Here is a 536,360-nt window from a genome sequence, read left to right on the forward strand (position 1 = left end):
TCTTCTTAGCAGCTTCCTGTTTCTAAGCCTCAGTTTCCTCATTTATAAAATGAAGAAATACTGAGTTGCTGGAAGAGTCATGACGCATTTTTGCTTGAAAAACATAGAGGGGCCTCCCTGGCCTAGGAGTTAAGTCTCAGCGCTATCACTGCTAAGGCCTGAGTTTGATCCCCAGCCAGGAAGCTGACCCACATAGCGCAGCAGAACACTTCTGTCTCACCTGCTGTTCCCCTTAGCAGTGTATTTCAGTAAATCCACCTGTTCTGTTCCCTGCTGTCTCTGGTGAATCCTCTCATCCCCCGTACCTCTGGCCTGTACCCCAGTTCTTGCATGCATAAACACATAAATCTTTTTTTTTTTAATAAAAACTAAAAAAATAAATAAAACAGAAAAAATACATCATGACTTTTCTGACACCCAAAAATTCTTCTATCCCAGAGCCTGTAGGAAGAGAAAAATGCAACCACCTACAGGAAAGCACTTATAAACTGCAAAGACATCTATAACTCAATAAAGAGACACAGGAAAGCACACTACTATTCACACCAAACACAGAGTTAAACGGAATCCTAGGCATTCAGCTAAAAAAGAGAATAATATATAATAACTCAAATGGTGGAGGACATCTGCTTCCTATTTTATTTCATGGCAGATGGCTTGGAGGGGAGAGGACTCTGCTGTATTCTCCACACACAAGGAAGTTCTCTTCCTCATTTGTCCCCTAGTATGAGCACCAAGCAGTGCTAAGTCTGACCTTAGAGTAACCTGGACTCTACTCAATATCTGTTTTTCATGCTATCTTGGAAGGCAGCCCTCACACAGGCCATAACCAGGTATATCGACTCTTCTTTAAATGCTTTTTTAAAAAGTTATAAGTATACACTGCCCAGACCCCAAGGCTTGACCAGTTGCCTCACTGACCTTCTCAGCCATGGCATCCATGTAGTCTTGTCGCTGGTACTCTCGCCGGCGCAGATGCCTGTACACATGGAACTCTCCACTTCCAGCCCCTGCACTTGAACCTAGAGGCAGGACAGTTCAGAATTCTTGAAGAAATCTAGTTACCAACATAGGCTACACTTAATCAAAATGGGCTAACGAAGAAACTGGAGAGGTGGAAGGCATCCTGCCTACCCTGTTCTCCATTGTGTCCCAGAATCTAGCACAGTGCCTGGAATAATATAGGCACCATTACACATTTGTTACATGACTGCAGAAAATGAAGTCACAAAACATTCCACTCTAACACAAGTTTAAGAGAAGGAGCAGACTATAGTTGAGTATCAGAAACCTACAAGAGAGCCTGTGACCTTTCCCTCCCTTCACAGGATGATTTCACATTTAATTATGCTAGATTTCAAAGTTGAAAGATGTCCATGATATAATCAGTGAAAAAAGTAGGTTAACTGCAACAACTGTATTTTTGTAAAAACCATTTTTTCTTAAGCGTGTGTAGCACTGACTATAGAGGTCAGAAATGCCGTTATCAGGTACAAGTAGAATGACGCAAATGGCGGGGGTTCTAACTTTTTCATATTTCTATTTTTTTTCTTTCCTTTTTTTAAAGATTTATTTATTTATGCATACAAGAGCTGGGGTACAAGGCCAGACCTGTGGGGGTAGGGTGGGTGAGAGGATTCACCAGAGACAGAGTGGGGAACAGAACAGGCAGATTGACGGAAGTACAATGCTGAGGGGAGCAGCGGGGAAGTCAGGAGAGGTTTGCTGCACCATGTAGTTTGCTCCCTGGCCGGCTGGGGGATTGAACTCGTGCTACAGAAGCTGTGGACAACTTCATAGGTTGCGTCTTAACCCCTTGTGCCACCAGGGAGGCCCCTATTTATTTTTCTTTATACTTAGTATATGTCAATTTACAATCTAGCAAAATAAAACCATTTCCCCTTAGAAAAAAGTATTTTGCATTATTAAAAATCAATGCAAAAGAAAATTCTTGAATTCCAAGGCATATACAATGTCTTTGTTATAAGAGCAAAATATTGGGTCTGTGAACATTTTTTTCCCCATCAGAGATTAACAAACAATATCTCTACTTTAAAAAAATCATATTTACACACACACACACACACACACACACAAACACACACACACATTACCCATTACATCTCGGACAAATTCTGGGGGAGGTCGAGGTGCCCATTCACTCATTTTTTCTGGAATTGGAACTGCTTTGTCCTGCAACAGTTAAACAGGAAAGCACTTATAAGTATAAACTGCTGGCAAAGTCACATCCCTTATAACCAAAGAATTTTAACTGGTGAAGTAAGGCAGTTTTGCACCTTGGACCGGAAGCTGATTTTACCTTCTCCCTCTGTTTTAGCTTTACTCCATCCTATATACTTTGGGAGTCTATCACAGCCTACAGCCTTATTAGAGCCTCACTTAACTTTCCAGAGCAGAGCTCTAAAGTCACTCACTATGGTTGGGAACGTCGAGCTTCAACCCTTCGTACTACACGAGACTCAACCCTTTCTAAGAAAAGTACCAGGCCTTTTCATCCAGTTGTTTTTATGACTGAGGATCGGATGATAGAAGAGTGACTTGCCCTAGGTATCTCGGGCATAATCCGTGCTATTTAGAAGATAATTAACCCTTGGGCTAACTCGTGGATTCTACCTTTCCAGTCTAACGCTTCAGTTCACAGAAAGTTAAAGTGGAAAGGGCCCTACAGGACGGGAAGGGGCTCCACAGCGCCCTCGTCCAGACTCGCCTCAGACATCAGGACAGAAGAGAAGCTCGCCATCTCCGGAGCCGCCTAATCCTTCCTAAGGACTGGCCCTGGGGTTTGGGTATGAGTTCCTGAGTTTGGAGGCGAGGCGGGGATGCCAGGCCCGCGGGTCCCAGGGGTGTCAGAACCCAACCCGGACGGGAATAGGAGGGGCCGTCGAACCCGCGTCTCTCTCACCGGGTTCTTCATGAGCCGCTCCAGTTTGAGCTTCTGCTCCTCCGCCGCATTCTTGGGGATGACGAGCGCCTGGGGCTCCTTCTTGGGCCTCGGTGGTCGCACCGAAGAGGCGGCCGAGCTCGCCATGACAGCTTTCCTGCCTCCCGGGCGCGCGGCGGTGGCGCGCACTTGTGACGACAGAGCCGTGCGCCAGCAAGCGCGGTCTCCTAGCTGGGTGGGGCCGGGGCGGAGCCGTAAACCGGAAGCAGGTGCTCAATATTCATGAGCCTGAGCCGGGGTCAGTTTTTTGATCCGTGGAGGTTGGTTTCGTTTCCTGCTCCTAAACAAAATCAAGGCGTCCTAAAGTCGATGTCCTTCGGGAGAGATGGCCTTACATGCCCGAGGCTCGGCGCCATCCGTTCCGTCCCGTACCCGTGTGCATCGACCGCCACTAGCTCTGCTGATGGTTCTCCGCATCCCCTCCCGACCTGGGCCTTTGTCCTGGCACGTCTTTGGGTCTGGTACACTCCCAAGCCCCCTCACTTCCGACATCTGTTTATTTAAGACAGCGCACACGCGTCACAGTGAGTCTCCCAGAAGACTGGATTCCCATCTCTTTTGTTCACTTCTAATTACTCAGCACGTGACATCCAGCCAATATAACTGGGGGAATGAATGTGACTGTCTGACAACAAAGAGAAAAGCTGCCCCTCACATCTGTGAGCTGGCCTGGCACTCTCAGCTAGGTCTTGGTGTTTTTCTGTCGGACTTACACATTTCCCAGAACATCACACAGGCAATTCTGTAACCATGATGGAGCAAGACATAAACAAGATTGCTTGTAATCATGTTTGACTATAAATGAAAACAAGAATGTTGTTGGAACCAGAAATAGACCAAACATTTCTCCATTCTGACAATGTGAGTAACTGCTTCTTTCTGACAGCACTAGCCTACTTCATTCCACCCACTTTAAATATTTAAGGTACACATTCTCAGAATGCCTCTAATCTTGAGTAAAAGTCCACTTACTTGAACTTGTCCCCAACTCACCCAACCCAAGCCCAAATCCTAAGTCCTTTTTAACTTGCTCTTATTGAAGTAAATGCAGTCTTTTCCCTTGAAAGAGGCAATAAACCCAATTTGTTCAACCATAGGTGTGTTCCCGTTGGTCTTTGCAATTGTTGGTTTTCTCATTTACCATCTTTCTGCCTCTAGAGAGTTATGCCATGGTCACTGCTGCATTCCCAGTGTCTGGGGCAAGGTTGGTGCATAGCAAAACACTCAGTAAACATTTTCTGGATGTGCATAGGGTTACAGGCCCAGGCACCTCAAAAACTGCTGCTTCTGCTGCCCTGGACTGATCTCCCACTGTCTCCAAGGGGCAGATAGCAACTCCTATGACAGGCTCAAAAATCATCCCTGGCTGCTGTCTGACAAAACCAGTGGGTGGTTTTCAGGGGCTGAAGGTGATGCATGAGCGGAGTCCTGGAGAGGTTCGAATCTGTCACTGGAACATCAGGAGAGTGAGTTGTGGTCACTAGCTCCATCTCACACATGCCAGCAACCCAAGTATCTCACCTTTCCATAAATATGCCACAAAAAGACTTTACCTAGAATGTCTTTTCCTTTCTGAAGAACTCCCACACATTTTTCTTAGCTTGGCTAAAATGCTGTCTCCTCCATGAAGCCTCCTCTGACTCCCTTGCAGCTCCCACCTCCAGGCAGGCACTCCTTTCTTGGTGCTTCCCCTGCTTTGGGTCCTGCTGGCTGGTTTGTCACAGTTACCATGGTGTGTCCTCACCATCTGTCTCCTTCCCTCCCTCCGGGGGAGGGTTGAGCCAGAATCCCAGCATGTAATCCTGGTTTAAAGTAGAGTGGGTGCTTCTAGAACACTTGCAGACCAGAGAAATGAGGGAGGAAGGAAAGGAGTCAATCACTGCCTAAAAAACAAAGAATGAAATAATGTGTAAATGAGATGATCAAGTGATGAATGAATGAATGAAAATGAAGTAAAGTGAGTACCAGAAAGAATGAATGAACACTCCATTATTAAATTGATACTTCATGAATGAACAAATACACAAGACAGTGAATTAGCAGAGAGGTACAGACACAGACAGCTGTCTCCCTGACACCTCCAGCTAGGGTCTGGCCCAGAGCTGGTGATGGCAGATAACTGCTAGATGGAAGTGAATGAATGAAGTGAATGAATACAGAGAGGTGGGGGAGAGTTAAGGCATGTGGACTCAAAAGCGCCAATAATAACAACTTAAGTGTCTAAGCCAAGCCTAAATGTGTTGAAATATCTATCATTCAGATTTACAGATAAGGAGTGGGGGCCCAGAGTGGTGAGGAACTGACTCAATATAGCAAAATAGTCCTGAGTCCGTGTGGGCCTGAGTCATCATGTGACTCATGGATGGATGAATGGATCAATATCTCCAACAGATGCTGGTGGAGGGCACCTGTGTGGCACCCTCTTAGGGCTTAGTCAGGATTACAGGTCCTGCTTCGTAGGACCAAAGGGTGCCCCAACCCAACCTTGAGTAAACTCAGACCTGGCATGACTTTCCTCTTGCCACCAGAGGGCAGCAAAGCTCCACCTGCTGGTCTATCCAGGGAGCCCCAGAACTGAACACGCAGGCAATGGTATTGCTGCCCTGAAAGACACCAGTGCTTTCGAGTCTGGCTGACCTAGTGCCAAAGTTTGGGTCCACCTATTCTGAATGGTGAGCTGGGCAAGAAACTTAATGTCTTGACGACTGTTTCCTCATGCGCAAGATGGGGACAAACACACTTGACATTGACATTGGCCTGTGGATAAAATGATGTGATGGTTTTACAGTGCCTGGCACAACACCTGACTGTAAATAGTAGGGTGGCCACCAGTCAAGTTTGATTGTAGGACTGAGGGTTTTCCCAGGATGTGGGATTTTCAGTGCTAAAATCAGGTGAGTCTTGGGTAAGCGGGGACAGCTGATCACCCCAGAGAGGTGGACATGCCTACCTCAATCCTTTGAGTTGTGATTAGTACTTAAAGAACAAAAACAATAAAAATATTCACATAATTAGATTTCTCATTGAATTAGTGACTCATTGGTCTCCCCACAGTAGCAAGACAACAGTGCCACGAATGGGGCTACAAAACAAAGATGGAATATACCCACTGTGGAAAATAGTTTGTCAGTTTCCTATAGTTTGTCAGTTTCCTATGAAGAGAAGGAGACATCTATCACACAGCAATCTCACTGTGGGTAGTTACCCTAAAGAAATGAAAATATACGTACACCGACAGACTATGTGAATACATAGAGCAGTTTGATTCATAATTGCTCCAAACTGGAAATAACCCAATTCATGTGGTAATATATTACTCAGCAATAAAAAGAAAAGAACTATTGATATGTGAAACCACAAGGATCTAAACATAAAACATTATGTTTAGTGAATGAAGCCAGGTTCAAAAGGTGACAACCTGAATGATCCTGAGATTCTGAGAAGTCTAAATGATGGGGCAGAACACAGATCTCCTGTTGCCAAAGACCAAGAGTAAGAGGAAGGAGTTGACAGGCAACTTGGGGTGCTGGACATGTGGAGGTGGTTACTTGAACATACATTTTTGGCAAATTCATTGAATTATGCACTTGAAAAGGGTGAATTTGTATGACAATTATATCTCAAACCCTTGACATAATAAACAAAAGTTGACTTGCCAGGTTGGAGGGAGGCAGCCCACCATTGTCTTGGTGACTTTGGTGAGCACTACTAGCTTACACCCACTGTGCCTGTGTGATGAAGCTCTGACTCTGTCTATCTTCCCTGGCCTTCTTTGTCCAATGTGGGACCAGGGGCTGGGGTGGCAGTGATAGCTTTCTGAAGCCTTGAAGCCAATGTAGATGAAGCCCTACATTCTGCCTCTGGGCCCTGCACACCCACAGGGCAGAATCTTGGCGGTTTTGGCTGGGGCTGGGTTGCACCCACAGGCCATGGCTCTTTCTGAGGTGGACCACCCTGAGCAAAGCAGGAGGTCCCCTGAGCTGTAGCAGGCGTTAGCTCCTCCAACGCTCCAGTCCGACTCTCTGATGAACTCTTATCACTAACTTGGACTTCCAGCTGGGGACTCTGTGGTCTCTGGTTGAAGGGACTGGCAGGAGAGATGCAGCTCTCTGTGGGGGTAGGCCCACGACCTCTCAGCACCCCCCCCCCTGCCCCCATGTCCTGAACACCTTCCCTGGGTGACCTCCCATGAATGTGTAGTCAAGCCACAAATTCTCTGCTGAGTTCCATATACACAGACACGCCACACTCAAAATGGTCCCAGTGCAATAATAATCCCAGTCACTGATTCAGCTGGCACTTTCTATGCCAGACTTTGCTACTGGGCTATATGCATGATCTCATTTAACTCACAGGAGAACCTTCTGAGACATGCGCTATTTTAAAATATTTGCATCATGAAAGAAAACCAAAATAGGCTTAATGAATGATCACAAAGCAAACACCCAAATGATACCGTTCCTGTTAAGAAATAGAGTATGGCAGCCCCCAGAGCTCCCTGCTGACCCTCCAAACCTCTGCTCTCCCTCTTTCCTCTGCAGGTACCCACTTTTCTGGCTTTAAACGTTTTTACTTCCATACTTTTAAAAATATTTTTTTATGTTTTTGCCACTTAACCCTATATCTCTAAAATGCACTTAGTTCATCCTGTTTTTTTGAACTCTATATCCTTGGAATCAATGAGTATGCATTTGAATGAGAATCAATGAGAATGCATCTTTTTTTTTTTTTAAAGATTTATTTATTTATTTGTACAAGCACTGGGTACAGTCAGAAGCGCAGAGGGTGAGAGAATTCACCAGAGTCAGTGCGGAGAGCAGAGCAGGCAGACTGACAAAGTACACTACTGAGGGGAGCAGCGGGCGGCCGGAGAGGTCTGCGCCCTGTGTGGGACCCTCCCCAGTGGCCGGGGATCTTACCGGTGCTGCAGAGGTGCAGCCCAGCACTCAACCGCTGTGCCACTGGGGAGGCCCAATGAAAATGCATCATCTTCCTGCTACTCTGAGGTATGCCTGTTTACTCATCTACAAGTATCTTTTGTCAAAAGATACTTTTGACAAAAGTATCTTTTGTCAAACCATTTCCTTTGGTTAGGGTTTTTATGTTCTGTTTTAAAAAAATCTTTTCTTACCGCAAAGCTCTAAAGAAACTCTCCTATATGATCTTTTAGACACTCTGCTGTCTTCTTTTCACATTTAAACCCATAATTCACCTAAAATCATCTCTGGGGTTTGGCGGAAAGTGGGGACCCCACTCATATATATACATATGTATGTATGTATATATATAAATATATATTTATAAATATATATATTTATAAATGTAAATATATATTCCCCCCCATATCGATCTAATCTTCTTAGAATCATCTCCTGAAAAAACTGCCTCTCCTCGCTGTGCTTGTGCTTCAACTTTGAATCCTCTCCACTGGCTTTAAGGCTCCACCTTTTGTGGGGCTCACCACCTTCTCTTCCCCTGTGTCCTGGGGTGCCTTGATGGGCGCATATACACAGAGATGGACACGCCAGGGAGTGAGTTGATAGATTTACGCCATGTAGGAGAGAAGGCGATGGACAAACGCTTCTCTCCTCCCCTGCTTGGTGGCAGATTCTGAAATGTTTTCTACATGACAGCTTAACGGGTCTCAGTTGGTCTGAGCTCCAGCATGCCCACAGCACTGACCAGCTCACTAACTCCCTCTTATATTGGCTTTTATTTTTCTTCTCTGTTTCAATCTTCCTAGTTTACATCCAGAATAAACGACACACACTTCTGGAGGGCACCCAGGCTGAGATTTAAGTGACTCAAGAAAGCAGACCCTCGGGATGGGGTTTGGGAGAGGATCCTGCCCTGGTCAGGCTGCAACAAGGTCCCCTCCGTCAGGACAGGTGGGGAGTGAGGATCCCTGACAACAGTAACATGATTAGTAAAACTCTCTTCTGGGATGGGTTGAGTTGAGATTCAGGTAGAAAGTGAAGTATGAGGGTATGTGTGCTAGTGACACTTGAAAGGCTAAGAACTGGCTGCTTTCTGTTAACTGAGAAGGCTCAAGAGGCAAAAACACAGCCTTATGTTTAGCTGACAGTCAAGTGAAGGCAGGGCATGAAAACAGAATGCAAGATGGAGGTTGATGCAGAGGGAGACATCTGTCCAGTAACAGTCCCCCAGCCTCTGTTCTAAGTGGCTGTGTAAGCCAGTGACTATGCAATGGGCCCATGAACAGAGCAGCCGAACGCAGGGATGGAGGGCATGCATGGGCACAGCAGACTGGGCTCCTTCCCCAAGGCTCGAGGATTTCCTGTTGCTGCTGAACGTGTGACCTGGATGACAGTTGACAGAGGGTCTCTACAGAGCCCGTTCAACGTCTTGGTGGCAAGTTGATGACATCAACTACCTTTCACCTTAGAGGTGACTGATTTGTCTTCCTGCCACTTATACAATACCAGATATGGCTCTGCCTTCCTGACCTGCAAACCTCTGCCTGCACCACCACTCAAGGGCTTGCCCTATATCTCTGCAGATGAACGGATCATTTTATGGCCAAGGAGGAAAAACATGTTGAAGAGATTATATACAATGCATGAAAGCCGCTAACCCTGTGGGGGCATGGACTGGACTGCGATGTTTTTAGATGAGGTGCCCGCTGAGGGATAACCTCCTGAAAGTTTAGAGTGACCTCCCCTAGGATGCAGCGTGTATGTGTGGTCAGAGTATTTGCTCCAATCATTTCAATCTTCTGAAATCTGGCAAGTCTACTTTATAGGCTGGTGTATAATTTTTATAAATGTTTCACCCATACTTTAAAATAACAATCTGCAATTAGACACAGATTCCCTTGTGAAGTGATCTTGCTTATAAGTGTTTTACAACTGGCTTCCTGGGGGGAAGGGAAAGGAGAGGAAATAAAATTCTGATTTGAAGCATTTGCCTAACATGGTCAGTTTCAAGCTACCAATGTGATATCAGCTGGCTCACAAAATTCTTGAAAATTTAAAAATCAGCTCTCATGAGTGGATAAAACCAGCTCCAGCATATCCGTGTGACTATATCTATAAGGCTAGGTTGTTCAAATCTACATCCTTACTAGTTATTTTTCTGGTTATTCTATCATTTCTGTTGAAAAGTATGTTAAAATCTGCTACTATTTTTAGAGTTAGCTATTTCTCCTTTGCAGATCTGTCAAGATTTTTGCTTTATTTATTTTTAAGATGTTATTAATTACATATAAATTTAGAATCATTTTATCTTCCTGGTGAATTTAATCCTTTATTATTGTGATGAGTTACTCTTTGTCTTAAGGATTAGTTTTCACCTCAATGTCCTCTTTGATACTACTACCCCTGTATCAACTTACTTTTGGTTGTAAGCAATGTCCTTTGTTTGTTTGCAATTTATTTCCTTTTGTTCTTTTTACTTTTAATCTTACTGTATAACTATGATTTATATTATCAGTATATAAAGATTAATATATTTATAGCTATGTCATTACCTGCTTAATGTTCTATACCATATATAGATTAACAATCTTTTTCTTTTAATTGGAAATTTTTCAAATGTAAATTAATAGATTTTAAAAATTTATTATGTCACTATGTAATTTTTATTTGTCCTTAGAGTTCTGTATTTCTTTCTTCCTATTTAATCTCTTTTCTAACCTACTTTTGGATTGTTTGAGTATTTTCACTTCATTTTCTCTCCTCTGTTAGTCCAGTATTTCTACACACTTTATTATTCTTTTAGTGATTGCCCTACAGATTGCAATATATAGCAGATGTATCACAGTCTAAGCTTAAATGGTAGTCTTGCTGTCTTTCAGAAGCTGCAAAGACCTACATCACCTTAATTTTTTGTTTATGGGGTTTCTTGAATTTGTGACTTGACATTTTTCACCATTTTCTCAGTCATTATCTTTTCAACTACCACTTCTGTTCCTTTCTCTCTTTTCACTCTGCCTTTGTGACTCTAATTTCATTATGTTAGGAGGTATATCATAGCTTGATTCCTCCATATGTTGTATCTTTGCTTTTGTGTTTTTTTTTTTTTTTAAGATTTATCTATTATTTATGCATACAAGAACTGGGGCACAGGCCAGAGGTGTAGGGGGTGAGAGGATTCACCAGAGACAGAGTGGGGAACAGAACAGGCAGACTGACTGAAATACACTGCTAAGGGGAGCAGCGGGCGAGTCAGGAGAGGTCTGCTATGCCATGTGGGTTTCTCCCTGGCCAGGGATCTAACTTGTGCTGCAGTGGCTGCGGATAGCTTCATAGGTTGCGTCTTAACCCTTTGTGCCACCAGGGGGGCCCCGGCTTTTGTGTTTTCTATACTGCTGTTTCTACCTGTTTTATTCTGCTTATTTTCCTCTAATATACATATATACACATATATTTGTGTGCGTGTGTGTGTGTGTGTGTGTGTGTATATATATATATATATATATATATATATAAATTTGTTATGGAACCCATCCATTGAATTCTTAATCTAACTTACTAGGTATTTTTTTTTTTTTTTTGGTTGTAAATTTTCTGCTTGGTTATCCTTCAAATTTGTTATGTCCTATAATTTCCAGTTCTTTGCTGATGTTCTCAATCTCATCTTACATAAGCATATTAAAATTTTTTTATGTACCGATAATTCCAATATCTGGAAGCTCTGTGGATCTATTTCTATTATTTGTTGTTTCTTCTAGATTTCCCCCATGATATCTTGTCTCCTAGTGTGTGTAATTATTTTTAATGGTATTTAGAATTATGTTAACTCCCTCCAGAGATGTTTTACATTTGCTTCTGTCAGGATACACATTGCTAATGCCTGAGACTCTTAACAGCCCATGATCACCTTAATTCAATTTCAGGAAATGAGAGGAATGGAGTCTGGACTTTAGTCCACGTGAGGGTTGGTCTATTTCTGATTCATTCTGATTGCTGGGATGCAGCTTTTCGTGGTTTCACTGCAAGCCATAGAGCCTTTACTAGGACCCCTGTCTTGGCAGGTCCTATATTCAAATAACTGTTCCCCAGCCCAAAAGGCTGTCACAGGCTTCTCAGGCTCTCAGACATTCAGCCATCTGTGGCCTGAAATGCTCGGCTTACCTCAGTGGATTCCAATCTTTTCCCAGATCTTCGCCTCATAGTTCATTACCACCTCCTTAACACACCAGTGCTTCAGGCAGATTAAAAGACAATTTTGACCAGCTTTTCTAATTTCCTCCGTGCAGAGGTTGATTGGAGTTACTTAATGTGCCATCACTGGGAATGAAAATCTTAGCAGTAGATGCTATTTTTCAATCTCCATTTTTTCAGCTAAAGGAAACAGGCAGGCTCAGAGAGGTTACATAAACTGCCCAAGGTCACACGACCATGGGGCTGGGATTCTAGCATAGTCTGACTTCAAAGTTTATGCTCTTAGTTATGACGCTATAATGCTGACGGCTACCCAGATCCTTGGCTTCAAGTTTCTAGTGCACTGACCCTGCTTCCTCCCTGAAACTTGTCCCACCTCTCCTTTCTCCACTGCCCAAGGCCCCCACAGACCTCAGCCATGCCTCAGCTCCGGTGGCCTCATTTCACTTCATACACTTCCACTCAGAGGCAAGGCAGAACCGAGGGGAGAACGGAAGTTCAGATGCAATCAGGGCACAGTGTGACAGGGGCAGGCTTGGACATCTCCTTCCCTTACTGGGGCTCTAGGGAGCAGCTGAGATTGCATGAGCTTTATTTGGAAACCTTCCACCCTTTGCTGACTCACACGCAGCTTGAGTCAACTCACACCCTCTGGATTTGCACCTATGCTTCCTGAAGGGGCCGCAGAGCAGGAGGGGGCATGCAAGAGGCCTGATAATTCTCCCTGCTGAATTTCCTTGTGGGGACACCTCTATCTCACTGCTGGCCCAGTTAACGTTGGACCAGGAATGTGACTGACTCCTCTTCAGTTCCCTGGTGTCACCAGCCCCAGTGTCACCAGCAGGGCTGCATTGTGTCCTTAAGAGTCTCTCACCCAACTTCCCAAGGAAAAGAGGCCATCGGTCATGAAGGCTGCATCTGCCGCCCCCTCTTTCCCCGTCTATGGTTAACATTTCACCATCCCCTCTTCCATCCTGTCTCACAGCTAAAAAGACGACAGGCTTGAAGTACAGCAACTTGAGTTTAAATTCTGGATCTGTTATTTACAGATTATTTGACCTCAAGTGAATCATTGGAATCAATTTCTTAAGCCTTAATTTCTTATCTCTAAAATGGAAATAATTACATTCATCTCATGGAATAGTCGTAAAGGCCAATTAAGATCAAATGTGTGGATAGGACACAAGTTGGAATTCAGTGAATAGAAGTTGGTATGTAATTGTCACCCCTGCCAAGGCCAAGCCCACCACCTGGACTCTGCATCTTTTTTTTTTTTTTTTAAATAGAGGCATGTTTTATTTATTTGTTTGTTTTTGTTTATACAAGCACTGGGTACAGTCAGAAGCGCGGGAGGGTGAGAGAATTCACCAGAGCCAGAGCGGGGAGCAGAGCAGGCAGAAGGACCGAAGTACACTGCTGAGGGGAGCAGCGGGCGGCAGGAGAGGTCTGCGCGCCATGTGGGACCCTCCTCCGGTGGCCGGGGAGCAGCCGGGGATCGAACCGGCGCCGCAGAGGCCGCGGGCAGCTTCGCAACCCAACGCTCAACCGCTGAGCCACCAGGGAGGCCCTGGACTCTGCATCTTATTTCCCAGACCCTGCACCCACAATTTCTTCTCTCTCTGGTGTTCTCTCTCTTCCTCTCTCTTTCCCTCATTCACATGGATGTGGGCTCCATCTCATCTTTCTCCAGATACTTTCCTTTCCTTCACGATCAAAATCCTGCTTTTAAAACAGTTTAATTATGGATATTAAAAAATAGTCCAGGGCCTCGCTGGTGGTGCAGCGGTTGAGCACTGGGTTGCAAAGCTGCCTGCAGCCTCTGCAGCGCCAGTTCGATCCCCAGCCACCGGCTGAGGGTCCCACATGGCCCGCAGATCTCTCCTGCCGCCCGCTGCTCCCCTCAGCAGTGTACTTCGGTCCTTCTGCCTGCTCTGCTCCCCACTCTGTCTCTGGTGAATTCTCTCACCCTCCCGTGCTTCTGACTGCTCCCAGTGCTTGTATAAATAAATAAATAAATCTTTAAAAAAAATAAAAAACAGTCCAAAGGAGAGCGAATACCAAGTCATTTTCATGTACCCATCACCTACTTCCAACAATGACCAACACTTTCTGTTTTGTCCTTGTCCCCTGTCTACTGGAGTATTGTAAAGCAAATTTTGAACATCATATTATTTCATCTAAAATACTTCTGGAAGTATCCCTAACAAATAAGCACCTTTTGGGCCTCCCCGGTGGCGCAGCGGTTGAGCGCTGGGTTGCGAAGCTGCCCGCAGCCTCTGCGGCGCCAGTTAGATCCCCGGCTGCTCCCCGGGCACCGGAGGAGGGTCCCACATGGCGCGCAGACCTCTCCTGCCGCCCGCTGCTCCCCTCAGCAGTGTACTTCGGTCCTTCTGCCTGCTCTGCTCCCCGCTCTGGCTCTGGTGAATTCTCTCACCCTCCCGTGCTTCTGACTGTACCCAGTGCATGTATAAACAAAACAAACAAACAAATAAATAAATAAATAAAACATGCCTCTATAAAAAAAAAACAAAAAACAAATAAGCACCTTTTATAAAAATCCATGATACCTACCACACTAACACAATTAACAACTCCTTAGTATCATCTAAAACCCAGTCAATGCTTTAACTTCCCCAGTTGTCTCAGAAATGATTTTTATTGTTGTATGATTCCACTTAGTTCCTATGTCTCCTCTGTCATAATTTCTCTCCCATATTTGTTTTTCACAAGCATTTGTCGAAGAAACAGTTGTTTTTCTCATGGAATTTCTTAGTTCAGGATTTGGCCAAATGCATTTCTTAAGCATCCTCTAACATGTTCATCTATCTCTGTTATTATTTTTATTATTATTAGTTGTAGTAGTAGTAGCAGCAGCTGCAGCAACGGTAGCAGCAGTAGTAGTAGCAGTGGCAGTAAATTCATAGATCTAGAGCCTTGACTAACTTTGGATTCCATTTTGGTTGTCCGTTTGCTTGAGAAGAGGAGCTATGTTCTCTTCATCATCTCATGTCAGGATCCCCATCATGACTGGCTGTTCTACTTTCAGTCACATTAGGGTTGACCAGTGGCTACAAGTTAGTTGTCTAATCTATCCATTATATAAAGCTCCAAAGCCTTACCCAATCAATGGTTTTTGCGGCCTGAAATGGTTGTTTTTGGGTCCAATATTTCACTGAATACTACACAAATGTTGAATTTCTAATTTTATCTTTCTTTATGCATTTCTTAGCTGGTATTTTCTTCTAAAGAATTTTCCTCATTGCCCAATTGCCTTTATAGAAGGTGCTATTCATGCCACAACCCACATCTCTTTGGCCCGCCTTTGGGTTCCCTATATACACTGGGAGTTGCCTGCCTTAAGCGCCCATGGCTATGCTTCTCTGCTATAGGACCCAGTTGCAAGAAACTTACCTCTGGTGGATTGGGAAGTACTGACTTATGTTGTAGCCTTATGTCTTGAAGGACATGGAGACAATGACAATTAAATGAATTATGCAGATGGTTGGCTTTTCTTTACTGCTCTAGAAAACTTAAAGAAAGAATAACAGGCTCAGGGTAGCCAGTGAAACATGGCACCAAGAGAGTGCTTCATGGCAGCACTTGAAGAGGTTTCCATTTCTGGCATCTGGAGTAAGTCTATGTTGGAAATCAGATCCAGAAGGAGAAGAAAGAGAGAAGGTAAAACATAATATTTGAAGAGATAATGTTGGAGAAATTTCTAAAATTGATGAAAGACACAAATCCAAATATTCAAGACCCCAGGAAAACCTAAGCAGGATAAATACAATGAAAACCAAACTTAGGCAAACCACAAACTTCTGAAAACCAAAGATATAAAGACAGAACTCTAAAACAGGGGCCTTCCTGGTGGTACAGGGGTTAAAGTCTCAGCATTATCAAGCTATTGCCAGCCACTGCAGCATGAGTTTGATCCCTGGCCAGGGAGATGACCCACATGGCACAGCAGACCTCTCCTGACTCACCTGCTGCTCCCCTCAGTAGTGTATTTCAGTAGATCTGCCTGTTCTGCTCCCCACTTTGTCTCTGGTGAATCCTCCCCCTCCCCACACCTCTGGCCTACACCCCAGTTCTCTTTTTTTGTTTGTTTGCTTTTATTTTTTTAGATTTTATTTATTTATTTATTTATTTATTTATTTATTTATTTATTTATTTATTTCTACAAGAACTGGGGCACTGGCCAGAGGTGCGGGAGGGTGAGAGAATTCACCAGAGACAGAGCGGGGAGCAGAACAGACAGACTGACTGAAATATACTGCTAAGGGGAGCTGCGGGTGAGACAGGAGAGGTCTGTCACGCCATGTGGGTATCTCCCCAGCCAGCCGGGAATCCAACCCGCACTGCAGAGGCTGCGGACAACTTCACAGTGCTACACTCAACCTGCTGTGCCACTGGGGAGGCCCTACACACCAGTTCTTATATGCATCAATAAATAAATCTTTTAAAAAATATATTATTCAGGCTTGAAAAGGAAGGAAATTCTGACACTACCTTGGCTAAGTGAAATAAGGTAGACACATAAGAACTAATGTCTACTTATATGAGGTACCTAGAGAAGTCAAATTCACAAAACAGAAGTAGGAATTGGGGGCAGGGAAAATAGGGAGTTGTTTAATGGGTATAGAGTTTCAGTTTGGGAAGATGAACCTTTGGAAATGGACAGTGGTGATGGCAGTACATGTGAATGTATTTAATGCCACTTAAAAATGATTAAAATGGTAAATCGATGCTTTGAATATTTTACCACTATAAAAAAGTTAAGACCATTAATCGTTTAAGGCAACAATAATATTATTGCCCTTGGGGCTTTTAACCTACTTAGCAACACACTACAGGACAACACAAAAGGACAGGGGAAGGGAGGTAATGAAATTATAATGAAAACTTCTTACATTTTTCTTGCCATGGTAAAATAAGAAATAGGAACTCACAGTGGACTGTAATGAGGCCAAAGGTAGTCTCTAATCTTCAGTTTAACCATTAAAAAAAAATTTAAAAAGGGCCTTGCTGCAGCCTAGGGGTTAAGTCTCAGCACTATCACCGCTATGGCCTGAGTTCAGTCCTGGCCAGGGAGCTAATCCGCATCTGGTGCAGCAGACCTCTCCTGTTTCACCTGCTGCTCCCCTCAGCAGTGCATTTCAGTAAACCCACCTGTTCTGCTCCCCACTCTGTCTCTGGTGATTCCTCTCACCCCCTGCACCTCTGGCTAACATCCCAGTTCTTCCATGCAAAAATTAAAAAAAAGAAAAGGTATAACTAAAAATGCCATAAGGGAGATAAAGTGGAATAAAAATATTACTTGATTTAGCTAAAAGATTAAAGGAAAGCAAGAATGATTAATAGATGTAACAAATGGGAAACAGGTAGCAAGATGACAATTACAATAGATTTAGTGTCCTAAAGACTCCAATTAAAAGACAGAGATCATCAGACTGGATTGAGAAACAAAAACGAGCAACACTTGTAGACTAGTGTTACTGCAAAAAAGGGAAAAAAATTACAGGACAAAACTCCCAGCAGCCAGCAGCATACTTTAAGAACAAGGACACGAGATACTGAAAATATAAGGATCCAAAAAAATACATCCTACAAATACCACCTGTAAGAAAACCGGGGTGGTGATATTAATAGCAAAGCAGTGCTAAGACAAAAGAGTACTCCCAGTGATAAGGCCATTTCTCAAAGATAAAAAGGGTGAATTCACCAGAAAGACATGACAATCCTAAATGTGTTTGGGTCTAATTATCAGTACCTCAAAGTACAAGGGGAAAAAACTGGCAGAAATAAAGGAGAAGCAGGCAAGCCCACAATCACGTTTAGAAATTTTAACACTGCTCCCTCAGCAGCTGATTTAAAAACAGTAGACAAAAACATTAATGAGGATATAGGTTTGAACAATACTCTCAATAACTTGACCTAATTGACATTAATAGACTATTTCACCCAACATGGAATATTCAAATACTGTATTAGAAACAGAAATTTGGGCCACTGGAATGCAGATTTTTATGATTTCACATGAGGGCTTTGCAGGATGATAGAACAGAAAAATTAGCTTTTATGTAAAAACAAAAATGATCATGCATTTATATAGGTACCTTACACACTTAATTATAATTTAGTAAAGCTTTTCCTTATACTGATAGAAGTTATTGAATTTGTTTTCTCCTCTTTTCTGAGATAGAATCTTTTCTCCTCTAAAATATGTAACAAGGGCTCCCCTGGTGGTGCAGGCGGTTGAGCATTGCACTGTGAAGCCGTCCGCAGCCTCTGCAGCACCAGTTCGATCCTGGCCGGCTGGCAAGGGTCCCAAAGGCGCTGCAGACCTTTCCTGTCATGCCCGCTGCTCCCCTCAGCAGTGTATTTCGTCAGTCTGCCTGTTCTGTTCCCCGCTCTGTCTCTGGTGAATCCTCTCACCCTCCCGCGCATCTGGCCTGTACCCCGGTTCTTGTATAAATAAATAAATAAATCTTTAAAAAAAAAAAATATGTAACATCTTTTCTCTGAATTTTATGTACTTTGCTTTCATATATTATACCAAATCAGGTGTTTAAATAACAATGTTATTTAAAGCATTGGAAGCTTTAATTTTCTAAAACAAAACTGGAACGTCTCCAAGAATATTATAAAAGAATACCCATAATCCCTTTGTTGTTTTGTAATTTCATTTTTAAGCAGCTTTATTAAGATTCATATACAATAAACCGCATATTTAGTATATAATTTGATAAGTTTAACATATGCAAATCACTAGCACAGTTTAGATAATGAAGACAAGCAGTGTCCTCAATAGTTTTCTTATACCCTGTGTAAGGTGTTCCGTTTGCCCCTTTCTACTCTAAGCCTCTGATCTGCTTTCTAGCACACTAGATTTCATTTTCTAGAATTTTTATGGGAAAGAATACAGTAGTGTCTTCTGGGGCTACTTTCAGTCAGAATAATTATTTTGAAATTCACCCAAGTTGTTATGTATAGTAGCCGTTCATTCCCTTTCTTTCTTCTTTTTTTTTTTTTTTTTAGAGGCATGTTTTATTTATTTATTTGTTTGTTTGTTTGTTTTGTTTATACATGCACTGGGTACAGTCAGAAGCGCGGGAGGATGAGAGAATTCACCAGAGCCAGAGCGGGGAGCAGAGCAGGCAGACTGACGAAGTACACTGCTGAGGGGAGCAGCGGGCGGCAGGAGAGGTCTGCGCGCCATGTGGGACCCTCCTCAGGTGGCCGGGGAGCAGCCGGGGATCAAACCAGCGCCGCAGAGGCCGCTGGCAGCTTCGCAACCCAGCGCTCAACCGCTGTGCCACCGGGGAGGCCCTGTTCATTCCCTTTCATTGATGGGTAGTATTCCACTGTATGGATACAGCATAATTTATTTATTTATTTTTAAAAGATTTATTTATTTATGCATATAAGAGCTTGGGTACAGGCCAGAGGTGTGGGGGGTGAGAGGATTCACCAGAGACAGAGTGGGGAACAGGCAGATTAACCCAAGTACTCTGCTGAGCGGAGCAGCAGGTGAGTCAGGAGAGGTTTGCTGCACCATATGGGCAGCTCCCTGGCACTTGCTTTTACATTTTAGACATCATAATAGGTGTGTAGTAGCATCTCATGGTTTAATTTGTGTTTTCCTAATGAATCACAGGGATTCCTATCTTTGTTATCTGAACTGTGCTAATGATCTACATACGTTAAACTTATCTAGTCGTACACCATAAACATGCAGCTTATTGTAGATGAATGTTGCTTGTCATCCACACATCTTTGTCAAAGAGTCATTAGATGTTTGCTCAAATTTACCAGCTAATCCATTTGGACTTGGATCTTCTTTGCAGGAAGGTTTTTAACTAAAAGTTCAACTTCTTTAATAGATACAGATTACTGAGGTTGTTTATTTCTTTGAATGAGCCTTGGTAATTTGAGTCTTTCAAGGAATTTGTCCAATTCATTGAGTTTATTGGCATAAAGTTATTCCCTGTATTACCCTTTTGTTATCTGTAGTCTGTAGCGCTGTAATTCCTCTTGTGCTTGATTTTGGTAATCTGCATAAATTCTCTTTTCCCCTCATCATCTGAATAGAGGTTTATCAATCTTATTGATCTCAAAGAACTCGGTTTTGGTTTCGCTGTTTTTCTCTATTCATTTCCTCTCTAATCTTTATCATTTGCTATTCTCTCAAATTACTATTTTAACAGCATTCCACATCTTCTGATATAGTGTGCTTTAATTTTCATTCAGTTGAAAAAACCTTTAATTTTCTTTCTGATTTATTCTTTGATCTATTTAGAAGTATATTATTTAACTTTCAAACATTTGGGGATTTTCCCAAGGATCTTTCGGTTATTGATTTCTGCTTTAATTTCATGTGGTCATTGGGTATGACTTGAATCCTTTTAAATTTTGATGCTTGTTTTATGGCTCAGTATATGGTCTGTCTTGGTAAATCTTCAATGGCCACTGGAGAAAACTGTATACTTTTTTTTTTTAAATAGTATTTGATTTATTTTTTTTTAAAGATTTATTTATACAAGTACTGGATACAGTCATAAGCACGGGAGGGTGCGAGAATTCACCAGAGACAGAGCGGAGAGCAGAACAGACAGATTGATGAAATGCACTGCTGAGGGGAGCAGTGGGCAGCAGGAGAGGTCTGTGCGCCAAGTGGGACCCTCACCTGGTGGCTGGGGATTGAACTGGCTCTGTAGAGGCTGCAGGCAGCTTTGCAACCCAGCGCTCAACCGCTGTGCCACCGGGGAGGCCCGAAAACTGTATACTTTTGTTGTAAAGTGGAGTAGTCTGTGTCAACCAGCTCAAATTGGTTGATAGTGTGTTCAGTCTCCTGATTTTCAGTCTGTTGTTCTATGAATTGTTGAGTACAACTAAAATCTCTGATTATAGAGTATATATTTGCTATTTCTTCTTCCACTTCTGTCTGTTTTATGCATTTTGAATCCCTATTATTAGGTACATAAATGTTTAGGATTGTTATGTCCTCTTGATCAACTGATAAAATAGTCTTTGCTCTGAAATCTATTTTATCTGATATTAATATTGCTACTTCAGCTTCCTGATTTGCCACAGCATGATGTATCTTTTCTTCTCTTACATCTTTAATGTATTTGTACCCTATATTTAAAGTGATTTTCTTACAGGCAGCATATGACTTTAATCTGACAACTGCTTTTTATTTGGGGTGCTTAGCCACTAATGTGTAAAGTGAATACCGACATATTGGGTTTAAACCTACCATTTTCTATTTGTTCCAGCTCGTCTCTGCTCTTTTCCTCTCATTTTCTGCCTTCTTTTGGATAAATGAGCATTCGCCATACTATTTTATCTCCTCCCTTGGCTTATTATATATAACTTCTGTTACTTTAGAAGTTGTTTTAGGATTTAGCACATTACAACTAGCCTTCAGGTGACATATCACATCACATATATTAAAAGAATGTGACAATAGTGTACTTCCATCCCTTACCCCCACTCAGTGTACTATTATCATACATTTTACTTCTCCATGTTACAACCTCCCCAATGTGGTATTATATTTGCTTTGAACATTTGATTATCTTTTAAAGAGCTTAGAGTAAGAAAAAAAATGTTTCTATTTACATAACTACCTTTTTTGGTGGCCTTCATTCCTTTAGGTAGATCCAGGTCTCCAACTAGCATTTTCCTTCGGCTTGCAGCATTCTTTACCATTTTGTGTGGTGTAGAATTGCAGGTGAAGAATTCTTTCAGCTTTTGCACATCTGAGAGTTTTTAATTTGTCTCTTTTAAAAACTGTGTAAAATATACATAATATTTATCACCTTAACCATTTGTAAGTGACTAGGCAGTGTCATTAAGTGTGTTCACAATGTTGCATACCCATCAAAGATAATTATAGCCCAAACTTTTTCATCATCCCCAATATAAACTGTGGACCATTAAACAACAACTTTTCATTTCTTGCCACCCCCAGCACCCTACTTTCTATCTCTATGAATTTACCACATTTATTCCCATTTGTCCGTTTGTGTCTGCCTTATTTCACTTAGCATGTTTCCAGGTTCATGTTTGTTGTGGCATGTGTCAGCATTTTATTCATTTTTTTTCTGGCTTATATTCCACTGCGTGTATGGACCACATCTTGCTTATTTTTTTTTTTTTTTAGAGGCATGTTTTATTTATTTATCTATTTACTTGTTTGTTTGTTTATACATGCACTGGGTACAGTCAGAAGCGCGGGAGGGTGAGAGAATTCACCAGAGCCAGAGCGGGGAGCAGAGCAGGCAGAAGGACCGAAGTACACTGCTGAGGGGAGCAGCGGGCGGCAGGAGAGGTCTGCGCGCCATGTGGGACCCTCCTCCAGTGGCCGGGGAGCAGCCGGGGATCGAACCGGCCCCGCAGAGGCTGCGGGCAGCCTCGCAACCCAGCGCTCAACCGCTGCGCCACCGGGGAGGCCCACATCTTGCTTATTCATTTCTCTACTGAAGGATGCTTGGGTTGTTTCCACCTCATTTTTGCTCCTGTGTACCTAATGTTTCTTTTCTTTGAAGTGCATAAAAAGTGTTTCTTTTTATCAATGATGATGCAATTTGATTAAGATGGGTCTTGATATAATTTCCTTCACATTTCTTGCATTTAGTATTTGTTGAGTTTCTTGGATTGATTGGTTTACAGTTTGCATCAAATCTGGAAAACTTTCACCATTATTTCTTCAGTTTTTTTGGCTCCCTTCTCTCTCTCTTCGAGTGGGGACTCTGATTACATGTGTATTTAGCTGCTCAAAGCAGCTCCACAGTTCACAGTTCAAAATGAGCTTTGCTCTTTTTGAAAATAGCTCCTCTTCTGGAATTTTATTTATGTTCTCATAACATTTGCCACTTTAACTGTCTTTAAGTGTACTACTGGTAGTAATCAGGGATATTTTCACATCTTGGTTGCTGCAGAAACTTTGAGATAACATTTATACTCATCATACTTTGAAATTACTGTAGTTATCAGAGGCACTGCTAAAGTTTGTGATTTAGTGTTAAAAAAGAAGCATGTATATTATTAACATATCACAAATTAAAAAATATTTTGATTACTCTTTTTGATTGTATTTGATAGTTTTACTTTCAGGATAATTGCTTTCCTGTGCAAGTCAATATATTTCACTTCACCAGTTTTATTATTTTCTTATTTTAAAGATTTATTTATGCATACAAGAAGTGGGGTGTAGGGCAGAGGTACAAGTGGTGAAAGGATTCACCAGAGACAGAGTGGGGAGCAGAACAGGTGGATCTACTCAAATACACTGCTGAGGGGAGCAATGGGAGAGACAGGAGAGGTCTGCTGTGCCGTGTGGGTCAGCTCCCTGGCTGAGGATCAAACTCATGCCTCAGTGGCTGGCAATAGTTTCATAGCACTGAGACTTAACCCCTGCACCACCAGGGAGGCCCATCACTTCACCAGTTTTATTTTATTTTATTTTTTTAAAGATTTATCCATTTATGCATTCAAGAGCTGGGGTACAGACCAGAGGTGTGGGGGGTGAGAGGATTCACCAGAGACAGAGTGGGGAACAGAACAGGCAGATAGACCGAAGTACACTGCTGAGGGGAGCAGCGGGCAAGTCAGGAGAGGTCTGCTGCGCCATGTGAGTATCTCCCTGGTCGGGGATTGAATTCGAACTGCAAAGGCCGTGGGCAGCTTCATGGGTTGTGTCTTAACTGCTTGTGCCACCAGGGAGGCCCACTTCACCAGTTTTAAAACATTATTCTGACTAAGGGTCCCTGGGCTTCTCCAGACAGTCCAGGGGTGTAGGACACAGAGATTATAAACCCCTGGCATTTTGGGAGGACAATGCAGAAAACTTCCTACCTGAAAAATGGTAAATTGCCCACATGCATCTCTTTTCCTTTCTTTTTCTTTTTTATTTCTTTCTTTCTTTATTTGTTTGTTTGTTTTGTTTATACATGCACTGGGTACAGTCAGAAGCGCGGGAGGGTGAGAGAATTCACCAGAGCCAGATCGGGAAGCAGAGCAGGCAGAAGGACCGAAGTACACTGCAGAGGGGAGCAGCGGGCGGCAGGAGAGGCCTGCGCGCCATGTGGGACCCTCCTCTGGTGGCCGGGGAGCAGCCGGGGATCGAACCGGCGCCGCAGAGGCCGCGGGCAGCCTCGCAACCCAGCGCTCAACCGCTGCGCCACCGGGGAGGCCCTCTTTTCCTTTCTTAACAGGTTTTGGGAAAGCGGTTGAAATTCATTACTCAAAATTTACATTAATGCACAGCTTTGTGGCCCCTTAATACCAAGCATATAAGGACTCCTCTAGGAATTTTACTTCTACCCAAAGGGGCTCAAACTTGGCTGAGTGAGGACACAACCACTAGAGGAAAGTATTCATTTGAACCATTGCTGGTACATAAATTATATTTCTGAAGGAAATGTACACTTTCAGGGCCTAAAACACCTGGCTTTCCATTGTGATGGGGCTGGCACAGGTGTGGGCACCCTGCTGGCACAGGTACCTGGATTTCCATGGCAATGGTGTCCTTGGAGCAAGTTCAGTTTCATGTCTGAAGGTGGCCCACAGAGCCTCTTCCAACTTCTTGGCCCGGCCAGTGAGCCGCTCAGGAGGGGAACCCCACTCCATGGGGTGAGGTCTGGGCACTCTCCCCTGGGGATCCTGCACCTTTGCTTTACCCTGGAGCCCTCTAGGACCAGGTCACCCTTGGTCAATGGCAGGGGACAAGACCTAGCTGCACCATGGACATCCCTCCGGGTGGAGGGCTCCTCCCAGGAGAGCATATCAGTGACAGTGGTCAACTCTCCAGTGTGAGTCCTCACCTTGGAGACTTTGGGTGGTCAAAGGTGTCCTTCTGTGGCTCGTGGAGGGGACATTTAACCCCATCTCTTACCTGAGGGAGAGATGGGAGATCTGACCGCAAAAGTTGGATGGTGTGTTCCCAGATTAGCGACCGGGAGCCTCTCACTGCAGACAGCAAGGTACTTCATTCTCCTCTCCGGGAGTGGGCATTGGATTCCATCTTTTCCACAGCTCATCTCAGGTGGAGAGGTCCTGGTACACCCAGCATGGGCCCGACTGTCCTCCAACATCAGGTTGGAGACGCCCCAACCATCCTTCTCTAGTCCTGGCTCCCAGTCAGTCTACAGATGCTCCCCCCTCCCTCACCGCCCCCCTGCTCTTTTCTGTCCCGGCTCTGGTCATCACCACTCAGCCAGGCCTATGGAAGCTTTCTGGTCCCTGGCTTCATTTTTGCCCCTTGTCATGCCCTCGCCTCACCCTCTGCCCCAGGATAATCTGTCTAAAACACAAAACTGACCATCTCAGTTCCAATTTCAAACTGGCTCTGGCTCCCTAATTCCCTTCATTTTTGGCTGCTGCGCTCATCTCCCACCCCCTGCCCCCTCACCTGCAGTCTGCCCACCCACGTCCTCCCAGGGGTGACTTCCACATGGCCCCAGGGCACGGCTCATTCTCTCTGGCTACCCATGAAACGGATGGGCCTGCCTGGCTGCCCGCCCAGCTGGCCCATGGACCTGGACTGGCACAGAGCTTGTTAAGGAGCAAAGGAAACCACCTTGAAAGTGTTGCCGCCATCTTGCAAGGGCTGTGGTTTCCTCAGGGTCCTACAAAGCCCAGACTTTGAATAACGGGCCTGAGGGTCTTGTCCTGGTGGCCATAACGAGGAAAGAGGTCCCCTTTTCACTTGACCACCTGCTGCTGGGCCTTTGAGCCTGGCAGTCAGTCACCATCATCTCTGCTGTTGTCCCGAATCCACTTTAACTTAGGGAACACCTCGGGACTGCCATCCTTACAGTGGGCAGAGGCCCTCTCCCTCTTTCTCATACTCTGGGCGCCCAATTCAGCAAAGGTGCCAGATTCAGTGCCCTTTGCTATTTCCATGCCCAGAGTCTGTCCCTCTTGGAGCGCTGAGCAGATAAAGTGACCTCCACGGAGGCTGACTGCCTGGAGGGAGGGGTGGGAGAGCCCAAAGACGGCGCACTCCGAGTCTGCCCTAGCTCCACCTGTGAGGCCACCTTGGCGCTCTTCCACGGGGCAAACCTACTGCTGGAGCAAGGATGAAGCCTTAGGGTTGGCGGTGATCTCGGGGGTTCAGTTGTCTTCAGGTGGTTGTGTCTGTTGGGAGACTGCAGCTGAGAGGCAGAGGCAGCGAGGGCTCTTTCCAGCAGCCCCTTTGCCCTCCCCCTAGCCTGAGCCTCACCCCACACCCTCCTCGGCTCCTGTTAGGGCAGGACGAGGGCCTGCAGTCACCTGGCATAGACCCCAAACCACCAGGAGATGGGGTAAGAGCACAGAGGGGCTCCAACACACAGACGGAGATGCTGGAAGCAGGGCAAGGCTGGCCCCCTGAGCACTGACCTTGTAGTCCTCACTGTGGAGGCAGTAGGAACGCTGGCCATTTTATGAGTAGGAGCTGGGTAGTTGGCACAGCAAAGCCCTAGTAGTCCACAAGGGTGGGGAAGGGCGAGCAGGCAAGCTGAGTTGTAGTCTCAGAAGGATCATCTGTCTGGGGGCTGAATCTTACATCTCAGATATAGGCCTTGCAAGGGCACTGCAGGGTAGCTGGGCCCAGGGCCTGTGGGGACATGGGGAGGCTGTCTGGATTGGAGAAGAGAGATGGGCTTTGGCTCAGCAGAAATAAGACCCTCTCAGAGGCATCACTTCCCCCTCCCCATTCCTCACCGTGACCCTGGAAGGCCCTTCTGCATCGTCTTTCCTCCGTTCTGCCCCATCCCTCCATCCTGCCCCAAGCCTCTGCTCATAGTTCCATTAAAAGGCCTCTACCCCAATTCCTATACCCTCCGGGGACACCCTGAGCCCTGCTCTTGGGTCCAGCACTTTATCTCTGCCTCATTCAGGTACTGCAGGTGGCCTCCCTGCCCCATCGGGAGTTTAGTCCCCCAAGACAGGTGGGGGGTGGGGGCCCGGCATGTCCCAGGCCAGAGTGGGCTCCCAGGGGTCCCACACCACAGCCTCAGCTGGCGCTGCCTTCCCTGCTCGCCCCAGGCCGGGGCACAAGAAAGGAGGACAGGAGAGCTGGGTGCAGTCCCTAAAACAGGCTCTTTAATAACATTTATGTCTTCACTGAAGAGCGTTGCTTTTCCCACCCAGCGCCAGGCTGGGCCCAGCAGCGTCCGCTGGACCTAGGGACGCGTGGGCGGCGGCGCGGCCGGCCGGGCGCCCCGGGGCTCGCGCCGGCTAGTAGAAGGAGTACTGGTTCTCCACCGCGCGCGTCCGACCCCGCGCGCCCTCGCCCGGCCCGGCCTCTGCGAGCTCCTCGGCGCCAGCCGCCGCCTCGAGCAGGCGCTCTGCGCTGTTGCTGCGGCTGCGCGCGCTGAGCGGCCCATCGGGGGCGCGCGGGACCCCAGGAACAGACACCGCAGAGGAGGATGAGGCGGAGGAGGACGAGGCGCCACCGGCCTCCGAAGGCGAGGGGGGCGGACAGGCGGCCGTGGCGAGGCTGGAGAAGTAGTGCTGACCCGCCGGCTCGCTCCAGCAGGCGGGGGGCACCGGCGCGGCGCTGGGCAAGGGTCCAGGGTCTGCAAAGGGACGCCAGGCAGGTCATTGCTGAGCCTGGACACCCTCACCAAACCCCCCCTCTCCACCAGCCATCTTCCCCTGTCCAAGCACGTCAGGCAGAGATTCTGGGCAACGGGGTGATCTGGGTTCACAAGCGAGCCTGGACCTGGATTTTGCTATGTTGGCTCAGCCCACCTCCCTGGATAAGTAACTCATGGGCATAGTCCACAGTGCAAGCAGATGGCGCACAATCCATGCGCTGGACAGACACCCCAGCACCTCCAACACTTCCTTCCTGCAACAGCTCTGTGTTGAGCCCCAGCGCCTCCTTCCCCAAGCCAGGAATCACTCAGGCCTCCCTGTGGGGCTGGCAATCTCCCAGCCTTGCTGATGGCTGCAGAGCTTACGGCTGCCCAAGCCCTCATCTTGCCCCACCAGGGATCCCTACTGGGTGGCTGCTGCCAGGGACGCCCCTCCCCCACTGCCCACCTGTCTTCTCGAGCCATCACACTGGGGAATCTTACCAGGTGGGGGGACCTGAGCCCGCACATAGCTGCGCAGGGTGATGTCAGCAGAGCCGCCTGATTCCAGTGGGATGGGATGCGTGTGGAAGTGGCGGAGCATGTCAAGCACGGACTGGAACCACAGGTGCTGTACGTGGCACTGCCCATGGTCGTTCAGGGACAGGCGCAGGTGCTGTGGGCACAGGTGGGCATGGTCAGTGGGGAGTCCCGGACTGGTCATCTACTAGGTAAATGCCTTCAAGGGTGGGAGGACCAATGTCACAGAGGCCATATGGGGTTGCATCAGAACTGTGGCCCCTGACATGTGAGCCCCATCTTGGGGGGAGTCACTCCTGTGGTGGAGTGGGGTGCGAGGGCAACAGAGCCAGGTTGGGGCTGAAGGAAGCAAGCATTTGTCCCTACCCCTGGAGATCCCCTATCATGCCCTTCACGCCCACTATCTTTAATCCTTCAAAAGCCCTAGAAGGCAGAGACTGCAGCCCTCATTTAAGAGATGGGGAAACTGAGGCAATGAGAGGGCATGGTAGATACAGGGCATAGTGCTAGGAGGACTCATATGTGTGTGGTTCTCCACCCCCGCAGGCTAGTCCCCTAAGTCTTGGCCCAGAAGGACGGAAAGCTGACTGGGGAGGAGTGCTCTCACTGCGTTTTGAGACACCTGGCTCTCCTGGGGTGGGCCCTGCAGGAAAGGAGCCACAGGTGTCTGGTCTCAGCACTCCCATGCACCCCACAGGAGGAGGAGTGGCTGTCTCTGGGAGGCATGTGGTGAGGGGCAGTGACAGAAGAGTTTCAGGGCAAGCATGTCACCCCAGGCCTACAATGGGGAGCTGGTCTAGCTTCTGACACAAAGGCCAGAAGCCCTGGGGGTTGGGGCAGAGGCAGAAGAATGAGAACAGATCCTAGGAACAATGGCATTCAGGGTTGGGGTTAAGCCCCAGAGGAACAGCATACTGGGGTCCCACCAGTCTCAAATCCTGGCAGGGTCTTTTAGGGCAGAGGTCCAGGCCAGAGTTGGGGGTGCTAGGGGGGTGGATGCATCACAAACGTCATAAAACTGCTGAGACATTTATTATCTGACGGTGCAAAGAGCTGCCTCGGGAGGCAGAGGGCTTCTTCCCAGGAGGTGGTTGAGCAGGCATCCGGGGTTCTGACTCTACCCCTCCACAACTTACTCCACTCTGACAGAGCAGCAGCACAATGAGTTCAAGGCTGGTCTTGCCCTGGGAGGGAGAGGAGCCTTCTGCCATCCCCCCCACCATACCTCACAGTGCCTGGCAGGGACCATCTTAGCCTCTGACCTGGGTGTGAGTCAGATCCAGGCCCTCTGGGGACACCACCTGGGGTGATGCTGGCCAAGAAATAAACTTTGGGCTGCCAGGGGCTACGTGAAGTGCCTGGTTGTCAGAGGAACTTGTAAGGGTGGCTGCTTTCCAAATAGGTGTCCCAGGGGAGGTGCTGCTTCCTCCTTGGTGGGGCAAGAGCTGCCAAGGAGAGAGGCCCAGGGAGCAGGGTGAGAGAGGGGCTGTGAGCTCAGTGGGGCTTAGAACGCTGAGCTCAGGGGCACCATGTCCTGGGAGCCTGGGCTGGGACCATTTCCTTATCGGAAAATATAGGATGGGAGGGGGCGGAATTGAGGTTCCTGCCCATTGTAGCTGCATTGTAACTGCCCCTACACACACACACACACACACACACACACACACACACACACACACACATTTGACTTTTCTGTCCTATTTCCTTTATGCCGTAGGTCATTATCAGCACACAGTGTTCTTGAGAGCCCACCGGCAGGCACCCCACACCTTTGCAGCGTCCTGTGTGGCTCACCCTTCCCACCTGTATTCCCACCAAGGACTCTCCCTCCACTGCACGTCTCGGGTCAAGGGCGCCTTCTACTCTGGCTGGTGGGATCAGGAACCTCCTCTGTCTCCCCAGGTCCCCTAATGCCCAGCTCCCTAGGGCCCCCTGCGTACAGTCCCCTTCACAGTCCTTCAGCCTGAGCCCAGGCCTTGCCTGCAGTGGGGCCCAGGAGGGGAGGTGCCCAAGAGGTGCTGTTTGGGGGATCGGCCCCCAGGAACTTAGTGTGGGGGACAGGAAAGACCTGGTCGACCGCAGCCCTGCACTGAGGTGGTTCTGGGTGGAGGCCCTCGAAACCCTGGTGTTATGTGGTTCCCAATGCACAGGGTCAAAGTGAAACCCTCAGTAGGACTCGGGTGCCCAAGTGCTCAGCCACCAACAGGTGGCTGGCTTCCTCATGGGGGTAAGGGAGATGCCTCACATCTGGGGCTTACAGGTGCCCACAGAGATGTGGGAAGTACAGTGGTTCAGTGAGCATGGCCAGACCTGGCCATGGGGAGTTCTGCTACACCGAGCTCACGGAACCTGCTCCTGGGGTGCAGGTGCAGCCTCAGCACCAGCGATGCCTCAGAGCCCATCCCCTAGGATGGTTGCTGACCCTCTCTGACTCCCATGTTCACTTACCTTGGCCTTGCCCTGGAAGTTGAAGGTCAGCACGTACTCCCCAGGCCGAGTCTCACTCTGGCGGATCACAAAGAGGCCATGGCTCCGGGGCCCGCCCGCCAGCACCAGTTGGGCCGCCTTGACCCGAGACAGCGTCCCGTGGAACCAGGGGTAGTGGGAGAGCTCCAGCTCAGGCTCAGCCTCGGCCTCTGGCTCTGCACCCTCCTCCCCTGGAGAGAGATAATAGTATGAGGGCCATGAGGGTGTGGGGGAGCAAACAAATAAGAGAAGAGATGCAAAGTCTTGATGGGGTTTTGCACATAAAATGAGAATTGAATAATTTTAGAAAAAGGCAGGGAGCTGGCCCAAACCACTAGTTAAGAATATGAGGTAAACTGAGGCAGAGAGGACTATTCTGTCACTCTCTAAATCAGCAAGAAATCTGGGAACAATCAAGTCTCCTTGCCCCTAATGCCTGGTTTTGACCCTCTTTCTGGCACCCCTTTCTATGAGCATTTTCTGTTGAAGCCAGGTTGGTGGAAGGAATCATGTGCCAGACTGGCCTACAAAAGCCACAACTACTGAGGTGCTGTGCAAGGGGACCAATGGATGAAATATCAGAGGCAAAGCTTTGGAGGGAGCCAGGGGGCCATGGCCTGGGTAGGGGTGGAAGCAGGAGGGGCAGGGAGAGCAGGCTCTCTCACTTCACCTGTATTATTGCTGTCGCTGCCACTGCCACCCGGGGATTCCAGGGTCTCCAGGAAGGTCTCCAGAGGGACATGAACCAGGGATTCCCCAATGGCATCTCGAGCTCGGCTGTGTGGGGCTGTCACCACAGCTGCCGTGGTCTCTGGGGGCCGGGGCAGGTCTGCTGCTGGAGAAGTGCAGGTAAGAATCATGTGTGGCCAGTTCTGAGTCACCACCACCTCCGACCCTTCCTCTGCCACCCTGGCCAGCTCTTCCCCCACTTACCGTCTGTCAGAAGCTCACAGCTGCAGGAGGCCACGTGGCTGGCCAGACAGCCTCCTCGGGCGCAGGTTAGCTCGGCGTCTTCCTCGCTGTCTCTGCGGAGGCCAGAAAGAACAACTATGTCCCACCATGGCACTCAGCCCCGGACCACAGGCTGCTCATGGAGTCAGGCCTTAGCTAGCGTCCCTCTGTCACCACCCTCAGCTTGTTCCGTGGCCACCATGTGAATGACAGGGTCACATGAAGAGGTCTTCCAGTGACTGCAGTCCTCTTTGAGGGCATGTGACCCCTGCCCCCAGCCCAGGAAGGGTAGCGGCCTCCTGGGGTCCCATGGAGACCCCCCTGCCCCAGGAGTGGCAGGGCTTGGTGTTGGACAGGGCCTGGGCAGCTCCCTTCCCTGTCCTGGGCCTTTTTCTCCCCATCTGTGACACAAGATGTCTGGGACCCTGCCAGCTCAGAAATATTGCAGAGTGAGGTTCACCTTCATAGGGGCTGGGAAAAGAGTTTGAAGAACAGATGGCTAGGAGGGTGGCAGGGGATGCATTACAACTGCTTTGGGGATCAGGGGGCCTGGGAGGCACTCAGGACCTTAATTGGGCTTCCTTAAATGAAGCTGTTAATTAGAAAGCTGCAGCCCCACCCCCACCCCCTGGGTTTGGCTCACCCCATTAGCCTGAATAGCGGCTGCCAATTGCTCAGCCTGCCAACCTGCTTGCCTTTCCTACTCCTGGCCTGGGGAACTGTCCTGGATGGAGCCGCCAGCCTCCCCGCTGCTCTCCCTTACACAGCTGGCCACAGCTGCCTTCTGTGTTTTACTAGAAATGGCTCAACCTGGGCCTGACCCGCTGGCTTCTTGGGCTCTCATCAAAGCCCCCTCCTCACCAGCTTTCATTCCAGCTACCAGGAGGCCTTGACAGTCCCAGAACACCACCAAGACTGTTCTCTGTCCTCCCCCACTCCCAGTCCTTCTGCCTCGCTCAGGCCTGCTCCTTCTCCAAGCCTCAAGGAGTGTGAGCACCTCTGCCAAGCTTCTCTTGGTAGCAAGTCAGGGTTGGATCAGGAGGACCCTCCCCTCTACCCTCATCCCCAGCCCTTTGGGCTCAACCCATCATTGCCCATTTCCCAGGAGTCTCAGGCTCTCCTGGGGTTGAGGACAAGACTTAGTCCAGGCTTCTTTAGCTCCCCGGGCCCTGGCCCTGCAGAGCAGGCCTCGCAGAGCAGGTGATGGCGGGTTACTAATGATCCTGGTCAGCACCACCCAAGATAGGACCATGAGGAAAGCTCAGTTCTCAAGCTCAGCCCCTGCCCTCACCAGGAAGCCACTCTCTGTGAAGGCTGGACCCAGGGCACACCCCTACCAGGTGCCCACCCTGTCTACCCATTCTGGGGGCCACTTGGGCACTTACCCGGGGTCCACGCAGCCCTGGATGTCAGCTACCCATGAGTGCTTCTGCAGTGAGTCGATGGTTTCCAGGATGTATTCTGCTCCATTCTCCACCTGGGGAAGGGGTGGCGGGGTGTGGGGGGGTCCAGACCACAATCAACACCCCAAACTTCTCAATCCTCCAGGGTCCTCCAAACTACAGGGCAAATGGCTCATTTCATTCCTTCCCACTGGGGGCTGTAAGCAGCCCTAAAGACTGTGGGATCCATCAGGTACCACCTCAAACAAGGCAAGGGTCCCAGAGTAAGCAGTGTAGTCCCTCCCTCCTGGGCCTACCTCAGGGGTCACGGGGATGATGGCTAGCCCCCTTAACCTCAGGTCTTCGGGCCCTGAAGATGCTGCCTCTCACCCCAGCGATGGGATAAAAGGGCATCACAACCCTGATACAGCCAGTGGGCCAGCTGAGTTGGGGGATGCATATGCCTTTGTACCTGGAATTCTCCCTCTGTGTCCAGGCCCTTGGGACAAGCAGGCACCAGAGGCAGGGGAGGGTAAAAGTCCCAGCTGAGGGGCAGGCAGGGTGTACTATCTACCCGAGGAACAGCTGAGCAATCGCCCCACAGAGGTAATGTTGTTTCCATTGTACAGATGAGAAGACCGAGGCGCAGAGCCATCAGGTAATGCGCTTAGTCTAGCACTTAGTCAGGCTAGCACTTAGTCTCTGTGATGCCAAGGCGCTTGCTGGCAGCTTTCAGTCACTTGTCTCCATTAAAATGCGGTATTTGAAGGGGCCTAGGAAACTACTTTCAGCCCCTCTGAACAGATGGGGAAACTGAGGCCTGGGCTGGAGCTGGCAGGAGTCATTCTGCCTCATGGCTCCTGAGCATACTCAGCAGCACAATGGCCATTCAGCTGTGGGGACCCAGACTCTGAACCTGTGTCACCAGCAGATGAGGATGCCAGTCGGGAGGAGCTGTATCCTGAGCCCCCGGGCTGGGGTGACTCAGGGTATGGGGTTGGCAAATGTTTGTTAAACGAGTATGTGAGTTCATGACTAAACAGATAGGGTTAAGTAACAATACAAATCCAACCAGAAGTCTGAAGAGGAGGGCGGGGGCTTTGTATAGCTCTGGGGGAACCAGGCTTCCTTGGGGTCCTGGCCTCAGATGGCCTCTAGTCCTTTGAGGAGACACAGGGTCACAGTCCTAGCCTGGAGCTATGTCCTCAGCAACTGGAGCAGCCACCCGGGTGACAGTGATGTGTGGCCTGGGAAAAGGACAAGCTGGTCCCAGACTCACAGGGGTGCCTTCCTGCCCACCCTCAGCGCCTTTGTGCCCTCTGTGGGACCAGACAGGTTCCCACACTCCAGTGCCCGGTGACAGGAGTATTTGCATAACTGCTGCAGGCTGGCTACCAGTTCCTGCCTGTGGGGTGGGTGTGGGCTGGCTCCAGCAGGGGAAGGGAGGGAAGTGAAACTTTGAGGAGCTTCCACCAGGCCCAAGAGGAAATGGGAATGGGGGTGGGGTGAGGGCAGATTATGGGGACACTTGGGGCACTCGGCTCAGGAGCCCAAGCCCAGATACAGGCCCTAGCTATGAGCTAGCCATCTGTGCAGGGTCCTGGAACTTCCCACCCCCACTAGAGCTCCCTGGCGATGCCTGGCTGCTGGCCCCTTACCCTCACTGCCCCTGTGGTAACTGTAAACTGCTCTGCCCTGGAGGGGGGTGTCCTGTGGGGGTTAGGGCTCACCTTGAGCACAAACGTGTTGTCCTTCTCTGGCATCTCCAGGGGCATGGTGGTGCGGACCTCGATGATGGCCGAGAGAGGGATGCTGACTTTGGGCCTGGAGGCCTGGGAGGCCAAAGGAAGGGGCCGTAAGTCATACCAGGGTCTCTTGAAACCTCTCCCCTGACCCTTTCCCAGAGGTAAGAGAGCCCTGGCGCACTCCACACAAGTGGGGAAGTGTGAAGGGAGTTTCTTGGTAACAGAGACCTTCCCAAGAGCCAAACAGCCACATAACGAGCCAGGGATGGAGCTGGGACTGATTTCTGAGTCAGTCCTGAGCCCTGAGGGGCAAACTCCTCCCAGACTGCCCCTCTGCCCAGTGTACCCACCAGATCTGTGGTTTTACATTTCTGACCTTGAGCATAGTGAGAAGGGCATCTGATATGCTGACCCAGCACACACAGAGGTGAAAACATCTCTGAAATGAAGGTTTCACTAGACATTTACCCGGATGGTGAGTGGCGGGGTGTGATCTTGTCTATTCTAGTTCAAGGGAAAAAAAAAAAAAAATGCTGGCTTTCCCCTTCAAAACAGTCTTTCCAGAAAAAAGCTCAGATCAGGACTTCTGGGTTGGTCAGGAGGTGTCTCCTGGTGGAGGAAAAGGGGCCAGAGTGGGGTTTAACCAAGGTGAGCTGGTGGGACTCCCGGGAAGGGCGACTTTGTGCCTGGCCCCCCCACTCTGTCCTAAGGCGCCTGGCCAATGCCCCAAGGCCCCCAAGATTGGCTTGAGACTGAGATTCTCAACAGGGGCTTGGGCTCTGGGACAGGGACTTTCTCCAGAGGAAGGGAAGGGCCACATGTTGATGGGAATTCCTGGTGCACTGGCTGCCATCCAGTGGGCTCAGGGCTGCGCTTGTGGTGGTGACAAGGGGCTCGGCTGGCCACGGCAGGCCAGGCTGTCACAGCAGCCAGAGGGGCAGGGTCCTGGAGCGGGTGGAGCACTAGGGGTCTGCAGTGAAGGCCCGGACCAGGGATTTCAGCTGGGCTCCCACTGGTGAGGTACTGATTCCTTTGCCCAGCATTTGAGGTCTGTCTGTCCTGGCCTGGTCGCTTCTCACCCTGTTCCAGCTGTCCCTCACTGTTGCCATTACCCTGGGGTTATTTACACGACTCAGCCTTTGCATACTCAGCTCATGAATGCTCCAGAAATGCTGTCCTGGGCCCCCAGTGCTCACTGCATTGGGGTTTACCATCCAGCCTTGCAAAAATCAGTTCCTCGGTGGCAGGGGACCAGCTGCATTGCTCCCTGGATTCTCTGGGATGGCCAGGTAGAGGGCTACAGGGTACCTGAGCTTCAGGAGACTCTGCCTGTAGAGTGAGGGCACCTGATTCATAGGTGGCATGAGGGGGAAGTCCGAGGATCCCAGGAAAGAGCCCCTATCTGGACTGTGTGTGAGTAAATAGGCCTAAAAGGCAGTGGGGTGAGGGCAGGGGTGCCCTGTGGGCTCGTGCCCCTGGGGCCACATTTGGGAAACCCAGACCTGAGCCCTAGCCATGGTATGACCCATCTTCCCACTGGCGACCACTCCTGAATACGCAGACATTTGCATGAAACACAGAAGGATCTGAGGCCCATGGGGATAGGGTTCCTCTGCCTTCCTCAGAGGTTGGGGAGGCTCGGTGACTCTCAGGAGCCCTGCCTCCAGCCAGGGGTGAGGAGTGGGCTGGGAGGAGACTAATGGAGCAGGCACCAGCTGCTGCCTCCCCACCCCGAGGGCACTGCCAATGCTATTTACAGCTGGCAGCTGGGACTGCCACTCAGGACCGGGAGGGAGCCCTCAGCCTCTGCTCCTGCCCTTTAGGTGACCCTGGACAGACTTCATGGTGCAGATTTCTCTCAGGGCCCTCACAGTGGGCTCCCAGCCAAGCAAAAAAGCCTTCAGGAAGGCTTGGGATTTGGGGATCAAGGTCTTTAGAGAGTGAATCCTTAGGATGTCACCTCACTCACAGACACTCAACCCTGGAGACCCACACCCTGTACCTCCAGTGGGAAGAGGCGAGGGGTACCCTGAGCTCCGACAGACTGGGAGATGGAGAGAGGCGAGAGGCTCAGAGTGACTAAAGGCACCCGGGGACAGAGTGGGCCCAGAGGTAGGTGGGGGGCCGGGTGGTTCTTGGGGGTGCTGCCAGCTGCTGCACCAGCACAACCTCCCAGTGCACAAGAAGCTCCACCTCCATGCTCCTTTCATTCCTGGGACCACCAGGATGGAGGGTATAATTAGCCCAGCTCTGCCACCCACCAGCTGAGTGACTCTGGGCAGGCCATACCCCCTCTCTGAGTGTTCGTTTGTTTTCTTAATCTGGGAACCATGATGCCCGCCTTGTCGGGAACTGGGATTGTCCCCTAGGTTGAAGGCCTTGGCAAGCAGGTTACTCTTTGTTATCCCTGGCTGCCAAGCAAGGCAGCTTTGTCATCTCGGAAGACAGTCAAAGCTGCCTCCAGGGCTCTGATGGCGAAGCCATGAGGACAGGAGCAGGAGGTACACTTGAGTGAGCAGCAATGTTGGGGGCAGCGAAGGGGAGTCTGACTTTTGAAACCCGGGCCAAAGGCAATCCGGGTAAGGCCTGGACTACAGCCTGGCAGACAAGATGGAGACACGCAGATTCCCACCCAGTCAGGCATAGACCTTGAGGGAATTCTCCCCACTCCCCAACCTCATCCCAACCCCCTTCCCCGTCCCCTATTCCCCCAAGTCACCCTTACAGTGGGAGGTTCCAGCCACCAAGGGGCCCCAGGTGAAGAGGAAAAGGGCAGGCAGCCAGACTCCCCAAAGGACACCAAGAACAGCACCCCAGACCCCCTCCTGTGGCCAGACAGCCCTTCTGACATTGCACAGGTGAAGAACCCGGGCTGGAAGGTGACAAAGGTAGAGCAGGCAGCACAGCCCAGATTCCTGACACCGAATACCAGTTCCGGCCAACCAGACCAGGCGATGCCTTCCCCCAAGAAGCCCCTGGCAACCCAGCCGCCGGCCTCCCCTCACCTTGGGCGGCACGAAGAACTCCAGGCGGAAGCGCTCGCCGGCCACGGCCCTGCGCAGGAGCAGGCGGCACTTCTGCCACTGTGCGGCGCCCCCGGGGCCCGTGGCGCCGTCGTCGGCCACCATGAAGCGCAGCGCGCCCTCGCGCTGGATGTCCACCAGCTCCACCTTGGCCGCCAGCGTCCGGGCCAGCCGCAGGCGCCGTGTCCACTTGTCGCGCGACTCGGACGGGGGCTCGGCCGCCCGCGGGGCGGCGTCGGGCTCGGGCGAGGCTCGCCGGTGCCACATGTCTCGCACCCCGTCCACGACGCACAGGCTCATGTTGCGCAGGGAGAAGCCCTTGCGCACGCGGGCCTTGGCCGCTGAGTGCGCCGACACGTCCTCCGAGCTCCGCGAGTGGCCGTACGACGCTGCCTTGAGCGCCGGGGGTGCCGCGGCCTCGGGCTCCATGGCGTCGGGGTGCCCCGCCGCCCCCCTGAGCGCCGGCCCGGCCACCAGCACGCGGCGCACCTCCTCGCTGAAGACGTCCAGGAAGTTGGTGGCGAAGTGGCGGGAGAAGGAGGCCCCGGCGTCGGGCGTGTCGTAGGCGGGGTTCTCCCGCAGGAAACGGCAGAACTTGTGCGCGAAGTCCACTGCGGCCGCCTGCGCGTGCAGCTCACAGAACTGCCGCCAGTCGGGCACCGGGGCGGCGGCGGGACAGGGCGCGGCACCATTCATGGCTCCCGGCCCATCGCAGACCCCTGCGGCTGCAGGAGAGAAGAGAGCCAGTGACTTCCTGACCTCTGACCAGCGGGCCCACCTGTCCCTCCCTCCCACCTCCCCAGGGTGCCCAGGGGCTCTGCGCATCCCTGCGTGGGTGTGTGGGGGGGCTACAATATGCAGCTGGTTGGAGCCGCCTCAGGGTAGGAATGGAGGACGTGGGCATTGCTGGGAAGTGTGTCTGCGTGCACTCTCTTCAAACAGCAGTATCAAGGCCATTCCAGGCGCTGGGGAAGGTGGCTTGGATGCCATGTGCTGTGAAGTGGGGTCCCCGTGAGCCTGCAGTCACCTTACTTCCCTCAGTAACCTCTCTGAGGGCCTGCAAAGCCTGGTGGAATTCTGGGCAATCCTCTTCACTCTGCTTTTGCAGTATGCTGAGAACCCAACCTGTCCATGCCTTGCCCTCCAGGATGCTGTTCCAGGACTCACATCACCTCTTCTCTGGCCAGTAACTCTTAGCAGCCTCTTTACTGGTCTCTTCCTGCCCCCACCCCACGGTCTGTCCCAGGAACTAAGTCATGATGTCTACAACATAAAACAGATCAAGTTGCTCCACTCCTCAAAATCTGCCATGGCTCCCATTTCACTGAGCGTAAAAGCCAAAGCCCTACCCATGCCCCCAAGACCTCGCATGCTTTGCCTCCATTTCCCTCTTAGGCGAATTTCCTGCCACTCTTCTCCCTGCCCACTCTGCTCTGGCCACATCTGTCTTCTTGCTGATAAGAAAAGCATGCTGGTCATTTCCTACCCCTGGGCCTTTGTACTTGCCAGCGTTGTTCTTTCCCCAAACTCCCTCACATCCTTCAGGTTTCTGCTCACGCATCTTGTCGGATAGCCCTCCCTGGGCATCACTCTACTGAGGAGTGCTCCTGCCCCGCCCAGTGCTGGCGCTCTCCGTGACCTTTGCTTATTTTTCTCCACAGTGCTTATTCCTTGCCAACCCCACACCGCCCTTCCCCTGAGAACGCCAGCTCCATGAGGCCGGGGTTTGGTGGAAGTGGTTGTTTCCCAGTGCTGGGCATGTGGTGGGTACTCAGTGAACAGCAGATGAGTGAATGAACAAATGAATGTAATCAGCACACCAGGCAAGTCACAGCTCTCACTGCGTAAAACCTCAGGCAGGATTTATGGGCCTGAGGGCACACAGCTTGTTTGTGACAGACAGGAATTTTTCCCCCAATCCTGAAACTCAGGGGTCACTCCATAAACAGGTCCATTTTGGGGGGGCTGGCAACAAAGGCTCTGTGCTGTCACACTTCTTTCCCTCAGTAAACTGTGATGACAGTGGTCTGCAAACTCTACCATATTCCCACCGCCTGGAAACTTGTTCCCTCCAAACTTGTTCCCTGTCCAAGTCTGACCTTCTTGAACAGGCCCCACTATGGGAGTCCCAGCTCACTCCAGTGTCCTCCTCCCACCCCAGAACCCCATCCTTCGTCACTTTGGAGCACCAAGCTATGATCCAGCTATATGCCCAGTCCTGTGGAGGCTTTGCCTCCTCGTCCCCCAATGTGGCCATCACCCTCAGGAACACCGGTACAGCCCCCTGTGTTTCTGCACCACCTCCCTAGGCCTGGGTGATGGATAATAAGTGGGGGTGGTGTGGCTCTGTCTTACCCTGGGCTGCCCCCATCTGGGGGGACACTCCAGTGTTAGGGGAACTGAGACAGGAGGTCAGTCATCCCCCACTGCCCTCCCTGGATGCTCCCCTTTCCCGGCATGGCCCTTCCCTCACAGCTCCTGGGAGCACCAGCTCATTTCTCTCTAGGAGCCAAACTGTAATTAAACACTGGATAAAAATAGCCGCCCCACTTCTGTGAGATCACCTGTGGGGCCCTGGGCCATGGGGCTCCATGGGAATTCCCTCTCACCTCGGGGCAACCTTTGGCCATTGATTCAAGTCAATAAACACAGGACAGCCCCAGGGAGGCAACCAGCCATTTAGCTCCAAGGAAGTTTTCCAAACCAGAAGGTCTCCTCAGAGACTCCTGCTCTGGAGTTGGGGGAGAACTGAGCAGGGAGTTCGAAAGGTTTCATGAAAGAGGTGAACAAAAAGGAAGAAGAGTGAACTCCCTGTACCCAATAACCTGGAGCCGGACTTATCAGGGCATGGGGGAAGGGCTGGGGGACAGTGTGGGCTAAGGCACCCATTAACTCATGTACAACTTTTTTCCTGCCCTGCTCTTCTTCCTCCTTCATTTGGTTAATGCCAACTCATCCTTCAATAATTAATCCAGGGGCCACTTCCTCCAGGAAGTCTTCCCTGACCTTCCCCAGCCTCCATCACCCAGGAGGCAACAGTATCTCTTCTGAGTTCCCACAGTCCTTTATCTCTTTATGAAGGTGCCATGTGCAAGGCGCTTCAGGTGTCTGTTTCCATGCTGATCTCCCCATCTGGCAGAGGCACCCCTTGGGGGGCAGAAGCCAGGCCTGAGTCATATATCAGGAATGGAGGTGGAGGTGGGAATGCATCTGCCACCATCACCAAGGCCGCCAGGGAAGGAGAGCCGAGTGCATGGCCTGGCCTGACCTGGCCTGAAGAGAGGAGGACATAGGGGAGGATGTGGCGATGAAGCCCTGCAGCAAAGCCTAAGGGGCCTGTTCCTGTGCTCCAAGTCCACACCTTTATCCAGCAAGGCAGTGCTACCCACAGTGGTCACCGCTCCCCCTGGAAATACCAATAAAACCACTGCGAGGGGTTCACTGGGTGGCATGCAGCCTGGGAAGGGGAGCACTGGAGCCAGCACCAACTATAACTCCCCACATGGGGCAGGGAGGAAGTCAGTCCCAGTGCCACGTCCTTCGGCATCAATCCCTGTCCCTCCCTCCTCTTCCTGCTAACTGGGAATATCCTGGCAGCGAGAAGGGCCAGGATGGAAGGTCAGGTCTTTCACAGGGTGGGTCCCGGCTTGCCCTCCCTGGAGGTGGAGGTGAAACTCGGGAAGAAATTTGCCAAGGATCTGTTGGCTGTGGCTGTATTGTAGGCAGGGCCAGCCTGGGAAGCACTGAGAGGTGGGGCTGCCCTGATCCCCCCACTTTGCTGGCTGGCCAGGAGCTCACAGGCCTGCCCAGCATGGCAGCCCTCAGTGTCCTCTGGATCCAGCTGGGGCTACAAAGAAGTAGCAGGGGTTGAGCAGGGTGGTGGGGAGACCCATACCTGAGTGACACATGAGAGACTGAGGCCCAAATCTGGCTCTTGGCAAAGAGGAGGCTGCAAGCTGCAGAGAAGTGGATTCCTGGGAGGGGCAAGAGTGTGCTGGCCCCAACTGCCCTTGGGACCAGAACTGGGGAGATCAAGTACAGGGACTGTGGCTCGAAGCCTGACTCCATGCTCTTGGGGTGAGTGACAATGGCCACCACTCCAACCTCGGGGCCTCAGTTACTTCACTTTAGAAGTGGAAAAGCAGCACAGGAGGGGTCCCTAAAGTGTTATAATCCACGTGCACTCACAGGCAGGGCAAGGACTCCCCTAACTGCCTGCTGGAGGCAGGAGGTGTTTCCAGGCCTCTCCAGGGATCAGCCAGTGTGATCCACAACCAATCAGAGCCTTTGGCCATCCTGTAGGTGACCACGGACTCAGATATGGGAGATGCAGAACTTCAGGGGAAGGAATCCCAGGGGTGCTATAAGCAGGGTGGGTGAACTCAGCCCAACCCTCAGCACCATAGGGGCTGACCAAAGGGGGCATTGGGTGCTCCCCTGTGCAGTCTTGCCCTGTCCTTCTCCTGTCTGAACCACCTTCCTCATCTGGCCTTTTAGACTGGGTAAGCCCTCTCTTCTTTCAGGCCTTCCCCCACACTGGTCCCCCTGTGGGCCCAACTTCTCCTCTTGTGGCCTCAGAGGCCAGAGAACACCTGCTGAGTCAGTACGGGACGCACAGGAACAGGTATTAGGAGAGCTGAGCTTGGTCCAGGCCTGGCACTGTTTCCCCAGGCTTCAGCTCCCCCAACAATAAATTGGGGGTGTGGAATAGTGGTCCCTAGGACCATTGTGATGCAGCAGTGACATCCCTTGCTCACTAAAGATTGGAAGCTCACTGTCACCCCATCAGGACCAGGGGCAGGCAGGAGGTTGCCTGTCACTTTCACAGGTTTCTTCTCTATAGACTGGGGCTGGGGGCAAAAGGAGCCCACCTGGTGCTGATCCCCTAGGGGGGCCTGGGTGGGCAGACCACACGCTCCCAATCCATTACCCTGGGGTTTTCCGGGCTCAGCTGAGCTGCCTGGTTTCTCCGGGAGAAAATGGCTTTTGTTCCCATCTCCCCTGGGCTTCCATGGGATGGGAGGGGGCTTCAGGGAGGTGGGGCAGGGAATTACTGAGTGGGTAGGGAAGCCTGATCAAGAGTCTCCTATAGCCTTTCAAGCCAAGGACTCTCCTAATACCCCCTGCCAGGAAACCAGCGGATGGACAGCCCCCCTTCCAGTTAGACGCTGGGGGGAGGGGGCGGCTGGCCTTCCGGAGGTAAAAATAGCACTGACAATTGGAAAAGGGAAAAAGAGGCTGGTTGTCAGCCCCCGCCGGCACGCAGTTCCGGGCCCCACCGCCAGGTCATTCCTTAAAATATTGATGAGGCGGCCTTGCCGCCCCCGCTAATGGGCTGAAGACAAATCGATCCACAGAGCAGTGGGTGGTAGCCTGAGTGGGAAGCACCAGCCCTACCATATCCCTGAAAGCCCCCCTATGTTCCTCTAAAGCCTCAGGTGGAACCTGACTCCACTTGGCCCCAGGGAAGAGAAAAAGGGTGCCCCCCACCCAGCACCCGGCAGGCTGCCTGGCAGGGCTGCTCCTGGGCAGCGTTTCCACCCTCACAATGGGGGGCCCTTCTCGTGTACCTCAGTGTTGCTCAGATGAGCTGCCAGAGAACCAAGTGTGGGAGAGATGTGGTGAGCGGCAGGACTAAAGGGGCTCTGTACTGGGTTGGGATGGCAGTGCCCTGAAAACCATCCACTATGGGAAAACTGAGCCCTCTCCTTGGGGTCCCCCAACACAAGGAGACAAGAACTCATTCTGTTCTCCTCCACTGCCATCCGGGAAGCTGGGCCCAAGCATGCCCAGTCTGGCATCTCAGGACCGCTGGCCTGGCCTGGCCACCCCAGCCCTGCACTTCACAGTGAAGGCTGCCGCCATCCTCTACGCTGCTGTTCCTCCAGCTGCCCTCCTGGCCTCTTGGGACCATTCCCAGCAGCTTCCTCTCAGCACCCCGCCCCCTGCAGGACACAGGCCACCTCTGGGCAGGCTATTCCTTCAGCAAGGAGTGCCCTGTGCCCGGGGCTGCCTGCCACCTTTTCCCTTGTGGCTGGAAGCAGAGCACACGGGGCCCATTCTCCATCTACTCCCCACCCCCAGAATGTGTCCCCACAAGGCAAGTTCTGAACTAGGATCTCCTGCCAGAGTGAACTGTGGCTAGAATTCCCCAGTTCCTCCCACCCAGACTATCTGCACCACCCCATGACCCTGGCAGAAGGTAGAAGTGAGCATGACTCCTGGTCTTAACACCCTTGAACCTACTGGGACTTTTCCGGGGAGGTGTGGAAGGAGAACGCTCTGACTGGTGACAGGGACAGGTGCAGATTAAGAGCCCTAGGGACTCTGCCCTGCATGGGCTGGGTGGGGGTGCTCAGGTGGTGGGTGTTTTTTGTTTTTTCTTCAGTTTCTGGGCATCCTGCTCTCCTGCACAGATGCCTCGGGGTGCAGGGCCTGTGCTGAGAAGTGTTGTTGGGCGGCAGCTGTTAAAAGCAGTTAGAGTAGCTCGGGGCCCAGCGCACCCTCATATCTTCCACACAGCCCTCAGCTTTTGTCACTTGCGGGGGGCGTGGGGCAGAAGCACTTCTGCTGAGCCCCCCTAGCTTTCAATGGTGCCTCCAACCTTGACAAGCCCAGCTGGCTCTGGGACCTGAAGGCCCTCAGTCCTAGGGGCCTCCCATAGCTCATCTGATAGCCACTCCCATCACCAGATGCACTGCCGGGGCATCTCCCTCCCTCTACATCTGGTCATCTCACTCGCTGGGAAGGTGGAGTGGTTAAAGGCCTGAGATCTGGAGCCTGGTGGTCTGGATTTGAGTCCCAGCTCTTCTGCCTTCTAGCTATATGACCATGGACAGGTGACTCATCCTCCCAGGGCCTCAGTTTCCTCATCTGTTAAAGTGGAAGTAATAAAGACACTGATCGCAAAGTACTATCTTAAGGATTAAGTAAGTCACTGGTTTAAAAGAAAAGCCAAATTTCCTCTGCTTTGATGTCCTAGATATCTTGCTTCCAGCCCCTCTTTTTGTCCCGCTGATCTGGGCAGACAGTTGTGGAAGCCTCCTCCCTGGCCTCCCTGTTTCCCATTGTCCCCTGAGTCCCTCATAAATCCAGGCTCCAGTGTGGCCAAGGTCATCTTTCCAGGTCCTATAACCAGTTGGACCACATCCCTGTTTAGAACCCTTATCTCCTCACATCTTCCCTGGCAAGAAGAAAGAACTCTCCCAACTTACAGAGGAGGAAATGAGATTCTGGAAGGGAGGTGAATGGCCTGTCATTCACCGGATCTGTACTGGGCTCTCACTGTGTCGGGGCTCGGGTAGGTGGGTCCAGGGGCACAGAGGAGGCCGCAGGGGAGTGTGAAGATGATCTGTCCCTTTTTGGAGTACAGGCTACTCGTATCAGGGGTCTGTCCTAGGGGAGCTCTCACTGTGAGGGCATGGTGGGGGAGACCCAGTTCCTGCCTTGGGAAAGGAGATGCCCATCCTTGGAGGGTGGGGGCACTGTGAGGCTGGAGGACGGGGGAATCAGGAGTCAATCCCTGCAGAAAGTAGATGTCAGAGGAAAAGGGCGGACACAGGACAAAAAGCTTCACAGAGCCTGGGGGCTTAGCAGGGAAGCCCATCCTATTTCAGGAACACCCAGTGCTGGACAGTTCCTGGAGGTCTCTGGAGGTGGAGAGCAGGCTGGGATGGCTCTAGTTGCATTGGTAGGTCCTCCTGGGGTGGGGTGCAGATGCAACCCCCTTCTGGCCTTGACCTCAGCCTTCCAGTCTCTCCTTTCCTCCCAACGCATGAGTCTCACTGGGGCCCAATTCATACCCTCTCATATCTCCCTGGTCCTATTGCTGAAACCTCTAGGATGGCTCCCCTGACTCTCCTTATTCATCCTCAACTCTGTCTTCTGGCTTTTTCGTGGCACACATACCAGTGGTCCCAACTGAGCTCTCCAGTGCCCCCCTGCCTCAGTTCTGAACATGACAGAACTCTGGGCAACAGCAGATTCTTATATTGTTCCTCTGAGCGCCTGAACCCCCATCTGGCTGGTTTCAGGCACCTTAAACTCACCATGTCCAAGTTCTAATACGTCCTCTTCCTCCAACTCCTGTTCATCCTCTGCTCCAAGTCTCAGCACCCAGCTTGACAATTCACACCTGCTCCCACCCTCTGCCCTAACAGCAGGCCCCTAGTCCACGGAGGCTTCAGGAACACCCCCTCTATCCTGTCCACGCCTTCACCCTGGCCCCCCTTCTCCTCCACAACACCATATGTCTTCTCCACTCAACCGTGTTATACCCACCCCCAGGTGGGCCTACATTCAGAGATCAGAAGGACCGGGGGAATGGAGCCCAAGGTGCTGCACTCCCACACACTCATGCCCTGCCCTGCTCTGTCCAAACAGTGCAGGCTGCGACCTCCAGATGTGGAGGGGTCACACCTGCTCCCCCCTGGGACTGAGCCATAAAAACAGACCAGACCAGATGAGGGAGGAAGAGAAACCTCCTGGCCTCCACAGTGCTGAATGCCCTTCCAGATCCACACAGTGGGGAGCAGGAAGAAAGAGAGGATCCCAGACTAGACTAAACCCCATGGGGGCAGCAGCCAGGAGGCCTGAGGCACCCAAATCCCCCAGGTCCCTACAACCCAAGATGGGTGGACAGTGCAAGAGTTAAGAGCCAGGCTTTTGTCAGAAGTGTCTTACAGGCCTGGCTTGTTGGTTGAGTGACTTGGGCAAGTCATTTCACCTCCCTGAATGTTTACTCTTTTTGTAAAATGGGGGTAATATTAGCGCCAAACCACAAGGTTGGCGTGAAGATTACATGAGAGATGGCCTCAAGTGAGTCAGGTTGAAACCAAAAGCTTAGCCCTGGGGGGCCCAGGATCTACCCAGCTGGTAGCCCCCTTTCAACAGTTCCTAAGAAAGCCCACCCTTGTGTGTATGCCTGGGGGTCCTCCTTAGGAGACCCACTAAGTAGGGAGGAGGTGATTCAGAAACTTGGACAGATTTTTCACAATAAGGGTAAGAAGAGAAGCATGTGTATTAATGCTGGGATACCTAATTCAATTAACGGCATCAGAATCTTTTGCTCACCGTCACTCATGCCATCTAGAGGGGGGAGAGTAGTAGAGGGAGGCAACCTGTAAGAAACTCTGCGACCCCCACAAATGGTCGAACACCCCACCCCCCAGACCAACAGCACTTGCCCCATTGCCAGACCCCTATCAAAGTTCCTAGAGCTGCACGGTTCTGGCTTACTCCCCTCGCCGATGGCCTCTGGATGAAGCCGGAGAAGACAGAAGGGACGATGGGGCTTGTGGGGAGACAACCAGCTTTAGATAACTGTCCCGCAAGGGGCAGCTGTTTGAAACCTTTCAGGGAAACGGTTCCCTGGGTTCTCTGCCCTGCCAGGGTTTTCACTCATCCCAAGCTCCGTGGTCTGTGGCGGAGAGAGGCAACTCTTGCGTGTTACTCAGTTAGGAGGCAGGGTCCCTTGCCATTTTACAGGGTAGATCATGAAGGCTCACAGGGCACGCATAGGGTCCAACCCAGATCTGACTCTCCACCCCTCCTGTCCAGGCACTCCTGAGGCTGATCCCGTCAGCCCTGCGCGGTTCCTGAGGGGCCCTAGTCACTGCAGCCTGCTCCGCCAGGAGACTTCACTTCGTGGGCTGCTGAAGGCAGGGCTCTGCGTGGCCTTGGCCCGCTGGGCTGGCGTGGCTCCCGGCCCGCGCTGGCCCGCGCTGGCCGCAGGTTCATCAATGGCCGAGGCCGAAAGGGCCTCAATGGAGGGCGCAAGACCGCCCCTTCTTAAAGGCGCCAGCCTCTCGGGCACCCTCAGAGATCCTCCCCACTGTCCGGGCAGCCAGGGAGCTCCCGGGGTGGGCGGGTCGAGAACGGTGACGGTGAGAAAGTGGGCCTGGGCCGAGCGGAGGGCGTGCCGGGCCGGCGACGGCGGTGTGGATAGGGTCCCTCCCCACCCCGCAGCGCGGCCCGCACCCGCACTCCAGGTTGACTCTACTCCCGCGCCCGCAGCGGAACGGAGAGACCAGGCGCCCCCTCCCCCCAAGCCAGAGACCCCTCCTCCCGGGGACCCGCAGCGCCGGCCCCAACGCGGGGCCGGGGCGCTTGGAGGGGGCGGGGGCGCAGCTGCTCTGGAGGCGGCTCGACCCCCCCCCCCGCCACTCCCGGCCGGCCGGGGATGGGGGTCTGGGAGCCGAAACCGCGGGGGCGCATCTCCCCCTCGCTCTCCCTCCCACCCGCGCACACAAAGACGCCACGAGCGGACCAGGGCGCGTGCGGCCGCGCTTCCCGGGGCAGCCGTGCGCACACACACGCGCGCCCTCGGGGACAGGCAAGGTCCGGGCTGGTGGACGGGGGGCGCGGGAACTGAGGACAAGCAGGCCGTACCTACAGGCGCGCAGCTGCGGCGGGGCGGGCCGGGGCGCCGGGGGAGCGCCGCCCGGACCGCGGCCGGGCACCGGGGACCCGGCGGTTCATGGCCCGCGGCAGGTCTGGGTTCCCTCCCGGCGGGGAGTCGGCGTTGGCTGCGGGTCCTCCCTGCCTCGTCCACACCTCGAAGGCTCGTGCGCTCCTCGCTGGCCCCGCGCTGCCCCCGCTCGGCTCTCCAGGCGGTGGAACCCCGCGCGCTCCGAGCCCAGCCCCGCGCGGCGCGCGCCCCGCCCGCTCCCCCCGCGCCCCCCACCCGCGCGGCGCGCGCCTCCCGGCCCCGCCCCCGCGGCGAGCCCCGCCCCCCGCCCGCCTCGCCCCGGCGGCCCCGCCCCCCGCCCCCCCTCCGCGGAGCCGGGTCCGCGCCCGCGGCTGCCTTTCCCGGCGGGCGGCGGCGGCCGATCCCCGGGCCCGGGGTGAGGAATTAGCCTGCGGCCGCCACCTTTGGGGCGAGAGTCCGCGACCCTCCGTCCCGGGAACTGGCCGGTGGGCCGCAGGCCGGAGCGCTCTAGCCCAGTCGTGGCCCCGGGAGCGCCGCGGGGGGCGGGGGGCGGCCTGCGCGGGGGCGGCCCTGCCGCTGTCCCGGGCCCTCCGCGGCGGGGACAATGGGGAGCCCGGGGCGGCCCAGATGTCGCAACCGGGGAAGTCGGCGTCTGGTTCTCATAAATCCGGGGCACCACGCCCCCTCGCTGTAGCCCTCCCAGGGCCGGAAATCGCCCTGAGGCGGCAGGGCGGGGAGGGGGGGACCTGAGTGCGGTCCCCGACATCCCACGTCCGCGATGGAGGGACGGACAGATCCTCAGAAGTCCTGCGGAGACGATGGGGGGAGGGGCGGGGAAACGCCTCACCCCGCCTTCCTCACCCCTGCTCCGCTTTACAGCCCCAGGAGCCGGGGTTTAGGTGAGGGCAGAGACCAGACAGGCTAAGAAAACAAAGACACCTTCTGGCCTTTTTGGGCACTTGTGGGCCGAACCTTGTGGCTGTGGCCTCAGGAGGCGCCCTAAAGGAGGTGGAGTGGGGCTGGGGGTCCCGCAGGCCTCAAAGGGATGGTGTGGAGAGGGAGGTCAAGTGTTGCTCCGAGACCAGACCAGACCGTGCTCCTGGGGAGCGGCAGGGGGTCGCCGGACCTCTGTCCCTCCTCTCCTTTCTTGGCCCCAGCCTCAGCCCTCAGCCCCGCAGGCAGATCAACTTCTCCCGGTCTGCACTAAACCCTCTGCAGTGACCCTCCTCCCCCCTTCTGTGATTTGCCAAGGTCTCCGTGTGGGGGAGGGGCTGCCTCCATCTGTTGCCCTCTCCCACCCAAGGCCGTCTCTGACCTTTGTAGAGAGCACTCTAACCTTTCCCAAAGCCATTTCACATCCTGGGAAAGGAAGCGGTACCAGCAGGGGGTTTTATCCTGTCTTACAGATGGAGAGGACGGCTCCCGGAGTGAAGCCATGGGTTGGCGAAGGTGGCGCCTGACCTGGAGCCCTCACCTGCAGCCTGCCTTTCCTGGGCTCCCTGGGCAGGCTTTGTTGGAGGTTCTGGTACCTAAACCCCTTCCCTTCCACCCTCGCATACCAGCCACTCTCTTGAAAGACTTTTGATGACAGCTTAGGTGGTGGGCCAGTTATTGATTGGAGCTGCACATAGGCCTAGACTCCTGGCTGGGAACCAGGAGGTGGGTGATTGGGGCTGGAAAGCGTGTGGGAGTGGGATGGGGGCAGGAGGGTGACCGCTAGGAGTGGGAGAGAAGGAGTCTTCACACCCTGGGTGGCCTGGCTGTGGATCCCACCCTCCTGGGTGGCCTGGTCCCCCAGTGGACTAACCTGGTTCAGAGTAGTGGTGGGCTGTCATTGGCCAAGGGAGGTCCTAGGATGTGAAGCTCTGGGCTGGACAAGAGCTCTGATCCCCAGGGAGGAGGAAGTGAGGAGGAGCCAGCTGCCAAGTGACTGCAACCCGCAAGAAGGAACTGGTGGAAGATGTGGAAGTGGCGGGGGTGGGGGTCAGGGCTGTGATTGGCCAAGATCAGCTCTGTCATGGGGAAAAGAATGAGGGTCAGGGAGGACAGGTTCATCTGAGGTTCCTGAGGGAAGGGGGATCTGGACTCTTCGAAGAAGTTCTGATGAGGCAGATGATGAGGGGCACTGGGTGGGGGTGCCCAAGAGGGGGATTCCTGGATTTACAAGCTCTGGAGTATTCAGGACTAAAATGGTGACAGATGGCCCAGGGGACTCTGGCTTGGTGGATGGCAGGTGAGTGGCGGTATGGAGTCAGCCTTGATGGTAACGTGACCAGTGAGGTAATGCCAATCCCTAGTGACCAAGAGGGGACCCACATGAGTGGGGCTGGGCTGGGGGTAAAGAACCTGTGACTCAGGGTGTCCCCATGCAATACTAACATTCAGGGAGCTTGATTGGCATGGGCTTCACAGTGGCTGGCAGCAGGGTCCCAAGGGAAAGGGTGTGCTCCCCAAGAAAGGGAAGCAGGGATTCCCCAGGACCTGATGTCACATATCCAACATCCGTCACACATCCCACCGCAGCCCAACAGGTTTTTTAAAAAAAGGAATGGATTTCTTCTTTTGATGATACTGCTTGAACACTGTGGTTTGGGGTGGCAGCTGAGCTCTGGACCCGCTCACGGTATTCTTGGGGATAGGAAAAGGGGGAGAGACTTTCTGTGTGGTGGGGGCTGTGTCTCACACCAGCAGAGCAGCCAAAAGGTCCAGTCCCACCAGCCTTCCATACCCACAGTGTCCCAGAGCCCCACAGTCACAAGAGCGTGGGCCGCCAGTATGGCTGCAACCATGTGTTTATTCCAAATGCGTAAAGCTGAACACAAAAGCGCCAATCTAACTTAGGAAGATCTGCCAGTGGCCCCCAAGGCAGGATGGCCTTTGGCCAGTTCTACTTGGGCGAGAAGCACTTGCGCCCCTCACCCTCACCCTCAGTCCTAGGGTGACAGAGCTTGGGGCATGGGGTCTCACCGGAGACCAGAAGCCACCTACAAGTCACCTAGAAGCCAAAATAGCTTATTAAAGAAGAAAGCAAAAATCACTGTGGGGCAGGGGGGCAGGGCGGGGGTCACAGAAACCATTTTGTCCTCTGGGGCTCCCCCTTTCCTTGCGGTGGGGATGACAAAGGCAGGCCGGGGGGTGGTTGGACTCAAAGCCTGCTGGCCTGGGAGGAAGGCTCTCTACCTCTTGAGGGATGGTGGTGGATCCTAGGGGATCTAGGGGATCCCAGTCCCTGGGATGGTGGTGGATCCTAGGGGATCTAGGGGATCCCAGTCCCTGGGATGGTGGTGGATCCTAGGGGATCTAGGGGATCCCAGTCCCTGGCTCAGAGAAGCCCAGGGGATCCCAAGTGGATTGACCACGGTCAGAACCAGTAGGACCGCAGTCAGCATCCTGGCTCGCAGGTCTCTGTCGCCAGGGCTGGCGGTCAGGCTGTCACCACTGGGATGGGCCAGAGGGGGGCCTGATGTAGTTGAGTAGTTAGTTCTCTTAAGGGGTGGAGAGCTGGGTGGAGGGCCAGGGCAGTTTCAACTAGGGATTCTATGGGGAATCTTGAGTCATTGGAAACAGCTGAACAAGCAGGGGTGGGGAGTGCAGCCATGTCGATGTCCTGTGGGGAGGCCCTGGATGTCACTGCCACAAGTCACCAGTCACTGCCACAAGTCACCAGCCGCTGCCCCATTGTCATTCTCATGGAATTTGTGCAGGTGATCGGCAAACCTGAGGGCACAGAAACATTTGCTGAGGTTAAGTCTAAAAAGGGGGGAAAATGTGTAAAGGAGGGGGCATGCACTATGTGTTGGGTGGGGGTAATGGGAAGGGGGAGGGGCAATGGTGGAGGGCTGGGGGCAGGGAATATAAGTAGTGGCTTGTGGTGGTCATAGGATGGTGCTGGGGGGCTCAGGGCAGGGCTGTGGTGGGCATCCTCACTTCTTGGCACAGAAGGTGGCGCAGTCCCTCTCCATGCTCTCACTCCACGCCAGCTTGTAGAGTACCTGGCCAGGCAGAGACACGTTGAGCTGCCTGTCATGCCCCTCGGCCACTCCCGCAGTCCACCTGTGGCATCTGGGCCTGGCCTCCTGGCCCATGAATGTTCTCGTGGCCCCAGCCCCAGGATGGGGAGCTGGACTCAAAGCCTACTGGCCTGGGTGGGTCTTAGAGGTGCTCCTGTGCCCCTGCTTCACAGATGCTCAGACAGGCCCACATGCGGAGGCACATCCCTCACACTGCTGAGCATACTGCTGGCAGAGCAGGGCCCTCTGGGTCCAGGGTCAGAGATGGAGCCAGGCTAGCCACAGAGGGACCATCTGGGGTTCCCGAGGTGGGAGCCTTCCACTGGCACACCCTGCCTGCTCTCTGACTCAGTGAACATGTGGGCGTGGCTAGGCCTCTGCATGTGCTATGTGTGCCCACTAGGTGGAATACCCCTCTGCACACGAGGAGATTCAGTTCACGATGTCCCTTCCCCGTGGGCCCACCAGGCTGTCCCTTAGAGTCAGACCTGCTTTCTACCTTCTTCCCACAGAGGCCCTGCCTTCCAAATTGCTCCAGGGCTGGGCCTGGATGGAGTCAGCCAGGCCTTTTCCATAGGGCGGCCAGGCTGCTGGCCTGCTCCAGCCAGAGCCCTTAAAGTGGCCAGGAGCAGATGGTACAGTTTGAGAAGGCCTGGGTGCCAGTCACAGTAACAGGGTCCCTGCTGCCCCAGCAGGCAGGGGGAGTGTGATGTGTACATCCCCGGCCGCCCACCTGGACACTCACCAGGAAGACCAAGCAATGCAGGAACAGCGTGTAGAAGAAGCCGATGGTGCGTGCCATCTTGTTGGAGAGAACCAACCGCCCCTGGAAAGCAAGCCAGACATGGAGTTGGGGTGGGCAGGGTCTCACACTCCTGGGCTGCCCGGGGCTCTGGCTGAGAGGACTTCAAGGCAGCAAGGAGGGGGGATGGGCTGGCAGTCAGGCTCCTACTCCACTGTATAGGTCAGGACCTTGGGCCACGGAAGGTCTGAGGGATGGTGTCCCTGCAGCTTGATTCCAGAACCTATTATGAATGGTGCTACCGGAGGAGCTGTCCCCAAGGGGAGTGACCCTGTTCTGGGTCACTCAGTCACTCTTGGCAGAACCTGTGAGGGGCCAGTGGGGTCCCTCTGGTTCCAGACTGGGCTGGAGGGCAGGTGATGAGGTACCTGGAGACAGTTTCAGGCCTATCCCAGGTGGGCACAGGGGCGTGGACTTACCATGCTGAGTGTGGCTTTGTCCCAGGGGCTCAAGCTCAGGTACTTTCGCTGCCGCTCCTGAAGGGGGAGAGACATCAGGAGAGCACTCTATAGGCCCACAGGCCATCTCACTGTAGAAAGGGGTCCCCGCCCCGAAATTCCTATAGGACCCTAGGGTCTACAGGGCCCCCCCCACCGGTACCCAGACCCGCTCAGTGTGACATCCTGAGTTCCCCCAAAATCTGTATGAGCACAGCTTGTCTGCCTAGCCCAGGCCGACCCATTTGCTATCATAACTCTGAGCAGCCACCAGCAGGGTGCCTGACCCTGGGCCTGCCCTGGGTGGTCCTGGCCTTGCTAGCATCAAGACAGGCCTGGAGTTGTTGGGTGTGGAGTGTGTGAAGTCTGACAGCCAGGGAAGCTGGGGACAGATCAGGGGTAGTGGATGGGAGGGAGGGCCGGCTGGGGCCCCTGTAGCCTTCCCGGCTGGCCCTTCCTGGAGGCCAGGCTCACACACCCGCTTGCTGAAGGACGAGAAGGGGTCCAGGCGCTCCTCGTACTGGGATGAGTACCGCAGCTCCGTGTCATCGCTGCCGCTGCCCTGTGTGGCAAGAGAAGAGACCCGGTGACTGGAAGGCCAGGGCCCAGGGACTGAAGGCTGATCGATTTCATGGGAGCCTGGATTTCCTTATCAGCACAACAGAGGTGGGGAGCGGTCCTGGTGAGAAGGTTCAGTCGCCTGGTTCTGTGTGTCCAGGGACATTACCTGGGGTTGGTCTCCCCCTGGGGTCAGTCAGGGGGAACTGAGGTCCAGACAGGGGCTGGAATGTACAAGGTGGACAGGCCTAGGTCCAGAGCAGGGAGGTGGGTCTGGAGGGGTTCTTCTGGGCACGTGCAGGGTGGTTGTGGGGTGCAGGCAGGCACCTGGGAGAGAAGCCACCTTCCTGCCAGTCATTGCATGTGATACTGGTTTGCATGGAGCATGGGCGCCCCCTGGTGGCCTAATAACAGGTCCAGCGGGTGGAATGGGGGGCTGACAGTCTTGTCTCAGGGAGGCACCCACCAAGAGTGTCACTGCTCCCAACACACTGTCTCCCAACAGTCACAGAGGGGTTTCCTTGCATGGGGTGGTCCCCTTTGAGGCCTAGGGGCTGAGAGAAGTCAGGGATGTCCGTCTCTAGCCCAGAACAGAGCAGAAGTCTGCTCTGTTCTCTTGATCGGTTTTGGGGGTGTTGGATCAAATTCTGATTTTTTTTTCCAAACATAAGTTCAAAATATATGGATTCCCTGAGGCTTGTCTGCATGCTCCACATCCGCGGAGTTAAATTTCCAGCAGATCACCCTCATTTCACAGAGGGTTCCCTGGGCCTGTGCGGTGAGGTCTGTGATCCTTGCTCGTGGCTATGCCTCTCCTCCTGGCTGGTCTTGATGAACGAACCCCCATGAGAGCCCCACTGTATGTAAGAGCATGTGTGAGCTCCCCAGCTTAGGAAGGGAAGTTGGCAGGTGCGGGGATTGGCCTCTGGGTGTCCTGCACGCCCAGGGCTGCCCAGCAGGTCACCGCCTTCACCCCTTCAGACTCAGAGAGCCCTGACCAACTGTTGCCTGACAATATGTCTGGGGCTGAACTTGGGGAGGGCACCTACCCGGCCGGGGTAGCTTTGCAGGAACTTGATCTTCTCGTAGAGCTTGACGTTGTCAGCCCGCAGGCTGTCCAGCTCGCTCTGCAGGGCCTGGATGGTGTGTTGGGCCAGGCGGTTTTCCTGTGGGCCGGCAGGTGCGGGGTGGGCAATGTCAGGGGCAGAAGGAGTGCAGGTGCCACTCTGCCCACCTGAGCCCCTTCTTTGCCTGCATGCGGCCATCTTCCTGACCTGCTCAGAACTGCCCACTCTGGAGGGCCTCCTGCTCCTCCCGTGACCCCGGTCCTAGGCAGAAGCCCTGGTTCTCACTTCAGGTGTCTTCATGTTTTGTTAATTTATGTTATTATCAGCATTTGAAAAAAATAGCCTGGAGATATAATTCGTATAAATGCCATATTTAAGTGCAAAATTCAGTGTGTGTTTTTTTTAAATGTGTTTACAATGTTATGCAGCTATCTCCACTGTCTGATTCCAGAGCATCTCTGTCACCCCAAAAAGAAGCCCCAAGCCCGTCAGCAGCCCTTCCCTGTCCCCTCGTCTCCCGGCCCTGGGCGATCGCTGATCTACTTTCTGTCCCTCTGGATTTGCTATTCTGGTCACCTCATACAAATGGAATCGTGCGCTGTGTGATTTCAATGTTTGCCAATCCCGGGACAAGGTGAAGTGGGGGGTCTCACTTCTCAAGTTACTTAATACTTATATGCTTTCTTCCCACTGTTAAAAGTTCCAACAGGACAACAAAGTGGGTGGCAGTGCGGCGGTGCCGCCAGGAACTAAACACGAGCCAGCAGTGCGGGGTAGACACCCAGAGAAGTGGGCGCAGGGGCTTGAAGAGCTGTCCGCTCACCCGAGCACAGCAGCCGCCCTCCCGGTGATGCGGGAGGGCCCAGGCGCTAGGGGATGGGTGAAGGGAAAGGGAGAGGCGGCTCGTGGCGCACGAAATGTGATTTCGTCTCGAGGAGGAAGGTAGGTCTGACACAGGCTCCCACGGGGTGGACCTTGCGGATCTCAGGCTCCGGAAACAAGCCGGTCACAGAGAGATGCACAGTGTGTGGCGCAGCTCAGAAAGCCACGTGCTCAGAGACGGTGGGGCGGGGTGGGGGTAGGGGGAGCACGCGGTGCCCAGGGCTGAAGGGGTTTGGGAAGATGAGAAAGCTCTGGAGAGGGACAGAGGTGATAGCTGCACAAGAGCGTGGATGTGCTTAATGCCCCCTCCATCCTGGTAGTGTCACTCTGCTGTTTCAATCATTTGGTGGCGCCCCCGGCCTGGCGGTAGACACCAGACCAGTGACCGTGTCTTGTTCCTGCTGCAGCCCTGGCACAACCCACATTCCCTTCTGGCTAATTGGCTCCTTGTCTCTGCTCATGAGACATCTAATTCTTGAGCATCTGGTTCTTCTTTCTAAGCCCAGCATGGCACGACCTCCTCCAGGCAGCCCTCCTTGACTGACAGAACAAATTTAATCCTGCTGTGGTTTATAGTCTGTGACATATCTTTCCCTCTCAAACTGCTGTGCCTTCAGGCCCAGGGACTACTGGGGAGGGAAGGACATAACTCACAGCCTCCAGTTCCTGGTTCCGGGCACGGAAGCGCTCCCTCTGGCTGGAGATGATGGAGAGTAGAGAGTCTACCTGACCCTCGGGGAGGGTGCTGCTGGCCATCACTGAGGGTCCTAGGAGGTAGGGGAGAGGGGCTTGGCGTGTGGAGGCAGAGCCCAGCAGTGGGCCCTCAGATTGGGTGGTCCCTGCCCAGAGGGAGCTCTGTGCCATGGGCCGTCTGAGCACAAAGTGCTGAGAAGTTGGAGAAGGGGTGCCTAGGGGAACTGGGTGGGGTGTAACATGAGAATAGGGGCTCAGGAGGGGAGGAACAAGGCCCCTCCCTCTGTACTTGGATCTGAGACCCCTGCATCTGGGCCCCAGTTCCTGGGAAGCAAAGGGACAGTGAAGGCACTGGGAAGCCAGGGGTCACCCCTGCTCCACCTTGTCCTGACCCAGCTGCTGGGTATTGCATTTCAATGCCAACGCCTCCCCGGGGTGCTAACCCCCCACCCATCAGGCTCTGACAGGCCACTGGCAGGGCTGAGGGGGGCCAGCATCCCCTGGGGGGGGTGTCAGGTGAAGCCCTAGAAGGGCAAGTGGGGTGGGTCATTGCTGGGGTGGGACGCCCTGACTTTGTGGGGAGGGGGTGCTCTTCAGGCCTCAGGGCTGAGGTTGTACCAACTTTTCTCCCGATCCCCTCCAGCCCTGCTGCTGCCGCCTCAGTGGTGAGGAAGGCCTCTCACCATAGAACAGCGCGGTGGCCTCTTTGATGGGCTCCGGTATCTTCTCCAGGCTGAGCTCAGCAGCGCCCTGCATGTAAGAGAAGCAGGGCTGGGGGGGCCTCCATACACAGCCATACACCCAGTCGGAGTGCCAAGCAGATGGGGATCAAGGAGCAGGTGGGCTGTCTGGTGATGGGGGCTGGGCACAGTGGTGGCCAAAGAAGGGTCTGGAGAGTGCTTGGCACAGGCTGCCAAAGAGAAGGCTGGACCCACATTTGCCCTGAGGCTGGAGCTCAGAGGTGGTGAACTCAGCCAGTCACCTGTGACTGGCACCTCTCATGGCAGCATGAGAGGCCCAGGTGTCCCCTGGACCTGTTAGCCAGCCTGCCTCACGACCTGGGCCAGCCCAGCTTCTCTCCCTAAGCCCCATTTCTTCATCTATAAAATGGGGGGTAGGTGATGTTACAGGGGCCCACTGGGCTCCAGTCTTCTTTGATCCTGGGCCTCCCGGCCTCTAGCTATAGGATGGGTGGAGAATCCTGGTTGTGCTTTTACCCAGTGCTCCCAGGGCAGAGGTCCAAGCCCGTTGCTAGACACAGGGTGCTTTATGTCAGATCGAGGAAGCCCAGCTCTCAGCCTTTGGCCTGGCCTCCCGAGTTGGGCCTTCTTGGTGAAGGGAGCAGGCAAAACCCAGACGCAGTGGGGGACAACCCCTCTGTGCCTGGGGGCAGGGCGGAGGGGGTGGGCTTACCTCAGCATCAGGCCGCTGGATGGACTGAATGGTGCTGAGGTCCTGTTCAAGGCGCGCGATCAGCTCCCTCTGCTCAGCTGCCGTGGCCGCGGCTTCAGTGACGTGGACCTGCAGCTCTGCACAGCGCCCTGTGGCCAAAGGAAGATGTGGCCATCAGAGGAGCCTGGTGGGAACCTGTGGGGAGCCTTATGCCCCCCCCATCTTTACTCCCCCCCCCCCCCAGGTGCCTGCTGCCCGCTGAAGATCAGCCAGAGGCAGGGCAACCTGCCCCCAAGAACTCTTCAGGTCCCTGGAGGAGAAGGGGTCCAGGCTAGGGATGTAGGGAAAATGGCTGCCCACCCCCACCCCATGGCTCTGCATGACCAGCTGGGTAACTGCAGTGAGTCCCTTTTCTCCTCGGGCCTCATTTTGCCTGTCAACCAGGGCAAAGAGGCTGAGTCCAGCGAACCCCAAGTTTCTTCTAGGGCCAAAGCCCCAAGACAGTGAGCAGAGGGAAGTCCAAGCGGTAGGAGTGATAGAGACAAGTGGGGGGGGGTTCAAGGGGAGGTGCAAGGGTGGGGGCAGACTATCTTCAGGCCCAGCAGGGGGTGGGGGAGTAGGGGATAAGAGGCCCAACCTCTGAAGCTGCCACCAGACTTGCTTGGTCCTTCCCCCAACAGGTTTCAGCTGTCGTGGTGGAGGCTCCCCAGGAATCCCCAACCACAGCCCTGTCCACCTCTCCCCCCCATCCAAGTGCCAGGTTATCTTTCCAACAAAGCAAATTGAAAATACTGCTGTGTGGAGATGGTGCTGCCCTTTTTTTAGGGGGAGATGTTGGGGAGTTCTCCTAGCCCAGGGTTAGGAGGTGCCTCCAGCAGCATTGGCAGAGAGGACAGGGTGGCCTGGGGTCTGGCCCTGTTTCTGGATGGCTGTGTGAGTCTGGGCAGCTGGCTTGCTCTGTCGGAGCCTCATTTGTAAAATGGTGAAAATGAACCTTGCTCAGGGCTGCAGAGACAGTGGGAAGGCCTGGGCCTGGGGTAGACTGCATGACCACTAGGGGGCACTGTGGCCCCAGAAATGCCCAAAGGCTCCAGGGTCTGGGTCCTCCTAGGATGGACCTGCCCACCAGCATGCAGCCTGCTGACCAGGTGGCCACCCTGACCCTCAGTGCCCTGGGCCAGCTCAGGGGAAGCCAACCTCACCCCCACATGCTCCATCTCCTGGGTGCCCGCTACATCTCACAACAGTCCCATCAGTCAGTAAAGATGACCCCCATTTTATAGTTGAAGAATTGAGGCTTCCCAGCCCAGGACAAAAACCCCAGAGTGTCCACCCCGGCTACACATAAGCCCTTCCCAATACTGGAATCTCCATATTCTCAGATCCTGAATGTATTTATTCTCTCAAACATTGCTGAGACCCTCACTATACAGGGCAAGTAGGTAGTATTGGTAGTGAGGGGTCCCAGGTGGGGTTGGGGGGATAACCTGGATCCTTGCCCTGGCCAGGTCATAGAGGAACTACTGTGGGTAGCCAGGTTGGTGTCTGACCTTCATCCTGCAACCCCTGGGTGGCCTACAGGGGCTTTTAAGCAGACCCTGTTGGGGAGAGGCCCAGGGAGACCTGAAATGCCTTGATCCGCTGGCCTGGGCATAAAGTCTTTGGTCCCAGGGTCATCCTGCTGTACCACATGCTCAGGAGGGAGGCAGACAGAAGTTGTGGTGAGATGGAGGGAGAGGGACCCTGGGTAACATTACTAGAGGTGAAGGGCCTAGACTGAGGGAGGGTATAAGTTCAGTTCCAGGCACTGGGCATCCATAGGAACAGCCACACAGGAATATGTACAAAAATGGTGCAGGAGCTGAGCCCGGGTAGTGGGGGCCAGAGATGTGTGGAGGGTGTGGAGCCCAGAGACAGGTGCAGATGATGTTGGTGCTACATCTCTGGGTGGCCACTTGATGGCAAGGGAGGGTGTGAGCTAGGGTCTGGCAGAAATGGGCATGAACTCTGACCCTGGGGCAAGGCAATAGAAGGTCCTGGAAAGAGTTCTACCCCATTGGACAGACGCAGCAGGGGAAGACTGCACCTGAACTGGAGTCTCCAAATGCAGCAGCGTGGCCCTGGTGAGCAGGAAATACTGGTGGGATGGCCAAGGGGGTGTGCATGAGGAGGAACTGGCTGGGCCCAGGGGCCTGAGGCTGGAGATGAAGTTGGGGGCCCAAAGCTGCAGTGGGAATGGGTAGAAACTTTGGGGATGTCAGCATTTTCAGGGAAAAAGCAGGAGAGGAGGTGGCAGAAAGCAGGGGGAAATCAGGAGGAAGTATTAAGGTGCCAAGTTGACTAGGACCTTCACCAAGTAAAGAGGGGTCCTTAATGTCTAAAGCAAGGCAGAGCCAGGCGAGCAGTGGAGGGAACCTGCCCCCACTGAAGAGAGTTTGGTCAGGGTAGCAGTGGAATGGGGTGCAGCAGGAGGTGGCAGAACCAGGGACTGCTCTTGACAGATGCCAGTTGGGAAGAGCAAGAGCAAAGGTTAGTGGGGGCACTTCAAGAGTAGGGAGCAGAATGGAGTGTCTGCAGTGGGGGAGAAGCCTGCAGAGAGGGAGTAGTGGCAGCAGGTGGACAGCAGGGTGCGGGAGCGGTGGGAGAGAGAGAACGCCTCCCCTCTGAGAGGTGGCCTGTGGGAGACTGTGGGAGATAGTCCCCTCCCCTTACGAAAGTTTATGGGACCTCATCCTTCTGGGTGAATCTGGGAAGACTTCCCAGAGGGGACATTTTGCAGCGGGGAGAAAGAAATCAAAGCAGTTTCAAGGTCAAGACTTAAGGAGATTGGGCTCTTTGACTTAAGGTCGAGGCACGATTTCTGACTGCGGGTCAATTACATGCACAAACTTGTTATGAATGGAGTTGGGGGGGGTCAGGCCTGGCGGTGGTGGAGCCACTTTCCTGTAGGTGGGGCTCCCTGTGATAGTCCACCAGCAAACCAGGTAAGAGTTGCGGCTCACTGCCTCTGCCCAGAGGGCTCTCAGGGGAGATGAGCTGCTTCCACAACCCCACTCCCTGCCGCTGCACCTCCATGTCCCCACAGGGGGCCAGAGGTGAGTGCCAGGTGCTCCCCATGCCTGCCACCTGCTGCCCCTCATTCCTGCTCCTACGCAAGCGCCCCCCACCAAGTGTCCCCCTCTCCTGCAATATCGGCTCCTTCCTCTGTCTTCTTTCCCCGAGCATGCAGCACGTTCTTTACTCTCCCGTCTGGCGCACGTGCACTCAGGCCTCTTGACCTCTCTGCCCCCTCCAGCAAAACTCCCTGGCCAGTCTCAAGTGTCCGATTCCTTAAACCCTTCCTGCGCACTTGCACACCCACCACACCACGGTCCTTGCCAAGGTCACCGAAGACCTTGCACTTGCTATGCCCTTATTCTCAGTTACTGTTTCCTACACCCGCGGGCCCGTGCCCCGCGCCCCCCCACCAGTCACTCTCTCCTCTCTTTTCCTTTGCAGGTTCTTCTCCGCGCTCAGCTTTGGATGCTGTAGCACGGTCCTTCATCCTGCTCCTGCATGCCTTTCTCTCTCCTCCCGTTTACTGCCGCCGCCTGAGAGCCACTGACGTGCTAAGGACTCTCCAGAACACAGCTCCCAAATTGGCACCCCAAACTTAAGGGGTTCAGATCGAAGTCTGGCTCTCAGGGTCCAGTCTGCTTCCAGTCAGCAGGAAGGGGTGTTATCTTCAGGGCCAGAGGAGCAGAGCCATCCTTCAGGGGCTCAGATCAAACCCCCGGGCCTGCCCTAACTGTTCCCCATCACGCCTACGTCTGATGTGTTGTCTTATTTTTGCGTCTATCTTCAAAATGTATCCAGAATCCAATCAGCTTCGGCATGGTCCCCACACCTGGCTAGAGTCACGCCCTCACTATCTTGATGCGCCCCTTCTTCTACCCTCATCGCTACACTCCACTCAAGAAGCAGCAGCCCGAGGACCTTTTACACTCAGATCACATCACCCCGTGTTAAAACCCTCCAGCCACCTCCAGATCCCTCAGAGAAATTGCCTGCCCTGGTCCCATGGCTCTGCCTTCCTGGTCTCTCTGACTTTGCCACCTCCCGATCTTCCCCTGAGTCACTTCGCCCCAGTTACACTGGCTTCCAGGCCAGCACCCCGTCGACATCACAAGTTCTCTGGAACCCCCGCAGGTAGGCCCAGGCTCCTCCCTCCTTACAGGAAGCCAACAACGACATGTGCAGATGCAGAGACCCGCGAGCTGAGCCCCCAGCTGGCGCGCAGGACCGCGAGGGAGCAGCCATGTAACCATGGCAGAGGCCCTTGGAAATGCAAGCAGAGAGGATGGATAGTGGCGGATGGCTCAGACTACCAGTTACACCGTCATGCTGCCTTAGCCTGTACATCTGTGATCGTGCTTCCTCCAAGCATCGAGCGAGGCTCGTGGTTTTGTTCAGGTGCACTTGAATATGGGGAGAGGAGAAAGGCCACGCACAGGGAGGCTGCGAGGTCTGCCTGGCACGGACGTGTCACCCACAGACAGCCGGAGCGTGCAATCGGCCGCCTCCTGCCCCTGGAGCTGGCGGTTTACGAAAACAGCCAGCCCTGCAAACCACGTGCAGCTGCCATTTTGCTTCATTAAATCTCACTTTGAAAGCACTTGGGGAGACTTTCTGGGTAAAAAAGACTTTGCACTAAGTGTTTTATTCATTTTTTAATGTTTTGTATTTTAATTCAGTCAACAGATCTTTAAAAAGTGGGGCATACCTAAACTAGTAGCAGCGTATTTGCTTAGACTTGAGTCTGTGAAACACCAAAATGGCAGCGTTCGACTGGCTTTACGTTAATTTCAGACCTACGTCCCTGAGTGACTGGACGGGACCTGGAGCTGGAGGGAGACTGTCTGGTGTTCTGGGGTCTCCCGCTGGAGGGAGGATCGAGTCCAATTTACGTCAGAGACCGTCGCTACTCACATGGCAGCTTCACGCTGAAACCTACAAACAAATGTACAACAAATACCACCTCCAACCAGCCAGAGGCAAGGATGTCCATTCTCTCCAACCCCGTAGATCTCAAGACGAGAAACGTCCTGGGTCACAAGGCTGCAGCCCACCTAGCAGCCGACTGCAGAGTTCTCCCCCAGCCTGCTCCCAGGGCTGGCTGGAGAGGCCCCTTCACGGAGCCTGATCACCCCGAAATTCACAAGACACCGTAGCTCCTTCCTCTTCCCACTCTGTTGCCCACGTTAACGGGTTCCCTTGGCGCAGCCTTTTTCACAGCAGGAATCAGAGACAAAATGAGAGAACCCCATGGAGCGACTGAGGCCAGCCAGCACCAGGTGTGGGCCACTCCGCAGAGGCACCTGGCTGTTGCCTCAGGCACCCAGGCCCCACATACTGGGCTGTCCCCATTCACCCCAGGGCGGCGCCTGGCACCACTGGCTATTCTGGTCCATGAGACTGGCGGCGATGCCCCCCTTTCACAGACAAGGAAGCAGATGCCAGGATGGCCAGCACATCAAGGGTAACTGAACGGTGGCGGTGATACCACCAAGCCGGCACAGGCCCCTGTGCAGCGCCCGGATGGAGAGCTCGGCGACAGGGGGGCCTGCTGGTATCCGGACGCCTGTGCATCCTACCTCCGGCCGGGTCTCCACCAACACCTGCCTGGACACCACACGCCATGGGAAGCACAGGGAGGTGGAGGGGGAAGGCAGTCCCCGAGGTGCCCTTTGGCCCCAGAATGAAAAGTGTTTGCTGCTGCTCCTCAGGCCAGAACACTTTAAATAAAAACAACCCACACATTCTTGTGTTTGTATAAAAGATATTTACTTCAATTATCACACCTAGGGTGCTAGTGAATAATAATAATACATGGTGTGAGTTTCATACAGTGATATTGCTTCTCCATATCATATAGGGACCGTTGTACAGTGCTGAGAACAAACAGCGTATGGCTAACCAAAGACAGAAGGGACAACGCCGAGGGGCCGACGGGGGCCTCCCCCTCCCCCGCGCCGGCCGGATCAACTTTTGACTCTTAATGTCGAAAACAAATAGCAAGAAATAAAATGTTACCAGAGATGGGTCACAGCAACAAAAACAGAGGCTTCTCAAAGCTATTTGTACAAAAAGGACGCCTTTTTTTTTTTTTTTTTTTTTTGGTCAATTGGGTCTCTGTGAGATTAAAAAAAAAAAAAGTCTGTGATTGTATTAACAAACAAGCTCTAGAAACATCTAAGACTTAGTGCGTTACAGAAAATATAAAATACTGCTAAAATGTAAGACACCACAATACAGGGGGCGGGGAGGGGAGGGCTGAGCTTATTAAAGAGTTTTCCGGAAGAAGTCCGCCTCTCGTGAGCGAGCTGTCTTGTGCTGTGTTAGTAGTCTGGACGGGAGCGTGGCTACCCGCTCTCACGGCAAGTAGTTATTGCACAAACGCAAAGAGCTAGGTCTCACTCAGTGGAAAGGGACGTGGGGAAAACCACCTTTGCTTTTTTATTTTTGTCCCACTTTTACTTTACAACAAGCTAGTCGCAAATGCTTTGAGAAGAATTTTGAATGAATCCTCACGTCTCCAAAATGCACAGCATTTTCTGAGGGGTCTCAGAGGGTGGGACATGAGAGGCCCGTTTTCTCAAGGAAAGAGGCAGAAAACGGTTCGAGAGAGAGAAATGCATAGACTAATTTAGAGAAAAATGAAAACCCTTCCGGGGCGACGGGGACAGTTATTTCATGGGAGGGCTTGCTTTCAAAGAGACAGGAACAAAATTAGGGTCCCCAACAATTTCCGAGAGGAGGGGAAGGCCGTGGCACGGAAGGAAACACCTGCGCCAACAGTCGGGCGTCGCCGGGCCCTTGGCAAGTGGGGGCAGCCGTCTGGCCCGCCTGGGGTGGGCGGGACCCCAGCCTCGGCCTGGGGACGCTGCCTTCTCCTGGGCCCACAAGGGAGGGCAAGCCCCCCTTCACCCTCACACCCGTCGACAAGCAGCTGGGTGTCTTGCTGGCTGTGCTTCCAGTCACAGCCCCTCGTCTAACCTTTCTCCACACTCAACCACACTGAGGGGGGAGAGGGGACCCCGTGACCTCCCTGGTGTGGGTCCTCGAACCACAGCCAGGCTAAGAAACACTGTTGCTTCGCAAGATGATTTTGACCAACTTTGTATGCAAGGAAAACGACGACAACAACAACAACGCCAACTGAAATGATGGACCCACACGAGCCTTGCAGGAAGCCCCTCTCGCTGGGCAGTCAGTCTTGCCCAGGCCGCCGCGCCCGCTTTGACCAGGGCCCGCTGAAACTTCATGAACCCAGAAGTCTTACCAGAGGCTCTAGGAGGCTTTGGGGAACTGAACTTTGCTTTTCTAAGTCTCCTCTGCAGCTCCTCACACGAGTGCTCTTCCACCCGTTGGTAGATTTTTGTTCATCAACTCTCTCATTTAAAAAGTTAGACACGTAGAGACCACCGATTTTTGAGTGGCTACTCTGGAGACAGACGTCTGAATCTGCTGGAGCAGCCCTCTCTGCCCCCAGTCATGTCCCCAGGACCCTGCGGTTCTTTTGGTGGGGAAGGGGGGAGGGGAGGGCAGGAGGCAGTAACCACTGGCGTGATAGCAAAAAGCATTTATAACACCAATACCAACAACACAAAACAACAATACACTCCTGATAAGTACTTAAAAGATTAACCTAATAATAAATAGAAGAGGATAGAAATCTCTTCCCCCCCCCCCTCAAGGAAACATCCTTTTATAATTACCCTCACGCACGCTGGCAGGTCAGTAGCAGTCAATCCATCTCAACAAGAAAAGGTTAGGTGTTGGAAGGGACGGCGGTGGTCACACACTCCGGAGGGTTTTCGGCGGCTGAGCCACGCACACCCCCACCTTGCTACCCAGTCGGCGGTTCCGGCGGGCGCCCGTGGGCCCTGTGTTCCTAGCTCGGTGGTCAGCAAGAAGCAGGCTGAGATGGGGGTGGGGGGGGTGCTGGGGAGGCCTGTTTTCCCTTCAGTTCATGGACAAACGGAACTACAGTGAACGTACTCATCCATAACCTGAATCATCTGGTCTAAAGCTTACTTTGAGTTCATTTGGTGTGCAATACATTATCTCTCAAAAATGAAGAAAAAGGATTTCTATTGCACAGAGCTTTTACACATAGTCATCTATTAAGTGCTTTCTGTTTAAAGCAAACTACAAAAAGAAAGGGGGGAGGGGAGAGAAATAAGGAAAACGAAAAAGGAGAAAAGAGCGACTATCAAACAAAAGCAGCCCCGTGCCACTTGGATGCGTCTTGCTGGACGGTGTCTGGCTTCACCACGGGAAGTCCCAATGCTTCTGTACACACTGTGCTTCTGATTCTTTTCCATAGGGATGTAGCCGTGACATTGGGATATAAGGCACCTTTCTTTCTGATCACAGAAAGCTTGATACATAGCATATAGCATATTTTGTGATAGAAATTAAAGCCTAAACACTACGGAAATTACGGGAACACAGACTACACTTAACATCACTGGGTCAACTAGAATGATCCATGAAGAGCAATTTGAAGGTATTTTAAAAGTTTAGTAACAAGGGGTGGGGAAGTGCACATTTATGCATAGCCTAATGTCTTTCTCTCACTAGCCTTTTTAGGATTCTTCGCCTGTAATGTCCAACTTTTAAAGTCAGCATTTTGGAGGAGACTAGGCGCTTTGGAAATGTCTTGTTAAAGCTAAATGTCACTTCATCCAAAAATGAAAATGGAGATGATGCCACTTAACGGCGTGGACACCGATCTTTGGAGGGGAGTGGAGGTGGGAAGCCAGGCCTGGGTGGGTGGGGCTGGTTCCTGCAAGTGGGGCTGGCAGGAAATCACATTTCCACCGTCTTCCTGGCCAGGGATCAGGCTCTCAGGCTGCCCTGGCTCCTGGGGTGGGGCTCATCTCATGCTCAGTTTGCCGCCCCCCTCCACCCTTCACTTAGCCCCAGGGCTCTGGTCTAGCTTCCAGCACATTCCTAAAGGCAGGATCTTGATAGACCTATCATTAGGAACTTGCTTTCTTCTTCTTTCCTGGTAGTCTTCATCTACAACGAGGCTGATGGGAAATACTGTCTAAGTGACGCATTCGCTCAGTGACTGTGCCGGGTAGATTGACATCCAATGTACCGGGAGAGGGAACACCATCACACTAGAGTCCTGGCTGTCACTCTGTGACTGAGGGTGCAGCTCGGCCTTGGGGGTCACGAAGCCGCCCCTAGTGCCTCCTGGTCCAAATGAAACCGTAGCGGCAAGGAGACTCCTAAACGTGAACTTTCCCCGTCAGTGCCCAAGCACATGGCGACACAAATCCTGCAGCTCCACTTTCAACATCGTCCCAGCAGGCCACCAGGGAGTGGATCCACCATCCAACCAGCTGGCTTTCTTCGGCACTGGGCAGAAACTGGAATATTCTTTGGGGAAGAGAGAGCCATATGATTTAAGACTGGGTGCATGAGCTGAAGAATGCCGTATCCTCTTCTGTCCTGGAGATGTTTCCAAAGATCAAACTGGACTCATACCTCCCTGTGGCGGACACGACGCCACGTAGGAATCTTGGGCAAGTGGCCTCACATGGCCATTTAGGGGCAGCCCAGGGCAAGGGGAACGGCTGTGACGGATCTTCACAGCTGAGCAGGAACAGGCAGAAAGCAAAGGCAGGCCCAAACAAGCTCCTCTGAGGCCCAAGACGGCCCTTGCCTGCAAATGAAACAGCTGTGGGAGCTTCAGGAACAGGTGGAAGTCAAGAGAAGAATCCATGTGCCTCGCAGAACTCAGCTGTCTGTCCACCCTGTGCTCACAAGAGAGAGTAGCAGCCTACCCACCAGGCCAAGACACACACAGATGCCACACTTCTAGCCTTTTCTCTCCCTGAACCCACTGGCCTCACGGTTCTGAAGGGAGTGAAGTGAGGAGTGACGTCGGGTGGGAGCACAGGTTAGTGAGGTAGAAGGGGACAAATGAAGAGTGTGAAGACAAGAGAAGGACATCTAGGGAGGAGCCAGATGTCCAGCCTAAAGGGATGCAGCTGCAGTCCACGCGCTACATTGCAGGCCGGAGCCTGGCCACGCCACACGTCCTGCACAGCTGGCTTACTGGCCTCAGAGCAGGGGTCTGGGGGCGGAGGGCAGATTTCTGTGGACACAGGCCTGTGAGAGTGGGCTTGTCGTAGGTATTTAAGGCAAAGGCTGCTGTTTCCCAGCTCAGGATCTGTAATTCACTATCACTGTTTAACTCTGTGCCAACCCCAGGAGGACATGCCAATACTCCTCCCTGGCTCCTCTGCCATCTTCAGGGAGACTGGTTTTTCTCAAGTGAGAGGAGTGAGAAGCATTGCACAGAACATCCACAGAGTTCATGGGTCACTCCTGTATAAAAGGACACAGATCAGGAGAACAAAGAAAGCCAGTCCAACGCTAGCCAGGAGGGGCCAGCCGTGGACCGAGCCTCACTGGTGACTGCTATCCTGACCTCTGCAGGCAGGACTGCGTGTGACCTTGGGGCCTTGAGCGTTCCCTTTGGCAGAGAAATCACAACCTGCTACCTATTTGCTTTGCTCAGGAGCTGCATGCTGACGTGGTCCCGGCCAAGGAGGCACACGGGTGTGTCCTTTCTCCTAGAGCAGGCCAAGTGGGTCGGGTGGGGGCTGGGGGGTGGTGATGGTGGTCTTGTGGCCAGAGATAGCACGGGGGAACACTTAACCCAAAGCTCTGCAGCGCCAGGGTCTGGGCCACCAATCAGCAGATCCGAACGTCCAGACTGGACAGGAGCGTTTTCAAGTGGGGGAAAAAACAAAGATGCCAACAGGTAGGATGGGGCATTTGTGCTTTGGAAATCAGGGAACTGTCCCAGGGAGGATAGGAACGATTACCTTTTTGTTCAATCACAGTCCCAGACCCCTTTGGCCATGGTTGATAGTAATCACGAGAGTCGAGATCCTGGCGTTTTGGGGAGCCTTCTCACAAGCCTGCACTCCCGGGAGTCTGCCTTGGTCCTGCCCCAGAGATGACTATCAGCCACCTCGGGTGATGATGGCCCCAGGCAGCCTGGCTCTGAGGATAAGTGGCTGTGGTGATCCTTTCTAAAGAAGAGCCGTCTGTCTGGTGGACAGAAATCACAGATGCCCTGCCTGGTCCAGAGGTTCAAGAGAAGAGGTCACCCGGGAGCCGGGCAGTGGAAGCGAGTGGCGCGGGTCTGGGCAGGAGCCACACACCTTCCACTTCAGACACCACAAGAATAAGTGGGCAGGAAGCGAGGGTCAAGAGGCTGACCGTGAACACTGATTTTACGCTGAGCCTCCACTTAGCCAGCTAAGTAATGGCAAAAACCTTAAGTTATGAACACTGCCTCCAATTAACAAAAAAGAAGCCATTTAAAATGGTATAATGGAGCTTGTAATTAAGTGTTAGTGTTTTATACAGAACCGTTTTCCCCAGGGGAGAGGTACAAATCAGCTTTTTAAACTGATGGAGCGTAAGGAGGAGGAGGTCGGCCGTCTGTGGGAGCTACTGCGTGGAACGCCAGCCAGCTGAAGGCAAACCCCACGGAGAGGGTGCTGTTCAAGGCACTTGAATATTGCTTATCACGATGAAAGATCAACCCTTAGACTCAAACTGAGGGGCCCAGCGAGGAGGGGACAGTCCCCCCACTCCAAGGGTTTCTGTTTTTTAGTGACAGCTCTTAGAAGTATTACAGACAGTGATAGCTTACCACAAACAATCATAGGGTTGGGATCTCAATTAAAAAAAAAATAAATAGAGAACAAAATACAAAGAACTGCAAGCAAAACTTAACCAATTGATTGTATCGAGCACCCAGATGTAAGTCTGGCAAAAAAGACAGAATGGAAATCAACAATAACCTAGTTCAAAACAAAACAATACAAGTGACTAATTTGCTTGGAAGAGCCGAAGTGGCTGTTTTAGGCTGTTGCTATTTGGCCACTAGGATGGACTTATTTATACTTTTTCAATTTCCTCGGATTTAACACCTTTGTAAATAACAGTCATGCCTTTAAAATTAAAACACTACCCTAATATTTCCTGTTTTAATTCCCTGCTTTTCATTCTAATGAAAATGAGATATTCAGAAATTCATCGCACATGATGACAAAATTCCCTCGAGGTTTTTGTGGAGAGGACACCACAGAACTGTCAGGGGCTCTGCTACTCACTGTCCCAACGCAAACTCGCCCTTCTTGATGCACCTGAATCGAGCCAGATGTTAATCCGTTTCCCCTAAGCTCCTCCATTGTGAATTCTCTTCTCACTGAACCAGATCTCAAGTTCAGAGATGATGCAAGCATCAAAAGACAAACGGCCTGCCTCCCAGCCTCCTAGAGCCTTCTGAAAACTTCGTATTCATGAAAAGGCATTGTCTTTAGTGTAGTGACTCTTAAATTTGTGAAAACTTGAACTAAGTGCTGCAGTTGCAGGTTAAAAGACTGTAAATGAAATACATAATTTCTAAAACATCATGCAAGAAATGTGGTTTCACATCTTACAGTCAAAGTCCTACAAGTTAATTAATACAAGCACACTGAGGTGTAATAGCGGGAGCATACCTTTAAAATTATAACTCCCTCCCACCCCCCCAAATCAAAAAAGGTAATATTAATTAAACTTAAGAAATAATGAATGCACCATTAAAATGTCATCCAAAGATGTTGACCTAAGACAAAGGTTTCAATGATACACAATACGGTCAAAAAGTTTTCAATCAGTAATATACAGTATGACAACTACATCTTGTAAATTATACCCAATACTGCCGGCAGTCTATCCCTCTAAAGAATATTTGCCCCTTTCATCCCTTCCTAACAATCAGATAATAAAATACAGCACCTATAAATAAGCAAAAAAAAATATATATATATACCGAAATCATCTATTGTTAGTTTAAAGATATGGCAATAAAGGAGTCTAAATTAGCAAACTTGTAGAAGCCATAACTGATAAAACAGCTTATTGAAAAAAGGTGGCAGTAATGCACTCTATGTGTGCACAGGTACTTAAGAAAATACACAGACGTATAAAATTGCACACACGCACACACACACACTCTCATCCACCTCTATTCTCACGCATATACACATAGACAACAGGAGGAATCAGAGACAAGTTAGACTTTTGATTGGTACTTAGACTGCCCTAAACTGTGCATAAAAGAACGTTCCGAGAGGCAAAATGAATGGAGGGCCAATGGTCTGGTCTGGAAGTGAAGAGCATCAGCCTTTTGGTGTGAGTTTGGGCCATCTCTACGGGGGTGGGAGCAGAGCCCAGACTGCCACGTTCTCTCTTCGGCAGGGAAGGAAGCTTCCCACGGAGTCAACAGTCATCAGTGCTTGTGGTGGGGAGAAAGGGGGAGAGAGCGTGCGCTCGAGCCCTGCCCAGGCCCAGGGAGCGGCGTCCCCTGGTGGGGCTCAGTCCATCAGGCGCCCGGGAGAGTGGTGTGAGGTGTGGTGTCTTCTGTGCCAAGGAAAGGCTGCTGTCTACAAGGGGCGGGCTGTGTGGCCCCAGACCTGCCTGCTGCCACCTTAGGGGCCTACTCTTTCCTCTTGTCTTTAAATGCTCGTACATGTGCAGACGCACTAACACAGATGTAGACACCATAAATTAAACAAAATGAACGGGTACATGCTACAGTTCTAACTTGTCTCCTAAACCTCCGAGATATGAGGTCTGATCAGCGTGCTCTGCGGTTAGAGGTTAAAAAGCAGATTATAAAATACCTAGATTCGGATCTTTTCTTTTTGTCCTGATTTGGCCTAGAATGGAGTGTATTAAACAAACCCTGGTCAGCAAAAGCCCAGAGTCAGTTAAAGCTATGGATCAATGTGCACTACATGTCAGGATTCTATTCACGTACAAGAAAACACTACGTCAGCTACCACAAAATCAGATAGTTTCCTGATGTGACTTTTCTTTTTGTTAAAAAATATGTGGAGTAAATGTGTTTTATTTTAATTCAAAGTTTCAAACGAGAAGATTCTTTACTTGAAAATATTTAGGAATCCAAACTAGTGTGTTTAGAGTCGGTTTGACTGTGCAATCTCTTAGTGGCAACTGAACAGCTACAAAAACTTTCTTTTTTAATTTTTTCTGAAAAATCCCCCCCCCCCCTTTTCCTGGTTTAAGAAGATAATAGTGTATTATCGCTCTGAAGCCATTAGATGGCAGATAAAAAGCCCCCTTTTAATGTGTGGGTTTGATTTTTTTTTTTTTTTAAAGCCCACACGAAAGAGGAGGGCGCAAGGCAAAGCTGTAAGAGTTATTCCAGAACCTGTGGAAATCACTTAGGGCAATAAAAAAAACACTTCAGGGTACAAAAAAGCTCGACTACACATTTCCGTTTTCTTCCTTGAAAACACGACATAGATTGGGCTTAATGCTCCTTTGTTTTCTATATGCACCTTGGCCTATGGCGATTTTGCCCTGTGGCCCGCAGGGCGGTAAGTGCGCAACAGGGTCCAGGCCCCCGCCCCTCTGCTCTGCCTGGCCCAGCTCCACCAGACTCGGCCCGCTCGGCCCGGCTCGGCCCGACACGGCCCAGCTCGGCCCAGCGGGGCCCAGCTCGGCCAGATGCGGCCCTGCTCGGCGAGAGGGCGGGCGCGCCCCTCAGAACTCCCATTCGATGGGCTCCTCGCGGCTGGCCGCCTTCTCCAGGCGGTGAATTATGCTGTTCAAGTTCGCGGCCTTCTTCTTCCTCAAGGGGTTGTCTCGGGAGTCCCTGGCGCCCGCCGCCTCCGGGAGGCCGAAGAGGCTCTGCAGCGAGCTGGCCCTGCGCGGGGCCGCGGGCGCGCTGGTGCTTGGCAAGGCGGAACTCCGGTCCGCGCCGTCTCGGGCCCGGCAGGGGCCTTCCCCCGGCGGGGCGGCTGAGGTAGCGGCGTCCTCCCCGGCCGCGGGCGCGGCGGCGGGGTTTGGCACGGGCCCCGGGCCGTCCGCGGGGCCCTCGACTGGCGGCCGGGGTGCCCTGGGCCGGCCCTCGTCGTCGGCGATGTCCGGGGTCGCGATCCCCGAGGGCGGTGGCTCCGTCTTCTCTGCCGGCCGCGGCGCCTCCTCCCTCTCCTCCGGGGCCGCGGCCCCCTCGGCCGCCGGCCCTCCCTGAGACTTGGCGGCGGCCACGGGGCCGCCCGACTCCTCGGCGTCCGCTGCGCCCGGGCCCTCGGTAGCCTCCACGCCGTCGCAGCTGTCGCCCTCCGAGCTCGGTGCTGCCCGGCCACTGCGGGCCGACGGGGAATCGCTGGCCCCAGCCTGGCCCTGGCTCCCAGCTTGAATCTCCTCAATGAACAGTTCTCTGCGGATCCGAGACCTGCAAGACAGAAGTGGGGAGGGCCTCGTGAGGCGGCGGAGCACGCAGGCGGGCAAGAGCCCCCTTCCCAAGGGCCACACCCCTTCTCTCCACCCCATGCATCTCACATCCCCTCCCAGGCAGAGAGTCCCTGAAGCCTCTACCACCCACAGAGCACGGCAGAGCCTCTCAGCGCCGCTTCACAACCGGAAAGGCACCCTGCTCCTGAACACAGCACACCGCTCCTGGCTTAGCCAGGAGCCTGAGTAAAGCCCAGGCTGCTTACCAGATTCTGTCCTTCACACTAGCTGTCCCTCGGTCAGGTGACCAAGTACCCTCTTCTCCAATGGCATGGAGGCAGGTATCATTTAGTGGTATGCTGCCTCCACCTACGTCCCACCCATCTCCCCTTGTGTTCCTGTTTATTCGGAACTGCACACCTCAGGCCTAGCATGATGCTTGGTGTACAGCAGTGTATGCTGATGGGAGTAACACATGACCCGCAGGATGAACGAGAGCTGCTTCCTCATCAGGACTTCAGGAGAGCACTAATCATTACTGCCCAAAGCAAAATCTTCCCCCCCTGTCAAGGCGGGGGTAGGGGTACCACCACATGTGTTTTCAGCTAATTCCCACACCAGAAAGGAGAAGACCTGGAAAGAGTCACTTTTGATCAAGCAAGGAGACCAGAAAAGTACTCCGGTATTTCAGCAAGTTTTGAACAAGCTGAGTTCAGCCAGTGGGAAATAAACTGCTGTTCTTTGTTGGGTCTGAGACAACTACAGAAGGGCGCTGGCCTTCCTGGGTTTGAAGCCCTTGTTGACATCAGGAAGGGGGTCTCGCTAAGTCCTTTTGCTCCATGTTTCACCTGCCACCATGCTCATGGTCTAGGCTCAATCACAGGTCTCGGAGGTCTTTCTTTCAAAGAGCTGAAAAACCTCTGATGATGTGCCAACTGTTAGTGGAAAAGCACTTCAGGTGAATTAGCACCCAGTGTCTGGCCGAAACAGCTTGCAGAAAGCCCTTGGGTTAGGCATGCATGGAAGTTTTTTTGCAGTACATATAATAAAGCTACCATTTTTTGAGAGCCCATTATAAGCCACTGGGTGTTGGAAGCAGGGAGAATTCACTGTCATTTAGTCCAGTATGTCAGACTCTGGTCTGGTTATCTATTATACAGTTACAAACTCGCTGCACAGGCTGAGCTCTGACCCTTGTTGTGAAGATGATTTCTGAGCCAGAGATGTAGGGTGAGGTCTTGAAGCCCCGCAGAAGTTCCTGAAGTAACACACTTTGTTCATTTCCTAGGGCTACCTTGGAGCCCATGAAATGGCAGCTCCTGCCAACAGCGTCCTTGGCACTTGCTGGAGGGTGAGGCCTCTGCTGGCTTTCAAGCCCTCTGGCATCTGAGAATGTCAGTGAACACTGGTCCCATCCCACTCTGGTTGGGGAAGTGGGAAGCTAAACAGGGACCTAAGAGCTGGTGTTGGCCTGGCCTAGGACAGAGCACAGGCAAACTTGGGCTTATAATATAGCTTTACTACCTATTAACTGTGCAACCTAGACAACTTCCTTAACTTTTTGAGTTTCAGTTTTCTTTTTTTTTTTTTTTAATAGAGGCATGTTTTATTTATTTATTTATTTGTTTGTTTGTTTTGTTTATACATGCACTGGGTACAGTCAGAAGCGCGGGAGGGTGAGAGAATTCACCAGAGCCAGAGCGGGGAGCAGAACAGGCAGAAGGACCGAAGTACACTGCTGAGGGGAGCAGCGGGCGGCAGGAGAGGTCTGCGCGCCATGTGGGACCCTCCTCTGGTGGCCGGGGAGCAGCCGGGGATCAAACCGGCGCCACAGAGGTCGCCAGCAGCTTCGCAACCCAGCGCTCAACCGCTGCGCCACCGGGGAGGCCCGAGTTTCAGTTTTCTTAAAGATATGGAGAACAGTAGCTTTCTTTCAGAGATACTCAGATGAAGTAAAATGTTCATGTATAATATATAATATAAAATATATAGAAGACCAAAAAAAAGGAGCTATTTTCACCATCCGGCTGCCCTTTGAATGGCGGATTCCCCGTCATAAGCGCTAAGGCTGAGGTGAAAGGGGTGGGCGTAGGGAAGGACAACTTCACGCCTTTGGCGTAGCTCCCAGCTGCCACACTCGCCAGTTTGCTGTGAAGTGGCCACCGATCAGGGGACCCAAGGAGATAACATGCTTATAAAGCTCCTGGCTCAGTGTCTGGCACATACTAGTGGTTGGCAGATGTGAGATATCAGCCTTCTTAGCCTAGATTTGTCTCCATGTTGATGAGGTTAACTTCTGGTCTAGAAAGACCAGGTTCCAGGAGCAGATCTGTTTTTTGGGCAAGTTACTCAAGGTTCATGGGACACCATGGCTTTTAGGGCTGGAAGTTCCTACTGGGTGGACCTGTTCTAGAAGACCATGTGTCCTGGGGTATGTGGTTCTAGCATTCCCAGGTAATTGGCCACCTTAAGATACTTCTAATGGCCTTAGGGTGGAAGGAGAGGGGAAGTAAAACTTTATTTTTTGAATGGGGGAAAAAGTTGATATTAGGGCAGGAGAAAAGAAAAGCAACTTTTTCTAACCCCTGTAGAATGAGTGTAAGAAGCTGCCTTCTCACTGAGGACCTGAACACACTGGGCGAAGGTGCGCTGAGTGCTACTGTGAGGCAGTCCTTCTTTGAAGCTCTGCAGGGACTAGCAGGGTAAGCTGGTCTGTATTCAATGCTTAGTGGAAGATCTAGAGCCAGAGAGAGCGCATGCGCTCAGTTTGAACCTGTGTGCTGCATGTTACCTCCTGGTTGACCTTAGGCAGGTGACTCCAGTTCCGTGGCTTTATGCCAATTCTGAACAGCCTGGTGCTCACTTTTCCTCTGACTTACTTCTAGCTTATAACATTTTTTTAGTTCCTCTTTCAAGATTCTGTGCATCTACCTCTTCTAGGAGATTTTTTCCAGATTTCTAGATCTGAAGCTAACCTCTGCCCTTGATTTTCTTATTTGACTTGGCCCAGCCTCCTCTGCTCTCAAGTGATTGTTGAAAGGAAGTATTTATTGCGCATCCACTCTTGATCTAGCCCTGAGCTTATCAGCTGAATTTTGAGGGTCTATTGCTATTTTTCCTCTTCCCCTTTTCTCCTTATTGTTGCTAAGGGTGTAGAGTTGAATTTGTTTATACTAAATGCACAGAAGAGGTGTCTCCACAGTGACCAGCAACCACCATGGTCACCAGAAGGCCAACAAGATGAGTTGAGAAAGCTGGAGAGTGCCCCTGGCCGAAGGCAGTGCCTGCCACTCAGAACTGGGGCCTGTTGGGGAAAGGGGGCCCAGCAGGGCCCACAGAAATGGTTTTGGGGATTTTTTTGTGTAATTGGTAGCACCTTTGCCCAGATACTTAGTAATCTACATCTTCGCAACACTTGTCCAGAGTTACAACACTTGCATTAAAATGAGTATAGTTTGCAGAGGACTCGAAAGTACATATTCGAATGTATCTTTGTGTCTGGAAAGTGAAAATGAGATTGCATAACACCTGGCAAGCAGAGGCTTTATGAGCCTCTGCCCACATTTCCATTCATTCGTCTTCATTATACTCGTTTACTACTCTCGAAGTTTCCTTCTACACAGAGGGAGCTCCATTATTGTAACTGCTGGCCCCACTCTGCCTGTTCTTATCTGATTGGCAAATTCAGGATGAATAAGCTGGTTGTACTAGGCTCCTGTACTTTCTTTGTCTTTGTGGGAGCACATGGGAAGCCCTGCCTGGGACCAGAGCTGCCATGATGGATACATTTGCCTGGTTCTAGGAGGTCAGGTAGCGGGTCTATCTGGCTCTCACACATCTGCTAACTGAGCCTTCATCAGCAGTAAAGATGTTATTTTGGCTCTTATCTAATATTTAAAAGATATCTCATTTGTTTCGAACTTGTGAGATTTATTGGGCCCCTTCAGAAACTCCTGCAGAGCATATCCTGCGGACAAGGCAGCCAGAGACTCCCTCCTCCTGCTTGTCCCTGAATATCTGTGATCTGCCCTGCGCCATTTGATTCAGTGACCATCAGGCCCCACCCATGGCGGCTACAGAGTTCTACCTGGCACCTTGGTGTGAACAGGAGCACCGACCCCAGATTTATTGAGCCCTGGAGAAAACCATGTTCTGAAGAGAAGTAGCAGTTGAGACGGCCACTTACAAATCATTAATCAAGCAGGAATTTCTATCAGCCTACTGAGAATTCTTGGTCTTATCAGCAGGGAGTCTTGGTTACAGCCATAGTCAACAAATTTATTGTCTATCAGTGGATTTTCATTATTTATCCCAGTGTTACACCCCAGTCTACCTTCTACAAGATAGCACTGGGTCCTTACCTGCTCAAGGGGGTTATTCACGTCCCCTGAATGATGTATTTTTCATCTATAAGATACAGTAGTCTATATCACTCATAATAGTTGTGAGGGTCAAATGATACAGTGTTGGTTAAAGCACGCAGTTTGGTGCCTGGAGACCTAGTAGATGCTCAATAAATCTTCACTTATGAATTAAGAAAGGGCCTTACACTACTTAGTTTATTTAATTACAAAGCTAATCAAACTAGTCTGTAAAATCATACAGAAGAAGTCCTGAGAACGCATCAGAAAGCCACTGTGCTGCACTGACCACTATGGGCCTAAACCCTACACCCTCCCTTATGAAGTGACGCCGCTAACTGTGACACTACATCTTTGGATTCAAAGTGAATAAAACAACATAAAAAGCCAACTAACTAATCACACACCAAGTTCTTAAGTTTCCAGTGTGTGGGGGCCGGGAGCAGGATGTACCTGTAATTGTGGAACCAGTTGATGACGGTGCTGGTTTTCAAGTTGAGCTGGGTGGCGAGTTCCTCGATGGTTTTTGGTGACGGGTATGGCTTTTGCTGATATGCTCGTTTCAGAGCTTCTTTCTCCTCTGGAGCCAGCACCACTCGGGGTTTTTTCAGCTGGTGCTGGGGCTGGGGGCTGGCACCCTGGCTGTAGTCCACGCCAACGGAGGGCGGCTCACAGGGCTGGCTGTCGCTGACTGAGCTGTGCCGCCGCTTCATGTAGGCTGAGGGAGGGAGAGAAGTCAGATTGAGGAGCAGGCCCAGCTGTGAGATGTGCCTGACTCTGGCCCCGTGGACACACAAGCCATGGCTCGAGATTACTTCTGTGTAGACTGTGGCAGCAGGCTGTCTGCTCTGCTCCTCCAACAGCATCTCAGGATGCTGGGGCGAGAACCATCCTGAAAGCCCGCATGCACACATCAGGGAGCTGCTCTGACGCTGCGAGCTCCCCACCTGTCCCGTGCAGCAGTTTAGCCAGGGACACAGACTCATACACGGAGGAAGCTGACTCAGATCCCTCTGGGAAGGGTCAGGAGAGGTGCCCCAGGAGAGATGACGTTTAAACTGCATTTTGAAGGACAAGGAAGGATTAGCTAGAAAACAATAGGTGCGGAGGATGAAGATGGCGGGAGGAGGCTCCAGAAGGTAGAACGGCACGTGCAAAGACACAGAGGTATAACATAGCACAGAGTGTCTGCATGCGTGTGTGTGCACATGGAGAACGGCCATGGTGGGGGGTTGTTGGACACACCCCTGAAGAGACAGGCAGAGCCAGAAGACTTCTGGGGTAGGCCAGAAGTCTGGACTTTAGCTTGGACGCAGCGGGAAGAAATGAAGAGATTTAAGTTAAGGGAATGATATAGCTGGCTACATGTTCTTGAAAGGTTGCTTTGCCAACATCTGAGGAACGAGCTGGAGTGGGAAGAACTGGGAGGAAGGTGTTCAGTTAGGAGGTAAGAATGAAAAAAGCTTGAATTAGGCAGTGGAAATGGGGAAAAGAGGACTGTGGTGATAAGGACAGAAGTGCCAGGACTTGGTGACTGGCTAAGTAAGGCACGGAGAAGAGCCGAGGATGGTTCCTGGACTCCGCTTGGGCAATGGCTTAGACAGTCCTCAGGTTGGGCATCCTGGGGAGCAGATAAAAGGTAGATGATGATGATTTGTCTCAGAAAATGTGCAGTAGTGGGGTGTCGCTAGGTTTATCTACTTTGAGATGTTCTGTAGGCAGCTGGCTAGGTATTAGGCCCAGGTTTTGTGGTCTGGGCCATAGAAAGCAATCTGGAACCATCAGAATAGAAACTGTAAGGAGTCAAATGTATGGTCCAGGATAGAAATGGACTTAGGGTAGTAGATACACGTGCTGATTTCTAATGCCAGACACCTGAAACTTACACAGTGTTGTAATGCAGTGTTTCTCAATTTAAAAGAAAACAGAGATTGTATTTGAAGTCAGTGGTGTCAATGAGAAAAAGAAGGGTGAAGAACGGACCCTGGAAGACGCCCACATGCAGAGGCTATTCCTGGGAAGCAGCAGCCATGAGGGGTGCAGAGATGGGAGGACACCCCGAGACTATGATGCAGCAGGAGGCACGAGTGAGAACGACGGTCTCAGCATCAGTGCTGCAGAAAGGGAAGTTTGCAAGGACCCAGAATGCCCTCTGCATCGGTGATGAGAAGATACCTGGAGACCTGGTGACCACTCTGTGGAGCTGTGGAACAGTCAAGGGCTGAGGAGATTAGGGGAACTCGAGGCCCGTGCCAGGTGGATCAGTGGGCCACGCCCCTGGGTGAGGCAAGACCTGAGCATGGAGGAAGGCAGTGTCTATGCGCCACTGTCTTGAGAAAGGGGAGAGGGAAGCTGGGGACCTGCAGGTGGTGGAGAAAGAGGGGTGGAAGCAAGGCCCAGTGGAGTGAGGAGACGGGGGTTTGACTCAGGCCTAGAGAGCTTGCAAGGGGGGCAGGGCCCAGCAGAGCGGCCGAGGGACTGTGAGCACTGACTAGGGGCGTGCTGAATACTAGGGGCACCTCCAGAATACGGGACGGGGTTCCTAGAGTGGAACCTCTGTGGTTTTGCATCATTTATTACCAGCTATGCTTCAAACTGAACACCATTCGGACTTTCTTGAGCAAATGAACCCATCCATATCGATCTTTCTAGTGGACTAGTGTGGAATACAATCTGATTAACAATTCTTAAAACTGATGGAAAAGAGACCTTATCTCATCCAAATGGCAGTTAATAGTAAGTGGGAGTATCAGAAGCAGCAGCAGCAGCTACATTTATCCTTTAGTCCTCAGTTATGTGACGGGAGAAAGACCATTATTACCCCTATTCACAGATGAAGAAACCGAAGATGAGAAGTGATCTGGTTTGCTTAGGTCACAAAGCTCATGAGTGAGACCGGGCTGACGACCTCAGTCTGACCTAAGTGCTGCCGGCCTGCCCTGCCTGGTGGCCAGCACCCGCAGCCCCATCCCACCCAGAGGGAGCCCAGCAAGTTGGGGAGACACTTCAGCAGCACCAATGTGTGGGTCTCAAATAAATGTCTCAGGGCCAGTGACGGCCAGCGTCCATCTAGCCACAGGGGGAGAAGCCCAGCCCAGGGCTAGCCTATGCCCGCGCCTGCGTGTGTCCAGGTGCTAGTGACCGTGTGATCAGATTGGCTCAAGGGTCATTTCATGAAGGAAAACAAGGCAGGCTAGGATAGAGAAAGGAGGATTATGGGGAGGAGAGAAAGAAGGCAAGCACGCAGAGATTTAAGCAAAACAGAGAAGCACAGTGTATGGACGAGGTGGCTTAGTGCTCATGTGACTCCTGCAGCCTCAGCTGCCTGATTTCTAATCTAGGCTAGCCTGAGAGCACAGCTTATTTTCATTTATTTAAAAGGGAGACAAATTATTTTAACGACTATCATTAAAATACTGAGCATGTATATGTGCTGGCAGTTCCACTAGCCATGCTCTTCTAAGCCTCACAACCTGAAAAGGGTAGCAGGGTTGTCCTCACTTTACAATGGAGAAGCTCAGACCAGGGAGTTACTTAGGAATTTGCCATCTTGGCACGAGACCTAGGACAACTAAGAAGGCAGATCTCCCCCTAAAGAAAATGAATATGATCAAAGTCAAAGGCCAGAAAGAAATTGGCCTGGCCTGTCTGGTCAGCGCCCTCCCAGGGGGCAGATCGCCAGGGGTAAATAGCTGGTCTCCCCTGGGCTGGACAGGGCTCCTTTAGTGGCATCTCCTAGGGAGAGGTCCCTGGGGGCCACAGTCACTTTTAGGGACCTTGGGATGTGAGGGCTGAGCTGAAACAGTAACTCTTCTATAACACAAGATGGTGCCCACAGCCCGCGTGGAAAGAGGACTGGAGGCCCAGGGAGTCCCTGAAGAGCTGTTTGTGAGGCTGAGGTTCCTTTCTACTGGCCCAGAAGAAAGAAACACAGCAGGGGGTGGTAGACCCAGGGCTGGTGCCAGGAGGGAGCTCCTGGCACTCACCAAGCTCAAGGCTCTGCTTTCAGGCAGAGGCACAACACTTTACAATTGCTTGGATGAGTATGAATAAATTGGAAACTCAGGAATGGGTATATTGGGCTCATGATACCCATGAGCCCACTGTCTCTCCTTTTTGTATTTGAAACTTCCCACAATGAAGTTAAAACATTTGGGGGCTAATGTGCCCCAAGTTGGCAGGGTTTGCAGCTGCCCAGAGCTGCCTGAGGGGCGTGGCCTGTGCCAGAGCCTTACACACCTGAGGGCAGGCTGGAGCCCGAGATGGGTGAGAGGTGACTGCCTGGGTACATGGTTACCACGTGACAAGTGTTCAGACAGGGCAGCGGAACCCGGGAGTACCAGCTCTGAAGTCTGACAGCCCCATGATTGGGTTCCTGCTCCCCACTTATTGCCAGCTAGCTAGTAAAATGAAGCAAGTTTTGTAACACTTGAGCCTCATTTTTCTCTAGAAAATACATCTGTACTGGGGAGAGTTGTCTGGAGTGAGTAAAATTTCAGCATCTTGCCTGGCAAAGAGAAGGCAGGCAAGAGATGGCAGTCTCTATTCCGAGAGGATACACCAGAGACTCTGGCTCCTTCCGGAGCTCCAGCCCTTTCCCTCATGGGGCGACCACAGACATGCTTGGCTAGCAGTGAATGGCAGACTCTCCTGCTGAATTGGGCTCCAAAGAGGGGCTCCAACCCTTACCCCCTTGCTCAGATGCACAGGGGCAGGTGCAGCCGCATGGGTGGCTGTGAGGTCGTTTGCAGAAGCAGACTCGGGAGGGTGCACAAGCCTATGGCCAGCCCAGCAGCTGGGCCCAGTCTCCACTCTATGGGATTCAGATTCATCCACTGAGAGCTCACGGTCCGGCAGGTGACCTGAGACTGCCCGGTGAAGGGAAGACTGACTGAGGAGAAGCAGCATGAGGGCGTGCAAGCCCTGAGATGGGGCAGGTGTTACTTTGCCACAAGGACTCCCCTTAGGATTTCTCTTATGTGGTAGCTCCAGGGTGCAAGAAGAATGCTGACCAACATTTGAAAGGGTTCCAGATGCATTTGGGGACAAAAGCTGCACTTAGCCGCTGGAAGGCTGTTTCTAGGTACAGCCCCACAGACTGTTATAAAGTAAGAGGAAAGAAACCTGCTCTTGAATTTGTTCTGCCATGGTCCAGGCCGGGTGACCTTACTGGAGGCACTGAACTTCTCTGAACCTGAGTCTCCTACAGATATGCTCATTAATTTCCTCTCTGATGAGATACTAGGTGGAAGCCCCTGGGGTGTGGTGCATGTACAGTCAATGTTGTGATGCCCACTCATCCAACAAGGCAAAGGAAAACAAAGGAGCCATACCGAGCACTGTGCACTGGCTTCTTGGTGGCCCCATCTCCTTAAAGAACAATAAGGGGACACTGCCTGCTAGGCTGACTGTGAACAATTACTAAAGTGCTCCCCCAGTGCTGAGCCTTTGGGCTCAGGTTGCTGGGTAGAAAAAGCCACAAATCTCCTTAGGTACCCCTTAGCTGATGACAGCCAAAAAAATCCTTTGCCCTGACCTACAATCCCTTGGTCAGTCACAGATCAGTGTCCCTCATCAGCTCTGCAGGGAGGCTTTAAAAGACATAGCACATTTATAAATGAAAAAGCAAATGGCTGGGGCAGGCGGTGGGGAGTTACCTTTCTTTTCCATCCGTTTCATGTCCATCAGCTTCTCCACGTTGTTGGGGTCATTCAGCCACAACTGCATCCGGACAAAGGGCTCCCGGCCCTTCAGACTAAGCTTGTGCCAAGGCTTTGGGCGAGCAAGGAGGTCGGAGACGGAGCCTTGGGTGAGCCCCAAGATGGTCTCCCCAAATAAGCGCTGACCTAGAGAGAAACAGAACCAAGAGGGTCATTTTCGAGGTCCTGGGATGTGTCAGGTTAAAATCAGACACAGGACTTAAAGGTGCAGAGTCTGGTCAGCTGAATCCTGGCTTGGAGTCAGCACCTTTTTTTTTTTTTCCCTAAAGTTTTCTTTTTTCTTTTTTTTTATTTTTTATAGAGGCATGTTTTTTATTTATTTATTTGTTTGTTTGTTTGCTTGTTTATACATGCACTGGGTACAGTCAGAAGCGCGGGAGGGTGAGAGAATTCACCAGAGCCAGAGCGGGGAGCAGAACAGGCGGAACCATGAAATACACCGCTGAGGGGAGCAGCGTTGGAGCCAGCACTTTGAGAAGGATTTCTTCAACTGGACCCTATTGGCAATGGAGTCAGCATTACCCTTAAACTCTGCTGACAACACAATGCCACTCTCAATAAAGTCTTCAGGCTTTGGGTGAACTGAGGCCCGGATAACACCTGGGGCACTTCTCAGCTTGGTTAATCCCTAACCAAGCTCAAGAGGTTAAGTAGCACACAGGGAGACCTCTCTTGTACAACCTCAAACCACAGGGCCTCTGCACGTCTCCTTTCACCATCAGCAAGGTTATCAGGTCTTGCTGAGAAAACAGCCCACTTGACCCAAGGTCACAGCGGGAAAGAGAAGGAGGGCGAGCTCCTCACTCTGGTTTCCTGAAAGGCAGGCCGTTTCCAATTCTTAAGGCTTGTTCCTGCAGTCCAAGCGGCCGCTGCTGCTGTAGCTCAGAGTGGATCAAAGCCCCTCCCTCGAAGGCTGTCCTCCAGGCAGTGGTGGGCAGCCTGCCACCCAGGCTGATAAGAGCATTTAACTGGAGGGCACAGCGGCTTCAGTCTGCGATGTGCGTCAGAAATTCAAAAAGAAAATTCCTCTTCTCTTAGAGTCATTCAATTGTAAGTTAAGAGGGGACACCACTTTCAAAGGCACAAACAAGAACTAGGAATAACCTGAATGACCTGGTGGAAGAGCTTGTACGAGCGGCACTTATTAGGCAGAAATGGAGAATGGATCACAGAGGCTCGTGTTTGGTCCCATGAAGCCCAGGGAACATGACACCGGGACAGACAGTGGCCCTTCCCTGGAGGAGCAGTGGCCATAAGTGGCCAACACCCCCTTTGCAGCTCCCGTCTGCCATCTATGCTCATGGACCGCTGTGCTGTGTGGAGACGGCAGAGCACTGCCTGGTAGAAGACAGGGGTCCAGGGAGAAGCTTACTGCACAGAAAGCTTTGGGCTGGAGAAATACATTTTTTTTTTGGTGTCACTCATTTTAACTTAGAGATACATTTGGTGATTTTGCAGGCCTGTGGTTTCTGTAAGTTTCAAACCCAAGTCCGAGGGAGTCCCTAGGGAGTGGGTAGCAGCTCTGGGTCAGGCCCTTGTCCTTAGGTCTGTGACTGACTTGTCAGGCCATGTGCAGGTACCCCTGCATGTTTCAATAATCGATGAACACACAGTCCTTAAAAAAAAAATCAATAGCTAAAATTTTATTTGTATAAATTAATTTAATGAAAAATGCTCTCAATGGATGTTATTTTTTCTGTTTTGTACAAGAAGTGGGGTGGATAAGCTGACCTAACCCCAAGTCACCATATGCAAAACTACTGGGACTTACTTCCCTGCTTTCTCCTTTCTTTTCTCATCCTTCGGAAGGTACTGGGCAAATTTCAACCACTCTTTGGAACTGTCTTAAAAAGCACTGCAGAGAATGCTGCTCAGCTGACTTTGATATTAGGAAATAAGGAGGACACAGTATTTGGGGAGAGGAGGTTTCCATTCTCTGGATGCCTAAACCAAGAGAACCCTGTCAATTCTAAATTATGGGATCATAATTAGTTTGAAAGGACAAAACGCTAATATTCTTACAGCCATGGCTACAGACTAGCAATGCCACAGCCCTCAGAGAGTCGCCTCAGGCAGAGGGCCCGGGCTATGACAGCCACAGACAGGGCATATGGCCTGGGTATGCAACCCAGTGGGAGGCACAGTGAAACCTTCTCTAGGGGCTGCCTCAGGTTAGTGGAGGGGCTGGGGAACCCAAGACAGTGTCATGAGGAAGCAGGGACAGCAGTACTAGGCCATGAGCTGCTGGGCAGGGTGCTGGGAAATGCTGCTACTTACAATCCCAAGTCAGGCACTATTGTTCCAGATAACTGAGGCCCAGAGGGTAGCTAGCTCAGTATTATAGATACAGTAAGTGGAAGGGTCAGAATTTGGACCCAGTCTGCTAGACATTTTCACTAAGCTATCCAGATGTTGCTGGGCTGATGTTGATCCTGCCCATCTCTGGTGTCCACAAAGATGTGGAGTTCTACTGGGTGTGGCCCAATTAGGGTGGTCAGAGAGGATGGCTTGGGTCTGTTCTGGCTGGTGCACATATCTTTGAAGAGGTTGCCAGCTGGGGCACAAGAGAGGGAGTGGGCTAGGGCTGACCTTAGAGATTTAGGCTCCTTGTAAGTCTCTCATTGTTCACAACTGTAGGATGTCTGTGCTCTTGGAGGCCACCTGTAAACACTGAAGCCCTTTGGCTGGCTTAGCCTGAGTCCCCTTCCACCCATTCTTCCAGACAACAGGCAGCGGACTGCTGCCTCCCGAAAAAGTGGCCGGGAGGAACCTACCGAGGTTGTTGTCCGTCAGCACTTCCTTGACCCTCTTGGTTATGCCATAGGTGTCCAGCTCTGGGGACATAGCCACCAGTTCTTGAATGCTGAGGGCCGAGTGTCCGGAGAGAGGCAGTGGAGTGGTGGGCTGGGAGTCTGAAGCGGGCGGGTCGCTGGGTTCTGGGGGTTTGCCATCCTTGTTTGTTTCAATGGGGGGACAGGGCTGCTGGACCAGTTCAGTCAAACTCTTCACTGACTCGCTAGAGCTCATCGGTGATTCGGGCGCAGGGCTGCAGCTGGCAGAGGTCTTTGGAGTGCTTTCTGTAATTAAAGCACACAAAAAACTGAAGCTGAAAATAGCTGTCTTTTACCATGCACATCAACTTTCCTCATCTAGAAAATGCTAATTAAACGCCCTGCATGAGAAGGCTACAGTATGGCAGTCTAAGGGGTTACATGAATTGTTTCAGTTTTTGACTGAGAGTAACCTCTTTTTTTCTTGTATTAAAAACAACAACACCACACACAGCAGCAGGAAGAACCAGAGATTTAAATAAAATGTTTGTGAAAGGTTCACTATAAGGGCATGCTGTTAAAAAACCAGTCATATAGATCATATGCTATCAGTGTCACAATTTCTTCTAATGGAACCCCACAATTCTGTAATTCAAAAGCACTTTGGCTAGATTATAATGTGCAAATTTGATCTGTCCATAATTTTCATAACAAAGTGAACGGACATATTATTTTAAATGAGGGCTGTATGCGTTATGTGGTCACCACAGTGATGAACCCCTTTAAAGAGGAGACCTGAGGTCTTGGCTGCTGGCCCCTAGCAGCTCAGGGTTGAGCCTCAGAAACCCCAGCTGGGTCTCACTGTGACTCCACTGTATTTACCCCAAAGGGACCAACAGAAGAGGAGAGCCCGCTCTGTTCCCCCAGTTCAGGACAGGCTGGGCAGACAAGCAGGCCAGTGCACAGCCCCGCCCCCAACTTGTGAGTGAGTTGCCCTTCCTGGCCTCTCTGTTAGTACCTATCACCTGTAAAACCTGAAGTCTATTCTAGCTAAGGGCTGTCTGGGATAAAGTCTTTGGCTATTTCCAGATTTCCAAATACAGAGAAAGATGGTGTCGAGAAGGAAAAGGCAAAGTGACTTAGTGCTGCAGTCCTGGCCATGAGGTTAAAGACTGCCTTTATAGTGTCTTCCTGTAATCCCTGCCCCTCCCCCAGGGTACCTGACAAGGCCTCTTAGCCCCAGGGGTGAGGGGCTGGGCCAGGTGTTGTCCCCTAGACTCTATGGCCCCAGAAAGGTAATAAAGCCTCAGAGGACAGGCCATCCACTGAACATCAGCACACATGGGTGGCACCCCAAAATACTCGCTACCAGACTAAGCAGAAAACACAACATGGAGTAATAATTGAATTTCAATTGCCCATGTAACTGGAGTGCTCCTTGCTGGACACATATATCCTGAATAACAACCTACTCTGAACTCGAGAGGATGGAAAATGTGTTCCAAATACTAGGGGTATTTCTATAAATACCCAGAAAGAGCAAAATCCCAAATAAAAGAACTAGCATTCAACTAACAAGCCTGTTTATTGCCTAAACTGGTACAGAGCTCTGCCATCACATAAACCTGTGTCCTCAACCTGGAAAACCAGGTTAAAAAAACCCACTGGTTTCTGAAAGATGTAAAAGAAACAGATGCAAACGGCAGAAATAGTCCATATAAATCTTTAAGGCAATATGAATCCTACAAATCGCATTTCTTCACTGCTCACCTTCAGGTCATCATACAACTGGATATAAAACCCAGCAAATGTTATTTTTGTATCTGAAGCAGCAAAGGAATTGTACTGTAAATTTGCCCTGATTCACCCATGCGAGGGACCGATTTGGCAGATCATCCATCTTGCTCACTGTATACTGTCAAGGATGGCATGAATTCCCCACATGATAAACAGATTTCTTCTCAGGTTTGTGTCCTTTAACCCACAGCAAGGTCAAAATCATGGCCGCCTGGCTAACAAATCATACCATGCCGCTGCCCCAGTGCTTTCTGTGTTTTGTTCTGGGTGTGGCATAGGCAGATCTCCCCGAGTGACCGCAGCGGCTGTGCATTTCTTTCTTCCAGGCATTCTCAGCAAGCCACTTGCATGCATTTTTGCCATGGAGAACCCTGACAGAATGAAGGAGGCTCCACCGCACATTCCCAGTGTCCCTCTGTACTCCCCACAGTGACTACAGACAAAAGCAAAACCCCCCAGATCAAAACCCTGTCTGGCCCTTGAAATGCATGGGGCATGTGATGCCTGGGATCTAAGTCTCCGGTCTAAAATGTGACAGACAACTTGAAACTGAGTATTCTTCTTGGGGGACCATTTTATTGCTGACAGACACACACGCACGCAAATGCCATGGTGTCTTAAGTCACAGAAGCAGGCTCAGACCACGTGTTTAGATAGGCATGGACAGATGCCACAGCAAATGGACCTGCTGCAGACACCATGAGGCGATGCTCTCAGAACATCATACTGGAAAGAAGGAGTCATTCTTTAGAAAGCTATTTCCAGTAAACACCCCAGCTCCACCAGCAGGAACAGCGGGACAAAACGAAACCCATTAATAAGCGCCCAACGTGCCCTGGTGAGATGGCTGGGCCCCGGGCCCTGGTGCTCACTGCCCGGAGGACAGTCAGCTGCCACTACTCGACATCTTGACAGAGCTAGAAACACAGTCTCAACAGGCAGGAAGACATAATGATTTTTTTCTTTTTCGAAAAATAGCAAAAAAAGCTCTGATTAACACCAAGACTTTCTGAACTGCTCCCTTCCATATGATAAAAATGATGAAAAGTAGGGGTTTCAGGCTTGACCATTAAGGTACTGAAGCTGGGGGTGGAAGTTACTTTGATGAGCCAAATGTGTTACCTTGAAAAGGATTTTTAACTTCTTGGAACATCCTGGTTTCCTCCCTGAAAAATGCAGACTGGGTTGTAGTGAGGAATCAACCCAGCAGCACATGTTTTGATGCTAAGTAAACACAATATGAATTTGATTAAAAAAAAGGAAGTTATTAAATTGTACTGAAACGTATTTGTTTCCATAAAGGTATCCCACTGCAATGGCTATCTCTTCCTGATGTGTTGCTATTTCTTCCATTGGGCCTAGCATAAGACTTAGACGCTGGTGGTAGACTCAAAAACTATTTCCTGGGTGATACCATTTAGATGACATTCTGGAAAAGGTAAAGCTGCAGGGACTGAAGCCAGATCAGTGGTTGCTATGGGTGAGAGGCAGTAGCTGACTACAAAGTGGCATAGGGAATTTGGGGAGGATGAGGGAATTAGCCTATATTTTGATTGCCAGAACTCTTAGGAGTGAAGAGTGAATTTCACTGTATGTGAATTACAGTTCAGTATAAACCTGCTTAGGAAAAAGTCCTGGTGCAAATTAGGAATGAAGATGCGCTTTCACACATTCCCCAAGTCTGCCACGTTGGGCCTCTGGGAATCTGATGACTGGTTCAGAGGTGGCCCTGCCAGTTATGTCAGGAGGAATTGAAGTGGCAAGGAGGGGAGGACAAAGGTTGTGGTTTGAGACACAGATGAAATTCAGTGTAGCAAGAACATGAGGCATAGTGAGGCCCACAGGGCCATGTTGTGCAGAGACTTTGAAGGAGCTAAGAAGTCTGTGGTTAATCCTAGTGCTGTGGGAAGCCCAGGAAAGGTCTATCTGAAGATGAACCCATCTTCCATCCCAGCAATGCTTCTCTTTTACAGATGCAAAAGAGGCACAAGTGTACACTGAGGCCTTGTCTGAAAGAGCAAAGAACTGGAAACAGTGCTCATCTCGAGAGACTAGGTCTTTAGATTGTGGCATTTTCTTACAATACACTATGCACAGCAGCAAGAATGTCAGAACTGGAGCCACATGTATCAAAGTGTAATGGGAAGTCCACATAGTAATGTGCAGAAAAAAACAGAGCATGCAGTTTGTAGAGGTGAAAGCTTATTATGCATACTTACGCTATGGTGTATGTGGCTGCCTGGATAAGAAGTGAGGTTATAAAGTTACGGGAAGGAAAGATAAGCAATAAATTCGGGATAGACAGTCAATTTCTAGGAGGTATGAGATTGGGGAGAGGGCTCAAATCTGTTTTAAATATTTTAATTCTTTTAAAAATAGAGGATTGCAGGGCCTCTCCTGGTGGCGCAGTGGTTGAACGCTGGGCTGCGAAGCTGCCCACAGCCTCTGCAGCACTGGTTCGATCCCCGGCCACTAGCGAGGGTCCCACATGGTGCGACAGACCTCTCCTGCCACCCGCTGCTCCCATTAGCAGTGTATTTCAGTAAATCTGCCTGTTCTGTTCCCCGTTCTGGCTCTGGTGAATTCTCTCACCCTCCCGTGCTTCTGACTATACCCAGTGCTTGTATAAATAAATAAATAAATCTTAAAAAAAAAAAATAGAGGATTGCATAAGATCTAGCACCCATTCATAAAACTCTAAACATGAAGGGACTAGAAGGAAATTACCTCAATATAATAAAGGTTATCTATTATAAACCTACAGCTAATATAAATTTAATGTAAGACCTGCAACAATAAAGTACATATCTAAAAAAGCACTGGCAATATGTTCCATGACATCAATGATAAAAGATATTTTTGGAGACTCAACCCCTATGGCAAAGAAAATTAAAGGCAAAAATAGACAATTGTGGTTACTTCAAATTAAAAAAACCTTTTATACAACAAAAGAAAATATAAGTAGATTCAAAAGAGAAAATATTTACCTATTATAAAACTGAAAAAGGGCTAAGAAAAAACATATTAATTATACAAGTTAACAACAAAAGCAACAATAAAAAAACCCCAATTAATAAATGGGAGCAGATCTGAACACACAACTCACTGCAGAGAATATCCAATGGACACATGGACAACTGTTCATCATCACTTTAAATAAGGGAGATGCAGGTAAAAATCACAACACGAGAGTATTTCACACTTGTAAGAATGGTACATATTAAAAAGACGCCAAAAGAACTAGTGCTGGAGAGGATGCCAAGAAAGAGGAACCCTATTACACTGTTGATGGGAATGTAAACTGCTGCAACCATTTCTTGAAAGCAATCTGGATTTACCTTAAAAAACTAAAAATGGAAATACAGTTGAGCCAGCAATCCCACTCTTGGGCAGCTATCCAAAGGAGATCAAACAGTTAATTAAAAAAATCATATGCTCCACAATGCTTACTGCAGCATTATTTACAATAGCTAGAACCTGCAAACAACCTAAGAACCACTAACAGGACTGGATCAAGAAGATGTGCAATATCCACACCATGGAATACTGCTCAGCTCGAAGGAAATACAAAATGTTTACAGTGAAATGGAAGGACTTTGAGGCAATTATATATGTAATAAAGAAAGTCAGAATGACGAAGACAAATACTGGGCATTTACATAGCGGATGATTCGACAAAACAAAATATGTAGGGCCTCCCCGGTGGCGCAGAGGTTGAGCGCTGGGTTGCGAAGCTGCCCATGGCCTCTGCGGCGCCGGTTCGATCCTTGGCTGCTCCCCGGTCCCCAGAGGAGGGCCCCACATGGCGCGCAGACCTCTCCTGCCGCCCGCTGCTCCCCTCAGCAGTGTACTTTGGTCCTTCTGCCTGCTCTGCTCCCCGCTCTGGCTCTGGTGAATTCTCTGACCCTCCCGCGCTTCTGACTGTACCCAGTGCATGTATAAACAAACAAACAAACAAACAAACAAATAAATAAATAAAACATGCCTCTATTTAAAAAAAAAACAAAAAAAACCCCCAAAAAAACCCAAAATATGTATAAAAACAAGTGGACACCAATAAATAAAGTGAGATTTCTGAGATTTAAGAGGGGGAGGAAAAAGGGTCAAAAGGGTATAGGAACAGCAGTGGGGAAAAAAATCCAGTGTTTCTATAATCACAAAATGGATATCCCTCATAAATGGCTTCTTTACCCCTGCTGATCATCAAACATTTATTCAGAAAAAAGGGGACTGAATTACAATTAAAAGTTTAGCTTGAAGCTGGGTGATGAGTACATGTGCATGTGCATTGTTCTCTAATTTTTTTAAAAAGATTTATTTATTTATGCATACAAGAACTGGGGTACAGGCCAGAAATATGGGGGCTGAGAGGATTCACCAGAGACAGAGTGGGGAACAGAACAGGCAGATCTACCGAAATACACCGCTGAAGGGAACAGAGGGTGAGTCAGGAGAGGTCTGCTGCGCCATGTGGGTTGCTCCCTGGCTGAGGATCGAACTTGTGCTGCACTGGCTGCGGATAGCTTCATAGGTTGCGTTTTAACCCCTTGTACCACCAGGGAGGCCCTTCTTCTCTAATTTTATGTTGGAAATATTACAACCTAATATCAAAAGGCGTGAAAATAAATAAAGAAGTAAATAAATTCATTTTGGTATACTGAATGACCTTGCAAATAGCAAGCTGGGGGCTGGGAGGTCCTAGGTGGCTGTTGTGTGTTCTGGGGAGTCGATGGTGGCTAAAGAGGGCACTGGGGTGGGGAAACTTAAAGGTTTAAGAGCGATTTAAGGGATAGCTTTGACAGGACTTAGGGGCCTAGTGAATGTGGGGAGAGGGCTGAGGATGAGGGAGCTTCCCCATATTGGGGGCTGGGTGTGTGGGGTGCCATTCCTAGAGAGGGTACTCTGCAGCAGGTGCACTGTGGGGTGAGAAGGAAGACGATATTAAGAAGCCTATTCTAATCGTTTGTAATAGCAACTACAACATAAGCTAATATTGCTTGCATCCCCACGGTGTGCCCGGCACTGTGCTAAGGCTCAACGGCACAAGCACAATTCAAGTGTCACAGTGGCCTCACAGCGTGAGGCCAGCAATCCATTGCCCTCTTGGCAGAGAACGGTATCGTGTTACACGCCAGGAACTAGTGAGCTGGGGAGTCTTCTGAACAGCCCGCCTGCACAGTGGGGGCCTGCGGCGAGTCACTGGGTGGCAGAGCTTCTCTACACTCTACACATGTCAATGTGCATCAATCTCAAAGATGTGATGGTGAGCCACAAAAAGTCAACCCGCTCATGGGATCAGGGAAGGCAACCAAGATACATTTAGTGCTGCGTGTGAACATGGCATTGTGCTAAGTAAGGGGCTTCAGGCTCTGGGCCACCCACTTCTAACAGTCTGTGGGGGAAATGCAAACCCTGACCAGGACGAGAAACCAAGGCTCAGACAGGTCGTGCCACTTGGTCCAGACGGACGATAATCTTAACCAGATGGGGAGGGAGAAGCCTCCATGTTCTACCCATCCTCCACCTGCCAGTCACCATAGGGCCCAACAGCCCCCCAGCCTCTCTTCCTTCTCTTCCTCCCTCCCTCCTTCACACACTCACTCAAGCATTTTAAGGCACCTACTCTGTGTCACGCACACCACCAGGCAGGGGTGGGAGGAAAGAAATTTGACACAAACCTTGCTTCCAAGGAGTCTACAGCCAGCAGGACTGGGACACTCGAAAATGGGTAATTTGCATATTTTATAACCCAGCTACACAAAATCTATCCAATTTTGACAGCAATAGTAAGGTGTTACATTTAAAAAGTGATCTGTGTGGATTAATTTTTTTTTTTTTTGCAAGGCTTCAAATCTTGCATAAGAGTAGCTTGTTAGTAAGACACAGAAGACACTGACTCAAGACCCTCTGAAACACATGAGGCATGCAGGAACTATAAAAGGATTATGAAAAATATTATATTCCAAAAACAGCAGGCAAACAACAGCTGCCTTAAGTTTTCAATAGAAGCCAATTGAAAATGCACACCCGCCATAATTTCAGAGACAAATCTCTCTGCAGTTTATCCGATCCACTGTTCAAATTTCCATACCCAGCCCTCTATCTGCAGTAATAATAACCCAAATTCCATTTAGTGTTCATTTGAGCAGTCAGGATAAAGTCATTTCTTATTATCTCCCTACTGTGTAAAAAACAGCTTGAAGGTAGGAAGTCAGCAAGCATTTTCACCAAAAAGTAATTATTGTAAGTGACATTTTTACTGCTGGCATGCCATAAGGCGAACTGTGCATTCAGAAGGACAAGTTGCTGAAACAAAATGACAGGGTACTCTGTGACATTCTGACAAGAACCCAAACATTATTTAACTGGCGGCTGGTCTGATGCACCACTTTTCATTATGTCCATAGTTTAGGCTTTGAGCCTGTGCCAAGCCAGGAAATTCCAAGTGACTATAAAGACAGACGAGTATGGAAAGATGGGAGTGAGAAAGGAGACTGGAGGGGAGAGGGTTGCTGAACAGAGTCGGGGAGCACGGTCATAGCCTGGCACACGCATGAGTGAATGAGAGAGGAAATCAGAGAGAGAGGAAAGGGGGGCGGTTCAAGGGAGAGGCAGACCGGAAGATGAAGCCAGGAGTGGGGGAGTCGGTCGGGAGCCTCAGCAGTTCAGAGAGGCCCCAGGGGAACCCTGAGGCCTGTGAGGATGCTGCCTGGTTTGAAGGCTTCTCCACTGACAGTGCCAACAGCTTCAGGAGCCACATAGGTGGCCTTGTGCCCCAGAGCACTAGCTCAGATGCACAACGGTGGTGTGAACGCTCATCCCACCCTGAAACTCGGGTTATAGGGTCTCTGGATCACGGCGTAGAGCACGGCGAGTCTGTCCTCGACCAGGTCTGTTCCAGAGAAATGGCAGACCCTCTCGCCAACATTTCCAACTTTGGGGGCACCTCAGGGCGTGATCCCTGCAGCCAGGCTGGCAGCAGGACTCACGGCCCTAGGGAGCATCCTACTTCTCCAGCCACATCTCTGTGAGACACAACTAATGCAAAAACATGGAGATTTTTGCTTTTGAGTGTGACTGGGTATTCTGACTGATTAGCAGGGGCTTGAGACAAAATACCCGGATGTTTCATAGGTGGCACAGCCACATCCAGGAGACCTCTATGGTGCTTTTACCATGCTACTGACACTACCCACCAAGATACATACATTAACAACACCAGGTGTATTGGAAAGGCCTCAGTGGCTGCACTACAGAACAACAGGGAGTAAGGGCAGGGGCTTCACTCCCATCCCCCAAGGGCCTGGGGTCGTCTCACCCCCAGGAGAGGTCCATTCCCAAATGGGCAGCAGCATCAAGGGTCAGTGCACATTCTCCCAATAAGCAGGGAGAGATACTCTTTGGCCCTCTACCGACCTTGGCAATGGCATTGCCTTAAATCACTGAAAATCTCAGCACACCCATCAGTTCACTCTTTTTTCAGTGCCAGAAACGGGTAACCTAAGAAAGGTCAAGTGGAGGGGTGAGGCAGGAGGAGGAGCCTGAGCAGAGAGGGTGGGACCCTCTGCAGTCCCAGGAGGGTGGATGCCCCCTCAGTGGGATCTACTTTCCTTGACTCTCTCATAGCCCTCTGCCCCTGCCGAGACTGGAGCCAGGCTGGGTGAGATGAGGCCTGGCACACGGGAGCTGCTGGCGTGTGTCAGCAGCACATTTTAAGTCTGCCTAAGGAACTCTTATAGTCACATAGGAGCCAAAACGCGTTATTAACTAAGAAAATTTGTTTAGTAAAAGCAAGTTGTTATTTCACTTGTGCTATTTATATTTACCTCCCGAAACTTGACTTCTCAGATATGTGCAGCAAGGCCTGTACCTTTCACCCAATAACAAAACCTCTGGGCTCCAGGGGCAGTGAGTGCTGCAGTGGGCATGCTGAGGCTGGGGGAGAAGGGAAGGAGACCCAGAAGTCTGCAGAGGCAGAGCTGGGCGGGGGCTGGTCACACTCCAAGGAGGAGGGACTGTAGCAATCGGGAAGGGGCGCAGTCTCCAAGACGGACACCTGGGGCTTGAGCAGGGTGGGGGCTGCAAGCAGAAAAAGCTGAGACCTGTTTAGGATCCAGGGACTGTGTGTGGGGTAGGCGAGGGAGAGAGGAGCGGAGGCGGGCTGCCAGGTGGCCACGGGCAATGTTTTCACCAAGGAACACAGGGGTAGAGTGAGAGTGGCAGTTCTGGGGAGAAAAGGCTGGATGTCACCAGAGCGGGCAGGTCGGGGTGGGGTGCACACACTGGGCGGCGATAGTATAGGCACTGGCGGTGCCTTGAGGGTGGGAGATGTGGGCTGGGATCCACAAACACCGGCTGCATCTCATGCCAGCTTGTGAGCATGGTGCTTCCCTCGCTTGTGGGGTTGTTACTGTCCTTCATTTTCCCCAAACTGGGAAGGCACACCGGGGAGCCACCCTGTGCAGAGGAGATGTATCCATGAGGCTGCCGAGGGGATGTGCTGCCTGGGCTGGGCGTACCTTTGTGGTGGCCACTGTAGGGATCTGAGGTGTGAATCTGCTCCCCTTCAGGGATCACTATATTCCTTGGGTATTTTGTACACACTCTTATGCAAACAGGCATGTCAACAGCAGAGTCTGGGAATATTAAGATTAAAACCCCTCAAATTATAATTCAACTTCAGCAGTGAACTCAGCCTGGCAAGGTGGCAGAAGCAGCCTGGGGTGACAACTGGCCCTGCTTCAGGGGCACAGTGCTTACCCTGTTCCCAGCTTTCCTACAGATCCATACTGATACAGAAATAATGCTCTCAAATTACCTTCAATAACCCTATTACCGAAGCAGCTGTGTGTATGAACACTTATCAATGCGTCCCTGTGCATTAAGAGAAAATGTATGTCATACAAACAGTCTAAATATATATTACTGAGATGGGAAAAAACAAACCCTCTAGTTAAATTGCTTTGCTGTAATCAAAGATTAATCACCGCGTGTGAGCGCACGCGCACGCGCCTGTGCTCGTGCATGCTTGTGTCCTCTCTCTCCAGGGTTTGCTTCTGACTCTGGGCAAGCCTGCTCATCCTTCACCGACAGTCACACTCTGGCGGGCAGCTCACAGTGCCACTCTCATAGCGGAATTCATTTCCCCTGATTCCTATGAGTTGGAGGAGCTCTAAGTGGTGGTTTTAAATACTGTTTTTTTTCTGAGATTCTGGGCCTGCAGCTCAGGAAATCTCCCGACCCCCAGGCACATGGTGGGCAGCAAGCTTCCGCATGTCCACCTGTACAGAGGCCCCAGAGCAGCCTGTCCCCTTGTCAACAACACTGCCAGGCAGCCTGGTGTGTGGATAGTGATGAGCTGTGATGGAATGTTCCTTAGAGAATCCACGGCAGATCGAAGCCATGGAACACACGGGGTGGGGGTGGGGTGTTTCCCTTCATCCCAATAACACTCAGGTGAGGGAATGACCTGGCCTTACATGGACCCCGGGTCATGCTGAGCAGAACCAAATGACATTTTTGTTACACGCAACAGTATTAGAAAAGCTATTAAGGTACATTATTTTGCACATCCTCCTAATCTCTCTATACTGCTTTACTTAATTTGTGATGAAATTGTTGAGAAAGGGTACTTAATGTAGGACAGTCAGTAAAAGTAATTTATCATCTTCCCGCTTCAGTGCTCACGTTATCAGCGAACTCATTTTCTGCATTCATCATGCAATCAGCCTATTATTTGCATATTAATCAGGCAGTGGACCATGAAAGAACTGCATCCCAGCCAAATGCTGCACTATCTCAGGAGAAACACTCAGTAATTATCATACATCAGTGTTATGATGTGGTAATTGATTATAACATCTTTCTGCTGCCCCTGGGGAGCCCCTCTGCTAACCTGGCTCCAGGCACTCTGGACAGATTGTTCTTTTCCCTCCCCAAATCAGAGTAACCACTGCTGTTCTCTCCGAGTGCTATTTCTGTGGCGTATTGATCCTCTTGCAATTTCAATGAGGTATTTAAACCACTTGGAACAAAACTGGCCCTTAACAGGCACAAGAGGGCCAGCTGTGAGAAAGACACATCCCCCTGGACTCCGAGGGCCCTCTCTCCTCAGCCTTTGGGTTTCAGAGGTGCTCCTTTGGCTTTCGAGAAAGTTTCCTTATCACATGAAACGCTGCAACGTCTAATTGCAAAGTTGGTACAAAGGCAGCGTGGCTGCTTTATTTAGGTGCCAAATGACAGACTAATTTTGGTCCTCTTGTAAAGGACAAACCCAACATCTGCCAATTCAGACTCAGGCTATATTTAGGAACCCGGTTCCAAAGGGAAGAACAAAACACAAAATCAAGATGAAGCCGGTGACGGAAGCGCTGGCTCCTTTCTGTCCGGGACTCCTTCCTCTCTCCTCGAGGGGAATCTGAGCGTGGTGCTGAGGCTGCAGCCAGGCTCTTGGGCTGGCTCAGGGGCACTGGCAGGGAGAGGAAATCTGGCTGAAGGGGGGCTGTCTTTTAGCAAGGGGAAGGACCGTGGGCCACTGTGTTTTCTGCAGCTTCAGATGTAGAGGGGCTTCAGGGCAGCATGGACCTGCACCACAGAGGGTGATATGCTTTCAGTTGCAAAACTTGATAAAATTGGGTCTGATGATGCCAGTGCTATGTTGCTGCCCCTCAGCCCTCATGCGTAACTCCCAACTGAAACACAAGGGATGTATCTTGGATTAACTGAGGCATCTGATTTTCTGTCTTAGATCTGATTTATGATGTGTGTCCACTTGTAATCTGAACCTGATTTTATTCCTTGTTTTGAAAGGTGGCCTTGACTTCTCAGAATGCAGTTCCTGGAACCAACCCTTTGCCCACGGGGGGACCAGGCCCTCAGGACCACACCCACGTCCCCTCTGCTTCCTGACCCGGGACGGGTCCCTTCTCGTCTTTGAGCCTTGGTTTTCTCAACCCATAAGCAGGGGGAAAAGATTGTTTTTACTTACTGATATAGAATTAAAGGTCTTAGCACTGTGTGTGCAACAGAAAAGATGCAAATATATGTAGTTTCCTCATTTTTTTCCTGCCACCTTTAAAAATTACCTGAGGGTTTTTAGCTGTTAAAGCTTCATCCCCTTCGCCTAGAACCAAACTACTGAAAAACGAGTCCTCATTTGCTCCTATGACCTACTTTTGCCTCCTGAACTGAATGCTCAATGTACTGTAAATTCTGTTTTCCAAAGAAAGTCTAAAGGAGAAAGGAGGTGTGTCCGGAGGCTCATGACTACAGCCTGTGGGGCCTTCTCCAAGGGGGAGCTGGGGCACAGCACGCGGGTCCCTGTGAGCATGTGAGCGAGGTGTGTTGCCGCTTGCCGGGATGACGCTCACACCGGGCTGCCTCACCCCTGTGCCAGACTTGGTGTACTGGTTTGCCCCAGTGGCCTGAAGCATGACCCCAGCCTTCCTCTTGAAGCTCAAGATGCTGGGTCAACTTTAAGGAACGGCAGATGGAGAGCTTCAAAGATGGCGGCATTTTGAGAAGCCAGGAGTCTGGGGAGTCACAGGCAGGTCTTCCTTCAGCTGACTACTGGTGTGGCGAGGTCTACACTGGACTGTCTCCACCACAGGAGTGAGAGGCTGGACTTCTTTTCTGTTTTAAGGTCAGAGGGCTGCTCTTGTGTGTGCACACACATTATTCTCCACCTGTCTATGCAGAAAAGCCCAGCCCAGATGGCACTTCCTCCAGGCTGGCTGCTGCTTCCAGGTCTTCTATACATGGATTTCTTTCAACCTCCCAATAGTCTAGGATCCAGGTACTTAATTTTTCCCATTTTATAACCACAAGCCACAAGCGACTCAGCAGCAGAGGCAGGACGAGCCCTTAGCACCCACACTGGCCCTGCCCGCCATGCTGCTCACTTGAGCTGGCGACTATAGGACAGCGCCTTATGCTTTGTATTAAATTAACTTAAGTATCCCTCGATAGTGATTGGTTAAATAAAATATGGTATATTCAGATACAGGAATTCCTACAGCTATAGGAGGAAATTCTTTAGTATTAGCCTAGGAAAGCCTCCGACACACGATAGGTGAGAAAAGCGAGGTGCAGCCCTGCATGCTCCTACCTCCAACGGAAACTGGGGAGGGAGGCCACTTGTTTTTAAAAGGGTGTAAGTAAACCTTTTGCACTCTTGCATCAAATCCTGGCTCTGAGTTCAAACCACCTGGACATCTCATGGGCACTAAGCAAAGGACATTATATGTGTAAAAGGAATGTCAGCCTCTCCCTACGGAGGGCAGTGGCTGGGCAGCTGTGAGGCCACGTATAGCACAGTCCATGGCCATAATGCCAGGGAAGGGGGGCCCAAGAGACCACCCACATTAGAGGCTGCAGCAGCAGCTGTCTTCTCAAGAGGCAGCTGATGACCCGCTGAATGAGGACAGGGACACAGAGCAGAGGATTCTCTACAGCACAGCGGGTGTGGGACCCACAGTTCCTGACTGACACGCTGGGGGAAGAGTCAGATATTTTATGATTAATCCAAGGAGACTGGGCCACCCTTTTGCTTATACAACTTGCAACAATCCATCTGAAGCTGGTGTGGAAGCAGGGCAGTAACAGCTTGTTAGCTACAGTAATGAAATGCTACCAGATTAAAGAGTTACAAAGCTGAGAGCATCTGGCAACTCTTCTCTATCATTTCTCCTAACGTAATGACTAACGTTGTTGCATCCAAGGAAAATCTGTTCCTTTCCTCTTTTTCCTCCCCCTTTTAGAGTTGTCTCTTGTTTCCCTTCCTTCCCTAGGGGCAAAAAGATTAATCACACCAAGGAACTGTGAATATGAAATGAGTTTTAAGGAATGAAAAAGGAAAAAAAAAAAACACCAATGGGTTCCTAGATCATATCTACCTACCTATCTACACACACACACACACACACACACACACACACACACACACACACCCTTCACTGTATCCCAAGGTTTTCTCCCCTTTAAAAAAACTGGCTGATGAGCAGTGACTGCAGCCACACTGAGAGAACAAGCCTCCTGGGCCTCTCCCTCTTGCTCTAAGTGCTCCTTGGCTTCCCCTGAGCCCAGCAATTGCTAAGCAGTGGGAGGTCAGGTGGTGGCTGATACCTGGGATGGAAGACAAACAAAGGGAGGCTGGGAGAGTCTCCGGAAGACTACCTGCAATGCTATCTTCCCGTGGCGTTCGCCAGATTAGAGAGAAGACAGTTCCAGAGGGGTCCCCACGTTCATGGCCACCCTGCCCAAGACACTGCGAGCTGTGACAGAAGCCAACACAAAAATATTTGAAGAAAACCAGATTGCCAGAAAATAGATGAACAGGGGCTGATCTTAAGTTCTGACCTGAAAAAAACCTTTTTCAAAAAGTTACTCATATAGCTGACATGGCACGTGCTGCTCGCGTCTCCTCATCAAGGCCCCAGCAGCTTCCAAGGAGAAGCACAGGCCATGAGTGAGACCAGGGACTGAAAATGGTGTTGCCTTTCCGTAACGCCCAGGGCCATCACCCCAGCGCATTAACCATCAAATGAACATTTAGAAACTGTTCTATCCTCCAAGAGGAATAGATGATGAAACTATTGAAACTTTAGTTTCTCCCTCCTTATTGTGAGACTGATCAGCAAGTCTGACACACAAATCACTAAGGAAAGTGGCAATGCCGAGGGGCAACGAGCTGGGCAGAGAGGGACTGGCAGGAATTCTGCAGTGAGGAGAGGATTCCTGTGTCAGCAGTTTGCGGCCCTGATGAGTGAGGCCACTCTACTCCCGTGGCACCTCATCGCCATGGTAACTACACACAGGGCCCTGGTATTAGCCCCACCATCTCTGAGGCTGTCACTTCTACTGAAGGGCTGTGTCTGGCGGCCGAGTGGACAGAAGGCAAGTCTTCCAAAGTCCTTCCACACCGAGACACTAAGCCACCCCCAGGGCCAGCTCAGTGGTCTAGGTTCTCAGATCCCAAGTGCTTCTCACCAATATTCAGGGACAAAGCAACCCAGGGCTGGAATTACCTCCCTTCGGCCACCTGGTCTACCATTCGGGGCCTCTTTGTGCAGAGGCCTCAGGGAGCCACTGTCAAGGCTGGAGCATCTCTCTGAGCCTAGGAGCTCTTGAAAGGATTCCGTGGTCGTCAGGGTGAGAAGAGGGACTCAGAATGCTGTGGAAATCCGAGGACCGGAAGACTTTACTCCCCTGACTGTGGGCGTAGCAGTGACGAATGCTCCCTCAGAGACAGCGATTTTTTTAAGCTGTCAAGGATGATTCTGGAGTCATTCAACCCAACGATATGTCACCACTCACCATCACGAAATGATCCTATTTTGCTATCTAAATCACACACATTGCAAAGCATTGCTACTTAAAATTTTGGGGACACTCTTGGAAGAACAGCAGTGAGAGAGAAATTTCACACAAGAATACTATCACTCACAGTCTTTCATTTTAACAAGTTCTTTCTTCTCTTTCCTGATCCAAAGAGATAATTTTGCTTAGTTAGCATCACGGTATCACAAAATTTCTATTTTCCTAGAATATAAAATATTTTCCTCCACAGTCACCATAATTAATTACTGCTTCTACCAATGGCTTCCCTATTGCTGACCGATGGCAGGCGCACCGGGGGAGCAATCTGCAATCCATCTCTCATCCTGCTGGGGGGACACGGTGGGGAGGCCCACATGCCATCTCTTCCAAGGCACCACTGGAAGTTCGAGGGGCTCACTGTTAATGAAAGACTCACTCCTCCACCTGCAAGCTCCCCAAGAGCTTCATATAACTTTATTTTATGAAGTAATTTGATGTCTTACAAATATCATTTACATCCCCGTGAGGACCCTGCTTTTCTAGGTTGGAAAAGTGATGGTTGTACAAATTTTCCAGCGTGGTGGCAGTTACTAGCTACAATAAAAAATACAAAGGCATCCTGTAAGGATTTGTTTGGGCACTGTGGAGGTTTTGGCATAGGTCATAACTGACCTGGAACAACAGGCGGTTTCCCACTTTTTTTTAGGACGGGGGTTTTGATCTAAAAACCACCTGTCACATTCTGCCAAGTTCAGGCTGATTTTGATGGGGCAGCAAATGCTCTTGGAGCATTTAAGAGGCCAACTTTCCGTGAGTGAGAGGGCTAAGGCTCATTTTCCATGCAAACGTCCGCAAAACTCTAGCATAAACAACCGTGTCCATTATTTTCCCTAACGCATTCTGAATCCCAGCCAGTGCTGGGTAAGTTCTCTGGTACTTGTTAATTAAGTTGGCCAACCCAGAAGGAAGTACACCTGATCCTTCTTCAGATGGACAACCACTCCGTTTAGATGTTCAGCTAAGAAAACCAGAGGCTTAGGTAAGACACAGCCTTCCGTTCCCCATTTTAGTCAAAATCAAGATGGAACACCCAAAACACAAAAAAATCTCCACCGGGAACAGAGCTGCCACCAGGGCCCTGGCTGCATCTGCGCGTGGGTCTGTGTCTCTCGGCAGCGGTGCTGCCGCCGCCCAGCTGTTCCCCTCGCTGCACATGTTTCCCCTCATAAAACTTCCAGCAGGCTGGCGGGCTTCACGTTCCTCACTTAGCTTTGTTTGTGTTTTCAATGAATCAATGGGATATGGAGCCTAATCAACATGTTTAGAAAAATAAAGAGAGGAAAAAAGAGGAACAGCTTGTGATGCTGGCTGTCCCTGAAAGCGGGGCGAGACTGCCCTGCACCAGCGAGAGTGCGGTAAGGACAGGCGTGTGGGCCAGCCAGGTGGCCACGTCCAGGTGCCCAGGTGGGAGTCTGCACAGTACAGACCACCTCAAAGAGACCCTGGGGTGCTCAGACGTCGACGGGAAGCACCTGAACATCTTGGCTGAAACTCCGGGCCTGGTACTGCTGGCTCTCAGGCTGACTCCAAGCCTCAGTCTGAGCATCAGCATCTATGAATCCAGTCACACCCTGAATGGCACCCAGGGGCCCTCTGCCGTTCATCCTTCTTGCTGGATGGTGGGCTCAAGGGTCGCTTCCCCTTGCCACGATCCCATAGGAGCAGCAATGTGTGGCCTGCCTCGTCCTCTACTACTAGATACTGCACGGCCAGCCGAGCACAGAACCTGGCCTGACTCAGACTCTAGTTACCAGCTCTAATCACAGGGCTGCACTCCCAGAGGCCCACAGACTGAGGACAGAATGTGGTGAGGAGGAGTAGACGGTGAGGAACTATCCACCCAGTTGTCAGTCTCTGCTAGAAACTCTGGCCTGGAGGAATCCAGTTTGCCAACAGGATACTGGGGGTATAGCTCATCAGACTCAGAATGGGGGAATCCTTCAAGTCTCCCCACTACAGACCAGAGGACAGGAAAACAAAAGGCAAGAAAACACCCCATACAAAACCAACGGAACGGCGCTAGTTACCTGAGCTCACACAGCCCTGCTGCAGGGGGTCCTGTAGTGACGTCACAGAATGGAGGACTAAAGGAGAAAAAGGGTTCTAGTTACACAAAGAAACAACTCAGAGGGACTTTTAAAGTTTCCCAATGCACTAGTTACAGCACAGGGGGACAGGGCAAGGCTCTCAAGGCCAGGGGGTTCCCACTCCTCATCGGGAGGACTGAAAAGGGGTCTACATGGCGGGCCAAGAGCTGCTGTAGCAGGCTTGGACCCTGGGACGGGGGCAGGCAAGGCCACGGAGTTTTCAACTCTGTGTCTGCCGCAGATTTTCCTTCCTGACTCCTGGGTTTAGCTACTTGACTTTTACCTATATTTATGTATAAACAGCGTTTTTCTTAATTGATAACTCATTTTCTGCTGCTTATAAAATTAGCAAGGCACAATCTTCTCTCTCCTAAAAACCAGTCAGTGATGCAGTAGGAGACTGTCAAGCAAGGGGACAGTCCTCCCAGCATCAGTCAGTGGTTGCGGGCGTGGTCTGCAGCGCCTGCCTGCAGCCCACCAGGGCAAGCCTGCCCTTACCTGGCCCCTGCTGCTGCCCTTGGACAGGCAGGACTCCTTGGCCTAGCTCGCCGTTCAGCCAGAGCTGCATGCGGATGAAGGGTTCTCGGCCTTTCTGGGTCAGCTTGCTCCATGGCTTCGGCCGGGACAGCATGTCGCTGACACTGCCCTGGGACAGGCCCAGCACCTGAATGGCAACCAGAGACACAGGCATCAGTGCCCAGGTTTAGCATGAGGCCACGTGCAGAGATGGGTGAAGCAGGGAGCCCTGTGGGGTTGTGAGCAGATCCCATCCCCCACCGCCTGGTGGATAGCCACATCCACTGCTTGGGAAATAAGCTTTCCAAGATCAAAGGTGGGCTGACTTGGGTCCTGGCTTGGGCAGCCAGAGTTGAGGTCACAGCTTTTAGCTCCCTAGGAGTGGCGGGAGGGAAAGAGAGGGGAAGGCCTCAGGGCCTTGATCCCACCAAGGGTGCAGGGTCATTGTCCTGACAACCTGAGGATGAAGCATCAGAACCATCTTGCTCTTTGCCTGGTGGCGCCAGGAAAGGCTGAAGCGTGGGGCCAAGGACCCCTCGAGAGGCAGGAACAACGGATGCTAGCAGGATGTGGGAAGCCAGTCTCCTTTGCTGGCACTGGGCCAGGCTGGCATTTAGAAAGGTTTGCTCTCTCTGATCACATCCTGCTCAACAGGGGGTACCCAGAGGTGAGCTGTAGTGACAGGGGAGCCAGTCTGGGAGGAAAACTCACTGTAGACGATCGAGAAGTTGCACGCACATACCCGAGTTTTCTTATGCTCACATATGGCCATACATATGTATAGGCATAAACACCCCACACAGGACACAGATGCAGCCCAGAGATATTTAGGGGCTGCATTCGATCACTCTTTTGAAAAGTTCTCAAGTTCCAGAATAAACTGCACTCATGGGCCAAACAAGTTCAACACTATTAAGTCTCTGCTAAATTTAAGGCATGAGCACAAATGTCTATTTAAATGTTCTCAAATGATATTTTTACAACACTGAACTAGAAATTTCAAGGGATTTTAAATTCTCATCCTCATCTCTACTCACCCCCATCACCTTTTGCAAAATCAGGACAAAGAGTTCACAATCAGATATTGCAAGGGTTCATGGCATGGTACACTGTCAACACTGAAGGTAGGTCCTGGGGGAGGGGGCACGCAGGGCCCCATGGAGGCCAGTGCTGACTCAGTCACGTGCCCCACAGAGAGGCTGCCTTTTAAGGAGAGGGCCGCTTCTCATCATGCTTAGCCTGGGGTATTATTTTATCTTATACTGTACAGGCCTGGTAAGTCCCCATTGCCTAGAATCTCAGTTACCAAGAAGTGCCAAGTTTATTCAACAATCATGGCATTTTCACGAGGCAGGAAGGATTGAGTGGAGAGAGAGCTGTCAGGACCAGGTACTGTGTAGCCCTGCCTGTACCACCTCTAGCTGTGCATCCTCTGGCGAGTGGTTTCACCGCTGTGGTGGAACAATACCCAAATGCCTTCTGAATTACTGGAAAGGTATAATCCTACTTTATGTAGCTTTTCTATCGAATGTCTTTGGCTCTCTGTGCTGGCTGCCTCTCTAAGTGATCAGATCTATTTTGGGCACAAGCAGCCTGCAGAGGTGCCTCTGGGCTCCACTTGGCAGAGGAGGCAGGACTTGAGTTCAGTGACCTGCTGGCTTAGAGCATGGAGTTAATTTCCCTGAGCTTGGATTTTCCCATTGGTCATGCAGTGACTTTCTCATCACCTCATAGTGACCGAGGGGGTCTGAGAGGGCCTGGCTGGAACCTGGCTCACAGTGATGACACAGCAAATAGAATTCATTGGCCACCCTCTCCAGAATTTGGGAGTGGAGGCTCCATCATGCTCTGTGGCTAATTAAATGAGCGATGGTCATATTCTCCAGAGAGATGCTTAGTCCTGAGCAATGAAAGACATGGGGAAAGGTGAGCGCCAAGGATACCTCACCTTCTCTCCAAAGATCCTTTGACAGATGCCGTTCTTGGCCAGCTTCTCTTTCACCTGCCGGGTGAGCTCAATGGTGTCGACCTCCTGGTACATGTAGATCTCGTACTGCTCCGGGGTCAGTGGGGGGACGGAGGGCTTGGCGGGCTTGGACATGGGCACGATTGGGGAGGAAGGCAGAGGGCTGTTTTGGGGTGTCTCGCTGCGGCTGGCTCCAGTCAGGCTCAGCTCCGAGCTCTGGGAATATGGTGACTCGGCGCTGGGCCACTCTTTCCAGTACTCCGAAGAGGAGGGGCCCTGCAGCTGGCTGCGCTCTGCCCGAGCCTGGCTGCCGCCACCTTTCTCTTTCCCACCACTGGCTTCTTCCACCTTTGCATCTTCGGAGGACATGCCACCCTTCCTCTCCGGCTGGACTGTGCTCCACCAGTGGTCCTTCCACACGCCGCTGCGGCCGAGCTCGTTTTTCACGTGTCTCAGGACGCCCTGCGCGGGATCAGCCGCTACCTGGAGGTCCAGTCCTGGCGCGTCCTGGGACTCCTTTTTGAGGGCCGGGGGGTTTGGCAGAGTGGCAGCACTGGATTCAGGAGCGGAGGGGGGCTTCTTCAGGGAGATGGCAAGAGGAGAGTAACTGGACACCGACGACAGGGGCGAGGAGGACATTAACTTGGGGGTCAGGATGGCGATGTCAGTCTGGGACAGCGGCGTCTGTTTTAAGGCAGGGTCAAGGGCGGCCTGCTGGGCCTCCATCTCTCGGCGGGCTTGCTGCAGGATGGAGCGGATGGCGTCGTCTGAGTTGCCGCTGCCGGATGCTGAGGAAGGCTGGGCTGGCTCTGCTGCGGGGAGCAAACACATGGTGAGGCTGTGGCGGGGCTGCCCCTCCGCCAGGGAGCTTGCTTCTTTCACACCACTTCACTCTAACTTCACCTACCACAAAATGGGGATCGTTTGGGAGAACCGCACTGCTCTATTTTTCCAGCATTCTCCTGTCAGTGAGACATTCAAACCTTTTGTCTGGGAAGTGACAGCAAAGGACCAACACCACTGCTCTGTGACCTGATGGCTGCTGTCACACACCAGCTGAGAGGATTCACCACCACGAGTATGCTAAGGCCATGGACCTGGGAGAACATGCAGTGGCACGCTGTCCTGGAGTTCCGTTCCCCGATAATTTTTAAACTTAGTATATTTGGGTGCTCTAGTGCGAAATTCTAGTGGTTTTGTCAAATTTTAGAAGCACTGTTTCTGTTAGTGGCTGTGAGTCAGACCCCATAGAGCCTGACTCTCTTCTGGTAGATGGCTGTGGTCCAGCCCACTGGGGGGTGGGGGGAAGGAGGAGGAAGGAGAGTCATGAGGGGCAGGGGCAGGCCTGGCCCAGGGGCCCAAGGGAGTAACCAGGCCCAGGGTGGAGAGGCTTGCTGAGCAGCCCTGTGTGAGGCCCCAAGAGGAGACCTAGACCCTTGGCTTCCCCTCCAGCAGGCCTGGCTGCATTGACAGGGTGAAGCACCTCTCCATCAGAGCAGGAGTGGGGAAAAGGACATGTTCTCCTCCCAGACAGGGCAGCTTTCAGCAATCGCCGGGTGCCGAGGCAGACTGACTGCAGAGGCGGGTGAACACCAGCCATAGGCACTTCCTGCCTCGCTGGCGACTTTCACTCTGGGACCTGTGTTAGGAATTTCTTTTTCAGTACTATCTGGTCAAGTACGATAACATGTAAGTAACAAGAGCCTGCGCTGCATTTAAAAAAGGAAATGATACAAACTACTGGCTAAGTTAGTTCAGGCGCTTCGAGGCCCAGGCTTCTTTGGTCAGTCAATGCTAGGGAATGACATCATGAAAAGAATGGTGACTATTAACGAAATAATGTATCACAGAAAGCTGTCCCCCTCAGCACTTGCCTAAAAGCTTGAAAACATACATTCTACTGTTTTTGTTTTTAAAAAGGTAACGACTGCTGACTGGAACACTCATAATAATTCTTTTAATCACATATGGAAAACAGTGGAGAGGAAGTGGTGTCCGTACCAGTTTTCTGTACTTGCAGCTCCCTTTTGGCTTGTTCCAGGATGGACTTGATTGCTTCATCAGACCCGGTCTCGGAGGCTCGGATCCGGGTGGTGATATTACCTGTGGGGAGAAGCCACACCAATGACATCGAACCCCACACCTGGGACAAAACTCAGTGCTGCACGACGATGTCATTCTGAGTAAATAGCTCCCAAGTTGAGGCCATGACGGTAGCAGGCAGCGTGGCCTCCCACTGACTTGTACCTGCTGTGCGTGCAACTTCACAGCAGGTACCAGGGCCCTGGGCAGGAAGGGACTTCCTGCTGAACCCACCTGGCCTTAAACATTATCCAGCCAGGAGGACAAGCTCTCACATTTACCCAAGCTGTGCGTCACCCATGAGTGGGGACGAGGGAGAGCAAATTATTTCATCTTGTAGAAGAGAAAAAAAAAAAAAAAGACAACAAATTAACAGGCAATGCTTTTTTTGAGTTTTTAAAAAGCAACTCCAACAAGTGCTTTGGCTTGGGACTACTTTCAATGTTCTGCACATTTCTTTGAGGATGGTATCCCAAGTGAAAAATAAGAAAGGAGGGTCAAGGGTTGAGGCTGATTGTCTATCAATATTTGAATGTACAAAGTCAAGAGGTTGAAGGCTTAACAGTTTGGATCTACTATCACATACTGATTTTTTAAAATTTACGAACAAGGAGAGAAGCCTGCAGAAATGAAGGACAAGAATCCAGCCTTTGGGCCCATGGTGATGCTCTGCAGAGCAGCCACGTGGACAGACTGGAGCTAGTGTGGCCTGGGGGCTGGCCCCAGTTCTTTCTGGAAGCCATCCATTGTGTCTAGTTTTTCACAACCTTACTAAATAGGAACTGTCACGTTAAACCATTTTAACAAGCATACCACCGGGACAAAGCCCCATTAGAGCTGCAACTCCAAGGAGTGCAGTGGGGTCGGCTCACTAGGGCCCCTAGGAGAACCCCTGCCATGGGGAATGTGTCTGCTCCGGAACACCCTTAGCACAGTTCAGAGTTAAAGGACAGACAAGGAAGCAGCAGTATCTCATTTGACTTGGTCACCTGATTTTTCTCAGAGCAACAGTTGTTATAGTCTTTCACCTGCTTCTGAGAAGAGGGGAGAGGCGTGCTTTGGGCCTGACGGGGGTTGGGCTCGGCTTGGGGGCTGATGCGTGGTGGCACTGCCCTTGTCTCCTGTTCTGCGCTCAGTAGAGTGCAGGCAGCCCAGGAGGAGGGGCTGTGCATACTTGAACCCGTGCTTTGTTTTATACTTACTAGCTCTGTTTTTCCATCAGGTTCCAGGCCAGAATCACACTGCACAGTTTTAACCCAAATGCACAGCTAAGGACATGCTGCTTCCTAGGTTACTGACTGCAAAGAAAAGCACCTGCCTGCAACATACCTTCAGACCCATTTCTTCGTTTCGGTACTTCCTGAAATAGTCTGTTCAGGCTCTGGCCTGGATTCTCTGTTGAAAAACAAGTGTGGTAAGAACAAAACAATCAGGGGGATGGTGGTGTTGACGATATGGGCTGCGTGACATGAAATCTGAGCCGCCTGTCACTACAGAAAGGGCTCAGGGCTTCCTGTGCAACTCGGGAGCTACTAGAAACTTTGGAGAAGCCCTTCCCTGGCTGATGAGCCGCAGAAGCCATGGCTCTGCTGCAGAAGATCAGATTGACCTAGGTGGCGGCGATGGCATCAACACCATGAGGGTTGGATGGGGAAGTACTGCCGCCAAGCGAGTTGCCCACCAGCCCCCGGAACAAAGCTCACATTAATCATCCAAAGACAGTCAATTTCAGTTTACATCGCCATAAAAGGCTCCATGTTCTTTGTGCAAACTGACACTGTTCAAAACAATTCCCTTCTCTTGTTTGTTTGGAGTCTAAATTTCAGGGTGTCTCTCCACTGTGGCTGATAAGATTACCTCTCTCTCTCTCTCTCTCTCTCTGTCTCACTGTGGTTTAGTAGAATGATCCCCTGTGTTAAAGGGACGGAGTCCTTTCAACTATGGATGTGATTGACTTTTTATCTTTTATGGAGGGTGAGGTAGGAAGGGTGTTTTTATAAAACTTTTATGTATTTAACTTGAGGCAGGCCTGTTTTGCTGGTAGCACTAAGCAAATCACTAAGAGACTGTAAACATGGGGAGAGCTGACCATGGACACACCTCCTGCAGGGTGAGAAGAGGAGAGAATGCGTGGCTGATAATGGCTCCTCCCACAGAACCAACTCTGCATGAGGCTTGACCCCGGCGAAGCTGCTGCTACAAAGCTGGATGGCGGCCCGGAGCTCCTCCCCGCAAGGCCAGCACCCAAGGCCAATTGGCTCGCCAGACACTAAACACTTCGGAACGCCGTACATTTAACAAGATTCTATACTTAGGGCTGAAATGTTGAGTTCACTATATGCCAGTTGCCGAGGGAATTTCAGAGGCCAGCTTTCCCGAACCTAACAGTTTACAGTTGGCCCTGGAGCTCTGGAAATAGTGAAACTGAAGAGCATTTTACCTGATGTGATGCACAAATGTTTTGTTACACACAGACACACACATACAACTTTGTGACGGGCTCACACGGTGGCACCAACCCATGAAAGCCTCTCACCTCTTTGTCTGCCTTGGATGCTGCGGAGGGCCAAGATGTTCTGCTCGTCCGAGAGGAACTGCTTCATCTTGTGAAACGGCTCCTTGCCGCGCACGGTCAATTTATTCCAGGGCTTGGGTCGGGCCAGAATCTCGCTCACGGACCCTTGAGACAGTCCCAAGACATAATGTCCAAAAATGCGCTGTCCAATATTGTGCTTGATCAACTGCTCTTTCACCTGCCGGGCGATTTCTGCAGTGTCTATCTCCTCGCCCTCGGAGACACTCCCAGCACTTTCTGACTGGCTGGGAGACGGGGCCATGCCATTTACATCTGGGCTTTGTTGTAATGGACTTTGGGAAGATATGGAGTTTGTGCTGTATGGACCTGTTGAAAAAATCATGCTTGTGCTTCCTGCTTCCTGCATGGCCTTGGAGTAGAAGGACTGCATTAGCTGTCGTTGGAGGAGAGAGTTTAGTGCAAATTTTCCCGTAGAAGCCAGGGGTAGGCTGGGGCTTGCCAGGGATGAGCTGAAAAAGTCTTGAGTTAACCCCGCTGGTGAGAACTGGTGTGTACCGTTAGTATTGGAAGCCTGCTCCCCCGTGTTGCGGGGCAACTGAGAAGGAGGGGAGGCCGGCAAAGGTCCAGGACGCCGACTCTCAGGCTGGTCTTTCCCTTTTCTCCTGGCTGACCCTACAAGGAAGGGCAAACATAATGCATTATGGGGGATTCAAAAGGGAAAAAAAACCAAGACCAAAATGCAAAGTTTGCCCCACAAAAGGGAAAAAAAAAAGTGCAGATTTTACAAGGGCCAATGAGGTGTGTTGGTTTGTTTTTCAATTGAATTTTTAAATTAGCCAAACGAGGCCCCCCGAAACAAGCAACATGCATTTCATGTTTGCACCTTTCTTGTACGTTGCAGCCTGGAGAGTCCCCTCGACATAGATTCAAACTCCTAAGGTGACAAGGAGCCGGCACCACACACAGTACAGAGTTGACAGGTCGCGGGCCTTGGAGCGGCCTCTAGTATTCGAGCTATTACCAGAAGGGCTCCCCCTGAGGAGCAGCAAACACTGACATTCTGGGACCAACGGATTCTCTCACACCACTTGCTCTGAGACGAATGCACTGCACCGAGTCCACTCGATCGAAGCACGCACATTTTAAGAATGAAATATCATTGGAGCCCGAGACACTTTTAAACGGTTTACCAGCTGCCAAAACCAGAAGCAGTCAGTGACGCCACCATTTTGGGATGAGCAAAGAAAGGCTAAGGATGGGGGATGCGCTCCCAAGGAAAACCTGACAAAGGAAGAAAAGCTCCGCTGAGCCGGGAAGGGCAGGGCTAGCCCTCTAAGCAGCCCCCGGAAACACCACGAGCGAGGCCCCGTGCACTTCTGGCCTATGTGAAGCACCGCTAGGAAAAGCTCAGAAAAACCAACATCCTCCGTGTCCCTCCTGGGATCTCCGGCAACGCGTGCTCTAACTGACCTCCGCAGACGCTCTGCGGCCACACAGCTCATCTTGACCATGACCGTCTTTCACAGGGCGGGGGAGGGAGGGAGAGGAGCAGTGAGGAAGACGAGGAGGAGGAGACCGAACGCTCATTAGTCAAGGTTCTCGTCAACCAGTGATGTTCCCCGTCATGCATCGGCCCAGACTCACGGTTCACCTTCCTCTTGCGTGACCCCGGCACGCATCCCCCTGTCAACCTACCGCTCAGGTCGCTGTTGGAGATGCGCAGTGCGGCGTTCTCAGACTGCAGCGAGCGGTTCTTCTCCAGCAGCAGCACCTCCAGGGGCTTGGATGCGTCCTGGAAGGGGCAGAGCAGGGCTCACTGCGGGGGCAGCCACCCTCCCATGCCCTGGGGTCACTAGACCTCACTTGCAACCCCAACTCTCGGACTTCTGACCCACGTTATGAAAACCTGACTTTCCCGAGGAAGTTCAACACGTATGTGCATGGTGGACATTCAAGTTTCTGGCCAAGAGAATCCACTTTGACTAAAGTAGGTTTTCTTCTTTTAGACTCACATAGCTGCTGGGCAGTTAATTACTCTCTTCTGTCCCCAGATTCGAGCAGTCTGAACCTGTATCCCATCGGGCAACAAGACTGCCTACCCAGCCGCACACCTCTGTTGGAAGGTCATCATAAAGGTGACTTTCGGGCACCAGGAGCAAGGTTCCATTTGATGACTTAAATTTTAACTGGCCCTGGTGCTTCTCCACGTGAGGCCACAGATAATTGTAGTTTCTATGCCAGTCCTTGAGCACAACCTGAAATTCATTTTATTCATGTTCTTAGCACCTGCCCAAGTTAAACAAGTTACCAGTTTGGAAAACATTAACTTCTTTTTGAAAGGCCTCTTTTCAACTCAAGATAATGCGTCCTGACTTGGTGAAATGTTCTTAAGGAATTACTCATCAGCTGTATGTGTGAGGTCGAAAGAAACATTGAGATGGTGAAGCCGGTGAGTGGAAGAACGGGGGCCGGCAGCACTACTGTGGCTCACACTGGAAGCACAGCGAGACTGTGTACCTGAGTCCCAGCTCCCTCGGACGGTGTGAACTCCATGGATTTCAGAATGCTGTGGAGAGCAAGACAGAGAGGTTATTTCCTACTCATGCCTTTGATGGCAGCCACGCTAATGAGCATTAACATCATGGTTTCCTGCTCTCCAGGAACTGAGGAACTGACAACTTTAACAACTTCCCTGGCAGCAAAATAATCTGATAGTGTCTCTAGAATAACTATTCTACTAGCAGTTGGCCAGCAAAAGTTTCTTGCCCAGCATGTAAATCATCCCATATGGAATCACACCAGGTCTGTGGAGAGTATAATTTTAAAGTTTAACACAGACATAACTTTCTTGCAAGTGGAATGCATTTATAAAGCTTGAGGGTATGAAAAAACTGTAACAAGGAACGGAGAGAGGCCTGCTGGCACCTGGGGACGCAGGGGAATGGACAAAGAGCAAACTCCTGCAGTGGATGGCTCAAAAGCCAGCGAGCAGGGCTTCTGTGTGGCCCAGGCTGGGGATGCAGTGGCACAGCAGTATTTGTTTCCATTGTTCTATTTATCACTGAAATCACTTTAGTCTCTGAATAAATGAAAATCCAAAAGCAGAGTGCGCTCAGGAGCCTAAAACTGCTGTTTCTGGCTTCCCTTCTCGCTGTGGACCTATATGGGTGAACAGGCTGGTGGGTCCATGTGTGCTCCTCGTACAGGCAGGTGGAAGGGTGGTGGTGAGGCGGCTGCAAGCCCCAGGGCCAGGTTCCTGAGGTCCCCAGCATCCCAGAAGCTCTGACTTCAGTCTCTCTCCCAGTTGCATGTGAGTGTGGTGCCATGGAGAAAGCAGTATGTAAAACTGCCCAGGGCCCTGGGAGTCCACTCTACCATAGCAACCTTGCCGGTCCAGTAAGGAGCTGACATGTATCATGGTTGTGTCTTTATATCTCCCTGTTATGTAAACTAACACCACAGGAACAAAGAGGTGCTAATGGGATAAACTTAGCATTTTACTCCATAGCAAGCTACTGAGAGTAAGAACTCTGGGCTTCACTGGGCCAGCCAGGAGAGAGGGGATCTGGACAACTACCCTTTCTTGGTGGCTGTCACACTTTATGCGACCATGTATTTGTCTAAGAACTTCTTTAGGATCATCAGAGGGATCCTAAAGTGAGCCCACAACTTAATGGCTTCCCTTCTCACTGTGGACCTGGGAGAAGGGAGTCTGAAAACCATGTCTTTTCATTTATTCAGCAAGTGTTTACCACTGACTTAACGTGCCTGGCACTATGGAGTAAGCAGCAGCCTGTTCCTTACCCTCACCAGTTCCGCAGGCTGTTACAGATAGAAGACAAAATCCAAACAGCATAGGAAAGAGGGAACTGGTTGGGGTCCTGGTGGGAGAGATCTCACGAGGTTAGAGAGGGATTTGCTTCATGGGGTATGGGTGGGAAGGGACCCGAAGGAGCAGGGTGACTCACAGACCACCAAGGCGGGTATTGACCATTGGGGTGGTGTGTGTAGAGGGCACTTGGATCATTAGGAAGTGGGAGGCCAGAGACAAATTTTAATAGAAAAGCCACCAGAATGGGCTGTTCAGGCATGTAGGCTGTGGTGGAGCCCACGGGGTACAGATGAGTTGGCAGGGATATGGGTGATGAGGCGGCTTGGGGACACGGGGACTGCTGAATGGGAGGGAACAGACAAGGGCCTTATTATTGCAGGCTGGAGTCAAGTCTTGGTTCCAGGGATGGAGGTGAGCAGGGAGGAGGAGGTAAGGGACTGGCCTCAGTGTGGGGTGGCAGGGGGCCCAGGCAAAGGCCTTCATTTCTCTGACTCAACATGAGGAGAATCACATTTCCTTCTTTTGAGGGGGGAAGATGAGGGAAAGGAAGGGATGATTAAGACACGCTGAGGTGAACCAGGTAAAAAATATATGCCCCTAAGTTGGAAAAGGGATGAGGGAGTGCTGAAACATGGAGAGGTCTGGGGGTCATTGACAGAGGAGCTGGCAGTATCCATCTGCAGCCAGAGGGGTGAAGATAATGTGGTGGGCACAGGGTTTGAGTGCAGACACCTGCATACCCTCACCAGGGAAGCTGGAGGAGGCCAGCACCGATGGAAGGCCATGGGGAGCCGCAGCAAGGTTAAGTAAGCTCTTCCAACCGGCTTGTTTAGAAAAACCAAGGGAATGGGATTAACACTACAAAGAACAGCATGTTGAGTGGGTGTAGGCTTATTTTAAAAGGCGAAATTGAAAATGTCAGCAAGAGAGAAAGCTGACAAGAGTAGCAGGAAGGAGTCAAAGGAAAGGGACAGAAGGTCTGGATGGAGGGGTCAGCCTGGAGAGACAGAAGGGAGAAGCCGGGAGCAGGGGAGTGACCATGAGGCCCAGGAAAAAGCCACAGGGCACCTGGGCACCTGTCTCCTCAGACTGTCTTCTCTGTAAGGCGGAGCTCTGGGGTGGCTGCAAAGTGAGTCGGGGCTTAGCCGGGGGCAGAGGAGAACCACCAGGATGTGTGAGCTGACAAGCACAGTGGTGAGAATGCCCCTGCGGGCCCTGGTTTACACACTGCAGGGACTTTCTTCGCAGAGTAATAATCTGCATGGAGATGGGTTAAGCCCAGGGTGAGGCTCTGTAGGGCAAGGTAGGAAGAATGGAGGGGTGAGGGTGGGGTCTGCACGGTTGGGGGCTGCCATGAGCTCCAGGCAGGGGGAAGAGGTCATGAGTTTGGAGAGCACTGAACTTGAGGGACAGGTAGAGAACCAAGGTTTGGGCGCTTCAGGAGGGGAAAGGAGTCTGAGGCAGGAGGTTCAGGCTGGGGGAGGGGGCCTCCCAGCTGGAGAATGGAAGCATTAGAACCACTGATGAGCTTGGTGGGGAACTAGAGGTTGGGAGAAGAAAGTCTAAGGAGGCGTAAGGCCACATGCACTTTCATTTGGAAAACATCTCCCGGCTCTCCTGTTGAGGGAACTTATGCCTGAAAAACAAGCTCCTATTTTATGATTTCTGCACGATCATATGTAGATTTCCTCTGACTCTGAGCAGATCAGCGTACTTTAAGCACATAAAATTATATAACAAATTCAAAGAATTCAAGGAAGGGCTTGAATGCAAATGCCCACAGTGCTGGACAGCCCGGGATGCACACAAGGCCAAGGCCGAGGACCTGTGGCGGCCCCTCGCCAGCAGGGCGTCCTCCACAAAGATCTCCAGCAGCCCTGGCCACGTGAGGCCACAGCAGACACCTCCACACTTACTTTAGCTCTTTCTTCACCTCTTCATAGTCAGCCTGTCCTTTGAGTTTTTCTTCCAGTTGCTGAAAACAGAGGAGTTTCATTAGTGGCCAGGTCTGGAATAGATTAATAGATGGACTGAATGTCTCCCCAATGTCCTCCCCAATTCATGTTGATATCCTAACCCTCAAGGTGATGGTGTTAGGAGTTGGGGCCTTTGGGGGGTGATTAGGTTTTGAGGGTAGAGACTCTTGAGTGGGATTAATGTCATTTTATCAAAGAGGCTGCAAAGACCACCCTCTTCCCTTCCACCATGTGAGCTGGCTGCTGTGAACCAGGCAGTGGGTCCTCACCAGACACTGAATTTGCCAGCGCCTTGATCTTGGACTTCTGGCCTCCAGAACTGTGAGAAATAAACATTGCTTAAGTCACCCAGTCTGTGGTGTTCTGTTATGGGAGCCTGACGAGCTAAGACAGATTCACTCGCCACGTCCCCTGTACAGCATCCAGCCATCCCTGAGGGAACGTGGACGCCTAGGAGCTGGCAGCGTGCGTGAGAGAGCACCAGCCCTCAGACGGGCTCGCATGGCAGAGTCAGGTTGTGAAACAAAACTTAACGCAGAAGGTGAAAGCTTTACAGAACAGCACACAGAACAAGGAAAAGGCCGTTCTGCATGAACCACCATAAGTGGCAAATAGAACGATGAGCTCTCCTAGCATGTAAAAACCAGTGTCTGGCTCTTCACTAAGTTCATGGGCGAGTGGCCATGCAGCATCGGGTGTTGTCATTGCCTCTGGGCCCTGCTAACAGGAGACACCGGCCTTCGCGGTTGAGCATCTTTCTGCACCAGGGACACAGTGCTTATACTGTGTATCCCCAGCCACGGGGGCTTTGGGTGTGGAGGCTTGTTTAGCAGGTCTGTCAGTGATCTCCTGGCCGAGTCTTGTCTAAGTCCCTCCGGAAGGGTCCTCCCACGGCCCCTGGCCAGCAGGGCACCGCTGACTCCCAGGCCCTGGAACACTTTTGGAGGGAGGGTGAGGGGCTCTCTGAGCCACACAGCCTCACAGCAAGGCCGGGGGGGCGTGTTCCCCAGGCAGGGTGACACCCAAATGTGTTCTATTAGTCTATGAGACCCCAGGGCTTTGTGTGGTTGTTTTTGCCCAGACCTCTGTAGTATTTTCATTTTGAGACTAGCTTGCTGTTGTTGACCACCTCCCAAAGGGAGCTTATGGGGAAAATAAGGTAGATGAACATAAAACAGCCAGAAGGGGATGGTCCTGATGACGCAACTAGTGTCCTGACCTGAAGCAGAGCTCCAGCACCTCCCCATCTCCGGAGAGGTGTCCAGCAATCTCTCCAGGTTCTGCCTCACCAGCCAAGACAGATCGGTTTAAAGCAACTGGGAACATTCTAGAGTTGGGGAGAGATGCCTAGCAGCCTCAAGGCTCAACCGAATCCCACCTGCTGCTGTTTCAAGAATCCAGGAGTCTGTAAACCAAACTCACTTAGCCCATCTTTCCTATTGCCTGTGCTGATGGTGTCTTGTGTTTATTTTCTGTTGTCCAAGATTGCTCTGCCCTACTTCCTTTTGAAGAACCTCTCACCAACTTTATCTATTATAATGGTTCTCTCAGTCATAATTAAACGGGGAAGCAGGCACTCATTTTCCTACAAAAGAGTCTCAGAGGTGCTCACAAAGAGGGATTACTTCATTCTTCTCCCTAGTCACTAGAAGTACTAATGGGCCAGCCCTCCCTGACAAAGGATCATCAGGGCTGCTGGGATGCCAGGCAGCTTTCAGATGTGCAGCTCTGATGCCGAGTACGGAACACACAGAAAACTCGTCAAGTTCAGTGAACAGGAGAAATATAAGAAGGGCTCGAGAAGGAAAAGTTTGAACCTAGAACCTAGCCCGGCATTGAGCCAAGTCCAGTTCTGGTACTTTGGGCACATTAATAAGCTCATTTGTAAAATGAGAATATCAGCAACAACCCCAGAGGGCTGAATGACAGGGCACATGGCAAGACCCTGGTGCAGAGGTGGGTCCCGCAGGACTTTCGCGCAGGGCCATTATTGTTGCTGTGTCCACTATGGTCCCCCTGGGAGCTCGAACACTGTGACTCGCCCTGGTCAGAAGGTGTTAGGACTACAGTCTGTGTAATCTGGATGAGTTTTCACTGAGAACTAGCAGTATGGCCTGGCTGAGTGTGTCCTTGGGTCATGTGGGTCTCAGGCTTCTCATGTGAAAAATGGGAGACTAAGGATAAGGGTTTTCAAAACACCCTGGTGAGGAAATATGGGATGAGCAAGTGTAGCTGCTATCATAGGCCAGAAAGGTCCTCCTCAACATTTAGGCCACTGAGATACTACACATCGTGGGCAGCTATATGTGTGGTAAGCTGGGGACCATCTGCAAGGGAAAGATCTAGATTTACCACCCAGTGACTTTCCAAGAGATTTTACTGTTGAGTCCCACAGATAATTAGCTTCCTAGAGCACTTGCAGTAATACCACTGGTTTATAACGATTCTGTAGGAACCGACTTGTGACCTCCTGACCTGCCTCAATCCCAAAGTGGCCTGGAGGGCTGCAGCTTGGAGCCCCTTGGTGTCTTCCCCTGGAGCCTCTCACTGCCACTGGGCAGATTCCACTCTGCTTCCCACGGCTGGGGCCGCATTTACCCTTCTTTCTCCCCATGGAAGGCTCAAGGAGGCTCGTCCTCTGGCCCCTCTGTTCTCTGGATTTTGATCTTAGTGCTTGTGTACACCATCCGGGTTAAGTCTTCCTACATGGAGGGCAGGTGCAGGATGGACAGGCATGGGCCTTGACCAGTCTTGTTTCCTGTCCTGACGCCCTGAAGGACACAGCATGTTCCATATTGGCTCAAAAGGACCTATCAGAACCTCAGGAGGTGGGGTGAGAAGTGCAGAAGGTTTGGAAGGCACGTGCAGTTTGGAAAAAATCTTCCAGGTGATTCTAATACACCTGCCCACCCACCCAGCGGGAAGTACTGATCTTTAAAGCATCTTTAGAAAATATAATTTCTCCCTATGGGAGATTGGCATTCTTTTAGCTAGCCTTTCTTATAAATACCCATTTTAAATTGAAGCTATTGGTAGCATTCTTTTCTGTGCTATAGTGAGTGTAACGCAGGTGACTGCCTAATTATACTGCCTCTGCATTGAAGTGTTCCAACAGAAGACCACAGAATAGAGAGTTATCAAAAATAGCAGCCTTGTAATGGCAGTCGGGTTATTTCATTAATTACGAATACAGAATTATCCTTTACAAGTGGCACTGTGCTTGAGTACTTGTCAGATTAGGCAGGAAGAAACATCTCCCACTCCTGTGTCTGTTTCGATGTCTATTTAAAGGTTAGAGGCTGTACATGGATAGTGATACATTTATGGTGAATTTGGTTTGAAAAAGCAGAATGTGGGGGAAGAAAGGCTGATGACCATCCAACTAACTGTCAATTCATCCTCACAGAACTACAATCAAACGTCTAAGTGAAGGGAAGAAATATTAGTTTCAGAAAGATGGAGAGTATCAAGGTGCTGGAGAAAGCAAAACAACTAATCCCAAATAAATTCTATTAAGCCTCGAAAATCTTAAGATTCTGCCCGTTATGCCTTTTGTCCTTGCGAGCCTACCCCCACTCCTATCAGTGACTGTCATGAAGTACATGAGCATCTAATCAACCAAAGACCATGGCCAATGTTCATGGCAAAGCTACCCATAACTCCAAGAAGCTGAGAGATGGTGGGGGCTGCAGAATCCTCTGACAGGGATTCCAATTCCATCTAGACCAGGAGGTGCCAGGATCCCAAGAGTTAAACAACATGGTCCCAGGGGAAAAGACTGAGGCAGGGGTATGGGGAGGGGCGGTGTTGGGGGGGGGGGTTTGAGGAGCAAGGGGAAAGCCCCACTGAAAGTCTGGTGAGACTCCTTGCTGGCACCGCTAGGTGAGACCCCTGTTGCCAAAGCATCAGGTTGCCAATTTGATAGGTCTCATTCATAAAATATCTTTCTATAATTATAGCACTGCTTAGCTCAGATTTGAGACTATAAATTATACACTTTAGGAAAAAAAAAAAAGCCCTGGAAAGGTATCTCATTCAATTAACCTTATTCCTTGGGGTGAGGTGGGGGGAGATACACTCTTTTGGGGAGGGCTCTGCCTTTTGTGTGTGGCTTCGGTACTGGGGAGACTGTCACTCCTGGCGGCAAGGGGTTAAGATAATTAAAATCAGAGAAGTCTTGTTACTAGAGGATATGTTTTGATTATTAGATCAGATGAAGATAAGGGAGCAATAATTTTGGAAGAAGTATTGCCGAATTGTTTCATTAACTGCAGAGTATTAAAGAATTCCCCCAAGATACGGATAAAGAACATTAATTTGTGAAACTGCGTTTCATTTTTTGTGAAGGCAAACATTAAAACCTTAACTGATTTAGAAGAAATTGCTCTATAATAAAAATTGTAAGGTCTATAGCCTGCCTCTCATGTAGTCAACTGCAGACTGTATCCGAGTCGTACCCTTTAACTGCAACAAAGGAGAGAAAGGGAAATTATCTAATAATAATGCCACTGCCAGGGTCAGAAATGACTATAACACAGGAAAATTAGATTTAATCTAGAAATAAAAAATGAGTACTGGCACTCACTGACTGGGCAAGCTGATGAGCGAGTTAAGAGACCCTGGAGAAATCAATGCACGGCTGCTGACCGCAGGCCCTGGTCTCTATCACGTCCCCACAGCTGGCAGGACCATCTCCTCAGGGGACCCAGGTACCCATGGTTTCTCCAACAAGGGATGAGAGCCACCCCAGTGAGGCAAAGGGCAAACCAGCAGGGGAGAGGTGGGTGCCTGGGTGTCAGCGAGCAACAAGAGGACAGACCTGCGGGAAACTTAGTTCTGGATAAGAAACGTGGTTGGGGCGAGGAGAAATAACTGACTTCAAAACATCAAAACAAGTCTAACTACAAGTCTAATTGCTTTATATAAGTTCTCTCTACATTTTTTATAACTAACTTTGATCCACAGTCTTGAGTGTGCAGTGACTGTGCTGGGGAGGCCGACGCTCACCCACTCGTGTTCCCCACACCGGACCTGAGCCCGAGCTGAGTGGGCTGGAGGCCTGAGGGAGAATCTGCTCTGGGAATTGGGGCCCGCTGGTCCTGTCTCTTCACTATCAAATGAGGTACCTCTGAGGACAGCCTTTGGGCTTCGACATGCTACGAATCTCGGGTCCCAGGACTATCTTCAAATTACCCTAATTTCAACAGACCGGAAAACGTTAAATAAAGTATAATTAAAAATATAGAATGAAAATGGCTCTCGGTTCTGAGTAAGGGATACAAATTCATGAGAAAGCTCAAGAAGGTCTAGCTTTGCTGTGCTCCTGCTCATGCTCCCTGGGAAGTGACAGACCAAGCTTGGGGGGCTGTGCTGAAGCAACACAGGCTTGAGGGGCAAACCCTGAGGCTCAGGAACCCAACCCAGACTTGCCCTCGGCGGGCTTCTAGGCTCTCATTTCGTTTCCTCCAGGGTCAGGGAGCACAGGCAGGGGAGGCCTGACGGCAGTCCACACACACAGTCTGTGGCCCTGACGGACGCTGCACACCCCACACAGACCCCCAGCTCCCGCATTGTGGGGTGGGGAGGCAGCCTTGCGGGTGGGCACTGAAGGTGGGTGTTTCTACCAGGGGCAACAACAGAAACTGTGTCTTAAGAAGGAAGCGCCCTCCAGTTAAGAGCTGATGGCAGGGTTCAAAGGTTGTCAACCAGCCTCGGCTCAGGGACTCACTTCTGGTGAGCTCAGAAGTTCAAGGTTGCCATTATTTGCTGTAAGTTCCCAACAAGGTACTCTCCCAAACATAGCTGAGGGAGTTTCTGAATGATGCGCCTAGGGGAACTTTGGGCTGTATTATATTGTTCTCATTGGAGAGAAAAAGTTTTGTGGATAGTCGGAGCTCAGACTAAGAAATCCAAGTAGCCATTTCTGCTATTAAAGAAGGAAATAAATGAGATACACTGGTGCAGCAACCAAGGCAGTGCAAATAAGGCAGATACTGATATAAGCTGCCTTTTAGGCGAGTGTTCCACATACCAGGAGCAGAAGAGACCCACTGAGGAGCACAGGGTGCCAGAGCATCAAGCCAGATGACCCCAGACTCCTTGCAAGTCGTGTTATAGAGGCTCCATAAAGGGGAAGTGCCATTCTTCCTGCCTCCATTTACATGCAACCACCTTGGACTGTAAGTCCCAGTATTCCATGAACTGGACTTCTTGAACGGGGAAGCTGGTGGAGCTGAGTGGGCAGGTGAACCTATATAACAAGGAAAGTAAGGGGACCCCCTCTCTCTTTTGCTTCTGTGCCTTCGAACATCACCCAGAGACTTGGAGACATGTGGAGGAAAACAGGTATAGAGCTACTTGGAATAGACACGTGTGAGAGACATGCGGGGAGGCCATCTTTGGCAGAGACAAAGGCAGCCCTTATCTTGATTTATATTTTGATTTTGAATTTCAAGTGTCTCCTTCTGTCCCAGCTCTCTGGGACCTGCCTAACCTCTTGCTTATGGTTCTCTGCCAGAAGGTACCTTAGACATGTGGCAAGCTTTTGGGCCTCAGTGGCCCTGCTTCGGGCTGATCCTGTTTGGCTGGGTATTTGCCCATGAGAGTATTGGGTAATTTCTAGAGTTTCACTGGGAAACTACTATTAGGAATATCCTTTAGTTTTTCTCTCTATGCACACTGATTCTATTAAAGATCTCTCACACTAAGAGTCTGCTTCCTTTGCCTTTGTGCCATGGATGGCCAGACCCCTTTCAGAGCGTGTGCCCCCTTAACAGTCTGGTGTCCCTGGGTGCTCCTCGGTCACGAGCTGAGAGTGTGGGTAGGTGTGTGTCTGTGTGTACGTGTGTGCATCCAGCCCTCCCTCCCTCAGCTGCCGGCCCCTTACTTTGAGCGTGCTATTCTTGGCACTCAGTTGCTGCTCGAGCTGGGAGATCTGGCTGGCCGAGTTCTCGCGCAGTTTGGTGAGGCTGGCCTGGAGTCTCTGCACGTCCTCCACCAGTTGGGCGATCTCCCGCTCTTTGGCTGCCAACTCAACTTCCAGGCTGGAGCGGGTCAGCACCTCTATGGCCTGTTCCTGGGAAGGAGAGAGGAAATGACAAACTGCACTGGCTTCAGGCAGGTGCTTGGAGTTAGCTGTGCTGGAAACTGAGGCAAAGCCCACGCAGATGGAAAGACATAGATGGTACCTCAAGGTGGACAGGGCCTGCCCACAGTCCTCCCCACACAGCCTTCTCTGTCTAAGTGGTCGATATTTATTGAATGTCAACCATGTTCTAGGCAAACAGAACAGAAGGCCAGACGTCCTTGTCCTCACTACCAGTCTAGTGGGTGGGATGGTGCAGGGCCGGACATGAGCGTTACATTTATTAGTAGGATGAAGTGTGTTGGATGGTGGGAAGTAACATAGGAAAACTGAAGCAGGGAAAGGGCACGGGGTCAGGTTTGGGAGGAGTCACTGTGTTTTTTAAGATGGTCAGGAAAAGCCTCATTGAGATGGTGTCATTTGAGCAAAGACCTGAAGGAGAAAGAGCTTGCTGATAGTGGGAGTTCCAGGCAGGGACACCACATGGAAAGGTTCTGCAGAGGGCACCGGGGATGTTCCCAAGCATTTGGATTTTCCACTATAACATGGGATTCAAAGTCCTACTGGTTTGCTACTAAGTGATCAAGATGCTGAGATACTGTTTGATCAAATGTTTCTCAATGTGGAAGATGCACATTTGCTTAAAACTCTTAAACTTACTTTTATACTTACTTTTCCCCTCCCCAAATTTGCTCACACAAAATATGCAAAATAGGGAAAAGGTATGGAGAAAAAGAAGAAAAAGTTAAATTCGTAATTCCACTTCCTAAGGATTAAGGTAGTACCTTTTTTCAAGTTTTAAAGTTAATTATGGCACCTGCAGGATTCTGGAAACTTTTCTGTGGGTGGATGCACTTCTGGGCATGACTAATGGGGAGGGAAGGAGGGCTTGGGTGAGACCTGGGGCAGCTCATACTCCACATTTGTAGAATGTCAGCATCTTCCCAGTCACCCCTTCACCCCCAGGTGGACAGCTGCCCATCTTGATCTTGCCTATACTGGGGCGGGGGTGAAGGGTGGCGGCTGAGCTCCACTTGGTTGGTTCAGCCATGCCATTCCATGAGCTTGTCATGGGGTGTTCATATTTGGGTACAGCCAGTCACCCAGGGAATAGCTTTGCATGTCTCGTCTCCCTCCTGGGAAGATAATGTTTCTTCGACTTGTAGAATATTTTTTTTTTAAAGATTTATTTATTTATACAAGAACTGGGGTACAGGCCAGATGTGCGGGAGGGTGAGAGGATTCACCAGAGATAGAGCAGGGAACAGAACAGGCAGACTGACTGAAATACACTGCTGAGGGGAGCAGAGGGCGAGACAGGAGAGGTCTGGCATGCCATGTGGGTTGCTCCGCAGCTGGCGGGGATCGAACCGGCACTGCAGAGGCTATGGACAGCTTCACAGCGCTGTGCTCAACTGCCTGCGCTACCCGAGAGGCCCCTGACTTGTCTAATATGTAAAATACTTTCCTTTAACCTGGTGTGCATGGCCCTGGGGCCCCGGAAGCATCCTCCCTCTGGCTCATTTAAAAGGCATGTGCTGTCCGGACAGTGCTGCTCCAAGTGTGCCCTGCCCGCTGGGGCCAATCCTCCCACCAGTGCCGCACGCAGCATGACAAGCGCAGAAGCCGAGAGCGCCTAGGAACTTTTATAGCAGTTCCACATGGCTGTCCTATTTTTATTGTCTTTTACAAAACTATCAGCTTGCAACAGATTGGAAATTTAAAAATCAAAACAAAACTGCCCTTCCCACAGAGAGTGGGAAGCATCGTCCTAGACACACTGGCCGGGACCAAGGTCAGGAGCCTGGGAGCCTAGGACAAGTCCTCCCTGCAGGGTTGGGTTATCATGAAGGGCTGAAGGTGCTCTCAGAGGGAAGAGGGCTGCAATTCACGGTGGGAACATCACAGGTGGGCACTGAGGTTGGAAGGGGCGGGGCGCAGGGCATGAAGCAGGATAGATGCTGAGAGGCCAGCCTGAAAAGGAGTGAGTGTGTTAGTGCCTGATGGGTGAACACTTGGCAGGGTGGCCAGACTTGTGGAGGCGCAAGGGAGGGGACACGACAGAGTGACAGATAACTGGGGAGGTTGGTCGCACGGCCGGTCTACATCAAGCCATGTTACCTAATTTAACTCATTTCAGCCTTCTTCCGACCTGAGGGATGTGAGCCATAAAACCTGTTCTAAGTGCTCTTAAGGAAAGAGTGTAAAAGCCGCCAAAGGTGATTTGCAGTTTTAAACGGGCAAGCGCAAGTTAACCTGCTAGGGGTAAGTGGCTCAAATATTATGTATAAAAACAGCAGGCCTCAGTGCTGAGTCTGGACACAGGATGAGGACCCAGCACTAGGCTGTCCTCAGAAGGCCTTCCTGCCCAATGGCAGGGGCTCAGTCTGGTCTGTCCACAGCTGACTATGTGACTGTGGGCACATTAATTCTCAGGAACCTGGGCCATAGATTGCTCATTCACAACATTACGAAAAGCATTTGTGTCTTGCATAAATTAAATGAGATGAGTAAGATAATATACCCAAAGGCAGTAAGGCCTTGGAAATAAGATCGAGGACTTGAAACCCAAACACACTCACTTTCATTTTAAACATGAGGGCATCATGGTTGTTCCATCATGAAGACAACCCGGGAAAGACACATGGACTAGGGCCGGGAAACGACTGAGGGGCAGAAGACAGAGGGCGAGGCCAGTGGAGACTCTGGCACAGCCCAGAAAGGAAAGTGCCCAACAGGCGGACATGGTGCTGGGAGGAGACACACTTTTGAAACCACAGGGAGCTGGCTGTCAGGCCATCGGGATGCCGGCTTGTGAGCCCGTCCACGAGAGGTGAAGCACATGATGAGGGGAATTGGATTCAGAGGACCAGGCCTTAACTCAAGCACACAAATCACTGGGGGGCTTTAGAAAATACATAGGTTCTGGGCTCTCCCAGGAGACTGTGGTTTCAGGGGTTCCTGGGGTAGGACCCAGGGACTCCCTGTGATCCTGATAGGGTTCAGGGTCATGACTCTGGCTTGGATGAGCCTCTGAAGGAGTGAAACTGACTTCTCCAAGTCTGACAGCAAGTCCTGTGGGCACCAGAACTCTGGGGCCTGCGAGTTGTGTCTTGCATAAATTAATGTCCCCATAGGGACAGTGTCACCCAGAATTCCAGGCTTCCAAGTCCTATAAGGGAATGCTACCTTCATGGGCGCTGAGGCTTTGAGGGGTAGGGGGGTGGCGATGGCTCAGGAGCCAAGAGGAGAGATGAGAATGCTCTGGAGAGTTTCAGCATGTGAAAAAGTGGAAGGGCTCCTGATGATGCCGGGGCTTAGCGTCAAAACAGAAGTCACCCATGTAGAGTCCCGTTCCACTCTGTTTGAACCTGTTCACCTCCTCTCACACCGCTCCCCAAACCTACTTGTGTGAAACATCACAGGTTGTGTATCTGCTGGGTCCTCCTACCGCACCTAGTTCAGCTAAATAATGATCTATAATGGTGCAGCCCCTAAATGCACATGAAGCAGGGAGCAAAGAGCAGACTCTGGAGTAGGACGGCCTGGAAGCGAATCCCAGCCTGAGTATTTTCTAGCTATATGACCCAGGCAATTTACTTAACCCCTCCAAGTCTCAGTTTCTTTATCTGTAACATGATGACAATAAAACCTTCCTCTGAGGATGGCAGGGTCCCGAGGCAGAGACAAGATAGGCACGCAAGGCCCCAGCACAGCCCCACACACAGGCAGGAGCTCACCAAGCGCTTGACTAGGACCAGCGATTCTGCTAAGACACCCAACACACTGGTTTTGGCTTTTGCTAAATCTATAGACTCTACTGTTTCTCTGCCGAGTTCTGCCAGCCAAGCCCAACAGACATTTCCCCGCTGGCCCAGTTTCCTATGTTTGCTCCCCGACTGGCTGGGGCTGGAGCTGGAGCTGGAGCTGGAGGCTGAGCCGCCTGCCTATGTGGGAATGCATGCCCGGGGAGCCCTGGCAGGGCTGCTCGGGGAAGAGGGAGCTGGTGCCATGTAAACACTGCACTTAGCCCATGATGAAGTGTTTAAGCACCCCTAGGATCCACAACTTACTCTACCTGCAAAAACATTCATTTCCTTCTAAAATGTTTTGGTTGCTACAGTCTAGAAGGGTGCCAGAAATCCTTTCAATCAAAACACTGAGCTGAGGCGCCTTGTGTAGACCTATTAGGATGAACCGATTCCTCTTGAGGACGAAGGGCAACCAGGGAAAAAGCTTACTGACCCCAACTCTGAGGGCATCTTCACGCCCTGGCTGTGGGGCTGGGTCCATCCAGGTCAGCTTGGATGCAGGATGGTGATCCAGTCAAGGGGACGTTTCAGGTAAATTTAGTGTCAGGGAGCATGCAATATGAAGGTCTTGACCATTCCTGAACTGGAAAGCTTTTCTCTCTATTTTGAAACACTTAAATCACCTTTCATTTAATATGAATTTAAAGAAAGAAAACTAAAGTCCATTCTGAAAAGGAGGTCCTAATACCTAAACTTTGCTTTGGATTCATTCCCGGGGTATCATTTAAAAGCCTTGGTCTGGGGTGAGAGAAGGCCCTAGTGGAGTTCTGGTTTGGTCGCTGGGGCCAAAGGTTTACATTCACAGAGCCTCATTTACATAAAGAAATAGCAGTACCCTGCTCCATGGGTGAGGTGAGGTACAAAGGCTCTCAAGAGATGGTATAAATTTCTTACAACACTAAGTCTTCCCAATAGGACCGTACTTTCCCTGGGAAGGCCCCGTCTCGCTCCTCCTTGCTCTCTCATGTCCACCCTCGTCCTGGCACAGTAAAGGCTCTTTGCTAAGTAAAAGGACACCAGCAAGTGGAGTTGACTCATCACAGCTGTCAGAGCCAAAGCCAGCTCAGGATCATGGAACTCTTATTCTACACATGGGGAAACTGAGGCCCAGCAAGTATAACTGCCTGTGCTCATAAGTGTGCTAGTGGCCGAGATGAGTTTGGAAACCAGGGCTCCTGGATCAGATGGCGATGCCACCACAGTAAGAGTCACTGCCTGAGTTCACCGAGGACTTACTGAGGGTCTGCCCCTGCTCTACGTGCTTTACGTGCTTTTCCAAAACCATTGTGAAAACCCATCCCACAGATGATGAAACTGAGACTCAGCAGGTTGAAGCCTCTTGTCTGAGTCACCCGGCTGAGCTGGGATCTGAACCCAGCATGATGGCTCTGACGTCCGGGACTTAACTACGCTGCACAGCACCGAAGAATAGAGCCTGGAGAACCATGGCTCAAAATTGCCTCAATCAAGCTGGGAAAGTTGCAAATGAGAGCATGTTTTATTAATCTTAGAAGAGTCAAGAGGCAAAGGAGTGATGGTGGCGCTTCAGTGAGGGTCTAGCTATCCAAACACAGACCCTGAGTGAGTTATTTTGTTAGCTCGTCAAGAACTGTTTCTTACTTTGGAAGGACGCATTCAGGAGAAGACCAAATCTGCAGTTTTCCTGGTAATTCAGGTTTCCACCCTCCACCCACCAGCAGTCCCTACTCCACTGGCCTGGCGGGAAGACCCTCAGTGACGACCACCAGGAACCCTGATGCCTCATCAGCAAAGCTCTTCCTTTGACTGCAACAAGTTCCATTTCCAAATGGTTACAAACGGTCCTCCCCCACAAGACAACAGTTTAAAACAGGATAACTGCTTAAAATATTATCCCAAAAAGGAAGGCTAAAAAGGAAAATAAGAATGCAGCTGTACCACAGAGGTACAGACGCGAGGCGGACAGAGTCCCCACAGGGCTGGGCTACCCACCACGTCCGGCGCCTTCTGGATCTGCGAGGCCAGCTGGAGAGAGTGGTTGGCTGATGAGAGCTGCTCCCTTAAGGTCTCCGCCTCTCTCTGAGCCACCTCTGCCCTCTGAAGGAAATGAAAAGGGCGAAAAGAGAAAGTACATTCAGTTTAACAACTGACAATTATTACAAGAACATTCATCAATTCATGCCTGACTGACTATAATTGATTTTCCTAAACACTCAACCTAATAAATGCTGGAAAAAAACATAGAATGTGATGGATTTTTATTTTAAACAGTACAAGGAAGAAATAATTGAGCGATTATGACAGTAATTTAACGCTAGGAGCAAGGAATCCCCTGCTGATACTAATGCTCCGGCCCACTGAATTTCCCAGACTGAATAAATACAAGTGGAAATAGAGTCTTTTGATTCAATTTCTTTCTATTCTCATAGACCAAGAAGATTTTATTGCAGGATTACTCCTGGGAGTAATTCTCACGGGTAAACAGTGAATTAAAGACACTTTGGCCATTCTCTTCCTCCAAACATGCACAATGTTGTGGTTGTTTTCCTTCAGCAAGTATTTCCATAAATGTACAGGGTGTAAATGCCACTTCTTTTGTGAGGGCCAGGCTTATTCCAGCGTATTTAACCCTTCACCTGACAAAGTTTTCTAATGCTGACGCTGGCATTTCCAGGCAACCGGGCCGATCTGGGGTCGGAGCACAGGGTGGCCAGGCACAGGGGCATGAGGAGGAACAAAGTCGACTCAGAAGGGAGGCTGAGGAGAAACCGTGAGGCTTCCACTCCCAGACAAGGAATCCAGTGCCATGGGAGAGCAAATGGAGAGCAAATGGAACCCACTGGACATGAGAACACATATTGTCCCCACCTGAGACAGCCCTGAGGACCAGAGGGGGCAGGGATTGGGCATCTGAGAACAGAGGAACCAGGGCAGATTACCTAAGCTCACAAAGCCTCCACCTCCCCATCTCTAAAATGGGAATACAGCCTCCTTCTCAGGGGGGAAACCTGAGAGGCGTAATATACTCGAAAGTGCAGGGAGCTCATTGAGATGCGTTTTATTAATGGGCTTGTCCTGCTTTAACAATTGTGATCGAGATGAAACTCTAAGACAGGGGACACTATGAGCCGATGGTGGGCTAGCAGGTGGGAAGCAATGTGCCTACTCTTCCCTCAGACTTACATTCCACTAATAGAAAAGATTAAAGAGAAAAGCCTAGCTGAGCAAGGCTGTTTCGTGCTTTCTTATTTTGTGGCCTGACAGCAAGTGTCTTCTCATTGCTGAGAACTGAAAAAGAGAAAAGGGCGTAGGTCTGCCCCAGGCCTTGCTGATCAGTCCCGCTGTCTGAGGAGAGGGTCTGGCAGCCTCGAGAGGCTCTGCAGTGGCGACCGCGTTCTGTGACTCTACCAGCTCTGCACGGACACCAGGATGTTTCTGACAGTGGTCACTTTGGACCAGGATGGCACTGGTGGCCTGCTTCTCCAGGAGCTGTTGGAATTGTACTCAATTCAATTCACACAGCATCTGGCCAGGCCTGTCTGTGCCCAAGCAGCCACCCCCCACCCTTTCTGCTCCGAGCAGAACCGACAACAGTCCATGAGGAAGGGGGCAAGTAACCGGCGTGGTGAAGGTGGTGGGGTGACCGACGGATATGTAGCAGGAAAGTCTCTGCAGAGAAGAATAGTTCCCTCCGTTTATTTCCAGATGCGCCACCCCAGCTTTGTCAGATAATTGCATTGTCACAACTGAAAAGTCGCTCTTCTCTCTTTCTAGTCAGTTAAATGCCTGGGCATAAAATCTCCAAGACTCTGCCAGAAACAAGGTGTATTTTGACATAATCCTAGTCTCTCTGACAAAGGAAACTATTTCTTAGCTTAGTGGAGAAGCTGTTCTAGCAGCAGCCAACAAGGCCACTGCATGGCCCGGCTGGTAACACCAGCTCTGAGGATTCTGGAAGCAGCAGAGCGTGGGTGGGTCACCATAGGACCTTGGGAACATCTGGTCATTTGGGGCCAAGCCCATCTCATCAAAGGCTGAGGCTCACAGAACAGGGGGTCTAGGTGTTGACCGTTTCATCCAGGGTTTGCATAGTTCTCCAGGGCGTCTGCACTTGATTCTGTTTGCCAGTCATGTGCAGAGTTACTCTGGGCCCAGTGGGCCGCAGCCTTTTGTCATGCTTGGTTACTTCAGTGCAACCTTTTGACTGTTTAGGATTTATACTCTGAGTACATCAAAAACAAAGCAGAACAAGGTGAGGTGGTCTGTGCAGTTAAACGTGCACAAAGCAGAACAGTTCAAAATAAAAACAGGCCTGAGCGCAGCGGAAGGAGGCTGGGGCACTAGCTGCCGGCATACAGCTGGGATGCATTAGTTTCCGCAGTTGTAAATTTAGCCACAGTGCTGGCAGCGGGGGCAGACAGGGGATGCTGTGTCGGGTCAGGGCTGCCATCCCACTTGTTTCCAGGGTCTCCCATCTTCCTGCAGCCACAGCCCAATCCGATGAAGTTGTGTTTCTAGATCCGGAATCAGTGACAGAGGTGGAAAGCTCTGGCACTGGTTTCTGATCTGGAACTCCAGAAGTACTCAAGTCCCTGTTTCCACTGACGGGCTTCCCCCTTCTCCCCGTCCCTGCAGCAGCAGAGCCTGCGGACAGGGTCAGGGGGCCAGTCCAGCAGCCCTGAGATGAGAACAGCCCTGCCAAGCCAGAGTCACTCTCCTGAGGGCTTTCTCATGCTGGCTGTTGCTTATTTTCCATACTCTTTGGAGAAGTGAGAGTAAATGCGGGAAGGAAAGGAGGGCCGTGAATGAAAGAGGCATTGTTGGGCTCTGGTTGTTAATCCTGACCACAAAGACAAACAGCCGCCTGGCTGGACGACTGAGGACCAATGAGATGACATGAGCCAAGTGCCTAACAGTGCCCAGGTGACAGGTGTCAGTAAATTATTATTAAGGAACTGCATGTGTTGCCTCAGGTGGTTGTTATTCTGTCCTCATGTGAAATGAAGAAAAATTAAAAAAATTTAAATCTTAGCGTCAAGCATGCAAATAGTCTCTTCCGACCCAGGTGACAATGGGCGCCCAACAGTCACAGGTGAGTTTCGCATCTTGGCCCCGGGTGGAACCTCATCTAGGGAAAGCCCCATAAGCAGAGGTCCAGGCAGGCCTTCCCTAGCCCCCAACCTGAGGGGCCCACAGTGCTGACAGCTGACTCCAGACCTTAAGGTCTGAGAACTTTGATCAAATGTGGAGAAGCACAGGGTTTGGGGCAGGCAAAGGAGGCAAAGACAGATCAGTGAGGGGGAGTGCCAGTGAGGCCAGCCACAGGCTAGCAAGAAACCTGGGCTCCAGGCCCGTGTGGAAAGGTGGTAAGGAATGCTCAGGGTGGCGTGCTTTCTTTCCCCCAGGAATCAAGGTTGAGACATGAGGAAATGTCCACATCTCCCTGGAGGACAGGCTTTCTCCCTATTTATCCATTTGGAGTCCCTGGTTTAAGCAGGGGAGGGAGGCTCTGATTCCAGTCTCCTGACCCTCCTGGCCAAGTTGTGTCGTTTCCTCTGTAAGCATGGCGATGAAAACCCAGGTTCAGGGATTGAGGACACAAGAAAGTCCCTCCAGAGGGAGAGCAGCCGAGGGTGCTGGCAGAGGGATGTGCCCAGGTAGGCCCATGGTGGGACCACCCTATGGTCAAGGGTGGGCCCCCGCTAGGAAGATGAGCCTGTTGGCATGCAGGCCCTCCAGGGATTACTCCCCTGAGGCTGCAGAAAGAAACCCACAAGTCTAGTGGATTAAAGCTACACTAAACTCATCTTACAGTTCTGGAAGTCATGAGTTGGCAATGGTCTCACTGATCAAGGTGCCAGCAGGGATTTTGCAGGAGGGAGGCGGGACAAGTCTACATCAGACTGAGGACCAACACCTCTCGTCACGTGACCAGCTGGCCCGCGCTGGTGACTGAAGTCCCCTGTTATAATCACTGCCTGTGTTTGTGGGTGACTTGATGCATTTTGATTTAGATTTCTCAGGTTGGCCAGGCTGAAAACTCGAGCCACACCAGCGCCAGCTGTTAGTGATGTCAGGAAAGCCAGAGGCACTTTCCCTACATGCTCCTGCCACAGAGGCTTCCATGGAGTCCAGGGGGGGCTCTCCACACCTGACCTGGACTGGCAACCGAATTTATTACATGTGATACCCACGTTCCCAGCAGCCGAGGAGTAGCCAGAGGCACACACAAGGCTGGCCCAGTGGAAAGGGGCCCCTAGACTTGGCCAGTAGCACCAGCACTTTCTCAGCACCCATGAGGGCCTGCTCTAGCAGGTGCTGAGAAACACTTCTTGAATGAATGAGGGGCCCAGTGATGGGTCCTCTCCCACTGACTTGTCACCCTCATTCTTTAAACAGGGAAGTGGGCTCGGGGAGTGGGACGTGTTCAAGGCCACAAGGGTGACAAACAGGAGATCTAGGATTCCAAACTGCTTGTTCCCCCCAACCCTCCCCCCCATAGGAACACAGAACTCTCGGCTAAAGAAAAAGTCACACCTCTGTGAGTTCTTTTTGCTTATTGCATTTTTCTCTGCCCTTAGCCTCTCTCAGTGGTGAGGTTAAATTATGATTTCCAACAAGACCTCAACCTAAGGGTCTGGGCCATCTCCTCCAGAAAAATTAGGCAGGTTAGCAGGAGAAGGGCAGCTCATTGTATCCCCACCCCAGGCGGTACCTGCACGGGCAGCCAGGGCAGGGCTGCTCTGGAAGTAGGGGTGGGGAAGGCGCACAGAGACACTGACCAAATTACCCAGTCCCTGGACAGTGTTCCCTGTGGTTGTAGAGAACGGAGTTGCGGCTTCTTAATTACCACAAACTTTCAAAAGTTCTGACCATTTACTGTCACTAAGTAAGACAGTGAGCATTAACACAAGAACCTTGAAGTTACAAACAGATGTAAATGAGGCCCAGACCTTACTGACAGCCGAGGACTGCCCTTCCACTAGAAACGGGAATGCTTTAGCGCTAAAACAGAGCTGCCGGTCTCAGCAGAACACTTTGACTATAAACCTCGAGCAAAAATAATGTTATATGCCAATGAACAAGTAAATTGCTCCTCCTGGGGATTTCCCCTGATGGGAAAGTCGGCTGAACCAGATGTCTGGCTGCGCCTGCACCGGTGCGCAGCTCTCCACGCCCCTCCGCCCACCCCACCTGCCTCCCACGTCTCCCCCGGGACCCCTCATTTCAGGCCCGAGTCATCTTTGCCCTGGTCTATCATGACAGCTGCTTACAGCTCTCCTGGCTTCCGGTCTTTCCATTCCCATCAATTCCTCAGCATTTAGTACCAGTGACCCTTCTAGAACTTAAACCTGACTTTTCATGCTGGCCTGCGATTCTATTCCCCACTGTCCTCAGGAGGAAGTCCTCCTGGCGGGGGAGGCTGACATTCGAGGCACACCCCCAAAGTTGTCTATATTCCCTTCAGTGGGCCCCCCACACCCCATGCCCGGAAAGCTGCCCTCACACCTGGGAGACTTCTCAGTGTTGGGGTGCCCCACTGCCCCATAAGTCATCCAGTTCAGTGTCTTTCTGTTACTCTACCTGTGCCCCACTTCTCTCCAGGGAGGGCTGCCTGCATCTGCCTGCACAGCTCTCCTGACAGGGGGCGCTCTCCTTTGGGGGCACCTCTGCGGGGCCAGAACTGCGCCAGTGTTTCAACTTTGGGAGGAAGTTTTCTCCCAACCAGTCTCTGCACTCAGCCGTGGGTCCTTTGGTGTCTCTCAGAGAAGCTGGATCCCTTATCCTGCCTGCTATGGAGAGCTTCAAGGACAGACATTATGACGGCCCCAGCCAAAGCCTTCCCTTTTTGATCTGTTACACCCTAAGTTCCTGAGATCCCTCTGCTGCCCACTTTCAGGTTCCTTGGTCTTTCTCCCTGCTCCCCAAAGATCAGGAATATCCCCAAACCTCCTGGCCTCTTTCCTGCCAGGGTCCTTTCTGTGACCCTGCTTGTGGAGTGGGCTCTGTTGGGACTTGGGAACCCGTTTCCCTCAGTGTGGTTTCCAGGATGAATGATGTTCCCTGGGCTGGTGCAGTGACCACCTTCTTCATTCTACAAACTCCTTCTATTAACACAGCTTGGGGGGGGGGGGCATTAAGTTCTTCTGGCAGCCACAGTAGGCTCGATACCTCTCCCTACCCCACCATGCTGGTGTTTCCTAGGGCAGGACTTTCTAATTCTCCCACCAAATCTGTGCTGATTTAGCATCTACAGAATCGACATTACCAGCACCTACATCTTGCCCTGGCATTTTACCACTCATGCTCAAAACAATTTTGCAAAGAAGTCATCTCCTCTCTCCCTTTCTTTTGTTTAAGAATATAAATTAATTATGGTAAATACATATAAAAGTCACCACCTTATCCACTTTTGAGTATAGTTCAGTAGTGTTAAAAGAAGTTCCCAATATTGGGCTATCCAGAACTTTTCACCTTGCTAAATAGAAACCCTGGATCAATTAATCAACAGCTCCCAGACCCCCTGTCCCCAGCACTGGCACCCACCAGTCTACTTTGTTTCCATGAATCTGACTTCTCTGGAGACCTTAGAGAGGAGGATCATATGGTATTTGTCTTTTTGTGACTGGTTTATTTCCTTTAGCATAATACCCTCAGAGTTCATGTTTTATTTTATTTTTTTTAAGGAAAGGCAGATGCTTCAAGACACGTCCAAGGCCACAGAGCCAGGCCAAATGTCGCTTTAGAGGTGCCTCTTTTCTACAGAAAGACCGAGATCCATCTAAACAGACTCTAGCCTGCCAGGAAGTGCATCATCTGTTCAACTTCTGCAGCACCTGGGATGCCTTGGTGGTGCATTTGATACTCCCAGCTCATCTGTTTGACAAACCAGAGCTTGCCCCAAGTGCCATCAAATGGGGAGAAGGGGGGTGCCCAAGAATGGGTGGGTAGAAATTTGAGAAGTATAACTGGCAACCAGGGACAGAGAAGGTTCAGTGACTACTCTGAGTTAAGGCCTCCACAGAGGTGAACTGTGCTGAGGAAACAAAAAGGGGCAAGAGTGATTCATTTAAGCTTAGGCGCGTCTGGCAGGGAAGCAGCAACAGTGCTTTGCAGCAAGCTGTGTGGATGGAGCATTAGGGAAATGAGATGGTTTGAAAGAAAGGCAAAGTGAGGCCTCACTTCCAATTGTGGTGATGAAGCAAACAGGCTCTGGTCCTGGCTCTGAGATTCACTGGCCACTGGCCTCAGTTTCCTCAACTGTAAGATGCACACCTTAGAAGCACTGAGCTTTAGTGACTTGGTTCTTCTAAAGTGCTCAGAGCAGAAATGGGCACAAGATAAGCTGAGGGACCGCCAGCTCTTCCTACTAGTACTAGGATAACTAATGCCACAAGATGCTGACTGAGTGACTCATTCCATGTGTCGCCATGGAACGTGGAGTGCCTTCTGGGCACCAGGTCCAGGATCTTTAGTGGTGAATCTGAGCCTGAACCCACAAAGTTTTCTTTAAAGAAAAAAGAAACCCACACGCCCCATGACCATTCCCATGCATAAACTGACTTTCATATTTCAACCAGACGTCAGGATGTTTTCGTTGGCCCAGGAATGGACAAAGACACTCTTCCCTACACATCTGCCATGGTCTGGGTAAGCAACACCAGCCAGGGGGCAGGTGTCTTGTAGAACTCTTCTGGGTGCCAAGCAGAGACCACAGAGCCCAGAAGGATTTTCATCCCACAGGGTTTGTGCTGACCTGCCTCTCCCCTCCCCTCCCCCACGTGAACCGCCAAGTTTTCCTGTGCCTGTGGCTGCCCAGCTGTAAAACTGACGGGGAGAGGCCACAGTGTGGCCGTCTGCGGGCAAAGAAAAACATCATAGCTGTGGTTGCTTCTCCTCTCAAATAAAATAAAGGGGGAGACCCTTTCTTTTTACAGTAGCAGCACCAACAGTAAAAGCAGAATGTTCTACTGTTCTGCAGAGTCCTTGGGGAAGGCAGGTCTCTGCAGCATGACTGAATATCCCAGGCAGCTGAGTATTTAGGTGTCTATTTTGTGCTAGATACTTTGCGCCAGGCTGCTGTTAGATGACAACTAAGTATCTGCGAAGAGAGGCTGGCAGTGGGCAGGGCTCTCCAGACTGAGTGGCTTCAACCCATCAGAAGGACTTCTCTGTAGTGTAACTCCATGGCGTAAACTCTATGGCATAATGGGTGCTTGGAAACAGAGACAGATATTTCAGGTGGATTAAGAAGAAGACAAAGATGTGCCCCTTTGCGGTAGATGTCCAGCATGGTTGCCTGGGATGCTGGGACCACATCAAAGACTTTGCCAAGGAAATAATACCGGGGACTTTTCCTGTATTTCTTATCACATCACAAAAAGCATAATGCTGACAGTTCTATGTTAAGATATACAAGAGCAACTGGCCTTCTAACTTAGAGAGAAGCATCAGCCAGGACAATAGAAATGGCTCTGCTAGTGAGGGTTTATGCTTGAAGCCTACCTGGTTTGCTCTTTCAAGGTCCGTCATGATCATTTCAATTTCGTCGGCCCTAGGAAGGTGAGAGGGAAAGAGCACGTTAGTCAGTAGTGAGGCAGGCTCGGGGGTGACCACGGTTCTCAGCAGAATGACCACAGTCACACAGGCCAGGTACCACCCCCAGTGTGGGGCAGGGGGCCATCCAGACCTGTGATGGGATGCCACTGCCCATCAGGAGGAGTTGCTTGTGCTAGGGAGGGGGACCTGGCCTGCCCTGAGGGCCTCCCAGTCTTGTCAGGGAGAGAACTATAAGAAGATAATATACAGTGTGTCTCTGTCAAAAGATGGAGTAGATCTCTGAAGAGAGGAACCTAGAAAAAGAGGAGGGAGAGATGAATTCTTCTTAAGGAAGGAAGTCTGGGAAGACTTCAGAGGAGGTAATGTGTAAACTGGGTTTTGAAGGATGAGTAGAAATTTGCCAGAACTGAGCCAACCATGAGAAAGTGGAAGGAAGTGGGGAGGTGATTGGGAATGTAGGTTGGGGGACTTGCAGTCCATTCTGTAAACCAGCAGAATTCATAGCATTACCCTGTCTGCTCATACATAGGGAGTTTCCGGGTGTGTCTCTTCTTTTTTGAAAGCACTTCCTTGAATACAGTCACGTGTCACTTAAGGATGGGGATACATTCTGAGTAACAAGTCATTACATGATTACATTGTTGTGTGCATATCGCAGAGTGTAAGTATGTGTGCATGCAGTGTAAATCACACAAATCTAGATGGTACAGCTTGTTACACACCTAAGCTACAGACAGGGACTCCACTGTGTATATGGGGTCTACTGTTCACCAAAACATAGTTAAGGGACATGGGACTGAAGGCATATGTTTCTAACATATGGCATCATGGCAAGGGTGGGGTTGGGGGGTGATGCTTAGAGTCCTATTGAGAAGGGCAGGGTCAATTCTGAAAGTCTGTGGTGGGTTAGAACAGTGTGTCCAGGCAAGACTTGTCCCGATGATGGCCTGTCAGGAAGCCAAGGCTGAGACTGGCTACAACCCAAGCAAGATGGAGTGAGATGCCATAGCCACCGATGCTGGCTGATTTCAGAGTCCTCTCCTTTGGGGTCCCCTGCCTCTACACTCCACGTGGACCTGAGCTCTCTCTGCAGCCATAGAACTCAGACCCCACCCCCCAGGCACACACTTGGTCCTACACTGAGGCTCCTGCCTGACCACCTGCAGATACCTGAATAGCCTCGGTTGTGCTAACTGCCTGGCTGCCCCCCACTCCTGGGAACCTCATTTCTAGGTCAGCTGCTTCCCTAAATCCCTTCCCCAAATCCACCCAGTGGCTCCCTCTCAGGGAATAGCACAGCCCCTGCCCCCAGGTTACAGACTGGAGATGGCTTCTGATGTCCCCACACACTGGAGCTTGCAAACGTTTGGGTGGCACCCTCATCCCTGGTGTTTGCATGGGACTTGGCGACCAGCTGGAGGCCAGTCTGTCCCACCACCGATTGGCCTGAGAGGAGAGGTTTCTTCTGCCCCCTGAAACCTGCTTCTCTGGTCCCACCACCCACCCTTAATACTAAGAGTTGGGCAAATTGTATTTAGGCCTTGACTGGTCAATTTTTGCTGTTTGCTGCATCCTGTGATCCTTCTGGCCCCAAGGCTTTTCCAGCCTTCCCCCCACACACTGATGTGAGGCAATCTATCAGCTCCCGGCAGCCTGGACGGGGTAACAGATGCCTGTGATCGGGTTCAGCGCTCATTATGTCTGTTTGAAACAGTACTCTGCTTTCAGATTGGACTGAGAATAGTCTGAAAGAACTCATAAAATGGCCTAGTTAAATGAGGCTATTTTTAGGACAACTTGGTGAAGAAGGCAGTGTCTCTGTGGAACCAATCCCCACACCGGGCTCTGCAGGGATGAGCGGGGTGCAAGGGGCTGTGCCAGGTGGCTCAAATGACGACACGTCTCGGCGCATCATCTCAAATGGAAACCTCCGAGATGTCACAGGGAAACTGCTGTGCCACACAAGAGAGAGTCTAATAACTACAAAGGGTGAAAATACAAAGGAAAGTGTAAAGGGTCTGAAACGCGACAGTCAGTGCAGGAAGCTGCCGTCTTGACAGCCGGCTGAGGAAGTGTAAACCTCACCGGTACAAGATGAAACAAAAAGTTAAACTTCTCTTAAGGCAAATCACAACTTTTAAGTACAGTTTTGAATGTTAATCAAACGGTCTTCATCACATTTTTGCATAGTCCAGACACATCGGTGAAGTTCCCTGCCTACCGGCCACTTTCATTTACTCACTTGTTCCTGAACGCCCAACCCCCCAAGTTTCCTGGCGCTAGGGCAGGGCGGGGACCAGCAGCACCTGAGGGGACAGCACACACAGATATGGACCCGGTCCTGCATACGCTGCCAGGCCGAGGGCGACAGGTGAGCCCATCTAGCAGCTCTCCTCAGCAGCGGGGAGAGAAGCCGTAGAAGCTGGCAGCCGCTGGGTAGGGAGGGGCCTGGGCTGCGGGGACAGAGCCCCTGCTTTTCCTGATCTCTCCTGCTGGGTCCTCTGTGAGATTTTCATTTTCTTTAACTCTGGATTGTTTCTCTTTGTCATTCAAATATTTCTCCTGCTCATTCCAGCTCCTCTTATTTGGAGGTTGGTGGCACATCTACTTCTGTCTTCTGCACCAGGCAACCTTTTTTTTTTTACATGTGTCATTTCTTTAACCTTTCTTGCTGTCTCTGGATGGGTCTTCCATTTGTCCTAATGTAGCTGCTCCCATCCTATCACTTCTCTTTTCTCCTGAATTTAGTAATTCTATTTTTCATACCTGTTATTTCCACTTTGTTTTAAAATTATTCCTTGCTTGTGCTTCATGTTGCTAATATTTTCCCTTATTTTTGCAGGAGTGGACTTCTGTTCACCCGGTACAGGGGGGCCCACCTGTCTTGCCTCAGGTTACTTAACACTGTTGAGTTTGGGGTTCATCTTCCAGAGGAGTCTGGGGCCTGGTTATTTCCCAGAGGTACCACCTACTCATCCAGGCAGTGGACAGGGGCCGGACAGAAAGGGAGGTCCCCTGTGTGTCTTTCAGGATGAATTTAAGAAGAAGGCAGGTGTTCAGTGCACTTTTACTGAATGAAGGAAGGAAGGAAAGGAGGTAACACCAAGCCCACAGATTCCTCAGTCATACCTGCCCTCCACCAGGAAAATCCTTAGCCAGAGCTTTACCTTTAACTCTTGGGGAGAAGAGGCAGGGGGTGAGAGTCTCCCTGGGTGCATCTACCTGATGCTGGGGGGTCTCAAGATGAAGAGTGGAGGTGTGGTTGCCTGGTGACCTTGCCTGTGGTCAGCCCCTCCTCACTCCTGGCCTGGTCACTGCCAGAGCCAGGGCCCCAGTACAGGTTTGAGACTCGCTCATGCCAGGGCTGGAGAAGAGAGAGGTTCCCAGGGGCCTGCCTGGTTTCACCTGGAGAGCAGGTTGGCAAGGCTAGGACCCTCAGGGGTGGGATGGGGGTGGGAAGTGGCCCCCAGATCCTCCCAGATTCAGGGGACCTGGGTAGGCTGGAGAGGAAATGCAGAACCTCTCTGGCCTTCTTCTTAGTCAGCGAGCGGTCTGGGTGTTCATCACTAAGCCTAGTGTCGAGAAAAAAAACGCATCGTCTCTAAAAGATTTCAAGTCACTTATAAAAACTTAGTCACACTGAAATAGGATGATGCCTTCTTGGCAGTCTGAGGCAACTCCTGGAAATGAGTTTTAAGTTTTCCAGCTTAACTTTGGTGATGAAGCAACTGGTAAATGGATCAAAATACCGAACGTGGCAGCAACAATTACACTAAGCTCTCTGTACAGAGCAACTCCCATATTTTCAAAGCTTTCCAACATAACGCTATGAAGGAGCAGGGCTATTCAATGCTGGTATCCCGAGGACAGTAGCCCAGGGGGCTGTGGTGCCAGCTCACAGAACAGCCAGAAGCCACAGAGGAGACAATGGAAGGAACAGGGGTGGTGGGCGAGGAAAACTTCAGACTGTTATTTTAAAGGCCTGGAGGCTGGTGATTAGTTTTTTCCAAGGGGCATTCTTTGTAAAAGGTCAAAGCAAATATAACTAGTCAGTTGCATAATGTGATCAGGGCTTTGGAAGCTGTGAAGTGTGGCCATTGGCATCTGCAGACCAGGACAAGATGGCGGCCCTCAACTGTCCAACAGTTCATGCTGGTGTCCTCACAGGACACACCTGCCTCAGCGTCTGTACAATCTACTGTCTCCGAATTGCTGCCTCCACCTTGCCCCACCCTCCAAAACAAAATTAATCCTTCCAGACAAACTGCCCTCAATAAGTAATATGACAATGCCCAGAGGTTCATAGTACAACTATAAATGTTATCTGAAAAATGCAGTAATGAATTAAATCGCATGTGCTTTCACCATGTTAAGTGTCAACAATATCCCAAAGGTTTTTCATTCTTTTTATTCTGAAGGCTTGACTGCCACATCAGGATCAGGAGCCTGACATTAGTCTAAAATCATTTATTTTCCAAAGTCCATAATAACTGCACATATTGTTTGCTCAGCAAAACTATTTATTATAAAAATTTAGTTCTCTCACCTTTTTACGAGCTGACAAAACAGCTTTCACTGATCTATTAACCTGCACTGCATTATGCTCAGCTTCGACTTCAAATAGCAGATAATTTCAGCTTGGCCTAGAATATGTAGTTCATTCAATCAGTTCCCTACAGATCATTTCAGGGTTTTCTCTGGGCTCGCACACAATTTTTATGAGGAACTTAAAAGGACACGGTCAAGGTCGATGGAAGGGAAATTATATCCATGCTAGAAAATCTGTATTTACTTCCACTCTAGCCTCCAGAGTGGTAAGGGATGGCACCAGGGCAAGGCTGGTACATATTTCAATACCCAAACAATCACAGCAACATAGGAGCTGTTAAAGCAAAGTACATCTACAAGGCGGTTGGAAAAACGGCAGGGCGGCCTTCAAAGATCAATGTATCTTCTTGGATCCAAGTCAAAAGCCAATAGTCTCAGTACTAGATTGTAAAGTTCTTTGGCATCAAAAGAAGAAATATCTAAAGATTAATTCTCCCTGCTTTAAAAACAAACAAATGTGCTGGTATGTTTAATAAAGCGAACCCTCCTCCTTGGCCCACGGGCTGTGTCTGGGGGTGCCACTTGTGAGGAAGGTGGGGAGTCACTTTCATGACAACCTACACTCAGGCCAGCCTCTTTCAGCAGAAGGAGGGAAGGAGACACCAAAGCAGAGTTCTCTAGACTGGCTTCAGAAAGCGAAGGTGGGAAAAGGCGGCGGCCATAGTGTCAGGTGCTTAGGAAGGGGTCCTGGCTATAGAGGTTTGGACTCCCCTTTCTGGCCGGAGGGAAGGGATGTGGGAGTCCACAGGAAAGGGACAGGTGCATATGAGGCGCTGGCACAGAAGCTCCATCTCCCCAAGAGGAAGGGCGGTGCACAGTCACATGAGAGCCGAGGCAAGGGTGTACTGGGGAAGCGACCCTGTGCCCCCTCCAGCTCAGGCATGGGTCAGCCAGGAGGGGAAGGGGCTTTGGGAATGCAAGGACAGACAGTTTCATGGCGCGGCAGTGTCAGCTGTGTTTAGGGAGGAGCAGTTTGCAGAGGGAAACAGGGCCTTCTAGAGTGAAGGAAAAAATAATCCCCTGGCGGGGTGCCCCGCTCTGTAACAGCTGTGCTCTGGGTTTTCATGGCGTCCACGTCCTCATCTGAGAGTAATGATGAGCCTGACTAATCCCTTCCAGCCCCCCCTTATGCTTCTTGTTTCTTTCTAGTGGACAATGCCTGATAGCACTTCTCAAATTTGGTTGCTAAGTGAGGGTGATAGAGGGGACCCCCAAGGGCCATGCATCTAGTATTTTGCCCTTAAGCATGTTTCTAATTTTGGATTGTAAATGTATGTGTTTTTATTTTGTTAATGAAATATCCAACTGTTCCTATTTTATTAAGACCTTTTAATAAAAGATGGATATTGATTTCATTAAGTACCCTTTAAGCATTTATGGAGCTAATTAAATGGTTTTTCTCCTCTGACCTGCTAAAATGGTAAATTATACTGAGTTATTTGCCCCATGTTTGGTTGTGGTATATTATGCATTTAATGCGCTCCTGAATTCTATTTGCTGATATTTTATTTAGTATTATTTTCATAAATATTTATACATGAGATTGGCCTTTAGTTGCTTTTGTCTTATCTTATCGGGTGAAGTCATACTTTTAAAGCATTTCCTTCTCTCTGTAGACAGAATGAGCTATCACAGATTTGACAGCATTCCTCCAGAAAACCTAAGCCCAAGTTCCCCTGTGCAGGCTAACGCCGCCGCCTGGTGGGCGAGCCCCTCCGTGTTCATTACAACCTCGCTCTGCCTCACACCGTCATCTGCAAGGGCCCCTGGCGGCCCTCTCTCTGGGAGGGCCAGCTCAAAGCTTCCTCTTCAGCTTTTTCTGTCTGAATTCAGTCCTTCCCTTCAGGCATTCCATGGCTAAGAGCACAAATGCAGCCTGCCAGCCAGCCACCAACCTACCTTCAATAACTCGGTGGAGAGCTCCTTTTGCTCCCTCCCTCCTGGCTAGGTGTCTTGGGGGCAGGATCCCCTCATGACAGATGCTGCAGGCAACAGAGGGTCAACAACCCATTATAGTGTCACCTCCCATAAACACCTCCATTGCTTTCCAGCTGTATTTCCCACTTTTCAAACAATCTAGTCTTTTAAACAAAGCAGCCTAAGTGTAGCACTGCTCCTCATCAGTGCCATTGTGCTGGGGCTTAGTCTTTGTTTCTTACAGATGAGTTTTTTTAAATAGTCTATTAGTAACATGCATCCTGTGTATATTTCCTTCTGAAGCTCAGTCAACAAACATTCTCAAGGCTTCTTTAGTCCTCTCTGTTCCTTGCAACCACCATGCTTGTCCCTGTGGCTGTCCTCTCTGCTGAAGACTCCATGGGCGGCTGCTGCTGTCACCATCCAGGTCTCAGCTGCAGTGCCTGTCCCCTGTAAGACCTCCCAGGAAACCCATTCCCCTAGGTCTACTCACTTCATTGTTACCACACTTAATTCTGTCTCAAAGTGTCTTGTTCATGTATTGATCACATGTTTAGTCACTGCTCTAATTCCATAGAACTCAGCAAGTGCTCACGAAATACTGGTTGGCTAACCACAGATGAGCAGTGATCGGTGCTGCTGAAGTCTACTCTGCAGCTACTGGGCAGTGACTCCTGGGCGGGCATTTTAAAGAGCAAAAAGCATAGGAGTCTGTAAATTGTTTTTACAGAAGGAAATAATTCACTTTCCTTACCACTTTTCATAGCTTTTGAAAAAGAAGCCACTGATCTCCTTGGGGGGGAAACAAGCACTTAAATACCCATTTCCACCAGATTGTGAGTTCCTGCAGGGCAGGGCAGCCTGGCTCACTGCTGCTCCTGGTGCCCCTCACATAGACCAGGAAGGGAGGTTTTGTTGACTATCCTCATCTGTATGAACAGTCTTCGCTCTCATTTTCTACCTGTGTTAAACCACCTCTACTTTACAGTAGTGGAGGGCAGGGGTGAAGCTACCTGGCATCCTTCCAAGCCCCCATCAAACCCATTACTGCAGAATGGACCCAACCCTGCCCGTCAAATCAAGGGGAAGAGCTCGACCCTTAGGGGTAGCCTTCAGGACTGGTGGTGGAAATGACACCATGCCCGGAGACAGTGAGACGGCCAGAATGTCACCTCTGTCTGTCAGATATTAACCACTATTTGTTCCTTTATATGACCATCATTTTACATTTAACAGAAACAATTAAAATCAGTTTTAGTTAAACCTCATCTTTTCAATCTCAAATGGAAAGGCAATGTCCCTTCTTGCCCACTATCTAGCTAATTCACATGAAATGAATGAAGTCAACTTAGTTTAATCTGGGTCTAGGTGACTGACCAAACGGGCCTCTGTAGCCTAGGGGCTTGATTTCTGCCAGTGCCACCCCAGTAGGACTGCTCTGGGGAGCAGCCATGCAGCCTGCCCTGCATTGTGATCAGAAACAGCCCGCGACCGTCCCTCGGGCTCAGTCACCTGTAGGCTGGGCATGTTTATGGTGGGATTTGGGTTAGGAGATTGCCTGATTCATTCTGCTTCTGCCACTGAGGCCACCCAAAGCCTCTGGGACAGTGTCAAGATGAACTTTGGGATGTTTCTTGCCCTTTCGGTAGCATTGGAACACTGTTCTACTAAAAGCAAATGGGAGCGGGTTGGATGTGAAAATCCTTTTCTTTCCTTACATCGAGTGCCATGGGGACACAAACAGGGTGGAGCTTCTGAAAGGAAAATTAGGAGAGTTCGAAAGAGCCACCAAGCCTGGCTGACAGAGCTAAGGGGGCTCAAATACCCCCCTTTTGGTGACTTGACCTTGGGCAGCCCTATGGGCTGGATAGTTTATTGTTTAGGAGAAATAATACAGCTGTTCTCAAATTGGCTTGAGGGTAAAATACGAACATAGGTGGAGCAGAAAAGGGCTTGGTGAGCCACCAGAACATGTGCTCATATTCATTAGCATCGCTGTGCATAAAAACCAGGCCTTTCTCTTCCGCTCAGAGTGAATTTCCAAGGTCTGAGCACGTCAGAAGGGAAGCATGAGCACCCACGGAGCAGCTTTAGTCAAAACTTCTGGTCTGCATTTGGCCAAGCCTCTGGGCCCAACTACAACCTTACAGGAGTCACAGGGCACAGAGAGACACCTCGGCAGCATCGGGGGTGTTGCTAGCAAAGCCAGCTTGAGGGAAAACTTTTCAGGACACAATTTTCTCAGGTACACAATTTTGTAAAGAAAAAAAAAAGGAGGTGGAGGGGGACTTACAGGCCATACCCATACATCACAATGTGCCCCTCTCATTTGGAAGCTGAGTCAAACAAATGTGAAAAACAAAACTATTTGTGATATTTAGGGGTGGCTGGAAATTTAAGTATCAATGATACTAAGAAATTATTTTTTATATTTTTTTGATACAAGCATTACGATTACATTAAAAAAGTTCTTACAGTGAGGAGATAAATACTAAAACATTGAGGGGTGAAAGGAAAGGAATCTGTAAGTAGCTCCGAGATAAAAGGGGAGGGTGCAGGTGAGCCTGGATCTGCCACAGGTGGAGCTGGCAGAGGGCTCTGTCTCTGTCTGCGGGAAATTAGGTGATAAAGAAGCAGGGATCATCACAGTGGCTCTGTTCCCACTGCCCTTTGTCAGCTACGAATTTCTGAGCGGGCACCTAGTGCTTCCACTCCCTGGGTGTAGAGACGAGTGGTAGGCGAGGATCGCCGGGAAGGAACACGGGCTGCAAGAGGGCAGCCAGCTCTCCCAGGCTCAGTGCTTTGCTATCTTGAGTCAAGACAGTTAACCTTAGAATCTACTTTATTCAGTCTTCAAAGGGGAGCGAGAAGGAACGTGAAAAGCACATCTCTGTAAAGAAGAACGTGATGAAAATTTATACATGAATACATTTCTTTGATCTAGAAAAAGACATACAGAGAATGGGGAGAAAATGGGCTCTAAAGGGGGCACCCCAGTCCCACCTTTCTCATGCCACCTAGGAAAGAGGCTCTTTCCAGAAGCTGCCTCCACGCTGGCCATGGGGGAAACTGAGGCCCATCCACCTGCCCTTCACTGAGTTTCCTGCTCCTGCCCTCAAGAAGCAACCGTGCCCTGTTCCTGGAATCATGGGCAGCTGTGGCCTAGGTTGCTGCTTCTTTACATTCAGATTTTTAAAATAATGTTTTGGAAGGGCTGCTGTTATACCATGTTTTATGTAAAAATTGTCAACACCTCCTTTTAGCGGCTGGAGCATTGCCTGCCCTACTTGAGCATTCTGTCTTTTAGAACTGCCTTTCAGATTTTGTTTCCCTTTCCCTGTTGACTTAACCTGTAAACACCCTGCCTACAGCCAACAGGTGCTGGCTGAGCTACTGATGGCCCAGAGAACTCGTGATTCCTGGCCTGGCGCCTGCCTGCCACTCCCCGTGGGCTGCACCAGGCAGCGGATGCGTGGCCAGTGGGAGCTGCAGCCTTACAGAAGAAAACTGCTTGGATTCCCAGGTGGGGAAACTGAGGCCCAGGGTGGAGTAATGACAAAGGAGCTCAAGGTCATAGCGAGCAGCTGGTCTAGTATAAGAACCCTGCTTTTACTCACAAATAAAGGTTTCTAATTACCCCTTTCTCCCCTAAATACTACTTGGTAGGAACTGTTAAGAAAAGGTTTGGTGGCAGAGAAGCTAAAACTAAGAACAAAAAAATCTCCAATTGCATACCAGTTATACTCTTAGTTCCCTGCCCCCCTCTTTACCCTCAAGTCCAAGATGATTTCCTAAGGCCATCTCCTGGGTTCCTCTCACCACACCCACATCTGGGGTCTATGGACAGCACAGCTCCTCCAGAACCTTCTGGAGGTCTTCCGAACCTTTTCCTCCACCTGGTCTCTTCTCCACAGAACACAGGCTCAGCTCACCTGTGACTTCAGAGTCCCTCCTGGCATGGCCACAGTCCCCTCCCCCCTTAATTGCCCTGCACTTAAGTCAGCTGGTGGTTTCCTTGGCCCTGCAGGGCTGGGAAGTGAAACTGGAGAACCAGGCAACCAAGCAGCAGCACATTCAGAGGAAAGACAGCATCCTTCCCCTTCCTCTCACTGGCACCAAAAGTCTGCATTTCGGCAGCCTAAGTGCCTTTTTTAGGGCAACTTGAAAATGAATAATTCAGCGGTTCCTATTCTACTTGTGAAGTGTTAGACAAACAATTCAGACGGGGCCAGACTTGCTGGCCCCATGGAGACCGTCCCTCCCCTTCATTCTGACATCATCGGATTTGGCCATGAATCTTTAAGAACACCCTCCATCCTGTCTAATCACTAAAATACCACAAAGGAAGTTCACAATACTTAGACATAGGGAAAAAAATAGAAAGGTTAATTGCAACATAAAGTTTTCCCTTGTAGCCAAGCAAACATTATGTCAGGGTGACACAGTAATACTGAACTCTTAAAAAAAAACACAAAAAACCATGTATGGAATGTCCTAGCCACATCAGGTTCTTGAGGAGCCAAGCAAATCGAGTCTTAAGAGCACTTATTCCCACAGAGCTCTGGCCCTGAGCTCCTCTACCCCACACCAAAAGCCGTCCTGATTCTGGGTCTTGAATTAAGTCACCTCAAATGCTTTCTTGGTGGTAGGTGTGATATAATTTGAAGTTAAAACGTCAAACCAACAAACAAATCATTTTTCTGGTTTTATCACATAATTCATTTGGAAGGGACAGCTATTGGGCAAGCCACACTGCTCTCGGACTATGTTCCTGGTCGAACAGCTCAGGTTGCTACACTCTCACGGCCTTCGGTGGGGAAGACACGCACATTCAAGTAACTGCCGATAGGCCCAGCTTGGCTTGTGGTTGTTGGTGTACAATGCTGTAATTCTGGACAGGAACTGGATTCAGTTGCTGTTCAAATGACAGGGTGGCGTGCTCTGCAGGTTTAACCCCTGCAGAAGGATCCCGGATATCCAGGTGATAAATTTCTGAGTGTAGCAAGCATTAAACAATGTGATGTCTATGTGTGCCACCCCTGGGATCTGCCTAGCATATCTCAATTTTGAGAAAAATATTTACCATAGGTTAGGGTATAAAGGATTCTTATCACGAGTTGATAATTCTGCTGAACAGTAGCTGCTTTGTGGAGGCAGTGGAAAATCATTGGACAATCCACATAACTTGAAAGAATTCACCAGCAGGAATCTGTAGGTTCAGAGTGTGCTGTAAGGGATCGGGTGTCACTGCAGAGGGAAGTGGCAAGGCTAATGTAATGAAATATAATTTGCTGCTATGCTTGACATATAATGTAATAACAGTACAGTGTGGTAAGAGAATTTAAAATAAATATATGGCTTTTAAGAGGTTTCAGAAGGCTCAAATGGTTTTGCATCTCAAGTAAGTTTCAGTAATAAGAGGTGACTTAGAGCAGGACTAGATTGGGAGACTACAGTCAATTAACTTCTGGTCCTTAAATAGATCAGAAAGGTTATGAGAGATATACTGTGATTTAGGGGGGAAAAAAGAGTATCAACAATAAAGAAAAGTGTTAGTTAAGAGAAGACTTATTTCCATAAATGTAACCAAGCCAAATTCACCCATAAAATTAAATACATATTTGAAGAAAACCCGAAGTCTAATGAAATGTAGTAGAAACACACTTCAAGTTAAAAAGCAAAAAATAGACTAGACTTTTTAAAAAGCCTAAGGTAAGGTTTTAAGCCACACAAGCCAATATTATATGCAGTAAAATCACAGTACAGAGAAGCCATAATAAGAGGCACAGTAAATAATAAAAACACAACAAGCTTGAACTTGTCTTAAATCATAAGGTAAGAAAATCTATGAAATATGCAATATAAAAATGGAAGGAAATGTAGTATATAGAAGTATAACCCCCTGGAGACATATTACATGGCTCGGAGGCCACAGTAGAGGGATCCAGTAACTGGACTCTGACAACCGGGGGAGCAGCTGAATTAGGCGAGAACTCAGACACTTAGAATGGAGTCTCATCACTGCCCCACAGAGAACAAGAGACACGCTCTTTTAAAAACAAGAGATGAAAGAAGAGAACCGTCGCAAGCGGGCACAGACTGACTCCTTGCAGGTAATGTGGTCACACTCTTACCAAATCCAAGCATTCACCTGAGCAAATAAGCAGAGAAGGCCCATAAATTCAGTCAAATCTCATGGTTTTGGTAAAGACAAGAAAACAATAAACTCTCAGATACCAGTAATCAATATTCTGGAAATGAAATAGAAGATCTCATCTACAATAGGGATATAAATATTTAAAAGGTGGGAATTAAAATAGCATGGAATAAATTCCACCTATAGAAAATCCAACACAACATGTTGGTGGCCGAGAAAACTAAGGGCGATATTTCTTACTTGTTGTTGAATTAAAGATAAATACAACCAAACCAAAAAGAAACCCCAGCAACAGTAAACTGGTTTTACAGTTAACAAAATAGAAAACAAAAAGACATTATCAAAACAGTATGGTACTTACTAGAATAAAAACCTGTAAAATAGAATACAATTCCAGACTAAAATCTAAAGTTTCATGTGATTATTTACATCTGATTTGTCAAATGCCAAATACTGAAGGAAGGAATCATAAAGATACTGGGTATTAATATGTAGAATAATCAGCAGACACGTATCTTACCTCACATGCTATAATAAATTCCAGAAAGGTTAAAGATACAATAAATCATTTAAAAAAAAGAAAGAAAATGGATTAGATGGTTTCTATTATTGAAACCATATTAACCATGTTAGAAATGATTAATGATAAGGCCGATGAGCTCTACCTCACATATATGTATACACGATACTTCTGGACAATGAAACCACTAAAATGCAAATGGAAAGCAAAGCAGCTGATAGGTAAAAGGAATGATAAATGTGAGTAGTTAAAATCCAGAATACACGTAGAATTACAACCCAGTTTCCAGTACTGTACCCATATTCATAGTATATAAGGAAAAACATGAGCGTAAGCTGATGGGAAAATATGTGGAGTTTTACGGGAACAGAAAATACAAAGGTATATACCCACGTGGGTCCCCTTAGCAGAGAGAACAGTGGAAAGCACTGTTGCTCACTCTACCTTCTGGATTTGGTGCAGAAGATCTGAGACAAGTAGTGTTCATTGTCCTGGTCAGACTGTAGCCAGCTCTGGTTTTACACCTCGGAAATTTGGGGTAAGGTGGGGAGAGACCCCAGCCATTTGCAGCTATTACCATAATGAGTTCACCCTTCCCCAAAGCAACCTGGCTGGAGCTGGAGCATGGAGACAGCATCACTTTTGCCCAGTGATCTCTCTCTTGGAAACATATTTTAAGGAATTGCTTTCCTAAACAAAAATTCAGTATGAAAAACCAAAATAACCAAAATGTCCTTGAATCAAGAATGGTTATAATAAACTCTAATTCATCAAGAGAATACAACTGTGCCATCCAAATGGTAATCAGCAGATGAGCGGGTATTGCAAATACTACGTGAAACAACGTCCAGCCAGAGCAACAAAGGAGAACAGCCTGGGTGTACTGTGCCTGGCGTGCTTCTGCGTGAAGGTGCATGTAAGTGTGGCCAGAACTGGTCGGTAGTGACAAAGCACAGCCCAGATTTCATCCTTCACCAGAGATGGCACAACAGCGACAGGCTATGAGGAGTCCTCGGAGCACTCTGAGTCTGCTAGCTCTCAACCAGGAGTCCAGCTCTCAACAGTAGATATTAATAATGATGTACAGTGTTGTAAACCAGTGTTACCTCAACAAAAATAAATAAAATTAGGGGGTCAGGAAAATAAAATGATGCCAGCGGCTGGTGTCACCTGCAGCCCAGTGAGGGCACTTTGGTGCATGTCATGCTTAACCTCTGGGCCTCATGTGCAGGCAGACATGGTCCCTCTTTGGTCTCTGCACACTCTACCTTCTCTCCTCAGGGTAGGAAAGTATGTGTGAAAATTTGGTTAGAAGAACAAATTCCTTTTAGAGATACACATGTTCATGAAGATCATTCAAAAATGACTTTGTTTAATCCTGGAGATATGGAACTAAAGAGAGATGAGGGGCCTTCCCTGGTGGCGCAGCGGTTGAGCGCTGGGCTGCAAGGCTGCCCGCAGCCTCTGCAGCACCGGTTTGATCCCTGGCCGCCGGGTGAGGGACCCACATGGCGAGGTAGACCTCTCCTGTACCCAGTGCTTGTATAAATAAATAAATAAATCTTAAAAAAAAAAAAGAAAAAGAAAAAGAGAGAGAGATGAGAAACCAAGACTTGAGATTCCAGGTAGGAGCTCTGCCAGGTAACCACCTGTGAAGAGGCAGGTCCTGCCGGCTAACAAGGCTCCTCCAGAGGCCAGAAGGACTAAATAGGCACTAATCTAATCTGCAATTCAAGGCTCAGGAAAGGTTAGAGCAAAGAGCGTCTCCAGATCTCTCCCCCACACCTCTTCCCAGGGATACTTTTTGAATTGACAAGCAAGTCTTAGCAAACATGGCTCCAAACCTTGCTGTTTTCTCTTAACAACATACGTTGAAATCCTTCATACCAGTACAGAAAGAGTTCTGCATTCACTGTTTTAAAAGTAATAAAAGAAGGCAGACTAACTTAGCCAGAAGCAGATGTGCTTTTGAGATCCTCACCCAGCCCCTCATGCAGCTTTGCAGACACCCTGGGGTCCCCACTGCCATCAAGTGAATGTGACGAGGCATCCACAGCGACTGTTTGGGAATTATGAATCAGAAAAATCTCTCATTTGGTACTTTTCCCCTTGGCACTAGGGCTCCCCTACGAGAAGTTTATACTGGCTGCAGCTGTCACCCATGCCCCGGGGCGGACCTTTCACTGCACTCTTACCTTGGTTGTCTCTTGGGATCTAATATTCTAAGAACTTTGCTCTTTATACCTTTCAGGAAGGGGTGGGATGTAATGGCTGTAAGAGTCCTACTGGCAGTGAGGCCAGATGATGTTGGAGAGGTGCCTGCATGTCCCTGCATGTTCCCCCAAAGCTGACAGATGTCGTGCTGGGCACTGGGCACTGTCGTCAACCCTTGGAACCCAGAGGTGAGCTCTGGGGTTCAGTCTGGTGCAGCAGTCAGGAGCATCAGACACTAAATCTGATGCAGGCGGTGCCCCACTGAGGTAGGAGCCAGAGGCCAGGACGAGCTAAGGGCCTGCAGGCGAGTCATCACATCTCTTTGTTTGGACAACACTTTCCTTAAACTGAGCATCAAATCAGAATAAATGGATTGGAGTTTGCCACAGCGTGGTCACTGTGCACAGAGGGCTGTGAAGTGCAGGGTCCGCCCTGAGACCCGCTGAGTCAGACACTGGGTGCAGTTCAGGGATCTGCGTTTATAACGAGTGCTCCCAGGAATCCTATTCAAGTCTAGGTATCATTGACCTGCGTGGTGAGGGGCAATTTACCAAATCCCAGTGCTCCTGGCATGGGGGCCTGAGCTGGAGAGCGACTCATTCCAGCCAGTGTCAGAAGCCCTAGATGTGCTCCGTTGGCCCTTTGCACCACAGACCCTGGTCCTCCAAGATGATATGTGGTACTGGCCCCTATTTTCTGCTCTATATGTTATCAGGGGAGTTCTACATTTCAGCACAAGCCTCCTTGAATGGTGTCGGGTCCAAGGTTCCCTCTCATTTTCAGTAATCTATGAGTAAATGCCCTTATTAAAAGACAAATAGCAGAGTAAGCACACACGGGTTCGATTTATTCACCACACAGAAGGAGCCCTGCTATAGTCTGCAAGGTTTTCCACCAAGTGGTGTACCCGAGCAGCAGCTCCTCCCCTCATGCCTCTTCCCTTCACTTGCTTGAATTTTCTTGGCAGAGTCTGACACTACTCATAGTTGTAGAGGACGGCAGCAGGCTTCCTTGCTTAGCACGTGCCTCTGGGAGGGCAGGGACCTGGCTTTCCCTCTGTAGGGTAAATGATTGTCAGGCTTTTCTGCCCTTCCGCCATTAGGATTGATGATGGATTCTTGTGGTCCTGAATGGCCTGCCTGATGGCGGACACCTGGAGCAGGGTGTGGGCATACGTAGGTGGGTACCCCTGGGCTGGGAGACTAGGCTCATAAGGGTGGCGTCACGGGACACCAGAAGAAACAGAACCATCCAAAGAACAAACGAGAGACAGGAAGAGAGCCAGCAGAGAAGCAGAGGCCACAAGAGAACACTGGAGAGCCCAGAAAGAGTGAAGATTTGCTGGGGACTAGGACAACTGCCAGCCTCCTGGCCCCCGCCCCCCCTGCCTGCCGTGTACCTGGTAAACTCAATAAAAGCCTGAGAAAGCCACCAAGGGCTCCAGGACTCTCTTTCACCTGTCTGCAAGGGATCATAGAAAACCTGCCCTGTGCCATCCTGCCACTACACCCTCATTCAATGAGAACTTGAGTACCTAACAGGTCCTCCCTGAGGCATTAGGGATCAGTGGTGAGTGAGGCAACAAGACACTTAATTCTAGAGAGATAAGCAAATCAGGAATCAGGATGCAACAGGTGACAAAAAGAAGCTGGAGCCCAGCCAGGAGGAGCAGAGGCGGGCAGCAAGGAGTCAGCCTTCGTGCGCCAGGGGAACGGGAGACCTGTGTGTGGGGAGGGTCGTGACCAGCTTACAAGGTGCAAGGATCACTCTGCAATTTTGCCAGGTTTGATGAGAAGGCTCAGATTTGTCCTGGTGGAGCTTGAGATGTTTATTCAGGACAGCTGCTGGGACTGGAGGGGCCGGGAAGGCTGGGTCCCAAAACACAGGTACCGGGTGTCATCAGCAGAGATGGAATTGACATCATGGGGGCGAGTGACCCTTCTGGGGTGAGGGGAGCAAGGGCAGAGACAGCCCTGGGGCACTGAAGCACAAACAATGGCTCAACAGTGCGGGTACACAGCAAGCACTTAATAAACTCACTCACCGAATGTTTGTTAGCCCTGCACACAGATATTAAAAGAAATATCCCTTATCTGAGACTGAAAATACACCTGTGGCTTCCATTCATTAGTAAAATCAGCCACAGATTTTTTGATAATGGTTCTCTGACTGTGACTTCCTGGTCTCACACTACATTAACGGTGTTCACCACTGAAGATGAGCGGGCTTTCCATGGCTGCGGCCTAAAGTTCCCATGTTGCTTCACACAGGTGTCTAGGTAAGGGAGGTGCAGACACAAAGGGGCCAGCAGATGCCCTGACCGACCCTGGAGAAAAGGTGCATGGGCGCTTAAACAGTCGGCAGTGACCAGCTGCTTCAGTGGCTCTGAACAGCACCTGCCCTACCCCCAACTGTTTGCTGGGTTTTATGAAAACCACACGAACAAACTATTATTAAGAGCCTGTGTGATGTGGTAAGTACTGTGCAAAGTGCTAGGGCAGGAATGGGGGGGGGGGGGGAATCCTGTCTCAGCCCTCAAGATACTGCCAAGTATGATGTGGGTGCTGAACCCTTCTTGTGCTACAGGCCTCTCTGGCAGTCTGGGTGGAGGGGCGGGGGGTGGATATGGACTGCTTCCCAGAATGATGTTTTTAAACACACAAGTTTACTAAGGAAAACAATTATTTTGAAATGCAGTTACTACAATATTGAAATAACCCCATGTAGGGTAAGTGAAAAACCATCAGGCTTTTCCGCTGTCCCTCCTTTAGCGTTGATGGTGGATCCCTGCGGACCTGCATGTGTGTCTGATGGTGGATACCTGGAATGGGGTGTGGGCATGAATAGGTGGGTACACCTGGGCTGAGACTGGGCTTTTAAGGGCGGCGTCACGGGACTAGAACGAGAGCAGAACCAGCAGAGAAGCAGAGACCATGAGAGAATGCCAGAGAGCCCAGAAAGAGTGAAGACTTGTGGGGGGCTGGGAGGCCTGCCAGCTTCCCGGCCCCCCTGCCAGCTATGTACCTGGTAAACTCAATAAAAGCCTGAAAAAGCCACCGAGGGCTCTAGGACTTTCCTTTACCAGGTCTGCTCAGATCATAGAAAATCTGCACTGTGCCTTCCTGCCCCTACATCCCACATTTGTGATCTATGGTAGTTCCCCCTTATCTGCAAGACCCCCAGTGGGTGCCCACAACTGCAGATGCTACACATACTATGCTTGTTCCTCTATGTGCATACTTAGGGTAAAGTTCAATTTATAAATTAGGCACAGTAAATGATCAACAACAATAATAAAATAAAACAGCATGCCGTAATAAAAGTTGTGTGACTGTGGTCTCCCTCTCCCCTTCTCTCAAAATAGCTTATTGTACGTAATATTTTTAGATCGTGGTTGACTGCAGGTAACTGAAACCTCTGAAAGTGCAAGCTCGGATAAGGGGTGGGGGGGCGACTGTTGTCGCAAGTGCTCTTTATTGATGCACTCCATAATGAGTCTGGGGTGGTTTGAAAAACTACTGACATTTTGAAGGATTGGTGAATATAAACAATATCTGAGAGACCTGCGACAACTGTAACATGATGTGAAAGTATCTGTGATTTCCATTTGCATGAAGGCAGGGGCGGCTCTGATTCTGGTTTGTTGACTTAGTTTGCAGAGGAAGGAAACTGCCTGGCAGTCAGACGTTAGTGAAAATAAGTTTGTATGGATTTCAGTCCAAACTCCTGACTCTTCTGCCCTCTCTGCCACCACCCCTGCCCCCACCAATGTGTCGCCATGGAAGGGGACAGGCTCACATGCCCTCTCACTTGGGAACATGGGGGGGGGGGGGTCAGACTTGGTGGAGATGGGGAGACAGAGGCAGGGCTGCTCAAGGCGTCCTGTACCCTCTGCCGTGACTTCCAGAGGAGACCGGAGGCATGCCAGGATTGTGAGAACAGATTTTAACAGGACCAGTTTTTAATACTTTAGAAAGCTATTTTTAGCAGATACTCGGAGGATGGATACCAGAGAGAAAAGTGGCAGCAGGGAGATTCAACAGGAGGATATTGAAGTACCAAGGCTGAGAGGTGGAAAGAGCCAGATTTTGGCGGTGGGATGCTGACCTCTCATGGAGGCAGAATCCAAGTGGGTAAGATGGGGGGGTAATGAAGGAGGCTGGATGGCCCTTCTTCGTCTCTGGGATAAAGGAGGACCATGTGTGCCTGGGAGCGGGAAAAAAATGGAAGGAAAGCGGGGAAGAAGGAAATCATGGAGGATAATGAGTTCACTTGAGTTTGTAATGCTATGGTAAAAATGAGTTACAGCTGAAAGTATCTTTCTTCTATTAGGATATTAAGCTTTTTCTTTTTGCTTTGTAAGGGCCTGATAATTATACACACATACACTCTTTCTCTGTCATATACAGTGCAAGTACTTTGGTATTGTATTTTCTATCTATCATTAAAAAGCTGTGAATTTCCTTTATGACTTCTACCTGGGCATCATGATTAGAAAGATTTTTCCTACTCCCTCATGACAGAAGGACCCATCTAAAGTTTCTCCTAGTGTTGTTATGGGTCTTGGCTTTTATAGTTTTATATTCACAGCACCTGGACTATACTCTACATGGGCTCAGCTCTGAGTCTGTACCTTGCATTGAGTCAGCCAATTCTTCGGGCCAATTATTAAAGACTCCTTCCCTTTTTATTTTTATTTTTTTAATTTTTAAACTTGTATTTTTTTAATTAAAAAAATTTTTTTAAAGACTTATTTATGCATACAAGAGCTGGGAGTACAGGCCAAAGGTGCAGGGGGGTGAGAGGATTCACCAGAGATAGAGTGGGGAAAAGAATAGGCAGCTCTACTGAAATACACTGCTGGGGGGAACAGCGGGCGAGTAAGGAGATGTCTGCCGCGCCATGTTGGTTGCTCCCTTGCTGGCTGGGGCTCGAACTCGTGCTGCAGAGGCTGAGGATTGCTTCATAGCGCTGTGCTTAACCCCTTTGTGCCACTAGGGAGGCCCTTTCTTCCTTTTTTAGTTTATTAAAACTCACACAATTTTTATATACAACTTTTTCTAAACTCTCCCCTTCCCATTTTTGAAACCTTCAAAAATATAAAATGTTACCAGTAGGGAAAAAAAAAAAACAAACAACTGTAAGTCTGCACACAGAATTTCTGCTTAACACAACTGGTCCTTTTCCTGATCAAAGACTAATTCTGAATTTTTAATTATATTTGGGCTTTCCATGGAAAGTATCCAGAATCTTTACAGTCTGTAAACCCTACAAATCATACAGCTTTTTAGAAAGGGTAGGCAGATCACAGAAATGTATCAAAGTGAAAACAGTACAAGCAAAAAGATAAACGAAAAGGTAAAAATAGATGCTATCCAATAAAAAATGTCAGAAATCCTGTTTTTGTGCTCCAGGTGATTTTGAGACCATTCCAAACACTCCATAATTAAGTATTTTTCTCCCAACTCCTTTAGGTTCACCTTCAGGGGAACTGGAGGGCACATGTGCAGCCGTTTGGGGGTTAATTCTCACTGATGCCGATGCCCTGCATCTTTGCTCTGCTCATCGGAGCATTAAATCTGAAAGCCCAGGAGAGCAATGCAGGCCGGCTGCAAGAGTGATGCCATAAAGTCCTGCATTAAAAATTCATATTGCAGGCTCGCCTCCGAACTCGGCTCTGGCTGAAAGGAGAGCTGGCGGGGAAATATGAGACACCCCACTGTCTTTCTGGCAATTGGAGACATTCCTCAACAAACAGCACCTCAGGAAGAGAATGAAAGGGCAAACAAGCCGTGAAGGAAATCAATGAGTTCAATTATCTAGCTCTCTTGCGCTCTCCTATAGGAAACTTTTCATTCTTAAGGCTGGTTCCAAAAAAGTTAAAACACACACACAATATCCCGGAACAAGAGCCTAGACATCCTTGCTGGTGCCCAGATGTTTGGCACCTCTCGATTGGTTTTACACCAGCCCAGAGAACCCCAAATTCTCCAAGCCAGCTAGAGTCAGATCTCTCCTGAACTCTGAGTTGTCCGGATGGCTGGGAGGGGACCACACAGTGAACAACTTGTTCTCAGGTCAGGAGATGAGTCCCGCATGCGTGGTGCGAGATTTCAGAGGACAGCTGTCTGTGGTCATTAGCCTCGAGAACCTAAGGTATTAATAGCTCTGCAGTAGTCTGAACTTGGAACTTTTGGCCCCCAATGTTAGCAGCACCCACATGGTGACCAGTAAGATTCTGAATTCAGAGTGCCTTGGGCAGATGCCACATGAATAACGCGCTTGACTGCTGCACACGAACCCAAAGAGTCGGTCTCATCAACGGATGGTCACAAGTTCAACGTGGGAAATGGTGGGATGCGAAAGGGTGGGGGAGACCTTGTGCCAGGGAAGTAAACCAGCATTTTTTAATGGGCAGGAGGCTAGGCGCCTTGCAGACAACAGCAGGGCAAGAGCCCTGTTTACTGAGGGTGTGTGCCAGCGGCTGTGCTGGCCATGTTAGGCGGCCAGGTTCATGACACTGATGAGGGAAATAAGACCTGGGTTAGAAACTGGGTGTCCTGTCCGAGGTTTCTTCACAGGTGGAGAAAACAATTCTGTAGTGACCCTGAGACTGGCTCTTCCTCCAACTGTTCCCCCCATGTCCAGGACAGTACCTGCCCTTAAGGCCACGCTGTAAACAAGCTGCGTGGGCTCTACTGGGAAAGGACCAGAGACCTGGTCACCCTGCCCATCATTCCATCCAATGCTATTATCAGACCTGGGGGCGGGGCTGTGATCAGACCCAGGGTCTCCTGACTGGAGGTCCAGTGCAACCTCCACTGCACACTGACCAGTGGTGGCTGGGATGTCTAAATGTTACAAAGCCTTAGTCTGGGGTTAGGGCCTGTGCCAGTGCTGCTGGGGTCTCCAGGGAATTCTAGGGGGTTCAAACTCTCTCTCTCACCCATTGAAGGCAGAGGCAAGTCACCAGGGCCACTGACAGAATGTGAAGGCATAGAAAGATTAAGCAAATTCACGAAGCTTCCTATGTTAAACCCATTAGTGAGGGATAGCCCTGTAATAAATCAATCAGGCTCCCAAACAAAGGGAAATTGTAACCCTTATTTGATACAACATTGTGCAGCAGGCATAATGTGTCTGGAGAACAGTTAATGACATGGAAGAAATATTTACAACATGTCAAATAAAAAAAAAGCCCTAGAGATGAACACTATATGACAGTCGGATGCCACTTGGAAAACATAAAAGAAAAAAATAAAGCTCCGTATAGAAAAAAGACTGGAAGGAAATAGGCCAAACTGTTAAGCTATCTCTCTGTGTGGGATAATGAGACGTGAACTACTTTTTAAATCTTTTAGAATTTTCTAAATTTGCATGATAAACAAAATGTACAATGACTTGTGTGATTAAAAATAATCAACACCATATAAAAGTTTGTCTTCATGATCAGAGAGTATTCCATGGAAGGCGAGGCCTTCCTATTTCCCTTCCAAAGTGCCTTCCTCTAGAGGCACTTGTGTAATCTCGCCTTCCTCTGACACTTCTGAAGCAAAGGAGACAGGCAGTGTGGTGGAGACCTAGAGGCCGGGCGCTCTAGGCAGCAGCCAGGGATTCTGGTGGGGATTCAGAAACGCAAGGCTCTGGAAGGAATTTCTCTGGGGACAGATGTTGCCATAAAAGTTCCAGGCTGGGTCTCTATCTTAATTCTTCTCTCTTGGAGCACTTTAAATGTTCGATGGTGCCTGCTTTCTGCTTAGAAGTGAACAACTTCCTTCATTTGCCCTCTTACAGATCCAATAGCCTCACTTGTCAGCCTCCAGGCTACACATGCCTAAGACCGTTCGCCTCTGCTGTCCCAGACCTACAGTCCTCATAGTGAAGGCTCACGGTGATGTGTTAAGTCAGCAAAAGTATTGCAAGTTGATGATGTAACCAAGTATGCTGACAAGCATAGAGAGAGGTGCCAGTCTCTCTGAGGTTCACACGGTGCCATTTGCAGCAATATACCCACAGTCCTGGGAATCAGGAAGGTGCTCATAGGATACCCATTTACAGGTCACGTGATGAGCTATGGGCTTCCACAAATTGATATTTGCTCCAACGGTCCCCTTTCGCTTCAAACTGTGAGTTTCCTTTAGCTTCAAACTGTGAGTTCCCCAAGATTTACCTCTCCAGGGAATCAGAATATCTTCAAGGGCCATTAAAAGAGCAAAAATTTTATGAAAGCATTTCATATTCAGGTAGAGCCTATGAGCAATGCTTTTTTTCTACAAAACCCTGTCCAAGGATGCTGGGTGATTAATCGCTTACTGTCTCTGTACTCACAGGCATGATGGTATACATACATGCAGGTGGGTGTGCATTTGCATCTATGATGCCCCTGCCCCTTTTCTCTGTGACTCCACTCTTGACATAATGCCTGCCATTTTAACGCTGGCCTGCAGTAAGATTAGCTGAGCAGAAGTAAAGGCTGCTGATTTTCATGGATGCCTTGTAATTTCCAAACCCATCTGGAGTCGGTAGAATAGGTGATGAGTCCTTGACACCCAAGAGGGGTGTCTGCCTGGATTTGAATGTAGAAAGCACCCCTCTTCTTCCAGGCAGCCCCTTGGTCTGCTGCAAACTCCACTCTTAGACCAGGCACAGCAGCTGCAGTTGGAAGAAAAGTCCTTTAGAGCCCCCTTGGCATTGCATTTTAGGCATGAAGCAAATGCTTGTATAGAAAATCCTACAGAATGCACAGTTAGATGCCTTTGGAGAAAAGATACAGTATTGTTCCTCCCAAGTCCCGATTGCTTTCCACTTAGGTTTAAGGCACAGTAGGTTCTTTATTCAAGTCCATCCTTCGAAACTGTAAAAGTAGCTGCTGCTTTATTTTCAAGGAAGTTAATCTAACAGGGATAATTACAGCCCCTACTGGAAATTGATGACGCATCAAAAAGAGAGGAAATAGAAAATTTTACATTCTTAAAGGTACAGTAGAGACCCCATTTCAGGATGCTGAGGTTGGTTTTTTCAAATCCAATCTGGGGAAGCAAAATTTGTCTAACAATGCTATCAAAACAATTCTGTGCTGTTCTGTGATTGGCAGGCTTCCTCAGCTGGGCTCTACCTGGCTCAGTTTCCTCAGCCTTTCATGTGGAACTCTACATAACAAAAGAGAACTCAGACTGCTCAAGCTGATACAAGGAAGCTCAGGGAGACAGACAGGAGTTGAGACCTGCCACCTGGCCAGCATCCACATAGGTGACAGTGCTCTTTGAAGGCAACCCCAAAAAGGGGCTTTAAAGGCCCCCTTGTAATGTGTGAAAAACACTGGGTTTTCAGCCCAAGGGACTAAATTTGGGGCCTGCCTCTGTGTTCCAGGGACTTTTCCTGGTCTGAGAATGAGCACCATAAAAGCTTCCTCACTGACTAATAAGAGTAAACAAGATACACACAAGGAACCACATGGAACAGCCCAGAGCACCTTGAACATCCGGAAGGTTCTGTCCTACATCATTCACTGTGCATGGGCTGCCCTCCCAGGGGGGACGGAGGCCTGACCTCATGGCTCCACACATTTTCTAATTGTTCCTAGGTCCTCCGAGCTGCTGCTGGGAACAGATTCCCCACCTTCGTGATGTGGGGTACAGAGTCCATTAAACAATTTCAATAAAGTCCTAAGGCAAGCTCACTTGGGAAAGTTTTCTGTTTTCTCACAGCATATTGCATTTGGTGATAAAACACGGGTAATATACAGGATATAAAGAAAATACTCTAAAATTAATCCAAGTGAACGTCCTCATAAATGTCTCTTTTGTAATTTACTGTGTAAGTATGTGTATATACAATGCAGTTCTTTTTAAAAGCACATAGGCAAGGACTACAACATGAGTAAGCTTAAGAAATATGAATTTTACTGGCAGGAAAGGTCTGGGAGGTGCAAAATCTCCTAAGACTAACACTAGCTATAAAAAATGTAGTATTTCAGTGCAATTCAATATTTTCTTTCATCAGAGCTCGGAGCCTCAGCCCGCAAGTTAAGAGGAATGTAATAAGCTGAATGTATATGTTACAAGTGAAGTTCCTTTTGCAATCAGGATTCTGGGGGAAAAAGCAAAGAGGTGGTCGTGGATTTGAGCAAAAATGGGAACTCCTACACTTTGCCCAAAATGCTGGTGTCCCAGCTGGGAGGGCAATGTTCTTGCTGCAGCAGGAGGCAGTCACCTGAGCCGAGGCCTGACCCATCAACTGTGAGAGACAGGGGAACCCTCCAGGCCCTGCTCTAGGGCTGATTTCTGCAGGCCACCAGCAGTCAGTTCACCTCCAAGGTCACCCAAGAACCACTCAAATATTAGAATCCACACCACGCTGCTTTGCTAGACCCTCCAAGTCAAAGCCACTCAGGTGGCTACATCTCTCTTTGCTGAGAGATGGTCTCTACACAGGGAACATCTGAGAAGGCACTTAAAAAAAAAGCCAGAGAAATAATTCATTTATTTAACCCAAAAATGGTTACATTCTGAAACTGTGCAATGCTCTTACACAACAACTGTTTAGGCAACCCCCCCCCACCATGTTCCAACAAATATTAAACTGTGCTTGCCATTTGTCTAAGGAATCTTGCATTAATAAACATGAAGAAGAACACTTTTACCTCCCACTCTCAATGACAGGACAAAACAAAGACCAGCTGTATTCATCAATGGGTCCTTGTTCTGCACATAAAGGCTAATTACACTTTGCTTCAAGCCTACACATGGAAAACTTTACTGCTGCCGTCCTCGTCACAGTCAGCCCGTGCTGTCCCAGCTGACGCAGGGCGATGACTATACACAATAAACCAGGGTCTCGTTACATGCCTTCGACCTGCTTCTTTCCAAAATGGGGGTGACGTGTCCCAGAGACAAAGAGGCAAAGGCAACATGTGCTCTTCAGATCTCATGGGGGAGTGACAGCCTGCAGGTCAACCTTCCCCAAGGCCAGCTAATTTCATAAATGCACACCAGGCCCTACTGAGAAAATCTGTTTGTTGACACTAGCACAGCTAACAGCTCTTAGTGACAGTGACCATGGCTACACTCAGCTTCTCTCTGTTCTTCCCAAGAACCCTGTGTCTCAACTACTGTCATACCTGTTGTACAGGTAAGAAAAGTGAGACATGGAGGTCAGTAAGCTTATCCAAGGTCCCACGGACAGTGACCAGGTTACCCCAGTAACCCCACCTCCAAAGCCCACATTTCATCATGCCTCCCCACTCCCCTAACTATGCTTTCTGTCAACAAATATTTAAGACCCCCCCCCCACCCCGCCTTTTGAAAACAGAAAATAAATTGTTCTGAAATGTTTTAAGTTCACTTGTGAAAAGATTTGCCCCCGGTGGGCTTATGCTCATATGTATTAACAAAAATGTCTAACAAAATATACGTAGGTTGGGCCTGAAACAGATGGTAAAGTGACAAACTTTTCCCAGAAAATAAAAGGGGCGAGGAATGCGGAGGGGGAAGCTACATTTGGGATCTCCAAGACTGAAGCAATTGCCTCCAAAGTTAAAAGAAAGTAGCAATTATTATCTCAGTCCATTCTCTACATTTTTTGTGGATTACTTACTCGGGGGAACTATTTACAGTAAGTCTTTAGCCCCAGGCTCCCTTTTGTTAGCATTCAGTCCATTCTGATTTGGGAAATGCCCGATCCCTGTCTGAGCAGAGGTCTAGCCCCTCCGCACCCACCATGCCCACCTTGCCCCAGCTTGGAAGCATTTGGAACTTCTGGGTGGTCCTCTGGCACATCGGCCTTGTGTTTTCACAAACTACACACCTCTGGCCTCCTGCAACCCTCACCTTAGCTCATCTTTCAGCCTCAAGTCAAAGCCCCCTCTTCAAGGTAGACTTCCATGACAATTTCCTTTCATTCCATCTGGGGGCAGGGAGGCTGCTGAAGACGTCCCAATCCCAGTTCCAATTCCTCCTACTAGCCCTTTACCTAGGATGTGGTGAAGACTGGCCAGGGCAAGCGTCCACGCCTGGCAAATGGTCCCAACCTGAACCCTCTACTGATTCTCCTTGTTGGGGGGACCCTGACTGGCATGGGGGCTGTCCTGGCAGGGGCACTGTCCTCTCTGTCCAGCAGTGTCCATGCAGGGTTGGAATGGCCCTTTCATCCTGGCTCTCCAGAACCCAGCACAGGACGAGGCACGGATGAGAGCTCTGGGGACGTCTGCTGAATGCCGCAATGGACCTGCGCACATCCACACCCACTGCTGCCTCCTCACTCCCCACAGGAGAAGACCAGGGAATCTCCTCCTCTTGTGGGTGTCCCTGGCCCTGGTTGCAGTTTGTGACAAGAGTCTCAGTCCTGAGGCAAAGCATTTTTGGACAACAGAACAACTGATCTAATACTTTTGGATTCCATTTTCCATTTACTGCAGTTTGAGGAAACTGAGTAAGTAACAAGAAGATTTTCATTCATTTGAATTTTGGGGGAGAAAATCTTTTGGCCTTAAGACGCTCTGATATGATGGGAACTACGAGTCCAGAAATGTTCCTCATTGAGTCATACCAATGCCCGCCCCTTCCCATCAGAACCCAGTGGGCTAAGATTCTGGGTCAGGAGTTCTCCCGGGTGATGCTGCTGATTCAGGTGATCATCCCAAGACGTAATGTTCCTATAAAAGACAGAGTTGGCTGCCCAGGAACAGCTCAGGAGTCAATGTATCTATAAACAGTAGCTGGAAAGATAGTAAAGAATGAAAATCATCCTTGTCATCTCAAGAGACACCTCTGTCCCATCCCAGGGAGCAGGATGACCTGGGAGCTGCTCATTGCTAAATGGTGTCCTGGCTGAGTCATACCCCGGGTCGCTGGCTGGGAGCCAGGCCAGGAGAGGGTGGGGCAGCGAGGGCGGCCTTTCTCTCTGGTGCCCTCTCCTAGTCATTTCCCTGCCACCATAGTCCCTCCCTAGGGGAGATGGAACCTGCGAGTAGAGGAGAATTTAAGTCCTTTTAAGGTTGGGACTCACTGTTGTGTTGCTTCTTTAACCCCTCCAAGCCAAAACAAATAAATGGACAATAATATTCCAGGCAGCTTTTGAGAAGCCCAACAAGAATATAAGAAATGACTCTAAAGCAGGGGCAAGTGCTTGGCCACCGCATGGCAAATGGTGGTCTGTGCTGGCAGTTCTGATGGCTTTGGGATAGCTTCATGCCATCAGGCAGAGTCTCTGCACTGACAAGGGGGACGCGGGTGGCCAGCAGCACCTCCCATGTGTGTGGGGAGCACATGGGGCGCTGGCTTCTGGAGGGTGAGCTTTTTGAGTCTTGGAGCTGTAGCTTTCAAAGTGGTTTCTGATTGAAATCCACAGGAAGAACTACATTTTACACTGTGACCCAATAACTGTATGTTTATATTTTTAGATTTAAACACACAATCAAAAGTGTCACAAAACAAAACTGAACTTTACGATGTGCTGAGATGTTTTTCTATTCTTTTGTTCTATTTTATTCCCAACCAGTTGGCTGCAACTCACCAGGCTGATTTCATGACTGTGGCCAGAGTCTGGAAAACACTGGTTTAGAGGGGCTCAGAGGCTAGCTGCATGCACCGTTGGTTTTTTGTTATTTTTTTGTGTGTGTGTGAGTGCACAGTAAAGTAAATTTTGGTTAATTATAGATACACAAGATGTGTCTATGCCTTTAAAAAGAGATGTGGTTCAATAAAATAAAGTAATGAAAATTAGTAACCAAATAAATCACCACCAAGTTCCTGTGAATCTTATCAACAAGTCAGTGATGTGGATGAGTGAATGTCCAGAGAGCAAACTATTTTAGAAAAGCAATGCTACAAACTACGGATAGAGCTATGTAACAGATTAAATCTAATTAAAAAAAATTGAATTTACCGAGAAAAACAATCTACTCAGTAGAATAAAGTCCAGGCAGAAAGAGCAATGAGGATGAGAGGCCAGCGGAAAGGCAGGCCAGGCACCCGCCCTGCAAGGTCCTGGTGGCAGCTGTTGGTGTGGTTTCTGTGGAGGTTACATCTTTAGGGGGGTAGGTTGGCGGTGGAGTTTTGGTTCACAGGGGAGGGCAGAGCCGCACACCTGCCAGCCCTCCCACAGCGATGCCTCCGGCTGAGGTATCATTACCAGAGCCTCCAGTTTGCAAAGTGAAATTGTCACGCTTATGGTACCATAGAACCAGCTGTCTCACCTAACGTTACACATCAGAACACCGAGAAGAGAGGGTAAAATGATCTGGCTGTTTCCACTGGGATTAGATATGCCAGCAGGTTGACCAGGGTTGCCAAGACTGACGAGGATATTTTGGTCTCTGGGTAGAAGTTCAGTACTCAAGACCAAAGCTGGTTCTGACCACCAGACCTGGGGAAGCTGGGCTCAAGGCTTCCAGCTGGTCCACAAACCAGAGCAAAGGTCAAGAGTCCTCGCCTCCCACCCCAGCACCCCTGCCCAGGCCTGGAGAGCAGCCGGCACAGCAGCAACCTCAAAGGCCAACAGCAAGTGTGCTGAGACAGAGGACCTGAGTATTGGCACCCCACACATAACAGGGGCCTAGAAAGAGCGCACGCTGTTCAGAGGCATTCCCACTCACCAGTACCCACTGAGGCCTGGGGTGGCACAGCAGGAGACCCTACTGGAGGAGGGCAGCCAAGAGACCACAAGGCACCTTGGAAGACAGGAGGCTCCCAGCACAGGACAGGCCTGGTATTCGTGACAAGCTGTCACGCCTTCCTCTTTCTTGACTTATGTCAATGTTACTCCTTCCTTTCTGGTGTTCTGGGGAGAAGGAGGGCTGGTTTCCACCCACTGAGGCATTGTGTGACAGAGCCACCCAAAGCTGCACGTTTGCCCTGTGCCCAGGGATGCTGCCCAGCGCTGCAGAGGGTGATGGAGCAAATACACGCCTGTGTGCGGTGAAGGACTCAGGCGCAGGTAAGAGGTGGCACAATCGGCACAGACCCGCAGAGCCTCCCATTTATCACATCCTCTATAAGCTGACTCTTCTCTAAGCTTTCTTAGAAAAAGGCACAGTGTTGACCAGGTCTCAGAATGATTAAGGGAAAAAGTTTGAGTTGGAAGGACTGTTCTGAGAGTGCTAGAATTTGCTGTTCATCTTGGGCATTAAACCAACGCAAGCAACTCATGGCAAGGACACCATATTCCTTACAGTAGCTCAGAGGTGAAAGCCTTTAAACCCTGAACCACAGATGTGCCAAGCTGAGAGACAGAAGGGTGAATCAGGGCAACCATGTAAGGATTGGCGAGCTCAGGTGAGCTGACCGAATGCATGCAGGGGGAGGAGGCCAGGAGAGACTTACTTGGCAGTAATTTCTTCATCATATTTGGTTTTCAGGTCAAATAATTCTGCTCGGGTTTTTTCCAGGGCTGAAAGGCATAAGATAAGGTACCGATTAAATTAAATTAAAAAAGGGAAAAGCAAGTAAGTGATACATTGTCATTTCAAAAGACTACAAAATCCACTCCCTTTAATTCCCACCTCCTTTATCCCATACACCTCCTCTGATGCAGCCACTGTCCATGGCTTGGTATGCAGATTCCCTACTTTAAATTCCTGCTCTGTAAATTTTATTATTTTAGAAACTATTTCCATAATTGCATACACATATATACATTTTCACCCACCACAAATAGGGTGTTATTGTTTTCTGACACTTGCACTTCCCCCTTAGCATTATAAAATGAACCATTTTATTTTTTATTTTTAATATTTTTTATAGAGGCATGTTTTATTTATTTATTTGTTTGTTTGTTTATACATGCACTGGGTACAGTCAGAAGCACGGGAGGGTGAGAGAATTCACCAGAGCCAGAGCGGGGAGCAGAGCAGGCAGAAGGACCGAAGTACACCGCTGAGGGGAGCAGCGGGCGGCAGGAGAGGTCTGCGCGCCATGTGGGACCCTCCTCTGGTGACCGGGGAGCAGCCGGGGATCGAACTGGCGCTGCAGAGGCAGCGGGCAGCTTCGCAACCCAGCGCTCAACTGCTGTGCCACCGGGGAAGCCCTAAAATGAACCATTTTAGATTTACACATATAATCTCGCCACGTCAGGACACGGGCCACAAGGACAGTGAGGCCACATGTGAGCAGGTCACCTGCCAGGCACTTGCAATGCCTATCTGTGAAGGTGCTGGCAGAGGAGTTCAGACTCCACCTTCAGATCAATATGCCCAGCAAGCCTCCCCAGCGGCCATTCGCATCCCATCAGCACTGTGAGTGTGACTACTTTCCTATAGCTCTCACCAGCGCTGAATACTATCAATTAAAAAAATTTTTTTTGACAGTCTGACAGGCAAAACAATCTTTCACTGATTTAATTAGCGTCTCACTGTTAAAAATTGCTAACATTTTTTTCAAATGTATATTAGCCATGTGCATTTCTTCTGCAAACTGCCTGTTCACATCCTTAGCCCATTGTTTTTCTGGACTGCTTATCTCTTTTTACTGATCTGGAGGAGGTCTTTCTATTTTCTGGGTATTATTCATTTGTCAGTAAATTTGTTGTGATTATTTTCCCCCACTCCATCATCTGTGTTTTAACTTGGATTGTGATGTTTTGTTCCACATTTAAATTAAATATGTAGTGCTGTTTCCCTTTCAGAAAAAAAATAGTTTAAAGAAACAAAAACCAGGCAGTCCCTGGTAGTGCAGCAGGTTGAGCACTGCGCTGTGAAGCTGTCCATAGCCTCTGCAGCGCAGTTCAATTCCTGGCCGGCCAGGGAGAAACCCACATGGCGCGGCAGACCCCTCCTGCCTCGCCTGCTGCTCCCCTCAGCAGTGTCTTCGGTCCGTCTGCCGGTTCTGCTCCCCACTCTCTCTGGTGAATTCTCTCACCTTCCCGCATCTCTGACCTGTACCCGAGTTCTTGTATAAATAAAGAAATCTTAAAAAAAAAAAAAAAAAGGCACAGTAGAAGAAAGGTTTTTTTAAAAAAGAAAAAAACGTTTCGTATAACTAATTTTTGTATCTTAAAATTTAAAGGTCCACTCTTACTATTCTCTTAACTTCTCTTAGGGTAGAAATAACTTTTATTCCCCCTACTATTGTTCCAAATGAAATGTCAGTCTGTGACAGCTTGGTGATTTAGACGGGTTTGTTGGAAAAGGCAGGAAGAAAGGATGGCTTGTGGAAGGGTTGGAAATGCAATTCAGTTCCTCCCACCTCAACATGAACAACTCAATTTGGGTGACTAATGAACTGACATGGGAGCTCTCTGAGGTGTTCTGGAGCGTGGTTTCTCTTCAGCTCCTTTGGGCTCACCAGGAGCAGGGCAATAGGTGTCAGAGAGGACCTGGGGGGACCAGGGACTTGAGCCTAAACCCCCCCCATTTTAGTCTTCCTTGCATTGACTTGACTGGGAGGAAGAACATCACACCTGTTTGCAGAGTTTGAACTTTGTGTTCTGCTTCCTCCAGCTTTGAGGTGGTAGACATCTGTGTCTCTTGCAGCTTTCTGCAAAGAAGAGAAGAAAAGCCAAATTGGTCATCTTGTTTACCAAGTCAAATGTTTTGTGTGTTTTGGAGCTGAAACGGTCGTGATCCTCACTGTAACACGTGCAGCAGTGACAGAGTTATCACTCGAATGCCACCAGTGCCATGGAGCCTGCTTGGTGACCTTTGACACCCGGCCCTGTACCCACATTACATAATGGGAAGGTGCATCCTGTAGGACTTGACTGCGGTAGCTGATGTGGAAGGTTATCCTAAATGTAACTTGTTCTAGAAATGCCAGATATTAAAAAAAAAAAAAATCATCATCATGTACTCATTGTTTCCTGAAGTCAGCCCGAGAAGAATGATACATTTACATTTTGCTGACACAATGAAGGAATTTGTTGGAATAAAGGATGTACTAAATAGATGTGACAGCTGTTCCATTTCTGTTATAATGGAATGCAAATTCGGCTGCAGTACCTAATGGGGAAATTCTGAATGTTTGAAACTACATTCCACATATTTATATTTCCCATGATCTCCAAATGAATTCCCTGGTCAATAAATAGCATTCCTTTTCCCTAATCGGCAGAAAATCTCTAAAAATAAGTTTATTATTTTTATAGCATATGAATATAACACATGCTCTCATAATAACAAACCTGGGAATACAGCAAAGTAGAAATTACACTTAGAAATTCACGCAAATTTCTATCACCTATGTTAAAGGACTGCTTACATTTTCAAAAAATTCAATGATAAAACTAAAATATGCTCTGAGTTTAAAAAAAAAAAAAAAACAACAGCAACCCCTCCCCTCCAAATATTACAAGAGCATGGAAGGTAAAAATGTCCTTTTCCTTCCTTGGAGTAGAAACATACTCCTCAGTCGCAGCTCTTTGTAGTCTCCTGAAATTTTTCTGTATGTACAGAAATACAATGTAATAGGCCACAGTTAAAATTTAAGTTCACTTAATAAACCCTTCCTTTTAATCCGGAGGGTCACAGCACAAGTGGACTTCTGCAGCTGGCTTTCCACTTATCTCCACACTGGATGCTCTACTCCAGCATATACACAGCTCTTCCTCAATCCTAGCAAATAATTAACTTAATCAAGCCTCTAAGTACATCTGTATTGGCTATAGTTTCTTTCTATTAAACAGTTCTGCAATGCTCCAACGGCAGATACTGATGCATCGTTTTGAGAGCCAATCTGTCGGGTAAAATTCTAAGAGCGGAATTACAATGGTCAAAGGGTATGTGCATCTTTTGATTGTTTTGAGAGATATTGAGAAGCTTCCCCAAAAAAACCTTACCAATTTAAACTCTTGCCAACAACATGTGAGTGTTTTCCTACATGCTGCCAACACTGGATAAAATTAGATTTAGTTTTACTGCTGAGTAAAGCTGAGCATTTCTCTGCGTATGAAGTGTCTGCCTTATTGCCTTTGCCCGTCTTTTTATATACTCATTTTTTCTTATTAATTTCTAAGAGCTCTTTGTATATAAAGAAAACTAGCCCTTTTTCTTTAAGTGGTACCACTATTCCTTCCTAGTTTGCTGGTGCTTTAAAAATGTTGTTTATTGTTTCTCTTTTTCAAAAATCTATTTTAAATTTTGGGTTGTTGTAGTTATATAAGTTTTCTTATATGCTTAGCTGGATCTCCCAATCCAAAAGTATTAAAAACAAGATATCCGCCCAAGTCTTCTTCTAGCATGTATAAGATATAATCATTAGTATTTTAATCCCAGATTCATCTCAGTTTCTTGGTGTAAGAATGAAGGTAAAGATCTAGCTTTATATCCCACCCCCAACAGTCAGTTAGTTTTTATAACTTTTAATACAAGTCATTCTTTTACCTAATTTGAGACATCACATGATTTTGTTTTCACAATTTTGTAATCCCTTAAATTTGCACTATGCAGATGTAATCACACTATATATTATTTTGTATCAAGCACTTTTCACTTCGTATCACACGGGATACGTTTCCGTGTTACTGTGAATTTTACATAACTATGACTTTAGTGGCTGCACCATGCCCCAGTTAAGGGTGGTCCTTATTTTATCCACCCATTTCTCATTGGCAGGGCATCTTGATTGCTCACATCTCTTCTTCCCCCATTATCAAGAGCATTCTCAGAAATCTCCTTGGGCTTAAAGTTCATTCCTGGGAGGAAAATTTGTGACAACCCTACATCTTCTGGGTTACAAGTTGGCCCCTCTTTCAGAGCCGAGGCCCTGTGTTGCTCACTTCTCTCCTCGGGACTAGGCCCTGCTGCTCTCCTCCCGGGGTGTGTCCCCTCAGCAGTCCAGCGTGGCCTTGGTCACAAGGCGAGGACCTCAGGAGGCCCATGTCTGAGCAGAAAGGGAAGCCGGGGCTGCAGTGCTGGCCTGGGCTTCGGGTCCTACTGCTGACTGACTAGCCGCAAGAGTATGGGCAGGTTCCATTCTGAGGCCTGGCTTCTTGGTCCGTAATGTGGGACCGTCGGCTCTGTAGGTCTGTTGTGGGCGCTCAGTGAACAGGCCTTCAGAGGGGCTTGGCCAACACAGAGTGGGCGCTGGGTAAGCAGAGTCAGTATTCTTTCCTAAGTGAAGCCAGCCTAACAGCATTCGAGAGGCCTCAAGCTTACCTGAAAGCTTCAAGGAGCCCCCTCATGGAAGTCAGAGTAGCTGTATTAGAGGTCAACAGGAAACACAGCAAAAACCCAGGCCACCATCAACCTGGCCTCTTACCTGTGACCACACATTTAGTGCCTCTTATTAATGGATTCACACTTTTCTTCATGATGGGGCTAACGTTTAAAATCTTAATATTACCAGAGTTCTAAAAAAATTTGATTTATACCATTTGATTGACTAGTCCTTACAGATTATACAAGACATCCACGTTTCATTAAATCATCACATGAATGGAAAACCAACTCATTGTCTGTAGAAGTTTTGGGTGAAGTAGGCCATCAGAAATCTAAAACTGGATGGTGCATTAACATATTTTTCTGATATCAACTCCTTCATCTAGGAAAACAGTGCAAGGAAAAAATAAAAGGAGGCCAAAAACTAAAAACCCTGGGGGGGGGGTGGGGGTGGTGGTGGTGGTGGTGGTGGTGGTGGTGGTGGTGGTGGTGGTGGTGGTGTGTGTGTGTGTGTGTGATGTTAAATAGCATAATTCACTTAGAAAGCGGCTGGAGTTCAGTGCATGTTCCAGGCTTCTCTAGAAACCTCCTCTTCTCCTTTCACTTCAGGTTGCCATGAGCCCAACAGAGACCCATGCTCACCCTTCGGGTCCGAGCGGTTTGGACACATACCCCCAGGTCCGGCCTGACAGCAGTTCGCTCATGGTCATCTCCCAAACCACAGAATGAGCAACACCTATATTTTTCAGACAAAAAAGAGCCCCCTAGGATTCTGGTTTATAGCCTTGGGTTTATTTCACAGGTACATTTAAAAAAATATCTTGTAGAGTGAAGTTTAGAGGTAAAATGTTACGCCAGGAAGTGCAAACCCCAACACATGCTCACCTCTCCTTTTCTGCAAAATCATTTTGTAACTTTTGTTCCTTTTCGAGAGCTATGGTCTCGGCTTGGTTCTTCAGAGTCTGTTCATATTCTCGGATTTTCTCTTTAAGTGCTTTTATCGTAACCTCTGCAGAAAGAAAAAAATAAAAGACAGTAAGAGCAGAACAATTTCACATGGCTATATATACAAGGCTTTCGAAACCTGGTAGGATCGGTCTGTTTTAAACTTTAGCTCTTCGACTCTGACACAAAATCAATGGTTATGAGTCCCTTTGGAGACCTTTTACTCCCTAAATGTTAAATTGAACTTTAAACGTTCAGGTTGAGGGGGATCAATGGGTTTTGCTCGGAAGCAGAGCTATGGTTTTCTCTAATACAGCTTAAAAAAAAAAGGGGGGGGGGAAATCAATGACAAAATATAATATCACCTTATCGATGGGTCTTAAATTAGTCCCTTACTGAGGGAAGATTAATAAAGTTTTAGTGTGGGTTTAAGTATTTTCTAACAGAGAAAGCAGTTCATAATTGTGCACATATTCTGGAAGAAGTGGGGTCATTAACGACCTACCTACTATGGGCAGTGTCATAAGGAGTCCTAGGCTGGAAGGGACTCAAGCTGGAGCTCAGGTGCTAAGAGTACCTCTACCCAGGTCGCATCCTGGGCAGCACTGCATGTGAGGTAAGAGGGGGAGGGGAGGTAGGGAGCCCTGCAGCAGCCAGTGCTCAGCCGACCGGGGCCCTAAGAGGGCCCACAAACATTTACAGCTGTCATTGTGATGACCTGAGTGGGAGCACCACGGCAGACAGAATGGATGGGCACGGACCTCACTCAGAAGTGGCTCTAGAACAGAACTGCTCCACTTGTTCCCTCCCACAGATACCGGACACCATTCTGTGCCACAGGGTCTGAGGCAGTGTGCTGGGGTCCAGCTCCAAGGAGAGAGAGGTCCCTGAGAACCACACTAGCTGTGCACACACCTACCTGGTCAAAGGTGATGCTGAGAGATTTCTATGGTCCCAGCACCTGGCTGAGGCCCGACTGGCCAGGGGAGTCCATTCAGGGCCATGGTAATGGGGCCTGCCAGGTCTTTGCCCAAGTAAGAACATGCCCTGGTGGCCTTTGTTCCTCAGGGTGTCATTCAAGTCCACTGTTTCCCTGAGCTGCGTGGACAGGCCGCCAGGAAAGGCAGGAGAACAACACATCAAGTGGGCATTTCCTATCCACATGGCTTAGTGGATAAAAGCTAGCAGCTCTTTTGTTTAAAAAAGAAACTGGCCCTTTCCATTAAGTGGCACCAGGAGGGTTTTCCTTAAAACCAAAGACCCCGCAGAGGCATTTGAAAGAAGAATGGGGGTTTTTCTGCTCTTTGGGCTGGTGCTTAGGGCCTGAAAGTAATGTTCTAAGAGCATAATGGTCAGCAATTACACACTTTTCTCAAGCCATGCTGATGGGGCGAAGCTGGGCAAGAGGGGAGATTTCCAAATGGACCCTAAGAGAAGTCAGCTCTGAAAACGCTTGTGTTTTCTGAAGCCAATGGTCTAGGAGGTTGTGCTGACAGGGTGTTTCTATCTTGAACAATCTGGTAGAAGCATCTGTACAGCCTCCCAAGCCCAGGGCGCACCCCCATGGGGTTCCTTAGTGTGCCCTCTATGTTCCTTCTAGGGGGGTCTGGGCACTTGCTGGTGGCCCAACTCTGTCTCATGGGTCTCTATGCCACCCCAGTTGGGCTCCTCACTGGCCAGCTGAGTCTAAGCCAGTTCTCATCTGGAAGCCTCCAGAGCTCAGACCTGGGTCCAGGGTAATCCCCTGAGGGTCCCAGCAGCATGTAGGCAGGACAGGAGAACAGTATGGTGCAGAGGGCACTGAAGTCCTCTATTCTACTCAGGGTCCCAAAAGGACATCTAAGTTGGACGACTTAGATGGGGGGAGAACTATATCACGTGATAAAAAAAAATTCCTTTCCTACCAATCTACACTTTAGCTGTGATGATTGATTATAACAAGTGAAGTGCACCCTCACCTTTCTGAGGGTGCACTCAGAAAGTGCATGTGTAGAAAAATGAAGAGGAACTGGACATTTTTCTAGAGGTTGGGGAAGTCTGTTAAGCTATCAATAACTAAAGGAATGTGGGGGTAATTTTTGGAAGAAACAAAAAACACAACAGCGCTCAGTAAGAGCAGCTGATGTTTCCTGCAGTGAAAATATTTCCAAATGACTTGCCTGCACACATTCATTGAATGCTACATCAATCCTGTAAGGTTAGTATGAGAATCTCCCACCCAGGAGGATGAGGTTTGAAACACTGGCTCAAGGCCACACAGCTTAGTAGTGCAATGAAGAGACCCATCCCAGATCTGTCTATCTGTGGAGCTTTTGTTCTTAGGTCCTGAACTCTACATTTCTTTTGGGGAGAAGGCCGCACACTTAGTCATGGCTCCTTGTCTGTCCTAAGAGACCTAGAATGGGGCAACTGGCTCTGGAGGCACCAGGAGGGAGGCAAGGTCGGTGGGACCACCCAGAGCCCTCCAGTCCCACCTGTACTGTCCTATAACAAAACCAAAATAAGCTAACGGAAACACACAGAGTGGATCTGTCAAAATGAGATGTCAAAGGTCACTGGAAGGAAAACAGAAAGAACATCCCTTTTGGGTAGTGGAAACCAAATGTGTGTATTTATAGGTTATCTTCAGCTGTGCCCTTGGGTGATTCTGACAACAACCAAGGCCTGCCTGGAGGTGCAGGAGGGTGGGTAGCACCTTCTTTCGCCTGGACCCCAGTCTATTAAATTCAATGCCTTATTTTTAGGCAGAGCAAAGCTGTCTCTCCCAGTCCCAGAGGCTTACCACTCAACTGTGTCCCCAGGCCCCTAGGGAAGGATTCTTAGGACTCTGCCCTCCCTGCCCTGGCCGGCAACCTCCCAGCTTCTCATCAGTTTCTCCCTGGATCCTTTCCGCAGACTATCCTCCTCATGCACCTGTCTCCAATGGTCTCAAAGCAAAGGATGCTCTTAAAAAAAAAAAAAATCCCCATCAGTGCATTCTTTTTCTGGCCTGTGGAGTGTATGAAACAGAAGACCACTGGGAGGAAGTCACCCAATAAACAGTCTCTCCTCTCAGTCCTTCCTTACCGCATCCCTGAACAAAAACAGGCCTGAGTTGTACTTGGAGTTGGTTGAAAAACCGGCAGCTGCTGGCAGACAGGGCTGCAGCTTTCCTCTAAGGCCAGGGAGCCTCGAGGCTGGCGAATCCAGAACACATCTGGAGTTTAGGTGTTGGAGAGATTTTTGTTCTTCCCTGACAGGAAAAGCCAGGCAACCTTTGCCCTCTCTGTCTTGTTGATGGCTGGACAACCACGCCAAGAGGTTGTTTTCTTTCATTAAGTTCATAATGAATAGGTGAGGCTGACAAGGAACCAGGACTGCTTAAGCAGGCAGACTTGAAGGACGCGGCTCAGCCTTAATGTATTGGCAGCAATTATTAAATGACTGACTGGATGTGACCCTTTGATCATAAGCTGGCTCCCTGACAGGTGTCACCCGCAGGCAACACATCCGTCTTTTAAAAGGCAGATCCTATCACATGATGACACAGGAAGAATTTTAAAAGAATCCTGATCGGTCCCGTCGGAGGGCAATAAAATCCTACGTAGTTATTGTGCAGGGGGAAAGTTTGACTTCTAAATGGCTGAGCATTATTATTATCTCTTTAACGATTCTGATTCTTGCCCCACCCTGACTTTATGACGTCTGTTACAATTAGAGCTAGTCCCAACAGTATGCAGAAGGCAATTAAATTAAAAAAAAAATCAAATCAAAGGAAGCATTTTCTACCAACCTTGATTTTTCACTTCAGCGAATTCCTTGTTGTATTCTTCCAGAGTTTCCCTAAGCTTCTGGTTCTCCGTTTCAATGTCGTGCAGGCGCTGCACCTTGAGCTGGAGCTGCTGCCCGAGATCCAGAGCTGGCACAGGATCTGTACGGGACGCCAAAACACATCACACCTTGCTCTGGACACAGACAAGCCCCCTGCACCATCACAGAGAAGATGGGACCAATCTCGGGGCACCCGGGAAGCCAGGCTCCAGCTGGCTGCCACCACTCGTCAGGGTGGCTGAGGGCTGAGGTAGCCCCTCCAGGAGGCCCGCCTCGAGTTACCTGTGGCCTCGAGTCTCCTGTAGTCCCCAGACGCACCCCTGTTGTCGGACGGGTTGCTAGTCTGTGGCTCACAGAGGCTACAGCCAGGATGCAGCTCGGGGACCCACCCCACTATCTTCAACATGTGAAAATGGGTGTAAATGACTGTGGATTCACTGGAATTTGCCACCTACTCTGGCCCAGTTGATACCAGAATGATTTTTCATTCTTTGACCTGATAGAGAAAGAGAGTCACATGGTGGCGGGGGTGGGAGGAAGGGGAGGAGCTCTGGGAAAAGCCATGGTCTACCCAGCGCTGCACGTGAGGATGGACAGTGCAAGGGCAGGTGCCAAGAGCTGTAGTTCCCGATCATTCTACAAGGCTGGGACTAACGCCTGCTGCCCTGAGCATCTCACAGCTACCTAATACGCTTATGGATATTTTTGCACTGAAGCCCCGCTGCCATGTGGGGAAGAGACGTGAGATGCGCTTCCTTTCACAGAGGCGGACACTTAAGCTCGGGGAAGAGGAGTGGCTCGCCTGGGGCTTTCCAGCTGGTTAGTGGACAGAGAGAAGGCCCAAGACTCTCTCCTTCAAGGGGTGGTCCTTTACCAGGAGGGTCCCTGAGTTCAGGAACTACTTAGAATACCCTCACGCCACCACAGCCCTCCTTTGCGCATGAGGACTCTCATGGAGAGTCTATGATTAGCAACTGGAGACTGAACACTGAAAAACCTAGGTTTCTGCCCCAGGTGACGTTGCCTTTCCCCAGAGACCTGGCTGGGACTCGGCCCGCTGGACCGGTCTTCCACCAGTGGCTGCAGCCTGATTCCAGTATGGAAGAGGGCAGCAGAATGTCATCTGGGCCAGGGAGTGAGGTCTTGCGGCCTATGCCATGTGCTACTGCCATCAGATTTACTTTAAAAAAAAAAAAAAAAAAGGATTTTAACCTAAAATCAGAGATTGCAGACAAGGAATTTAAGATGCTGTCTGTTGATCTTTGCCTTTGCTATTCATTCAGCACCAAATGGAGAAGCAGTAAATATCCCTCTGGTGTCAGTTCAAGTTTTACTTTCACCTCAGTATCTTCAAGGCACTCTTAATGCACCTGCTGAGCACCACTGGAGCACTTCCTCAGGAATTCTCAGGGTCTGTGAGAGTAGAAGACCCAAGTCTGCTGGGCTTAGAAAAGATTATTGAAGATATTTCTGGTATGGACGCCAGCATCACTGCAAAGATTTAGTCTCCAGTTGAGGAATGCTAAACACCGAGCACAGTGGATCAACAAGGGTATATATTCAAGAGCTCACTTAATTTTCAAATACCAAAGTCATTAATTTTTCAGACCACCCTTGGTTCCCGGAAGGGAGGGCTAGATCTACCATGTTTCAGCCGGCGCGCCTCCCAGGAGCCAGGCACTCTTTGGGATGCCAGTGTCTTCACAGAGTTTACAACAGGCAGCACTGGGGAACGTCCAGCACAGGGCAGCAGACCTGCCCGGGGCTAATACCCGGGCCGACCATCACGTGAAGGCCCTGGCTGCTGGGCATTTGTTCTGTGTGTATATACAGTTTATGACTACATCACTTTCTCATCTGTGGCTTTTCATTATTGTTTTAATCAGCATTAAAATATTTATATTAAATTAGGTTTCAAAAGTTATTTTGGGGAGTTGGTTCCTTCTAAGTAAGAGTAGTAATAACACTAAAGACTGAATTCCTTAGAACATTCCAGGTACAATTTTTTAAAAATTTCAGTATCCTTCCAGGGTACCTCCCAATGCCCACTTCTGGTCATTCTCCCTCAGGGCTTCGTGCTGGGCAAATGGCCTGAAGGAAATGAACAGTGTGTTCAAAGTCCCCTTCCTACAGAAGCACAAGCTGAACTTGACAGAGCGGTCAGGGAAGCCTGTATTCAAGTCTCTGAAAGCTGATGCAACTTTTCCCACACAACTGCCGGCGCAAATTATATTTTTAAAGAGCTAGGCTATAATATTGCCCTCCATCCCTAAAATTTCTGTCAACAACTTTTCAGCCCATTCCCTTTAAAAGGCCAGGACCCACCACGTCTGCTTCAAATAAAAAATGGCTTCCCTCATTTGATTCAGCAAGGAATCCTGTGGCATGTAAAAATAACATGCACATTATAAAGTGAATGGTAACTAGACCTTTGGACAAATTTTCAAAGCATTATACTGTAAATGAAAATTCTGGCAATCTCATAATTATTCATTATGGCATGTATATTTAATTTAATACTATTAAAGGTTAATGCCTAAGTAGCAAAACTGGTCACAGAATAAAGAATGAACTGAATGTTCAAACATCTCTATGCATTAAACTTCAAACTTTACTACAGAACAGTTGAATGACTAAACGCCTACAGCATTTGAATATTGTTTTGGATTATGTAAAAGGCATTGGTAAAGTACCTCTTAGGCTTAATTTTTATTACTTGTATTAAAGGAACGGCTAATTACCACATGACAATATAATGACTCTAGCATGTTTGGGCTAGAGACCAAAACAATGAATTTCGGCATGCCAAACCCCAACCTGCATTTTAATCTAGGGGAAATCATAGCTTTTTGTCTCGTAATGATTTCCAATGCCATTTAAACCCCACACAAGTATTGTTAGGTCTTATTCTGAATGTCACAAGCCTCCAATCTCAGCAGCTCAATTAGGGAGTTGTCTGGGGGAGGCGAGAGGACACACCCATATGTGGAATAGGAACACACAGAAGCCTGTGGCCCGTTTCTCCTGAATCCCTCAAGCCAACATGCTTTATTGCCAGTTCCATCCACCCGACATGACAAACTTGCAAAGTATTCTATAATCATCTAATAGTTAATTCCTAAAACACCCTTTGAGGCATTATACAGTTCAGTATGCAACACAGAATTCAAAGAACATAATTATAACAAATAACAACAATACCATCACCTACATTATTCAGTACCTTCTCCTAAGTATGTGTAACATTATCTCACTAATTCCAGCCGTCACAGTCAGAGGTCAGGGGAGGGGGCTCTGTACACTGTCATGTGATAGCATCTCATCCAGGAGCAGGGAGGAGAGAAGTAGGCCAGGCAAACAGGTATCCAAAATTCTAATTAAGATTTCTGCTTCTTGAACTAGCAGTCAGCTAAATTATACTGTCTCTTCAAGTACTAATTTAACAAGTATTTCCTAAGCATCTGTCTGCTCTGGGCAAGGCTTGAGTAAGGCATTGGGATGGACACTCAGCCTAATCAGCAGGGACCAGCCTCGCAATGGAGATAAACCACTCTCACAAACAGCAAAGGTAAGCTAGGAGGGGTCACCCTGAAGATCACATGAGCTGAAGACAGCTCCTGGGTGGACACACTGGAAAAAATAAATATCAAAAACAAACAAACAAAAAAAAAACCCCAAAAACAAAAAAAGAAAGAGACAGAGTTTAGACTCATGAAGACTATGGGACAGACCATGTAGGAGGCACAGCACATAGAGCAAGACGCCAAGAAGAGCCAGGCATGGACATAAAAAAATATAAATACAGTGAAGTGAAAAAAAACCAAACGTAAAGAAGAATCAGTTTGCATCCTAGAGCTGAAAACATGATGTCTGAGGTGTCCCATTACTGCAGGTAGTAGCACATCAGTCTTGTAAAAATACAATGTCTAAAATGACACAGAGGAGAGCATGGATTTAATTCTACTCTTGGTGGGAAAAACCACTAGAGAATGGGACTTTTGTAAGATGGGCCACTGGAGCATGAGAAGAATACTGTAGTACTTTGAACTACAAAAAGGTATGCTGGTTTTGAGTTTTAAGCTAAACGATGAGTTAGAGAGTTTTCTTTAAAAAACCTAAGTGTTCCAAGTTAGCTGCCCTGTACTGTGCTGGCAGATGGCTATCAATACCAAGCTGCCTGACAGACACTAAAAAACAAACACATAATCTAAGTCTTTGAGGTAAATATGGTATTTTAACACTTATTGGGGTAAAAAAACACTTACATAAGTTTCTTAAAGGAAACCCCTGCTATATGGGTATTCCAAAAGTGGACATTTGGCAATGTTCCCATCATCACATACATTTATGGGCAGAGACAAATACAAACTATCCCAATGTCTCATATCACAGGAGAGGGAGTGTAGTATAATGGTTCAGTTGCTGATATTCAAATTCCAGTTCTGTCACTTATTGGCTGTGCAACCTTGGACAAGTTACTTAATATCTCTATATCTTACTTTCTTCATCTATAATTTGGGCATAATTGTGCCTACGTTATGAGTATGTTGTGAGGATTAACCGAGATAATATGTGTACACACTTAGAAAACTGCAAGGCACAGAATTAACACTCAGTAACTGTTACCTATTAGCAGCCAGCTCAAACTTGATAAAATACTTACCAGAACAATTTTTAAACTATTTCTTAATATTTCTACCTAGGAAGAACAATTATCAGGGAAATTAAAATTTACTAGTTAAATATCAACAAATACCTTCTTGTAATTGGTACACAGGTTCCAAAAATATGCATCATATTTTTGTGAAGAGACTACAATGCACTGTTTTGGTTTGGAACTATGTGTCTTTGTGAGTTTGTCTTTTCCTGCCATGTATGATAGCCGTCGAAACCAAGACTGAAATCAACAAAACGTGGGGATTTCTGTTTCTGGTCATGAAAGATTAGCCAGTACCGGACTTGTCCCCTGGCCATAAACTACTAGAATACCAGACAAACTATATGAAATAATCATTTACAGATACTTGACAACTTGCAAAGCAGGACTGTGATCTCTGAAGGAAAGAGATGAGGTGGACCCCTCCCCCCACCACCACTCTGACTTTGTGCCAGAAAGCACTTTCTGAACTACAGCATGGGACAGGTGGACCCAAGAGGAACGGGATGGTCTCTTCTGCTGAAAAGACAAAAGTAAGAAGATTGGGAGGAGAGCAGCTAGACTTTGTAGGGCAAAGCACTGGAAAGGAGGGAGATACGCAGAGAAAGGGCTAGAGAAACCTACAGAGTAATCGAGAGTCTGTTGCTAAAAGGTGAGGGGTATATGTGTGTGTGTGTGCGTGCACACACACACACACACACACACACACAAGGAGAACTTCACAAGGCTGGGTAAACAACTGTAAGGAAGGTCTAAGTGAATAACTCCTACAGTTTACAGAGGGCTGGAGACTTCTGAGCTACAACCAGCCAAAGGGGAGAGACTTACTGTACAGCCAGGGCATTCAGGAAAGGTACCGAAAGTGTCACATCAGAGTGGAGGGGTAAACTAATGCTAAAGTAAAGACTATTGCAGACTCACTCCTAAAAGCTTAAACACAAGACTCAGAATGACTAAACTCATCTGTAAGTAATCTGTCTGCCTGCCCAAACCTTAACACTTAAGAAAAAGACAACAAATTCAGTTAACAATGATAAAGTCCAAGACCCAACAAAACTTAATAGACATACAAAGAATCAGGGTAAATGGGGGTGTGGTGGGGGAGAGGTCCATCAATAAAAAAACAACCAGAAATGGTAAGAGAGAACGGCATTAGTTGACAAGAGACTAAAGCAGCTATTATATGCATACTCAAGGATTTAAAGAAAGACATGAACACAGTAAGAGAAATAGAAGGTGTAAAGAAGGATCAAATGGAATTCTAGAACTTAAAATATAATATATAAATTGGGGGAAAAAATCCCTCAATTGGCCTAACAGAATTTCAGACGCCAGGAAAGTAAAAAAAAAAATCAGTGAATTAGAAATTACAGCCAGAAACTGAACAGAAATACAGAGAAAAGACTGGGGGAAAAAAAGGTTGCTAAAACCCAAGAAACTTATTAAACAATATCAAGCAATCTAACAACACATACATCCCAGAGAAGACCAAGGGGTGTATCTTAAGAAATAGTGAAAAGAAAAATAATGATAAACTTTCCAAATGTGGCAAAAGGTACAAATCTAAAAAACAAACTCCAAGTAGGATAAAAACAAGGAACATCAGGCCTCCCTGGAGGCGCAAAGGTTAGGACACAACCTGTGAAGCTGTCCGCAGCCATAGAAGCACAAGTTCGATCCCTGGCCGGGAGCTGCCCACATGGCGCAGCAGACCTCTCCTGTCTCACCCGCTGCTCCCCTCAGCAGTGTACTTCTGTCAGTCTGCCTGTTCTGTTCCTCACTCTCTCTGGTGAATCCTCTCACCAGAATCCTGCACTCTGGCTTGTACCCCAGTTCTTGTATGCATAAATAAATAAATCTTTAAAAAATAAAACAAAATAAAACAAAACAAGGAACACCAATAAGCATAATACTACAAAAAGAAAATATTAAAACCTTTAATGCTAGAAAAAAAAATGACCCATTATATACAGGGGAAGATGGGCAAATGGTGTGGAGATAGCCTGTCAGAAATAAAGTCAGTGATCCTGAGGGGGGGGGGAGGAGGGGAAACATGCCAATATACAGTTTCATACCTAACAAAAATATCCTTCAAAATGGAGGGTGAAGTAGAGACTTTTATCCAGATGAACAAAAGTTGGCAGAATTCATTGCCAGTGTGCCTACACAAGAAATGTTCATATGCTATGGACTAAAAGAAAATGGTGCCAGATGGAAACGTGGGTCTACACAAAGGCATAAATCACACTGGAAATGGTCAATATATGGGTAAAAACACAACACTATTCTTCCTACTTTTAATCTCTTTAAAAGGTAACTGAGTAAAAGCAAAACAGTAACAAGTGTATTTTAGGGTTGTAACATGTAGAAATAAATAGAATAATGGCCACAAAAAGGATGGAGGGGAGAAAATAAAAGTACACTGTGAGATTCTTACATTGTATGTGAAATGGTAGAGTACTATAAACAAGATAATCCAGAAGATCAAACAAGATCATAAAAAACTTGATCGGGAAAAATATGAGAAAAAGTGAAGTAATAGTCAAAAAACAGCAATAAGGTAGACTTACGCCCAACTTCATTTATAATTATTTAAATGAAAATAACATTCCTCTTAAAAGATAATCAAGGGAAAAGATAAAACTGTACACCCTCATTAAAAAAAAAAAAAAAAAACAAGAAAAAAATACTATCTTGGGCTAAGTTGTAGTTTCTTAGAAAATAAAGAGCAAGAACCCAAAAAGGAAAAAAAGTAGGCCTTGATTACAATAAAGAAAACTTCTGTCTAAAAATGAAGAGACTGACAATACCAAGTGATGTGGAGGACAGAGAGTAACTGGAACTCTCACATGTCTTTTATGAGGGGGGTCAAAGGACACCACTCTGAAAGCAGTTTGGTGGTTTCTTATCAAGCTAAACAGGCACTCTGCCCAAGCTCCAGCAGTTCAAAACCTAGTATTTACCTAAGAGAAATGTAAGCATTTGCCCACATAACTGGCCATGAATGCTTATGGTGGGTTTGCTCAGAATAGCCAAACTGGAAATAATTCAAATGTCCATCAATGGGTGGATGGATAAGCAGACTGTTATATGTGCATACAGTGGAATCCCGCAAAGTCAATAAAAGGAAAGGCTTAATATACCAGCCATAACATGGATGGACTTCCCACCGGAAGACGAGAGAGGTACAGAACAACTCTGTGGATATGAAACTCCTGAAATGATCCATCTAATCTATAGTGACAGAAAGCAATGTTTGCTACAGTCTGGGATAAGAGAAACTCTGAGCCAACAGACACGTTTTTTATCTTAATTTAGAGGTGGCCACACTATTAATTTATACTCTTAAATTGGATGTACATTATTGTTTGTAAATGATGCCTCCATCAAGTTGATTTTAAAATATAATCTTTTAGTGAAAGCCAGGTTTTTTGATTGCTAATAAAAAAATTAAGTTCTTCATTATTTTTCACCATAGCCTTTTAATTCTATTTTTAGTGTATGATTTACAATGTATTTAATATAATACTATAATTATACACATGTATCAGTTAACTAGAATAGAATAGAATGGGTAAAAATTCAGAATTGTTCAGTGCCGGGGGTCTAGTAAGCATTAGAAGTCACTCAGGAAAGGAACATGAAGGGAGAAGAGAAAGAGGCTTGGAACTAAGTCCTGGGATGCCCGCATGTTCGGGGTCCTGCAGGGCAGCTGGGAAGGAGTGCTGCAGGTGAGAGGTGGGTTCTGAGCACAATCTAGTCTCGGGAGTCCTGCTGTGATAGAGGGTGTGGTGGGGGGGATTGGAGAGGTGGCCTGTGGCTAGAAGATGGTATCCTCCTCCACGTATATTCTCTCAGGGGAACACGAGAAGGGTGCACGTCAGGGCAGAAGGAGAGCAAGCAGGAGCAACTGTGCGGTGGCTGGCTGTGGTGTGGGGGCCATCTGTGCTGCCTACACCACACCCAGCGCATCCGCTCCGCCTCCCTTAGGTCTCCGGTTCCCTGGGTCACTGTCAGGCTGCAGGGTGTGAGGGCTGAGAAGACTGACCTCACTAAAATCCCAGCCCACGTGGATACAGAGCTCCAGGGCCACGGTGCCCGCCATCGGCCGAGGGGGAACGAGCCCCCCGTGAGTGCCATCCCCGTGGTGACATCACCAAGCGGCAGACGCTCCTTTGCGCCAGGGCACTCTCAGCTAATGTAATCATACGATTACATAATTAACCCAGCTGTCTCATTAAGAAAATCAACTGGAATTCAGGGCATAATTAGTCATAGAGCAATTAGCATGCTGATGAGCAACTGATGAAAAGCTGTCTAGATAGGGAGTGTGCCAGGACCACCCCAGTCACGGTGAGGGGGAAGAGGCGACACCTCCCCACAGGGGCCAGGAGGGTTCCCCGCTCACGTCTAGTGAGCGCTGGGCAGCACCACAGCACCCGAGGGCCGGAAAGGATCCCCGGGGCTGTCCCGGGGGAGGGGCGGCTTGGAAAGGCCGTGGCCAGCCGGGCAGATGCCCATCTTGTTAGATCGGGTTTCTTTAAAATGTTTATAGTTATTTCCTCAGCCCAAACAGAGGCAGAGCAGGCCCTGCATTTGTTTTAACGTGGCTGAGGAGGGCACAGAGGCCTCCCCCGAGCGGCCTGCCAGTCCGGAGCGCAGGGCCACTCTGGTCCTCTCCTCTCCGGAGGTCCCATGACCCAGGGTGAGACAGGCCGGCTGCAGCCCACAGGCCTAGTCCACTGAAGCTCGGTTCGCCTCCTGTCCCGTTATGGGGCTGGTGGTTGGCTCTTATGTGTGAGTGACAATATTTTATGATGGTAAACTGAAAATGTGTGAAGGGGATCCTGCCAGTTCCAGGTTCCTGAGGTTACAGAGTTGTCTCTGGAGGGGCCTGGGCACCAGCTCTGGCTGCCAACACCAGGAGACCCAGAATACACGGACTGGAGTAGTCCTACAGGATCCGGCTGGAACGGCCACCAAGTAGCACATGGACTAAACCCTGGTATAAGACGTGAGGGGTGTTTCTAACTATATTGCAAAATTGCATCTCTTTTCTTCCAGGAGTCTTGTTGTGTGATCCTCGAGTGGGGGACAGACAGGATGAAGGGACAGTGTTTGTCACTTGAAACTAGAGTGACAGGCACAAAGGACCAGATTACTACACTTCACTCTGTAGGGGGGTAGGGGGGAACATTAAACTACATTAAAAAACCGTTTTAAAAAACAATGACGTTTCACTTTATTTCTGGATCCTCCAATACTAGGCTGCTGGGAATGTTTACCAGAAGAGGTGGTTTCCTAAATCCAAACTGAAGCCTCCCGCAGGAGCATTTTGGAGCAGGGCCATCTGGGAACAGGTTCTGAGAATGGAGGGGCCTCCAAAATGTGCTCTCTTTTAGGACTCCCCAAAACCAACTCCCCCTTACAACCACAGGCTAGTTAACCTATGGAAATAAAGTGAGAGAAGTGGTCGTGAAACTCTCAGATCTTGTGGTATTTCACAAGTTAAGGGATATTTTATATCATGGGTACTGTGCTTCCTAAGATTTAAATCCTAAAATAAACCCATCCAGGCACTGTCTCTGTGTTTGGGGGTTTGTGCCTGAAGGACCTAAACCACATCTAAGCAGGGAGGCAGAGATGATTTTTACAAGAGAGCTCCAGATAGGGGCACAGAGCACGGAAAACTTGCAAAGAAGTTCTCCCAACACACTCTGTGGTCAAAGCCAAGTTCTGCAATACGGATGCACAGACGGCAGCCCTACCAGCTTTCTTTCTCCTTTCTAGGAACTTGGGGAAAAAAAAAAAAAAAAAACGAAACCATTTCTGGGCTAGAAAAGTCAAAAATTCTGTTTTACACAGATCAGTAACTGATTGCAGCTTAAATTCTTCTCTGTAATCCATTAAGAGCTACTCAGAACTCAGATTGTAAACTAACTATTTTACTAATTTATGCCCCCTTCCCACCCAAATTATAGACATAAATACTTGCTCATTGTAACAAATCTGAAAAGTATGAAGAAGCAAGAGCTAGTCACCCACACAAGGTTAATTACTGGCAGATTATGCATGCCATCATAATTTTGCTCAGAACACAGTAAAATTTCAGCAATGCAAGAGCCTTCAAGAGGTCATTCCAGAATATTGCCAGCTATCTGAGAGGATCACATTTTAAGAGTGGAGACATTTATTTGTTGTTTCATTATTAGTAAGTCTTGGAGTTTGCCTATTTCACCTGCTTAACTATGGACTATTTTCTCAAAGGTACTGTATGTTCTCACACCTGAACAGGAGCCACGGAGGGAGGGAAGGGGGCACATCTCATCTGCATTTATATCATAGATCATTTTCCAGGGCCCGGAATAGGAGGGAAGTCAGGGAAGTGCTGGCCGAAGGGGGGTGTGGATGTGACTTAACAATGCACACCTAGAACCTTTCTTTGCTTGTACTCATGAGTCACAGGACAGTCACTGAACTCTGTCCTCACCCACAATACAGATTCCAGTGCAGAAGGACACTGGCCTCCTGGTTAGAGAGGCTGCGTGGAGAAAGCCCCTGACTGAGGACCCTGCCCTGGTGTCTTTATCTAGCCACACTGTCAGCAGAGGGCTGTGAAGCTCTCCCTCATGTGGCTTGTCATTAGTAAGTTCATAAATAGAAACCTCAGTTAGAGGTGTAGTAAAATTTAAAAAGAATGTTTGCAAGTACAATAGTCACTTCATGTTGACCATATACCATGATATAAAATCTGCTGGCAATGCAATCAACAGAGGAAGTCACCTAAATTAACAGTGTAAAATGTATTGAATCTACACATGAAGTTATTCTATCGCCATAATGTTTGACAGAACAGGTAAAAACCATTTTTAGTTAGAACAGTAATTAGAGGTAATAATAAAACTGGAATAGGAGACTAATTCCCCAAGCTCTTTGGTGGCGTAAACCAGAGGGAAGCAGGAAGACAGGCACGGGTGCCCAGAGATGGAGCTGATGATACTGCGTCAGGAGTCCTGGGCACCGCTGTCCCTGCCACCTTCTCCACATGTCCGTTCTACTCCTTTGTGCTGACAGCTGAAACTCTGTTTCTCTCCAACTTTACACCCAAAGCCAAGTGACCTCATCTCTCCCCCTCACATCACCTTGGACGCGGTTTCCACTCTGTTGTCTGAACTGAATTCGGATGATTTCTTTACGTATACAAACTTGATTATTTCCCTGCTTAAAACTCATTCCTTGTATCTCTGTTAAAAAAAGTCTAGAATCCCAATGCTATTCCAATCAAAATTTCAATGTCATTCTTCAAAGAAATAGAACAATTATTGATGAAATTCATATGGAATCACAAAAAACCCCGAATAGCCAAAGCTCTCCTGAAAAAAAAAGAAGGGAATGGAGGCATCAGACTCCCAGACTTCAAACTATACTACAAAGCCATAATCATCAAAACCGCATGGTATTGGAACAAGAACAGACATACAGACCAATGGAATCGAATAGAAAATCCAGAAATAAACCCACAGGTTTATGGTCAACTAATCTTTGACAAAGGAGCAAAGACTATGCATTGGAGCAAAGAAAGTTTGTTCAATAAATGGTGCTGGGAAAACTGGGTCGCTACATGCAAAAGAATGAAGCTTGACCACCACCTCACACCATACACAAAAATCAACTCAAAATGGATTAAAGAACTAGACATAAGACCTGAAACCATAAAATATATAGAAGGAAATATAGGCGAAACACTACGTGATTTGCACATCAAAGACATCTTTACAGACACATCACCCAAAGCAGTGATAGTGAAGGCAAAGATAAACAGCTGGGACTATATCAAATTAAAGAGCTTTTGCACAGCAAAAGAGACAATAACAAAAACAAAGAGAAACCCCACCAACTGGGAGAACATTTTTGCACCCAACACTAATGATAAAGGACTGATCACAAAAATCTGCAAAGAGCTGATGAGTCTCAACAACAACAAAGAAAATAATCCAGTCAAAAAATGGGCAGAAGAGCTTAAAAGAAACTTCTCTGAAGAGGAAATGCAAATGGCCAACAGGCATATGAAAAAATGTTCAACATCACTTGTCATCAGGGAAATGCAAATCAAAACTACCATGAGATACCATCTTACACCAGTGAGAATGGCACATATTAAAAAAACTAGCAACAACAAATGTTGGCGAGGGTGTGGAGAAAAAGGAACTCTTCTGCACTGTTGGTGGGAGTGCAAACTGGTCCAACCACTGTGGAAAGCTGTGTGGAGATTTCTGGACCTACTAAACATAGAGCTTCCATATGACCCAGCAATTCCACTCCTAGGTATTTACCCAAAGGACACAGAAACATCAATTCCAAAGAACACCTGCACCCCTATGTTTATAGCAGCACTGTTTACAATAGCTAAGCTTTGGAAACAACCCAAATGCCCAAAAATAGATGACTGGATCAAGAAGATGTGGTACATATATACCATGGAATATTACTCAGCATTCAAAAAAGATAAACACATGCAATTTGCTGCAACATGGATGGCGCTGGAAGGGATCATGCTCAGCGAAATAAGCCAAAAAGAAAAAGAAAAATACCGGATGGTCTCACTCATAGCAGGAATCTAGAAAACTTAAATAAGGGACCAGGAAAATGAATAACTATAAGAAAGTGAAAATCAAAATCAACAAAAAACTATGAACCAGAGACACTTTTAGGGGGGCGGGGGCGGGAGGGGAGGGATTGGGGTCAGAATGGGGGGCTGCAATTGTATGGGGAATATAACAATAAAATTTATTAAAAAAATAAATAAATAAAAATAAAAAAAAAAAAAAAAAAAAAAAGTCTAGAATCCTTCACAAAATTTATCAAGTGACCACACTGCTAGGTGACCGTGTTGGCGTTTGCCCTGTAGTCAGGGGTAACTCTGACCAGTGTCCCCCTGACCATTGCGAGTGTCTTGTTCTGGATGGTGGAGAACATGGCCGCTTTAGCTTCTTGCCCATCCAGCTCACAGGCCCAGGGCAACTATCTCTGACCCTGCCCCATCCTTCCTGTTCTATGCTCTTACACCCAACAGGCTGAGCCTCTGAGGCACTTATTACACCTTAAATTCAGTATTTCTACACTGACTTTTTAATGTCCGCATTCCCAGCAGACTCTAAAATCCATGAGAACAGGAGGCAATCTAGCAGGTTCTCTACCTGCTCTGTCCTGGGGGCTGAGCATTGGCCCGAGACAGAGCAGGGGAAGCCTCGAAGGTGCTCCCCAAGGAACCCGGGGGAGACAAGGGATACGGCAGCATGGAAGGTGAACGAGGTATGGCTAAAGTAAGTAGGAAATTTCCCAATAAAAAGCTTTTTTAAATACTCTCAAAATTGACTCGGGGAATGAGGAACAATCTGGTGGCAAATGAGAAAGAACATAAATGCTGAGGTCTTAACTATTTTTACTGTTTGGAGGGCTCAACAGGATGATTATGTATTTAAATGCTTATTTGGTGTCTTTAATATCAAGGAAAAATAGCACTATTTGGAATTTGGTTGTGGAAGAAGAGTCAGGGGACCCCTCAGTTTCTAGTCCCTTCAACAATGGAGCCACACACTGGCAGAGCAGCGTGCAGAAGGGGAACAGAGTGAGGGAGACCCCACACCTGGTGCTTGCTGTTAAAGCGTGGGGCGCCAACAGGACGGTTGTTGGACCAAATTCAGATTCTGGGCGTCGGTACTGGCCACAAAATCAAAGGTCTCTGGAGCACATGTGCCAATTTGATGAACCCCAAATGCTAAGTGTCATAGAAATGTCTATGTAGGCAGGTAAATTTTTATAGAGTGACACCAAAGAAAAATAAGAGTTCAGAGAGCTATTAAACTGCTACAACTCAATGGAAAGTGTATTCTGTTCTATTGCAATTTAGGTTGTTACAACGCTCCAGAGTAGCTCCCTCAACGCAAATGTCAATCTCAGGAGGGTGGTTCAATGTGAACAACTGAAGCCTGAGAGCAGGAAAACTCAGAAAGCATTTAAGAAAAAATTTTGATCGGTTCATTTATTCATTCATTCAACAAATATTTGTTGAGTTTCTGCTAAAAGGCAGATACCAGGGTAGTCACAAGGGAAATAACTAGGGGCAATATCATACTGCCCCATCTCTCCGTCTAGCCAGAAAGGAGAACAGATGCATACCTGGAGTGCTAAGATGGTAAGCACAGGGTGCTGGGAGCAGGGCATGTGAGACAAGGGCACCTAAGCCTGACCTGGGAGGCCAGGAAACAGTCTCAAGTTAATCTGAAGAACTAAGAAGTAATTAGTGGAAAGAAGCCTAACCTGCCTACAACCTGGATAATTCAGACCTGCAAATCCCAAGACTTACATCTAAATACTGAAGACACAAGAGAGAAGGACTGACTCCAGGATGGAGGCAGACATTAGGTTGCAAAAGTGGACAGAAGTGAGAACATTCTGGAGGTTAAGAGGGCCAGGACTTGGTGACCCGGTGCTCTGGTGTGAGCAGTTGGGTGGAAAGTGGTGATGTTGCAAAGAGAAGAACTGGGGGACAGAAACACACTTGGGGGGCTTAATGGTGCCCAGTAGCCTTCTGGGTGGGAGTGTCCAGGAGGCAAATGGACATGCAGGTTGACACTCAGGAGTGCAACAGGGAGTCGAAATAGCTTTCAGAGTCACTAGCCTGTCTGTTGATAAGATCTGCTGTGGAGGACTCCAGGGTAGCTCTGGGTAACAGAGTTAGCCAATGTGGCATGCCAGGTGCTGCACCAGGTGCTAGGCACAGCATGATAAAGCAAGGCTGTCCGCAGGGAGCTTACATTCTAGTAGGGCCAGCAGACCATAAATACACAATTTCCAGAAAGGGCTGCTTTTAATGCCAGTCTGTGCTGGTGGGACTATGGTGCCACCTCTTCCCTGGGCTGGCTGGTCAGCACTTCTTCGGCTCCTGGAGAAGCCCAGACACAGGGCTGAGGCACCTGTCTCAGTATGCCCAAAGCACATTTCATGTTTCTGAAATAGCTCCCACTACTGGTTCTTGCCAACTAGAAGAACTTAAAGCACCCCACTTATGTCTCTGGGTTCAGATGGACTGAAGCCTAAAGCACTCAGACAGTTAAGGCCCCTGACTCCCCCCACTGTGTAACTGTCAGTAAATGCAGTGCTATTGACCAGACCCTTCCTGTAAGCCTCAGCCGCAGGATTACTTCATCTGAGCGATAAGCAGACTTCAAAACATGGGTAGAGCGCGCCAAGCCCCAAGTCTGCTTTTCAAGTAACTTGTTGGGTTAGGCCACAGCATTTGTGAGAAAGAAAACCTGGGAGATGGGCAAAAGTGCTGTACATGATATGCAGATGTACTGTGATTGACTTTCACTATTATAGAAAATGTCAAACAGTATTTGCTCCGACCATCTCAAATTTAAACCACAAACTTTAATTATCCAGCCAAAACATGACAAATATGAAGAATATCGCCAATATGGGAAAAAAGCTGATGGAACAGTATTATGTGAAAAGAGAAGACTAAACCCCATAAAGATCAAATACTATAAAAATTAATTATATATGTACATGAATAAGGTCTGCTCAGGTAAAGAGCCATATTGATTGGAAAACCAGTCTTTTTTTTTCTCCTTTGGGAAATTAAGATGGAAAATAACTGCGGAAAAAGAATCTTAATAACTTGTTAAAGTGGCTGCCCACTTGAGAAACTTCACTGAGGGAGAACACAGATGCAAATTAAACTTTCAAAAGCGGCTTTTAAAAAACAGCAACTACAGCCCCTTTGGATTTTTATCAAAGACAAGATAAACCAGCCTCCATTCAACTAAAGTCACCAACACAAAACTCGCACTTGCATAATAAAATGTAAATGAGCCCACAAGCTGCTGATGCCTGGGAAACTGACCACCCTGGGCATCAAATAGTCTGTCTATTGTGAAGGAGCCTCTCATGTGTCTTCATCAGAGCCCTCAGGGAACCCCTAGGCAGATACAAACTCTCATAAAAAATCAAAAGGCTAGAATTTGCAATTAAGAGCTGGATAAGTTTCTAAGACAGCAAAAGGTTAAGACAAAAAAAAAAAAAAAACCCTTTTCATCAGTAGGTTGTCCTCTCATCCTGTTCCATGTTATAGGTGAGAAAACTGATGTACAGAGAGAAAAAGAAATGTGGCCAAGACCTCACAACAAGAGAACATGAATCTCCCTACTCCCTGTTAAAAGTGTTTTCCAAAGCTCCTTGCTTGATATGGCCTCTACTAACGTCCCTCCAAGAGGACAGCAAATACCACAGTGCACCTGAATTAGAACACAAATTCAGATACAAAGAAGACCTGTTTCTACCTTGCTTTGTTAAAGCAAGTAATGTCAGGATGTTTGCAGGATTACTAATAAGGGCAAGTGTGCAACTTCAATGGGTGGAGAGGTGAGGGGTGTGGTAATTTGGTTTCCTTGGTCAGCAGAGGAGCACATTCAAGTGCCTTTCCTAATTTTCTGATTTGAGGCTTTTCAGAACCGATCTAGGACCTAGCAATCATGTCTCTCACAGAATCTAGGTGAGTAGAACACCTAGGAACATAGAACCAAAGAGACGGGGGGGGGGGGGTTAAGGTGCCTATATTCCACCCTGATTTCTAAAATAAGGAATGGAAAGCCATCATCTTATCTATCCGAATGTACAGAAAACATTATTAATTTTAACTATTCAATTCCTGTAACAGAAGAAACAACTCATATATTTGGTTACCGCTAATGGGGTTACCACTTGCTCTTCGGCTTTAATACTTAAGTGAAAGATTTAGCCAGAGGTCACTGATCCCTGGATGACCTGGAAGGGGAGGGATTCCAGGTGTACCGCTAGGCCCATTCCTGAATAAGGAATGGCCAGCCCAAGGCCATAAACATGCACAACACCTGCACAGCACATACACAACTTCCATTTCTTTTCTGTGAAAAATGTAGCATTTTATACCAAATCTAAAAGTAGCTCCAAATATTTGCACCAACTAGAGATGATGAGATTAACCACTGTGCATCTAATTTCCATGCTCATCCAAAGTCTAGATTTTGGAGAATTCATGTGCCCAGAACACACCAGTTTCTGAGGCAAGTTGCCATTGATAGTGTAATTCTCTTAGGAAAGCTGATTAGAACAATCTGGAAACCCACCAACTCACCAGACCAAGACCCACTGGTGGGTTCTAAGTGCATGGGCTTACCTGGAACATCAATCAATCTTTTGTAGACATTCAAGAAGGCTGCCTCAGCTTCTTTGCTTCTTTTACTCAGTGCATCAATCTGAAAGAGAATGAAAGAAAGAAGGGAAACCAAGAGATCAAGATTTGTCAAGAGGTAATTAAAAAAATCATTACATGTCTACTAAGTTCCCACAGCAAATGAAGTCTGATTTTTTCCACATAGATGCCAGACAACTGGCCTTGAGCCTGTCAGAGTAAACGCCTACAAACCCGAGCAGCCACCCCATGGACTCAGCTCCTAATCTGGGTGAACAAGGGTAAACAAGGCAGGAGCAGTGCTCTGAGATGATGATGTCATTCTCAACACTCAGTCCCATCACCCAACTGAGTGTGGGCTTTCCAGGGAGAAATATGCCAGACACGGTGCTGAAGGTGGCAATAGAGAAGGGACATTTCCTGGCTCTAGGAGCTTGTGGTCCAGTAGGGGAAATAGGCATGTAAACAAGTAATTAAGTTCTAGCTGGGAAGTTCTAGGCAAGCAGAGCCATGGGACAGCAAGAAAGGGACATCGAGTACAAAGGAGGTGACTTTTGAGGGGACTCTTCAAGAAAAGTTCATTAGGCAGACAGGTGAGGCACTGCAGAAAGAGAACACATTCAGTCCCCTGAGCACAAAAACTGAGGGTTCAAAGATCCTCTTTAAGAATTTTATGAAAGTCAAGGACCTTCCTTTTAGACACACACAGAGGTGTGCACTCGATATTAAAACACTCACATTGTCTACTTGTGTTGTATCCATGGAATCCGGATTATGAGCCTATGAACAGGGCTATAACACACCAGGGAGTCTGTAGGCCTGCTGGGGTGGGAACACGGATACATGGGGAGGAGCTGTGAGTGAAAGACTGGACAGCTGAGGGGTCAGATTACAAAAGGCCATCAGTGTACATGAGGTGGAAGACCATCATCCCTGGCGGAAGTCAGAGTGGGAGGAGGCAGGAGGGGGTCAGAGAGTGGGTAAATACAGAGGTTATATCCTCACCCAGGTGAGCAATGTGTAGGGAAGGAGCAGTGGAGATTGAGGAGAGGAGGCAAGCGGAAAGACTGCAATCGAACTAAGTTGACGTGAGGTACAGAGGTACAGGGCTAGCCAAGAAAGGGGTGCCCATATTTCCAGCTCAGGCAACTGGCAAGTTTCTGTGACGGTGGCGAGGATCGGGTTGTCTGGTTATAACCCAGCTGAGCTAGCTTCCCTCCCACATTAGGTCCATCCCTCAAAGGTCAGTGACGTGTGAAACTCCCAAGTAAGCCAGACATACATCCAAAGAGTCTCCAATTGTTGGATCAACTCACTATGTATTTTGCTCACAAAACACACTTGCTGAGACAACGGATCACTTTTTACACCTGAAGCATGCAAGATGCTACATGCACTAAGTTCACACTGGCGCAGGAAAAGGACACTAAATTACAGATTCCTTCTGTCCCCTCTCAGAATTATACTCTCTGTCTCTAATGTTATTAAAGAGGCAAGAGGATATGGCTTAATTACAGGGCCTCTCACCTGAGTCAACCAACAATTTGTTAAAGGCCGAGCAAGGTCGCCCGATTAAGGATGGGAAGACATCAAGAAGGGGGACGTGGGGGTCTTTGGAAGGCCAACGTAGAGCAAACAAGTACAAAGCGAGCATTTCCAACTTCTAACAAGTGGTTTTCTGAAATTCCTACTCAGTCGGCTGTGTGGGACTCAGACCTATTTCCCCTCCCACCTCCTCAATGAGGATGGGGGTAGGGACGCCGTGGGGAGGGGCCCAGTGATAGACGACAAAGGGATGGGGTGGTTTGGGGTGGGTGATGAGGCACAGTAACTGAGGAGGAGCCTATTCCTATGAGTCATACACAGTTAGGCAAACCAGTGTTACCTAAAAGAAAAAAAATAGGTAAAAGAAAAAAAATTGAGGTTGTAATTAGGTGCCAGAGTATTTGTTCATAAGGATTACCTAAATACGATGAGTTAGTTTTCTCTTTATTTTTAACATTTCCCCCCTCTGGTTAGTGGCAATGTACATTCATTGTATAATAAGAAAAGTACCGAAAGTCGTAATTCTGCCTCTCATCACTGGAAGCCATCCTCTGCCTGATCTGCAGTCCTTCTGAATCAAAGGCAGGCAAACCATAGCAGCAGAAAGTAGATCAGTGGTTGTCTAAGGCTGGGGACCAGGGGATGGGGGTTCAGAGGACGATGGCTAGGGGTAAAGGATTTCCCTTTGGGGTGATAAAATATTATATGATTAATTATGAGACGGTCGCACAACTTTGAATATACCAAAACTCAATGAACTAGAGACTTTAAATAGGCAAGTTATATGATATGGTATCTGAACTGTAGTTCAGTAAAGCTGTTCACATATGTGTGTGTATTTGAAATTCAACCATATGTAACATAGCAAATCTTTTTCAATGCCTATTATAAAACTTGGAAAATGTCTTAATAGCACTATTTCAATTGTCCCTAAGTGCCACTACACAGATTTGTAGACCAAAAGTGGGCTTGGTGCCACTTTTCCAGATGTCTGGCATATGCCAGGATTTGGGTCTTCCTGTTACCTCCTATGAGTGTGGTGCCCATGGGACTAGGAAGCCCAGCGAATACTCAGGCAGCTCCCCAAACCCCTGCATACCCACAGGGGCTCTTCCATGGGGCTCACCTGGGTCCATTTCTCCCAGGTGTTCTGACTAAAGGGACAAAGGATAGTTGCTTCTGTGATGGGCCAAGGATGTCATCTGGAAAGATCCCTAAACTCTGTCCTCACTCTCCTATCTAGCCTATTGAGGGGAACATGGGGGTGGGGGCCATTACCTACATAGCATTCCTGGGGACTATTAGGAGTTGAACTGCATCCCCCACAAAAACACTGAGGTCCTAATACCTATGAATGTGACCTGATTTGGAGGTGGGCCTTGCAGGTCACCAAGTTAAAATGAGGTCATTAGGATGGTGCCAATCTAATATGACCATGTCTTCATAAAAAGGGGCAATGTGGACACAAGAGACAGCTGCCCACTCAGGAAGAACTCCAAGAAGAACTCCATGCATACAGGAACTATGATTCAGAGCCATGTTCTCAACCCGGTTTCCACAAAGACAAGGAAATTCAAACCCAGTCCTGCAGAGAGCAAGGCCAGGCTACTGAGTCTAGTTAATTCATTAAGTCATGGACCATGTCTCCTAAGAGAGGCGAGGCGTCCTCCAGAGTGGCCGAGGCTCTGCCTGATGAGATGCCCCTGAGACCTCTGTAAGTATTTTCAAATCTGGAAGAATTTTGTTGATTCTGGGAATCCCAATATTTTCTATGCACCCTATGCCTCTGCCTTTGTCCAAGACGGGATCTCTCTTCCACCAGGATGCAGTGGGCTTCCCTCGCAGAGGCCTATGACTTCCCATTCCCAGCTTTCACTGATTGGGACACCCTTTGCTGGGATATCTGCCCCTGAGACCTGCCCATGCTTAGGACTCAGGGTAGCCTCACTTCCCCTAGAACGTGTGCTGGGCTCCCTCCGCTGGCAGGGTTCTCAGTTTGGGGTCGGATGTGGACAACTTATCTGTACAATGGGGTGTCCACCTCCCAGGCCTGGGCAGGTGGGCAGGTGAGCTAATGTGGGCAAAGGCTCAGTGCCGGGAACAGGGAGGACAGCCTGACAGTGAGTCATGACCTCAGGTACCCGGGACTCAGGCCCTAGTCGGTTTCCCTTGTTATTTAGTGAGGGAGGAAAAGAGAGTCTCATCCTCCTCCGCACACCCTCTGTCTGTCCACCGCCCCTGCTCCCTGCTACAGGAGCTCAGCCTGCCTGCTGTGTGCCTATGAGACCGTGAACCCAAGCTCCACATGGCAGCCTCCCAAAGGTGGGCAAGAGTTTTGTGAATGGTAAGAGGTTTGGGGTGAGGCCTGAAGGCACAGATAGTTGAAATTAGTAAGGGAGGTGAGACAATCTAGCCAGCTAATGTGCAAAGAGAGCCTGAGACAGAGATTCTGTTCCACATCCCCAATCCTTAAAAAATTTGAGGATGGCAAGGACAGAGGTGGTGCTAATGGCAGAAAGAGAGAAGCACTGCGTGAAGTGCTCAGCCCTGGCCTGGGGTAGAACCTGTTCTGCTCCAGGGATCAGCCTCGCCTCCTGCCCTGCCTCACACTCTAGCCACACCCGGTCACTCCCAGTTCCTGAACACAGGAGCAATTTCCCAGCAGCCTGGAAGGCGCCTCTTTGGAATGTTCCTCTGATCCTCTCTCTCTGCTTCGGGCCACTGCCCTCACCCTCTGGGATTGTCCCCAAGTTTCCAGGACAGCAGATCAGGTTTCCTCAGGAGGATCCTGAATTCCTTGAAAGCCCACACTACGTTTTTGACTGCCTTTTCTCCCAACGACTAGTACACACTAGGCATCTAAATGCGTTTTTATTATCAATTACATTTACCTAAATTGGTCAACTGTTTTAACCACAGAAGTGGTGTTCAATTTCCAATCTTTATAAAAATGCTTACTATATAAGGAGCCCTTGGTAAGCATTTGCATTATGTGCTGTGATCCGATGACACTTGGCTGCGGCCAGTGCTGGGGAAGCGTCTCCTCCCACCGCGCACGCCCAGAGCACTTTACTCCAGTGGAGCCCTGCAGCCAGGCTCAGCCAGGTGCCCTGTGGCTTCTTCCCCTGCAAGTTTCCTGCATTCAACAGTTATCCTTTTAGCAACATTACAACTTTTTTAATGCTGAGCTTGGTTTTCTGTACTGTGATTTTTCAAGTCAAAGGGGATTGTCTATATTCACGGGATTTCATTCTAACCCTCAGACAATCACTATTTGCTTCCAGTAGTATAAGATGCTCCGAGGCCAGGTTTGGAGACCAAGTTCATGGAAATCAACTGCAGGACCCCTGAAACTTAGAGAGGGTGAGAGTGTGCTCAACTATTTGGGTATAGCAGAGGGGCATGTCCTGGTTTTGGGTGCCAGTGGCACAGGCATCACGCCCACTCTCTGGCTGCCCTTCCTATAAGAGGCAACGCTCTCTTACAGCTCTCTGCCCATAGTCATGACACCTGTGCTATAACAGCACCAGTGCCACAGCCAGAAGAGTCAACGTAATGTGGATGGGAAATCATCTTTCGCTGCCATAGGCTTCTAAGATTTGAGGTTGCTTGTTACTGCAGCATGATTTAGTAAACCTGTCTACTACAAACCTAAGAGGTAGTCACATCTCTAAGAAGATAACACAAAATAAAACTAGGGAATAAAAAGCCAATATCTTGAGAGTCAAAGGAATTTTGTTTGTTTTGAAGCCTGATTGCTTATATTTGGGGGTGGGGGTATGATAATGTAAGAGCACTGGATTTGAAACCGGAAGACTGCATTTAAGATCTGGGAATGCTGAGACAGTCACATACCCTTTACCTCTTTGAATTTTACTTTCTAGGTCTCCAGAAAGGATTGATGAGAATGCCAGCCTTGTAGGGGCCTTGGGAAGATGGAATGAGACAGAAGGTGTGAAGCAGTGCAGAGCCATTCACAAACGAGTTCTAGTGCTGGTGATAGTTACTGACCTGTGACATGGCTAAAGGGAGAAACATGTAAGCACCACTGAAATTAAGTCTCAAGAACTCAGAGTCAGAGGAGAATTCACATGTTCAAAGCATCAGTTACTCCACAAAAGGAATTGCCACTCAGTTGTAGAAGAATTAACCTGGTAAGGCCACCTTTTCAGCAACACTTCCAATATGGTTGCTACAACTTTTTAAGGATCTGCTTATATCTTAAATGATATTCCCTGCAGAAAATCCTTCACCCAGCTGTAACTCAGGACATTAGTGGGATTGGGATTTTGGGGGTTGTTATTCAACTTTCAGTAGGGGTTTATAGTTTCTTCAAAGGAAGGAAATTGGGAGGAATGCAGGAATTCTGACTAGAAGAAACTCTGCTTAAAAAAGGACAAAACAATGTATTACGTGCAAATGTGTAAATCCTTCTTTTCCTACTGCCTTGACCACCAACGAGTTAAGAAGACCTGCTCGTTTGGACTCGGAAATTGATTTGAAAATTACAAACTCTTTCCCCGTTTGAGGCTTCAGCCTTCATTGTAACCATGCCCCTCTCCCTGACATTTATTTTGGACTCTGCAGACCAACGGGTCTCTAACTGTCTCCTTGCCAAGAAGTGTGATGTGTCCTCTACAGAGATCCTGGGTCATCATCCTGGGGCCCGGGAAGAACTATGTGGCCTCCCTGCCCTACGCTTCCCTCACTCCCAGATTACCATCCAGACTGGAGTTCTAACATAGCTCTTGCTCGCCCGGCAACGTCACCTCCCAGCAGATCCTACCACTGACCATGCCTTGCCACCAAGCCTTGATTGTCTCAACTGGACAATCCCTCCTGCCTGCCCAGTTCTTTAAGGGAGGTCCTCGGCCAGGAACACCCTCACGGGGGAGCCCAGTTTTCCCTTCACAAATCCGTCCGGGTGCCCTCCATGGTTGTCCTCCTGCCTTCCCCAGGCACTGCTGTCGCTTGGCCCTGGTGCCACCTGAGTTGTTAGTTAGTGAGTCACGTCCGTGGCTTCCTCCCTACCACCCTGTCTGTCTGTCAAAGGCCAGGCCCCAGACCCAGTTCTAACGAACAGCGGGGGCTGCCTGGGAAGTGCTGGCTAGAGGAAGGTAGATTCCAGGTAGAGAGGATTGTATACGCCAAGGGATTCCTTGAAACCCGTCTCGAATTCTGTGACTACTGATCATTTTGGAAGATCAGAGCAGAACAGGGCAGTTTCCTACAATTAAAAGCCTCACAACAGCTTGACTGTCCACCTCAGTTTTGTCTTGTTACAGAGCAGGAGACATGAGGACCAAGCTCCTCTCTGGTTTGGGAAAGAGTGAACTGCCCATGTTAGGACAGAAATTTGGTAAGGCGGCCCTTAGTGGAGGAAAGAGAGGGGAGGGGCTTAGGCTGGAAACGAACTAGTCAGGGAACGTCCCCTCTAAAACGGAAAAAGGAGGACCCTTCATGGGCTTTGTGTACTTATGGAAGAAGAATGTGGAGGGCACAGAAGCCTCTGCAGCTGCTGTATCGTCCCCCCTCCCCCACACATACCCCAACGCTCCGTTTGCTCACTGCTGGCTCCAAAGTACCCCTGAGGGTGACCGAAGCCAGAGCCACAACCCCTGCACATCCTGCAAAGGTGAGAATCATGCTGCTTTGTGCAAAATGGGGCTCACTGGCCAGCGGTGCCCACCGCCATGGGCCATGGTGGGGGGGCTTGCCACATTAAGGCGCAGACACACAAGAGTGGGCCTTTACAAGGTCCTGGGAGGTTCCAAACAACAGTGCTATGTACTGTTGACATGGCAAGCACTCATCTTTCTGGGTGTCACCAGGGTCTTGCCATGCACGGGGGTGGGAGGTTGTGGTGGGGGGGGTGTGAGGTAGGGGGTGGGTAGTGCTGCCCAGAGCCAAGAGCCGCAGTATGGTGTTGGAAGGGCAAAGCAAGGTTGAATCCCAGACTCCAGCACAAACATGGCTATGCCACCTGAACCACTGAACTAACCTCTCTGTGCCTTAGTTTCCTTGTCTGCAAGTGGGGAGAATATATCTTAGAAGCTGTAAGATCAAAGCCACAGTGGTGGTCAGTCCTGGAAAAGGAGACATCACATGGAAAGAGCAGCTCTCAGATGCAGAAAGGGACCGAGTCACTGAGAATCAGGCCCTGAAGCAATCCCCAAGGACACAGGCTGACCCAGCAGAGTAGCATAGGGCTGGACCCGGGAGCTGGGCCGCAGAGCTGGTATGGTGTGCCCTGAAGGAACGCAGCCTTAGAGAAGCTGTAGGATGAGCTGGTCAGGTTACTTATACCGTTTAAGTCTTGGTCTCTTCATCAGTTGAGTGGATAATTCCTTTGCTGAGTTGTGGCAATGATGGAAAGTGAGAACCTTCCATACTACGTATCTGGCACACTCTGGAGTACACAGAAACCGAGCACACATCAGTGACCTTCCCCAGCCACCCCAAATTCAGCATCCTCTTCCCACTATACCATCAGCTATCAAACAAAGCAGAAAGTCAAAATGCTTAAAGTCCTGGGGGACGGAGACATTTAAACGTTTGAGACACCATATGGCAACAGCACACTCAGAAACAATCCACTAGCCTTTACCCTGGGAATTTACAAGCTAATGATTTAGGAATAAACATAGAACATTAAGAGAATGTTCAAATCAATGTGCTCTGCTGGACTACAGGCCACCAGGGCTCAGCAAGGCTGCAGGGATGAGAGAGAACGGTTTTGTCTCATGCTCAGTCTGCCTGCAGAATTCTTTCAAGAGCAAAACACGACCTGAAGAGCCACGTGGAATAAACACTAGAAGTCAGGAGAGAATGACCAGGGGCTCATCCTGGGAAGATGCTCGCTCAGGCCACAGCATTCTAGTTCTAATTTTAACCAAGCACAGCCATGTAAAAGGACGGGACATATTTCATGAAGCTCATAGTAGCAGAGAGCCTGGAGAGTGTCCTCTGAGGACACCTTTGTTCAACGTATAAGTCTTGCTATTGCCATGAGTCCTGCAAGAGTCCAGAGAGCACCCTGAGGTGCAGGGAGCACCTCTCCCAGCATCCTGGCCACCTCTGGAACCTCATGGAGAGAAGGGAGGTTGAAAGCGAGCAGCTCTGGCACCCAAGGTCACACCTTTTCATGACTCCTGACACCCAGATGGAGCGCAGTGAGGAAGAAGAATCATGTTCACAAATACTTCCCGAGGCGAAGAACCAAGAAGACCTTATTAGAAACCTCAACACTGCCCAAAGCATGGTGGATAAATCCTGTAGGGTGTTTTCGGTTAAAGAAGCAGAGCACTGTAGACCTGGGCAGGGACACAGTCGCTTCTTACGTAGGATGACCCGAGTATCCTTAACTCCCCCTCCCCCAAAGTTTGAGAGAAGAGCACCACACAAGTCCAGGAGAGAGAAGACAGCGCCATGAAGAATGGGTGGGGAAAACGAGCACATAAGGTCACAGAGAAGAGGAGATTTGTGGCAGAGATTTGTGGCATGTAGCAGTAAAGAATAAAAATGGCAACAAGCATTTCTATCTGCCTTCACAATTGACAAAGCCCTTTCACACACATCTGACATTCTGGCTGTCAACAGAGGCCCGAAGGCCTATTGTGGGGAAGAAGGATTAGCTCCCCTCTCTCTCAGTGCAAAACCAGAACCAACAAGTGGAAGACAGGAAGGCAGATCGCAGCTTACCTGCAGGAAAAACTGCAAAGAGCAGAGAGCTTCGAGGTGGTAGGTGCTGACTGCCTGTCTCCTTTGCTAGTTTGTTCATTCCTTCAATAAAATTGTGTAAGGAGTGGTGAGAAGGTGTCAGCTAGCTGTGTGCTAGCTTCTCCTCTGGGGCAATACCCTCTCCTCCCCCAGGTAAATCACAGCAAGTGTGTGAAAGGCTTTGCTAAGAATGAATGTCTACCTGAGATTTTTAAAACAGTGTTTTGTGATCCTATAGATATACACGTTTATATATATATACACACACACACACACACACACATATATATATGTGTAAATTTAAGGTGCAATATATATTAAAAATTTAAGGTATGATGCATATAAATGTAAGGTATAAAAAGTATTTAATAAGGTTGCACAATGTAAGATCAATATACAAAAATCAATTGTCTTTCTATATACTAACCATAAAAAGTCTGAAAGTGAAATTAAGAAATGTTCATGGATTGGCAGACTTACTACTGTTAAAATGGCAAAAGTCCCAAATCAATTTATAGGTCTGATACAATGCCTATCAAAATCCCTGCTGGCTTCATTGCAGAAACTGACAAGTTGATTCTAAGATTATTATGGAAATACAAGGGAACCAAAATAGCCAACACAATCTTGGAAGAAAAAAACCACAACAAAGTTGCAGGACACACACCAATTTCAAAACTTACTTCAAAGCTAAATTAACCAAGACTGTGACACTGATATAAGACATGTAGATCAGTGGGATAGCATTAAGAGTCCAGAAATAAACCTTTATGGTTTATTTTCATTAATTTTTGACAAGGGTGAAAAGACAATTGCAGGAGAAAGCACAGACTTTCAACAGTTGATGCTGGGACAGCTGGTTATCTACATGGAAAAGAACCTCAGACCCCTACCTCACACTGTATATGGAAGTTAACTCAAAATGAATTAAAAGCCCAATTGTACAAGCAAAAAGTACAAAACTCTTACTAGGAAACACAAGTGTAATAAACCTTTGTGAATCTTTGTGACCTTAGATAGGTACCAAAAGCACAGATAATGAAAGAAAAATAGATTAATTTGGTTTTATCAAATTTAAAACTTTTGTGCTTTAAAGGACACTATTAACAAAATGAAAAGGCAACCCACAGAATGAGAGAAAACTTGTGCAGATCATATATCTGACAAGGAATTAATATCCACAAATAAACAGAAGAAATAAAACAGCAAAAAAATACAAAAACATCAACAAGAAAATCCCAGAATACATAAAAACAAACAACTGAAAAATTAGACAAAGGATCTGAATACACATTTCTCCAAAGACATGAATGGCCAATTAGCACATGAAAAGATGCTCAACATCAAGGCCATTAGGAAAACAGCAATCAAAGCATTCGCACCTTCAGGATGGCTGTCCTCAAAGACAGGGACTAGTGCTGGAGAGGATGTGGAACAACTGGAGGCCTGGCTGGAATGTCAAATGATGCTGCCACTTTGGAAAACAGTTTGGTGCTCATGTTAAACACAGAGTTACTGTACTACCCAGTAATTCCACTCTAAGGTGCATAACCAAGAAAACAGAAAGCTTCTATCTTTGTAAAAATGTACATATGAATATTTATAGCATTACTCATAATAACCCAAAGGTGGAAAAACCAAATAGCCATCAGCCGATAATGGATAAACAAAACGTGGCATATTTATACAATGGATTATTGCTGTCTAAAAAAAAGGATAGATGTACTTATATATGCTACAACATAGATGGATCTCTCGAAAACATGATGCTAAGTGAAAGAAGTCAGTCACAAAAGACCATGTAGTGTAAGATTTCACTTTCACGGAATATTAAAAATGGGTCAACCCACAGTGACAGAAAGCAGGTGAGTAATGAGCATGTGACTCAAAGTCTGGGGACACTTGTTGGGGGTGGTGAGGATGCAGTGAAAACAGACTGGAGCCTGGCTGGGCATAACGAGGCTCAAGGGAGCCACAGATCCCAGGGCAGAACAAGGAAGCAGTGAGGTGAGAGGAGAGCCAAGGGCCTGATGCTGGGGGGCCCAGGCCTCACCTCCAGGGACTCTCTCTTCCCTTCAAGCCCACCCAGTCCATGGGTTGATGATATCCCCAGCACAGGTGGCGGGTATGGCTACCTAAGATCATGGAAATGGTGATTTGTAGGCCTAAAAGGCGATGGAAAATAATTACTAGCCAAGAGGGCAGTGGCCCATTCTGAAATGGGGGAAAGGTGGAACGTGAAATTCTTCACATTCAAGTAACAGACCGCTACAGGCTCTCAGCTCTTCCACAGGGTCCCCGTGCTCTCCCCAGAGCCACACGCACGTTCACAGCACTCCTCTGACCATCTGCTGCTTGGTGTCAGTTTCATTTAAGGAATTACTGCATTAAATTGATGGAACATTAGCAAAACCTAATTAACATCCAAGACTGAGTTTTTCCAAGGGAAGAGAGACCTGTAGAAAATAAAATACCCTAATAATTTAAATTCCATAGTATTCAAATAAATGCTATACGACTGAATATTACAACTTGGAAAATTTTAGCCCAAGAAAAAGAAATATTAATGCCAGTCTATTCTTTGCCTCCTCAAACAGATTCCCTCACACACCTCCCATTTGTTACATAAGGAAACAGAGGCACTGAAAGGTCAGGCGAGTTGGTGAAGGTCAAGATCAAGGTCAGTGGCAAGAAGCCGCAAACCTAGGCTTTAAAATCCTGGGTCCAGGGCTCTTACCTTCCAACAAAATTCCCTCCTAGTATCACGAGTCCCTGAATGTGGATGGGACAGAGCAGAATCTTTTTTTATTGACAGAACACTTCAGATTTATATACCAAGGGTACTAGCTTTCCTCCCTTCCCCCCCCCCCCCTTCTGTTGCTGAAGGCCTACCTACTGTGCCACATGGGGATATAGAGCTTGCTGGACTGTTAAGCTCCCTGAGAGTAGCGTTTGTGTTAGTCACCACTACCACACACCAGGTCTAGTTCAGGTCTAGTCTGGTACACAGTAAATGTTTAGTAAATAGCTACTAATAGAAAGAATGAGTAGCCCTGTCCCCAAGGAGCTTACTGTCTGGAAGAAGAGAAGGCCATAAAGGACATACATGCTTTAGTGTGGCCATGGCCATGGCTGGTTACAAACAGCATGGTGGAGGAGAGCGTGGAGGCCCCTGCCGGGCTGACCCCGCTCAACTGGCTCCATCAGCGTGGCCTTCTGGTCACGGAACCTATTTCCAGAACCCTTGAGGAGCAGAAGTGAAATGGAAGAAGCCTGGGGTCCCTCCAGGCACTGGTACCAGCCTGTTCTTCACAGGGAACCTTGAACTGCTTACTCGTGACCCTCCAGAGCTTCGGTTTGAGTCTCTTTGCTGACACATCATTTTACTAACTGATTCTAGGGGTCTTGAGCCCCTTTCCTCCATTTCAATTCAACCAACATTTCCTGGGCATCCACCACGCGCCAGGCACTGGGAATCCAGAGTTGCCGCTGAATGCCGAGGGAACCCATCTTCAGGGGTGCCTGACACAGGTCTTCCCGGAGAGAGGGGAGCGAAAGCCCGTGGGGCCCACCACACACAGGCACGCGCCGTGAGCACCCAAGAACACCACTGACGGTTACCGAGAGGATGTTAAAAATAATTATCTACTGAAAATATTAGATTTGCTCTGGATTGTTCATTACATACAATGGCTTAATAGGACTTTTATTGAATAGCTGCAGAGCTCTGGGCCGAGATCAATTTGCCGTACACTCGGAATTTTGATGTATGCTGTTGACTTCCACAACACGGAGCAATTTGTAATAGCTTTGGCTCGCTGTTGTTTTCAAAGCTCCAGCTACATCACAAGCATTTATTTCTGACCACAAAATTACATTTATTCAACAGAAAGCAGCTCCGGGTCTTTAAGAGGTTAACTTCGGGAGTGCTTGGCGGCTCTCCAGCCCGGCTGAGGAGTGCGGGCGCAGTGGCACACGCGGTGGCGGCAGCGCCGGGCGGGCGGCCGTGATTAATAGACTGCTGAGTGTGCCCCTTTCCGCATGCACACGGCTCGCTCTCCTGCCTCCATAGATCATGGGCTTAGCCTCAACATATCTGACTGAAATTGAATTTGGCTTCTCTCTCAACCGTTCATTTCCTATGTTATGCAAGGTTATATCCTTTTCTGCATGAGCAGAACCAAACCAGCTGCAGCTTTGGAAGAGAAAATGTGTTTTCAATTAGGAAGCTGGCCTGAATATTGAACCACAGTCCTACTGCTCCCCTAATTGAGCCATCATGGAGCGAACCTCCAGGAAGATGCTGTACTCACTAGGCTTCGGGCTGACTGGGAGACCATTAAAACACATGGTCACTGTCACTGCTGTCACCACCACCGTCACCTCTACTACCATGCAGTGAGAAGGCGCAAGTCTGAAGGTGGTGTGTTGCACAAGGAGGAAGCCCTCCAGGAAAGGGGTCAGGACAGCAGGCTATGGGGGTCGGGGGCCCTGTCAGAGCTCGCCAGTGTCCCCAAGGTGCCCTGTCCACTTGGGACTCACCCATTAGGATGCTGGGCCCCAGACTCACACACGGCTGACGCCCCCCACACAGGGACCCAGCCTTACTTTTCTTGGGGGGGGGTCATCAAGAACCGAGAGTCTTATGACCAGAACTCAGGATTATCAACAGGAGAACGTGAGAGGGAGAGAGATTCAGCTACTGCCTTACTAACTCAGCCAGGTGAGGGAAAGAGTGACACCAAGTCTGAAAGAGGACGGGGCACACAAAGGGAGAAAGCTGGAAACAGGAGAGGTGATCGGAGCAGAATGGAGGGGCAGGCTTTCAGTTAGGTCTTAAAAGATGGAGATGACCTTCACAGGTAGGGAGGAGCAGAAGGTTATAACCACAGAGGCTGTGACAGAGGTAGGAAAGCACAAGATGGGCTTGGGGATAGTCAACAGAGAGGTCTGGCTGGAGCAGAAGCCAAGGAGTTGAAGCCTAGAAGTTCATTTTAACGCTCAATCATGGGTCCTTACACACCGACCTAAGGTATGTGAGCAGGCAGAGAACGTGATGGCCAGAGGAACTGCCCTGGAGGGAGCTTAGCCCAGGCGCTGCTACATTCACTGTGCATGAGAACCAGATGTGGCCTCCATAATATGACAGGTCCCACTCCAGATGTTGAATTGGAACCTCCTGAGGAGGAGCCTGGGGAGTGGTTATTTCTGGAAATGTGTGGGTAATTCTCATGCAGCTCATCAGTCCATCCAAGAACTGGCTTTAAGAACCATTGTCCTGGTCAAACCTTCAACACCTTCCCGCTCCAACATGTGAAGCAGTGTTTGCCAAGCACAGGTGAGATGGTGTAAGCGCACAAACACGTGTGTTCCCCTCTTCAGATTTCAGAAGCATAAGGCTTGGTATATGGCAAGCAAAACTTTATTCGAGTAACTTAAATATAAAGGCAGAATGTCTTCAGCCTCTAAATCAAAAGAGAGGTACAAAAGAAGCCTACCAGAGATCGAAAGGAGAGCTTGTTTCTGGCTGCGGGGTTTGGGAGTGACTTGGAGGGTCTGACCTTTGGGCCTGGCCTTGAAGTAGGATTGGTAAGAGCTGATCACATCCCTGGCAGCTGACCTCTGGCCGTGGTGTGAACACGCCCATAACAGCAAACACTACCTTAGGTGGTGGCTCATTCCATTTCTGAACAGATCTAATGGCTAGAAAAGGATCTTCTAGTCTGCTGATGACCACCAACCGAAGCCCGGTCCACTGCGTCATGCTGGAGCTTTGGGGCTCCTTGCAACTATCTTGTCCACCCACTCAGATGAGCAAAGTCAGGAAGAAAGAGGCCCCGGAGCAGCCCCAGGTCACGGGAGAGTGAGCGGCAGTGCCTGGGCTGGCTCCCTGGTCCTCTAACTCCCTCTGAAATGCTCTTTAGAGGAAAGCACATGGACACCTCAGCTTTACTTAGACATGGCCTTTAGATCTGAACACTTAAATATGTTACAGAACAACAGATAGGGCTACAGGACACCTGTGAAACACTCATTCACTTTAAACTAATTCAAAGACACTCAACTTATTTGATTAAAATCTATGGAGCATGCACAGGACCTTTGCTTTCCACTGTGCTCAGTCTCCTCCTCTGCACCCCACGTGCCCAGCCTCCACTCCTGCTCAGCCCAGCCTGCCTGCCTTCTCAGGCCCAGTCCCACAGCCTTCCCCGGTCTCTGGCCATCCTGAGTGGGGCCCCTCCTTACCTTGATCTCCTGCACTTTCCCCAGCTCTGCTGATTCTTTGCCTCCCTCAGCTCTTACGTCAAATGTCACCACTGGGAGAGGCCGCCTAGGACTGTGTCTGAAGAAGCTACCCTGCTCTCCTGCTCTATTTCACTTTCCCATTATTTCCCTCACAGGCTTGTCACCATCTGACCTTATTCCTTGTGTTTATTAGGTTTCTCTTCACTGGAGCCAAAGCCTCAGATTCTAGGGGCCTTGCTGACTGGATCCTCTGCTCTCTCCTTGGCTCCTATTTGGTGCCAAGATGTTTCACTGAGTGGAGAAATGAGTGGCTACAGAGAGGGGAGCCCGCATCAGAGGCATAGTGGAAGTCACAGGCCTGGCCATAGCTCTGAATCCTGTGGGTGTATTATGCATCCAGAGGAAAGGGATTTTCGAATGATTCCTTGGCCCCTCACATGGCAGATAACTCTGGGGTGAGCCATGGTCAACCCAGGTGTCCTCCTTCAGGGGCTGAAATCAGGTCACAATAAAGTGTGTGCTCGCAGCTGTGGGTGCTGATGGCATGGAATGCCAGCGCCCACACTGAGGGGCTGGTCAGGAGGCGGAGGGAGGCAGAAGTGGGCTGCAAGTACCCTGCACAGGCTGGACAGCCACAGAGGATGCTGCTTCCATCCACCCACCTGGTGGACACCGGGGGCCCACTGCCCACTAGGAAGTGGGTACATGGAGGAGACCAACAAAGACAGAAAATCTAGGGAGAGGTGGACATAAACTCACAGACTCAGAGTGAAAAATACTCTGGAACCAATGTGCATATAGGATGTATAACAAGAGGGACTTGGTTTATACTGAGATCAGAAGTGACCTCCTTGAGGACATGGCATTTGAGGCGAGCCCTAAGGTTGAGTAGGTGAGGGCTGGGTAGGGGCCTGGGATAGAGGGTGGGGCAGAGGGATCACTGAGGGCTGGAAGGTGGTGGCCAGGCCAGGGCACCCCGAAGGCTTGGGTCAGAGTTCTGTGCCAGCCTCAAGGGCACTGGGGAGACACCGAATAGCTGTGGGGAGACACTGAACCCAGATCCTTGCTGATGCCTGGAGGAAAGGTTGAGGTGGCTGAGAGCTGAAACAGAGACCAGTTAGGAGTCACTGCAAGGCCTTGGGGACACATGACAAGGCTTTAGATGAGGTGAGAATTGGGAGAGAGCCCTGTAAGCCATTATTTCCTTTGGAAGAGCTCCTACAAAAGACTACATTGTGTGAATAACAAAATGAGCATCTGTGAGTGAGATCTCCCCATGACCCTGGAGGCTTCCTTGGTGCCTCTGTGATAACCTCTATCCTGAATTTCCAGCTTCATCTCCATGGTTTTACTGTACATGTATCCCTAAACAGTCTTTACTCAGGATTGTGCATTCACAAATTTTACTCTCTCCTGGTCTGTCCTCTCCCATCCTGTGACTACACACCCTTCACTGACTGCTTCCACAGCTGAGAGACAGTGACTGGACGCTTCTACTCCTTTAACTGCACTTCTTCCCAGGGGTCCACGTGCAGATCTTTTTAGGGTATAAACTCGGGAGTGGAACTGCCTGAACTGCCTTGGAGGTGGATGTGTTTCCTTAGTTTCGTTATCTGACATCAGGTTGGTTTTCCGGGAGGTCACATGAATATACACGCCTAACTTGGCTTCCCCATTTGGGCCAATCTTGTAGCTATGAGTAGGTCACATCTAAATTATTTTGATTTGTGTTTCCCTGATTATGAGCCTTTTCATACACTGTCTTATCTCCTCTGAGAATGCTGTTTATGACTTTTGCCCATTTTCCTATGGGGGGGGAGTTGTCTTTTTCTTCATAATAAGTAAACTTCAACGAAATCGTCTGAATATTAACCTTTGTTAACTATGTGTGTGGTGTCTCCTCTGGGTTTGTGACCTGTAGTCAAGGTCACCCCTGATAGGATACGTTCATGGTCTGGCCTAGGCGGGAGCGCGGGTTGTGGGGGGGGGGGGGGTGGGGGTGGGGGTGGGGGAGAGTCACCATTTGCATCAGGGACATTTGAATACTTTCTTATGAAAAAGACTCAGACAAGTTTGACTCTTTATTATAGTAAGTTTCCAACAGATAATATAAAAAGGTCTTGAGAAAGACGGTCTTTCTAGTTTGCACAGAGGTAAAACTGAGCTCATAGTGCCCTTGGCTTATTTTTTCTCCTCCTCTACACTATCTTTCCATGAATAACAACAAAAGCCTTTTACTTAAAAATTTTAATGTAGTTGAGTGAAACAGTTTCTTTCTTTATGGCTTCCTATTTAAAAAGAAATCCTTTGCTGTCCTAAGTCATCATAGCCTATATTTATTTCTCAAAGGTTTAAAGGTTTGCCTTGTCTTTATCTGCAATTTGTGTTTGCATATGGCATGAGGTAAGGGCCCAACTTCATCTAATTCTTCATGGATAACCCATTGTCAGAGGCCCATTTATTGAAAAGTCCATCCTTTCCTCAATGATTGGTGATGACATTTTTGCCATATATTTGACTTTTACATATATGATTGGGTCAGTTCCTGTTTCATTATGTTCCACTGTTATATTTATCTTTCCCTGTGCCAATTACTGTAGTTTTGATAATCTGGTAGGGCAAATCCTCCACCTTGTTCCTATTTAACATTAGCTTCACCTTCATTGACCATTGGCTTTTGCATTTCAGTCCTAAGTTCAGCTTTTCAAGTTTCATGAAAACTCCTGTTTTCTTTTGATGGGAACTATGACTCATTCTGGAATTGATCCCAGAAAACTGATTGGAACTACCTCCAGAGGAACCTCTCTGTTCAATCATTCATTCAATAACCATCTTTGAGCACCCAAACATTTACACTCCAGGAGTCAGGTGCTGGGGATGCAATGGCCAATTAACAACAGTGGGAATTTCCACCTTGGGTAACTTTCATCTCTCCATTTAAATCTTCATTAATATCCTTCACAAAGTTTCTTTGTATTGGTAAATTTATTTCTAGGTATCATTTCTTTATTTGGTTGCCATCTCCAGTGATATACTTTGTCAGTTTGCTGCTAAGTATGTGATTGCTTTTATTTTATTTTATTTTTTTAAAGACTTTTTTTTTTAAAGAGGCACGTATTTTATTTTTTTATTTGTTTGTTTGTTTGTTTGTTTGTTTGTTTGTTTGTTTGTTTGTTTATACAAGCACTGGGTACAGTCAGAAGCGCGGGAGGGTGAGAGAATTCACCAGAGCCAGAGCGGGGAGCAGAGCAGGCAGAAGGACCGAAGCACACTGCTGAGGGTAGCAGCGGGCGGCAGGCGCCATGTGGGACCCTCCTCTGGTGGGCGGGGAGCAGCCGGGGATCGAACCGGTGTCACAGAGGCCGCGGGGAGCTTCGCAACCCAGCGCTCAACCGCTGCGCCACCGGGGAGGCCCTGTGATTGCTTTTATATATTGATTTGTGCACCTAGCAACCTTGTTAAGTAATTGAGGCTTATGTGTAAGAAAGTTTCATTTCTTCTGTTACAATACTTACACTTCAATTCTTTTTCTTGTCTTCTATACTAGCTAAGACTTCTCTATAATGTTAAAAAAAAACATAGCAATAAGAAGCCTTCTTGGTCCTTACTTTAAGGGAATGTTTTAAAACATCATTGAATATGATGACTGGAAGTAGGTTTTTGATAAATACCTTTTACCAGGTTAAAGAAGTTCCTTCAATTCCTACTTTGCAGGATTTTGTTTTTCATCATGAAAGGATACTGAATTTTATCAAGTTCATTTCCTGCACTATTGAGGTAATTTTTTCCTCTTTAATTTGCTAATGATATTAATTTGCATTAATAAATTTTCTAATGTTAAGCCAAACAGCATATGGAATACCTGGGGCTTGATGGATTCAGTTTACTAATACCTTTTAAAAGACTGACTTTTAATTTAAAACTGACTTTTAATTTTCCTTCCTTGTACTAGTTTTGGCTGACTTGGCCATCAAGGTTATACTAGCCCTATAAAGTGAGTTAGGGAGTATTCTCTCTTTTCTATTTTCTGAAAGAGTTTGCAAAAGATCTGTTTCATGAATGATTGATAAGACTCTTCCATAAAACTGTCAAGACCTGGTGGGAATATTTCTGCAATATTTACAAGGCTATTCAGGTTTTCTACCTCTACTTTAATCAGTTTTGGTATGTTATAGTATTCTAGAAATGTATCCATCTTGGTAGGTTTTAAATCTTATTGGCATAAATTTGATTATAACATTCCCTTATTATCTTTTTAATCTCTACTGCAAAGTTATCCTGGTTCAGAGGAAGCTCACTGTTCAATCATTCATTCGATAACCATCTTTGAGCACCCAAACATTTATGTTCCAGGAGCTGTGTCAGGTGCTGGGGATACAGTGGCCAACAAGAACAGACATGTTGCTTCACATGTTTTTATGGGTCAGTGGGGACTAGAGATAAAACGACAGGTGGCTGACAGGTGGCTCTTGGGCCTGGGGGCTGAGGGCGGGGGTGGAGAGGTAGAGGGGACCTGATCTGTCACAGGGACTCAGAGAAGACTTTCCCGAGAAAGTGACACCTGCGTGAAGTGAGCCAGGTAAAGTAGAAGGAGGGTGGCAGGCAGGTCAGCTGGTGAGAAAGCCTGGCGATTGGCAAGGACACCAGGCAGAAACACAGAATGGCTGTGTCCAGTGACAGGCACTGGGTGGAGAGACAAGTCTTGAAAAGGAAGTTATCTAATCACGCAGGTCTCACAAGTTACAAGAAGGAAGGTGTATGGGTTTTACACCAAGAACCCCAAGAAACACTGAAGGATAGAGCTAACCTGGCCAGGCCCCTTGACATTATTATAATACTAATAAATGTTTCTTCAGGGACACTAAAGTTCTGTGAATTTCTTGCTGTCTGAAAATGTTCATTGTTTTAATTTTGATTTTTCTTTGGGAAAATCTCAAACAGGGAAGCAATCTACATACATTCCAAGGCAACAGCGTGCCTTCACTAACATCATAGGTTTTTCCAGGGGAACTCAAGCATGAAGAATGTATGTGATTAACAAAATCACATTCAGCAGACACGGATGAAGGGTACACAAACAAACCTGTGACTAGAAGGTGGCTCTTTAAAAAACAGGTGACGAAATCCTGCCCCATCTAAGGGACAAGGCCTCTGGCCTTACTCATTAGGAAACCCACCCTGCCATGTGCCACCTCCACACCCCCTGCCGTTCCCCTCTGGTAGGAAGGCTCATTCTTCAGAAGCAAGTAGCATCCAGTCCCTTCTAAATCAGCTTACTTAGAAAGCACAAATTAGTTAACATAAATATGGCAATCAGCAGAGGCTTGGTAAATATTAATTAATGGTGCTATAAAAATATTTACTTTTCAAATAGCCTTTTGAAAAATAGGCAAATAGGAAGAGTAGATCTCTCTTAAGCATTTCAAATTTAATATATCCAGAACCAAGCCCATTACCCCATCAAGAACAGGGCATCTCTATAAGACCTGGCTTAGATTCTTTTAAATAATAAAAATAATGACATTGGGGGAGGGGTATAAAGAGTAGTCTATACTAAGATATATGTATTTTATTATGCATTTGTGATAGGTTAGATATATACATATGTGTGTATGTGTGTGTGTATCTATCTATCTATCTATCTATCTATCTATCTATCTATCTACCCACCTACATATCCCCCCCAAACGCAATGCATAAACCTGACTGGACCCCACTTGTGGGCAGAGAAGTTATAAAGGACTATACTGTGAGAGGATTATTGATTTTGCACCAGCTAATTGATAGCATGGAAGTGGTACTAATTCTCCTGGGTGTGGTACTGGGGATACTGTGGTAACGTTGGGGGAATGTCCTTAATTTTAAGACACTTGTGCACATGTTTAAAGGTAGTGTCACACCACCTGCAACTTATATTCAGATGTTTAGCAAAAGGGTGGGGGGAACAAATGTGAACAATTTGGTGAGTTGGAATAAAGGGTGCACAGGTGTTCATCACACAAACCTTTGTACTTTTACGTAGATTTGAAATTTTCAAAAAGGAAAAAAATAGACAACAACAAAAAAAAAGCACATGGAGTTACTGCAGCTACAGAAATAAGCTAAGGGGCCTCACAAAGCTGCTGAACAGGTAAAAGAGAAGATAAGATCACATGTGAACAGGTTTTCGGTGACAGGCTCACCCGTGAGATGAGGGCTCAGAGATGAAGCCCGAGGAAGGGTAATCTGAGTCCTCCAGAAACCTGGGACAGTGACTCCCTCTGTGCCCATGGAGCGAAGCGCACAGGGGCTTTCTGAGCAGGGTACCACAGAGAAGGGGCCCTGCACGGTTCTGCTCTCTTCATGGCCCCCAGCACTCACTGCTGCTTCTTCTCACGCTGTAACCTGAATTGTCCCGGAGTCCCCTCTCTGTGCTGCTGCAGTCTTCCTGACTAACCCCTCTCTGTGCTTTACTCTCTACTGTCACCTGCGTGCTACAGGACTTGTCAGAGGGAGCCCTGACCTCTTACTCTGGAGGGCTGGCCCAGGAACTCAGCCTCCTTAGCCACGTATCTGAGAAGGCAGCCCTGTGCATATCACCAGAGAACTCGCCGTCTTGCCTCCCCCAAGCTTGCCCCTTTCCTGTAGTTTCTATGTTCCCTGTGTACTGGAGTGTGCAAGAAAATAAAATTCCTGAGATCCCACCAATATGGGTTCCTTAGAGGATTTTGAAATAGTCTTACTAGCTCTCCTCTGCAGCCTGGAGTCATTACGACTTCCATCACCCAAGGGGAGACGCTAAGAGCCGAGAGCAGAGTCACCTATTTCAAGCCCCCTGCTCTCCCTGGGCACCACTCCCATCATCCTCACCAGACAGCCAGTCTGCCCACCTGCTGTCCTGCTGGAAGGTACAGTCCTCTGGAAGGATCCATTATAAAGGTTTTCCCGGGTAAGGTCAGACTCACTCCTCCTGTCTTCTGCCTACTATTGTTTGTTTCAATCCCTGAGCAAAGTCCTCCACACCCCCCCACACCCCAAAACTATGTGTGAAAGCAACAACCTGGCCACAGGGAGGCCTTGTGGGAGGCAAGCTGGGGGAAGCAGAGAGTTTCAATTTGGTGAGTTGGAATAAAGGGTGCACAGGTGTTCATCACACAAACCTTTGTACTTTTACGTAGATTTGAAATTTTCAAAAAGGAAAAAAATAGACAACAACAAAAAAAAAGCACATGGAGTTACTGCAGCTACAGAAATAAGCTAAGGGGCCTCACAAAGCTGCTGAACAGGCCCCAAAAGGCTGTGGTCTAAACAAGCTCGGTCTGCTTTGAAAGCACAACCACACCGACCACTCTCCCGACACCACGGCACCTTTTTATATTCTGAACGTGGCTTCATCTTCCATAAGGGTTTTATAATGAGAAGCATATCAGTTGTGTGGTGTTGAGTTGACCAGTGCAACTGAGGAGGCATTTGCCAACGGGGTTTATAAAAATAAAAAGCAGGCCCCACGAATGACAGAATGGCTCAGGATATAAAAGAAGTAAATATACATGCTCACCTCCCCCTGGAAGCTCTTCAGCAGCGGCGCTACCTGCTTGCGCAAATCCTGGAGGAGAGGGCAGGTCAGGAGACAGCCATTCGAGAAGGAAAGAGAAGAGAAACACTGGTTAAGCCTCCTGGAAACAGCTCTGAGTGCAGCAATGATCGTCAGTCTATAAAGCATCCGGGCCCACTCCCGTCCCGCCCCTTCACTCATACAACATAGACGGTGCCAAACAGTGCCCATAAGTGAATGACTGACTTGCAGTTGCTTTTATTTCTACTAAATCCTGGTTATATACACCTCCTTTTACGTGTGCTAGGGTCAAACTTTGCTGATATCAGGCTGAGGGGATTTCTTCAGAATGAAATTGGATATTATAATGTAGGTTTGACTTGTTTGTGTCTGAAATGGATTTGGGCCACTGCCCTGCATTTTAGTTGTTACTCCTGAGCCCTGTCAATATGACATATCTATTTTGAATCCAAGTCTGACAATCACTGGAAACTTTATCCCAAGTCGCCAGTACTCATAACACTAGAATATCCCAGAGGTGAGTTCATACAAACTCCTTGAGAATATTTTATTTAAAAGGAAGTAATTGACTAATGCACAACATAGTGATTACATTCAACAATACTGTATTATAAACTTCAGTGTTGCTAAGAGACTAGATCTTAACTGTTCTCAACATACCAAAAAAAAAAAAAAAAAAAAACGATAATTATGTGATCTGATAAAGGTTTTTGGCTAACCCACTGTAGCAACCAGACTGTGGTATGTAAATGTATCCAACCAACACGTTGTACACTTTTAACTTACATGATGTTACATGTCAATTACATTTCGATTTTTGAAAAGTGGAGTAACGGAGGAAATGCTTCAAATACCTTTAAAAAACTCGAATGAGGCAACTTCTCCTTTACTGAGAAATGGGACATATAAGCTATTTACTGTATAAGTTCTATGTGCCAGATCAGATGCAACAAGTCTGGGCCAGGGCATCTGCCTTCCTTGAATTTCCAAAGTTGATGTACATGTCCACATGAAATTGACGAGTATTGGTCAAGATGGACACACACTCATCAAACTGTAACACAGAATGAAAGTCAAATATTATTTCAGAAAAAGAGCCTGACTGCCACTAGAGAACATAAGAGAAAGGCTAGCTTCTGATAATGGAGCCGAACAGCCATTTAACAAAAAGGGGCACTGGGGCCGGAAGACAGGCAGGATTTCTATGAGTAAAGACAGGATCGGGCAAAGAGGCCAGCTGAGTCTGTCTGTGCACTTGCCTCACCTCCAAACCTCTGGCAAAAGCTGCTCACAAGGACGCGAGGCCTACTGGGCAAAGGCGGTCTGCACTCCCCTCCAGAGCACCAGGGGATGTGAGCACGGCTTCAGGGGAACACGCAGGCAGCAGCAGAGTAGAGCGGCCACTCACTAACTGCAAGGACCCACCACTTCCGGAGGTCCCCATCCTTAACACAGTCATGTAGAAGGGATAAAACCATCATCAACACAGGTCGCACAGCTCTGGCACATAATAAGTGCCCAGTAATACTAACAACTTTTTCACTTATTACGAGTGACAACATTCTATCGTTTAAGCAAAAGCTTGCTAGCAAATTTAAAGTTAACCTAAATGGACCTGGGATTTTTGTGTATCAAGTGATAGTGGATGAAGTAAAACGCCCCTCGAGGAAGCTGTAGGATTCTGAGTAGCCGGGCCCTGGGTCTACTCACCTCGAGGGAGCCACCCTAGTCGACTGCATGTAAACACGGGCATGTCTGGCACCTGTTCTTTTGGTAACTGACTCACAGCGTTTGTGTTCCTTTGGCTAAGTTCCTAATTCCAAGGGCCTCCCCACCCCAGGGTCCTGAATCCAGCTGCCTCGCTCACCTTTAGGGTGACCCTGAAGCCTGGCTCCTGAGTGCTGGGAGAGGGCTGCAGCTATCTGTGCTGCCCAGGGCTCTTTGTGGTTTTCCCCTGGACCAAGGGCCCTTTACCTCCTGGGGTCAGGAAGCCATCTGAGAATCTGGGAAAGCTACTGATGCTTCCTCCAGGGAGGAAACTCTGCAACTCATTTCACAGAGGCCTTCTCAGAGCCCACCACCATACCCCAGGTTAGGAACCCTTGTCCGGTGGAGCCTGAGCTGCCCACTACCAGTGGCCAGCAGCTGTTAATTTACATTTAAATGTAACTTAATCTAGAATCAGTGTAACTCAACCTAAATTAAAAATTTTAGTTCCTTGGCTGTAGGGGCCAATTTCAAGTCCTTGGCAGCTACTGGGCAGTGTTGCCACAGAGGCTGTCCATCACTGCAGAGTGTTCTACTAGACACAAGTTCTACTGCACCATAAGCTCTTGGCCAAACATCACAGACCCACATTATTTGACATTGTAGCCCTGTAAAAGTATTTGATCAAGTATAATAATATCCCTTTATATGGGATATGAAATATGAAATTACATAGTTTCTGCAGAATGCATTCCTAAGTGCGATACCATTAATTCCTTGGAAAAGTCAATACTTTGTTCCTTTTGGGGATCATTTTCTATATTTTTTACACCAAGTTCAATGATAAAAAAAATTATCAAAATCTCTACCAGCCTCTTCTTAAGTAAAGAAGGCGGTGGCAGGCACAATAACAGCTCCCCGAAGATGACCACCCCCTAATCCCTGTGCCCATGACTCTGCCAGGGGACACAGCAGAGGAAGGGCCTTTGCAGAGGTGATTACCTCGGGATCTCGAGTTAGAGGCATCATGCGAGACGACCCAGGGGTCTGAGGTCATCATGATATTCCTTCTTAAGAGGAGGTGGGAAAGGGCCTCCCCGGTGGCACAGCGGTTGAGCGCTGGGTTGCGAAGCTGCCTGTAGCCTCTGCAGCGCCGGTTCGATCCCCGGCTGCTCCCCGGCCACCAGAGGAGGGTCCCACATGGTGCGCAGACCTCTCCTGCCGCCCGCTGCTCCCCTCAGCAGTGTACTTCGGTCCTTCTGCCTGCTCTGCTCCCCGCTCTGGCTCTGGTGAATTCTCTCACCCTCCCGTGCTTCTGACTGTACCCAGTGCTTGTATAAATAAATAAATAAAATAAAATAAATCTTTAAAAAAAAAAAAAAAAAAAAAAAAGAGGAGGTGGGAAGGTGAGGGAGGAGGAAATGAGAGGATGGAAGCGCAGGGCAGATGGTGCTGGGGCAGGAGCCACAGAACAGGCCCAAGGAGCCAGATGAGGCAAAGAAATGGAGGCACCTTGGCACTTCTGAGAGGAGCACAACTCTGCAGCACCTTCCGTCCACAAAGCCCACTCTTGCACCTTGGACCTCTGGCACGTCAGTGAGAGACTTCGGCTGATTTAAGCCGCCAGGTGCATGGCAGTCTGTTACAACGGTCTCAGGAAACTAGAACCTGCGCTCATGGAGCCCCGTGTACCTTCTGGGAAGACGAGGAGGCAGAACAATGAAAGGCACAGGTGGGAGAGCGGAAGGAGAGGGGAGAATGACAGCCCAGCCAGGGTCAGGGCAATGCCCACCCCCGTCTTGAGGAGCAAGCCGCCTGGCCATCATGGCAGCACGTGGTGGGGCTGAAGGGCAGGGGCTCGACAGAGCTGGGAGGGGGCATGGCAGGCCCTCGGGAGGAAGGCACTGAGCTTCTCTGTTTGCTGTTTCTTTTCCAGAGGCTGACTTTGGTGATGGTGTGGCTGCTCCTGCCGTGCTCTCACCAAGCAGACGGGTCTCTGGTAAGCACCCATGTGGGGGAAGAGCTGACACACGGCCATGATGCGGGCGCCGACACGGCATCCATGGCATGCAGCCTGGCCTGCACAGACATGCCGTGGATCTTCTCCCAAATAGAAAAGGCCAAAACCTATATTAATCCAATCTTAAAAAGTAAGATGTGAGCAACTCCAGGGTGATAACTCAATGCGATGCTGCCTTTCAGCTGCAGTGGGAACTGAGGCTGTTTCCAGACCGGGGCTGTGGGGCCCAGTCCTTCCCTTTCCAGGGAGCCATGGCTGAGCCTCAACCCCACCCTCAGGTAGTATGGGAGCAGGTGGGGGCCTCTGGTCTGCTTTGCTGTAGCTGACAGCTGGTAGCACTGGCGGGCCTTGGGCTCTAGAGCGGCTAAGACTTCCTGCATGCCTGGACCTGGATTTGCAGATCTGAAAGCAGCCCGGCCCCAATGTCATAGGATGTGCTTCCTATCACTCTCACACTGGGTCTGTAAGGGTGGATGTGATCACAGCTGGGAGTGGATCCCTTGCTTCCAGCCTGGGGGCTATCTGAGGGCAGGGAATGGGTTGTAGTCATCCCCTCATCTCTAGCAGCTACCTGGGCGATAATTAGCTGAGGAAACCTAGGCACAGAAGGTTGGACTATGGAGGTTGGTTACACTCCACACGAGGCCTGAAGTGCACCTTCCCAGAGGGGCCGCTCCTGCTCCACAGCAGCCCACTCCCCACCGTGCACAGCAGGGAGGGCAGGAGGGGTGGCAGTCGCAGCAGGGCACGGTGCCTGTGGTGTACTCACACGCGCAAGTCTTAGATGAAGAGAAAAAGCACTAAATATTCTCTCTCTCTCACATGTACAAACACACACACACACACACACACACACACACACCCCTGATATGTGTGTACTTCAAGTCACCATTTCCAACTTCATTTTTGGCAGCTTGAGAAATTCCTTACCCATGTCTACTGCCTGCAAATAGTGCCCGCTTAGCACTGACACATGGATGCCAGCATGGATGTGCCTGGGGCTGAAGCCACGACCTGACACTGTCATGGCGGGGCGGGGGTGGGGGGGTTTTGCTGGCTGTGCGGCACGGAGAGAGACCCCAGCACCCCCATCAGCATGATCTCCTCCACAACCACAGACTGAAGAATGGGGGTCGGGCTAATCACAAGCACACTGTGTGAATGAGAATCAGGGAATTGACACAACGTTAAAAACTAAATAATTTAAGGGTTACACACTTCACTCTGTGACAGGTTTTTCAGTACTGTTTTAAATTCACTTCGATCCTACACCACTTATTGAGCAAATGGCAACAAACATTTTAACACATAGAAAGTGATGTCCTTTATGTTATTAATACTGGACGTCTGCTGGCACGGTCGAAGAGAGAATTTCAAGCTGTTTTCCCTTGAGTCCGTGGAGAATAATAAGCAATGTCTATTGAGTGAAGCGTCCATGGAAAAGGGTTGTCATTATTCTCCAAACCACTGATTCACAACTTACTTCCTAGATCAGAAAATTGAAGAGTGAAACGCTATCGAGGAATTTCCGATGTGGTGGCAAAGGCTGGAGAAACCGTCCCAATTTAAATCAACCAGACACAAACCCACAAAAGCATCACACTGCATGCAGCTGTGCGGTGCGAGCAGGAGACACAAAACACAATGCTTGGGCCCACACAGTGTCCATTTCCGCTTTCTGCCATTTTGGGCACCTAGGTGATCTCTGGAAGGTTCTGGGTCCATTTTGGGGCCTGGTAATCCCATACCTGACAACGTCTCTCCTCCCTGCTTGCATGTGATGGCAGTGCGGTGGGAGGCGCGCCCCAGAGAACCCGAGCCGGTGGCCACCGAGGCCCACCTTGTGTCTGGAAGGACAAGCAGGAGGAAGGGGAAAGGCTTAGGCCTGTGCATTAACCGAGGTCAGCTAAGAATTACAAGTGCACCTTCAAAATCATGGAATGATCTCCACTTTCAAAGTATTTAACACTCCACGGTTTGGGGATGTCTTACTAAATTTGACAACGCCCTTTCGCTCCATACCACGGTGATTCACATATGTTTCCGGGGACTCTGACTGCATTTAGGTGCACAGTTGTCCTGCTGTGTCCTGCAGTGGCGTGAGTGTGGGGTCCTCTCCCCTCTGGTGCCAACCCAGTCTTATCAAGAGCACCTGGGCTGGGTGGGTGGGGCATGGTCTAGGTCACTTGCAAAAGGCTCAGCTCTGGGACTCTCGGTGCCACCAACACTTGCCCTACCAACCCCCAAACTGGGTCCAGAACATTAGAGACTCAGTCCTGTGACAATGGCCCAGAATCTTCACCTTCTGTTTCAAGCCCTTTTCAGTCCAGGGTGACATGTGCTCAGCTCGCCTGGATCGCCTGGTCTTAGTTCACGTTTTCTTCGCTGTATTTGGTGGCAAAGGGTGGTAATGGGGTTCAAAGGGGCCAGGCAAAACCATGAGACTGGCTTACATTTAAAACCCTGGGAAATGTTCATGCATGAAGAAGTTGCATTTACGTACGTACCCACCCACGGCTGTAAATGCTATCTCCAAACAAATTCAGTCGCTCAGGCCTCAATGCAAGAAAATTCTGACTTGAAAATGTTGTAGGGATAGATTCTGAGAGAAACGCTGTGCAAATCCATGTACTTCACTATGTCCTATACTGTACTGTAAGCTGGGCTGTTATTTTGTACTGTACGAAGAGAAACATACAGCTCGTTAAATGTGATGGCTTTGATTTAGACAGAGGTACTCTGTTTTGAAGAGGCAAAATGCATAAAAGTGTACATATGATAACTGATTGCAAATGATCCCAAGTTACTTTTGTTTTTAAACTGCAGTGGCGTGTATTTTTGGGGTGGCAGCTATGCTTTTTAAGAGTCCTTGTCTTTTAGAGATGTGCACTAAAATATTTATGGATGAAATATAAATTTTGCTTCAGAATAATTTAATGGGGAGGGGTAGTGGCTGAAAGTAAGGATGAAGCCAGTGTGTGGACAGCTGTTACAGAGGATGGCGGAGCACGGGCTTTGATACCCTATCTTATATGTGCTGCAGAGAACGTTTTAAAGACATGATTCCACTGAGACACATGACGCCTTTAGCTGATGGATCACACAGAATAGGCAAAGAGAATTATGGGGCTGGGGAGAGGGGCTGTCTCTCTTAAATCACACCTATCGACTAGTGGCTTGCCATCGTCATCAAGTTAACCTGGAAACCTAAGGGTCACTGGTCCAGGCTCCTGTCTAAGGCTGGCCACCTCTCTGCAGCGACCTGCCCCTAGGCCAAGACCACTCTGCCCCTCCCTCCCAGGTTGGTCCTGGTGTCAGGATGTGCCTACCCCACTGTGGGATGAGGGGGCTTCCAACACTGTGTTACCCAGTGCAAACACTGAAGACTGCCACTTGGGGGGAATGCTGTCTTCAGGGGGACCAAGTAATGTTACTACTAGTCGTCCGGAAATAATCCTCTTTTAAAAATTAGGGCAGCTTTGAGGTGATTCTTATGTAAGTGTCATGCTCACGGCTTTATATTCTGTTTTTTGAGTGGGCGGGCAAAGAGGCAGTTACCCATCCCTGGTTCTCCCGGGGAAATCTAAGGAGAGGGAGTGCCTGAGCTTTCCTCTCCCCAGCCCACCTCATCCCCCACCCTGCCTGGGGAGTGGGGCCAGCTTTCCCTTCACCACTTCACGTGTCTGAGAACCCGGCTCAGCACCCGCCTGTCTCCCGTGTCTTCCTTCTGACCACTCCCGCCGGGACACCCTCAGAAGCTGCCAGGGGGTCCTCACTCCAGGGCCTCCTGTTGCTCTCAGGTTCTGGACAGAGATGACTGTTAGTGGGTGTAAGGCAGGGTCTCTACTGCCATCTGCGCTGTGACCACACTGTGCAAGGAGCTACCTGAAAACCCCTCGGACACGTTGGAACAAAGTTCTAGAGTGGAAAGGAGTGGGACTCTGCTCTAAACAGCCACCGACCACATCTACACCGCCACCAGCAATCTGGACTATGCAAAACAAAGAGCTGAAAGAACTTTAAAAATACAAATACTCAGTTTCCAGACTAGATAGAGACCATTGGAATGGAATAATTTCCTTTCAAATGCAGAAATTCCTACATAGAGAATCAGCTTAAAGAAAACTTCAGAAAGAGTCCACCATTTATAAATATAATAGAGCATAGTAGATATAACATTAGATTACATATAACTACGCAGTTTAACAAAACAACTTTTCTAAAATGTAATGGCAAATTGTTGATTTTTTTCAAACAAGATATTCAAACTGAAATGAGAAAATGACCCTTTTTCTACAACTTAAATTAAAGCTAAAATATGTACCTCACTGCTGATTCTTCTGGTGGCTGTAGGAGTCTAAAATTCCCTGGTGATGGCTGAATCATCCCCTTGATTCAAAAAGAAAAACCCAACCTCAGTGCACCCTATCTGTGGCTAGTCCCATGGACGGTGATATATCTGCTTCCCCATTCATCAGCCATCTCTTCTAAAAATGACGTCTATGCATATTTGTCAAGTGTATTTTTATAGCTACCGTGGCGCTGATGAGAAAATCATCATTATCAGCAAAGGAAAGATGCTTCTCAGGACTTATTTCCCTGGGTGTTATTTAAGATTTCTTGAATCCCACTCACCACACATCACATGCACGAGAGCACAGACCAGGTACAAGTTCTTGAAAGCAAGTCGCTATAGGCACAGATTGGAGGGCTTGAGAGAAAATAAGTTTGGTGAAAAGTGAAGTTCGTCTTTGTTCCCAGATACAGAAACCCCTGCTCCCCATCTCATCATCTGAGCCTGAATCACGCAGCTATCAATGGAGCACTGTACTTGGGTTAGTTGCATAGATGAATACAGGCTCCTTCCAGTCTTTGTGATAGAAACGGGTAATTTTAAATGGCATTTAAACCAAAGTGTTAAATAAAAAATATCTTTCTATACAACAGCAGACAGTATGTCCTGGCAATTTCTCAAAGATTTTAGTTCACAGATTTGAGAAAATTCCATTAGCTTTAATTATTTATCAGCAGTCAATTTAGATTACTGTTCTTGACCTATTTTTACAGCGTATAGGCCACCCAGCAATGAAATAAATGAATAGTTCTTTTCTACAATGGTTGATTTTCTGAAATAATAGAAATCTAGTTTAAAGAAGGAATGAAACCCCAAACATGTAATTACCACAATATATAACCTGCCACACCGCCTTTGTAGCTGGATAAAATGCACATCTTTGTGAGTTTTTTGGTTATTAAATAAGATTATCTTGAAAGGGATAAACTCACTCATGCTATAATTTCTTCCCATTTAAATTTCTTTGCTCCATTTAAAACATGTTCTGTATCTTGGCAGAAAGTCTCTAATACTGATGGATGCGACTTTAGCATCGTGCCTAATAAAAGTGTAATGGGAAGGAAAGTCAGGGGAGTGTGTGCTGGGCTTGGGCAGAGGGCTCCTTGGGGTGGCAGGGACTCATCTGTGCCAGGCATTGGAAAGCCAAGAGGGAGACCTAAGGAGCCCGGATAGGGGAGGATCCCTGAGTTCCTGAGCACGCATGAGCACGTGATTGCAGCTTGGCAGTATGGGTGAGGCTGAACACCACCAGGCCTGGCCCTCAAAGTGGGGTCTGGAGACTCCAGGGAACTCCCTTCTAGGGGTCCCATGAGGTTCAACTAATTTTGTGACTTGCCTTTTCTACTCTCATTCTTTCACAACATTCAGTGTTTCAGACACCCTATGTGTGACTGATGGTGCAATGGCACACACGCTTGTGTGTTCTTATACTTTAAAAAGTCTGTTTTCATCTCTAACAGTCACTATTGGTAGATTCACACACAGACACAACAGCTCTCTGGAGTCCTTATTCAAGAGACCAAATGTTAGAGAGGGCAGCTCTGAGGTTTCTTGGCTTAGGGTGGAGAACTGCTCTTTGTTAGGACGGCACAGGTGCAGGGCCTGCTGAGGACCTTCTGGTCCTGCGAGGCAGCTGGGGTGACCAGTGACTCTGGGTACAGGCCTCCCTCTGCACCTGTGGGCAGCCCAGCGCCTGGCAGCCTGGACTGGACCCACCCTGCTGGGAGCACGGGCACTTCCTGCAGGACTCTCATCCTGTTAACCGGGGGCTTAGTGGTGGGCAGGGGAGAAGGCAGCCTCAGGTTCCTCTGACTCTCTCTCTCTAAATATTTCTGATTTTCCTTTAGGTCTAATTTCAACATATTCTTCCAGGTCACTTTCTGAATAAATGCCCATGTTTAAACCTTTATTTATTTTTTTTAAGATTTATTTATTTATGCCTACAAGAGCTGGGGTGTAGGCCAGAGGGGTGTGTGTGTGGTGGCGGTGGTGGCGGGGGTGCGTGGTGGTGAGAGGACTCACCAGAGTGGGGAGCAGAACAGGCAGAACCACTAAAATACACTGCTGAGGGGAGCAGCGGGCCAGAAGGGAGAGGTCTGCTGCACCAATGTCTAAACCTTTAGTTTTATTTGAGAACCTGGAAAATACTGCTATTTACATGTCTATACATGAGCAGATTTAGAGTTCATCAGAGAGGAACCACATGTCAAATGCAGACTTTGTGAAATTACCACTTGAGTGTTTAAAGTGTGCAGTGAACAGGCTCATCACAGTCCTGCTATCACGGGGCTTTCAGCCCAACATAGACAATGAGCCAGGACAGTGAGCACCCAACTCCACTCCTGGGACTCCTGATGGTGCTGGGTGCAGAGGAGACACTCAGTGAACACTTGTAGACTGAACAAATAATAAATGTTCTTCCCAGACATCACCAAGCTGACCCTTTAGGGAACCAGTGCAAAGAGGATTCAGAGGCAAGACGGGGAACACACTCTTGAAGTGCACTCTCCGGAATGCTTTGGAGGGAAGTATGACACCGCTTTTGTCGCCCACACCCACATCCAGATCTTAGGTTTGCTGACATCTGGAAAAATGGGCTATTTTGAAACAGAATGCATATTAATCCTTCAGTCTAGTGCTCTGCTTCTAGAAATCTATCCATAAGAATGGTCAGAGGTTGGTCCTCCCCTGGTGGCGCAGCAGTTGAGCCTTGGGTTGTGAGGCTGCCCACAGCCTCTGCAGAGCCTCTGCAGCGCCATTTTGATCCCCAGCCACAGGCGAGGGTCCCCCTCACCCCCACCCCACCCCCCCCACACACAAAAATGGTTGGAGGTTCAGGCAGAAGTTTACACACAAGATGCTTAGTGTTTAGAAGAAAGGAAAATCAGAAACAATGTGTATTCCAACAGTGGGGGATCACTCATTAAATAAATGTTAGTAAAGCAATACAAAGGCACATCAGGTAGTTAGCAAAGTTATTTTCTCAAAGGCTAGCTAACACTATGGAATGATGCATGCAGTTTCCATCCATTCATGGACAAACTCATATTTGCTGGGTAAATATTACAGGCCCTTGGGCACTTCAATTGTAAGCAAAACCAATGGGTTCCTTCACCTAGTGGGACCCTGTCGAGGGGATGAGAGACTCTAGTCAAATCACCAATCACTGGAGAACATTCACGGTGGTGAGAGCCTTGAGGAAGAAGCCCATGGGGCTGGCGGATACATATGCTGACCTGCCCCAAGAGAGCAGGGAAGGTTCCTCCGAGGAAGGACACCTGGTCCCTATCAGGAGGGGGAATAAGGGTTGAATGGAGAGAAAGCTGAAAAAAGAAGTCACAAACTACAAAATGGGTTTATAGTAAGAACCCAATATTGTAAAAAGGAATTAATACACATGTGCATGTGTTTGGAAAAGAATGGCAAAAACCATGTCAGTATCAAATAGTAGATGAATAGAATAGCGGCTTATTTTCCATTTTCCTTTGAAAATTGAGGATGGGGGTTCAAGTGATAGTTTAAGAGAATAAGTTGTCTCTTTAAGGATACAGACCAACTGCCCCCCCTGCAGCACCTTAAGGACAGGTTCTCCAGACTCAGTGACATCCAAGTGGCTACCAAAGGGCCAGAAAAACAGCCAAGCATTATTTCAGTCTGTGCACAACCCACAAAGAAAATGAACACTGTACCTGCTCATGCATAGGTAAATATCCTTATTTCTCCAAGGAAAAACCACTTTATAAGTAAGTGTTAATGGGAAACCTACTGGTCCATCCTATGTGTTACATAAAATGTATATAAAAGACTGTATCAGGCATCCATTCTACAAAGCAGGATGTTACAGCACATCGTTGTTTTAAAATATGTAATATCTGTGAACAAATAAAGAGTAGAAGGATCTAAAGCAACATACTAACATTAAAGCCTAGGCTTACAAGTGATTTATTATTATCTTTTTTATATTATATGAAAATTTCTATAATGAACATTCATTATTTTTTATATTCAAAGGACAAAGTCCTACAGACCTCAGAGAATATCTGGGGAGACTGAAAATATCTCAAATCAATACCAAAAGGACAGGGACACCCCCACACAGACCCCAGACAAGAACCGTTGGCATTTGGTCAGGTAAATCACAGAGAGATGGATTTCATCAGGAGATGGAGATTGAAAGCCAGACCTCAAACATATTCCTCCCCACCCAAAGGCCTTACTTCAAGTTTATTCATCATTTTGTGCAACTGGCTCACCTAAAATTAAGCAGCATAGAAACGAAACACCTTTGTCTCAGCTTAATAATCACTACATATTGTTTATTAATATTTACTCACTTCATAGAGCTGCTCAGAGGAATAATTAATAATAAATGATGGGAACATCTACTCACAGACACAGAGCATACTGTAAATGCTTCCTCAAACTCTCAAACACACAAACGGAAACAGAGGCAGGGTCCTTCGTCAGCAGGCCCAGCTCCCCAGGTTGTAGAACAAGGTCCCTGGTGACTCCCGAGCAACTAGTGGGCCCTACAGACATGGAATCCAAAAAGGATCTCACATAAGATCCCCACTCCGTTTTTAATGCTGTAGAGCCATAGGCATAAGAAATGTAGACCATAATTTCTTAATTTCTAAACAGAGCTATTTATACCATACGGCTGGAAACCAAGTCTAAGAAACATCAAGTGACTCAGCGGGCTATAAGGGAATTTAGACCTTTGAATCAGCTTTTATGTTTAAGGATGCTCAGAGGCTTCCCAAGGGATCACTTCAAACCTAGAACTGAGGAGAAATAGAAGCTTCTGGGGCAAAGAAAGGCTTCTGGGGGGGCTTCATGGCCCTCCCCCCATGTCAGTACCCCAGGTGGAAGACCACACACTGCTAAAAAGAGGCCTTAACCTCATCCCTCCAAAGGGGGTCACCGTGGAAGAGCTGCTTAGTTTTCTCCAGTCTCATCTGGCAGGTCCAGCCTCAGAGACCCCAGAGGTCAGGGGAGAGGCCGTGGCACCTTAGCAGGAGAAAAGTTGATGGCACTGACCGTGCTGTGGCCTCAAGCCCAGGAGATGCTCTTGTTAGTGACATGCATTCCCAGCTACATGGTTCCCAAGTGCATGCTGGTTCAGACTTTGTACATGTCTTGGGATATCCTGGGTGGGGAAGGGTGGCTGTGTGATGGGAGGGAAGGGCATACTATGTCAACTTGAGAAGCAAAAAAATGTTGCTTCTGAAGGCACCTAAGAGCAACCCACTGTTAAGGCCACAGAAGCTGGTCACCTCAGGGCCTGCTGCCCAGAGCAGTGCCATGGACCTGGATGGCAAGAAGCAGCCTTGAAACTTGGGCTCAAAGGAAATACAAGCGCAGGATTCTTTTAATCCTGTCCCTGGAAATGGAGCCACCGATATGGCCCAGTTCCATAAAAGACCGAGCAAAGCGTGCATGAGAACAGCTCAAAGCATGGAGCCCTCTCCCTCGGCACCAGGGTGGGGGTGTGACTGGATGTAAGTCTGGGTCCATAGAAAATTGTGAAGCTCGACTCAGATTATTAGGTGTTTTTGGTAAACAAATCGCTTTAAAATACTTCTGTATTCCTCTAGCAATCTTTCTTACGCCTGTTACCAAATACTAACTTTCACAGTGTCCTGGAATTTTCTTTGGAATATACAACATGACTGCTTTTTAGCGAAACAATGCAGGAAAGAAATAGTTTAACAAATTCTATATCTCTTGGCTGGAGCTGCCAGCCCCATTTGATGAATCATAGCGAAGTCCATAAATGTCGAGAGCATTTGCACAGACTTGTCCTTTATGACCATATATGGCAAATATAGATCTATTTATCTCCATCATCTCAGCTTTGGCATTTTTCTTACCTTATTGTCTTTCTTAAAAGTCTCCCACTTAGACACACAAGGTCATATACCCAATGACAGTACTGACATTGAAAAACTTCAGGCTGCTTTTGGGTTTTGTTTTTTGATATAAGGACAGGATGTTTCCCATCATGAAATATTTGAGGTGGGTCGAAGTACCTAGCTATTTACATTCTTCCTAACGTCTTAGCTGAACAACTCAGGGCTGTAAAGAATTCCACAAACTTAACCTAAACAAGTTTTCTCCCCCAAGGAATTGTGTTTCTTATCACGCATTCAGGAATCAATCAAATGATAAATAGTGGTTAGGACAGATTTTTTTTTTTTTAACATAGTCCTTAAATTGGTAAATAATCTTTTCAGGTTTCTAAAAGCAGACTGCAGGAAAATTCCAGGGCCACCTAAGACAGTTTAAGATTCTCCAGGGAATGCTTACTGTATCCACTCACTCATTCATTCATTCATTCATTCACCCAATAAATATGTACTGAGAGTTAAGCTGACAGTGAATGGCCCCTCCCCTGCTCCCAGGACACAGAATGGAAGGGACAGAGTGCTCCAGGCTTCAGAAAGAAAGATGGGCATGGTTGGGGGAAGGGAAGTGGGTGTTAGTGGGGCTTTGGAATGAAAAAAAGTGGAGAAAAAAAAAGAGGAAAGGGTGCGGGTGCAGGGAAGGTTGTGGGAAGGGAAGGGCGAGGCTGCTGCAGCTGCGCAGTGGGTTGGCACGGGCTGGGTGGTCCTCCCAGGCAGAGGGGTCTGCATGCTGCTGGGCCCTGGCCCTGCCTTACAAGAGTCCAGCCAGAGAGGACTGGGGTAAAACCAGTTACCAGTTTCTATCTTTGATTTTCATATTCACCCTTGTGACAAATGCAAAGTCATCAGACACAACCTTCACATGCTGTGGAAGGCTCACGAAAGGCAAACGATGGCCCTGGCTGTGTAGCTCAGGGCCAGACACTCAGCTGTCCAAGCAGAGGCTGACGTGACTCCCCACCCTGCAGTGTACACAGCAGCAGAAGACTCATCATTCCAGGCCATCAGGAGGCTACCCTATTGTTTTCAAGGAGACTCTGAAAACAACAGGGTAACTGTGGGGATGCTACATACTTGGGGGACCACCGGAGGGTCTGTTTACAAAAGTGAGTAATATGAATTCAACAGTACTGTCATCTATTGAACTGCTTGATTCGGTGAAATTATTTCAGGATACACTTTCTCTCTAGTCCAAAACTGCCTTAATGAAACCTGTATTTTAAATTCAAGTGTCTAGGCAAAGTAACAAACGCTCCTCCTCAACTGAGGGGGCATAACTCAGTCCTGCCCTGACGAGGTGCCACCTCCATATGTGGTTCTGACACCGAGGGAATTAACAGAATAGGCAGAAGAGAGGGGTTTTATCTTCCAAACCCCTGCGCTACCCTAAGAGAGCAGCACCCCTGTCCAAAGAGATGTTTCTCGATCATCTGCAGGAATGAGCGGCTTCTGCCAGGAAGAGAACTGTGGAATCAGAGTGTGAGGCCTCCAAACATGGCACATCAGGCACCAGTGTGTGGCGCCCCTGACCCCACCCCCTCAAGATAGTGTTTAGCACAGACTCTAGTCTGACCCCCAGCTGGGAGGGAAAGCTGTGAGAAGAGAGGGCGGCATAGGATGCTCAGCACCAGTCCAGCTGGAGAAGACTTCTTCCAAACAAAACATCCCCTTGAGGGGCTGCAGAAATAAAGCTTCATAAATTAAAATATAGTATGAACCTGGGATGAGCTATGTCAGCTGACAGAGCCTGACTGGCACCTTCTAAGTCACGCTGGACCCCTCCCGGCATCAGGGGTGCTTCACCTGAGCCTCTTTGGGAGACCACGCCGTGAAGACATGTCCCTCCGTGTCTGCCTGTCTCCTTCACTCTCCAGATTGCAAGCTCCCAGGACGTGGCCTTGCATCTAACAGCTGCCTGATGGCACATGTCATCTGAATACAGAGCTGGTTCATGAAATGCTGTGCATGGTTCAGCCGCTCTGTGAATCTCCCTTTCTTACGTAAGCACACCTGCAAAGTCATCTTTACGGTAAAATTCAAGCTGCCCTGGGCTGAGAATGCAGCTCTACCACCTAAGAGCTGTGCAAAGTTAGGCTGCTTATTCAACGTTTCCCTTTCTGACCCTCAGCTTCTTTCCTGTTAGTTACTGGCCTTTTAAGAACAACATGAATCACATTGTAGGCACCCAGTAAATATTTTTGAATGAATGAACATGCACCACAGGGACGCGACGCCACTGTTATGGTGACGGTGCCGACGGTGCCGTGCACACCACTCCGAGTCCCTAAGCTCTGTGTTTACCCATGTGGCCAAGCGCTGCAGTGTTTTCCGTGGTGCTTTTAGTCTGGCCGACAGCAAGGCTGTTTCTTCTGCCCAGGCACTCAGTGGAGGGACCGGTGTTTGCCAGGGTCCACTCCACAACCCCTGCCCTCACAAGTTCTTCTCTACTCTGTCCCTTTAGCTGCCAAACACAGCTCATGACATCTTACACAGGGCCTGGCAGAGAGGGCTTTCCCCAAACAAATTTCCAAAGATAATCTCTGCCTGCTGGTTTGTGGCCAAGCAAGCTCCCTTAGCATCATCGGTTTCCTGCAGTGCTGCCCCAGCCTCGCATGCTGCCCCTCTCAGGTGGACCAGGGCAAGGACTTCATGTGCTTGACCTGTGGCCTCAAGGCAAGTTTGCACAGCAGGGAATCCAGCACTGACTGAAGGCAAGGAGGCTGCTCACTCTTTTGTTTTTGTAAGAAGTTTGCTGTTCTGAGAGGTTGGATCAGTGATCTTTCCTTTCCAAGTTCCCGTGTGCACAGGGATGCTCTCTTTATATGTTTTAACATGTACCAGAGAGAGATTAAGCTAAGTGAGGCATGCCATTCATGGAGGCTCACTGAAATTATGCCTGCTAATCTTTTAAATTGCAAGAACATTATGCAATACAAAAGGAATCTTAGTGATTCTAAAGCTTTTACCCAACTGAGATAGTTGAAATTTACACAAACACACACTAGAGATAAAGAAGTTCAAGAAGGCTGACCAATCTGGCCCTAACCCCTAGCTTGGAGAAGCAGAAAGATCGGTGGGGGTGGGGTGAGGGAGGTGGGGGGTGGAGGCAAAGAGCAGGTCCAGGACTGGGCAGGCCCTAACTCACATGGATCATTCCACTTGTAGAAGGAAGCTGGGCTCCAGGCCTGGACTGGGCCTTCTCGGGCTGAGCTGCTCTGCTAACCCATACAGACCCCCTTAAGCAGGTCCTTTAGGGTGAGGGTGATGCTGGGCCACATTCTCTGAGGACTTCTGAGGGCATCGCCCGGGTGGCCAGCATTGTGCAGGTGCTGTCCTGTACTACCTCACATCTCAAGAAAAGGGGCCTTTTCTCAGGCAAGCATGTCCCCAGCAGAGCAGGAAAGGGTGGAAACCGGCACTCAGTCCCTCATGAAATGGGAACAGAGCGTGGTCCCTCCGCCAGCAGGAGCAGAGTTGAACGTGAAGCCTGCTTGTCCCCCCTCAAAGCCTGCACAGAAGGAAGATGTGCATACAAATAATGACATTGGGGATGGGGTGGGGACAAAAGAAAGGCACACATAAAATATGACGGGGGCTCTAGGGAGAGATCTGGTAAGGTTTGGACACAGTGAACTGAGCACAGCAGCATAAGCAATGTATAGAAAGAATCAAGTGGATCGAAAGATATGTATGGGGGAAACCTACATGGGGGGAGCCATGTGGGAGACGAGGAAAGCTGAGCCAGGCCCCCAAGGGCCGTCGCTCTAGGGGACCAGAAACGACTTGAGGCCAAGAGAGCTGGTGGCCACAGCAAGGGAACACAGGGATCAGATGAGGGCTTGTTCTAGGAAGGTTGACTTGAGAGTAGCTTGCAGGATGAGCCAGTGGGGAGAACATGGTGATGAAGACAAGGATTGAGAAATAAAGTACTAGCAAAGGTGGTAAAACCAGAACTGGGGTAGTGGCCATGGAGGGGGAGTAGGAACACAGTGTTGCCCAGAACCAAAACAGAACATGGCAAGAGGAGAGAGATGGCAGAGGTGAAGTCAGTGTGAAAGTTCAAGCCAGAGTGAGGGGGTGGCAGCCCCCCAGCCAGGTGTGAGGAGCACGGGAGGGGAACAGGCCCAGGAATGGAGACGACAGTGAGAAACCTGCTTCCAAACAACTAGGACTTCCCAGTGGGAAATTATAACCTAGAGAACTCAGCCCTGCAACCTGGGGCTCAAGGCCAAGGGTGGGGGTGGCAGTGGGGGGCTCTAGCCAGAGCCCTGAAGGGGACATACACCTTCCAGAAGAGTGAAAGAGGACACTAAGGTCTGAGAAATGAGGCACAAAAAGGGATTTCCAGGTTGGTATGGCCCGTGAAAGGTGCTGGTGAGTGGTACGACCTTGGAGCAAGCACAGGGGGTACAAGCGAGAGGCTAAGACTGGCCTGACCAAAACAGCTCAGACTGAGGGGCAGCCAGGCTGACTCGGGCAGTCGCTGGCCCTGAAAGGCCATGCACAGAGGCCCAGAGGGCACCACGCCACAGAGCTGCTGCTGTGAGGACGTGACGCAACGAAGTCAAAAGGCCACCCATTCCACATGGGCACACTGGAAGGGCGAAGGCCCTGCTGCAGCCTGCTCCCACACGGAGGTTGGATGCTCCTGCCCCAGCACACTGCAGAGGCTTCCTCAGGGTGGCTGCTGGACCACTGCCTCTGGCACTTGGAATGGTTTTATTCTACTCCTGCCACACGCAGCTGGTTCTAGATCATATTGGTTTCTGAAGACAAAGGGCCAAACTCACTCATGGAGAATCTTACTTTCCCTGAAGACTCTCCTTCCACCTGGATTTTAACAGGTTCTGGGGTTCTCCTTTAAGGTGTGTTTAGCAATCAACAGATTCTAATAAGGCTTCTCTGTTTAAACAGTAATGAGACAACTGGACTAGTGGTTAAAAAGCTGGTCACTGACGAGGGCCCTGGGAGCCAGTCCAAACCACAGGAGACAGACCCGCAGGCCAGTCAGTCTCCACAGGTGAGGGCAGCACTCTAGGCCTGGGTCTGTGGTGGGCTCTCTGAGTCTCAGGAATGGGCAGCACTGAGCTTAGAAGAGAACAAAGAACCAGGAAGTCTAGTGAAAGTGCCTGCAAATGGGCAAGAGAGCTGCTCTTTCTTGAAGGAACATGTGACAGCGATCTGGGCCCCTGGGGCAGAGCAGTCAGACTGGGAGAAGGCTGACATTAGTAAGGAGCAGTGGAAGGGGATTTTTTGATGCATCCAGGGGAGTTTTGGGTGGGTCCTTTCTACCAAAACCAGAATCTTGACCATGTAGGGAAGTCCCACAACTCCAAGTGACTTCTGCTTAGAAGCCTCTGCAGTAGGCAGAGGGTAAGGGTCACAGCAAGGGTCACAGAGACAAAACCCACAGAATTCTACCCCAAACAAGCAGCAGACCATCCGCCTGGAATCACAAGCTATGGCAGGTCTGCAAGCCCTGCGCCCACCAGTGTCCCTGCCCTGACAGCTAGGACAGGTCTCTAGACTTTCAAATGGCTACAGAGTAAATGGTTAGAAGGAAGTAAACATACTATCCCGATTTTGCCTCTTGGCTGACCAGGCCTAAAACATTACCTGTGATGTAAGAAAAAGTTTGGGGACCCTGACCCAGTTCTCTTCTCTTTACTTGCCTGGCCCTTGCCCTGTCTCAAACATGGGTCCTTGAGAAGGGTGGGCGCACTTCAGGCTGGGACACCAGGCGGAATGGAAGAGCCAGGGTGGGAGCAGTACACGTGCCTCATCTCTAGCATGTTCCACACAGGTGGTGTCCACTAGCTGCAGGGCGCCCACCGGGGATGACTCCAGCCAATAGGTGGCTGTGAGCATCCAAGAGGAGGCAGAATATGAATCTATCAGGTGGGATGAAAGTCTATGCACATTTGTAGATATTTCTGAGTTGGTTTGTCACCCAAATTTATTTTCTTTTTTCATGAACATCATAACCTGACATTCTCTCCCATTGCACACAAATATGGGGAGCTGCCCAGCCCTCTAGGGAACACACCCCACCTACAGTCTGCCACTTGGAACATCTTCTGACTCTGCGTCCAGATGTATGTGAGGGGAGACAAAGGGCGAAGCCATGTTTTCTAAGAAACCCTGACCATCTGAACATCTTATAACACAAAGCACTGAGTAGTTCAAGGAGGGGATGATATTTAACATCTGAGGTGACTCTAAACTGGGGTCACAATTTAAGTGACACTGTGGTGACCCCCATGAATCCCACTCATTTAGCATCTGTAATGGTCTATGAGGCAGGAGAGCGTGGCACTCTCAGAATAAGAAATCTGAGCCTTAAAATTCCAGGGTGACCTGAGGAGCGGCACACTGCAAGGAACCCGGCCTCTGACCTAACAGGGCCTGGCTTGGTGAACCTCACAAGAGCCTCTGTCCAAACCTAAGCACCTTTCAAAACGCAAATTAAGTTGTCAGTGCTTGCAAGTGCAAGTCCGGGGGGGTCAGCTCTCCTTAGGGCACTTCTGGCCAGCTGAGGAGTAACCTCTTTTATTATATAGCTTCTCCCAGCCACCCCAAACTGTAGGTGACTGAAGGAGTAGAGAGATGCGGGACACCCCTTGTCTTGGGGGGTACCCTCCAGGGGTGGCTGCAGCTAAAATTTTCCTTCCAAGGCATGAGAGTGCTCTACCCAAAGGGCAGGTGTTTTACGTCGTGGATGCTGCAGATGGAGGAGGCTCGTAAGGCCCAGGGCTGTTCTCAGATCCACAGGGAGCGCCCATGTCCTTGGGGGCCTAAAAATGCACTGGGATTCTCTGACAACAGGGAGCCCCCTCCAAAACATCTAAGAAGACCCTGCTCAGCCTCAAGCAACGGGGATCCAAGCTCTGGAAGCACCGTGGCCAACAGCAAGGCTTCCTTGGCCCAGTGCACCCAGTACACCCAGAACACCACAGCCTGGGATTCTACTCTTGCTAGTGAGAACCGAGAATCCTGAGGGGGCAAAACCTGTGAGACAACAGGGAGCAACAGACCCACCCCAAACCCTAAGGCTGTCCATGTAAGTGGGAAAGGGCCAAACCAAGTTTCTTTACCTGCAAAGAGCTCAAGGCAACAGGCAAAGTTACAGGCACACACCACTTTACCTCGCTTGACACGGCAGTTCTCTGGTTCTCTCTTCGGTTCGGTTTTTGTAAATGAGGCACATTTCCCCTTAGCTATAAGTAAAGAATGAATGTTGATGTCGAACTAGTTAATTAGTACGTAAGCGCTTCTGAACAGAGGGACCACAAGTGAAGCTGGCGTGACTCTCTCCAGAAGGACAGAATGACTTTTGCTCAGCACACATTTATTGAATGCCTGCTGTGTGCCATACACGCGCATGGCCAGGAAAGTGGACTTGGTTCTACAAGGAGGGAAACATGTAAATAATGGTGTAGAAAAGGTGGGAAAGAAGCATTTTCACTCCCTTCCTCCTTCCACCCCAATAGCTAAATAAACAAGAGCTTTTCTGTTAAAATACAAGGAGATTGAAAATTAAACATAATTTTATTGGGGTGGGGGTGGGGTGGGGGGGTGAACTGGAGCTATTGGGAGAACCTACAATGAATGCTGGTGCCAGGCCCTGCCAGTCGGGGGTGGGTAGGTGGGCTCAGTCAGTTCTAAGGCCCCAAGGCAGCCCATGACTCATCCCAGTGGAGGTTGCAGGCCATTGATCAAAAGAAAATGTTTAAAAATATCTCCCCCTAAATACTGAGGACCACTTGCCCAACCGCCAGCACTACAGGGAACTGCACACACCCAACCAAACATTTGCTAGAGAGCAAACAAGTGTTTGAAGAAGGAAATCAGGTGCCTGTAAAGCGACACTGTGCTCTGCTGTGGCCGCTGCAGGCCCACGGTCTGGTTATTTCTGGAGGAGTAAATGCAGGACAAAGGTAACTGATTATATAAGAACGCTTTCAAATTTCAAGGTATGTGGAATATATACTGCTCTCCGGGTATGAGACTGTTTAAAAGATCTTTAGAACTAAAAATGTTATTTTCCACACAAAGCCGATGAGAAAGAAGCTGGGCGAAACCCAGCGTGCTTGGGAAAACATTTGGAAGCGGTTTCATTGACGAGTTGCCTGAGAGAGATACTGCAGACAGAGTCCAATTTCTATTTTAGTGCTAACATCGGGAAACAAGCTTAAGACACATGTGTCTCAAGTCAGGGCAGCTGCTTTTCCAAACAGCTCAAAATAGAGAGTCTAAAACACGCACACACGACACTGACAACACCAACAGCCTTTAGTTTGGGACAGAGGATTTCATTTTCTCACCAAACCTAAAACTTCAAATCCTATATATTTTTAAACTAGATCCAATTCCATACATTTGCCAGTAATCTTGAACCACAGTGTAGCCCCCTCGGGAAAGTTTAATCTTGGAAGCAATTGGGCCAGGAGCAGGCCTGCTGCAGATGAACGCACCACACTCTGTCAGGGGGTCTTCTCAGGCAATTTGTCATGGGCCTCGGTGGGGCAAAAACCACACTCAAACACTCTAATTGTGGGGCTACGCTGGAGGAGTGGTGGCAACCCTGCTGTCTGCATGTAGACCACATAAATCAAAGAGAAGTCAGCTCCCGAGCTGGTGGATGTGCTAGAGAATCGAGGTTTCAAAGTAATCTAACACTCCTTGTCAATGAGGTTCAAGGGCCATGTACAGGAACAGCCTGGTGGAGGGGAGGAGCTGGAGGGTGAGGTGGGAGGGTCGTTCCTGGGGGAAGCACACCCAGGGAACAGACCCTTCCTGGATCCCAGGGATTACATCACATGCCACCGGCCGGCATGGGAACACAGGATTTGGTGGTGTGGCGGAGGCTACTATGTCCTTCCTGCCTGTCTGCTCAACTGCAGGAAGCTGGCAGCTCCCGATGGGTGTGCCAGGCTCTCTAGGGCAGTGCGGGAGGCACCCCACAGAGGTGTGGCCCTGGGGCCAGGAGGAAACACACTTCAAAGGCCTGCCCTAAACCTGAGAGGCTAGGGGACTTTATTTCTCCTGCCCTTGACATAACAACTCCCCCAGCCTTAAGAAAAGGAAGAAAGAGTTGGGCGCTGACATTTAAACAAAGAAGTGGTTCCCTGCCCACACGCACTGCAGCGCATCCTGGGAAGGGCCCACCGCCCAGGCCTGCTCAGGCACCAGATACCACTGCTGCTCTGTTGGTTCCAAAAGGACAATTGTTTTTTAAACCAGTGATGGGCTCACCTTCAAGAAGGCTGAAGTCAGAAAGCCACCCTTCTCCCTTCTCTCCTTCCTGAAACCCCACAGCCTAAGCAGGGCATGGACACACTGCTTCTCCTACAACAAGTGGTGCTGGAGGTTGAGTCAAATGATGGGGGCGTCTCAGCCCTGGGTAAACCCTTGGCTGGGGTATGTACTACACCGGGCACCCCAGGAACAGGAGCTGGCTGCCTCCTCTTGGGTTGGGCTCTGCTGTGGGCCCACATAAGTAGGGAGACGGAGGTGCAAGAGGCCCACTGGAGGCCTGCTGAGGGCGCCATGATTTGAGGAACCGCAACCGAGCCCAGTGACTGGCATGTGGGCAGCGTTGCTCCTGTAACCAGGAATCCCTGAAATTTGGGGGCGGGGCAGGTTGGCAAGAATTGCTTCTTCAGTGCTCGGTGGTTCAGGGGTAGGAGCCTGGGTTGACCTCATGATGGGATAGTCTGAGCCCCAGGGAACCCTCCCTCAGATCCGCCTCCCAGGAAGAGGCCCAAGGACCATCGGTAAAGCTTTAGCCCAGAACAGGGGCTCTGGCCTATGTGTGGAGGCATCATGCACTCGGGGTAGGCAGCTTTAAGAAGCTTTCTAACCACAAATACGTCCTCTCGTGTGTAAAACGGGGAGGAAATAGGATAAGCGCCCAGGGCAGCATCGAGGAAAGGCCCAGGAGGGTGGCCCTGTGCCAGGGAAGTTCCTACAGGGGCCTGCTCTGGGCAGGAATGTTGACGAGGATGTAAGCTTTCCTGGGTGGACACTGGGTGGCAAGGGAAGGACAGCATCACAGTGGAGGAGAAAGGAAAGTCAGCAAGGGGGCTGGACTCACAAGGCACAGAGAGGGAAGGAAAGAGGACGGCAGGAAGGAGGGAGGGAGTCGTAATTAAAGCTCTGCATTTGGGACTCGTCATTTCCTTTTCTCCCTTGGAAACCACACAGCTCCTGTCTTTGCCTTGGTACTGCCACCTCCAGATCTGCTTGGGACGCCTCCAGGCTGGGCAGAGACAAACCAGGAAAAATGACTTGCCTAATATGCCAGAGCAGCTGGGCCTCGCTGCCCAGAGGCACGGGCTGCTGTCCACTCCAAAGGTCCACAGAGGGGAGCTGGAGGCTGGAGGGTAGCCTGGTTCCACAGGAGGGGTCCTGACTCTCACCAGCCTTGTATCCACCCCCTCCACACACACAACACACACACAGCCCCTTGCCCAGCACCAACCCAGAGCAGAGGACAGTGACTCAGGAACTGGCTGTGGGCCTTCCTCAAGTTCAAGGCCTCCCCGGGGCCTCCTCAAGGAGGTGGTCAAACATCTTCACCAAAACGTGTAAGAGGCAGATGGCCCTGCAGCCCCAGGATGAACATGAGCCTACAGCAAAGGACCCCACCCATCTGCTCAGTCCCCAGGAACACAAAGTGCTCCGCTCACCAGGGTGTCTTGCCCACCGCACCAGAGTTTTGTACAAGTGAAGGGTTTTGTACAAGTGAATCTAATCTTTGACAACTACCATGTTAAGATAGTTTATAATCATCTGCAAGGTTATTTTTTGCACTTGTTTTTCTATTTTTGAGAACAAAATTACTTCCCAAGTAAATTGTCACCTAAAGTTCTGACACTGTTTATCATAAATGACCCTAACTGCAGAGATATTTGATTAAGGTCATTTAATCAAAAGGCATAAGACCATAATTTAAGTTGAGCAGGTTCAGATGTTGTTGTTTCTTATAAAATGTTTCTTATAAAGGATTCAGAATCATTAATTTTTAAAAGAACGACAGAAAGAACAGGATGAACCAGATGAGGCAACACGCCCGTCAGTGTGTGAGGCTGCTCTGGTTTATAGGAAGAATATTTTCTGGTTCGCGTGGCAGGAAGAAATAAGACAGGGTTACTCACAGGGGCTTTCTCAGGAGAGTGTGAGGTGGGGTCCTAAGCAATCCAGGCACACGGTTGGGGGTGGGGTGAAAATTGGGGAGGGAGAGTCTCCAGGCTAGGAGGAATCAGAGCTGCCCACGTTTCTACTGTTTCTCTTCTGGACAAAGGCAAATGCGAGGTCTCTGTGTTCTTGAATGCCCTCCAAAAAATCAAACCAAGATCTTTTGTAACATTCTTGGAAGGCAGGTGACAAGCAGGTTTCTGAAGGTAACAATAAAGAAGGCCGAAGCTTCAGCCCAGGTCCAAACACAAGTATCTGGGCAGAGAGAGCCAATTATAGGCGGGTGAGGCTGGTCAGCATGTCCCAGAGAGATTATTACCACGATAACAGCAGCAGAGATCTAGGAGAAAAGTAATGGCAACTATTAAGGCACGATGGAGAGAAAATGAATGAGGCCCTTGGAGATGAAATTGGCAAGTCTTGGCTCTGTGCTGATAAGGGAGGAGAACGTCAGGGAGGTCGCTCCCAGCTTCAGGCTATGGAGCAGTTTGCTGGGCATGCTGAAAACAACCAGGGAGAAGCAGCACCAGGGAGGTGCAAGGTCTGAGCAAGAAGAGACTGGCTACACCGGCTCTGGGCACCCTGTGCCTGATGCACAGCAGGCAGCTACATCCAGAGATGGCTGGATTTGGAGCAGAAAAGACAGAATAACTGGAGCTCTGGGGAGCCTTCAGACCTCCTGGATAGAGGGAAGTATAAAGGGGCAGCAATGCTCCTAGGAGCACCATGGTGACATGCTACTGGGCACCCAGGAAGTAGGAAAAGTTGATGAGGGAAGCAGATAGGTGGTCCCAGAAGGCAAGAGAAGGCATTTTCAGGTGCAGGGGTGGCTGAGACACAAAGCCTGAGGGCATCTTTTGCACAGTTCTGGGAGGTGGGTAAGGCCAAATGGAAGGGACTGGGGAAGAAGTGGGCGGTGGTGTGGGCCTCCCTGGCGGTGCAGGCGGTTGAGAGCTATGCTGTGAAGCTGTCCGCAGCCTCTGCAGCACTGGATCGATCCCGGCTGACCGGCAAGGGTCCCATATGGCACAGCAGACCTCTCTTGTCTCACCCGCTGCTCCCCTCAGCAGTGTATTTCGTCAGTCTGCCTGTTCTGTTCCCTGCTCTGTCTCTGGTGAATCCTCTCACCCTCCCGTACATCTGGCCTGTGCCCTGGTTCTTGTATAAATAAATAAATCTTTAAAAGAAAAAAAAAAAAAGTGGGCGGTGAGGAGAGGATGGCAGTCAGGTAGACCAACCCTGTCCAAATAGCTCAGAGAGGTTCAGAAACTGGTGGAGGCCACACTGCAGGCAGTGGAGGAGCTGTTCCCTCTAGCTGCCATGGGTGTGCAGAAGGGATAAATAAGTTAATGAACCAACAGCACCTTCTGCTGAGTGGCAATTTGTCTCTTTCTTGCATCAGCTAGCCTCTGACAGTCTATGAACCAGAAAGGTGAGTGCTCCCCTAGGGGGCCTGAGAGCCACCTGAGGAACCTGAACACTCTCTCCCCAGAGAACAGCTGGGACCTCAACCCCCACCTCCTGATGGCGAGCACAGCTTCCGGCCTGTGGCCCTGTTCAGCGTCCTCCCTGGCGGGCCAGCTGTGAGCTCTGCGTCTCACTGCTTTCCTCTGATCTATCATCAAGCACAGAGTCAGAGCATGTAAAAAAGGTAAGGACTCAGGACCAAGCCCTTCTTTTTAGTTAAAGGTAAATGCTAAGCCCAGGGAGATGGAAACTTCTTCCCAGGCAGCCAGCCCTGAGCTGGATATGACAGGCAGAGTGAGCTCTGGAACGCCTGGGGTGGCCAGAGGTTCCCTGGGTCTAACAACTAAAGGGATTATATACTTTCAGCTATATTTTATTATTCTCTATTAAAAATGGAGCTACATTATTTTCTAAACATTGTTGTAAACAAAAACTCCTCCAAAAATCCAAGAAAAGATGAAGATCTGGCAGCCCCATCCCCCAGATTGAAGCCCTGTTAACAGTGTGTTGTATCACCTTCCAGACACTACCACTGCCACCGCCATAGGATTTCTGCGTCTGTATCTGAGCCGACCTCTCAGACCAAACTGAAATAAGATCTAAATCAATGTCCCATGGGCCCGATGACCAATCAGGAAACATCTATTTAATTCATTGTACAAACAGGTACTGAGACTCCCCCAACCCCTTACTGGGCACTGGGGAACAGACAGGATGCTATCTGCAGCCATGATTACCGAGAGGTGACAGCCTGGGCCCCACTCACTAACAGGTCACCTCCGTTCTATGGGTCTGGGATTCCCACATGAAAACACAGAAAGGTTGGAGCCTGTTAGTGATTTGCAAACTTTTTTGTATTTTCAGTTACCAGAGACTATCGTCAATAGAATTTGCATGGAGCAGCAATACTGCACAACAGATGAAAAAAGAGTGAAGATGTGTGGGAGGTGAGTTTAGGCCGGCCCATCCCCACTTCCCTTGAGTTTCAAGGAACTTCTGGACTAGAACCTCCCAGGCCCCTCCACCCTGACCCTCTGTGACTATGGCTGCACGTACCAGGAGCAAACACAGCTGTGGTCCCAGTAGTGACCTTGGCACTGGGCCCAGGTACCTGGCCCCTCTTGGGTACTACTGTGCATTAGCTTGTATTCAAGAACATTCAACTACTCTGCCCACAGAGGTGTGAGGAACCCAACCTTTTGTTTCAACCTTTGCCTGTGTTCCAACAGTCTAACTCGTTTGTTTGGTATTTTTTAATGAAACAGAAGCACGTCCCTTCTGAACCTGGAGGGGCTCCCTCAGGAGCACCTGCATGGCCTGACAAGGTCCAGTGTCTCCCTGCCCTAGTTTACACCCTGTATGAGACTTAAAAAGCATCAACAAGGCTCAGCAATAATAAAAAAGTACATACTAAAAGGAAAAGTGAATTCTGAAGTTTCCTGTGTCTGGTACCCCAAGGACTGCCACCGGCAGTCCCCCCACTCCCTGTCCCCCTACTGCTCCTGTCCCCCCACTCCCTACCCCCTGCCATTCCACTGGGAGCAAAGCATCATCACTGGGAGCAAAGGCCCAGGGCTGGGGGACAAGGACGAGAAATGCAGCTAAGTGGGCTTCCCTGACCACATGCAGGGAAGTCCTAGTTCTCCTGACTCACACTGAGCAACTGCTTTACTTACAGATCTCGTTTTAAGTTCATTTTCTCCAGCTGTGGCACTGACCGCCTTGCACGCAGACGCTATTCCAACACAAAACCTTTTACTGAAACATTTAGCTATTAAAGATGCTCCCAGAAACATCGACAACAGGGAAGAGCAAGGGCCAGGGGGCTACACAGGAGTTCCCTCGAACTATACAAAGCCTTGGGGACCCTCTCCTGTCAAAATTGGAGAAATTATGGGGAAGATAGAGGGCCTTTGACATCATGGCACTTGAAGAATGGCCAAGTGTACCTGCTCCTCCTGCAGGGCTGGGCTGCAGGAGCCCGGGAGGTGGACGTCTGCCTTCTACCTCTCTGCCTCTCCTCAGCCTCGTCTTGCCTCCACTGTGGTGAGGCCGTCGTTTTGCTTCAACTTATTCCCCAGAGTCAAAAAATCCACGTACAAATCACAGCCATGGAAGGGCTCGCAGAGGCTTATGTTAAGAGTGTTTTCTAAGGGGAGGTGTGTGTGTGTGACGTTTGTGTCCTTCTCTACCCATGTAGCTGCCCCACACACATCTGGAATCTGTGGAGTGGGGTGACAGGCAGGAAGTGAGAGCCTGGAACAGCTGGAGGAAGCCGCACACCTCCCTCTGTCTGTGTCCCCCTCACACAAGAGCCCAGGCCATCAGCGCCAGTCTCAGTTTCCACCTGAAGACAGGGTTGAGGTGCATCACCTCCAAAGTACTTTCAACTCCTAAACACCAGGACCGTTAGCTAAAAGTGCTCAGGTCTGGGTCTGGGTGTGGGCTCTGCCCCTGGGCGCTCATGACCTTCTGCAAGGGCCTGGAAACTTTCCCACTGTTTCCAGGTCTGTGCTTTCCCATCTGTGAAATCAAGATATGATCACCTACCCCACCGGGATGCCGTGAGTTTAAACGACATAATGGCTGCAGCACCGAGTGCCTCATCTAACCAGCAAGCCATCACTGTTGTCACTGCCGCTGTCATTGCTCAGCACACACAGGTGCCATGGGGCAGCATGTGAAAGCAGACACACACACACACACCCGCCCCCACGGTCTCCGGTTCTGCAGTCTGGCAGGAGAGCAGGGAAGCCGGGGGGAGTGGACAAAGATGCTGTGGGAAGGGAGAGGGCCTGGCTAGATTCATGGAGGCGCAGGCATTGTGCTGAGCCTTGGAGGATGAGCAGGATGCTGAAGGCCCAAAGGTCCTGGAATACATGCACCCTCATTTCCACAGGGGATCCCAGTCTCCTACGTACAGGATGCCTGAAGTGCCTGGGCAAAGGCCGCCTATCTGTCTGGGCCAGGATGTGGGCCCATCTCAAGGAGCCCTGGGGCGCTCGTTGGGGACCAAAGGCCTCATTCCAAATGCCCCAGGAAGCTGGGAAAACCCTGAGTATGATGGACAGAAACAGGGTCAGCCACACCAAAGATGGGAAGCCTGACCAGACTGCGAGCTTGGGAAAGGAAACAAGCGATGGCGAGCCTCGGGACTCTGGGGAGAGCGTAGAGGGAGGAGGTGAAGAGGAGGGAAAGCTCGTGCTGACTCATGCAGCTGAGGAGAAAGTTTTCAGAAAAGTTAAGCTACACCTCGGCCGGCGTGGACACCACAAATAGAGCTTCGAGCTTTCACAGCCAGGGAGAGGTGGCAACGCTTTCCTCGCAGCTCACTGAGAACTTTAGGGTTCATTCTGGGTTTCTCACCTCCCACCCAGCCCCAGTGGGCTGATACAAGCTGTGAGGAAAGAGCCAGGGACACTAGACACCAGGGCTCATTCATGGGAGCAGCTTCTGCCACCCGGGCCGTCACCTTTTCTGACCTTGGCTTTTTTTCTCAAAGGTTCATTTAGACTTATTTCCACTGGAAAACATACTGTATATTTATTTTCAATCTGTACAAGGAATACCATGGAGCCAGACTGATTCTGTTAATTTGGTGTTTCCTGTCAGACCAGTGCTGCTGAGTCCCTGAGGCCGCCTCCCATAGCTGGAGGCCCTCAGACACATGCTCTGTGCCAGGACATGGCAGTGACCGAAAGGACAGTCCCTGCCTTGCTTCTCCTGAGGGGGCCTGTGAGTTTCCACTAACATGTCGAGTCACCAGGAAAAGGCCCCTAATGCTTAACCCACGAAAAAGCCTTGAAATACGACTCTGCTGTACAACAGACGTCTAAACAGGCCATGGTCCTGGGGTCACCGTTTCTTTTCTGACAGCTGTGGGTATCTATTAGTAATAGTGCCAGTGAGTGACTGTGCATGAAGCATCTGGGCCATGACCGAGCAGCAGGCCACGTGCGCACCAATCCCCACACCTTGGGAATCTCAGTCAAGATAAAAGCAGCTGCTCTCAGTCCAGAACAATGGCTCCACAAGGACCTTCGTGCCGGCGTCCACCCTATGTGAGCAGTACCCGCTGTGTGCCAGGCACTGTGTTAGGATGAGGTGGAGTTAGCCTGAAAGCAGGCAGACACTGCAACACCACACAAGGGCTATGGTATTCCTCAGAGGCATCCAGCCAGAGTGGAAGGCGTCTGAGCTCCCAGGTGGCAGCGGCTGAGACAAGCCGTGTCACCATGGTTCCCCAGGAAGGAATGGAACTTATTGTTTAAGGCGTCAAGGATTTGAAACAGGGCCCTGGTGGGATAAAGCTCTGAGCTGGAGAAAGGACATTCTGGGTCAATAACCCCATGTTACAAGTGGGGAAGAGGTCTAGAAAGACATCTGCTCTGGAGCAGTAGGGTCCAGAGTCAGGCCCTGTCGCCTTACACTACTAAGCCGGTACTTCTTAACTCCAGGAGGCCCCTAGTCCACACGAATGTGGAGAAAAACTGCCATGGCTCCGTTCCGTGCCGGAGCCGGAACCCAAGGCAGCGGCAGGCTAGGTGGCCCAGAGGGTCGGCCTGCAAGCTCAGGCAGGAGCCTTCACAGAGGCAGAATGAGAGCAGGGGTCTCTGGGGGCTGAGCTGATTCTGACCTGCACAGGGATGGGAAAGGCCCTGCCTCCCATCCTCATTGGGGGGATTAAGTGAAAAGATGAAGTGTGAGACCTACTAGGTGTTCAGGAAATCTGCTGCACCCTCAAGGGAGTCATGCAATGAGTAGGTTTCGCATTCAATCAACTGAGAATCAAATACTTTTATAGTATCTTCTTTCCTGGCAGAAAAGTGTTTTGCATTCTAAGTAATAAATAAATGCCTTAAAGACAGCTTCTTGGAACACAATCAAAACAAGGAAAAATACTAAATTCAACATTCTTCTTGGATGAAGACAGAACCACTGATCTCAACTGATTAAACTTTATAAAGATATTAAGATCTAACCCTGTGAGTCAATACCATTCCATCTTTGTTATCACTTGTGCAAAATGACACCTTGAAACCAAGTCTGCCACTCTCTACCTCCAAGTGCCCCTCAACTGGCTGCCAGGGCCTCTAGCTCAGCTTTCAGCTCTTTAACAAACTCCAAGCTTTTGCCAGAGACACACTGGCCTCCCCAGTCGTTGGGCCAGAGAAGCTGGGCCCACGGCTTCCTCTTCCGAGGCACTGCAGAGGCTACACAACAGACACTTGGGAGCATTGCTACTTCAGGTGCCTCCTTCCAGGAAGCCATGTTCCTTTAAAAGGTTCTGGAAAGTATATTTCTGCAGCCCTGAAGCCTTGCCGTTTAAAGAACCCCAGTGGAAACGGACCCTGAAGAACAAGGAGGCTTTTGTAATGCTAAGAACCACTCCACATCAACCTGCTTTATGATTCTGGTTTCTCCCGCTTGGCACCACCACCATCATTTATTGACCAGGCGCTGTACTCAATCCTGCGCCGCACTCGGTGTGGTGTTCCAGGACCACCTCATTCAAGCTTCGGATCAAGAAGGCAGCATCTGCCATCACATTTTACAGGTAACAAAACTGAGACAAGGAAACTTTGTGAGGTCCACCTGGTCGACCACAGCGGTCAGGCCAGGACTCAGACCACCTGACTCCAGAGGCCAGCTTGTGATCTCTCTACTGCAGGGAGCCCGAGAAACCTAACTTGCCTGCACTGCACTTTGCTGCCTGTTCTAAAAGGACTGGGAAGTCTGCAGTGCGCACGGCATCAGATTGTCACTGGCAGCAGTGCAGTGGGAGCTGCCACCATGACCTTGGAGGAGCCTCTCTAAAGACAGAAGGTGTCTCTGGTTCCCAGCGCTTGGCCTAAACTGGTTCCCAGCGCTTGGCCTAAACTGCGGGTACTAGCTGCGTCTGGGGCTCGGCACGTCCCCATGTTCTGATCTGAACCACAGCTGAACTCTGGGGGCCGGGCTCTGTCTCCCCCGGCGAGGGAAGCCCCCTCCCAGAGACACTACGTCTCCCCGGTCTGCCAGCAGCAGGGCAGCTCAGAACCGAAGGTGAAAGTATCAGAAAGCCAAGACTATAGACTGTATACACATAGCAATTTGTTACTGTGAAAAACCATCTGTTTCTCGGTATTACAATCCTCAGAGGGCAAATTATAGCTAGCGTTCAACATAAAACATCAATTTAAACCATCAACTATTCATAATTTCAATTCTTTATTGGAAACCAAGGACATAAATGTCAGGGAATAAAGCAATATTTCTTTTATTAACTGTTCCATTCATCTGGCTATTAAATAAAACCAGGGCCCCAATAAATGGCAGGAGTCCTTGCCTGACAGCCACACCAAATAGCTCTATAATTCTTAGACGTTTTAAAACAATGAAAACTGCATTATTTGAAAAGTTTAAAACTTTAATATATAATAAAATTAAGATTAATGAGAGCTTAATACCTTGCGAAACTGTTTGCAGTGCCCTCGTATTCAAATATATTTCTTCTTGTACATTTTATTTTTAACAGTACTCATTTTGTACTGAGAACGCGCTGGTTTATGACCAGATTTTGTGATGCCAACCACTGCCAGCATTTTTCACCGACATCTAGTGTTCCCAGGCTGCAGTCGCCTCCCCCTGCTGGGCCTGGGCCGGGCGGGCACCATTTTGAAAGTGCAGCTCAGGGCGAGCCTGGCCTTCAAACCCGGCTCCATGGGACACTCACAAAGCACTTCAGTAAAAATAGCCTGATAAAGTACAAGGCAGGTTCTCACTGTAAGCAATATTTTTCAAAGAGAACAATCCGAGCATTTGAAAATGAAAGGCGCAAAAGATGGAAGAACCTCTTTACTGCATGCCCTTTGTGTGCTGGGACCTACACGGAGTTTTATATACATTGTCGCTCAACAGTCCTGCGGGGCGGGTACATTTTAGAGATTAGGAAACAGGTTTACAAAGGTGAATCACCCACTCATCCTATCTCTATGAAGAACACCTATGTGTTAACCAACAAGGAAATAAAGATAAATAATACAGGGCCCACACCCAACACCTGATAGTCTACTAGCCACAACTGGCACATAAAATACTGTTAAGTGTGATCAGCAGCAGCAGGCCCAGGGCATCACGGGGTGCTAAGGGGAAGGACTTGGCCCTTCACCCCACAGAGGGAGGAGTGACGCTGACAGGAGTGGGGCTATCAAGGAGGAGACTGTACTTGGGCTGTTTCACTCAAATATTCACTTTTCCCTTTCTATTTTTGAGGCTAAATTTTTAGACAGATGTTGGTGCCCGAAGAAAATTATTTTAAGGAGAACAAATACAACAGCAATCAAAGAAAGATTTTCTATTGAAAACCCCTATAATCCAGCATTACAGTGGAGCTCTGTGCTGTTGGCTTCACAATCCTCGACCTCCTGCCAACTCCATGGCCCCACCCTGTTATCCACTCTAACGTAATCGCCTCTGACTTTCTGAGCAGGATTCATGACTTCAGTTCTCATGGCTGTGTAATATTCCTTCCTGTTCAGTAACTGTTGGTTAAATGAATGAACTGACTAATAGCTAATGCTTTACTGGGGCAAGCACTAGGACACACACCTCTCTGGGTGCCCCCTCACTGCCCAGAGGAGCCAGTGACATAAAGTAACTCACGAAGCCAGTGACCTCCCTTCTCCTCTCCCAACACTAACCATAGGGCTGCTTCCTTCCTGCACTATCTTGCAGGTGGCATTTTCAGAGGAGCAGATGGGGGTGAAGCGGTGATGAGGAAGGGAGAGCATGTGACAGTACTGAACACAGGAGTGCCTGCACCCTGGGGCATGGGGCAGGCCAGCCAGCAGCACACAGCTCCGCTAGGCACTGGCTCCTGGCATCCCAGCCTCCCCTCCCAGGGCATCGCACCTCAGCAAGAAAAGGGAGCAAGGCCAGCCTCTCCTACTTACTTCTAGGGGCTGTCAGCATGCCCAGCTTTGGAAGGAGAGAAAACTCTAAATGTAAACTACTTTATATTGGTGGGTTATTGGCCACCGCTGAGTCATACCTTTCAGCCTGAAACTCAAGAGAAAATCCAGCAATCAACAGGCAAGAAGATACCTGCAGAGATATCCTTGCACAATCTCCTGAGGTTTGGTTTTCTTTCTTTCTTTGGCTACTTTCTTATTTCAGGGCATCTGAGCAGGAAACAACAGTTGACTTTCCCTCCCCATATGTGACCAAGCGAAACCACCTTGGTTTCGTTAGTCAAGTATTGAAACTTCAGGGCCCCGGACATTGGCGTGCACAGCTTAAATACCATTCGGGACCCTTCAGATGTAATTTCAATGAACACGTGCCTGGGAGACTGTGGCAGAGAGTCCGGGAATGACCCACCACCAGTGCTCATTGGTGGCACCATGAGCCTTAGGCCAGACAAACTTTCTGTGCCCTGCGCTGACATTCGTCATTCATCAGATGAACATCTCGGTGCCTACTAAATGCCAGCCACTATGGTGGATACTGAAAAAATTTCCATGCTCACAGGACTTACATGTTACGGGAAGACAGGTGACGAAACAGAGACAATATATCAGGAGACAGGTAAGGGTGGGGTGGGGGAGGACATACAGCAAGCTAAAGGGTTTGGGGGCAGCGCTGGATAGGACTCCAAGGGAGCTCAGGGCGCCCAGCCACTGGGCTCTGCTGCTTGGCAAGTAAGGGGACTTTTAACATTCTTGCAACAAGCCAGAGATGCATATTTAATTTTTCTATCTGTTTTTAAAATTCCAAAAGACACAGCATGTAACTTGGTAGCTAAATTAAGAAAATAAATCCATAAAGTACCTAGGAAGTAAGATGCACAGGCCAGCTGCGAGAGAGGTGAGAAAAGGCTTGTGTGCTGCCTTGAGGAGAAAGCCTGTGAGGTGCAGGGACCGGAGGGTCACGGGGCATCCAAGGACCGACTGGTTGGAATGTAAATAGTAAAGAGCTGATTAAGTGCAGAAGGGGGTTGTCAATGTCACAGCAACTGTCCCTTGGATCATAAGTGTCAGGCACCAAGGTGGAGCCATCTGTCACCTACCTGGTATTACCATTTCCCACAAGAGTGCCTGGCAGAGACCTGTCAGATTTGCTACTAGAAAGTTCTTCTAGAAGATCTTAGTCTTGAGGGGCAGCATCAATGCCTTGGGTGGCCCTCTTCGTGAGAGTAATGATCACCCCTCCCTGTTAATCCCTGCTTCATTAGCTTGGCTCTGGACAGAAGGTCCCCTGGTCAACAGCTCACAGTTGAGGCCCTGCTCACTGCACTCTATCATGAACCCTGGGCCTGCCACCCACAAACACTCCAAACAGTTCCTGAAAGAGAAAATTAATGGGGAAACACGAAGTCCCAGCCCCACAAGGGCCAGTGGTAGCCAGTCCGTCCATCTCTCTCAGAGTTGTTGCTGAGTAAGACCCTACAAGTGATCCTTTTCTTCTAATATTTGATTTATAATAGTATCCTGATAGTTAATTACATGGTTTATCTAATTATAATTCCAAATCTAATAACATCAATTTTCCATGCTATTTCATTAACTTGGGTTTTTGCCAAAGATTAAAACTATTAAATATTATGGAGTTCAATTCTGCCTCTCAGTGTGATAACCTGCTTCGGAGGAGGGGGGTAGACACAGGGCCCCCCTCCGCCGGGGGCCCTACATTGGCATATCCTCATAGGGAACCTGCTTTTTCAGCCCAGAAGCCATTTCCCAGCCTCACAGGCTGGGGCATGTCAGTGTCTTTCTAGTCACCTCCTGGAACATTTTCTGAGTTGTAAAAATGTTCCTCTGAGAATATCTGTACAGCGTGTCCAAGAGTTCAGTTCCTTGCTGATTAAATGGGCACTCCCGGCTTTATGGGAAAGGGTGGGCAGCCCCTCCATAATCTGTGATCACTCATCGTTATTCCACCCACAAGGACCAGACGTTTACTGAGCACCTATTATGTCCCAGGTTCTGTGCCAGGGGCTGGCAGTATAGTCACAAAGTGGCCCAAAAGGGTCCCTGATTTCATGAAGCTAATGTTCTAGTGGGGTGACAGGCAGAAAAGGGGAGACAACACAAGAGACTATGTGCAACCTTCATGGGATAACGGACTTAGATTAGGACAGGAGCACTGGCATTCCTGGGCATGCAGGAAGAAGGAAACTTGGGACACGCTCAAGGCAGGCTGATGGGTGCGGGCGGCCTGGGCAGAGTGAAGCAAGACACAGCCTCTGTGGAATGCACCCCCATGGCCCAGGAGGGGGTGGGGTGGGAGGCCTCAGAGGGCTCCAGCTGATCTGAACCGCATTTGTTAAGGGAAAGACACTCAAATGCTTGTTTCAGTGTCAATGAAATAGAATAAGGTTTAATTTGAATAATTCCCTATAATGTGAGTTATCGTTGCTTTTGTTTCTGCTGTACTGTGAAACAGTAGAAACAGCGGTACAAAGAGAACATGGAACTTTTATCCCTCCCAGACAAAGAGACACACAGGCTAAACAACGAAACTTAGTGCTTCACAACTCGTGAAGGTGCCACGACTCCCAGGTCAAGGCGCGGCCTTGTCCACACCTGTCATCAGACCTTGGATGGCTGTTCAAAAAAGGATAAGCAGAAAGGCTGACAGGAAGCAGGCAGTCATGCAGCCATGCCTTGGGCCAGCACTTGTTCAAGTTTTGACTTTCAGGGGAAATTTCATTTCAGACTCCTCTCCCGGTATCTGGATTTTTACATACTCTATGCATACTTTTGGTTCAGGATCCCCCCTCTCTTAAAGACAAATTTTTGCTCTGTTTTTATTTGGAATAGTTACAAGTATAATGCATTGGGAAAATTAAGTTTTTGCTTGGGAAAAAACAGGTCCCCATACCTCATACCATATACACAAAACTGCCGAAAGGTTAAAAACTTGAATGAAAAACCAGAACTCCTCAACTTCTAATAACAGAATACAGAAAAACATGTTCATATTCAAAGACAAAAGACAAATATCTGTAATATGTAACAGAGAAAGAATTAATGCCACACTCCCTAAAAATCATGAACCAAGAAGAGAGACAAACGACCCACTAGGATAATGGGCAAAGGATGTCAAAAGACCGCTTTCATAGGAGACACAGCCGGCTCACTAATACAGAATATACGTGTACACGTACATATGTATGCACGTATGTAGCTGTCTTTATAAGAAAGCATATATATTCCTTTAAATTCACATATATATTTTTTTAACCAGTGGAGTATTTAATGACCACTTATCCAGTGCCTCTGAGGAAAAAGAAAACGGACACCCCACTGTCCATTCTGTCACCTAGTGAGGAGTAACAACCAGGCTGCAACCTTTGGCGGAAGGGGCAAAATGGCAAACATGTACACATGCTTGGCCCCGCAGTTTCACACCTAAGAATTCCTCTTGAGGGTCAAGGACCCATGAGCAAAGATGTGTGCGCTCCTTCCACAGGCCTGCGCCGGCTGCACGCAAAACTCTGGGGCCTGACATACATCAGTGAACAACACAGATGGCGGGCCCAACCCTTACATTCAAAGAGAGAAAAACAATAGTCAAAATAATGATACCCTCTATATCAACCGTGTGACCTCTGAAACATGGGGACCAGGGGATGTGAATTTACATTATGCATGCTCATAGTGGTTCAATTTTAACGAGCATACACTAATTTAATTTTTTGTTTTAATGAAATAGCTTTGTCACACAAAAGGTGAGCTACAGGAGAGCCTGTGTCCCAAGGATGGGGGACAGTGGCTGATGCCCTTTACCCTCCATGGTCACCCTGGCTGCGGGAGGGAAACACCAGCCAGGGCCACCCAACGCCAAACACCAGCCTCCCCATCCATGCCGAAAACACCTCACTGCATTGTCTTCCCTTTTGTCCTTTCCACTTGTTTACTATACGTGTACAAATGTACAAATCTTGTCTTAGTGTAAAATGTAAGAAAGTCTAAGGAAGAAAAAAGTAAAAGCCTGTCCTTCCTGTCTTGAGCCATCTCCATGGTCAGCTGCTCTCTGACACAAGAGGCACTTTTTAGATTGAATGATCTTCTCCCGAGCTGAAAAGGCCAACCTGTAATATATCCACATCTATATTTAGATTATAGAATTAGATCCCAATTTAGCTGACTTTCATCTCAGAGTGTGCTATGGTTCCCAGGACTGCCTGAATTAGATCTCCTACTAGTTAGAATTTCCTGTACGCTAGGATTAAAGCTCTTATTTCCTAGTTTCTACCATAACCATTATACAACACTTCAGATTTCATAAGGAGTTTTGAAAGTATTAACATGGTATTTTCATTTCATGACAATCTATAGAAGACAGGGCGAGAATGAAGCTTAGAGTGTGGTTTAGATGGAAGAGCTCTGGACTGAGGCTTTAGGAGGCCTGGGGCCTGGGCCTAGGTCAAGCCCTTGCTGGCTCCGATTCCTAATCTTTGAAATGAGGATTTGGAGCAAGGTGAAAAGCACCAAGGTGAAAAGCAAAGAGCCTGTCCCTTAAGAGCTAACTGTGAATGTTGTTGGCCCTTTGCTCGTTCCAATTCAGGAGGCCCGTGAGGGACTCTGAGGACACTGGCAAAGTTCGTGACCCGAGTGTTGATGACAAGGACACATTCTGTTCAGGGAAACTGACTGAGTAGGCACTCAATGAGGTGAGCATTTTTCTATTGGTGTATCAGACTTCAACTCAAATTGTCAAAGCAAAAGTAGAATTTATTTCCCCCAGCCCCCAGTTCTGGCTTGCCAGAAGGGGCTGAGCTGAGCCTCCTGGGAAAAGCCCAAGCCTTCCGGGGGCTGTGACCTGCGTGCACAGAAGTCAGAGAGCCACAGGGAGGGGGCGGTGGGCATCGAGCAGGACAGGGCTGGGAGTGAGCTCAGAACACAGGGGAGACCCAAAGGTGGCAGCCTCTGCCAGGCAAAGCAGGCCGGCTTCGCTGATGGGTGAGGGCAGAATGGAGCAACCTGATCTCTTCTCTCCTTGATATACCGGAATGCCCAAGAAGTGGTTCCAGCTGCCTGAAAAGCAATCTTTTAAGACCCAAGTATTACTTTTAATGACATCATCTTAATCAAATAAGGGAGGCAGTGGTTGGCTGGACTTGTCAGAATTAAGCCCCAGAGCTTTCACTTTAAGGTTACTGATTAGAACCCTAGCCTGGTCAGTGCAACAAGAAGTCATGATTCCTCTGAATGCATGTGTGGGGATCTATCAGTCATCTCACAATGGGGTCCTGAGCCCCTCTTGATGCCCACTGACACCTCTAATGACATACCAAGGAAGGGTCCTCTACTCTAGGACTCCCTTCCCCTGCTCAACACAGCATGACCTTCCCACTGGCCACAACACCTTGGTTTAAAAGAGGCATCAGGGGCCTCCCTGGTGGTGTAGGGGTTAAAATCTCAGGCTATCAAGCTATCGCCAGTCACTGTGGCATGAGTTCGATCCTGGCCAGGGAGCTGAACCACATGGCTCAGCAGACCTCTGCTGTCTTGCCCACTGCTCCCCTCAGCAGTGTACTTCAGTAGATCTGCCTGTTCTGCTCCCCAATCTGTCTCTGGTGAATCCTCTGGTGCACCTCTGGCCCCAGATCTTGCATGCATAAATAAATTAATTAAATTTTTAAAAGTGTTCATTTTAAAAAAAAATTAAAAAGGCATCAGACTCACACTGAGCTGGAGCTCTGAGGAGGAAGGAGGCCTCTTTAGCTCTTGGGGGCGCAACTTCAGGACAAGAATTCACAGTGGGGGCATGTTCCACCCACAGAGCAAACATGAAAAGCAGCAGAGGGAGCAGGAGCTTTAGGGCCAGGGCCCCTGGAGCAGGGGTGTGGGGGGGCCTCTGCCATGCTCAGGTCCACTTCCAGGCTTTTTGCATTACACATTCTGTAGGACAAGCCCCCCTCCAACAGATCCCCTTAACCTAGTCAGAATCAGAGGGTTCCCTGTAGCCCAGAAAACTTTCATGGACTACCTTGTCCCCAAAGAGTTATGTGCCCAAAAGAAGGATCCAAGCAGATTTCAGAGAGAAACAGAGATTATCTCTGCTTCTGTGGATCAACATTTTATAGGACAAGTTTGCCCTGTAGCTGAAATCAAAATCTGAAATCAAAATGTGTCACTCACACCTCATAAATCCAGATAGAAGTTTCTCCACCTTTAGAAATAAGTGTACACTCCAAACAATGGGTCTGTAATTTTCTTTTCATGTTGTTTCAGATAAATGTAATATTACCTCTGTTAACCTAGAAGGTGCATGCCAACGGCACTTGTTTGCCAGAAACCTGTAACTGGCAATAAAACTAAACATAAAATCATCTTTATGAGGATTCTGGGGAGAAATTTTTATCAAGGCCAGAGGTGCTGTGCTTTTCCTAAACAAACGCTGAGTTTTGAGCTCATGGATAGTGGGAGTCACATGACTCATCGGGTTGTCCTCTTTGCATTGGTTGCTGGGAAGCTCACAATCAAGTCTATGTCTCATGGGGCCTGGGGAACATAACTTTGGACAGTTGCCCAAGTCTGGGGCTAATCACCCTTGTTTCCTTCCTTCCCACTGGCTCCCAATCTCACCACCTTGCTTGGTGCACCTTTGCTGGTGCTTAAGAAAAGTCACTTCCCTTTATTCCCACTGCTCTGCTGTCCTTGTCCCCTCTCCTCCTAAGGCAAAACTGGCAAAGACCCCACCCCAAACTCCCAGACAGCCCCAGGTACACCTCTGCACCCAAAGAGGTCAAGCTAAACCCAGGGTCAGTCCTGGGCAGAAATGCAAAGATCCGAGACATTCAGCAGAGCCCAGTGCTTATTGGGGAGCAGATCCTCAATTCTGGGGCTGACACTCCTGTACCTCACTTGGGGAATCTGGCCTACCCACATGAAGCCTGTATGTATCTGACATATTTCTCCCTCAATGACCACAGGAGGTAGGTGTGTGGCAGTGGGCTGTTGCCTCCTCCACCACCCACAGCCAGTACAAGAAGGCCAGTGTCCATTGCATGTGTACATGAAGCACTAAAAGTAAAGTCTACCCCAGGCCTCCTGGATCCGCATCACTCAGCAGGATTCTAAGCCACTTTTCTGTGACCATCAATGTTCCTTTAGGAAAGTGAGGATGAATTTGAATGCTAACAAGCACAGCAATCAGAAAAGCCAGTCACAAAGGACACCATGTAACACATCTGAAACCCAAACACAAATATTTCAGACTATGCCTTGTGTGAGAACAGCCATTTTAATTTGACATGTAACCTGAACATTCTATCTCGAGTCTGTTTATCTGAATTTTCAAGAGTGTTAACTGTACCACAACCAACTGTGGTGAGAAGGCTGGGAAGAGCTAAGACAGGAAGAGGGAGGAGCCCGGTCTATACAGTGGGATTTTGACACAGGGTGGAGGTGGGGAGGTTAAGAGAAAGGGACTTAATTATTAGCGTGGGCCAAATGCCTCATTTTCAAGGTAATGCTAATTTCAATGGATACATTTAAGTGGGCTCCAGGAGCACACACCCTACACTTTTCAACTAAAGATAGAAACTATGCTTAAAAAACTAATTGGGTATTTTTAGAAGTTTGGGTTTCTTTGATCTGGCCAAAAGAGGCTTAAATGCAGCTTCAAACTATTTTAGTCTCTGCCTCACAACTTTGAAATAACTGGTACATCTTAAGTTCCTTTCAACCACTGAAAGTGTATGATTCTATAAACCCACATGTTGGGAAAGCTGGAAAATTCAGGACTAAAACCCTTGACATCAGGGTTTTCTTTAGTAAGGATATGAGTTTTGTGAAAAAGTTGGTGAAATGGCAGAAGTGATTTCGTGACATTTGTTTGTAACAGGGTTCGATCTTCCTCATCTAAAAGTAAGGTTGTTCTCATTAAGGTTCAAGGGTATGTGGTGCCTATTCTAAAACTCCACTCAGCAGTTTAGCTTTAGTAGAGAAATGAGTGCCACCAGCCCTCTGGCGGAGCTCAAGGCCAGCCCAAGGCACGCAGCCGTGGATCACAGAGCAGGGCCAGCCCCAGGCAGCTTCCTCTGCAGCTAAGTCACCCAGCTTTCCTCTGCCTCCCATTTGGGCAGCAGAACATCCTGGAAAGGGCTGAAGGGTCCTAGAGGTGCTTCCAGTGCCCTCCACACGCATGCCAATGGTTCTGAGCCACTTTCAAAACAACCGCAAGCTTGAACAGGGCTGACGAGAAGATCCACTTGGCCATCGACGTTTTTTCTTGATTCTCATATTTGAATCTATATTTGACACAGGAATCCCCTATTATTTAATTTTTATGCGAAGACAGGAAGGGAAGGATGGATAAAAACCAAGAGTATTAAAATTACTCCAAATAATGGGGGACTCTTCAAAGTGCATTTCCCCAAGGATTTTGTGGGTATCCCAGTCCTACTACTCATTTTACAGATGAGAAAACAGGTCCGAGAGGAAATGACTTGTCTAGGATAAATTCTGATAATTTGTTTCTGGGGACCCTTTACATATCTTTTCAGAAATTGTGGTACACATATTGCCCCTTCATATGGTGTGGAGCATTTCAAGGATGTGGTTTAATTAAACAATTCAGCTAATAGAATGTGTGTTTGTGGTTTTACCACTGACAGATACAGGCCCTGGCTAAGCAAGTGGAGTTTATTTCTTTAAAGCAGTTGCAGACCATTATTTGCAAAAGAATTTGTGTTCAATGAACATTACACAAACAAGAAGCTTTTAAAAGCTTCTAAAACCTGCAGTTTTGAATCTTTCCCACTGGAGACAGAATCCAAATTGTCAGCTACTATCAGGTCTAGTGTGGTGTTTCAGAAGCTGTTAAGGCTTTATTAGTCTTTGAAAAAGACACTTAGCTAAGTCGCAAATGTGTTAAGTGGAAAATGGTTCCAAACGGTCCCTTCCCGAAGGCAGCTGAGAACTACATCATGGGGCTGGGTGGCAATGCTGGGGTGGACGTCTCCAATCCCTCTTAGATGGGTGGGGATGCCCTGGCACGAGAGCAGCATGGAGTCGACGTTCAAGAAACGGCCCACGTCCTTTTCTTCCAGTCGAGAAGCCTCTGTGCCCATCCACTCAGCCTGTCCCCAGGCATCCCAAAGGCTCCCCCTGTGATGGTCCTGTGACCACACAGAACGGAGGCCTGCGGGATCAGGGGTTAAAACAGCTAGAGAGCAATGAGATCTGCCCACCCCTCCTCGCAGCCACCTGGAACACCTGCCACGTGCGACGTCCCAATGTATGTGCAGCTCCAGGCAATGCAGGCCCAGAACCACCAGGATTTCCAATTATTCCGGGGGGGGGGGGGGGCGGGGGAACAAACACAAAGTTGAGTTTGTTTGTGAAATTGTGAAATACAACCTTATTTTCAAACATAACCCAGCAAAGCAAACAGTAAAATCAACCACCATGTGGTTTCAGCAACCACTGACTCTCAGCCAATCTTGTTTCGCTTACAGCCCTTCTCCCACTTGATTATCTTAGAGCAACCTTATATATCACATCAGTTCATCTGTAAATATTTCAGTGCGACTCTCTAAAAGATAAAGGTCGTTTTAAGAAAAGATAATTATAATACTGTTATCACGCCTAAAAATAACAATAACTTCTTAATATCACCAAATATCCAGAGAGCATTCAAATCCCCTAGTTGGTTCAGAAACGTAGGTTTGCTGTTGGTTTGCTTCAGACAGAAATCTAAACAAGGATCCCACGTCGAAGTTGGCCTTTAAATCCCTTCAGCCTCTAGTGTAAGACTCAATGCAAGGGGTAGGAAAACTCCCCCATCACAATGGTGAAGTCAGGCGCAGGGACGACAGAAAAGAGGGCAACACTTAAGCCAGACCTAGTTTTAGCACTGCCTGCGAGAGGGTGACTGCAGGTTCTGAGATGACCCTGTTGACCAAATGGTGACTGAGGTCAAAGACCCCAGATTCTGCCAACCCTGCAAAGGTTCCAGGCAGGCACTTTTCCTTGGAGCCAGGAGAAAGGAGAAGCTGGAGGAGGCTGCTCTAGTCCTGCAGAGCTGGTCCTGCCGGTGCCACATAATGTGCCACAATGTGCCGCTCGTGCCCTCCCTTCTCAACCAAGTCAAAGGGGAAATTTGGAAGCTAGGAACTGGGCACACGCTGGTGGGCAGGGACACCAGGGGAAAGGCAGGTAGGACTGGAGTCTGGCCACGCCCTGACAGTCACCCGCACATGATGTCAAAAGCCCTCCTTCCCTGGCTCCTAATCTCCACCCAGCCCTATCGATACCATGGCCAGCTCCTAGCAGGTCCAGTGTCTCATTTCAGAAACTGTTAAGACCTTTCTGGATCGCAAACCAGAGTATGCCACCACCATGCATGTGAGCAGGATCAGGTCCTGACCCTAGGCCTTGTCGTCCCCCAGTCGGTGGTCACTGTAGGCGCCCAGGCAAAGGATGCATGCAAAGGTTCCTGAGCAGAGATTAGATGCACAGATGGCACTTCCCATCGTCACTTCTCTCACCCCAGTTTCCTCCAAGGCTGATGACACTGCGGCCTGGGCAGAGGCGCTGGCACATGGGGCCACAGGGCAAGACAGGGCTCCTTGACCTTCACCTTCCAAACCTTCCCTCCCTGGGCCAACCCTGCGCATGCTCACCCTCATTGAATGCCTTTTCTCCTCCTTCTCTTGTCCATAAATAACATTTTTTTTTTTTTTACAATATAACACATGCAATGTAACATACCTCACCTCGCCCAGCGCCCCCTGCCCATGTGATCTGGCAACATAGGACGGCTCACCTCACTGCCAACTATTTCCCTTTCTGCCATCACCAGTACACAGAGAACTGGGGCGAGATGACTGAATGTAAGCCTACCTTCTGCGTATAAAACCACGGGGAGGTGTGCGTGTGAGTAGTTGCCCATGAAAGGCACCGGCTAATCTAAGGATGGGTGGCCGAGAAAACTTCAGAGGCACCAGAAAAGTCCCAGTGAGGTGAACTGGGCATGACGGGAACTGAGTGGACCACACTGGGCTCTGGTGCCAGCAGACCAGCAGACAGAGAGTCGTTCTCCAGTCCTGGCCAGGAGGTGGGCACTGGGGGGGAGGCAACCCCGCCACCAATTGTCCTAGTCACCAAAGAGTTCAGTCACCAGCATCTGCAGAGACCCACCTTTACCCCGATCCCCCTACACCTGCTGGCATGGGCCCATTTCCCACAGGTCCACTGGTAAAACCCAGCTTGCAGGAGGCAGGGGAAGACAGGCTGCTGGCAAGGCAGCGAGCCAGGGAGCGCCTGTCTGAGTGTGGCTGCACCAAATCCACGTCCGCGGGCAGTGGGTCCAAGTGGAGAGGAAGATGCCACGCTTGCTGGCCAGCATCTCCTGACAGTGCCCCACTGACACCCTCTCCCTGGAGCCCTGCCCATTGGAACAGCTTGCTCTGGTGGGTACAACTCAAGTTCACCTCAGATGCTCCAGTTGACATTAATCTTGCATGCTGGGGTTTCGATACCATTCTGCCCACCACTCATTACCTTATCATGGCATGTATGTATATGATACTATATTATAGTTTCAAAATTTCATTGTTTTTAAACCACATCTATTTTCAGGGCTGCCCCTGCCCAGCAATGCAAATGCCTTGGGAACAGGCACCCGCTCTGCATCCGGAGTGCCCGTGTCCAGCACACGCAGCTCTGAAAACAGCGCGCTTCTCCCTGGATCTCCATGGCCAGTGCTGTATCTTCCCCCAATGTCTCCCTCGCCTTTTGTGGGTGCCAGACATGATGCAGCTGTGACGTCGAGCTGTGACGTCGAACCTCTACGACATTGGTAACAACACTTCTGTGCCCTCCAACACTTATCCCAGACTCATTAAAAGGATGCTATCCTTGTCACCCCATTCTTCAGGTGAGGACACAAAGGCAAGGTGCACTGCCCAGGTCACAGGGCAGTGGAAGTGCTGGAGGTCGGTGCAAACTGGGGGAGCTGGTCCTCACACACAATGGGGGTAAGGTGCTGGCCTCCCGGGGTATGCTGGGTCTATCTATACCCTTACTCATGGCCAGACTGGCTCAACAAAATCAACACACCACATGCTTCCTCTCTGAACTCAAAGTGGCAGGTCCGCCCTCATGGCCTCAGGAGAATCTTTTGAAAAATAGGATCCCAATTTTGTGAATGTGTCAAAAACTAAAAGAATTATCTTTGTATCTTCTCCGCCTCAGGAACACAGGGGCATTCTCTTCCCAAAGATTTGATACTGACAATAATTCAAAACTCTAAGACAGCTTACAACATGATTTAATGTCTGAATTTTATTATGTCCCAACAGATCTGTTTTAGATAGGGCACATTTATGATGTGTTAGAGTTGTGTTCTTTGTGGACTCCGTGTGTAATGTGCTCAACAGGGCCCACTGGGGGATCAGTGAGCACAGGACACCAGTGTCCGTTTTCATCAACTAGCATGATCATGAGTTGATTATTCACGCTATGCAGAGGTTTGGAGGGTGTCACAGCTCTGCTCCTTGGGACAGCTGTTGGATCCACAGAGCTGAGTCAGGAAGGCTAACTGGTCATGAGCCTTCTTCTCCAAGGAATACCTTTTGCAACTTGTGCTCTTTGTATCACACGTTGGGAAAGGATAATTCAAGTCAACATACATTTTAGTGTAATGAGAATAGTGCCGGCCTTGGTCACCAAACTTGGAGTCCAAATTCTTGCTCTACCACTTCAAGCTAGGTCTTTGAGCTTCAAGTCCTTTGTATGTGAAATAGGGACAACAAATAGGCAACCTATATCACAGGGTTGGAAATGAAGTGAAATTACAGAGGTGAAGGGCCTTTTAAAACATTGGCTTGCGCTACTGGAAGGGATCATGCCCAGCGAAATAAGCCAGAAAGAAAAAGAAAAATACCGGATGGTCTCACTCATAGCAGGAATCTAGAAAATTTAAATAAGGGACCAGGAAAATGAATAACTCTAAGAAAGTGAAAATCAAAATCAACAAAAAACTATGAACCAGAGACACTCTATGGGGGGTGAGGGGTAGGGAGGTGAGGGATTGGGGTCAAAATAAGGGGGTTGCAATTGTAGGGGGAATATAAAAATAAAATTTATTAAAAAAAAAAAACAAAACATTGGCTTGTGCTAATCGGTAATAAGTGAGTAACTGGCCTTACTACAGTTACTATTCCACTTCAGATGGGGAGACGGGCAAGCTGGTGATGGAGGCAAGACTAGACTCAGGCACGGAGGAGAGGCGAGGGAACAAAGGGCCGATCCCTGGATCTGTCTTGCTCACCATGACCACACCAAGAGCCCAGCATGGGAGCCTGCATGGACAGGCACGGAACAGATGAATAAATGAATAGATGGAAGAGCAATTAACCAACTTGATTCCTCTCCCCACCCAATTACTAGAAAAATCTTGGTTAAAAGAAAAACGGCTACTCAAAGTCGGTGAGAACAGGATGTTTTCTGGCACTGAAGTTGGTGGCAGAGAGAAGGCTATGCAGGGAACTTCCTTGTGTGGTGAGTGAAAAGGATGGTTTTGGAGAAGGAGGCAGACGGCAGAGAGACCCAGCTGGAGGTAGCAACAACCAAAGCAGAGACAAGAGCCCTAGAAGGGGATGAACATGGAAGGAGACCCCAAACACAAATAAAAGGCACAAATCACAGTTACACTGTCATAGTAAATGTCTTCGGTCAAATGAGACTCAGAGGATAAATACAGTAAGATGGCTGCCCTCATGACAAAGGAGCATGAGAACGCTGGAGAAACCTACTCCCCCAGGAAAGGACCATCACACACTCCACCGTGCTCTCCTGGGGACAGAGGCACACGTGAACGATCCACCTGCAGACGCCCGCTCGCCAGAATCCACAGCACATGCAGGCAGAGCAGAAGCTGAATAATAACCTCTGGAATCTGGTCTCTATGGGCTGCTGAAAACTCACTACACAGAAGTGTTAGATTAATGCACAATAGGCTCAGGTGACATTAAGATACAATTTCATTTTTGAAAAATTTTAAACAGGAGATCCCAAAAGGCAGAGCGAGTCCAGACTTCACTCAGGGATGTCTGGTTTCGTCCCTAGTTTCCGTGAAGTCAGATTCACATTTCTACTGCCACGTGGACGTCGGTATTGACGTCAAGGTGCATTACAGGTGGATTACAGGAAAGTCTTAGAAGGATGTGTCCCTTCAGTTCCTCAGACAGCTGACTGCCCCCTGTATTCTGGCTATGGGGGCAGCTGCTGCTGTTCTTCTTGATCCATTTTTCTAATTACAAACCTGCGGCCTGGCAGCACGCATTTAGAGCACAGCAAAGTACCAGGAAAATGTCTCCAAGCCCCACCCCTTAAGGTATTTACTGAATATTTTGGCATGGATCCTGGGTAATTTTTTTTGTGGATTTCTTTTATAATTGTAACAATGCTTTTTAGATACTTCCCAAGCTGCTTGTTTTGTTTAAGCCTGCCCAGACACTACAAACTCTCTTCTCTGCAAGCACAATTTTTAATGGCTGTATAACACTTCAAAGAATGGCTGCTCCTGGTTGCTTTTTAAAATACATGGCTTTAGCTGTTCTAATACTAATCAATATTGTGACTGAATGAATGAACAACTGAACAAACAGATAATAACAAGCACTGCAAATCTCCATGTGGGTTGCAGCGTGCAGTGCTTCCCAAGTGGCTTGGGAAAACTATATTTTTAACATACGAATGATAATAACAATAACTAATATTTATAGCTCAGAGTTTACAGAGCATTTTCATGTGCATTAAGCTCATTCAATCCTCACAGCAATCTTGCACATTTCTTTTTATGTCTACTTTACAGACGGAGAAAAACAAAGATTACAGGTTAAAGGATTTTCCCAGGCTCCAACTGCCAGGACCGACATGGGACACATGGGTGGGACCTGTCCCGAGGCCAACAGTTCCATATCAACACCACTCTCCCCAGGCCCGGCCTATCTAACTGGGCAGCTCCTCTTGGCCGTACCTTGGTGGAATTTCATCATATCTATCTCTAGCATCCCACTGGTGTTACAAACTCCCTGAACACCAACCTCATTCATCCCTGTATGCCCAAACTAATCCCTTTTGGAACCTCACTAATGGCACCACCCCATGATAGCCCAAGCAGGAAACCTCAGTCCTCTCTCATCCTTACACCCAGCCACTCCCAGGCTCAGTCAGTCCCCATTACATGGAAAGGCCGTGGCTGACTCCACCTTCTATCACAGGACATGGAGGCTGGCAACAATGAGACTTTCATGCACGTGACGAGGAAGGAGCCTTCTGATTCCATGCACTATACTCTGTGACAACTGCCTTACAATGGAATTAAGTTGTGGCAAATGCACAGGAAAAAAAAATCTTTCACCCCACTGAATTCTCCTTAAATGACCAGGCTCTTAAAAATCACACATTAAAAACAAAACCAAATAGTATATTAACGCTCACTGCAAATTTTATCCAAAGCTACGACTTCTTCTTCCTTGGTTAATAATGAGAATCTTGCAATTAATCATCCAATTAAATTTCACTTCTCCTGTACAAAATGCATCTCATTAGTGAAACCTGGAATAGGGCAGGACAAGAACAATGAACCTCACCACAAGCTAAAAAGACAGAGAACGAAGCAATCGAAGAGAACGTTAGGGTATACACGGCTAGTAATTCGGTCTGGGACGGAAGAGGCATCTCACTGAGGTAGTCTTAAGCAACCAGGCAGCCATAAAATGTTCTCTAAAATTCATTTTAAGGGACCATGCTATTATAAAGCAACTATGCCAATTTGAGGCGTCTTGATGGCATTCATGTCTTATTAAAACAGCAAACCTATTCTTTTAAAGAGAACAATGGTATTCTGAAGCATTGCAAAATTAATCTGGTTATTGCCCTATAAAGACTGAAGCATGTAACTATGATTTAAAGGGTCCACAGGTTGCACCATGTTCAAACGGAGAACACGTACGTGGTGAAACCCTCCACAGAACAGCTCCCCATTAATTAGGCAGAGAAAACAGCAGCCACCCAAATCATGCAGGAACAAACAAGAAAGAAAAGAATACACTTTTTGTGAGGAAGGAAAAATACACATACACGAAAAAATTAAAGGCAATGCACTACTCCACCCTCAATATAATCAGTTTCAACAGAAATAATGAGAGCGCTTCCTCTAGCTTCCATGGTTTCTTCTCAAAAGCAGAGAACCTCCTGTCAGCACCAAGAAGGCAGAGAGCCCAGCCCCCGGGTCCAGGCCAGTGGACACCCATTTCCTGGCCAGAGGGCAGAGACCGCCTTCTTCACACTGGTAAACTAGGTGCTCAGGAGAAGAGAGTAAAATTCATCTTAGACGGCAAAGGACTATCGAAGTGTCCTGGGTAGTGATTTAAAGAAGGGAAAGAGGGGAGTTTACAAAAAAGGATTGGCAATGCAGAAATGGTGATGCCAGGTAAATGCCCCAGAGGTAATTGCATCCCCTCCCCATTACACACACACACACACACACACACACACCTCCAATGAGGGGAGGTATCATTGTCTTACAACCAACTCTTGTGAATGTGATGTAAAATGGACTCTCTCTTGGTCAGAGGCCCCAGAGACACCCTCAGTGCCACCCAGCTTTGGTTACCCCTCCCACTGAATCAAGTTCTTTCCATTCTTCTGTCTCCTAAATGCTCGCAAATCTTGCTGCCCCCTCACTCTTGGGTAGGCCCCCACCCTTGGTTAAGGCCCAGTTCACAAGACGCCCTGATCTCCCACTACCAGAGCCCCAGGGTTCGGTAAGCTCATCCTGCTTACACAGCACCTACCAGACTTCAGCACCGGCATTTTGGGGCTTTGTGCACCCTCTTCCCACCTCCAGGTTGGACGCTCCTGGAAGGGCAGGGTTATTTTTACCCGCTGTGACACTCCTGGCATTTCACACAGAGTCTGGCACATGGCTGGGATGTAATCACAACAACAACGCACACATAACAATAGCAGGTGTTCCAGACACATGTTCCAGCCAAGGGCTCATACCTTCTCACTTCATCACTGCAACAATTCTAAGAGATGGGTGCTGGAATGCTCCCATTTCACAGATGAGAACCCTGAGACCCAGAGGTTGAATGACTCACCCCAGATCCAACAAGTAACCACAGGCTGGGTCTCTGGACCGTCAGACTTCACCTGCTTCCCGCTTTAAAATGTCTGGCAAAGGATTCATAAATACTAAAGTCTTTAAAAAAAAAAATTTCCTCTCTTGCAGAGTCAAACATTCTCTCAGTTATTCTTTTCAAATTAAAGGGTAATATTCTCTAGAAAGCTTAGAAAATATGGAAAAACATAATTAAGAATTTTGTTTTAAATCAAGCAATCTTACAAGCTGAGACAGAGTGATTTTGTCTTAGTCTTTTTATATCTGTCTATGAGCAGCCCTTATGTGTATGTAACAGGTATTTGTAGATATTATTATTTGTGTGTATATATTCAGATTGTATTTATATTTTTGTATAGTTTTTTAAAGTTTTACTTCATAGGTAACATCACAACCATTTTCCATATTCTTAAATGCTCTTGGAAACAATGTTCATGACACAATCACAACCATGAGTGAATTTAACTGAACTATTCTCCTACATCGGACACGAGGCTGTTCCCTTTTCTGTCCCAATATTATAAATAACTCTACAGTGAAGACTTGCTCATAAAGCTTTGACCACACTTCTAATTTTTCCCTAAGAACAGATCTTAAAAATGGGATTGTTACAAGAGAATACCATTTTTAAGGTAAGTATCTTCAGAAACGTCTAAACTATAAAACCTTATTAGGCCACTGCACAAAGTTTTCTGAGGGACGAGCTGATCCATGACCCATCTGACTTTTAAAAACTGATCTACTTTACCCTCAAGTCATGAACTATCTATTTTTTCATGAGTCAGATTACAATTTTGCGTATCTGGTATCACACGCTAGTAAGCTAGTTGGTGATAAATATAACTGGTATCTGTGAAAAGCCGTTCCTAACACAGAAATGGAAATGACCTCAGCGCCCCCGGCGGGCACCAGCACCCGCACACCAGCCCCACCCCTCCTCGACCTGGGCCAGCTGACTGAGTCTCCCCCCTCTAAAGTAGTCCTCTGCTGTCAGATTTTAGAGACACAGCTTTGCCAGCATTAGACACTTTGTGGTGGAGGTTAAGTCTCCCGCTGCTTGGCTCCGTCATACCCAGGCCCAACGCACTCTCTGCAAGTTCCCTCAATCTACTTCCCCTTTGTGGCAACAGCTCCATGGCCTCTTCCCCGGGTTGACCCAGCTCTCAGCCCAGGGACAGAGGTGCGGTGGCTAGGCCAGCAAGATGCATGAGGCCTTGGACTTCTCAACTGACCCAGGAAGGACCAAACCCTGGACAAGCCGGGCTGAGGAGGGTGTTAAGTGTGTCAGCCATGGCGCAGACCCAGCTCTGTGGGTCACCACCTGGGTGTCTTGGGCAAATTCCTCAGTCTCCTCCTCCATAAAATAGATATTATGCTGCCTCACGGGGTAGCTGTAAAGGTTAAAGAGAATAAATGTCAAGTGCTGAGCACAGTGAAGGCAAGAAACAAGTGTCTGCTAACACCATTCCAGAGACGGGAGAGGTTCCTCTCCCCTCGTGGCTTCCCGTGGCAGCACAGCAGGGAGAAGAGGCCCCACTGGGCCGCAGGCCCACATTACGTTCCAGGTTGTCTTCTCTTGTCTCAAACCTGCCTTGAAACAGCTTCCTGTGAAAATATTCACATGTGACATGCTTCACTCTTGGTGAGACTGGGGAGCCTGAGCGCCAGGAGTCTGGGGGCTGCTCAGAGTGAGCAGGGTGGGCCCAGGTATGCTGGCGCCCCCCCCCCCCCCCCCGCGCCGCATGACTCTGAGCTGTCAGGTCCTCTCTCTATGGGGGAGGGCATGGCCTGTGTCCTTAGGCGGGGACACACAGCGACTTACACAGAAGGTGCAGAAGATGCCAGGTACTGTGCTGGCAAGTAATCAGCACGATGGTGATAACATAACAACAGTGGCTAAACGTAAATTAACCCCTTACCTAAAGTTCAATTTGAAAAGATGCTGACCTCACTGCTAAGTTTCCCAGAACCAAGGGCCTAAGACACACTTAAGACACAATGAACATGAAGATTAAAAGGCAACTGTTAAATGCCAAGCCCTAATTCCTACATCACAGTGATAAGTGAAAGCACACCTTTTTGGGGGTTTCCCAGGAAGAGACTCTTTAGAGCCAAGGCGATGGGTCTTCTTCAATCGTAATGTCATGAGACAAAACAGACATCACCAGATTCGACTGTGCTGGCACCCGCGCGAGCCCAGGCCGCGAGTCCAGCTGGTCCAGGCCTTATCTATATTTGGTGCATGATGTCAACCTAGAACATCTTATTCTTTCACATTTAATACCCGGCTTAAGACATTGTTACTCACTGCCCTGGTGAGCTCATTTTGAAACTCTAAAGGTGGACAGGCGATTTCTCCGTAAAAGAGAAGTTGTTTAACTCTCCACTGGGAAAACATGAACTGCTACAAATATCTTTAAAAGGAGGGAGGGCCAGTCCCCACAGCAGCTCACTTTATGATTTTACAGACAAGAAGACCAAAAACAAACACACAAGAAAGTTTTTTTCTTCTAATAAGCACCTTTCTACAAGAAGCTACCAATTATGAAAACCAGAAATGCATTTAAATGCTTCTTATTGCACCAAATGGAATGTCAGCCGTTTTTATTTATTACTTATTTGAAAGGGAGGGAGAACCAGGAGAATAAAATTTCCTTTTCCTTCCCTAAACGAGATGAGTCACAATTTCCAAACATCAATCAATCAGTGAGTCAGACTGGGGGAGAAGAGGAAATGACTGGGGAGCCTTCCTCCACCAGAACCTCCCAGAACCACAGGGAGCCGGGAACCCCCAGGCGCTGACTCGACTTCCCTAGTCTCCTCACTCAAGAAGGCCAGGCACCTCAGACAAGAAGCACCCTCAGGATCCAAATGAATGAGCAGACTCCTTTGTTCATTAACTGCTGAACAAACATTTTGGGGGTGCCCCCATGGTGAGTAAACTGGCTCCCTCTGAGAGTCCCTGCCGAAGTGGGAAGGCAGACAAGAATGTCAACAAATGCAGGGTGACACAGAAGCACCGAGCGCAGATACGCACCTGCAGCTACAGAAACCCACAGGAGGAAACTCAACAGGTGGGTGTGTGTGTGTGGGGGGGGGTGCCCTGGGTGGCTCTAAACATACTCCCAAGACAGGTAACACCTGAGTCATAAATGACCAGCAGAAGTTAGGGAAGAGGCAGGCGGCAGCACAAGGGAGCGGCTCCATACAGAAGGACACTTGGGCCAAGGTATGCACTGAAAAAAAGATGGCTCATCCCAGGCTCTCCAGGTGGGCTGGCCGGAACACAGCATCTGCTGAGTGAGGGGAGGCCAATCTGAAGGGCCTTCTACCCCTGTGAGAGCTGGCCTTCACTCTTGAGGTCAACATTCCCAGGTGTGAGTTCTGTGCTTCTATAGCAGAGTTCTCACACCTTAGCCAGCAGGTAGGGGTACAGTGTCCAATTCGGTGGGGTGTATGCCCCTGATGTGATGCAGCTGGTCTGGGGCCATACCTGGAGAATGACTGCTCTATCAGATGGGGGCCAGCACACTAAATATGACCCAGATATGTTTTATTTTTCTATATAAAAATTTATTGGAACATGTCCACTCCTTGCATATTGTCTATAGTTATTTTATAGCAAAGGTAAGTAGCTGCAAAAGAGACCATCTGTTCCACAAAGTCTGTAATATTTTACCATCTGGTCCTTTACAGTGCAAGTTTGCCGACCCCTGCTGTATGTAGGATTTTAACAGGTGATTAGAAAAGTAATAATTATTTTACAGTCAATTACTTATAGAAGGTACGAGATTAATCCATGTTTATCAGGTTTCTTTTCTGCAGGATTTTTCAGAGCCTTTAACAACTACTGTTATTATGGTGGGACTGGTGTTCCAGGGACACCACAGGAGTCGGCGGGATGCTACTAAACCATTTAACTGATTCTGCATTCCTCAACAGGAAAATCACGTAGGAGGAGACACGGGAAAAGAACGAAACTGAAGGTAAGGAGACCTGCTGGATGGCTGCTGTGGTAATAAAACAGTACCCGACAAGAATGTGCACTAGGGCAGAGGTCCACAAAGTTTTTCTGGGAAGGAACAGATAGTAAATACTTTTGGCTCTGGAGGCCATACAGTCTCTGTTGCAATTACTCAACTCTGCCTTGGCAGCACAAAAGCAGCCAAAGACCATCAATAAGCAAACAAAATGGCCATGTTCCAATAAAACTTTATTTACAGAGTTTTGATATGGGACCATGGGTGATGGGGAGGCTGGGCAACATTGTGGATGTACTCACCCCCACCAAAATGTACGTGCAAAAGTGGTTAAAATGATAAATCTACGTCAGGCCGTCAGGCGTATTTTATGACTAAAAAAAAAAAAAATCAATGTATGCTGAAGTTTGAGTTTCTTATGATGTTCATGCATCATAAAATATTCTGCTTGTATGTTCTTTTAGCCACTTAAACCTGAAACACCATTCTTAGCTGGCAGGACACATGCGCATGTGCCAATGGCCGACCCCCACATGAGGGCAAGGGTAATAGTAATAAAAGAGGCGGAGCGGATGCGAGAGCCCTGCAGGGGCGCCCATCAGGACCTGGCTGAGGCGAGCAGAACCTGGGTTTCTGGCTCTGGGTCCTGCTCCCCCTCAGGGCCTGGGAATCACAGAAGGTAACACAGATTCAGTAGGACAACAGACAGAGGCCACACAGCCTCTACGCACATGAGGGGAAGGCCTGGGGTTTGGACTAGACTCTGCGCTGAGCTGTCAGGCACTAGTGGACACGCGCAGGAGATGACAGCCCCCCTGGACAGGCCCAGAACTGGGGCTGCCAGCCATTGGGGGTCCTCAGTCTCTCAAGGGACTTTGCCTTGTCTTTTCAGAAGCCCCTCCCATGGTGATACCACCCTGCAGAAAAATAAACCAGTACGTCTTATCCAAGATACATTATTACTCTAAAATTAGGGGGTTAAATAATAATGATCAATAATTCTCAAACAATCGATAGAGAAGGACACTCCATGGATTTTGAAATTTCCAGTCAGCTATGGGCTGGTGATTTAATAAAATACAATAAAAATGCCACTTGTCATGTCAAGCTACTATTGGAGTTTCTATATGCCTGCCCTGAACTTCTCTGCTTATCTAGTCGCAGACCAGTAAGACTTGTTTACTGGTCTGTGGGCCCCACGCTGACACACTTCGAATGGCACACTGGCCTAGATCATGCCTCCTCAAGTTTCTCTGCTGAAAAAGGAACAAAATGTACAAGCCGATGAGGCCAGCGAGCCTGGTTCGCCAGGCACAAGGCTTTCTGTGCACCAGCAGGAAAACTGACCCTGCACTCCACCCGGGGGTGGGGTGAGCAACTCCCAGAGGATAGACATGTGACCCCCCCCACCTGGGGCACAGATCAGGTACTGGGTGTTGGCTTAGGACAGCGCAGCAGGGACCATGGGGCCCAGCAAAGCCACCAGAGCACCAGCCCCAGGGATCTCAGGGACAGAGGGAAGGGGACACTTCTCTATTATGATGAAGAGATCAGACAACTCTCACAAAGGAAATCTACAAAACAAGGACATTGGAAGCCTACCCCTATTTTAAACACTCACTTTATTGTAAAATCCCAAGGCATTTTCTTGTCCTTTGAGAAGCACTTTCCTAAAGTTTATCTAGGGCACAGAAAGGGTGTACGGCTCTATCAGAGCAGACGTGAGTTTTTCCAAGTAAGAGATGTAATTGCAAATCATTTCAGAAAATGCTCAACAACTAATTGTCGCTGTAATACCAAGTTTACATAGCCAAAATAATGGACAAATATCACCATGTAATAGAATAGTAGAAAAATGGTAATTTTACTATGGAAAGTTGGAACTTGCCATTTCAAATTAGCAGAAGCTGTGAAGTGGGCATTACTGACAATGTGAATATAGTAATTGGGGCTGATTTCTTGGCGCCTGGCCGAATCTGGCTGCCTGGCGTCCTGTGAGTTAATTATAGCTCTGTTAGCAGAGCGGGAACACTTAGCAGAAAGACGCAGAGATAAAACTCAGCTCAGGTCTCTGTCGATGAGGCAAATTGTGAATGTTTTGGCTAGAAATCCCATGCAATAGACAGTGTGCTTGACTTCCTAAGCAGCAGGCCTAAGAAAATGCAGACAATGTATTGTTAGGGGTCAACAACTCACAGCAGCCAAACTTTTTGAGGATGTCCTTGCTGACCCAAAATTTTTTTCATACTGTCCACGCTGTTGTCAATATGATGACTAAGTAAGTTTCTCAGTCTACATGCAACAAAATTTCATTTATTGCTTAAAAAGTCTCCTTTTAAAAAATTCCAGAAATCCAAACATGTGATGCTTCCCCCCCCCCACCCAAATTAACTCTATGCACAGACTGAGTCAATTATTTCAATATGAGCTTTTGAAAAAAATAAATCTTTCTCTAGTTTAAAGGATGTCATTGTGAACTTTAAAATCTACAGCAAATCCCTCCCTCTCCAGGTCAAAGCCACCGCCTTCTGGTGTGTCAGCGCGTCCTCCTGCGAACAGGCCCTTATCTTGGGAAACTGGAGGGTCTGTGCGCAGCACTAACTTAAGGATTTACAGGGAAAATATGCACACGAGGGGTCATTCCTGGGATAGCGAGACTATTTTGGAGTAGTTAGTCAAGTTTTAAATCTGTCACCAAAGCATTTGAAATAAAGGTCAGTCACTGCATACTTGCTCTTCAGACCTGCTCCCACCTTCCTCCCCCACCAGCGCCGCCCCCCAGCTGAAAACCCAGGCAACACATCCTGACATTTTCTGGGGTTCCCTGTGTTCTGCATCTTCTGTTCGCTACAAGCCCGAGGAGAAACTGGTCCAGGGGTGCTGCCTCTTGGGTCTCATCTGAGCCCTGCCCTGGCCCGCTGGGCAAACAAAGCTGGATGCCAGCCCTGGGCAGGGTCTTGGCCCGTCCTGGTTTTGCTCATCCGTAGAGTGAAGGCTTAGCCTGGATGAGCACAGGGGGACAGGCAACAGACTTTGGTGTTCAGTGAGAAAGCAGCCCTCCCTTCCTCTGCCCCTTTCCACTACGGTCTGGCCTCGCTCCCTGCTCAACATCTCCAAATCCATCACTCGCTGCTGCAGCCTTGGCCTCCACTGCAAGCCCTCTTGAAGCTCCCTCTGCTTAGCTAAGCTACCTCAACTAAGTCCTCAGAGGGCCTCTCTCTGCCCTGCCAGGCACTTCACAACTGGGTTGCTTTACCATCAACTTCACGACAGAGAATTCCAGCACCTCTGGATACCCAGGCACCACTTCATCAGGGGCCTCCCAAACCCAAAACTCTTGTTTTCGCCCCTCCAACTACAATCCCCTAGGCTCCACGACCACAGACCGATGGGGAAACATTTAAAAGGCATTTTACAAATAAGCAAATGTCTCATGTTGACTCCCAAGCCAAGCCCTTTGCCAAGACTCTTCCTGCCACTGTGATCATAGGTGGAGGAAAGAAAGCACAGGCCCAGGCACAAGCTCCTGGGTGAGAAGCAAGCTCCATACCGGAAGTTGCAGCAGCCCAGACACAGGGTGCCCAGACATGCTGAGCTCCTGATACTGGCCCAGGCCAGCACCTTGGCTCCTCCCTCTGACCTGTAGACCTGAGTTCGGAATCCCGGGGATTCTACCCCTGATTTTTTCACCACCCAGCTCTTCCCGCAGCACCCACAAGCCCTGAAGAATGCCAGTTCCCTGTGCCCCGGCCCAGCACAGCACCACACAGAGGACAGTGATGAAGGCAGGGTTTCCGTGAGTCCTTGTGCAGCTTAAAACAGCAGTAAATTAACTCCTAGATATAATTTACAAAATTCAACACAGAGGGAATTTACTTGCAATTTAAATAAAATTATTAATGACTGTTTTGATTTATTTTATTTTCCTGGCAATGAACTCTAAATTCCACTGAATGGCTTCAGCCCGTGTTATGTTTTGTATCTAAATAAATGATAGTGGATGTGTCGAAAGCAAACATATCCTGGAGCTAAACTCATAGAACTGGGGCCCGGCCTGGGCTGCAGTGGGCGGTGGCCCAAGGGCTGGGGTGGCTCTGCACTGAGTGCTGAGGGGGTCCCCTGCTGACCCACTCTCAGCACACACCTGGCACCTGCCCCACAAGCTCAGTGGACTCTGGGCGACAAGCTGAATGAGAAGTTCTGAAGGGGACTCGGGGGAGGTTTGGCACTGGGGGAAGGGGGGTGACTTTGGAAAAGAACAACATTTCTTGCTTCCTCACCTTCCTGGCATTTGGTCTTAGCCTCAGGTATCAGAAACAACAGGGCTGAGCTTGACCCACATGTCCAGCCCCATACCAAGCTACAGCACCTTGCTCCGGAAAAGAGGCCCTCAGACCTCAAGTGGGGCCACAATCTGCACTAAAGTGGGTCTCCCAGGTACAACCCGGCTCTACCCCCTGTCTCTGAGTAGGTCAGGTATCTACTGGAGGCTAATGGGACCCTCAAAGAGTAAGAGTACCTACCAAGGGGCACCAGGTTTTACTAAAAGAGAATCAGTGACAGACAAGCTGGAGAGAATGACCCCGACAAAGTGGAGGGTGGAAGGGCCCCTGTCTCGACAGACTGGTGGAAAGATGCAGGGCCCAGTTACTTAGCTGGCAATTCACCATGAGAACCATGAGCAGCTGCCATTTCCCTCACCTGTGGAATGAGGGTGGCCCAGATCACTGGTCTCAACCGGGGGCCACTGGCCACAAATGGAAAGCAGAGGTAAGTTTGGGGAGGCAAGAGAGCTCCTAACAGCCACAGGCCATCACCTTCTTTAGCTTACATGCCCAGAGCACCCCTCTCCCTGGGGCCTTTGGTGAGTGAGTCAGGCCATAACTCCTAGCCTTTCCCTACCATGCTCCCTCCTGGCAGGAAGATGCAGGTAATGAAGGCTGCCCGGCACATCACCATGGTTAGTACCCTCCTATCAACTTATCAGCAAACACCTCCTCAGGAAAAGCAGGAGCTTTGTTTCCATTGTGCAGGGTTGATGAAGAGATGGAGCCACAGACTAGCAGGCTTGCAGCCCCTGCCCGCCCACTCTATAGCATAGAATGACAGGGCCACCCTTCTACCTACAGCTCCCCTTTCTGCAAAAAGACATTGGGGAAGGCTGGTGCAGCCACTCTCTCTGGGGACAAGTCAATCACCTGCACTCATGGCCAGGGTCACTCATAACTGGTGATGCTGACTGAGTCCAGTAACTTTTCTTTCCTGTGTCAGGGGCATTAATGGTGGGTTTGGCAAGAACTTGTACATGGCTCAAGTTGTGTTGTTTGATTACACATGGTTTTACTTAAAATAACATGCAACCTGAACTTCCATTGAGAGGGTGAGCCAAGCACTGGATTATTATACAGCCATGAAAGGTACAGGCCAGGCTAGCACAGACTGATAAGACAGATGTCCCTGACATACAAGCTTGGGAATGAGTATGGGTATGGTATGATCCCAAAGTCCCTGGCACAGAGTAGGTGCTTTTCGGTCTCAATGAGCAGAACGGAGCCTGTATGTGCATTTAAACACCAAGATATTTGAAATGCTGTTTGTAAGATGTTAACATGTGATTACCTTAGGGTGGCAGCATTTGAGGTAACTTTTTGTTTCTGCTGCAACTGAATGTTTTGCAACTAGTCCATCGTATCCTAATATTGGAGGGCAAGTTTTATTCTTCCATTTTGGAAAAGCAAAGGTTTGCTGCAAAGGTGGTGTTCAATAAATATTTAATAGGGCACTATGGGACAGCACAAGAATATCTAAGAGCAACAGAGACAGAATCAACGAAAAGTTAGGCCTGTCTCTGTGCAAATACAAGAGCATCAACAATATTTTCACGGTATTCACGTATTTAACAACATTCATTGACTGCCTATGTGGCAGGCATTGTAATATATATATGGCAGTGACCAAAATTACATTCTGAATCTCCAAAAGCCAAAAAGCGCCCCATAAACCTAACTACTACCTTTTCCTTACTAAACAGAAGTCATACTATTAAAGGACATTGCTCCCTCCCTCCCTACTTGTGGCCCCTCCTTTCACTTCCACTATCTGAGTCCACCTTCTCAGGGGCATCCTGCCTACAAAATGTAAGGCTGGGGCAAGGAAGGCCCAAAGAAGGAGTGAGCTCAGTCATGACATGTGGGAAAGCATCTATCTGCCTACTCTGCATTTTGGATGAATTGTTTTGTTTTTCTGCAACTAAGTGTTTGAGAATTTACCAAGACAGAAGGAAAGCGGCATTTCTAGACCCCCGCGTACAGGGTGCAATGCTGCAACAAGCACAAATGTGGCTGCCATCACTGGATCACAGCCAGTCTGAAGAGGACAGAGCCCCGTCCAGGCTGAACGGAGGTGTGGAGAAGTCATGTACAGCAGCGGTGGACGCAAGACTTGAACTCAGCTCTGTGTAGCTCCAAAGTGTGTGTGTGTGTGTGTGTCTCTCTAATACAAACACACACATGCACACACACACTACACAACACACGTTGGCTCGCAAGGGCAGGGGCAGGGGCAGGGACGCGTGGCCGGCTGCAATGGGCAAGGGAGAGATGACAGCAGGGGAAGGAAAGCGGGCGGCTGGGATCTTTCGCAAAGATGCTGCTCACTTTCTGCCTGAAGACAAGTGGTTGGCAGAGCGATGGGGCGACAGAATGTCTCCCTTTCCCAGCCAGCTATTTGGTTTGGAGCAGACAGTGCCTCAAGTAAAAGTCATTTGAAAGAATACTGAATGCAAGTTAAGACCAAAAGACACACCTGCAGAAACTGGGCCTTTTGGAATGAGAATTTAAAAAACGTTTGTTCCGTTTCACTTATTCTGTGAAAGCAAATCTATGACCCAATGTGTCTGCATTACAGACAGGCAGTTTCCCTGCTGGGAATTTTCCTGTCCCGGCCGTGATACTCCACCCTGTTAGCTTTGGGAGTAGTCTTTTTCTGCCTTACTCATACTTTTTTGGAAGCCCTCCAACCCTCGAGCTCGACCTGCAATACCCTAAAAAGGTAGGTGAGCGGTGCTTCTAGGATTTAAGCATCTTTCTCCACCTACTGGAACATAAGGTGAATACGTCTCTCCCTAAATGAATGCCAAAACAGACCTGGGAAGCAATGTGTGTTGGCATGTCTGATAAAATTGCACTCACACCATCATGGACCCAAAAGACTGGAAAACAGGAGGGGAGTGGGGAGGGGGGCTTTCCCTGCTCTGTGATTTAACAAGCTGCTCTTAGCATTTTCTAGTCATTTAAAGTTTGCAATAGACTCTGAAGTTTAGCAATGCAGAATGCCCCTCAGAATCGATGTGCCCAAAGGCTTAAGTGGGGTAATGAAAAACTCAGGATTCTTCAAAGAAGGGATCTGTTGACTAGTTAATATAATAAAGGCTTCATTACCGAGCTGTGATCCCAGCGTGAAATGAAGCAGACCAAACTCAGGAATGCCAAGACATTAAAACTGCCGGACAAGACAGGAGACAAATCTACCCCCATGATCCAGTCATCAAACCGCAACTGCCAAACTGCAATCTCAGCGAGAAAGAAAATCCAGTAGCTTGAAGAAATTAATTTCAAGAAACACAGTCCACTGAGATAGGGTTTTTTTTTCCTTTTTTTAAAATAGTTCACATACAGCACAAAGCAAAAGTGCTAGCTAGAGCTTCTATCTTTGTCTTTTGTCTCCAGGAACATACAGACTACAGGGGCACCTGCCACTGGCAGGGCCCACAGAGGAAATATCAGAAGGCCACCCCGTGTAAGTTCTGGGGAACATGCAGGCTGAGACCAGCAATTACTGACTTTCCCTTCAAATCAAACTCCTGCAGCAAGAAGTAAGCAGGAGAGAGGCTCCTGGGTCCCCTCCCCCCAATGAGCTGGCAGCTCCTGCGGCCTGTCAGGGGCTGAGGCTCCACCAGGCCTCAGGTTGACAGGAACAAGCTGCCCCTGCTGGCTGCTTCCATGGAAACGAGGTCAGATTGGCAACAAGCCCCAGCTTTAGAAGAGCCACCTGCCTCCAGGAAGCCCGGCGTGCTGCCCTTTTCCCTCGGCCTTCTCAGATTTACAGCATGAAGATGAGAGGCATGAAGCTTTGCACTGCAGAGGAAAGCAGACCCTGCTCATGTGCCTGGTCCCTCTGCTGGCTTGCTGGGTGACTCCAGGCAGGTCGCCATCCCTCTCTGAGTCTGAGCTGTCTCCTGAAGGATGTGGCAGGGTGGACTATTGATGGCTCACTATGTGCAATCGCAGCTGTGATAAGGGCCAGGCTGGGGTTTTAATCACTCCCTTTAATCAGTGGACCAATCAACGACTCCAACCAAGATTTGGAGCTTACACTCTAAGTAGGAAAAAGCACAGCCACGTGATTGAAAGGATAGAGGAATTAAACAACAATGTGAGGAAATACTAGAAGAGCATCTACAACTCAGACAACAAAGGGGTCGAGACACCTGGCTTACTGTAAGCTGCTCCTCGGAGGAACAGACTGCAGCCTTTGTCTCCACACCTGGATGCTCAGCGCAGGCCCCAAATGCTGGCCTCAAATGCTGGCCTCACTCACCACCTGGGGCGGGGGAGGAGGCACATGCTGGCCTCACCCACTGCCCTGGCATCTTCACGGAGCATGTGGCTGGTGAGCTTGTTTCCAACACCATTCAAACCCTGCCTGCTTCCGGGATTCAATTCGGGAGGGCTGCTCCTGGCAAGGATGAATAGCACGCTGGCCCAGGCTCCCGAATGCACTAGGTAGGATCGGGGGCGAGGCCCTGCACCCCTGATATGCCCCAAGGACTGAGACCAGTGCAGCCCAGTTTCGCCAGTGTCTCCCCACTGGGGTACATCCATTCAAGGGACTTCTCCTGGCACCAAGGGGTGGGGGGAACCACTGAAACCTGCATCAGCACAGCTGAACATCAAATGCACCAAGCCAAAGCAAGACTTCAAGGCATAGGATACATTTAAATGACCTTGTGGAAATGCAAACTGTGGTAACAGAAAATAGATCAGGCCATGGGCTGGGGGCTGGGAGGAATTAGCGAGTGGTACACGATGGTTCGGAACACATTTGTCAAAATGCCCAGAAGTGGACACGCCTAACAAGGGCAAATATTACTGACTTTAAGAAAATCTCTCCCCAAGTGAACCATGGGTTTTACACCAATACCTCCACACTGGTACTAGAAAAGGAGTCAGAATGTGACCAAGAAAAGGCCCAAACTTTCTTACTGATACTGTTTAAGTCTTATGAGTAGCTAGACTGGAAAACTCATGCCTGTAACTCAATTATTCACCCTCCTCCCAGCATTTTTTTTTTTCTTTTTTTGAGAAGGAAAGGGGGATAGTAAGAGTGGGAGTAAAAGAAAGAAATGTTGTCACCTCAAGATTATCCACATTATGTATAAAAGTCCTTGGTGCCTGCTAGACTCAAATCACTAGAAAGTGCTCGTGGTGATGAAACAGGGAGAAAGCTACTCACATGACTGGTGGAGAAAGCTGCCTGGCCTGCGGACTGGAGGTGCACACTGCTGCAGTGAGGGCTGGCGGGGCAGAGCAGGAGCCCATGCCCCGGCCCACGACCCGGGGTCAGACCTCATTTCCCTCTGCTGCAAGGCCAGGGCATGACTGTGACTGTGGATTTGTTGTGAGCAGCACACAGAACACATGTACATGTACAAACACATGTCCAAAGCACGTCAGCACCATGCCTGGCATGTTGTGTGCTCGGTGTCTATGATTATTATTAAAGGCATACTGTCTGCTTGTAAAACTGCTTTAATTTCTCCAGAAAGCAGACACGCCCAGGCATGCACACAAGCACACTCACACTCTGAGGCACTGTACAGAGTGTGCCGCGGAGACCTCCACCACTGAATTCCACTCTGGAGAGGGGACTTACAGACAGTTTCTAATCCTCACCAGGAAGAAGGCAGCTGTCCTCTCTATTGGACAATCAGCTCACAGCCCCTCTGAGTGGCTCCTGCTTCCTCCAGGGTACCCCAGGATGCCTAGCACCCCACTACCAGGGACTCAGACATTTGGATAACCCTGGCCTAAGTCAAAGCCTGAACAATCTTTGGTCCAAAACAATATACCATCTCTGCACAGAGCTGAAGTCACAGGCCAAGCACGAACCTCGCTGTCCCCAAGAACAAAATAAGGAGACTAAAACCAGATATCCCTGGACAAGCCCCCCAGCTCTACAGCTTTAAAGACAATGTTCTTTTCCACAGGCCTCCCCAAGCTCCGCAACTGCCCTCCAGCAGTGACAGCACCATCTTTCTCTGGGTGCTTTTCCGTGCACTGGAGACTGAGGTGACCCTTCCCTCCTGCCCTGAGCACCCCAGCGTGCACAGCCAGGCCACTCAGGTCTCAGGTGAGCATGAAATAGTCTCCCCGGGCTTTGGTGTTGTAGGGAGACAGAGAAATGCAAACTGCAGTCGTGGGTTCTCAGGTCTAGTGGGGGAAGCCTGCCATATCTTCCTAGAGGAAGAGATGGTGGGGTGGGGGGCGGCCCTGGGGGAGCCTCCCCTTCGAGGAGGAATTTGAGGCACTGATTCTAAATGCAGGTCCTCAGGCCTTTCAGGGAGATCCTGTCTCCTTATGTCTAGGGTGGGGCCCAGGGACAGTATTTTTAACAAGCACACACCCAGGAGGTATTTATGATTAGCTCAGTTGGGAAAATACTGACACAGCGTGGCTCTGACATGACTGGAAGTGAGGCTGATTTCTTAACTATTAAAATTTGGAGAGACCAGGACTTTGATTTCATGACCTATAAGTAACAGATCCTGTATGATTTCAAAAGCATCCGGGCTGGGGCAAGAAAAGTGACAGGAAGCCGTCATGTAGCAATGAAAGCAAAACCTGAATGCAAGGAAGCTAGCAGGGACAGCAGGATGGTCACCTGGGCAACTTCCTCTGAAGGATATCCACTGCACCCTGCACACCTAGAGCGCAGGTGGGCGGGCAGGTGCCACCACACAGCCCAAACCTCCCAGTGTGGCCGGGCACACCACCATGTTCTTGCCAAATCCCTCTCCCACTGCCTTTGGGACTATTTTAAACCTTGTCCACTCTCCCCCAAACTCAGGCCCCTGCACATCCTTCAAGGACAATTTTGCTCTTACTTCTCCAGCAAAGCCTTGCTACTACAGGAACCTACGATCACTTTGGGCCCACACCCTATCAGCCACCAGAGCTTAGTTCTGCCCCCTCCCCCCTCCCCCCTCCCCCCCCCCCCCCCCGCAGGGAGCCTGATCCCCTCTTCCCTCCCTTCAATGACCTCAGGTTTCTCCAAACGGTGCTCCTGCCCCTCAGGATTCTCTCCTGTCCCTCAGGATTCTCGCCTTCTCCCACCCCGCCCCACCCCACCTGGAAACAAGCCCAGGTGTGCCCTTCCAGTGGGGCAAACCACCTTACCAACCTTCCCCCTCTCTGACTACTTCCCACCTCTTTCCTCTCCTCTCAGTCAAGCATCTTCATGCTTCAGTCTCTACTTCCCAGCCTGCCTCCTCTGGTCTGCAGTCTCCTCAGCTGAAATGTGAATACCAAGAGGGCAGGGATACTGGTGGCCTATCCCTGCTGTGCCCTCAGGGACTAGAAAAGCATCGGGCCAGAGTCAATGCACAGAGGGTATTGGTGGAGTGAAGCTGACATCACCTCCACCTGCTTATTTCGAGAGCCTGCTGTTTCTCACCTGGTCCACCAGGTGAGGTCACAGCACCTTTGTTCCTAGAGTACCCCAGCTACAGAGGGGAGCACCAGCTAAACCTGGCGGGCCATTCCAAGCGTGCGCTGTTACCACCTGGCAAGGCTTAGATGGAGTAAAGTGGGAGCTTCTCAGCCTGCTCTCCCCAGCACCACCTCACCTGTGCTAGGGGGCACGCAGCAGGGCAGTGCTCCGGACCTGCCCTAGGGTCGCCTCTCCTCCTGCGCCCAAGAGGTAGTGCCCTCTCTGTCAGTGGTAATTCTTAATTAAGTGTCTACTTCTGGTTGGAGGAGCCAGGAGGACCCCCTGTGGCTCTCAGAGGGTCTAGCCCATGCGGATGGCTTGTGAAAGGGCTGGTGGTGGCGGCCTCAGTCATTCACCAGCCACTTTAAATCCAGACCATTTGGCTCTCCCTCTTCTACCCGGATGATGCTGTTTGCGCCTCTAGACTCCAAGAGAACACGGCAAGCCCAACTGTACTTTGGCCAGAGGTGACTTGAAACAAATTCTAAAGTTTACTTTGGAAAGGAGTTAATAATAAAAGTTGGAAGGCGTCTTTGGGAAGATAAACACCTCCTTTTTCCCTCCTCCCAGCATCCCCCTGCACACTCCCCTGATGGAAGTGCTTTCTGGACACAAGCACAGGTCTCACGGGGACAGGGCCACCAAGCACAGGGAAGAGCATCACAGAAGCTATGCAATGTGCTTCTTGTCTACTGGAAGCTGCAACGCCATTTCCTTAACCTGCTTTCGTTGTTCTTATAAAATCAGGAGAGGCTCTGCTCTGAAAATGGCGTTTTTACATGTTGGACAGATTCTGGAAACCCTGTGCCTCACGGGGAAGAGTGACATATACTCATCCCCAAAGTTCCCAGAAATAAGTGCAGAAGTGAAAGAGGCATCTTGAGCTCAGTGGAAATTATTCTAAAGTGCAGAAGGCTGTTGGAGCAATACAACCGGAACAAGCAACTCTGGTAATCAAAGTATAATAAAAAACAAGGCACTTTAAAAATGCAGAATTAATTTAAAGCAAACAAAAAGAGAGACAAAATCCCTAACTTAAACAGGGATAAGTCAGAGACTATCAAAAATATTCAGTACAACTAGTCTTTTAGATCCTAGTTTGAACATGTTAAATTCTGAATTTGTAAACATCATTGGAACAATAACCTGAGTTCTATTTCACAAAGAGACTGAGGCGGCTACAGACTTCCTAATAAATATTTTAAAATTTTATATATCTCTCCCCGGGGGGTGAGAAACAACTACTCTTCTGATTGGTCGCGGTGACTTCAATGCGCTGAGATACATATTTTATACTGAAAACATTATTATAACCAGCTGATGGGGCTCAGGGAAAGGGAAGGAGGGGGAGGGGGAGCAAATAAAGCAAACTTCAGAAACCCATGAGTGGCCCTTCTGGTTTTTTAACTACCATATAAAAAAATCACTTTTCAAAATTTTACAACAGAAATCAGTAATAACTTTTTTTCATCTTTTCAAAGTAATGCTCCTCAAGTTTTCTTAACTTAGGGCTAGAAGACATAATGATTATTTTTAAATGTCTGGTTAAAAATTGGAAAGACTCAAAGGTAAGCCACAAGTATGTGAACTAACCCTGAACATTCCTATTTCTGCTCAAACACCAAATAGTATAAAAGAATGAACATATTCATCTTCACTTTATAACTAAAAATCAACTATATTTGAGAAATTTAAAAATAACACAGAAATTATTCCCGAACAACAGAAAACCTGCTAAAAATTATATAGAAATCGGTATGATCTTAATATCAGAATCACATTCTTCCTGCAGCTTTAGTTAAAAAAAAAAAAAAAGGAAAGAAAAAACATAAATCTATTAAGAAATCTATGGCAATCGATAATGTGGGAATATGGACTTATACTGTTTGCTTAAGTAAAAGGTAAATAGCTCCAAATTCTTTTATAAAAAACCCAATTCATTTTTTTAGAGGAAAATGTCTACTTAAATATAAATACTAACAAAGGCTGTGTATTTTTTTAAAAAGATCCTCAGAATCCCTGGAATAATGCCTGCCAACTAAAACACCTACTATGAATTTAGTAATGGGTTATGCAAACATAAATTACAAGGCCAGACATTTTAAAAGGAAAAAAAAGTGATTTATTGATGTGCTGGAGACACGGCAGGATAGAAGCACCATTTCAATTTTCCATATATTCTTCAACACTGCAGATGTGTTAATGTAAAAAGAATTTTAAAATAGAAATTACTCTCAACTCCTCTGGTTTTAACATATCAGTTCATTTCTTAAAAAGGGTTGCCATGGAACTCTTTTCCTACACTTATAATCAAGAAAATTAATACAGTCAAACATTTAATCTAGTTTCAAGTACAAATGGATTAAAAAAAGAAAAAGAGAAATATAAATATTTCCCTTATCTTACAGTAGCAAAAAGAGTTAAACAACAGTTCTGTTCTTCACTTTATTAACCCAACCTGCCCTGATCATAATTTTTACTTTAATTTCTTCCTCCCTGTTCACAGATCATTTAACTTTAGTCTCATATCACTGTTGGAATCAGTATTTTTTTTCTTTACTCTGGCAGAGTAATCATTTAAATATATATAAAATGAGCTGTTTATATATAAGCAAACTAAATAAAAATATTCTTGCTGTCAACTTTTAATTTAAAGAGACAGAAGCTATCACCCTTCTCTGACTAGGTCATGGGAACGGCACTGGCTGATGAAAATCCCTGAACACACATCAACAGAAAAGGAATCTTCATTTTTCTTCAGTTTGCCAATGGTTGACAGCTTCAGAAAGGGTCAGTTTCAAAAGCATATCTAACTGTGGGTGAGCATGCCTATCTCAAAAAAAGGAGCTTGAAAACACTTTAACAATAAAGTACACACATTTCAGAATGCAAAGGTAAAAAGAACATCTCTTATTACTGGGCTGTGAATGCTTCCCCAGAGAAGGTGAATTTGTGTACACACACACACACACACACGCATGATATGGGTTCCTGGCACTTTGATTATGTGAACACACCTGACCCCAGGGAAATAGGCTGAGACCAGCCCCATATTTCAGACAAACCAAACAGCCAATAGACAGTAATGGCTTTAAGCTACTGATGACCTGGGCCAAAAATGAAGAACCACTTAATCTTCTGAAGGAAACTGTCAATGTTAGGAGGCCCACAGCTGACCTTTCCCCTGATCTTAATCACAGCCACCTATGATAACAGAGTGGGGTTTATTTTTATGCCTGGCTCCAGACGACAATGATCAATCCTTCCATTTTGACTATTGTGTGTCCACAAAAATGAACTGGAGTGAATGAAGAGAGTGTCATTTTCATGGATCCCTCGAGTCACACGCAGACTGAAATTCACCTAAGAGTAAAGTCTGAAATAATTCCAAGAATTCTAAACACTTTACAGTCTCTTCAAACTCATCAACAAATGCAATGAAATTTCAATACAAGTTCCAACACAATTTTTTAAATGAAGCTGAATAAATGATTTTAAGTCACACAGTAGCAGAATCTGGAAGAGCAGTGAGGATGGGCCCTTCCCCCACTGACTTGTCAAGCCTTCACAGGGATACAGAAACAGGGCAGTGATGACCAAGCACCAATCATCAAAATGCTGGGGGCTGGCACAGAGCTCAGCAAGCAGGGGCTGGACAGACCAGGAGCCTGACGGCACAGCATGGGCACCTGAGAGAGGCCTGGATCCCCTCACTGGCTCACAAGGAACAAAGATGTCACTGGAGATTCACCTAGTCACTGTCCACACAAATGCATTTCAAGCCTAAGGTGAGAAGCAAAGCCAAAAAACACCAGAGACTGTATTTAGGATATTAGCATAGGGAAGATTTCTGAAATAAGATCAGAAAACAAACTACATAGAAAACTGGAAAAAATTCACCTGTATTAAAATCAGAATCTTCCACTGACAGGTGATACCAGAAACACAGTGATAAGACAGACCCAGTCTGGGAGGAGACTTAGTAGAGAGTCTAGATTCAGAATATTAAAATTTCCTACATTTTGGTAAGAAAACAGCAAACAGTCCCATAGGAAAATGGGCAAAGGATATGAGCAGCTCTGACACAGAAGAGGAAGCTGCATAGGTCAGCCATTGTACAAAAGGATGTTCACACACATTAGAAATAAGGAAATACGGCAAGACGAGTCCCAGGGGGTGAACAGCAGGCCACTGCTGAGACACCGGCCTGACCAGGCTGTGGGTGTCTACCCGGCCAACTCCTGAACCCGCTCTCCAGGATTCATAAAATAATAAAGGAAGTCCACAACCAAAATTCCACATACCATCTTGGCATGGCAATGGGACACCTGTGGTACATGCTCACAGCGTCACAGCTTAAATGAGCAAACTAGACTCACGCACACAGCTGAATCTCAAAAAGGAAATTCTAGGTATAAAAGATTATAGGCATATAACAAGATAGCATCAGTATAAATAGTGAAATGCATACATGAAACAACATAGTTTGTGTATGAATACATAAGCACTGGTATGAATGCAAAAAAAGCATGCGGAAATGAAACATGGTTTCAGGATGGGGTGGCATTTGAGGAAGAAGGGAGGGGGCGGCCATGGAATTGGGATCTGAGCTTTATCTATGTTGTTTTATTTCTGTTTGAAAAAGGAGGCATCAGAAGTAAATGGGCAAAATGTTAACAGCTCCCCGGTCTTCATGCAGGATACAGAAATGTTCGTTTTGTCTTCCATACTTTTCAACATGCTCTAAGTATTTCATATAAAAACTAATTAAATCCAGTTGCATGGCTTCATGTGTGAAAGAACTACATCATTGCAGGTAAAATGAAGCCCAGGGGAGGCATAAGTGGCTGCAACTTCTGGATCTTTCTGCCTGAGCGGCTAGTGCCTCGGACAAGAAGTTCTTGGAGGAAGTGTGTGCCAGGGTCTGTTGATGCTGAACATTTTCGGGGTTAAAACATGTCCCGACCTTACAAATGCAACACTCTCAGGAAGGTGATGTTGGAGGGAGGTGTCAGGGGCTGAGATCACCCTCCCCAAGGCCAGGCCCCTCCAAGAAGAGCCAAACTGTACATAATTGTTCAATTTCAGGATGCTCGGTTTCAGATACTCTTTAAAGCCATCAGTGAAAGGATGGATAAATAGGGGCTCAAGCTGAAACCCCAATCAGCCTTCTGAGCTGAAACAGTGACCCTTCAAATGTGAAGTAGGGAACCAGGAAGCAGGGTCCTGCCACTCCAAGTTGCCTCAGGAGCACTTGGCCCCCCAAATGCACTGGAAAGTCTACCTGCTGGGAGACACAGGCTGTGTGTGGCTGGAAGCCTCTGGAAAGGAGGGTGCTGTTCTGGGAATCCATCCTCACAGAGGCAGGCTCTGCGTGTCTGGAGTTGGTGTCAGAACCCCGTAAGTAACCCCAAGGACCAGTTCCAGCACAGACCTGCAGCCAGCTTCACTACTGGGTCTCAGTTTCCCTCTCTAAAACAGAGATAAATATTGGACCTGTTTTTTAGGGATCCTGTGCACGTTAAATCAGCTGATACAGTGAAAGCATTCAGAACAGTCTATGGCACACAGTAGGTGCTCAATAAGCGCCAGATGTCTTTAGTAGCTGTTACTGCTGTGTCTCTGAAACAGAGCTGACCCAGTGCACTCCACCCTCATACCACAGATTGCCACGACTACCTGCTAAACACAGAGCGAATTCTGAGTAGGAACCCCCCAAGTGGCAAAGTAGGGGAAGCGTACCAAGAAGGACAGTGCCAAAGGCTTGGGCCCACTGGGAGGAGCAACAGGGGGGTTGCGGGGGGCGGGGGGGGGGGGTGAGAGAGGGGTGGCCCAGCTCCAGAGCTCTCATCTTGCCCACAGAGCATGGCACTTCCCTCCCACCCCATCTCATTCCAAACAGAGGTGCCCTGGCTCAGACCTCAAACCCAGTCTGTAGCAGAGCCTGAAACAGGATTCAAATGTCCCGATTCCCAATAAAACACTCATTTTACTATAGTAACTGTCCCATTATGTTTTCCAGTTAAAATGCCAGGCCAAGGTGTTATTAGACTCTGCATGGCAGGCTGGTAATACTCCTTGTAAACTTATTTTTTTATGCAACTCACATTTGCTTGTAAAAACCAAGAGTGGATATTACTCAATAATCAATGCACAATGATTAGTCCTAAGTAACTCCACCCATAGCCCCTGGTCAAAGAAAGAAAATCCCCAAACAGCATTACTTCAGGGTTAGTGGCCCTTGTTCATCCCATGGCCCTTCTCTATTGACATAATCTTAGAACAGAAGGGGAGATTTTCCTGCACCTCAGGTTATAATAATTTCTGTAAGTTAACCAGCATTTTCAAGTTAATGTCAGATTTTTAGCCTGACTCTTCTCTGGGTAAATTCCCACAAAATACCCCCTCACCCACCTTACACACACACACACACACACACACACACACAAACCCTTTAAAAATTTAAGTATGTCACTTTAAAGGAACTCAAAATCACTTTTTTTTTTAAACTACGCATAGAGAAACAGCTTATAATTAAGTGAATACAAACTGATTTCTAGCCGCTTAAAGGAGGCAGTCTGGCACAGCGGTCGCAGCCCTGTTCTCCGGCGCCTGTCTGCCGAGCAGGCAGGTGACTCTGCCCAGTGGCACCACCTCCTAGGGTGACTTCGAGGGGCAGTTAAACGTGTGAAATGCACTTAGCATAATGCTTGACTCTTAGCAAGTACTCGATAAATATTAATAAATAACTGTTCACCACAATTTCAACCAAATTTTATGGCTTTCACATTCAGCCATTATACCTCACAAAGTGTACTCGGCAGGGATATTTATTAAGAGGTTGTGAGCTCCTTTCTATATCCAAGTTAATATTACATCCTACGGAGATGACATTCTCCATTCAAAATGCATTTCAGTTGAGGTTATTGACCAGAAAGACGAGTTATGGCTACTCTCAAAGAACGGCTCCAAGGAGAGAGTTCAGTGGCAAATATTTCCGCTCCATGAACAGCAAAACTGACTTGAAGGGAGGGAAAATGAGCGCCTGAACGCGCAAGCAGGGTGCACAAGCTGTCCTCTGTCGGGATCTTCCCCAGTCTGCGGGAGAAACCAGGTCTGTCACTGAGAGTCCTGGAGACGCTGCTTTAAGAGTATTTATTATTTTTTAATGTTCAGTTCACTTATAGCTTTAAAATCCACTCATGAACACAGTTTCTCCCTTGAAAGGTTTAGATTTCACAACACCCCATGTACTGGGCTTCTACACGGTGCAGGGGGCGCTCACACATCTTGTCTGACCCTTGTAACCCCGAGGCTGCTGCTGCCATTCCCATTTTTTGGATGAGAAGGTGGAGGCTCAGCACCATTTCCACTGAACTTCCACACCACATGAATCTAATTACAGTCTCTTCCTTTTGGCAGCTATTAAACTCTCAGATAATTTGTCTGTTATACTTAAAATAGCCATTTAGAAAAAGCTAGACACACATGAAGGAAGCAACCCGTGGGCTCAGGAAGGAAAGGGGACGCCGGCCCTGTCGACATCTCCGCGAGGGAGTCTGGACAGACTGTCCCTGGGCGCTCGCAGACACAGCGCGGCCTGCGGGCGCTTCAGCTGCCAGCCTGCTGCCCGGTCCGCTCCGCACAACACAAAAATGGAGAGTCATTGATTACCCCGGAGTTTACTTTTCTGGGCTAAAGGCAAGCAAACAAAATAAGGTTTCCCTCAAATGCAAATCTTCACTGGCCGAATGTACTAATCCAAATTAAATGGCATCCTTGGTCTTAGAGAGTGGAGGGACTGGAGCTGGTGTCTGAAAGGAACCAATGATAAAAGCAAACAAATGACGAGGACTTCCGTTGAAAGAAAATTTTAGGGCTCTCACTGGCCAACACCCTGCCCGAGCTCCTCAGCGGGGGTGACCAAGGAGCACTCTGCTCTCTGACTCAAGCACCTCCCCTGCAGTTCACCCTCCACATTCACTGCCAAAGTGTTCTGTTTAATTATCACCACCTGAAATTATCTTGCGTGTCATTCCTTTACTTGCTCACTGTCTGCCTGTCCCTAGAGGAGCTGGAACCTCTCCCGGTGCCACTGCAGTTCATCACCCCGACTGCTCCAAGCCAACACCCCCAAAGGGCTCAGAAGTACTTGAGGGAAGGATGGAGGAAAAGTGTTAACTGAGCACTACAGTATGCTCCATACAGTGGGGTTTATTTCCCCTGCCAAGAAGCAGGGACATCATCAGTTCCGTGCGTGTTTTGGGAGGGAGTGGGTGTTTCTCAGCATGGTTAATAACCTTGTTCCAGGTCACTCAGCCCTCACATTCAGTCCCCTCCCGATCTGGGACTAGACATTCCTTCTAGGAGCCTCATGTGCACCTCACCATGACCCTTGAAGTAGGTAGAATGTATTTCTGCAAATAAAGGAACTGAGGCTACATTTCTGTCCCAGCATTCTTGAGGTCACAAAGTAACCGAGCAGCGGAACTAGGATTTGACTCTCACTCAATCTGTCCAGCCTCACCCCTCAGCTCTACAGGTCTCCCTTGCTCGGGTAGCAAGCTGTAGGGTCTTTCTGGAATGAAGGGGAATGTGACCAGCCATTTACAGACAAGGGGGTGAGAGTCAGGTCTGAGCTGCATTCATTATTCTAGCACCCTGGAATCTATTACTCTATCACTCCTAGGACCCAAAAGAAATGAGACAGTAACCTCTAAGATTGATAAAATGGCTTAAAGAGTTTAATTGGTAACTGTTAAAAGTTCACTTTTAATTTTTAAACTTTTTTCTAGTTAAACTCTTTTTATAACTTAACGGTGAATGATTCTAGAACGACAAAACTTCCAACTTGATTATCTGGGCTTTAGCATTTTGCCAAATACTGGGGTAGCCTTTTTAAAACGAAGTTGTTCCAGTCAAAATGAAAATCCACTACTTTTTAGGAAGTTTCTTCAGAGTACAACAGAGAACAACTGAAAGAAAACCTGGGCAGGGGCTCCCCATACCCCGAGAAGAGAGGCATTACAGAAAAATCAACCATTGGATCCCTGAGTCCTATATCACAATCTTGCCTTTGTAAAGAACACAGTTCCGTGGTGTCTGGCATCTTCACAGGGCTGTGTGGCCATCACCACCATCTAATTCCAGAACATTTCATCACCCAAAGGAAACCCCGTAAGCATGAGCAGTCACTCCCCAGCCTCTGGCAAGCACCGGTCCACTCTCCGTCTCCATGGGCTCGCCTATTCTGGGCATTTCACATCAGTGGGATCGTGTGGCCTTTGGGGTCTGGTTTCTGTCACTGGCTTGCTGTTTTCCAAGTTCACCCATGTTGTAGCACTAGCGGTATTTTATTCCTTTTTATATATTTGAACATATTACAATATTCCACTGTATGGAGAGACCACATTTTGTTTACCCACTTATCTGCTGATAGACATTTGAGTTGCTACTGCTTTTTGGGTGCTTTGAGCAATGCTTCAGTGACATCTGTGCACAAGCTTTTGTGTGGCTATGTCTTTAATTCTCCTGGACATAAAACTAGGAGTGGAAAAGCTGGCTTATGGGGTAATACTCTATCTCACTTTTTGAGGAATTGCCAAAGGAAAAAAGCTTGAATTATTTTTTTAAAAACTGTTCACAAAGTAAAATAAAACTGAACAAATAAATGTTGTTATCTGCTTTCTGCTTGCTTAAGAAATGAATTTTTCAGAGTGATAGAATTAACATTTTTAAGTTATAACAGTGGGGGGGGGATAACATTTTTTAAAACTTCTGCTTTGTAAAGAAAAGACTCCTAAAGGATGCTGTGAATATGACGGGCCCTTTCATACTCCAGCATCACTGGTAACTACTGCATTCAGGTACACGGGCCAAGTGAAAAAGTGCAGCTCCTGCCTGCAGGCCTTCCCTTCGGAAGTGGGAGGAAGTCTTAGCTCGGGAGCTGGGATCCAGAAAAGGTGCTGCAGCAAGCTCCTGGACCCCCAGGAGGAGCAGCTTATTGGAGGTTGTTCCTTTCCCCAGCGCCCTGCGCCCCCTGGTTGGCCCAGGTTTCAGGATCCCATGCTGTACTTTCTGAAAGTCCCGTGCCTTTAGAGCAGGTCTGGCCTGCCCCCCTCTTAAGAGGTCATGGTATGTCAAGTCAGTGCAGTGGGTCTTCAATTAACTTGCTCACGGGTCCAAGGATACAAGGAAAATTATGCGGGTATTTTTAGCCTTTGGGGTACACTGACTTTAGATGCTAACTAGGACAGAAGCAAAAGTGAAAGCTGAGTGGTAAAATGAGGAGCCATACAGCCTTCCAGAGTCTGCTGATTTGCTGAAGACAAGAGCTTTCTCAACATGCAAAGGCGTCCTGCCGTAGTCAGTGATGTCGGAATGTAGCTTGACAGTTTTAAAAGCTCAGGCAGCCATATGGCAGCTCCTTTGGTCTCCATGCCAATTTCATGGCACAGCTGTAAAGAGCTCACTCACCTTGGCTACCTGACTCACCCAAGACCCTGCAGGGCCATGCAAGGTGATGACATCCCCCAAGCATCCAACTGAGCACCAGCCACGTGGTCTCGGGGCGGCCTGTGCAGGACATGTCCATTTGCGTCGCAACTTTATTTTTAAGTGACTCTCTTTTTCCAGGCTGAGTCACTCCCTGCAGTGCTATTAAAGGCTGGAGAGGCAGTGACTAAATGCACTTGGGCCCAGGCCACAACTATGTATTACTGTCCCCTCCCTCCCCCAGCCTGCTGATTCCTATTCTCAGAGTGACAAAGGAGACAAAGTTTGTGGCATCTTGCAGTCCTTTTGTCCTCACCTCTGTCAAGGAGGAGCAGGTGGCTCAGGTGGGAAGAAGAGCAGTGGGTCCACAATTTCTTATGTTACTCAAGAACAGTCCACTCTGGTCAATAAAAAGGTGACAGTGGTGCCCCTAAGGAAGACACCTCACCCCCACCCCCACCTGTGGAGTCCCAAAGGGGTCCACAAATCTAGTTCAAACCAAAGATGCCACAAGGTTTCTTTTCAAGTCTACCTCAAGAGGACCCCTGCTTTTTTACAGTTTCCCAAGAATGTAAAAATCACAATAGACTACCCTGAGACGGAAAGGGCAAAGGAAGATTCTGGCAGGCAGGAACATGAGCAGTAGAGAGAACAGTCCCTGTCACGGAGTGGGGGCCCTGATCCAGGAGGCAGGGCTGTGCTGTGGCTGGCGTCAGGCCCACCTTCCCCAGTGAGGACACTGTGAGGAAGAGGCAGCCAGTTCTGCTGCTGACGCCAGGGAGCTACACCCCAAACGGGGGTCAAGCTCTGTCCATGACCAGAGATGGTGACACAAAAAAGCAACTGAGGGCCTCCCTGGTGGTACAAAGGGTTGAGTGCAGCGCTGTGAAGCTGTCCACAGCCTCTGCAGCGCCGAGTTCGATCCCGGGCCAGGGAACAACCCACATGGTGCAGCAGACCTCTCCTGACTCGCCCGCTGCTCCCCCCCAGCAGTGTATGTCAGTCTATCTGGCTGTTTGTCCCCCACTCTGTCTCTGGTGAATCCTCTCACCCCCTGCACCTCTGGCCTACACCCCAGTTCTTGTAATCATAAATAAATAAATCTTAAAAAAAAAAGAATGTAATAAAAAAAAAAAAAAAAAGTAACTGAGCAGAAGACACGCAGGAACCAGGCATGGGCGGCGAGCGCGGAGGACAGGCGTCATAGCTTTACGACCGGAGCGCAGCAGGGAGAAATGAGCAACGAGAGTACCTGAATTCCAGCTCAGTTTTAAAACTCACAGAAGAGAAGTGGCATGTTTTATAGGAAACATAAATTAACCTAACAAAGCCATACGGACAGACACCCGAGGACATTCTGGGGTAAGCACTGGTTACACTGCCCGTCAAAACAAGCCCCAAGGAGGGCTTGATGGCAAAATTACAGCATTTCAGGGCTATAGGTCTCCCTCTCCCTCCTTAGGATGGCTCTTATTTAAAGAATTGGAACAATCCAACACCCCTGTGTCTCTCTGGAACAAGTGTTGCCCCGCAGCCCCTTCTGGCACTCGGGCTGCAGGTTCGCAGAGCCCAGCAGGGAGCAGGGTCCTCCCGGGTCCTGTGAGGGCCTGCGCTGCAGAAGCACATCTGTGTTTGCTCCGGGTGCCTGGCCCCAGGCTCCAGCCCCAGCTTAGCCAGGAAGTCACTGTGGGATCCTCAAGACAAACTTTGGTCTGAGGAGCAAACTTAAAACTTAACCAAATGGAACAACGAGAGGAAAGAGGCAATCCCCAGGTAGACTCATAAACCGAGAGAGTGCTATGCAGACCCAGACGGGAAATAACTCAGTGTCCAGGAACGAGGAGTAGGTCCAGCACCTACCCAGCAGCTGGGGCCATGGCCCTTGTCTCTCACCCGGTCCCTGACCTTGTCCTTATCCCCCACCCTGGGCACAATTAGGAGGCTGGAGGGGGAGATACACATAATTCTCCCAGCATGGCCCCCAAGACTGAATTTGTGCCTCTGGAGCTGTGAACTCAGGCGGAGTTGTGGGGAGTCTGGGGGAAACCCCCACACACATACACACACACATGTGCTCATGCATGCATTTCTCAGGGGAGGGGTCATTAATATTCATCAGTATTTTAAAGGTTGACAACTAGGATTCAAAAAGCAGACCTGTTTACCTATCTCAGGAAAGGTCACTGAGACCTACGTGGCTTAGAGCTTTACTACTGCTGAGGTACGAGGGTTTTGGGGGAAAGTCTGCATTCAGAAGATTCTAGGCATACCATCTAGCACAAAGCACATCATGTCAGGACGTTCTCCTTGCTTGGTAAAAAGATAAGAAACTTTTTAGCAATAGGGACATGATTTTATTCCCAGGGTCAAAGCATTTTGAAGGGTATTCCCAAAAAGTCTGTGAAATGACTAGTTGCTATTACAAACGAACGTTTGGAACACTTTAGACTGAAGCTACCTATATTTGTTGTGTGTTTTTTAACAGTCCCTGAGCTAGCTTGTGGGGAGCAGAAACTAACTGCATCACTGTGTTCTACAGCATGTGTTCTGGGCGAGTATGTCACATGATGGACTTCACAAGCCAGATCTGAGCAGAGCACACACACACCCCCTACATGCCACACACACCACATACATCAAGGCACACACACTACCCCTCTCTCTTATACACACACTTTGCACACACAGCAACCCTGGAGCTGGCCCTGTCATTGCACTTTCTGTAGAAGATGCAACTGAAGGCCTCCCTGGTGGTGCAAGGGGTTAAACATCGCACCATGAAGCTGTCCACAGCCTCTGCAGCACGAGTTCGATCCCTGGCCAGGGAGTTACCCACATGGCGCAGCAGACCTCTCCTGACTAGTCTGCTGCTCCCCTCAGCAGTGTATTTCAGTCAGTCTACCTGTTCTGTTCCCCTCTCTGTCTCTGGTGAATCCTCCCACCTCCCCCACACCTCTGGCCTGTACCCCAGTTCTTATATGCATAAATAAATAAATCTTTAAAAAAAAAAAAAGAAAAAAGAAAATGCAACTGAGACTTTCTCAGTTAAGCAATCTGCCCATTGATACCAGAGCAAGGCACCTGGATGTCACTGGAGGGACCGGACCCAGTTCAGTCCACTTATCACTGACCACCTTAGTGCTGGGAACAAGGTAGCTGGAGAGGAACATGCTCTTCCTCAGTGGCATCACTTTCAGCAGCTAATGGGAGTCTGGGGCTGCTAAGGAGCACCCAGAATCTAGTTCTCTGATGGAGATATCACTGTCACCTCAGGTGGGTAACCTTGCCCTTCATTTTCGGATTTTGTATGGTCACCAAGGAAAGGGCAGTGAGAACAGAGGCCAGCGAAGGACAGCCAGCTGCTGGTGTGCACAAGTGGTCTGCTGAAACGCAGAAGGTCCACGTTTAAGGGCAGGGTGGGTGGAGAGGGTAAGACCTGTCAGGGTCACTCAACAACAGGGTCACGCTGTGCTGAACACGCGAAAGTGCTATGAAGCTACACTGTCACCATGTGAATATTATCCAGGTGTCTGGGGCTGGCTGCCATCACAAAATGCCACAACCTTGCAACAGCTAGCACGTCACTAGGCCTACAGCTGTGGACGCTGTACGTCACCGAAGGAACTGTCGTCATGCAGCGCATGACTGTAGTGGGTGTAAACTCTAAAACCCCTAGGTGGGTCTGCCTCTAGAGCCGTTTCTTTCCACTGTATTCCCAAGTTCTCTCCAAAAATATTCTGAAAATAGACAGCTAATTGTTTCCCAGAATGATTCACAATAGCAGAGCACTCCCTTAAACAGCAAGCACCTCTGGGGCTTTTTCTGTTTTGTGTTTTTTCCAACTTTTTTTTTTAACCAGTTTTATTGGGTTGTATTTTATTTTATTATTTTATTTTAATATTAATTTGATAGTCGTTTTCAGGGTACACTGTCATCCCCCCCGCATGCACATGCTTCATTCCCCTCCACCAGTGCTCCCATGACGGGGAACTAGCCCCTTCCTTCCCCTGTTCCTCCTCCCTCCACCGAGTTCCCTCTGACAATCAGTATGTTTTTCGCAGACTCTAAGAATTACGTTTGCTTGCTTTGCCAGGATGAGTAAGCACCTTTGGAACACTTAAAATGAGTCCACTTATAAGAATTCAATTCCCACATCATTTTTCAGGAATGAACATTATGCTGTAAAAGTTAGAAGCATCCCTCTCAGAGAGCAGCTTGTCCTCCAGGCCTGTTCCTTTGTCCTCCATGGAAGAATCTAGAGGCCTGGGGGTCCAGATGGAAGCTGCCCGTTGCTACAACCCACTCACACCTGAGTGGAGGGTGCAAGAGTCTGGCTGAGGGCCTGTAGCCCCAGAACCATCATGGGTCAAGCTGACAGAATCTTCTGGAAAGCAATTCCCGTGTCTCTCCCACTGTCAGTAAATTTCCCCTTTCTTTTTATCTCTTACAAAGCCTTTGATAGGGAATGAAGGGAACAAGGGACCAGGAAAACAGACCAGGAACATGCTGCCCCAACACTCTGCACTGTCCTCTGAACACACAGGAGCACATGAAGAGCACATTTCAGTGCCCTTCTGAGCATATTTCAGGAAGCACAGAGGTGTTTTAAAGGTCCTACAGACTGTCTGCTTAACAAGAGGCATGGCACAGTGCTCCTCAGATTGGACAGCCCTGACACCGCCTGCCCCAGCATGTCCTGCCACTCAAGCCCCTGTGGACTAATGGTGGCACGCTCACAGACATGGGCACGGGCCAGGGACCACAGGCCACATACTGGCCACAAGCAGTCACAGACCTGCTTGCTCAGTGTCTGCATCTCAATTAGTTTGTGCCTTTGTTCACCAGACAACCTATGTATGCCGGTGCTCCCAGGCCAGCAGAGGCAAGCGGCCTGTGGAATAGGACAGAGAACCATTCAAAGAAAGCCACAGACTGTTTGATAGGAAGGAAACAACGCACAGTGTTCTTCTGAATACACACTAGGACAGCAAGTGCCTTCAAAGAGACCGTGTGGGTCAGCTGCTCACCTCTGGAGTGTTCTTCTTGAACTCCCGGCTCTGCTCGATAAGCCGCTTTCTCGACTGTTCACTTTCATCTTGCCGGTTCGCCAATACTGTTGCGGTGGCATCGAGTTCCCTCTGTTGAGAGAAACAAAAAGAAAAGACAAGATTGTAATTGTGTTTTGTATCAGGAGAGCATATTTGCATTTGACCAGCACTGGAAGAGCCCCTGTGGCTCCAGATTATCAGCTCCTCAGGCAGAGGAGGGGCTAGGGCAATGAGGAAAGGGAGACACCCACCCTCCACCCGGCACCCTCACCCCCTGGATGTGTCTGTAAGGACACGCACTGCACAGATGACTGTTGCCACGAGAGAACACAAAGACACACTCTCTTTGCTAACACCAGAGTCAGCCAGAGCCCCAAAGCCACCCCGCCCTGGAGCCGCTCAGTGTCTGCTCTGGGCAAGTGTCCCTTCAGGGCAGTCTCTGTGCCCCAGCCCCTCTGCTGTACTCTGGGCTTCTCTCTCGTCGGGCTTTCTGTCCTGCTGTCCTTTAACAGTTCTGGGCCGGTAGCTGCCGTAGTGATGCTGGAATTGGGTTCATTCAACAGATATTTACTGGGGGCTTACTACAGGCCAGGTATCCTGTTCAGGACCATTAACATTAACCTGTTACTCATTTTCAAGAGGGGACTTTAAAAGGCAAAGTCCAAGAATAATCACTTTCAACATCTTGCAAACGAGGCGCCTGGAAATGGCAGTTATCCCCAAATGATTTGGCTCAGGTGGTCCCCCTAAGAAAAACCTCAGCAGCACAAGACCCACTGACACAGCAGCCAAGAACCTGTGCCCTGGCCTCAGAAATCCTGGGAGGAGCCGTGGAAAGGTCTATTTCAAACAAGTCTCCTGCAGATGGGCGCAGGAAAGAGTTCTGGACTGGCTGGCAGCGGGGCAGGGGGTGGAGGGGACGGGGACAGGGGTGGGGGAATGACACACACACGCTCCTGCAGCCCTGAGAGGCCCATTCTCTTGCCGAATGGCTTCAGTTACTGAGGACACACACTGGCACATTCTGCAAGTGGCTTCTCCGTGGTATGGTCCACCAGCACGAGGCCCAGCAGAGCAAGTACCCTATCAAAGGCTGAGAGGCGGGGGGAAACCAAAGGTGAAGCCCCATCCACAGATGCCCAGGAAGCCCGTCTTCCTCCGCCCACCTCATCAAGTTCCACCTGCTTTTCTTTTTGGCGGAAAGAAGTGAAGTGGTCTGCGAGCCCTGCTGGTGAACGCTCGCTCGCATCACTACGGGTGGGCCCTGCCAGACGGGATGACAGAGTGCTGGAACAAGCATGCAGTGTGCTGTCAACTTGGAAATCGGAGACAGTTTCAGGGGGGGGGGGGCAAAATAGGGAGTGGGGGGTACTACCACACCACATTCTCCCCTTTCGTATTTCTGGCATTGCAGCGAATCTTGGGCAAACAAGTCCAAAAGAATAACGTGGGCTAGAATTCAAGAACAGATGTCAAAGCTACTGCAGAAAAGAGGGAAACACTGCACATTTTGATAGACCACATTTGAAACGCATCCCAGACAAGTGAAGGCAGGGAAAAAGAGCAACCGAAACCAATGTGGTAACGTGGGGGGAGAGAGAAGAGAAGAGAGAGCAATCAGATAAGCAGAAGGCTTTTCAAAAATATAAACAATCTGGTAAGGAGGAGAGCTTAGACATCTATATTTAAGCATCAGCAGAAGAAGTTATAAAAGGAGACTTCAAGATGGGGGGAGGGGGAACCAATACCGAAATATGACAAAAAAAAGTAAAGTTGATGTTTCATTCCAATCACACAGACATAGGAAACTTGGAGAAACACAAAGAGGACTGACGGCGCTCAGAGAGGATGCTACTTAGCCGGCGCGGCCATCCGACCAGCAGGCCTCTGCTGACTTCTGCAGCAACGCCTGGACGCAGGGGCTCCCAAGATGACTGTAGGCTCCCAGCCCAATCCCTGCCTTCCCATCTCGAGGGGAGCTCAGGAATGGCGAGGAGCGCTGCAGGGACGTCAGCGAGCACAGTCTGTGGACACCCAGCTCCCCACACACCCCTCTGCTCTGAGGTCCAACCCAGCACTGCGGCACCAAGAGCTTGGGCACAGGCTGTCAGGAAGCCTGAGGGAGGCGGGCTGAGCCTGGAATCGGCTGCCTGGAAGACAAACCCACCTTTATGACGGGCTGTGGAGCCAGCACGCCAGGCGACTTGCTGCTGGCAGTCGAGGCCCCTCCAGGGGCCCGCTACACTGCCTTCCCCACGCGTGCAGACATATGCAGGTCCACATGAGAAACCAACAGGGGTCTCCAAATTTAATACAGTGCCGCCACCCGCCACCACAGAAACAGATTGGCACAGCGAGGAGGAGCGGCAATGCTTCCACCGCCCTGGGTTTGGATGGTCAGATTTCAGGCTCACAATCCTGAAAAAAAATGCCACTGAATCCTCTTGAAGGACACCAAAGCTTTCTAAGGTGGTAGGAACAATGCAGAGAGGAAACACTTATTAAACATAAGCCGAATACTACTTTATTATCTACCAAGCCTGCCTAGGCTCAAAGTGTCAAATGTAATGACACATTAACAAGGGAGTTTAATGTGTTTGGGGAGACTGGGGATGGGGGCCTGAATTACAGAACTCTCAGCCCTGAGTCACTGGTCCCATGTAGGAGAGAGGCATTAAGAACTGGCAAAGAGCAAGAAAACCCAGAACCAATCTAAATGTCCAGCAAAAGTGCTCTGGCATATACCGGCTCCAGGACTGCTCTGCAATGGTTAAAAAACCCCAGGCTGTACAGGGATGAAATGACCTCCAGGATACCTTTAAGCAAAAGTTGCAGTATGCAAAATAAAGCTTGCATGGTTTAAAAGAGTACCTAGACACATGCTCACCAGAAGCTCTGACAGTCTCTAGAAGGATACAGACACCTGTGACTGCTTGGCTGAGAGGGCGGGGGAGGGGCGACTGATCTTTAGCGCTCTGTATATAACAGCACATGTGTTGCCTAGGTGGAAAACTGCAATATACATACTGGTTTTTTAAATCCTGCTAATGTGGAAAAAAATACATACAGTTAAGAAAAAAACATATAGCTAAGAAAGACACAGTCACATATTGGTCCCATCTGCGAGCCCACCTGCCCGGGGACAGAGACCTGGGATTGATAAACTCTTAACTGGTTCTGTGATTCAAAAATTGAGGCCTTTGCGTCCTTTGTCAAAACAATAGCTGTTTCTTGCACACCGTGCCTCGCACTGCCCGGTCTCAGGGCTTAGGAGGAGGAGGCCTGGTCACAGGAAACAACTCCAGCAATGGGGAAATGAAGGGGGACGGGCAGAGGAGAGGACCCCTCCTGGAACTATGTAGAACTATTCTCCTGGTGGGAACTAGAGGGCCTGAGCTCCACGGTGATGGAAGTTGGCAAGGCTGACAGCAAACCCACCGGTTCTGCACACAGGGCATCCAAGCAGCCCAAAGAGCTCAAGACCGTACTTAGAAGGTACCTTATGAGGACAGGCACCTGGGCACAGAGGCTGTGTGTGTGTTTGGGGGGGGGGGGTCCTATCAAAGAAATCCTGGGGTGACCCATGTCAGGAGGCAGCAAGGTCCAAGAAAGACTGCCCCAGTTCCGTGCACACAGATATCCTCATTCTACGAAGCCGGTGCCTGGTGCAGAGCTGCGGGTGGCTGCAATCCTGTTTTTCTCACTGATCATAGTTTCTGGATGCTTTTTCCTCATTTCTGACAGATTCTCAAAGAGCAAAGCTCCTAACACTTTAAGTTTCTCTCTGCTGAACTCCAGCCTCTGCTGAACTCCAGCCTCTCAGTCAAGTATTAAAGATTTATTAAACCCAAAGATAAAAATCAACCACACAGCTGCCTATGTTAAAGAAACTGGAGGATATTTTTCCAAAATAAAACAAGTCCTTTAATATTGTCAATGATCAATTTGTAAATGCTCACCTTGAAAGGGTATATTGCAGCTGTCTGTGTGAAACCGGGGTACCTGCGGTGCCACCACCACTCTGGGAGACCCTCTTCTTTAGGTCCCAGGCAAACAGAGGCTGAGCCTCCCACAGAAGAGGCCTCCTTCCCCCAGCATCTCTGGGCCCCCATGGAAAACACACCCAGGTCATCTGCATCAGCCATGCAAGGAAAACATTCTCTTTCTATTGTCACTAACTTTATTGATGTTCCTTTAGGGTTTATCAGTCAAACTAATCAAACAGCAAACCCCATGTAGGCGTGTAAATGGCTTTATTAGTGACAACGAGCCCCTGTGCCGAAAGAGTCGAATGCCGTTTCCACACTGGGTTGATCTCGGAGCATTTTCTGTATCGTTTTCCAGCAAAGAATGACTTGGACAAGTGGAAACTGCTCTGGCTAGAAAGGGGCGAAGGCCCAAGCCACCTCCAGTCTCCTGTCACACCCCAGCCCCAGCATGGACCATGGGAAAGCCCTCCCATGGGCTTTCCAGAAAACCCTGGCCTGGAATCCCAGCTCCAAACCTGTGTGGTTTTGGTCAAATCACGAGGTGAGCTGATGGGGAGTGCAGCCAAATGCATGGCAGGTCAAGAGGCGAGCACTTAACAGGAGTAGGGGCGGAAGCTTTCTGCATGATCATAGTCATGCTCTTGACCTCAGAATTCATTCTGCCACCAGCACCCCAACCAGGCCAGGGGGCTCTCGCGACACACAGATGAATTGCAAGCTGACCCCAGCTTGCAGTACCCACAGTCCAGCCAAGGAAACTAGGCAGACATGGAAGGGCCACAAGACAAAAGGGACCAAGCCTGTGTACAGAAAACAGAGGCAAAAGCTAGGAAAGGGAGAAAACACTCCCAGCAAGAACGGTCTCCCCGCTTTCGGGAAAGGTGCCGCCCTAGCTGGGCCTCTAGGCAGACAGGCTCAATCCCTACCAGCCCCCTCCTCCTCATCCAGACTGCTGGGCCTGCAGGGAGGGCGCCCTCAGTGAGGGGAAGCCAGCCTGGCTCAGGCACAGGAGTGTGGAAGGGGCTGCGGCGAAGCAGGTAACGCCAACTTGGAAATAACTGCGTTCAATTAGAAGTGTCACAGCCACCCCCTCAGACATGTCCACACACAGTGACCAGGACATCCAGCGTCGGTGCACAGAAGTGAACTCCAAGATATCACTGGAAGACTCCATGGAGTAAGGCACGGGCAACACTCCTCACTCTGGGGAGGAAAGTGAATGGCGGCGGGTGGGGGACCAGGAGAGCCTTTCACCATTTCCCTTTGGTGCCTTATGAATTTTAAACAAATAATAACTCCTCCCTCAAAGACAATCATTTATCTTTTAAACTCTCATTTTTTCTTACAGAGACTGATGAGTACCTCCTTCTCAGAACAGCGCTGCTGCCTGGCCCTGCAGCTGCAGCCCTGCGCTGTGCAGACCGACCACCATCCCCACTTAACGGAAACTTCAGAGATCCCAAAGTAAATGTTCATGCTCTCCCTCACTTTGTAAGCTGAAGTACACAACCAAGCCTGACCCCGTATTTCCCAAGTGTTTTTCAGACACTTAATCCTCACCCATAACTTCCCACTCACAAGCTTTGATTCACCGCCATGTAATATAAAAACCTGAATTGCAGCTCAGTGTTCTGGTTTGTGATGTCAGTCACATTGGCCAGCTGCTGAGCATTCCCACTCAGGAAGTTTCCACAGCATCAGCCAGGCCTCCAGCAGGGACCCCAAGGGCAGCAGACAAGTAGCACAGACGAAATAGTAGGACAGAGACCCACTGGGCTCGCCCCACTCCAAATGGAGCGCCCACTCTCTTGAGGCACTGAAGCTGGGATAAAGTGAACAGGAGTCAGAGAGGAGAGCAAAACCACCAGAGAAACTTGGACGTGACACATGATAAAGGCCAGGGTGCTGGAGGGCCACAGGGCTACAGGGTGTGCTCACTGCCTCCTGGGCACAGAGTACCACACGCAGTGACCAGAACACACACACCCTGCAGAATAGGGGACCCGCCACACCACAGCCCAAACCTGTGCTTGTCATTCCCATTTGAAAGCCTTCAGTGGCTTCCAGGGGGGGAGGGGGGCCCCTGGAATAAGGCCACCAAGGGCCCTGCCCTGACACAGGCTGGGTTCCCCGCCCTTTCCCCACATACCCTCAGCACAGGCTGCTCCTCTGCTTTTTTCCAGCCTTTCTTTTCTCTTGTCCATGAACTGTCAGATCTCACTTCCCCACCCCACCCCCACATTATGCTTCCACCCCACCCACAAGAGGCTGTAATGTATGCAAAAGGCTGTAACGTGTGCACCCAACTCTCTAAACCCCTCCACAGGGCAGAGATCCTGGTTTGCAATTCCGTATTTGTGCACGTGTGCAAATATGGGCTACCTCCCCTAGGCTGTAAGCAAGGCTGGTTTGCTCACTGGGATTCCAATAGCACTTCAAGTGCTGTGGGAGCCCAGCACACATAGGTAAGTAGTCAGTATTTAGTAAATGAAAGAACAAGCCTGAAGGAAAGAAAGAAAAAAATAAAGGAAATGCCACGTAACAAATATAGGAACAAAGCGCAAAAGGGTTTTGCTTAGAAGAAAATCAGAAACAGCTTCATGAAAATAAGAGTCCCTTGAAGAAAAGTCTGGGGCAGGGAGGGAGGCACAGAGGGACCAATTTAAGGAGAGGGGATGAGTTTGAGAAGGCCACAGACGGCAAGGCTGCCTTCCAATGGGAACGAGAGATGGCTGCGAGAAAACAGCGGGCCCAAGCATGGATGCCTGGAGTGGTGGAGAGTGGTCAGAAAACGTTCAGAGACTGGGGGTGCTGAGGAGGAAGGGGATGGGCTCACATGCCTGCCTAGTACGGGCACATGGAGGAAGCTGGAGGGCTGGGCAGAGGGGAGATCTACACCCCCTTCTAGCTCAGCTTCACAGCATCCTTGGTGCAGAATGGTACCATTTTCATAAAAATCAGGACCCTGGGCTGGCAAGTTCTCCTTGCAGCCTGGGAAGTAACTTCCATCACAGCCCCACCTCAGAAAGAGGAACAGGAAAATGGGCTAGAAAAAGTCGGCTCCAACAGAGCTTTTGAGAAAAAAGGGAGCAGCCACTAAGCAGGCGCAGGGCTTGCAGGTGCAGCTCTCAGCCAGCATCGGCTTCACCTCAGCATCTCAGTGCCCGAGAGGGAGATCCCAGGAGGGGACACTGAGGAAGTAGTGCTAACTGTCCTTCCCAGGTGAGAACACCCTGCTCCTGGTGGTACCCAGCACGGAGCCCCGTACATAGTAGGTGCTCAGTTAACAACTGGTTGAACTAGGTGAGTAAGAAGTGAGCGCTCAGGTTAATTACTCTCTAGTTCTCTGACTCGGGGAACAAAAAAGGAGGCATGAGAATGAGCAAGGGACTGCCTGTAGTTCAAGTTTCAAGTCATCCAAGGTTTAGTCAGAAACAGTTTCAACCCCGGTTGAATTAGCCACATTCCGCCATCTGGGAGATGAGGGTCAAATGAGCAGAACACAACTTCCTGGTCCAACCTCACAGAGTACACAGCTAGACTTACAGAGGGGGTTCCCCCACAAGGGAGCCCAGTTCCCCACTAACCCAGAAAAGAAGAATGTCCAAACGAGGAATGGGGATGAGGTGCAGTGAGGAGGGAACCAGCTGGCACATGGACCCCACCCCGTCAGCTCCTGGCCAGGGAGGCCTCCAGCCAGGACCCCCAGCAGTCGTCAGCAGGCCTCGGTGAGGATTAAATTAGACAAAATGCCTGGTACAAGTGAAGCAAGGCAGCCCGAGGTACTGTGATAAGCAACTTGCTACATTTCTTGGACTGTAACTCATGTCACGTCTGCCCTTGAACAGCTACAGTGTTAACCCACCAGCACAAGCCGAAATGTATATAAGCCCATAACGTCCTTAAAGGGGCACTCAGCCTTTGGCTATAGTGCTGGTACAAGAAACCTGCTTTTTGTTAGCCTCAGCGTCCTGGTTTCCTTATGCCACATAACACAGCGAGTGACCATGACAGTTTCTGTTTTCTTCTCCACATTCAACCTAACCCCACCTCCTATAAAAATTACTTTCCCATGTTCCTTTAACTCTTAAAACATTACTTACTACATGTCTAACAAGTACTCAATATTTCTCGATTTTGGAAGGTGACTTGATATTAACTCCTAATCTAAGAAGTTTAAATGAAACAATTTACTGCAACACAGTCTTACTACTTGTGGCCTTTCCACTTCTACATGAAAAGTATTGCGGTTTTTCCATCCACCTTCTCTATGCAGAAAGTAAAATAGAGAAAATAAATTGGCCTAACAAAGCTATGAATACAAAGTTTCCAGACAAGGCTTTTTGTGAATTCTGTGGGATTGAGAAATTTCAATAAAGAACCAAGATTTTGTTTTCTGTTGTTTTTCACCCCGTTGAAAACCCACTATGCAAAGACAAAAATGCCAGATGTATCCAACAAGCATTGCACTACATATAATACTTGCCAGACTCTCATTTAACAGTGAGACGTGAGAGACGGCGTCTCGGGGATGCATAATGAAATATAGGCACATCAGACGACCCGATCCTGAGCTAGGCGCTTGGCCCAGGGCTGTCGCAGGAGTGGGAAGGATGTCTTTTACCCCCACGAATAGCATTCTGCTCTACATCTTAATCAAACCATATGAAATAGCTGGTATTCGACTAGTTTTTAGCTATTAAAATGTCAGTTCCGTAGTAGTATTCTCGAATGCTCTCTTCTGGCTCCGATGCAAACCAAAACTAAACTGTGCCTGTCAGCCTGAGCCTTTTAGATACACAGGCTCCAAATGGCAAGAGTGCTGCACCCCACCGGCCCACCGGCCATCTTGAACTTCTCCAAGGAGCCCCGAGGACTCCTCCTTCTCTTGAGTCCCTTCACCACGCCTTCGGGGGACGGGGTGTTGCTGCCTGGTATCTCACTAGCTAAGGCTATCACCTTCTCCCCATCTTCCTTCCAGGGTTGACGTGAGGGCCCTTCTTGGATGGGTTCCTTACCCTCTGCTTCCTCTGTGTTCTCGCCCACCACAGCCCTCACCTGCAGGACACCCACTGGGGAACAGGAAGGGCTGCTAAGGTTGACTTGTCGGCAATGCTCCCATCCCCAGGCCTCAGTATGAACTTGAAGGATAAGCCGCCACAGCTTTGCTGATCCTGTGTCATATATAAGGAGATCAAAGCTGAGCACATAGGTAGGTGACTTGTTCTTGCTAACAAATGCCCAGGGATAAGGTCCCTGGTCTCCACTGCTGTGACCATTCTATCTATCTATCTATCTATCTATCTATCTATCTATCTATATGATAAAACACATTTTAAAACTAAATGGGGGGCCTCCCCCGGTGGCGCAGCGGTTGAGCGCTGGGCTGCAAGGCTGCCCACAGCCTCTGCAGCGCCGGTTCGTTCCCCGGCCGACAGCGAGGGTCACACACACACACACACACATACACACACACACAAGAAAAAACTAAATGGGAACTCGCTAAAAATTTTAAATGTCCATGAAGGTTGCTCCAGGGGGTGTATGATTACAACAGCCATTCCCCTGCTGTTAATGGAGCTGCCCCACTGCTCTGGCTGCAGGGCAGGAGATGCTGCTAAACCCCACAGCTACATCCAGGGAGGGATGGAGGGAGGGAGGGAGGGCGGGAAGAAGATCTTCAGTGGATTCTGGCTGGAAGAGCTGCAGTTCAACAGCAATACGGCTATATACAAATTTAAATTTCAAATTCCTTTTCTCAGATGCAGTAGCCAAATTCCAGGGCAAGTGGCAACTATGTTAGAAGGCAGATACAGGCAATCCCATCAAGGCAGGAAATTCTGCCAGGTTCTCAGAGTGACCTTATTAACTTACAAAAACATTGCGGCCCCATTTCATAGACTGGGTACACTGATGATTCAATGACCAGCTCTGGTCAAATCACACCATAGAAAGACAGCGAGGTCAGGATCCAGATCTGTCTAACTACATGAATGCTCGTGGGGCTGTCAGCTTAACGCACTTTCTCTAGGAAACGGGAGGCAAGGCGATAGGCTTAAAAAATGAGGCAGGAGAGGGAAAATGTGTTTTAATCTCAAAAATAATTATGCCACTGCCAAAAGGAATAACTCTGATTTCATCTACACTGGTAAATGTTTTCCCCCTAAAGTATTTGTTTCAGAAATAAGCCTTTAATTTGAATACTTTAGGAGCCAAGATTTCTGTCTGTTGAAAATATTTATTTCTATTGTTTGGCAGGAATCAATTTGTTAGGGCACCAGCCACTCTGGCAAAGGTTCCCTTCCGCTTCTCTGGGAAAACGCTTGGCGGCAAAACCATCCACCGCCCAGCAGCTCACTCTCTGTTTGGGCTACCCCAGCCACAAACATCTGCCGGCGCAGACACAGCTGTGAATCAAACCAGCCACCCAGTGAGTGTACTGGGGCAGATATGCTTTGGGGGTTATTGGGAACATGGAAATGGGCTTGGCGGGCAATAACCTGGATGCAATTTTCAGAACTGGAGTAGATTTTATCTAATTATTTTGCAAGCGGTTCAAACTAACGTTAATATGGCTGAATATTAGGTGATTTTTCCATGTAGCCCCTCTCTTATGGCTGGAGGCAGGCCCTGTCCAGGGCATTGGCAAAGTCTAAAAAGCAGCAGGGGAGTTTCAGGCAGACCAGGCCCCATGCTGGCTGCAGGAATTTGGAAAAGTCACCAAGACTCTTTCCCCCCCAACCCCCGCCTCAACCCAGCCTTGGTTCTCTCATCTGTAGAATCCATCACCTACCCTGACTCACAGGCTTGTTGGAAAACTATGTGATCAAGAGAATAAGGAAACCTCTTACAAGTTTTTTAAAAAGTTCCATTAAGAGGAACTTGTTCTTACCTTCTGCAAGGACAAAGTATCCTCCAACTTCCTCACTCTGCTCCCTTTTTTGTAAGCTACAGAGGGGAGAGGGGAGCTTAAGAGACAGATCATGAAAGTTAAAAGCTATCACAGTTATAGGTGAAGTGCTAATAACTTCATTTTGAAACTGTCGGGTTTGGTTTTTTTTAAATCACAGCTGTGGCTTGCACTAGAACTCTACCTGTAGCTGCGCTCCCTTCTCACATTTTAATTAGCAAATAAAAACTCCAAAAAGCTCTCAAAATGTTTTTGCCTGGAACTTATAAGTAAAAGTTCAAAGATGCCAAGTGGCTCCTGGGGAAAACCAAAGGGGTAAGAAGCACCTGTCAGCAACGAAAGGCAGGTTCACTGAAAACAGCATGTCAAACCAAAAAAATGCCACCTCTAAGCCAGCTTTGATTTTATTTTTGCAGTTAATTTTCAAGATGTTCAGTGCTGTGTTCAGTGAGCAAGGTTTAGAACACCCTGCCATTGGCTGGGAGCTGCTGCCAGCCAGATGGCCCAGCAGAATGACACTTGCATGGCAGAGAATGAAATTCATGCGATTCCTTCACTCCTTCCTGGCACAGGTGCTGCTGGCCACTATGGGGAAACCTAGGCACAGGGCACCAACAGGTGACACTGCAGGAGGACGCCTGGTGCCAGGAGCAGAAGTGTGATCTCAAAGGGGCCCGTTAGACTCAGAGTTTTGCCTCTAGCCATCTAGACACAAGGGGCACCTGGGGAGGCAAAGGGCTGCGTCCTAGGAAGTGCTGCTGTCAGTCTGCCCACTCTGGGCACCGGAATAGTGGCCGACGTCCCCCCACCCTGTCCACGGAGCTTTCTGAGATTTCGTTGGAAAAACACTTCCTCCCAGACTTTATAAAGCTAAGGAGGTATTGCTGTAAAGGATGAGGATGCACAGTTGACAAGCACAATTACAACAAACTGCTAACACTCTCCCGGGTTCTGGTATTAACTCAACGCAGCGCTCTCTCCCAGCATGGCTCCCAACACCCTCCAAGATCTGCTCTCAGGTGGACGGCCCCTCTTCACCCTGGTCTTGACTCCACAGTGTCCTGGGGACCCCACAAGTGGGGAGGGTTCTTCAGGCTGGAAATTGATGCCAACTACAAAGTGTTCCCAACCTTTCTGTGACAGCTCCAAGTTCAGGTGCTCATCACCTGCTTTTCTCTAACTCTAAATGTCACTGCTTAGTTACACAGACATCATGGAGATTTTTTTCTCTATCAAACACAGCTAAATAATACAGCTTGTTTTGGTCCAGGAATGACATTTCTCTATACCCCATGTTCTTGGATCTTTATGTACTATGCTTCTTGTGACTTATGAGTTATGCTTCTTGAGGGGCAGGGGGTGGGAGGTTCTGATTTGACCTCGAGGCAAAAGGCAGTTCCAGTAGAGTATGATCCACAAAAGGCCGCTCCAACCCCACCCTTTGCCCTCCCAGCAATGCCAGTCAAGAGGCCTGACACCAAAACACTGCCCATGCAGCATCAGGAAGCAACCCTGGCCAAGTGGCCTTGGTTACACTCTCCGCTCTTTTTCTGCTCACGTCATCCTATCACAGGCAGGAAGCCACAGGCAATGATGCACAAGCAGCAGCTGCTGTCTCCTAGAACAGCGAATATCTGATTCTGCCAAGCTAATGTTAATATAAAGGAAATACTGCCATAGATCTGAAATGATAATCAAGATCTTCAATCATCAAAAACAAAACAACCAATTATGTTCAGTATGCTTCACTCACTAATTTGAGATAGCAAACCAATATTTTTCTTTTATCAAGGTTTTCAACAAGAACTGAGAGAAAGGAAGACTTCTCAGTTGAATCCTCGCTATACCCCCAATCCTGGCTGGTCTACTAAATAGGCTTCATTGGATTTCTGTATGCCTGTATCATACTCAAGAAACTGAACACAATCGCCAAGAGGAAAAGCGTGGTGTGTGTGGCTGCCATGAACACCTACACTGGGGTGATCCAATGGGGCCATGAAGAATCTGCTTACCACCCAAACACCCTCAGAAGGAAGGAAGGGACAGCTTCAGGGACAGTCGATCGTGTCCGCACACCCACATGAAACTAAAGGTTTCATTCCCGGGGCAGTTGTGTAGCCAGAAGCTGCTCCCTTGCACCGCAGCCCCTCTTCAGAGCTTATCAGGCTCATTGTAGGGACAGAGACAGACAAGGCATGAAAAGGCCACCAACCACACTGGGTCCCAAGCAGCACAAACTCAGCAAAGTAACTGGATGGCTGTGGGCAGACAGACGCCACAGACGAGGGAACTAGATACCTGGGACTTGAGGGGAAGCCGTGACTTTCTGCTGGGAGGGATGAGGGAAGGAGACTTCCTAGGAGCAGCAGCGAGGGATGGCTGTGAAGGACAAGTGGGATTTCATGGAGGGAGGAGGGAGGAATCCAGAAGGCACAGAATGGGCAGAGGTAATGAAACAGCTGCAGCTACAGTTTATTGACTCACGCTTTGCATCCCCTGTCATTTTAATCGCCACAACAATCCCAGAAGACAGTGCTTACACAGCTCCCCAGTGAGTAAAGGCTGCTGTGGGAGGTGAAGTAACCTGCCAAGATCACACAGCCGTGGGGTGAGCATCTAATGGCAATACTTTCTGCACCTCGATCTGCTCCTTTCACAACAGCTGACGACCCTCAAAAGGGCAACAGGTTTGGGATGAACATGGGGGAAGTAGGCAACCAGGGCACAAGGAGCAGAGAGCTGTGGGGTTCCTCCCTAGGGAGAGGATACCCCCTCTCCTGAAGCCCCTACCAGGGACAGGAGCAGCTTCTTCAGGGTGCTGGCGTCAGGTCAGCTTTGAAAAAAGGCATCACAGTGGGGTCTTGAGCAACAGAGTAACTCATGACCCACTGGGTCACTAAGAGGCGGGCAGTGGGTCTTGGAAAACAGACTGGGGGCGCCTAATCTAAGTTTGAGTGTGGGTTTGCCTTGATGGGCGGTTGTCGCCTCTCTAGGCTACAGATGACCACTGAAGTTCTTTAGAAAGATCATTCTGGTAGCGATGGAAAGAAGGGGTTAGAGGCAGGAGAGGCTAAATGCAGGCCAGGCGGCCCAGCAGTTCAGCAAAGAAGCCTCAGGGAGAGGGATAGGATCAAGGGTGCAAGGGGTCCAGCCTTAACGCCTGATGAGAAGGTAGCCACCCAGAAAGCATGGAATGAAATCAAAAAATAGCAAAGGAAAGAAGTAAAAATTGTCTGTAAAAGAATCCTGAATCAGCTTCAGTGAATAAAGTAAATACAGGAAGCAGCCGCAAGAAGAGAAAATAGGATATACTAAAATGGAATTACGAGCCTGGCACCGAAACGCCGTGGAGACTTTCCCCAGCCCAGCTGCTGCCAGTTTTTCCCCTGGTCCCCCTGCTTTCAATGCTCACTGGGGTCCCAGAGCCAATCAGCACAGGACCTGTCAAGTCTGACTGCTGGAATAAAAATGGAAAGGCCGACTGGCAGCCATAACATGGAATTTCCTTGTTTTTATTAGTTTAAGGCTCTTAAAGAGTAACTTTTACATTGGGGAAAACTTTTCAAATATGTACTACTTGAAACTTAGATCCAGTTACCTCTCACATGTTTTCAATCATTCTGCTTGCCAATTTTACTAGTTATCAAAAGACACTTGTGGTTTAATACAGGGGAATGGGTTTCCCTCTCCCGGTGCATCTGCCCGTCCCGTGGTGACCTCATCCACTGGATCCCTGACCAGGCCAGCTGCCAGAGCGGCCTACCGCGTGGACTGGGGGTGCTACTGGATCACATGGTTCATTTCATAGCACCAGGACTATAGTGACACTTCGATACAAATCTTTTTTTTAATAAAAACTATTGCTAAAACTCAGCTTTTTACCCTGCAATCGCTACTTAAATTAATCCAGAAACACAGGTTTCTTCTGACACACAGACACACACAGACACACACACACACACACACACACACACACACACACACGGTTACTTAACTTTGGATTCCTTCAGCTAACCCTGTGGAGACTAAGAGGCAATTATTTATGGGCAGCTCATGCTATATTCTGGGTGCTCCTTACCACCGGAGCTGGGCAAGAAAAGAATAAATCCCTTTGCCTGACCCGTGTGTGATACTTCAATAAAATTTAAAATTCTAACTTAGTCCTCACTGCTAGAAAACTCCTGATCAACTGAGTGCAGCATCTCCAAATCCTTAAGAAAGAGCTCTTGTCCTTTACTTGCTGAGGTGAGCTAACACACCCAGAGTGGTTAAGCCTTCAAGGGTGTCAAACCGCAGACGTCAGGTGACAGACAACTGCCTGCCAGTCACTGAGGGCAGAGATGGGGGGAAGGGGGCTGGGCCAAAAGGAGGTGCCAGCAGGACCTCACAGCACACTCAAGCGGGCTCCAAGGGAACCTCAGTCTTCACATGGACCAACTCTGGCCTTTGGCATTTTTAAAAGACAATATTGTGCTCAGAGATTGTAGGAACTGGGAAACAGCTAATGGCCCGGCGATCTCTGGATGAACACTCACTTCCCTGTAAATAGAGGAAGGCAAGCAAAAAAATCCTCTGAAATGAAAAACTTTGTATTCAGTTTGTTAGGGACAGGCTCCAAATTTCCAGCATAAACATTTATTTTTAATTGAGCTGCTTTTTGTGTGTGTTTTTTTTTTTTTTTCATTTGAAACCTGTTAATTCCATGACTGAGAATTCATCAAGTTTCAGGCTGGAATTAATTTTAGCAACTGCTTTATACCAAAAATATTAGTAGATGTAGCTGTGTAACCGGCCTCACTTCACACACTGTCATTGAGAAGTCTGCATGTTCGCATCCCTTCCAGATAGCAGAGTTCGCACTGACAAAGGAGAGTTCTGATGCTGACGAGCTCACCACGTCTCCCCGAGGGGCACAGAGCTGCGGGCGCAGGGCTAGCCACCTGTTCGGCGGCCCTTTTCGCACAAAGCTGACAGTGGCGTTCCTTGGTGCCCTCCCCATGCCATCCAGCACACACTCATTCTCCTTTCCACAAGGAATACTGATAACGCACCTAACTCTGGGCAGGGGCCCGTCCCAGAGATGCTGGTGTTTCTTCATTCTTACATCTGCCCCCTCACTGACCCCAAGTTCCAAGTTCACAAGCAAAACTGCCCACCCAGAAGGCTGCCTGCAGGGGTGAGGACAAGCTGTTAGTTGACTGGTCTGCTCTACTGAGATATGAATCTCGCTTCCTTTTATTAAAAGCTGGCTCCTGGGTTATTGGTAATCTGTCTCCTTTCATACTGCCACCGTGCCCCACACCGCAGCAGTCGGGTGACAAGTAGCCACCTCTTCATGGACTCAATGGCAGCGGCGGCTGTCGGAGGGCTGGCTTCACCCCACTGCTCACTGCAGGAAACCACAGCATGCCCCCTCGAGGGCCCCGAGTCTGCCTCCCCTAGAATTCTATCAGAATGCAGTTCTCCTACTGCTGGAGGCTGAGCAGTCTTTCTATGCAACAGCCACCAGTGAAGCTTACTGACACCCCTATCTCTCTCACTCACACACAAACACACACACACACACACACACACACAGTGGCCCAAAAGTCTCCAGTGTACAAGTAAGACACCACCATCACAGCAATTTCAAAGTCCAGTCTTCTTCCTAATATTTTCCAAATATTACTCTGAAATTATATTCCTACCATGCAAGCCTGGTGATCTGACCAAAGTCTCCAAACCCAGTGTCTTCTCCCTGCCACTCCTGTCTTCAGGGGCAGGAAGTACCCCCCAGGCCAGGCTCACCCAATACCCGGCACAGTTTTCCAGTGGCCCTGGCTGGTGGGATCCTCTGTGGGTGCAGCCTTGCTTATCAGCTCTACCTTTTCCTATAATTCTCCAGGAAAAGCCCTTCAGGGCTCAGTCTGGGACAGCGCCTGGGCTGCAGGCTCAGCAAGGCCACTCTGCAGCACTCTGGTGACCAGCCAGTGCCCACACACAGGCGGGAGAGTCCAGGGCAGCATGTTCTGGGGCTTCAGAAACCACGCTTCAGTTCAGCAATCCAACCAGACCCTGTCTCTAGGGCTGTCCGTTCAAGAGGATTCCTTCAGGAGCATCCAAAATGTTTGCATGGCTTGGTTCCCAGCCCAATATGATTTACTCCATAAGAGTTTTATTTAAGACCAGCATTAAAGCACGCCATTACTTATGAATCTGGGGGAGCCGGAAAAGTCTAAAACCTGCTCTCACTTGCTGCAACATTGCCAACACAACTAGCCTTGTTCAAAACCTGGGCCATAATTAACACAGTTCTTCAGAGCTGAATGAAATTCTAGTCACACCTTATCTAACTTTTAGAGGAATTATAATAGTTCTAGACTTGTGAACTAATTATTTTTTTAAAAAATCCCCACATCAGATATTTCCCTACCTGGCAACCTCACCATGCTGACGAGCTGCTTACCTGTGCAACCTTCTAAGTGTGCAAAGCACGGGCAGTACAACTCTGGAGCCAAAGAACTTGCTACTTATTTACAGCATCACCAAAGCGCTTCAGAGTCTAACTTGAATATATATTTCACACAGTACCAAAACTTTTAAATATCCACAAGAAGATTTCATTTTTATAGGCAATAAACATTAAATCTAAAGGACTGGAACATAAAAAGTGTTTTAATACCATATAAATCACCTTTCCCTAGACAGACTAAATCTCCGAAGGTTTTAAGGACTGCAATATAAATTTTTATGGCAAATTATCTACATAGAAATTATCTGCATGAGATGCACTTTCACTTCTCATTTACATAGTGCTGACAATCTTTTCCATCACAACAGCCAATCCAATTTGGGGAATCAAACGTAGAAGAGAAATACAACAGCTACATGTAGATCGACCCTTCCTTCTTTCTGCCCGTCTCTTGGTTTGCTACAACGAGGTCTATCCATTTGTCGACAAAAAGAGTCTTTGGCGAACCCACAGCCCAAATGGGGCACGGCTGCTCAGCAATGAAAGAAACATTCAGGGGCCAGGCCCCTGCGTGCTTCTTACCCAGCTCCTCCTGGGCCACCAGCCAGCCAGCTGGGTTCTCCTACCCTGGTGCTGGGGTTTTAGGAGCTTTCCATTTACAAGGCAAGTATTTCGCAAAGGTTTGTTTTCTAGATTAAAGTTTGAAAAGAGGGCCTCCCCGGTGGCGCAGCGGTTGAGCGCTGGGTTGCGAAGCTGCCCGCAGCCTCTGCAGCGCCGGTTCGATCCCCGGCTGCTCCCCGGCCACCGGAGGGGGGTCCCACATGGCGCGCAGACCTCTCCTGCCGCCCGCTGCTCCCCTCAGCAGTGTACCTCGGTCCTTCTGCCTGCTCTGCTCCCCGCTCTGGCTCTGGTGAATTCTCTCACCCTCCTGCGCTTCTGACTGTACCCAGTGCTTGTATAAATAAATAAATAAATCTTTAAAAAAAAAAAAAAAAAAAAAATAAAAAAAAAAAATAAAGTTTGAAAAGGAATCACAATCAAGGTAGAAACTGGGACTGTTCTATCAGAAAGCAAAATATGATGTTATGAACAATCACTTTATTAGCGAGTTCTAAGATTTACAACCTGTCTCCAAAACACAAGGAAACTAAAGTTTCTATTCCCTCTTCTAGGTTATTTTCTAGAAACAGGACCAGAAAAAGTAGCCAACATGCCTGCTTTCAGGCCTGATATTAATCTCAGCCAGTCTTGTGAATGAGGAAAGAGAGAAAGGGGTTCTGGAAATAATCTCCCAATTGGTTTTATTCATATCCTAAATATTAAAGTTAATTTTTTATGCCTTTCATCTAGGATAGTTTTAGGTTCTTCATTTTCTGGCAGGGTCTAATTAAACAAAAATTGATCTAGCATCACAAAATTACGCACACACACACACACACCAAAAAAAACAGTATTTCAGCAAAGGGGCACCAATCTTAACAGACTCTAGTTTGGATATCTAAGCATTAGCAACAGATTGAAGGGAAGGGAAAGCACATTGTAACAACATTTTTCAATGGAACCATCACATACTCATGAAATAAAAATCCATGTAGATTTTAGGCTGCTTCTAACACGGTAATGATGAACCCATCTCCTCTGGCTCACTGCAAAATCTTCCTGTTGAAGTGGCACTTTCTGCCCAGACATCTTACTGAGGGTGAGTCGAGGTCTACAGTAAAGTCTTGAAAAATGGAACAACCAGAAGACACTCTGGGACATGGTGCCAGAAACACTCTGCTTTGCAAATGCAGGAGGTAACATTTTCTCTCCAGATTAAAAGACACTTGATGCCAACTAACAGCAGCTTGTGTAATCTTATTTAAAATGTGCGAAAGCATTACACCACTTCACCAAATGGGAGAGAAAGGAGCAATACTGAACCTAAAATTAAAAGAATCTGACCAACAAACTGTTTTTAGATGCAGTTGTCCTAAGAAGTCCAATTGTCCCCTCAGTTTGCCACAGTCAGCTCATAATGAGGAGAGTAAAAGAACATGAACAAACTCTCCATGTAAGCACAAAAAGGATGCACGCATTCTGGGAGTCCCCCACACCCAAAGAGTTGGTTTGTGGGTATGAAAACCTCAAACGACCCGGGCCCTACCCGCATGTGACTTCTAGTCTAGCCTATGAGGAACAACACACAGCAACCCAGATGAAGATAATTACAGCGCTGACAACAAAGCCTTAAAAATAATTCAACATAACATTTACTGACACTATGCCATGGAGGAACGGTGAAAATAAAGAGCAGGCATTCTCCATACAGAAAATCAGCACCCACACCATTTGGTTTAAAAACCAAACTGTCATGATTTCATTAAATTTAGGGACAAAAATAAGGGACTACAGCTCTCAAATTAATATTTGAATACTATATCCCCAAATTTGAAATTCGAATGCCATGAATACTGCCTGGCCTCCCCCAGCCGTTCGGACCCTGTTCCTTGCCTGCACTCTGTTGCGAGGGGTCACGCTCCATGGGACCAGTTACTATAGGTCCCCTTGACTCTACTCAACACAGCTCCTCAGAGACAGGGGCCACCTGACCTAGCCCTAAGGCTTCCCCACAGCACCTGGCAGGGTGAGCCCTACATCCCACGTGAAGGGGTGCTGAGCATCCACGCTGCTTCCTCAGGAGGTCCAGTCCCCAACTCAAGCTCATTCCCAACAGCCACCTTCCCGGGACTGCAGTTCCAAATGAAATAATCAAAGAAAGTTTCTGGTGCCTACATCTAAGAGTTGAACATTTCTGAGAACAGTATTAGAGGATCTGGAATCATTAAAAAGGCTACCTCCGGGGCCTCCCCGGTGGCACAGCGGTTGGGCGCTGGGTTACGAAGCTGCCCGCGGCCTCTGCGGCGCCGGTTCGATCCCCGGCTGCTCCCCGGCCACCTGAGGAGGGTCCCACATGGCGCGCAGACCTCTCCTGCCGCCCGCTGCTCCCCTCAGCAGTGTATTTCGGTCCTTCTGCCTGCTCTGCTCCCCGCTCTGGCTCTGGTGAATTCTCTCACCCTCCCGCGCTTCTGACTGTACCCAGTGCATGTGTAAACAGAACAAACAAACAAAACAAATAAATAAAGAAATAAACATGCCTCTATAAAAAAAAAAAAAAAAGGCTACCTCCGTAGAAAAAATGTTTAAAATGTGATTTAAAAAAAAAATTAAAAAGAAAAACAAGCAAAAAAATTTCTTCTGCTAAATGATCTAACACTAAATAAGAATTTAGACATCCTACTTAAGTGACAAAAGAGTCGAAAATAAGAACAAGCAACAGCTTAAACAATGTCAAACCACACTTCAGAAATAAAAAAGATCTCATGTTAGCGTGTAAAGTGAGAAGAGGTAGATGGTAATAACCACACTCATGAGAAGGTTCAAGGTTAAACTGTCCAATTCATTAAGTAATGATTAAATGATAGTCTGAATAAATACAATTTAGAAAGTAGGCAGGGAGATTTGTGTTCTGGCAGTGAGCGAAAATGCACAAAGTAGATGGGGCTGCCATTTTCCCAAGTGCTCTTTATATATGTTTTCTAAAAGAGACCCATCATTTTGCCCCATGCTGACTCACAAAAGCAGCAGCTTAAAACCGTAAGGTGTGTATTTCACTGAGAGTCCAAGAATAAATCTGGTGCAGGGCTCTGCCAAGCACTTTGCACCCTCCCGTCCTGACTCTGCCCAGAACAGATGGCAGGTAGGAGGGAGAGAGGGGGAGATGGGCGGAGGAGAGGGGGAGCCCGCCTGCTGGTCAGCTCTGACCCCCAAGTTCTCATGTCCTCATTTTGATCAGTCTGGGATTTCTACACTTCTGCCCTTGCACCTCCTGCTCTGAGCGGACAGACCCCACCCCAGGGCTCCCACTCTTTGGACTAAGCGTTGCGGCTGCAGGGCTCCTCATCAGGGCTCCTCATTTCTTTCCCTACAAATAAACTCACTGGAGGTAGGGGACTCACACCGCCCGTTTCAGGACTCCTGCTTTGCCACGTCGGGGCTCCTGGTATCAAAACCTGTCTACCTATGACCTATGTGTTCCTATGACCCCGTGTTTTTCCTCGCACTCTCTTCTTGCAGTTGGCTCCTATCGCTGGCTTTCCTGCTCAGCAAATCCTAAGGATGCCCCACTACACCCCAGCAGGAATGGCCCTACTTTCAGATCAGTCTCGTCTCTGTTGGAAAGACCCTGGTACCCATCTCAGCTGAGTTTCAGCTCCCTGCACACAACCAGCAAAAAGAGCGTATTGCAATTGCAGAGCTCCTCCTTGTAAGTTACTCCCTGAGCACTCCACATGCGCTGGATGTTTTAGAAGGAGAAAAGGCCTGTTTACTCTTTTCAAGTCTGTTTTATGACTCCTTTAAACCTTAAAGCAAATAAAAACCGAAAGGGGGTGGAGGTCCCAAAGGCAAATGTGCACCTGGATTCAAAGTTGTCATACAGAAGGCGAGGCACTGGGCTTGGAGGGAGGAGATAGCTCGTCCACACGCCACCCCCAGGGGAAGATGTTCTCTCTCTGGGCATTAACTTCCTCAACAGCAAAGCGCCATGATACCAACTCTGTAGGGTCTTTGTGAGGACGGATTAAATTCAGCAAGTTTTAATGACCATCCCTATATGCCAGATCCTGGTGAAAAAAAGAATATTTCTTTCTTCCTTTCCTTCTTTTTCCTTCCTTTCCGTCTCTCTCTCTCTCTCTCTCATGCATTCATTCATCCATGCAGTACAGAAACTGATACAACCTTAGTGAACAGATATTCCAGCTGGCAGTCTAGATGGAAAAAATAAACCAGTGTGGAAAATAATTTTATTTACACATATGAGTATGCAGATGAATATAAACCTAATAATAAATATGAAGTTAATTTATTATCCAAAGGAATTAAATACTACACAGCGCCAGGCACAAGAAAGACACTTAAAAATGTGTATTACCCCTTTTAGCCTGGAAAACCCGAAATTCAATTTTACATTCAACCTTCTTGGTATGGAACATGTTCTCCTGGAGCAAACATACGAAGGTCCCCAAGTCTACTGAACTGCACATAAACCAGAAGACACACTTCTAAGTTTAAAAAAAGGTGATTTTTATCGCCAGATAAAGTTGTAGGACTCATCCCCTGGGTAATAAGAGTAAGAAATGAGAACAAATCCTGGAGGAGGACATGCATTACTGACTTGTACACAGAGTGGTTGTGGATTCCAACTCCCACCCCCCAGCAGGAGGGGGCATCAGCAGCCTCGGGTTCACACCAGTGGTCCCAAGGCTGACCCCAGTGTCCTGGGTGGCTCGCACCCTCTCTGTGAATGCACAGTTCAGAAAGAGAAGGGAAACAGTGGTAAGTGGTTAAAAGAGGGGTAAGATCTTGCTCAATTTGTAAAGAGGAGAAAATGGCTCAGCTCCTCTGCAGCCCTCATCACGGATGCCTCCTAAACCTTCCCGTCAGCCCCGTCCAAAGCCTCACCACTGTCCACAACCCAGAGCTGACGCCCAGCAGTGGTCATCACTGACTCTGTTCCAAGAACGGGTGTTTGGGGGCACAACTGCTATCCTGACCTGACCTTGGGATGGGTTAGGGGGCACTATGCTGGGTCTAAGGGCTCCTTCTGTCTTTGTGGAGCAGCACTGAACCCAGGCAGGCAGGGCACATACACACTGTCAGGAGTCTCCTGAGCACAAGGTGGACGCGAGAGAGCGCCTGCTGGAGGAAGGGCACAGGAGTGGCTGTGCGGGGTCTCCTCCAGAGGACCCACCTCACAGGCATGGTCTCACAGCAAATTCAGGACAAAACCCAGCTCCAGCCACGCAGGTGTAGTGACTGATGAGAACACATCTCCCCGCCTCACGCTGGGTTGTAAGCACTCAGTGGACAAGGGGCCTGCTGGAGTCTCCCCGTAAGTACCGCATGTTGCTGAGTCACTGGAAAAGTCAGCACAAGGGATGGCACCCCTTCTAGGATGTCCCTGCTGCTCCCCAAGGCTCAGATTCACGTTTGGGAAGGCCCCACCCACAGTGGGGCACAAAACGGCGCAGACACTTGGGTCTGTGCAGATGAGAGAGGCCTGGCAAACACTCCACGGGGACCCTGGGGCCAGACTTCCACCTGCTCTCAGGGCTGTATCTCAGGGACCCACACCTGCCTTCTCTCCTCTGTCAACAGGGATGGCAAGGGCATCTGCCCTGTGACCTTGTGAGGGTGACCGAGTTAGGAGATGAGACGAGCTTGGAACAGTCCTTGGCTTGGGAAATATTAAGCAAGTATAAGCTGCAGTTGTTCAACAGTGTCATCAGAAGAAGGCAGGCAAAATATCCTTGGAAAACATGAATATTAACTGATTGATTCCTGAGATACAAAGAGAAAATCTCAACACACTGGACTGGGCCTTATAGGAGGTCTGGGGCTTCTGGGCAGATTAATCCCTCTCCCCCACGTTCACCCCCGCCCCACCCATAGGAGAGCGTGTCTCTCCAACAGCATCATTTCGGAGAGCTCCAGACCTCCCAGCTGACAGCCACACTCAATTCATGGCAGTGGGGTTGTGGAGGAATGTGATATGAGGTGGGGTCACTTCCAGCACTGAGTGGGGCACCCCAGAATCTAACGCTATCAAAACCCTTCAGTGAGCAGGAAGGTTTCTCCTAGACTCTCGACAATGGAAACAGACCTGAAAATGCTAGCCACATAAGCTCATGTGTAAAGATAATTCCACTACATGCAAATCACAGACATGGGTGCTACTGAGGACACAGAGGGAGGAAGTGGATGCTGCAAAGAGCAGGTAGCCCTGGAGGAGACTGGGTAAGAGAAGGCCTCCAGGGAAGAGCACTGCGGAGCCCCCAACACTGCACATATCAGGCAGGAGGAGCTGGGGATTCCAGAAGGCAAAGGGGGAAACAGCTTCGAATCACTGACGATCTCATTAGAACAAATCCCCTGTTTATCCAACATTTGTGGTGTCACTGTGTAAATATCCATTAAAGCAACAAATCAAGTAGTAAGCACTTCCATGCTAAAGTCAATGTTCTATAATACACAGGACTTTGCAAGGAAGAAGAAAAAAGAACATTAAGCAGAATTAACTGTAATCCATGAAATTGACAATCACAGGTATTTTTGTCTCAAAGCCCCACCTATTAGGCTTTCCCAGGCACTCCTTGGAGATGGAAGTTTAACACTTGCCTACCCTGCAGGGGCCTCAAACAATGACTTTTCCCAAACAGCACTGGGTCGGGTTGCTGGGATGAGGTCCCCAAGCCACTCGAGTTTCTGGAGAGAAAAGGGGGTGTAGAACCAGAGGAGGAGAGCAAGGCATCAGGTTTTTCTGGGAACCCACAAGAGGACTCCAACTACAGATGACACAAAAGGTCCTGGTCCATGGCCAGGGACTCCCTACCCCACTTCTCAAAAGCATCTTCAGGCTGCAGGAGCTCCATACCATCAGCTCATAAAATTAGCACAATAAAAAATAGAAATAGCCTCCTGAACTAAAGCCAACTTTGTCGGTATGTGCATATCACAAAAATCTCATGCAAGCTAACAATTTCTATATTACGCTCACTTCACCCTAATGTAATTTTCAATAGCTCTTTTGTAAACAGAAATTACTGGCAGGATTCTGATTAGAAGGATGGCAACATTGCGCATTCAGACCATGTGACAGACTCACCCCGTAATATAAATAACTTGATTTTTAAAAAAAAGTCAGGGTGACGAGCACCACTCCCACATAAGAAAACCTGGTGAAATATGAAGATGAGATGTACAACCATCCCCTTCACAGCCTAAAATTGTAAAACTGAGCCAGCAAGGTGGAGGTTTGGAATCAGTCACTGATGCCCCCAGTGACCAGGGGGCGACATGTAAATTAAACTGGTAGGACAAAAGTGACACACCACCGTGTAGAGGGGCTGTAACTTGGCGTATGCAGGGTTTAGAAGTCTGCCAAGACTGGCCTTATCCTGATTTTCAAATCCCAGGATGGCCTGAGGGTGGGGGAGACAGGCACTGTCCACTGCCAGCAGGGAAGTCCAGGCCTCCAGGGCCTCCCGAGTCACAGAAGAAAGACGGTTCCCGTAAAGGAGATGGATTCAGGCAGGGACCCACAAGTGCACTCCTGGGTCGGCCTGGAGCACACACAGCCATGCCGCCTCACTACGGCACAGGCTCTGCTAGGCCTAGAGTTCAAAGTCAGAGGGGAGACAGGTCACCAAACAGGGCAGCCTGGCTTTCCTTCCACGCACAACTTCTGTTTTGGTTTTTAAGACACATTGACACATCCTCACAAATTTTCACTTTATTTTAATTTCAGGAAAACAGGCCTCTAAAAATAGACGCTCCTGCTGACGGCTACCCGACAGGGTGGCCCCTGTTGGACGGAGGTTGGCCTCCAGCAGGGAAGACTCAGTTACTGGTCACCGTCCTGCCCCTGGGCTAGCGCACAGACTTTCTTACCGTTTTATACTTATTAATTATGAGCCTTATCAAGCTCTTTCTACTAGCAGATAAGTTCCTTTCAGCCATTTATTGTTCTCTGAACGTGTGCAACTCACCGTAGGAGGCAAACTGAACCCCCTCCACTAGTTCCCCAACACTTTCAGGTAATAACAGCAAACCAACACTGCCCAGCCAGTTATGTACCAAGCAGCATTAATAACCAGCATCCCCTCACTCTGACCTCACTGCCACCCCATGTCCTTCTCCGACAAGAACACTGGCTCAGAGATATGGAGAGCTGTGCCCGTGGCCCCACAGCTGGAGGCCAGCTCAGGCAGGTTTCGGATCCAGCCTCTCCAGTCCCAGTGGGGCTAGCTTTCCAGGGCAAGGACAAGGATGCCACATAAGATTGCTGGTCTGGACTTAGCACGTGCTGCCACTGAGGATTCCTGTGAAGGTCTGCTCAGCCTGGGTGAGGCATGGGTAGGGGCCATCTCCCTCCCCAATGAAGGGAGCCTCTCCCAAAGCACAGGGCCTGGTGCCAAGGGCAGGCACAGAAGCGTGCAAGTACATCACGGACCCTTTTTTGGAAGTGAACACCAGTATTCAAACCATGACGCCGTTTCAACATGACAAAATGGCTCAGCCGTCTTGCAGCAGTGTAAGGAGTCAATACCATATTCATCCCCTCCTTCCTCAAAATCGCCCCCTTCAAGGAGGTTTCTGGATGCCCAGGCCACACAGAGCTGTTGGTTCCTTTTTCTTTGCAGGCGGAATGCTCAATCACATGATTCCCAGCACAACAGGTTCTGTCAAATCACTGAAAAGGCAGAAGAAATTCTTGACAAATCGGTGGCGTCAGAAAATCAATTCCCAAATGCCATGTAATTCACTGACAAGCCCACCGGGGCATTAGTATTGAATGGGAACGGATTTCTTTTCTTAAAAAGGACCAAGATAAGAGAAGAAACATATTTACATTTTGTCTACAGACCCAGGCAAGCAGGAGTAATGAAAATAGCGCGTCACAAACAACTCAGGCCTGCCAGCAATGAAAATTAATGGGAAGGTAAAGAGTTTCTTTTGATGCTGGAAAGTCTCCAGTAAAAACTGGTCTGTACATGGGAACACGGTGTCAGACTAAGAGAGAATCAGCTTGTCTGACTTGTGGTTTTCTTGACAACATTCATCTTCTCTTGGCCTGATACAGGGCAATTAGTGCTTGTCAGCTGAATCATGTGTTATTAAGATCATTCAGGCATTTTTTAATTACGGTTAGTGAGACAGACAGTAATGAGATCTCCAGCAACTTTAACTTTCCACTTCCTTTTCAGATAAATCTTGAGCTGCCTTTTTTTCCCCCCAAGTGATGTTTCAAAAGAATTGTTTATTCCTGCAGGTAGATACATGTAGCCCGGCCCCAGCTTCCCCCACCTCCACATAAAACATCAACTACTGGGGGCACCCCCAAAATCAATCAGACAAAGACACCTTTCTTAAACATCTGCACCCTCCAGTAGTGTGTGAGGCAGACAATTCCTGTTCACCAAAATGCTCTCAACAGAGGGCTCCATCCTGGAGGCCTCTTGGGATCTGCAGGGCTCCGAGTCAGGCTGGCCTGTGCGCCCCAACTCCGGGGTCACTGGCTGCTGGGCCTGACGTGGTCCTGACACCGTCCTCCAAACATGCTCTTCCCTCGAGTAGCTCTCCTGGCCACGTGACACCAAAGAGCCAGGAAGCATAAAAATGATTTAATTTGCTTTTATAGTCTATATTTCATTCTATTTGCTTTTAAATTAACAATTCTCAGAAAGGTTAAAGTACAGAATCTGGTTTGACTTGGATCTGGGTTCATAATTTTTGTCTTTTAAATGCTCCCCTCTCATCGATATTTCATTGAAGGAACAATTTCCCTTCCTGGGAGATTTCAAATTTTTATGTTCCCAATCCTTTCTCTTTATGCAGCTAAGAGCCAACGAGATTTCTGAGCTATTCCTGGTGCACCATCTGTTTCTTTATGAGGCCAGCGAGAGGGGTCTGGGGGATGCGTGATAAGGAGGAAAGGCCCCAAATGGCCCCAGCCCATTCTTGCTGGGGGCACACACCCTCCCCCCAGTTCTCTGGGCACTCTCATTCCTAACTTGGCTGTTTCACAGGAACACCAACTCCTGAACATTCCACAACCATCTTCAGTCAACAGTCAACACATCGGGTTTTCTGAAGGCAAGTGCTTCGAGCCCTATGACCTGTTCCTAGGAGTATTTTTATGAAAGCCATTTTTAAAAATCCTTTTCCTAAGTTTGCTCAAAATGTTCCTTTCAGTGGAGCACATTATATAATGCATGCTGGATATTCTTGTGCTTTGAGTCTTGTGTGCCTTCAGCTTCGGTTTTTTTAAAGCAAGTCTTTTCCTGTAGGTTTTAATACAATCTGGACAAGGGGTACACTGCAGTCTACAAACATATCTTCCCATTCCCCTGCCTGCCCCCCCACTCCTCCCCCCAGCAAATTCACTTTTCCTTTCCAGTCCCAGCAGACACCTATTTGTCACCACCTACCACCAAGGCCTGCTAGTATTGGAAGATCAGAAAATGCTATAGTCCCATGCATGAGCACCCACACACACACGCGCCTACATAGGCTGCCCTTCACTTTAGTGACCGTGAGTAAATGAGTTTCCAGCTGAACCCCTTCCAGTGGAGCTATCATGCTGCATCTAGGTAGGATCTGCTCCTATAGGGGACTCAATGTTACAGCTGGGATCCACCAGGTACCCTGCAGGCAGCACACTAAGTACCCGGTCAGGCCACTCCTATCTCCAGCAAGGGTAAGCTATGGAAAAAGCAGTGTATCCCAGGCTCAGCCACCCCTCCAGCTGGTCAGGCAAGCACACTGCAGGGGTCACACTGCATGAGAAGACCTCTGGCTGGCCAGGCCCCAGGAGCAAAAGAAACTAGTGCAAGAGTGCTGAAGACCCCTGGAGTCACGTTAAGGTCAGCCTCAGCTAGGAAAGACCAGCCTCATCAGATAAGAACAGCCTCATGCAGAAGGGGCTAACATCCCCAGAGAAAGAAACTAACATGCCAACAGTCAGAATGCATTTATTTAGAAGAACTTTTTTTTAATTTATTTATTTATTTATTTATACACGCACTGGGTACAGTCAGAAGCGCGGGAGGGTGAGAGAATTCACCAGAGTCAGAGCAGGGAGCAGAGCAGGCAGAAGGACCGAAGTACACTGCTGAGGGGAGCAGCGGGCGGCAGGAGAGGTCTGCGCGCCATGCAGGACCCTACTCTGGTGGCCTGGGTGCAGCTGGGGATCGAACCGGCGCTGCAGAGGCTGGGGGCAGCTTAGCAACCCAGTGCTCAACCGCTGCGCCACCACTGAGGAGGCCCTAGAAGAATTTTTTTTTTTTTTTTTTTTTTAGTTACATTATTTTAAAGGGCTAGAAACTAGAAACAGGGAGAAGAGAGGAAGCAATCTACCCTAATTTCTAAGTATTTTTCAGAGTAGTCCACTTGCACAGGATATAAATATTTGTATGTAAAAGGCATCAGAAAAGAATATGGGGAGGAGGGAGGGAGAGAAGAGAGGGGTCAAGGTTACCTAAAGCTAACAGGTGTGCCCTGCATTCCCAAGAAACTTCCCAGGAACTCCCCCAGGGCTCAGTTTAACTGCACAAGTAGTCCCTATGGGAATTTGAAAAAACCCAAAAGGCAACAATTGCAGATACTTAAGCAAGTAGGTTTTCACCCCCTTCCTCTATCACAAAGCATACAATATTTCTTATTTTTAAATTAGTATCTTCTATTTAAAAAATCTGTACATTTCAGATTCACCTTACTTTCTCTGTATGAACAGTATCTTTAAAACTTAACTGCATTAAAAGTTATCAGTTTGTTTTTGTGGTTCAGAAACCAAACTGTTTTGAGCAAAACTGCATGAGGGTGGCTCAGTCCACCCAAACCAAAATGGGGCTGCATCGGACCCTGACCGGCGGGCTCACTCCAGGGCTGACGCCCACAGCGAAGCTACCTGCTGAAGTTGTGTCCATCACAGCCGTGTCACTTCCCTTCTCTAGATTTACATTGTCACAAGTTTTCTTCAATGTCCTTTGGCTAAGCAGTGGCCCATGGGTTGTTATTTGGGAAGTCAGCCTCTACCAGGATTTATTGCTTTTCTGGTCCAACACACTGAGAGTCACTGCCCAATTCATAAAAGGAAGTAGCTTGATTTCAGGTTGGAGAAGAGGGAAGAAAGAGGAAGGGAACTCGGCTGGGGGGGGTGTAAATCCCACAGTTACCCATTATTTGTCTCTCTTCTCACTCCCTGCTTCATGGGTTGCTTACACACTACTGGTTTTTATTAGAAAGTGGCTTGTTTTTGCTTTGATTTTTGCATTGCTCATATTACTTGCATGAGCACAGTGATCATGAAAGAATTCGAACTAAAATACGAACTTCACATTAGGGCTGTGGGGAACAGGGCTGTCTCCAACAGTGGGTGCTGGGGAGGGTTTGCACGGGCCGGAGAAGGTAAATGGCAGCACCTATCATAACCGCAACTGCGCACAGAGCCCCAGACTCTGCTCGTGGAAACAGACCCGGCAGGGGCGTGCACACCCGCGCCAAGTGGTGTGCACAGTGCTTGGAGGAGGCCTGCTGCGAATCAAGTATCCATGGGAAATGGACACCTGAGCCGCGGCCATCCACAGCCTGCGGTGCCTCTGAGAAAGAGAAATGAGGGAAGTAGTGGGCTTCCACGTGCCAATTTGGAAAAATGTAAGAAACACTGTTAATCTAAAAACATGTTAGGCGTGCAAGAGAATCTGTACAGCATGCTAGGCTATTTAGTCTAAAGTCTAAATGTAGTCTCAAATACATATTTGTATTTCCATGCGTATGAAGACTAAGAAATCAGCAATACTGAAGGGGTGTCACGGCAGATAGGAGACTTCTCTTTATGTCTTGCCCTTTTTTTTTTTTTTTTTGAACCATGAGAATACATTACTCAGAAATAAGTAATACAAGAAACTCAGAGCAATTACTGCTACGAATCAGTCCAACTTTTCTGGAAAGTTTGGGTTATGCAGCAAAGATTTAAAAATACACACTTCCCATTCACTCAGAACTACTTTTAGATATTAAACCTAAGAAAATATCAAATATTAAAAAATAAGCCATGAAAAAAATGCATGGAGGTACAAGGAGGTTTATTCCAATGTAGTCTAAAATAGCAAAAAAGTAAAAAAAAAAAAAAAAAAAGGCTAGATGGATATACTACACAGGGAAATCATAACAGTGGAATATTGTGCCGTATGTAACTTCAACACCCTAATTAGTTAACTAACCTTGAAAGACAGTGATAGCAAAGTAGACTCTAAGTTGGGGAATGATTGTTACAAAAGAGTATCAAACAGTATCAAGAGTATCTAAAGTGTTTCCACTCACCTAGTTTACTATTTACATAAGGGGGGGGGAAACAGTCAATGTCTCAAGGGACATATAACAAATGTTAACAAGTAACAGGATTGATGCTTTTAATTTCCTTCAATATACTTTTTTTTTTAAGATTGATTTTTTTTATACAAGCACTGGGTACAGTCAGAAGGGGGGGGGGGGTGAGAGAATTCGCCAGAGCCAGAGCGGGGAACAGAACAGGCAGACTGACAAAATACACTGCTGAGGGGAGCAGCGCGCCATGCGGGACCCTCCTCAGGAGGCTGGGGAGCAGCAGTTTCTTACTTTCTACTAGCATTTCTCGCTTAAAACACAGATAAGATTATTTTAACTGGGGGGAAAAAGTCAAATAAGTAACTTATTCCTCTCTTAGGCAAAATGTTAAGGCCTATACAATGAAAGAAACCTGTAAGGTCAGAAAAAAGCAGAGCACTCTGCTAAAACCCAGAGACAGGCGCCCCTCAGCACCACGAAAAGGGGTCCCCTTGCCAGGGTCCTGACTAGCCTTCAGACCAGGTGCTCTTTACTTAAAAGGTAGAAGTGACAAACAGAAACTGGATCCAAAATAGCAAACAGAACACCCTGGGCTCAAATGAGGAGCTGGAGGAGCAGGCCGGTTTCCATCCTCCCTTGTCTTTCCTTCTATGTTTGGCACAAACAGTTCTTTGGCTTATTATAGGGCAGTGTGACAAAAATACATTCTAACAGCAATTAAACACCACGTCTAACAGCCAAGTGTTTTCAGTTAATAAAGAGTTCTGCTTATAATAAGAGAAATCATTGTCTGATTCAAAGCAGCTGAGATCTAGTCCATGGCCTTAATTCTCATGAGCGATTAACAATACTAAAAAACAACAAAAACATAACCCCTCCGGAGGCATCACCCCACCAGCTTACTGCACCTGAAAGACTATGAACTTTGTGATCAAAGAAGCCTGGGTTTGGCTCCTGGGTCACTGAATAAAGGTGGCCCTGGCCAATTCGCCTGGCCCCTCCTGCCTTCCCTGTGAGTAGAACATACCACAGCCCCGGGCAAGACAACCAGACAACAGGCCCCAATCAGTCTTATTTCCTCTTCTGACCTTCCCTGTCACCGAGCAGAACTGTCAGAAATCAGAGTCTCTAGCCCCGGCACACAGTGGCCCCTGTTAGAGAGGCACACAGTAAATCTCTCCACAGATGCCGCGACAGGAGGCACCGCTTGGGGTGATCGAAGGTGGGCAGCCCTGCCATGTGCGCAGTGCACGTTCAGATGCCCTGGACGCCACACAATGATTCCAAATTATTTCATTTATACAAAATTGTTTTCAATGGTCTCAACTGTGTCACACCCACCACAACTGAACTGGTCGACTTTGCTTCAAATATGTTTAGTTTCCACCCTCCAACCACAGATGGCAATGGTTTCTGTGAATCCCAGCCAGACGCCCCTGGAAAAGTGTAGAAGAGTGCAAAGGCTCAAGAGCCCAGCCTTCGGGTGAGTGGCCTGGGGACTTGGCCACTGACCCATGATAGCTTCCCACCTTCCCTCAGAACCGACAGGATCCAGGGATGTCCATCCTGAGTCCCCCACAGCACCAGCACCGAGGCAGCACGCCATAAATACTTCCTTCCCTGTCTCGTGTCCTGCTACTCTCCTACTCTCCGCTGCCAGGCAAGTTAACAGGCACCTGATTGCGACGGAGAGAAAAGTCTGAGGGCTCCCAGGGAGCTCAGATTCGTCACGTTTCAGCTGCGTTGTAAGTAAAATGGAGATAATACTACCTGCCTTCTATTCACCTTTAAGGATGTTGTCAGGATTAATTGAATGGGGCATATTAAGCTCTTATTTCCTCAGAGAGAGACACAGAGTAAGCACAGGATATTATTCTATCGCGGCCTGCTTCAATCTCATCCCCCACCACTGGCATGAAAGGAATGTACCATTTCACTCCCCATCCTGACGACAATAATCCTAATTCAATTAAGCCAGAAACCTCATTTGGAGAAGCAGCTCTTGTTTCAGGGGGAATATGAGACCACTCCAGACTCACGGCCTGGAGAGTAGTAAATTCAACTGTTGACTTTTGTTGAGGCCTCCTGAATGTTCGAAAGGTGCAAGTTGAGGAAATGGAGGGTGTTCTGGATCTCTTGTCCTGTTTTAGGCAGGTACCCCACTATTACTGAACAGAAACAAAAGCAAGGGCCTATTTTTTTTCTATCAAAAGGCGTAATCCAAAAATACATATCTTAAAATCATCTTGAAATGCAGAGCTACCTGAAATGTACTACCTAACTTCCATAATGTAAAAGAAAAGAGAATACAAAGTTCTTCAACAAAGAGAATTAGCACCACCACAATGATAGTATTCTGAAAGTGATTAGGAAGACAGAGATGGTCAAACACCATGGTGTGGGCCATGGTGCGGAGACCAGGAACGCATGCTCCCACATACACACAGACAGTGCACATAGCCGTATTTTTTAAGTAATGATAGATTCCAACCACACCGAGAAGTATGACTTCCCTGTGTACCTACCACCCAGCTTCATCAAATTTTAACATTTTACCATATTTACCATTTTCAAAGAAATACTGCCATCAGAACCCTCACTATAGCCTTTTCAGTCCCATTTTCTCCCTACCTCCCCCAAAATAATCACTTTCCAGCATTTGGCATTTATCTTTCCCAAAAAAATCTTTCTACATTTCCTGACTCTTTATGATCCCATGAATAACATATGGTATCATTTTACATACCCAACTCCATATAAATAGAATGACAACGCACACCCCTTCAGCTGGCCTTTTCTGCCCTGGTGTTTGTGGGGTCCCCACATGTGGCGTGAAGCCTGCTTCAGTCTAGAGCCCCCGCTGATGACAGCCACTCCCCACGGGACCCTCCACTCTGTGGACTCCTGCTCCTGCAGGGTACGCTGCAATGAGCTCTCCCGAGTGTCCTTGCACGTGCCCAAGCCAACCCCCAGGCCATCTCCAGGACAGACCTCCCGTCTAGGAGGGAGTCCGAACGCTCAACAGGTGCAGGGGCCTTTGACCGGCTGCCTCTAAAGTGGCCCTTCAGGCCTGCATGTGTTGTCAGGGCCCGAAGCTCACACCCCCCAATGGATTCAGACTTAAAATCTTGCCACTCTGATGGGTGTAAAAAGGAAAATCAGGGGCCTCCCTGGTGGCTCAGGGAGTTGAGAGCAGCGCTGTGAAGCTGTCCGCAGCCTCTGCAGTGCGGGTTGGATTCCCAGCCGGCCAGGGAGATTCCCACATGGCGGGGCAGACCTCTCCTATCTCGCCCCGCTGCTCCCCTCAGCAGTGTCTTTGGTCCGTCTGCCTGTTCTGTTCCCCGCTCTGTCTCTGGTGAATTCTCTCACCCTCTCATGCCTCTGACTATACCCCAGTTCTTGTATAAATAAATAGATCTTTTTTTAAAAAAGGAAAATCAGGCTTTTCCTTTTGAAAGCCATCATGGAACTGAGAACACCCCCGTAGTCTTCACCGGGGGACCAAATTAAGTTGAGCAGAGGTCTGTGTTCTGCTGCTGAGTCCTGTGCCCAGAACAGCACCGGCAAGTCAGAAGAATGAAGAGCATTAACTCCACTATCTCCCCAATCTGGAATGCTGTGAGCACAGACTAAATCAATCAAAGGGAGGAGGGGGCTCTCACGGCAACTGCACTGCCAAGGGCTTGGCGGTTTCTAAGAAGAAATGGCCAGGGAGTCCCCGGAGTCCACCCTGCTCTGGGCCATACCCCAGGAACCACTGGGCTCTCCAAGGCAGACAGGTGGGCCCAGCTATGAAATGTGCACAAAACTGGTATGTGCCTGGCAGCAGGCAAGGGTGTTCTCTTTTTAATTTACAGGCTTCATAAGCATCTATTCTAAAATTACTCATTACCAACCTTAAAACGCAAAATTCTATACCACCCTCACAGTTTAATCTGAACAACTTTAAAAGGGGAAAATGAAAACTTCACCACAAAGAGAAAAATCTTGTTAAACCAGCTTTTCCACTTAAGGTTAAGGTATTTCCCGTCCTACAGTCTCATCAAGATGACTGCGATTTTTCCCTTAAGTGCAGATTCTCGTGATAGCCTCAAGAAATAAGTGACGAGGGTCCCTGGATTCTCTCATCCATTTGTTCTTAGATGAGTTTTATGAAAGACAGACAGGGAAGAGGCAGCTTTGCCTGAATTAGCACACTTCCTCTCCATGCACCACAACGCCTGCTCGGGGCCTGGAGGGGAGCAGACAGCTCAGCTTTGGCAGAACTGTGAGCAGCTGCCCTGCTCTGATGTGGCTGCACGAGGTACTCCCCGGGGGCCGGAGCCACAGGGCTCACGCTGCAATAAGTGTAAGTGGCCACACAGCAAGGGAGGCCGGGGATGCAGCCTTCGCCGGCCTGGCCATCTCAGTCTCAGGAGGGTCTGAGAGAGAGGGCATGCCAGGGCAGAAGGGACGCAGCTCCCCAGGTGGTGGTGGTCCGGGGGAGGTGGGGGGGGGGGGTGCATGTGGAAGGAGCAGACAGTCCACGGCTGGCCGGGAAGCGCGTTTCCTAAAGAGAAGCAGGGAGTGAGGCTACTCAGGGAGAAGGCAGGGAGGGGTCTTAGCAAGTGTCCAGGTCTGGCAGCAGCGGCGAGGGGAAGGCGCCAGAAACCTGAACAAGGTACTGCCGTCCAGTCACACCACTGCCTACAAGCCCTGAGCCAACCCTCTCCCATGAATGGCAACTCATCCACCTTCTTCAAGGTGAGGACATCAAGACGCCTCCACCAGAATTGAAGGCTTCCTGTCATGCCCCAAAGCACCTCTGGGTTCTCCTGGTCTCCCGCCTTCCCTGGCCCCAAATGATACTTACCACATCCTGTGTGAATTCCTCTTACTGCTTCTTGCCTCTGACATCCACCATAGGCCCTCAGAACCCCTAAGTCCAGGCTCCAGGCCTTCTACCCAACTCAGTTCTCCAAAGCCAGGAGGCCTTCCCAACACATCACTGTGGCCCCACGGTAGCTGGTCAGACCTAGTCACCGAGACTGGCACTCAACCCCCTTACTCTCTTGCTCCTTCCAATGCTCCCAGCTCTCTCTCCCAGACTCCCGTTCAGACACAGCCATGACCTCCTAAGTGCAGAGTGATCTGTCACCTCTGATTGCTAAAGCACCCACTGTGTGTCTGCAGTGAGCTCCACGCTGCTCAGTGTGTCTCCTGTGACTCAGATGACACAGTTGGATATAGCTAATGTCTTCTATGAACATGCCACAGTCTGGTTAGGGGAGGGGCTCCCTGCTAGTGTGACAGGACTGCAGTCCTCACAGGCCACTATGCACATGTCCACCATGCAAGGTGGACCAAGGAGGGGGAGGGTCTGCAGACCCACAGACACTGCCTGCAAGTGGGGGGGGGGGATGTGGAAGGGCCTAGACTTCTGATACCTTGACACTAAAGTGACAGTTAAAGCCACAACTGAGTAAGTCTACAAAGAAGCTGGTGTGAAATGACAAGAGCAAATGATCTGGAGTCTGTGCTTCTAGAGACACCCAGAGATGAAGGTCCAGAAGAACAGCAGGTCAAGTGGTGGTCAGCTGATGCATTTGCTGGCTCCCATGATGTGACCCCCATCACAGGATTTGGGGAGGCTGTTCAGAATTCCACCAGCATCCAATATGCCTGTCCTCACCCCCATTTCAGCACTGTTCCCTGCACATAGCACACTAGACTCAACTTAATCCTGGTTGCTCCTCCAGGTCACCCCAGGACAAGCAGGGCTTCTTTATGGCTTTGGCTGTGGGACTCACTGCTTGGTGGCCATTAAAACTGAGCATCCCAAGAGCCCCCTGACAAGCAGGATGATGTTCCTGAACTGGTTCCATCATATGTGTTCTGGAATGTTCCTCTGTATAAGAAACCACCATCACTCCATCCATTGTTGTTCTCTCCTCTCCACTTTGTAAAATTTTTCACACTAAAGAAAAATGCTTTTGGTAATACAGGGCACAGTAGTAATCACCATGGAAAACCAAATCACATTAAACTTCAAATGTAACTTTTATATAAAAGAACATGGCAATTTCCCCAAAGGCCCAGTGAGTGGTGCCTTCTCTATAAGATTTGCAGTCAATCAAATGCTTAGAGGACAAAGTAGGATCACCTTTAACTCAGCCTTTCATGGCTTGTGTTGTTCAGAATGTTCCAGGGTTGAAATTCTCATGATTTCATTTGTTACCAACAATTTAATGAGTTGTTCATTATATCAACCATGAATGATCAGCAAACAACTATGCCTGCTCATTTATCTACTCTAGTTTAATTTGAGTCCTTAAAAAAAATGCTCATGTCTGCAATAAAGGGTCTGATATGATTCTTTTGTCTGGAGACTATGAAACGAGCAGTCCATATCTTCTTCCTTTGGTGGATTTCATGATCGTCTGCTTTGCCAAAGTCTCTCAAAAACAAGGTTGATTTCCTGTAAAGCCATTAAAATAAAAGTCCCATGAGGGCAGGGGCAGTAATTCCCAGAACCTAGCACTGTGCCCCACCCTGACTAAACGAACAGTAAAGATCAACTCGGTTAAGGAGTGAATGAACCTTCCATCAAGGCACTGCAAAGAGAGCCCCATTCACCTCTGTGCTTACAAAGTGTATACCACACTTCCTACATTCACCAACATCCGTGTTTACAGACTACATGCAAAGGGTGAATGGAGGCTGGAGGCCCCCAGGCTGCACATGACACGGCTACGTGGCTACCTGCAACTGGACTGCCATGTGCCTTACATACCCGGCGCAGCAGGTCACAGACCGTGACGAGACGATAAGGTTTAACTAACCTCAGACTTGAACACCACTCCCTGCCAAAGGGTTCTCCTGTCATCTAATATACTGAATTATATAGGACTACTAATAAACATTTAACAACTTGAGAAACACAATAACTCTATGACGTGAAATTCTTAAAGGAACAGAGGCAATTTTCAGTTGAAAGGAAATAAAGATCTAACTTAGCTAATCTGCATGAACATCAGTGCCGCTACAGCATCCAGAAATATGTTCTCAAAAGGTCATGTGCATAAGCATCCACTGTGAAGAATAAAAACAGTTGTTCTGGGTTTCTTGACAAATAAGAATAACCACTCTATAATAAGAACAACTGCTGGTGGGCATGTGCAGCCAAACAAGTAGGGCTTTGTGCACCTGGTCTCCCCACAAAGGACCACAGGGGCCTGGGAATGGGCTGGAAGGACAAGGCCATCAGGCCCAGGCAGAGACTCATGCCTCGGATCCCAGGAACCAGGCCCCGGCGTCCTCCTCTGGCTTGCAGGGTTGAGGCCATGGACAATGACAGACCCTCCCTGGGTTTTAGGTTCTTTGTGATTAACTGAGAAGACTGGTCCAGTTTGGGGGATTCTATATAATGTTTTGAACAAATGATATATATTGTGAATGCTGTAAGAAAAAGAGTATTTGCCTTTTCTTTTTTTTTTTTTTTTGAGAAATAATTAAAGTGGTCCACTAAATATACCCCCATCTTGAAGCACACTAGAGGAAATATAAAGTTCAATTAGTTATTAAAAATAACTGCCATGGGCCTCCCCGGTGGCACAGTGGGTTGAGCACAGCGCTGTGAAGCTGTCCGCAGCCTCTTGTAGAGCGGGTTTGATTCCCGGCTGGCCAGGGAGATTCCCACGTGGGGCGGCAGACCTCTCCTGACTCGCCCGCTGCTCCCCTCAGCAGTGTATTTCAGTCAATCTGCCTGTTCGGCTCCCCGCTCTGTCTCTGGTGAATCCTCTCACCTTCCCGTGCCTCTGGCCTATACCCCAGCTCTTGCATAAAAATAAATAAATCTTTTAAAAAAAAAGAATTAAAAAACCCTGCTATTATTAGGCAAATGCAAATCAAAATGAAATAAAACACTACCTCACACCCATTAGGATGGCTTCCATCACAAAAAAAATCAAAACGGGAAATAAAAGTATTGGTGAGGATGTGAGGAACAGACCCTTATGCATTGCGTATAGGAATGTAAATGGTGCAGCGCTGCGGAAAACAGTATGGAGGTTCCTCAAAATATTAAAAATAGAACTACCATATGATCCAGCAAATCCACTTCTCGGTATATACTCAAAAAGAATTGAAAGCAAGTCTTAAAATATATTTGTAAATCCATGTGCACAGCAGCATTATTCACGACAGCTGAAATGTGGAAGCAACCCAAGTGCCCGTTCACATATGAATGGATAAAGAGATTGTGGTGTAGATACATGGTGGAGTGTATTATTCAGTCTTTAAGAGGCAGGGCATTCTGACACCAGCTACAACATGGACGCACCTCGAGGACATTATGCTAAGCAAATAAGCCAGTCACAAAAAGACAAATGCTGTGTGCTTCCACTTACATGAGGTACCTAAAGTTGTCAAAATCATGGAAACAGAAAGCAGAAATGGTAGGTAGGTGCCAGAGGCCAAAGGGAGAGGGGTCTGGGGAGTTAGTGATTAATGGGTAGAACTTGTTTTGCAAGATGAAAAGACTTCTGGAAGGCCAATGGCTGCACGACTGTATTAATGTGCTTAATACCACTGGACCATACACTAAAAATAGTTAAGACAATAAATTTTATGTGTATTTTACAATTTTAAAAGTTTGGGAGGAAAAACACCTGTCATCATCCATACATTGCGTGACTTCTGACCTCCTAATGGAAACACATGCCATCACCTAGAAAGGAATCTAGCCCCAAAATGACCTAAATCTGATCTTCAAATTACAAGAAAGCGAGAGCAAGAGGGGGAACTGATCAATTAAGAGACTTAACACGACTAAGAGCTGTAGAAACCAATCACAATGTGATCACTTGGATTCTGATTCAAAATAATTTTTAAAAACTATAACATTTATGGGAAAATGGAAATTTGAGGACTAGATAGTTGGTATTAATGAATTTTTGCCATTTTGGGGGGAAATATGATAATGGTATTGTGGTTGTGTTTAAAAAAAAAAACAGGTCCTTATCTTTAAGGGACACACACTGAAATATTCATGGATGAAATAAGATATGCTGTCTGGGATTTGTTTCAAAATTAAGTTGGGGTGGGGAATGATAAAGTACAGCTAAAACAAGGTTGGCCACCGGCAAATAATTATTGTAGCTGGGTAATGGGTACAAAAGGATTCATTATGCTCTTCTGCTTGGGTGTCTATTTGTATTTGGAGCCAAATTTTCCAGATACACTCAGCAATAAAGGGTCTTTATCCTTTCTGAGCGTTAAACTTCAGGTCTGATGTTTCCAAACATACTGAGTGCTTATAAATTATCAGAAAACCACCATAACTGCCCCTGCACCGACCCTTGGTGATAAAGCAATTTAAGGACATGCTTGGGTTGCAAGCTATACCAGAATTTTAAATAAGTCGCTCAATGCCAATTAGGTCAATATAATTATTCAAAAAGAGGAAAAATCCTATACAAGCAAGTCAAAGAAAAAGGGGGTAAGCCCAGAGCCTGACTAGCTGAGGGCCTTCCTGAGCCTTCTCTGAGCCTGTGCTATGGATGGGTGGTAGAGGGGGCAAGTTGAGAGGGTCACATTTCACAGACAGCTGTTCTCTGTCAGCTGAAGGGCAAGGGAGGGTTGCAAGGGCCAGTAATTCCAAGGATTGCTGGTGTCCTTTGTGAAATCAATTACAAAGAACACAAACATCATTTACTATATGATACAATTTATGATGTTAACCTACTGGAATGTAAGCTCCTTGAGGACAAGAATCATCCTGACCTCCTCCCAGAACCAAGAAGAATGCCTGGCACATGGCCAGATGCTCAGTAACTGTTTCTTGAGTAAGGGATTATATGAATAGATATTACAAAATCCATATATTCCTAGAAAAAAAAATCCAGAGGAAATGAATCACAATGTTAACTGTGACTATAACTCTGGTAGGGGGACTACAGGTGGCCAGCATGTAACTACCCACCAGCCTGGACACTTGGGGATCCCACCTGTGCTTTAAGGCCCAGCAATAACATTACTGCCACACGAGGACTGGGTTGTGTCTGCCTGCACACCACCCCTCCACCAGAGCCCCCACCTGACAGGCCTACTTCTGTTGGCACCGGGCCTGTGCTCCCCCCACCAGTCAGGTGCTCCTGGAAGGTCACCCGGACCCTGAGCCCACTTGGTGGTTTCAGAATAGGGGCAGTTTGTTAAAATCAAGCACCTGAAACATTCCAATTTCAAAAGACTGGGATAAAAATGCGTTTTCCAATTTGATACCTGTTACTGACTCTTAACAGCCACCTACTAAAAGTGGAAACAGATCTTCCGCTTAGAGAAGTGACTAGCACGCAGGTTCAGACAATGGGCAAGGGCAGCAGAGGAGTGTGGCATGTGACGCACCTGCCAGGATCACAAAGTTGACCAGAGCACTCGCTCAGCTACCAGGGTGGATGCAGTGGGAGCCAGAGAGCAAGCTCCAGGGCAGGCAGGAGTGAGGCTGTAAGGTCAGGAATGACCACTGAGCAGGTTTTCTGATCCAGCAGACCGGGTAAAGGAGGAGTCCTGGAGCCCTCAGTGGTTTTTGCAGGTTTTTTATTGGGGTTCACCAGGCATATGGCAGGCAGGGGTGCTGGGGGGCCGGGAGGCTGGCAGTCCTCCCAGCCCCCAGCAAATCCTCACTCTATCTGGGCTCTGCGGTGATCTATGCTTCTGCTTCTGCTTCTCTCTCGGCTTCTCTTTCGGCTTCTCCTCGGCTTCTACTGCTGCTGGCGTCCCCGTAACGCCGCCCTTAAAAGCACAGTCTTAGCCCAGGTGAATCTCATCTACCTATGCCCAAACCCTACTCCAAGTGCCCGCCATCAGGCATGCATTCAGGATGGCAAGGATCCATCATCTATCCTGATGGCGGGAGGGCAGAAAAGCCTGACATTTTTCCTCACCCTACAGAGGCCCACTGCAGCCTTGCAGAGCCTGACTCGGTCGACAACGGGGCCAACCAGCTATAAAGCAAGGCGGCTCCCCACACGTTCAGAGGCCCCAGCTTCAGTCAAGGAACTAGTGCCAGGCCCTAGTTTTATCAATGTAGAAGAACAGAAACCAGCCCTGGGCAATGCCAGATGAGGGCAGAGGTGCATCAGCCCAGGTTCCACATCAGGGATGCCCCACAGAAATAGCTCCTTTATTGTTCATTTATTTCTTTTTAGGTATAACAAAGATATTATGATAGGTTTTTTTCCAATGGACATTATCTTTTAGGTACACACTGAGATATTTACAGGTAAAACAACACATCACAACTGCGAAACTCCAGAAGTGGGCAGGGGGAAGAGATGAAACTAGACAGGTCACCAGCTGATTGCTTGTAACTGGCAAGGCTGGTATAGCTGTGGCTCTACTTTGGGGTAGGTTTGAAGTGTCCATAAGGAAAAAACTGTCCTAAGTCCTCTTCAAAATACCAAGCAGCAGCAGTGCCAACTTCTTCAAGGAGAGGTTGTGATACCATCTAGGTCTTGCCTACAAAAAGGGAGAGGGGACAAGTGGGAGAGGGGAGGGGAGGGAGGGGAAGGGAAGGGAGCGGAGTGGGGGGAAAGAGCGGGGTGAGAGGGAAGAGAATGCGGAAGAGAGAAGCCCCTCTCCCACCGTCTTAGACACTGACCATAGAGCTTTGGCAGAACGCACAGCAGCTCACTGACAGAGCTGCTTATTGAACAAGTTATCAAGTCAGCAGAGAAAACAAGCCGTGTCCGTATTAGATCATTAAATCAGCATTCTGGCAAAAAACATTATTTCCAAACATTCTGATGACAGCCGGATCAAACCCGCCAATACTTGACAGTAATAAATAGAGTTATTTGGGAAGGAAAATAGGGAGTGACCTTACAGTTCCACTGAAATATGCCAAATAAGGAAAGCTCGAAGCTGTAGGAAATGGAAAAGAACGGCTAATATTTGGCAAGCTTCCTTTACGATCAACAAATTAAAATGTTAAGGAAGCAATTTGTTGAGAAAAGATATTTTTAAAAGGAGCTGAATCATGCAGGTTCAGCCCCGGATATGGTCAATTGGTAATTTTAAATCATTTTTTAAAAGTTAATGTTTCCAGCCCCCAGAAATCGCACTGAAGATATCACTGGGTTAATCATAAACCTGTCTCTCTCCCAGCTCAGGTGGAGGGAGGGACACCTTCACTTGGTTTCTCTGCAGCTGTGCCCTTAACCCCTGACTCAAGTGACTGCAAACTCAGTTCCCATCCCAGCACTTTAATGACAAGAGATAAACAAAAATACAGCCTCGAGTCTAGTTTTACATTTCCAAAGACACTGTGGATGCCAATTCATTTTCAATCATTAGTCATCTGACCTACTTTAAATCTAGAAAGTCTAATGTTACTGGATTTCTTCAACCAAAAAAAAAGGACACATGTACTGGTTTTCAAGATCCATGGATAAATAGGAAGGTGTTCTTGTGTTTAAAAAGCCATTTCCATTCTAAGGGCAAAGCGTGCCTTTCATTAAGCCACCACAGTTCACATGGAGGGGGGCTGTCCTGGAGAGGGGCTGGAGGGCGAGGGGCCCGGAAGAGGGGCTATTTTATACCAAGTACACTCTGAGAAAGGGGCCTAGGAGCTGTGGCCTGAAGGAAGTAAAACCAAGCAACACAAACCAAAATCAGCTTCTAAAATGGAATCCCACCCCCACCTCCCCCCAGAAAACAGAAACTGAAACGCTTGTGGCAAGCCCGTTGTCCATTTGCTTGGATACAAGCTGCTTTAGCTTTGTCATAACCTTGAGGAGATCTAGATACTGCGTCCTCATTTCTTTATCAGGCTCCCTGGTGATGCGCCCCACCACTCCTCAGCAAAGACCGAAATACACTGTCCAGTTTTCAAATACTCTTTGTTCTGGCATTAGCACCGCACCCAGCGAGGTGCCTGCGCCATGTGCTCTGGGCATTCAGCTAAATCATGGGGCTGGGGCCTCTGACCTGTGACATGACCCATATTGGACTGCGCTGTCTGCAATGGCCCCCAGGGACCACCCAGACAGTGCCCAGAGAAAAGGGGGGTTTTACGGGGGGACACTCAGCTCCTGTAAGAACGAACAATACCAAGAGCCCACCTGCCCACAGAGGCAAGTCTGACTAGAGAAAACACATGGGAGCAAATTCAGCTGGTACCACTGTCCATGGGACTGAATATAAAGCAGCCAACCTAGAGCATTCCCAGGGTTAGTTCCATCAGCTCGCCAAAGGCAAGGCCTCATCTCGTCCCGAGTCAGAACAGAAAGCTCACTGTGTTGAAGTTTATTAAACGCTGGTCTGGAACACAGGAAAACTGCCCCTACTACCTTCATAGTCAGACCAGAGGCCCCCCGGGCCCCCCAGGGAAAGAGGTCAGCGCAGCATGCCTTATAAGGACTTAGTAGGATTTGCTTCATATTTAGTTTCTCTCCTCAATGTTCATAAAGCTAGCCAACATACTCTCCGTGCACTGGGCGGGGCTGCTGGGCACAGAGCATCATGCCCACTGTGGAGAAAGCAGGTAAGCTGGGTGCAAGGGGCATAGACGGGCAGCTTTCCAACGCTGTGCAGACATACAGAACAGCAAGGGCCCAGAAGCATTCAGATAACCTGCTCCCCAGCCTCAGGGCTCTCGCTGTTAAATAAGCCTGAAGATGCTGACCTCTGAAATCACCAGGTAGAACAGAAGAGCTAAGGGGTGGGGGGGGTGGGGGTGGAATCCCCAGAATAAAAAAAAAAAAAAAAACCCCACACAGCTCCTAGCAATTATGCAAAGCCAAAGAAGGGCTAAGTCATTCTGACCTAAGTCAAGGTCAGGGGCACCAGTCTTGTCGAGGCAGGAGTGGGGGCCAGACAGCTGTCCTTCCCTCCTGCTTCGATTAGGGGAAGACGGTCCCATAGAGTTTAAAGAAGCCCAGCATATTAATCCTCAACTGGTTAAATCCCAGCCTCTCGCTTCACCTGCTTCCAACCTCACTCTGCTTTATTTAATTCAAAACAGCTGATTTCAGAAGTGTTCATCCTCATTTTTCATTCTAGTCCACATCATTCTAAAAGCCGACTATTAAGTAAGAGCGGTGAAAGGCCTTTCTGTGTTGAAAACATCTTTTATGTGTTGAAAGTGGATGAAAGCCATGCATTTTGACTCCTGAAGGAAAAAAAAAGCATTTCTTTTTATTTCTACAGATATTTCAAAAATACGACATTTCTTGAATGCTATACCTATTATCTGCGAGGCACTGTGGGAGGTGCTGGGGTTTCAGAGTCAAGCACAGCCCCTGTACGGGTAAGCAGACCGCCTGGAAGAGGGACAAACAAGGAGCCGGAGGACTGCAGTACTAGGTGCGGGAGGGGAGAGACTCTGGCAGGCCCAAGCGCCAGGGGGAGGGGGCAGATTCCATCTGCTGGAGGGGATCTGAAGGGCTTCGTTCAAAAAGAAACAGGAACTTGACTGGGCAGGACTTCAGAGGCCGAGGGAGCAACGTGAACAGAGGCGTGGCCGCAGGACCCAGGAGGGGGGTCAAGCACCCAGGGGCCTTGTAAGTGGGCACGTGTGGGAGTCAAGGAGGCTGCGGCAGGCAACAGAGCTCAGGGACGCGGCGGGGTCAAGGAGGATGAGGCCCGGGAGGGGCCCCAGAATTAATCTGGCTTCAAGAAAGTAGTTTCAGTTTAATGATGAAGAGGAAAACAAGAGCGAAAAGGAAAACCTGTAAACCCCTCATGGGGGTCGGGAGGTTTTTCTTCCTGTGAGCCAGCACTAGCTGCATAGCTCAGGGACTGGCTGCCCCAGTCTGCAAAATTGGAAACAGTTGAACTTGGTCTATTGGGGGCAGCTTTTGAAGTCACTAACCACAAGAAGGAAGCATTCCCTTTAGGCCTGCAGGAAACAGATTGCCTGCTTCTGTCCTGCTGGGAGAGGCACAGCCCTATGAAGGCTTCCATCTAGAAGGAACAGAATTCGCCTGCTCAGTGAAGTCCATTCTGCATCCACCTGACTTCTCGACGGGCCCATTTTTAGTGCCTTCAATTAGAGAACACAAAACACCAGCTCCCAAAACAAAGTTAGGGAGGAAAATGAAGACACAACCCTAGTGAAGTAAACAAATTGCAACTGTAGAATAACATTCTGGTCATTATGCATCGTGATTAAGGGATCGGCTTTGACAACTTCAAACTGCTTTACTTTGCACACTCGGCTGACCCAAGCTGTTTTTTAAAACTCTGGGGGAGTAGTGGAGGAAGTGTTCGACTGAATGTCATGACTTAAATGATAAGATACCTGCAAGGCCACCTATTGTATTCTCTCGCCCTGTGCCAGCTGTGAATTCGATAAAAGTCCACTTTTCCCTAAGCCTTGTGATCTTTCTCAGTTGGGGAGAAATGACCAGGCACCTCCTGTATCCCCAGAACCAGGCACTAGGAAGAGGAGGCAGCAGGGCAGGCGTGACCTCCTGCCTCGGGAAAGCCCACCAGGCCTAAGTCACAGGCTCTGCGAGCACCTGGAGTTGGAGGCCTACTTCCAGGGCCAGGGGTGCTGGAGGAACAGGAGCTCCAAAACTTAGGAGGAGCAACCTGAGCTGGGGGCTCAGGGGCAGAGCTCACCCCACCCCCTGCACAAGGGAACAAGGGGAGAGGAGTGAGAGCTGAGGCAGGAAGTCAGCTGTCCACGTGCTGGGGAAGATTGCAAGCAAGAGGGAAGATGAAATGGCGGGGAGGCCTGCAAGCTGCGGCAGCGCACTGCAGTCCACGCAGAGGCTGTTTTTTGTCCTTCTGAGTGTGTGTGCACACGTGTGCATGACTAAAGCGGGTGGGAGCCCCACTATGAGAACGATGGGCCACATAAATGGGAGATGGGGTGTCACTTAGCCCGGTAAGACCGATAGTTAAGATTAGCTCCTGTTTACAGAGCTGCTACACAAAGGCACCTCACATACATTCTCTCATTTTGTTTTTATTAAAAACCTGGCTAAGAAGTTCTTGCCTTTACAGCCACTGAATGATGGGCCTCAGGTTCCAAAGAGATAGGTGCTCAGCGTTTCGTGAAGTCACGCTAAAGACCATCTCCAACACGTGTGAATAATGTGTCACACGCAGGCGGCCTGGCTGGTGTACTTTCTATAAAGCCAGTGTCATCATATAGGACTTACCCCATGTATACATTGGGTTTTTTGAAAATGTGTGACTCTCTATTTATTTATTTTTTTTTTAAATTTTTTTTTGAGGCATGTTTTATTTATTTATTTATTTGTTTGTTTGTTTTTGTTTATACATGCACTGGGTACAGTCAGAAGCACGGGAGGGTGAGAGAATTCACCAGAGCCAGAGCGGGGAGCAGAGCAGGCAGAAGGACCAAAGTACACTGCTGAGGGGAGCAGCGGGTGGCAGGAGAGGTCTGCGCACCATGCGGGACCCTCCTCCAGTGGACGGGGAGCAGCCGGGGATCGAACCGGCGCCGCAGAGGCCGCGGGCAGCTTCTAAACCCAGCGCTCAACCGCTGCGCCACCGGGGAGGCCCTGTGACTCTCAATTTAATATGGCAAATGAACACATGAATTATTCCTGTTCCATCCAGAACACTAAAGTCTAAACTCACAGGACAAAGAGGAGAGCTGAGCAAACAAAAAGTCCACCGAACCCTGTAAGCTGGAAAGTGCTGAAGCAGCCCTAGCAGCCGTCCTACAGACCAGAAGATGCTCACAGCTCACCCTCAAGACTGAGCCCAACAGGCAGCAAGCTAATTCCTGCCACAGAACTTGGGAAGTCTGTGCAAGGCAGAAAGCAGGGATTTTTGAAGGTAGGAACGAAATGTGGCCACTGCTGGCACAAGACAGGGTTTCTCCAAGCCACATGCAGCGGGACTGAGTGAGCACCCTCAGACTCTCCCCAGCCTGGATCATACTTGTAGCCTCCAACCACCTCTCTACCCCCAGCAAAAACTCAGTCCAAGAAAAAAGAGCCACAGACACCAACTCTTGGGAGACTCCCCCCAACAAAACACCTAAACTAATCACTTAAAGGAAAGGCTACCAGTCAACTGCCCCCCAAACCAAACCCTACACACACATACACACACACATACACACACACACACACACACACACACACACACACCTTCTAGTAAGCATGCTGGTGCCTTGTCCCCTTCTGTCTTTAAAGACAAAACCATGAATTCAGGCTACAAGGGAACCAAAGCAGAGGAAGGGAAGGGAGGCCCCAAATGATGAGGGGAGACCCAGAAGGGCAGCCAGTTCCAGCTAGAGCAGAACTGGGGAGCAGGAGGATAGGTATTACCAAGACAAAATGAAACCCTACCTACCAGTACGTTCCCATGTGTTAAGAGATACATAGTGCCAGAGGAGAGCTTAAGGACAAATTAGCTATCATCCACAGAAAGCTAATATTTACACAGTCATAGCTATCCAGGCACTGAAAACTTACACACAGACTGAGTCAAAGAGAACTATGACCAGCCAGGGCAAAGGGCAGAGGAAGAGACCTTCTGGGAGCCCTAAGCCCCCGGGCATGTCTCAGCAACGCCTCAGTCAGTAAACACCCAGCTCTGAAAAAGCAAGGACAAGAGCCTAGGCCAGCTGCTTAAAGACAGCCTGGGTACAGGAACTGAGGGTGGGAGAGCTGGGCAGGGGGCTGGTTCTTTTCTAATGCTAAGTCTTATAAATGTGGATTTTAAAAAGGAAAACAAAAGTATTTTGAAAGGAAAGCAGAACACTGACTACTTTTAGACAACTTTTATTTTAAAATGAGCTATATTCAATTTGTAGAATCTCTTTTTTGTTGTTCCTTGAACAATCCTAAACTGTGATAACCAGAAGGTCCGCACAGAAAAGCATCCATTCTGCCCTTGTAAGTGCTTCTCCTTCTAACCCTCTCTCACCATGACCTCTTCTCCAGAGGCTGAACCTGGGAGTTCTGGCCCCACCAGGGTGAAATGTCAGCTGGAGGAGGCTCTGGACCTAGGCCACCTAGAGGTTGTCTGGCTGCCACACTGCGGGTAGCTCAGGAGACGCTGAGCACCTGAGCCACAGTGGCTCCAGATGCCAAGCGCTGTCTGCCCACCCCGCTGCACCCTGGTGCCCCAGACCACCTGTGCTGTCCGTATTGGACATTTTCCCCCTCTTGTTACCCAAGATTTTTTTCTATCAGTGAACTTTCTACTTTGCTTCTAAAATCCTTGCTAACCAATACAACTACTTAACCTACAACTCTCTACAACTATTTAACCATTTTCTCCAAATTTCCTATTTCTCTCCATTATATATCTAAAAGTCAGAACAAACTGTTTTATATGAATTCCCTATGTTTGCAATTCAGGCACTAGTCCCCTTCCATTCAAAATGAAATGATAGGGGGGAACACCATCAGTCACTCTGTCCCTTTCCTGTGTACCCCCAAAAAGCTCCCCCTCATAAAAGGACAGGACTGACTACTACATAAGAGCCCAAACCTGCTGCCAAGGAAGAAAACACCTACTTGGAACAGTCTTCAAGATCTTGGCCAAGAAAACGAAACTCAGAGCAGCTGCTGGATCCTGCTCACCGCTGTCAGCGCTCACTTGAGAGAGCGAGCCCCAACCCTCCAGCCAGAGGAAAGCCTAGCTGGAAGGCTGCTGGCCTGCCCACATTTTGCCTCCTCTATGCTGTGCATGTAAAAAGCTACCAGAAGGTGTTCTATTCCTCAGAGTTAAGCACATTCCCTAAGCACAAGCTCCACTCTGAAATCCTAACTGAAGGAGGGCCCCATGGAAGCCGCCGCACAGGCTGAGAAAACTGAAGGAAAATTCAAACAATTACTGGTTCCAATCAACATTAAGAATCAAATCGCTTTGCCTAAAGAATCTTTTCACCATCTGGATCTGAAAGGATTTCCACTTCGAAATTCCTCCTCTCTGTAGGAAGTTTGCCACCAAATATTAAAAGCCAAAAAAGATGCCAAGTCTTGCATGACTCACATTTTTCATTTGCCACTGAATATATGACGTGGAAGTTACTCACCCCAGGGAGCAGGAGCTGGCTTTTGCCTTAAAAATACATTATTCAAACCATGGTGGGATTAATACATATGCAGATAATTTTATTCATGTAAGGAGGAAAATTCTCTGGGGAAAAGTACAGAAGGAAGGAAAATCGTATACAGGACAACACCAACATGTCCTCGCTGACCCACATGGCCCAGGTGTCAGTACTGACATTGTGACATGTGACGTCTCAGCCTGGGTCACCACTGCCACGATTCTTAGTACCGTACAAGGCAGTCCCTAATGGTGAGCTGCCAACACCACCATATGTTCCTCAACTTTTTCATTTTTAGGCAAATAAGTTGTGGGATATTGTATTAGGCATTCTAAGTTCCGTCATAGTGAAGCAACTGTAACATAAGTAGTATGGTTATCATCATTTTGCAGAGAAAGTGGGTAAGTACCCAAAGTCACATGTTAGTAAACAGGGGAGCAAAGATTTAGAACCAAGGGGCTCATCTGCCACCCAGGCCAGTGTGCCCCCAGCCAGCAGGCAGATAGCTGATGGGTTCTGGGTACATTCAAGGTCAGGCCACCTAGAAAACCCCATATTCTCACACCCTGAGAGGTGCCACTTCCAGATGAAGGTGCAATGGGGGCGGAAAGGCTCCCCAAAAGCTCATTTGCAAACAAGTATTTACTTTCACTCTTGGCCCTGACATTTGGCCTGGCATTAGTGAAAACATTACTTGGGGGGGGGGGTAATCATTATATTAATCAGAATATAATTCTATCACTTCTTAAGTGGTGAGGCTAATCATAATGAAGGCCAGTGCCAAAATATATGGTGAGTCCCTCCATTCCTCAAGACCTGAGAGAAGGAAGGAGAATCAGCTTCTACGCCAAACAGCCCCGGCCTGCAATTCTTTTGTCTTTTTTGGTTTCCTCCTGCTCTCAGGCTGACAGCTAGCCCTGCCACTAGAACTTCCCCTGCCTTCTTCCAATTTGCTGTTTTAATGTGTCAGGACCTTGAAAAGCAGATAATCAATACTACTAGAACTGCGTGTAAAAAAAGGAGTCAGGTTTAAATAGGCTTGGGAGCAGCCCTGTTACCTGCACAGACTCTGTGAGCCACTCCCCAGCAGCCTGGCCTACTGACTGCTACCACTGTTCTGGAAAGCTCAACTTGGAAGATAAAGGAGTCACTCTATTAAAATATGAATTAAATAAAATGAACCACCCCTCTGAAAAATATCTAGACCAATGCTTCTCAAATTTTAATATGCATATGAATCATCTGGGGAACTCATAAAAATGCAAATTCTGGCTCAGTATGTAGGGGGTGGGGCCTGTGAGTCTGCATTTCTAATAAGCTCCCAGGTGATGCCAAAGCTGTTGGTTCATGGACCACATTTGGTGGAATTGTCTAAAGAAATACAATCTATTCCACATAAGTCACTTTATATGTCTGGCCAACCTCAAGCCCAGCCCGCTAGTTTCCTCTAGTCCCTTCCCACCGTTATCCCCGACCCAGGTCCCAGAATCAGTGGGTCTTAACCGGAGGTAATCAGAAATTTAGCTGTACACAGATACTATCTAAGACAAAAAGAGTATAACAAACCCTTCCATCTCCTTGCTGTAATAATTACCAATTCTTGGCCAGCGTATACGGCATCCTACTCCCATCATGAGACGCTTTAAAAAATACCAGTGCCCAACCAGATTAACAGAAACAGAATCTCTGAGGGTGACTTCCCCCCCTCCTCCTGAGATCTGAAAAGCAATGAGGATTGTAGTGCCAGGCTGGGGCCATAGCACCAGTGGTAGGGGGCAGCCCTAGGAAAATGGGTGTGGAGCAAGGCACCAGCAGATCCCAAGGGGCCTCGCTGCACTCCCTCTAATTTTGTTAGGGGGCTAACAAAATTACATACTGAATAAAAATAAAAGCACCACATGTCAAAAGCTGTGAAACACAGTTAAAGCGACACTTAGAAGAAATGTATGGCTTTGAAACATTTATCAGAAAACGAGGGCGTATGAAGCAAAAAAAGCTGAACATTCTAAAAAGAAGTCAGGAAAAGAGAGTAACCTCGAAGAGACAATAGTGAAACAAAGGTGAGACATAGCCACGTCAACAAAAATAAAGAGATTAAAAAGAGAAGAGGTTGGGTCTTTTCAAGATTTAGTAAGATAAACAAAACTCTATGTAAGACTAAAATAAAAGTTTTAGACAAATTCATAAATACAGAATGTAGAAAGAAAGTGAGAAACAGCTAGAGCTAAAAACAGATTTATGAAAATATGATGAACAATTAAACAAGAATAAATTTTAAACCTCGACACAAGATATATTTCAAAAAAATCATAAAAATGCCAAAACTGGCCTACAAATAGAAAACTTGGATAGACTAATCAGAAAGAAAGTGAAATGGTATGTGCCTCCCAGCCCACATAATTTTGCAGGTGAGTTTTATTAAATTTAAGATAAGATGAACCTCATTTTATACAAATGATTCCAAAACTTTATCTTGCTTTACAAAACTAGTATAACCTCAATTCCAATCAAGATAAAAAAATGTAAAGGCCACTCATTTTATTGCACAAATATGAAATTTGCACATCAAATTCAACAATACTTTAAAAATAGAAGACAAATTAGAATTCAAGATAATTGAACATCAGAGCGTCAATCAATGCAATGGACCAGTCACAGACTGGGTAAAGCTGCCTGTTACATAGACACAGACAGACTTTAGGGAGAAGTATTTGCTCAAGATCAATACCTGTTTATGATTAAAAAAAAAAAAAAAAAAAAAACAAGTTCTACGTAAAGTATGGAAAAGGGAGCCAAAGTAGTCCCCTTGATCTTAGCAAAGCTTCTATCAAAGATCTCCCTGAGTACATTCCCTCAAAGACCAAGAAGGCAGAGGCAGCCGCCACCACCAGCACTGCACAGCGGAGTCCCCAAGGGCCTGTCCAACAGAACAAGTCACCCCGGTATTAGGACTTGAGGAAAGGGACAAGCAAAACCGTCACTTTCTTGCATCGAGTATTATCTCCAGAGAAAAGCAAGAGAATCAAGTTAATTACTATAACTGATAAGATTCAGCATGCTCACCGGTTCCAACACTAGCTGTTTTCCTCTATTCCACAATAATCAAGTAGAAAAAAAAATTTAAGTAAGACACTTCTCACAATACCATAAAAACTGTAAAGACCTTGGAGTTAATCTTATGAAGACTGCACAAAACCTTTATGAAGAGAAAGAAGAACTAAATAAATGAAAAAGAATGGGACAACTTAAAGGTCTTGATTCTCTCCCCAAAATTAGTCTGCATATTTAGGTTCAATCAAAATTTCCACAGAACTTCGGGGAACTAGACAGAAATCTGCCTTAAATAATAGATCTTGAGTAGTTCAGGTATTTTCCAAAAGAAGAGCAAAGAGGATAAATTCAACAGATCAGAAATTGAGACCCAGTATAAAGCCACAGTCATCAAAACGGTGTGGTACCAGGGCGAGAAGAAACAAATAGTGGCCACAAGGACATCCCCAGAAACATACTCCTATTTATGGGAACTTGGAGCATGAGTGGAGACTCTCCAAGAGGGCAAACGGTATTGGAAAAACTGATTACCTACCATACAAAAATCCACTCCAAACTAAACCTTTAAATGTGGAAGACAAATGGCTATCAACTATGAGCATCTTCATGGTTTTGATTGGGAAGATTTCCTCAAACAACACTTAAGTGACATAAAACATAAGGGTAAAAACTGATATATCTTACTTTATCACAATTGAGATCAATCAACAAACAAATGAGAAACTCGAAGATGCCTGCAACAGTGAAAACTAAGGATGGATTAGCAGGTAAAATACACAAATCAACACACATTGAAAAGATACAAAACATAGGAAATCAACAAAAAGATGGTAAACCGTTCAGAGCTGGGTGAGGGGGTGCGCAAAATCCATGATCAGACAGTTTACAAAGTGAAAATCTGAAAATCTAACAAGCATAAAATTAGGTTCATAACAAGTATAACCCTTACTGTGATCAGAGAAAAATCACACAACACTCAAGTACCACTTTAAACCATCAGAATGGCAAAAAGTCTCCAGGAAGTGCTGATGAGAACGCAGGGAGAAGGATGTGGTGCAGCCATCCTGCGAAGCAAAATCCAGCAGTGCTTAGTGAAATCAAGAATACTTTTCACCCTGGGGCTCACAGTCCACTCCTGTCAGTCTCTAGCTGTCTAGAGAATCGTGTAAAGATGCCTGTGACACTGGAGTGTTAGAGGCCCTGATGGGTGCCAGCCCCAGAAAAGAAGTGGGGGCTAGGCTGGTGCTGGGGAGGGAATTGCACTGTTGAAGCCCTAGCCCGCCATGAAATGGTGTTCAGAGGCAGAGACTTTGAGCTACTTTGGTTTAGAATGAGGTCATGATGGTTTAAATGGTTAGATGAGGATGGAGGCCCCATGAAGGGGTTAGCGCCCTTATGAGGTGAGACACCAGAGAGCACCGTCATTCACTCTCAATCCCCGCTGTCCTGTGAGAACACAGCAAGAAGCTCGGGTTCTGCAATTAGGAAACCAAACCTGCTAGTACCTTGATCTTCGACTTCCCCCGCCTCCAGAGCTCTGCGTGATAAATACCTGCTGGTAAACAGCCCTCCAGTCTTCGTATTTTGTCATAGCAGCTGCCGCACACTGCGACAGGGGATTCTTAAGACAGAATCGAATGCAGCTACCATGAATGACAAGAAGAAGTTTATAGGAAGTGGCACAAATCAAAAACAATGATTAGTGAAAAGCAAGGAAAGAAAGTTTCATAGCACAATGCCATACTGACAAATTAAAACTTCTTCAACATATAAATAAGGCACATTATTTTACAAGAACACATCCTTACAAAGGCATATTAAACACATTAGAATAAGGAAAGGACTAGAGGTGGGCTGGAACAGAAAGGAGAAAAAAACTGAAGATGAATCAGAATATGCTTTGAACTAAACAGTCATTGCAGCTCATAGAGGGTAACACACACACACACACACACACACACACACACACACACACACCCATGAAGGCAAACAGAAAATAGGAATTTGGTTTTTCTTGCCCATTACACAGAAATGGCAGTGTTAAAACAATTTGATTTAAGGGCTTTGATAAAGTCAGACATATCAACTTTTTCGGAAGGGCAATCATTAACTTAATAAAACAAGAAGTTTCTAAACTTTCCAAATGATAAGGGCCTGAGTTGATAACAGCCCTGTTTCGACTCCACTAAGCCACTAAGGAGGTGAGACCGTATACCTGCGAACTGACCACAAGCACACACACACACACACACACAACTGAAAAAGACCTGGTATTTTGCTGTAACTTATGTAAGCTGTCAATTTCACTCACCATTTACACCAGCTTCTAATTATACTTAACTGAATATTAACCATTCTAATTGCTTAATGCTGTATTGGCTAGATCTGAAACAAGACAGAGAGGGACATCTGGCTTGGCAAACGGGATCCTGCTTGCTATTAGAAGAGGACTCAGCACTCACATCGTCTCATTCTCTCAGGTCGACCTTCACCCTGGACCAAAGCATTTCAAAAACATCACTTGTCTGTCCACAGGGAGCCACAGCAGTCAAAAGAAACTTTCTGTGATCTGGATTTTAAGTGTAATGTTCTGGTTCATGTTCCTGAAAGCTGGGGCAGGACGACTGCAGAACTGAGGGTCCAGAGTGCTCCCACCCTCCTGTTCCCCGTCTTCTAAATCTGCACCTGCCTGGGCTCCCCCCTGTAGATCCAAGAAGGCAGTGGCAGGTCTGGGCAGACTCTCCTGGCACAGGTCTGTGACAGGCAGGGCAGTCATCCCTGTGCCTCTCTCTTAGCAGAGATGCAGCATTTTCCCATCAGCACCTACCCCTGGCATTCCCTGGCTCTCCAGCCCAAACAAGGTGGAATGCCACATCTGTCCAGGGGAGGCACTACCAGGAGTAGTTCAGAACAACTTCAAGTCCAGCAGGGAAAGGACCCTTGCTGGTCAGCAAAGAAGGCAGGCGGGTAGTGGGGAGGAGAGACATCAGGTGGGAAAGCAACAGTCTGTTCTCCTCTCAAACTGCTCTGCAGCCTGTCCACAAACCCATGTGTAGTAACAGAGGTTCAAAAGGGAGGGCAATCCCGCCACATGGGAACCCCAGGAGTCAGGGGGAGAGAACAGGATAAAAGCTTGGGGGTTAAAATGAGCACCTTAGAGAACTACCAGAAGTTACACATAAGAGTAAGAAAGTAACAGACTCAAGAAGTTACACACACACCTCCTGAACACCCAGGAAAAGGAAAACATCCTTTCATGCAAAGCCCTGCACACTGATGTTCATAGCAGTGTTATTCATAATAGTTCCAATGCCAGTCAGTGTCTGAGAGGATAAACAAAGTGCTGGGCATCTATACCATATTATGAAGCCACATAGAGGGATGAGCACTAATGCCTTCTGAGAAGGGTGGATAACCTTCAAAACGTGCTGAATGAAAGAGACCAGACACAAAAGGTCATACACTGTGTGAGGCCATTTATACAAAATATCCACAACAGGCAACTCCACAGAGATGGACCACAGATGTGAGGCTGGGGTGCGGGGAGTGGCTGCTGCCTGCTTCAGGGCTCTTGTGGGAGTACTGGAGATGTCCCAGAACTAGAAGGCAGTGATGGTTGCTCCATAGCTTGAGTATAATAAATGATATAGGGCCTCCCTGGTGACGCAAGGGGTTAAGGCGCAACCTGTGAAGCTAGCCACAGCCACTGCAGCACAAGTTCGATCCCCGGGCAGGGAGGTACCCACATGGCGCAGCAGACCTCTCCTGACTCGCCCACTGCGCCCCTCAGCAGTGTATTTTGGTCAGTCTGCCTGTTCTGCTCCCCACTCTGTCTCTGGTGAATCCTCCCACCCTCCGCACCTCTGGCCTGTCTCCCAGTTCTTGTATGCATAAATAAATAAATCTTTAAAATAAATAAATGATTTTTAAAGAGTAAGATGGTGAATTTTATATGAATTTTATCTTAAAAAGTAACAGAACAGAGAGCACTGAATCAAAGGAGCCACTCTGCACCAAGACAGCATGTTCAACAGGAAAAAACTTTTTCTGAGTACTACATACCACTGAGCCACCTCCCCGCCCCGCAAAAGATTTTCGATTCTATATTCAAATATTTCCAAGTTCCATACTTCCATTAAAAATAGAAAATCCGCAAGGCGATCAGCATTCTAACCAACCTAACCCAAATACCCGCCTCAGCCGAGCTCCAGAAACAAGGCCTCCTTCACCAGCACAGCTCGCTGTGTGCTCCCAGGAGATGCTGGGAGGCAGCATTAAGAAAACCTCTCTGGTTTCAGATGTAAAGATCGGTTTTTTGAAAAGATACTCCGAGTCTCTCAGATAAATAAAATAAAAAGGAGGCATCCTGAGGGAACAGGACACTGGCCACACGTGAACTCCACATTTTCAAGTGCATCCCGAGAAGCAACCCGGAAGAGCAGCTGGATGGCAGGTGTGTCTGCAGAATAAGGATGGGCAGGCTGCCAGTCTTGCAGGGACAGAAAGGGAGGGCCCAGTCACCCCACCTCGTGCAAACACTGCACCCGCATTTTGGGACAGGCTACGTGGCATTCCCCCATCAGAGCAGATGGGCGCACCAGCTTTAGGGCCGGCAGTCAAGCTGGGTGCACATTTCTTAGTAAGATCCCCTCCTCCTAAGTCAAAATATAACTGCAGCTATTTGCAGTTGATGTAGACATTCTGGGAAGTTCACAAACTCAAAGCTCCATCTTGGGGTCAGTTGGGCAGCTTGGTTTTCTGGAATAAATACTGCACAGTGAGACATTTTTAAACCTGGCTTCCACATTCCTCTTTCACCCCAAGGTAGTTCTCACACCTCTTCCTCTGTAAACCAGCTGTCCTGTTCCTGAACCTCCGCACATTCACTCGAATGCAACCTCCCTTCCTCCAGATCCCAGAGAAAACAGAACTGCATGATAATACTGCTTCCCTCAGGCCACCTAAACTTAACTTTCCTAACAGGAGTCCTCCTCAGCCTGCAAACAAGTTTGAGGCTTTGCATCCTAAAACAACCCTTCCTGCACACTGTCACCCGCCCTTCGCTTCCCTCCCTGCACTTCCCACTCGTCTCACACCTCAGTGTATCCCAAAGAACTGCTCCTGGCGGGGTGGGGGCAGCCCAAGAAGCAGCAGGCCTGACCTGGGTGCAGTTCACATGCTCCACAGGCTGCGGCCATCCCGAGCCAGCAGGCATGACCCCCGCCCCCCAGCAGTACCTACCTGACTTGCCACCAGGTATCACACCATTAGTCATTGTAATTGAAGCTTAACGTAATTAATTACATAATTTTGAAGTGTTCAAGTTTAATTCCATTAAAATTACATCACGAAACTGGGGAATTACAAAGGGTTGCTGACAAAAAGCAAATAGGAATGAATAGAGAAACTCTAGGTTGACTCCACAAACATCTGAGTCACACCCAAACCTCCAGTACGGAGCAGTCACCCCACTGCTTTTAATAAACCCGTGGGGACCAGTCAGGCGTCCATGTGCACAGGCCACCTCTGAAAGGGCCAGTGCTGGGGGCCAGTTATACCAGCCTGCTGAGCGTCAAGTGCTCTCTGAAACCACTCCTCCGGGCTGGGCATCCTGACCCTTCCCAGTCTGTTTCCTCTGCTGATTCCTGCCTCTCAAGTGGCCAGTGCAAATGCCCCTCACCCCATGACCACCACCACCCAGGGACCCCCTCCCTGGCCCCAGGGTCCACCCTAAGATCCCCCCTAGCCCAGGCCCTCTCCATGTCTCACTGCTGGCACTTCCATTTTTCACTACCCCTCCTTCTACCATCTGGTCAGGAGGTCATAGGGGGTTTCCACAAGGATCCTCCTAAACACAAATCTGAATGCTGAGTTCTCACTCTTCAATTTAAAAAGCAGTATTTCTAAGGCCTTCAGAACACAGCCATCCCTCTGGGGCTCTGCTGGAGGGCCTGCTGTCTGCTCTGGTGGAGCACTGGGTACCTGCACTCTGTAATTTAGTTACTCTGGTTCCCCTGCTAGAATGTAATAGCCTTGAGGGCAGGGATTTCCTGCTGTCTGATCATTAGAACATCTCCTGGAAGCAGTGCCTGTCCAGGGAGAGGAAACAAGTCAATGGAGTAAATAGCCCAGGCCCACTTGTCTCAAGCCGGCCCTGCCCTGCCCTGCCCTGCCCTGCCCTGCCCTGCCCTGCCCTGCCCTGCCCTGCCCTGCCCACACAGGCACCACCGCCCTTTTAATGTGACACTCAAGGAAACTCCATGTGCCCTGCAAGACAGGGGCTTAGTCCCCTTGGCACCCCAGGGGCTTGAATGGATCCAGTACCACAATCTGACACCACAGAGACACATGGGGTGAATGAATGCATGAACGAATGGCCCCAACAGCCTATGGAAAAATCAGTCATTCCAAAAGCAAGCAAAGTCGCAAAACAACGTCACTCAAAGATGCTGCATTAGTTCCAAAACCAAACATCTCTATGTATATTTCCTTTTTAAATTGTAACTTCATTAAAAAACAAGCTGTATTATCACAAAACTTGGGCATGCAAAGATATCATCAGAATCCAGGGCTGCCTAAACGCTCAGCTTTTCCATGATAATTCCTTGAGGAAAATAAGCTAAGACCTAAGGAGTGTCATCCAACAAGGTGCCCCCTCTCAGGTCCCCCTGAGAGCCCTCTGAGAGGCAGTCTCTTACTGACCACACCCCAAGTGCCTTCACCCATTTTGCTTTGAAAACAAAACCCTGTGGCCAGTGCTTTGCGGTGATATGCAGTGAATCCCTCACTTTGGGGCTCTATCACTAAGGGCTGACTGAAGTCTCCGACCAAGGGGGAGGCCCTAGAAAACGCCTCAGATCCAACAAGGTCTCATCCGCAAGGTGTCCACATCACAGGTTTTATTTTAACCTCCAGATGCTCACATCAAGTGACTCAGCCACCCCTCAAGCTGCTCAACTTGGGTGGCCTGTGGACGTGGGCCCCGTCTGACTGGCCCCCACGGCCGCATCATGACGACCCCACCTCTTCAACTGACCCAGGCTCGGGGGCAGCAGGAAACACATGGACTGCTGCCCCGAGACCTGGGTGGCCACTTCTACTGGCCTTAGCTTCTCCCTCTCCCACGGGGACTGTGTCTCCTCTATGGGGCTGGAGTGGGGATGACAGGAAAGAAATCAAGAACCTAAACCAGCACGTGCCCACAATTCATACGCAGGGAATGATAGCTGGCAATGTATTTAAAAAAAAAAAAATTTTTTTTTTTAAGCTTCTGTCTTGTCACCAGTTGACATAAAACCAGCTTCAGTAAGTAGAGTCCACACTAGGAGCAATGCTTCCTTTTCTTCTCCCTCTTGCTGGCGAGTCACAGCGGTTCTAGCTCCAGAACTGGGCAAGTTAGTTCTTCAGCCCTCCCCACCTCTCAACCACCAACCAAATCGCAAACAAATCCTTGACAGATTTCAAACCAGGTCTCAACCCAGCCCCTACACCTTAACATCACCTTGTCTACTGAGCCTCACCACTCCTTCGCCCCGGGGCTCAGCCCTTGAATTCCCACCAGTCCCCCCAAATCCCACATAGTCCAGCAGAAGGAGCACACCCTCTTCCCTTACCTGGAGTAACTCCTCTCCCTCCTCCCTGCCCCTGTGGAAGCCAGGCCCATCCCCCTATCAGTCACCCACAGGGGAGCAGGGTCTCTGACTCCTCTTGGCCCCCTCTCAGTAAAGTCCTGGCAGCCCTCACTTCTCCAAATCCATGCAAATGCCTGTGCAGCCAGACAGTGACGTCACCTCGACAAAAATATCCTAGGTACTTTCTTTGTAAATGAAGAAGCAGAGAAAGCACGCAGGCTGTGAAGGGCATGGCTCTGCAACAGGGCTGGCCAAAGCCTCTGTCCGGATGCACACCTGACCCCCCCCCAGGACACTGTCTGGGGGACGCGAACAGTTGAGAAATTTCTTCAGGTGCTGATACCCAGAGCCTTCCTTTCTTGCTACTCTCTGCGCCTGTGTTGGTATCTGATTGTTATAATATGGACTTTCAGATGGGGAAGGTTCCTCCCAAGCAGGCTGTGAGCAAAGAATAAATCTCTGTCAAAGAATCGTTCTGCCCAATTCCATTTTTTAAGATGTGATATTTTTATGTTTTATGTGCCACAAATACAATTATATATATCTCAGTCAATGTATATGTCACTTTGCAAAGAAGGAATTTAATAAATAGGAATGGAAAGGAAATTCATGTTCTACCAGTGCGCACCTACCAACAGCTACCTAAACAAAGCCATTTTAATATAACCTACCGATCTTTCGTAACGCTAGAAAGAATTTGGCTTGCACTCTTAACTAGCTGAAATGAGTCCTAGATCAGCACACACAGACCTGCCCCCTTAAGAGTCCCTCCACTGGGTGCCACAGCAGAGGGCAGATCAACAGCAGGCGTGTAACCACTGAGGGGGAAGGCAGGGGCGCTGAGTGCAAGGTAGGTCAGAAGCTACAGTGGGGCTGAGTAATCAGAAACACCAGAAGAGGGAGCTGGGTATTCAGACAAGACCTGAGACCCCAGAGACCACCAGCCACCCCAACTGTTCTCCTGAACCTTCTCTCTCAGGCACACTTCTCCTCTAGGGGGCTTTCCCAGGGTGCCAACCCAGCTCTCAGCCCACAGCTGTCACAGCCAAATCCCATCTGCCCCGTCCACTTCTGCCCACAGAAGGCTGCCCACCTCTCCAAGGTAGGCACCAGCACCACCCTATTCTGCATCACCAGTGCCGGGTGCACAAGGGCATCCATGGAGAATGGTCACAAATCAGCAAAGAAGTAGGGGGTGAAATTAGGCCTGATACTCCAATGTGCAAAGGGAGGATAAGGGAGTTTCCCAAATTGAGCACGATCCTGGGATCCATCTAGGTGGAGCAAAAGGTTTAGGCAAGGTAGAGAAAACCCTAAGGAACTCTGTCTGCCAGCCTAAAGAATGTGCTCTCGATTCTGTGCCAAAGTGAGCCACTGTGGGTGTTTAAGGAGAGGAATGACATGATGAAATCAATGGTTTGGGAAGATTAATCTGGCAGTCACATCCATAGTGGACTGAGACCCGCTCCAAATGAACAATTCTGAAATGAGTAGAGAAAGCCTCCAAACTCAGCACTTGTGTATTCGAAAGATTTGGCTCTCACATACAACAAGCAGCCCCCAAAAATAACTGCATACACATACACAAAAGATTTATTAAAGTATCAGCGTGTTTTAAAATGACAGCATAATTACATACCAACACAGAGCAACGTAAAACAATCACAAACCACTTCTCTTCCCTGACAGTGAAATTCCACCATAACTGGCAATATCCTTCCTCTCCCAACCAAACGTCAATGCTGACAAACTTGGGGTGCCAGGGCTGGGAGGGGGGATGACTGAGAACTCCTTCTGGGAAGGCCAGCCATGCCAACTTGCCAACTGTGCAGTGCTGCTCTCCAAGGTGAGTGGTCACCAGGCCCAGGCCACCTCACTGGCCCTCTGTGCTCGCTGGTGACAATGAGGTCCCTGGAGGACCCAGTCACTTGGATGGAGAGACAAGCTGCTGCCTGGGCTTCCTGTCTGGCTCCCAGGACCCGCTCACATACAGAAGCATGACTCCAACCTGCCCTTGGCCCCTACTTGGCAGAAAGCGGCGACAGCACGCAGCATTATGTAAGGAAGCAGTGAGCAGAGGTATAGCTGAATGAAGCAACTCCAGCAAAGTCATGCTTCTATGCTCATTCACAGGAATGCTCCTCTGCTCAGCTTTCTGTTTCATATGCTGCTGTGTGAACAGGAAGGGACGATGGAATTTGATTTGCAGGTCTACTCATTAATAGTTACAGTTTCTATAGGTTGGTGACTCAAAACCTTTTCCCCTTAAAAGGCTTGTGTTCTGTAAGTAACTGCCATCTACATGCTCCGGGAGGACAGAGCAGAACAATGAGAGACAGAAATAATTCACTGTACGCGGAACTGTATGGGTTCACATTCTAGGTCAACTACCATGGTGAAAAACAGAAAATAAAGGATATGTTTTACCATTATCTGCCACACCTTTCAGAATGATGCAAAAGTGGTGATAGGAGCAACAGAATGTTCCTATTTCAGAGTAGGAGAAAAAGTCTTCCAAATCTAATCAAAAATTAAATGTACAATTCCCTCCAGCAAGAATTTTATTTTTAATTTTCATTTACATAGTATCTTTCTTCCAAGAATCTCAAAATAATGGAACTCCACAAATACTTTTTTAAAAAAAATACCAGTTGTCAAAACAAAGGAGGGGACAGGCTTGGCAGGGCGGGAGCTCAGAAAGGGGCAAGAAAAGGCAGGTAGTGGGACAGGAGGTACCTGGGGCGGTAGCACCCAAGTGAGGCTGTGCCAAGAGCCCTTGGCCTGGGGCTGTTGCCCAGGGGCCTTGCTTAAGTTTGCAGCTTCAGGCGCTTCAAGGAAAAAACTTACCCTTGGCATCATTTACTAGCTTAATCAAATGACTTTCTCCTAAGTACAATTTCTCCTCAAAAACTGAGGAAAAGGTAGCAAAAAAAAAAACCAAACAAAAAAAAAAAAAAACCAACCCCTCAAGGTCCCAAGTAATCTCTGAACCAAGTGACTTCATAAAAAGTGACTTCATATTCTTTTTGATCTTAAAAGCATAAAAATGTTAGAAAATAAAATATTAACAGTTTATCGGGAGAAAGACTCACTCTTTAAGGAAGACTGATTTGCTTTCAAGAGGAAATTGAGAAGAAGCTTGCAGTGGTTGGGTATTTTTGTTTTGTTTTGTTTTTTTACAGCTGGGTGGACAAGATCTGAATGTCTCACATTTAGCAAAAGCTGTCAACACCCAAATAAAATTTTAATGACAGTAAGACTGGCATTCTATTTCTCACAATTTTGCAATGTTCACTTAAGAAAGAGCTAATTTGTCAATTTGTTTTTCCCTTAACCAAATTTGGAGCACCTAACTACCATATATAACTTTTTTTTTTTTAAAGATTCATTTATTTATTTATTTATACAAGCACTGGGTACAGCCAGAAGCATGGAAGGGTGAGAGAATTCACCAGAGCCAGAGGGGAGAGCAGAAGGCAGATGGACGAAGTACACTGCTGAGGGGAGCAGCGGGCGGCAGGAGAGGTCTGCGCACCATGTGGGACCCTCCAGGGATCGAACCAGTGCTGCAGAGGCTGCAGGCAGCTTCGCAACCCAGCGCTCAACCACTGCGCCACCAGGGAGGCCCGATAAATAACTTTTTAAAAAAGCATTAACTGCTTTTATCTGTAGAATAAGCCAAATAGATAGCTTTAAGAAAACAGGGTTCATGCTGCCATACTAGGGGTAATCTAACACCAGGAAAGAACAAGCTTCAGAATAAGATCTGGCAATTTACTCTGACATTCGCTTCATAAATCAGTCAAAACCATCCAGGATTTTGATAGTCGCTGACTGAGTGGGCCACGGGCAAGAGCCACCAGGCCTCGGGTTCTCTCGCCGTCTCTGTGTTTCATGAAGGTGTGGACACTCTGCTGGTAATCCCAACCCGTTTTCACAAATGCTGCAGTAAAAGCAAGCAGAATCTAGTCTGTTTCAGTCAAGACGACCCTCCTTCCAGGCAATCTTTCCAGATGTTCTTCAGCATTTGTGGTGATCCGTAGAGGAATGAGGACTCCCCTGCTCACGCCTTCCCAGTCACCATTTGATGTTGCTACTGAGATGTAACCTAGGGAAGGGATGAGGGGGTTCCTCTGGGCTGGAATCTGTACCAATCCTGTTTGTGGAACCTCCTGAACTGCTCATGGACCATGGCTGTACTAAACACAAAATTCTGTGGCTGCCCCGGGCCTTGAGCAGTAAAGAAAAGCCTTCAGATTTCAATGAAGAAATTCACAGCATTTTTTTTTTCTTTTTTCAGTGTGCACGAACATCATCCTATCAGGATTTAATGACAGCAAGAATGAGGGTTATATGTATTTTTTTAAGATTTATTTATTTCTGCACACAAGAACTGGGGTGTAAGCTAGAGGTGCGGGTGATGAGAGGATTCACCAGAGACAGAGCGGGGAACAGAACAGGCAGACTGACTGAAATACACTGCTGAGGGGAGCAGCAGGTGAGTCAGGAGAGGTCTGCTGCGCCAGGTGGATAGCTCCCTGGCCAGCCAGGGATGGAACTCGGGCTGCAGTGGCTCTCTGCAACCCCTGCGCCACCAGGGAGGCCCTAGGGTTATTTTTATTAGAGGGTTGTTTACTTTTCAAAGGAAAGGTTCTTGATGGACTTTGCAACAAATTAGCTATCTTTCTGAAAGACTTGTTTGCCCTCATTATGTCTTTTTAACTGTGTCATATTATGTGATGAGGGCAGCACACACATTCTTGTAAAAATCTCTAAATCACAACCCAGGTGCATTTGTCCAGGTGCTTCAAAGTTGCTTCAGGCACATTTCTCCCCTTCACCACAGGTGCCCCTTCAATCCCTGGTAACTTCCTGCAGGGACATCCCCTGAAGGCTGAAGACTGCTCTTCTACCAACTTTCTCAGAAGACAGATGAGAAGCAGAAGGACTGATTACAGCTCTGCAAGCCCAGAAGTGTGACAGGACCAACTGCTCAGTACAAATCTTAGCTGTCTTCAATAAAATCAACAGCTAAACATCAACCAAAACTTGGTTCATAAACAGATAGCAACACCAGAACTTTGAGGAACACAGATCAAAAACCAGAATAGGAAAAAATGACTTACACAATTCAGAGGGCCTCTCCATTAATATTTTATTAAAACTGCTCCCCGAAACCTGTGGGGAGTTCCCCTCAGGTGGTGAGGGGGGGTGCTATCTAAGCTTACATTACTAATGCAGAACTTTTAGGGAAAGTAGTTTCTCTCTAAATTCTAAATCATTACCCAGATATAATAAAACGTATCCAAATGCTCGTGTCATTAATGTTTATTAAATCAGAAATCACAAATGAATTTGCAACTCTGTACTATAAGTCATACGATACAGATATTAAGCGGCTAGTCTAATCACGCCATTAAAGTTTCCTTTTCACTCTACAACTCGCACACTGGTGGCTCTCCAGAGCATCCAGGTATATGAAGGCAGCCTCTTCCTAGGACACCAGCACAACTGGAACATCCAGGTAAACAGCAATCTGAGATATCCTGGGCCCCTCTTCGCATAGCTTCAACAAAATGAGTGGCCCCAGTAAAAAGTGTCTATGCTTCACTATAGTAAGATTCAAACACAGGATTCCAAGAATTCCACCTGTTTCCAATTAAATCCCAAAATTGCTTGAGTGTTTAAACTGCATTCACTTGCTACTTATACAAAACAATTCTTCCGGGGTTTTTGAACATTTTAAGTATGTTAAAATAAGATTAAAGGTCTAGTTTAAACAATCAAGAGGCAGGGGAATTTCAGCTGAAACCAAAACTATCTCTCCGCAGCCATAATGCAAAGCTTCAGACAAAACAATAGGATAGATGCATGAATTTCTATCTTTGATAATTACATGTAAAAAAGTGCCTTTCGTTAGGGAAGGCAATGTTTTTTAAGTCATACATTAAATGATTTGAAATAGGTTTTTAGGTAATGCATAAAGTACAATGTTTTATGTCAGATTAACTTTTATCCTAACTTGTAGGTAGCATTTGTTACAATCCTTCAGATGCACCTGTCTTTTAAAAATGTGAAATGTACATGAGGCCAAATGGGTGAACTATATAAAATGGAAGCATGGGTAGGAATTTGGCCAAGTTCTATTGGTTTTTTTTCCACACAATTAATTTCTTTTTTAAAAAGTATACAAGTTTCCTCTAACAAATTTGTCCTTCCTTCATTTCACTGTGGATGTTACTCTGGCTTTATAAATGAGCTGACACGAATATGGATTTTCTACTTCCAGCCTTGTTTTCTCTCCTAAGACACGGAATGTGAGCACAGCCTCAGGAGCAGTTTTGATTGTTGACTGCTACAGGTAGACCCAGAGGGGAGTTCAAATGAGGAAGTTTCCTCCCATTCAGGCTGTGAGCACAGTCAAAGAATAAATCTCTGTCAAAGAAACATTCTGCACAGCTCCCGCATAAACCCCAGCGGGGTTGTTTTAATTGTACACAACAGGGCAGAGGACTTTTTCAACAGCCAGTAAAGGTTCTCAGGCTCCATCAGCCCATCAGACATCATTTTTAAGGTTAGCTCAGTGGATTAGGAGGGAATAACTCCTGAGGGGATTGGCGATTTGTCCCCCTTTCCAACTTTCTCAAGGAGCAAACTACTGGCAGGAGAAATGTACAACTGGGGAGGCGGGCAAAGGGGGTCTCGATGGACCCAGCTGTATCAGGAGCTGTTGCATAACTCCATCCCTTCACTGACTTGCACTTTTTAAAAAATGCCTACACACAGTTTCAGACAGAAAAAAAAAAAAAATTTAATTGATAATGTGACCCCTTCTCTCATCTAATCCCAAAGACACCAGCACTGAAAGAACCAAGAACACCGAAGAAAAAAATAGACAGCAGCAGTACAGAAAACCTAGATTTGTTTACTCATTGCTTCATAAAGGCTACTAGGAGGGCTATATATTTCAATCAAAATATCATACTTCTTATGGGGAATGGCTGGTAACATACATATTTCCATAACAGAAGAAAATAAAGGCAACCAGAAAAAGGACTTTTGGCAAAAATGAAATTGTTTTATTTTGAAAAAGAGAAAAACATTTAAAGATTACTTTTGCAAAGATTATGTAGAGAACACAGTCACCATTCAGGAATAATGCCCCAATGGGGAGCCAGTCACAGGCAGGCCCCATGCCCAAAAGCTATACTAACACACAGCGTTACATGAGCTTGTTTTAGAAAGTGTCCTCTTTTCAAACTTGTGCTTAAAAGGTAAATTTATACAGTGGTGTTTTTCTTATTTTTAAAAGAGACTTTTTTTTTAAACAAATCTGGGATAGGATAAAAACTTGTCCAACTAGTCTTAGCAATGAAACTTCCATATCACAAGCTTTTGGGACTAAAAAAGAAACGAAATTGGACTCAATCTTCAGAAACTCTTCCCAAGGCGGCTTCGGGACAGAAAGCGGAAGGACAAGAACACCGCAGCCCTGGCTTTCGGCATAGGGGGAGAGACCCCTCAGATCCAGGGACTCACTTACGCTTCCAGCTCCGAGCTAGGGCCAGCTGAGCCCCAACCTCTTCTCTAGCGAGTGGCAAGGCCACAACCAGCAGTGGGCTCTGCAGGCAACCCCATCTCAATGCGTGGGGTTCTGCAAAGTTGACAAGAGTCTGAAACTAATGAATTCTCTCTCAAAGGTTTTGTCTCACTGGCTCACTTGGTGTCTGTGGGAATAGAGATGACACTAAACCAGATAACTCAAAGGGCCTCCTCAGGACAGGGAGATAGGCCCTATGTTGAAGTTCAGCATTCCACAGTCAACTGAAGTTGATGAAGGGACAATACAGGAAAACCATCTAAGGACAAGCTGTTACCTACCGGCCCATTAAAGAGAATGATGCTCAGACAAAGGGTTTTTGTTTTGTTTTTTTTTAATTCAAGAACAAATGTTAAAATTCATTCACATAAACTGACACGGAAACTTTGCCCTGGGTCCTGGAGTTACAGTTAAATGTCCTCACGAGACCCTGTGTGTGTTGGGGTGGGAGCGCTGGAAGAGCTCACAAAATCTTCTAACTCTAGAAAACAAACACATTTCGCAGGCAGTTTTGCCAGAATGCTTAAAAAAGAACCTTCATTGATATTAAGGTAGAATGCCACATTTAGGAAGACAAGGGGGGGGAAATATTAAGGTTTGTCTCTTAAAACTCCACAACGGGTTTTACAGTAAGCACAGGAATTAAATTATGGTAAAAGGGAGCTATTTTTACTAAAACAGGGTAGACCAATTTATCAAAAATGCCATTCGGCTGTGTTCATTACACTCAGGAATCTAATTTACACAATAGACACTTTGGAGTAATCTATTTTAGTCAATAAATACTCAAACTCCTTTAAGTTTTAATCTTATCGGAAATACATATTTCACATAGTCTTCTTCCTAGTTAAGCGAGAATTTTGAAGAAATTTCATAACGACTATGAGTCGGCTTTATCGTTCTTACGTAGGCAACGGCAGAAAACAAGCATATACAATTAAAGTTGTCAGACTCCATTTATATGTTTTAATCCAATCGGCTTCGCTGCCTGCGAGCCTGCAACCGGAGTCGATCTGCTCTCCTCTAAGTACTGCAGGTCACTATCCCCAGTCCTGCGGCTAGCAAAGTTCGGCCAAGTTTACCTTCAGGCGCACCTGAGAGCCGGGAGCCGCAGCCGTACCCCAGGGGCACTGCGGGACATCCCCCTCCCGGGGTGCCACGCTACCCTGTACCCTTCAAGTCGCAGACCACCCACCCGCCCGCCCGCCCGCCCTCCCTCCCTGCGCTCACGGAGCTCACATGCCGCTCACCTTCAACTTGGCTCCAGCTACGCACAACATCCACCTGGCAGAGTCCCGGGGCTGTCCAGGAGCCGTGAGCGCCGAGCTGGCACGTTCCGGGCAGACCCCGAGGGCACGCCGCTCCTCAGGGTGGGGGGCGGCCGGCAGGAACGCGCCCCCTGGACGCGGCGGCTCGGGCACCGAATGGGGAGCCCCGGCACACTCTCTCGGCGGCGCCCGGGGCTCGGCGCGCGGACCCGCGTCCGGCACGCAACAGTCCAGCCGGGCCCCCTGGGCTTTGCTTTCGAGAGCCCGACCCAAGAAGGCGTTTCGCGGCGGCCCCGCCGCAGGTTCCATTGCGCCCTCCGACCCCACCGGGCGGGCAGGACTCCCCAGGAGGGCCTCAGGAGCGGGGCGGGCGGGGTACCGGGGGCCGCACAGACAGGCGGCGGGGAGCAGGCGCCCCGGGGCGCAGCGCCGGGCCTAAGCCGGGGAAAGTTGCCGCTCTCCGCCCGAGCCGGCACCCGCGCCAACGGACGCTCGCCGGGGCCACCGGCTCCGCGCACGGGGCGCCCCCGCCGCCCCTCGCAAGTTTCCCCAAAGCGCCCCTACCCGGGTCCCTGGCCGCGGGGGGCCCGGCCCGCGCCACTTCGCACGCACACAAAAGAGCGGGGCGGCTGCGGGGTCCGCGGGTGGCCCCGGGGCGCCCGCCCGGACGTAAACAAACCCCGGGGTCCGCGCGGGGCGCCGGGCGCGAGAGCGGCGGCGCGGCCCGCACCGTTGACAGCCGGGGACGGCGACCCGGGCGCGGGCCGGCCGGGGAGCGCGGACGCCCGGCCGACCGGCCGGTCACCCGCCCGCCTGGCCGGAGCCGGGCCGCGCCGCCGCCGCCGGTGGCCGCTCTGACCCTCCCCCGAGCCGGCGGCACCACAGCGCCACCAGCCCCAGCTCCGCCGCGCCGGCGGCAGCGGCGGCGGCTCCTCCTGAGAGGCAGGCGCTTCACCCCCCACAGCAACTCCCCACAAACTTTCCCGGGGAAGACGGCGGGCCGGGGGCGCGGGGCGCGCGGTCGGGCGCCGCCGCCGGGCCGCAGCCCCCTCCCGGCGCAGCGCCCTCCGCCGCCGCCGCCCGCCGCCGCCGCCCCCCGCCCGCGCGCGCGCCCCGCGGGCCGCCGGGGCCGCCCCCTCCCCGGTCCCGCCGCGGCGGCGGTGGCGACGGCGGCGCAGGGCCGGGGGGGCGCCCGGGGTGGGGGCAGACACCAGGGGCAGCGGTGGCGGCGGCGGCTCCCGGCGCCATCTTGGGCTGATCGATGAATTGAACAAAGAGGATCAATTTCTGATCAAGCGAGTTATCAATGGGGGCCGGGGAGCGAGAGGGACTTGTCCCCGACTCGGCCCCGCTTTCCCCGGCACCCCCTCCTCCCCGCCGCCGCGGCCCCCCGGCGGCCGGGCAGCCCGGAGCCCCGGGGGAGGCCGCGACCGCCCGCAGCCCCCACCCCCGGGCGAGAGGCCGAGCGAGGAGAAGCCTGACCTGCAGCTGCTGTAAATCAAAGCGCTTCCAATATTGAAACATCGATCCCACATTGGCCGCCATCTTGAGACATATTGAGACGGAGTGAGAGGCTGATAGAGAGGGGGCTGGAGTTCAGGAGCCGCCAGGAGGCAGCAGGCGGGCGGCGCCAAAACCCGGCCTGGAGCCGGCCGCCGCCGCCGCCACGGAGGACGCGGACTCCTCCTCACGGCGCCGCCGCAGCCATGGCGAGCCCGAGCCGGAGCCGGAGTCGGAGCCCGAGGGCGCGGCGGCCGCCGCCGGCCTGGCGCGCGCGGCCCCTTCCCCCGCCCTCGGCGCGCGGGCGCCCGGCCCGCGACCCCCGCCCCTGCCGGGCCCCCAGCCCCAGCGGACGGCGGCGGACGCCGGCCCGGCCCCGAGGGGGCGCTGGAGGGCGGCGGGAGGGACGCCTCGGGCCCGGGAGCGAGGTCGGGGGCCCGGCTCACCTGGGGCGGATCTGGGGCCCCGGGGGGCGCGGGCGGCGGCCGAGCGCCGCGCGTCGGAGCCCGGGCTGGGGGCCGCCCGCCGCGTCTGGCCGGGCGTCCCCGCGCGCCGCTGGCGCTCGCCCTCCAGCCGGGAGCCCTGCGCGCGGAGCCGCGGCGACCACCTGCCCGAGCCCGGAGCCGCCCGGCCCCGGCCCACCGCAGCCGCGAGCGCGCGGGGTGCGTCGACGGTCGGCGCCCGCTGCCCGCCTGGGGCACGCCGCGGGCCTCGGACTCCGAGCCGGCTGGGACCCGCGCGCCGTGCTGGGGGGAGTGGACCTGGGGAGACCAGCTCCGACCCTCTGGTCGTTGCACATGTTAATGACAGACCCCGTGGCCGCGCGGGCCCCTCGCCGCACCGCAACGTGCCGCGATTCCCGTGGCCAGGGCCGGGGGTCCGCGGGCCCGAGGGGCCGGACCAGCCCGAGCCGGGCCCGTTCAGGCCACCACAGGAAAGGTCTGGGAGCCCAGTCCGTATCCCCCCGCCTGGTCGCCGCGGAGCAGCCCCAGAAACTTCCTGCAGTTTAGACACCTCGGCTTTCACGCCTCTGGGTGCAGAAACTTGGAAAGTGTGGGTGCTCTGGTCACAGAAAATATGGTCCCTCGTTTTCAGAAATACTAACGTTTCAGCCGAAAAGTAAATTCTCTTTGATTACTTTCTTCGCAGAAAACTGGCAAAAGCACACGTTTTACGGTCGTCATCTTTAATTGATTATACACACACGTGTGAGTTCGGCTTTCCAGGAGGAATACTGTACTTTGACTCTCCCGCACTTCATTTAACGTGTAATTAGTTAAAACAAATCCCCAAATTCCTTAATCTTGAAAATTATATGTAAATAAAATCTGTATGGAATACACAATAAAACATGTAAGTGGATTATAATTGCTTTGCAACCGAGTTCGAGGATTTAGCGCTGATCGTTGGAGGCACCTCAGCGTTTTGGAAAGAACGGACAGGAAAGGAAAGCCCCCCCAGACTGAGAGAGCACACGCGCCCCCAGGTCTCGCCCCGCGGACCTGGCGCCCCGCGTGTGTCAACGCGCGTCTCCCGAGGTCTGGGGCGGGGTCCCCCCGTGTCCGCACCGCCGCCCGGACCAGCAGAAGGAGCAGGAGGCGGGCGGGGCAGGAGGGCCCGTGGGGACCCTGGGTCCCAGATGGCGGGACGCCGCGCCAGGCAAGGGCACTATGGACTTCCCGACGCCGAGCGCCGCCCGAGCGTGGGGCGCCGGAGCCCGCGCGCACAGTCGGCTGGCGGCCGCGCTGCAGCTCCGACCGCGCCGCCCAGTAGAGGGCAGCGGCGCCACGACACTGGCGGCTCCTGGTCCCCGCCCACGTGCCCACCCGCGCGCCCCGGCCCCCCGCGCCTGGCCACGCCCTGTCCCAGAGACAGGCCCCGGGCGGGAAACGGCGTTGCCACCTCGGGCCGTTCGGCGCCTACGTAAGGCCACAGCTGGACTCCTCTCCGCACCCACACTGAGGGGGACTGGGGCGGGGGTGCGCCCTCCCCTGCTGTTGGTGTGGTGGCGGCCAGTCGAGACCTCGGAATTATCCTAAAAGTGGCGAGACAAATAAAATGTGCAGGAGCTTAAAAAAAAAAAAAAAAGTCCTCCCGTGGGGAAGGCTCAAGGAAGGATCAGAGAAATGGTTTGGATTTGGTGCGGATGTTCTCAATCTAATTATCATGTCGAGCCTCTGGCTTTGAACCCAAAAAGTGAAATATATATGACCTGTGTAATACTCCGGAAGTACATCTGGTTGGAATTCAGGGTTCAATTCACTGCAATATTTTAGAAATAAATTTGATGCGTATTGAAAACCCCTTGTTGCATTTCTGGTTACACTTATATTATTTGCATGCTAATTTGACTTAGAAGAGAAACACTACATTGACTGACCCAGAGGTTAAGCTCTATTTAAATAAAATTTAGATTTCTGTACCAAAGTTTTCGGTTTTACAAGGTTTTTTTTGCTTTCTATGGAGGCGGGAGGGAGTTTAGAATTACTTTGCCAGCATCACAAAATGTTACCATTTGAAAAGGAAAATCACCCGAGATAAAGCAGTGGTCATAAGTTATTTAGCTGATGAATTAATCAGCAGGAACTTCAAAAACGTTTTTTGAAGTACCGTTGTGTTTTTCTTAAATATAGGCATGGAATAAGAACAAGTTGTATCTCTCTCTAAAGCTAGTTTCTGTGTTTGTTTTATTTTTCAGATTGACTTTCAGCCTTACCATTGTAGAGCTCAAGAGGTCCCACAGACACCCAAATACTGTGGCTCTACAAGGCTGTGTACTGCATAAAATATTCAGACACTGGAAAGGTTTTAGGACCCAGATCTCCATTATCACCTACAGTGACATTAGGATAATGGCTATAACCCCCCAGAATGAAGTGTGAAAAAGAGACAGGTTAACAAGGTGCTTCTTGACTCAGTACCAGGAAGTACCTTCACTCAAAATTGGCATTACTGAGAATAAAGCCCCAGAAAAACAGCCAGAAGGATTATTTTCACTTTTTGACCTTCAGACTTTTTTCCTTTAGGGAAAGAAAGCTCAGTTTCCAATATGTGCCTAGTTCACCAGTCTAAACTTTCAAAGATCAAGCCCCAAGTAATCAGGTATGGGAGCACCTGACTAAAATAAATGTTTGTTTCTGACACATTTAAATGAAATACAACTTATCTCAAATGAGGCAACAAAATACATGAGCCCCATATTACTAAATTTCTTTTCTGACCCTTTTCATTTTGCCTAAGAAAAACTCAGTGCACATATTAGGAATGTGGTAATACTAATAAATGCAACTTACTGACAATTGTAAAGCACTTTCAGAAGTGCTCTCTTCCGGCCTTCCTGGCATTGGTGGACACTCCTCTCTCCTAACATCTACATATAGTTGATTAAATTCATTAAGATGAAAATTGGCAAATTCTCTAAAATACCATAGGGGTTGACTATTGCTAAATTGGTCCTCCATTGGTAGCCCCAGGAAATGAAAATACATTACATTGTTTTCTAAAGATTCTAATTTAGTATTAGTTCTGATACACTTAACCTAATTCTTTGAAGGAATTAACCATCAAGAATTTCTTCCAAACTGAAAAATGACTTACAAGTAGGGCATTATAAAAAAAAAAAAAGCTATGCTCTTTATCCCTCACAAAAGAGTCTTTATGTTCTGAGATCTTATTTATAATGAATTCATAAAATTAAGTTTCATCTAGAAACTTTATCACCAAAAAAAAGTTGGAGGATAACCTAGAGTTTTTAACCCAACTCCAAAAATAATGGAAAAATTTAGAAATCTTCTGTTCTGTGTGATATGTCCAAGAAGAGAATTCAAGATATTCATTCTAAAACCTTAATGCATTTTCTGAATTTTTTTACATCCAGATTGCAACTGGTTTTGAATAGTTTTCAACAATAAGTAATTCTAGTAACCAGAGACAAAATGTAATGCTAAGTATTAACCTCATCATTTATTCACAAATAAACAAAAAGACATGACTCCTTTTTGATACCATGGTAAAAATGAATCATATTCCCAATAAGTTATACAGGAATTGCCATTTTACAAATATAGAAATTGAAAATTATGTCAAGGCATTCAAGTTGCCTGAATTTGTAAATGTTTTTAATTTAGGAGCATCTCAGGCCAGACAGAAGTTTTGAGACACCTTAAATTTGAAAAGGCCTTCTCCTAAAATCAAAAGATAAGAATAACAGAAGGAAATTAAGTTTTCTTCCTTTTGTGTTTAGTGACTGCCTTCCAGAACAATTTGGCATGGGCTACTGGAATAAATAAAAGGAAGATTTCAGGGTGTCTTTTTTTTTTTTTTTGAGCTCAAGCAAACCAAACTACCTTTAATTGTTTTGTTTTTTAAATGATACTTTATGTTAATTATTTCTAAGTACACTATTCACTGTACTATGTAAATACCCACCAAATAAAAGCACACATTTTGCTACATGTAATTACATGCATAGTACATAATTCATCTCTATACGCCAAATGTATGTGTAGTTATATAATTGTACCAAGAACCTGCCAAACTTGTAAGAACAAACTATAATGATTTCTAAACAGGAGACTCTCCTCTTCACCATCCTCTCAGCCTCTCTGGTGACAGCATCTCTCAGATTCTGAGACTTTTCTGGAATCTGCAAAGACTTAATTTCTGGCCCACCATTCACTTTGCCTTCCACTTCTGGATAGCACATGTTGATAGCCCTGGCTCTAGGTATCTTTCTACACCTCTAATGATTATGTTCTGTTCTCTGCTTGTCTTTAACAAGAGAGCTTGCAACTCTGATGTTCAGATGGAGGTGACTTGCACTTGAAAGCTACATCCAGCTAAACGGACTCAACTGCTCACTGCCGAGCCTGGAAGGGAAGTAGAGCTTCTCATGACCCCATAATTCTCCATACCCCACCTCACCGGCCACTCACCCCTGGGCCCCAGTCTCTTTTTGTCAAGCGTATAGTCTAATATAAATTTTCTTGAAGCTTTAAGCTTACTAGACTATGGCAACTTGTTGGCTCCTTTTTAACCTTTTAGATGCCATATTACACATTTCCTGTACACTACTGAAATAAATGCCATTCTCTGTAAGTCTCACTGATGTCATTGCTGAATCACTAGAAATTAATAGTATATACAGTCAGTAGCTTGAAAGGGCTTGAAATATGTAAAGTACTGTATAAATATTATTATTATCTTGCTTCATGTAAAGTTCAAGTTCTGTGCTAAGACCTTATATTAATTCCTTTACTTTCCTCCTGGGATATGTGAGCCATATGCATTCTATTTATATTGACCTTTCAGTATTAATATTGTTCTTACACTATTAGTTTGCCATCCAATATTTTAAACACACAACTATGTCCCTGGTGCCAGGACATATAGGGCAGAGACATGGGATTTTTAAAATTGTATTCAAAACATGAAGCAAAGTTATTGTTTTGTTTCACCACAAGATCTTTTATGACACATCTCTGCAGTTGTACAGTGGAGTTGAATGAAGATTTGTTTTCATGAAATGTAATTAGATTTTCTTTTGTCATAAGCACTGTCAGATTGTATATTATTTTTTCCCACAATTTGTAAGATTTTGAAAGCTTGTTCTAGTGGAAAATAGGAGAGTTGATATTTCTAGCAGAGAGTAGAAAACTTTTTTCATTCCCTCAAGCGCCATTCACATTAAATATTTGATCTAGTGTCAGTTTTTGAGAATCTGTATTAAAATATCTTTAGAGGTTTAAGTACCTAGCAAAATCTCAGAGGATATCAAAATTTTGCTTGTGTATGAAATAGAAGGAAGGGGCCAGGAAAGGGGGCCTCTAATGCAGCAACTACTTTTTCTTACAAAACACACACACACACATTTGTATAATCTGAAAAGCATAAATGTTAACTAAAAGAATTAATTGCAAATATCCTCATCACAGAGGTATTTCTGGTAACAAAATAAACCCAAAAAAAGCTACTAAATGTCCAATAATACAGAAAATTTTAACTAAATGATGAAATAGAACATAATCATTAAAAATCATGTTTAGTAAAACAAGTAATGACATGGAGAAATATTTATCATCGAAGAGGAAACTAGGACATTTATGAGCTCAAGTATAAATAATCGCAGGCTCTAGATACATATAAAATAAAATTTAAAAACTAATATGCTAACAGTAGGTAACTCTGGATGATAAATTTATGGGTAAGTTTTATCTTTAATAATTCTGAACTTTATAGAAAATTTACATGAGTGTATGTTACCCTTATAATACAGGAAAATATTACTTAAAATAAGGATGATGAGAAAGCCTGATAATGTCATTTCTGTGACTAGTATCTGAACTAGCCTACAAGTGGTAGAGGGATCCAGTGATTATAATAAACAATTGAAAAGAGAGAGGGAAAAATCATGTCCTAATTTTGCCACTGACTCACTATTTGACTCTGCCTCAGGTTTCCTGCCTGTAAAATGGGAATAATTATTACTTTCTTGTAAAATGCTTTTGACCTTCCAATGAAAGATCCTATAAAGGTGCAAAGTGTTGTTCTATTAATGCTAATTGAAGTGAACATAAAACACAAAGGCATTTGAGAGGAACTGAAGTCATTATGGTCGAGGAGGAAGGCACAAGGGATACGATGCCAAATGCCAAACAGGGGCTGTGCGGGATCCTTGTGTTCTTTAAAAAGGTTTTTTTTTGGGGGGGGGGGGCAGGGAGCAGATAAAAATGTCACAGTAATGCTGGGACATCCACTGTCCAATCACCAAACACTATGTGGTGAGCAAAACACTGTGTCAGACACTACAAAGAAACACAGAAGTGATGGACAAGGCCCCTGCCCTTAGCAGCTTATAATTTCAATGGGAAAAAGATAATAATATGTGACCCAAGAAATGATGATTCAACTTAAGCACAAGACAGACAATATCCAGGAAAGGCACGGATGATGTGCTAGTGCATGTTGTAGCACTGGCTTTGATCTGAGCAATAAGTGAGATTCACTCTCAGTGTAGATGAACAAAAGATTTCAGAAGTGATGACGTGTTGGACAGGCAGGATTTAAGGGGTGGAAAGAAAGATGGCATGCACAATGCAGCACAGACTAGACCCATACAAAGAAGGGAAATAGTGAGTGGGAGGCTGGTAGGCAGAGAGCAGACTGGCATCTTAAAGGCTCGCTGGTTGGGAAGCGGCTGATGGCTTCTCTGAAGGTACTGTGAGGAACCTGCCACTTTGGACCATGAGCCCATCCTGTGAATGCCCCACACCATGTCAACAGCCATTTCTAACTCACTGTGTCGAAAAGGACCCTTGATTTCTCAGTCCTGTCAGCATTTAACCAGAAGAGCCAAGAGAGGGAGTTTGTACTGAAGAACATAGTCACAGACTCAGATGTGGGTTAAAATTCTAATGAAGGGTGGTTTAACCTTGAGTACATGTCTCAGTTTTCACAATAAAGGTGCTCATCTTGTAGTATGAGGTGGAGATTAAATGAGAAAATCCACATAAAATGTGTAGAGCTCTACCTGTATACAATAAGTACCCAATAAGTCATGTGTTACTACTTAATCTTGTTCAACTACATTATACCCATATACCCTAACTCTGCCACTCTGTACCCCTGCTGGTATTTTAGTACCATTTTATAGACTAGCAGGCTGAGATTCAGGACACCAAAAAGTTGTCTGATGGAGAGACTGGAGATTTCGATCACGCTGCCAAGTGCCTGCTCAAATTTTCTGTCCAACTTTTAATGCATGTTGGTCATGTCCTCTCACAAATGCCTTTTTGAAGCAATTGGTGCATTTATCTATTTATTCCTGCAACAAATATTTATCGGGGGTCTACTGTGTGCCAAGTTTGGAGCCCGAGGGAGTTCTCTGCTCCTTCTCCATGGGAGGGCTGAGCACCGTGGGAAGAAATCCCAGAGTGAGAGAGGATTGCCCTGTGAAGCTTTCTCATCCTGAGCTATGTCATTGCTGGTTATTACATGCTTTTCACTTCTCTGACATACACTCTTCATGCCACAAAGCTCTGTAACCCTTTAGCCTTCTTTGTCTGCACTTATTACAGGAATGGTAGGTCTGACCTCAGCAAAGGCTAAACTAACATTCAGCTTTAAGGCCAGTTTACCCTAGATCCTTTAATTCAGAAATCGGAAGTGAGACAACCACCACGCAGAAAGAAGCAAAGTTTCCTCTTTCCCAAATATGATGCGATATAAAGTGAACTCAAATCTGCAACTGCTCCTGAAGCCAGTCCCAGGTTGCTGTTGCTGCTGCTGCTGGTGGTGGTAGTGGTGATAGGTGTGGGCAGAAGTGGGGAAGGCAAGGGGTGAGGGATTGTCCATAAAGTCAAATTAAATGCTGCTGCCTGGAGAGAGTTTAAAATCTGGTTAAGTCATTGGAAACATGTCACTGGTTCTATCCTTTAGGTTACTTGATGTGTAAAAGAAAATGCTATCTGATGAAGGTGAAGGCCCTGCAAACCCAAATGTATGCAGGCCCATCACTGTAGCTAGGTAGACACTGCCCTGAAGACATCAGGGTCTGAGCCACTCAGCCCCATTCTGGCTCAGCCAAACATCTCTCTTTCACTGCTTTCCCTTTGGGGGACTTCTGAGGTCAGGCCTCCCCCAAATAAAAGATATTTATGGAGACCCTTGGAAGACAATTGGGAATAGAACATGTAGGACATCCTATTACCTACTGATGTCCTGAGGGTGGAAAGGCCAGTCTGAAATTCACAAGCCTGGAAGAGTCATCTTTGCCTGTAAAACCACCTAAAAGCAATTATTATCCTTGGAATGCCTGCCCTTTGTCCTGCGCTTGACACAACTTTTTCTCTAGTTCTCAAAGCAGTTTGTTAGGCAAGAAGCGAGAAAATCTGAGGCTCAGTGATACTGAGACTTCTCCAGTGTGACTTACTGGTAAGCCAAGGGCTGGGCTTTCTGCCACTGCCCTACACCTACCTGTAGCTGCTCTGTCACGCCTGGGTCCTAAAGTGGTCAGAACCTACCTGCCATGTCCAAATGGCCGCCTCTCTTCCACCCCTTCAGGAAGTCCCAGGTATTACCCACCCGGAGAGAGCCCTCCGTCTTACCTTACAGCAGCCGGGTCCCCAGCAGTCCTTCCCCGGGGAGCTTTTGTCTCCAGACATTTCTCTGTGGCTGTGGAAGCTCCAGACACCGTGGTCCAGAGCATCTATAATAAAGATTGATAACTTGACCTTGGTCTTTAATGAGACATCGATTGCAAATGAGAGACAATGGGGGAGAGTGAGCAGTCCCCCTTAAGTTACAGGAAGACAGGATTTTTCGCGATCTGAGCAGCTGGGGAAGAGTGTGTTCCTAGTCATCATTGGGAATCTGCTTGCTAATTGCCCGGGGTTCTTCCTCCTTCACTTTAGGGGAGTCTCGTCTAATGGACTGTCTGGGGAAGTATCTGATTAACAATCCCATCCCGGCTACAAGTCTGGCTGGGAGGGTGGGGTCATGGATACGCTATCAGAGTTTTAAGGCGTGCAGTTTAGTAAAGCAAGTGCAAGTAATTCCAAGTTCGGTATCTTACCCGCTCTCATTCCTAAACTTAATACTGACTTGTGAGTGGGAGGTAGGATTAGTTTACACAAGCTCCGTTTATCCGATAGCATTTTATTACCAACCAAGTCGGACCAGGTGGTGGGGGTTGGTTTGGTTTTCTTTTTGGAGCTGCTCTGCCTTTTACAGTGGAGCCGTCGCCTTGCACCCCCACCTTCACACACAGTGTTTTCCTTTAAAAATGGGCTCCCTTTGGGGGGAGAAAAAAAGAAATGACCTCCTGCCCCCCTCCTGTCCTCTGTAGCCTGATCTATTTAAGAAACATTCTCAAACAAATCCTGCCCCAGTTTCTCCCAGGGCCACCTCTTCCCCTCGTGCCCTCTGCCGCTGTGCGCATTTGACACCAGCTCAAGAATCTTGTAGCTTCTCGCCTTTCCATTCCCGGCGGAATTTGTTATTCAGCACTTCAAAGCGGAGACTTGTTTGCACCTCTTGTTTCAAACAATAGACCAAATTTCCTGTCGCTGCTTCTCTTAAAAACTGCCTCCCTCAAGCTCCCTGGAACAATTGCAGCAGCCACACTGATGAAGAAAAGAGGTAAAACCTCACGCATTCTTTTTCTTAGAGGTCACGGGGCCGTGGGGCAGAGAAGGTCCTGGGGTGGACCTCAGACGGGGTGGACCTGTGAGCAAACCCTAGGCTCTGCAGTCATGTAGCTGGGAGACTTTCCTTAGACTACTTAACCTCTCTGAGCCGCTGTGTCCTCCCCTGTAACATCTGAATCTTAACTAGCCTGTCCCAAAGGGCAGGGGTGAAAATGACAGAAAACCTGTAGCTCTTAATGATGAAGATTAAGAGCATATTCTTTGAAGCCAAGCAGCTGGGATTCAAACCCTAGCAGCAACATGTACTTTCTCTGTGTCTTTGGGCTCAAATTGCTTAAACCTTGTGCCTGCACTTTCTTATCTGTAAAATGGAATAATTATCCTACCTACCTCTTAAGATTACAGACTTAATATGCTGAAAGCATTAGACTTGGACATCAGGCAGTGGAATTTCTTCTTCTTCCTTCTTCCTCACTCCAGAAGGGACCTTTGATCCCACTCCCTTTAACAACTCTGTTTTACACCTTTCTGTCACTGACTCTTTCCATCGCTAGTGTACTTTTTGTTCACCAGTCTAGATCCAGGATGTTTATAACCCATCAGGAATATTGTACTTCTTCATACTTTCTCCTGCCAGCCAGAAGTGTGGTTTTGCATAACTTCTGGATGACGTGCATGCCAAGGAATGGACAACGTAGCACTGCAGTTTAGGGCGAGGGGTCCAGTCTGTGTGATGCTGCAGTGGGCCATACAGGACATTGTGTGTTTCTCAAAACTCCATGGAATATACAACACAGAGAGCAAACCCTAACACAAACCCTGGACTTCATAATAGTGCCCCACTGGAGGTCGTTAATTGTAACAAACCTACATCCTAGTACAAGCCGGAAATCCTAGAGAAAACTGTGTGGTGAGGGGGCTATATGAGAATCTTCTGCACTCTCTGCTCAATTTTTCTGTACCTATAAAACTGTTCTGAAAAATAGATGACTTTATTTTTTTTTTAAAAGGTGAAGCAGGGGCTCTTGTCTGCTTCTTTCCCTCCAATGGCACTCCCAAATGATGACCAAAAACCAGAAGTGACTACATCCCTTTCTGGGTGCTCTGAAATTAGCAGCAGCCATCTTGTCCTGAGTCTTATGCTGATGGTCCACGGTGATTCAGCTTTGCCCCTGGAGGTGGTGAATCAGACAGGAGGCTTTCTCAGGCCAGGCCAGGAGTCTCTGGATTAAGGGCACTTGAATGCTCCATAGGTTCTAGAGTAGATAGTGTTGGGAGTGGACAGCCCTTACCACTTAGTCCCCAAGTTCACAAAGCAGCACGGACTGTCATTTTCCACCACCACTGGGCTCTGCTGTAACCATGGTAATGAACCTGTCTTTCCTAGGCTCCGACCTCATCATCCTGACTTTCTAGACAAGGTGCAGTGGTTCTCCAAAACACAAAGCTTCTCCCTGAGATCACAGGGTCCATGAAAGAAGCAATGGATCCCCTGGGGTCAAAACAGCCTACCCACCAAATGCAAATCCCACTGAGCAACTGAGGTCTGATTTCTGAGGGTCTGAAGCCAAGATCACAATGACCATTGAGCAAAACACAACCACAAAAGAATAACAGAAACCTCCCAGACATGTTTTAAATATAGAGAAAAACTTCCCCAGCACATCCTGTCTGACTGCCAAGTCCCCAAACTCTCACTTGGTGAGTTTGAATTTCCAGGGCATTGTCAGTGGTTAATAAAACCATCAATTTAGATATGTTCATTCAGTGTGTTATAGAAGGGGGCAGGCCCACTGCTGTTACCAGGCATTAAGTTTGCTAATGAGCCAACAAAAACCAAATCAGAAGGTGGTGGGATTTGATGGAAAAGGCAATGTTAGGAATCATAGCAGGTTGTTATGATAAGTTGCCTTAGCAGCAGGATTTAGTAGAGAAAGCACCAAATGGAGAAGCAGCATAGATGGGGTCAGATCAGGCCTTGCTGTTAACTGGGTATGAGATGTCCTTCAACCTCTCTTTTCTCATCTGTAAAATGGGGCAATATCATTTGCTTCACAGACTTGCTGCAAAGAGTAATTAAGATAACACAAGTCGGCGTCTGGGAAGGTACCTCACATGTGCCAACACAGACTGCTGTCCTTAAAACATAGCTGGAGATTTTTATGAATGCTGTTTCTTTAAAATTTGCCTGAGCCCAAGAAGACATAGTAGGTGAAAAATAAACATAAAATGATGCTTTGGTGACAACTTCTCAATTTTGCTTGCATTTCAAAGCTTTCAATGTAAATAATTTACAGTGTTAAAAATGAGTTAGCAGCAGGCCTTTGAGGGGCAGAAGAAAATTCTTTCCAAAATGAGAGATAGTCTTCATAATGAGGGACTGCTGAGTGGAGGAAAAATTTAGAATTTAGACAAGCATCTTTTACATAGTTATTAATCTGGTGGGAGAGGACTTTTAATAATTAAATGGTATCACTACAATATAAGTGATATTTTATCAAGCTTAAATGAAATGTACATTTAGGAACTTAATTTGAAACATTGCCTACTTTGTTATTCTATTTTTCATAATTGCATATGCTTGGAAATTATGTTTTCCATTCTGCATTGCATTATCTGCCTACATACTTAGCCTTTTGCTTTATTTATAGGAATGTTGTTTCTTGTGTTTTGAGGAAATTGATATGAAAGCTCTAAATGACAAACTCTAAATGACAAAGCTCTAAATGACAAACTCCAAAGCTAACTTCAAAAGTTTTCTGACTAATCACTAATGAAATATCCATAATTGATGAGGAAGAAGACATAAATTGCAATGAAACACAACTTCATTTCATAAATGTCTCTTGTTTGTTTGACAGCTTTGGAAATTTTCTTTGTCATTTTGAAAATCAATACAAAATACAGCTAAACACCAGACTTAGCTGCTCAGCCTGAGACAAAATAAAAGATAGAAAGCTCCTGTGTCACCAGCTGTCGATTGCTGAAGATCATATTGCTGAATGCAATCTTTTTTTTCCCCTCCATCCAAACATTATCAAGCCTCCATGATCTCTCATTAAAGGCCAGATGCACAGACATTATGGTTGTAAATTCATGGCACAAAGGGATGGGACAGCTGGAGGTTATCAGTTTCGTTGATCAATAGAGACAGGATGGGGAGAAACTACCACCCACCAGCCGCCCCTCCAGGGTGTCCCCCCCCCCCTTTTTTTTTGTGGGACCCTCACCAGCGGCCAGGGAACAAACCAGTGCTGCAGAGGCTGCGGGCAGCCTCGCAGCCCAGCGCTTAACCGCTGCGTCACCAGCGGAGGCCCCCGTGTATCCCATTTTGAGACGAAATTACACACTCTGCTTAAACAGCGTGGATTGACCAGTTACCCTAATTTTCCTTCTGTGTAAGACTCTTCCTTCCTCAACACCTCCACCTTCTCAGCGGCGTTCACAGGAGAGATGATTTCACCCTGTCGCGCAGCTCCTAGGCTTCCCGAGGGCAGTGGGCGTCCTGAGTCCGCCCTCCACTGCTGCACGTCCACACTTACTCTCATTTCCCTCCCTGGCTCCTACAGCCACTTCGACCCCTGTCCTGTGTCCCAGGAAGACCACTCTGCCAGGTCTCCTTGCCCTTTGGCTTCCCATTGGGTTGAGTTAATGGGGGTCCCTGCTTTCTAGAAGGTTGCAGGGTGGAGACAGGGCGGCTAGGGCTTTGTCACCCCATTCTCTCCTCCTGCACTGTGTGTGGCTCCCACCAGGTTGTGTCCTCACCAGGCACCTGGCTGCTGTCACCCTACTCCCATAACCCTCCCTCTGCCCCCTTGTGTAGTAAGATCCTCCTGCAGTTGCTAATCTCTGCTAATCTCAGGGGCTTCCCCTGTTGGGGCCTTCATTTGGACCATACCTTGCACCCTCTTTTTTTTTTTTTTTTTTTAAAGATTTATTTATACAAGCACTGGGTACAGTCAGAAGCGCGGGAGGGTGAGAGAATTCACCAGAGCCAGAGCGGGGAGCAGAGCAGGCAGACTGAAGTACACTGCTGAAGGGAGCGGGGGGTGGCAGGAGAGGTCTGTCACTCCATGTGGGACCCTCCCCGGTGACCAGGGGATGGAACCAGCGCTGCAGAGGCTGTGGGCAGCTTCGCAGCCCAGTGCTCAACTGCTGCGCCACCAGGGGAGGCCCCCTTGCACCCTTCTTAACTTCTCTTGCATTATCTGTTTGGTTCTTGTTTCCCACAGGGCCCTCACTGATAGAACAGGAATTTTCATAAATATATTTAACTTATATATAAGTGAATGAGTAAAGCATGTGTGTGACTCAGCAAAGTGGAATTAAGTTAGGATTTGGTTCCATTTTTTCCCCCTTCTAGTCAGTATGCATGACACCAAATTTTTTAAGATTCCACTGTTTTTGTTTATTTTTCCTGCTAAACTTTAAGACGGGATCTGTCTTCCACCGCTCACTATTTGGTCTCCAGGGACTGGCTCTGTCAATAAGGACATGTGGAATGAATGGAGGCAGCAGTGGCGAGCCTTATTCAACACCCTGACGGGGGCTGAGGCAATAGGCCCTAGCAGTTCTAACTGGAGGACACATAGCTGTGAGGATTACAGGAGGCCCTTCTAAGGCCGTACACCCAAAGTGTGGGACAGTTTGATCACTGTTCCTTGCAACCCACAGAGCAGAAAAGGGCAGTTAAGGATTGTGGACTCTTGTAAGTGGCTACAAGTTACCCTGGGAAGTCTTAAAGGAGACCCCCAGCTCTTCAGGAAGACTGGTGTTAGCAAAAGGTACTGTGCAAAGGGTGTGGCTGAGGCCCTTCGCAGGCCCAGGTCAGAACACAGGGCTTCCTCCACAGGGGGTTGGAAGGAAGGTGACCGGGAGGAAGCCCAGCAGCCTGCTGGGTGATTTTCAATTCTCTACTTCACCTGGAAGGATTAACATACAAGGATTAGCAAGCCTGGAAGGATTGCTCTGAAGGCCCTTGGTCAAATCTAACTTTAACCATCCCTCTTCAAGGAGAAAAAAGGTATCAACTCTGAGCTCCAGTGAGATCTCATGCACCTTTAAGTCTTGGACATTGAGATCATCAGGGTGTGGTCATCACAGAGTACAAGGACAGGGAAGTGAAAACAGCATAGGTTTAGCCTAAGCAAACCAGGTGTGAACATGGCCCCACCGTGGTCTAGCTGGGCCACAGCGGGGTGGGGGGGGAGGGGCTAGTCGCTGACCCTGAATGGAGTCCCCTCATCTGCCACGTGGCAATGTTTCCACAGATCCTCAATACCGGTGAACTTAAGTTTATGGGTTCTAGGATTGGGAATTAACCCTGAAGGTCCATCGTCTGCGTTAATATGCAGTTTTACTGGATGCCAGTGAGAGCTGCTCATTTTGCTAATGAGTTCCCCGGCATATGGTCTGGCATCCTTATTGGGCTCACTCACCACTGTGTACCCATTTTTCGGCGTGGATTATGCTCAGTGTTATTTTGTGACTTTGTGATTTGGAGGAGGGAGTATTTAAAATGTGTGGTGGGGGGCCTCCCCGGTGGCGCAGCGGTTGAGCTCTGGGTTGAGAAGCTGCCTGCAGCACCTGTTCCATCCCCGGCCGCTGGGTAAGGGTCCCACATGGCATGCAGACCTCTCCCGCTGCCCGCTGCTCCCCTCAGTAGTGTACTTCGTCAGTCTGCCTGCTCTGCTCTCTGCTCTGACTCCGGTGAAGTTTCTCACCCTCCCGCGCTTCTGACTGTACCCAGTGCTTGTATAAATAAATAAATATTTTTAAAAAAATAAAAATAAATAAAATGTGTGGTAGGGAATAAATTAAGTAATGCATGTGAAGTGCTTGCAGTAGCACCTGGTGTATATGGTAGACGCTTACTTTCTTGGGAGCAAGGATGTATTGTCCTTTCACTTGGAGGTCTTTAGCCCCCCTGTGGTGTACTGGGACTGTCTCAACCTCTCTGGCCAAACTCTTAAAGCCTTGGTGAAGCAGCATCCTCCTCCCCCAGAGGGCACGGGTGGGGCTGGAAAAAAGAGAACTAGAAGGAGATGCAGAAATCAGGTCTGCTTCCTGCTTTCAGCTTCTAGGTCATGGGCCAGAGGACGGGATGGAATAGACACCGAGGGCTAGATGCTGCCTTTGCATTCAGGAAGATGGGGCCTGACAGCCCGGGCCCCTCTGCTTCTCACCTGCCTTCATCCCCTCAAGCTCAGCTTCTATTTCCTCAAGCACTCAAGGTGTTGGAAATAAATCATCCATCTGACACAGAGCCACCTGGGTGAGCATCCGGGAATGTTCTCATCTGGCCTCTCCTGCTAATTTTTCCGGATCTTCCTCATTTTCCCTGGAGTTCAAGCTCTGCGCCCCCACTGAGATCTCAGCCCCCACCCTGCCTCTCCCTATCTTAAAAAGTCAGCGCTCCCGACACACAAGACTCTTCCCTGCTTCCCCAGCATGCACACCACTGGGCAGAGCCTCTGCTGGCCGCCCTCCATCTGATTGGTCAGGGCCTCTCTATTCCTGTTGGCTACTTACTAGACTTTTCTACCATCAAAGTACCAGACTCATCACTGACTTCTTTCTTGGTCCAGAGCTGAGCCGCACCCTATGAGGGGCAGGCAGGTCTTCCTCCCCTTCACAAGGCAGTTCAGCTGGCTACTGTCCACGTCTCAGCCATTTTTTGTCCCCCACTGCCTGTCACACAGATTCCATGTCAGTTTCGAGCATTATCTGTATTCTGTCTCACCACATTTTAGTTCTTTTTCAGTTTCTCCCACTGGATTGAGCTTTTGCAAACTTAGGGGCCTCATCAGATTTCTCTTTTCTTTCTAGTCACCTGCAGACCTGGCACATAGTAGGTATTTAATAAATGTTTGATGAAGGAAGGAAAGAAGGAGCCAGGTGCACGCCTCAGTTGAGTGGAAGGTCAAGGATCGAGAAGTCTGACTCAATCGAGCTGTGCCCTCGATTTTCAGCGTCTTTCTTTCTCCTATTTAAGCCTGGGAGAGTGACGCCGGCCTCCGCCCACCGCGTTCACTGGTGAGCAGCCCCAGCCTTGCTTCTCCACACTTTCCTGAGCCCTTTCCAAACATCTGGCGCCGGTGTGCAAGGAGCCGGGTGAGGTCTGGAGCCAGCATTAGGCCATCAGCTAGCGCTGAACCTGATAAAATCCTCACCGTCCCAGAAGCCAAGCTGGACTGGGGCGTGAGATCATCAGATGCCTGAGATACTTGAATCAACTTGTTCACAGCTTTCCCCAGTCATGTTTTTCATAATTCATGATTCACATGAGATTTCTAACAACAAAAACACTCAGATTAAATTTTTATACGAGATGTTTTTCGCTCCTTATACAAGCGTTATCAACCATTTTGATCACAAAAAAAACTCTGCCCACTTCCATAATTATTTAAGGATTTTTTTTCTACTCGTTTTTTCTACTTAATTTGATTTGCAGATAGGAACTCTGGGTATTGGAAGGTGGCATTAAATTGTGGCTTCTCAGGTGACTCAAGCAATTTGATGATCCAATTTGCTTTCATTTGTGGGACAGAAAGAACATCATGTGTTATTAAAAAGAAAAAAAAAAACTTGCCGCAATACCTTATAGGCAGGCCCCCTCCCTTTTCTGTCCAAAGAATAGTCAAAGGAAATGCCCATCTCCTTTTATGTTACATCGATGTTACCCAGTGGATTGTGCACATAACCAATGAGAGACTTATCACAATTTTGTTGAGAACCCCATCTCTTTGAATAAAGACTGACTTTACTGATTTTCCACTAAGTAGCAAGACAGCTCGTTACTGTCATTATTATTGCCATTTAAAAACTCTCCATTGATCTTTCTCTATGGTCAGAGCTGCTGTGGCTTCAAGGGTGAGCCTGCTGCCAACTGCCTTCAAACAACGGGAGGGGGAGGAAAGATTTAAAAACAAGGAGGAATGAATTTTACGTGTTATGGATTCCATTTCCATTTAAAATAAAAGGAAGAAACAGGAGAGAATTCAAGGATTGGGTTCCTCCTTCCATAATGCAGTTATTTTAAAGAATATCCCTATTATGGTCCTTTTGAAACAAGTTTGCCTTCTCTTATTTTATTTGTGCTGTGGGCCAAGAGGAAGGTTCACTCCTGGAGGTGAAGTTCCTCACTCTCACCAAGTGCAGAGGGCATTAGGCCAGCCTTTTGGAAAAGCAACACCACAAACAATGGGATTTCCACATCCTCTCTCCAGGAGGACATCTCCATTCCCCCACTGCTGGGCGTGCTGTTGGCTGACAGTGCTCGGTTGAAGCTACTCCTGGGAACTGCCCTTCTGCAGAGACAGCCACCTGGTTCAAGGTCATGCCCCTCCCAGGAGGCAACCCCAACTACATGGCTGGTCAATGTTGGGGGTAGAGAAGACCAGCCCCCTAGCTTCAAGATGGGACAACTCTGGTTTCCAGAGGACCCCCTGGGATTGGCAGAGGCATTTTTTTTGTGACTGCATCACAGCTCAACCCTTCCCCCAGTTTTCCACTCAAGCCTTAAAAGTATTGATCCAGAAGTATTTATTCATTCCCAATAGACTTCCTGCACTGGAACCTTGCCCTTGGTGTCTGCTTCCTGGGGAAACCTGACCTCATAGAAAGAGAGAGAGGGAATGGGAGGTGACTGGGGTTTGGCCAATGAGGGGGCTGGGATGCTTGTCAAGGGCAAAGCTCAAAGGACATGTCTGATGACTCCTGCACCAAGAACTACCTTCATGCTGCTTCTTTTTGTTTTGTTTTGCACAGCTTTATGGAGATACGTCTACATTCCATGCAGATCACCTGTTTAGATCGAACCATTCAATGGCTTTTGACATACTCACCAATTTGCTCACGTCACTTCAATTGGCTTTAGAACACTTTCATCACCCCAGAAGAAACCCCATAGCAATTAGCAGTCACTCCCCATTCCTCCCTGCCCCCGCCCCGACAACCACTAACCTACTTTCTGCCTCTTTAGGTTTGTCTATTCTGGACACTTAACAATATGAATTCACGTGTTACGTGGCCCTTTGTGACTGGCTCCTTTCACTTGACATAATGCGTTTCAGGTTCACCTATGCTGTGCTGTGACCAGAACGCCATTTCTTTTTTAGGCCGAATAATATTGCACTTTAAGGATGGGCCACATTTTGCTTATCTGTTCATTAGGGGGTGGACATTTGAGTTGTTTCACTTTTTGCCTGTTATGAATAATGCTGCTATGAACATTTCTGTACAAGTTTCTGTGGGGACATATGCTTTCTTTTCCTGTGGGTACATACCTATGAGTAGAATTGTTGGTCATAAGTTAGCTTTATATTTAACCTTTGTTTTTTAACATTTATTTTATTTATTTATGCATACAAGAATTGGAGTGTAGGCCAGAGGTATGGGGGATGAGAGGATTCACCAGAGACAGAGTGGGCAACAGAACATGCAGATCTACTGAAATACACCACTGAGGGGAGCTGCGGGAGAGACAGGAGAGGTCTGCTGTGCCACGTGGGGTCAGCTCCCTGGCTGGGATCGAACTCATGCTGCAGTGGCTGCTGATAGCTTGATGGTGCTGAGGATTAACTTCTTGTGCCACCAGGGAGGCCCCTGTTTAAACTTTTGAGAAACTACAGACTGTTTTCCCAAGAGGGCACACCATTTGCTGTTCCTGTGCTTCTTGAAGGGGCCTTTTGCTTGGAAGTCTTTCTGGGGTGCTCATTCTTTACCTCCTCTTTATTTTCCTCCCCATTTCCAGTGACCTTTATCTTTATTATCCTTAAGCACCTGAAACTTCACTTCCTCCTGGAAGGCCTCCTTTATTATCTTCCTCCCTTTCTCCTATACTGGTTGTTTTGTCTTCATGAAGAGAGGCCCTGTGCTTGGTTCACCTCCATGCCCCCTGCACCAGACTTAGTCCCTAGTAAGAGCAGCAAAACATTTGGAAAATGCTTGCTCCCTCCAATGTGACAGAGTTCACATTGATGGGGAGTGAGTGGCTTGCATTGGGCTTGGAGAATGGATGGAAGCTCAAACAACAAAAACAACTGGGCAGTAACAATATCTGTTCATAAATATCCTTGTTCTGGCCAGTCAGTCACCTGACCTTGCTTACATTCTTGTTGCTTGCTCTCTTTTGTTCACCTTGACAGTGGAAAGCACTTTTGTCTGCGTTCTCTGAAGCTCACTGACCATGCCACCCCAGTGGTGGTGGAAGACTTTTGGGTTGAGCTTTCCAAAGTAGCCTGACTCCCAAAGTCCCCAAATGGCTTCAGTGAGAGGGGTCAGAAGATACCGGTCACCACTGGTTAATCACTAGAAGAAAGCCTTGTGTCCAGGAAGATATAAGCAGGAGGCAGCAGGAGGAAGACCCTGCGGAAAGAGGCTCTTTAATTTTGTTTCTGCTTTCCCTTGCCCAAGCTGCCCCTGGGGAATGTCTCAGTGCTTACCTGATTAGAGACTCAGAAATCTGGGCACCAGGGGCCAGAAGAGATTTCAAAGATCAACTAGTCCTAAGTGTGGCCCTGGCATCAGCTGCAATGGCATCCCTTGGGAGTTGGGTAGAAATGTAGGGTTTCCAGCCCTACCTTGGACCTGCAGAGTAAAAATCTGTATTTTGAACAGGGTCCCCAGGCGATTTGTGTGTACCTGCAACACCCTGACCAAGCAGCCACCAAACTCTGCCCCAATCCTTCCAGAGTGGCCTGGTCCACTTCTTGAGGCTCTACCAGAAATCTCCTGGGTTCATGACAGCTCCCACCCCATGTCCTAGCTCCACACCTTGCAAACATTCCCAATAGGCTGGATATCTCTCCCATCTGATGCCCAGCCAACAGAGGAGGGACCCTCTTGCCATCTTAGGGATGAGCTGGTAAGATTGTTACCAAAGAGTGCAGAGTGAGTGTATTTACAGTGTCCAGAGGCTGCCTGGAAGCCCCCAGGAGTAGAGGAGATGGAGGGGATACGGCGCCCAAGCTGCAGGTACATGTACCCGTTTCAACCCAGTGGAGATGCTGCATAAACTTGCCTGCAAGTTTGACCTCCTGCAGGTATTTAGAAGAAAATTATAAATATAGTTTGCCTCCCCATTCAAAGGCTGTGAAGTTGGTCCACAAATACATAATTATTATGCAAGTGTTCTCTGAAGAAAGACACACCATTATGCCCATTTTACAGAGCAGTAAAAAGAAACGCAGACACTGATGTTCTACTCAGTGGTCACAGAAGTTAAATTGTAGGCCGGGAGCCTGGCTGCCAAGCCTCTTACTCTGGCCAGGCACAGGTATGATGCCTTTGTCATCCATTAGACTGATTCTGAAACTGAGCAGTTGCCTGGAGAATGCAGTTTAGATAAACTCCAAGATACATATGAGATGGAAATAGAGATGGAGCGGGAGCATATACCACACTTTGCCCACAAGAGATGCAACACATTTTCATAGTTGAAATTTACATAGTTCTTTATTCATGAAATTATGAACAGCTGCTATTTTGCTGCATTCCCAAGAAGAGTTGAAAAGGCAGCAAAGAAGAGAACAGACACGTTAGGCAAACTCCATCTGCCCCTCGTGTCTAACACTTTCTTCCCTGCAGATAGCAGACAATGGGGTTACCAGATGTCATTGCCTGCTTAGGAAGGACCTAGAAATTTTGTGTGACCGTGAGCCAACCAGCACAGACAACTGCCTCCTTTTTCCTTGGAAAATTATAAATGCGCCCACTCCGGGCCACTCCTCGAAGAACAAGACCGCTCCGAGGCAGCAGCTCTTCCCCAGGGAATGCTAATGGTGTTGGATTCTGGGGTGACTCAGAAATGTCATGCAGTCAGGCAACATCCACCACTCTGGCTTCCTACTGATTTGGGAGAGGACTTGACAGTGTGCAAGGTTCCTGCCTGCCAGCCCCACACCTGGGCCTCCTGGGGACTCTGGTCGATTGGTTATGGTCTCTTTAGCACAGAGCAGGGCACTGAGGCCTGAGGTCCCTCAGCCAGTGGCAGTCAACTTCTTGATGTGGTCTTTTCCCTGTCAGGCTACGTCCGTAGAGTAGGGCTGTGTGGTTCAGTGTTCTGAGGAAGTGCTCTGGCCTCTGAGCCACTTGGAGCATCCCTTTTCCGACATGCATGTCCCAGGTTCAGTCTCTGCCTCCTGCTCTTCTCTTAGCAAACACCCTTCAGACCTGCATCTTGCTGAGAGTGAGACTAACTTAAGTTTCTCCAGAGAAATCAGGAGGGGCCTCTGGTTCCCATCACAGGGGGCCATTAATGCCAGAGATAGAATCTGTCCACCCCCACTCACCCTACCCCACAATGGTCTGCCCTGGTCCATGTATTTGTCTTTGCACCTTCATTCCAGAGGCCACAGCATGGCTTCTCAAGGCCACTGAGCACAGAACACTCTGGAAGATCATCCCACAAGAAGAAGCTGGGACAGATCCAGTGGGAAAGAATCCTGGATGACTTGGGGATCCTGGGGTGGGGGGGCCCTCTCCGGTTGTAGGCGTGAGAAAGGCCGGCAGCCATTTGCACACTGGGTAACGGGAGGATGTGTTTTTCTTGTTTTTCGGAGAGCAGCCTCCTTCTCCACACCTCGAGGCTGAAATTAAAGCAGGGAGGGGCACATTCTGGAGGATGTCGCAAGGAAGATCAATTACCACACCTGCTTTGCCAATGCAAGCACTCTAAACGTCAAGATACCAGGAGGGTGACAAGAGGGCATCATCTGATCTCCTTGCAGCTTGTTTGTGCCATGGGCCATTTCGTTGTCTTAGAGGAACAGGAGAAAATCAGCGGGTAGCCCCGGTCTCTTCTGCCTGGTCAGAGACCTTAGTGTGCTGGGGTATATCCCAATTCCAGGATGCTGGCTCAGGGCACGGGCCAGTGACCCTTGACATTACCTCTGGGTTTTATCAAAGTAAGGAAGGAGAACTGGACAATATTTTGACTCATTGTCAAGTTCTGATGGTTAAAGAGATGGAGTGCCAGGCGGTGAGACATGCTGTGAGAGGCTGCTTTCTGCTAGGGAGTTAGCAAGCACCCAGCTGGCACTCAGGGTACAAGAAAGGAGGTGGGATCCACTCTCTAGTGATAGGCTTTCAAGGTAAGAGTCAAAATTTCCTGCTGGAGGTCATCTGGGGAGAGAGAGTGGTGGGCCAGGAGTCAGTTCAGGCACATGTTGCTGTTCTAGGTTCTGCCCCCCGAACCCCAACCACTTGAGGCCTTAGGATGTTCACTTCAGCCCTCTGATTCTTGTTTTCCTCATTTGTAAGGGCAAGATGACCACCAGGATGCGTTGGCATGAGGTGGCTGCACACCTGTGTGACAGTGTGCACATCTTGTGCAGCTGGAAGCCTTCTCGCTAGCAGGGCAGTGGAGGGTATATTCCCTCCTTTCCCCAGAAGGCTGGGCCTCCTTGCTCTTCCTCCACAAGCGCTGTGGGGATCTTGCCAGCAGTGCTCAGTCTGGCCCTTGCCATCATCAATTGACAAATAGCCCAGCACAGAGCTAATCGTCAGGGTGGACCTGCAAAGCTGACATCAGGAAGACTCAGTGGGCTCTTCCAGTTCCAGGCCAGATTGGTCACCCCATACTGCCTGATTAGGCTGAGATCTTGTTGCCTGAGAAAGCCAGACTTGCTCAGGTGGCCAAGAAAACCCAGGAGTCCCTTCGCACCTGCATCTAAGGGGCCCTTCTTGGCAACTAGCCAAGGAATGGTGCTCGCACTTGCCACAGGAACACAGCATTTCACTCCCCCTAATTAGGAGAGACCCCCGTCAGATGTCAGAGGGTGAACCCCAGGCTAGACTTGCAAGGTGTTGGGGTGTTGAGGGTCCCATAGCGCCATGCTGTTGTCCTGTGATCTGGAGAGTGGATGTGTTCTCATGGGGCCACCCTCTTTGCATTACCCTTTGAGGTGGCCTCTCACTTCTAGGGAAGTTGAAAGCCACTTGGTCTCTTCCTAATGACACATAGCAACAAAATAAATCAAGCAGATTTTTAAAATGGTCTTATCCAATGAAGGCTTAATTTACCCTGGGCCAGTAGCTATTTGCACAGCTGACTTATTCTTCCAAAGGAATTGGAGCCACCGCATATCCTTACCCATGGTGTCCCTGCCCGCATGCTGACCTGCACTGCAGAGCTCCATTTGCAAGCCTGGTGGTGCCCCCTCACCCCCGCCCCACAGGGCCCTGACTGAGGCTGAAGCCGGTGTCGAGGGATGCTCAGACTGACTGGTCGGTCGTCAGGATGTCGGGCTTTGCAAGGGCCTTGGCCTTTTGACCTGGATCTGCCATACCCAGAAAAGGAGCCCGCGAGATGAGCTGCATCCCGGTGGGACCCTGTGGGACGCTGTGTGTCCCAGAATTCCTCCAAAAGGAATGTTCCCAACTGGTCTATGAGATGGGGTCACCATGGGGGCTCTTGGCTGTTGGCTCCAGGCAGACGTTGAGGAAAGCCCTGCTCTGGGCCCTGTCAGAGGTGGGCTTGTGGCTGGTGGAGCAGCGCCGGGCCTGGGGAAAGATTCAACTCTGTCCTGCTGGGACCAAGGGGTGGGAGAAAAGCACCTGAGTGCTCCCCTCTCTCGTTCCCAGCTCTGACCACCCTCTTCCCTGAGACCCATCTGCTCCTTGTGGGAGGGGAGGAAAGTAAGGGAAGAGAAACAGAAAGGATGGGCAGGAGAGGGAGAGCCTGTCTTGGCATGTTTGGGGTGAGTGATTTGCACCCTGGTGCCTCCCTTTGGTGGGCCCACCCCAGTGTCCCTGCCAGAGCCCCAGCCCCCTGCAGGCGCCCATCCTCAGGCTGCCCTGCAGCCCTGCCAGCCAGCCGGCCTCGGCCCAGCCTTGTTCTCCTTCTGCTCTTTTCTGAAGCTTCCATTCAAACGCTTTTAGCACAGATGCCTCATGCATCAGTCCCATGCTAAAAAGATGCAGTAAGTGAAATTTTTGCCATATGTTAATACACATGTTTTAGTTTCCATAAATGCTCAACGTGGTTTTTATGGTACTTGGAATGGTGGTGTTTATACTGTTTTGAGGGGCTTTGGATTCAAATGTGCAAATGATTTTTTACAAGATGTGATTCAAGGACGAGCCCCAGTTGGGGTGCTCTGCCTTCCAGATGGAGGAGGCTGAGTGGCTTTGAGCCTGCCACTTGTGACTATGGGCAGAGTCCTGCTGTCCCTGGCTCCTCAGCGTGGGTGGGCACCACTTGTGGACATGTGGGGGTTGCTTCCAGGAGCTGACCAGGACATGGGTCCTTGGGGAGCAGGGTAGAGAACCAACTGTGGCAGGACCTAAAGGAAGGAGGGCCATGGAGGAGGGTCCCTGAGCTGGGGCCTGGGTTGGCAGTAGGTGGAGGAACAGCCAGTGGAGTGTAAGGACGAAATGGACACCTTGGGGTTGGGGGTGTGCGTGTGAGGAAGAGCGGGCAGTAGGTGGCATGGGGTGGGCCTGGACCACAGACATAGCCTCCCCTCCCTCCACTCCCCTGCAGGAATGCTCTCTGCTGCCCAAACACATCCTACCCTTTCACTGCCCCCTCCACGCCTTTGTGGAGTGTTCTCTCTCTTCAAGTCTCCTCCCTCCATTTGCCTACCTGGAAAATCCCTGTCAATCTTCTCTCAAGTCCCAGCTTCTGCCTTCCTTGATGGTCCCACCCCACCTCCCCATCCTACTCCTCAGTCTGACCAGGAGCTCTGGTGTGTCCCACTTATTTCAGGATAGGTGCCCCTGGGGCCATGGGCCTCTTCCTCTGGAAGCTTCCTGAGGACTAGCCTTACTCTTTTCTATCCCCCTGATCCTGGCACAGAGCTGCAAGGAGGCCTGGAGAAGGGAAGGAGGAAGGGAGAGAGAGAGTAGAGGAAAAGAGAGAGGGATGGAGGGAGGGCAGGATGGCCAAGGAGAACTTGGGGTGCAACCTAGAGAATCAGTCCTTGTCCTGTTCCCGCACCATGCTCCCATCTCCTGGCTCCAGGGGTCCCAGGGGGACTGCGTCAGATGCTAGGACTCACTTCTCCCTGCCATCAGCTAGGTCTGGCCCCTGGGGCTGCCCTGCAGACAGTGCAGGGGTGTGGCTGAGCCAGACCACTACCAGGCCCAGGAATTGATGCTCTGGAGTGAAGACAGCAGGGCACCGAAGCCCAGTGAGTCCTGGAGGCCAGAGCATCCTTAAGGGTGTCCTCTGATGCCTGAGAGGAAGCCCAGGCCTCTTGGCCCCCCAGCTGGAGTGTCCTGGGGCCTCCTCCTGCTGTCGGGACACCAGCGCTTCCTTTGGAGCTTCCGAGCCAAGGCGCTTTGCTCTCCGTCTTCCCCGAGAGTTTGCCCTCACATGCCCAGGTTTGCTCATGCCAACGTCTCAGGCTGTGTGTGTCGTGTAGGGTGAGCTGATATGTTTGGGGTAGCCCCGGGGGTGTGCACGCATGGAGATGGGAGGGGGCATCACTGTTGTTTTAACTGAGCGTCTGCGATATTTAGAAAGAGTAACCACCCTCCTGGCAGCCAACTTTTTCCCAAGGGACCGAGGGGCGCGGGTACGTAATCTGGGAGCCTCAGTCTCCTTCAGGGGGATTCATATATATGTTGCCTGTAATTATAGGTCGATAATGATATAATTTATAGTATGTATATCATCATTTGTGAGTGACTGGACAAGCTGGCAGGCGTGAAGGGTGCAACCATGTCATAAGCTCGTAAAAAGGTAATTACATTTCTTTCTGATCTAGCTTTCCCCTACCCGGTCAGGTTGGGGTGTTGTGAAACGAGTGATGATGGGCGCACAGGAATCGTTGGAGGTTCAATAACTGCGGGGGAGCTGACATCTGAGGCCAAGCAGACTTTTCCTTTTGGTCTAAAAGTAGGGTCTGACTTGGGGTCAGGGAAATTGTTGAAAGAGATGCCCACAAAGGCCCCCCAAGAAGAGAGAGCCTCGTCAGATAACCCAGGGTTGGCTGCCTGGGGTGGGGTGCAGCCCTTGGATGAGTTCAGAATAGCCCCTCTTCTCTTAAGACCCCCCCACCCCCACCCCGGGAACTCTTGCTTTCAGGAAAAAAAAAAACTCTTTCTTCTCTCTGCCCCTGGGGGAGTTCTGGGGCTGGAGACGCTTGTCGTGTCTTCCAAGCCTGATGGAATCTTCAGGAGTTTAGACCTGGATGGAGTTTGGTTGGCATTTGGAGCGATGGTTGGGGGAGATTGGGTTTTATCTGCACCCCATCGCCCATTCTCAGTAATAAGCGAAGCTGCAGAAAGCCCTTGGCCTGAGCTATAATAGTGTAATGTAATTACAGTAATGATACTTTGTAGTTCTATAGTGCCTTTCATCTGTGGATCTCCAAGTCCTTTATAAACATTAATTAATTCTCATAACTCGGCGATGAGGTAGGTAAGTATCATCATCCCCATTTTACGGATGAGAAAGCCAGGACACAAAGAGGGTAAGCGATTAGCCTGCTGAACACAAACAGCCCCTGACTCAGCTGGCAGGGAGTGATGGGGTCCCCTCGCCCATGCTGGGTCTCCCACCATTGAGGGAGGGTTTTGCCCAGGGCGATGTCTCAGGCCCTCCAGGGATTTGTGGGCCTGGCCTCTCTCCAAGGTTAGACAGATGCCCCCTTCTGTGCCCACATCCTGCTCATGTGGGCCAGAGCAATCTGAAGCCATTTGGTTCTGAAATTGCTCTCAGAGTCTTGATTCCTGGACTCTTGCATGGTCCAAGCAAAACCCTGTCCCACACCTCTCATTGCTGCCTATTCCTTAATGTCACCACATCAGCACCAACCTAGACCAGGCGGCACATCAAGTCAAGCTCACATTTACCATTTGAACACCTTCTGGGTGCCAAGGACTGGGTTGTACCTTGGAAGGCCTGATCTGACAGAGACATTTACCCTGAAATTAAAAAAATATCAAGTCTAGCCCAGGCTCTGTTTCTTGGTAGCAATATCACCTTGGGCAAGTCATTTTCCCTCTCTGGGCCCTGATTTTCTCACTTGTGGGTGAAAGCAGAAAGGTCATCATTCACTATGCTCTCAGGGTGACATCCTGTAAGTCCTACCACCCACTGGGTGGCAGGATAGCCTCCTAAGATGGGCTCTCTTCTTCCCCTACCCACCTCCACAGTCCATCCCATAAACTTTCTGAATCAAGGGTCATCATGTTACTTTGCTAACAAACCTTCACTTCCCTAGGCCTGCAAAGAGTCCAACTCCTGTAACTGTTGTTCAAGGTTTTGCGCGATCTGTTCTAAAGTTCCCTGCTCAACCCAGGAATTCCATCATGAACCCCTAACTCAGGCTGACCTACTTTTCCTGCAAATGGGCCTTGGTCATTCCTGACTTCATGACTTTGGCCATAGCATCCTCCTCTCGTCTTACTTTTGATGTACTTTTGTTTTTTTTTAAAGATTTATTTTTATTTATTTATACAAGCACTGGGTACAGTCAGAAGCGCGGGAGGGTGAGAGAATTCACCAGAACCAGAGCAGGGAGCAGAGCAGGCAGAAGGACCAAAGCACACTGCTGAGGGGAGCAGCGGGCGGCAGGAGAGGTCTGCACGCCATGTGGGATCCTCCTCTGGCGGTCGGGGAGCAGCCAGGGATTGAACCAGTGCTGCAGAGGCTGCGGGCAGCCTCGCAACCCAGCGCTCAACTGCTGCACCACTGGGGAGGCCCACTTTTGATGTACTTTTGAAATAGCCACATTGGATACTGAATTAAAATCCTGTCACTCTTCAAAATTCAGCTTACATTTTTTGTGTTCTAGAAAATGGCTACCCAAAGAGCAAATGTGAACTCAGTATGCATTACTAAAGATCTACTCTTCTTAAGAAGAGAGGTGACAGCCCTCTAGAATACCTAAGTGTTTTAATAGGTAGGCTGATGAGGGAACCCTGTCATGTGCGGAACAGTTAGGAGATCCACAACCAGGAGGAAACTTGTGGGGCAGGAGACTCTTCCTACCCATTTGGGTTTCCCAGTTACCAACCAGAGCCTCCCTCTCTGCTCCTGATAATTGCAGTCATCTACAAACTGGGTGAGAAGCATCCAACTGGTGTGACTTTATAGCCTCACTGTGTCCCACAAGATCCTGGTGGGTTTTCTAAAAGAAGGGACCAAAGAAAGTTGCCTGACCTGTCAGACAACATTCCAAGAGAGCAGACTCCTGGAGCAGAGCCTTGTCTGGGTTCTCAGGCCCTCACCGAGTGCCAACTATTTGCTAAGCACATCACCTTTATTACCCAGGGGTGATTCAGTGTTGGTATTCTATTCTCCATGCCAGACCCCAAATCTGGCATAGATGAGGAGAGATAACAGAACTCCAAACTGGAGGAATTAGGTTGTAATCTCCATTCTACTCCTTTACTAGCTGTGTGGCCTTTGGGAATTTACTTAACCTTTCTGAGCCTTGGATCTGAGAGTAATTGTGTCTATCTACAAGGGTGGTGGTTAAGGATTAAATAGGCAGTGAGACAGTATTATAAACTGTTTGCCACTTCATCTGGGAGGCTGGAGAGACCACTGAGTTGGAAGGACCCAGGGGATGGTGGTCGCACTGCGGCCAGAGCAGCACAGGGAAGGGAGAGAACAGCCTTCCATGGCAAGACAAACTGAAGGCACTGGGGAGGGAGAAAAAAACAAAAATGATGAGGCCCAGGATGATCCCCTGGGAACAGTGAGGTGTGAGAGGCAGAATTTGCAAACCACGGAAGAGATGGAGGCTGGTAACAGATGTGTTAACAGATCTGCAGACACAATGGGGAGGGATTGCTCTCCACCCTCAAACAGGACAGCACAGGTTGAATTCATTCATTCTTTGGACAAATATTTAGTGAGCACCTGTTAAATGCCAATTACTGTTCAGGCACAATTAACAAAACAAAGCCCTTGCCACACTGGCTTTCATATTCAGGTCAGGAACTTCAGAAAGTAAACAAATTAATTGAACACATAATATCAGGAGATGTTCAGAGCTGCGAAGAGTAAAGAAGCAGGGTGAAGGGGGGCTCTATAAAAGGGAGTCAGGAAGGATCTCTTGATGGACTGACTTATGATCAGAGACCTGAGAAAATAAGCCCTGGGCAAGTGGAGAGGAATTCTTCAGACAGGGAACAGCAGGTGCAAAGGCCCTGAGGCAGCGTTTGGGGCTAGCACTGCTGTCACCTGCTCATGAGGTGCTTCCTGTGAGCAAGGCTTTGACTGTGCCCATTAGAGCTTATATGCAGACTGAAGCCCTGAAAAGGGGAATTGTGGGTGCCCTGCTCACTCTGTGTTGGTTTGCTGTGTGGTGACAGCTCCATTTCACTCTCTGGATTCGATTTTTACTCTCTGTACAATGTAGGGTTGGCCTGAGCGCCAAGGGTGGGTTCTAATATGTGTGAGCAGGAAATCTGGAGACCAGTGGGGTAGAGATTAGGAACAGAGCCGAGGATGGAAGTAACCTTGGCTAAGACTGGAAATGGACTCTCACTGTTCCACTGTAATAGACAGAGGCCCCGGGACCCCACCCTCCAATCTCCCTGGTTCAGTTGCTGTAGGGACAGACCTTAGTGCAGGCACTGGTGGCTGAAGGAATGCTCTTCCAGGTTCCTTGCATAACCAGGTGACAGGCACAGTCATCTCTGCAGTTCACCTGGTTTAGGCCGGATACTGGAGAAAGCCTCCATGGTCAGAGTGGGCGTTGCGGGGAGCTGCACTGTATTCCTGGAAATTCAGCCAGCCGGAAGCACTTCTGCAAGTAGGGACTTGCTCTGGGGAGGCCCTCTGAGCCTGTGCTGACTCTTCCTCCCAGGGTACCCTGGCATGGGCCATGAAGATCCCCCGCGCAGCCTCTGCTCTCTGTGGATGAGGTCCTTTGCAGTCAAGTGCCAGGCCACCCCGACTGGGCTTTCTTGAGGAAGTCCCCCATTTCCTGAGCTGAAGCTTCCTTACTTATGAAGCTGAGAAAGTTCATTTTGATCTCTCAGGGGCTCTTACGGGATTAAGCCATATTCAAACGCGACCAAGTATATGGCAAGCCCTGGGTGAATTGGATGGTCCTATGTCCAGCATGGTTTTCACTGGGGTCCAAATTGGGGCCCTGGACTCCTTACTCTGTCAGTTCTGTTGTCCATGTTGCTGCCTAAGGGTGGTGACTCCCTTCCTGGGTGCCTGCCTGGGCTTTCAGCTCTGTATTTCCCTTGTACTTTTCTTGAGTCTTAAGTTTTCACAGCTGTGTGCCCATCTCTTCAAGGAGCCCCTCAAGGCCCCTTACATCTTCACCTCTCAAAGTTTAATGTGCGCATGAATCAGCTGGGCATTTTACTAATGTGAGCCTTCTGGTGCAGAAGGTTTGGGGTGGCCCCAAGGTTCTACATTTCTAACCAGTTCCTGATGTGAAAGAAAAAAGTATTCAGACACTAGTTAAAGATGACAGGGGAAACTACTGGTGAGCAGAGGGCTGTCAAGATAGGTGTAGGGACCACTGCAGTGGGGCCTGGGGGCCCAAGGGAGAGCTAGGACCCAACTCTGAAGACAACAACAACAAAAAAATGGGAATCTAGAGCTAAAGGCAGAGTGTAGGGTAAGGAAAAATGTCAGGCTTTCCTGCCTTCCTGCCATCAGGATAGATGATGGATCCTTGCCGTTCTGAATGCATGCCTGATGGTGGGCACCTGGAGTAGGGTGTGGGCATAGGTAGATGGGATTCACCTGGGCTGAGACTGGGCTTTTAAGGGTGGCGTCACGGGGATGCCAGCAGCAGCAGAAGCCGAGAGAGAAGCAAGAGCAGCAGGAGAGAGGGAGAGAGCGAGAGAGCGAGAACGAGAAAGCTGGAGAGCCCAGATAGAGTGCAGACTTGCTGGGGGCTGGGAGGTCTGCCAGCCTGCCAGCCTCCCGGCCCCCCAGTCCCCCTGTCTGCTGTGTACTGGGTAAACCCCACTAAAAGCCTGCAAAAAGCCACTGAGGGCTCTGACTCCTCCTTTACCCGGTCTGCTGGGTCATAGAAAACCTGCACTGTGGCCCATTCCTGCCCCTACACAGAGTCATGGGGTCAGTGGATGGAAAATTACTAGGCAGAAACCTCAGAGGTAAGGGGGATCCTGGCTAAACAGACCTAACAGGATTCTAGCTGAAGGCAGGCCAGGTGATCAGACATCCCTCAGGGGAGAGCAGGGGGTGAGGAATTTGGCCAGATATTGAAGGTGATCAGATATGGAGGATGGGGGATTCTGGTTAAACTGACTTAGCAGGATTCTCATAAAACTGGGCAATGCAAAAACAAAACAGAAGCAGCCCAAAAGTCAGGGCCTTGCTGAAAAAGGAAGAGTTTGGTCAAGGAAAGAATCATTGTCACCTGGAGACACTGATGAGGTGGTTCAGGACCACCCTCTCAGTAGACTACAGATGCCCAGAATGATGTATGTTAGAAACTGGTTATCTTCCCTTTCATACCCTGTCTGCCCTTAGCCTCTGTTCCCCCTCTGCACTGAGAAATACCACTGTCATTCTTCCTCTCAAGGACTTTTAGGGGAAAAAAAAATCAACTTCATGAAGATATCATTTACACACAATCAAATGCAACTCATTTTAAGTGCATTTTGATAACTATGCACACTCAATTTGAACCATCATCCCCTTTTTGAGTTCTGGAACATTCCCTCATGAATTCTAGAACTTTCTGTGACATGCCCTTTTGCTGTTGATCTCCCCAACCCCCAGCCAGCCTTTTCAAGATTTTGCTCCTACATTTCTCTCTTATCGCTTCCACCTTAGTTCTATTGCTGCTAGGTCTTTCCACTTGTGAGCAAACAGCCTCTGGCATCCCCTGCCTTGATCCCAAACACCTTCCATCAGAACAGTTGGGCTGAGGTTGCCCTGTGACCCTGTGAACTGCAGTGTCCTTGAAGGCAAGGGTTAGGTTTTTTTCCTCATCATATTATTCATGGTCAAGAAGCACTTGTTGAAGGAACGAATGTTGATGCTCCAGGCTCCAACTTTCTTGTTGATTATGCATTGTTAAATGAATAGATGATTGTCTATTTTGAGTGTGAACATCCAGTTGTTTCCATAGATACCTGATCATAATGACTAATTAAACAAAAAAGGTTTTCTATTTTATTATCTCTCCGATATAAAAAGAGTCCAACCTTTTATTCAGTTGTTCAAATTTTTCTTCATTTTAGAAACATTAATAGTCTTTTATGGCTTTAAAAAAGATCATGTAGATAGAAATCACATTTCTCCTTCATAACATGGTCTTTAGTGTTTGTTCCCAAAGAAGATACTAGATAAAAATCTATTGCCATTTCTGAATTTTTTTTCACCCATTCATCAAACTGGCCCTGTGGGCACTGGGGAAAGGTAAATGGAACTCAGTCTCATTGAGGAGCTAAGGAAGGGATCTCAGGGCTCAATGTGAGAAATGCAGGAGTAGAGGTGAGCCCAATAGGCAGAGAACACGAAGAAGACAGAGAGAGAGATCCCAGAGCTGTCACATAGTGCTCCACAGCTGGAGTTTGCATTTTGTTTTGAAGAATGAATAGGAGTTCGCTAAGAGAAATGGAAGGACAGGCAGGTGGAAGGAAAAGTGTGAGCAAAGACCCGATAATAACACAAATGATTACTAGATGTTTATCCTGGGCCAGACAGCCTTTTGAGGGCTTTACAGGTGTGAAATCTTTTAATCCTCATTACAACTCCATGAAGCAGGAATCTTTATCCTCATTTTACAGATGTGGTAATTGAGGCAGAGTAAATTTAAGTACCTTACTCGAATGCATGTGCCCCAAAACTTGTAGCTGGAGTTGCCAGGACCTGACCTGGGGCCTGGCTCAAGAGCTGGGTTCCTAACCACTTTCCTATATGACATGGGTTTGCTGGAACACGCCTGGTGGAGGAGGCTGGTAGGTAGTGGGTGGGGCACTAATGGGGTGGTTCAGAGACATAGAAGATAGGGGCTAGGGCATTCTCAGATCTTTCAGAATTCTAAAAGATCTCCAGCACAGGGCTGATGAATTTAGACATCTCCCAGTAGACAAGAGGGAGTCATTTAAAGATATAGATGGGGGAGAAATGAGATCAATTTGCATTATGGACAATTGCCAGGCAGCAGCCTGGCCTATGGATCGAGGGGGAGAGGCTCGAGGCAGAGGGGCCCTGGAGAAGTGGGCCCAGTGGGAGATGATGTGGTTGGATACAAGGCAGCGTCATGGGGTGGAGGAGGGGCAGCTAAGAGCTCAGTCAATGGGGAAGTAAGTGGGGAAAGTCTTCCACGTGCCCAGCAGCTCACTGAATTCAGTGTGAATTTGATTTCCTGACTCCCCAGGGGTTGACTTGGGTAGGGGGTCAGGCTGGCCTCACGGAGGACATAGTCTCTGGGGAGGCCACAGGTCACCACCCACCACCGGACAGGCTTTTCCATTCCAGGGCAGCCCCCAGCTCACAATGGGCATCACTGACCTTAAATGACAGTGTAAATAGCAGCTTCTCACCCTTCTTTTCTAAAGCAAAAGCACTCTGTGGTGGACCTCATGTCTGGGCTGTATGACTTGCCATCAGTAGTTGTTTGAAAAGAAAACACCTCGGCCCCATACCCAGAGAGCCTGCTGCAGTGGTTCTGAGTCAGGAGTAGTTGTGGGGGGACCCCGGCCCAGTCTGCTACATGAGTGGAACGAGGTCTCCAGAGCTGGCGGGGATTGCAGCGCAGGTGGTAGGGCAGAGTGGGCCCTCAGTGGCTTTTTCAGCCTTTTAATGATCTTTCTACACCATTTGTAGTGAGGCAACCAGGTGCAGGGTGGCTGGGCCAGGAGGCTGTCCAGCCCTTCCGCCAATCTTTACTTGCTCTGGCTTTCTGGAGTTCTCTGGCATTCTCTCATTGTCCCTCTGCTGCACAGGCCTCTGTGACACCGCACTTATATGCTCAGCCTCCAGGCTCAGGTGTGCCCACTTACTCACGCCCTCACCATCCTCCAGGTGTCTGCCATCAGGCATGCATGCCCCGAGCCCATGCTCCCCAGCACCTCCTGCAGTCGAGGCCGGAGGGGATGGCTACAGAGGCCAGTGGCACAAAACCCAAACATCTTCATTTACCCTACAGGGGAGCTCTGTGGATGTAAAGGATAGCATTAGCCAAAGAGCCTGACTTTTCCTAAGAACCCCTTCCCTGTTCTATTTGGGTGATATCTGAGGACCAAAATCTGGTTGGGCAGACAAACTGGGAACTTGTCTGGAAACTGAATTTGCATACTCTTTTCCCTTAGGTCATGTTTTGGGGATTATTGGTGGGGCCACAAGTCACCCCTCATCCCTGCCACTGCCAGCCACATCTGGGAAATCTTTGCTGATGTTTCCTTCCAGTCTGAGAAAAAAAATGGCTCCATCTTCTGCAGTTACCTTGTTGTGTTGATGTGATACAGGAAGAAATAGGTGTCTGTCTTCAGTTTCTGCCTTGCCCTCTGAGCTCTGAACTTCCCAGGACTTGAGATGGAGGCGGCAGCTCTGTGCTCTTGGCCCAGCTATGGGCCAGGCATGGAAATGCCTCCTGAAAGTCCAAGGATTTGTAAGAGAAAAAACAGAGGCACCCCAACTTCTCAAAGAGAGAGGAGTCATGGATTGAACTGTCAGAAATGTGACAGAGATGAGTCAAAAAGACATGAAATTAGTAAGATACACGTGAAACCCCATTCATACTTCCCTTTATGTTGTAGTAGTATAAAAAAATAGTAATCTTCTCATCAAGACAGACGATGAAAGCTAACAGCACCACACACACGGTAGCAGAATCCATCAATTATGCCCTCTCCCTTGACAAATATCCTGCCCATTCACTCAAGTAAACCCCGTGTTCATGTTGACAAGTGTATAGCTTTGTGTTGCCAGGAAGACAAATGTCTTACTCCCCTTCAATTATTGGATATATTGGTCATGGTCAGCTATGGTTTCTTTCTGGGTAAGTGCCATTATTGGAAAAAGATGTGAAAATCAAAGTCTGTGTTCATATTTCTAAGAGTTCTACTCCGCCAATCTAAAACTCATACGTATAGTCAGAATATGGCTCCAGTGAGTATTTTGGGGAGACAACAAGGTCCTGAGGATATTAACCCTGCATAGGGGTACCGCCTCACAATCTTTCTCGCCTGTAATGACAGAGTCAACATGCAGGACTGCAGGTATTTCCTTACCACCCGTAATTATTCTGTACACAAATAATGCCAATATAAATATAGAAAATAATATGGTTTCAAGCCGGGATACCACACATAGTTCGATGGATTAGCTAAGTTTTATTTTTAACATGTGAGTAGTTTAAGGCCAATCTGGGAGTCCTGAGGACTCTTAGTGTCAGATTCACAGTGGTGGGTAGTGGGATAGCTGGGCACGTTCCCCTCGTTTTTTGTGCCAGTGTTTTGCCAACCAGATACACCTGCAGAGAAGAATCTCTCACATATAACACAAGGAGTTTCTGTTTAGGAAAAAAAAAAAAATCTCTCAAAATTTGAAAACACGGAAGACATAAAATGTATCTGAAATCATTGCAGTTGGGGCGGAGGCAGAGAATATTGATTTCCTGGTGAAACTGTCGCTAACAAATTATTATCTGCTCACTCGTAACAGCTTGGGGAAACTAGAACCTATCTGAAATTCAGAGTTAAACATATTTTATTCCTTGGAAAACAGTGTTTATCGTTAAGAAGTCATGACAAGTATATTTCATCTGTGAATAAAGGCAATTTGGAGGGAGTTGCTGGAAGAGAGAAAGCCGGGTTTCTAACTTATGAATCTGCTGATGCCTACAGAAATGAGCAAATTCAAAACGAAATCATCAGAAGAATAAAACCCGAGGCACCAAGGGCATGGCAGATGGAATCCACGTTTCCTGATTCAACAACGGCTTAGGCCACCGGAGAGGCCACAAAGGAACGTGACAGCTGAAGTAAAGAAGATCTCGCTCACTCTCTCCATGGCAGGGGTACGTGGGTTTTGTTAATCTCGAAAAGATGAGAAAGATCAACCTATACAAGGCCATCAGACATCTCTGCAGTCAATCAGAGGTGGGTTCAGAACCCAGGTGGTCAAGCTCTCAGCAAAGGTTTGACTTTGACCAGGGCAGGCCCACATGCCCAGGAGGCACCAGAGCTGTGCAGGCAGCTGTCTCTGCCCCACCTTGCATTCCGTGAGGCTCAGGCCTCACAGGAAAAAACTGTGACCCGCTTCCACTCTGTTCAATTCTTTGTTCTACACCGTCCATTCATCTGTGAAAAGACTGGCGATTACCCAAAACACACGTAACAGGAGTGGCCGAGCCATATGCAGACGCCGGGAAGTTTGCTGGAATCACATTGGGTTGCACATCCCCAGGTTTTATCTCTGTGATTGAGCGGCTTCCAGAGATTATTGAAACTTTGGAAGCAGCATTAAACGATTATCAGACACACAGGTGGCCCATGAATTGAGAATTCCTTCACACGTGCTGAATGTGATAGGAGTTTTTCCTGATGAGCTTCAAAGTGAAACCATAGACATGTTTTCGTTGCCTTCAAAAGTAAAAGCAATTTTTTTACTGTTTATCATCTCAGAAATGATGACTATTTCAAAACCATTTGGTAGAGAGTAAAGGAAACTTGCCAAAAACTAATATCAGGGGTTCAAAGTAAAAACAAAACAAAAAACCCCCTTCTTTTCAGAGAAAAAAAAATTTCTGGCATGGGGCAGATGTGTGTGGGGGTGGGGGGGTGGGAGAGGTTCATGAAAATTCAGATAGTGAATCTTTTTTGTTTCTCTTTTTCATTATGAATCTTTTTTTTCCTATTTGTCAGAACAGCACCCGACACTAGCCAAACCTATAAAAGTTTGGTTGCTGTATTATTAAATTTAAATGCACACAGCTTTCAGTGAATGATTACAGAAAACAAATTATATTTTAAAACAACTGTTTAAATGCAATGAACCGATAAGTGAAGCAATGGCCAGACATATGGGATACATTTGCAGACCTGATGTCAGAAAAGACCCTAGAACTGGAGTCCCACCACAGCTGCTTATGGGGCTCAGCTCTGCCCCGACGGGGGGCCTAGACAGTGAGCACCATCACCTCGTGACGTGTATGGCTCAGCCCCGCACCTGGTCCTGGCCTGGCCAACCCCCATGGCAGGTAAAGAGGCTGTGTTCGATCCTGTGCTGGAGCTGGTGGCTGACTCTTGAGAACAGCCAGGCTGGCACTGGCTCCAAAACGAGGGAGGGGTTTGGTGGTGTCTTGGAGAACCATCTGGCCCTGTCTGAGAGGTGGGTGAGCTTTACAAATTCTGTCTCACCTCTGAGAAGCTGGCCCTGGAGTGAAACCTTAACTCACAGTTCCCCAAACTGGCTGCCCCAGTTTCAATTGAATGAGGTGTGGTTGTGGGAATGACATAATAGAAATAACCATGTTATTTTGTGAAAACGTTCACAGGTTATTAAAAATAAATAAGCCTTTGGAAAAATGATTAACTGGAGACATCTTGTCGACCTCTTGCTTCGTCCCACTGGTGGAGAGGTTACTTACCACAGGGTGTAAACAATCAGTCATCCTTGGCATGTCAGATTCTACTGAATGAATGAATGAATTGGCAAAAGGGCGCGTCTCCAGGATGGCTGCAAGCAGGCAGGAAGGATTAGCGAGCTAGAGACCAAAGAGCCTGGGCCCCGGAGGAGAGTCAGAGTAGAGGCCCAGGACTCACATAAATTCCTTTACATGGATTCAGCGTTTTGAGTCAAGGACGCTGCCCTGGGCTCCAAGTAGTGCTGCTGCTTGAAGGGACAGAGTAGAGTTAGGGAATCAGAAAGAGAACTTGACTGACTCTGCCCCTCAGGGATACCCGCTTTTCTGTTTGTGGTGTGCCCGACAGCTGCTGTATTGCCACACTGTCACCATCTGCAGCTGTGCCTGCCCCAGAAGCCACGTGTGGAGCCTGAGAGGGCCCCGCAATGAGCACTGACGAGGTGGGAAACTTGGCTGCTCCCTCTGTCCTGCTGTAGCCTTGTGCTGTGACCCCTGGGAGGCTCAGTCCCATCACGTGGCATGTGACCTGCCAAGACCTCTGCTGAATGGTGTTTTTCACACCTGTTCCCTCCCTCTCCCCAGGGTGGGACCAGCAGCTGGTCCCTAGAGACCTATATAACCAATCAGAGCGAGATTGATTGGCCAGGGTTCTCCAGAGAAATAAACCAATAGGGGCCTCCCTGGTGGTGCAAGGGATTAAGTCCAGCGCTGTGAAGTGTTCCGCAGCCTCTGCAACACAAGATTGATCCCAAGCCGGCTGGAGAACTGACCCACATGCCTGGCACCTGGCACGGCAGACCTCTCCTGTCTCACCCGTTGCTCCCCTCAGCAGTGTATTTCAGTCAGTCTGCCTGTTCTGTTCCCCACTCTGTCTCTGGTGAATCCTCTCCCCTCCACACACCTCTGGCCTACACCCCAGTTCTTGTATGCATAAATAAATAAATTTAAAAAAAAAAAGAAATAAATCAGGAAAGCCCAGGAAAGTCCCAGGAGAACCTATGGTGTAAGTTCTTGTCTGAGTCTGAAGGCCTTCTGAGAGCCGGGGAAGCAGTGGTGGAAGTCCCGTTCCCAGGGTAGGAAAGACCAGTGACCCAGCTCAGGCCTCAAGCAGAGAGCCAGCTACCCCTTCCTTCTACTTTTGTTCTGCTCAGGTCCTCAATCAGCTGGATGATGCCCCCTACAAGGGAAAGCCAATTTGCTTTATCAGTCTGCTGATTCAAATGCTAATCTCATCTAGAAATGTCTTCACAGACACACCCAGAAATAATGTTTAACCAAACACGTGGGCACCACATACCCAGTCTCAAATTGACACATAAAATCAACCATTACAGAGGAACTGAGTCCTGAGTACTGGAGCTGCAGACTTGCTGCTTGTGTCTTGGAGCCTCACTGGCGGGTGTCAGGGCTGACAGCTGTGGTCTGTTGAAGTTTCAAGGAGAGTAATCGAGGTTGGAGAGAGCTTCCCTGAGACCAGAATTGACTCTGGACTTCGTCCTGAGCCTCAAGGCCTTCAACTCTAAAATGGGAACAAAATAGTACTCTCTGGTAGGGTGACGTCCAGTGTGAGATGACAGATGGAAAAATATTCCATGAACTACAAAACGCAGCACAAATGTGCAGCTTGACTCTCAAAACCCCCAACCTGTTTCTTTCTTTTTTTTTTTTTTGAGTATTCCTAACTCACTTTAGTTTTTTGGTTTTTTTTTTTAAGATTTATTTATACAAGCACTGGGTACAGTCAGAAGCGCGGGAGGGTGAGAGAATTCACCAGAGCCAGAGTGGGGAGCAGAACAGGCAGAAGGACCGAAGTACACTGCTGAGGGGAGCAGCGGGCAGCAGGAGAGGTCTGCGTGCCATGTGGGACCCTTGACCGGCGGCCGGGGCTTGAACTGGTGCTGCAGAGGCTGCGGGCAGCTTCGCAACCCAGTGCTCAACTGCTGCGCCACTGGGGAGGTCCCCCAACCTGTTTCTTAACTTCCCAGAGGCATCTCCTATGGTTTCCATTTCCCTGTCTTGCATAAAGTTACCAGATAAAATATAGACTGAATAGGTTTTTTCTTTTTTTTTTTTAGATTTATTTATTTATTTATACAAGCACTGGGTACAGTCAGAAGCGTGGGAGGGTGAGAGAATTCACCAGAGTGGGGAACAGAACAGGCAGACTGAGGAAATACACTGCTGAGGGGAGCAGCAGGGGTGGCAGGAGAGGTCTGCGTGCCATGTGGGACCCTTTGCCGGCGGCGGGGATTGAACTGGCGCTACAGAGGCTGCGGGCAGCTTCGCAGCCCAGTGCTCAACCGCTGCGCCACCAGGGGAGGCCCTGAATAGGTTTTTTTCTTTTTATCCTATCTATGCCCTAATTATTTGCTGGACATTCTCAAGCTGAAAAAAAGGTATTATTTATCTGCAAAATAAATTTCAAAACCTTTAAAAAATGAAATTCAAATTTAACTGGGTATCTTGTATTTTCTCTCTGAATATGACAACTCTATCCCTGCAGCAAATCCAAGGTGTGCACAGACCTTATCTCAGGTAACCCTCACCACACCCTCACATGATTGCTTGGAGAGAGGTTTATTTACATCTCATTATCCCTGCCTCACTGGGGAGAAACCACAGGGCTCCAGGGACCGACTGTGTCACCTAGAGTGAGGCCGCCCAGCCCCACCCCCACCCCAGGCCCAGCTCCCCCACCAGCCTGTTGCAAGGAAGGTGCAGCTGTTGGTTGCTTTTGTTAAAGGCCAGGATACCCTCTGGCCTCTAGGAAATGATTAAAAACAATTTTTCTTGACATGCATGTTGAAGTATTTAGGGGAAAGTTTACTGTCTGCAATGTATTTTAAAGTGCAGCAGGAAAAAAAATAAGATGGATTTGTGGATGGACAGAGGGAGGGATGGCTAGATGGATAGATGATAAAATATAATAAAACGTTAGTGCTAGAATCTTTGAAGATATGTCAGCTTTGTTGTATATTTGAAATTTTTCAAAGTCAAGTATTGGGGAAAAATCCAATCATAGAGAAATTGGAAAATACAAAAGGTGAACCCCCAAATCTCCAATCTCACAACTCAGCAATTATTTTGTTGTATTGCCTTCCTGCCCTTTTCTGTGCTGTCGTTGCTGTTTTACAATATTAGAACTGTTCCACATATATATAATTTTCATTCCTGCTTTTTCCACACACCTGGTGTCACTGGAGTGTGAGCGTTTATGGAGTGCCAAGCACTGGGGTGGGTCTTTTACCAAAGTGCCCGTATTTAACCCTCATGCCTGTAAGGACAGCACTTCTCCCTCGTGAGTGGACGAGGGAGAGCAGCGGGCAGCAGGAGAGGTCTGCGCGCCATGTGGGACCGCATTACACTGGCTCCATGACATTCCGGCACATGGAATATTCAACTGTTACTGGAAGTTTAAGTTGTTTACCACTTTTTACCATAGAAGCAAAGCTTCTGGAACACCGTCATGCAGAAGTCTTGTTGCTCATCCCTGCCCCATCCCTCAAGACTGATTCCTTGCCTGAGAATTTTTCTTGCTCCATTTCCCATTAAAGAACCACCACCACCAACAACTCCCTCCCCCACCCTCTCCCAGACCTTCCAGGGGGATCCCTCCCTTCCAAACAGGGCCCTGGGGCCCAGGGAGGGACAGAGCTGCATCTGGGTGACCCACAGCTAGTTGGCAAGATTGTGGCTCCAGTGGTTCTCAGTCCACTGTAGAGAGCTGCTTTTGGGGAGATATAGGGCGTGAGATGTCTGGAGGCCTGTTGGGGTACAGGGCGTTTAGAACATCCTCTGTTGTGGGAGGTTTAGAAAGAGCATAATCATCAGCAAAGAGCAGTAGGGTGTCCTATAGCTGTTTAATTAAAAAAAATAAATTTATTTTATTGCATGTGTCATTTGCATTCCACTAATCCATACTGGCAGTGTGGCCACTTTCCAACATTTAGAAGATACTTCTGTCTTGTTTCTCTCTAGGTTAAACCTGGAGTTTAAAATCAGACCACTGCCCTAGTGGGCACTGACAGGGGGATTTGAGGAAGGAGAACCTTAAGAGCCCAACATTCTGTTTGTTCTACCTTTCCAGGGAGGTGGAGAAGCCTGCAGACCAGGACTCCTGGACAGGAATCCCAGCTGTGCCAGGTGCCTGAGATGACCTTGGGCACATCAGTCCTCCGGTCTGAGTCAGCTTCCCATCAGCAAGCATATTTCCCCAGATTGCTGTAGGCAGTGAGACAGATGCACCTGGGGTCAGACACACACAGTAGGCCCTCACGTGGTTCTGAGGATTAACCGCCTTCTCCAGCAGCCTCCTGGGGGAGGTCGCCTTGACTCCAGACTTGGCTGGGCTCCATCTCCACTGCAAGCTCTCTTCCCCGGAGCCCCAGTGGAATGTTTTCTCTTCCCTCCTCCTCCCCCTTCTGCTCCTCCTCCTCTTCCCTTGCACTGTCGGTGGGACTCCTCCAGTGTCCCGGGCTCCCCCAGGGCAGCCCCAGCCCTCTCCCCACCGGCTCCTGCCCCATAGCCCACCACTGTTTCCAATTTGGACGCCATGCATCTTGCCCCTTCAGATCAGAGCCGCCTCTTTGATGGAACTAATGATGATATAGGGCCCCAGGGCCCTGGACCTCCCCAAACTGAGATAAATCCTGTCTCTGTGTAGACCAGGGGCCTCGAGCCCTGCATCTGATCCCCCTCCTCCAGGCTGGCCTGGGAGGGGGCCCTCCCTGGGAACCCCTCCTGCAGACTGAGGATTTTGGCTGCACCCAGGGAGACAGGAAGAGAGGGATTTCTCCAAGGCTCCGAAGAGAGTCCATCACCTGGTTGTGAGGCTGGCAGGCTTGTGAAGGGCTGGCCAGGCACGTCTTATTCCAGCAAGTCAGGGGCACATGCTGGAGCAGGAGGGAAATCACTTAGGCCGACCCGTTTATCAGGCTCAGTTCCATAAACAGTCCCTGACATCTTCCTTGTGCTGCTGGGGACACAGGGAGGAGTGAGACCTACTTCTTGCTCCCAGGGGCTCACAGAGAAGGAGAGGGATGGGCAGACAGATGGCCTCAATCTGTGTGCTGGGTGGCAATGGTGGAAGGGCTGTGGGAGTGTGGTAGAGAGTGTGGCAGAGAGGCCTGTGGGAGTATGGCCCAGTCTGGAGATGCTGTAAGGCATCCTGGATAGAGGAGGCACCCTTGATCTGGGGCTTGTGCAGATCCCACACTGGGCAGATGATGTGCCCTGACCGTAGAGAATTAAAAAGGGGAAAGAATACTAAGTTCTAAATCATAAAACATAGGGCCCAGAAATAAAAGAGCTTTTCTGGATATTCTGATTGGAAAGTCTAGGTATGCTCATCAGTGAAAATTTTCTTTTTCATTCTGTGAGAGTCATATATGATGAATGACTGTGAATTGTCCAGCACTGGCTGAGAGAAGACCGGGCAGGAGAGGTGTATGAGTATATGGGCGTGTGCACATGTTTTGTATATGTGGGAATTCCACAGGATGCTCTGGGAAAATGCAGTGGTGTTAGGACTGGCAATAACTCCAATCCTCATGGCTAGATTTGTAGGTACCTGGAGGTGAGTGTGGTGGTGGAGTTGTGCTCAGGCAGGAGATGCTTCCCACAGTGACTGTGGGACGGGGAATGTGTCCCCTCTATTGCACTGACCAGGCAGAGGCAGAAGCTGGCATAGAACAGAGGGGCCCATGAACCCATACTCTGAAATCTGGTTTTATCTGCTGAAGAATGAGGAGCCACTATGAGTATGTTGGGGCACTCCTAGGCCCCTCAGGAAATCCTCCCTGGGCATGAGGCTGCAGCAATGGCTCAGCCACTCTTGGATTACCCTGCATTGGACTCCCTGGGATTGGCTGGTATCCCCTCAATACTCTGTGTCTTTGAGCCAGGCCACTGGGTGGGAGAGTAGTGAGCACCATGCTTGGGGGGCAGGGGCTTGTTTAAGAGCCAGTGTAAGGAAAGTGGAGGGCAGAACCAACCGCTTTTACCCAAGAACACTCCTTTCTGGAGAGACTAGCCCCTCATCCAGAACCCCCTTTCTTCCCAGCAGCCCAACAGCACTCCCTCGGCCTTCACCTTTCATTTCCCCCTCATTCAAACCCTGCTGCTGGATGCCTAAGTTCCACCTCAGATGTATTAATTAAAAAACTTTAAATTAATCCAGGTTTAACTCAAGAACTTTGAACTTTCTGGGGGTGTAACCAAGCTGTGGTGGGACTTCCCCTAGCAAGTGGCTCCTCTCAAAGAGCCACTTGTGGTTGAGCATGAAAAGCACAGGTGACCCTCAGGTGGGGAAGCAGGAGATCACCTGGCTGTTCCCCAGCTTGCCCCTCCCTTGGGGCTCAGAGGCTTGTCTCTCCTCCATCTGTCTGGGTGACTGAGACTGCAGCAGCCTGGGTCCCAACTGATGTACTCTGCTGCAGGACCCAGTCTCCCAGTTTTGGAGCTTTTTAGAAGAGTCTCTGGGAGATTTCATTCTGGTTGGTGGGGACACTTAGCAGGGGCCTGAGGAAGGAATGAAGGCTGTGGGGTGGGGAGAGCCTGCCTTGGGCCTTTGGTGCACCCAGCCCTCCTTTTGGACCCTGACTGGGTAGCCCCTCTCAACTTCCCAGACACAGGGACTGAGGCCCCAGTCTGCATGGATTGAGCCCCTGAGGAGCTGGGCTGCTGTCACCTGTTTTAGAGACCAGTGCTTTGCTCAGGACCCGAGCATTCAGTAAGTGCCCAATAAATGTTTGCAGGCTGGAACTCTGCCCAGCACACCCTCTCTGTTCAGTCGCCCACCAGACAGCTCCGGTCCAGAGAGGGACCTCTGGGGGAGGTGTCCTGAGGGCTGGGGGCGGAGGGGGAAGGATGCGGGGGAGGGGTTGGGGGGGGTTCCGGGGGGTCGTGCAGAGCCCTGGTGGGGGGCCACTGTAGGGGGCGTCCTGCCGGCTGGGCCGGGCCAGCCGCGAACCCTCAACTTCGCCGAAGCCGCCCAGGTTGTGGCTTTTCACCCCCCGGGCAGCCGCCGCGCGCCCGGAGGAGGAGGCGTCTGCAGTCTGTGCCATCACCTGAGCTGCACCGGGCGGGGAGGATAACAATTATTGGGAGAGGTTTAAAAAAAAAATCATTATCAAATAACTACAGCTTGAAAAAGTTGGCGGGCGGGATGGAAAACGCGGCCTGGATCGCGCAGTGGCTGGGCCGGGCTCGCCGGCGCGCGCAGTAGCCGGGAAGGGAAGGAAGCACATCTGCAACGCATTTGTGTGATGTTCACCTTTGAGACCGCGCGGCTGGATGGAGGCGGTGAGTTCACGCCGAAGTAAAAACTTTAAGAGGGTTTTCCTTGGGGGACCTGCCCGCGCGGCGGCGCGGGGCCCGGCCGCGGAGAAGGGCGCCCCCTGCCTGGCGCAGGTGGAGCAAACGCCGGGGTCATCATGGAGGTGCAGGTGGGGCCGCCTCTCTGAGCCTCAGTTTCCCGATCTGCACACGAGGTGGCTGGATTTTAAGGGCCCTGAGCCCCTTCTTGTTGCTTGTGGTTCTCTGTGTGCCCCTGCTGAAGGGGAAGGGGCCCACGATGGGGTGAGGATCAGGAGCCCCGCCTGTGGGTTGCCAGGCCTCTGCCTCTGCATTCCCAGCCTCCACCTTCCAGAGCCAATGACATCTCCTCAGTGCGCGTTTATCTCTGCAGGGAGGCCAAACCCCCCTTCTCCACAGTCCCTTTTCCTCAGGGGAAAGGTGAACCTCCTGTCCAGACTTCTCTGGGGCCACTTCTCACCTCTTGGGTCTTGAACACAGGTCTCCTTCTCTCAGATCCCCAACATTCATGTCCGCCCTAAAGCCCCTTCAGCCTCATACACCACCCATACCCCCCCACTTCCCTGCTGGGGGATGTCCTTTCCAGAGTGGTCAGTCTGTGGTCTGGCCCACCTCATCCCTCTCCCCTGAGTCACTTTGAAGGCCACCCAAACTTCCTCGCCCTCACATGGTGGGATGGTCCTGCTCCCCAGAAGTCATTGGTGAGTGGGAACAAAGGCAGGTGTCCTTCAGACTCAGGCCTCTGAACAGCTGGGCCACTGGGTTTGGCAGTTAGAGAGGGAGGTTGGCTGTGGGGAGCTAGGGAGCTCATGAGTGAAGTGTAAGTACTCTCTTCCCAGGGGACCCCTCCCCCCGCACGTGCACACACACACACACACACAGAGCTCCTCTTGCCAATCCCAAAGCCCAGTGTGTCTACATATATTTTTATGTCCCTCCCAGGCTTTGCCCACCAGGAGACAGAAAGCACCAGAAAGATACTGCCAGGTGGAACCAGGAACACAGACAGTCCTTCCACAGGTCAGAGTCAAGTCTCACTTAGAAATGCTGAAGATGGTGTCATGTTATCTGTGTTTTATATCCCACAATAAAAAAAAATGCAGAGCAAGTATTTGAACTAAGGACATTTGACATCAGAGTCTGAGCTCTTATCGCTGCTCTGTTCTCTGTCCCAGCAAGATGGTAAACTAGGACTTGCCCGAGGAACCAATGGGAAAATGAAGGCGTGACTTCAGAGTTTCACGCTTGTCTCTTTCCTTCCATTCCCTGGCGCCTCCGTGTCCCTGCCTCACCCGTGGCCCCGGCGCATGCGGTCCCCATGTGTGTCCTCACAGTGGTGGTTTGTGAAGAGCAGTCTGTTTGGGGCTGTCTTTCTCCTTCCCTTGGGTTCCTCAGCCTCTCCCAGGCTCCTCCTGGACAGCACTCTGCTGCCTCTTTGTGGGGGAGCCAGGCAGCCAGGCACCAGATCCTGGAGCCCTCCCACCTTCATTGCCTCCTCAGGTGTCACTTTCCTACAACTCCCTTCTTCATGATCATGAGCTGGGTGATTCTGTGACCCTCTTTGGTGCTGACTCCTTTCCTGGAGCTCAACTTGTAGTCTGCTGGGTTAGTAAGGCCTTTGGGATTCCATGTGAGTCATTCCCCTGAGTTTGGGTTGCACTGAAGTTGTGGAGACAACGGTCTGGCTTGCTAAACCCCACCTGGCTATGGGGCTCTCACCTGGAAACAAGATGAGAATGTCTCTTTCCATCTCTGGTCAGAGGTTGGACAGCCCAGCCCTTGGCTGTGCCTTCCTCCCCGTTTGCTGGGTGAATTTCTCCTGATCGAACCCAAGTCAGCTCTGCCTCTCTGTTCACCCATTGCATCTGTTTCCTCCACGGTCCAGATAGTACATTGGCTGGGACAAGTGGACAGAGGTTCAGGAGTAGTCAGATCAGAGTTGGCCTTGAACCTGAGCCCTGGGCAGGCCCAGAGCGATGGTTAGGGAACTTGAGCTTATTGTCCTGCGGGCCATTGGTGATCAGGAGTCCAGACCTCACCTTCGCAGGGTGAGATGCAGAGTAATGTTTGGTCAGGAAGGGGTGTCCCTCAGGTCATGGGTATCTGAGCACAGGAGCAGGTAGAGGGAGGGATGAGCAGCCTGGTAGCAATGAGTGGCACTTAGATTGGGGCTTGGATGCCAGGGAGGGGTGAGGATGGCCAGATGCAGAGAGGGCACCAGATTGTAAGGGCTGTGGGCAGGGTGACAGGTTGAAGTGAGGCCCAGAGCTGGGCTATGAGACCTAGGAGGGTGCAGATTTACTGGAACTGGGCCATAGGATTGCACGGCGCTCATACCTCGAGGCACCTGGAGGCATTACCTGAGGAAGAGGAACAGTAGGAAGAAGATGGACAAGAAAGGGCCAATTTCTACAGCAATCTTTCTCTGCATTTGTCATGAACTTCTAATTCAGGGACCAAAGCAAGCCCTTAGCTCAGCAGACCCAACCGCCTCTCAGTTATCTGTTTGGTAGATAATTTGCAGTTTCTGCCACGTCCCTGATTGTAGGGAGCTCAGGACAAGGAACTCTGTTGGCCCACTTGGGAGATGGAGGCTGACAGCTGGACTTTGCTTTGCTCACTGACCACTCGAGACCTGCTTGTCCCATCCCTGAAGGCTGTGGCCTGAGGATGACCCACCTGGGTTTGCAATTCTCCTCCCCACTTTCCCCAAGAGGTGGGTTCTGGCACCAACTGTCATCAAATGGTAAACAGCCCAGCACAGTACCCCCCATGAAGCTTGAGATAAGAGACACCCCTGTGGGGAAGGAAGAAAAAAACCTAACAGGAAGCCAAGTGGGTAAACCGTTACTGGCAGGGGTTGCGTCTCTTTCCCAAGGAGAGAGAGAGAGAGAGAGAGAGAGAGAGAGAGAGAGAGAGAGAGAGAGACTGTGCCTCTGGCTCCCTGGCTGGTGCTGAGGGGCTTCATAGAGGGCTGATCTCTGTGCACCTGGGAGTGGGGGGCTGAGGAGCCAGTCACTGAGTCCCGTGATGCTCTGGTTCTAGCGGGTCCCATAAGTGGCCACCCAGAGGGGCTCGTGACCAGGAGCGGGACCCTGAGGCCAGACAGGCCCTCCATGAAGCTGCCAACTGCCCATGGGCAGTCACTTGGCCTTCCTGAGTGCCCCAACTTTTCTAAATGTACCTCCTAAACTGTGACCTGGGATAAGAGTGCACATGCCAAGGGGTTGGTGTGAAGCTTCCCCAAGGTAGTGCAGGTGAAGGGATTGGCATAGTCCCTGCCATGCTAGGACCAGCCAAGAAAGGGGATCCTGTCCGGCTGTGACTAAGGAACCTGGGGTGGGGGTGCTTGGTGTCTTTTGCAGACCTGGCACCTGGGGAGGAAAAACTTCCTCCAACCTCCAGAGCTAGGGCATGTCTCCCGAGAACTCCACACCCCAAGCCTGAATACCATCATAGCAGAGGGATGAGAAGGAGAGAGAGAGATCTTAGCCATAGCTTGAGAAAGCGGAAACATTTTTAATTCAACTCACCAGACGTTGATTAAGCACCTAGTATGTGCGGGATGAGAGGCTGAAAACATGGCCGAGCGGCCCAGGATGTGTCTTTCACCATTCTCTGCCTGGCCGGGGACTGGAAAAGGATGACTAGAATACGGTCTGCGATGGGGCTGAAGAAGGGGCCATTCATTCAGGGGGAAAGTAAAAGGCAGGAGGGGAAAGATCTAGGTGCAGGAGGTGCCTGGAGGAACCAGGGAGGAGAAAGAGTTCCAGGTAAAGAGGTAGAGCCTGAGGCTCAGAGCAGGGGAGGGGGGAGGAAAGGGGGGGTGCCCAGTGCCAGACCCTCCCCAAACCACCCCCCCTTGTCTTCCCCAGGAGGTGGAGGACAGGAAATGCAAGCCAGTGACTCATGCTGCCCTCCCACCCCCCCACTTAACCTGGACAGCTGTGCAAACAGACTGAGGGGGGCTTCCAGGCCATACCTTTGTGCCTCTCACTCTCCCCTCTCCCCCTTCCACCTGCCAACGTCTCTTCTGATTCCCAAACTGCAGGAATGTGCACCCTCTGTTAGAAGACATCCCCAACAAGCCCCAGAGCCCCAGACCTATGAGAAGTGGGACTTGGGACGAGGGGTCGGCTCATCCAGTCTTTCTAGCTGGGGCGTCTCCTAGGTGACCTCTGAGCTCCACAGAAGAGCTGACTCCAGGGGCAGCAGGCTCACCCTTGGCTCTAGCCATGGCTTCCACTCAGCTCTTTGTCCCCATGGGTCCCTTCAGTCATTCATCCACAATCTGGCCCACTAGCACTCGCCCCGGAGCACCCCACCCATGTCCCCTGCTCCTGGATGTCTCCAAGCATGCCCAACTCTCCATGTCGCAAACTCAACTCTTTCTCCTCTCAGCAAATATCATCACCCTCCACCTGGTTGCTCAAGCAGGAAAAGGAGATCAATGTGGACACCTCCCTCTCCCTCACCTTCCACTCCCAACTTGACCTCATACTGTGTAGAGTCCAGGTCCAAAATATGACCTTGATCCAATTACTACTCACCATCCCGTGGCCACCACCCATCTCGGCTGCCATCATCCCCTGCCAGACACCTGTGGCCCAATAGGCCGACTCCACCTTCCATCCAGTCTCCACTCAGCAGTCAGAGTGATTAAAAAATATCAACCAGATCATGTTTCTCCATGCTTAGAACTTTGTAATGGCTTTTCAATTAAGATTAAATCTGAGTGCTAGAAAATGCCAGCAAAACCTTTCATGAAATATCGATTGGTCTGGTTTCACATCCCATCATATCCTATCTGACTGTAAGATCCGTGAGGACAAGGACAGGGCCATTTTACTCTCTTCTCAATTCATAATGCCTGGCACGTAATAGGCACTCAGTAACTATTTGGGGATTTAGCTCTTTCACAGATATGGCTCACTCCCACACTCACAACTTTTCACCCAGCCCCGCTCTACACCAGGTCAGGTCATGTACTGGTTTTGGGAAACCAAGAGGAATCAGAGGGTTGTCCCAGGCCTGCTGGTGTGCCCAGGCCAGGGAGAGGTGACACAGAGTGCCCAGCTCAAGTGATGCTGTTGTGTCTACCAGAACGCCCTGTCTACCCGGCTCTGGCACATCAGTACTGGCTTAGGGTCAGGACACCAGGGGAGCGTCTAGGATCTCCAGAGAAAATACTGATTTGTGCTGAGATAGTGCTAGAAAATGCCATTTCCATCTTGGTGCAATTCTTAAAACATCTTTGAAATCCGCTTTCCCTTCTCCCACTCCAATTGCAGTAGGAATTAAGTGCCAACTGAAAAGAAGGCATGCAACTCAACAACAAAAACAAACAACCCAATTAAGAAATGGGCAGAAGATCTGAATAGACACTTCTCCAAAGAAGACATACAGATGGCCAACAGGCACATGAAAAATGCTTATTGTTGTGAATTATTAGAGAAATACAAGTCCAAAATCCCACACTGAGTTGTCATCTCACCCCTGTGAGAATGGCCCATATCAAGAATAGAATCAAATGTTGGTGAGGATGTAGTGAAAAAGGACTCTTATCCGCTATTGGTGGGGATGTAAGTTGGTGCAGCCTCTTTGGACCTTTTCTTTTTCTTTTTTTTTTAATGGTGAAAAATTGTATTTAGAATTAGCCAGCTGGAGTCAGTTTAGATGATCCCAATTTTGTTGACAACATCCAAAGCATCATAGTCAGGAGCCAGTTGAACATAAGCCTTCTTTTCTCCATCAGGTCTGATCAGGGTATTGACCTTTGCCACATCACTGTCATAGAGCTTCACAGCCTGTTTGATCTGGTGCTTGTTGGCCTTGACATCCACAATGAACACAAGTGTGTTGTTGTCTTCTATTTTCTTCATGGCTCACTCAGTGGTAAGAGGGAACTTGATGATGGCGTAGTGGTCAAGCTTGTTTCTCCTGGGAGCGCTCTCCCGCAGATACTTGGGTTGCCTTCGGAGTCGCAATGTCTTGGGCCTCCGAAAAGTGGGTGAAGTGCGGATCTTCCTTTTCTTATGGCTGTGGACACCTTTCAGCACTGCTTTCTTGGCCTTCAAAGCTTTTGCCTTGGCCTCGGCTTTGGGAGGGGCAGAGGCTTCCTTCTTTGCTTTCGGCGCCATCTTCATGAAAACGTCTTTTTTTTTAAAAAAAGATTTATTTATTTATTTATTTATTTATACAAGAACTGGGGTATAGGCCAGATGCGCAGGAGGGTGAGAGGATTCACCAGAGAAGAGCGGGGAGCAGAACAGGCAGACTGACTGAAATACACTGCTGAGGGGAGCAGCGTGTGAGACAGGAGAGGTCTGCTTGGTGCAGCCTCTTTGGAAAACAGTATGGAGAGTTCTAAAGGAAATAAAAATGGAAATTCTGTATGATTCAGCAATTCCTCTATTAGGTATTTATCCTAAAATTGTAAAAACGCCCATATGAGATTTATGTACACCTATAAACATAGCAACGCTATCTGCAATTGCCAAGTTATGGAACCAACCTAAGTGCACTTCAACAGGTGACTAGATAAAGAAATTGCAGAGTATGTAGTCAATGGACTACTACACAGCTGTGAAAAAAGAATGAAATAGTGATTTTGGTACAAAATGAATGGACCTCCAGGTATTATGTTAAGTGAAGTCAGAGTGTGAAAGATAACAGATGATTTCACTCATCCATGGGATACAAATAACAAAAAACATACTCAGGCAAAATACAGCAGGAGTAAATGTTGGACTTAGTGAAAGAATTTAATGGCCACCAGCGCAAACAGGATGGAGGGGAGAGAGGCTTGAAAGGGAAGGCAGGTATTGGCATGGGTGGTTTGGTGGAGGGTGAACGGAACATGTGCATACGAGCAAGTGAAAAATGTAACCACAATATAAAAATGAAATAAAAAAGAGAGAAAAAAAACATAGTGAGAGATCTTGTCATACCTGTGAGAATGGCTCACGTCAAAAAGACTAGTAGTAATAAGTGTTGGTGAGGGTGTGGAGGAAAAGAAACCATCGTACCATTGATGGGAATGTAAATTAGTGCAACTGTTTTTGGAAAACAGTATGAAGCTTCCTTGAACAACAACAAAGCCCACTAAAAATAAAGCTACTAAATGACTCAGCAGTCTGGTTTCTGGGTATCTATTTAAAGGAGGGCTCTGGTAGAGGCAGTGAGGCAAACTACATGGACCCCCAAGGAGTCCCCCCAGCTGACTCCCCAATGGCTGTAACTTTGTCTGAGTTTTCTCATCCATAAAAGATGCAGAGAACTCAACCTCTCAGGTGTAAGGGTGAGAGAGGAGAGAGCTGGAGGGGTTGGGGGAAGGAGTGAGGGCAGAAGAATGTCTGGTAGAAGGAACAGTTGGGAAGAATGGTCAGAGGTCAAAGTGGCTGTCCCAAAGGCAAGGCCTTTCTCTGCTTATAGCCCTATGATTCAGGGAAAGAAGGCCAAGAACCAGGCCCCACAGGGTCTTGCAGACCGAGGTGAGACTTTTGGATTTTGCTGTAATTGTAGTGGAAAGCTCTTGGAGGGTTCTAGACAGAGATCTGACTTATGTTTGGGAAGCATGGGATAATTTTAGAAGCTGAAGACAGGAATGGGCTCGAGAGAGACTTCAGAACAGTGTTCTCTGATTCTCTGTTTCAGTGTCCAGTGGACATTGGCAGAGGGGGCACCAATGTGAGCGAAGCAGACAGGCCCCTTCCTTCATGGTGCATGGCCTGGAGGAGATGATGACATGACTCAACAATCACACCCACATGTCACGCTGACAGTGCTGGTCAGGGACCAGCACCCTTCTCGGGCAGCAGGGAAGGCTTCTTGAAGGCTGGGTTTCAGCAGAGGTCTAAAGAAGGAGTGAACTAATTAACCAGGTACAAGAAAAGCAGAGTAGGGAGGTTGTCCAGAGACCTGGAGGAGAGAGAGGGGACAGGGACTCTGTGGAGCTGAAATAGGCTGGGGTGTTGGAAGTTATGGGAGCACTGTGGCCTGGAGCTGATAGGCCCAGGTGGTGGCAGGGCTCCTGGAAACCACAGCAGGTGAGGTTCAGGACCTCCTGAAGCCATAAAAGGGCTGGGAAGGCATAGAAGCATTTTGAACCAAAGAAAGGGCTCTTGACTGAAGGGGTGTGTGTGTGTGTGTGCGTGCGCACGCTGTGTTGTTTTAAGATATAATTGACATATCACATTATGTTAGTTTCAGGCATACCACATGATTCATTATTTTTGTATCTTGTGAAATGACCACAACAAGTCTGGTTAACACCCATCACCATGTATTGTGACAAACTTTTTTTTCTTGTAATGAGAATGTGTAAGATCTGCTCTCTCTGTGTCCTTCACATGGACAGCACTGTGGGACTGTGGACGATACCCCCATGACTGTTTTATTTCATAGCTGGGAGTTTCTACTTTTTATTCTCTTCTCCCATTTTGCCCCCTCCCCTCCCCGCTATGCAAAATGTTGTGACTTACACAGAATGTCCACAGCAGCAAGAGAGCCAAGCCCCGAGCCAGAGGAGTCTCTGACCAGGAAGGAGGGGACCCAGACTGCCAGGCTCCAAGTGGGGCCACGGGAAAGGCATGGCCCCAGGTGATGTGTGCTGGAGTGGCAGGATCCACGGGCACGGCCCCAGTGGGCACCGGGGAGCTGCCCAGCCCTCCGGCTTGAAGGCGCCAAGTAATGTGAGTTATTCCTTCTACACCTACAGCAATCGAAGCCTTTGGTCTTGATAAGTAGATTATGTTGATTCATGGCCTTGAACTTCAAGTCACAAAACCACAGTCTGGCTCGGGGTATTTCACTGGGGAGTGAGGAGCTAGCTGGCCAGAAAGCAGCCATGCATCTTCCCCGTCCTACTCACAGAGACCTCTGGCAAGCTGGCTGTGTTCACCTGGCCTGAGAGATGGCTTTTTTTCTATTTGGTTTGTTGGGTGTGGACACATTTGTATGCAAAAAGCAGGATCTGGGGGGCCAGGCTAGGTAGGGATGTAGAGACCTCCTATTCCCAAGAGGCCCCAGAATATTGCTGTTTTTTTTTTTTAAAATAACACCTTTCTTGAGATTTAATTTACATATCACGGAGCTCGCTCATTTAAGGTTTGCAGTTCAATGGGTTTTCAGTATATGCAGAGTTGAGCAATCATCGCCACACTTCATCACCCCAAAGAGAAAGTCGGTACCCATTAGCGGCCGCTCCCCCTTCCCCAGCCCTGACAACCACGAACCTACGTTGTCTCTATAAAAGTGCTTGTTCTCGACATTTCATATACTGGAATCCCGTGCTCTGTGGCCTTTGAGACAGGCTGCCTTCACCTGGCACAGGTCCAAGGTTCATCCAGGCTGTTGTCATTTTTCTTTAGTGCCGAATACCATTCCATGGTGTGGACATAGCACATTGATGGTTTCACTTATCCGTGGAATATAAATAACAAAAGAATATACTGGCGAAGTTCAACAAGACCAGTTCTTAGGCTCTGTGAAAAATATAGTGTTTACCAGAGAGAATGGGGGTGAGGGAGGAGGGGACAGCAAACAATGGGGTGCAGGGCATTGACACGGGAGGTTTTGTGGAGGTGAGTGAAGTATGTGCACACATGGAGGAATAAAAATGGCACCCCAAAGTTATGCGGACATGTGAATGAATGAAAAATTAAACAAAACCCCCAAATACGAGTCCTCTCTGAACATTGTGACCCCACACTGCTGGCCTCAGGTGTCCAGTGACCACTTGCCTGCCTGGCCAGCTCAGTCAGAGGCCTGCCCTGGGATATTTCAGCTGCACAGATGTGTTGTTAGTGAACCTTTGCACCAAATGCCCCTTGGGCCTCAAACCCTGTACCCTTTAGCTACAGGAGATACCCCAAATCTTTTTCTTGCCTAGACTAGTTGGCTTTCCATCACTGATCACCACTGTGGGGGTGGGGGTAGGGGCAGCCGTTCACTGAGCCTGCTACAGACTGTGAGACTCCTTACTGTGAGCCTCCATCCCTCAGGACCGGACACTGAGGATGAGGAGTCCTCTGAGGCAAAGGGGGAGTTAAGCCATTGAGGTGGACGAGATCTGAAAGGAGCAAAAATTAGTACCAGTCTTCCAGGTGCACCTTTCCCAGGGCACCTGCCATCTCTTGGAGCTGCTCAGTCCTTGCCACAGCTTAGAAGGACAATGGCCATTTTAGTCTCATAAATACTGAGAAGCAGCCCCGACCTCACATCAGTGAATCAGTATCCCACAGATGGGGCCCGAGCACCAGCATTTTATGAAGCCTCGCAAACGATTCTCGCATGCAGTCAAGGTGTGCAGGAAGCAGCCGAAGCTGCTGGTTTTGAAGCTGTACTGGTTCAACCAGCTGGTTTTGAAGCCCAGGTTCAGGGCTGTTAGGGCAGGGGACTGGGTGGGCACAAGGAAGATGCAGAAGGTGTACACGCTGTAAGGGGGGAGCTAGAGCAGTGAGGTGCATTCCAGGCCCGAAACGGTAACTAGAGACGATGCAAACCAGTCTGTCATTAATTGCTAAGTGCGAGCTGCCCTCTCTCTCTGGAACATCCAAGGATCGGGACCCTGGGGGGACCCAAGAACCTGCTGATGAATAATTCCACACTGTCACAGGGCTTGGGGCTTACCCTGTGTTTCCTGTCTATCCTCTCCCTCAATCCTGTGGGGTCATGGGCAGAGGCCGAGTCCACACCCTAGCCCAGGTTCCTGGGCATGACATCTTCCTAACTGGAGAAGGCCACACAGATTGGAGCGCCCTGTCCCTGGGGGCGGCTCGCAAGTGCTTGTCATAAAAGGCCCTTCCTAGGAGTGGCCCAAGGGCCTGCAGCCCCTAATCCCACCTACTTCCAGTGTAAAGCCATCATGTCCACCACTTCGTGTAGGCTAGAAATCCTGCCAGATCTTCCTCTTGCCTGTCTCCACATCAGGGTCCTGTGGCTTCTGATGCCCAGGGACTCTATGTGGCTGCTCAGCCCCACCCCTTTGCCTCCTCCTCCCTTTCTTCCTCTGGGGCTGAGATGTATGGAATTTAATACCTGGAGGGGAGATGACCTTCCAGGAGCTCTGTCTTATGGGGAGGCAGACATCAGACCTGCTGGTAATAGCAGTGCCTCTCAGAGCGGTAGTGGGGCAGGTTCTGCAGCTGCCCCCGCCCTCCCGAAGCCTGTTTAGGGCTGCCTTTCCCATCAGCCCTCTGGGGAAACCCTTTCTGGCTCCTTCGAGCAGAGGTAGCTGCCCTTGGCCTGTCCTCGCTGGTGGTATTGTGTGTGTTCTTCCACCATCTCCCTGCCTACTCTGCAGGGTCTCTTAAGGGCTTGTCCCCCAACCCAGATGGCCTAAAGGTCTGGAGCTGTGTTCTCCTCGGTTCTGGATCCCCGATGGCACAAACCGTGTTTGGACCAGTGTATTAGGATAAAAATCCAACTAAGAACTAGCACCGGATTCCCCTTAGAAGTGAATCGTTTTGTTCAGGAAGATTAGACTCTCAAGGGAAGAAAAGAAGACCAAGGGCCTGGGCAGTTTTGTGCTTTGACAATAGGCGGGATTTGGGGGGGCGGAAGGAGGAAGGAGAAGGGGTAAGCCAAGGCAAGGATGGTGGAGAGACATCTCTGGAGAAGGATTTAATAGGTTCCTATAATTGCACAGCAGATCTCTCTGCCTCTCCGACTGTCAGTAAACCTTCTACCCACACAAATGCCTGGTGTGAGTGGGTTTGCGGATAGAAAGTAAGGAAAAGGATTTCCACATCTGGGTGGTTGGTGGAGAACTGAGGCATCTTGAGTAGGAGGCTGAGCCCATCCCCAAGATGAAGTTCAGAGGAAGCTGGGCTCTGCGTCACAGGCAACACTGAGATGTGACAAGTCACCCCCAGCGAGGACTTGGGACATCTTGGGAAGGAGTTCATGGCCTTCCAGCATTGGCGCTCTGTGGTGGGCTCTGAGTCTGTCCCAGGCAGCCTCGCTGGTCAGCATGACCTGTGGACCCCAGCTTGCAACACCAGGGCATGTGTCTCTGGTGGCCGCGATCTGGAGGAGCAGGGGCCCACAGTAGCCCAGCTGGAGGGCTGGAGTGGCCCCATTCCTCAGAGGAGTTCCTGTGCATTCCCTTTGCACAGCCAGAAGCCGAGCAGGTCAGCGCTGGCCTGGGGGTTCAGACAGGGTTGGGTGCAGGCGTGGCATCGCCCTCTTTGGTAAGTCCTCTCTCTCTAGGGATTGACCTGAGGTGATGAGGAACGTCATGCAGGGCTGCACTACTTTGCTGCCAGCGTGGCTCCGAGACACCTCTGAAAAGTGGCTGCCTGTCTGCCCAGGCAAGGCCGTCTGGCACCGTGCGTGCCTCTGCCGATGGTCAGAAAGATTCCTCTGTGGCTGGCAGGTGGCTTAGAGGGCTGAGAGGAACTACAGTGAAAGGCCCCGAGGGAAGCAATGTCTCTCCAAGGCTTAGAGTCCATGACCCCCCTCAAGCAGGGGCACGGGCCCACATTGCTGCTCTGGCTCCATGGAAGTCCCAGATGCCATTGTAGCTGGCCATGTGGATTCCCCAGAGGGAATCCAGGGAGCCTGCCAGGGTTATGAATGTGTCCAGCTTCTTGCTTAAAGAACTTTTAAGCTCTTCTCTCATCAGGCCCTTATTGCCTTCCCCAGTCTGGGGCCCCCCAGTGGCCTATCCCTGGCCCGTGGTGCTCCCTCTCCTGGGGTGGGGGAATTAGGGCTGGGAACAGTGTCCTGCTCTTTCTAGAGGTGGTCCACCTCCTCCAGTCTTTCCTTCTCTTTTTCTTTGTTGTCATGGTGATAGCTGTTGCCCTGCCTTGGCAGTGCAGGTAATGTGGATGCACCGAAATCACAAATTCCTTGGAGGAAGGGAGAGGGGCCATGAAGGAAGGGGTGGGAGAGATACCCTTCATGGAGCCAAAGTGAACATACAGCAGAACCCCTACTCCCTGCCTGCACACCCACTCCTGCCCCGGGAGTCAGGCATACTGGGCACAGGGAACCCACCGCTTGCTCTTTCTCAGAGGGATGCCAGGACTTGTTTCTCTCTGCCCCCTCCCAGCTTTGGGGTTCTAGTCTGCAAGATGGCAGATTCCCTCTGGAGAAGTGCCCATGGCCGAGAACTTGATTATTCCTGCTCATGCTCTGTTCGCTGATTCCCGACACCACAATTAAATGTTTGCCATGGTTCTTTACAGAGATGGCTAAAACCACAGGCCGCCCCAAGCCCCACCCTCAGAATGCAGATCTCCTCCCACGCCAGGGTGGCATCATGCGGAGCAGGCATGAGATTGGAACTCACTGGCTTTGTGACTTTGGAGATGCGCTTGACCTCTGGGTGTCTCAGTTTCTCGCCTGTATCATGGGGAGTCATTATTCAACTAGCAGGGGGAGAAGAGGGCTGCTTGGTGAGCCCAGGGCAGGTGGGAGGCATCAAGGGGTGGTGTCCTGAGTCCCTGCTCTAGATGAGACTTGCCAGACGTGTGTAGCGGTAGCTCTGATGTCACTTCTTTCCCTAGAGCCTTCGTGGGAGGAGGAGGTGCTATCCCCTGTCCCAGATCCCCACTGTGGGACCCTTGGGGCACCTTCTTCAAGGAGGTGGGGACGGCCCCATCGATCCGCTTCGCTCCCTAAGAGAGCAGCAGCCACTCCGCCTGTGAGTTTGGGAAGTTGAGAGAGAAAACGTGGAACCAAAATAGCTCTTTTCCATAAACAAAGCTGCTTTTCGTTGGGGGAATGTAAACAGGCAGATGCATTAGGAGACAGTGCCATCCGGCAGAGCGTGGGGGAGGCGGTGATGGGAGGCCTGGGGCCTGAGCTGCTGGCGTCTCCGCTGCCCCTCGCCGGCGGGAGGCTGGACAGAGAGGCTGCTCCAGGGCTCAGGGAGAAGGGCAAAGGGGATGCTCCTCTTGGGGTCTCCCAGCTCCATGTCTGCCCTGTGAGCCCCATTCTGACGGGATATGGGGCCTCTCCTCACACTGCATGGTCTCCCATCGGCTCAGATTGTCCCCTGGAGTGGGGGAAGCAGGGATTTCTGGCCCCAGGTACCTGGTGTGCAGCCTAGCATCCAGCAGGCTCAAGGGAATGTGACCGTTTCTGCCTGCCAGTGTCCCAGCCCTGGTGCAGGGCCCAGAACCCCCTCTCTGCACCACACCCTGCATTCCCAGTACATTCGTTTGCTTCGTTATTGGTTATCCTGTCGTGTCAATCAGCCTCAGATGCCTTAAATGTGCCTTCCATTGAGGGGGTAGGAAGACCCATCAAGTGCAAAAAGGGGTTCCCAAGTGTGGCATCCATGGGGAGGGGAAGCAGGAAAGGATGAGCAGGACAGCGAGGGAGAGGGTATGTGAGCTGGTCTACTCCCTTTGGGGGTCAGGAGCTTATGGCTGCCCAATCTTAGGGGTGTTGAGTATCCACAGAGATCCCAAGTCTTGTCTCACAGTTCAGAGGGCTTCTGGGGTATAGGCTTATCTTGGGGCTTGCAGTTGTGGCTTTACTGAGCCCATAGAAGCTATTTTTGGCAGGGGATTGGTGGTCTAGTTGAAGAGCTGCTGAACTGTGCTCTAGGAGGTGCTGTCAAAAAGCAATAGATGTTTCTAGATCCAGATGGGATGTTGACTATCTTGCGGAACCTGCCCTGGGCTACGTATGAGTGAGATGTGACTAAACCCCATTTACAAACAAGAAAACAAGGCTCCGGGTGGTGAGAGTGCTCAGATCCAAAGGCAGAGCTAAACCCCAGCCCCTCCAGAAGAGTCTGTGCTCCGTGACATTCTTTGCCATCAGGATGTCATCTGGACCAGAGAATCCTAGGCTATGACCTCTGTTTGCAGGGGAGCAGCACAAGTCCAGTGATAGCAAATAACTCCCCCAAGATGATGGAGCAAAAATCAGGGTGGAACTGGGACTCCCACCACATCTGCCAGTGGACAGGCCTAGACCCTGGCCACGCATGGCTGCTTGCTGTGGACCTATGAAGGTGGGCAAGGGTGAGCCTGGGCATTGGGCAGAAGGCAAGTGCCTAGAGAAGGCCAGGCTGAGCTGCAGGGAAGGGCAGGGACTGGGTGACTCCCTGCCCAGGAATGAAAGGCATCCAGGGGTGGCTGGACTGGCAGTGTCTCCTTGCCCCTGAAATGGAATGGTGACCACTTATGAAGGTGTGAGCATCCGCTGATGCAACCCGGGGTCAGGGAAAGCAGCCCCTACTCTTGTCTGTCTGAAGTCAGCTAAGTGAGTCCCTCTCCCCTAGTTGAAGGTGGTGATGCTTTCCTGTGAAGACAGTTCTTAGAAAACAGCCCTGGCAGAGGGAATGTGACTGTCCTGCTGATGGCCCATCCCAAGGACAGGCAGTGGATGCCTGTTGAGGTTGAGGGCAGTGGCTACACCTCCTGCAGGTGAGCTGGGTCGTGGCAGAGGCTCAGAGCCTGGAGGGAGGGACTTGGCTGCAGGTAGGAGGTGGGACCTGAGCCATGGTCAGAACAGTGGAGGGACAGGTGTGGTGGTGTTGAGGACTTGGTGGGAACAGCTGAGGGCACTGGAAAACTGGGGAGAGCCACAAGGGATGATGGAAGGAGCTTGGGAGAGGCCAAGCTGGGGGTGGGGGAGTCTGGAGAAAGAGGAGATGGGCCAGGAAGCAGAATCAGGGGAGAAGCATTTAGGGTGTGGGAAGAGGAAGGAGTTTGAGCTGGACTCAGGACTCAGAAAAAGCATTGGTTGAAGTGTCTCCTAGTGAGGATGTCCAAGTGACCTCAAAGTTCTAATCAAGAGAGGATTGGTGTCCCTGCTCGTGGAGGGCATGGAACCAGCTGGGGTGCTATAGGGGTCCAATTTCCAGAGACCCCCAAATTCCCATGCAAACTCCTCCCCACTCTGTAGCCTGTCAGAGATCCCTCCTCATCCTAGTCTTCCTAGCTTGGAGCCCAAAGCTGGGGAGTCTGCTCCCCAATGTCCCCAGGCCCAGACACCCTCTTAGGCCATTGTACCCCTCTGACTATTATCTGACCTTCTGATCATGCTCTGTGCCTCCTGACTTTCCCTACTCACTCTTAAGAATTCTCCACTAGTTTCTTGCTGCCAGATGGCACCTAAAAGGGGCCTTAAAGGACCCTGGTGTGCTTGGAATGCCCATGGTCAAAGACCTTCTGCCCTTCCCAGGGCCTAATCAAAGAGATCAACCTTCTGGGTCTCTGGCTGCAAGGCCCAGTGGGAGCCAGGTCTGAGTGTTACCCACACAGCCCGTGTCCTGTGTCCTCCACACTCTTCCCTCCCTCTGGGCCCTCCTGCCCACTCATCTTCAGGGATGGGAAGCCTCGCACTCTTCTCCACCTGCCCTCCACAGGCTCTTGCCAGACTCAAACAGATCCTCTTTTCCAGAACGTTTTGAAGGCCTGAGTGTCAGGGTTGGGGTGCGAGATCAGGACAGCGTGGGGGCTGGTTCTCTGCCCGGACCCACTCAGCACAGGCACCACTGGCTTTTGGGGGATCTCTGGTCATGCCCCGTGAGAGCTGGTGGTGGGAGCTCTACGTTGTTCCGTGTGCTTGGCAGCCTCCCTCTGGGACCAGCACCCCCACACCCCGCACCTCCACCCTCCACTTTACTTCCCTAAGGTGTGTTTGGGATTCAGACGAAGTCTTGGGCCAGGGCTGATTTGCATCACAGATTCCGAGTCCTCATCATTACGCTGGTCTGCAGCAGAGAGGCGACAAGTTCCGAAGCCTTCTCTGGCTCTTTAGAAAAGTCGCCATGATGGGCTGAGAGCCAGTGCCCCTCTGAGGACCCACAAGCTTGCCCACCCCCAGGGCAGCGGGAACGTGGTCAGGGCCATGATTCACAGATGCTCTTTCCATGAGTTCATCTGCGGCCTCCTCCCGCCACAGGGCTGGGCTAGGTGGGGGCTGCTGAGCGGGATGGGGTGGGCTGGTCCTCCCTCTCCCAGGCAGGCGGGAGGAAGGCAGGAATCAGGAAGGCGGGCTATCTATCTCTGCCACCATCTAATTACCCAGAGAGGTAATTGCTCTGGGTTTTCTCTGACACCTTGAGATTTCTCTCCGGGGCCTTCCGTGGTGGAGCCAAAATAACCCTAAGGAGGCTGCAGGCCCCAAGACAGCGCCTATTGCTAAACCCCAACAGCTCCCGCCAGCCCCGCCGCGACGTGCCCGAGCTTTGAGACAGCGTGAGTTTATGACAGGTCCCATTATGTCTCTTGCACAAGCCCTGAGTGTTGAAATACCCAACGGATGATGACAGTGTTGAAATAACCTGTCGTCTCAGCACTTTCCCCGTCATTAGCCAGATGTTCCAGCCCTCAGAAGCATTTGCAGCCTTTCGCAGGGAGGGAGGGGGCCTGGATTCAGGCGCCGGGACCTGGGTGGGAGGATGGGGCTGGGGGCCTGGCGTCCCCAGGAGAATGCGCCGGGGTAGTTCAGCCTAGAAGGAGTGTGAGAGCAGGCTGAGGGGGCAGTCAGGGGTCTCCAGCTGGAGGGGAAGCTGGCCTCCATGGTCCCTGGGTCCTAGAGTTCCACAGTCACCTCAGGAGAACCCTGTTTGTGCTCAGCGTGGGGAGACATTGGGGATCTCTCCTTCAGGCCCCATGAGCAGGCATCTGTGCCCTACTTTGCTTAGTGTGGCTGAGAGAGGTGAGTGACATGCTGAGACACCCCTCCCCTGACCCTGCCAGGAAGGAATGAGACTTGTCTTGAATTTGTCCTGTGACCATGAGCCTGTGTGCCCATCATGCCATCTTCCTGCCACCACCCCACGATGATCTTCAGGGACCCACACTCTGACCAAAAGAGGAGCTAATAGTGGGACAAGAGGGCTAGACGTCCTAGAAGTTTCCAGAATCAGACTCCCAACCTGGGTTTGCATCCCAGCTCCATTCTTTCCTGTGTGATATCAGACAACATTTACCTCCCTGTGCCTGGGTTTCCTCATCTACAAAGCAGAAACTAGTAGACCCACCTGTGTTTGTTTTATTCTCACTTCTACTTTTTATGCCAGTGTGAAGGAGTTTTCTTATAGTTGTCAAATAACACATGTTCCCTTGATAAGCATTAGTGGGGGCAGAGGAGAGGCTGAATTCCTACATGCATTGTTGATTTGGGGAATTAAGTGGAGGAGTTTGCAACTAATAACTGAGCCCCAAGGGGCTATAATTGCCATGAGGGTACAACTGGGCAGGGGTGGGGGAGACAACAAACATTTATCATTAGTGCCTTCCCCTTTGTCCTGCTTTTGGAATTTATGCCCCATGTTCTATCTTCCTTTCAGGAAAAGACTAGCTATCAGTCATTCACATCTCAGTAAGAATGAGTTTCCTGGGAGCCTGGCTTCTCTGGGCTCAGGTGTCAAGGAATCCAGGGACCAGGCTGGAGCCACATCTCTGGGCCAGGGCATCTCTGTGCACCCTGGAGATGACAGTGCTGCCATCTTCAGGCTGCCTGGACAGCGCCTAGCTTGGGCTCAGCCCTGCCTGCCCTCGCATACCAGGGTAGCTTCCTGAGACAGCAGCTCTGGAGGGTTAACTGTAGGTGCTATTTGTTTTTGCTGCCCAGTAAAGGTTGGGGGAGGGGAGCCTGTTTTAATGGGTCTGCATGCCACCTCCTCAGTTGCCACCTCCCTGGCAGGCCACATTATGCTTCTCCTGGTCCGAGCTAGGGGCCTCCTAACAAGTCCCCTGCTGACCAGTCTCTACCAGGCAGACAGTGTGATCCTTTAAAATCAGATCAAAGAACAACTCCCCCACCCCCTGCTTAAACCTTACTGGAGTCTTTCCATTGCACATAAAATGAAATTCAGACTCCGCATCACGGCCCCTCCCTCTCTGGCCCAAGGTTGCCCTAGGACTCTGGCACTTTCTTTTCTCTCTGCATCAAGTGCTCCCCAGCCCCCATCTCTTTTCCTGAGTTCTCCCTCCTCCTCATTTCCAGTTTAAACCTCAGCATCCATGTCCCCTGCTCAGGGGTCCTGAACAGCACCATCCTATGGGGTTCCTACTTCTCCCCTTGTTCCCCTCATCGCTATTTATCCTCTTCAAAGTTGCTATCATGTGTATAATAATCTCATTAGTCTAGAATATAAGGAGCTCATCTCTTTTGTCTCCCTGCTATGTCTTGTACGTAGGAGGTGATCAATAACATCTGTTATATGTACAAAGATGTCTGTTGATGAACCAACTCTTTTACATGGGGGAATGACTTATTGAAGCCTAATGGCCAAGTGATTTACAGACAGACCGTCCTTCACCTGTGGAGTCTGGCGTCCCTGTGCCCTCCCCTACAGGGGCTGGTCCAACTGGCCTGACGAGGGGCTGGATATCAGCAGTAACTGGCTATAGCTGGATCAAATGTGTCTTTGTTTTTTTTAAAGATTTATTTGTTTATGCATACAAGAGATGTGGGGGGGTGAGACACCCCCCAGAGACAGAGTGGGGAACAGAACAGGTAGATCTACTGAAATCCATTGCTGAGGGGAGCAGCGGGCGCAACAGGAGAGGTCTGTTGCGCCATGTGGGTTGCTCCCTGGCTGGCGGGGTATCGAACTCGTGCTGCAGAGGCTGCGGATTACTTCATAGTGCGGTCCTTAACCCCTTGCGCCACCAGGGAGGCCTTCAAATGTGTCTTTAAGCTTAACTTCTGATAAATGCCTTGGAAAAAACTCAAAACTTTCAATTTTAAGCTAATTTCAGACTTACTGATGTCGTTCTTATGAGTAAACTGCAGATCTTTCCCAAATGCCACTCCGTCTCCCACCACTGTCCTCTCTCGGCCCTAAGCCCCCGCGAGGTCTCCCGTTGTCATTCCCTTTTCTACCCTGCTTGGCAGGAGTTCCTCGTCTTTCTTCCTCTTTTGAAGCTTCTGAGAGATTCTGATCAGTTATTTGGGGAGATTTCCCTCAGTTTGGGTTTGTCCGCTGTTTTCTCATCGTTGGAGTAAAGACATATTTTGGGTGAGAATAGCACAAAAACAGAGTTGTATCCTCACAGGTGAGAAGTCTCCTTGCATTAGCCTCAACTGCTTGGCTACAGTGTGCGGGCTGGGTGCTCCCTGCACAGTTGCTGTCCTTCCCTTATTAGTTAGTAGGTATCTGGGGATGATACTTTGAGAATAGGCACGTTCTGTTTCTCCTCAACTTTTTGTCCATTATGTTTACCATTCACTGGTAGACATCATTAGCAACAATGATTACCAGGGTGTCTGTCTAATGGTGAGTTTTCTATTTCCTTCTCCAGTATTACTGGCATTCTAGTGTATGAAAGAGAAGCTCTTTCTCCTCCATGTATCTGTTTTTCTAATTATTTATTTATGTCAGTATGGTATAGTCCCTCTTTAATCCCTATTAAATCTTGCTACCTTAGGAGCTGGGAATCACTGCTGTGATTTAGGAACAAGGACATGTGGCTGGAATATGTAAATCATTTGCCCAAGGTCTCACAGCTGGTAAGTGATTGAGGAGGGATTCAAAATTATCCCAATTCCAGTCTGTCCATCTTTTACCTGAATTACAGCAGCAGCCTCTGAACCATCTCTCTGCCTTGTAATTGACCCTCCCCCACCCCAGAATTTTTGTCCTGCCTGGGGCTCTTCATGTTTTGTAGATAGAGCTCAGGCTCCTAAACAGGGAGAAAGGCTCTTTGGGCTCTCACCTGGGTGAACCTTCAGGCCTCAACACCCCATCCTCCCTGCCATGATCCCACACCTCCTGGACCTTTGCATCTGCTCCTCTGCCTGAGATACCAGCTGTCCTTTCCTGGCTCACTCCAACTCTCACTCTGACCCTTATTCCTGGTCACGAGTCAGACATGCAGAGTAAGGCTGCCTTCCCGCACCCTCTGGCCAGCCTGTGGCCAGCTGGAGATGGGGTGGCGCTGGGGATCCCCTTGATGACTACACCTGCCACCTGCATTGTCACACCTGTTACTGCTCTGTGTCTTCCTCTCTGGCCAGGGCTGTGAGCACCTCCACGGCAGGGGTTGGATCTCATGATCTCCAGTACCTGGCACATAGGGTGTTTCATGCAACTCTAAAATGCACGCTCTTTCTGTGTTCCTACTGTGCGCAGGGTAGTGTGCCAGGAACTGTAGAAGAGGACAAGAAGTTGGAGGGAGAAGCAGTCTGCCTGTAAAATAGAAAGCACTAACTGTGGGAGGGCCTGGAACATCTACTGAGTAGCAGGTGCTTTACACCGTTAGCTCAGTTATCCCCCCCAGCAATATCATTCTATAGAGAGGGACATGGAGCCTCAGAGAGGTGAAGTGACTTGCCTCGGGTCACACAGCTGGCTAATACCAGAGCCAAGATTTGAACCCAGCCCATAGGATGCCAGAGAGCCTACACTAGCCTCTACCCCACACAGCCTGCTCATAGCCACCTAGAGGCCTGGTGCTGTGTCCAGACACAGAGCCTCCTGAGGACCCTAATCTGATGGCTTTGCTTGTTTTTTCCGTATGTCATAATTGCCCTCCAGATCCTGCCTCTTTGGGTGTTTCTGTTATAGTTAAAAGAGCAATAAAAACCAGCATAATCAGAAGACAAAGGCGACTGCCTGGCCAGCCCGCCCTAAGGAGCGGAGTGCCGGTAACTTGGGTGTGATCCTGCCTGTGATTCATGCAGAAAAATTACCACCTTCCGTGTACAGGTGTGTACAAGCCACCGGGTGGGGTGCGAACAAACATGGCATTTAATGCAGGCAGTAAAACTAGGCCCATGGTGGAGAACCACAGTCAGACGGCCTCCTCTCTGTCCTCTCCACCCAGGAGACATTACTAGCGCACAGCCATCAGTTTGCAAAGAGCCCCCACCGTGCTGGAGCGGGGACAGTGAAGGGCTGGGTGCTCCGGGTCAGCGGCCTACACGTCAGTGCAAAGGGGCAGGGTCATGGGGTGTTGTGCTGTCCGGATCAAGGCTTCCAGCCTTGAGCAGGCTGTGGTCAGCAGAGGGGGTGCAAGGAGGTGTCCCACCATCTCACTGACCCAGGAGGGCTTCCTGAAGGAGGTGGGGAATGGAGAGCCCCATCCCCATTTATTCCTCTTCTGTGGCTTTTTGAAAAATTGAAAGGGAGGAGGATTCCCACAATGTGCCCTGTGAGCACCAGGGGCTGCTGTTTGGGGTTTCCTTAGCCTCCTCCCATCAGTTCAGAGGAAGGCCTGGCCTTTCCGGCCAAGCACCTGGACCCTGGGCTCAGAAACCGGCTTTTATGGGCTTATGTGAGTCCATGAAAGCGGCTTCTCTCTTCCCAAATGAGAGGCGCCTCCTCCTTGTGCAGAAAGCTCCACAGGGAAGTGCTGGTCGCGAGGCTGCACCTGGGGAGCTTCACACTAGGCATAAGGGTATGGGGGCTTGGGCCACTCAGAGGTGCCACTTTGATCCGGATCTGCCCCTGGGGCTATGGCCACTGGTCACCTGGTCCTGATGGCATCTGCTGGCCCTGAGCCCTGAGTGTCAGGCTACAGGCTTCCTTGGGTTGCTGTGAACACCCCGCTGAGGACCCTTCAGTGGCCCCACTGCCGGCAGCCCTTTTCTCCAGACTGGGAGGGCAGCTCCCCATGGGCCTAGGAAAATAGCTAATAAACATTAGTGTTTACTTAGATGGCAAATTTTAAATTTTAATATCATTATCAAAGTTTGAATGAACAAAACTTTCACAAGTTTCAAAATCCAAACCGTGTTAAGAAGGCTAATCAGAAACACCACTTCTACCCATGTCCTGGCCATGCCAGCCTGCGAAACATGTATTTGCATACATAGAAGCCGTTCTGTGCCTTGTGCTGGTGCCTAATAACATACATAGGGCGCGGAGAACTGCCTCATGCTCCTTCCCTCTCTGCCTCTCCTCCCCAGCCCTGTCCCTTCTTTCTCTCTCCAACTCCTCGTCCTCATCCTCCGCCCCCTCCGCCACCAACTCCATAATATTCCTTTGTGTGAAAATAGTGTTTATTTCACTACCATTGTAGACATTTGGGTTGTTGCCAGTTTTTGGCTGTTACACTCAGCTGCAATGAATAAGCTTGCACATACATCATTTCTCACGTGTTCAAGGTGTATCTACTGAGTAAATTCCCAGAAGTGGGATTGTTGGGTCACGGGACAAATGCATCTATAACTGATAAGAATGACTTATCTTTCATCGGGGTTGTATCATTTTGCATTCCCACCAGCAACATATGACAGTGCCTGTTTCCCAACACAACAGCCTTCCCAACAGGCTGTGTTGTCATACTTTTGGAGTTTTGCCTATCTGATAGGTGAATGGTATCCTGGTGTGATTTTTAAATCATTTTCTCTTAATATGAAAGAAGTAGAGTGTCTTTTCCTATGTTGAAGTGTCATTTATATTTCTTTCCCTTTGAAAACTGTTTCAAATCTTTTACTCAGTTTTCTATGGTGTTTTTTCTATGTTGTTGTCTTGTTTTCTAGGAACTCTTTACATATTAGAGAGATTAGTTCCTTAACTCTGACTTTTTTATTTTCTTCCTGTTTGTCTTTTAAATTTATTTATTGTGTTCTTTATTATATAGAAAGTTGTTGTTATTGCTATTATTATTACCATATGATTGACTTATCATCTTTTCTGATTTTTGGATTTTGAGTCGTTGGAAGACTTTGCCCCATGCCAGAGTTAGAAAGGGATTTGCTCATGTTTTTTTCTGATTCTCTTAATTCTGGCTTTAATTTCTGCATATAAATCTTGGATCCATTTGGAGTTTGTCCAGGTGCAGGTAGATCTAGCCTAATTGATCTCCACCCATATGCTTCCCCAGTTATACCAACATCATTTATTAAAACTCACATTTTTACCTCCCTGATGTGAGGCCAACCTCTATCATACACTAAATTCCAATGTGTTTGGGGTTGTTTTTCTGAACTTTCTGCCCATTGATCCGCCTGTCTACTCATGAGTGTGGTAATCTGAAACCTTAATTTCTGTGAAAACTAAGTTTTTTACTATGGAGCAGAATGCAACGTTTGCACCCATTTTCAAGATAAAACTAAGCTTCCAAGTAATTCTGAGCTTGCCCCCAACCCTTACTCCCTTAATGCCCTGCCCCCTCTCTCCTTTATATAACTGACCCACCTCTGCCATCAGGAGAACTGCAGGCCAAGTGCCTATGATGGTTATTAACTGAGCTGTCCCCTCTTCCAGAAAGCCTGCCCAGCCATCTCCTTGTCCCTGAGCGGGGTTAACAAATTACTCAGGGCCTCCCCGGTGGCGCAGCGGTTGAGCGCTGGGTTGCGAAGCTGCCCCGCGGCCTCTGCGGCGCCGGTTCGATCCCCGGCTGCTCCCCGGCCACCGGAGGAGGGTCCCACATGGCGCGCAGACCTCTCCTGCCGCCTGCTGCTCCCCTCGGCAGTGTACTTCGGTCCTTCTGCCTGCTCTGCTCCCCGCTCTGGCTCTGGTGAATTCTCTCACCCTCCCGCGCTTCTGACTGTACCCAGTGCATGTATAAACAAAACAAACAAACAAACCAGCAAACAAATAAATAAAGCATGCCTCTATGAGAAAAAAAAAAAAAAAAAAAAAAAACAAATTACTCAGCAAGCTTCCTTCTCTCTTGCTGCACCTATTAGGGTTATTGGGCTGCATTGTAATCACCTGTTTACTTGTCTTGAAGCTTGAGTCCTCCTGGTCATGAACCAGTCAGCATGCTTCTTACTCATTTATGGGGCAATAATTTGGTTGCAGCCTGGAGTGCCACGTGCAAATTGTTTGATTCTTGTAAAATGTCAATCAATCCATGGATGTTTGCTAGTTCCCTCCAGGGGTTGGACACTGGATTTGTCTCTTCTCCCTTGCCCTTGCCGTCAGCCTAGCTGCCCCCTCCCACAGGCTGGATGCAGACTCTCTCCTCGCCCTTGGACTTTGCAGAGTGGTTAGGGGACCCTTCTTGTCCTGCAGACCTGAAGGGCCACCGTCCTTCCTCCCTCGCTTTGCCATGGCCATTAGCTCCACCCAGGGCTCCACAGGCCCAGCTGACATTCCAGGCCCTGGCAATGCCATGGGCACCAAGTCACAGCGGGCTGCTGTGGTGGCCATGACTGAGATAGAGGGTGCAGATGGGGGGGTCTCACCTTCTCAGGGAAGCCACTTTCTTCAACTTTCAGACGAGCAAGCTGAGGCTAAGTTGTGGAGGGATGGAAGGGACTAGAACCAGAGGCCTCTGCTTTCAAGTTGGACAGATTATGCTGACATCCTACCCCCGCCACCCTGCAGGGTGTCCTTGGGTACCTGTGGTTTTCCAGCCAGTGCCTTAGGTCTGATCAGAGGGCTCAGCTTGGTCAGGGCTGGCCCCACAGTGGGCTCAGGGAGCAGCGGGCGCTGGTTCTGAGCAGGGACCTGCAGCTGGGGAAGAGCTGGTGGAAGCTGGCATGGCTGCCAGCGGGGGCATAGCGCCTCTTCCTCCACTGCTCCCATGTGCCCGTCCTTTGTTCTCATCTAAAAAATGGGCACCATAACCATGACCTGCATCTCCTTTCTCAAAAGACAGGGTGCTGAGCAGACAGCGGACACGAGGATGCTCTGGGGACCAGCGCTGGCTCCAGGATTCCATGGCATTACCTTGCTCCACGACCAGTTTGCAGCTCTTCACATGGTCCTGAGGACACCTCCCACCTCTGCCCCCAAAGACATGGTTTGATAAAGAAGCCAGATGTATAGATTCCATTTTAATCTATCCTCAGAGCTACAAGGAGATGGACTGAGTGGGCTTGGTGGTGGTGAGCTCCCCGTCACTGCAGAGAGAACGCAGAGGCCATAGGTTTTCTGGGCTGCTGTGAAAAGGCACAGACTTTGTGCAGCTCTGTCCTTCCCAGCCCTCTGGGCGCTGGTGTTTACTTTTAGGACTGTTTCCTTTACCCCGCCCTTCAACTACGATCTACCCCCAGGGGCACAGGGTCCTCTCCTTTCCTGTCCTGCAGACCTGGGGTGGGAGGAAGAGAAGTAGAAACCAGGAACCTCCTATTAACATCCTGTTTCTGACACCTGAGACATCTCTGTCCCCCAGCCAGTCTCTCTGGCTTGAGCTGCCAGTCATGGTAATGATTCAGTTTAGTTACCTGGGGCAATGGGGTGCTTCAGCCCTTTCTCTGGTGAACATCCAGCCCCACCCCCCAGGAACCCCCTCTCCTGCTGAGAGGCAGTGTCGCAGTGCAACCAGACCCTGGGCCATGATGGAGAAGCCTGTTATTTAGCTCTGACTGACTCAGGGATCAGAGAACACCAGGGTGGTGCCTTATCCTACCTCCTTCCCTTGCAACCCCTAAGGGGAGCTGGTGCCAGTGACCTAGATCTTTGAGGGATTGTAGCTCAAGAACATCCCCACTCCACACCTGGCTCTGTTTCCTCCTGCTCCCCAGAACCCACTCTTTCAACTGGCCACCTGGGCCTCCCCAGGGCTGGAGAGTCTCGGCTCTCTCGGTGCTGCCAACGGCGGCTGGGAGCCACGCAGGCCCTCCTGCCCGGGAAGTGTGCTGTGGACCTCGGGCTGGGACACCAAGGGGGTGCCCAGACCCCATTCCATTCCCTCTCCCACAACAGCTTTGGATAGTACCCTACATCATTACCCGAAAGCAAAACACACTGCCAAAAGGAGCACCTCAGTTTCTCGGAGTTTAGCCTTGCGGGGCGGGGGTGGGGGGAGGCATTTCTCCGTTGAATGTGAGCAATGAAAGGGTTCATCCCTCCATCTGGCGAGAGTGAAAGTGGATGGCTGACCTCTCGCTCTGCTATTTCACAGATTATTGGTTATCTTCTCAGCAAGATCCCAAGTCAGAGGGGGCTGGGGGACACCCTCCCCCAAGTCCTGAGTCTGTCTCCAAGGCAGTGACACCCAGTGATCTATGACCCAGGCTTGGGGGCTGTTTGGAGTGGGGTTTGCTGGAGGTTTTGCTGCTTCCCTGAGCTTTGTGACCTTGGGCAAGTCACTCAGCTTCTCTGAGGCCCAGCCCGTCTGCTTCCTCATGCGGCAGGTTTTGGAGGATAAAACCAGATGGCGGGTACAAAGCCCCAGGTTCGAGCCAGCCTCACAGCGAGTGCTCAGCCAACAGAACTCTGTCATCGGCCAGAACTGAGACCCCCCCCCTGCCCCAGGTCCCCTTCTTCTGAGTTCCCTTTCTGGCTCCAGGACACAGCCGGCCCCTTCTTTCTCACATCTCCTGCCCCCACCCCATTACAGTCAGATCATAAACTCTCCAGGGGAGGAGGCTGGTGACATCTTTAGTGGCGACATTTGGGTGAAAAATTCATGACCATCCGTTACTCCAGCAAGGGGGGAAAATGAGCCATTCCCGCGGCTCGGAAACGTGGCTCTCCCAGGCAGCGAGTCCACAAATCTATTTTATGTGACGAGATCTATAGTCTAATAGAAGGAGCTTATCACAGACTTAGGAAAAAGTGCACGGTAATGCACCACTCTTTCCCCACCTCTCTCAGCCCGGCAAGGCGTCCTTCTGGAACACGGGGGCCGTGGCGCCTCCGGGAGCCACAGGGAGCTTGCGGCTGGCAGCTCCCGGCAGGGAAGGCTGCGGTGGCCCAGGGTGGAACCGCAGGGCAGCCTCATCCTGACTTCCAGTGGCTGCTCCCCTTCATCATGACCATCACCGATGGGGTCTTGGGAAAACTGCCCCCCTTTCCTGCCAATGTCTGTGCCAGATCTGGGGGTCCTGTGATGCTGACCAGCCAGTCTGTCTGTCTGTCTGTCTGCTTGTCTGTTGGCAGGAAGGACAAATGGAAATTTCTCTTTTCCCTCTACTTCTCATTCTGGGGAAGGAGAGCCAGACTGAAGCAGGAAGAGGGGACGAGGGTGGGCATCTCCAATCTTTTCCAAGGCACAAGTGTGTTGGTTCTGGGTCCCTATGGGCCTGGGCCTGCTTAGTAGAGGAAGGGGCTTGGTGCCCAAGGGGTGGCGGCTATTTTTCAGGGAGCATGGTGTGGTGCCCGGGCTTAGGAAAGTGTTTCTCTGTCTGCAGGGTGACCTGGGGCTGCCAGAGCCGGAGAGGGAAGATAGTGCTCAGAGGCTGTGGTTCCTGGAACTGCCCCAGGTGCCTGCATCTGTCCTGGGGAGTAGCCCAGGAGAGATCCCAGCCCTGGAGGTACCCAAGTCTCCCTGCCGTGAGGACCCCCAGCCCCAACAATCTACCTGAAGCCCAGAGTGGTGATCCTAGTGGAGCCCCAGGCATGTGCTGAACAAACGAACCACAGAGTGAACAACTGGATGACTTGGCAGGAAGAACCTAGATTGGCCTGAAGTCTTAAGCTGCCCCCACCTTGATATGCCTCAGCAAGTGGAGCATGGGCGGGCCTGCACGAGAGACCCAGAGTTTCCGGGGAATAAAGTTGCCTGGACCTGGAGACACACACCTTTGGGGAAAGGAAGATGGCTTAGTGCTGCAGCGTTAGGGAGATCATTTTAAATGTATTTGCTTGTTTGCCTGACCTGGCCTTCCCTTTGTCTTGCCTCTAATCTCCAAGGTCTGCCTGCCTCCCCTGTTGCTTGCTTGTCCCTGGGCCTTTGTACATGCTGTTCTCTCTGGCAGAACCTGTTCCACCTGCACCCTCATCTGACTAATTCTCCAGGTATCATTTCAGAGGCTACTTCCTCCAGGAAGACTTCCACGATCCTGGATTGAATCAGGTTCCTCCCATGTGCCCCAAAGTCGCCCTCCTGCCCTCACGGGTGCACATATAACTCCAGAATTGCCTGTGTCCTCTCTCGCACTCCACGAGGCAGCAGCTTTGTCTTACCTAGGCCCTGTTGTGTCCCCAGTGCCCAGCACAGGGCCTAGCACATAGTGCTATCGAATGAATGACTGAGTGATTTACCCACTTGGGAGATGGCTCCTTGACCTCATCTGCCCCAGACACAGGCAGAGGCAACAGGATCTTCCACAGCCCATCATCCTAGCTGTTGGTTTGGTAGAACTTATACCTAGGAAGCTGGAGGTATAGAGGAGAGAGGGCAGTCATCAGGTGGGCGCAAGGGGAGTTTTCTTTCTGGGGGCTCCTGGGAGTAGAATATCCAGGGGTAAATAGGGAAGAGGCAGATGAATGCAGAGCCCAGGAAGATGAGGAGCCTTAGTGCTTGGGGGATGTTATCATAGCATCTATGCCATATCTATGCCATGTGTGGGACAGAAAGCATCTGAGTGTGTGGCCACAGTTGTCATTTAATAAATACTGCTCAACGGAAGCCAGGCGAGCAGGTGACTGGCAGGGTGGCATAGGAGGGAGTCTTTGTGATCTCCAGTACGGGCAGCCGTTCAGGCTTCTGAGGAGTGCCAAGGAGGGTGTCAGCCTCGAGGAACAAAGGGCAGATCCCCATCAAGATATCGGTTCTTGGTGTGCTGAAAGCACGCATAGAAAGGGATCACTTTTCTTAAGTAGGTTAAGCATCTCATTGCTATCCTGCTTATAGCTTCGCAAAGTCTTTTTTCCTTAGAGTGCTGGAAGGGCAGCTCCAGCTGAGCCCATGTCCAAATTAGGCCAACTCCACATTGGTGCTGCCCAAATTCCTGTTGGCCCTGCCTTCTGACCTCTCTGATTGATCAGCTCTGCAATTGCCTGGGGCAGGAGGTGGGTTCTCTGGGCCTTGGGCTGGTGGCTGCAGGCCTCTGCTTGCAAACTCAGAAACCGCTCCTCCCCCCAGCCTCCTCCAAACAGTTACCGATCATTCCAGTGGGACCCAGAGGTGAAGCTTAAAATACCATCTCCTCCTGGGACACTCCGACCAGACATGCTTGAGGCAGTGGGGGGCGGGGGGGGGGGTCAGCACGGTTTCCCAGGCTCGTGCAGGGAGAGGAGGAATCAAGCAAGTAGAAGAACAGATGTTGGGCCTTCTTCTGCCTGACCAATAGGGGCATGGGGGGCACCAGGGGTCCGGACCCCTGCTGGGAAGGCTGGTTTTCATCTGTGGAGGAGTGTGCTGCTCTCCTAGCCCTGAAGGTCAGTAATTAACATCTGGAGAGAAAGAGAGAGAGAGGGAAAGGAGTAGTGTTTGCTGCTTTCCATGGTGTAAATTCTCCCACCAAGGTCAGATTCATGTCTCTGTGTCTCTTCCCCACCTCCAGCACAGCACTACTCAGAGGCTGCCCCCACTCCAGTCTGCTGTGGTGCTGATGAACCCCAAATAACACACAGAGCCCCACAGGGGCAGGACCAGAGAGTCTTGACTTCCAATCCCCAGCTCAAAGCTGACTCCACCATTCCAGTTTGGGGTACTTTCTAGAATTTCCCAAGTGCCCAAAGGTGCCCAGGTGGACACCCTGAGAGGATGGGCACTTTGAATGGACTTCTGGGATCCCAGGGCTGCCTGACTGGCCTGAGCCAGGCCAGCTGACCCCTAGGCAGTCAGGGGCCTTGGTCCCAATGATGGGAAGGCAGAAATCCCCCAGTCACGCAAGCTGGACAAGCATGGATGTGCAGTGAGGTGGCAGCTCAGGGCAGCATCTCTCCACCCTGAGTCACCCCTTCCCCAACTGCATTCCACACCTTCACTTTGCCCTGCCCCTTGAGAGCGTGTGTGCTTCTTAAATTCATTCCTTTTGGCTTTCTGTTTTTAATTTTTCCTTTCACTAAATATAATTATGGACCTTGGTGTGTGTCCAGTCTCTGCTCTGGGTGCCGTGTGACTGTGCTGGTCACTTGACCTCTTTGGACCGAGCTTCACGATCTCCCCTGCCTCAGTCAGTAGGGGTTGCTGTGACAAAGCACCACAGACCATGGGATTTAAACTACAGGAATTTATTTTGCACAGTTCTGGAGGCCGAAGTCCAAGATGAAGGTGCTGGCAGGTCCCTTCCAAGTGAGGGTGTTCTTCCAGGCTTGCAGACTTGGCTTCTCACTGTGTCCTCATGGCAAAGAGCACCCTGGTCTCTTCCTCTTCTTAAAAAACACTAGTCCCTCTACGGGGCTCTACCCTTGTGACTGTACTTCTTAATATCATCACATTGGGAATTTAGTATATCAATTGGGGGGGGAACATTTGGTCCATACATACCACCCTTCTAAAAGCCTCTTTATAGGGCCTTCCTGGTGGTGCAATGGCTTAAGCACCACACTGTGAAGCAATTCGCAGCCTCTGTAGCGCGAGTTCAATCCCCAGCCAGCCAAGGAGCAACCCACATGGCGAGGCAGACCTCTCCTGTCTGGCCTGCTGCTCCTCACAGCAGTGAATTCCAGTCAATCTGCTTGTTCTGTTCCCCACTCTGTCTCTGGTGAATCCTCTCACCCCCTGCATCTCTGGCCTGTACCCCAGCTCTTGTGTGCATAAATCTTACAAAAAAAAAAAAAGCTTCTTTATAAACTGTGCTTTGGATGGGCTCCACCCAGGACACCATCGTGGTCATGATGTGCTTCCATCTGGTCCCCTAGAGCTGGCTGAGTCCACAACGTGCCTAAGTCAGGGACCCAGAGAGGTGCTGAAGCTAGGGACCCCTTGCCACGGAGGACACATTGAAGCAACCACTTAGGGAGCAGTCCCGGATGACTTCCTGCAGGAAGTGATGCTGGGGTGGCTCCTAAGGATGAGGCTGGGAAGACATCTACCCTGGCATGATGATCAGCCCTTACAAAGGCAAAGGCTCCACAGAAGTGGGGTACAGTCAGGGAGTCTGACCATGACCCAGTCACTGTGCTACAGTCTCAGGCAGGGCAGAAGAGCTTGTCACAGCAAGGATTTAGGGTTACTCAGAGCTTGGCAGGGGCAGCACTGACATTTGCCAGACCTGGGCACCAACCCTGGCTCTGTCATCAACCCCTGTGTGGCCTCAGGTTCTCTGAGCCCCAGCATCCTTGTCAATAAGCCAGGGGTCGAGTTGTTGGGATGAATGAAGCCTCTGACAGTGCCTGGCAGAGGGCAGGGTCAATACGTGCTGCTGATGCCCTGTCTCCTTCTCACATGAAATAAATGATGGAGCATTGACTGTGCCCCCTTCCCTGTGCCAGGCACACTGAACAGATGGGACATCCCTATCCTAGGGCCTGGAAGGACAGACCCCAAAGCCAGCAGAAGTTTGCTGAATGGGGGCATCCTTCCATCTGTCTGGACTCCAAAGGGGGTGGGGATTGGGCTAGTTTGGCTGAAGGAGGGAAATGTGGTTCTCCTGTTTGGGGGTGACGGGGTGGGGGTACATAGCCTGTTCCTTAGATGCTTCAGAGGCGAGGATGCTTAGGGGCACTACCAACCTGAAACCAAGGGGCAAGAAGTGAGGTGTGATCCCAGGGGGACATAAAGAGGAAACTGAGAGGCTATCCTTACTGAGCACCCTGTCTGTGCCATGCTGTGCCAGCAGCCCTGCATGCTGACCGTCCACTCCTCAGCCTGGGATGAACCCCTTTCTATAGATAAAGAAACTAAGGCTGGGGGCTGGGGGTGGAGGAGATGGCTCTAACCCTCAGATTCTCAAGATCTTCTCTTCCACTAAGTTTCCTCTTTATCCACCTCTACACTGCACCCCAGAAGCAAGGTCACCTCGTGGGGGCTGCCACCTCATGGGGTGTGGCAAGGCCCCCAGGCGTGGCTCTGGGGCAGCTGGCAAGGCTCATGGAACCAAGGATGCTGCCCAAGAACAGAAGGGTGGCCAGGGCTGATGGTGCTGGAAGGGCCCTGGGGTGTGTGTCCTGAACACCAGAGCTAGCCTGGTGCTTGGAGGGAGCTTGAGCTGGTCTCAGGGACAGGAAGACCTGAAGTCATGATGACGAAGGTGGTTGCTGAGTGACTTAGGGTCGCTGCCCAAGTCCAGTCCATCCCGATCCTCGTTAGCGTGGCGCCACCTACCGGCGCCTGGGGGAAGCTGCGGCGCGACTTTGTCCCAGGTGGCTAGTGGTCCCTTAGTTCTCTGGTCTCTGCACCCTAAGGACTGGGAAGAAAATGAAGAAAGGGAGCAGAAGAGGAAGGGCTGCCCCAATATCCCCCTGAGGAACAGGAGGAGCCGCCCAACATCTAACAAGGTGAATGGGCGGAGGTAGAGGCTGGAAGGAGGCAGGTGGGGCTGACTGACTTGCCCTGGTCCTAACTTTGACCTTGACTGCAGTCCCTGTGGTTTGCTCCTTTCTCAGCCCCAGCTTATGGGCAGAAGGAGGAGGCAAGAGGGAGGAGGGTGTGTCCCAAATGGACTGGGAGGAAGAAAGGCCTCGAATGTCCAGCAGGGACGAAGGAGGTCTGGGTGTAATTCTTGGGCTCAGATGAGGCTGGGAGTAGAGAAGGTGGGGCAGGCTGTGGGGTGGGGGCCCGGGGAGAGGATCCAGAGAGGGGAGGTCAAGAACCTGCCAGGGGCTGCCAAAAGGCAGAGGCTGGAGGGATTCCCCTGCTCCCTTCCAATAGAACCCCACAACTGGGGACATAGCTCCTCTCTCTCCTGACCCCCTGCCCTGCACTGGCTCCTCCTCCCTCCCCTACACCAGGAACACTCTGTGTTTAAGTCAGATGAAGCAGACACTTCTTCACTGAGTGAGCCTGCTGTGGGGTTACACATCCAAATGATAGAGGTTGGGGGGAGCCTGAGTGCTCTATTTTCCGAGCCCAAGGGGTGAGGGTAATTGTGGATCTGCTCTGAATTGGCCAGTGATCTTGGACAAAGAGGTTTTCTCCCGAGAAAAAGGCCTTGCGGTGCTGGTTAGCTCCTGCCCCTGGGCTGGGGCCTTCCTTGTCCGGGGCTGCGACCAAGTGGGCGGCCCAGTGGACGGCCCAGTGGAGGGCAGGGCTGTGCATGCCTGCTGCAGGGCATGGGGCTCACAGCGAGGCGGTGTCCGAATGTGGCTGCTGTGCATGTCCACGGGAGCATGTCAGCTCGTGTTGGGTGTGAGTGTGTATACATGCATCTCTGTGTTTCTGTTGGTTTCTGATTGTGTGTGAATGTGCGTGTGAACCTCATCTGTGTCTGAGGGTGTGTAAGTGCTCCTCTGTGCATGTCTGCGTGCTAGTGAAGCACTGGGGAGAGTTGCTTCTCTGGCCGTGCACTTGGGGGCAACCCTCACTCCATGTCCTGCACCCCTCTTGGGACAGCTCGGTGTTGTTCTCTGTCCTCAGAGGACCTGCATACGCCTTAAGGGAGGCCCGTGTCTTCCCTCCTTCCCCCCTCACCTCAGCTCCAGCCCACAGCCCGCTCAGCAGATGCTCACTTGGGCCCTGGCTGCTAAGGAAAGTTCCCCTGAAGCTGGACCTGGGGCCACCCGGCTGTATAGCTTCAGCCTGAGTCCTGTAAAAGGGCTTTCACGGGGAAAATATGAGGCCACTCAGCCATCCCTGCTGTGTGCTTTCAAAAGCCAGGTGTGTGAGGACTTGGGGTTCCTTCTGTGGTATCTGGGCCTGGAAACATTCAGAACTTGCCACTGCAGACCCTGATAGGAGGAGTGGAGACCTGGTGCTCAGTGGGACCGGACCCAAGCAGGCACGGGGCCTGCTCGGTTTTGGGCTGTTGTTGGTGTCTCTGTTTCAGCGTGTGCTTCCTGTCTTGAAATGACAATGGTGTTGGGGATGGGAGGATGCTGACGGCCATCTGAGCCAGCATGGCTTGTCCCTTCATAACGTTCCTTCTAGGAGCCACCGGGCCGCAGATGTACATGTGGAAGGGGAAGGCTGTCACTGGCTGAGGGTCAGAGCGCCCGGTGCAGGCATCTCCTTGCAGGGGTGGGGGCTGGACCTGCTTGTCCTAGGTCCCTCTATGAGTGACAAAGGGAAGACCAGGCCAAGGCTGTGCAGAGGCCTGAAGGCGGGAGCCCCGACTAGTATCAAGGGCATGGTCAGGCCCAGGTAGGCCAGGGTGGGCCCCACAGTCCCACTGCTTGGAAACCCGGCTGTTGCTCCCCTGTGATGTCAGGGGGAATGTTATTCTGTACTTGGCCCAGAGTTGAGGCAGGAGTCTGGGTGTGGGGCCTGGTCTCTCTGATGACTCCCCTCAGGTGTCAACCCACAGGGAGAGGTTTTCTTGGATATTTTCTGGGAATTTTCACGCCATCTCTGTCCTATGTTCTTGATAACAGCTTCTGATTTCCCCAAGGGGTGAGAGACCCTCCCTGTAAACTCCACCGCCCCCTGCCCAGGAATCCTAATCTGTCATCTTTTCCCCCTCCCCCACCTGAGTGCTGGAGCCTGAGGGTCCTTGATGTCTGCCTCCAAGAGATTGGTTGGCCCAGGGCCCCAGGCAGACCCATAGACTGAGCTCCATCAGAGGGACTCCAGGCCCAGCAGGTGCTGAGACCCCACATGGAGCTCACGTCCAGGGTAACCATTGCCTCCACTTCCTCATTTGGGAGCCAGGGCGAGGGTCAGGAAAACTGAGGCCTCCTGTACTTGTGGGGTGGAGCTTGGTAGGACTCCAGCCTCTGGTTCTCCCTGGTGCCCCCTGGGTCATGGCTGATCTCTCAGGCCTCCTTGTTCTTTCTCAGTTTCTCCTCCCAGAAGATGGGTTTAACAAGAGAACAAAGTATTCTTGTTCCTCCCTCTTCTTTGTCAAGTGATTTTGCCCCTCATTAACCAAATTTTTAAAATGGAGGTGGATAGTATTAGTATCAAAAGACAGGTTAGGGAAACTGAGGCATGGGGAGGAAACTAATTCACTTGGTTGGAGAGTTAGGTTAGAACCTAGAACCTCAGCTGACATTTCCCTGCTGGGGGTAAATGGGGGGTCGGCCTAGGAAATAGCTCTTAGCTTTGTCCCAATAACCAATCCCCAGTGGTTTTTAGCTAGCTTTTCTCCATGTATGAACATATATATTTGTATATATTTATATATATTTATTAAACAACATAGAAATTTATTTCTCTCACATATAGCAGTTCTAGCACAAGCAATCCTGGTTGTGGTATTAATGGTATTAAGTGCAGTGTATTATTGTGCATCCAGAAGGCGAATGCATTTTATAGAAAAAAGAGGCCCAGAGAGGGTAATTGTTTTGCTCAAAGTCACAGTGTCTGAAAGACAAGATTGGGCCTTGTGGATCTTTGACTCTAGGCTTGCCTTGGAGGCTTGTGCCCAAGTTTGATGCTGTTTTCTTTAGAAGTGTGAGGGGGATCAGTGGTGGGAGTGGGGTCCCAATGTTCCCTTCACCCCAAGGAGATGGCAAAAACCATGTGGTGCTTCCCCCATGGTATGCTGGGCCAGGAATTTTCACGCCAGGCTCACCGAGTTCATATTAGCACTCTGCCCATCCTTCCTTCTCTCCCTGGGAACTTTAAGATGCTGGGAAAATAGGAATGACTTAGTAATGAGTTACTTTAATTGGATTTCCCCGGTATTGGTATGCAGAGGTTATCTTTGAATGATTTACTGGTGGCCCATGCAAGGGCTTTGTGGTGTCCCCAGTGTGTGTGTGCACGCACGTACACATGGACTCGTGTACTTACTGGGCCCAGTGTGGGTGTAGATGCTTGTGCTTCCATAGGGCACACTTGAGTGTGTGTGCACGCACGTGCGCCCTGCACTTCCAGAAGTGCCACAAACAGCCCTTTATGCAGTGGGTTCTCTGCTCCCCCACCTCCGCCCCCTACCTCTCTCTGGAGGGCAGCCCTGCAAAGCAGCGAGCGGCAGGGCGGCTGCCCGCTGGGCCAGCGAGGAGTTGTGTCTGGGATGGTGTGTTGTAACTGGCAGCCTGGCATATGAGTCACCGGCCAAATTAACTCAAGTTTCCTTTGGGGAAAAATGTAATCAGTTATTGCACTCTGTTCCATTTTAGCAAATTAACTCGTCCAGTTTTTATTTCTATTTTTTTAATTTGGGGGGCGGGTGGTTGCAGTTGGGGTGGAGGCTGGTGGAGGGCTGGGCTGGAGCACAGGTGGCTGCTGGGAGAAGCTGGGGGGCTGCTGAGAACAGACCTAGAAGGAAGGTGGAGCTGGCTGAAGCCAGGGTCAGGGCTGCTGCTCCTGGCATGGGGAGACCCCAATCCTGCTGGGACCTGGGGTGCGAACACATGCTTGAGGAAGAGCTTTGTGACCCACAAAGCATGTTCCCTGGACACTTTTTCTGCCCCCCAAGTAGAAGAGTGTAGAGCTCCCCTGTGAGCAAGTCAAAGGGTTCCTGGAGAGGTGGCTGTAGGTAGGAGCTGGGGCGCTGGGCACAGAGGACCTGTGAGTCCTGAAGATATCAGGCCTTCTGCCTAGAGCCTGGAAGTAAGAGGGACTCAGCTCAGAATGCAGAGACACCTCCCAGGGCAGATGGGATGCCCTGGAGGCAGGGACTTCTTTCTAGCAGTGAGGAAGGGGCCCCTGTGCAGGCAGATGGGCTTGGCCAGGAGGGAGAAGACAATGTCATGGTCCCACTGGCAGCAGAGAAAACCACAAGCTCACAGGAGTGAGCCCCCAGCTACTTACCGGTGAGGTTTTGGGAAGGAGGTCCTGCATTAGCTGGGCCGAGAGTTGGAGAAATAGGACTAAAGCAAGCAACTAATTGGTGAGGCCTGGGAAATTCTGGAAGGAAAAATTCTAAGGGTGACCATTTATTGGGTAGTTTATATGCACTGTCTGGTTGGTCCTCCCAATGAAACTATGACGTGGCTACAGCTTTTATGCCCATTTTAAAGCTGAACACACAGAGGCTCAGATAGCAATGGCCAGTGAGGGAGCTGTGGTTAGCAAGGCCGCCTTCAGGGCCTGCACAGGCTGCCATAGGGGCATGTGGCCTTGAGTTGTCAGCCTGCAGCTTCATGGGTGAGTCCTCCCTGGTGCAGCTGTGAGCCCCGGACTAGACAACCCCTCAGTACATTGAGGCCCTCTCAGCTCCTGGCCTGGGTCAGGCAGTCCCAGAGTGCCTTGTAGAAATCTGTTGCAGGCCCAGGTCCTTTCTGATGGGGCCCTGCTGCCCCCCAAAGCTCACTGACAGCTGGCAGAGGGCAGAGGGAAGCATCTCTGGTTGGGAGCTGGGGATGCGGCTGCGTTGACTTTTAATAGGACACCAGGGAGAAGCCCTACCTGTCCTTCCTCAGCAGCCCCCCGATATTGTACAGCCCTAAGCAGCTGGTCTGGGCTGAACCTCAATGGCAGGAGTTTCTCCCTGTCTCCTGAGTTCACTTCCTTCTGCCAGGAGTCCCACGTCCCTGCTGCCCCCCTGACCTCCTCCCTGGGGCCACCTGGGAACACATCTCTTCCCAGCTGGGAGCTGAGGATCCTGCTCCTTAGATGGGAAAAATAGGAACAGGTGGAATTAAAATTTCATTTTACCACACGGTAGGATTCCTGTGTATCTGTGCACTGGCATGCATGTGTACACTCGTAGGCACACATATGCGGCACACACTTGCACATACCAAGAAGCAACTGGAGCTGCCTCTGGGTCATGAGTTAGTGGTGACAGTTACTTCTCTTTGTGCTTGCTGTATATTCTAAATTTCCCAGAATGAGCAATAGAAACATTAAAAAACAAGCCAGCTCACCCACCTTCTGAGGCGGTTGTAATGGAGGCCTTTTTGGACCTGAATGCAGGCCTCCCCCCAACCCCCACCCCAGAGCCCTGCATGTCTGGTCCTGTCTGAGGAGTGTGGGCAGCTGGGGGCTGTCCACAGGGTTTGGGTTGTGGAGTTTAGGGGGAAGATGTTTATTCATATGAAGGACCCAGAAGCCTCTGGCCCTTCTGGAGCTTTCTATTGTCTTCAAGACATTCTTTTTAGAGGCAACTATAACTCATCTACCTTCCTGTGGTTCCTCTCAGGTGGACAAGAAAGAGTTAACATTTATATACATTCAATCAAACAATAGCCCCCACCACCCTAATTTGCAGGGAAGAAATCCATCCTCTCTTTGTCATCCCTCTGCATAAGGGTGGCCCCTCAAGTAGTGGTGGGGCGTGCAGAGTGGCTGCTCTCAGCCCCAGGAGACCAGTCGGGCCTTTTGCTCCTCTAGGTGCTCACGCTACCACCGTTTGCAAGGCTAGCAGTCCCGGCTTCCAGGGTGCTGGACTCTGTGGCCAGAGCCTGACTTCCCAGGTGGTAGGTGGGGGAGGGGAGAGACAAGGGTGTGCCTGGAAAGTCCAGCCACTGCCACCACCAGCGTGTAACAGCCAGGCAGGAAGTGAAGGCGGCACCATGCAGAGGGTCTGGGCCAGAGCTGAGCAGAAGGGCCCTGGGAACTGCTCAGCTGTGGCTCCTCGTGGGTCGCCCCACCCTCGGTGTGTTTTGGATGTGGGGGGAGGTTATTGTCACTGCAGCGCTGGGAGGGGTTTGTGGCACTTGGTATCAGGGGTTCCTGGCCCCCTGCGGTAAAGAATGGTTACTTCATCTCACCCAAATTGCAAAAGTCCCGCCAGACATTCCTATGGTTGAAAACCTGGTTAAAATCATCTGTGCCTAGCCCTGAATTGTTTTACTTATTAACACATGATATTTTTTTGATCCAATTTTAAAACAGGCGGGATCTCCCAGGCAGGCGACTGCAGTGAAAATGGGGAAGGGATTGTCCTGGTTTTGTCACAGGACTTTGCCAGGAGTGGTGACTGCTTCAGACAATCACATCCTGGAGTGCCAGCTGCTCTCAGTGTTTGAGTGACGACACAACAGCGTGACCTCAGCCTGCATTTGGAACTGCCACGCTGCTGGTGAGCATGTGATCAGGTGCCCTTATTCAACTGCTTCATTTTGTCCCAGGACGTACACACGTCCAAGCATTTACATATTAAAGTATTGTTTGATTATTAATCACTTTCCTTTTATTTTTCCTTTCTATCACAGAGTAAGGTGCTACTCTATTGATTTTTTAAAATTATATATGTAGATCAGTTATATCATGGATGAACTGTATTTCTGGAGAGAAAAGGAGATGTTCCCGAATATTTGTTATAGATGGGGTGTTGGGTCTGACAGAAGAAGGACCACCCAAACTTCCATTTCATAGATGGGGAAAATTGAGTCCAGGAGGGCACAGTGACCTCTGGATATCACACCGCAAATGAGCAGGACCAGGGCTAGGACCTGGGTCTTCCAACTTCTGGTCCATCTTTTCCTTCCTACTCAATAGTCACTGGCAGCCGTTGTCAGCCTTCTCAGCCAAATCCCAAATGGGATTTTGTTAATCGCATTCCCTATTATAAAGGTGAATGAAAGATTTTTTAAACTTGTAGACTTTTGTTTATAATTTAGTGGAGACTTCCTGAAAGCCAGTGAGGCCCTGGGCTGTGGGAACCCAGCAGTTTGGTGGTGTCTAGGGCCTCTGCCCTTAGTACTGGCCTGTCACTCTGGCCAGAATGCCTCTGGGCCAGGCTGGAGCCCAGAGGCAGGGTGTAGGGGCGGGAGGTGACCTCCAGTGACCTCATCTAGCCCAGACACTATTTTCTCCCCTTCTAGATTGTTTTTCCAATCACCAAGTGAGACTGTCTATTCTTTCGACGACTACCTTTCAACTCAAGTTATGGTTTTATAAATAATATATATGGCAAGTCGGTGCTGGGGAGAGGACGTTCATTCCGCTCTGAAATATTTATGGCCTGGAGTGTCTGCTTACTTTTCTTTGGAGTCATTTTTTAGCTCAGTGTGCTGGAGAGTGCGACAGCCCTGGGCATCTTCAGAGACAGCTGCACGATCACCCTTCCAGCCGGCTGCAGGGCCTATCCATCCCACGGCCGACAGGGGAGACGGCAGCCCGGCCCAGGGAGCCCAGACCTCCTAAATTATCTCAGAGAAGGCTCTGTGCAGGTGACAAGAATCAGGGACACTGTCTTCAAAACAGACATTGCTTTCTTGTGTGTGGTTTGAATAATAACCAACACTACATCAAGCTTTCTGGGATATGATCTTCCCTGGGAGTGTGCATTAACGCCCTCATTTCACAGATGGGGAAAATAAGGCTCAGAAAGGTTAAGGAATCTCTCAAGGTCATGCTATAACCACGGAGGAAGCCAGGGTTTTTACTAGCCGACAGACCCCTTATCTCTATCTTTTCTCCTATACCACGTAGCTACCCAGCCTGGATCTTCACTCAACTGTTGCTGGAGGCCAGGGAATGAATTCCAGGATCCAGTTTCCATGACAATATCTGCCTGGATGTAGTGGTTGGAACTGCAAGGAGGCTTGGGTCTAGGAATCACTGTCTGGGCTGAACAGCCAGGCTTGAGTCCCAACCCTAAGGTGGTGGATGTATCCTGGCAGTGCTGAGTGGGTCCAGATGGGAGACTGAATTGAAGAATGATGGCTCTGCATGGACCAGCAGAGTCATCTTGTCTGACTTCCCCTGGTACAAGTGGGGGAAGATGAGCCTAGAATTGATAGTGACTTGCCCAAGTCCACAGAGATAGAGTCCATTGGTCAAAATGGTGGCTCTTGTAGTCCAGTCATCTGGTCAACCTTGTTTCTGTCCCATAATCACTTATCTTATAGGAGAAATCTGGGACTTGGGAAGGGATGGGGTGGGTAGACATAGATATATATATATATATATATATATATATATATATGTCCTTGGACTGCCTGTAACTCCACTGGAGTGTTAAATAATTTTACAGTTGGGAAAAACTTGCTGGGCATTTCTAATCTAACTGGATCATGGAGTGGGCTGTAGTTAATAAAATACAGATGTTTAATCAGTGATATGAGTCATGAGGACAAGAATATCTCACAATGTTTCTCCTCCTGGAAGGACATTTCCTATAGGACAAAGGGTATTTGTATTCCTGATAGTTGGTGACCCTGGGCACCTAGAGGGCAGGGCTGGGGCTGAGTCACCATTGTGGCAGGTGACGGAGAAGCCTTGTGCAGTCAATGAATGACAATGTTTCTCAAAAGGCCTGGCTCAATCTGAGCCAGAGAGAACTTCCAGGCTCTCCTGCCCTGGATACCTTGGGCCTTGTTCCCTCTACTCTGACTCTGCCATAGGAAGCCTCCTTGTGATAGTTAGTGTGCACAGAGGCCCCTGGAATATGGCCGGCCCTTTGCGCACCAGTGGAATGTGGTGACATGACTGTAGCCACCAAGGCCAAGTCAGAAGAGGTCTTTGAAGCTCCCGCCTGGCTCTCTGGTAAGGTTTGTTCTGGGGGAAGTCACTCACCCTGTTTGAAGTCAGGTGTCACCTTAATACTCTGACACCTCCAGGTTATGAGGAAGCCCAAGGTAGCCCCATGGAGAAGTATGGTGGGGAGAGAAAGTTACCCCACCAGGTCCTGGTTATTCTAGTGGCCAAGGCACCAGATATGTGAGTGCAGAAACCGCCCTGGACCTCTAGCTCAAGTGAGCGTCTGTGCAACTCCATGTAAGTGTGCAATGACCCCAGTGACTCCACACCAGAAACACCCACCCAGCTGCACCCAGTTAGTTCTACAGCAAGAGAGAGAGAAGAATAAACATTTTAAAGCCACTATGTTTGGAGGTGGCTAGTTATGCAGCAAGACTAGCCAGACCTTGTGTGACTGGTGCCACCTGGACCTCGCCCAGTACTCTGGGGTGGCATGGAGATTTCAAAATTAGCTTCCTCACAAACAGGACACCAGCAAGGCAGCCCCTGGGGGTCCAGAGTCAGTGTTTCTCCGAGATGGCTTCTCTACCCCTGCTAAGAAGCCAGAGAGAGCATGTACAGTGGAAAGTCAGAGATGAGTGGAAGGAAGGTCTCACTGACCAGCATTTCTGGAAGTCTTCCCACTTCAAGTCACTCCCAGACCTTGTCTCTGCCCATGGTTTCTGATCATCTCCAAAAAATGATCAGGAGAACTTTGGAGTTTTCCTAGGGATTCACAATGGGTGGGCGCAGGGCTGCCTCCAGGCCCAGTGCCATGCAAACAGTTAACTGGTCAAGAGAACATGAGCACAGAAAGTGAGCATAAGTGTCCAGACACTTGAACAGAAACTTGACATTGCTGTGATATCTAGGCTTCAATCCCTGGACTTGTCACCCTGAATAGGGAATAGACAGCTGGCATATTGCCAGCCTGTGTGTGTGCCACAGCTGACCTGAGAGGCACCCTGGTCATGTACAGTGGGAGCACACATTGCCTATGGTGGATATCTAGTTTGAGAAGCAGAGTTTGAGCCTGTATAGTGCCTTTGTGCATTGCTGTGGGAGATGCCAATCCAGGGGACTCCATGCCATTGACAAATGTGGTGTGGGTTGGACTCAGGCTTCCTTCCTGACATGCCAGCTAGGTGCATTTGTTTAGTGCACAGACTGCACAACTGTCCATGGTAACCACAAAGGGTAGGCCTATCCCTATAGTAAGGATTTAAGCAGTGGAAATCTGTCTTTCCTCTCCGAAGTCGGCCCTTAGAGGATCAGGATTTGTCTCACAAGAGAAATCTAACTTCCTGTCTTTTTTTTTTTTTTAAATAATTACCTATTTATTTATTTATTTATTTATACAATCACTGGGTACAGTCAGAAGCGTGGGAGGGTGAGAGAATTCACCAGAGCCAGAGCGGGGAGCAGAACAGGCAGAAGGACCGAAGTACACTGCTGAGGGGAGCAGCGGGCGGCAGGAGAGGTCTGTGCGCCATGTGGGACCCTCCTCCGTTGGCCGGGGAGCAGCTGGGGATCGAACCGCAGCTGCAGAGGCTGCGGGCAGCTTCACAACCCAGCGCTCAACCGCTGCACCACCGGGGAGTCCCAACTCCTGTCTCTTAAGGAAAAGAGGTGAAGGATTCTAAGACTTCATATCTTTTTGTTAAACTAGCTGATGACATCAGACTTCGGAATCAATGATTTGCATTTCACTTAAATACTTCAAGCAGCAAATTCACTTGGGCCGGGGGTTCTTAAATATCTGCAATAGAGTCAGAAAGCTCAGTGGACCCCAAACACCGGCACTTCCATAAGTTGACTGGGAGGCAGCCCCCTCTCTGGCTGCACTCGGGGATGTTTCGGGAAATGCAAGGTCTGGGGTGGGTCATTCTCAGCGGCTCTAGTTTGGCCTGGGAGCTTTGGTTGCACCAGGGTTAATTGAGTTCTGGCACAGAACTCAGGCCTGCCCACCTCCCAGAAGGAAATCCTAACCGCCAGGGTGCGATTCTCCAACTGGGTGGAGCACTTCCATTCGGGAACTTTCACTGTCAGATCTCTAGCTGACCAGTGGACAAGAGGGAGGACCTGCCCATGGTTCCCTTAAGGCTTCTGATTCTTCTGGTGAGAGAATCACATTCTAAATGGTTTATTTTTAATTTTTTTCTTTAGATTCCATATATAAGTGAGATCATACAGTGTTTGTCTTTTTCTGTCTTATATCACTTAGCATAATGCCCTCAAGGTTGGTCCAAGTTGTCATAATAGCAAGATTTTATTTTTTTATTTTTTTGGTGAATAATATCTCATTTTATAAATCATATTTTCTGTAGCCATTCGTTACTTGATGGACAGTTAGGTTGTTTCCATATCTTGGCTATAGTAAATAATGCTGCCGTGAATGTGGGGATGGTTGTTTTTGAGTTAGTGTTTTCATTTCCATGGATAAATGCCCAAAAGTGCAATTGCTGGATGATATGGCAGTTTCACGTCTACATTTTTTGCCGAACCTCTGTGCTGTTTCCCAGAGTGGCTGCACCAATTCGCATTCCCATCCACAGCACTCGGTTCCTTTGCGTCCTCCCCAGCACTTGTTAGCGCTTGTCTTTTTGATAACAGCCATTCGCACAGGTGTGTGTTGGTATCTCATTGTGGTTTAATTTGCATTTCCCTGATGCAATTGTTTTTCCCCCTAAACTGTTTTTTACTTAAGTCATTTAGTCTAAAAACACATACTCATAGGAACCATTTATTAAACATCTACTTGTGATAGCAACTGTTGCTTGGGGCTCTTATTATACAAACTCATCTTCATTTCCTAACCGCTCAGTAAGGAAAGTGGGTGTGTGGGCAGAATCATGCTGTTTCCCCCTTCTCCCCCCAAGTTGTCCTTGTACTACCTGTAAGTAGGTTGCTTTATGTGGCAAGGGAGCATTAAGGTTGCAAATGGAATTAAGGTCGCTAATTAAGATAAGAGATTATCTGGCATTATTGGACGCAGTGTAATCACAGGGTCTTTTAAGGCAGAGAGGTCAGAGTAAGAGGTTTGAAGGTGCTACCCTGCAGGCTTTGAAGATAGAAAGGGGTCACAGACCAAGGATGTGGGAAGTCTGTAGGAGGAGGCGGTAAGTAAGCGGATTTCCTCCTAGAACCTCCAGAAAGAAATACCTGATACCTTGATTTTAGTTCACTGAGACCTATTTCAGACTTCTGACTCATAAGACAATAAATTTGTGTTTTTTTTTAAGTCTCTAAATTGGTGATAACTTGTTATATAAATCATAGGAAAGTAATAGAATGGGGTTCAGAGAGGCTGAGGAACTTGCCCAAGATGGCGCAGCATTGAGATCCTATCTTAGGACAGTCTGGTTCCAGAGCCCCAGCAATTTTCCTCTGCTCCATGGTGCCTCTTGCTGGTGCTTTAGGCGGCCTTCATGTGGGGTAGGAGAGGGGGTGAGCTCCAGGACACTGGGTGCCTGGGGAATGGAGCAGAGAAACAGATGGAAGAGGAATCTGTGGCCTGACATTGGACACAGAGGGCCTCCCCTGGGTCGCAGCTCAGAATAAAACACTCCCCCAGGTAGCTCACCCGACACCAAAAAAGGAAGGTTCACTGTGGGTCCAGGCCTGCCTGTGGTGGGGGAAGGGGATGCTTGGGTACAGCTGAGAGGGACCATGGCTGCTCCCTTTCTCATCAATTTGTAACTGTTGCTCAGATTGCCCCCCCCCCCCCCCCACGCCTTGAGGAGAATGCGTCCTTTAACTCCTACTGGATCTTCCTGGTGGATTCAGATGCCTCCCAGGCCAGGCTGGTTCCCAAAGGCCCTGAGCAGTTTGTCTTGTGTTTGTCAGCTCCAGTGCGACCATTTCATTTCCATTTAATCACCCCCTTTCTTGCCCACTTAAGAGCCACAGAGACACGTTCTGGTCACACAGCGGGGTGAGTGTGGGGTTCACTCTTGATGCCTCAGAGAAGGCCGGTTCCCAATCTGAGAGGTGGCTGGCACAGGCTCATTAAACCTCTCCAGGGGCACACCACAGGCTTTCTGGAACCCCTCACCCCGGTGACTGGGTGCTGGACAGAGGTGAGGACACAGAAGTCAGCTAATCAGATCTGCAGAACCTGCTGGCTGGCCAAGGGAGGGGTTCCCCAGACAGCAATGCCAGGTACATCCCTCTGGGGTGTCTGGGGGGTCTGGCTGGTCTGGTTGAAGCCAGGTAGTCGGGGCCCACAGGAATCTGCTCGGGGGAACATACAACACTTCAGGGAAAGCGATTCCCTTCATCTGGGTTCAGGGTGGCCTGCCAACATGCAGCAATCTCTGCAGGAGCCCGCGGGCACTCCTGTGCTACCATGCACCTGAGGTCCTGAGTGGTGGGCAGGCCACCCAGGGTGGTGAGCTGGGCCCAGGCAGCGTTCAGAGTTGGGTGCACTGGCTGGAGCCCAGGCACAAGGGGGTCTCGGCCTGCTCATGGCTGCCCCGAGGGCGGGGCTGTGTGCCTGCTGGCCGCCCCCACCAGGAGCAGCAGACAGGAACAGAGCCCACCAGAGGCAGCTCTCTAGCTCAGACCTGCTTAGAGGCCTCCCCCACCAAGAGCCCCGGGAAAAGGCCTCCCTCCAGGTGCCTATTGTTCACTGCCTGGTCTCACACCCTTCAGTCAAAAGTCACCTTTCCCATGGGAACTTTCCTGGCATCCAGTCTTAGCATCACCCTCTGCTCACCCCGGACAGCCCATGTCCCTTTCCCTCCTTTGTACTTACCACTGTCTAAGTTATTATATATACATATGTGTGTGTGTTGCACCTATTTATCTCGTTATTATGTCTCTCACCATAGACTGTAAACTCGCTGGAGACAGAGACAGTAACTGTCCATCTTGTCCGAGGCATCTGCAACATGGACATAGCACCTGGAACATGCCAGATGCCCAGTCACGTCTGTTGAGTGACTGAGTGAAACTGTCAATGAATGAGTGAAGGAGAGTCACAGTGCGTGAGTGGATGAATGAATGAATGACATTGTGAATGATGAGACCAGCCCTTTGTAAATTAGGTTCCCCCTTGGGGACACCAGCGAGGGTGGGTAGTCATGGGCTGACGTTCTAACAAAGCCATGGGTGAGTGAAGGGCTCTCCCTCGGGGTCACTGAGCAGCTGGGAGCTTGGTGTTGGGTGACCCAGTCGTGCTTCGTCTCTGAGTCTTCCTAGCTGGGCAGACCAGGGCAGGTGACAGCATTTCCAGTTCCTTCATTCTCAAATTGGGGGCTCCCCAGCTGACCTCAGAGGCTTATATGGGTCCTTGGCCTCTGTGACTTTTGGCTGGAGGCAGCTGAAGTTATTTATGGCCCGAGGGAGCTGACTGTCCTTCGTTCTGAAGCGCAGAGGAGCCAGGAACACGGTGGGCTGAGTAGTGGGCAAGGGTGTGAGGATCTGGGGCCCCAGTGGTGAGGGGGTGGGTAGAATGAAGGGAGCAGCACCCAAAGAGAACAGCCCTAGAAGTTCAGGTCCCTGGAAAGTGGACTCTGAATGGAGACTTGTTGGCAGGGAATTTAGTGGTGATGCTCTGAGGACCAGATCTGGAGTGGGGGGCAGAAAGGGGTGCAGAAGGAGAGCTGGAATAATAGTCATCCCTCAGCATTCTCTTCAGGGCCTCATACCTGGGGGCCCTGTGCCCCTCATTCACTGGGTACGGGCTGTCCCAGGAAAGGGTCGTGTCTTGTGTGGGCGGCTCTTCAGCAGAGGGTGTGGATCTTCTGCCCAGCTCATCTGAGGGATGAGCCTTCAGAACTGAAGGGGACTTTGGGCCAGGCCACCTGTGTCCACTCCAGTGCATTATTAGGCCCAGGCCAAATTTGGCTGTTGTAGTTCCACCCTGGTCCCAGGGACCCCAACATTAAACCTTCATGACCTCTAAGCCATGGTCCTCTGACCCCCTACCCATTATCCCCATCCCCTCATCCCAGTACTACCAGGTGCCTCCCCACCCCCACCTATACTGGTAGGCATCTGTAGGGCCCCAGGTCCCCATCCAGACCTGGGAGGAAGAGAAGCAGGGACTGCGGGGAGTGAGGGACTTGGGGGAAAGGAAGTCTGTGGAGGCTGAGAGCCAGAAAGTGAAAAAGCTCAGGAGCTTATGGGCAGAGAGTATGATGAGAGGGCAGTGGGTCTGAACTGGAGGGCTCCCAGCTCTGCTCCAGTCTGCTGTGTGGCCTTGGGAAATTCTCCTACCTCTCTGGTCTTCAGATTCCTCACTTGTTCTGGCACTTGTTCTCACTAGCATGAGAAAGGACATCCCCACATGTGGAGGAGGTCAGCAGGACACCTCTGCAGGGCTCAGGAACCTTCTCAGCCCCCGTGTGAGTTGCAGGAGCCAGCCTCTGCCCAGGTTGTGTCCCAGGGGCTGCCCCTTGGGGTTCTGTTTCTGGGGCTTTGGTGGGGAGCCTGCCTCTTTCCTTGGCTTCTCTCCCTAGTAGGGGCAGAGGGTGCTGAGGTGGCCCCCACGTGGGGGATGCTAGTCTCCACCGCTCCATTGTTGAAGCCCACTGAGGACTCTTGGCTGAGGGAGAGCAGTAAATACACAACTGGAGAGCTCTGTCAAAGCCAAGCCCAGGAAACAAAAGCTTGGGTCCCCCCAAGGCCTGAACAGCCGATCCCAGGCTGGTGAAAACAGCAATTATGAGCTGTGTTATTAAAGGCTGCAGGATTTTAATTAACAATGGAATTACCTGGTGGTGGGACCCAGGCGAGGGAAGGGATAATGATGGATTGCTGGAGGGCGGTCAGGCTGTGGTTCCAGCCTCTCAGCCGGCTGTGAGGCCTGGGGGAGACAGTGGGGCCAGCTTTCCAGTCGCTAATGAGGAGTGTTTGCAGAGAGCTCAGGGCTGGGCTGGCGGGAGGGGCGGGGCAGTGTACTCTGGGGGGATACCCTCAACCCCAGGACTGCAAGACCTAGGTATGACTCAGATGAGGGGCTCTTGCAGATATGTGTGTTTGCTGGAAGGACCAGGAGAAGTGTGTCTGGCAGAATACAGAGGCCCCCAACTGTAAAACCCATGGGAAGGAGGTTGTGCTCAGCCTTGGGTTTTTGACCTGGGCCCCAGAATCTCCCAGGGTCTCTTATTACACCGTAGATCCTCATCCTGTGTGTGAGTTAACAGATATCCTGGAGATTCTGCTCACATTCAAGTTTCAAAACCAATGAATTTGAGGCCATTGCTTTTCAAACTTTTTTTGGTCCTTACTTGTGTTACCCTTGCTTCTAGTGAAGTCAGAACAGAAAGGTAGAAGAATCCAGCAGGTCAACACCAGAGTGCTCTGTCGAGGCAGGCTTGGGGGGCTGAATCCCTCTCTTCTTTCCCACCCAAGACAGGAATGTCTAAGACTAGTTCACGCAAGAGCAATTTCTACCCCACCACTGACATCTTTCCCTCCCCCTCCTTCACCTCAGGCCTTCACCACCAGCCAGCGGTCAAATTCCTGATTTTTAAGATTTTGAGTCAGAAAGGACAACTTCAAAAAAGTTTCCTGGTTGATACCCCTAGTAATGAGGGCAGGCTCTGCAGGCGCACTGCCCAGGCCCCGAGTCACCGCTCCACTGTGGACTTGCTGGATGAGGCTAGGCAAGTGATGACACTCTGTGCCTCAGTTTCCTCAGCTGAGAAATGGGTGTGAGGCAGGAATTCTGAGAACTCTTTACAAAAGGCAATGTTGACACTCCACCCAGTTGGCCATCTTATAGACTGTTCTGGAACACCTGTGAGGAGCACGAGGCCACAGGAGCCAAGCCTTTTGAACAGGGCTTGTTGGGGAGTAAGTGGTAGGAAAATGTTCCCTGTGACTGCCCAGATGTCTCGGACGTCCCTGAGGATAGGCCAGCTCAGAGTCATTTGACAGAGCACATGTGGCTTTTGTCCAGAGAGGAATCAGAAGCATTTAAATCCTGCCTCTGGTTCCTCCGACCTGCATGACCGTCTGCAAGTCTCTTGCCGCTCTGAGTGGCTTCCAGAGGGAAGTGAGGATGGAGTGGCAAGTGCAAGTGCAAGGGGCCTTTCTCTGGGTGCATCTTACTTCTCAGCAGCAGCTGACACAATCTCCTCAGCAGTTCCATCTCTGCAGGACAGCAGGCTTTCCTGAGGGGCTGGAGCTGTCCGGGTAGACAGATAAGTCCCTTAGTTTCTCAGTTGTGGCTAGATCTTCCCTTTGGCTCCTCTCCTGAGGTCTGGATCTGGCCCTTGATGGTCTCTTTAGCTCAGCTCTAATGTTCCTGCCATCCAGCAGCTCTCTGGGGCGAACTCATAATCAATGTTCAATAAAGGTTTATTAAATGACCAACAAAGAAGTGGAGTGGGATCAGATGGGCCCTAGGATATTTACTGGCTACATAAACTTCAGTTCCATGGGAAGAACTGGAAATGGTGCCTGGAGCCAGGGTGTCACTGCAATTGTGGGTTCGGCACATTTAAGAATACAGGGAGCAGTAACCCTGTGTTTGCCAAGCACTTGCACATATGTGTTATTGTTTACTAAGAACGTTTACATTCCATTTGGTCCACTGAACTGATAGAAAATCTGAAACACAGACATGCAGAACATTTCACTCAAGCATCCCCTGCCCCCAGAGATGTACTTAAAGAACAGGAAAAATCATTATTGAGTAGGTATTTGTGGATAAAAGAAGATTACATGCAGTCAGTCTTCATGATTCACAGATTCTGTGCTTGTAAATTCAGCTATTCACTAAAATTTATTTGTAATCCCAAGGTTAATACTCATGGTGCTTTTGCTGGTGAGAATTTCTGTTTGCCTAATGTGCACATTCCTTGCTGAGGTTGAATAAGGCCATGTCCTGCCTTCTTGTTTCAGTGCTCAGAGATGTCCGGGGAAGAAGACAGCAGGTGCAGACAGTGTAATTTAAGACTCTCCTGTGCTGGGACCAACTGAACTGTATTCAGTTGCCAACTCTAGGACCTGTTAGTGGGGCAGCCCCAGGCAAGTCACTTAACACTTCTGAGCTTCATATTTTATATATATAAATATATATAATATATATAGAGAAATAGAATCAATCAAGATGAGCTGTTTTAAGATTTATTTTTATTTTTTATTTTAAATGATTACCATTTTATTTATTTATTTTTTAATATTTATTTACTTATACAAGCACTGGGTACAGTCAGAAATGTGGGAGGGTGAGAGAATTCACCAGAGCCAGAACAGGGGGCAGAGCAGGCAGAAGGAACGAAGTACACTGCTGAGGGGAGCAGCGGGGCGGCAGGAGAGGTCTGCGCGCCATGTGGGACCCTCCTCTGGTGGCCGGAGAGCAGCCGGGGATCGAACCAGTGCTGCAGAGGCTGCGGGCAGCTTCGCAACCCAGCGCTCAACTGCTGCGCCACCGGAGAGGCATGTTTTAGGATTTAAAATCACAATCTAGGTGAGAGATGTGTGTGTGCATGTGAGTGCACATGCATTTATTTTTCTTCTATGAGCAAAGTTAAGTATTCACTAATTTAGTGCTTGCAGCAATTTTTATAAATTTTAACAACCAAGAGCAATGAAAATTGACTGTATTATTTTCATGTTTATATGAGAAGAGAAGACAAAACAAAGGAATTCTGGAAAGAGGTGCTAAGAGAAGGAGAGCAGCAGTTTGGAGCCAGGCATTGTCAACTTGGGTCACTAGAAACTTTCAGAGGAGAAACTTTTGTCTTTAAACAATTCTCGCAAATACATTTACAAGTAAAACGAGCAGCTCACAGTCAAAAACCGCAAACATTTTGGAGAATAAAGTCACCAAGAATAAGAATAGGGGAAAAGGAGTGAAAATGAACCAGAAGAAGATATTAATACTAGAACTATTTAACAGAATATTAAAATAATTGTGTTGATACATTTGAGGAAATGGAAGGTGAGCTTTAAAATATGAATGTGAAATGAATACATTTGGGGGAAAAAACTAACAGATTTTTTTTCCAATGAAAGTTATAATAAAAATAAAACAAATCTGTATCCACAAATGAAGAGGAAAACTAGACACAGGAAAAAGTGAGTGAAAACTGAATAAGAGCACTAAAGAATTTATTCAAAATGATGCAAAGGATCGGAAAGAGATGAAAAATATGAAAGGGTAACACAGATACATAAAAATAGAGCAAGAGCTACACAAAAAAATCTAATCTGCATCCTACTGGGAGGAAATAGGGAGAATGAGGAAAGTCAATATTTCAAATGATAGTGGTGGGGAACATTCTGGAATTGTTGAAATTCTAATCTGTAGACCCAGGTCTTCTAATGAGCTGCAAGCAAGAAAAAGAGGAAAGAAAGATTTCCTGCAGAAGAATGGCCATGTGGTTGACAGCCAACTTCTCAAGAGCAACAACGAAAAGCCAGAAGATAAGAGGACATGGCAGTAGTTTTGGTGCTGAAATTAAATAACTTTCAACTCTTGGGCCTCCCTGGTGGTGCAAGGGGTTAAGACACAACCTATGAAACTATCCGCAGCCACTGCAGCACAAGTTCAATCCCTGGCCAGGGAGCAACCCACATGGTGCAGCAGACCTCTCCTGCCTCGCCCGCTGCTCCCCTCAGCAGTGTATTTCACTCAGCCTGCCTGTTCTGCTCCCCACTCTGTCTCTGGTGAATCCTCTCACCCCCCACCTCTGGCCTGTACCCCAGTTCTTGTATGCATAAATCAATCTTTTAAAATAAATAAATAACTTTCAACTCTTAACATAGAAGCCAGAATAGTCATTACAAAAACTCAGATAAATGGCTTCCTCTTGAAACTTTGCAGCAGCTCTTCATTTTGTTCAGTCCAGCCGGGAGCAGCAAGTCCCATCTCTGACCTCCTCTCAGACTCTTTCCCTCATGCACTTTGTACCACTGAGTGTGCCAAGTACACCCTCCTCTTGGTCTTTGCACCAGCTCTTTACTCCACCTGGAACACCCCCACCTCTAGTATTCACAAATATCTGCCCACAGGTCATGGCCCCAGAGGTCTGCTCTGACCACCCCATCTCCTGCTGCAATGGGCACTCTCCCCCAGGCATTTGTGACCTCATTATCCTGCTCCATTTTCCTTTTGACATGGGTTTTCACTTTGTAGTGTGCAAGATGTCTGATTTGTCTATTTTATTTAATAATCTTACCCTCTCTTCTAGAATGGCAAGTCCACAAGGACAGGAAATTTTTGAGTTTTTTCACTGAGATGTCCCAAATGTCTAGAAGGGGCCTTGACACATGGTATGTTACTACATACATATCTGTCTGAAGGAATAAATTAACTCTGAACTCAGCATGAGTGGAAAATAAAGACATTTCAGATAAATAACAAGTCAGCCAGACCTTTATGAGATGAAATTTGACCGTATTTGAGGAGTGAATATGATCTCCAGTAAAATATTGAGATGCAAAAAGGAATGAGAAGCAAAAATTGTAAATTAAAGCTAAAAATAAACCTTGGCTTTATAAAATGATACTGACGTCTAAAGCATGTAGGGAGATAGTTTAGTACTAAGATACTGGTCAAAAGTATCCTGTAAATTATAAGTAGAGTGATTTCAGTTAGAGAATTCTAGGGTTCTTGTATTTGCCAGGAGGAGGAAATAAATTAACTTTAGAATTTATTAAGTATGCGTATTAAAATAATTAGCATAATGGCTAAAAGAATAGGTATATAATTCAAACAAATGGGGACAAGGTGGTAGAATGAAATATAAAAGAAGCCACCCCTCCCAAAAAAAGAAAATGCACCTCAATCAATCATGGTAGGATATATTCTTGTTCAGCAAATAATTATTCTGTCTACCCTTCCTTCAAGGGAGGAGTATATTTCCCCACCACACTGATATGGAGCTTCATCATGTGACTTGCTCTAGCCAATGCGATGTGAGTAGATATAGACAGATACCTTAATTGTCCTGTATGATTTGACTTTGTCTCTTGTGCTTCTGCCACATACCCCTAGAGAGCCTTTGAGGTTCCATCGGGTCCCTGTAAGAATATACTGGGAGCTGACTTAGAATATGAATAAAGACCTGGCAGAACTGTAGCCAACTCAGACTCAAGAGTGGGAAAGACATTTTTGTTGTTGTAAGTCACTGGATTTGGGGGTTGTCTGTTATGCAATATTGTTGCAGCAATACCTAATTAATACACAGATCAAAAGGAGACAAGAGTAGGAGCAAAGGAGCAGAAAATTAAGGTCAAGTAAGAAAATATAGTAAGATGGTAGAGATGAACTCACACTGATCTGCCATCACTAAAATGTAAATGGACCAAACTTTTAAGCTAAAAGACAAAGACCGTCACACACTAAAATAAAATCCAACCGTACGTTATTTGCCAGGGACTCACCAAAACATAAGGATACAGAAAGACTGAACAAAATTGTTCTAGACAAATAGAGATAAGTGGGATGTCTACATTAGGTCTAAAAAATTGACTTCAAGGTCAAAGTATTATGAGAGACAAAGAGGGTCAAGGGGAGAATTTGAAAAACAAGAGCTAACGCACCAGGAAGATTAAAAAAAAAAAAAGTTCTTGGGCCTCCCCGGTGGCGCAGCGGTAGAGCACCGGGTTGCGAAGCTGCCCGCAGCCTCTGCAGTGCCAGTTCGATCCCCGGTTGCTCCCTGGCCACCAGAGGAGGGTCCCACATGGCGCGCAGACCTCTCCTGCCGCCCGCTGCTCCCCTCAGCAGTGTACTTCGGTCCTTCTGCCTGCTCTGCTCCCCGCTCTGGCTCTGGTGAATTCTCTCACCCTCCCGCGCTTCTGACTGTACCCAGTGCTTGTCTAAATAAATAAATAAAAATAAATCTAAAAAAAAAAAGTTCTTATTTTATACATTAAAAATACAGCCTCAGATATTTATTAAAGCAAGAATTGACAGTCACAGAGGACAGTAATGGAAATCCAGTATTACAATGGTACACGTAGACTTGGTGCTTACAACACCACAGAAATTAAATAGATAAGAATAAGAAAGTATTTCAACAATCTAGTACACATCACAAACTTGATCAAGTGAGAACATTATACCCAACAACGGGGAAATATTTTTTCAAGGACACACGAATATTTATGAAAAAAGGTTAGCTCACAAAGCTAGCTTCTACAAATTTCAAAAGATATGTATCATCAGACTATAATGTAGGACCACAATAAAATTAATTTAGAAATCAATGATAAACAGATAGCTAAAAAAACAGCATCCATTTGGAAACTAAAAAAGAAAAACTTCTCAATTCACATGTCAATCAAAAAATCCATATTCATTAGCTGAAATACTATAGAGAATAGAAACAAATTAAATATAGCTACACACATCAATGTAAATGAATCTTCAAACAATATTTAGCAAAAGAATAAAGTCGTAGAAGAATGTAGGCAGTATGATTCCAATTATCTTAAGGTCACAGACAAGCAAAACAAAACCATATATTATTTAGGGATATAGTAGGTGGTTTTCAAGAAAAGCAAAGGGGTAATTAACCTGAAATTTGGAGCAGTGGTTACCCCCAGGGCCACAGGGAGCTTCTAAGGTTCTAATAATTTTCTAGTTCTTAAACCAGGGGATGAGTACTTGGGCGTTAAGTGCATGTTTATCATATAAACTGTACCTCCACATTTAATCCATTCTGTGTGTAGCTGATAGATTTCACAAAAAGCCTCAGAAGTGGAACTTCTCTGTGGTCGGGAGCCCTCATCTGGCCAGAGGATGGGCTTGGCTCTTGGGAATAAAGAGCTTCTTTCTAAACAGATAAATCAGGAGGGCCACAAAACTTGGCTTGAATCATTAGTGGGAGAAAAAAAAAAAAAAAACTGGTCCTGTTGAATTTGGTATTTTTTCCCCAGATGGTATTCATTTCAGGAGACAGCCTGAGCATCATCACTGTCTCTCATTTGCTGAAACAAATTCCCCACAAATAAGGGTGTTTTTCCATCTTGAGCTGCTGTTTCAGCAGCTGCTATCGTGGCATCTTCTTTCTTGCCTTGGGCCCTCTTCGGCTCTCCCCTCCTTCCTCTTGCTTTTCTTCATCTCCTTTCCTTAGGGTTGCAGGGCTGCAGGAGATTCTCTTCCCATGCATGAATCCTGCCTGCACTAGCCCAGCTGGGTGGAGGTGTGGTTTCTTCTTCCACACCTTCCCTGACAGGGAGCTCACTCCTCCAAATGGGCATCCTTGTTTGAACCCAACTCTAACTCTAACTGCCTGAAGTATGTACTCATCGCCGGTGGCTCAGCAATCTGGGGTCTTGGATATTCTGCAGATGATTGTGGACAGCAACCGGGTCCTCTTTTCCCCTGCCCTCAAGTCATTATGGGAAAATGTTAGTGTCTGTTTCTTCCCCACGTCACTGCCGACCTGTCTGAAAGACCGGCCCTCTCCCTTCTCTCCTGTGAAACCCTCCACGGGAATGTTTCTTATAGCTTTTTATCAGAATTCGGGTGGGCTTGGGGCTGGGGATCTGTGGGTAGGCAGGGAGATGAGTTGGGGGCCTGGAGGAAACTGGGGTTAATGGACAAAGGACAGAATCTGCTCTTCGAAGCTGCATGGTACGAGCCTGGCGTGGCAGCAGAAACTCCTCTGAGGTTCTTTGGGGCCAGTTCATCCGCCCCCTTGCTCCTCATCCAATGAAGACCTAGATCCCCATTCACAGGCTTTCTCTCACACCATCCCCTCAGCAGCTTTCCTTTGGGTCACCCCTGCCATCCCTGGTTGGTGACTTCCTCTCCACACCCCCCACCTCCCAACTATCAGACCTCCTCCTTCTCATCAACTAGAAATTGACCCCTGAAATTAGTAAAAAAAAAAAAAAAGTATATAAATTTTAATAAAATTAACAAATGCACATAGGTTTAAAAATATATACAGATTCTTCTGCTCCCTCCTCCCCACCCATGTCCCCTTCTTCAGCAATAACCACCTGTTACTATTTTGTTTTCCCTCCTTCCTGGAGACTACCATCCTAGCTCTAAGAACCAGTGCACATGGCTTAAATCTGAGTTGCAGGCAACCGAAACCTCTTCTGGGTAATTTAAGTAGAAAGAACATTTATTAGAAGTATATCAGGAGATTAACAAAATCAGTGGGCGATTGGAGACCCAGGCGGTCAGGGTACCCCTATGGACATGACACCCCAATTCAAGCTCCAACATTGGCCTGGTGAAGACCCCTGCAGGACCCACCCCTGCAGCCTGTGACTCCTGCACCCTGACGGAGGACACTGCTCTGCCATCCCTACCTCTTCTAGAAGCTAAATGTGGCTGCCTATGCGCCTGCAGTCTCACTGGAACAGCATCTGCTCGGAGTCTGCTCCATCTCCTGTCTTTTGTGCCACTGTCTGAGCAAGTGCATCTGATTGGCTGAGCCCACCGAGCACCTGACACTGGCCAGGAACATGACCCTGACTGTGAGGCAGGCAGAGAAGGGGCATTTGGCATGGAAGGGGATTCCCCAAATAACACAAGGACCCAAAGGCAGAGTGGCAGGGTGACCTGTCTAGTGTTGCTATTTCTTGCTTTATCAATTTTAGATATCTGATGACTTCCTCTCCAAGACCTGAAGATTTAACTTATTTATCTCCTCTGGTCCCTCTTCCAACATAGTCACCCCCCTATTTTTAATTACTCTATTATTTCTCTTCAGGACTTTAATTGCTTCATCGATTACTGACAGCTGGGGCCTCTCCCACTGATGTTTGCTCTGTCCCCCGCCCCCATAGCCACCATTTGTCCTTTTTCATTGTTGTGCTGAAAAATATGCATGTTCCTTAGTCTTAACTAACTTGTCTAGCTTTGTCTATGGCTGATTATGAAAGTTGAAAGTAAATAAACTATTCCATTGCTGTGTAAATAGTAAATAGTGTGATATAAATAGTGCTCACCTCAAAGCCCAGTGGCCTTCTGTGAATGAATGACTTTTTCGTTGAAGTCTAGTTTTACTTTTTCTGGAAGTTTCTCAGTGCTGTTCTTTTGCTGTTGCATCTTTAGTTCTTTTGATGTTCCAAGGGAGGGAATACTGTCAAGTCTATGGGGTTCCCCCATTCTCCTGTGCCCCTTCTAACTCATCCTCTTTGCTTGGGGGGACCCTGCCATTGCCTGTGTTCCTTTGTTATAGCCCCTGAACTGGAGGCTACTGTTGTCTGGTCCTTCTTCTTTCTTGGTTTATTCACTTCCCCCCGCAGGGAGGGGCTATGGGAGGTGGGAGGTGACAAACTTGCTGAGACTTTGAAGGTGTAAAGAATGACCTTCTCCTCTGGGGTGATTGCTAGTTTGTGTATAGAATTCAAAATTAAAAATAATTACTCTGCCGACAGAGGAGTGCTTGCTCCATTTTTTTCTGTTAGATGGTGCCGTGGATGAGAGTTGTGTGGCCCATTGAATCCAGATTTCTTGGCAGGATGCTGCTTTCTAACTCTGTCCTCCTGAAATGCTCACCTCTGAATGTTCACCTGCTGAAGCTTCACTGTGATGTCTCCACGTGTCGCCCTTCAGTTTCATTTCACTGTGTTGGATGCTCAGCCAGGTTCAAACTGAAGCTTCATGGCCTCTGTTCTGGAAGTTTCTTTTCTGTGTGTCATTGATAATATATTCCCTTCCATATTCTCTGGTCTGTCTTTCTGAAGCTCCCAGTGTTAGGTATTGGGTTTTCTTAATTGGGTTTTCTTCATTGGTCCTTTTCACAGAATTTCATTTTTCATCTTCCACCTCTCTTCCCCCGACCACACTTTCTAGGAGTTTAAGTTTTATTACATTAAAACATTCTAGCAAACATTTTTAAATTTCCTAGAGTTTTTTTTTGTGTACTTTTTGAGTCCCTCTGGGGATGCTAATTGGAGATTTTGCTAAAATGATCCTCTAATTCCTGAATTCAGTGTGTTTCCTTAGAGGGCATATTTTGCAGGGTAAGTTTTATCTACATATAACACACATAAGTTAACAACCAGAAATAATTGACTTTTCAAACCAGGAAAAGTCTCAGATTTCTGGACTCTTCCTTATCCTCTTTATCTTTGTATCTTGGCTGTCCAGATCTTTGCTGAGGTCACCTCTTTCTTGCAGTCTCTTGCTAAAGGTAGCCCTTAGGAACCAGCCCACAATACACTGCTTTTCCCAACCGCTTTCCACAAAGCTACCCATGCCCTGCCAACTGAATCATCGTGGACCAAACCTCACAGCATTACCCAAAGTTTTACCAATCCTGCTTTTCCCATCCTGGGCAGCCACTGGTCTGATTTCTTTCACCTGAGATTAGTTGTGCTGCTTTTGAACTTCAGATAAATGAATCCGTATATTTTGTACACTTTGGTGCCTGGCTCTTTCTGGTCACGATCCTTGTTGCTGGGGTTGCGGGGAATTACTGAGCAGTACTGCCCCGTCTGGGCATGTCAGGGGTTAGCAGAGGCTTGAACAGTCCGGGCACAGACACCCAGGTGAGCAAGTGTCAGCGTGCCCCAGGGGTCGCTGGTCCATGCCCGCTTCCTGTTACCCAGTCTGATCTGTGCACCTGCTGTGTGCACTGCTGGTCCCTGAAGAGGATCTAAGGATGGGGTGGGGTGGGGGCTAGAATACAGGGAAAGGGTGAGTGGTCAGCTGGCAGGGGTGGAGGGTAAGTGTGTGATGACTAGGAGGTAAGCCTGAGGCCAGGTCCTTAAACAGGACACTTACCCCAGGGGTGGAAGCTTCGTGGGCAAAGGCAGGGCTTGGGAGCCGCAGTTTATGGGGTAAGGTGGGGTGGGCTAGCAGCTCCAGGCTTATAGGATGGTTCCCGGTTCTCCTTCTCCTTTCCCGCCAATCCTACCTGGTGTCTGCCTTAACCCAAAGCATCCGTGGCAGTGGGTCTCATGCCTGAGTGGATGTCAGTCTTCTGAGGCGTCCTTGAAACAGAGATGACTGAGCTCTACCCCCAGTATTTCAGATTCTGCAGGTTGGGGCAGAACCCTGAGAATCTGCATTGCTAAGAAGTTTCCAGGTGATGTTGATGTTGTTGGTCCAGTGACCATCCTTCGAGACCTACTAGTTTACAGAGTAGGGGGGATCACAACCGCCACAGTTCTAGGTCTACTTTGAAGATGGCAAGGTAGCAGGCAGGACCCTCATCACCTCCTGCCATGTCTTTGCTCAGACTGCTTTTCCCACCACAAATGCCTTTTCCATCCCCTTCTCTCCAACTCACATCTGTTCTTCTAGCCCCAGTATGAGTGCTCCCTCTTCCTCCAGGAAGCCTTCTGGGGCCACCCCACCCTTTGTGGTCTTTCCTACCTGCTTGTCTTGTCACCCAGCCTCAGGCGGGTCACAAAACACAGTCTATCCATATGCTGGGGTATTATTTGACCTTAAAAGGAATGAAGTGCTGTTATGTGCTGCAACATAAACAAGCCTTAAAAATATTATGCCAGGGGAGAGAAACCAGTCACAGAGGACCAGGTACTGGATAATTTATCTGAAATGCCCAGAACAGGCGAATCTGTAGAGAGAGCGAGCCAATCTGTGGTTGCCAAGGGCTTGGGAAGGTGGAGAGTAGGAGAAGTTGGAGGGCAACTGTTAATGGGTTCAGGGTTTCTTTTGGGAGTGATGGAGATATTCTAAAGTTGATTGTAATGGTTGCACAACGGTGTGACTATACGAAAAGCCCTTGAATTGTACGCTTTCAAATGGGCAAATTGTGTGGTATGTGAATTACATCTTAACCCAAGCTACTTCCATAAAAAGCACAGGAGCTGGGCAGCTTGGACTGTGTCTCCCAAGCCCTGGGAAGGCCTGCTGAGGCCCTTCACCTCCACCTCTCAGGGCAAGTGGCAGCTCAGAGGAGTCAGCAACTTGCTGTGCGTGCTCAGGGAGGCCGTGCCCTCTCAGAGCCTTGTTCTCTCCCCGGCTCCCCCAGGGGTGATGAGAAGTAAAGCAAGAAGCAGCAGAGGACGGAGGAGCCAGTGGTTCCACAGAAGAATTCTGTCTTGGGTCTATAAGCCCAGACCCAGGCAGGACGGGGTGGCCAGAGGATACCCCAACCTCCTTGCTGTGAGTGATGGCATGCACCCCACCATGTCTTTCAGCATCCCAGAGCCCCAGGGTTTGGTTCCAAGACTGCAGAGAATGGAAACAAATCACCGATGAAAAGCCCTGGATGTTGGCGGTAAGAGGCGCGTTCAGCTGTAACTTGCATCCAGAGCGATTTTGCCAGATCTTTTTTTAGATGATGTTTTCTTAACAACCTACAGAGAACTTCAGTCTCCTCCCCTCTTAATCCCCTGCTTTGCACAAACATGAAATTAATCTTCTAAATACCCAAGCCGGTTCCAAAAAGAAGTGAGCAGGGAGAAGTGGGGAGGCCCCGCCCTCCCATCCTCAGAGGTCTGTCTTGTTGAGCTCACAGCCCAGGAGGGCAGGTAGCTGAACTACCACCTGTCACTGCATAACGTGCCCTGCACCAAATCTGCCACGCACTGTCCAGTCCTGCCTGCCCATCTTCAGCGACAGGAGCTCATCCCCTCCACGGGCTGCTGCTTCTATCTGAAATAGCTCTAAGACAAAATTCTCCTTCTGCCTCTGCCCCTTTTTGTACCCCTGCCTGGGGCCCAGCTTTGCCCTCTTGGGACTTTGGGGCCATCACCACCTACGCTCAGTCTGTTCTCGGTCAGCCCAGACATCAAGCATGGAACCAGCACGGAACCTGGCCCTTAAGGGGAGACTGTCCCATGCTCAGTGTTGGCCACAGACTAGGGATTGAACACAGGGAAAAAGCTCAGCCCTACAGACACCCAAACACCTCCTGCCCCAGCGGGAACTCCACCCCTCCCCCCTATCCTGCCCAGGCTCAAAGGGTGCCTTTTGTAAACTAGAAGACACCCTTCCCTCCAGGGAGATGCAGCTTCACGCCAGAGTTGGGAGTTCGGCTTAGCTGAGTGCAAATGAGCGGCCCTGCCTCTGCCCCTCCTGGGGACCCCTGTCTCAGCAGTGGCTGAGTCAGCATTTGTGCTGGACGGAGTTAATCGCTCTTGGTTTCCCAGAATCCCCCCCACTCCCCTCTAGGCGTGCAGAGTTTGCCTGAAGTGAAACTTGAAGCCTGCATGGCTAGAGGTGGGAAAGACAGATGCAGCGGTGCCAGCAGCTCCCAACCTGTCCTGTTCTTCCCTCTGTGTCCTGCCCCATCCAACCAGCTCTTTGGGAGGCCCGGGGCCCTGCCGGCTCACAGTGACTGGCTTCCACCCTGCGAGGCTCTGATCCCAGAGGACCTGACAGCTTTCCCGAAACTTCCACCAATGTCAACACCTGCCGTAGCCTCCCACTCCCGCAGCCAGAACCACCTGGCTTCCAGACTGCTCCATGCGCTCCCCTTGCGCCCTGACCTTTCTGGGGTGACTGGTGACTTTCCCTGGTCACTGTAAAGCTCCTCCCTAATGGTTCCTGGACAGTAACATTCACTGTGGCTCTGTTACTGAGCTCAAAGGACACCCACCTCATTACCAAGCAAGTGGGGGGCAGCCTGGATGCCTGCTCATCTCCTCAGCTCACAATTGTTCCCCACATTCTGTCAGCTCTACCCCCTTACTATTCTAATCAACACCCCCAATGGAGCCCCCACCCAGGCCTCTAGTGCCTCTTGCCTGCATTATTTTATCAGCCTCATCTTGTTTTCCAGCTCTGTGTCTGTGGCCAGTGTTTGCTTCACTTTTCTCGCTACCCCTAACCTATCTGGGGCTCCCAGTCATGCATAGAACCAACACCCTTACCTGGGGTACAGCCCCCCGCCCAAGCACCTGGCACTTTCACCTTCACAGGCAAGTCTCTGCCATTTCTGCATGTGAACTGCACCAAAGGCATCCTCTGCTGCATCAGTGTTTCCAGCGACCATGCAGGGAACAGGAGCAGGCAAGGCAGGGTCCAGCAGACTGTATGAATCTCCCCTCTCCCCACCTCCCTGCCCGGGTCTCCTTCCCTCTGGGTCTGGAGAGTTTCTGCTCATCCTTTAAAACCTCCGCTTCAGTGTCTCCTCTGCTCATTTGTTCCTTTGGTCACATCCTCCCCACTGTCTTCAGTTAGAACCTTCTGGTTCTTCTGGGTGCCATGAGATTACCATGTCCTTCTCCTGTCCAGACAATGGGTCTTTGACCTCCGCCGCCTGTGACTGACCAGGTAGCAGGTGCTGGGTCTGATCCACCCCTGCATCCTGGGTGGCCCACCACTGGCCTAGAGCTGGCACCTGGGAAAGGCTGGGGCCTGTGCATGCCAGGGTCATACGAGGACATGAGGAACAGAAGAGAGTCATGGAGTAGGAGCACTTGCTAGCAAAGAGCTTGTGATGGAGCCACCACCGAACGGGCACACATTTCTGGCAGAGGTCCCTGAGGCCGTGCAGCCTGCCTGCCTCCCAGGAAATCCTGGTCAGGCTAGGCTCGGGCAGCGTGGGCCACCGCCTACCTGAGAGCATAGGAATAAGATCTGCAAAGGGGGACCTGCCTTGGCAGGAGGTGCTGACCCGGAGCTCCCCCCACTTATCTTCCTCCTCTCCCCAGGGTCACCAGCAGCAGCAGCACTGCCAGCGACGGTCATTCCGCTGTGAATCAGTTTACAAGATGGCCTCAGTCCACAGTTGCTGCAGGTTGCAGGGTGCCAGGGAGAGGGTTACTGCAGTGCCCACTTTGTATGGGTGGAAGCTGAGGATTAGGACACAGCAAGGCCTTCCTCTGGGTTTCTGTTGGTCATGCCCCGGGATATCAGCACCTGGCTAGGATGAGGGGGGCTGAGAGGGTGCCCTGGAATAGGGACCTGGTCTTTGGGATCCAACAACTCAAGCCTTTTCTGAGGTCTGAACCTGGCCTTCCCACCACATCTCCAAGTTCCTTTTCTTCTCTGAGCTTCAGTCGCCTCATCCGCAGAATGGGAATAACATAGCTCTGGGGTTTGCCCAGGAACCCACATGGGCAGTGACTTGAAGTCATGCTGAATCTGTAAATCCATGTGCTCGGGAAAGGGATTTGGTTCCTAGGCTGATGATATAGGGTTCTCTATGCCTCAGTTTCTCTGGTCCATACCCTCTTCCTCCTTGGTAGTTTTAGGAGACTTAGCTCACTCATGGAGACCTATGGAATGCCCTTTGCCCAGAGAAGGAAAAGAGCAAGGCAGATGTTAGTGTGGGTGGTGCATATGCCCTGGACCCCAGAGGGATTTGTGTCTGTTGTCTGGTCTGGGGTGGTTGGTTCTGCCAAAGCTGTGCCTGGGATGGGAGGCCAGAGCTGGAGGGGGAGACTGTGTGCATAGTGGTGACCAATATAGACTCTAAGCTAGATAGCTGGACCCCATCTAGAAGCCTCCACATCCCATGCTGTGTCTCTACTTTCTACTCTGTACAATGGGGCAATAGTAGCACCTCCTTCAGAGAGTTGTATGAGGGTTACTTGAGTTGTTGTATGTGCTAGAATGTAGACCCAGGTTAAGTTGTTTTTCCTACAGGCTGTTCACCCACAAGGCCCCGCAGGAGATTCTGGGGGTAGAATCTGTGTTTTTTAGTCCTGGCCTCCATACATCCTTTTCTCCGGTGACCTGGGTTCTTTGCTTCCATTGGAGCCTTAGGTCACCATGTCGGATAGCCATGAGAGCTCGCTGGGACCCTGGCAGCCAGGGAATTTGGTGGCAGAAAACCCTGTTCTGACAAAGGTGCCCGATGGAAGCAGATACTGGACTGGCTGACGCTTGACTTGGGCTGTCATGCGGGCTTTTATCAGAATAAACAGGCTTTGTTGTGCATTTCACAATCTTAGCATCTTTAATTTATCGCACAACAAATTGGAGAGGATTTAGCATGTATTTAATTAATTTGACGAAAATAGTTCAACAACTGTAAACAAGGCTGCGGAAACACGCTTGCTGGGAAGCGGCACCCCGACTCCTCCAGGGCTTGGGAGGCGGTGGCTGGAGGCTGTGCTGACACTGCAGGATTGTCTCTGCAAGATAGGAAGCGGTGGCACAGGCTTAGTGCCAGGATGAAGGGCCACGTGCTGACCCGGAGCAGTGGGGTGGCACGAGAGCTGGATGGCAGTGGGCTGTCTGGGGATAGAGTGGGCACAGACCCCCCCCCCCAGAAACTGCTTCCTCCTGCTGCCGGGGTGGGGGTGCAGAAACCCTGCCTTGCCTCCCACTCACCCACCAGTGAGGATTTCCAGAAACAGCTGGGGAAAGCTACTTTGTAGCTGGACAGGTGCTGGAGGACTCTGGTCTTGCTCATGCAGTGGGGCTCAGTGTGGGCATGAGCTGTGTCTCCTGCCTGCGCAGTTCCCAGCTGCGCTTGACCTGTGACAACTTCTCTGGGCTCAGAAGCGCCCCCTTCTGCCCCGGGCACACTGGATGGAGACCCTGAGGTGATGCCCGATGATGGCGCCTTCTCTGGGCCACACTTTGGAGTGGCCCTTTCCCCCCGAGTGTGAGTGGCACCTGTGGCTTTCTTCTTACTCAAAAAATGACGAAAGTGACGGGAAGAGGCTCCCGTGATTATGTACAGTCTATGAGAGTTTGTCTAAAAGGACCAGAGAGAGACCCTCATTGCTGGCAAGGAAATGACATTGGAGACGGCCATGTGCAAGGAACTGCTGGGACCCTCTGCGACCTGGGCAGCCCCCGGGCAGCAGCAAAAAGCCCTAGTCATACAGTCACAAAGACACGGATGACTTCTGCAGCCACAGTAATGAGCTTGGGAGCGGATTCTTCCCCACTCAAGTCTCTGGATGAGAAAGCAACCTGACACCAGCTTGACTGAGACTGAGCGGTACTCAGCCAGCAGTGACCCCGGAAACAGATAATACGCGTGTGTGTTGTCTTAAGTCAGTGCACTAGTGTCTTACGCAGCCATAGGAAACCACTTCAGGAGGCAGCAGGGAAAGAACTGACCTCCCATGCAGCTGTCCTGCACCTGTTCGTACTTAAATTCCTTGAGGGCCATGATCCTCATTTGTAAGAAGGGGGTTACAGGAACTGCTTTGGGTGGCTAAGATCTAAGATCTACTCGGCGTGGCAACTGGCACATAGTAGGGGCTAGAATACAGTAGGTATCTTCCTTTGTGAAATGTTGACTCCCCAAGGGCTGTGTGATCTGGGGAAACTGGGCTATGCTGGTACATTGACTTGAGTGTTAGCACTTGCTTCTGTTAATAGGACTTAGCGTTTACAAAGAAGCTTCTTACTGGGCAGGTGAGCAAGAATTAACCAGTGGCTAGTGGTAACGAGGTAAACAGAGCACCTGGGCAGGTACCAAATGGAGCTAAGTCTCTCTTTGGTTCTGCGCCTGGCCGCAGAGTGCTGGCTCCAGAAACCAAGGGGTCACATAACACGAGGAGCCTTTGTTCCTTGTGCGGATGGAGAGTGGGCAGCGGCAGGAGTCGCAGCTGGCCCAGCTCGCTGGCTTAGAAGGTTGAAAGGGTGGTTCTCAGGGCTGGGGATGTGGTCAGGGAGAGACGGACTTCCTGATCTGGCTTTGAGGGGCTTCCATGAGAGGTGTGGGCTGGCTTGTGGTCCACGGTTCATGTGGGGGCTGAGACTGTTAGGTGAGGCTGTCCATGGAGGGATGCACATTCTGGGAGCCCTCTGAGGGCCTTGTTTATCAACCTCCGGGGCAGATGCTGGGGACTCAGGGACAGGCAGTATAGCACAATTCAGATGGGGCTGCGCCATTTCTAGCTGGGTGACTCTGGAAGTCACCTAGCCTCTGCTGTAAAGGGGACCCTAGATATCACTTTCTAGTGCTGGGGCGAAGCAAAAGGAGCCAGCCCCGGTGAGGCACTTGGCAGTGTCCGGGCCATTGTCAGCACCAGTGAGGCTTGACCAGGAGAAGGTAAGCCCTGGGAGAACAGGCAGGTTTGTCTCATCCACTCTTGCACCCCAAGCATCCTGCACAAATAGGGGGTACTCACTAGATACTTGTGAAATTTATGGAAAGGAAGCCATAGACCAGCTTCCCCCTTGTTTTTCTCTTCAGGTTACATCCTGCAGAAGATGTTGGGGTGTCCCTGAGTTAGGGAGAGCAGGCCCCCACCAGCTGGGCAATTCCTCCTTTCATGCCAGGCAGGGTAGAGATCAGGGACCCCTCCTACTGCCCTAGGGACCCTGCTCCCGATTCTCTGACACCTCACTCTTGGGGTTCAGCTGGTGGGAGCTCTGGCCCCACTTGACCCTGCGTTCTGACTCACCACGGCTTCTGAGCCCACCCAGAACGACTTTCTCAACTGTCAGGTCCTGCACCCGGGCAGGGCCTGCCCCCGCTGTTTACTCTTGGCAAATGGGACCTTCCTGTTTCTAAGAAAATGGCTTTAATTGGTAATTATCTCATGCCTTTATATAGCGTCTTTCATCCAGGTGCCCGCAGCACCCAGCTTGTTAAACTGAATCCTTAGAAGGTGCCGGGACTTCAAACAGTGGCCTCAGTTCATTGGGGCGCCTCAGAGGCTCCCCACAGCGCTAGCACCCTGAGGTCAGTGCAGGCGTCTGCTGTACCTCCGCGCCCTAGGGTTGGGAGGGAACAGGAACACAATGTTGGAGGCTTCACTGAGAACCCCAAAAGTGCCCAGCCCTGCGCTGAGGCGGAGCAGGGAGAGGCAGAAGACCCTTTTTCTTGTCTCTGGTCCTTGTTCCCCGCCCAGGGCTGGGGACGCCTCCACACCTTCACTCAGTTGCCATTTATCTGAGCCACACTGACTGGGCACATATTAGGCTTGGTACAGCATTTCTGCACCAGGGCTTGAGGACGCAGCTGTGGGCCCACCTCCTTGTATTTTTTCCCCAGGGGAAGGAAAAGCCAGCTTCTCCTCTGCCTCAGCCAGCTCAGGCTCCACGACTCCTGTGACTGCCCCTCACACCCCCAATCCCCAGCATGGGCAGCACCCACTTCAGTCTCTATACTCGTCAGGATGAGAGATAGTCAGCGGGGAGAGAGGAAGAGAAAGAGGGAGAGGTTGTTAGAGTTGGTTCTTGGGATTGTGGGGGTGCGAGTCCAAAATCTGCAGGGTGAGCCAGCAGGGAAGAGTTGCTGTCTGACTCCAAAGGGTCTCTGCTGGGAGAATTCCCTCTTGCTCGGGAAGGCCAGTCTTTGTTCAGGAAGGCCTTCCACTGGCTGGTGAGGCCCACCCATGCTATGGAGCACAATCCTCTTGTACAGCAAGCAGCAGGCCTGCCCTACTATAGGGCAGGAGGGCCAGGAGAAGCTTGGGAGGCAACTCAGCCTCCCAGCCCCTGAGATCCCCAAGCTCTCTGAGAGCTCTCTACCTCACTCCCCTTCTCCCCTCCTCCCTGGAGTTCTCGGGCATTCTCCCTCTCAGTCTTGTGTGGCCTCATGCGCGTCTCGTTCTGTAGTCACACTGCTGCCCGCTTCATCCCCCGCTGCAGCCGTTGCTTTTATCCCTGCTTCCAGGCCCAGGTGTCCATGATCTTAGGCGCACATGCCCGCACCCACACTCCCAAGCGCCTTTGCGTAGGCCGCAGGTGGGGGCTGTAAAGGCTAGTGATAGGAAGGCAGAAAATAGGCTGAATTACTTCATTTACCCTTCACTGCTTTACTCAGATGCCACTGATTTAAGTGTTAAGCTCACCCAAAACACATCCACAGAAACATACAGAAAAACCAAATCCAGGTTCACCAAATACTTGGGCACCATGGCCCAGCCAAGTTGACATGAAAAATTAACCATCACATTCCCCCCGACAGGGAGATGGTGATGGTGGGCTAAACCCATCCCCTAAGGGGCTCCACGTGGCAGGACACTTACCAGCCCCATAGGCCTGCCCCTCCTGCTTGTTTCTCACCTTCCTCAGGTGTTACTGTTCTCCATTCTGGCTGATTCTTTCAGCTGTTCCCTCCAGAGCCTAAATAGCATGTTTGTATGGCTTCTCATTGGCTTCACAGTATGAATATTACCTATGCATTTCCCACTATGGGAAGTGAGCATGGAGTTCTGCATGCAAACACCCCCGCCCCCCACACACATCCACCATCCACTTCCCCAGCCCTCCATTTCCCTGAGTGCCCGCGATCCAGTCATTCCTGATGCTGGCACTCCTTGATCTTGCCAGAAGATATCAATGAGCACTTTTCACACAACTGAGACGCGTCAAAGCTAATCTTACTCTGGAACAGAAGAGTGTACTGGACATGGCTTCAGTGGGTGAGCCAGTGTTGATGGAAGGAATCAGCTTGAGATGTACCTACGAACACTACTGACGTCACATGCCTGCTGTGTTCTGGGTGTGGTGCTTGGGGCTGGGGTGTCAGCCTATCTGGGGTGAAACAGTCATGGATAGTGGTCCCCAGGAATACACCATCTGGTCAGGCAGTGACATACTGACATACTGACATACAGGCAGCCCACCTACGTGCTGGGCCGAGGGAGTCTTGGGTCATTAGACTTGAAATCAGGGCAACTTGTCATCACCAGCTGCATCCTGCCAGTGACCAGGTGGGCTTGTAGCCACAAAAGACGAACAGCCATCGAGTCCAGCACCATGCACTAGTCCTCATCCCAGACCTGCAAAGTAAATGTCACACCCAACTCTGCGTGATCGGTGCAGACACCAAGACCTGGGGGAAGTGATGTGTGTGGCATCGCAGAGCAGGCCAGCCCAGCAGGACTCCGAGCCAGACCTGATTCTAAATTCCCAGTCTTTCCATAGTCCCAGGATCTGGGGTGAAGGGCAAGGCTGTACTTCCCATCCCCCTACGGGCCTTCCCACCCCAGGGCACTGGGGAGGGACGCCTTCCAGGGAGGGCTCTGGTCTGAATGGTCCCTTCGTTGTGGGTGCCATCCTGTGGGGGTGGGGAGGGCTCCTGGCTCAGTGACCTCCCCAGGAGCATGGTAGGGTCTGGTGGCGTGATGGTGGTTAGCCAGGGCAGGAAACCCCTTCTGCAGGCTCATTCCTGGGGTGGGGTGGGGTAAAGTGGTCCATCGCCACCCCAGCATCTGACTGAGCCCACCAGAGCCAGGATGGGGTGTAAGCTGTGGATGCTGAGCAACCTGGCTAATTGCTAAGCCAGGGCAGCAGGGAGTGGCTTAACATAATTATAGCTTGTTCTGTTGCCGCTGGCCGGGCTCAGAGGAGAGGGTGCGAGGAGGCTCCAAGCAGCAGAAAGCACACATTAGCACAGCAAATTGGGCTTGTTTGGCAGCCTCCAGGCCCCTGGGAGGGTCCCAAGTCCCAGCACAGCCTGAGACAGCGTCTGCTGCAGGATGCCTGCCTCTCGGGGATGGGCCCGTCCCACCTCCCTGGCGCTAGGCTCCCGGTGTCCCTTCAGGGCTGGAATGTAAGCCTTGTGCTGGCACCTGAAAGGGTTCTTCCCCACTCCAGACTTCAGTGTCCTCAGCTGTACAATGGGGGGAGGCCCTCAGGCCTCTGGAGGGAAAGAAAGGAAAGTGCTTTGACTGGGGGTAGGGGCGGTCCCCACTATCCCCCTTAGCACTGCTGGTCCCCTCCAGCTTGACCTCTTGGACTCTTCTCACCCCAGAGTTCTCTCCTGCTCTGAAACCCCTGTTAGGCTTAGAAATACCTGTTAGGGCTCCACATTTCCCTTCTGCCACCCAGGGGAGGGCCAGGGATCTGATAGAGAGAGCCAGCTGGGAGGTTGGTGGAATGGAGGGGGTCAAAACATTTGTCCAGGGGCCTCCCTGGTAGCGCAAGGAGTTAAGCACAGCACTGTGAGGCTGTCCGTTGCCACTGCAACATGAGTTCGATCCCCGGCCAGCCAGGGAGCTACCCACATGGTGCAGCAGACCTCTCCTGTCTCGCCTGCTGCTCCCCTCAGCAGTGTGTTTCGGTAGATCCGCCTGCTCTGTTCCCCACTCTGTCTCTGGTGAATCCTCTCACCCCCCCACACCTCTAGCCTGTACCCCAGTTCTTGTGCATAAATAAATAAATCTTTAAAAAAAAAAAAAACACCAAAAACCTTTGACCACTGGGAAACTGGGCACACCTTAACCTTTAGCCATAACTTTTCCTTAACCCTTAACCTTATCCTTAACATTAACCCTTTTTTTAAAAAAAAAAGATTTATTTACTTATTTATACAAGCACTGGGTACAGTCAGAAGCACGGGAGGGTGAGAGAATTCACCAGGGCCAGAGCGGGGAACAGAGCAGGCAGACAGATGAAATACACTGCTGAGGGAAGCAGCAGGTGTGGCAGGAGAGGTCTGTTGTGCCATGTGGGACCCTCACCAGTGGCCGGGGATTGAACCGGTGCTGCAGAGGCAGCTGGCAGCTTCGCGGCCTAGCGCTCAACCGCTGCGCCACCAGGGGAGACCCTAACGCTTAACTCTTAACCTTAACTATAACTTTAACCTTAACCTTTAACCTTATCTTTAACCCTTAACCTTAACTCTTAACCACTAATTGTAACCATTAACTTTACCCTTCACTCCAAACCCTTAGCCTTAACTTTAGCCTTAAACTTCGCTTTAGCCATAACTATAACTAAACTTAACCTCTCTGAGCCTCAGTTTCCAAGACTACCAGGGAGAATGAGGAGAGTGAGGTGAGAGAACATAGCATTTGGGGCCTGGGGAAGGGCCATGGGCACCTAAGATGCAGAGGGTGAGGTCTGGGTACAAGTCGAGAGGGAGGGGCTGGCACAGGCGAAGGCCAGGCCTACGTTTAAGGCTGTTTTCAGTTGAGAAAGGAGCCTGACCTCTTGTCCCTGCTCTGGCCCTTTGCAACCTCAGGCTTTCCTGGCCCAGGAAAGGAGGGTCACCTGCCTTACCATCTGTCCCAGGTGACCTTCCTGGGCTCACAGACTTCACAGTGGGGCAGAGTCCCTTGGCCAGTGTCTGAAATCTGACTCCTCTACTTACCAGGGTAGGTCCAACCCGCAACTTCTGTGGCTGGGAAGACATGACACCATCTCATCTGGGGGTGATGCTGCACTGACAGGTCCCTGCTCCCACTCCTGGAAGCTTTGTGGTTGTCACCTGCCCCTTGTGCAGCCGCTGGGCTGAGGTGCTGTGAGTACATAGGAAGGCTGTCCCACAGGCCAGGCATTGGGAGGTCTGCATTCCCATACCTGCTTCTCACCATTCCCCACCTTCTGTGGCTTCTCCAGTAACAAGATCAGAATTGGGCAGAGGAGCAGGTCCCTGCCCTCCCAGGAGACTCCCCAAGTAAACCCTGGGTGTCAGGCCCTAATGGCCTGGAGGTGCATGCTCCCTAGGGGCAGGCTCCCCACTCCGATTCTGGACCAATAAATCTGGCACTGAGCTAGGGTTGTCCACCATGCCCTGCTGGCTCAATGGGCCCTGTGCTCGCGGCTGAGGCAACAGGCACGGGCCCACTTCTGGGGGTCCCTCGCATGCTCTTTCTGGCCTGCCCAGGGTGGCGTGGCTCCTTGGGCCTCCCCAACCCCCCACTCCCTCGTGACTAGGGGAGGGAGTCTGGGTCAGCCCGAGCAGCCTACCACCCTACTGTTAAAATTTCAGAAAGAACGTGGACTTAGAGCCAATTAGCCTTTTTCTCCCTCTTACCCTAAAGGAAATTGCCTTTCACATCCGTCAGCTCTCTAATTACCAGATGGGATGACTGAGATTTTGAGGACAATTAGGAGAGGTCTGTCTTTTCCCAAACTCCCTGGTGTCCCCTCCTCCCAGCCTCCGCCCCTGTCTGGAGCCTTCCTTTAATTTGGAACCACTTAGAAAAGACAAGGAAACCTTTAAAGCCCAGAGGAATGTCTCCAGGAATGCCCCCTGCCTGCTTTACAGCTGTGGCGCAGAGGCTGGTGAATGTGCTTGCTCTGCAGCCGCGGGAGAGACTCCCGTTCAAGGGGCCTGTGGCCACAGCATCCTGCTGTAAAAATAGCTGCGGGTTGCATGGCTGAAGGAGGAGCAAGGGGTAGGATTTGTCCACCAGTGGGCCAAGAGTTGCCCTAAACCAGAAGAAGAGGGACCCCCTTCCAGGTCAGGGAACTCTGCTGGGTCCTGCTCAGGCCTTTGAGGCCACCTCTGAGCAACTCTGTCCCCTCTGCTTCCCCCCCTGCCCCCTCCCATCTCTCTGACTTTGGCCTTCACACCTGAGCAGTGCTGTGGGAGCGCTGTGACCTCTCCACATTGACCTATATTCTCCCCACCTCCGCCCCCTGCACCCCAGGGACAAATGTTTCCCAACCATCTCGCCTGGGGAGTTTCCACGATCCCCACCAGATATCTTGCGGCCTGGCTCACTCTGCTTTTGTAATACGAAGGAGACGGAGGCCAGGAAAGGAGCTGTTGGACCAATTTGTCAAGAGGGTGTAGCTAGTGATGGCCCACACTGCGTCTCACCAGTGTTTTCTCTTGCATTTCCCTCCTTCGGGCAGCTCGGGCGACTGCCTGCTGAGGGCCATGCTGAGCCTCCAGGAGTCCCTCCATGGTCCTGGGCCTGGTCTCAGAAGCAGGAGCTCAGGGGCATCCAGTTCTGGGAAGAGGAGGCCCTGGCCAGGGGAAGCCGGGGTGAAGCCCTGGCTGGCATCAGCTCTTCTGGTGTGGACGTGGCCACCTGCGGCGCCACACAGGCCCAGGAAGGGGCAGGTGCCTGCCACCCTCCCCCAGCCCTTCTGCTGAACTCCTGCAAGGAATTCAGGCTCCTGCCCCCAAGTCACTCTCCTTCACCAGGCCTGCTTAACTCCTCCGGAGCTTGCGATTGGCCCCTCCCAGGGGAGAGAGGGCGGGGCCTGGCCCCAGCACAGGGCAGAGTGCTCAGGGCAGCATGGGTTTCAGGGAGGTCAGCAAAGCTGGTCAGAGTCGACTGTATCAGGGATGACTTGGGAAGGTGCGCAGGGTTTGGATGGGCAGAAACTTCTGGAAGCTCCCTTCTAGAACTGCTGAAAAGAGGGCTCTCATCCTGGCAGCACTAGAGTGAGTCCCCGGGTAGTAGCTTAACCTGTGTGAGCCTCAGTTTCTTCCCCTGAATACGGAATATGGATTGACAGTGAGGCTGTGTGTTTTGAACACAGCCTGTCCTGTGTTTGATAAATATTAGCTACACGTCTCATTATCGTCATCTTCACATTCCCTCCCCCCAGACGGGATCAGCTGTACCAGGGCCTGGAGGCCTGAGGCCAGCTCTAGGGACAGTTAAGCTGCCCAGTGCCGGGGGCTGGGTGGGCTCACTGCCTGAGCCAGCACTGCCGGTCCTGGCACCTGATCAGACGTGGTGGACCCCACTTGGGAGTTGACTTGGCTGGACGGAGGGGGGCTGCTGGCCTGCATTAGATGCACAGGGGACCTGCCAGGGGCAGGTGCAGGCTCAGCTTGGCATAGCTACCAGAGAATTCTCAGACCGGGACAGGCCTGGTGGGGATGGCCATGTCCGGGCATCTGTGTGGCCAGAGTGAAATAGGGATCAGAGTTTTCAATTCTCCCCTGTCAGGCTCACGTCCATTTTCTCTGGTTTGTCACTTTGCTTTTTCAACTCCCTGAACATTTTCAATGCCCTGAGGGGTATGGGGTGTGGTGTCATGTGCTCTCCCTCTTATATATGAGAGGACTAAGGCTTCTAAAGGATAGTGACCCAGGGAATTCAAATGCAAGAGAAAACGCTGGAAAAGGGTTGGGCCATGTGGCAGCCTTGAGTTTCCCCAGGGGATGTGGTAGCCCTGATCTGGGAGCTGCCCTGACCTTTCATGGCCCAAGACCAAGTCTTCCCAGCTGGTTCCAGGTCTTATCTTACTGTGAGTGTTCAGCCAAGTGCTCCTTCCTGGACTCTGGTCCCCTGGCTACAGAGATCCGGTTGACCTGGTACCAGATCCTCCTGGCTTAGACAGCCTCTGAATCCACAGCTCTTGGCCACTCTGAATGACCCCAGACAGGTGCCTGGCAGGGAGGCCACCATCCTGTCCTTTGTCACCTTCCAAACTGTTTGGACCCAGAGCACTATTTAAAGAGCTGTCCCTGAGCTGGCCCAGGCCTGCTGCAGCGAGAGGGAGCACTCCAGACCATGGTAGGCTGGGGCTGCCCTGCCTCCTCACCCTGACCTCATTCCTCAACTCTGACCTCATCCCATGACCTTGAATTCATTTGTTGACCTTCACCTTGTTGCCTGAATTCACCCTCACCTTGACCTTGCTTCCTGACATCCTTGACCATGACCTGATATCCCTGACCCTGTCCTTTTTTTCTCCTTTGATGTCATCCCTGTACCTGGTCCACCCTGGTCTGCCCTTTACAGGAGCTAGTCCATCCATGTGGTCCTGGTTTGGGTCTCTGCTTTCCTGGATTCTGCAGGGCTTGCCAGAGTGAAGCTCAGGGGGGTGAGGAGGTGGGTGGAGGGAGCCAGGATGGGCCAGGCTTGGTGGCTTCATGGTGGAAGAAGGGCTCTTCTCCTGCTGAGAGGACATGACTCCTGTGACCCCCCTGGGGGTCAGGGTCAGTATTTGAGGATAGCTTGGTTCTTCTGGAGCTTGCTGGGGCCTGCTTATCTTGATGCAAGGTCTTTCAGGATACATGAGGCACCCCCTGTTCATCCCCCCCGCACCCTACTTAACTTGGTGCTCCAGCCTGTGGGTATCCCTGTAGGCTTTCAATGGTATCCTTATGCCTCTGCCTCACACATCCTATCAGTCCCTTTGGTCTGAGAACTTTGACTCAGTGTCAAACCTCAGTTCAGAAACAACCTCCTCCAGGAAGTCGGCCCTGAGTCTCCGGGTGGTACAGGGGGAGTCTCTGTGCCTCCCTCCACCAGCTTCTCTCAATTGTCTATTTACCAGCAGCTTGGGGACATGGATGGGGCCTGATTAAGTTTCTGGGTCCCTGGGACTGGGCATAGGACCTGACTGGAGGTCAGCAGATGACTAATAAATGTCCTGAAGCTTTGAGGTAGGCATGACCTTGGCTTTATAAATGGGGTAATGGTGCTCAGAGCAGGCAACTGATTTTCTTGCATCACAGAGGCCGTGAGTAGCAAAGCCAGGATACAAACACATGTCTGGGTGACCCCCTTCTCTTCTGAGTATTCCTTTTGGGGGATTTTCAGTTTTTAGGGGCCCACTGTAAAAGGTAATTTCCACGAGAGCTGGGCTGGAAGGGATCCTGGCCGGGAGAGGTGCCTGGCGAGAGCCCTGGGCCTCAGCAGCCAGGAAAAGCACCCCATGCCTCCCAGAGGGGCCTGGAACAAGGCCTGGCATCCAGTAGGGCGACATTTCATGAGATGGACATGAAAGCCTGGGCAGAGGCAGGGATGGGGACACCAAGGCTGAGGGCAGGTCTGAGAGGAGAAGGGCAGAATCCCCCACAGACGGAAGTGAGGGTTTTTTATTAATCAGAGGGAAATGTATATGTAATTATGTGAGATGAACTCGGCAGGGAGGTTCTTTTCTTTATGATGTCTGAAGGGATTTATAAATATTACAGAGGTTTTACTGCATCATAACGTCCCGGCCGCCCTGCCAGCCCCTTTCAAAGGATTAGTGGAGACAAAGCACCCAGTAAAAGCTAATTATAAGTCAGCCGGGCACTGCTGCTCCTGAAGTGAGCCCAGGAGCCGGAGGGAAGTGGGGTGAGTGCGGGGGTGGGGGAAGTTGGGGGGGCAGGATGGGGGAGGGGAGACCACACAGGCACTGGGGGCAGGGAGCAGGGCAAGCTCACACTCTGGAGGTGGGATAAGCAGGGGCTTGGCAAAGAGGGGGGTGCAGGCCGAGACAGAGGCAGGTGCTGGGAAGCGGGGTACGAGCGTGGGAACTCATGTCTGTTCCATTCCTTCCACCTCTCTGATCGAGTTTTGGGGCCCCTCGAATAACGATGCCCTAGTGATGTTCACCGCGGGAAAGAGACTGGGGGGTGGGGGGGCTGGACCAAGAGCTTCCAGCGAATGCCCCATCCGTGGATTCTCAGGCACCGAGGTGTCCCGCTGGAAACATGGGAAGAGAAGCTCCATGTGGGTGGCCGCGTTCGGCCTGCGGGGGGTTGCCCTGAACGCTGGATAGCTCTTTCCAAATCAGTCCTGCTCTGAACCAGGCCCAGGATGGGGTGGGGGAGCCCACAGATGGGAAGACATATAGGTATGGCCGGATGGTGTGGTGGGTTGCCCAATACTAGCGGGGAGGGGAGGATGGGGGGCTGGGGCCAGGGAAGGCTTCTCAGATGAAGTAGCAGAGAAGTTGAGCCTGGAGGAGGAGGATTCCTTCAGAAGACAGGCAGGAAGACATTGGGGTGGCTGGAATGGCAGGAGCAAATGTTGGGAGAGAAGGAAGCTCAGAGCAGTTTGGGGGCAGAATGGGGCACTGGAAGCTCTGGGGTGGGACAAAGGACAGACCTGCAGGACAGAGGCCCAGATATTATCCGAGAACAGTGAGAGGGTGGCAAGAGAGGAGGGCGCCCCCATGTGGGATCTGATGCCAGGATAGGCGCCCCTGAACACAGCTGGGGTACTGTCCACCAAGCTTCTGGAACCTGGGGGGCTGGCTCAGGAAGCAGCTATCTGGTTCCTTGGGGTGGGCACTCCAGGCTTCTTGCTGGCATCGGGGTGCCGGGGGGAAGCTGTTTATCCGCAAGTCTTCTCTAGGAGTCTGTCTGTCTGTCCTGGCCGAAGTGTGGGCATGAGGGTTCGGGGGGAGGGTAGGAAAGTGGCGGAGGTCCCAAGGAAGAGCTTCTGCAAGGCCTTACCTGGTACCTCACAGGCACCCAGAAGGGCCCGGAAAAGAACAGAAGGTGGAGCCAGCTCCAATGTCTTCTCCATGTTTGATCAGTCTCAGATTCAGGAATTTAAAGAGGTGGGTCAGACCCCGTGGGGCCTTCAGGAGGGTTATGCATGGGGCACATTTGGGGGCCAGCCAGGTGTGGGTCAGCCCTGGTCCTGGGAGCTGGGGAGACAACATCACTACTTTAAACCACCATGATGTCCCTAGAAGCTGCAGGTGTGATGTGCTGGGCTCCCTCTGCTCTCTACCTGAGCCTTTGCTTGTTTTGTGACCTCTGACAAGTCCTTCCACCCTCTGAGCCTCAGTTTTCTTTCTGCAAAATGAGGTCATGGTGAGCATGAAATGAAGGGAGGTGTGAAGCCTGGACCACATGCTGGTGCGTTAGCACCCAGGCCGGTTACTTGCCACGCCCATGTGGGTGTTATGCTAAGCTGGGCAGCCAAGGGCCAGAGGCGCCTATGCTGAGGTCTCCAGGCAGCAGTTTGCAGGAGGAAAGTCCCCTTGGGGTGTTTCTGGGGAGGGACCTGGGCATGGACAGGTGGGTGGGTGGCTGCTCAGTGCCCCTGTCTCTGCCAGGCCTTCACCATCATGGACCAGAACCGGGATGGCTTCATCGACAAGGAGGACCTCAGGGACACCTTTGCTGCCCTGGGTGGGTGACCAGTAGCTGGGGAGGCTTAGAGAGGAGCAGAACCCAGGTCATTCAGAAAAAGTGGGTGGTTGAGGCAGGCAGAGGGTGGGTGTGAGGAGCTCTGAATGCTGTCGGGCAGAGAACAGGGTGGCTGCTGCCTGAAGCTGAGGGCAGGGTTCCTGGGTGTTAGAGGAAGAAGCACCAGAGGAGGGGAGAGGTCCTGAGGGCCCCCAGCAGATGGGCAGGGCCTAGAGCTGAGTGGAATGTGGGGGGGGGGGGTAGCAGATAGAACTGGAAGATTCTACAGGCGATCCTGGGTCCCCAGCTCTGCTGTCCTGGGCTGTCAGCAGTCAGGGTCCTCTCTGATCATCATTACACTCCTGGGTGTCCCTACCTCCCCCACCCCCAGGCCGCATCAATGTGAAGAATGAGGAGCTGGAGGCCATGGTGAAGGAGGCCCCCGGGCCCATCAACTTCACAGTCTTCCTGACCATGTTTGGGGAGAAGCTGAAGGGTGAGTGAGGCCCCAGTAGCCCTGGTGAGAGTTGGGAGTGAGTGGATGTGGGCAGGCGGGGCCTGTGTACAGCCCTCCTCCCCAGCCGCCACCGACGCACAGCACAGCTGGGAGTGTGGTGCAGCCCAGACACCATCCTTGGAGTCACCGACCTTGCCCTGCCTCAGTTCCCACCTCTACACTTCTGAAGCAGGCTGTGTGCCACCCAGAAGGACAATTTGTGTGAATGCTCTTTGCCCACCATCAGGATGAGCTCCCCGCCACCCACCTGGCCCAGGCCTCGCTTTGCCTGCTCTGTCAAATGGGTGTGTTCCTTTCCAGAGGTGCTGTAACAAATGACCGCAGACTTGCTGGCTCAGAAACACTTACTACTCTCAAGGGTGGGCACCTGCTAGAAAGTACAATGACGTCTACCCTCTAGAAGGAGGCCAACAATGGACCCATGGCCCAATAAACAGCTCCTCCTCATGCCTCTGAGATGAGGACACTGTGGGGCAGGCTTTGAACCTGGGACGGGAGTCCCACTGAGTCCTCTTCACAGCAGGGAGGGAATTATTCCGAGGACTGGGCCCACCTCCTTAAAGAGCTAGGGTGGGCTGGGCCTGGGGTAACTCCTGGGGAAAGGCATGACTCCAGGTAGTGGCTTTAAGGAAGCCAGAAATTGGTCTGAAGCTACGCTGGGAGCTGTGACCCAGGGCCAGGCAGGGACCGCAAGGCTTCAGCATTTTCTCATTTTTGCAGGGCAGCAGATCTGGGGCTCTAGGTGAGCCTGTCCTGTGAACTTGTCTGCGCCTGCAAGTGTGGCCAGGGGTGGAGACAGGAGCTAGGATCAGGCCTCACCTCATCCCTCTAACTTGATGAGAGCACTTTGTCACAGGATGCCTAGCAGTGATGGCAAACAGTCACTCTGTGGTCCTTTGATGAGATTTCAGGTCCACAAAGCAGAACCCCTCTCTGGGAGGAAGATGGAAAGGACTATCTGCCCAGCCCTTCCAGCCTCCCATGGCAGGGATGCCAGGCTGCAGTAAATGTCGGGCCACTGGGCACAAGTCCAGGGCAGCTGGTCCTCGGAAAGAGCCAACCACAAGCCTTCCCTAATGTCGAGGCCTCTTCAAAGGCACTGGGAGGCCACAACCAGCCCCACCGTGACCCCTGGGCCACCCTCTCTCCACCTGGAAGGCCAGGCCATGAGGTCGTGGAGCTCTGCCCCAGATGGGCCCCTGCTCTGCAACCTGGGGGGCCAGCACTGTGCTGCGCTCAGTCAGACTGGGCCGGCCTCCGAGATGCTGAGTGACTCAGATACCATCCTGTCCTAGATGAGCTCCCTGTCTTATAGGTGGGGGGACACAGCTGACTCTGTCCCAGTCTGATGGAGGAGGCATGGAGGGCCCTGGCTTGGTCTGACAGACAGAAACACAGAGTGGCAGGACAGACAGGGGCTCTGGAGAGCCACAGAGTTGGCTTCAGGGTCTTGTTCCCCTTATAAGTAGAGACCTTGAGGCTCTTTGAGCCTCACTTTCCTCTTTGACAAACTGGGGACATCAATACCTACCACATGGGGCGTTCTGGGGGCCCCATAGGACAAAATGGTAAAGCTGAAGGGTAGAGCTTGGTCCTGAGCAGTCAGGCATGTTTGTGGCTATGATCGAGAGATGCTGGTCAAGTTCTTTACTCTTAACAACACATATCTGCACAGCTGCGCAGTTGTCCATAGTGCTGTGCAGCACCCTGGGGATTAGCGCCAGTCCTTGTTTCCCTGAAACATCCCTTCTCTGGCTTCAGGTGGGCTCAGGCCTCTCTGTGGAGTGGCAGCTGGGGAGGAAGCGCCCCCTGAGCCCTTGCAAGTGCCACAGTACCTGCCCCACCTCCCCCTGCCTGTCCTCTTCTCCCTGGCCCTTACCCTGCTCCATGTGTGGCTTCCAGGCACAGACCCAGAGGAGACCATTCTGCATGCCTTCAAGGTGTTTGATGCTGAAGGGAAAGGTTTCATCAAGGCTGATTTGTAAGTCTCCTCTGCTCTCTGTTTTGGTTTTTCTCTCCCCAAAGTCTCAGGCCATAAGTAAGCTGGGGCCGGGAGAGTTGGCCTGTCTCTGTCTTGCCTGGCACTCAGCCAGCTCGGGCGGTGTTGGCAGGGACCTGAAGGCTGCTGCCTGCCCTGCTCAGCTGCTGCTTGACACCCCTTCCCCTCTTTTGGCCTTGCGTCTGCATCTCTAGTGGAAGTGTCAGGGAGTAGGGGCCCTAGAAGAGGGCCTCCCAGTGAGAAGGGCAATGTGGGTAAATGTAGGCCTTGAAGGGTGATAGGGTGCCTGGGGCAGGGAGCACTCTGGATGCACGAACAGAGTGGTGAGACCAAGGCGTGGTGTGTGCAGGGTCTGTGAGGAGGGGCAGCTGGGACTGAGGTGTGAGGTGGGAGAGACTGAGCATGGAGAGGTAGACTCGGGATGGCTCATACACCAAGCCCCAGAGCCAGGATCTGCCCTGGGGCCATGGGAGAGCCGGAGAAGGTAGGCAGGAGCAACATGGAGGCCATCTTGGAGGAGGAAAAGGAGGATTATCATCGCCACGGGGGCCATGACCATCAGAATGGAGGGGAGTAGATGAATAAGGGAAACCCCAGCAGACGGCACTGATGGGATCAGGGTTCTGAGAAGAACGGGTCATGTGTCAGCCAGGGCCTGTGTGGATATGGGGCCTCAGGAAAGGGCCAGCTGGGCAGGGATGCATAGAGAGGAGGTGGCTGTGCAGCTGACTGGTGGCCCACGGGTTGTCATTGAAGAAGTGACCCCGGGCGTCAGCCCAGCAAGAACACAGGGCAGAGAGCCAAGGTTGGCATGCCGAAGAGAGGACCTCTGAGTTGAGCCCCGCAGTCTGTTCAGAGCCTCCAGGCCCTTGCTGGGCCCGTGAGCATCCCTGGGCAAGGCATGGGCCTTCTGATCAATGACTGTGATGCTGCAGACCTTGGCTTGGAGGCTAGCTTTGCTGCCTGTTACAACCATCACATAATGGAGGGGGGTGGAAGCAGGCATGTGGTTGGGGAGGGTCTGTGTTGTCTCAGCTCTCTACCAAACTTCCCAGGAGTAGGGGAGGAGCTGCTGAGGCTTCCTCCAGGCTGCCAGCATGTCCTTCTTCACACTTCCCTTGGAGTCCATGGCTCCCACCCCATCTTAGGACCCAGGGGAGGCATTGGGGTGCAGCCCCTGGAGTAGCCCTGACCAGCTCCTCTACCTTCTCTCCCACTGGTGCCAGGACAGGACTGGGAGAATCCTGAGGGACCGAATTTGGGAACTGAGGCTGCCTCCCCCAGGATCTGGGCCCTGGGAGGCTCTGGTTGAAACAGAGACTGTGAGAAATCTCCAGCCTGGAGAGCTGGAAACTGTGATTGTCCTGCAGTGACACAAATAATGGAAAACGTATGTCGGTCCTTAGCAGGGCCTGTTGCTGCCGGCACCACAGGGCACTCTGGGTGCTTGGGGCCCAGCTCAGTGCTCTGACATCATCTGTGCTCATAGTGCTCCCCGAATCCCTCAGAGCTTCTGGGCCATCAGTCTCTCCCATGCAACTTCAAATGTGGCTTCCACGCTTACCTCTGCACCAAGCCCAGGAAGCTCTGACCCTGTGGGCAGCTGCTCTCCTGAATGGCAGAGAGGCCAGCCCTGCCCTGACACTGCAAACTGTTACACCTCCCAAACTGTTTCCCTCTCTGTAAAAGGGGGTGACACTACTTCCTTCCCCGGACTTGAGGAGCAAATGACACACTGGCAGGCCAGCAGGACTCACACCTGGGTAGGCTTCCTGACCCGCTGGCTGAGTGCAAACCTCTTACACAGATGTGTGTTAGCGAAAAACCCAAGCTGGAAAGCAGCACCTTTGGAACCAAGACACAGGGCTCTGGGGGTCTCAGGTTGTAAGGCCACCCCTTGATTGGTGTTCCCCAGGGCCAGATGCCTCCCCCTTGCACTCATCACCCCTGGGATCTGTGTCCTTGGGCAGAGTAGCCCTTCCCCTGAACTTAAACACTTCTCTCCCTTGGGCAGCATCAAGGAGAAGCTCATGACCCAGGCAGACCGCTTCAGCGAGGAGGAGGTAAGTGCCCGCTGGGAGGCGCAGCCCTTCCCAGGCCCTTCTTGCGCCCCTGAGATCACTGACTTTTGGAGGCTGAGATGATGTCCCTCTTGACTCCTTGGATGAAAGCAGAGTAGATGGGACCCTGGCCTCTGTGCCCTCCACCCAATGCCTCCATCAGCAAAGAGGGGAAACATTCTGCCTGATACCCCCCTTCCCCCCCCCCCGCCCATGACCCCTGCTCTGGCCCCTGTGGGCCTGGTTTAGGCTGACTCCCTGCTCCTTCGCCAGGTCAAGCAGATGTTTGCAGCTTTCCCTCCAGACATGTGTGGCAACCTGGACTACAGGAACCTGTGCTACGTCATCACGCATGGTGAAGAGAAGGACTAAGAGCCACTGACTCCTGAAATTAGAGGCAGCAATTTTCAGGGGTGGGGAGACAGTTGAGGAGCTGCTGCAGCCATTTTGAGTGGGGAGGGAGGCACCTCTCACCCTGTGGGTCTGGGGGCAAAGCAAGAATAAATAATGCTAAGGCGGTCTGGGTTTCCGTGACTAACGCTCCGGTTGGGGAGAAAAGCAAACATTCCTATGTTGTTGGTTTTTCCAAAACTTTTTATGTCCGTGGCTTTGCTCAAATGTTCCTGATGAGCTGGTGTTTAGAACTAATTGACAGTTTTAACGATCCCCAGCTGGGTCACAGGACACTGCCTTCATTTAGGAAATTTTTATTGAGCACCTAGTGCGTGCCAGACCCAGTGCCAGTCCCAAGGACACAAAGATGAGCCAGCACAGTCTCGAGTAGGAAGATCCTGCAATGAGGACAAGAATTCGGGTGGGATCATGGAGGAGAGCATGAGGGGGCAGTCCAGGAGAGACCTGGCAGCAAGGGAGAGCAAAGGAAGAGGAAGAGGGTGGATTTGAGGATTGTTCAAGGGGTATGCAAAGATTTCTTAAAAAGGACTCACATGGGACCAACCATCAAATAAAAGTGCATAAATTGGACTTCATCAAAATAAAAAGCTTTCATTGCGCCAAAGAAACCACGAAGAATGTAAATAGCAAGGCAGAGGGCTGGAGAGATATTGGCAACGAAAGATCTTAGCAAAGCTCTCATTTCCCAAATATACTTTTGGAAAACCCTATGCATCAATAATGGAAATATAACAATAAAGCCCCTAAACAGGCAGGTGACCGAAAAAAGAGTATCCAAGAGGTCAGTTAAGACCTGAAAAGATGCCACTTTCATTCCTCATAAAGAAGATGAAAAACTTCCCTAAGGCACACCGCACCCCCCCCCCATGGCTAAAGTGAGAAAGATGGACAATACCAAGTGTTAATGAGCATGCAGAACAAATAGAATGCTTAGATTTAGCAAGAGTGCACAAAGAGTCAACCAACTAAGAGAACTGTTCGGCAGGGTCTACTAAAATCAAAATATATGTGCCTCCTGACCCTGCTCTTCCACTCCTAGGTAGATGGTACCAGAAATGTCCACCATATAACCTTTGAAAGACATCTAAGATTTATAACAGTGCCAAATTGGAAACAAGACAGGTGTCCATTGAGAGGAGAATCCATAAGTGACAGTAGGTCCAAGCATTGTCTTTTGTAGTGTTTTATTCCTTTGATAGGTGAATAATATTCCACTGTGTGGGTAAGCTGTATTTGGTTTATCCATTCACCTTTTGATCAACATGAATGTTCCCCTGCTCTGGCTATGATGAATAATGCTGCGATGAACATTAATGTAAGAGTTTTTGTGTGAACGTGTTTTTAATTCTCTTGGGCACATACCTAGGAGTAGAATTACTGGGACATATGGGAACTCCGTGTTTCACTTTTCTAGGAATTACTAAACTGCTTTTCAAAGCATGTTTTCAAAATACTTAAAAGTTTTTACATTCCTACCGGTGATATTCAAATGTTCCACTATCTTCACATCCTTACCAACTTTCGTTATTTTCCATTTTTTCTTTATAAGCTTCATCCAAAATGAAGTGGCATCTTGCTGTGGTTTTGAGTAGCGTTTCCCTGCAGGTTAATAATATGGAGATTCTTCTCATGTTCTTAGTGACCATTTGTCTATTTTCTTAAGAGAAATGTCAGTTTAAGTTCTTTGCCCATTTTGAAATTGGGTTAGTTGTCTTTGTCATTGAATTCTGAGAGTCCTTTATATATTCTAGATACTGGGCTCTTCTGTGATACGTGAATTGCCAATATTTTCTCCCATTCTGTAGTTCGTCTTTTCATTTTCATGAATGGGGCAGCCTAGCTCTGAGTCTGCACCCATAAGCTCAGCCCTAACAGTCACCCAGAGCAGTAGGACATGGAGGTGGGCATAATAAGGAGGTTCCTTTCCTGGTCCTTCGCCTTTCTGAGCCCCTTTTTACCTCTGGAGGAGGTGGGAGAGAGGTGTCTCCATAGCCTAGCTCAGGACACAGGGCCAAGTTCTGAGAGCAGGGGGTGGGGGAGACAGTGGCTGAGGAGGGGAGTATTCCAAAAGAGCTCTCCCTCCACTGGCCTTGCTCCTTCTTGCTCTCTAAGAGTGGTTTCCTGGAAATCAAGGACTCAGCTGCCAAGGAACTTGTCAGACCTGTTTGAGTCCAGCCAAGCTGGAGAGGGTGGCCTCATGGGTACCTGCCTACCTGCCTGGCAGCTAGCTGCAGGCTACCCTGCCTCCTGACACCAAAAGTCTGCCTGCCCTGCAGGGACCCAGCTTCCTGCGACACAGGGTGGCCGGTGGGGAAGGCCAGCAGGGGCTCTGTTGGGCTCAGAAGTGGAGACTGGGGTCCATTCTTTGGCTCATTCATTCCCCTGCCCTTCAGTCATCCAGAGAGATCACTAATGTCAGTAACACCCCTCTCTGTCCTCACAGGGTTGGGGAAGGGTAGGCCACAGATGTGGTGTGCCCTAGCTCTTGTGGCCTAGGGAAAGGAAAGTGGGCCTGCAGTAGGCCTGCAGGGAGGGCTGAGCCCCTGGAGAGTGATAAGCCACTGTGAGCTGTTGGTGGCTCTGAGGACTCCCCTCTGCCTCTCCATTGCATCACTTGCTCGTCTGATGGCAGAGAGGTGGACGGAACTCCTCTCCCTCCAACTGGCCTATTGGTGTTCTTGACTGAGAACACTACCAGCTGCCTTTAGTCTCCATGACTCCATCTAGTTTTCCAGGGTTGGCTCTCCCCATTCCTCCTCTGGCCCAGGCAACTGGGGTGGTTCATAGGGCTGTCCCTTTCAGGTGTAGGGGCAAAGGCTCCTGAAGTCCTGAGAGATACTGGGAGAAGCACATATGCTGATGCCACCCTACCTTGCCTGAGTCATACCTGGAATCACCATTTTTAAAGGTACAAGATTTCCTTGGGGCCTCCCTAACCTTCTCCTGCGCCACCACCCTCTCAGCTCTGCGCTCCAGCTGCATAACTTGATTCAGTTCCCTGAGTGTCTGCATTCCCTTCTGCCACAGGGCCTTTGGATAGGCTGTTCCTTTCCATCTGGAACACTCTCTCATCCAGCACCACCCCCTCTGTTGCTCAGTTACCCCTGATGTAAATTTTGTTCTTGGCTCAACATCACATCCCCAGCCCTGATGCCCAGAGTAAGTCAGATCCCTTTCCATGCATTTTGATGGCACCCAGCATGTTTTCTGGGGGAGATGGAAGCGGTGGCTATCTTCCCCATAGGGCTACAAGCCCTTGAAGGCGAGATCAGGTTGGTTTTTGCCAACCACTGTACTCCTGGCACCCTGCACGGGACCTGGTACATAGCAGATTCTTGGGAAACATTTAACTAACTGTACGAGGCCCAGAGAGCAGACCCAAACCACACACAGTCTCTGGAGACAGCTTCCAGGCCAGTTACTCAGGCCCTCTGCCTGCAAGATGACACTCCAGCCAGAGGCTGAGTGATGCCAAGGCCTGTAGTCAGTCCAGGCCACCCCTGGGACTCCCCAGGGCCCACCCTGTCTGTCTGTGTCTTAATCTTCTAAGAAGAGGACCCCCTGGCACTTGGAGTGCCATCAGCAAAACCTGGCGTTGTGGCCATTTTGGGCCTACCTGGCATGCTGCATCAGCGGGATCTGTCTCGTGAGCTGAATAGACTGGCTCTCCTGGAATTCCCTTGGCCCTAAGCAGGGGCTGGTAGACGATGGGCAGTCAGCCCAGGCAGGGACAAGACAGGCCTTCGTGTCCCCAGGGAGCTGGATGAGGGATCCGGCCCTGCCCTGGCCCTGCTGGCTCCGCCAGCCAGCTGGGCCTCATTGAGGGTAATTAGCCCAGCGAGACGCCCGGTCTTGGCGTTTCATTTTCCACTATGATCTGTCAGCCGGGGCCTTCGGACAGTGGCCCCCGTATAAATCACAAGGGGGTCGCTGTTAAGAGAAACGGCAAATTCCTTCCACCCGTGTGGCTGGCTAAATTGACTCTGAGGGCAGATTCCCTTCTGGCGCTCACTCAAGAATGGCCAAGTTCTTTGAAGGTCCTTCCAGGACGGACCCCAGGGGCCTGGAGCCGGCCGGGCGGGGAATCTCCCCGGGAGCCTCTGTTGACCGCAGGAGGGCGGGGGCACCTCCAGAACTCTGCCTGCCAGGCACCACCATCACTCCACGTCCCCATGGCAACCCTGGGGGTGACTCCTCACCTTTTTAACAGCCAGGAAGTGGCTGGGGTGGGGGGCTGCTGTTGTCCTCAGTGAGGGACACCAGCCCTCAGAGCTGTGAAACCTCCGGATGGAATTTCAGGCTTGGGGTGGTGAAGGCATGCGGTGGGGATCCGAGGGGATGCCCCAATAGTCACAGAGTGGTGGGAAATTCTATCCCATTCCTGCTGCCAGCCAAGCCCTGGGCTGGGCCAAGATTTCTGTCTGTCTGAGAATTAGTCTGGTGCCCCAGGGACCCCCAAATGTCTGTTTTTGTGCATTTGTCTCATCTTCTCTCTCACATAAAATTCACCTTTGACCAAAGTGGGGGGATAAGAGTCTTGCAGACTTTTGCAAAGGTCAGTGACCTGTGCTGCTCTCGAGCCTGACGGCCTGAGTTTGCATCTGGCGCCACCCGTTCTAGGTAGGTGACCTTAGGCAAGTCATTAACCTCACTGTGACTCAGTTTCCCTATTTGGAAAATGGAGCTAATAATAGTGCTAACCTCACAGGATGGCTCCTTCCTTCATGCATGCCGGGCCTGGGGGTCCAGTGAACAGAATAGATATCATCTCATCTCTCACGGAGCCTGCAGCCGGGGGAGGCAGACACTAAGACCAGTGAGGACATTATCATGCAGGAAGGGCTGAAGATGGCAGAGAGGTGGAGAGGTGGGGACTTACCTTTGTAGGTCATGGCGTTTTGTCCCAGAAGTGAGACAGCCAGCTAAAACGGAGTCATTGTGTATGTCGTGTTAGTTTCTGTTTACGGCATGTGGAACTGGCTTTTCACTTTTGGTAGTGAGGTTTTTAAAAAGATTTCTTTCAAATAAATGCACATACATTAAGGAAACGATTAATGTAAGCAATATTTAGCAACAAGTTGAATGGGAATCACTGAGGTTTGGGGAGATCTGAAAGATTCTAGGAATCTAGAAACCAAACTTTCTGGAAAAATGGGTTCTAGGGCCCCTATACTGAAAATACACTTTGTAATATCAAGTGCAAATTCCCTTGAGTAAAGACACTCTATCCTGGACCCAAAACCAGTTGCACGGGGCCATGGGAGTGGCTGCTTGCTGACAGATGGACAGGCAGGCTCCCAGCCATTTGAGAGTTATTGCTGGAAAAGCACATAAACTTGGAGTTCATTGTCAAAGCCAACTCCCTGGGTGATTCGGGCACCAGCTCAGTTCTGCATCCTGGGCCACTTGGCACCATGTGGACCACACCCCTTCCACCCCCTCCAGTCTCTCCCCGCTCGGTGCCGTGGGGGGCTCTCAGGTGTGCCTGCTTGTTGAGGGCCGAACAGTAGGATCCCAGCCCTTCCTTCTTGGTCCACTGGGGTCACCCAGTCATACTTGCTGGGTGCAGGAAGGAGCCATCGGCACTGCGGCCCCCAGCCTCTCCGTGGGTCAGCAGGCCTCACTGACCAGAAGCTGAGGTCATGTAGCAGGTGGATGTGGTGGCTAAAGGAAACTGATGTCAGCCGAGGATGCATTCATGGAGTGACCTCAGTCAGAACTTGGGAGGAGATGGTCCCATCCTCTGCTTCTGGGGTGCAAAGACGGACAGAGGCAAGCCCCAGGGCCACAAGACAGTATGGGGGATGGGTGAGGCTGGGGGTGTCCTATGAGTCCCTGTGGGCAGGGTGGGGATAATTATCATCAAACCCTTGTCCAGGGGTAGAAGGTGGGATTGGCTTGGGTGTTCCAGAAGACAGAGCTGAACAGGCAGCTGGGAGCAACAGGGACCCAGCCTTCAAACTAAGCTCAGGAAGGACCTTCTGACAACCTGAGCCACCCCAGAGACAGGCACCTCAGTGGGGAGTGAGCTGCCTGGGACTGGAGGTATGAGGCCAACAGCGGCCTGCACAGAGCAGGCTGGCTTTTATTTTTTTTTTCAAAGATTTATTTATTCATGCATACAAGAACCAGGGTACAGGCCAGATGCGCGGGAGGGTAAGAGGATTCCCCAGAGACAGAGCAGGGAACAGAACCGGCAGACGACTGAAAGCACTGCTGAGGGAAGCACCGGGCGAGACTGGAGAGGTCTGCCGTGCCTTGTGGGATTCTTGCCAGAGGGCCGGGATCGAACCGGTGCTGCAGAGGCTGCGGACTTTTAGCACCTGGGTGGCTCCCCAGGACAGAAAGATGGGGATACATAAAGCACCTAGCCCGTTGCCTAGCACACAGGGGGTGTCCCTGTCTCTCACACCAGCCTGGTCTCTGGACAGCCCAAATAGAATCACTGGCTGAGCTGGAAGGGCCCTGCAGGGCCCCTGGGTTACAGAGTGTTCCATGGACAGGTGAGGAGGCTGAGACCCAGAGTGACGCTTCCCAGCTCTAGACCTTTCACAATCCCTCTTTCTATTTGTCCCCCAGGAACATCTCTGTCCAAAACCTGCCACTGGGGTGATGGGTGCTAATGTTGGTGGGGCCAGAGAGGGGGACCACACTTTAACATTCTTGGGAGATGAAGTGGGATTTCAGACCTGTGGCAGGTATTGGGGGGATGTGGGACTCCTTAGCTGGGAGAGGACATGCAGGAGAGTTGCTGTGTCTTTCTCCTCTGGGTCCCAGATCTCTCTGTGCCATGAGGACACTGGACTGGACTGGGGGGTGGGGAGGGGGGCGTGTGGGTGTGAGCCTGGCGACAGGGCTGGGAGGCAGAGGCCAGCCTGGAGCCACCCTAATCTGGGGCTTAGCTCTGACTTCAAAGCTGGCGGCTTCAGCTTCACTGGAATGTCCAGCTATAGTGGGAGTGGAGGGGAATGCCTGGTTCCCATCAAGTTCCAGAGAGTAACTGTGGCCTCTTGGGGGCCGCGATGGGGGGAGGAGTGACAGGGGGCAGGGCTGGGAATCTCAAAGATGGCATCTGGATTAGAGGAACCCCATTTCCTTAAGGCTGTGTGACCTCGGGCCAGCAGCTTAACCTCTCTGGACCCTGAAATTTTTCATCAGAGAAATAGAGCGATGGTACCTCCCTTCCAGGGCAGTACCTGTGCAGTGCCAGGCCTGGGGTGGGGGGACCCCAGTCTACCTGACTTGTTATGCGAGCAGTGCGCTGGCTGTGAGGGCAGCCCTTGTGGCCCCACAGCGCCATCTACTGGCAGCCGAGCAGCTGTACTGGCTCCCGCGTCCCCCAGGTCTCCTGGTCTGGATACTGTCTGAGCTTAAGGGTGCACTGTTCTGAGCTCAATTTGGGGGCAGACAAGACCGAATGTGAGTCCTAGTAGCTCCAATGACCAGCTGAATGACAGAGAAAGATCTTTAACTTGAATTTCCATTTCCTGCAACAAACCCAGGGGCAGGACATGCATCCACATATATGACTCCCAACCAAGGGGAGCAGAGCCCATCACTCTCCCCATTGATAGAAAACTAAGGCAAGAGAGGGTAGGATACTGGCCCTCGGCCACAAAGCCAGGAAGTGGCAGATCTGGGATTTGAAGCTGCTCTGGCTTCTCACCACTGGCCCCAGGAAGATGCTGCTAATGTAGCTGCTGCCTTGCGTGGCAACAGGTAAGAGGTACCCCCAGTGATTCGGCTAAAACTCTTGGCTCAGGCGGGATGTTCTGGCGACCCCAGCACAGGATGGGCAGTTCTTCTGGGTTCACACTATGCCCTACGCACGAGCTGTGGGAGTGGGCAAGTCACTCACACTGGAGGTCAGTGTCCTCGCTGGTGACTTGGCGTGAGGGTCAGAGGCATGAGGGGCACTTGGCCCTGGGCAGCCAGGAGCTCTGTGTTGATGTCCTTGCTCTGAGGAGGTGGGTCCCTGCACCCACATGCCCAGTTATGGTCCACAGGCCTGTGTCCCTCGGGCAACAGAAGACCGGGGTGCCACCCTCATCCAGGTTCCTCTCTCCAGGGGTGGATTGAGCCTGCCCCAATGAACAGAGAACCAGCCTGTCACGGCCTGACTGACACCCTCCCCTAGTGTGGGGGAGGTTTCCTCTCCTCATGGCCCTCCCGGGATACCCTGCGTAGGGAACCCTACCACCCACTTGGAACCCAGGGGGCCTCCCAGGGCCTCCCAGGGGATGGGAGTAATGCCTGCACCATCTGTTGTGTGAGCCCCTCTCGACACCCCTTGTTTCCTGGCCTGAAAATGGGGTTGTGTCGCACCTCCACCCATTTCCAACCTAACGTTCTTCAGACTTTCCCTCCTCCTTCCGTGTGACCATCAAGACGTTGGATGAGCCAAGGGAAGGTCCTAGACCTCCAGACACCTCCATGGGGGCAGGCCTCGCTGTGAACAGCGTCACCCTCCCGCCCAGTGGAAGCAGCAAGCGTCCCGACGCCGTGGGGGCTGGGCAGGGGACGCCGGGCCATGGCCGGGTCACGAGGCTCAGGCTCTGGGGACAGCTTGCCTTCCTTCCATGCGGGCCTTTCCCAAGCAATGCCACCTCCCAGAAAGGCCCTCTCGGCCTCTGCAACTACAGACCCTCCTCTCCCCTGCCCCACCGCTGAGCTTCCTCAAGTCTCTGCCTGCTGTAAAAGCTAGAGGCCGGGCCAGCTTGAGCACAACCAAATAAAATGGAAAGGGGAATGGAAGCTGCAGAGCCCACTGTCCGGCTTGGGAGACTTTGGGATGGGGCCTCGGGTTGAGCTGGGCCCAGAGTAACCCGGGCTGGGGGCCGTGGATCCCCATGAGCCACAGGCCAGAGAGGCACTCCTGGACAGGGCAGGGCCTCTATACAAAAACCTGGCAGTTGGGGTGGGGAAGGACATTACCAAGTGCCGGGGCCACGTGGCACATAGCCCTGACAGTCTCCACAGCACTTCATGCTCCTCTTCACCTGGGAGGTGGTCAGGCAGGCCCGGGACCCTATTTTACACATGAGGACATTGAACCCTGAGAAGAGAAGAGTTTGACTTTGGACAGACAGGTGAGAGAGGCAGCTTGCACCCCAGGAGCCAAGGCCTAGGAGTCTGGGCCCAGTGCTCCTCACTGCTATGGCAGGTCCAGCCCCTGAGTCCAGTCTGCTTCCTGGGGGTTGGGCACCGGGACACGGCTTCCCAGAGAGTGCTAAGGTTGGGGGTTACTGCAGCTTAGGGATGGGGCTGATCCTGGGCCCTGAGGCAGAGACAACAGGTGGATGGGAGCCCTAGGAGGAAGGGGCATTCTGGATGACCTGTGGGTGGGGCACAGAGGGGACTTGGAGGTGGGTGGTGGGAGATGCCCAAGCTGGAGAAAGCTGCCGTTTCCTGAGCTCCTGCGTGCTGGGACACAGCCTCCAGTCTGGGTTCCTGAGCAGCCATGTCCAGGAGCAGTGGGTGCCTCTGTGAACAGCCCACGTAGGAGCCACACGGAATCTGGGGGCAAGATGGGAAAGAAGCTCTGGCTGCCTTGGGTAGAGGGGGAAGCCTGGTCACTGAGAAGCAAATGAGCCAGAGCAGGGATTTGGGAAGCAGCAGCCAACAAGGCTTGGGGTCTGGGGAGGCAGACCCTGAGGCCAAGAGAGGGTCTGGGCTGCAGGGCCTTGGGCCTCCAGAGCTGGGTGGTTGTCCTCGGGGCACAGGGAAAGGCCGTTAGGGCAGGGGGCCCACGTGGAAACTGCAGCACAGTCTTTTCTGCAGGGAATGTATGAAAGGCCCATGCTGCTGCTCACAGAGGTGATGACAGAGGCCACTGCTGGCCAGGAGGCTGGACGCAGTGAGACATGTGTGCCCAGTCCTGGACTCCTGCCCTGAGAGTGCTGGGAGAAGCCGGGCCTGCAGCTGTCTCTGTGGGTGGAGCCCAGAGGGCATGCCAGGAGGGCTGCGGCAGTGGTGGCTTTGGCCATCTGAATTCCATTTCCTCTGGGTCAGCTCAGCTCCTGGGCCATGTCCTGTGAGCTCAGTGAAGAGCAGGCTCTTCAACAAGCTACAGACTAAGAAATTCTGGCAAATTCCATTTAAGATGGAGCCAGCTGCTCCCCTGGGATGCTCCCTTTCCCCCAGGGAGCTGGTCTCCATCAGGGGACCATGTAGCTACAGCCCCCAGGTGGGCCCAGTGTGACAGGGTTGCCAGTTGGGGGAGGTGAGCGTCTGCCTGATGTCACCATTCAGCTTTGCCAAAACTGACTGACCAGAATAGATGGGCTGTCAGCTCCAGGGGAGTGGAGACTAGGGGACTGGCTGGCCCTGCCCTACCAGGTGCACACGGCATTCGGGTCTGGGCCCCAGTTGGGCCTGGGCTTGCTGTCTAGGATGGATACCCTGCTGCCTGCCCACACATCCTGTGGTCCTACTCACCCAGGATCACTTTCTGGACTCGACCATTTGTCCATGGAATGGGGTGACAGCCAGGGCAGGGAGAGCTGGGGGGGGGGGCTGTGATTTGTGTCCTCCATACTGGGTCATCAAAGGCTTTACGAGGTCCTCTGGCAGGCCCACTGGGTTTCTGTGAGGTGAGATCATGCACCTGAAACTGGGGCCCACCCAGCCTTACGCCCTGAAAGAGGTGCTTGTTCTCCAGGCCGGGCTGTCAGCACTTGCTTGCTGGTGGAAGTGGCTGTGTTGGGCCCCTCCTGCCCACAGGAGGCCAGGCGAGCAAGCGTGGGGGCCCCCTCAGTCCTGGTCCTGAATCTGCCCACCACTCAGGGCAGCCCTCTCTGCAGCCCTCTTCCTGGTGGGTGGGGTGTAGGGAGAGGCTGCCTCGTTGAAGAGGCCTGAGCTGTTCGACCCACTCAACATTCTTTCCTCTCCTTTTCTGATACCCACACGCTCAGGCTCCCTCCTTCACTCAGCAGCTGGGCCTGGAGGCCTCCCCTGGGGTGAAGAAGGGCCTAGAGATACTCCCTGGGAACAGTCAGCTGGTCTCAATAAAAGGACACAGCAGGTAGGACACTTGCGAGACATACGTGGAGTTGTGACAGCACAGAGACGGGGTGAAGGCTGCTATCAGGCGAGGGGAAGTCCCATGTGGGGGCCTGCAAGTGAGGCACAGATGCCTAGGCAGAAGAGAGGGCTGTGAAGGTGAAGGGAGGGGTTGGACATGGTGTGTGCAGGAATCTTCGCAGGACAGGAGGCCCTGCTGGGAGATAAGTCAGGGAGGCAGGCAGGGGATATAGAGGGGGGCAGCTGGTGAACCCTCCACTCCCCCCCCAGAGGCATGAGGCCTGGGGCGCTGGGCAGGGCAGCTGTGTTGGGGGGCATGCTGGCTGCAGGTGGGCCTCAGGGGGGGTTCCTGCCGAGTGGGGTCCCCTTCCCAATCTTTATTCTCTTTCCCCATCATCAAAAAGTTTTAATTCAATCTCTCCTTGAGCATTTTCTTAGCACTCCTCCCACAATTTGCTGTATTTTTTCACACCATTTAGTCATTTTTAGATTTCTTAAATCTTTCCAATGTTTAAACAAATAAATAAGTAAGCAAAAAAGTCTCCACAGTTCTTTGGGTTTTGTTTTTACTTATTGGACTAAGTAAATAAAGGCTCAAAAATACACACAAATCCTTTTCTGCATTTTTAAGCTCAAAATGATGATTTTTTTAAAAAATGTTCTACAGCAGGGGTTGATAAACCTTCCAGAAAGGTATAGATAGTGAATATTTTAGACTCTGGACACAGGTGGAGTCTGCATCATGTAGCCAAGTCTGCCCTTGTCACATGAAAGCCACTGCTTAGACAAGTAATGGGCACATGTTCCAATCACATTTTATTTATGGAGACCGAAATGTGAATATCATGTCATTTTAAGACACTTGTCAAAAAATAATGTTTTGATGTCCCCCCCCACCCCCAAACACTTCAAAAAGTAAAAACCTTTCTTATTTTGCAGGCTGTACACAAATGGTAGCCGGCTACTTTCATAGTTTTCCAACTACTATACTATAGTATAAAATGTAAAATCATTTAAAACTGTAAGTAAATACTTGGAAATACATATACATCTCATAAATGGACACCATATGTTATGGTTACCCATTGGTGTAACAAACTGCCCCCAGACTTAATGATTTAAAGCAATAAGCATCTCACCAAGTCTTGCGTTCCTGTGAGTTGACAGAGCTCTGCTTGGAGTTTCTTCTGCTTTATATGATTTTTGATGGGGGCTGCAGATATCTGGAGCACCACTGAGTTGGTGAACATTTCAGAGATTCATTCATGTCATTGGCAGCTGATGTTGGATGTTGGCTAGGAGCCTAGTTGGGGTCTGACCCAGCCAGAGTACCTGGATGTGGCTTCTACATGTGTGCTGGAGCATGATGGCTGGATTCTCAGAGGGAAGGTCCCATCAGAAAGGAAGCAGAGTTGCCAGAACTTAAGGGTTATCACTGGAACAGGCACAGTCTCCCTCCTGTGGCATTTTATTGGCTAAATGGTGACAAGACCAGCCTAGGCTCAAAGGGAGAGTATCTAGATTTCTTTAAGGGAGTGACAGATAATCTGTGGCCTTTTTAACCCACCACACAGGTGTGTCGAGGTGGGTAGATGAACCGGTATAGATTTTCAGGTGATCATTGGATGCTTGAATATTCATGGGTTGCACACATGAGCCAGACACAGCCATGTTCCCAGCTAGTTAGTGGCTAACATCTACTGAGCACCTATGACAGGCTTGTTGAAAATATGACACTTGTCTCTTTAAAGCAAAAACTGTCATTATTCCAGCTTCATAGATGAGAAAAATAGAGGCTTAGATGTGTTGAGTTCCAGTGTCCAAGGGACTCTCCATGATGTAAGCCCAGGGGTCAGAAAGTGCCAGGGTCTGGATTCAGAGGGAGATCAGAGCCAGATGGTGAGACGTGACTTGTTCAGAGTCACTCCCAACATCGTGAGTGGAGCTGAAACAAGAACTCTGGGCTCCCAGCTCAAGGACCTGATCCAGGAGGGCCCTATTTCCTTCCACTCCTGGGACTCAGGGAAGAGAGAATTTTCTGCATTTTCATTCAAACTTGCAAGGTGGATCAGTCAACTTTCCTGAGTGCCAGGCTTCTCATTGTTAAATATAGCCAATAATGACCTCCTTCAGAGCTATGGTGAAGGCCAAACAAAAATAAAATCCTCACCACCATTATTTTGGAGTATCAGGTAGGTCTTTGGAACTGGACAGATGGCAGCTATTACTTGCTTGGCATTCTGGGTGGGCCCCAAAGATGTATCTATAAAATAGGCTTGGCTGAGGATTGTGAGGATGTTGTGAGGATTGACTGAGATAGTAGGTATCATGCACATAGCCCAGAGCAGCCCCTGGCCCCCTAGCTGGTAGAGGACTGTAGCTCATGGTTAGATTGGCAGCCCCTACAGTGTGTCGAGTGTATGAATGACGGCATCCTTGAATCCATGAGGCCCCCAGATGACTGCGTAGGACAGAGGAGGGGTGACAATGGGACCATGTCCCCTAAGGAGCCCTATCTGCCTTTCAAGAGAATTGGAATCTCTGGGGTAACTAACAGGTCTAGCATTTAATAGTTAAGAGGTTTAGTTTTGTGCTAGTAAATGTGGGGGCAAAGCTCAAACTGTAGCATTTGCCAATTCCAATGGTGTAAATATGCTCAAAACAGCTGATTTCAAAATACCACCAAGACATCAAGTGCCCTGCAATTTATTGAGAAGTTAGCAATAATGAGAAGTGGCATGAGAAGTTTCCAGTACCAGTAAGTGATTTGGGGTCCCCTCCTCCTGCTCCGTGGAGCAGGGCAGAGCAGAGTGGGTATACATGGGTGTCTATGGGTGTAAAAAAGGAGGAGTAAGCTAGTGACAATGAGGGAGAAAGGACTCAGGCTATCCCCTGGCACTCAGGATGGTCGGATGGCTGCTTTATTTATCTTTACTGTCTCCCCAAAATAGAATTAAAGCATTTTATATCAATGAAGACAATGCGATTAGATGGAGTGATTTGGGGACTGATGAGAGTTCAAGTTTAGAAGCAACAGAGCAAGTCCGGGGACAAGGTTAAGATCCCAAGTTAATCCACAAGCCACTTTCTTTCCGCTGGTCTCCTGGGCAGCCTCCCCTCTCTGAGGTCTTGCTGATGCACTTGCCTTCTGTGCCAGACTGACCACTGGCCTTGTGTACCTGGACATGGTTTCTCTACATGTGTTGTAGTACTGATGGATGGGTTCTAAGATACTACCCTCAAGTTTCTGTGGGGACATCCTGAGACAGCAGAAATATCCAGGGTCCAGAGGGCAGAACTAGGGCCAACATGGACCTCTGTCTAAGAAGGAACAATTCACTGTCAGAACTGTTCACAACTGGGACTTGCAGCCAGGATAGGTAGCGAGCTTCATGCCAGGGGAAGTATGTAAGCCAGATGCTAGACAGCCACTGATTGGAGGCTTTCTGAGCACTTGAGTGTCTATGGAATTCTTGACCAGTCAGTACAAGTTAATAGTGTGACTCTAGGCCCAGGTTCTGTTCAGCAACTTTCTAGACATGCATGCAAACAAATTTCTGAACCTCTCTGTACCTGGGTTTCCCTTCTCCTTACCTCCACCTCCTTACCTCCACCTCCTTAATCACTCCATCTTATTGCATTATCTTCATTGATGTACCTCCACCTCCATGTCCAGGTCCTCCGCATAGCCTCCTAACTAGACTCCTGGTAGAAATGCTCCTAGTCTCTTAGGGTCCCCAAAGCAAGCTAAGGTTGAGAGAAGCAGATGCAGTAGTGAGCGTAAGACTCTCCAGGGTTTTAGGGCTGCACCTTTAAAACTTTACACAACCTCCCCCATTCTATTCCTGCCCATGCTTCTCTGCTGCTTCTGCTGACCTCTCCCTGAGGGGAACCCTGGAGGGAGGTCCTATTACATGGGAAGGCTCAGTGAGTGGTTGTTAAATGGATGGATGGGGAAATGGATGGATGAACAGATGACTGGATAGAAATAGGAGGGTGGGTGACTGGATGGGTGGTAGGATAGATAGATTGAATGACTGGATGGTTTGATGGACAGATGAATGGACTAATGGATGGATAGATGAATCGATAACTGAATGGGTAAGCAACTAGATGGAAGGACAGTGGAAGGGGGCTTGGTACATGACCATTTAATACAAATGCAAAGCTTCCTTGGCTTCTTTGTTTTCTCTCTACAACTGTGTTGAAGGCAGGAATAGAACTATTCATTCTACAGAATTAAATAGTTAGGCACAGAGAAGTAAAGCAACTTGCTCCATGTTACACAGGGAGTAAGCGACTGAAGCATATATTAAGATTAATCTCTTGACACTTTGTTCCTGGTGGCTTTTTTCAATAAGCTCCACTCATTCCCTCATTCATTCATTTATTCGGGCAGTCATTATCATCCATTCATTCATTCAAGCAGAAGCTTGGTGAAACCCACCCAGTGGTTTGGGCCCCACCCCCACCCCCACACCCTCCCACCCCCCCACACCCCCCTCCCACTGCTGGGACCTGGAGATAAGGCAGACCTGCCCTGGGGCTGTGATTTGCTTCTGAGGTAGCAGGTCCATGAACAGTTTGATGGGGTTGGGGCAGATGCCTGGGTTAAGTGCTGGGGCACCAAACTTTCTGGGAGGTGGAACTGAGTCAACATTTCTGAGGAGGTAAAGCAGGGCTAGACTTGGCAGGAGGCTGGCCAAGTAGAAAAAGATAAGACCATTGGTTTTGGGCCAAAGCTGTATAGGACCCAGGTCACAGCCACATAGCCGCTGTCTGGATCAAACCAGATATCTGGGCAGCTGAAGTGGGGGTGGAGGGGGCAGGGGCAAGGCCAGGGAAGCCTGCAGGGAAGAATCTGTAGGCTGTGGAGTTGGGACCTCATCTGAGACAGTGGGGGGCTTGCTGAGGACTCTCCCAGCTGAGAGAGGAGGGGTGTTGCCCCACACCAAGGCCACCACTCAGTCCCTTCCTCCCTCTGGACTCGCCCTGAGTATCACAGGACTCTGGACACTGTGCCCTCAGTCAGATCTGTTCCCAGCACCACTCCCCTTGGGCAGCGGAAAAGCCAGACCGAGCAGAGGCCCACCCACGACTGCCCACCCCAGCTGCGCAGCCCTTACTGCTCAGGGGCTGCCAGTCGCTCTGGAAGACCCAGCCTGGGCTTAGGAGACGCAGCACCTCAGAAGCCGACTCCAGGGCCGGGCCACGCTGCCAGGTGCGCTGCGGCACTCATTAGGCCCCGGTGCGCGGCCCTGGCTTTCCTTGTCTTTCTGAGAATCCCCAAAGAAGAAAGAAATCAAAGGCTGGGGATTGAAAAACAAGGATGAGGAGATATAAAACAAGATTTCTATCTAAATAATTTCCTCTAATTGCTGGTAAGAGACATTAATTTTCCTTTTGAAGCTCCCCGTGGCCCCGGGCGCCTCAGGACGTGCCAAGATGGCAGCCCGTCTAGCCGGATTATCTCACCACCCGCCTGCAGGGCTGGCACTGCACCCACTGCGGGGGTGGGCTGGGTGGCGGGATGGGTGCTGCTCAGGCCAGAATGGAGGGAGGGAGCCCTCGATCTGAGGCAGGAGCTGAAGTAAAGGTCATTTGGAGCTCTGTACCTCAGCAGGCCTCTTGACTACACTCCAGCCAGACATGGGCATAGGCCTATCAGGACCCTCAGAGACTGTGGGCCCTGCTCTGCTGTGGAAGCTCTGGGCCTTTGGACACACAGGGCATTGGGTGTGAGGCCGAGTGGATAGCTTCCTCACCTCTCCTGCCTCTGATGGCGGCCCCCAGTGGGCAGAGCCTGGAGTGGCCAAGTGAGAGAGACCAGAGTGAGTGTCTGTCTACAGCTTGCCTTAGGAGAGGAGACCTCATTATTACTCCATTTTACAGGTGTGCTGAGGTCCCCGCGGGCTCAGACAGCCGTGAGGGCAAGTGCAGGGAAATCTGAATTCTTCGGCAGTGCGTGCAAGATTATCCCAACCTGGTCTCTTTACTTCTCCCTCGTTCTGTTCCCTCCATCTGCAGGAATAGAGGCCTCCCCTGGGTTCCTCCAGCCCCACTGTCTCTCCACCCAATCTGGCTGGTGTTCTATCCCACCTTTGAGCACCGGGGGGGGGGGGGCGCATCTGAGCCCCCTCTGCATCCCACACTCTGCCTGGTGCCACGTCCGGTGAGGTGCATGGCAACACTGGATGGAAGGAAGGCCCTGAGCTCTGAGGCAGTGGTGTGGGGTGTTTCAGCTGAGGATGGAACTCACATTGGCTTTTACCCTAAGAGATTTTTCCTTCCCTTTTGATCCCATGCAATTTATAAAAAATAGAACGCATATGTTCCTGATTAATTTCTACAAAATCACGGAAATGTTGACTTTTTAAAAAGTCATTTTATGTGGCGGCTTATTTTAGATTCTTTCAAGACTTCCTCTGCTGGGCAAGTTTGGGGAGTTTGGAGAGAAGCGCAACCCTGCCACCCCTGACTTCCCATCATCAGAAGAGAAGCAGCACTTCACAAGAAGGTTCTTACAGTCCTAGTTGGTTCCCCACAGCCCTCAGGATAAACTCCCAGCTCCTGAGCCTGACCTTCAAGGCCTCCGCAACCCAGCCCTCCCAGCCTCCCTCCGTACCTCTTCTGAGTCGCCCTGATATCCAGCCTTGCTGACTTCCAATGCATTCTTCTCTCTATTCCTTTGCAGACTGTTTCCTACGCCGGGAATGTTCCCCCCTACTCCTTGACTTTATGACCTGGCAAGCTTCTACTCATCCTTCAAAACCCAGGCTCAGTGTTTCCTCATCTGTTCAGCTCCAGCTGCCTCCCCTAGCTCTCCCTAGTAGACCAAGAAGTGAATCCTCATTCGACCAAAGAGCTCGGGGCAGAGTGCCCTTGTTCTGCCTCCAGGGTCACTGCCTGGGGGCACGAAGATGAAAGGATGGCATATCGTGGCAAGAAATAAATAAAAGGGAAAAGATAAACCCTCCCCAAATGAAAGCCATGCGTAGTGTTTATTTTTGGTATTTTATGGGGTGCTTTTGAAGATGGGAGATGGAAAAAGAGAGCCCCACCAGGGACAGGCAGCAGATTTCTTCTGGTGGTGGGAGGAAGCCCCTCTGGTCTAGGGCTGAGCTCTGGACTCAGGGATTCCAAAGGACCCAGGACTGTTGCTCTATGACAGAGCTGATCGCAGGCAGGATTTTAGATGTGAAGAGTCCCTCTGCTTCCCACACTGTCCACCCTCATGCCAACTCCCCTCATTGGAGCTCCTTTTCATATGTTTTGTGTGCGGCAGGAATGGGCACAGAGCAGGTTCTCTATGACATGAGCACACAGGATAAAGGAGGAGTCCTGGAGCCCTCCGTGGCTTTTCAGACTTTTATTGGGATTTACCAGGTACATGGCAGGCAGGGGTGCTGGGGGACCGGGAGGCTGGCAGGCCTCCCAACCCCCAGCAAGTCTTCACTCTATCTGGGCTTTCCGGCGTTCTCTGCTTCTCTCTCGGCTTCAGCTGCATCTTTGTCGGCTTCTCTTTTGGTTTCTGCTGGCGTCCCCGTGACGCCGCCCTTAAAAGCCCAGTCTCAGCCCAGGTGAATCCCATCTACCTATGCCCACACCCTACTCCAGGTGCCCGCCATCAGGCATGCATTCAGGACGGCAAGGATCCATCTCTATCCTGATGGTGGGAGGGCAGAAAAGCCTGACATTTTTTCCTTACCCTACACTCCCCAATAGGGGGTGCGAGAGCAAATGCTGTGCCGTGAGCAGGGACCACCATTTTGGAAGGGGGCTGGGCGTAAACCCCCCATCCGCTAATCCTGACCTAGATTCACCTCTGACAATTGAAGATGTACTGGAGCCCTTCCCTGCTTTCTGTGAGTTCCATTTAATTAAACACAATCTCTGTAAACACTCACCAGGGCTGTAAACACCCACCAACAAGCCCTGTATCCCTCTATTTCCAAGCATTCTTTACAATTAGTAGGAAACGATGTGACTTGTTCTGGCCAATACGATGTGAACGGAGGTGATGCCACTTCTGGATTAAGATGATTAGGAGCTCCTGTGCTCTCTTGTCACTTCTGCTGCAGTGATCTTGAAGGGCACAGTCTAGATAATAAAACTATCAGATGCAGGAAAGCACCACATCAGACTTTGCAGGGGCAAAAATGAAACCGATGTGTCGGTTTAAGCAACTGAGTTTAAATATTTCTCTAATGTTGATTACCTGAATAGTATTATCCTGAGTAATACAACCCCGGGAAATAGGGATTCTTGTCTCCATCTGGCAGATGAGCACACTGAGACCAGACAAGGGACTTGACTAAAAACCTGTTAAAGAACCCCTTCAGCTTGTGTCTGCCCCTTGCATTGTTAAGCCTTGAAAACAGATGTAGGGGAGGGGAGAGGCAAGAAGCAATACAGCCTTGCTTTAAAAAAAAATGCATGCTGTTAAAACCTCATCATGCTCATATAAACCATGATATGCTGGGCGGCTGTTCATGAAAGTACTAAGGAGGCCTAAAATGGAGCAGATGCCTGGACCCCCCAGGACAGCGGCAGGATGTGCGTGGGACATGAAGGTAGCCTGTGGGACCTGCTGTCAGATGCTCCACCTGCAGCATAATGGATAGTGGATAGGGGCCTCCACGACTAGAGAAGAAGGCGGTGAAAGGGCCTGATTTACAGGCACCAGGGAAGAAAATGCAGCCAAGATTTATAGGGGCTCAAGTGACTCGTTGGAGCCAAGTTTATTATCCATCACGTGCTTCCGAATGTGTATTTATGGCTTTCCAAATGATCCTGTCTCATTGAAAATTATGTCCAAAGACCATCAACAGCAGTTCATCTGCATTGAGATGGGCTGATCCAGAGTGAGTTCAAGGCCTTCCCGAGCCACCCAGCAGTGCCAAGGCCTAGTCTCATTTGTGTGTGTGTGGGTTTGAGAAGCAGACATAGGCCAGTGGACACAGAGCTAGTCCCTGCACTGGAGCCAGCATGAAAAGATGAGTCCATTTCCCAGGGTCCTACTCACACCCCACTGTGCCAAGCCCTAAGCAAGGCGTTAGGTTTCACCATATGCTAGGGAGCTAACCCAGAGGGACGATGAAAACATGAACTCCGTCACTTAACTGCTGACATTACCCTGGGCAAGCTACTTAACATCTCTGAGCCTGTTTCCTCATCAAGAAAATGGAAACAACATTGATGGTTACCCCAGAGAGTAATTAGGAGTGTACAAGATACTGCATGTAAAGTGTTTAGCACAGTGCCTGGCATTCAGTAGCTGCCCATAAATGTTATTTTTCTGTTATCATCATGATTATTACTCTAAGCAGCATACGGAATGTTTGGCACAAGCTGACCATCAAACCAACCCAAACAAGACAAATTTCTGCTAAAGCCCCATTTAGAAAATGGGGCTTTGCACACACTGGATGCCAAAGAGGTGGGCCTAGACAGTCAGATAAGCACCTAATAGAGGTTTTAATCCTGGAACTTTATAAATAGATAAAAGAACTAGTTGCAAACGATTTAACCTGCTCAGATCTCACACCTGTAGATACCTTACCAAGCTTTGACCTTTGGCATAATTGGAAGCAAGAGCTGACATTCTGCCTCTACATACATGTTCGACTGTCTTTTCCGTATTTATTGATAAATAGCACATACCCTAAACACTGGCAGTGCCTCACCTGCTGCCCTGGCCACACTTCGCCAGGACCCCTTGATTAAGGATGTGAGTGCTCATTGGTGATTGCAACTGCTGATCACGGAGATGGAGATTGTTGTTGCACCTCCCCGCATGGTTGCAAGCGCCTCCCTCTCCAGCTGAAGTGACTTGCAAGTAACTTAAAGGGCTGGTACCCTTTCCCCTCAGTTTTTTACTTTTTGGGTGATGGATATTAAAGACTAAGTCTTCCAAATCAACTCCACATTTGGGAGAAATTTGAAGTGACTGGTGTGCCCAGGGAAAGGCTCTGAAAACACCTGAGAAGATCTTAAACTTATATGGCAGATAGAGCCTTGGCACAGGGCCAGGCTCTAACAATTGAAAAAGTAACAAAAGCAATAAAAAGTGAAACAAAACAAGGGCCTCCCTTGGTGGTGCAGGTGGTTGAGGGCTGCACTGTGAAGCTGTCGGCATCATCTACAGCACAGGTTCGATACCAGCTGGCCGGGGAGGGTCCCACATGGCACTGCAGACCTCTCCTGTCTCCCCCGCTGCTCCCCTCAGCAGTGTATTTCGTCAGTCTGCGTGTTCTGTTTCTCGCTCTGTCTCTGGTGAATCCTCTCACCCTCCCACGCATCTGGCCTGTACCCCGGTTCTTGTATAAAATAAATAAATCTTAAAAAAAAAAAAGTGAAACAAAACAAAACAACAAACTTAGGGGAAAGGGAAGAATCAATTTCTAGAATTACCACATAGATTTAACTGTCTAATTTAAAAAAATTATAAGGCCTCTCAGAAACAGGAAAGCATGGTCTATTCAAAGGAAAAAGTAATTTTAACAGAAACGGTCCCTGGAAAATGAACTGATGGCAAACATACTTGACAAAGACTTTACATCAGCTGTCTTCAAGATGCTCAGAGAATTAAAGAAAGATTTGGAGAATCTAAAAATAGTGTTTAAAAAAACACTAAAAAGAAACAAAAATATTTTTGCAGTTGAAGAGTACAATATTTGAAATGAAAAAATTGCTAGAGGGATTCAAAGGCAAGTTTGATCAGGCAGAATAAAGAATCAGTGAACTTGAAAATAGAAGGGTGGAAATTATTGAGACTGAGAAACAGAAAGAAAAAGTTTGGAGAAAAATGAACAGAGTCTAGAAGACCCACGAAACATCATAAAAAGAACCAACATATGCATGTGGGAATCCAAAAATGAGGTGGAGGAGAAAGAGGAGGAGAAAGAAAGGGGGCAGAGAGAATATTTGAAGAAATAATGGCTTATACTCCCCAAATTTGATGTAAACTATTAATATAAACATTAGGAAGCTTAACTCCAAGTAGGCTTAAAGAGATCCACAACAAAACATATCATAGACAGCCTTTCAAAATCAAAATTTTGAAAGCATCAGGAGAGAACTGAGTCATCACATGCAAGAGATTCTTACATATAAGATTATTAACATGTTTCTCATCAGAGACTTGGGAGGCAATGGCCAATATCATCAAAGAGCTAAAAGAATAAAACTGTCAACTGAGAATCCTATATCTGGCAAAATAATACATCTGTGAAAATTTAAAACAACCGATGAATCAAAGAAGAAATTACAAAGGAAATTAGATAATAACTAAAGTCAAGGGCCTCCCGGGTGGCGCAGCAGTTGAGCGCTGGGCTGCGAAGCTGCCCGCAGACTCTGTAGTGCTGGTTCGATCCTCGGCTGCTGGTGAGGGTCCCACATGGCGCGCAGACCTCTCCTGCCGTGCCCGCTGCTCCCCTCAGCAGTGTCTTCGTTGGTCTGCCTGTTCTGTTCCCCACTCTGGCTCTGGTGAATTCTCTCACCCTCCCACACTTCTGACTGTACCCAGTGCTTATATAAATAAATAAATCTTGAAAAAAAAAATGCTAGCATGTGAAATCTGATTTCCTATGGAGGGAACAGACTCATTTAAAAAAGAAAAGATAATAACTAAAGTCAAAAGAAAATTAAAACACAAAATACCAACACCTATAGGACACAGAGAAAGTGGTGCTAAGAGAGAAATTTATAGCTAAAAATGCTTACCTTAAAAAACAAAAGAATCTCAAATCAACAAACTAAAGTTACAATTTAAAGAACTAGAAAAAGAACATAGTAAACCCAAAGCTAGCAGAGGGAAGGAAATAATAAAGATTAGAGCAGAGATCAATGAAACTGAGAATAAATAGAGAAAAAGCAATGAAATTATCTACAAATTCAACAAGATCCCTATCAAAACCCCAATAATGTTTTTACAGGAATAGAAAAACCCATCCTAAAATTCACATGGAATCTTTAGAGATCCTCAATGGCCAAAACAGTATGTAAAAACAACAAAACTGGTGGATTTACACTTCTTGATATCAAAACTTAACTACAAAGCTACAATAATCTAAACAGTGTGGCACTGGCATACAGACATATAGATTAATGGAACTGACTAGAGATCCCCAAAATAAATATGGTCAAATGATTTTTGACAGGAGTGCCACAGCCAATCAATGGCAAAAAAGGACAGTCTTTTCAACAAATAGTGTCAGGAAAACTGGTAACCAAATGCAAAAGAATTAATTTGAACCCTTACTTAATGACATACACAAAACCTAACTCAAAATCAATCAAAGGCTTAAGTGTAAGATCATGTTTTTTGCTTTCTATATTTTATGATGGCTTAATATCCTGGGACCTTGCTAATCCTAGAGAAACTGCCCCTCCCAGTAACTAATTCTTAGAGATGGAAATGGTTTGCCCATGAGTAAGCCTTTGATATGCAAACTAAACTATCCAGAGCTTATACCCTAAATCACCTCTTCCATTTGGCAACATTCTGTGCTGAGGAATACTCTTGAGCAGATTCCTCACCAGGAGGTTCTTGATTGGGGCTATTTTGACCTTCCTGCTATTCTTGCTGTCTGGTTCTCCCATGTTCCCGCAATTTTGAGCCCTTTAGTATTCTTCCAATGAATTCCTTTTCTCCTTTACCCAGTCAGTCACAGTAGGTTTTGATTGCCAGCAGTTAGGAACCTAATTGATAAACTATTTTCCATTCAACAGTATGTCCCTAGTCATATTTCCATTATACTAAACATTATTCAAAATATTATTTTAGTGGCTGCAAAATATTTCATGATATTTATGTACCATAATTTGCTTGGCCATGCCCTGGAGTTTGAGTAAATTATAAACTTCTTTTAAAACTCAATGAATATTATTGCATTCAATTTTATCTTCAATTCTGTCCATCTCCTTAAGAGACTTTGAAGTACCAGGTTAATGACATGGGCATTTTAAAAGTTTTATGGCATAAAGTCAATTTTTTCCCAAAAACTTTATACCAGCTTGTACCTTCACAGGTAAGAATGTTCATCTTCACTCCACTCAACAAGATTGGGGATTATAATTTTAAACAATCTCGATAATCTGTAGCAGAAATCTCATAGGCGTTTTAGTGGGCATTTCTCTGATTATCAGTGAAGCTGAATATTTAAAAATATGTTTATTGTGAATATTTATTTCTTCTTTTGTACATTTCTTATTGGTCATCTTTCCTTTGGAATGTTCATTTTTATTGACTCATGATTGCTTTTTACATATAGAGGTGTTAACCCTTCATCATATTTGTTGCACCAATTTTATCCTTACATGTGGTTCCATCAACAAATTTAATAAAATGGTTCTTTAAAACAAAGAGATTTAAGTTTTGGTGAATTTTATTAAATTCGACCTCTCTTATTTTTGTGTTATTCTTTCCACTGCTTTTATATTTAGAAAGTCTATTCACCCCAAGATCAAATATTTATCTATAGTTTTAGTTTTTTGTGATTTTCCTTTTTACATTTAATTCTTCAAGTCTTCTGGAATTTATATTGGAGTATGGTGTGAAGGAAAGTGCTAATTTTATTTCTTTCCAAATAGCTAAGCAAATGTCCCGGCATCATTTATTGAGTAATCTGTTCTTTCCCCACAGATTTGCAATGCCACCTCAGTAAGCTGAGATGCGGTGATCACCATGGTAACAGGGCTGCAGTGAAAGCATTTGTTCTCACAAAGTAGAGGGCTGGTGCCCAGCAGGGTTCTGGCTGGCCTCACTGCATGTCTTCCCTAATTAAGATGCACCTTTTGGTTTTGTCTTTAAAAAATCTCTCCCTGTATAGCCACGGCACAGAGACCAAGGCCTTCATGGCCAATCTCTTAGGACCTGGAGCTACCAGGGTGGTTGGAGCCTAGGGGCCAGTGGGCATGGAGGTGAGAAAGTGGATAGTGACTTGATCCCATTCTATCCTGAGACCCTGGAAGGAGGTCATCAGGGTGCTAGAATAGCTGTGGGTGGGGTGGGATGTTCACGTGTAAGAAGGCGTCCGCCTCGCTAATCGCTGTCTGCCTTGCAAGAGCCCAGCCGGCGGCCCTTTCCCTCCTGGGGTAGCAGCTTCTGCCACCAACAGGAAGCTAAGCCTGCACTTCCCCACTCTCTGGCGCTCCAGGCCGTGGATCCCTGGGGTCTTTCTTCCTCATCAGGAATTGTGTCCGGTGTGGGGGGATAAGATCTGGATCCACGAACCTAGGTGTCAAAGGAGCCCTGCTTTTGGTTTTGTCTTTAAAAAATCTCTCCCTGTATAGCCACGGCACAGAGACCAAGGCCTTCATGGCCAATCTCTTAGGACCTGGAGCTACCAGGGTGGTTGGAGCCTAGGGGCCAGTGGGCATGGAGGTGAGAAAGTGGATAGTGACTTGATAGTGACCTCCTCCTTTGGGGAGGTCCCAGGATGCCTCAGCGCTGTGGGGGAGACAATGAAGATGCTTGGTAACTGCTTTGGACTTTCGGTGACGGCAGAGCCACCTGCTGCAGGGCAGAGCACCATGGTAGGAAGATGCGTGGGCCAGAGCGAGCAGAAGCTATGAGGCCAGAGACGGAACAATAGGTCGCAGTGAAAGGGGGGGATGGATATCCCACAGAGCTGTATGAATCGGCAACCTCCTCCCCCTGTGAGGTCCCCAGGGCTCACTCACATCTTCCACAGTTCCTGGGAGATCAGCCCGTTGTCCTACCCCTAACCTTGGGGTCCCCTGAGAAATCCAATGTAAAATGTCCCCTTAAGATACACATAAGGGGAAGGCCTGACAAAGACAGAGGCAGAGGTTGGAGGAATGGGGCACCCTCCAAAGAGATGCCAGGGACACTTAAAGCTGGTAAGGCCAGAAACGGATCCTCCCCTGGTGTGCAGAGGGCGCACAGCCCACGGATGCCTTGGTTCCAAGACAGTGAAAGGGTTAAGTTTCTGACAATTTGTTATGGTAGCTTCAGGAAATTTCTAGTAACCCAGCCCCTAGTGTGTGGAGCCAGGACTCTTGATTCCAGTTATCACCTGGGGCCCCTTCACAGCATTTATCTATAAATAAAAAACAGTTTCAACCCAGATCCCTCCTGTGAGAGTTCTGGAGCAGGTTCTGGGATCCCCTTTTCATAGATGTGGACATTGAGGCCCCTCACTGTCACTTGCTCTTGTCACACACCCATTGACGTAGGGAGGGGAACTGGGATATGTGTCCCCTTGGGGCACGCTGGCTCATTAGGTTTACCAGTCCCTGCCTGAAAGGTATTTCATTTGCCTTTTACAATGTACCAATTGCAAGTTAATTAACTGGCAATAGAAAGTTATAGGTGGCATTAGAATTTATTAATAACATTGGAAATAAATCTCCCTGAAATTCAAGTAATTGGAAATCTCATGAAATTCTCTTTTTTATAATCTATAAAACAGTCTGGAAGAAAGGTGTTCCAGAACCCTTGGCAGTGGTTGGGATTGCAGGTGTGGGGGAGTTGGGGTAGGAAGGAGGCTCCAGTTCTGACCTGCCGCCTGCCTCCAAGGGTCCTGTGCCTCCTACCATGGTCAGAGCTGAGCCCTGGGGGTGCAGATGTGACCCTGCCCACAAGAAGATGACAGCCTAGTGGGGGAACAGAGCTGTGGGCACCTTTTGGATCCACAAAGGTGAAGGCTGGGGCTGGGGGACCCCTGTAGCACCTGGGCCACCTCTGGCTGGGGCCAGGACCAGAGTCAGCCAATTGGAGGTGAGTAGCCCCTGCTGGTCTCTGGGACACACTAAGCACATGAGAGAAGATTGTGTCCCCAAGCGCCATTGCCACCCAGCCCAGAATGGGCCACCTCACCTGGTGCATTCTGGGGAAGGAAAGGCTCAGAGGTGGCCCCTGAGCTTCAGAGCATGCCCTCTGGGTGTCTGGCGAGGGTCTGATGAACTTCCTCAATTCCCTCTGGTGCCAGGAAATAGGCCCCTCTCTGGATTTCAGTTCCAAGTGGGTACAGCAGGAAATCTGGGGTCCTGTTGGAATGTGCAAGAGGAACCCCAGCCTGGGCTGAGAAGGTTTCTGGCCCACTTCTGAGATTTGCCCAGTCAAATAGCCCTGGCATTGGGAGCTCCCCCATCCCACAGCAACTCATCAACTGCAAATTTCTGCCTGCAGCCAAGGTGTGTCTCCAGGCAGAGGCAAAGCACACACGTACACCCCCAGCTCTGCCATTAGCTTCTTGTCACCTCTGCCAGGAGGGGCATTAAAAGGACTTTCCTGTTTGTGGAGCATGTTCACTGCAGAACGACCCGCTCCTGGCCCTGGAGCAGCGTCCTGGGTTGTGGGAGGTATTCAAGGGGAGAGGGCAAGGCTGGGGGAGCTTGTGGGGGGCTGGGGTATCAGTCGGCACGTGGATGTTTCAGTATTTGACAAAGGGTTCAGCAGCTCCTGTGGGAACCACTGAGTTCAGCCCAGCCTGAGCCCCCCCAACAGTGTTAACTGCCACATTAGGGTACTGGCCAGAGCCAGCATTGGACAGAGGGGATCCTGAATGGCTGCTTTGGCTGCTGGCCATCTGGGGTGCGACCAAGGGGCTACATTTGGATTCAGAGTCCAGTTCTCACACCCTACTAGGACAACCTTGGGGCTCCCACCCACATAAAGGGGAGGCCTGCATTCAGTTTCCTGCCAGAGACTGAGCATTCCAGTCTGTGCTCTGTTTTAGGGCTCAGTTGAACAGGGAGGTGAGGGGCAGAAGGTCCCAGGGGGCCAGACAGCCAGTCATAGGCCAGTGGTGACAAGGACTTAGGGGACACAAGCTCTATGGCTGCTCAGCACTCCAGAGGAGGGTCCTGAAGGGGAAGGTTCATGTGAAGTCCTGCAGAAGGACTCAGCTCCTCCCCACACACACAGGTACAGACACACACACACCCAGCAGATGCATACACATGTATCCAGGAGTGCACACACCCCTGGCATGGCTGCTCACACATACAGGTGCACACAGATGCATGTATGTGTATGTACTCATGCACACATTCACGTGCACCCACTAGAACACACACTGGCACGTGCATGCATGTGAATCCACACTCACATGCTTATACGCACACACACTCACACATGCACACATACCTACAGCAAGGCTGGAACCTGCCTGTATTTGAGAAGATTGTGGGGTTTGATCTAAACCCTGGGGCACAGGAGAGAAGTGTGTGTGGGAGAGAGACTGGGGTGCACCCGGAGGGTGGAGGGATGCAGAGCAGAGCAGACTCGGGAGAAGACGGAGCCAGAGTTGGTGTCTGGCTGGGCCAGGTGGGGTGAGGTGAGGTGAGGTAAGGGGGTGAGCCTGTGCAAGTTAACCCCCTGGGTGGCCCATGCGGGTGGGCACAGGGTGGCCCGAGCTGTTGAGAGGTCTCTCCAGTCCTGCCCGCATTCTCCCTGGGAGCTAGGCTGACCCTCCTGAGCCCCTTCCCCAGGGATTGGGGGGAGAGGGGCAGTTTGGGACAGAGAAAGGTGTCTAGACTCTGTTGTGCAATGATGACATCCTAGAGGGGGCTCCCGGGTGATTTAGTCCCCCATTCTGAGTCACCTCCAGGACCATAGGCCGAGCTGCCAAGTGCAGGTTGGTGTCTCCATGCAGAAGCCCGAGACAAGCAAGAACTCAAGTGACCTAGCGTGTCCCCAGGGGCTGCAGGGGTCAGAGGAGGTGAGGCAGCTGAGGATTTTGCCCAAAACCAAGGTCTGTGCGCCCTCTATGCTGGAGCTCGCCCAGGTTGCGCTCCGACCTGCCCTCTGCCGTGTCCTGCAGGCACGAGTGCTGCCACGCAGCCGGGCCAGCGCCCACAGGCTGGAAGGAGTCTCGAGGTCAGGCAGAGAGAGGAGCCGCTGCTGACTGGGCTGGTGCCAGCCGCCGAGAGGACAGGCCCGGAGGACAGGGCCAGGCTGCAGAACCAGGCTTAGGGCCAGGAAGGGGCGGGCAAACCACAGCAGATTCGTGAGCAAAGGGGGAGCGCTGGCAGCCTGTGTTTCAGGAAGTGTTCATCAGCCAGATGGAGAGGAGAGGCCGAGCTGAGTGTGAGGACCTGCCACTGCCACCCTCTCCCCTTGGGTCAGTTTTCTCCTCCTCTAGCCTTCGGGGTCCTCCAAGATCTGGCATCTGGCTGCTGTTCCTGCCTCCTGTGGGAATTCCTTCTTCTCCCCACCCAGATCTGCTCTGCTCATCATCCGCCTTTGGCCTTTGCTCACACTTGCCCCTCCTGGCAGTGCCATCCCTCTGTCCTTGGCTTGAGTGAACCCCAACAGTATAAACTGCCATTTCAGGGTACCAGCCAGAAGTCAGCACTCTTCCTTCCAGAAGCACTCGCAGGGAGGTGGTGCAGGGCAACAGCTGAGAGCATGGGTCGGGGAGTCCCACAGACCTGGTCTGAAACCCAGCTTCACCACCAGCTGGTTGTGACCCAGTGTGAGGCACTCAGCCTCTCTGGGCCTCAGTTGACTCCATAAAATGAAGACGGCAGCTGTGAGGGTGAAGAGAGGTGACGCCTATCGGGTGTTTAGCCCTCATCCTGAAGGAGGAACAGCTCTTCCCTGGGAAGCCACAGGCCCGGACCTCTTTTGGGGCCCCCAACTCCTGCCACCCTAGCAGCATGCTGGCCTGTCCACCCTGCTGGTGGGGTACTCCACTGGAAATTGGTTCCTTCCTGCACCCCCTTCCACTTTCTATGGTTCTGAGGTGGGCCTGGGAGCACCCAGACATTCAGTCCTGCTCCCACCTGGGGGACTCACTCCAGACTGCCACCCCTCCATCCAGGCCTGCCCCGGATGGAAGACCCAGCTGAAAGACCCAGGGTCAGGGAACAAGTCATGTCTCCTCAGTAAATGCTGTACATGGAGTTAAGGACCTAGGAGGATAGGACCTCAGAATTCTGCACTGATGACCTGGGGAGAACCAGCCTCTGGGCCTTTGATCCTGCCCCCCCCCCATTTGACCTTGTCCTGAACCTAGGGCTTGGTGGCACCCATGGACACCCGGCCTGGGGGCCTGTGATCCACTCACACTACCCCAAAGCAGCTGCCTGCTGGGCTAAGGATGCAGATGTTGGTGGGATATGTCCTTAAGATATTCAGGGGAGAGGCCCACACAGACCCCAGGCTGGGGGCCACTGGGACAGGATGTTCTGATGTCCTAGGTAAGGCAAGACAGTCTCTCTTAGGGTCCCATCTCTGCCATTGGGTCTGGGGGAATAAAATGCCTGGTGAAGTGAGAATGGCACATATTAAAAAAACTAGCAACAACAAATGTTGGCGAGGGTGTGGAGAAAAAGGAACTCTTCTGCACTGTTGGTGGGAGTGCAAACTGGTCCAACCACTGTGGAAAGCTGTGTGGAGATTTCTGGACCTACTAAACATAGAGCTTCCATATGATCCAGCAATTCCACTCCTAGGTATTTACCCAAAGGACACAGAAACATCAATTCCAAAGAACACCTGCACCCCTATGTTTATAGCAGCACTGTTTACAATAGCTAAGCTTTGGAAACAACCCAAATGCCCAAAAATAGATGACTGGATCAAGAAGATGTGGTACATATATACCATGGAATATTACTCAGCATTCAAAAAAGATAAACACATGCAATTTGCAGCAACATGGATGGCGCTGGAAGGGATCATGCTCAGCGAAATAAGCCAAAAAGAAAAAGAAAAATACCGGATGGTCTCACTCATAGCAGGAATCTAGAAAACTTAAATAAGGGACCAGGAAAATGAATAACTATAAGAAAGTGAAAATCAAAATCAACAAAAAACTATGAACCAGAGACACTTTTAGGGGGGCGGGGGTGGGAGGGGAGGGATTGGGGTCAGAATGGGGGGGCTGCAATTGTATGGGGAATATAACAATAAAATTTATTAAAAAAAAAAAAATAAAGTATATTTAGAGTTTAAAAAAAAAAAAAATAAAATGCCTGGTGACTGCTTCACTGGGCTAGAGACATAGTCAGATGGCATGGGGTCCTGTGGTAGCCCCTAGGGATGTGCTGCTACTCAGATGGGGCTTCATCCAATGCATGGGTGTTGCTGAGTTGAGGCGGCCTGGAGGAAAAGGTGCTCAGTTGTCCAGAGGAAGCCCTCATGCCTCTGCCCGGCTGTGCTCTCCATCCTCTCCCTCCTGCACCTCCATGGCCTCTGTTCAGCTCCCCTGCAGATCAGCTGCCCCCCCTCCCCCGGTGCTGCTGTGGCCCTGTGGCCACCCCTCCCGCGCACATCACTCTGGCCGGGATTCACCTAGGCTTGCATGGCCCACATTGCTACTCGATGGGCCAGGCCCTGTGCTGGGGCGGGGAAGGTGGAGGTCAGCCAGATTCCGTCCTGCCCACAAGGACCCCAGGAGTCTCAACATGGGACAAAGTTATTCTAGGGAGCTCATGTGGGGGCCAGCCAGAAGCTTCTAGCTAGGAACATGAGGTCTGGCTGGGGTCTTGGAAGCCTGGGCCTTCCCTCAACCTGGGGCAGCAGGCAGAGCAGAATGCCTTGGGTCCCCACCTGCGGGGTGGGGGAGCCTCAGCAAGGCCCAGAGTCCTGGCTGGAGATGGCTTGGCAGGGATCCCCAGGTGGCATAGTGCCCGTCTCAGCTGAGGGCTCAGGGAAAGGACCAGCCACCAAGATCCACATTAGACTAGTGTTGAGGAACCTAGGTCTGGGGCAGGAATGTGGGGGCAGACCTGAGGCCTCCCCACTTCACTTTCCTTACAGAGCTGGGCCAGCTGGGCTTTCAGAGGCCTGTGGTCGCCTTGGCCTTGGGGCCCCAGAAGACACCTCCTGGGACCGGGCCTGGCTGAAGCTGACTGGGCATGCATGTCCCAGCCCCCTGTCCCCCACCGCTGCCAGCAACCAACACCAGAGCCACAGTGGGGAGAGCACATTTATTGTCAGGGCGTTCCAGACTTCTGCCTGCCTCTGCCCGCCCATGAGGACAGAGCACTATACCCTGACCCCCGCCAGCCCTGCTTACCAGGGACCATCAGAGCCTGGGGCAAGGAGAGGTTACTAGGGCCTGGGGACCAGGCCACAGCCTCCCAGGAGCACCGAGGGCTGGGGCTGGGCTCTGGGAGATGCGCCCCAGGGTGGTGCCAGCACCTATAAATCTGAGTTTGCTGAGTCCTAGGTCCTGGGTTCTGACCCACTGAGGAAGGAGCACCAGGGTCAGTTCAGGTGACAGGGGACCCTTGACCTGAGTGGTCTTGAGGGCTGTGGTAGTAGCTCTAGGGAACGGGGAGCCGGGCTTCTGTTCTGGGGCTTGTCTGGAGCTGTGGCCCTGAATGGGGAGCATCTATCCCAGCAGGGCCCGGGACGTGGCAGTTCTCCTTTCTCTGGCTGTCAGGGGGACGCTGGACTTGAATGAACACAGAGATGGTCCTACAGATTCGTGGAGATCCCTGGAGAGGGCAGGGCTGCAAGGATGGCCCCTTCGGGGGGGGGGGGGGGCTTACACTCCCTGTTCGCAGCTCAGGAGGCAGAGGGCCTGGGTAGGTTGGGAGGGTTCAGGGAGATTGGGAGGCAGCAATGGGCACTGCTAATTTGATTTGAGGGCCCCTGTGTCTCGATCCTCTTCTCACAGTCTCAATGTCCACTGACTCCCATGGGCATGTTCAGGGGTTCCCTGGCCTCTGAGAGAAGCTATAGGCAAGGTGTCCCCCCCCCCCCCCCGGCCCACAGGGCAGACCCAAGCCAGGGAGGGGATCTGAGAAAGGGAAGGCCAGGACCCCCCCTCTCGTCCAGCTAGTCAGTCC

The 536,360-nt window shown here is 49.3% G+C and overlaps 4 protein-coding genes and 1 pseudogene across 23 annotated transcripts in view; 1 reads left to right on the forward strand and 4 right to left on the reverse strand.

Moving 5' to 3' along the window:
* The window catches only part of PRKRIP1 (PRKR interacting protein 1), a gene marked incomplete at both ends in the record, with an annotated part of 20,848 nt that extends 17,799 nt beyond the window's left edge, over positions 1 to 3,049 (reverse strand). The window contains 3 exons of the mRNA XM_084250362.1: positions 922 to 1,022; positions 2,115 to 2,193; positions 2,924 to 3,049. Coding sequence (XP_084106488.1) covers positions 922 to 1,022; positions 2,115 to 2,193; positions 2,924 to 3,049 — 306 coding nt within the window. The remainder of the gene's footprint in view (positions 1 to 921; positions 1,023 to 2,114; positions 2,194 to 2,923) is intronic.
* A 24,266-nt stretch (positions 3,050 to 27,315) lies between these two features.
* Positions 27,316 to 38,492, reverse strand: SH2B2 (SH2B adaptor protein 2; the record flags this gene model as incomplete). Of its 3 annotated transcripts, none has more annotated exons than XM_084248775.1 (8): positions 27,316 to 27,656; positions 28,161 to 28,332; positions 30,645 to 30,853; positions 31,333 to 31,497; positions 31,596 to 31,687; positions 32,999 to 33,090; positions 34,726 to 34,827; positions 37,746 to 38,492. In XM_084248775.1, the coding sequence occupies 8 exons, from the start codon at positions 38,457 to 38,459 to the stop codon at positions 27,316 to 27,318; spliced, it is 1,887 nt and encodes a 628-aa protein (XP_084104901.1). The 3 variants fall into 3 exon arrangements, with proteins under 3 accessions (XP_084104901.1, XP_084104900.1, XP_084104899.1); XM_084248774.1 differs by having other exon boundaries at positions 31,333 to 31,491; positions 37,746 to 38,459; XM_084248773.1 differs by having other exon boundaries at positions 31,333 to 31,494; positions 37,746 to 38,459.
* A 13,347-nt stretch (positions 38,493 to 51,839) lies between these two features.
* CUX1 (cut like homeobox 1) lies at positions 51,840 to 374,504 on the reverse strand (the record flags this gene model as incomplete). 17 transcript variants are annotated; one of them, XM_084251642.1, is made up of 24 exons in its annotated part: positions 72,668 to 73,361; positions 78,175 to 78,439; positions 83,379 to 83,567; positions 86,216 to 86,518; positions 104,413 to 104,469; positions 104,971 to 105,136; positions 106,937 to 107,766; positions 108,956 to 109,057; positions 110,366 to 110,431; positions 111,573 to 111,938; positions 113,268 to 113,364; positions 114,090 to 114,138; positions 117,321 to 117,379; positions 124,267 to 124,449; positions 130,248 to 130,352; positions 138,762 to 138,810; positions 169,552 to 169,618; positions 171,626 to 171,702; positions 175,206 to 175,329; positions 179,038 to 179,175; positions 196,952 to 197,030; positions 220,014 to 220,061; positions 303,086 to 303,196; positions 374,442 to 374,504. In XM_084251642.1, the coding sequence occupies 24 exons, from the start codon at positions 374,502 to 374,504 to the stop codon at positions 72,668 to 72,670; spliced, it is 4,287 nt and encodes a 1,428-aa protein (XP_084107768.1). The 17 variants fall into 17 exon arrangements, with proteins under 17 accessions (XP_084107757.1, XP_084107756.1, XP_084107771.1 ...); XM_084251639.1 differs by having other exon boundaries at positions 111,573 to 112,244; XM_084251641.1 differs by having other exon boundaries at positions 124,267 to 124,455.
* A 51,469-nt stretch (positions 374,505 to 425,973) lies between these two features.
* LOC311181187 (large ribosomal subunit protein uL23-like) lies at positions 425,974 to 426,563 on the reverse strand (annotated as a pseudogene). Its single transcript has one exon. The product of its transcript is annotated as a large ribosomal subunit protein uL23-like (transcript).
* A 71,344-nt stretch (positions 426,564 to 497,907) lies between these two features.
* Positions 497,908 to 503,522, forward strand: MYL10 (myosin light chain 10; the record flags this gene model as incomplete). The annotated part of the gene is made up of 6 exons (XM_084250622.1): positions 497,908 to 497,997; positions 498,502 to 498,577; positions 498,966 to 499,070; positions 500,994 to 501,072; positions 503,105 to 503,153; positions 503,424 to 503,522. Exons 1-6 carry the CDS (start codon positions 497,962 to 497,964, stop codon positions 503,520 to 503,522), a joined length of 444 nt encoding a protein of 147 aa, XP_084106748.1. The 5' UTR covers positions 497,908 to 497,961.
* Between the last annotated feature and the right edge of the window lie 32,838 nt (positions 503,523 to 536,360).

The sequence above is a fragment of the Talpa europaea genome (assembly GCF_964194135.1).
Source record: "Talpa europaea genome assembly, chromosome: 12".
Lineage (NCBI taxonomy): Eukaryota > Metazoa > Chordata > Mammalia > Eulipotyphla > Talpidae > Talpa > Talpa europaea.